General features: G+C 38.2%; 2 pseudogenes; one reads left to right on the forward strand and one right to left on the reverse strand.

The window, feature by feature from the left end:
• Positions 1–183,071: 183,071 nt before the first annotated feature.
• Positions 183,072–239,506, reverse strand: LOC121677228 (annotated as a pseudogene).
• A 1,141-nt stretch (positions 239,507–240,647) lies between these two features.
• LOC119817290 lies at positions 240,648–428,809 on the forward strand (annotated as a pseudogene).
• The last annotated feature ends 46,726 nt before the right edge of the window (positions 428,810–475,535 follow it).

The raw sequence follows: 475,535 nt of genomic DNA on the forward strand, positions 1-475,535 counted from the left end.
GAAATGAAAGGGGGGCATAACAACAGACACTGAGAAAATGCAAAGAATCATCAGGTCATATTTTGAAAACCTATACTCCACAAAATTGAAAAATGTAAAGGAAATGGACAACTTTCGGGATAAATATCACTTACCAAAATTAAATCAAGACCAGATAAGCAAATTAAACAGACCTATAACTGCAGAAGAAATAGAAACACTCATCAAAAGTCTCCCAAACAAAAAAAGCCCAGGACCAGATGGTTTCAGGTCAGAATTCTACAAGGTTTCCAAAGAACTAATACCAATACTCCTCAAATTATTTCACACAATAGAAACAGAAGGAACATTGCGAAACTCTTTTTATAAGGCTACAATTACCCTGATACTGAAGCCACAGAAATACATTACTAAGAAAGAGAATTACAGACCAGTCTCACTCATGAACATCGATGCAAAAATACTCAATAAAATACTGGCAAATCGATTCCAAGAACACATCAGAACCATCATCCACCATGATCAAGTCAGCTTCATCCCAGAGATGCAAGAATGGTTCAACATATGAAAATCTGTCAATGTAATCCACAAAATAAACAAATTGAAACATAAAACCACATGATCATCTCATTAGATGCCAAAAAAGCTTATGACAAAATACAACATCCCTTCATGGTAAAGGTCTTGGAGAGAGCAGGGATACAAGGAACATTCCTAAACATAATAGAAGCAATATACATCAAGCCAACAGCCAGCATCAAACTAAATGGAGAAAAACTCCCAGTGATCCCATTGAAATCAGCAACAAGACAAAGTTGTTCACTCTCTCCATGTCTATTCAATACAGTTCTTGGGTTCCTAGCTAGATCAATAAGATACCAAGAGGAGATCAAGAGGATACAAATCAGAAGAAATCAAACTTATGATAGTTTACATAAGCGACCCCAAAAATTCTACCAAGAACTTCTACAAATCATAAACACTTTCGGTAATGTAGCAGGATACAAGATTAACTCAAAAAAATCAGTAGCCCTCCTGTACTCAGATAATAAAAGCTGAAAAAGAAATCAGAGAAACACCACCCTTCACAATAGCCACAAATAACATAAAATATCTTGGGGTAACTCTAACCAAACAAGTGAAAGACTTGGAAAACATGAACTTTTAAATCTTTGAAGAAAGAAATTGAAGAAGACACCAGAAAGTGGAAAGATCTCCCATGCTTTTGGGTAGGTAGCAGTATTACCAAAAGCAATCTACAGATTCAATTCAATGTCCATCAAAATCCCAGAAAAATTCTTTGTAGACTTCAAAAGAATGGTACTCAACTTCATATGGAAAAGCAAAAAACCCAGGATAGCCAAAACAATCCTAACAATAAAAGAATTTCTGGAGGCATTGCAATCCCTCAATTAAAACTCTACTACAGAGTTACAATACTGAAAACAGCCTGGTATTGACATAAAAACTGAGTGCAGGATCAATGGAACTGAATCAAAGACTGGGATATTAATCCATACACCTTCAAACACCTGATTTTTGACAAAGAAGCAAAAAATACCAAATGGGAAAAAGAAAGCATATTTAACAAATGTTGCTAGCATAACTGGATATTAACATGTAGAAGAATGAAAATAGATCCATATCTATGACCATGCACAAAACTCAAGTCCAAATGTATCAAAGACCTCAACATAAAGCCAGCCACACTGAGCCTTATAGAAGAGAAAGTGGGTAGCATACTTGAAGGCACTGGCACAGGAGACCACTTCCTAAATATAACCCCAGCTGCACAGACACTGAGAGAAACAATTAACAAATGGAAAGTTCTGAAACTGAAAAGCTTCTGTAAAGCAAAGGACATGATCAACAAGACAAAACAACAGCCTACAGAATGGGAAAAGATCTTCACTAACCCCACATCAGACAGAGGTCTGATCTCCAAAATATACAAAGAACTCAAGAAATTGGTCATCAAAAGAACAAATAATCCAATAAAAAATGGAGTACAGACCTAAAGAGAGAACTCTCAACAGAGGAATCTAAAATGGCTGAAAGACACTTAAGAAAATGTTCAACATCCTTAGTCATCAGAGAAATGCAAATCAAAACAACTTTTAGATTCTATCTTACACCTGTAAGAATAACCAATATAAGAAACACTAATGACAACTTATGCTGGAGAGGTTGTGGGGAAAAGAAAACACCTTTGCATTGCTGGTGGCTGCAAGTTGGTATAGCCCCTTTGGATGCCAGTATGGCAATTTCTCAGAAAATTAGGAAACTACCCTTCTCAAGACCCAGTAATATCATTTTGGGGTATATATACAAAGAACGTTCAATCATGCCACAAGAACATGTACTCAACTATGTTCATAGCAGCTTCGTTTGTCATAGCCAGAACCTGGAAACAACCTAAATGCTCCTCGACCAAAGAATGAATAAGGAAAATGTGGTACATTTACACAATGGAGTACTACACAGCAGAAAAAAATAGCGACATCTTTGCAGTCAAATGGATGGAGCTAGAAAACATTATTTTGAGTGAAGTAACCCAGACACAGAAAGACAATTATAACATGTACTCACTCATAGGTGATTTTTAAACATAAAGCAAAGAAAACCAGCCAACAAATCATAATACCAGAGAACTTGACAACAATGAAGACCCTAAGAAAGACATACATAGATCCAATCTAAATGGGAAGTAGAAAATGACAAGATCTCTTGAGTAAATTGGGAGCATGGTGACCTTGGGAGAAAATTTAAGAGGGAGAGGATAGGCAGGGAGGGAAGCAGAGAAAATGTAAAGCTCAATAAAAATCAATAAAAAAAGAAAAAGAAAATTCCATTTTTCAATAAAGAGAGGAAAATCTTTTAAATTTTTATCTTGTAGCATAAAAGACCCCAGATGATCAAATCATTCCTGAGAAATGAGTGTATAGTTAATTCCACTTAACAAAAGAGGTTCATGATGATGGAAGTCATAAAATAATCCCACACCAGTTCAGAATTATGAACAATAAAGGGTTACTTATTTAAGGGAAAACTTACAAATCACTGTCCTAGATAACAGTCCTCTGCACAAACAGAGTCTAGCAGCCAGAAATGGGAGCCTGAAGCAAAAGAAGGAGTGCATGCTTTGTAGTTGCTTATACAGTATAAGAGACCATGTACAAATGAACTGGTATCTTAAAGTCTATTGGATGAAGGAGAACAATGTGCTCCCACAGACCCCCCCTTTTGTTTAAATAAGAGAGTCCAAACCCAATACAAAACTATATACACTAGAAATAGATATCAAGTATAATCATAATTACAACCAACATATACAATATCAAGCAAGGAACTTAGGCTAAATATTTTAATAAATATCCTATTCTAAGGAATCTAAGTCTTGTATAGGAAATGGCTTAGCTAGATCATAAAAGGCCAGGAACTACGACCATAAAATCTCAACCCCATTGAAGGCCTGAGAAGGGAGGTACATTACTTTAGCAGGCAGGAACTACAATCAAGCAGCTTCCAAAATAAGCAATATCTGATGGAGACAATTAGTTACCTGAGCAATCACCCAAAGTCTGATTTGCAATGTTGAAGCAACCAACTTTGGCTAAGGCCTAGCCTAAGTGACAGACCATTTTCAGAAGCAAGAAATTTTTCAGAACCATCTTACCCTGTCCTGGCAAGGTTTGACAGTCTTTTTCCTTGTGTACTGTTTATCCATTTATGGATACTTTGTCAGTGGTTGAGGTAAGGCCAATTGTGCCAAGAAGAAAACAAACTCTGAGTGTAGTGTCATTGGTGCTGTCTGGAGCAACCATGTCTCATTTCAGCAGAACCCTAAGTTATTTAAGTGCCATGTTCCTCAGATCCTTGAAGTGGTTGAAGATTACCTATCTATGCAAATACAGTCTCAATGTATCTAAAGAACCTAAATGATCTGACTGTATGTACAACAAATATGAACAACTATTGATCTATAATATTTAATACCTGTATAACTTAAAGACTAAAATTTCATGTCAGATTATTAAATATTCTGTAAATAAATGTGTAACAAATGAAGACAATGACCTCAAAATGTAACAATCTATAAGTATCTTGATCAGAGGTAGGGGTAATATATAATGCAATATGAAAATATATCCTAAATATAATATATCAATATACAAAATGTCCTAAACAAAGGGAGAAACTTGCATATATACAATCTGACAGAATAACTTTGCATAGGTGTACAAATAATGTAAACAAAAATAACTAATATAATTTGACCTTATATCAATATATAAAACTATACCAAAGTAAATTATCCATAAATAATAGCTCACAAGTATTCACTCTATTACCCACGTTATTATTATTATTCTTTTTTAAAGAACAAACATAATTTTTACCCCAACCCTCTATCTAGCACAAGTAATAATCAACAACACCTAAACAGCATTCCCAACCCTAAGGACAAACTTTTTTGGCATGGGGACATCGTCCTCTAGAATGGCTTCTTGCTGTCATAGGGACAATATTATCTTAATGGGATCATATAAAAGTAAAGTGATGGTTAAGTTCAAAGTTAATGTCTAGTATAGTTGCAAACAATTTCTGAGCAGTCAATATGGTTTTTTTAAAAGTTCTTGTTTGGAGTTATGATCAGAATGTCATGAGAAGCTGCACCATTTCAGAAACTGGTACCCAAAAACTGGTCTTATAGTAGTGCTATCAGCATCACGATGTCATCTCAACCAGGTGTTGTTTTGCTAGGGCCCCATCTTCTTCCGGGAAACTTTAAAGATTACTGCACAAAAATGGTCTATAGGAAAATCTATTGTTCATCATGAAAAACTTAAACATCATTCATATAGACATACATTCAATAAAGAACACAATATAGACAAAATAGAGATGGAGAAAGTAAAATTTTTCTTAAAGTCTTTCTTCTGTCCCCTACAAGATGGCTCCCAATATGAGACAGAAACTCTGAATGTACCTTTTAACAACAAGCTTGGATTTAGAGAAGAACAGAGTCATTGTCCAACTCCAAAACCAGCTGACTATATGTGTGTGTGTGTGTGTGTGTGTGTGTGTGTGTGTGTGTAAATGTATGTGTATCCAGTACCTGGCTTCATAATCCATACTCTGTTTTCTTAGTAGTGGCTCCTTGCAACAATTGGCATGCCAACATGGCAGTCTAAATCCATGTAAAACCTGAGAAAGCTCAAAAATTAATTCTAGACACAAAAGAACAGAGTTAAGCGTGGTTTGCTAGCAGCATTTTCTTGGATGGGCTTTGTTTGTTAGAACCAAGCAGAGGCATGGCTCCTTACAGAGAGGTTTTCCTTATTCAGCCTTATCAGGAACAAAGCTACACAGTTCAAAACACAGCTTCCTGGGTCCTACTGCCAGCTCAAACTCCTGCTATGGAGCATTTCAATGGCATTTGTGGGCCTGGGTGTTTTTGTGCCCACTTGGGGTCGGAAGAAAGTAGGTGAAACCATGCACATGGCTCTGTGCTTCCCACCTGGGCAGGCAGTGGGGTCAGGTCTACTAGGCTTGCACAGGCAGGAGAGCATGGTGGATTCCCACCACCATACATAGAGCTATTTCCAGGCTGCACAGTGCTCTGCATGGCAGATTTAGTTATTACTCAGATAAAAAAAGGTTTATGTGCTGCACAATCATTCTCATAGTTAAAGTGCTGAACACAGCTCCTACATGGTGGCCTCAGAGCCTCCACTATTTTGAAAGTGGAGAGAGGTGGTGCCAGCATCCAGAGCAGTTGCAACTAAGCTGCGTACCATTTTAAAAGCTCTTAAAGACAGTAAAGAATTACAATATGCAATAAAGACAAATCCAGATGAGTCATAGTGTTGGATAAATGTACATAGGCTTGAAAGAGAGAAGAAAAAGTATAGAGTCATAAAATAAACTTAATGCTTTTATAAAAGGGTAAAGTCTTTAAAGAGACAGAGAACAGATAGTGATAGATTAAAAGGAATAAAGAAAAGTAAGCCATGTAAAAATGGAAAATTCACACAGAGTCTAGATTATGTATACTATTGTGTTATCTTTGAATTTTTTGACTGTGAAGGAGCTAAGTACTGAGAGACATTTCATTGTATGGGCTGCTAAGCTAAACCAGCATGTATATTATAAAGATACCATGACTTTCAAATTTGGGTCTAAGAATATGTTGCTTTGGAAAAGATGTTATTCTTGTTTCCACAGAGGATGAGAATCTATGGATTGCTTCTAGACTGGTGTGGTTTTATAGAACAAGATCCCGTGAAAGGTCATCATGAACAACCTCAAAAAATTACTTTGCCCAACTGGTGACTCAGATGAACCTAACACACAAGATATACCATAAAAGACCTGATTAATAGTGCTCCTAATCAGCAGGAAGCAGTATAGAAAAAACTATGCCCATATTTCCAAATATTGTTTGTAATTCTTTTTATATTTAAAGGGAGATATGCTATAGACATGGATACTTTGCATTGGTATGGCTCTTGCTTTATTGATATAAATTTAAGGTCAATTTTTTCACATATATACATATTTCTGGTTTTGATTAAGGTATTGTGTTTGTGTAATTTAGGTTAATAGATAGTCATCTATAATAGTCAAGATTATAGTCATGTTAGTTAGGTTTTCTAGATATCTAGAGATATTTCATTAGTTGGGTATTCTTCCTCTTTCAGAGAACTTCATAATATGGCATTTAAAACTTAGGACTTTTCATGACAATGAGACACATGTGCTCCTGGCAGCACAAGTTACTTCAAGAGGATGATGGCATTGAAGAGGCTCCTTATGGGGTAGGTTAGACACTTGGACAAGGAACCGCGCTTGCTTTAACTGCTAAACTGGGCATGTAGGACCCACAGAGAAATGACTGCTGAACTTGCCTAAAGGTGAGACCATTCTTTGTGGTTCCTGTTTCATGAAAGAGTCTGCCAGACATTCTTTAGGAAACAGAAGAAAGAGACTAAAAACTGCCTGTATAGGTAAAACTGTCTTTTAAATTTCCTGCTTCATGGAAAAAACTGCTGAATGCTATGGGACTGTAGGCTGAAGATGGATGTCCCAATACAGAAAAACTTTGGATGACTGTTCAGGCAATGAGATGTCTCTGTCAATTCTAGAGTTTTGGAAGTTGCTTACAATATACTTCCTGTTTACTTAGGTAATATTATATCCTTCTGGAGTCTTTGATGTAGTTGAAGAATAGATATAGTTTTCCTTAGTTATGATAAAAGATAAAGTAAATATAAATATTGTAACTGTAATTCTCACTTCATAATTGTTTTGTTATATATAATTTTGCTATGTTAAAGCCTTCCTTTTTATTTAAACAGAAAAGGGAAAATGATGTGGGAAGTTCTTCTGTCTATGTGTGGCTTTTATTGGTTAATGAATAAAGAAACTACCTTTGCCTGTTGATGGGGCAGAACTAAGTAGGTAGGGACAACTGGACTGAATGCTGGGAGAGAGAAGCAATGGAGCCACTGCCAGAGTCAGACATGCTGAAACTTGGCTGGTATGCCACTGCCACATGGCAATCATTCAGTTCATTCACCATAATGAAATGAAATTTGTCCTGAGAGCTAAAATCAATACTTTCTTCCTTAATTCTTTTTTTTTTTTTTTTTTTTTTTGGTTTTTCGAGACAGGGTTTCTCTGCAGCTTTAGAGCCTGTCCTGGAGCTAGCTCTTGTAGACCAGGCTGGTCTCAAACTCACAGAGATCCTCGTGCCTCTGCCTCCCGAGTGCTGGGATTAAAGGCGTGCGCCACCACCACCCGGCTTTCTTCCTTAATTCTTTTGTCACAATAAATTCTAATCATGTCTTAGGTTTCCATTGCTGTGACAAAGACAATGACTAAAAGTTTTATTTTACCTCACACATTACTGGCCATTATTGAGGAAAGTCAGGATAGAAACTCAAGGTAGGGACTTGAAGGCAAGAACAAAAGTAGAAACCATAGTAGAATGCTTCTTATAGGCTTCCTCAGCCAGCTTTCTTAGACAACCCAGCACCACCTGAACAGGGTTGCCACTGTCCCCAAAGGACTGTACCCTTCCACACAAATTATCAGTCAATAAAATGCTCCCACAGACTTTCCACAGGACAATCTGGTGGGAGCTTTAAGATGTTGGAGGATATGTGAATGGTTGAGATTTTATAGTGGAAACAAGGATACTATCAAGAGTTGAGCAACTAATATTTTGGCTAAGAACCTGTCTTCATTCTACCTGTGTCCTGAGAACTGGAGTGAAGTCAAATGCAAAGTTGTAAAATTATCAGTTTGGTATAGAAAACATCAAGACAGAAGAGAATTTGGGTGATGCTGGGAAAGCAACTGTGATTTTTAAAGATATTGGTTCCCTCAAGGCAAAACTGCCTGGGAATTACTAGGACAATAAGAAAGATCTTGAGTACTAAACTCTACCCATTAGAGTGTTTTTGTTGGACCCAAATTCATTTGAAAAAAAGAAAGCCTAAACTGAGTGAATTCCCTGTCCTTAACATCCCAGGACCAGCATCCAGAAGCCCAAGAATCTGTGGCCCAAGGAGACCAGGCTAGATCTCAAGCTTGCAGAATAACTTGGTAGTATTGTCATCATGGTAATGGTTTTGCAGGAAAGGAAGATGAAATATTGAGGTGGTTGCCTTAGTTAGGGTTTCCATTGTGATAAAGTAACATTACCAAAAACAGCTTGGGGAGGAAAAGATTTACTTCAGCTTACATTTCTAAGCATAGTTCAGCTCATTATAAAATCTGCCAAACAACACAAAGTACAGTATTAGCCCCTCTGGAACATAGTTTAGACTCTGAGAAAACCCTTCTCTGAAGTTTTCGCATCAGTATTTATGGTATCTTCTTAATTGTAGCTGATTACTCAGTCCCAGCTGAACAATATCAATTGTCCCCAGTAAGACAAAAGTTTGACTTTGTGGTTCTTAATTATAAATAGCAAATATCTCCAATAGAGTCTTAAAAGGACTCTCATACTTCCCTCTGAAATTTCACAAGACAGGCCTTCATTTTCTACACTGCTTTCAACATTGTTGTCTAAGTTCCCACAAATCAGCCCACTGAGTTCTGAATGGATTTTCTAGACCCATTTACCAAACTCCTTCTACAATCCTTCGCAAAACAACTGGTAACAGTACCAGTGTACTCTCTGATACCTATTAGGTACTATGAACAGAAATAGAAATCTCTGAGTTCTACTAGCATTTCTATTGCTGCAATTGAGCACCATGACAAAGAAAAAGCCAGAAAAGAAGTTACTATCAGCATAGAGTTCCACAGAATAGTTTATTACAGAAGGAGGTCAGGGCAGAAATTTCAAGGTAAGAACCTAACTGCAGAAGCTGATACAAAGGCTAAGGAGAAGTTGTTTATTGACTTTCTCCCCAAAGGTCAACAGCTCACCTCTTTTTTTTTTTTCAAACACTTATGGACCAGATACCCAGGCATGATAATAAGCTGGGCCCTCCTATATCAATCATCAATCAAGCACCACAGGTTTGCTCATAGTCCAATCTTGTGTGAACATCTTCTCAACTGAGGATCTCCTCTTCCAAAATAACCATAGCTGTTGCAAATTTAGGAAAAAACTAACTAGAACGGAGGTCATGGGGTCCTGTATAATTGTTTCCAAGAGCATCTCAGGCTAGTCAATGTATGGCAGGGTAGAAGTCCCTGCAAAGGGCCTTTTAGACAATCATGTGAAAATGTGAATGTGAGGCATAAGTTATAATGGAGACCAAAATACTAACAATACTAGAGTGTTGAGATATCCATCAAAAAAAATCTGTAGACAAGGATTAGAAACAGCCTAAGAGAGTCATTATGTGTGCTGTGGTCAGCAGAGTTGGAGAAATAGAAACTTGATCCCTTTGGAGCCCAGCCAATTTAATTACAAGGCCCAGATACAAATATAGGTCTGTCCTTTTGGTCTTTATTTGTACTTGGTTCAGACACTTTTTGCTGTGCATAAATTTTTCTATATCAGAATGGGATTATTTATTTTGTAGCATTATATTTAGGAAGTTGTAACCTGCTTTTAGTTGCATGTATTTACTGTTAAGAGATTATTTTGAATTCCAGAAATTTGGACTCTGAAATTATAAACTACAAATTATTAAAGACTATGTTTGTGTATGAAATGAACATTGAGGCTTTGGAGGCAAAGGCTGGAAGGTTATAATTTCAATGTATTTGGGTAGCAAGTTGGCCAGGGTTTGAGCTGTGATGATAAATATTTATTATCAACTTGATAGGATTTAGAGTCAGCTAAGAGACAAACCTCCTGAAACACTTATCAGGGGTTATAGAGTTTAAATTAGCCTCTGGCAATGCCTGTGAGGGATTGTCTTAATTAGGTTAATGAAGTAGGATCCTGAAGACTGGCTCCTGGACTGTATTAAAAAAAGAGACAGTGAAATTTATAAAGGGCCAGTAAGCAAGATGGCACAACTGGAACAGGAGCTTGCCACTAAGACTAAGGATTAAAGTTAGACCTCGAAAGCCGCAATGGTAAGGGGGCATGCCAATCTTGGAACCTATCCTCTGAACACACACACACACACACACACACACACACACACACACACACCAAGTGTTGGCAAGGATGTGGATAAAGTGAAGCCCTTCTATACTGTTGATAAGAATGCCAACTACATCAACCATTATTGAAGTCAGCATGGAGACTTGTCAAAATATTTGACATGTACATGGTGGGGGATGAGCAAGAAAATAAATTAAAATAAATACATTAATAAAATGAAATGAATTGGAGAAACTGAACTGAGCACAGGCACACAGGCATCCATATAACTTCCTATTTCTTGGCAGTAACACAGTGTGAGCACCCACAGATTGATCATGCTGCACAGTGGACTGTACCTTGGAATTGTGAACCAGAATCTAGCTTTCCTCCCTTATTTTCATTCATTAGGTATTTTGTCTCATGAACATGTAAAGTTGGTCTGACATACATACACAAGATTATGAATGCTTGCATAAAATTACAGTATAAAAAAACTGCAGAAACCAAGGGGTCTAGCAGAAGGAGACACACGTTTAAGTACATGTTTGGATTTCCATGGGACTTAGAGCTCCTCATGCTATGGTAGCACATGCTGGAATAGTCTCCAAGGGTTAATCTTTTTCTACGGTAGAAGACCAGTGGATCTACAGAGATAAGAAATAAGAAATACGCATTTCTTTCTCTCTATTTTTGAGAAAAATGAAAATGTATTGTGTTTGTTTTTTATAAACTAATTTACTTTTAAGTTTAGAATACAGTGCTAATTTGGGCTAACAGTGGCCCAAAATTTGTTAAATGAATATTAAATAGTGGGTAAGGGTATCATATAATTTCCAAATAATCAAATTTTTTGAGTTTCTAATTATTCATAACCTTTAAGCTAATTAAAGCATTATTGCATCACCTATGTTCATCTGCCTAATATATATTTAATTCTGAAAGTTGTTATAAAGTTCAAATCAAAAATTCTTTCCAAATTAGCCCAGGTAGGGCATTATCATTATTCTAGATCTAAATAAGAATTTTAGTGTTAATAGCTTATTACAGAGGTTGCATATTTCTTTCCTTTTACAGAAAAAAGATTTTTTTCCTCACATAAAAATAATGATCACATCATGAAACATTTTTTCTTCTTATACTTCTCCCAGTACCTCCCCACTTCCCATCCCATCTTGATCCAGTCCCTATATCTCATTAGAAAGAAAACAGACTTCTAAGAGATAATACAATGTAACACAATAAAGTAAAAACTAACATATCAGGATTGAACAAAATAAACAAACAGAAGAAAAAGAGTCCAAGAGAAAACAGGAGAAACTTGTACCCACACATTCACATATCCAGAAATCCCATAAAAACACTAACCTAGAAGCAATAATATGTATGCAAAGGACCTTTGAGTATAGCAGAAGGTCACTGGAGTCATTTTATTGCTCAATTCTTTCAACAGAATAGGAGTATTTGGTTTGTCCCCTTGGTCTACATCATTTACATCATTTAGGAATGTCAACATTATAGATTAAAGAGTTTGTAGTTGGGTTTGTATTTATATTTCTTTTCTGGGCAGAATAAGTTCCAGTACCATGGACATAGAGGTGAGCATTCCAGATAGGCCCCAAATTGAATTCTCCATATTAAGTGAGTTGTGAAATTATTGTCTTCAGCAATAAGGCCTCACTATCAGTTTGTGGAGAGCAACCAGTAGCCACAGAAATAGCCTGGGTTGTTTGGGGGGTTCCCATGTAACCCCTTTGACCAACAATTGAATTAAATGTAGCACTTTTCAGGTACTGGAAGCTTATTTTGATGACAAGAGATGTCCAGTTTGGACTCCAGTTAGGGATCTGTCTGCCCCATAATTTGACAGTTTCACATAGATCAACTTCATATATGTATATAGCATCCATTTTCCTGAAGATTTAATATTTTAATTTTTTAATGGCTGAATAATATTTTATTGCTTCCTATCTAGGTCTCAAGTAGTAATGAGGCCTTTCCTAATTCTCCAACATATCTCTTGTCACCAAAGTAGAATCAGCACCAAAATTATTTGAAAAGAAAGAAGGCTTCACACGACTATCAAAGCATATTGTAGATGTTGTTTAGAGTAAACTTACAGCTAAATCCTTAATCAGCTAAGTTTATTGAAAGCACAGAATCAAATATGACAAATCTAACAAGAAATATTAACCATGGGGATATTAAAATACTACTTATACATAGTCTATAAATAGAGCCACTTTTTACTTGAGTATCATTTCTCTAAGCACCAACAGATCCATTCTCTAGACTTCTTGTACCAAGTACAGACAGACCCATGTGCTTTAACCATTCTATGTTAAGGGAAACTGCTCTTCTATATAAAATAGTCTTCTTTTTTTTTCTTTTTTCTTTTTTTGGTTTTTCGAGACAGGGTTTCTCTGCAGCTTTTTTAGAGCCTGTCCTGGAACTAGCTCTTGTAGACCAGGCTGGCCTCGAACTCACAGAGATCCGCCTGCCTCTGCCTCCCGAGTGCTGGGATTAAAGGCGTGCGCCACCACCGCCCGGCATACAATAGTCTTCTAAGCACATTTTCTGGAGCACTTATTGGGCTTTCATTGGTCTCAATTTTAATAATAAATCATGTTACATTTTTTTCTCATTTTAATAAGGAATAAAACCTCAGAATTTGGGCCTATATTATTTTATGATGAGAATCCTGAGATTTGGGAGTGTAAGGTAGAGATAGTGCCTTCCTCCAATTAGGGGCAAGAGTTGAACACAAATACTCCTGTAAATGGAGGCAAACAATAGGAAAGCAAAATGACAAGGCAAAGGCATGGAGCATCTGGATAGGAATTGTCCTCTGAGGTCCACTCACAAGCCGTGCCATTTTTTCCATTCCCCACCCCAAACACATTATTTATATACACATAATATATAAACAAATGTAAATATTTTTAATTCCAAAAGGCAGGAGTTTAGAAAGGAAACAACATATAGCTCATCATTGATCCCTTCCACCAGAGGAAGCTGACAATCCAGCTCCTGGAGTTCCTGGGACACTTAAAGAGTCCAAAGTTTCTCATACATTGTTCATGCAAAGCCTGAAAATAAACATCAACAATGATAAATTCCTACAAGAATGTGTATGTGTATTTGCTGCATGTTGAAAACATAGAAGACAAAGACATAATTAAAAACATAGAAGAGTCAGAGTTCAAGAACTGAAAGAGATCAGATTATTGTGATTGCTCACTCATGATGGCTTGAGCTCCTCGTGTTTTTATTCCAGTGGAAAAGAATGTTATCCAATTGCTCAAGTGGACCTCTCTGTCCTAGGTAGATGCTCACATGGATACACAAAGGCTTAGGCATGTGTATGGGCATGTGTTTTGCAAGGACCTACAAATGTCTTTTCAAAGACTATGACACTGTTTGACACTGCAGTCAAACACATGAAGTTTCTAATTGTTCCTGTCTGACCTTTCTTGGTTTTTCTGTATTTTTCTAGGAAATTAACTGTGATATTTCATACTAAAATGTTAAAGATGATATTTGCTTGTTTGAAACATTTTCACGTGCTCCTAAAAATGTGAGAAGAGTTTTATTTTTATATTATATGTTTAATTCTATTTCTTTGTATTTTGTTTTTGGAAGAGATCTACATAATAAACTATGTAGTATGGACTACCCTAGAATTCCTTGTAGCCTACAATGGCCTCAAAGGTGTAATCCTCTGGTTTCAGCCTTCTGCAGGCTGAGATTATAGGACTTTCTTTCAGTCTCGCTCTTTCGCTCTCTCTCTCTCTCTCTCTGTCTCTCTCTCTGTGTGTGTGTGTGTGTGTGTGTGTTTATGTGTATGTATGTGTTTGCTTCTTCCTCAATGCATATCTGTGTATCCCATGCATCTCTGGTGCCTCTGAAGGCCAAAAGAGGGTGTTGGATCCCCTGAAACTGAAGTTGTATATGGTTATGAGTAGTCACGTATTGTTGACTGATGTTTCTGTCCTACCAGGTTCCCACAGTCATTAAATCCCAAAGAAATCACACAGAGGTCTATATTATTTATAAAATGACTGGCCCAGTATCTCAGGCTCTTCTTATTAACAATTCTTATAACATATATTACCCCATGATTCTTATCTATGTTGGCCACATGGCTTGGTACTATTTTCGGTGAGGCAGTCACATCTTGCTTCCTCTGCAGCTGGGTTACAACTGCAGAACGTGCTTCTCTCTTCCCAGCATTCTTGTTGCCCAACCACTACTTCCTGCCTGACTACTGGCCAATCAGCATTTTATTAAATATAATACAAGTGACAGGATGAAAGACCATTGTCCCACAGCACTTCCCCTCTTTTCTGTTTTAGGAGCTAACATTATATTACTTACTTACCCCACCCCAAAATAACTATTTCATCAATATTTTGTTGTCATTTTCCTTGCTTTGAAATGGAGCAAATGATGTTTAATGATTTTACACTTTTTTTCCAAAATCCACAGCTAGGAAACAATAATACTGGGATGAAGTATAAAATCTTCCTCTCAATGAACTTAGGGAAACCTTTGGCCATAACTCGAAGTAGTTTTCATCAGAAACAGACATACAGTATGTATTTCCTACTATCCTTTGAATATTCTTCCTAGTGAAACCATCTGATCCTGGGCTCTTTTTGGTTGGGAGATTTTTGATGAGTGTTTCTATTTATTAGCAGTTACATGTCTATTTAATTTGCTTATCTGGTCTTGATTTAATTTAGGTAAATGTTATTTATCGAAAAAAGTCATCCATTTTGTTGGGGCAGCTGGCCCAATCCCTGCATTCAGGGGTGTGGCTGCCCCAGGGGAGAAAGGTACCTTTTAAAAGAACTGGGTGGGGGATAGTCGCCCCTGTTTTTTTTCCCTGCGTCACCCTCTGCTTCTCTGGAGCCTTGGCTTTGTAAGTTCCCTTATTCTCCTTTTATTAAAACTGATTTATTCTAAAAGGACTATTTTCGGTTATTTCCAAATTCCTCCTACCACCACTACACTTGGCGCCCTCCACGTGGGACAGAACCCCGGGTGCAGTAGCCGCCGGGGACCACTCTGACCCCACAGTCTGCTGCGATAGGCAGATTTCTACTTGCAATTCGCAATTCGCAGGCAGGCTGACCTAGCGGATTGAGCCAGGCCACACACCCTTTTTTTATTTCCACGTCTCCATACGGAGACCGCCCGCTGCCGAACCTCTGCTCTGCTCAGGAGCTGTTTGCCTGCGCTTGCTTAGGCTGAGAACGCTTGCTTAGGCTGAGAACGCAAGCCCGTTCAGAGCCCTGCCCCGCGATTTGAATCATAAATTGCAATCCCTTTCGGTAGGAACTAAAACATTATCTGAGAAGATTCAAACCGTTGAATGTATTAACAAGATTTTATCAAAGGGCTATAAAAGATTACTGGACAGAATTTTGGTACAAGATGGCACCATTCATGCCATAAAAATTCTATCCAAGGATGAGACGTTATCGGCGTTGGACAAACTTCATACCTTTAAATCCTCTATGTAAGCCTTGGAACATAATACTGGGCAAGAGATTGAGGCATTGCAGAAGGCAATGGTAAATAGATTTAAAAAGATTGAGGAAATTATAGACTCTCATGAACAGGAGCAAATAGTACAAAAGAAAGTCCCAACCCCATCGATAAATAGAACTCTCCGGGATAGCTTTAACAGAACTATGCCTATTTTCCCAATGATAACCACAGAAAAGGTAACTGGTTCTAAAAACCCTAAGGTCACCAAGGAATATACATGGGAACCCATCCGTATGAATGATCTGAAAGAAATTAAACAAGCTGTTATAAATTTTGGGATACATAGCTCCTTTGTTAAGGAGATACTAAAGTCTTGGTCCATAAGTATGAACCCCACACCAAGGGACTGGTTGGACCTAATGTCGGCGGTTCTAGAGAGCGGATCTCAATTAAGCTCGAAGTGTTTGTTCAGACAAGAGGCTAGGCTTTTAGAACAGCAGGAAAGATCAAAGGGAGTTGACATCACCCTAGATCAAATTCTGGGTGAAGGACTTTATTCTGATCCTCTAGAACAAGCTAATTATGATGAACACACTTTATCCATATGTACTATCGCAGCCTTAAAGGCTTGGGACAGGGTTCAAGACCCAAGACAGAGAACAGAATCATATATCAGAGTTAAACAGGGTCCGAGAGAACCATTTGTTGACTTTTTACATAGACTAACTAAAGCTGTACAAATAGGGATATCTGACCCAGAAGTAAGGCAGGTAATAATTGAGTCCTTGGCTTATGAGAATGCCAATGTAGAGTGCAAAAGGATTTTGATGCCTCTAAAGATCAGATCAGCACCTCTGGAGGAATGGGTCTTACATACAATGAATATTGAATCGGCTGAGTTTAACACGGAGACCTGGGTAGAAGAAGCCATTGCCAACGGTAAAAGGAGACATCAAAATACCAAATGTTTTAATTATGGCAGAATGGGACATATATAACAGAATTGCAGACAAAGGATTTACAGAAATAATAATAATAATGCCTCTTCCAGAAATAACAGGAATAGGAGGCCTCAGCCTTCAGGTTTATGTAGGAGATGTGAAAAAGGTAGACATTGGGACAATGAATGCAGATCGTCAAGAGATAGGCAAGGAAATCCAATGCAAGCGGGAAACGCCATGGGGGACGCCCTGAGAAGAAAAATCGCCCCTATGTCAGCTGGAAGCAATCTTAGATGACGACGCCCCACCTCCCAACAAAGTTTACCCTCAGGTTTAGGACACTAATTGGTGGCTGGCATAGGGTTGAGGGGTTGTGGAAGGCTTTATATGGACTCAGGGGTATAAACTATGTATATGTATATATTTATATCAAAAAACGGGGGGGAGGGATTAACTGGTGGTCTGAAGGAATAATTGATTTTTGTGAGTTATTGTTTTTCGAAAACTATATGAGTGTTGATTCTTGTATATTGATATATTGAACATTATATGAGAGTATGATCCTACCTCTGTTTGAAACAATTGTTATATTGACATTGTATGCCATATTGCAATGTACATCTCTACCTCTGATATTATTTATGTAATGACATTGTTTACTATATTGCAATGTACATTTCTACCTCAGATATTATTTATGTAATGACCCTGTTTACATTTGGAAATCATTGTCTTCATGTATTGCACAGTTGTCTATTCTATTAGTCATACAGTTAGATAAGTGTTGAGAATTATATGTTTGTCATATTTATATTTAGGATAATCAGGTTTTTTAGACACATAGAGGTTGTATTTAGTATAGATAGCATAATCTTTGACCTCTTTGAAGAGCTGTAGAACATGGCTTTTAATCTAACCTAGAGTTTTGTAATTATGAGACACAATCACTCCTGGAAACAATGCTCTACTCCCGAGAGAACTTTGAGCACCAAAGACACTCCACTGGGAGTTTGTCTTCTTCTTGGCAGAACTGGCCTTGGGGCAAAGAAAAGCCCATACCTCCACTACTGACTAAGCTACAAAATATCCATAAGTGGATAAAACAGAATTGTCTTATCTTGCCAAGACAGGATAGGATAGTTCTACTAAAGGTTCCTTGCCATTGTATAATGGTATGTCAGGTTATATCAGGCCTCAGCCAAAGTTGGTTGCCTCAACATTGCTAACAAGATTTTGTGTGGTTGCCCAGGTAGTAAATTGTCTTTGTCTTCTGTTGCACATTTTGGAAGTTTCTCGTTTGTGCTTCCTGGTTGCTTTAGTAATATTACTTCCCTTCTCAGATCTTTGATGGGGTTGAAGATTAGATAATTATAGCTACCTTCTATATTATTTAGACTTCCTGAAGTAGAATGTTTAGTAAAATTTTTGTTATATGTTCTTCGCCTAATATTGTTTGCTTCTTGTAATTTTATATGATCTATTCCCATTGTATATAGTTGTGTTTGGTTTCTGAATCTGCCTTATTTAGACAAAAGGGGGAGATGTTGGGGCAGCTGGCCCAATACCTGCGTTCAGGGGCATGGCTGCCCCAGGGGAGAAAGGTACCTTTAAAAAGAACCGGGTGGGGGATAGTCACCCCTGTTTTTTTTCCCCGCATCACCCTCCGCTTCGCTGGAGCCTTGGCTTTGTAAGTTCCCTTATTCTCCTTTTATTAAAACTGATTTATTCTAAAAGGACTATTTTTGGTTATTTCCAAATTCCTCCAACCGCCGCTACACCATTTCTTTTGTTTTCAAATTTTGTGGAGTACAGGGTTTTGTAGTATGACCTAGTGATTCTTGGAATTTCCTCCATGTCTGTTATATCCCCTTTTCATTTCTGATTTTGTTAATTTGGATATTCTCTCTCTGCTTTTTGGTTAGATTGAATAAAGGTTTGTCTATTTTGTTGGTTCAACATATGAAAATCTATCAATGTAATCCATCACATAAGTAAAGTGAAAGAAAACAACCATATGATCATTTCATTAGATGCTGAAAAAGCATTTGACAAAATTCAACACCCCTTTATAATAAAGGTTTTGAAGACATTAGGGATACAAGGATCATACCTAAATATAATAAAAGCAATATATAGCAAGCCAACAGCTAATATCAAGTTAAATGGAGAGAAACTCAAAACCATTCCACTAAATTCAGGAACAAGACAAGGCTGTCCACTCTCACCATATCTCTTCAACATAGTCCTTGAAGTTCTAGCAATTGCAATAAGACAACATAAGGAGATCAAGGGGATTCGAATTGGAAAGGAAGAAGTCAAACTTTCGTTATTTGCAGATGATATGATAGTATACATTAGTGGCCACAAAAACTCTACCAAAGAACTCCTACAGCTGATAAATAACTTCAGTGATGTGGCAGGTTATAAGATCAACTCAAAAAAAAATCAGTATCCCTCCTATACACAAAGGACAGAGAATCAGAGAGGGAATTCAGAGAAACTTCACCTTTTATGATAGCCACAAAGAGCATAAAGTATCTTGGGGTAACTCTAACCAAGGAAGTGAAAGATCTATTTGACAAGAACTTTAAGGCATTGAAGAAAGAAATTGAAGAGGACACCAGAAAATGGAAAGACCTCCCGTGCTCTTAGATGAGTAGGATCAACATAGTACAAATGGCAATTATTCCAAAGGCAATCTCTAAATTCAATGCAATCCCCATTAAAATCCCAACAAAATTCTTCACAGCCCTTGAGAGAACAATAGTCAACTTTATATGGAAAAACAAAAACCCAGGATAGCCAAAACAATCCTATACAATAAAGGAACTTCTGGAGCCGTTACCATCCCTGACTTCAAACTCTATTATGGAAACTCTATTACAAAAACAGCTTGGTACTGGCTTAAAAACAGAGAAGTCGACCAATAGAATCGAATAGAAGACCCGGAAATTAATCCACAAACCTATTAACACCTGATTTTCAACAAAGGAGCTAAAAGTGTACAATGGAAGAAAGAAAGCATCTTCAACAAATGGTGCAGGCATAACTGGATGTCAACCTGTAGAATAATGACAACAGATCCATATCTATCACCATGCACAAAACTCAAGTCCAAATGGATTAAAGATCTCAATATCAATCTGAACACACTGAACCTGATAAAAGAGAAAGTGAGAAGTAGTCTACAAAACATGGGCACAGGAGACCACTTCCTATGTATAACCCCAGTAGCACAGACAATAAGGGCAACATTGAATAAATGGGACCACCTAAGACTGAGAAGCTTCTGTAAAGGAAAGGACACTATCATTAAGACAAAAAGGCAACCTACTGACTGGGAAAAGATCTTCAACAATCCTGCAACAGACAACAGTCTGATCTCCAAAATATATAAAGAACTCAAGAAACTAAACTTAAAAATCATAATTAACCCAGTTAAAAAATGGGGCACTGAACTGAACAGAGAATTCTCAACAGAAGTTCAAATGGCCAAAAGACACTTAAGGTCATGCTCAACCTCCTTTGCAATCAGGGAAATGCAAATCAAAACAACTTTGAGAGACCATCTTACACCTGTCAGAATGGCTAAAATAAAAACACCAATGATAGCCTTTGCTGAAGAGGATGTGGAGTAAGGGGAAAACTCATCCATTGCTGGTAGGAATGCAAACTTATGCAACCACGGAAATCAGTGTGGTGGTTTCTCAGGAAGTTCAGGATCAACATACCCCAGGATCCAGCAATACCACTTTTGGGAATAAACCCAAGAGATTCCCTATCATACTACAAAAGCATTTGTTCAACTATGTTCATAGCAGCATTATTTGTAATAGCCAGAACCTGGAAACAACCTAGATGCCCCTCAATGGAAGAATGGATAAAGAAAGTGTGGAATATATATATATGCACTAGAGTACTACTCAGTGGTAAAAAAACAATGACATCTTGAATTTTGCATGCAAATGGATGGAAATAGAAAACACTATCCTGAGTGAGGTAACTCAGACCCAAAAAGATGAATATGGTATGTACTCACTCATAAGTGGATTCTAGCCACAAATAAAGGACATTGAGCCTATAATTCATGATCCTAGAGAAGATAAATAAGAAGGTGAACCCAAATAAAAACATATAGTTATCCTCCTGGATAATAGAAGTAGACAAAATGGCCAAGCAAAAATTGGGAGCTCAGTGGTGGGGGTGTGGTGGGGATAAGGGGAGATGGGGAGAGAAAAGTGAGAAGGGGAGGATGGGGAGATATTGGGGGAATGGGACAGTTGGAAGGAGAAAGGGTGGATACGGGAGTAGGGAAGTATATATCTTAATTAAGGGAGCCATTTTAGGGTTGGAAAGAGACTTTACTCTAGAGCGGTTCCCAGGTTCCAAGGAGATGTCCCCAGCTAGTTCCTTGGACTGCTGAGGAGAAGGAGCCTGAAATGGCCCTATCCTATATCCATACTAATGAATATCTTGCATATCACCATAGAACCTTCATCTGGCGATGGATAGAGATAGAGACAGAGACCCACATTGGAGCACTGGACTGAGCCCCCAAGGTCCAAATGAGGAGTAGAAAGAGGGAGAACATGAGCAAGGAAGCCAGGACCACGAGGGTTGCCCCCACCCACTGAGACAGTGGGGCTGGTCTAATGGGAGCTCACCAAGGCCAGCTGGACTGGGACTGATGGAGCATGTGATCAAACCAGACTCTCTGAACTTGGCGGTCAATGAGGGCTGACTGAGAAGCCAAGGACAATGGCATTGGGTTTTGATCCTACTGTCTTTGTGGGAGCCTAGTCTGTTTGGATGCTCACCTTTTTAGACCTGGATGGAGGGGAGAGGACCTTGTACTTCCCTGACTGCTCTTTGGACTGGAGAGGGATTGGGAGGGAGGATGGGGGAGGGGGAGGGAAATGGAAGGAGGGGAGTAGGTGGAAATTTTTAATAAAATTTTTAATAAATTTAAAAAAAGAAAGAAGAGAAAATACAGCCTTTAAAAAATTTGAAAAAGAAAGAAAACACCCAAAGTCCCCTGTTAATCACAGATGTAGAGACAAATATGCACATATGCATACATGTGCACACACGCACACACACACACACACACAAAATTACACACATAGAGAGAATAATACTATAAAACTTAAATTAGAACATAATATTAATCTAAAATTAAAATAAATTATATTACAGTATGTTTGTTAATGACTCAAACAGAAAAGTTTATATGCACAAACACATGTGCAAACACAGACCTGTGCACACATGTATCTTATAAAATACAATAGAACATAGATTGAACTTCCCTATTCTGAAATTCAGAATTGAAAATTTAAGGTGCTAAAAGATACAATTTGGTCAAAAAGTACATATCTTAACTCACAATCAAAACACAAGTATATTAAAAAGTACTGTGAAAGATTACTTTTAGGCTGTATATACTAGAAATAAATGGATTTCATGTTTATATTGGGAACCATCCACAAGATACCTTATGTAGATGAAATAGTCAAAAATCAATACTCAGAAACCATTCTAATCCCAAGCATTTCAGAGAAAACATACTCAACCAGGGACAAGTGTGATGATTGCCACCTTAATAAGAGTATTTGGAAGGTAGAGGCAAGAGGATTATGAATTTGAGCAACATAGTGAGTCCAAGATTAAAAGTGGGAGTTACAGGGGCTCAACCTGTATAAAAACAATTCTGAAGTATGCTTCTTTTGGAAATGAAGCTTTAATTCTATAGCACAATGACTGCAAAGCATGAAGTGTTCATGTCATTTATACCACATTCATATCTTCTTTAAAGTTTTAAAAATATTGAATACTATTAATATAATCATAAATAAGTGAAATATTTAAACAGGTGAATTCAGTAACCCAGTGCTGACTGAAAATAAAATCTTCAGATATATCTAAAATCCTACTGGAGCTAAATTCTATAAGATCAAAAACAGCAAAGCGAGAACAACTTTACCAGAAAGATGAAGGATGTTCAAGGAATTTTTACAAAGGAAGATAAGATTTCTAAAAATTTTACTTTATTTTAAATATTAAGATAAGCATTATTGTTTTAAATTTTCAGACTGTAAAATATAAATAAAATAAACTTAATGAAACCCCTAAAATGTGATAAAAAACAGAAATACATTCCATATTGACTATGAAGAAGAAAATTAATAACGAAAACAAATAAAATTCAAGATCTATGATGATAAGGAGTTGTCCACATATGTTAACGGCTCCAGTAAAAATCACTGCAGTTAACTGTTCTGTGGAAGGCCAGATCCACTTTGCTTTTTCCTTTCCTTTGAGAGGAGAGTTGTGGATAAAAGCAGCAACATTTTTTTTTCTGTTATGACACCTAAATTCCTTTTGGAGATTAACGTTATAGTTGGTCAAACTTTGGTTGCATGTGTCCTCCAAAAGATGTGCTTTTCTGCTGTTTTTGTTTGTTTGTTTGGTTGGCTGTTTGGTTTATTTAATCATTTTTTGTCTTTGTTTTTCTATTTAGGCCTCAGTAGAAACATGAAATAAAGAGACAACATAGAAATATATAGGTCATTTTCAGGCCACAATGACAATGAGGTTTCTTCAACTTTGTAAAATTTTTATTGCTATAACATGAGACAAAATGTGTTTTTTTTTTTTTTTTTTTTTTTTTTTTGGTTTTTTGAGACAGGGTTTCTCTGTGGCTTTGGAGCCTGTCCTGGAAATAGCTCTTGTAGACCAGGCTGGTCTCGAACTCACAGAGATCCGCCTGCCTCTGCCTCCCGAGTGCTGGGATTAAAGGCGTGCGCCACCACCACCCGGCCAAAATGTGATATTTTAATACATGTTTAGCAAGTACAGTGATCAAAATTGAGGAGTTAGCACTTCAATCACCACAAACATTAAACAGTTTCTTATTAAAAATATTCAAATTCCTTTTCTCTTGCTATTTTAAAACCAACATCTAAATATTAACTACAATACCCTACTGGGCGAGAAGACAGTGAACTTATTCTTCTTATTTGTTGTCTCACATCTCATGATCCCTTCCTTCCCGCTATGATTTCCCTTTCCACTCACATGAGATTCATCTTTTAAATCCACAAGTGAATGAGAGCATCTAGTCATTGTCTTTCTATACCTGGCTTATTTCACTTAACATAATGTCATCCAGACTCATTTCTGTCACCACAAATGACAGGAAACTATTCCATTTGTATTATGCTGCATCTTTTTATTGAAAATAAACCCGTCTCTCATGTAATACATCCTAATCACAGTTTCTCCTCCTTCCACTTCCCCAAGTCCCTCCACCCCACTTTTTCCCTGGATACACTCCTCATTCTCCCTTCAGAAAAGAGACAACAACCAATACAATAAGAGAAGGCAACTCCCTGCACACCAAGGCTGAACACGGCAACCCAATAGAAAGAAAAGAGTCCCAACAGCAGGTAAAAAACAGCCAAAGACACACCTGTACCTATAGTTAAGAATTCCTCACAAACACCAAGCTAACATATGTAACAAATTATGCAGAGAACCTACTGCAGTTATAGTAGGCCCCATGCATGCCACTTTAATCTCTGTGAGTCCATATACTCCCTTCTTTGCTGATTCACTGAGCCATGTTTACCTGGTGTCCGTCAACCCTTCTGATTCACACAATCTTTCAGCCCTCTTTTCCCTAAGATTCCCAAAGTACTAAGGGTAGGGACACAATGGAGATTTCCAATTTTAAACACCCTTTCTTCATAATATCTGGCTTTAGATCTCTGCTGCCAAAGGAAGTCTGTCTGGTGAAGATTTCACATGGAAATGAACTATGAGTATAGCAGAGTATCATTAGGAATAGTCACATTGATTTTTTTCTTTTATTCTTCTTGCATTTTTTTTAAAACCAGTCATACTCATGTTTGGTTATACCCTAGGTTTCTGGGCTATCCAGGGTGGATGTTGGCAACTGTCAATTTGTGGAGGGCAACCCTCTAGCATCAGTTTGCATTCATCCATCATGATACTAAGGAAGTCTAATTTTTGGCTGTTGTAAATATTGCTGTGATAAACATGATATACTGATGTCATTCTTTTGGACATAAAACCAGGTGCAGAGTTCTTTTACACACACACACACACACACACACACACACACACACACACACTGAATCCTGCTTACTGTTCATTTGTGCCTTCCCATTCTTGCTTTGGTGTCAGCAATACGATTTGCACTGATTGATGAATGTTGAAGAGCTTGGCTGTGTGGAAAGTGTATATTAAGGCTCTTCCTACTTTTGAACACTGCATTCACCATGCCAGCACATAAACTTAGAATGAAAGACATGGATAAAAGACATAAGACACAGTAACTCTAAGCAAAGTTATCATAAAGTATCTGGAAACCAGTCTTCCCCCAAACATGAGTGGTAAAATTTTTCTATTCTGTATATGGTAGCTTGAATGTAATTGGCTTGCCATAATCTCATAGAGAGGCACTATTAGGAGGTGTGGCTTTGTTGGTATGAATATAGCCTTGCTGGAGGAAGTATGTCACTTTGGGGGTGGGCCTTGAGGTTTCCTATACTTAGGAAAACACCCAGTATCTCAGTCAAATTCCTGTTGGCTGCAACATATAGGAGTTTTTAGCTACTTCTCTAGCACCACATCTGCCTGCATGATGCCATTTTCCCAACCATGAAGATAATGGACTGAATCTCTGAAACTGTGAGTCCCTTCAATTAAATATTTTCCTTATAAGTGTTGCCATGGTCATAGTGTCTTTTCAAAGCAATAGAAACTCTTAAGATACCACAAGGTCATCAAAATTATGGAGTTAACCTACTGTTTTGTGAACTAAATAAATTGGCTTAAGCCATTAATTTTGGAGAGAGTTTTGGTGCTGGTGACACTTTCTAGTCGAGCTCTTTCAATTGATGTAACAGAAGAACAAGAGCAAGGAAGAAATGTCACATTACAGCATGTCACATCAGTGTGAACTGGTGTCCTCAGGCAATCTGGATATAACAACTCATATATCATTGAGGGTGATTTTTACAATTCTTTTCATAAAATAATCAAAATACAATTGACTTTTAAAATATAAGAGTTCCAATAACTTGTTTTTCTATATGTATTATCACCATCAATTTTTATTTCTTTCGCTCTTTCTGTCTAATTGTGACAGACACTTTTTGGCCTGAACTTATCCCTTTTCTAACAGTTGCCCTCTTTGCCTCTTTTTTTCTGTTTAACCTCGCACAGTCTTTTGGTCCCCCACCATGTTTCAGTAAAGGAAGATAACTTGGCCTATCTGACACAGTCCTTTAATAGTCATACAAAAACATCATTCTGCTGATGTCTTAGAATAAAATAATGCCCTCAAGAAGACAAACCCTCTGCCATTCATTTTCTAGTGTTACAAAAACCTCTTAAAATGCAGAGCTAAGCCAGGCAATGGTGGTGCACGCCTTTAATCCCAGCACTCGGGAGGCAGAGGCAGGTGGATCTCTGTGAGTTCGAGACCAGCCTGGTCTACAGAGTTAGTTCCAGGACAGGCTCCAAAGTCACAGAGAAACCCTGTCTCGAAAAAAGAAAAAAAAAAAGGCAGAGCTAAATGAACCTTAAAGCCAAGAGTTCTCGAAATGTAAATGTAGAGAACGTATGAAGGAAGAGTATTGGCTGTTCAGTCAGATGTCTCTGGATAGACTTCTGATGGATTGACTAAGCAGGTGACAGAACTGCTTGCTTGCACATCCTTCTGTCTTCCACAAGAAAGGATGTATGTTGTGACACTATCCCTGCAAAGACCTGAACAAGTGTCTTTTCACTCCAGGTATGAGACAGACCAAAATATCACCAAAGTCCAACTTGGTGAACTAATTAGTTTTCTTAAGGATACTTACAGATGTATGGGTAAGGAGTTACTTACAGGAGTAAACATGAGTCAAAGACAACTGCATTACCAAAGTACACCTAGCAGGGATGAAAGCTGGAAACCCAGAGCACACTGCACAGCCTGCAGGCAGTTCAACAAGTTGAAGGCTCTTTCAGGGATCTGAGTCTCTCCCAGGATGCACAGCTGGTTTCTATTTCCATTTTCAAGACTTATTTTAATAATTTTTAAATTCTTTGTATGCAAATTCAAAGAAGTTTGAGCATATGCATGCAGTGCTTATGGAGGCCAGAGGTGTTGGAGCCTCTGGACCTGGAGTTCCTGGTTGCCGTAAGCTATTTGCTGTAGGTGTTGAGCACTGAACTTGGGTCCACCAGAAGAGCAGAGAGTCTCTAACCTCTGAATGATCTATCCAGGTCCTGATCTGTACTTCTAGAGAGCTCAGATGGTTTCTGTTTCTTCAAGGTGGGTCAGCCAGTTTGAGCCCCTTCCAGGCATCTCAGCTTGTTTGAGAGTCTCTCATTAGTCCTACCTACCTCTCCAGGTTGGCGAGGGAGTCAGTTGCAGGAGTTTTCTGAGGTCTTTGAGATTTTTACTTCCTAAGATTAAAGAGCTTCCCTACAGGATGGAATGCTTCACCAACTTTAGAACATTCAATCTTAATGAGCTTCCCTCCACGATAGATGGTTTTCTGCTAAAAGAAATTGCTAGACAAAAGGATTGTAAGAGAACAACTGAACTAGGGAATAGGCATCTCTAATTCTTACTAACCTCATCATTCATGAAGGTTTCCTTTGCCTCTTCCATAAATACTCCAATCCTGTGGGAGTCCTTCTCTATCACTGCCTTCCACATGGTACTCTTTCTGAATCAAGCCCTGTGACTGCTACCACATATGAAAGTAATGAAGAATATTACAACATATAAAACTTTCCTTGGATATATTACAAATCAGAATAAATTTATCCTTCTTATATCAATAAAACCAATAGTCCCACTATTCATGAATAAAACTTTAAAATTTCAGAGAACTTGCAGAGCAAATCTACAAGGTAGCTTATTATAACAATAGTAAAATCAGGCAACAATTTGGGAGATATCTGCACTATGGTTAAGAGGTTGCAATCAATCAACTTGATTTGTGGCCTGTGGTAAAGGAACATTCCTATAACACAGGTGTTGGACAGAGTGTAACACTTGTATCTTGTTTGTCTGATATTTCTTCATTGTTTATATAACTGGATTGCAATCATTTAATTATTTTTAGTTTTAGTCCCAATATTTGGCTCACGCTCAGCATTAACAATGTAAAATTACAGATGTGAAAGTATGTGATCTTCCTTTCCTTCATTCTTTATCACTGTTTCCTGAATGCTTCAGATGTGCTAAATTCTTTATGTACATTTCCTAATCCAATCTAATGAAAACACTTTAGGGTACACATTTTTTCTACACTTGTTTTATAAGGAAAAGATGTCAGTGCTTTGAGATCATCTAGGCTTAAAAAATTAGGGTGTGGCCACTCTTATGTACATTATATTCTAACAAAATTAAACATGCAGTAAAACATTAATAAAAATTCCTTGTAGCATATTAAAATAAAACAAACAAAAGTAACATTTAACATGAGGCCAGCTTGTTGAGGTTTCTGTCCTGCCTGGTACCCCACAGCTGGCAAGTCCCAAAGAAAATCACACAGAGATCTCCTTAAGTTATAAAACTGATTGGCCCATTAGCTCAGTCTTTTTACTAACTCTTGTAGCTTATATTAACCCATTATTCTTATCTACTTAGCTGCATGGCTCAGTACCTTTCTCAGCTGAGTAGATTACATCTTGCTTCTTCCATGGTCTGGGCAGGACTGGGAGGAATGGGCTTCCTCCTTCCTAGAATTCTCCTGTTCTCATCACCCCACCTCTACTTCCTGTCGGTTGACCCACCTATACTTCCTACTTTGCCAATCAGTGTTTATTTAAAACATGATTGACAGAATACAGACAATTCTCCCACACCATTTCCCCCTCTTTTTTTAACAAAGGAAAATATCCATAGTCCATTTTTTTGGGAATGTGGGCATAGTATTCCAGGCTACTTCCAGCTGGTTGGGGGGACTGATAATCTTATGGGGACCTAAAGAAAATTTAGAATTATCATCAAGTCCTGACTGGAGTATCCTGTGAGTCTTGATCATCTCAGGCAGCATTTTGAATCTGTTCTGGATGTAGAACTCTGATATCTGGGCCATCTGTTTCTACTGGAGATTTCTCAGATGTTCTTCCTTGATCAAACCTGATTTTTCTTGACACAGAATGAATCCACAGCCTCTCATTTCCTGTGGAAACAAAAGCAAAATCTCTTCTCCAAAGTAACATACCTTTTGACTTCAATTTTGAAGTCAAGGTATTTTCAAAATACCTATCTTGGATTAATTCAGCAGCATTTATAAGCAAATATTTTTAGCAGCTGTTGCTCCTTCCTCAGCATTCAAACAATTCAAAGAGAGCATAATAACATATAGTATCAAGATTCTCTGTGTATTTTCCATCTTTATGCAGCTTTATTTTTAACCTCTATTTCTTTTATTTTTACTTTTACTTTTTGAGACAGGTTCTCTGTATAGCTTTGTCCTGGAATAACTCTGTAGACCAGGCTGTCCTTGAACTGCTTCCACAGTGCTGAGATTAAAGGTGTGTGCTACCACACCTTGAAGTCACAGAGGTCAATCTACCTCTGTCTCTTGAAGTCACAGAGGTCAACCTACCTCTGCCTCCCGAGTGTTGGGATTAAAGGTGTGTACCACCACACCCAAACTACTCTCTTTCTCTCTTTTTTACTTTTAAGGACTTTAACCCCTTTTTAAGCCTGCATATATTTTAACACACTCTAAAACATTTAGAGCTTTTTTTTGTCTTTGAATCTCTCTTTACTGTATTTCTCTCTTTTTCTGACCACATGAGTCTTTAATTTATGAAGAAATAACGGTAGGACTAAAGTCATGGCTTTGACAGCTATATCCAGCCTGTTCCTTAGCTTTGTGAGATTCCAGCCTCATGGTGGAGGTACCAGCTGTAGCCATGTTTATAGCCACAACTCTACAGTGTTTCAAGGTCCTTGCCAGCAAGCAAGCTGCAACACTCAAATGATCTCTCTGTAGCTGACCTCCTGCATCAAAGAGTCAGAGTTTGCACTAGCAGAATGGCCCAGGAAGAAATTTAAAATGTAGAAATGGGTTGAATCAATATGTAAGAACTAGCTAATAAGAAGTTAGAACTAATGTATTCATTCATGTCTAAATGAATACAGTTTCTGTGTTATTATTTCTGGGGCTAAGCTAGGCGTGTGTGAGCCAGGCAGACAAAAAGCAGGCCTGCTCTCCTCATCACTACAATTGGCACCTCAACGTGGTGAACTGGATCCATGTAAAACCTGAGCGAGCTTAATTTTAGACACAGAAAAACAGAGTTTAACACAGCTTTTTGCTGTTTGTTGGTGGCATGCCACAGAGAAATTTCCCTGACTTCCTGGCTTCCTGGGCTGTGCCACCATCGCAATCTCTGTCTGGCTCCTGTGGGAGACAGAGCTTTTGAATGGAGCATTTGGAGTAAAGTGCTACACCTTGCTTGATGGCAATGTGGATTGCTGTGTGCCTGGAACTGTGCGCGGCTCAGGGGCACCAAATGGCTCTGAGGCAGGAGTGGCCGCCATGCTGAACTGTGCATGTGACCTCAGGCAGAAACCATCATAATTACCATAATAACAGCTTAAGGTATTGACTGGGCAGGAAATAGGCGGTACTGTATTACCCCTATATGGCACAAGCTAAAGTTTTTACGAAGTGCTTAGCATTTTAAGAAATGCTCTTGGACAGTAAAATATTATAGATTCACAATAGGACAGATTAAGACATAAAAGACCCCTAAATGGGTCACAATGTTGGATGAATGTATGTAGGCTTGGGGGAGAGAAAAAAAGAATATAGAAAAGAAAGTTAATGGCCAACAGCGGGGGCTGACTGAGAAGCAAAGGACAATGGCTCTGGGCTCTGATTGTTCTTCATGGACGGGCTCTGTGGGAGCCTTCTCAGCTTGGTCGATCACCTTCCTGGACCTGGGGGGAGTTGGGAGGACCTTGGTCTTAGCATAGAGTGGGGAACCCTGAGGGCTCCTTGGCCTTGAGAGGGAGGGAGGGGAGGTATGGGTGGAGGGGAGGGGAGGGAAGGGGGAGAAGGAGGGGAGAGAAAGGGGAGAAGGAGGGGAGGGAGGGGGGAGGAGGAGGGAAGGAGATGGAAATTTTTAAATATAAAAAAAAAATAAACCATGAAAAAAAAAATAAGCCACGTAAAAATGGAAAATTCATAGAGGGTCTGGATTGTGTATTTTATTGTGTTTTCTTTAAAATTTTTGACTATGAAGGAGTTAAGTACACAAAAACATTTCATTAAATGGGCTGCTAAGCTGAAACTGCATATGTGTTCTAAAGGTATCTTGACTTCAGAATTTGGATCTAAGGATATCATGCTTGGAAAAGAGGTTCCTCTTTTTTTTCACAGAGGATGAGACCCTGTGGATTCCTTCTATCCTCATATGGTATGATAGACCATGCCCTCCTGAAAGGTCACTGTGAATTCCTTCAGAAAATTACTTTATTCAACTGCCAACTGAGATGAACCTACACACAGGTTATACCATGAAAGACCTAAATAAGTGTCCCCATACAGCAGGAAGCAGTTTGGACAGAGAAATCTGTGCCTATATTCCCAAATATTGTTTATAAATGTTCTTTTACATTAAAAGGGGATATGGTATAGATATTAATAATTTGCATTGATATAAATCTTGGTTTATTGATATAAATTTAAGGTCAATTTTGTTATATGAATATGTATTCCTGATCTTGATTAAGGTATTGTAATTATGTAGTTCATTTAAAAATGTAATGTATAATTATGAAATATAGGTTGTTAATGGATAATCATTGATAATAGTCAAGCTTCTAGTCATGTTATTTATATTTTTTTAGATATATAGAGATATATTTCAGTTAGATAGGCACTCTTCATCTCTTTCAAAGACTATAGAATTTGGCATTTAATGTTTTAATAACTTAGGGCTTTTCATGACAATGAGATATGTCTGCTCCTGGCAGCACCAGCTACTTCAAGAGGAAGATGGACATTGAAGAGGCAGCTTATGGAGTTTGCTAGCCATTTGGGCAAGAAATTGCTCTTGTCTGGACTGCTTAACTGGACATGAAGAAGACAGAGAAAGGACTGCTGAACTTGCCTAAAGGTGAGATGATCCTTCTGGGTTCCTGATTCATGAAAGAGTCTGCACGACATTCTGCAGGACACAGCAGATAGTGACTGAACTGCTTTTGAAATTTCCTGCTTCATGGAAATGTCTACTGGAAACTACGGGCTTGTAGGCTGAAGATGGATGCGCCAATGGTACAAAAGAACTTTGGGTGACTGTACAGGCAGTGAGATGTCTCTGTCACTTCTAGAGTTTTGGACTTCTCATTTACTTAGGGACTATTATATCCTTCTGGAGTCTTTGATAGAGTAGAAGAATGGATAGATAGTTATAATTATAGATTTTCTTAGTTGATAAAAGATAAAATAGATATAAATATTGTGACTGTTTTGTTATGTGTAATTTTACTATGTTAAAGTTAAAGCTTTCCTTTTTGTTTAAACAGAAAAAGGGGAAATGATATAGGAGTGTCTTCTGTTTTGTGTTGATTTCATTGGTTAAATAAAGAAACTTCCTTAGCTTTTTGATAGGGCAGAAAATTAGGTAGGATGGGTAGAAGGCAGTGTGGTAGACACCATGGCTCTCCTCTCTGAGACAGATCCCGGTTTGACTCATCCCTGTAAGCCACAGTCAAGTGGTGAGACACATTAATGGAGATGGGTTAAATGAATATGTAAGAGTTAGCCAAGAAGAGGCTAGATATAATGGGCCAGGCAGCAATTTAATTAATACAATTTGGTGAGGTTATTTTGGGTATAAACTAGCCGGGTGGTGGGGACAGGGCCCACTGCACCTCATTACAACAGTAACATCCCTCTCCACATGGTAGACCCTTCATTTTCTATCCAGTCCTAGATACTGTCGAGTTCCCCTTCTGTTTCTCTCCTCAGGATTCCACTTTCAACTTTTCTTGCTCATTTAACTTGATATTCCTTTTTTATTTTTAGCTTACATATAATTGCTCTCCTACTTGAACCCTTCTTATGCCTCTCACTCTTTCAAATTCATAGTCTCTTTTGTTTATTATTAATATGATACATGTATTAATAAATCAATTAAAACAACCTCAGCAGGTTACAACTCCAGAAAGTATTGTTTGTATGTGTGTTATTAAGGCTGAATACTTGAGATTAGGTAACCACTTTGGGGGGGGTTCATCACTTGGGAAGACTAATTCTGCCTCTCTCAGAAGCCTTTAACTGAGTATAGCTCTCACCGAGGAATGGGGTTTTGTGAGACTTCTCCCACCCAAATTGGTATGTCAGCAACTGTTACTGTGCACTGTGCTGGTCTTGTTAGGCATCCATTTTTCTGAGAGTCTAAATTCCCTATCATATTTAGAAGATGTAATCATGCATCAGACTTCCTGCCCCTCTGCATTTTACAATTATGATGTTTAAGCAGTCTTAGGTGTAGTGGTTTGCTGTAGATGTATCCATTGGTGCTGGGCATACCACATTCATCTGTTCTCTGCAATTTGACTAGTTGTAGCTTTGAATAATTGTCTTCTGTGTTATGGAGAAGAGCTTTAGAAAAAGACAATTTTCACTCAATTGTCATGTGTAGATTTGAACTTTGACATAAAGAAAGGCAAAAGTCTAAGAGATGAGATTTTTACCTTTTTGAAGTTATAAAACTAATATGAAGATACTAGGTTAAGAAATGTTTTCAGGGAATTGGAACTGGAATTATCAGCACAAAATATAAAACACAAACCATTCTGTTACATTCTATAGGTATTTTTGTCATTGGACAAGATAATCATGAACATTTATTTCTTATAGGTCAAAGTGATAAAGCAACACATTGCTATGAAAGAGGATTTTGGTATGTATGTTGATGCTACAGGCATGTGAAGAACCATTTACTATTGGTAATCTTTGATATTCCAAGAAAGAAAACTATGGATGTTTTGGCTTCCTTTCTATATGATTCATTTCAAAAAAAAGCCCCAGTGCATGACTTCCAGACTTTTATTTATTTGTTTGGTTTTTTTTTTTATTTTTCAAGACAGGTTTTCTCTGTAACTTTGGAGCCTGTCCTGGAATATCTCTTACAGAAAAGTCTGGCCTTGCACTCACAGAGATCCACCTGCCTCTGCCTCCAGAGTGCTGGGATTAAAGTTGTGCACCACCACCACCTGGCTCCAGAATTTTAATTTATCGGGACAAAATAAGAGCAACTCACAAATTCTAATTTAATTGTTCCATAATACTTTTTTTCTTTGAAACTTTGTCAAGAACACTGTGCTTCAGTGAGGTTGATGTCCTTTACCCAGTGACGATAATTTAAGTTTAGAAGTTGCCATCATGGAATAATGCTTTATATTTTGAATATGTATTTCTGTTTTAAATATTTGTCCCATTTTTAACTGTATGCATGCATGTGTATATGTGCTTGTGTAGATATGTGCACATGCACACAGGTGCCCATGGAAGCATAAAGATTTCAGGTACTCTGGAGCTGGAATTTCAGGTGATTATGTTTTGTTTGACATAGTTCCTGGGAACTAAACTCAACTTGTGAATGAGCAGTAGAAGCTATTAACACTGAACCATCTCTCCAGCTCCACCATTCTGTTACTTCATTGTAAAGAAAAATGCCTGACAGAAACTTCTTCAAAGGGAAGAGTTGTGCTTTATGTCACAATTTCAGAGATCCTTTAATCCATCATGGTTGGTGAGGCCTGGTGGAGTTTCTGAAAGGAATGTGTAGTAGAGTCTTATTTACACTGTGTGAACCAGAAGGCAGAAAACTTGGATAGAACTGGGGTTGTGTTGAGCCTACAAATGCCCAAAACAAGAGATGTGTTTCTGCTAGTGAGGTACCATGGGAACCAACCATCCACAGTTCCTCCTGTGAGAGATTTTTAAGACTTAGTTAATAAGAGTGAGATGATGTCCTTGTAAAGACAGATTTTCTGGATCATTTCATCTAACACAATCCTGGAGACAATGGTCAGGAAACATACTTTACTTCTGCATCAGCCAGTAAGTTCCCAAACAGGTTCTGAATCTCAGATCCTATCTTCTCCAGATGATTGAACTCAAGTTGTATTTTGCAGTGTTTTTCCTGCTCTAAGAACCTGGCATGGACTCTTTCCTTTTGGCTCCCTAATTTTACACAGCCAACCAGTTATTTCAGGGAAAATTTCCTAACAAATTACTGACATAAATGTTAATCTCAGAATCTGATTCCAAGGAAACTAAACTATTATAAACCTAAGACAAAAATGTGAAAATGTGTAATTAGCATAATAGTCTAGCACAAGTTCATTAAGGACCTATTTTTATTGGCACTCTCAAGGTACAATATAACACATTTATGTTCTCATTGAATTTTCCTGGGGCTGTTGTCTGTATATCTCTCATGCACTTATTTTTAAGTATATATAACCAAATATTTAAAACTTCAGGAATTTTATTAGTAAGTTTTCCAACTTTCAATGCCTTTATAGCTTCTCAAAGAGAAGGTGAACATCCTTGTTATAATGCACAACATGCTCTCAGTAAGCACTGGAATTAGAGTGTCTTCCGTTCTTTCTCTAGTGTCACACCATGGTATTTTTATTATATATTATGAATATGCTTCCCCTTTTATCTGTCTTTCATGGAGATACAGCACAGCTGGTCACAGTTCCTCCTATGTGGATAAAGAGTGCAAGAGTGGATTGTTAAGGAAACCATTTCCTTCTCTCTAGTCTAGTGGGTGATGACTCTACATAAAAGAAGGCACAGGAGAGGAGAGAATTCAGTGCTGCTGGCCTACATCCATATCATCTGGACAATAGAGCTCTTTGATGTCTAGTACATTCTTAAATACCAAATTCAGCTTTCCAGTCAATGGAAAAGCTATTTTACAATACTTTTGATGTAATGAAATAACTAAACTAGACGTGGTTAATCACATCTCTGGTGATTATTATATAAGCAAAGAAAAGCCACTAAAAAGCCATGTGGCTCTGAGAACAAAAGAGGAATTACTAACAAGCATGCACAGAGCTGACTCATATGCCCTCACGTGACTCAGTTTTTACCATCCAGATCAAATGGCTACTCCATAACAGGAAAAACAGTCACTACTGTGTCCCTGATGATTGTGTATACCTGCCTGGGATTTTTACTGCTCATTCTGTGTTTTCTGATTTTGATCATAACACCAAGCTCAGCAACAAGTTTCTGGAATGTAGCAAGTCTATGAATGAGTGCTCGCGGTTAGATGATTGGTTTGTTTCTTTTCATAATACAGATTTTGCCAATGATTTGGTTGATTCATGTTTGCAAATTTTATACGGAAAGATTATTGCTGAAGGTTAGTCACATTTCAGGGATCATGTTCCTGAAAGAACAAGTATGACTAGTTGGTTCATTAGGTTATCAACTCCAAGTCCAGTCAGGGTACTGATGACAACCAGATTATTTATTTGTGCCAGTGGCAGCTCAGCCATAACATGAAAATAGACAAGATCTACCAGAGTAAATTGTTTCTATTGTAGACAAAATTAAATTTCATAAATCTTAACTAATTGAAAGATAATGAAATATATATAATACATCCAAAAATTTGCCAATTAAACATCAATAATCGATATTATTGACTATACTGTATGATTCTAATATTTATTTAACCATAGGCTTACTAAAACAATTAATGGAATTTAAATATTTTTCCACAAAGTGTCTAATGAGATATCCCATATCAAATAAATATAGAGGCAATGTTATTCTAAAATACATCCCTCAATCTCTATACAGGTACCTAAGAAGCTACAATTTTTAAAACTGAGACTTCCCTTTTAGAAAAATTTTAAGGAAAACTAACTAAAATCACTCTACAATTACTTTTCTGATTAGAAATTTCTTATCTGTTATGAGTTTATTTGACAAATGTCTTAATACCAAAGAGTTCTATTTTTAAATAATAGATTATTTGTTTAGCTGTTTAATTGTCTCTCAATGTCTGCTCGAGATGGATTCTAAGAACCCCTTTCTCCGGGTATCTAAATCTATAGCTGTGCCAAGCTCTCACACCGTAGAAGGTGACATAGCATTTGCAGTGCACATTCTTCGAGGTACATCATCAATATCTGCACTATAACGCTGTGTAATTCTCTGTAGATAGTGCCTATGTAGCATTGATTCAGAGCAAAGATGGCAAGATTCTGTGACTCCCTTGTGCAGAAACAGGGCATTTTCCCCCAAACAGTTTCTGTCTGTGCTTAAGTAAACTCTGAATACAGAGTCCACCCATAAGAAGAGTCAACAGTATACAAAATTAAAATGCTCTCAGGCCATTGAGAGTTTAATCATAGGTGTTTTAAACACTTATGTCACTTAATGGCCAAGAAAGAGGCTTATTGTGTATACTGCAATCTATTTTTTTACCACTAAAATGATAAGGCTGATTTAGTCAGTAAGAAATATTTCTATACTTCCTACTATGTGCCACAGAATTTAAAACAATAAACGAAACAAAGTATTTGTCCTCGTGGAATTTATATGATAGAATAAGAACAGATAATAAACAGATAACAGATAATAAACATGTAAATAAGTATGTTACTGAGGAAATATTAGGTAATGGAAAGAATTCTTACAAGATTCTCTGATAGTAACTCTGGAGAAAAAATTCCATTAGTCTGGGTATACAGTGAAAAGTTCAGGCAGTGTTCTTTGAGTGAAACAGTAAAAGTAAACAAATCATACAAAGACAAATGTGGGACCATGGCTAGAGGACAAAATTTCAGCCTGCTTAGAGCCAAAGCCAAACCAAAGGCCTTCAGCCATGTTTATCACAGTGTGACAGCGTGAAAAAAATATAAAATGTGGAAGGAGAGAAAATCATGAGATATGAACAATGGCAGAGGAACTGGGAGGGACAAGTTGATTGGCATGGTGATTGGGCTATGGAATTTTACCTTGAAATTATTTTTTTCAGAAACCATGAGATGATTTTGAGTATAAACAGTAGTTATGTATTACAAAGACAGCCTTGGTATTTGAATTAAAAAGGATGGTATGGGGAAGCAAGAATGTAGAGAGGAAAATTAAGAAGACAATTGTCACCTAAAAGAGTTAGGGTTTAGATAAGGGCACTTAGACTATATCAGAAATTACCAACTTTTCTTGTAAAATAGATTATTTTATTAATTTGTAGGCATCACAAACTGTATTTTTACATGTATAAAATGTAGAGAATTAAAAGGACAACTAAGGCTAGTGAGATAGCTCAGTCTATCGACCCCTACTTTGGGCTCAAACTTTTAAAACATGGTAGGTGTGGTGGTATATGCTGTAAGGTCAGTGTTGGGGGTTAAAGAGAGATGGGTCTTTGGCTCTTTGTAGCTATCAAGCTGAGCCTACTTACCTAGCTCCAGACCAGTAAGAAAACATTTCTTAAAACATAAAAAGACACAGAGTGCTTGAGATACAACACATAAAGTTTTCTCTTCCCTCTATATTCACAAACACAAATGTGGATGAGCACCTGAACAACACACATGTGCATACACACAAACATACAGAAATGGAAACTAGTATACTAAAATACACGTATCCAAATGTTTAAACACATGAGTTGATTACATTAAATAGCAAGTTAATTTAGATATTATGGAGTAGCTATACAAACTGTAATTAAAGTGTGGTTTAATATCCAGGTCTTCAATTTGATCCCATTCGTCAACCTGTCTGGTTTAATGATAATACTAAGCTTTTACTTTATTACTATAGCTCTATTAAAGATTTTGATGTCAGGAATGGTGATGCCTCTGAAAGTTCCTTTATTGTATAGGATTGTTTTGGCTATCCTGTTTTTTTTTTGTTTTTTGTTTTTTGTTTTTTCATATGATGTTGAATATTGTTTTTTCAAGGTCTGTGAAGAATTGTTTTGGAATTTTGATGGGGATTACATTGACTCTATAGATTGCTTTTGGCAGGATTGACAGTTTTATTATGTTGATTCTACCAATCCAAAAGCATGGGAAATATTTCCATTTTCTGAAACCTTCTTTAATTTTTTTATTCTAAGACTTATAGTTCTTGTCAAATACACATTTCACCTGTTTGATTAGTGTTACCAAAAGGCTATGTTATTTATAGTGAATGTTGTATTTTATGATTTCTTTCTCAGTTCTCAGTTTTTTGTCATTGTTATAAAGGCCTAATGATTATTTTAGTTGATTTGGTATTCTGTCACATTACTGAGGGTGTTTATCAGTTGTAAGAGTTCCCTGGTAGAATTTTAGGGGTCACTTATGTATACTATCGTATCATCTGTAAATATCAAAAGTTTGACTTCTTCCTTTCCAATTTGTATTTCCTTGATTTTCTTTTGCTGTCTTATTGCTCTTGCTAGAACTTTGAGAACTATGTTAAATAGGTATGGAAAGAGTGGACAGCCTTGTCTTGTTCTTGATATTAATGGATTTGCTTTGAGTTTCTCTCCATTTAGTTTGATATTGGCTATTGGTTTGCTATATATTGCTTTTATTATGTTTAGATAAGTTCCTTCTATCCCTGTCTCTCCAAGACGTTTATCATGAAGGAGTTTTGGATAATGTTGAATGTTTTTTATCATCTAATGAAATGATCATATGAATTTTTTCAGTACATTTATGTGGTGGATAACATTAATAGATTGTTGTGTATTGAAGCATCCCTGTATCTCTGGGATGAAGCCAACTTCGTCATGGTGAATGAATTTTCTGATGTGTTCTTAGAATCAGTTTGTCAGTATTTTATTGAGTACTTTCACATCAATGTTCATGAGGAAGATTAGTCTGTAATTCTCTTGCTTGGTTGAGTCTTTGTGTGGTTTCAATATAAGGGTAACTTTAACCTCATAAAAAAAGTTTGACAATGTTCTTGCTGTTTCTATTATGTGGAACAATTTGAGGACTATAGGTATTAGCTTTTCTGTGAAGTTCTGGTAGAATTTTGTGTTGAAACCATTGGGTCCTGTTTTTTGTGGGGGAAGGAGGGGGCTGGATGACTGCTTCTATTTCCTTGCAGTTTATATATCTATTTAAATTGTTCATCTGCTCTTGATTTAACTTTGGTATGTGGTCATTCTACAGAAAATTGTCCAATTCTTTTACATTTTTCAAGTTTGTGGAGTACAGGTTTCTTCATGGACCAGGAGACACTTCCTAAATATAACACCAATAGCACAGACACTGAGAGCAACAATAAATAAATGGGACCTGTAGGTGAAAGCTGCTTCTTTGTTTTCTGGCTGCCAAGACTCAAAATAATCACATAGAAACTGTGTTAATTACAACACTGCTTGGCCTATTAGCTTTGAATATTTCTAGCTAACTCTTACATCTTAAATCAACCCATCTCTTTTAATTTGTTCATCACCATGAGGTGTGTCCCACCTGCAAGATTCTGGCAGATAGCTTTTTCTTGCAGCAGCTACATGGTATCTCCTTGAATCTGCCTAAGTAGATTCTCTTCTATCTCTGCATGGAATTTCTACCTTGCTCTATTCTTCCCTGTAATGGGTCCAAGCAGTCATTAACCAATAAAAGCAACACATATACACAAGGATTTCCCACACTATTTCTCTTTTTTTGTGCAAATAAAAAGGAAGTTTTAACTATAACATAGTATAATTACATATACAAAACAGTTATCAAGTAAGAATTATAGTTACAATATTTAGTTTATTTACATTTGGCAAACTGAGGAAAACTATCATCTGTTTTATTTTGTGAGTCTAAAGTTTTATATCTAATCTATCTTTTAAAATTTTTAACTATTTTTCTCCAATGTCATCAAAGACTCCTGAAGGATATAATATTACCTCTAAACACAACATACATTGTAATCAACTTCCAAAACTCTACAATTGACAGAGATGTATTTCTGCCTGTAGAATCACCCAAAGTTCTTCTGTAACATTGGAGCATCCATCTTCAGTCTACAGGTCAACAGTATCAGGAGATGTATCACCCAATTCTGTGTTACCCCCTCGGTACAGTTCACTACTATGCGAGTCAAGCCAGGGCCTGTAGATTGAAAAAACACACAAAGAGACCTGGGTCATTCGAAAGGAGATCAGCCTAATGCTGTTTATTTAGCCTTGGGGAAATCCTTATATACCCCACTGCTGCCCAAGGAATTCCACCCAGGCAGGTGGGAAATTACCATATCTAACTACTGCACAAGGACTTCTGCCAAGGCAGGTGGAAAATTACCATATCTAACAGTAGAGTCAACAATGCCCTACAGCTAATCACCAGGCGGGGCAGAGGGAGCACAGGAACAAACAGAACATTTAGTCATCTGACCAGAAACTGTCCTCAAGTTGAGCCCCAGGGACAAGGGCAGACCCGGGCCCTACAAGGAGACTTTACCATGAAGCAGAAAATCTGAAGATCTGTTCTGACTGAAAATGGCAAAGGCTGTAAGTTGCTTTCTTTTGTGTCCTGTAGAATGTCTGGAAGTTTCTTCTGTGAAGCAGGAAAGCTGAAGGACAATCTTGTTTTTTGGAATGTTTAGCAGTCACTTTTCTGTGGGTCCTGTATGTCCAGTTCATACAGCATAGGATCAAGCAGTCCAGGCAAAGCCAATATATGCAGTAGGATCAAAACCCAGTGCCAGTGGGAATATACCCAAGAGATGCCCTATCATACAATAAAAGCATTTGTTCAACTATGTTCATAGCAGCATTATTTGTAATAGCCAGAACCTGGAAACAACCTAGATCCCCTTCAATGGAAGAATGGATAAAAAAAGTGTGGAATATATACACATTAGAGTACTGCTCAGCGGTAAAATCAATGACATCTTGAACTTTGCATGCAAATGGATGGAAATAGAAAACACTATTCTGAGTGAGGTAACCCAGACCCCAAAAGATGAGTTTGGTATGTACTCACTCATAAGAGGATTCTAGACATAAAAAAAAGGTCAGTGAGCCTATAATTTATGATCCTAGAGAAGCTAAGGTTGACTACATTGGACTACTATCATGTTCAAGGCAGGGCATATTCTCTGCTTGAATAGATACTTATTCTCATTATTACTTTGCCCTTCCTACATTTAAGGCTTTTGCCAATATTGCCATCCATGCACTTCAGAATGTTTTATTCACCCTCATCTTAAGGTACACAGTATTATTTTAAAATAAAGAACTCACTTCACAACCAAAGTGTGAGAATAGGCTCAGGCTCATGTAATTCACTGATATTAGCAACTCCCCCACCAACTGAAGTAGCTGACTTGATTTAATGTTAGAATGACTTTTGAAAACATGATTATAGGGCCAACTAGTAGCTTGGACATCTGGGGCAAGGCTCTCTAGGGTGTTCTGAATCAATGTCCAATATATGGTATCAATTTTCCTATAGTAACAATTCACCAAAACAGGTATCAAGGAGTAGAACTGGGAATGCTATCACTCACCATGACCCGTAGTGACTTTCTACCAAGTTTTTTTTCCCCAGTTCCATGACCTTATACTCTGCTCATCTAGAATTTTTGGTTCCAGAGAATCAAGGGCTAAGAGAAGAAGATACAACACATATTCCATCTAACTTTACTAAAATTTCCTCCATGGCTCATCCAGGCTCCTAATGTCCTCAAGTAAACAGGCAATAAGGAGTTATAGTGTTAGGAGGGGTGACTGATAAAGACTTCTGGGAAGAAACTGGACTGTTTCTCCATGGTGAATGTAAGGAAGGATAGGTTTGTAGTGCATCCTTTAGGATGTTCTTGCTGATGTTATGCTGAAGTCAATGGGAATCCAGTATAATCCATGCAGGGTGACAAATGACTTAGAATCTTCATACCTGAAGGTATGGGTTACCTCAACAGGTAAATATCAGAGACATTCTGTGGTGTTTGCTGAGGAAGGAGGGAGGAAACATACCATGTAACAAATGAAGGTGCATATAATTATCAGCTAAAGCCATGTGATTAGTTACAGAAATAAGGATTCAAATAGACATATTTTAATTCTATTTTGTAAAAATTAGAACAGTTTTATCATGCTGGGAATAATTCTGACTTTAGCATTATATAAACAGATGTGGTTAGGTTTTAAGTTGATGAGGTGTAGAATTATGATGGTTAGTCTTGATATCAAACTTGATTGGATACAGAATCAGCTAAGAGAGGCTCCAGTGGGTAGGGTTGTAAAGCTGTTGTTTTTAATGATTACCTGAAGAAGGAATTACCTACCCCACAATAGGAGGCATATTTCATAGTTAGGCTAGATACAGGGAGGTTCTTTGTATAAGCTGCTATTTTTTCCCACTGGTGATGACTGCATCTACCTTGTAGTTGTTGCTGATGCTAATACTGCTGCTGTTATCCTCCATTGACATGCGTCTAACTTCTCTGGCCTTCTAACTGAGGATGAAGATCAGCGGTTTCTCAGGCATCCTCCAGCTTTCAATATCAGATTGGGAGTGCTGAGGCATTATAACTTTGTAGAATGAGCAGATACTGGATTCTGAGCACCCAAAGTGGGCAGATGGCAATTGTGTATTGTGTACAGCAAGCTTATTTCCTTTTAATATATGTTTATTCTATTGGTTCTGTTTTTCTAAAGAACCCTGACTAACACCACTCTGGATGCCAATATTTCTTAGTTTGAGGATTACTTATTTGTAAATGTCCTTACTAGTACTTGCTTTGTATTTCTGCAGCAACTAACTATCACAAATTCAGTAGCTTTAAAATTTCTCCATATTTCCTCTCTGCTTTGTTTTCAGAGGTATAGGTTCTCACAAGGTTAAAATCTTGGTAGTTTCTCATTGGACTTTTAACTGAGGGAAGTGTTAGAAAAGTTTTCTTCTAAGTTTATTCAGATTGTTGATAGACTCCAGTTCCTTGGGATTGTCACTGTGAATTCCAGCTGTCTTAGTCCTTTTGGGTGGTTGTACTAAATTACCACGATTGAGTTATTGAAACAAGATCTTTTATTTATCACAGATTTGAACATTAGAAAGAAGGTGCTACCTAATTTGTGCCAGGAGGATGCCACTTTCTCACTTAAAAATAGTCATCTCTGCATATTTTTACAAATATCCAGTGGTGGAAAATCACTTTGATAGTCTTTTCCTGCTTGGGGACAATCCCACTTTGTGTCTCAACTGTTTGAGTCTGATATAACTGGCCCCTCAAATGTACGTTCCTGTGGCATCTTACATTCATCATTCAACACCCAGTTTCTTTGCTGTACCTGAAGTAGATGCTCTCTGAAGGTCTCTTAAAGCCATAAATATTGGATAGAAGCCTCTTCATGCTTTCTTCTGACTTCCAGCTTTCACAGGCTCATATGAGCAGATTGGTAATTGTTCCTTTAGTTTGTGGTCAGATGTATCATATAATGTAATCAAAAACATGATATTTTATATTCACAAGTTCATTCCTTATCAAAATGTGAGGAAATGACTCAAATGGAAAGGTCTCTTCAGTTAATCTTAGAATTCTACATATTTCATTATAAGTAATAATTGCTTTTTAACATTCATTAAGAATCATCAATACAACTTGGACTGTCAAAAAATTGTTTCTCCTTTTAATGTTTTAGTATTGCATAGACATAGGTAATAAACAAGGTAACTAGAATCTTTCATTATAGGTTCTGACTGTGTGTGTTCAATATCATATTAAGGACAAGATTCTGACCTCCATATTTTATCCTTAGAAATTAAGAAATTCCTTTGATTAAATTCACATACATGGAAGTTTCTCTATTAGTATTGTCCATAATTTCTCTGAGAATGAAAGAGAAGAGACAATGATATGAGCCTAATGACTCCAGGATTAAGAAGAAAGTGAGCCTTAAGCTGTGCCACTACTACCTCTCCTCTTGGAAATACTAAGATATAAGCTGTCCCGCCTGACACAGAGGAGTACTTGTGGATTACAGTTCTTAGTCTTTTGGAAACTGTTCAATGGTATTGGTTTGTCTATTTTGAAGAATATGTATCTTCATTTAGCTTACATATTTTATATTTACCTACAGATGATGTTTTATGTATAATTGTGTAACATATTAATTGATATGTGGAAATTGTGTGTTTTACACATAAATAAATCAAGAAAGTAGAACACATTAATATTTAAGTGGCAGTGAGCTTACATAATTTGAAGTGGTTTTGGATATAATCAGTGAAACTTTTTGAACTGTGTTTTTCAGGAAGAAAAAATTTATTATGGTGTGTTACTCTTCTATATTCTAGAAATATGCCCACAGAATTGTTAACAATGATTCAATTATTAGTGACACTCGCTGTGAATTATGCCCACATTTCACTCAGTTCAGGTGCAGGATGAAGCAAACAAAGGCATATTTATCTGTAACCATAAAGAACATGTAATAATAGCAACAGCACCAGAGATAATGCCACTTTTAAATTTCTTAATCTTTATGTTCTCAAATTTCAAAAGTATCATAAGTGCAACTCTCAGCTTTTGTCAAAGAAGTATCTCTTTGTAATTGAGACAATTACAGAAAACTACAACTGGCCATAATGCAGGGAACATGTGATCATGGGTGTTCAGTCTCAATGGCTATATATACAAAAAAAAATCACTCCTGCCCCCAAAGCTGACGGAATATCACAGTGGAGGTGGAAACATTGATTGAAAAAGCCAGATGATCAGGACATCTGCTGTGAGATTTGGTTTCCTAGAAATGTCAGGGAAGTTACACTCATAATACCTCAACAATATGACTGCACAACCAAGATGTTAACTAGTACAACACCAATAGACATGCTAACATGGAAAAGGAATGCTCCTACTGGAACCTAAACCTAGACAAAGAATTTCATATAAGTAAGAAATGCTGAGAGTGAGAGAATAGTCTTCTCCGTGGACGACCTCCCTAATTGGTTATCCAATACAAAGTGATCAGCCCTGAAATTGTATACAAACAACATCCAGCAAGTTAAATGTATTTATTTATGCATTTAAATATATAAATAAGTGTGCATAAGTGCTACACATGCTCTGGTGTTTCTGGACATGTAAGTGGCTTTTGTTGCTTCTAACTTTTGATAAATGTTTCATAGCACACATTTGCAAAAGACGAATACTCAGGTTTTCATCCAATCAATACCTCAGTTGGTGAGCACACTTAATTGCACAGGTGAATGATAGGGAGGCAAACTTTTCTATACCATATCTTCTGGAATAAAGGCCATGTGATCACAGGTTGTAAAACTAAAAATGAACTAATTATCCATTCTTGAGAGTTCCTGTTTCTCTAGGCTCCTACTGGCTCTTATCAACCATTATCCTTTGTTCAACCTCTTATCAAATAATGGATCCAACTACATTTATGTCTTTTGCTAATTTGTTGCTTTTATAAATCTCTTTCTCTCCCACTCTCCATCCCTCTTCCTCTCCCAATGTCTCTTTCATTACCCATTATTCCATACAAATAAATATGTACTCATTCACACTGAGCACTATTCAATATGGTTATTATTAATATGGATTTCTGATGAGAATTACCCCATTGCATTGTTTGTCAGTTTCTCTATTTGATTTATGGTCATCATTTTCAAGAGTTCATTATAAATTCTAAATTTAATTATCTTTTAAACACATAAATATTGTCTTCTAATATGTGATAACCATTGCTTCTCAGTGATACTTTTGACTGAATCAAATGATTTAGTTTTGACAATACTGTATGTGTTTCTGATTTTGCATTATAGAAGCATTATTTCCAAATATGTAGGTTCTAAAGAAATTTTCATATATGCATGTGGAGGCCCAAAATTGTGAGCCTATTTCCACTTCGTCTGAATGTCAGAAAGTTTTAGCTTGGTCAAAGTTGTTGACAAAGAGTATGGCTACACATTCTGCCCTAGGATGTGGTTACTTCATCTTTTTGAAATTAAGATGACCCATACAGGTAGATTCATTTCACCCTGACCAATGGCTAAGGATATTCAAGCACACTTCTGTTCCTTCGTTTTTTTTTTTGGTTTTTCAAGACAGAGTTTCTCTGTGGCTTTGGAGCCTGTCCTGGAACTAGCTCTTATAGACCAGGCTGGCCTTGAACTCACAGAGATCCATCTGCCTCTGCTGGGATTAAAGGTATGCGCCACCACCGCCCAGCTTGTTCCTTCTTTTTAAATAGGAGGTTTGACCTTGTGGCTGTCTTCAGGATACTTGGTCTAGGGTGGACTCACTGCCTAAATAACAGAATGTTTTTCTCATGGATTAATTGCTTGATGGCTCAAAATATTGAAGCAAGTAACTGTTCTAGTTATTTTTTGTATCATGTTAAAGCAGTCTTTTGTCTTCTTCCCCCTGTTGTATTGGGGTATAAAATTATATGAAAAATTAAATTGCAGAGGGTTTCAATATTCACTGGAACTCCCTCCCGGTACTGTCCTATGTTTTCTGTGTTATTATTTTCACTCACGTCTTCATACTCTTTATTATTTCTCTAATCCCATGCCCCTACCCTGAGAAGTGGTATTTTTGTCAAAGATGGTCTCTGACATGTATACTTCTACTATTTCCGATATTCTCTTAGTATTCTGGAGGGCCTTATTTTTCTCTGTGCTGTTATATAAAGAATTAATTTGTTTTTTCCACATGGAGAGACAAAACTCTTCCACATTTCTTTCATCATTTCTTCCATTAAATGCAAAGTTCTCATGTGTGAATTGATCTGTCTACAATCTCTATTTCAATTCAAAGGAATATTTTATCCCTATGTACTCCAAGGAATTATGATAAATTATACATATTTATTATTATTCAACAATTATTCAAAAATATTGGAGTAGGCTTTTTGTGAAGCAGTGCTATTATAAGTTGTTACTAAAATATCTTTACATGTATATACATGCAGAATGTTTTAAACTTAGGTATATTATTAGCTATCTTTTATTATTATCTAATTTTTATAAAAGTATATATTATATAGTGAACATTAATTAGTTGATATGAAAATAACTCTGATCTACTGGTTAGATAAATGAGTTCTAATATATCTAAACAGATGATTCTACACATTTTTCCACATTCTACACACCCAGTTTTTATGGTAGAAGGCAACGTGTATTTGAATTAATGAGATAACACATGGATATGGCATAATTTGAGGACTGTCTTATATGTGCTCTAAGAAGTAATAACAAGTAATCCATTTATATTATTAGCTGCTAGTCATTTTCTAGATTTTCACTGAAATATTTTACACTCTATAACATTTTCTCTTTGTCAATATAACCTAGATTTCCAGCCTAATAGCCTAAGCTTCAGTATTCGTTCATAGGAGACAGTTGTTTATAAGTGCAGTGGATTACATAAGCAAGATTTCTTCTCTCTCTCTGTCTCTCTCTGTCTCTACAGACTCTCTGGTTTATTTTAATCATGCAGCACATATCCTGGTCATATACTGTACTGTAAGAGAACCCTACTGTTCGTAACTTTTCATTTAGGAAACTGCACTGCCCTATCATTAAACTATCATTAAGCATTTGCTTAGTGGGAATCCATATTCATGACACATTTTGAAATATATTTGATGCACCTGCCTCAGAATATGTTGTGTATATAACACTGTGTGTCATACTTTTAATGTAGATAGCTCAGTTTTCCTCTTATGAATTTTGTTACCCTAATTTAATGGGTTAGGATTGTATTTACCTGTGAACAGTACAAAACTTTACTACATTGACTTGAAGGTGATATCGTGGCTGTGCAGCATAATGAAGAAGACTGGGGGTATCTAGCTACATTATACTTAAAAGAAATCACATGGGACTGTATTCAGTTTTTTCTTTTACTCTCTGGCTTTTGTCCACTTAGTAAAAAGATAAAAGAAGCATCCTAACCAGAAAGAATATAGACAAGATGAAATTCATTTACTTCATAAGGCTATAGTTTAGTTACCAAAAATTTGCTCGAGAAACACCCATGTCACAAACATAGTCTAGTAAAAAGTAAGAATGCTAGCACTCTGGCCTTTATTCTAGATAGCAATATTGCAAAATATTTTGTAAATGACTTTTAGAATGTGTATTTCCCCTAATTGCCTCACTTAAAGAGTCAAAATATATACATTTATGTCAAGTTTCTAAATATACTTATGGACCATAAAACTTTACTGCATTTATTTCATTTGGAAGGATACTTATCATAACTCTTTTAATTTCAAATGCTAAAAGTAATTTCTGGTAATTTGGTATGTATTTTGTGCCATCATAATTTAACTCTATTCATTTCCCAAGTTACAGATAAAAACAATGAGTTTTAAGGAAGTTTCATGTTTCTCAATATCAAGCATCTCCAAAGTGGACAAAAGAAATTCAAGCCCAGGTCATTTTAATTTATTTTCCAGCCCAATTCTCTCACAAAGCCAGGTACTTCATTTCTGTTTGGATTTTTCCAGCTGGCCCTCTTGGTAAAATCAAATGTCACCAGGGTCAATTTTCCCCTCTTGTTTTATTGTTAGCTTTAATTTTTGTCATATTTGGGATGGAAAGAGCATCATCAAATAATGGTTTTAGTGACAGATTGTCAAGCTTGTTCTATTAATTTTATTTCATGTAGTGTGGATGAGGTGAAACACTGAAGAAACATAATTTTAAGGAACTTGAGAGTTCCTTATGCTCTATTTCAATCATTCACATGCTCTGCTGGGTTAGTTACTTGTCCATCGCTGTGACTAGACTAAATGACATACAATACTCCTGGTAAGAAAGGCAAATTGTGGATCACAGTTTTCAGTTTAGGGAAGATCAGGACAACACAGCAGTAAGAGCAACATCTCTCTGAAGTCGTAAAATCATGAAGTGGCTGCTCATGCGAAAGCAGACAAACAGTTGAAATAGTGAGTCAGCTGTCCTCACACTGGCCAAACTCTACCTCCCCAGAGATCCTCAGGACTCCACACTTAAGTCATAAATGAGAAATAAGTGTTCAGGATATGAGTTTTGTGGGAATGTTTTTCACTCTTTGCTATGATGAAACTTTGTAAGAGCAACATAGTGAGGAAAGGATTTAGCGTACACATTCAGTTCACAAGTCCATCATTGAAGGACATCAGGGCTTTTCTGTGTTCCTTTTCTGTCAATATGAAAAAAAATGTAGTAAAACCAGCTTAAGGTAGAGAGAGAGTGTTTTGGTTTATAGTTCCAGAAGGAGAAGCATCCACCATAGCAGGAAAAAAAACATAACAATAAACAATAGGCACAGAAAGGAACAGGAAGGAATAGGAAGCTGAGAGATCACATCTTTTAATAGCAAGCACAAAGAAAACAGGAATCGTAGTGGATAATATATCTAATGTGTTCTTGGATTCGGTTTGCCAGTATTTTATTGAGAATTCTAGCGTCAATGTTCATGAGTGAGATTGGCCTGTAATTCTCTTTCTTGGTTGAGTCTTTGTGTGGTTTAGGTATCAGGGTAACTGTAGCTTCATAAAAGGAATTTGGCAGTGACTCTTGTGTTTCTATATTATGAAATACCTTAAGGAGTATAGGTATTAGGTCTTTTTGGAAGTTCTGGTAGAATTCTGCATTGAAACCATCTGGTCCTGGGCTCTTTTTGGATAGGGAGGTTTTTGATAACAGTTTCTAATTCTTCGCGACTAACAGGACGATTTAGAGCATTTACCTGGTCCTGGTTTAACTTTGGTATATAGTATTTATCTAAAAAAATGTCCATTTCTTTTACATTTTCCAATATCATGGCATACAGGCTTTTGTAGTAAGATCTAATGATTCTCTGAATTTCCTCTGTGTCTGTGGTTATGTCCCCATTTTCATTTCTGATCTTATTAATTTGTGTGTTCTCTCTCTGCCGTTTGATTAGTTTGGCTAAGGGTTTGTCAATCTTGTTGATTTTCTCCAACAACCAGTTTTTGTTTCATTGATTCTTTGGATTGTTTTCTGTGTTTCTATTTTGTTGATTTCTGTCCTCAGTTTGATTATTTCCAGTCTTCTACTCCTCCTAGGTGAGTCTGCTTCTTTTTTTTCCCAGAGCTTTCAGGTGTGCTGTTAAGTCGCCAATGAGTGCTTTCTCCATTTTCTTTAAGAGGGAACTTAGTGCTATGAACTTTCCTCTTAGCACTCCTTTCATACGATCAAGTAGGCTTCATACCAGAGATGCAGGGCTGGTTCAACATACGAAAATCTATCAATGTAATCCATTATATAAATAAACTGAAGGATAAAAACCATATGATCATCGCATTAGATGCTGAAAAAGCATTTGACAAAATTCAACACCCCATTATGATAAATGTCTTGGAGAGATTAGGGATACAAGGGTCATTCTTAAATATAATAAAGGCTATTTACAGCCAGCCGACAGCTAACAATAATTAAATGGAGAGAAACTCAAAGCCATCCCACTAAATTCAGGAACACGACAAGGCTGTCCACTCTCTCCTTATCTCTTCAATATAGTGCTTGAAGTTCCAGCAATAGCAATAAGACAACATAAGGGAATCAAGGGGATTCGATTTGGAAAGGAAGAAGTTAAACTTTTGTTATTTGCAGATGATATGATAGTATACATAAGCGACCCCAAAAACTCCACCAAAGAACTCCTACAGCTGATAAACTCCTTCAGTAACATGGCAGGATACAAGATCAACTCCAAAAAGTCAGTCGCCCTCCTATACACAAAGGATAAAGAAGCAGAGAGGGAAATCAGAGAAGTATCACCTTTCAAAATAGCCACAAATAGCTTCCTGTCCCTTCCCAGCTTGCACCCAGAATCCTCCCCCCCTCCCCCTGCCTCATCCTCCCGTCTTTGGGGCCACAAAATCCCACAGCTCACCCTGTTTGGGCTCTGGGGACCTGGAATTGAGTGCACCCAGGCCGGTGGGAGGTCCCCTCCTTCATTTGACTGCCCAGGGCAAGGTAGGCCTTTGTCTGAGAGCTGCTTGGCCTGCAAGGGGACCTGACAGTCTGCCAGAGGATCCATCATTCTTTGGGGTGAGTGAGGAGTGAGTGCCCTAACCATGGCAGCTGCCCGGAGAGGGACCACTGACATTCCACAACTCCCCCTGCCACCAGCACACTTCCTGCTCTGCCTGCAGGGGTTATTCTCCCCGGATACTGCCTCTCTCTCCCTGTCCCTTCCCAGCTTGCACCCAGAATCCTCCCGCCCTCCCCCCCGCCTCATCCTCCCGTCTTTGGGGCCACAAAATCCCACAGCTCAGCCTGTTTGGGCTCTGGGGACCTGGAATTGAGTGCACCCAGGCCCGTGGGAGGTCCCCTCCTACATTGGCCTGCCTGGGGCAAGGTAGGCCTTTGTCTGAGAGCTGCTTGGCCTGCAAGGGGACCTGACAGTCTGCCAGAGGATCCATCATTCTTTGGGACACTGCAGTCCTGATGACGACTTCTGGAGATGCACTTTCATACCTCGCTGACCTCTCAACACAGTAGCACCAGTGATTTTTCTTAGTTGTTCTCAGGTGTCCTGCCCCAGTTCTAAGGCCATCCACCCAAAGGGGTCAGACTCTGGCCTCCAGGCAGGTCTGAGGATTCCTGCGGAGGGGTGCGGGCTCCTTCAGATTGTGCTGCCAGGTTCGCTGTGTGGTATTCCATCCCGCCCTGCCCCCACCTTGGCCCTTTTGTCTGGCCTGCGACCCTGGGCTGCCTGAAATCCCTGATCCTGTGCACTGACATGTGAATGCGGACCCTGGGGCAACCTGCCCTGGAAGAGAGCACAGACCCCCTACCCCCACTTCCCTCTGCAGGCTTGTCTCTGTTTCTCCCATCCCCGTGTCTCCCAAGCTTTCCCTAGTGTTCTCAGGTGTCCTGCTCCAGTTCTAAGGCCATCCACCCAAAGGGGTCAGACTCTGGCCTCCAGGCAGGTCTGAGGATTCCTGCGGAGGGGTGCGGGCTCCTTCAGATTGTGCTGCCAGGTTCGCTGTGTGGTATTCCACCAGTTCAGTTCCACCTGAACTGGTGTCCTGCTCCTGTTCTAAGGCCATCCACCCAGAGGAATCAGACTCTGGCCTCCAGGCAGGTCTGGGGGATTCCTGCAAGGGAGTGCGGGCTTCTTCAGATTGTGACGCAAGGAATAGGTCCTCCACTGACACTGGGGAGATCCAACCAGTTTCAGTCACAGCAAAGATTGGTCTAGGATGCCTCCGGGCTCCTTTTGAAGGAAGAGATGGGCAGGCGCCAATGCAGGAGCTCCTCCAACAACATGAAAGGCAACATGACATCACCACAATCCAGACATCCTGAAACAAAGAGAATTGAACACTCTACCCCAGAAGATATAGAAGAAACCGACCTTAAACAGTACTTTATGAAAATAATAGAGGACCTTAAACAGGAGGTAAAAAACTGCCATAAAGAAATGGAGATGACAAACAAAAAGGTAGACGAAATAAATAAATCTCTCAAAGATACCCAAGAAAAACAAGAAAAACAAGAAAAAGCAATCAAACATGTAAGGGAAACAGTACAAGACCTGATAAATGAAATGGAGGTATTGAAGAAAACACAATCTGAGGGACGACTGGAAATGGAAACTCTGAGTAAACGAACAGAAACTTCAGAGACAAGTATTTCCAACTGAATACAAGAGATGGAAGAAAGAATCTCGGACTCTGAAGATACTATAGAGGAAATAAACTCACAGATTAAAGAACTAAACAAATCTAACAAATTCTTAACACAAAACATTCAGGAAATCTGGACACCATGAAAAGACCAAACCTAAGAATAATTGGGGTAGAAGAAGGAGAGGAATTACAACTCAAAGGCCCAGAAAACATATTCAACAAAATTATAGAAGAAAACTTCCCCAAACTAAAGAAGGATGTTCCTATGAAGGTACAAGAAGCCTACAGAACACCAAATAGACTGGATCAAAAGAAAGCATCCCCACGCCATATAATAATCAAAACACAAAACATACAGAATAAAGAATAGATATTAAGAGCTGCAAAGGAAAAAGGTCAAATAACATATAAAGGGAAACCTATCAGAATTACACCTGATTTCTCAATGGAAACCATGAAAGCCAGAAGAGCTTGGATAGATGTGCTACAGACACTAAGGGAACATGGATGCAAGCCTAGACTACTATACCCAGCAAAGCTTGCATTCACCATTGATGGAGAAAACAAGATATTCCAGGACAAAAACAGATTTAAACAATACGCAGCCACAAATCCAGCCTTGCAGAAAGTAATAGAAGGAAAATCACAAACCAAGGAGTCCAACAACACCCACAATAACTCAGGCATCTAGCGACCCTTCACCAGCACAACTAGAAGAAGGGAAACAACAAACTCTACTACTAAAAATGACTGAAGTTAACAACCACTGGTCATTAATATCACTTAATATCAATGGACTCAATTCACCTATAAAAAGGCACAGGCTAAGAGACTGGATACGAAAACAGAATCCAACATTTTGCTGTTTACAAGAAACACACCTCAACCACAAAGACAGACACCTACTCAGAGTAAAGGGTTGGGAAATGGTTTATCAAGCAAATGGCCCTAAGAAACAAGCGGGTGTGGCCATACTAATTTTCAACAAAATTGACTTCAAACTAAAATCAATCAGAAGAGATGGGAAGGGACACTTTATACTCATAACGGGAAAAATCCATCAGAATGAAGTCTCAATCCTGAATATCTATGCCCCTAATATAAAAGCTCCCACTTATGTAAAAGAAACACTTCTAGAACTCAAGGCAGCCATCAAACCACACACACTAATAGTTGGAGACTTCAACACTCCTCTCTCACCAATGGACAGGTCAATCAGACAGAAACCTAACAGAGAATTGAAAGACTTAATGAAGGTAATGAACCAAATGGACTTAACAGACATCTATAGAACATTCCACCCAAATAGGAAAGAATATACCTTCTTCTCTGCGGCTCATGGAACCTTTTCGAAAATTGACCATATACTTGGTAACAAAGCAAACTTCCACAGTTACAAAAAAATATTAGTAACCACCTGTGTCTTATTGGATCAGCATGGATTAAAATTAGAATTCAACAACAATGCTACCCCCAGAAAGCCCACAAACTCATGGAAACTGAACAGTCAACTACTGACCCACACCTGGGTCAAGGAAGAAATAAAGAAAGAAATTAAAGTCTTTCTTGAATTTAATGAAAACAAAGACACAACATACTCAAACCTATGGGACACAATGAAAGCAGTGCTAAGAGGAAAATTCATAGCACTAAGTGCCCACTAAAAGATAACGGAGAAAGCACTCACTGGTGACTTAACAGCACACCTGAAAGCTCTGGGAAAAAAAAAACAGACTCACCTACGAGGAGTAGAAACTGGAAATAATCAAACTGAGGGCAGAAATCAAAAACAATTAAAATAATCAATGAAACAAAAAGCTGGTTCTTGGAGAAAATCAACAAGATTGACAAACCCTTAGCCAAACTAATCAAACGGCAGAGAGAGAACACACAAATTAATAAGATCAGAAATGAAAATGGGGACATAACCACAGACACAGAGGAAATTCAGAGAATCATTAGATCTTACTACAAAAGCCTGTATGCCACGAAATTGGAAAATGTAAAAGAAATGGACAGTTTTTTAGATAAATACCAAATATCAAAGTTAAACCAGGACCAGGTAAATGCTCTAAATAGTCCTGTTAGTCGCGAAGAATTAGAAACTGTTATCAGAAACCTCCCTACCAAAAAGAGCCCAGGACCAGATGGTTTCAATGCGGAATTCTACCAGAACTTCCAAGAAGACCTAATACCTATACTCCTTAAGGTATTTCATAATATAGAAACACAAGAGTCACTGCCAAATTCCTTCTATGAAGCTACAGTTACCCTGATACCTAAACCACACAAAGACTCAACCAAGAAAGAGAATTACAGGCCAATCTCACTCATGAACATTGACACTAGAATTCTCAATAAAATACTGGCAAACCGAATCCAAGAACACATTAGAAAAATTATCCACTACGATCAAGTAGGCTTCATCCCAGAGATGCAGGGCTGGTTCAACATACGAAAATCTATCAATGTAATCCATCATATAAATAAACTGAAGGAAAAAAACCATATGGTCATCTCGTTAGATGCTGAAAAAGCATTTGACAAAATTCAGCACCATTTTATGATAAAAGTTTTGGAGAGATTAGGGATACAAGGGTCATTCCTAAATATAATAAAAGCTATTTTCAGCAAGCCGACAGCTAACATCAAATTAAACAGAGAGAAACTCAAGGCTATCCCACTAAATTCAGGAACACGACAAGGCTGTCCACTCTCTCCTTATCTCTTCAATATAGTGCTTGAAGTTCTAGCAATAGCAATAAGACAACATAAGGGAATCAAGGGGATTCATTTTGGAAAGGAAGAAGTTAAACTTTCATTATTTGCAGATGATATGATAGTATACATAAGCGACCCCAAAAACTCCACCAAAGAACTCCTACAGCTGATAAACTCCTTCAGTAACGTGGCAGGTACAATATCAACTCCAAAAAATCAGTCGCCCTCCTATACACAAAGGATAAGGAATCAGAGAGGGAAATCAGAGAAGTATCACCTTTCACAATAGCCACAAATAGCATAAGATATCTGGGAGTATCTCTAACCAAGGAAGTGAAGGATTTATTTGACAAGAACTTTAAGTCTTTGAAGAAAGAAATTGAAGAGGATACCAGAAAATTGAAGGATCTCCCCTGCTCGTGGATTGGGAGGATCAACAGAGTAAAAATGGCAATTCTACCAAAAGCAATCTATAGATTCAATGCAATCCCAATCAAGGTCCCATCAAAATTCTTCACAGAGATTGAGAGGACAATAATCAACTTTATATGGAAAAACAAGAAACCCAGGATAGCCAAAAAAATCTTATACAATAAAGGTACTTCTGGAGGCATTACCATCCCTGACTTCAAACTCTATTACAAAGCTACAGTATTGAAAACAGCTTGGTATTGGCATAAAAATAGAGAAGTTGACCAATGGAATCGAATAGAAGACCAGGATCTTAAACCACAAACCTACGAACACCTGATTTTTGATAAAGGAGACAAAAGTAAATGGAAGAAAGAGGGCATCTTTAACAAATGGTGCTGGCATAACTGGATGTCAACCTGTAGAAGAATGAAAGTAGATCCATATCTATCACCATGCACAAAACTTAAGTCCAAATGTATTAAAGACCTCAATATTAATCTGAACACATTGAGCTTGATAGAGGAGAAAGTGGGAAGTACTCTACAACAAATGGGCACAGGGAACCGTTTCCTGCGCATAACCCCAGCTGCACAGACATTAAGGGCAACATTGAATAAATGGGACCTCCTGAAGTTGAGCAGCTTCTGTAAAGCAAAGGACATTGTCACTAAGACACAAAGGCAGCCTACTGACTAGGAAAAGATCTTCACCAACCCTGCAACTGACAAAGGTCTGATCTCTAAAATATATAAGGAACTCAAGAGACTAGACGGTAAAATGCCAATTAACCCAATTAAAAAATGGGGCGCTGAACTGAACAGAGAATTCTCAACAGAAGAAGTTCAAATGGCCAAAAGACACTTAAGGTCATGCTCAACCTCCCTAGCTATCAGGGAAATGCAAATCAAAACAACTTTGAGATATCATCTTACACCTGTCAGATTGGCTAAAATCCAAAACACCAATAATAACCTTTGCTGGAGAGGTTGTGGGGTAAGGGGTACACTCATCCACTGCTGGTGGGAATGCACACTTGTGCAACCACTTTGGAAAGCAGTGTGGCAGTTTCTCAGGAAATTCGGTGTCAACCTACCCCAGGACCCAGCAATTCCACTATTGGGAATCTACCCAAGAGATGCCCAATCATACAACAAAAGCATATGCTCAACTATGTTCATAGCAGCATTATTTGTAATAGCCAGATCCTGGAAACAACCTAGATGCCCTTCAGTGGAAGAATGGATGAAGAAACTGTGGAACATATACATGCTAGAATACTACTCAGCGGTAAAAAACAATGACATCTTGAATTTTGCAGGCAAATGGATGGAAATAGAAAACACTATTCTGAGTGAGGTAACCCAGACCCAAAAAGATGAACATGGGATGTACTCACTCATAATCGGTTTCTAGCCATAATTAAAGGACATCGAGCCTATAAATTTGGGATCCTTGAGAAGATAATAAGAAGGTGAACTCCCAAAAAAAGATATAGTAATCCTCCTGGATATTGGAAGTAGACACGATCGCCAGGCAAAATTGGGAACTTGAGGGTTGGGCAAGACTGGGCCAAGGGAAGATGGGGAGAGAAAAGTATGAAGGGGAGAACGGGGGGAGCTCGGAGGAATGGGGTGCTTGGGATATAGGAAGGGTAGATATGGGATCAGGGAAGCATATATCTTAATTTAAGGAGCTACCTGAGGGTTGTCAAGAGACTTGACCCTAGAGGGGTTCCCAGGTTTCCAGGGGGACGCCCCCAGTTAGTTCCTTGAGCAGCTGAGGAGAGGGAGCCTGAAAAGGCCAGTTCCTATAGCCATACTGATGAATTTCTTGCATATCACCATAGAACCTCCACCTGACGATAGATGAAGAAAATGACAGAGCCCCACATTGGAGCACCGGACTGAGCTCCCAAGGTCCTGATGAGGAGCAGAAGGAGAGAGAACATGAGAAAGAAAGTCAGGACTGTGAGGGAACCTCCAGCTGGCGACAGATGGGGAAGGTGACTGAGCCCCACATTGGAGCACTGGACTGAGCTCCCAAGGTCCTGATGAGGAGCAGAAGGAGCGAGAACATGAGGGAGAAAGTCAGGAACGTGAGGGGTGCGTTCACTCATCGAGACGGTGGGACAGAACTAAAGGGAGATCACCAACTCCAGTTGGAATGGGACTGATGGATCATGCGACCAAACCCGTCTCTCTGAATGTGGCCAACAGCGGGGGCTGACTGAGAAGCAAAGGACAATGGCGCTGAGCTCTGATTCTTCTGCATGGACGGGCTCTGTGGGAGCCTTCTCAGCTTGGTCGATCACCTTCCTGGACCTGGGGGGAGTTGGGAGGACCTTGGACTTAGCATAGAGTGGGGAACCCTGATGGCTCCTTGGCCTTGAGAGGGAGGAAGGGGAGGTATGGGTGGAAGGAAGGGGAGGGAAGGGGGAGAAGGAGGGGAGGGAAGGGGGAGGAGGAGCGGAGGGAGGGGGAGGAGGAGGGAAAGAGATGGAAATTTTTAAATATAAAAAAAAAATAAACCATGAGGAAAAAAAACAGTAAAAAAAAAAAACAGTAAAAACAAAAAATAGCCACAAATAGCATAAAATACCTTGGAGTAACTGTAACCAAGAAAGTGAAGAATTTATTTTACAAGAACTTTAAGTATTTGAAGAAAGAAATTGAAGAGGATACCAGAAAATTGAAGGATCTCCCTTGCTCATGAATTGGGAGGATCAACATAGTAAAAATGGCAATTCTACCGAAAGCAATCTATAGATTCAATGCAATCCTCATCAAGTTCCCATCAAAATTCTTCACAGATATTGAGAGGACAATATTCAACTTTATATGGAAAAACAAGAAACCCAGGATAGCCAAAAAAATCTTATACAATAAAGGTACTTCTGGAGGCATTACCATCCCTGATTTCAAACTCTATTACAGAGCTACAGTATTGAAAACAGCTTGGTATTGGCATAAAAACAGAGAAGTCGACCAGTGGAATCGAATAGAAGACCAAGATCTTAACCCACAAACCTATGAACACCTGATTTTTGATAAAGGAGACAAAAGTACACAATGGAAGAAAGAGCGCATCTTCAACAAATAGTGCTGGCATAACTGGATGTCAACCTGTAGAAGAATGAAAGTAGATCCATATCTATCACCATGCACAAAACTCAAGTCCAAATGGATTAAAGACCTCAATATTAATCTGAACACATTGAGCTTGATAGAGGAGAAAGTGGGAAGTACTCTACAACAAATGGGCACCGGAGACCGTTTCCTACGTATAACCCCAGCTGCACAGACATTAAGGGCAACATTGAATAAATGGGACCTCTTGAAGCTGAGCAGCTTCTGTAAAGCAAAGGACATTGTCACTAAGACACAAAGGCAGCCTACTGACTGGGAAAAGATCTTCACCAACCCCGCAACAGACAAAGGTCTGATCTCCAAAATATATAAGGAACTCAAGAGACTAGACTTTTAAATGCTAATTAACCCAATTAAAAAATGGGGCCCTGAACTGAACAGAGAATTCTCAACAGAAGAAGTTCAAATGGCCAAAAGACACTTAAAGTCATGCTCAACCTCCTTAGCTATCAGGGAAATGCAAATCAAAACAACTTTGAGATACCATCTTACACCTGTCAGATTGGCTAAAATCCAAAACACCAATAATAACCTTTGCTGGAGAGGTTGTGGGGTAAGGAGTAAACTCATCCATTGCTGGTGGGAATGCACACTCGTGCAACTACTTGGAAAGCAGTGTGGTGGTTTCTCAGGAATTTCGGGATCAACCTACCCCAGGACCCAGGAATTCTACTATTGGGAATTTACCCAAGAGATGCCCCATCATACTACAAAAGCATTTGCTCAACTATGTTCATAGCAGCATTATTTGTAATAGCCAGATCCTGGAAACAACCTAGATGCCCTTCAGTGGAAGAATGGATGAAGAAACTGTGGAATATATACATGTTAGAATACTACTCAGGGGTAAAAAACAATGACATCTTGAATTTTGCAGGCAAATGGATGGAAATAGAAAACACTATTCTGAGTGAGGTAACCCAGACCCAAAAATATGAACATGGGATGTACTCACTCATAATCGGCTTCTAGCCATAATTAAAGGACATCGAGCCTATAATTCGGGATCCTTGAGAAGATAATAAGAAGGTGAACCCAAAGAAAAACATAGTAATCCTCCTGGATATTGGAAGTAGACAAGATCTCCGGGCAAAAATTGGGAACTTGGGGGTTTGGTGAGACGGGGCCAAGGGGAAATGGGGAGAGAAAAGCGTGAAAGGGAGAATGGAGAGAGCTTGGGGGAATGGGATGCTTGGGATATAGGAAGGGTGGATATGGGAGCAGGGAAGCATATATCTTAATTAAGGGAGCCGTCTGAGGGTTGTCTAGAGACTTGACTCTAGAGGGGTTCCCCGGGCTCCAGGGAGATTCCCCCAGCTAGCTCCTTGGGCAGGTGAGGAGATGGAGCCGGAAAAGGCCAGATCCTATAGCCATACTGATGAATATCTTGCATATCACCATAGAACCTCCACCTGGCAATGGATGGAGATAGAGACAGAGCCCCACACTGGCACACCGGACGGAGCTCCCAAGGTCCTGATGAGGAGCAGAAGGAGGTAGAACATGAGAAAGAAAGTCTGGACTGCGAGGGGTGCTCCCATCCACTGAGATGGTGGGGCTGATTTATTCGGAGCTTACCAAGGCCCGCTGGACTGGGACTGAAAAAGCATGGGATAAAACCGGACTCCCTGAACATGGCAGACAATGTGGGCTGCTGAGAAGCCAAGGACAATGACACTAGATTTGGATCCTACTACACATACTGGCTTGGGGGGTGGGCTAGCCTGTTTGGATGCTGACCTTCCTGGACCTGGATGGAGAGGGGAGGAACTTGGACTTTCCACAGGGCAGGGAACCCTTACTGTTCTTTGGACAGGAGATGGAGGGGGAGTGGAGGGAGGAGGGGGGTAAATGGGAGGCAGGGAGGAGGAGGAAATTTTTAATAAAAATTTTAAAAAAAAATTACTAAAAAAAAAGAAACACACCTCAACTTAAAATACAGACATTGCCTCAGAATAAAAGGTTTGGAATTCTTTTCAGATCAAATGGACCTAAGAAACAAGGTGGCATAACTATCCTAATATCTAACAAAATAGACTTTAAACTAAAATCAATCAAAAGAGACAAATAAAGAGAGTTTATATTAGAGAAAAAAATCCATCAAAACAAAATCTCAATACTGAAATCTATGCCCTGGATACAAGGGCACCCTCATTTCTAAAGCTTAAATCACACATTAAACCCCACACACTAATATTGGGAGACTTCAACACTTCTCTTTTACCACTGGACAGGTCTGTCAGACAAAAAAAAAATAGCAAAGAAATACGGGAAGTAACAGATATTATGACTTAAATGAACTTAACAGACATCTATAGATCATTCCATCCAAACATAAAAGAATATGCCTTCTTCTCAGCACCTCATAAAAGCTTCTCAAAAACGCATACTAGGTAAGAAAATAAACCTCAACAGATTTTAAAAAATTGGAATAACCCCATGTATCTTATTGGGTCACCAAGGCTTAAAATTAGAATTCAACTGCAATACCAATTCCAGAAAGCCTACAAACACATGGAAATTAAACAATGCTCACCTGAAGCATCAACAGGTCAAGTAAAAAATAAGAGAAAAAATTAAAAACTTCCTAAAATTTAATGAAAACTGACCACACAATATACCCAAATTTATAGGACACAATGAAAACAGTATTAAGAGGAAAGTTCATAGCACAAATGCCTAAATAAAGAAGCTGGGAAAAGCCCACATTAGTGAATTAACACAACATTTGAAAACTCTAAATCAAAAGGAATCAACTCACCCAGGATAACTACATGGCAGGAAATAATCAAATCAAAAGCTGAAATCAACAAAATAGAAAAAAAGAAAACAATACAAAAAATCAAAGAAAGAGTTGGGTATTTAAGAAAATAAACAAAATAGACAAACCTTTATCCAAACTAACAAAAGGCGGAGAGAGAATATCCAAATTAACAAAATCATAGATAAAAAGGGTACATAACAGACATGAAGTAAATCCAGAGAATCATTAGGTCATACTACAAAAATCTGTACTTCAAAAAATTGGAAAACTTAAAGGAAATCGACAACTTTCAGGATAAATATCACTTACCTAAATTACATCAAGACCAGATAAGCAAATTAAATAGACCTATAACTGCTAAAAAAAAATAGGACCAGTCATCAAAAGTCTCCCAACCAAAAAAAGTTCAGGACCAGATGGTTTCAGTTCAGAATTCTACAAGACTTTCAAAAAAGAACTAATACCAATACTACTCAAATTATTGCACACAATAGAAATAGAAGGAACATTGCCAAACTCTTTTTATGAGGCTACAATTACCCTGATACCCAAACCACAGAAAGACATTACTAACAAAGAGAATTACAGACAAATCTCACTCATGGACATTGATGCAAAAATACTCAATAAAATATTGGCAAATCAAATCCAAGAACATATCAGAAAAATCATCCACCATAATTAAATCAGCTTTATCCCAGAGATGCATGCAAGGTTCAACATATGAAAATCTGTCAATGTAATTCATATAAACAAACTGAAAAATAAAAACCACATGATTCATTAGATGCTAAAAAACGCTTACGACAAAATACAACATCCCTTCATGATAAAGGTCTTGGAGAGAACAAGGGTACAAGAAACATACCTAAACATAATAAAGGCAATATGCAGCAAACCAGGAGCTAACATCAAACTAAATGGAGAGAAACTCTCAGTGGTCCCACTGAAATCATGAACAAGACAAAATTGTCCAATCTCTCAATATCTATTCAATATAGTTCTTGAGGTTCTAGCTAAAACAATAAAACCACAGAAGGAAATCAAAGGGACACAAATTGGAAAAGAAGTTAAACTCTCACTATTTGCTGATATTATAGTTTACAAAAGCAACCCCAAATATTCTACCAAGACAGTTCTACAACTCATAAACACTTTCACGAATGTAGAAGGATACAAGATGAATTCAAAAAAGTCAATAGCTCTCCTTTACACAGATGATAAAAGGGCTGAGAAAGAAATCATAGACACATCACCCTTCATGATATCCACAAATAGCATAAAACACCTCTGAGTAACTCTAACCAAACAAGTAGAAGACCTGTATGACAAGAACTTTCAATCTTTGAAGAAAAAACATGAAGAGGACACCAGAAAATGGAAATATATCCCATGCTTTTGGGTATGTAGAATTAACATAGTAAAAATGGCAATCTTACCAAAAGCCATCTACAGATTCAATGCAATGCCCATCAAAACCCCAGAAAAAATTCTTCACAGACCTTGAAAGAACAGTACTCAACTTCATATGGAAAAACAAAACAAAACAAACAAAAAAAAAACCTCCAGGATAGCTGAAACAGTCTTGTACAATGAAGGAACTTCTGGAGGCATCACAATTCCTGACTTCAAACTCTACTACAGAGCTACAGTACTGAAAACAGCCTGGTATTGGCAGGAGGACCAATGGAACTGAATGGAAGACCCAGTTATTAATCCATACACCTACAAACACCTGATTTTTGACAAAGAAGCAAGAAATATAAAATGGAAAAAAAGCATATTCAACAAATGTTTTGGCATAACTTGCTATCAACATCTAGAAGAATGAAAATAGATCCATATCTACCACCATGCACAAAACCCAACTCCAAATGTATAAAAGACCTCAACATAAAGCCTACCACACTGAACCTCATAGAAGAGAAAGTGGGAAATATACTTGAACATATTGGCACAGGAGACCACTTTCAAAATATAACCCCAGTCATACATGCATTGAGAGAAACAATTAATAAATAGGATCTCCTGAAACTGAAAAGCTTTTGTAAAGCAACAGATATGGTCAACAAGACAAAACAGCAGCCTACATAATGGGAAAAGATCTTCACCAACCCCACATCAGACAGAGGACTGATCACCAAAATATACAAAGAACTCAAGAAACTGGTCATCAACAAAACAAATAATCCAATAAAAAAAATGGAGTACAGACCTAAACAGAGAACTCTCAACAGAGGAATCTAAAATGGCTGAAAGACACTTAAGGAAATGCTCAATATCCTTAGCCATCAGAAAAATGCAAATCAAAACAAATCCAAGATTCCATCTTACACGTGTAAGAATGGCTAAGATCAAAAACTCTGATGAAACTTAAGCTGAAGAGGTTGTTGGGTAAAGGGAACACTCCTGCATTGCTGATGGGAGTGCAAACTAATACAGCCCCTTTGGATATAAGTATGTTGGTTTCTCAGAAACATAGAAAAAAATCTTCCTCAAGGCACAGAAATACCACTTTTTGGTATATAGCCAAAGGATATTCAATCATGCCATGAGAACATGTGCTCATCTATGTTCATAGCAGCATTGTTTGTCATAGTCAGATCCTGAAAACAACCTATATGACTCTCAACCAAAGAATGGATAAGGAATATGTGGTACATTTACACAATTGAGTCCTACACAACAGGAAAAAATAATGACATCTTGAAATTTGCAGGATCTAGAATGGATCTAGAAAACATCATATTGAGTGAGGTAACCCAGACCCAAAAAGACAATTATCAAATGTGCTCACTTATAAGTGACTTTAGACATAAAGCAAAGAAAACCAGCCTACACAATCCCAGAGAACCTAGACAACAATGACAACATACATGGATCTAAGCTACATGGAAAGTAGAAAAGACAAGATCTTCTGAGTAAATTGGGAGTATGGGGATCATGGGAGAGTGTTGAAAGGGAGTAGAGAGGATGGGGTGAGCAGAGAAAAATGTATAGCTCAAAAAATCAATAAAAGAAAGATGTATGCAGGTATAAAAAATAAGCTTATGCTATATTAACTTTCCAATATGATTCCTCAGATGGTATTTAGTTTTACCTAACCCTCCCCTTATACCCTCCCTTACATCTTTCTTCCCTTTCCCTTTCTGTTTGATCCTCCCAGTCTAGGCCCCTCCACCTTGTTTATCCATAACTATCTATACTATTTTCCCTTCCTAGCAACATCTTCTCTTCTCCCCTAGTGCCTTACCCTATACCTAACCTCTGTGATTACATGGAATTTAGCCTGCTTATCAAAGATGTAACAGCTAATATGTACATATAACAAATACATATTTGTTTGGGGAAGTATGGGTTACATCAGGATGATTTTTTATGTAGCTTCATAATTTAATTGCAAATTTTATCATTTTGGTTTTTTTAAAGCTGAGTAGCATTTCATTGTATCAATGTACTTATTTTCTACATTCATTTTCTAGTCTGTTCACAATTTCTGACTACTATTAATAAAGCTTCAGTGACCATGGTTGAGCAAATGTGTCTGCAGTAGAAAACAGAGTCCTTTGTTTATATGTCCAAGAGTAGGATACCTGGATCTTGTGGTACATTGACTCAAAGCTTCCTGAGGAATGACCACATGGTTTAGGTCATTCATCCTCCATGAGAAGAAGTTTCCCATTGGTTGAAACCTGCCCATGTAATTCAGTTAACTTGGCTTTCCTCAAGTTAGTGAGAAACCAAAGCCTTGAGGAAAACCTCACGGTTTTGTGTCCAGGAGGGAAGAGGTGGAAGCCCTGAGCTGTGCCTTATAAGGTAGGCAACCTGGGAGGCAAAAGGGAACTGAGCCAGCCAGTGAGTGGTATCTGTGTGGAGGGTGGGGGTGCAGGGTGCTAGAACAGGGGATTTTCCCCCCAAGACAGGGGAAGACAGGCATCAGAATCTGAAGTAGAAGAACCAAGATGTTGAGTTGTGTTTGCATGTGTGTAACTGTATGAATGGTGAGTTTCATTATGACATTTTCATACATGTGTGTAATATACTTTGATCATCCACCATTACCCTCTTGACACTTAATCTCATTAATCCCTTCTTAGCAATTAGCTCTCTTTCATATATATATATATATATATATATATATGAATATATATTTATATATATGTGTGTATATATGTATATGTATATACACACTATATAATACAATTATATATATACATAATACAATTTATATATGTGTGTGTGTGTGTGTGTGTGTGTGTGTGTGTATGGAAATGTGCCATAGTTTTGTTTAATGCAATAATTTGCAGCTCTGCCTATTTTCCTGCAAACAGCAGGGTTTTGTCTTTTTGTCTGAATAAAACTGCCTTGTGTATACCCACAAAAAATAATAATTTTTTTCTAAATAATACATTACATCCTAGAGGGAGTATCCTTAAAACTAAGGGATGTAAACAAAACTTACAGTGCTCAGGAACTAAACAACTCCCAAGTCTAAGGCAGTTTCCAGAACTAGCAATATTCACAAGTACTCTCTCCAAGGTTGTATAAACTTAATCAGGGCAACTAGAGAGAGGAGACTCCCTGACAAGTCTCCTTTGACTTTGCTGGCAAGTCAAGCTAAGTGTGCAAGAACAGAGCTTTCATGAACCATCACTTAGGCTGTGGTGGGGCTATGAAGGTGATATAGGTACCTTTGACATATTCCTGCCTCTGTAGGTAATCCTTTACCCATACTCTTGAAAATAACATCCATAAACTGATGGGTTCTCCAATTTGTACTTTGGAGGGATTGTTAATTTAGTCTGTCATTGGTTCCTTATCTGAAAGGAATTGATGCTTGGTCACATGTCCTCAGGAAATGCTATACATTGTTCATGGATAGCAATGCTAATGGAGAAGGTCATGGAAATTATAGTAATATCTGCTAGATAACATGGCTATGGTGCCATCGGGTAGCTACTGCTGTGGGGAATCATGTTAAAACATAAATTTAATAGTAATTACACCATTTTCTGTAAAAAAAAGTAAAGGACAAATGTCAGGGACCATTTTTCTAAGGATAGATTTGTCAGGGACCATCGTCCTTACAGGGATAGCAGAGGTCATTGCCCTAAGGATGTTTATAGAGAGCCCACCCCTCATCCCACTATCTTGAGAGCTATCCCTTAACGGAACCCACCCCTTACTCCAATGCTAATGGATCACATCTGTTAACGGAACCCACCCCTTACTCCAATGTTAATGAATCACATGCTTCGGCTTACACCAGGTGCTGGCTGATGACCTTCAGTTACCCTGGCAGAGTTCCTGCCTACCCCTACCTCCACCCCATTCAAGGGTATATAAGCTGTAACTTTCACCCCAATAAACGGAGACCTTGACAATAGAATCTTGCTTGGTTTCCTTCCTCTTTTTCAGCTCATGTCTTGCAGGTTAGCGCCCCTTCAGAGGACCCTGAATAGCTGACCCTGCCAAGCGGGGGTTACAGACAAGGAATTAATCTGCTTTTTCTATTTTGAATATGGACTTTGAGACTCTGAGACAAAGTACTGAAGCCTATGCTTAAGGACACAGGTTCACACATTGGCATTCCAAGATAAGTGAGAAAGTCTACAAACTACCTTGGCTACTATTACTGATGACACCATTCTGATCCATTAGTATAGATAATTACTATACAGCTGCCCTGAGTCTTTTTGAAAGTTTTACGATTCAATTGGATGCTAAGTGCATTTAGTTACAAATATTTTTTTGACATTGAGTTCTGAGATCTTCAGGAATCATAAATCCTATTATTTATCCACTTTATATATGCCTGGGATAAATGCCCTTTGTAGAAATAGTGAAATTTATGTTGTAACTAATTTTATGGTCAATTATAAATGAGGAAACATCTAATTTATATGTTTTAAATATTAATCTTACCTTTGCCCATTTAATTAGAAGGAAAATTCATAATAAAATATTTTACTTACACTAATTTAATTGCATGATAACTTATAAAAATATGAAAATTGTTATATAGCATGAGACCCCTGTGCTAAAGCCACGTGACTGTTAACATTTGCACACAGAGAAACACACTCATCCTGCAGGTTTTAACTCCCTATTTATGAGTAAATCGTGGAAATCAAACCTCTCTTCGTGTAAAAATAATATGTTGGGAAGAGGCCCAGAAAAAGGAGCTCCAATGTTCAGAAAAGATAATTCCACTCTTTCTTTTTTGTCAGGTAAGCTGTCATCTTTTGTGGGCTCCTTTCTTGGCTTAATTCTGGCTTTCTTTTGATTCAGTTTCTAGGACCACCTGAGATCTTGTCAATCTTTCAGAAAATGTAAAAAATTCATTAATTTAGCCAAGAAGAGTTAAGTTAAATTAAACATGAAGTATAAGAGTATATGTAATGCAGAGAAAAGTTAAACTCATAAAGCAAGAGTCTCTGAGACATTGTCACCTAAGTCTGGTTGGAGTGCTGATTGCCAGCCATGATGAGGGAACAGCACATTCTTTGTGGCTATGGATCCAGTGACTCTTAAGAAGGTTATCAGTAATCCTTGAATCCCTTACCCTCTGCCTCCACCTCTCACTTGTATGCACCACTAGGTCCAGCAACTTTAATTTTCTTAAGACCTTTCCTCTTCCTATTTTCAAGTGTATGATTCCTTGTGGGCTATCCATCCACCAGCAATTAAGCTATTATTTTATTAAAATTATTAAATTTTAATATTCTGATCCAAGGCTGCTAAGTGGTAACAACAGCTTATATACCCATCTCCTGAAGTTCATTTCACTTATTTTCTGCATTTCCTCCAGGGAAAGAATTTCCAAGAACAAAATGGTTACTATTTTATAACAGTATTACAAACTGATTAACAATTACCATTTATTATTGTAACAATCCTTACATTTGGGGGTATGGAGTCTAGGAGAAGGATGGTAGTATTCTTATCTTTTTATGATTATAAAACTTTATCACTATGAGAAAAGAAATAATGAACCCTATTCTTTTTTTATAAAGAGTTGTCTGTCCTGGCTTCAGCAACAGCTACTTTTTTGAACATGAAGAAAGTTATAGCTCCCAAGAAATATCTGCCAATAGACAGCTTTGAGAAAGAAATTGCAGAAATAATCTTTTTTTCATTTTTGTTCTTTTTTCCTTTATTATTATTATTTAAAAAAATCCTTCTCCTCCCCTCTTCTCACTTCCCTCCCCTCCCCTCCACCCACATCCCCACTTCCTCCCTCTCCAGGCCAAAGAGCAGTCAGGGTGCAACCACTTTGAAAATCAGTGTTGCGGTTTCTCAGGAAACTGGGAGTCAACCTACCACAGGACCCAGAAATTCCACTCTTGGGAATATACCCAAGAGATGCCCAATCATACTACAAAAGTATTTGTTCAACTATGTTCATAGCAGCACTATTTGTAATAGCCAGAACCTGGAAACAACCTAGGTGCCCCTCGATAGAAGAATGAATAAAGAAGGTGTGGCACATATACACTTTAGAGTACTACTCAGCAGTTAAAAACAATGACATCTTGAATTTTGCATGCAAATGGATGGAAATAGAAAACACCATCCTGAGTGAGGTAACCCAGACCCCAAAAAAAGGAATATGGTATGTACTCTCTCATAAGTGGATTCTGGCCATAAATAAAGGACTTAGAGCCTATAATTCATGATCCTAGAGACGCTAAATAAGAAGGTAAACCAAAAGAAAAACATATTGTTATTATCCTGGATATTGGAAATTGACAAAACTGCCAGGCAGGGGTTGGGAGCATGGGGGTGGGGGTGAGGTGGGGATAAGGGAAGATGGGGGGAGAGAAGGGAAAGAGGATGGGGAGAGCTTAAGGGAATGGGATGGTTGGGATGGAGGAGGGGGGGATATGGGAGCAGGGAAGTATATATCTTAATTACAGGAGCCATTTTAGGGTTGGCAAGAGACTTGACTCTAGAAGGGTTCCCAGGTGTCCAAGGAAATGTCCCCAGAATTAATCTTTTATGTTCTTGAAGTATATTATTTTAGGATTAAACATGCCTTAGGTACAAGTGACACTGTGGCAAAGACTATCAGAGAGCTAGAGTCCTTGAATAGATAGAAATTTGTCTTTTTATCAAAATATTTTTGATAGCATCATCTGTTACCTTTAACAAGCTTCTTGAAACAGTTGGCTTTTATTTTCTCCAAACTTTCTAGTTGTTATCAGGAGTTTCTCCCTGCAATAGTGAACGGAAATGCTTAACCCTTATAGACTATTGTATCATCATCTTCATGATCATCACTCCCCAGCCCTTTCTTCTCTCAGTCTCTAAATTTTAACAGCCATTCCTTGTTTAGCTCCTCAGTAATATCCCATGCTTGCCAGCCCCCAGTCTTTGTACATGTTGCTTTTACCATTTCTGCAGATGTTCTTTTACAGTGAATTCTCCTTGATGTAGGTAAATTTTCATTCCTTTTCTGTACATCCTTTTCATAACTATATTTGGGACTTCATAGGTCATTACCTGGACCTTAGTGGGTCATCTTGGAATTGAAAAAGCATCTTTTCACAGAGATTATATAACAGGTAGGGCTGCAGGAAGGACAGAGAACTGAACATCCAGAATAAATAGGATATATATTCAACCAACTGTTTTCTAATAAAGGCAGAGGCAAAATGCAGCATTTTAAACATTAAGAGTATGCCAGACTGGGGTTGTGGGATCAGTGGTAGAATGAACCTAGCATGAGTGAAACCATGGATTTAACCTCTAACAACATGCATACACATACTCCCCCCCCACACACACACACGAGAGAGAGAGAGAGAGAGAGAGAGAGAGAGAGATACTTTATAGATAAATTTAGATAAATACCTGTGTTAGGAATTTATGAAGCAACATTACCAGGGCCATGAAAATGAAAAAGAAATGCATTAGTTAACATTGCCTCAGACAAATCATAAAGCAAAGAATTCCATATTATTTATTAAAAATGAACACATTTTTTTTTCTGTGTTATTTTCCTGAAATCTCCAGATGGTTTTGGAATTGTAATTACAGATAATACCACATAAGCATTCCTGATGTTGTCAGCTTTGCTGGTATAACATGTCTCACCGCATCCCCTCAGATGGTCAATCAGGATTCAAAGCCACTTTAAACCTCCCTTAAGTCTCCACAAATCTGATGTCAATCATGCAATTACAAGTAAGGTTTCAAATATCTCCAAGTTTTACACATTGAAGAAGTAAATGGAAAAACCTTGAGAGTTGGGGAGAATCATATGAGCTTGGACTTACATTAACTTCACTTAATTAACAAGGAACAGATGTTCCCAATTCATTGTGTTGGTTTAAAAGTCTTTACTGACTCTTGAACAGAAATTAGCAAAAGAAAAATGCTAGTAGAACTAATACATTGTCAGTAATAATTTTCATAAGGTTACTATTCGATCCTAAATGCCCATGTGCATGTTACATAATTAAGTATGACATATAGTTATTTGAACAGTTATATGTTTGTTTGCACTTGAAAAGACTAAGATAGGATATATATTTAATTATTTTATTTATTATTCATATCATCTTATTTTGTTTTATTTTTATTTATCTAATACATACTGGGAAAATTATTTATTATTGATCCCTTTAATAGGTCAAGATTTAACAGATAATGTTGATAGGAATGTAAGAAAATGATTATAAATGTATATATAAAATACACATGCACAAACTGTGTACACATAGATATGTGATCAAAATATTTTCCCAAACAGCATGCATTAAATTTTTCTATTCTTTCATTCAACTTTTAAATTATCTTATATATATGGTTGTCTAAGTACATATATCTAATATTTATTGATAATAAATCACAAGGAAACAAACTTTGAAACTCATTTTCATACATATAATTTAGCAGCTATTAGAGACAAGGCATATTTATATATAGTGAAGTAGATATATTTTTACATAAAGAATGAAATTGTGGCTGAATATTTGATTCTGCAGGATCCAGGGCATCCTCAATGTTTTCCAGAGTCACAGTGTTTTGATTCTGTAATCACCAATGCTGAGACAATCATTTTGCATGAATTTATAACACAAAAGAGTAAAAGTATATTAGGGATGTTTTCAGAAACTATTCAGATTCTGTCCTAATTTCAAGCCAAAGTATATTTAAAGATTTTTTTTTTATGAAAGTCAAGTCAGCAACCAAACAGTAATTTTTAAAACCATATATGGTAAAAACAATGTAATCCAAAGATATCCTAACTTGACAAATGCTAAGGGATAATGATAGGAAAATAGGAAAATTTTTCTGTTTTCTGCAATTAAGCTAATGCAGTGTAACACTGGCAAGCACAGTGAGAAAGTGCAGCTTGATTAACTTCATGTTTGAGTTTGAATTAGCTTATCAACCTTATACACTAAGAACCTTGTACTGTTGCAATTTTTGTGACACAAACATTCAATTATTCAACCACATGGGATTGCAACCTGCCATTTTAGAATTTGTGATTTAGAGCTTTCAAAAAATATAGGATTACAAACATAGAACAGCCTTGACTCCAAAGGAAATGCCAGGCACATACTTCTCATAGTAAATGGAAATTTTCCTATAGAGAACACTGAAAGGAAAAAAAAAAGAACGTGTGCTTGAACTAACATCATGGTTCTCAATAAGAATTATAAAGTAAATATAGGTTTTAAAATATGCACTCTTTATAATGCTCCCTTTATTAAATTTCTGATGAGAACATTAAGTACTATTATCCATGATCTTTAAAAACTAACATTTAAAATATTATTAATTTTACATATCCATCTCTGTATAAATCATTAAAGTGATAACATATATAATAAGGAAATAAACATATTTTTTAAAAATAGTGGCCTATTCATATCCTTTATTAGCATGTGGTAATTAGAGATGATATAAATTCTTCCATACAAACAATGCAGATGAATAAGATGAAAACTGAGAGGGGTTGAAGACATATGTACAACTTTCTTATCTGTTTTAAGAGACTCACAGACAAAAGCTTTCTAAAATGTGACAATGTGTTCACAATAGAGCTTCAAGAGAGCAGGATTAAGCCTACTTATGCTGACTACATTTTCAGATTTTTCTGTACTTCAGCAACAAGAATTTACTGATTTATATCCTGTAGTTTAATTTTGTGTTCATTCACTAGATGAGGTGTTGTGGACAAGATGAACTAACTAAGCTTCAGCATCATTATTTTATAAAATGAAGATTACATTGTAATACTAGATTCAAATTTTTGTTACATAAAGAAATCCAAACAAGCCAAACAGTGGTGGCACATGCCTTTAATCTCAACACTCAGGCAGAGATAAGCAGCTCTCTGCGATTTTGAGGCCAGACTGGTCTACAGAACTAGTTCTAAGATAGACAAGGCTACACAAAGAAACTCTGCCTCAAAAAATACAGCAAGAAGAAAGAGAAGGAGGAGGAGGAGGAAGAGGAGGAAGAGAAAGAGGAAGAGGAGGAGAAGGAGGAGGAGGAGGGGGATGGGGAGGGGGAGGGGGAGGGGGGGAGGGGGGGGATGGGGGGGGGGAGGAGGAGGAGGGGGGGGAAAAGAAGAAGGAGAAAGAAGAAGAAGAAGCAGAAGAAGAGCAGAAGAAGAGAAGAAGAAGAAGAAGAAGAAGAAGAAGAAGAAGAAGAAGAAGAAGAAGAAGAAGAAGAAGAAGAAGAAGAAGAAGAAGAAGGCACAAACAAAAAACTTTTCAAATTGATTAGCACTAAATATAGAATATTTTAATTATGAAGTCAAGGACAAAGGTTTTGATAATATTAATTCAGATAAATAACTTGTTATAGGTGTGTTATAAAGAAGTCTTGACTATCTTAAGAACAAAGAAAACTTACCTAAAGCATAAAACTATTACTATCCAAATTCTGCTTAACAAGGTAGTGTATTAATTTAATATCTAAGTTACATAAGTCAATTTTTGATCCTATGAATTAATAAGCCAGTCTGCTTCCATCTTAGGTTTAAAAGACATCTCATCGAAAAGACATTCCTTTATGTGGTTAAATAATTTTCTCAAGAATTGTCTCTGCCTCTCCTATAATTTTAACTACAAGTAATTCTGCACTACTTGTTTCAGGAGACTGCAACCATGTTTTTGCTTCAAAAGGTGTTACAGCCACCTCACAACCATGTCTTTGTTTCATAAGAGGTTGTTATGACCAATTGTTATAATTATATTCTGCTTCTGTGTCCCTACCTATTTGTCTGCCAAATCACCCATTTGGAAACCTCCAATCATGAGCTCCCCATGCCCAGTGCTGCCCTCTTGAACCCCTCCCTAAGGAGAGGCAGTACCCATACACAAATAAAGTATGCATGCTTTAACTAATTTGGCCATGATGATTTGGGTCCATGGTCTTTCTTCTTAAATCTTTGGGATTAGCAGAATAACTACATACTGACTGCTATTAAAAGCCTCATCAAAATTCCAAAGTAAAATATGCCCTCATAAAACAGTAATTGTGCTGAATAAAAAAGGCCACTATAAGTCCATAAGAAATGGCACTATTAGTAGGTATGGATTTGTTAGAGTTTCCATGGTCTTGTTGGAGGAAATGTGTCACAGAGTGGTGGGCTTTGAGACTTCAGAAATTCAAGCTAGGCCTAGCAGACCTCTTTCTCTTCCTGTTGCCTGCAGATTTAGATTTAGAACTCTCAGTTCCATCTCCAGCAACATGTCTGTTTGCATACCACCATGCTTCTTGCCATAATGTAATGGTCTATGCTTCTGAACCTATAATTCAACCCCAATCAAATGCTTTCCTGTATGAGAATTGCTGTGGTTGTGGTATCTCTTTACAGCAATAGAAACCCTAAGACAGAACTTTATACCTGTGACATGGGTATTATGTTTATGTTTTTGTTTGTAGGAATGTGGAAATTGAGACTTTGGGTTAGGAAAGAAGTGGGATGCTTTAAGTGTGACTTTGTGAGCATACTAGTCGGAGCGTGGAAGACAGTGGTACTGAAGATAATTTGAACTGCAGGGGTTCAGCTCAAGAGGTTTCAGAGGAGGAGCATATTAATCAAAGTATTTCCTAGAGGCAATTCTTGCGACATTTTGCTGAAGAATGTTGCTACTTTTACCCTTATCCCAAACACTCTGCCTTAGGCTTATTTGCAGAATTATGGATTAATAGATTCGGTAAGAGTAATTTCAAAATAACCTAACATTGACTGTTTTGCTTGTATTAGTGATTAATTTTATACAAATCTATTATGAAAAGGAGAAAGATGAGAAATAAAAAATGCAAAATATACAGTATGAGGAGAGAAAGAGCACCAGGAAAATAACAATAAAATAAAATAGAAATGAAATAAAGTAAAATAAAAATGGTGACCTCAGGGTAAGACTCCACCCAGATAAGCTTCCATCCTGTGAAAAAGGAATTAAAGGACAGCTTAGGTCTAGGCAAGCAGATCTCTTCCTACCGCCTGCCAACACAGATGCAGAACTCTCAGATCTTCCTCCAGCACTAAGTCTGCCTATGCACTGCCATGTTTCCTGCCAAGATGATAATGGACTACACCTCTGAACCTGTAAAACCAGACCCAATGAAATATTTTTATAAGGGCTTCCATGGTCATGATGGCCCTTCACATCAATAGAAACCCTAACTTAGACAGTAATATATACCCAAATATGACTAGCAGTGCATTTACTACATGTTACAAGCTCTGGCATCTGCCTTTGAGTTCTTCAACTGCTTTTTAATTGTTCTTAATTATACTATATACACATATACATACATAGGTACAAAATACATACAGAGATCAAAGGACAATAAACAATATATGGATGTTGGTTTTCTCATTCAATCACGTCAGTTCCAGAAATCAAACTAGATGATCAACCTTGATGGCAAACACCTTTACCTGATGAACCATCTCACAAGACCCCCATATCCCTTCAACTTCTTTAGCCTCTTTTATTACTCACCTGATCTTTTATACATCAAGTATATAAAAATGATAATTCTTAGACATTCTATTTCTTCATATAAACTTCAATACTAGCAGTGAAAATTGGTATATTTTACTTGTCACTCCATTGCATCACTAAGGATAGATAATGTGAAAATGTACATGTCAATAAATTATTAAATATTTCCATGCTTAAGATATCATGGTAGATGGCAGGTATATATAGTTGAAAGGCACATACATTTGCTCCTACAAATACCTTTTTTTGACATGAGAAACACATCAGAAAAGAAAATACTACATTAAATTGTGAAAATATCATGAAATGACAGTAGTCTGCCCATCAAGGGGCCCTATGTCTGGCAAAAGATCATAGACTTCCTTGAATTAACCAATCTTAATATCTAAATGATTGATAGAAATTAGTCAAATACAGCAAAAATAAAAAGTATTCAGTTGTATGTGCTCATGCCTTAGGTAAAAACAAAATAAAGCATGTTCTAGAACAGAAATGTGTGTTAATGAATCATGACAGTGGTATAAAGAGTTGGACTAAACCCCATGGCAGAACTGCAGCATAAAGAGAGCTCTACTGCATGTTTATATGACATGATCTTAAGGATGGCTCTATGATAAAAGTTCATGTGTGACCAAGAGATAACCCTTTGACAGGTTCATGTAAAGTAACCATAAGCATAGTTCTATGACAGGTTCATGTGAGGTGACCCCAAAAGCTCCCAACTATGAGATAATAGTTGACATTTAAAAAATTGAAAAGAATGAAAGATAGAGGTTTAGGAACAGGATTTCAGAGCTGTCTCTGTTAATAAATTTTAGAGAAGGCTTGCTATCAAAGTATGAGGACCATAGTTCAGATTGCCAACCTTATAAAAGCTGAGTGTGGCAGCACATACCTTCCAACTCTGTACTAGAAGATAGCATTTTCTAGGACATGGTATTCAGTCAGTCTAGCCAAACTAATGGGCTCAGGTTCAGAGAAAGAGCCTATCTTAAAATCAGGTGAGGAGTGAAGAGAAAAACACCTAACATTGTCCTCTGCTAGTCACTCACATGGTCAGACATGGAAACACACAGAAAGCTGAAAACAACAAAATCAGTTTATGACAAGATATATGGTCATCAATTATTGATGTGTGTTAAGTAGCTTTAGAGACCCCCTACCAGTACCCAAACCTCTGAATGCTAACATCCATTTATAAAATGACTTAATATTTGATAGAACTTATATACAACCTCTTATTTACTTAAAATATTGTCAGATTACTTATTATAAGTATTAAAACTACTGCCTTAGCTAATATTCTATTGCTGCAAAGAAACACTATGAACACAGCAACTCTTGTAAAGAAAAGCATTTAGTTGGAGCTTTCTCACAGTTTCAGATGTCTAGTTCATTATCTTCATGGTAGGAAGCATGGAAACACACAGGCAGACATGATGCTGGAGAGTAACTGAGAGTCCTACATCCTGATCTGGAGGCAACAAGAAGAGACCCACTGGGTATAACTTGAGCACTTGAAACCCTGAAGCCCACCCCAAATGACACATTTCCTCCAACAAGGCCACGCCTGCTCTAACAAGACCACACCTCCTAGTCCCTGTCAAGTAGCACCCCTCCCTTATAACCAAGCATTCAAATACATGAATCTATGGCAGCAAACATTCAGAACAATGACTACTTACTGAGTATGTATTCATTTTATCATCATTATTCCCCAAACAACAACTATTTGCATAGTATAGTAGTTGTGTTGGTTTGAGTGAGAATGATGACACCCATAGGTTCTTATATTTTTGAAGAGAAAATAGAGGCAGGAGTGGATTTGGGAGTGAAAAAAATGAGAGAAACCTGGGAGGAGTATAGGGACAGAAAACTGTGGTCAGATGCATTATATGAAAGAATAATCTATTTTCAATTAAATATATATATATATATATATATATATATAAAATTTCCCATTTTTGCCCTCTAATTGCTCTTGCTCTGTCTCAAATTCTTGGACCCTTTTTTTCCTATAAGAACCATTCTCCTCAGAACTATATTGTTTGTGAACATCAGCTTTCTAGTAGGTTGCTGCTTCAGTTAACCTGACTGAGTTTTGTAGAAAAACTGAAAGTAATCAAACTTTCAGTTTTCTGCAACCTAAATGTATATCTTAACTTCTGCCAATACCAGCATCCTTCTGAGTGTTTTTCTTATAAGTTCCAAACACTTAGATGAAATACTGTAAATATCAAAATTTTGTTGTTTAAGCTATGTGAGTTGTGGAGTTTTTTTAGCTCATCCTCAGTAAGAGATGTAACACACCAGCTTGGGTGATGTGGGAAGGTCTTCTGTTTTAATAAAGAAACTGCCTTGGCCAGCCCTTAGATGGGTGGAGTAGACAGAACAGGAAAAAGGAAGTGAGATAGATGGCTCAGTCAGATGCCACGCCTCTCCTAAGTTAGGCAGTCTGCTGTGCCTCTCCTCAGGGAGAGATGCAATGAAGCCAGCTGCCAGGTCAGACATGCTGACTCTTTCCTGGTAAGACACCATTCATGGTGTTACACAGATTATTAGATATGGGTTAGTCAAGATGTGAGTAAGAGGCTGAAACTAATGGGTCAGGCAGTGTTTAAAAGAATACAATTTGTGTGTTGTTATTTCGGGTTTTAAGCTAGCTATGGGGGAGCCAGGAGGCCGGGAGCAGGGTGGTGGGAATGCGGCCGCAGCTCCTCACTACACTTGGGGAACTTATTGTCAAATGCAGTCAGGGGAGATGAAATAGACAAGTTAGCAGAAGCCCAGGTATGAGGCTCAATCCTCCCTAATGAATAATTACAGTGATTTAGTCAGAGAAAAACGAAGGCCAAAACACAGGGCCAAAACTCATGGGAAGCAAGATAAGAACAAGTCTTTTAAACAAACCAACTCAGTGTGCCCAGGGAGTTGCTGAGCCTCTCCTGATGTACAGCCATCTCCCCTGAAAGTGGTTAAATGGTGTAGAATTGAAAGTTATGAAGACATATAAAAGACATCCAGATTTATTGTGACCCCCAAAATGGCTCAGATGCTCTCTCAGAGAAAAAGTCCCATTAATGGCACATGGCAGAATTTTTATCAAAATGCCACTGTGAACTTTTCTTTCTGTGGCAAACAGCTTGAATACTAAGATATCACCACCCACATTCATATGTTTCAATGTGTGTTTTGCCAAGGTGCCTGCTTGCCATTTGCTCTATTTACACAGTGCCAAAAACCCAGGTGAAAAGTAGAAAATCCAGTCGGTGTTTCTAAATACCCAGATGTTTGACACCACATGCATATGCCATCTGCACAACAGTCTTTCTTGCCTTGTCTCCTTGCTTGCCAAGAAGGAAGATGATCCATTGTGCAGAAGCTTAAGTATTTGTGAGACTAAGAAATTGCACAGCACAGTCTATAAGCTGTATATTTCTTTTAAATTATCAGAGATGCTTATCTATGAATCAGGTTGTAGAAAATATCAAATACAACTTTTCTCATTTATTTGCAATGTCTCTATAAATAAATCAAAGTGACCTTTTAAAATCCTTTCTAATATTACAGGTTACATTTCAACCTCCAGTACTCCTGATATTACAGGTTACATTTCAACCCCCAGTTTTTACATTATAAATGAGGACACAGAAAACATTGACTTGGAATATTAGTTGCTTTATATTGCTGTGATAAAATGTCATGACCCAAAGTAACTTATAGATGAAATAGTTTAATGAGTTAATTAAGGTTTTGGACGGATGAATCTACCATGGCAAGGAAGTATGGCAACATGCACTTGTCATGGTGGTAGAAGGTAGGAGATCACATAGTCAACTACAAACACTGAGCAGAGAGCAAACAAGGGTCAAGACTTGAACTCTCAAAGCTGGCCTCTCAGTGATCTACTTAGGTTCTGTTTTCTAAGAGTTCCATAAACTGCCCCCTAAAAGAAACACTAACAAGGGACCACATGTTAAAATATATTAGCCTACTGGGGTAATTTCTCATTCAAATTATCACACCAGTGACTTATCTGATCAAATCCTGAAAGCTGAAAGGGCAAATATATCTTCTGGTTCTCTATAATCCCTAGAATTTTATGAGTTGGGATCTTCTTCCTTCAGTAGGACGGTGTAGGAACTTTAAGCAAAAGACAGTTTACATAAATTAGTGAACTATCTCTTGTTTAAATGACTCCTGGTATGGAATGGTCTGAATGAGAACAAGAGTTGGCTGTTGCAAGAGAGGCTGTCTCACAGGCTCTGTCACTTCTGTGCAGGCCTTCTTTCTCTTTCCCTTTGCCATTGGTTAGAGCCACACAAAACCATCATAAAGAGTCAATCAAGTGTAAGTTGCACATGATTGTACTTCAGTCCCAGAGCAGAGACTGACTAAGCCCTGGCGGTTTTTGAAGGATACTCTAAGCACACTTTTCCCGAACAGAAAGCAGATTCTGACTATGTGCTGCAGAGGATGGCATCAACCACTAACAGGATGAATTGGTCAGAAGCTGAGAATGAGGAGGACATGGCGCCCACAAAGAATGATACTCAAGGTGAGTCAAGAGGCCTGAATGAATTCAGTACATCTGTCAGTGATGGAGAAGCTCTCAGACATGGTGATATGTATGGCAGTTTAGCCAGAATAAAATGCAAAGCACAGATATTTTCTGACATACATAGATGAGCAGGCCATTCTTCACTGAAAAGTTTCTTAGGGGTAGACAAATAAAGAAAACAAGAAAGTTGGAACCAGGAGTTTTTGCATAAGCTGACAGCTTATACCAAGCAAGTTTTCTAAGAAATAGAGTGACTTTTTAAAAATCTCTTTTTTAAAAAAAGGAAAACAAACTATTTTTTATACCAATCTAAGTTCCCACTCCCTCACCTTCTTCCATTCCTTCCACATTCTCTCCAACCCCACTCCCATCCAATCCTCAGAGAGACTAAGGCACATTGCTTTGGGGAAGGTCCAAGCCCTTCTTTAGTATATCTAGGCTAAGCAAGGTATCATCATAAGAGATTAGTTTCCCACAAAGCCAGTACATGCTGTAGGGACAAACCCTGGTGCCATTACCAGTGGCCCCTCAGTCTGTCCCAGCCATGCAATTGTCAACCACATTCAGAGGTACTAGTTTGGTTTTATGTTTGTCCTTCCCTGTCTGGGTTGGAGTTCGTGAGTTTCCATTAGCTCAGGTAGACTGATTCAGTGGGTTTCCCCATGATGGTCTTGACCTCTTTGCTCGTATTCTCATTCCTCCCACTCTTTAACTGGATTTTGGGAGCTTACTCTAGTGTTTCAATGTGAGTATCTGCCTCTATTTTGATCAGTTGCTGGATGAAGAAGGTTCAATGGTAATATTTAATATATACATCAGTCTGACTACAGGGCAAGTCAAATCTCTCTCTATTGCTTAGGGTCTTAGTGGGGGTCACCCTTGTGGATTACTGGAAATTTCTCTAGAACCAGGTTTCTTGTTAACCCTATAATGGCTCTCTCAATCAAGATATTGCATTTCTTGCTCTCGTCTCTGTCCTTCCTCTGTCTTGACTCTCCCATTACCTCAAGTTTTCCTACTCCTCTCCTTCTCCCTTTCTCTTCCTTTTCTACTCTCCCTTCTCCCCCAACCCTCATACTTCCAATTTTGTCAGGCGATCTTTTCTGTTTCCACTTTCCAGGTGGATGTATATATGTTTTTCTGAGTGTTCACTTTATTACTTAGCTTCTCTATAATCATGAACTATAGGCTCAATATCTTTGTTTATCTGTTTATCTTTCACTTATGAGTGAGTATACACCATATTTGTCTTTTTGGGTATGGGTTACCTCACTCAGGATAGTGTTTTCTAATTCCATCCATTTGCATGCAAAATTCAAGATGTCATTTTTTTACTGCTGAGTAGTACTCTAATGTGTAGATGTGCCACACTTTCTTGATCCATTTTTTGGTTGAAGGGCATCTAGGATGTTTTCAGGTTCTAGCTACTACAAATAATGCTGAAATGAGCAGAGTTGAACAAATACCTTTGTAGTATAATTAAGCATCTTTTGGGTACATTTTGCCCAAGAGTGGTATTGCTGGATCCTGAGGTAGGTAGATTCCCAGGTTTCTGGAAAACCGCCATACTGATTTCCAAAGTGGTTGTAGAAATTTGCATTCCCACCAGCAATGAATGAGTGTTCCCCTTACTCCACATCCTCTCCAGCATAAGCTATCTTTGGTGCTTTTGATCTTAGCAGTTCTGACAGGTATAAAATGCTATCTCTGAGTTGTTTTGATTTGCATATTTCTGATAGCTAAGTATATTGAACATTACCTTAAGTATATTTTGGCCATTTGAGATTCTTTTGTTAGGAATTATCTGTTTAGTTCTGTACCTATTTTTCAATTGCATTATTTAGAATTTTGGTGTCTAATATCTTGAATTCTTTAAATATTTTGGAGATAAGTCTTTTGTCTGATGTGGGGTTGGTGAGGATCTTTTCCCATTAAGTAGGCTGCCTTTTTGTCTTTACTCATAACAAGAACAATCCATCATGATGTAGTAAGAATCCTGAACATCCATGCCCATAATACAAGAACACTCACATATGTTAAAGAAACATTACTAAAACTTAAATTGCACATCAAACCACACACACTAATAATAGTATACTTCAATGTTCCACTCTCACCAATGGGACAGGTCAATCAGACAGAAATTTGACAGAAAAATAAAAGAATTAACTGATGTCATGAATAAAACAGACTTAACAGACAGCTATCTACAGAACATTCCACCCAAACACAAAAGAATATACCTTCTTCTCAATACCTCATGGAACCTTCTCTGAAATCGATCACATACTCAGTAACAAAGCAAGCCTCCACAGATACAACAAATTGGAGTAACTCCCTGTGTCTTATCAGGTCACCAGGGATTTAAGTAGAATTTAACAATACTACTCTTAGAAAGCCTACAAACATATAGAACATGAACAGTGGACTACTGAACCACCCCTGGGTCAAGGAAGAAATAAGAAAGAAATTAAAGACTTCCTGGAATTCAACAAAAATGAAGGTACAACATATCCAAAACTAAGTGCTCACATGAAGTAAAGGGAGAAAACTCACATTACTGACATAATATCATACCTGAAAGCTCTAGAACAAAAAGAAGTAAACTCACCCAGGAGGAGTAGAAGAAAGGAAATAATCAAATTGAGGGCTGAAACCAACAAAATAGAAACAAAGAAAACAATACAAAGAATCAATGAAACAAAGAGCTGGTTCTTTGAGAAAATCAACAAATTCTTATACAAACTAATCAAAAGACAGAGAGAGAACATCTAAATTAACAAAATCAGAAATGAAAAGGGGGGCATAACAACAGACACTGCGGAAAATCAGAGAATCATTAGGTCATACTACAAAAATATGTACTTTACAAAATTGGAAAATGTAAAGGAAATGGACAATTTTTTAGATGGATACCATATACCAAAATTAAATCAAGACCAATTGAGCAATTTAAATAAGCTGTCATTAAAAATCTCCCAAAGAAAAAAAGCCCAGGGCCACATGGTTTTAGTGCAGAAGTCTATGAGAGAACTTCCAAAAAGAGCTAATGCCTTTACTCCTCAAAGTGGTCCACATAATGGAAACAAAAGTAACATTGCCAAAATCTTTTTATGAGGCTACAATTACCCTGATACCAAAACCACAAAAAGACCCAACCAAGAAAGAGAATTACAGACCAAATTCAATAATGAACATGGATAAAAATTATTCAATAAAATAATGGCAGACCAAATCCAAGAACACATCAAAAAAATCATCCACCATGATCAAGCCAGTTTCATCCCAAAAATGCAGGGGTAGTTCAACAAACAAAAGTCTATCAATGTAATCCATCATATAAATACACTGAAAGAAAAAGCCATATGATCATTTCATTAGATGCTAAAAAAGCATTCGATAAAATTCAAAACCCCTCCTTCATGATAAAGGTCTTGGAGAGACCATGGATCTAAGAAACATACCTAGATATAATAAAAGCAATATACAGCAAGTCAATAGCCAACATCAAATTAAATGGAGAGAATCTCAAAGCAATTCCACTAAAATCAGGAAAAAGACAAGACTGTTCACTCTCTCCATTTCTCTTCAACATAGTTCTTGAAGTTTTGAATATAACAAAAAGACAACAAAAGGAGAGCAAGAGAATTCAAATTAGAAAGGAAGAAGTCAAACTTTCATTATTTGCAGATAATATTATAGTATATATAAGTGACCCAAAAAACTCTACCAGAGAATGCTTACAGCTGTTATATACCTTCAGTGATGTGGCAGGATATAAGATCAACTCAAAAAGAAAAAAAAGTAGCTCTCCTATACACAAATGATAAAGAAACTGAGAGAGAAATCAGAGAAACATTACCTTTTACAATAGCCACAAATAACATAAAATATATTGGAGTAACTATAAGTAAGAAGTGAATGACCTTTTCAATAAAAACTTTAAGTCTCTGAAGAAAGAAATTGCAGAAAATACCAAAAAATGGAAAGATCTCCCATGCTCTTGGATTGGTATGCTCAACATAGTAAAAATGGCAATCCTACCAAAAGCAATTTATTATTTCAATGCAATCCCCATCAAAATCCCATCACAATTCTTCACAGACCTTGAAAGACCAATAATCATCTTCATATGGAAAAACAAAAACCCAGGAGAGCCAAAACTATCTTGTACAATAAAGGAACTCCCAGAGGTATCAGCATCCCTGACATCAAGCTCTATTACAGAGCTACAGTTATGAAAACAGCTTGGTAGGTAATGGCATAAAAACAGTGAAGTTGACCAATGTAATCAAATCAAAGACCCGGATTTTAATCCACACACCTATGAGCACCTGATTTTTGATAAAGAAGGTTAAATTATACAACAGAAAAAAAAAAAAGAAAGTGTCTTCAATAATGGTGCTGGCATCACAGAATGTAAACATGTAGAAGAATTAAAATGGATCCATATCTATCCCCATATATAAAACTCAAGTCCAAATGGATTAAAGACCTCAATATAAATCCAACCACACTGAACCTGACAGAAGAGAAAGTGGGAAGTAGTCTTCATTACATAGGAACAGGAGACCACTTCCTAAATATACCCCCAGTATCACAGACACTGAAAGTGACAGTAAATAAATAGGACCTCCTGAAACTAAGAAGCTTCTGTAAAGCAAAGGATGCAGTCAATAAGATATAGAGCATCTTATATACAGTTTATAAGAATAATGGTGCAAAGTCAGCTAAAAGCTATCATATGGTGAGCCAAAGTCAGCAGAAAGCTAAACATGTAATTTTGCACAAAAGTAGCACAAGGTATCTCAAATGTGTCACAGACCAAGTGCATAGCAACCTTAAGATTGACAATCATAACTCTTTAGGGGGAAAGAGTTGGGATTCTAGGATCCAAAATTGCAGTGCCCCATCTTAATCCCAGGTTCTTGGCCTCAGATCAGTTTACTATGTTGAGCATACCAATCCAAGAGCATGGGAGATCTTTCCATTTTTTGGTATCTTCTGCAATTTCTTTCTTCAGAGACTTAAAGTTTTTGTTGAAAAGGACATTCACTTCTTTACTTATAGTTACTCCAATATATTTTATGTTATATGTTATATATATGTTATATGTTCCCTTTTTTAGAAAAGGAACTAGGCTCCTTCTTCATAATTTAGGATCCCAGGAAGTGTTTTGGTTTGAAATGACTCTCAAGAATTCTCATTTGTAATTTAATTGTTATTTAGAGATGTCCTTTAACATTTCAAAGTTTTACAAAAAATTAAGAGGATGCTTTCTAAAGCAGGACGCTCTGACTCCAAACTGCTTTTTCATGAACTGTTTTGACTCTCTTTAAACTCTTCTTTTTATTATCATTATTTTTGTGGTTTTTTGAGACAGGGTTTCTCTGTATTTTTTGAAGCCCGTCCTGGAACTAGCTCTTATAAACCAGGCTGGGTTTGAACTAAGAGAGGTCCACCTGCCTCTGTCTCCTGAGTGCTGGAATTAAAGGCATGTGCCACTACCACCCAGATATTAATTTTTAAAACTATCTTTTCTCATTTTTCATACCAATCCCAGTTTCCACTCCCTCCCTTCCTCCCGCTCCCCCCACCTTCCACCCATCCCACCTCCCATCTGTAGAAACTAGCTCGATTCAGGAAATAACCAGGTCAGTTTAAAGATAAACAATTATATTTTTAATTGTTATGAGGAGCTTGCCCCACAAGAATGGGAAGTCCTAGTTCTTCTGTGTCCATCGAGAATCACGCAGAGAGAGCGTGCACCTGGTCCAGTTTTCTTCCTAGGCTCCAGGTAGCTATGCCTTAACTAGGCTCCACTTCTTAAAGGTGATTGGTTAACAGAGCTTCCCCCATTACCCATCCACTCCTCAGAGAGGGTGAGCCCTCCTATTGGGAGTCAACAAAGTCTGGCACATTACTTTGAGGCAGGACCAAGGTCCTTCCCCCTATATCTAGGCTGAGCAAGGTATCCCTCCAAAGTGAATGCTGTCTAAAAACACGGTTGAAGCACTAGGGATAAATCCTGGTCTCACAGACTCCTCAGCCTTCCCCAGCCACACAAATTAAGACCCATATTCAGAGGTCTTAATTTGGTCCTATGCAGGTTCCCCCACTGTCAGTCCAGAGTAAATGAACTCTTAGTAGCTCAGGTTAGCTTTTTCTGTGGGTATCCCCATTATGGTCTTGAGTCCTTTGCTCATAATATTGCTCCTGGCTCTCTTCAAAGGGACCCTGGGATCTCAGCCCAGTGCTCAGCTATGTAACTATGCATCTGTTTTTATCAGTTGCTGGATGAAGTTTCTGTGATGACAATTAAGGTAGTCAACAATCTGATTACAGGGGAAGACTAGTTCAAGCACCTTCTTCATTACTGGCTTATGCCCCTGGTCTCTATAGGCAATCAACCAAGGGGATGGTAAGGTCCATGAGAAGAAGACCATATCAGCTTAAGAATGTAGTATGACTGTCAACTTGACTACATCTGGAATTGATTAAATTCTAAAGTGGAGAGAGCTCCTATTAGGGATTTTTATTATGTTTCTTTTTCTTTTTTCCTTAATTTGAAGTAGAAAGATCTCTTTCAAATCCAAATCTTGAGACAGGAAGACATGCCTTCAATCCAGATCTTGAGGCAGTAAAACACTCTAGAAATCTATACATGGATATGAAAGACAGAAGCTTTTGGTTTTTTGCCTGTTTGGTCTTGCTTTGCTAGCAAATCCATTCATTTCTGACATTAGATCCTACTTCTTCAAGTTTCAAGCATCTACTGAAGACTAATTGACAAATAGAGCTTCATGGACTGAGCTACTTCTGGATTCCTGGGCTTTGTTTTAATGGCCATCTAATGTTGGATTAGCTGGATCACAGACTATTGTCAAATCATTTTGACTTGAAAACAACAGACTAAGAAAGGAACAGGAATATTAGGAGGGATGATTGATCTAGGTTATCATGGGGAAGTTGGATTACTTCTCCACAGTAGAAGTAAGAAAGATTATGTCTTGAGTGCAGGAGATCTTTTAGGATATCTCTTAGTGCTACTAAGTTTTGTAACTAAATAAATGATAAACTACAACAGCTCAGTCCAGGCAGGATAACAAAGGAAATAGATGTATTATGAATGAAGATAAAGGTCACTTTCAAGCCTGACAGCAAGGAAACCAGCATAGGACCAAACTAGGCCCTCTGATTGTGGGTGACAGTTGTATGGCTGGTGCAGACTGTGGAGCCACTGGCAGTGAGACCAGGATTTATCCCTACTGCTTATTCTGCATTTTTGGAACCCATTCTCCCTGGAGGGGTACCATGCTCAGTCTAGATGTGGGGAGAGAGGCTTTGGTCCTGCTTCAAAGAAAAGTGCTAAACTTTGTTGACTCCCCATGGGAAGACTTACCCTTTCTTAGGAGTGGATGGGAGGGGTGGGATGGAGGATGGAATGGGGGAAGGGAGAGGGAGCAGGAGGAGGGAAGGGAGAGGGAAATGGATTTGGCATGTAAAATGAGAAAAAAAATAAGTTTTTAAAATAAATTTTAAAAACTTAAAGTTGAAAAATCAAACAATGATAACCACCAGAATGTAGAAGAGAAGTCAGGCTCTGACATTATAAAACCAGAGAGATTGAAAAGGCATTGGCATAGAGTTAAATCAGAGCTAGGTAGAAATGGACTGTTTACTTATTGTGACATGGTTTTTGTTTGTTTGTTTGGGTTTTTTATGTTTTTTATTTTTTGGTTTTTTGAGATAGGGTTTCTCTGTAGCTTTGGAGCCTGTCCTGGAACTAGCTCTTGTAGATCAGGCTGGCCTTGAATTCATAGAGATCTGCCTGATTCTCAAGTGCTGGGATTAAAGGCATTCACCACCAACGCCCAATTTGTTTCCTTATTGAATAAGCTCTTGTCACACATAATCTAGATTTAGACAAAGATAACTTGCATCCAAAAATACTTACAAGAAGGAGAATATGCCAGAATCAAGATTTACAAGCACCTCAAAAGGGATCAAGCAGAGATCCTGATGGAGATGTCTCATATTGAAGTATCTGTCTATGATGAGCTGAATCTTAGGATAAGATGCTCATCTAGGCCAAGATGTGCTGCACTTCTGAGTGGCTCTGAGTTTAGAGCAAGCTGATGTGGTGTTCTAGGTAAACTGGAAAGGAAAGATGTCTGAATAATCTTTGGTTAAGCTAAAGGAAAAAGAAAAATGAGCAATTGCAAACAGTTACCATGATACATCTATAGTTCGAATTTAAGTAAGAATTGTTTATCTCTTAGAATATCCTTCATCTGCAGTAGCTTCCTCCCTCCTTTGCATTTGCTGTCCATTCTCTATTTCCTCCCATGATGACAAAATGCTGCTATGGTTGACAGTACTTCTGATCCTACTTGCCCAGACTCAATTTCATCTAATGCAGAATTGGATTTCCTTAGATAACAACATAACAAATCCACACAACTCTGAGTCATTCTCTGCCCCATTATAGGTGGCTGATCTATGGCAGTTGCAAAAACCAAAAGGTTCTTTGGAGAACCTATGCCTTTGTCTCATATCTGCAAGCCCTACTGTGTCGCATTTCTTGAATTTTAATTTGGAAGCAGAGGATTCCTTAACTTACTCATCATGGTAGTGAAGGAAGATTTTGAGGTGGAAATCCTGAACCATCACTGCTGTGCTGCTGTAAGACTGCACGACTCACCTATATACTCTGGAAAGTTTGGTTTAGGTTGTTATGTGGTTTCATTGTAAGTCTGTTTATGTTTCTGGAAAAGGGTATGCAGTTTCTTTGATTGTATGGAATCTACTACTCAGCACTCTTATTTTGGTATAATACATGATTTTTATAGATGATAAAGTCAAATCTACCACCTTCCAGTTACTTTAAAATGAGATTATAGCTGCTAAATATAGAATTAAGACTTTTAAAAGCAAAAATATGATATTAATTTTCAATAGGAGGGACACAAAAATCTAAAAAACAAATTGTAGCAATATATTAATAGTCATATTTTTGTCACCATAATAAAACAACCAAGGATACAAACTATATGAAAAACAGGGTTTTATTTATTTCACAATAAATGAGGTAATGCATTAGTTAAAGCCTAATGATAAACAGAAGACATCTGTGATAGGAGTAGCTTTCACAGCATCCAGTTATTTCAAAAGCTAGAAAGCAGGCAAGAAATTGTCGTCTTAAAGTGCTGTATGAGGGGAAACTCAGTGAACAAGGACTTCCTACTAGGTCCCACCTCACAATGGTCCCACTACCTTCTGTTAGTGCCACACTAGAAGCCAAACCCATTATCACTAATGTTCCCTTAGAAGATACAAACTATATTCAGCCTACAGCAAGAACCCTTTTTTGCTGTATTATGTTAAAGAAGTCACAGAAAGACACCAAACTACTTAGTTTATGGTCTCTTTAATATTTCTTAACCCCTTCTCTTATTGAAATATTTCTACATATTTTGTCTTTATTTCTGATTTTTACCATGTCAGTTGTTACTTGTAAGTTTCGCTTGTAGAGACTGAACTCTATAGAGGTAGCAGGGACAGTTTTCACACAGTAGCAGGCCAGTGTTTATTCACTGATGATGATTTTACAAACATTGAAGTTATAATAAAACCCACTGTACTCTGGAATACTGACAAAGTCTATTATAACTATCCAAGGGCCTCCAACTACAGTGCATCTCTAAGTAGTGAAATAATTTGTATTTTCTAAATTTGTAAAAAGCTGGAAGTAAAGGATATAATAAATACAAAAATAAAACAATGTCACACTGTGGTCTTTGGTAAAGCTATTTCTGATGATTCAGGCTTGATTAAGTTACAGGAAAAAAATTAGTAACCAGTATAAATTGTACCACACAATTCTTTCACAAACAAATAGTAAAACTCCTGAACAGTTCATTTCCTACAGTCACTGCACCTTCTTCCTGTGCTGTGCTACGAGTGCATTTTATTTACTGCTCTACCAATTCCACTTATCATGTTATATATCAGAAAGTGGAGAGTGTCCGGGGAATAGTTGTTACCAAGATAACATATACTTTCTCCTATCGTTTGTACTTTGTTTTCAATAAGAAGCTTTATCTTCTCAATTGTTGGGTGAGGAGAGACATTAGTAGAAAATAGCATAGTCTCTGGGATCCTCTGTATATGATGGCACATTAGTATTTGCAGAAAGAATTCAAAAGGAAAAAGACAACCTAAGGGCACACTACTGTCAAAACCCTTCCAAGACTTAGAAAGAGGAGTGGAAGGAACTTGCTACTCAGCTGCTATTCCTCTGTGTCTTACTTGAACCTAACCTGGGTTCATTGCACTGAGGACATTCCCTGCTGTGTTCAAAATACACAAGCAGGGTTGGAAGTTGATAATTGACAAGGAAAACTATTGGACCTCTAATGACAAGGCACCTCAGAGGATTATTAAATTTATTATCTTGAAAAGATTGAATTTTCACAAGACTGTTGGGGAGCTAAGGGAAGGAAGAAATGTGGTGGTTAATTGAATTTGCAAGACACTGTCAATAAGAAGAAACTCAAGGGAATTCCATTTAAGGACAAAGGATGTTTGTCCTTTGCTCTTAGGATTAGGTATATACTCTCTCTCTCTCTCTCTCTCTCTCTCTCTCTCTCTCTCTCTCTCTCTCTCTCTCTCTCTCTCTCTCTCTCTCTCTCTCTCTGTGTGTGTGTGTGTGTGTGTGTGTGTGTGTGTGTGTGTGTGTAAGAGAAGGGAGGTTTCACAACACCTCTTGGTAATAGTAATGGGCCCAATACTATTGTTTCTGTGGCTTTACTCAGTGAGAAAATTACCCAATAGATTCTGTAATGATGTAAAAAGGATATTAGCCTAGGAGTTACAGAATCTGGGCCTGCTGCTCATTGGTTGTTTGGCTTAGCTGGGTCTGACACAAACAAAGCAATGTGTTTCTGTTCTGCAATGGGCCATGGCATCTTGGCAGCTTTGACTGAAATTGAAGTCAAATAGTAATATAGATGCCATCTAGTATTAGGTTCAGCTATGAAACGCAACCAGGCCATACAGATACCTGTAGTTCTCCCACAGCAGTTTTCAACCTATGGGTCATGACCCCTTGGAAGGCCACCTAAGACTATTTGCATATTAGATGGTCTTCATAATAGTAGAAAAATCACAGTTATGATGTAGTAACAAAAATAATTTTATCACTGAAGTCACCACAACATGAGGAACTGTACTAAGGAGTCATGGCATAAGGAAGGTTAATAACCACTCTTCTGCAGAATAAAGCTGCAGTTACATTCTAAAAACATGAATTTTCATTTTAAAAAAAGAAGATATCAATGGATATCAGGAAGACAGTATTTGTGTGTGTGTGTCTCTCTCTGTGTGTGTGTGTGTGTCTGTGAGAGAGAGAGATTTTGAAAACTACTCCAATTCATTAAAATACTTCCCTATTTACTCATAGTTCTGTATATAAAATAAATATATACATAGCTTATATATCTACTTCATCTAGTTCTGTGTATTTGTGCTAATATGTGACAATATGCAACTAATAATTAATATATTTACATATATAAAAATCTTATTATCTCTTCTCGGTATATTTAGTTTAAACAAAAAACAAATTTGCTTTCATTGATCACTTGAAGAGGAACAGGAAAAAAATGGTGAATATATCAATAGTTTTTAAGTCCACGTGATATGAGCTCAAAAAAGGAAGGCCCTATTACAGCCCCACCTAAAAGAATGCATGCAGACAGCGTGGAAGAAAGGAAGCAAAATATAAGAAATATTTAATATTCTATTATCCACCCCAAAACACAAAAGCTGGTGAAACTTATGACAATTGCTGGTGTTAACCTCTATCCTGGTATGTAGGTATGTAATGCGTATACAATTCATATTTGGAAATATTGGGGTATACATTCAATGGAGCAAAATTTAATTTAAAGCCTCTGTATAAAGCGAGGCTCTCCACAGTAACATACACTTTTCCTGTTGGCCTATCACAGAGTTCCAGAGAGCAGCACATACTGAATCTCCCCAGACTGGTTGCCTGGGTGTGGGATAGATCTAAGCAACAATCCTGAGGTAGGATTTCTTCTTTTGGAAATCAGAATTTTTGTTTATGGTCTTAATTGAATTGATGGATTTCATAGACTTTCTCAAGAGTGATCTTTATATTCACCTGATTTGTAGAAGTTAAAATCTTCACAGTAAGATCAATATCCATGGCTGATTGACACTTGCCTTTATACCTAACCCAGTTTACAAACACAAATCTTGAAAACAATAATTAACCATGGTTCACTAATGAAGGTTTAACAATATTTCTTGGTGTTTATCTACATCTACCAACTTTCTGACTAGAAGTTGGTGTCGAGAAAATGCTCTCAAATCACAGACTTAACAACTCTGCTGTGTAACCTACAATAACTGTGTGGGAACAGTTTATTTTTCTCTCAAAAGGAAGTCCAATTGAGTGTCCAATGAATTTCAATGAAGGTGTCAATTTGCTATTAAAAAATCAGTCCTCATTTTTACCTGTTTACTATTGTTCTAAGTCAATGGTTCTCAATATTCCTTATACTATGGCACTTTTATACAGATCCTCAAGTTGTGGTGACCCTCAACCATAAATTTATTTGGATGCTACTCATAACTGTAATTTTGTTACTGTTAGGTATTGTAATGTAAATATCTGATATGCAATCCCTGTGAAAAAGTCATTCAACACCCAGCATATGGCTTGAGGAGAACAGGTTGAGAATCACTACTCTAAGTAAGCAAGTATAGACCTGTCAGTCATAAGACTCATTCAACCACTGAAAGGAAGCATATGTGATTATTTAACCTACAATTGCCTGTTGGTAGTGTGGTTAAAATTATTACGATACTAATTGAAGTGAAGAAAGTCTTTTTAATTTTATGATATTGGAGCATTGTTATAAGGTTATGTCCCAAATGACATTGTCAGTGATAATTTTAGACGTTATCTACCCTGGGCTTTTATCCTTCAAACTTAATGTGACACATTATGAAAGTCAGCCTTAATTTTCTTGAGCTGCATGTGGATCTAATAAAGGAAAATCAACTCCAATATCTAACATTTTGCCTACTTTGCATTAAGCTGGTCCTCGTGGGAGTTAAAGAGACATCTTGCAAATGGGCTTGAACCGGTTAATAATAAAACCCCTTTCCCTGAAGAAATCAATATACTATTTTGGACACAATTTATTATTATGTATTCATTTTAGACAGAACAGCAGGTAGTCTCCGGAAGAGATATTTTAATAGTGTCCTCAAATTTTCCAACTACTACAGGTCCTCGGAACCTGCATCCTTAATTGTTAGTTCACATCAATTACTCACATTTTTTAAATAGTTACTGAATGCATTAGTTAAATTAGTTAAACTTAATACCAGAATACAAATGAATAAAATATGAGTTAAAATTTGCTTCTAGACTGTTTCTTTGGTATTTGTTTTATTTCAGGTAAGAAAATCACTAATATGTTATTTTTAAAAATGCCTCATAATGGAATTAAGAACCTTATGGAAGACCACAAATTCCTGTAATGACTTCTAACTGTTCAACACAAAACAAATCAGAAAGCATGAGACTGTAGTAAGAAAACGACTTATTCTCAGTAGAGTTAGAAAGTCTTACTCAGCTCCCCTCATAACAGCAGAAAAGTACATGTGTGATATGGCAAAGGCCCAGCACTGGTTTGCATCTTCAGCTGGTACTATGTAGGAGAACCAACATCACAGGTTGGGTGAGACTCCTAGAGCGTTCCCTGACATACTCTCATGGGATACATCCTCAAAGTTGCAGAGAAGAGTTTGGCAATAAAGTAACAGCAAGAAAGGCTTTTCCATGTGGGAATCTGGTAAAGATGCAGCCTCATCCCAGGTTGGGAAATTAGCTAGACAGGGGCCAGGAGTTGGAGTAATGAAAGTAACAAAATACCACTTGCTATGCAGGCAGCAGCATGTCCTGAAACACATCCATAAACGTTAACAACAGCCAGGGAGAAGTGCAGACCATGTGAATCTCCAGGAGAGGAGGAATGGTGAAGTGCTGGGAAAAGGAAAGTTTCAGAGAGATGTCATGGATCCGCAGCCAGAGGTAAATGTGCCGGAACTCTGCTGGTAGGTCACCACCTGTGGTGATAAACAGATTAATAGAAATGGGTTAAGTTAAGATGTAAGAGTTAGCCAATAAGAAGCTAGAGCTAATGGGACAAGCAGTGCTTTAATTAATACAGTTTCTGCGTGGTTAATTTGGGGCTAAGCTAGCTGCACAGCCAGGAAGAACAAGTGGCCTTCCTGCAACAGTGAAAGAGTCCAGGAGTTCACTGACTTCATAATGGAAATTTGTAGTGAAGGAATTTTATTACATTTGTCGATTTCTTAGAGATGCTGTTGAGCAATGCTATAATGGCTATAGTGTGCTACACAATAGGAATGTTCCATGTCTTTTATGACTTATGGTATCAGCATATATGTTCTGTATGTGTATAGTGTATGCATGTGTACACACATGTCAGCGTCTGTAGGCATGGCTCTTGAATAACTACCCCCCCCAACTAACTAATCACACTGCCCATCATAAAACCCAAACCAACAAAAACAAAAAACCTTCACTCCATTTACCAAGGTTCACTAGCATGCTAGCACGGGTACATCTACTGCCTCAAAAGAAAAAAGTCCTTTCACTGTCACTTCTCCTTTCATGGATGCATTGTCACTAGGTAAAATAAAAATCTGAACAAGCCCCAAGAAATAAGTCTTGAAAAATTTCAACTTACTGTCTTAGTGATAAAAACCTTCACATTACATCATTCCAAGTGCCCAACCTATCACGGTGCTTATGTTCTTCCCTTCAGGGACTCATCAGTCAATACCGACATTTGTGAGCCTGGTAGGAGAAACAGATACGCTCTGAAAACAAATGAGATCCTTTCAAGAAGCAAAGTTGAGGAGTCAAGGAAGACTCTATCCAAAGTCAAACCTCGTGATATTTTCAAAATTCTTTATATATTCTAATTTTGCTGAGCCTGCTACTAAGACAACTGGACTTCCTCATAGACAACTATCTTATCTTCATAAAGACAAAATGTTCTTCCTTGAAAAAAGGTAACAAGAATCAAGTTGTCATTGATTGAAGATCAATTCCACTCTTCCATCACGAATCATGATTGTCCCATGTCCCTTTTGTAGTTTACTAGGATAAAGTAGATCTTTGTACCTGAGAGCTGGTGTCTTGATGAAGGCACAGAAACAGCTCTCCTGGTTAGTCAATAAGGACCCACCTCCATAGGAAAGTGGATCTCATTCAGAGAATGATATTTAATGGAAATCTCATGCTTGATGATTGTAAATTTAGTGAATTTATTGTAATATTGTCAGACATTCCATTTTTCTCTGTTTTTAATTTTAAAACACCTTGCTCATATAAACAATATGAAAATGGAAATGTATTTAATGTGGATAAGATTATTAGATGGATTTTTAATTTGGGAACTAACCCTTTAAATGGAATGCCTAGGATCAATAATTCATTGTCAGGTGTTCTACTCACATATAAAATATACTGCATAGATAGGAGCTGTGAAGAACAAAACAAAGCATCAGAATATTTTTTCCTATTTCTACCCTTTTTTTCAATAAACTGGACACCCAATTTGTTTTCTATAAATTGCTCTCCAGACTCTTCAAATGTATGATTTTCAGAGCCCTTCTCTTGGAGCACTCATTTAACTCTGAAGGCAGCATTCATCTGATTTGCCTTTGCCATCATTGTTTCAGATGCACGTATTACCAAGGACAAATGTTGATGCATTAATGTGAATTTATCTGTTTGAAGTGGCTCATTCTGTTATCTTCATTTATGCAGCACTGAGGCCCAATAACAGCATTCTTAGTGTCTGCAAGATCTCCTTCTGCCTCTGAAAGAGCTGTGAGCTATGTTGTAAGTCTGTCCTGAAAGGTACTTTTCTAAGGACAGGAAATCCTAGATAGAAAAGTTTGTTAAGAGCTGGGAAGAGATCCCTGATCCTGTGCCCTGGAGTTCAATCTGGACTGCCTTCCCTAGTGTTTTCAGGTGTCCTGCTCCTGTACTAAGGCCATCCACCCAAAGGGGTCAGACTCTGGCCTCCAAGCGGGTCTGAGGATTCCTGCAGAGGGGTGCAGGCTCCTTCAGATTGTGCTGCCAGGTTCGCTGTGTGATATTCCATCCCGCCCTGCCCCCACCTTGGCCCTTTTGTCCCGGCGGCATCCCTGGGCTGCCTGGAATCCCTGATCCTGTGCCCTGGAGTTCCATCTGGACTGGTGAGTTGGTGCAGGCCCTGGGGCAACCTGCCCTGGAAGAGAGCACAGACCCCCTCCCCCAGCTCCCTCTGCAGGCTTGTCTTTGTTTCTCATGTCCCTGCCTCTGGCAAGCCTTCCCTAGTGTTTTCAGGTGTCCTGCTCCTGTACTAAGGCCATCCGCCCAAAGGGGTCAGACTCTGGCCTCCAGGCAGGTCTGAGGATTCCTCCAAGGGAGTGCGGGCTTCTTCAGATTGTGCCACAAGGAATAGGTCCTCCTCTGGCACTGGGGAGATCCAACCAGATTCAGTCACAGCAAAGATTGGTCTAGGACACCAAGCGCCTCCCGGCTCCATTTGAAGGAAGAGATGGGCAGGCACCAATGCAAGAACTCCTCCAACAACATGAAAGGCAACATGACATCACCACAATCCAGACATCCTGAAACAAAGAGAATTGAACACTCTACCCCAGAAGATATAGAAGAAACCGACCTTAAACAGTACTTTATGAAAATAATAGAGGACCTTAAACAGGAGGTAAAAAACTGCCATAAAGAAATGGAGATGACAAACAAAAAGGTAGACAAAATAAATAAATCTCTCAAAGATACCCAAGAGAAACAAGAAAAACAAGAAAAAGCAATCAAACAGGTAAGGGAAACAGTACAAGACCTGATAAATGAAATGGAGGTAATGAAGAAAACACAATCTGAGGGAAGACTGGAAATGGAAACTCTGAGTAAACGAACAGAAACTTCAGAGAAAAGTATTTCCAACCGAATACAAGAGATGGAAGAAAGAATCTTGGACTCTGAAGATACTATAGAGGAAATAAATTCACAGATTAAAGAACTAAACAAATTTAACAAATTCTTAACACAAAACATCCAGGAAATCTGGGACACCATGAAAAGTCCAAACCTAAGAATAATTGGGGTAGAAGAAGGAGAGGAATTACAACTCGAAGGCCCAGAAAACATATTCAACAAAATTATAGAAGAAAACTTCCCCAACCTAAAGAAGGATGTTCCTAGGAAGGTACAAGAAGCCTACAGAACACCAAATAGACTGGATCAAAAGAAAGCATCCCCAGACCATATAATAATCAAAACACAAAACATACAGAATAAAGAACAGATATTAAGAGCTGCAAAGGAAAAAGGTCAAGTAACATATAAAGGGAAACCTATCAGAATTACACCTGATTTCTCAATGGAAACCATGAAAGCCAGAAGAGCTTGGATAGATGTGCTACAGACACTAAGGGAACATGGATGCAAGCCTAGACTACTATACCCAGCAAAGCTTGCATTCACCATTGATGGAGAAAACAAGATATTCCAGGACAAAAACAGATTTAAACAATACGTAACCACAAATCCAGCCTTGCAGAAAGTAATAGAAGGAAAATCACAAACCAAGGAGTCCAACAACGCCCACAATAACTCAGGCATCTAGCGACCCTTCACCAGCACAACTAGAAGAAGGGAAACACACAAACTCTACTACAAAAAAATGACCGGAGTTAACAACCACTGGTCATTAATATCACTTAATATCAGTGGACTCAATTCACCTATAAAAAGGCACAGGCTAAGAGATTGGATACGAAAACAGGATCCAACATTCTGCTGTTTACAAGAAACACACCTCAACCACAAAGACAGATACCTACTCAGAGTAAAGGGTTGGGAAAAGGTTTATCAAGCAAATGGCCCTAAGAAACAAGCGGGTGTGGCCATACTAATTTCTAACAAAGTTGACTTCAAACTAAAATCAATCAGAAGAGATGGAAAGGGACACTTTATACTTGTAACAGGAAAAATCCTTCAGAATGAAGTCTCAATCCTGAATATCTATGCCCCTAATACAAAAGCACCCACTTGTATAAAACAAAAAAAACAAACAAAAAAAAAAAACAAAACAAACAAAAAAAAACATTACTAGAACTCAAGGCAGCAATCAAACCAAACACACTGATAGTGGGAGACTTCAACACTCCTCTCTCACCAATGGATGGCCAGGTCAATCCGACAGAAATGTAACAGAGAATTAAGAGACGTAATAGAGGTAATGAACCAAATGGACTTAACAGACATCTATAGAACATTTCACCAAAACAGGAAAGAATATACCTTCTTCTCTGCGGCTCATGGAACCTTTTCGAAAATTGACCATATACTTGGTAACAAAGCAAACTTCCACAGTTACAAAAAAATATTAGTAACCACCTGTGGCTTATCGGATCACCATGGATTAAAATTAGAAATCAACAACAATGCTACCCCCAGAAAGCCCACAAATTGATGGAAATTGAACAGTCAACTACTGACCCACACCTGGGTCAAGAAAGAAATAAAGAAAGAAATTAAAGTCTTTCTTGAATTTAATGAAAACAAAGACACAACATACTCAAACCTATGGGACACAATGAAAGCAGTGCTAAGAGGAAAATTCATAGCACTAAGTGCCCACTTAAAGATAACGGAGAAAGCACTCACTGGTGACTTAACAGCACACCTGAAAGCTCTGGGAAAAAAAAAAAAAGCAGACTCACCTACGAGGAGTAGAAACTGGAAATAATCAAACTGAGGGCAGAAATTAACAAAATAGAAACACAGAAAACAATCCAAAGAATCAATGAAACAAAAAGCTGGTTCTTGGAGAAAATCAACAAGATTGACAAACCCTTAACCAAACTAATCAGACGGCAGATGGAGAACATGCAAATTAATAAGATCAGAAATGAAAAGGGGGACATAACCACAGACACAGAGGAAATTCAGAGAATCATTAGATCTTACTACAAAAGCCTGTATGCCACGAAATTGGAAAATGTAAAAGAAATGGACAGTTTTTTACATAAATACCAAATATCAAAGTTAAACCAGGACCAGGTAAATGCTCTAAATAGTCCTGTTAGTCGCAAAGAATTAGAAACTGTTATCAGAAACCTCCCTATCCAAAAAAGCTCAGGACTAGATGGTTTCAATGCGGAATTCTACCAGAACTTTCAAGAAGACCTAATACCTATACTCCTTAAGGTATTTCATAATATAGAAACACAGGAGTCACTGCCAAATTCCTTCTATGAAGCTACAGTTACCGTGATACCTAAACTACACAAAGATTCAACCAAGAAAGAGAATTACAGGCCAATCTCACTCATGAACATTGACACAAAAATTCTCAATAAAATACTGGCAAACCATATCCAAGAACACATTAGAAAAATTATCCACTACTGTCAAGTAGACTTCATCCCAGAGATGCAAGGCTGGTTCAACATACAAAAATCCATCAATGTAATCCATCATATAAATAAACTGAAGGAATAAAAACCATATGGTCATCTCATTAGATGCTGAAAAAGCATTTGACAAATTCAGCACCCTTTTATGATAAAGGTCTTGGTGAGATTAGGGATACAAGGGTCATTCCTAAATATAATAAAAGCTATTTTCAGCAAGCTGACAGCTAACATCAAATTAAATGGAGAGAAACTCAAGGCTATCCCACTAAATTCAGGAACACGACAAGGCTGTCCACTCTCTCCTTATCTCTTCAATATAGTGCTTGAAGTTCTAGCAATAGCAATAAGACAACATAAGGGAATCAAGGGGATTCGATTTGGAAAGGAAGAAGTTAAACTTTCGTTATTTGCAGATGATAAGGTAGTGTACATAAGCGACCCCAAAAACTCCACCAAAGAACTCCTATAGCTGATAAACTCCTTCAGTAATGTGGCAGGCTACAAGATCAACTCCAAAAAATCAGTCGCCCTCCTATACACAAAGGATAAGGAAGCAGAGAGGGAAATCAGAGAAGTATCACCTTTCACAATAGCCACAAATAGCATAAGATATCTGGGAGTAACTCTAACCAAGGAAATGAAGGATTTATTTGACAAGAACTTTAAGTTTTTGAAGAAAGAAATTGAAGAGGAAACCAGAAAATGGAAGGATCTCCCCTGCTCGTGGATTGGGAGGATCAACATAGTAAAAATGGCAATTCTACCAAAAGCAATCTATAGATTCAATGCAATCCCCATCAAGGTCCCATCAAAATTCTTCACAGATATTGAGAGGACAATAATCAACTTTATATGGCAAAACAAGAAACCCAGGATAGCCAAAAAAATCTTATACAATAAAGGTACTTCTGGAGGCACTACCATCCCTGACTTCAAACTCTTTTACAGAGCTACAGTATTGAAAACAGCTTGGTATTGGCATAAAAACAGAGAAGTTGACCAATGGAATCGTATAGAAGACCCGGATCTTAAACCACGAACCTACGAACACCTGATTTTTGATAAAGGAGACAAAAGTACACAATGGAAGAAAGAGTGCATCTGCAACAAATGGTGCTGGCATAACTGGATGTCAACCTGTAGAAGAATGAAAGTTGATCCATATCTATCACCATGCACAAAACTCAAGTCCAAATGGATTAAAGACCTCAATATTAATCTGAACACATTGAGCTTGATAGAGGAGAAAGTGGGAAGTACTCTACAACAAATGGGCACCGGAGACCATTTCCTTCGTATAACCCCAGCTGCACAGACATTAAGGGCAATATTGAATAAATGGGACCTCTTGAAGCTGAGCAGCTTCTGTAAAGCAAAGGACATTGTCACTAAGACACAAAGGCAGCCTACTGACTGGGAAAAGATTTTCACCAACCCCGCAACAGACAAAGGTCTGATCTCCAAAATATATAAGGAACTCAAGAGATTAGACTTTAAAATGCTAATTAACCCAATTAAAAAATGTGTCACTGAACTGAACAGAGAATTCTCAAAAGAAGAAGTTCAAATGGCCAAAAGACACTTAAGGTCATGCTCAACCTCCTTAGCTATTAGGGAAATGCAAATCAAAACAATTTTGAGATATTATCTTACACCTGTCAGATTGGCTAAAATCCAAAACACCAATAATAACCTTTGCTGGAGAGGTTGTAGGGTAAGGGGTACCCTCATCCATTGCTGGTGGGAATGCAAACTTGTGCAACCACTTTGGAAAGCAGTGTGGTGGTTTCTCAGGAAATTCGGGATCAACCTACCCCAGGACCCAGCAATTCCACTATTGGGAATCTACCCAAGAGATGCCCAATCATACTACAAAAGCATTTGCTCAACTATGTTCATAGCAGCATTATTTGTAATAGCCAGATCATGGAAACAACCTAGATGCCCTTCAGTGGAAGAATGGATGAAGAAACTGTGGAATATATACATGTTAGAATACTACTCAGCGGTAAAAATAATGACATCTTAAATTTTGTATGCAAATGGATAGAAATAGAAAACACTATTCTGAGTGAGGTAACCCAGACCCAAAAAGATGAACATGGGATGTACTCACTCATAATCGGTTTCTAGCCATAATTAAAGGACATCGAGCCTATAATTCGGGATCCTTGAGAAGATAATAAGAAGGTGAACCAAAAAAAAGATATAGTAATCCTCCTGGATATTGGAAGTAGACACGATCGCCAGGCAAAAATTGGGAACTTGTTGGTGGGGTGAGACGAGGCCAAGGGAAGATGGGGAGAGAAAAGCGTGAAGCGGAGAATGGGGGGAGTTCGGAGGAATGGGAAGCTTGGGATACAGGAAGGGTGGATATGGGAACAGGGAAGCATATATCTTAATTTAGGGAGCCATCTGAGGGTTGTCAAGCGACTTGACCCTAGAGGGTTTCTTAGGTTTCCAGGGAGACGCCCCCAGTTAGTTCCTTGGGCAGCTGAGGAGAGGGAGCCTGAAAAGGCCAGTTCCTATAGCCATACTGATGAATTTCTTGCATATCACCATAGAACCTCCACCTGGAGATAGATGAAGAAAATGACTGAGCCCCACATTGGAGCATCGGACTGAGCTCCCAAGGTCCTGATGAGGAGCAGAAGGAGAGAGAACATGAGAAAAAAAGTCAGGACCATGAGGGGTGTGTTCACCCATGGAGACGGTGGGACAGAACTAATGGGAGATCACCACCTCCAGTTGGATTGGGACTGATGGAACATGAGACCAAACCAGACTCTCTGAATGTTGCCGATGGTGGAGGCTGACTGAGAAGCCAAGAACAAAGGCGTTGATCTTTGACTCTTCTGCATGGACAGGCTCTGTGGGAGCCTTCTCAGCTTGGTTGATCACCTTTCTGGACCTGGTGGGAGTGGGGAGGACCTTGGGCTTAACATAGATTATGGAACCCCGATGGCCCCTTGGCCTCAAAAGGGAGGGAGGGGGGGTATGGGGGGAGGGGAGGGAAGGGGGAGGTAGAGGGGAGGAGATGGAAATTTTTGAATATAAAAAAATAAACCAAAAAAAAAGAGCTGGGAAGAGAAAAATCCTTTGCCAAATACCTTGATCTGTTTATTTCTTAGAAGGGATAGTGACTCTTGCTCTTCACAGTGTTGAAAGCAAAATTTTAATGAAGTACCATATTTTATTTATTTTGAAATAATATTAAGTATTTTCTCTTTTTTATTGAAATAAAATTTTTATATAATATATTGTGATCAAATTTTTCCCCTACTCCTCCCAAGTCCTACCAACCTCTTCACCTAACCAATCCTACTTCCATTCCCTTTCTTTCTCTCTCTCTCTTAATAAAACAAAAAGTTTAAAAAATATAAAAGAAGAGAAGAAACAGCACACACAACAACAAACCATAAAAAGACTATATCAGAAATAAAAATAAACCAAAAAAGATCAGAACAAAGTAGCCAAACAAAGTAATAAGAGACAGAAAGTCTACAAAAGTTCCATTCATTTCGTGTTGCCCATCCACTGCTGGGCATGGTGCCTACCTTAAATGTAGTTAATACATACAATGAGATTCAATTGGAGAAAGGTAATTTTTGCTTTGTAAGCGGGTATCAGTTATAGTTCTTGTTTAAGAATGAAAGACCATATCCACATCCCCTCTCAGCACTTGTCCCATCTTGTACCAGTCCTGCTGTGGGTGGAAGACACTGTTTCTTTGATGTCATCTTGCCCCACCTAGCTGTTACAAGCTTTCTACCTCCTCTTACACACAGCTCTCTGAGTCCTAACTGTTACTGGGGTGAGGGGACAGCATTGATACATATATCCCATTTAGGATTGAGTGCTCCAAAATCTCTGTTTCTCCACATTGTTCAGTTGTGTGTCTCTATATTCATTACTATGTACTGCAATAGGAATCTTTTCTGACGATAGCTTAACAAGGCACTGATCTATAAGCAGAATGGAATTAGGGGTAATTTTGTTGTTATATTAATTAAGCAAAACAATAAAATTTGATTTTCTCTTAGATCCATATAACCAATCCAGTCTGAGGTTCATAGTCATTAAGCAGTCTTAGGCATGGGTTCCATCTCATGGACTGGGCCATAAATCCAACTGGGAAGTAGCTGATTACTCCCACAACATTTGTGCCACTATTACATGAGTGTAGCATGCAGGCAGGTCATTGCTATAGATCACAGAGTTTTTAGATGGGCTGATAATTACCTTTCTTCTCCAATAGAATGCAGAGAACCTTCCAGTATAATGAACACTAACCAATACAAATGAAGCCTACAATTGGGCATTATCTTGAACTCTTCTTGTTCTATGGCATATGTAGGTGTTATCTTCAGAAACAAGGCCTTACCATCAGTTTGTATAGAGCAACCAATAGCCTCAGCAATAACCTGTGATGTTTGGGGCTTTCCATAAGACCCTTTGGCCAATGACTCAATTAGATGTAACCCATTCCTGGCAGTGACAGTTTTACTTGATTATGAAAGATGTGTAATTGGGGCATTGTCTCATTTAGATTTACTTCACATATGTATATATTTTAGGAAACTTCTCATGGTTTTTCATATGACCCCTCAAATGACCCCTCCCGGTTGTTAGTTGTCACTTTCTACATTTACCCCTTACTCTTCTCTTTCATTTCCCTTCCCATTTAATCCTTGCAATCTATTCTCCTTCTGTTTATAACTGTCCCATACTATATATTTCTATTTTCCATCTCTAGTAAAGGTAGTTCTTTACTTGATGCCTAGCCTCAGTGGAAATATGGATTGTAACATGCCTATTGAAATCATAAAAGCTAATATTCATATGTAAATAAATTTGCTTTCTCTGTCTTGCTTGAATTATTCAAGGTAAATTTTTCTATCTCCATCCATTTTCCTACAAATTTATAGTTTGATTTTTGGATAGTTGAATAATATTTAATTGGGTAAAAGTACAATATTTTCTTTAGCTTTCATCAGTTGATGGAAATTTATGCTATTTTAAAGTTCTGGCTACTATAAATTAAGCAGCAATAAATGTGGGTGAACAAGTATCTCTGTAGTTTGATGCAGAGACCTTTGTATATATGGCTAAGAGTATTATAGCTAGATCTTTTTTATTTCTTTATTAAAAATTTCCACCTCCTCCCTTCCTCCCATTTCCCTCCCACTCCTCCCCCTCCCCCTTCCCCTCACTCTCCAGTCCTAATAGAAGTCAGGGTGCCCTGCCCTGTGGGAAGTCCAAGGCCCTCCTCCCTCCATCCAGGTCTAGGAAGATTTGCATCCAAACAGACTAGGCTCCCCAATAGCCAGTACATGCAGTAGAATCAAACCCAGTGCCATTATCATTGGCTTCTCAGTCAGCCCTCATTGTCAGCCACATTCCGTGAGTCCAGCCTGATCACATGCTCATTCAGTCCCAGTTCAGCCGGCCTTGGTGAGCTCCCATTAGATCAGTCACTCTGTCTCAGTGGGTGGGCACACCCCTCGTGGTCCCGACTTCCTTGCTCATGTTCTCCCTCCTTCTGCTCTTCATCTGGACCTTGGGATCTCAGTCCAATGTTCCAGTGTGGGACTCTGTCTCTATCTCCGTCTATTGCCAGATGAAGGTTCTATGGTGATAAGCAAGATATTCATCAGTGTGGCTATGGGAGGCCAGTTCAGGCACCCTCTCCTCTGCTGTACTGAACTGAACAGAGAATTTTCAGCAGAAGTTCAAATGGCCAAAAGATACTTAAGGTTATGTTCAACTTCCTTAGCAATCAGGGAAAGGCAAATCAAAACAATTTTGAAATACCATCATACACCTGTCAGAATGGCTAAAATCAAAAACACCAGTGATAACCTATGCAGGAGAGGATATGGAGTAAGAGGAACAGTCATCCATTGATGGTGGGAATGCAAACTTGTGCAACTGATTTGGAAATCAGTGTGGTAATTTCTCAAGAAACTGGGAGTCAACCTACCTCAGGACCCAGCAATTCCAGTATTGGGAGTATACCCAAGAGATGCCCAATCATACTACAAAAGCATTTGTTCAACTATGTTCATAGCAGCACTATTTGTAATAGCCATAACCTGGAAACAACCTAGGTGTCCCTCAATGGAAGAATGGATAAAGAAGGTGTGGTACATATACACATTAGAATTCTACACAGCAGAAAAAAACGACATCTTGAATTTTGCATGGAAATGGATGGAAATAGAAAGCACTTTACTGAGTGAGATAATCCAGACCCAAAAAGATGAATATGGTATGTACTCACTCATTAGTGGATTCTAGCCATAAACAAAAGCCATTGAGCCTATAGTTTGTGATCCTAGAGAACCTAAATAGTAAGGTGACACCAAAGAAAAACATATATTTATCCTCCTGGATATTGGAAGTAGACAAGATCACGTGGCAAGAGTTGGAAGCATGGGGTGGGAGTGGGATGGGGGGTAAGAGGAGATGAAGAGAAAGAAGGGGAGGATTTGGGAGAGCTTGAGGGAATGGGATGGTTGAGATGGAGGAAGGGTGGATGTGGGAGCAAGGAAGAAGATACCTTAATTATGTGAGCCATTTTAGGGTTGGCAAGAGACTTGGCTATAGCTAGATCTTATGGTAGATCTATTCTCAGCTTCCTAAAGAACTATATTGGTTTTCACAGTGGTTGTGTAAATTTGCATTAACAATTTCTCATCAGCATGAACTGTAATTTGTTTTATTGATTTTGTCCATCCTATTTAATGAAAGTTGAATGTAGCTAAAATTTTATTGTCCATAATTTTCTGTGTGCATATGAATATGGTGAATATGTATGGTATATATGTGAGAGTGAGTGAATTTGGTCTTCAAAGTCAGTTCTAATTAAATATGTGTTATTTGTGTAGGGTAGTTTACCCTGTTAGAAATAAGATTTGATAAGTCAACATTTTGCTTAGGCATGTGTATTGCCAACACCCGTAAACACAATTTTGAGTATAATTTTCAAGTAGATTTATTCCATTTACTTGCCTTTTCATAACAGTTCCTGAAAAAGAAAGTTTTTCTTCCCAATTTTAAGATTTTAAAGAAGGATTTATTTATTTTTGTTTTGTGTCTATGATCATTTTGTCAGCATGTATGGCCATGTACCACAAGCAGCGCAGTGCCTATAGAAGTCAGAGAGGATGTTAGATCTCCTGAAACTAGAGTTAAACATGGCTGTGTGCCACAATGGATCTTCAACCCAACCCAGGGATCTCTGCAAGAGCATCATATACTCTTAAACACTGAGCCATCTCCTCAGTTTCTAAACTCAAGTTTCTATAGAAACAAAAAGTGGATAAGCTGATAATTATTGAGCACTTTCTGAATATCACTTATTATTCTGCATAATATCACACAATAGTTGGCATTTCTACAGAGAATATTTTATTGCAGACTCCAAACACTAGGGAAATAACTCAATTATCTCTATCTTTCTTTCTTAAAAACTTTTTTTGCTATTATTTTTCTGTTTCTTCTTTTTTAATTTTTTATTGATATTATTGAGCTATAAATTTTTCTCTGCTCCTCTCTCATCCTCTCCCCTGCCCTTCTACCCTTTCCATTGGTCCCCATACTCTCAATTTACTCAGGAGATCTTGTCGTTTTTCTACTTCCCATGTAGATCAGATCCATGTATGTATCTCTTAGCATCCTCATTGTTGTATAGATTCTCTAGGATTGTGAATTGTAGGTTGGTTTTCTTTGCTTTATGTTTAAAAACTGTTTATGAGTGCGTTATTCAAACTAACCAAAAGGCAGAGAGAGAACATGCAAATTAACAAAATCAGACATGGAGGAAATCCAGAGAATCATTAGGTCATACTACAAACATCTGTACTCCACAAAATTGTAAAACTTAAAGGATATGGATATCTTTCTGGATAAATATCACTTACCAAAATTAAATCAAGACAAGATAAGCAAATTAAATAGACCAATAACTGCTAAAAAATAGAAACAGTTATCAAAAGTTCCACAACCAAAAAGAGCCCAGGACCATTTGGTTTCAGCTCAGATTTCTACAAGATTTTCAAAAGAGAACTAATACCAATAATTGGGTGACTGTTCAGGCAGAGAGATGTCTCTGTCAATTCTAGAGTTTTGGAAGTTGCTTACAATGCACTTCCTGTTTACTTAGGTAATATTATAACCTTCTGGAGTCTTTGATAGAGTTAAAGAATAGATAGATAGCTATAGTTTTTCTTATTTATGATAAAAGATAAAATAAATATAAATCTTGTAACTGTAATTTTTATTTGATACCTGTTTTGTTATATGTAATTTTACTATGTTAAAGTTAAAGCCTTACTTTTTATTTAAACAGAAAAGGCAAGGTGGTGTGGGAGTCCCCTCTTTGTGCTGTCATTACCATTAATGAATAAAGAAACTGCCTTGGCCTGTTGATAGGGCAGAATTTAGGTAGGCAGGGAAGATAGAACTGAATGCTGGGAGAAAGAAGGGTAGAGCCAGAGAGATGTCATGGAGCCACCAGAGACAGACACTGGGAATTTTACCCAGTAAGCCACTGCCACGTGGCAATGTACAGATTACTAAAAATGGGTTAAATTAATATAAGAGTTAGCCAAGAAGAAGCTAGAGCTAATGCGCCAAACAATGATTTAATGAATAGAGTTCCTGTGTGGTTATTTTGGGGCTAATTTAGCCAGGTGGCAGGGATGAACAAGTAGGCTCTCTTTGCAACAAAAGTCCTCAAATTGTTCCACATAATAGAAACAGAAGGAACATTACCAAACTCTTTTTATGAGGCTACAATTACCATGATGTCTAAAACACATAAAGATATTACTAAGAAAGAGAATTAGAGACCATTCTCACTCATGAACTTTGATGCAAAAATACTCAATAAAATACTGGCAAATAGAATCCAAGAATACATCAGAAAAATCATCCACCATATTCATGTTGACTTCATCCCAGAGATGCTGGGATAGTTCAACATATGAAAAAAATATATCATTGCTATTTTTTGACAAATGCCATTTCTTTTGTCCTAAAATATAGCACCTTGACTTATAAAAAACTGATGCAATATAAGAAGTTAGATATTTAAGCTTGATATGGTGACACATGCCTGTGATCTTAGGACCTAGAAAGCTAAAACAGGAAGATAAGAAATCTTAGGTCTATGTGGGTTTCTTAAAAATGAAAAAAAAAATGGAAGAGGGAAAATTTGGATTTAGCTACTTTATATATTCTTATCTCTTTTAAAGTCATGAACAGGCTGATTAACTTGTTTAGCCTCTGATGTATTCCTTACTAAACAGGAATAATAGCATAGATATTAAGTCTATGCAAAAATATCATTAGGATTTCAAGGCCTACTTAGTGAGCTATATGTGTCTGACACTGTTCAGAATACTACAATACCAGATAAGAACATATTTCTTTCACGGTGGCACATTATTAAAAAGGTTTTCTGAAATGATGAAAACCAATTTGAATCTGCACAAATCAGAAGTCCTTTTAATAGAAAAAGCTGAACACTTTGATATGGATGAGTTCTTGCTATTCTTTATGTGCAAACCTTGCTACCAGATGCAAGGAAATTAAGTCTCAGACCAAAGAGAATCTCTAGATATATTAATTCAACATGTATGCATAGCCAGAACCAAAAAATTCATAAAATGTCATGTAAGTTTTGTAAAGACCTGGTCTATTGTCTCTCAGATGACCAAACTACATGTTTTTCATATGGAATAGCTCATTAGAGACCAACAACAATATTTAAGTGGTAGACATGTTACCTGATGACCAGATTTTTTATATTTTTAAAATTATCAGCCACTAAGAAATTCTTTCACTCTAGTTCTAGATTCAGCATCAGTCTCTTAGCTCTTTAACCTTGTATGTCATCCCAAACTGTATAGTAGACACTTCTACCAGATACTAATCATTTCATGTGAGCTGAGCAGTTCTCTAAGATACTTTAACCAATTCATATTACTTCAATCCATCTTTAACATAAATATGATGAGCTATTCAATTCACCAATGAAAATCCATCTTTACATTAATTATGAAAATTAGTTATTTGTTTAATGTTTTACTAAATATGTAGAGAATTGAAGTTGGTCACGAAGAGGACTCTGAAATATGACTTCTTATGTAACAGTAGCTGACCATGTATAGGCAAAGTTTTTTAGAACAAAAGATGGAATGGCAGTGATAGTAAGTGGAACTGCTGATACACATACTCATAGCTCATATTATGCTAGAAGATTCTGAAGTAACTTGCTAGCATCATGGCATCAAGGACCTCAGCTTTTTCTGCCTGTCTCTATCCCTGTCTAGTCTTCTATGATGGATGTATAATGTATATGTGCATACTGACATTTTGCACATATAGATACATAGATGTATATATTGTGTGTATATATATACATACACATACATACATATGATGTCCTGCTTTACTAACTTTTAACTGCATTCCTAAGGCAAGATATGGAACTAGACTTTCTTTTCTTTAAAACAGGTATTACAGGCGCTAATCCTCCACAATCCTTGGAGTTGGTGAGAAAGATATCTTTTTCGCTCTTCTGAGAATGGCAGGTATGATCCCATTTAACAAAGATCTTGCTTCAAACTCAAGAACAAATAATGCTAACAATAATATGAAGTGAATATTCTTTTAAATAGGCTACTGGGAGTAAGATTATCATGAGTTTTATGAACTACTTTAGCAAATTAATCAAATCATAGGAAGAAGTTTTATAATTTTTTTAATTTACTCAAACATATGCCCAAATTTGATTATGCAAAGGAAAAATAAAACAACCTAATACTTGTGATTGGCCACTGAAGTGATTTGGAAGTCTTAGAGCTGAGTTCTCAACCTGTGCAGCTGTATCTTCAGGTGTCCACTATCAGAATCTAGTAAAATAAGGGGACTCATATCTGGTTTTTATTGTGGGACTGATTGATAGCTACAAGAAGTGATCTGTGTTTTGAGATAGTATTCAAAGAAACTGAAACTTTGCACTGATTTTAGATTAGATGTCATCAGACCTCTATTTTCCATTCCTCTTTTTCAATCCAAAGACTGTTTGGAGGGATTTTCATCAGCCACTAGAGATTCCTCCTTGAATTTACCTCTTCCATCCACACATACCTTTTTCAGAAGCCATGGCTGTTGTTTCCGTTTACCTAGCACAGGGCTCTGGATTTAGCTCCCTAAGGCTGTGCAGCCTGACAGTTCCACAGTCTGTGAGTGTGCTTCACAGCACCTGTCATCATTTCACAGTCTTATCATTTAGGATTGCAAAGGCAAACATATGGGGAGAACAAGTGAAGCAGAACATCACAGACCTAAGAATTTAGTTTGGCTTTCTACCACAAGGAAATTACACATGAGCAACTCATAGGGCACATCGCCATCCCATCTGTATCACAGGTCTTCTTTGTCTTGAATTTTAAAAACATATATTGCATGCATATTCACTTGAATCATTTGTGGAAACTCTAAACCCTGAAATAGAACAACCAAAGACAGAAGTAGGGGTATAGTGTGGTAACATTACATTAACATACAAAGGTTGTTAAGCAGTTATATGAAAAAATAAGCTTGAAACAGCTACTTATGTGTGCAAATATATTATGTATCTTTGTTATTGCCAACAAGAATTGTGTATCTGTGAGTAGGGGGAAGGAAGAAAACATGAGGGAGTTGTGCCTGCTTCAATATCCCGTTATCCCAAACACTTTGCCAAGGTCTGTAGAACTTAACTGAAAAATTATCTTCTTTTTGTTTTTCTTTTCCTCAAATTATAATTTATATAGAAACTATTTTCTCTTGAGTTAATTCCTTAGCATAGCCTCAAATGATTCTGATAAGATGGCTCATAAGGTAAACCACTTGCTGTATATGGATAAAGACCTAATTTTAAAGTTGCAACAGCTATATAAAAGTCTGGTTAGTACTTTTAGTACTAGGTTATTACCCTAGTACTAGAAAGGCAAATTTCCCCAGGATTTTGCTGACCAGCCAGTTTAGGCTAAATATAGCAAGCCCAAGGTTTAGTAACAGACTCTGTCTCAATAAAATAAAATAAGGTAAGAACGTACCCACTCATTCATGCCTAAATACACACACATGCACACACACACACACACACATGCACACACAAACATGCACACACAGACAGAGAGAAGAAGAAGAAGAAGAAGAAGAAGAAGAAGAAGAAGAAGAAGAAGAAGAAGAAGAAGAAGAAGAAGAAGAAGAAGAAGAAGAAGAAGAAGAAGAAGAAGAAGAGAAGAAAAGGGGAAGAGAGAGTTCAATGACAAATTCTAGTCTATTTTATTTATTTACTTACTTATTTATTTACTTACTTACTTACTTACTTACTTTTTGTTTTTTATGAGACAGGGTTTCTTTGTTTAGTTTTGGATCCTGTTCTGGAACTTGCCATGTAGCTCAAGTTGACTTCCAATTTATAGAGATCCACCTGCCTCTGCCTCCTGAGTGCTGGGATTAAAGGTGTGCACGATCACTGCCTAGCTATCCTAGACATTTTACAACTGTTTTGTATAATGGGTTACTGTGATAGACTTTTGACTTATACACTTGTAATTATGTATTTTTATTGACTCTTCCACAGATTTTCCTGGATTTTAAATATTTGTTACTGTAACAGAAGTTTGTACCAAGTAACATTGTTTTGCACCATTTTGTATTATGTGTTTTAACTACTATAAAGCAATTTACATGCAACACATTCATTCATTTCATATAATGATAGACTGTTAAATGTTAGGTGTTTTTAATTTTTATTTTAAAAATAATACTTTTATTTATTATTTCAATTATATTTACCTCCTTCCTCTGACTCCTTCCAGATCTACCTGTATATCCCTACCTACCCATGTTCCTCTTTCTAACTTATGAGGTGTAATTTCTATTCCTTGGGTACTTTGGGGAGCAAGGTCTACCCTGTAGTGTTATCAATCTCATATGAATGGTCACACTCACTCTTAAAGAAAACCAGTTCTGCCTCTCTCTCTTTAACCATCAAGTGACAACAGATCCCGTCAGCTAAGGGATTTCATGCCCAACCTCACTGGCCAATTACTTCAAAAAAGATAACAATCTCAGTACTGGGCTTTTCATTTTCTTGTCTGTAGTATCTAGTCAAAGCATTGTCCTTGCTATAGGGTAACACCAGCTAAGTGACTTTTGTATATGTATGAGTATATATTTTAGAAAACATAAAGAGTAGTAGGCATCCATATGACATTTTCAAAAGATCTTTAAGATGAGTTGTCCCTCCTCATGTTACTTCCTCCTGCCATCCCATCCTCTATTCATTCAATCCTATTTATTCTATTACTCTCCCCCTTTTATACCACTGTATCCTATTTCTCCTCCCTTAAATACATCATCCTCCATGACCCCTTACTAATTTCCTAACTTCTCTGGACACTATAAAATAACATGCATATCTAATGAAACAAAACTAGCATCCACATATAAGAACATGTAATAATTATCTTTATAGGTCTAGGTTACCTCACTGTGATGAATTTTTTCAGTTCTATCCACTTACCTATTAATTTAATAATTTCATTTTTCTTAAAATCTGAGTAATATTTAGCAACATGATACTGCCATAAAATGGCACATTAATCAGTGGAATATAATTGAGGACCCAGTATCCATTAACTTATGGCCACTTGGTTTTTTTTTCTCATTTTTTTTATTAAAAATTTCCATCTCCTCCCCTCCTCCTCCCCCTTCCCTCCCCTCCCTTCCAATCATACCACCACTCCGCCCCTCTCCAAGCCAAAGAGCAATCAGGGTTACCTTCACTATGTTAAGTCTAAGGTCCTCCCAGCTCCCCCTAAGTCCAGGAAGGTGAGCAACCAAACTGACAAGGCTCACAGTGAGTCTGTCCATGCTGTAGAGTTCATGTTCATCGCCGTTGTCCTTGGTTTCTCAGTCCTCCTCCACCGTCAGCCACATTCAGAGAGTCCAGTTTGGTCCCCTGTTCCATCAGTCCCATTCCAACTGGACTTGGTGTTCTCCCGTTAGATCTGTCCCACCGTCTCACTGGGTAAATGCACTCCTCACGGTCCTGACTTCCATGCTCATGATCTCCCTCCTTTTGCTCCTCATCAGGACCTTGGGAGCTCAATCCGGTGCTTCTATGTGGGACTCTGTCATTTTCTCCATCCAATGCCAAGTGAAAGTTCTATGGTGATATGCAAGATATTCATGAGTATGGCAATAGGATCTGGACATTTCTGGCACCCTCTCCTCAGCTGCCCAAGGAACTAGCTGGGGGCATCTTCCTGGACACCTGGGGACCCCTCTAGAGTCAAGTCTCTGCCAGCCCTAGAATGGCTCCCTTAATTAAGATATATAATTCCTTGTTCCCATATCTACCCTTCCTATATCCCAACCATCCTATTCCCCCAAGCTCTTCCTATCCTCCACTTCACACTTTTCTCTCCCCATCCCCCCATCCCACCATCCCACCCCACCCCCAAGTTCGGATTTCTTGTCCCGCAATCTTGTCTACATCCAATATCCAGGTGGATAACTATATGTTTTTCTTTGGATTCACCTTCTTGTATATATTCTCTAGGATTTTTTTTATGAATTATAGGCTCGATGTTCTTTATTTATGGCTAGAAACCGATTATGAGTGAGTACATCCCATGTTCATCTATTTGGGCCTGGGTTACCTCACTCAGGATGGTGTTTTATATTTCCATCCCCTTGCATGCAAAATTCAAGATGTCATTGTTTTTTACCGCTTAGTAGTACTCTAATATGTATATATTCTACACTTCTTCATCCATTCTTCCACTGAAGGGCATCTACGTTGTTTCCAGGTTCTGGCTATTACAAATAAGGCTGCTATAAACATAGTTGAACAAATGCTTTTGTAATATGATTGGGCATCTCTTGGAAAATTCCCAAGAGTGGGATTGCTTGGTCCTGGGGTAGGCTGATCCCGAATTTCCGAGAAACCTCCACGCTGCATTCCAAAGTGGTTGCACAAGTTTGTATTCCCACCAGCAATGGATGAGGGTACCCCTTACTCCACATCCTCTCCAGCAAAGGTTATGATTGGTGTTTTTGATTTTAGCCAATCTGACATGTGTAAGATGGTATCTCAATGTTGCCTTGATTTGCATTTCCCTGATTGCTTAGGAGGTTGAGCATGACCTTAAGTGTCTTTTGGCCATTCGAACTTCTTCTGTTGAGAATTCTCTGTTCAGTTCAGTGCCCCATTTTTTAATTGGGTTAATTAGCATTTTAAAGTCTAGTCTCTTGAGTTCTTTATATATTTTGGAGATCAGACCTTTGTCTGTTGCGGGGTTGGTGAAGATCTTTTCCCAGTCAGTAGGCTGCCTTTGTGTCTTAGTGACAATGTCCTTTGCTTTACAGAAGCTGCTCAGCTTCAGGAGGTCCCATTTATTCAATGTTGCCCTTAATGTCTGTGCTGCTGGGGCTGTATGTAGGAAGCAGTCTCCTGTGCCCATTTGTTGTAGAGCACTTCCCACTTTCTCCTCAATCAAGCTCAGTGTGTTCAGATTGATATTGAGGTCTTTAATCCATTTGGACTTGAGTTTTGTGCATGGTGATAGACACGGATCTACTTTCATTCTTCTACAGGTTGACATCCAGTTATGCCAGCACCATTTGTTGAAGATGCTTTCTTTCTTCCATTGTGTGCTTTTAGCTCCTTTATCAAAAATCAGGTGTTCATAGGTTTGTGGGTTAAGATCTGGGTCTTCTATTCGATTCCATTGGTCGACTTCTCTATTTTTATGCCAATACCAAGCTGTTTTCAATACTGTAGCTCTGTAATAGAGTTTGAAGTCAGGGATGTTAATGCCTCCAGAAGTACCTTTATTGTATAAGATTGTTTTGGCTATCCTGGGTTTCTTGTTCTTCCATATAAAGTTGATTATTGTCCTCTCACGTTCTGTGAAGAATTTTGACGGGATCTTTAAGGGGATTGCATTAAATCTATAGATTGCCTTTGGTAGTATTGCCATTTTTACTATGTTGATCCTCCCAATCCAAGAGCAAGGGAGATCCTTCCATTTTCTGGTATCCTCTTCAATTTCTTTCTTCAAAGACTTAAAGTTCTTGTCAAATAGGTCTTTCCCTTACTTGGTTAGAGATACCTCAAGATATTTTATGCTATTTGTGGCTATCGTGAAAGGTGACGCTTCTCTGATTTCTTTCTCTGCTTCCTTATCCTTTGTATATAGGAGGGCAACTGACTTTTTGGAGTTGATCTTGTATCCTGCCACGATACTAAAGGAGTTTATCAGCTGTAAGAGATCTTTGGTGGAGTTTTTGGGGTCGCTTATGTATACTATCATATCATCTGCAAATAATGAAAGTTTAACTTCTTCCTTTCCAAATCGAATCCCCTTGAGCCCCTTGTGTTTTCTTATTGATTTTGCTAGAACTTCAAGCACTATATTGAAGAGATAAGGAGAGAGTGGACAGCCTTGTCGTGTTCCTGAATTTAGTGGGATGGCCTTGAGTTTCTCTCCATTTAATTTGATGTTAGCTGTCGGCTTGCTGTAAATAGCCTTTATTATATTTAGGAATGACCCCTTTATCCCTAATCTCTCCAAGACCTTTATCATAAAGGGGTGTTGAATTTTGTCAAATGCTTTTTCTGCATCTAATGAGATGATCATATGGTTTTTATCCTTCAGTTTATTTATATGATGGATTACATTGATAGATTTTCGTAGGTTGAACCAGCCCTGCATCTCTGGGATGAAGCCTACTTGACAGTAGTGGATAATTTTTTAATTTGTTCTTGGATTCTGGTTTGCCAGTATTTTATTGAGAATTTTTGCATCGATGTTCATGAGTGAGTTTGGCCTGTAATTATCTTTCTTGGTTGAGTATTTGTGTGGTTTAGGTATCAGGGTAATTGTAGCTTTATAAAAGGAATTTGGCTATGACTGTTCTGTTTCTATATTATGAAATACTTTAAGAAGTATAGGTATTAGGTCTTCTTGGAAGTCCTGGTAGAATTCTGCATTGAAACCATTGGTCCTGGGAATTTTTTGGTAGGGAGGTTTCTGATAACAGTTTCTAATTCTTCGCGACTAACAGGACTATTTAGGTTGTTCACCTGGTCCTGGTTTAACTTTGGTATATGGTACTTATCTAAAAAAGTGTCCATTTCTTTTACATTTTCCAATTTCATGGCATACAGGCTTTTGTAGTAAGATCTAATGATTCTCTGAATTTCCTCTGTGTCTGTGATTATGTCCCCTTTTTTATTTCTGATCTTATTAATTTGTTTGTTCTCTCTCTGCCGTTTGATTAGTTTGGCTAGGGATTTTTCAATCTTGTTGATTTTCACCAAGAACCAGCTTTTTGTTTCATTGATTCTTTGGATTGTTTTCTGTGTTTCTATTTTGTTGATTTCTGCCCTCAGTTTGATAATTTCCAGTCTTCTCTTCCTCCTAGGTGAGTCTGCTTCTTTCTTTTCTAGAGCTTTCAGGTGTGCTGTTAAGTCTCCAATGTGTGCTTTCTCTGTTTTTTTTTTAATTTTTTTTAATTTATTTTTATTTTGTGCACATTAGTATTTTTCTTACATGTATGTCTGTGCGAGAGTGTTGGATCCTGGAGTTACAGACAGTTGTAAGCTGCCATGTGGGTGCTGGGAATTGAACCTGGGTCCTCTGGAAGAGCAGCCAGTGCTCTTAACTGCTGAGCCATTTCTCCAGCCCCTCTCCGTTTTTTTTTTTCTTTTAAAGTGGACACTTAGTGCTATGAATTTTCCTCTTAGCACTGCTTTCATAGTGTCCCATAAGTTTGAGTATGTTGTGTCTTTATTTTCGTTAAATTCAAGGAAGACTTTAATTTCTTTCTTTATTTCTTCCTTGACCCAGGTGTGGTTCAGTAGTTAACTGTTCAGTTTCCAGGAGTTTGTAGGCTTTCTGGGGGTAGCATTGTTGTTGAATTCTAATTTTAATCCATAGTGATCCGATAAGATGCAAGTGGTTATTAATAAGTTTATGTAACTGTGGAAGTTTGCTTTGTTATCGAGTATGTGGTCAATTTTCGAAAAGGTTCCATGAGCCGCAGAGAAGAAGGTATATTCTTTCCTGTTTTGGTGAAATGTTCTATAGATGTCTGTTAAGCCCATTTGGTTCATTACCTCTATTACGTCTCTTAATTCTCTGTTACATTTCTGTCGGATTGACCTGTCCATTGGTGAGAGAGGAGTGTTGAAGTCTCCCACTATCAGTGTGTTTGGTTTGATTGCTGCCTTGAGTTCTAGTAATGTTTTTTTTTTTTTTTTTTTCACAAGTGGGTGCTTTTGTATTAGGGGCATAGATATTCAGGATTGAGACTTCATTCTGATAGATTTTTCCTGTTACGAGTATAAAGTGTCCCTTTCCATCTCTTCTGATTGATTTTAGTTTGAAGTCAACTTTGTTAGAAATTAGTATGACCACACCCGCTTGTTTCTTAGGTCCATTTGCTTGATAAACCTTTTCCCAACCCTTTACTCTGAGTAGATGTCTGTCTTTGTGGTTGAGGTGTGTTTCTTGTAAACAGCAGAATGTTGGATCCTGTTTTCATATCCAATCTCTTAGCCTGTGCCTTTTTATAGGTGAATTGAGTCCATTGATATTAAGTGATATTAATGACCAGTGGATGTTAACTCCAGTTGTCATTTTTTATTTGGTAGTAGAGATTGTGTGTTTCCTTTCTTTGAGATGTGCTGGTCAAGGGTCGCTAGATGTCTGAGTTATTTTTGGGCAATGCTGGACTCCTTTGTTTGTGAATTTCCTTCTATTACTTTCTGTAAGGCTGGATTTGTGTCTACGTATTGTCTAAATTTGGTTTTATCCTGGAATATTTTGTTTTCTCCATTTATAGTGAATGAAAGCTTGGCTGGGTATAGTAATCTGGGCTTGCATCCATGGTCTCTTAGTTTCTGCAAAACATCTGTCCAGGATCTTCTGGCTTTCATGGTTTCCATAGAGAAGTCAGGTGTTAGTCTGATAGGTTTACCTTTATATGTTACTTGACCTTTTTCCTTTGCAGCTCTTAATATTCTTTTTTTATTCTGTATGTTTTGTGTTTTGATTATAATATGGCGAGGGGATGATTTTTTTTTGATCCAGTCTATTTGGTGTTCTGTAAGCTTCTTGAACCTTAATAGGAATATCTTTCTTTAGGTTTGGGAATTTTTCTTCTATAATTTTATTAAATATATTTTCTGGACCATTGAGCTGTAATTCTTCTCCTTCTTCTTAGGTTTGGTCTTTTTATTGTGTCCCAGATTTCCTGAATGATTTGTGATGAGAATTTGTTGGATTTGCTGTTTTCTTTGATCAGTGCGTTTATTTTCTCTAGGGTATCTTCAGAATCTGAGATTCTTTCTTCTATCTCTTGTATTCTGTTGGTTATGCTTGTTTCTGTAGTCTCTGTTCGTTTATATAGATTTTCCATATCCAGCTGGCCCTCGGGTTGTGTTTTCTTCCTTGCCTCCATTTCAGTTTTCAAGTCTTGCACTGTTTCCATTATCTGTTTGATTGTTTTTTCTTGGTTTCCTAGGATATCATTTATGGATTTACTCAATTCTTCAAACTTTTTGTTATTCTTCTCGTCTATTTCCTTAAGGGAGTTTTTCACCTTCTGTTTAAGGGACTCTATTACTTTCATAAAGTCAATTTTTTCTACTTCTTCTTGATTAGTGTGTTCAAGTCCTCCTGTTATAATTTCGCTTGGTTCTGGTGCTTTCATGTTGTTTTTCAAATTGTTGGAGGAATTCTTGCATTGGCGCCTGCCCATTTCTTCCTCTGAATAATCCCCTTTGGGTCTTTTAGAAGTTCAATTCACCCCAATGAATTCAATTCACTCACTCCAATGAATGATGGATCTTCTGTTAGACAGTCAGGTCTCCTTGCTGGCCAAGGGGCTCACTGACAAAGGGCCTACCTTGCTGCAGGCAGACTATTGAAACAGGGGCCCTCCCACAGGCCTGGGTGCACTCAATTCCAGGTCCCCGGAGGCCAAACAGGCTGAGCTGTGGGATTTTGTGGCCCCAAAGACAGGAGGATGAAGGGCGTTCTGAGTGCAAGCTGGAAAGGAATAGGAAGAGAGAGGCAGTATCCGGGGAGAATAACCCCTGCAGGAAGAGCAGGAAGTGTGTGTGGTAGGGGTGGTCCCTCTCTGGGCAGCTGCTGTGGTTCAGGCACTCACTCACCACAATGAATGATGGATCTTCTGGTAGACAGTCAGGTTTCCTTGCTGGCCAAGCAGCTTGGTGACAAAGGGCCTACCTTGCTGCAGGCAGGCTATTGGAGCAGGGGACCTCCCACTGACCTGGGTGCACTCAATTCCCGGTCCAGTCGCCCAAACAGGCTGGTCTGTGGGATTTTGTGGCCCCAAAGACGGGAGGATGAAGCGGGGGAGGGTTCTGGGTGCAAGCTGGGAAGGGACAGGAAGAGAGAGGCAGTATTGGGGAGAATATCCCCTGCAGGAAGAGCAGGAAGTGTGTGGGGGGTGGTTGGGGAATGTCGGTGGTCCCTCTGGCACTAACTCACCCCAATGAATGATGGATCCTCTGGCAGACAGTCAGGTCTCCGCCACTTGTTTTTTGACCAATAAAAATGGCCAAAATTATACACTGGAAAAAAGATAACATTTTTTAACAAATGGTGATGCTTGAACTGGTACAAGAATGAAGTTTGAACCTTTTCTCTCATCCTACATAAAACTCAGCCCCAAATGAATGGATACAAAACCCCAATATAAAGCCTGATACTCTAAGAAGAACAAAGGAGTCTGTTTGAACTTTTAGACACAGAAAATGACTTTCTAGATGATAGTATCCTGGTAGCTTTAAGGCCAATAATAGACAGATGGAGCCATATGAAACTAAAAGACTTCTGTACAATAAAGAACATCAACACCCAAGGAAAGAAGCAAAATAGAAAATGGTAAAAACAAAAACCAAACAAAAAATCTTTACCAGGTGTACATTTGATAAAAAGTGTATATCCACAATATGCAAAGAATTAAAATAATAACAAAAATAAACAAGAAAATAAACAAACAAGTAAAAGTAAACATCAAGACAACAAACAACACAGTTTAAAAATAAAACTTTGTCATTGAGAAAAGCAGAGAATAATTAAAAGAGGAAATATAACTGGATTAGAAACATTTAAAAGAATCTTCAACATCCATAGTCACAGAGGAAATGAAAATTTAAATTACTTTTAACAACCCCTCGTCAGTATGGTGCACAAACTCACTTGCAAAGATTGAACAACTCACTACTGAATCTTGGCAGAGTCAAAGAAGAAAAAAGGAAGAAAGAAAACAATTCTTGCAAATGAATGAAAATGAAAACACAGAACAACAAAACTTCTTGTACATATTAAAAAACAGTCTTACATGGAAATTTGTAGCTCTTAGTACCTACACTAAAAAACCAGAAAAACATGAAAAAATTACTTAGTGATACAACTCAAAAATTTGGAAAAACAAGAAAAAAATCAAATCCAGCAGATATAGAAATAATAAAAAATTAGACCAGAAATTAAAGAAACAGAAACAAAATATACAATATTTTAAAAACATGTCTAAGAGCTAGCCTTTTCAGAATATAAACAAATGAACAGGCCCTTAGCTCAACTATGGAAAAGAAAGAAAGGAAGGAATCATAGAAATGAACAGGAAAACATTACCATAGATGCCAAAATGGTTCAGAATATTATAAAGATATACTTAAAAAGACCAATACTCCCTTAAGTTGGACAACCTAAAAGAAATCGATGAATTTCTTGATTCAGCTAAACTACCAAAATTAAAACAAGAAGAGAATAAACAATATCATCAACGACAAGACTGAAAGTTTCTTGAAAGCCTTCCAACAACAAAAAGCCCAAACCCAGATGGATTCACAGTGGAATTCCACCGTATTTTCAAAGAATGCCTATAAGCAAGACTTTTTAAATTATTCAAAAGTGGAATCAGATGAAACATGTCCAGACTCCTATAAAGCCAGTATTATTATAATCAAAAAACAGCTATATACATTACTATTATTCCCAGAGAAGCTAGATTAAAAAATGATCAAATACTAGGAAAGCAAATACATATAAATATAAAAAATTATCATTCACCATGATCAAGTTCAGAAAACTTTCAACATACACTTATGCATTAATTTAATATATCACATAAATGAACCTAAAGAACAAAAAAATCACATGATCTTATCAAGAAACATAGAAAATGCCTGTGACAAATCTAACGTGCCTTCATGATAAAAGTCCTAGAGAAAATAAAACATTTCTAGATGTTAGGAATTAAATTTACACTATTTTAAGGTTTCCTATCACTCTAGTAAGACTGGCTAATATCAAACACACAAATAATAGTAAGGTTTGAAAAAGCATGTAGGAAAAAGAGAAATACTTTTTAAACTCAATTTTTATTTGATCCTTTGAGAATTTCACATCATGTGTCCACATCCCACCATTTCCCAGTCCCTCTGCATCTGCCCTTCGCCCTTTTAGAATCCCCCCAAAAGGAAAACTTAAAAAGAAATAATAATAAAATAAAAATAAGCAATAAAAAGTAAAAATACAAATAAAATATTAAAACAAGCACAAACAGCACCAAAATATCAAACAAACCACTTTGCTCCTCTGTCTTTCCCACCTCTCCATCGCCTCTTCACTAATCTTGATGGAGTTGGGAGATGCTGCGTATCATGCAGTATTCCCTTTCATCCAAACAGCTTTACCTGGAAATATGCATTGTGCAATATGATATTGGTTAGGTTCAAAACCTCTGGTTTCTGGTGCACTAAATCACCTCGTAGATATTCCCTTGTTTCCCAGAGTCATGGAGATCCTCGGGCTATGGTTCTGCAGTACCAATCCCTTCATGTATTCCATCAGGTTATAGATGAGGTAGATGTTGAAAAGTGCCAACTCAAAACCCTGGATATATGCCTAAGTAGTAGCTTAGTTGATCATTTTGGGCCACTGGGACCATACTCCTCAGGTGAAGAGTGGAGCTAGCTCTCCCATGCCCATTGTCAGTCATATACTTCAAGAGGATGATTGGCACCAAAGAAGCTTCTTATGGAGCTTTTTTTAGCCATTTAAGAAAAAATTTCCCTTGTCTGGACTGCTTGATAGTATGATTTATGAATTGAATGTACGAGACCCTAGAAAAATGACTGCTGAAGTTGTCTAAAGAAGGTGAGACACTCCAGGGTTCCTACTTCATGAAAGAATCTGTGTCTGCAGGACACAGAAGAAAGTGACTGACAAACTGCCAATATAGGTGGAACTGTCTTTGAAATTTCCTGCCTCATGGAAAAGCCTATCAGATACCATAGACCTGTAGGCTGAAGATGGATGCCCCAAGGTTACAAAAGAACTTTGGGTGGCTATCCAGTTAGCAAGATGTCTCTGTCAATTCTAGAGTTTTGGAAGTTGCTTACAATGTACTTTCTGTTGACTTAGGCAATATTATATCCTCTTGGAGTCTTTGATGGAGTTGAAGAATATATAGTTATAGTTTTCCTTAGTTATGATAAAAGATAAAGTAGATCTAAATAAACTGTAATTCTTGCTTGTAATCTGTTTTGTTATTTGTAATTTTATTATGTTAAAGTTAAAACCTTCCTTTTTATTTAGACAGAAAAGAGGAAATGGTGTGGGAAGTCCTTCTGTATATGTGTTGTTTTTATTGGCTAATTAATAAAGAAACTGCTTGGATGTGTGGCAGGGCAGAATAGAGCTAGGTGGGAAAACTAAACTGAATGCTGGGAGAAAGTAGGCAGAGTCAAAGAGACACCATGTAGCCACCGAAGGAGACAGATGCCCCAGGAACCTTACTAGTAAACTATAAGCCTCGTGGTAAAATATAAAATAATAGCAGTGGGTTAATTTTAAAAGTAAGAGTTACTTAATAAGAACCTAAACTAGTTTGAGACCAGCCTGGTCTACAAGAACTAGCTCCAGGACAGGCTCTAAAGCAGAAGAGAAACCCAGTCTCGAAAAACAAAAATAAAAAAACTAAAAAAAATAAAGAACCTAAACTAATAGGTTGAGCATAATACAGTTTCTGTCTGATAATACAGGATCTGGGCATCTGGGAATGAATGAGCATCCTCCACCTGCATGGACCAGAGCTTCTTTGAGATAACCCTGAGAAAACACTTCTAGAAGATTTTACCTTAGTGATGTTGGTATCATCTTACATCCTATTTCTCAGTCCTAGCTAATCAGCATAGATTTCCTCAGTAGAGAAAATTTTTGTTCAGTAATCCTGTTTTTTTTTTTTTTTTGTAAATCTCAGATAATCTTTAGTCACAGATGAATAGAAACAACAGATTCTCAATTCAAATATCATACAAACCCCCAGATAAAGTTTCCTTCCTTCTGAAACTTTGCACACTGGTCTGCCATTAACTATATTAACTCAACAGTTTTATCTTCCAAGTTCTTACAAAATAACATGCTAAGATCTAAATTCTCAACAGCTTTTACAGCCTAATTTTTTAAAATCCTTCCACAATCCTCTCCAAACAACATTGTTAAGTCTATAACAGCAATGGCTCATGAACCTCTTATCAGTTTCTGTCTGGGATTGATTCTATTGAGTAATAAACACTATGACATAAAGCAACTTGGAGAGGAAAGGGCTTATTTTCTCTTACCCTAAGTCAGAGTCAACTGTTGAGGGTAAGCAGAAGCTCAAGGCAGAGAAGCCTGGAGACAAGAACAGAAGCAGAGACCATGGAGCAATTTTGCTTATTGGTTTCTCAATGGTTTGCCAAAGATATCATGCATAGAGGTAGCAACACCCACAGTGGCCTCAGCCCTCTTACTTCAAGCATTTAATCAAGAAAATGTTCATAGGCTTGCTTTCAGGCCAATCTGATGGGGGAAATTTCTCTAATGGGATTCTCTCCTCACAGATAAATCTGATTTGGGTCAAGTTGGCATAGTCACAATGTTTGTAAACAGGTTCGATGCACTGTACATATTTCTGCAGCCAATAAATGAACATCACTGGTTTTGTCTTCTTTTTCAATGAGGTAGTTGAGTTTCTTCATACTGATTAGGAGAGAAATCACTGAGTTTAGATTTCTTTAAATAGAATTATTTGGAACAGCAAAGACGTTAAAGACTTTTGAGCACTTAGAAATAAGAAAGTAGTTATATGTGTCCATAGTGTTTCTTCTGGGCCTACAATGACTATTTCATATAATCGATGTATCTGAAAATGGATTCAGAGCATTATTTGTGTTAAACACAGAAAACAAACAGCAATGCTTAGGTTTTATTCAGAAGATTAATTTCAATCCTTTTCTAAAATAGTATTAACTCTCTTAAATTTACAACAAAGGGGCTGAAGATGACTCAGCAGTTAAGAGTACTTGCAGCACTTCCAGAGGATGCAGGTTTGATTCCAAGCACCCACATGGAGGCTGACAACAGTCTGTAACTCAAGTTCCAAGAATCCTACAACCTCACACATACAAACATGCAGGCAAAACACCAAAGCACATAAAATAAAATAAATATTCAAAATTCAACATAAAGTTGCCACTGTACATTGCATAATATAACTTAGTTTTGTTTATAAACAAATGATAATAATAATAGCAATAAAATTAAATTATATAAACTAGAAATATTTGAAGAAGCTTCTTTTAAAATTATTATTTGAGTATTTTATATATGCATACAATAAAAAGCTTTTATATCTACTCCTTGATTCTTCAATTTGCCTCCTTCCAACTCTCCCAGGATTGCCAACATCCCATCCCTATTTTATATATATCTTCTTATTTTTCCTTAAAAATCCACTAAGTTCAGTTAGTGCTGTTCCTATATACATACTTATGAGGACAGTCACTGAAGCAGGAGATCCTAACAGTGGCCATATCTGCAAAAAGAAAATGATTCTTCATCTCCCAGAAGCTATAAATTGCCAGTAGATCCTCAGTTAGAGACCTGGACTTGCAAACTCCTTCTCCATACTTGCTGGAATTTTAACTGGATTGATCTTACTCAGGTCCTGTGCAAGTAAACACAACTGCTATTAGATTACAGGTGCATATGTGACTTTTGTAATGCTTAATGTAATAGACATGTCAGAAGAGAAGAATACTTTGCCATTCAAGCCATAAACTATTTTAAAATCATAATTTGGCACAAAAAATGGAAGAAAGAAAGATGACCTTGAGATGGCCTTATTTTAAATCTGAAAGCCTTGTACATTGACTTTTGGGTGAAATATTTCTTCCATTCTATAAAGACAGTAATGGCTCTTTTACTGATATAATTCTGAGTGGTGATTCTAACAAGAACAGGGGAGTACTTACATTGTTGGTGCTACTTGAATTCCATGTTTCTGGCTTATGAACAGTAGTTACATGGAAGCAGTAGCCCAGAAAGTTGTTACTACTTTTATATATGCCAATTCTTACATTTTTATTTTGGATTGGATTGTCTCTTCACTTATTAAATATATTGGCCTCATTCACTTTGATTTGCTTATCTAATTTCTTTACATATTTGTCTATTTTGTTTATATGGCTTCATTTTTATATTAACAAGAATCTTTGTATATGCTGTGTGGTTTTTTTTATTTGTTAGCTATGAACATTGACTAGCTATTCTGTAGTTCTGTGAAGCTGTTCTGTGAGTTACCATTCTTCAATGTACAGCCCTCTTCTTAATGTTGAGTATCTCCTCACTACACAGGCTGCAAAAAGGCTACTTACTCTTTGTATCAGTTGGTTTCTGAAATTCATTCCCTTTGCAATGCAGTGTGGGTTTACAACATGCTGAGAAGCACAGAGGTTTACCTATCAAGTTGTTTAAGTGTAGGTCAATCTTTAAGGCTAACTACAAGGTATATAAATTGTTAAACCCAGATCTCCAACATCTAGACATAAACCCAAGAAACCGCCAAATTCTAATTGATAGTATAAAATTTCAAGCTGTTAATAGGATAAATTTGCTTCTACTTTTGTTTGCAAGATGTGGTATTTCAAAATTTAGTATATGAGAATGTCCAAAAAGGAATTTCATCTGATACATTCCACCCAGTAGTAAAATGATTATTGAGGTTCTCTGTAGAGTGTTGTTAAAAACAGAGTTTTGTTTTGTGTTTATTTTAGTTTTTTTATTCTTATCTACTAATCTATCCACATTAACAAATATATAAACAGGTATAAAATTTATTTATTTGTGCTTTTATTTATAAAAAGTATGGTATACTTATTTGTATTGTGCCTAAAGAATATCATGTTTTTTAAACATGTCCATAATTAAAACATTATTGTAGACTTTCACTACTATACCTGGACAATATAAAGAAATTATTGTTTTCCAAGCAATGTTGGCTAAACAAAAAAAACAGTGTTTCCTATCTTACTACTTCATGCTTTAGTGAAAATACAGCCTTATATTTCATGTTCTAAATTTTCTCTCAAATTCCTTTAACAAGAAAAACATAAAAGTTACACATGTGATATGGGGTAGTGTGATGTTTTATGCATATGCACACTGTGTAATGTTTCAATAAGTTAAACATATTTATTTCTCTTAGTATGTAATCCCTCCCCATAGTGAAAATGTTCAAAATCCTGTCTTCTAGCTTTGAAATATGACTTACTGGTGTTTTCTATAATCACCAACGGTCAATAACACACTAAGCTGTTAGTTCCCATCTGATTCAGAAGCTCAAAATAGTCATTGAAAATGGTTTTCTTAGGGAACCCACTGGAAGGGATAAAAGGCATGAGGAACAGTGGGAAAAGGGTATATGTGTACAAAATGATACATTTGCATACTGATGCAATAATGAAAACTGTCTTATTTTAATTTATAAAGACAAATTAAAAATATTTTTAACAAAGAGAGAAAATGGTTTTCATGCTTCCTGCCTTAGCAAATTCTGTCGGTTGAAAAGAGATCCAAGTGTTAGAAGTCAGTTTTCATTGTCTAATGAAAAAATTAATTTTATTTTTGTTTGTTTCTTCCCAAAGTTTCTTAACTAGGAAGCCCCACGTGTCAGATTCATAATCCCAGGAAGAGCTTTACTGGGTGTACAAGCTGCTCAGCTGAACTTCATAGTTCAGTGAGCTGTGTGATCCACTCTCCTGTCTGCCCTCTAGCTATTTGCTGATGCAGTAATCATAGGCTTGAGATGACTGGGTAAATAAATAATTCCTTTGTCAGAAATGCCTAGTATCCCATTCTTTCTCAAGGAGCTCTTAATATTAAAACTATGAAAAAACAAGCAGCTTCTTTTTTCTCATCATTTTAAATAATAAATGCTAGCTTACACCTTCAGGATTTCTTTGTAGTAGCACATGAACTTGGCTCTAGGCTAGGTAAAGGCCTAGTGAAGTGGGTTTCCAAAGGTAACATGTTTCTTTAAGCTCTGGAAGGCTTTCAACTGCAGTTTTGTCTTTGCCTTTGATCCACAGATACACAGAAATATTATGACTCTTGAGATCGCTTGATAAATAATTCTTTTATTTATTAATCTGCATAATAGCTAATAATAACACAAAATCTAGTCATTCCTTCTACACTTAACAGTCTCATATTTAGGTGGTATTATGGGTTAGCATGTGGAATAGATTCAACATTTTATAACACTGCACAAATTTCAGAATAAAAAGTCAAGTCTTATCCAGGTGGAGTTTTATTTTTTGCCCTCAAAAATAGGACATAGTATGTAAAACTCTGTTCCTCTACTATAATATCTACTACAATATAAAATTTCAAGAGACATTTTATCTGATATATTCTACCCATTACCAGAAAGATTATTGATTTTTTTACTACTGTTAGCAAAGACAATGAAAAGAAATAATGGCTTTCCTGAGTTTATCAAGACATGATTCAGTGTTTCTAGAATACAGTCACTTTTTCTCAGGACTCAGATATTTCAAAAGCATTAAATAAGTTTTTCTATAATTTTTCATGAAAAGTTATCTCTTAAAAGTTCCCCATTGAATATTTTAAACCCTTTTATTTGATCTTCATTAATTTAATTGAAAGGATAACAATATGTTTTCTTCCTCTTCAGATATGTTGCTCTGACTATTGCCATTCAGTTTTCCTAGTTTATTTCTTTTAGACATTACTAAATCATTCTTCATAAGTGAATATGATAGGAAATAATTAGCTAAGTATTAGTTATATTAGCCTGTGGTTAAGAAAAAGTATAGCTGAAAGGCCAAAGCTGATATGTAGGTATGTAGATGATAGATCAATAGATGATAGATAGTTATAGATATATGCCAGAGGGATGATAGGGAAATAGATGATAAGCGATAGATAGATGATAGATAGATAGATAGATAGATAGATAGATAGATAGATAGATAGATAGATGATAGATGGATGGACAGATGGACAGACAGACAAGTGGGTGGATATATATATATATATATATATATATATATATATATATATATATATGGAGAGAGAGAGAGAGAGAGAGAGAGAGAGACAGAGAGAGACAGAGAGATGATAGAGGAAAATGGTCAGTATATTTCTAACAGTCAAAAAAGTCACTCAAACCAACTCTTGACCCTCCATGAATGGGATGTGAATTCACTCTTTGTAATCTGGACCACCCTCTTTCTGCTGTTCTATCTGGTTATAAGACAGAAACACAGACAGCAAATTGAAGTGGAAACTTAAGTATTCATATGTGCCTGCTAGAATCACTATTCTAGCAGATAGGACCATTAAAATCTTTATAGATAGGAAAAGGGAATCTGACCCAGATCTCAGGGACTCCATCGTACAAGCTTTCAGGTTTAAAGTTGAGACAAGTTCAATGTTGTTTGTTCTTTTAATACTAAATATATCTATTCAGCTAAAATGAATGAAGAATTAAAATAAGACTTATAAATGTATTGAAGAAACAAGAAAACAAGAATGAAAAATGTAACAGAAAAGTTATTACTAGAACAATTAAATAGAAACCATATAAAATTCAAGAGAATGTTATATAATAGAGAATTAAAATATTTGAATTTTTTATTTTATAGATGGTCTTATGATTAGATTGGTACATTGAGATAAATTACCAATGAATTTGTATTTGATTAAATATTTAATTCAATAAAACTCATAAAATCTGAAACAGATTTTCAAAACAAAAATAACAGAATATTAAGAGTTTTTCCTACATGTTGATATGTGTGATTCAGAGAAGGACAAAGTGATGTAGGAGTATTTCTCCCAAGCAAAAACAATACCTTGAGTAGACTAATTTCACTAATATGTAGGAAATTGCTACTACGTTCCACATCTAGACATGTAATAAGTAACTAGGGGAAGGAGGTCGAAAGTGAACAAAGAGACAGGCTTTCTATCTACATGCACTTGTCTTCAAGTAAAGCAGCAAAATACTATGTAATGCTGTGCATCCCTATAGGTGTTTTCTGTGCACATGCATGCAGGCATGCACATGTGTGCATATATGTCTGAGAGAGGGGGTGGCTAAGAAAAATTAGGCAATAAAAGTTATAGTGTACACAGGGCCTAGAAAACTATGTAATATTCTAGCTGGTTCAGTCTGGAAATGCTTCTTGATCTTTGAAGTAGATCCTTGAAAAATTTGAAGTGACAACTCATGATAACATGAATGTATTTTCAGAAGAGAAGGTGATGGGTATGAAAGCAGGGGATCAAAAGCATTCATGATGCATTTAAGGAGCAAGCAACCTAGCCTGGCTCTGGAGGAGAGATCAAATTCCTGTACAGGACAGACAAGGGTAAAGGAGTTAGTGCGAGGCAGGTGCAAGAGGGCACTGAGACAAGGCTGTAGCCTTTACAGCTGACATGCTTACAAGGACCCCTTCTGCTCTTACATAAAAGGTAGAATAGAAAAGTTAGAAAGCTGAGCACCTAGCAAGCAATAGTCCAGTCAAGTAATCAGATGGCAAACCAGGATGCTGCTGTTTAAGGTGGAAGCATGTAATGAGAATGTAAATATAATCTTTACACACCACTGACAGGACTTAAGTGTAGACTCAATGTGAGCTAAGACAGATGCAAATGAGTTCCCTGAGTGACTTAAGCTATAGCTATTGAAGGTATTAATGGAGAATAATCTTAATGAAGATTTTGAATATTATTTATTGACAATGATTAAGTGGAAGTGATTTTGAGTAAATCAAAACAGAAGCATAAAGGGGTGTTAAAACAGTTAAAAAAGCCGGGCAATGGTGGCGCACGCCTTTAATCCCAGCACTCGGGAGGCAGAGGCAGGCGGATCTCTGTGAGTTCGAGGCCAGCCTGGTCTACAAGAGCTAGTTCCAGGACAGGCTCCAAAGCCACAGAGAAACCCTGTTTCGAAAAACCAAAAAAAAAAAAAAAAAAAAAAAAACAATTAATATGTTAACTATTTGTGGAAGAAAATGCCAGGAGACATACCATGTATTTGTTGTCTTTGTTGAGACTCTAGAGACTCTGGTTTGGTTCACTCAAACACACAATATTTATTTTCTATTGTACTCTAAGGTCACTGCTCCTATTTCATCTTTATTTATGCACAAAACTGTTACATATCATATTTCTTTCAGATAGTCATCAGCTTGAAGACAAAATTTAAAGAGAATATAATGCAAAGAATGTAAGCATTCACTCTGATGTTTTTAGTCAAATATTCATGTATATACACATGCACACTTATTTATACATAACATAGCACGGTTGTTGTGACAGAGTTTACAAGACCATGATCTGTTAAGTTTCCAATACAGATGAACAACTGCTTGGGCTACAGCCCAGTGACATGGAGGTAGTTATGTGCTCAGGCAGCACACTGTAGTAGTGGTGTGAAAAATCTTCCATGTTACTGGTCATGTAACAGCATAGTACATATGACTATAGTATAGCAATACTAGATAACAATGAACAGCTGTCTTACTAATTCAAGCATTAACTGCAGTATACTTTCTATTGGTGTTTGGAGTATACTCCTATTTATAAACAAATAGTTAACTGTAAATAGCATGCTGGTGGTAACCTCTACATTTTGTGTTCACCAAATCTATGGATTGTGTGGATATATGATTACTTCACATCATATAGGTCAGTGTCTGTCTCTTATGATATTTGTTCAGGAGGGCATCACATAATAAGAAATTCCTTGGTATTATCATGTGGTGCAGGAGAATTGTCTGTATTCTGTCAATCATGTCTTAAATAAATGCTGATTGTCCAGGCAGGGAGTATACACGGATCAACCAGACAGGAAGTAGAGGCGGGGCAATGAGAACAGGAGTATTCTGGGAAGAAGGAAGCTCTTTCAGGAGTCCAGCCCAGATCACCGAAGAATCAGGATGTGACCTGCCCCACTGAGAAAGGTATCGAGCCATGTGGCTAACATAGATAAGAATAATGGGCTAATATAAGCTATAAGAGCTAATAAGTAGCCTGAGCTAATGGGCCAATCAGTTTATAACCTAATGTAGACTCTGTGTAATTTTCTCTGGGACTAAATGGCTAGGGGACCGGGTGGGACAGATACCCCCTTAAGCCAGTCCTCATGCTACAATTATGTACCCAAGTTATCTTGCTTAAGATAAATTTCTAAGAAAAATTTCAGATTTTCTTCCACAACCTCCCAGTTAGTTCTAATGCTAAACAAGTAGGCATTAGAGTGATTTTTTCATATTCTACATTAGGATTTTTAGGTTTCTTTCATCCAGCACATTTTTGAGAATCATCTACAATGTTTTATATATCTTTTGTTTATCAAAAAAACAATTCTCTTGGGGATTGATACTCTCGTTGTTTTCAGTTTAAGACAGATGAAGCAAAAAGCTGGAGTAGAGATTCTTATACAAAATGAAATTATAATTTATAGTGATGATTCCTTTAGAAAAACAAAGAGATAAAAATTAAAAGTTTTGCAATATGGGGCCATATATTAGCATGTTAAAGAGAAATTATCAAGAAAAGATTCTTTATGTTTCCCTATGACCAAAAATAATCTCAAAAGCAGTGAAGAAAATATAGCCATTTTTTCTCCCATGATGGGGTATCATGTAGCTGTCCTCAAAATCTATGCAGATAAGAATGACTCTGAACTTCCTCCAGCCTCTACTTCCTGAGAGTTGGGATCTTGTGCTTCCCCCAATAACCCTGATTTATGCAGTCTGAAGAACTGAACACAGTGCTTCCAGAGTGCTATGAAAGTACTTTACCAAAGAGTCGTATTCCTGGTCCTGGGGTATTTGCCTTGTATCTGCTTTTTAGCTATGAAAGGTAATAATGCTACTTTTTCATCTTCTATGAAGGATGCTTAATCATGAACTATTTTATTTCTTATGTATTAGGAATTTTTAATACAATCTTTTCTCCTTTTACATAGCTATCCCCACTCCCACTTACCTCCCTCTTGCTTCATCTTCCACATTCCCCCATCCCACCTCCCCATCCAGTCCTCAGAAGGGTGACTTTCTCAACTGTAGCTGGGCCCTAATGTCTTCCACAGGGGATGGGGTAAGAAGGCATGATGACCATGAACACAGATGACAGGAGTCTGGTGAAAGTGGTAGGGTAGACTTGTTTATTTAGTAATGAAGGAAACCTTATAGACCCTCCCAGTACCCATGTGTTCTGATCCATTAACATCATATGGTTGCCCCTCATTGGCTAGGCACAATCATGATCTCTGACAGAGCCTGTTGCTAGGCCCTTAGGCAATGTTTCATGGTCACCACTCATCGACTAGGCATGATCAGCTCCTCTAACAGCACCAGGTAGACTCCAGGTGTTGGCTCATCTCTCAGTCTGGTTGGCCTTAACTTTCTACCCTCAACACAGCTTTCAATGACTATTCTGAAGTCCTCAACCACCAATGTGACATGCTTAGGTTTTGTGAGCTTTGACTCACAAATTTATGTTAGGGACAATTAGTTAAAATATGTAATATTAATTTGTGCATAGATTTTAACAACATCACAACTTTACAATTTAAAGTCACAGGTAGTCTGTACTGAAAGTACTCCCTTCTTTGCCAATCGGATATTCTCTAAAGGCAAATGAAAAAAAAAGTTACACCTTTTAAAGTATTTAACTTGTCTGGGATAGATTTCTTACTAATCTCAAAGGAAATTATGACATATAATCTCTCTTAAATTGTTTTATTTTCTCACTCAGAGTCCATGAAAAGTTTGGAACAAAATTTGTAGTGATAAAATAAATTTTCAAATGAAAAGTGCTTGTTATATTTTAAAGATATACCCCTCTTTCTGATTTGAGCAATATGTAATAGTGAGTGTTTTTAAGGAACAACACTCTGAACAGAGGGGAAGCAAGCAACATGAAGGCCTATCTTAGTGTGGGTCTGCAGTGTTGGTGTGTTGTTTTGCGTTTCCTAGAGTAGGCTAGCCTTTCTTCTTCATTTTGTGACAGTAAGGTACTCACAGCTGGTGCAGATCAGACCTGTAAGTAACTCAAGAACTTGCATCAGTGAGGTAAGACCAGGGGGTTAGACATCCTTGGCAGGAATAGTTAAATGGTTTTTTTTTATAAAATTATTCACAGATCCAACCAGTTGTCAGTCCTTTTTCAACATGATCAGGATGCAGAATAAATTCCTGGGCTGTGAGCATGCTTTTAAAACTCAGTTTAAAAGTAAATCATTGCTTAATCTGAATACATGAAAATATGGTGTCTTAAGGGTGGCTGAAGAAGGGACAGATTAAGAAGGGGGGGAAGCATTCCTAGGAAAATTAGCTATACAAGAAATTATCAGGACATGTGAAGACATATTTTAAAAAGAACATTTTATATACATATATGTGTATACACATATAAAATATTTTTACATATATATGTCATATTCCATGTATATAGTTTCATATATATAAACTCATAACAGACTCAGTCCAAGTTATGATCTAGAACAGAAAGGAAAGATAAATGTTTTAGTTTGGTACTTACAGGAATGGAAATTTATTGTCTATTTGAATGTAGATATAGTACCTTTGTGGTTGATCTGAAGGAAAAAGAAAAAAACATTTCTTTCACTTTTTGTATGACCCTTTTGGATTGAGATTTGGGGCATAGCAAGAAATATTGATTTGCTTGGGCAAAAGGTTAATCTCAAGAAAAAACATAATTCTAACATAGTCTGCCAAAGTCTGTGCTGGCACAAACCATTTGAAATGAGATAGTAATAACTCATAAGAAAATTAAATTTATGATAGGCATGCCAGATATTGCACAGAATAAATAAATCATATTTGCTTATTTGTGAAATAAAAAAATCATTGGGGATGCTGCAAAATTTAGATTCAAAGACAAGCTACATTGAGTTTTTCTTGCTTGTCTCATCTGGACACGCATGATCTTTTATTCTTATTTGTTCCTCTCTGTATTGTCCACTTAGCTCTTACATTTTCTACCATTTTCATAATCCTTTCAGGGTAGAAGGTCATCTCTTAGTGTCTGAGACATAGTAAATGTCAATAATTTTGCAGATATTAAAATAGCAATATTTTGTCCTCCAAGCAGGCTTATGTTACAGTAAAAAAAATTTTATTCAGACTTTCCTTTAAAGATATGTAAGTTTCTTCAGTTGAAAAATCATTTGGAATGGCTCAGAAGTCTGGATTTCCTTGAGGGATAGTAATATCTTTTCTGTTTTTGTATAATTGCAATATGATGATCAGAGATATTTAAATGTTCTTGTGTTAGTTCAGGCATTGATTTTGAATTATGGAAGTTGTGGGGAGTGTAATCAGGAAGACAGAGACCAAAAAGAGAGCAAGCTGTATTTTTCTTATGATACTAGCACCATATACGTAATTATAATGTTGGTTCCCTATTTTTCTTCTCAGTGCATGTTACCTGTTTTAAGTAATGTTCAGAGCTATGCCCTAAGATGCTCCAATTCAGCATCACATTTAGAGGCTAGTTCAAGAGCCTATTTCCAGTCTCCCTGCCATAGACTCCCTGTGTGCAGAAACGTAGCCACTGATCCTGACTGTGGCCACTGTGTTCTCTGTTCTTTCTTTCTTAGTTTGTATTTTCAATCATTTAGCAAAAATTTTGTAGCAATAAGAACAAAAGGACAGTGAAAATAAATTGGAAATTTTAATAAAAGCCTGAACATAACAAACTTAAATTATATTTCATGTTTATTTCTGATTTCATTACTATTGGTGTTTACAATGGCTAACAACACACTCTGATGCAACTACACTCATGGAGGGATATGCTAAAATACAGTTTCCACTTCTCAATAAAACATCTGAAGGGCCTTATTTGCTGTTCAAACTTGTTTTTTTTTTTAACTGAACTTGCTTCATTGAAATGCAACACTTTTAAGTCTGTGTTTTAAACCTTTGATGACCCTTAATTTTGAAGATATATTTGTTCTGTAATTTGAACCACAATGCAATTTTACATTTATAGTTACCATTTACAATCATTTTTTGAGATTATAATTTAATTATGGTATTGCTTCCTTCCTCTTTCCAGGGAAATAGGACAAAAGCTCTGTATTTTTTTTCTATATCAAAAACTGTCACAGAAAACAAATCAGATCTTTGCACACTGCAAGAAGGAGATGTTTCTGGATGCTTGCCAGTGTCCTAGATGGCATTCAGGAATGCATGGTGCTTCCCAGTGCTGCTGTTACAAACAGCAGTGTTCTTATACATGGTTGTTGGAGCAAGGGCAGAGTGCTCGTACTTGATAAGACAGGCCCCTGAATTTTTTTTAAAACAGATAATACCTATAAATCTCCAAGGTATCAGTGCTATAGAGAAAGGGAAATAAAAAGCTTGACTTTTCTATTTACTATAAAGTCTATTGTTGCAATCACAAATATTATTTGAGCTTAAATATGTAGCAGAGTTTAGGAAACAACATGCCCAGATTTTACCTAAACCCTTTTGTCCCTAGATAGCTTTCTATTTAAAAAAAATAGGGATAGCCTTTTCTCTGTAGGTGGTTAAACTATTTGAACCCATTCATTTTCATTATTCCATTATGGATGAGTAGATTTTATATGATCTCCTTACATATTAATTTCTGTCTTGAGTCAGTCAGATGGTTTCAAGTAAATTTCGTCACTATATGCTTTTACTTTTCTGAAGATTTTGGCTTACCCAAAGATTTGCCGATTATGCCTAAATTCCCTTGGAAATGTGGTGTGCCTATGTTTCTGTGTTGACATTTAATCATCAGTTTAAGAGTACTAGAAGTGGGATCTTGAAAAGTTGTGAAAACCGTTCTTATGAATGAGTATTGGTGTCTATTAGAAGATGTGCAGAGAGTTGTTGGCATTTTTGAGTATGTAAGATATAGAAAGAAATGCCACCTGACATTGGTAACCAGACACCAAATCAGTTCACACCTTGAACTCTGAATCTGACACCCAAAACTGTGAGAATCAAAGTTTCAGTCTCTCTATATTACCTGGCACTGTGACAAATCACAATAGCAGAGATGGATTAAGATACATTGCAAAATAAAAATGGTGTTCATTTTTCCAGGAAGTCATAGTTAAGAAAAATTCTAATCCCAGATATTGAATTTTATGACCTATTGTGTAAGGGCTAAGAGTTCAACTCTAGTCTCTACCCAGGGTCCCAAAAGTGAAATGCTTCTCAGGAGCAAAGGAGGGATAAAAAAAATTTTATAGTAACTTCACACAAAATCTGAGGGTCATGCTCTTTGTTTATGTGTTCTTTATTGTTCGGTTTCTACTCTAATAATCCTGTTCTATTCCTAACTTCTCTATGTTTCTTCTGGCTTCTGTTATCCTCAAAACTCTTTCCCTACAGGAGCCTTGAATTGATAACGAGTTGACCCACTTGCTATGGCAACACCAAAGTCTAAGGCCATTGGAGTAAAACCTCTGACAGAGGGGGACAGCACCCAGTGACAACTTTGAGACACCGATCTATTGTTAGTAGACTGACAAGTGAAGAATAGGCATGTTGTAAGGTTAATGTGAGGTTAGCTTGGGGCAGCACTTTCCTATCTGCTGGAAGAGTGAATCAGGACATGCTTGTTCTTTATCTTTCCGAGAGCTATGTCTCAACAATTGCAGAAATACCATAACTCTTGTCCTTGGGCATCTGTGGATATCTCAAATGAGGTCTCTTCAAAGAAGATAACTGCAGAAGGACAGACTTCAAAGTTTTTTCAAAGACTTGATTGAAAGAGTAAGGGTATTGACTGTGATTATTTTCTTGCCAGAATCACACACTGCTGGGAAAGGCATCCAGTATACCAATACATAGCAGAAATTGTGCCCAGAAAATGATTAATACACTGTAGTGTTGTAGGAAGATCCCTAAGCTGTAATGTGAGTGAAAGAGTTCTTCACCTAACACAGTATTCTTTATTGTCTTTCAGATAAAGCTGATGAGATGTGCATCTCTGGTGACAATATTCTTCCTAGCCTTGCTAAATAAGGTGTGTTCTCGGTGAGATATGCATCTTTGATGAGGTGACCCTGAAGTGTGCTGAACTCTCACAGAATTCTACAGAATTCAGTGGTCCATAGCAATGTTGACCAGGGTCCCAGAGCTCCCAAAATAATAAAGCTGCCATTACTGCCGGTCGCCCACCAGAACTACATGGTAAGACACTATTGCTGAAGGCATCAGACATTTTGAAAACAGGATACAGAGAATCAAGCTTGAACTGAGCTGCAAGTTTCTTTGCTGCTGTTTAGCATTCATAATGTCTGAAGGGAATATGCAAGCATCTGGCAGAGAAAAGTTAATAATGACCATATCCATTTGTATGTCATAAATGCTAATAATACTGACCTGCCAGAAAGTATGTGCCTGTCAGTACAGTGGTGTCATGACTATTAATAGGATAACCAATCTCTTTCTCTTTAGATTTTAGGATTATTTCACAGAAGGAATTTATGACTTGTACTGTAAATCTGGTCAAAATCTGTGGATGAAGAAGTCATAGGCATCAGGGTAAAACCTACTACTTTTATTTTAGTACACAGATATGATGTCAAGTCACCTTTTACATATTTTTGTTTATATGCATAGATTGTCACCGTTGGCCTTATCAGAGAAACATCTGTTTTCTTTGGGTGATGATTTGATTCAGAGACTTATACTTATCCAGAGTGCTGAGAATAAGTGCCTGTTAATTGTTCACCCATAAATGGGATATGTATAACATATATGCATTATATTATATGTGCTATATCTAGTATATATGTATGTATTTATTATGGGCATATAATACATATAATGTTATATATTATATATACACATGCATACATATAAACACACAACATAAAAATAGGAGGGGTACTAGTTAAGAAGAAAGTCATCATGAGGAGGATAAAAGAGGGAAACGAGAGGTGAATATCATCATAATACATGATATACATGAATGAAATTATCAGTGAGTTAAATTATGCTAAATTGATTACTTTAAACTACAGCATCTCTGTAGTTAAATTACTTCTGATTTTGATAATAATTTTATTTAAGTTTAATGTCAGAATTTGGGGAACTACAAAGTACTTGAATAAGTAAGCAAATTATAATCGTATGATAAATATATTTTATGTAATATAACCTTACAGAATTATACCTAGAGTAATATACTATTGTGCACTTACAATGATTAATCTGAACTTGAAAACTGAGTAAAGAAATGGAACATGTTTTCTCCTTAGCTTGCAATTCATTGTTCCTTACTTCAACAATGTTTCATTGGCAAGTTGACCTTTATTGAATAATTATTAGTATGCTATTTTATCAAATTGACACTATATTGTAAGTTTTTTTAAAATCTTATATGATGTTATATTTGAGTATGTCAAATATTCTTTAAAAATGTGGTTTTAATAGGCTCCTAAATGAGTGCTATAAGAAAATAAAACAACATAGTCAATTAATATCCTATTGTCAAGCATTTAAATTGAATTTCTTTTTTTCACTACTGTGAAAATGATTACAAATCAATCTTATGTACAAGTTTTGATAATGTAGTTCTGATAGTGATTTCTCTGTGCTAGATTTCTTGAATTTACCACCTTAGAGTTTATGAATATTTCAAAGCTTTTGAATTCACAGCCAGCTAGCCTTCACAAATAGACATGTGCATTTATAACTTCTTTAATGCTTTTCAAAGCATTGAATTTTTTTATCTAAAAAGAAAAAGCTGATATTCTTTGTACTTCATCCAGTCTTTAGATATTAAAGAAATTCCAAGTTAAATGCCTCGCTTAGTGAATTGTTTACCTGACTTATTTTCACACAGGATACATAATAAGCAGTGGAAAAATCCCAAAATTTTAGTGTTTCTTCTGGATTATTATAAACTGACTTAATCAAAAGGCTTCATGCAGTGGTGCATGGTGACATAAACCTGTGAGCCCAGCATTCTGGAATCTTTTAAGGTCAGTTTTAGGCTACAGAGCATAAATTCTGTTCTAAAGATAATTAATCTGGAAATGAGAGACTATGACTGGGCAGGGATACACCAAGAAATGGTTTAATCTGTTTCTAAGCATGTGTTTCAAGCAAGGCAAGGAAAAATTAGTGGTGCCCATGTGATTTTGGAAAGGAGCGACTCTCAAAGAGTGGTTGTATAAGTACTTAAAATGAGGCTCAAGTCTTTCTTTGATGAAACATATGAGACATGCATAAAACTGAGCTTCAAATCTAGGTTCTGCTGTAGAGGCCCTGGGAAGTTCTCTGGACTGTCCTTGAGGTCTGATTAACAGAGTTTCCAATTTTTGAATCCTAAAGAAGCTCATGTTATAGCTAAGCCCTAAGTATATGGCATCAAAGCAAACTGAACTGTTTGGACTTCTAGCTTCTTTTCTCCACTTGCTCATTCATGGTCTCATCCCTCCTTACTCAGTCTTGTCCATGTGCCAGCTCTTAAGGGAAACACTGTCTTTCACAGTACCTAGTTATTAAAGTCAGAAAATCAATTATTTTTGTCAAAGAAGTTTGCATTCCCCAACAAATACCATCTCAGAAAATTCACAATGTAGGCAAAAATGAAGAAAGGCTTCTATCCTCCAAAATTTCAGGATCAGCTGATATCCAACTTTTTTTCTGTACCCCAATGTCTCAGAAACACCATGTCCAATGATCTGAAGAGCCTTGCCTTCTTTATTTTGCTTCTAAGACATTTTGCTTATGGTCTCATTGCTGAGTGTATTTAAGAAGAATAGTAAAGTGTAGGATGCATAAAAGACAAGGCAAGCACATGGAAAGAGGTAGGGTATGTCCACAAGCACATCACTTGCTGGGACATATGAATTTGAACCAGGATGGTTCCAAAACTCCTGTGCTGCTGGATACATACATGTGTATTCATTATCTGCTCTGAGAACAAAAAAATTACCCAGGTATTTTAATTATTTTCTTTTACTTAAAATATTTTATTCTTATTTTGGGTTTCTATATTCTTATTTTGGATTTCCAGACCCCAATTCTTCCTAGATCCTCTTTATTTCACCATTCACCCAAGTCAATACTCCTCCTTGTTCTCTATTGTTAGAAAACATATAGGCATCTAAAAATGGAGAAGAAAGGAAAGAAAATATTTGTTTGCTTTGTCCTATTATGAAATTTAATTCTTATTAAACAAGAAAAACAATAAGTCAGGCACACATACACATAGACTCACTAGTTTCATTTTGTCTATATCCAAGTGCTCAAAACTAAAGGGTTAGAAATCCATTTGTCAACATGAAAGGAAGAGACACCCTTCAGCTCTTGTTAGGATGGCCTTGTACATCTTGGAATAACAACTAATCAAGCAAAGAGTTTAACCCAAATTGCCTAAGACAGAATATTTTCTTTTAGGGAAACAGACTAACATCTACCATACAAACTCGCTGATCTCAGCAATAACAGTAAAGGAACTAATGGGATAATAAGTTAGGGGGAGTCAAAAAAAAAAAACTCATTAGAGCTTACTTATAACCTTTCTCTTCATTTTTCTTTTATCTGCATTTATTTATGTTTCTGACATCATTGGCTGTTATCTCTGAGTCATTTAAAGTTTAAATTATAAAAAAGAAATGAAATAACAAAATAGTCATAAATTGGCTATGGCCTCTGAGTCACTTTAGGTGTAAACTGAGGAATATTGTTGCTAATATTCTTTATTCTATAAAAATCATTAATGGTTGATTAATAGTGCATATTTTGGCAGAATGTTAACCTTCCTTACGAGTACACTATGGGATGGAAACTCTACTTTCGCTCTGTATTTTGAATATTCAATGTCTTTTCATGGGTGAGAAGGTACCCGAAGTTCGTCCACAGCAGGAAGAGTGACTTTGCTGGGAACACAGATTCCTGTGTTGTTAAAACTGCTTGATGCAGCTTTTCTCAAAGGTTCTTAGAAAAAAAAAAAAAAAACCCAACTTACTTGATTTTTTGTTCACAAAAGAACACTGCTCTCTAGTGGAAAAAGGAGAAAGAAATCCATTTACTTGCTTACATTTTTGTTGTTGCATATGAAAGGCAGCTGAGCTTTACCCTGAACTCATGACATGCTATGATATATGGCTGCAATTATTGTAATATTATACTGTGAAGTGGCTTTCCTCTTGTAATCAAGTAAAAATCTTTTCCTCCTTAAGCCATCTTTTGAAACTTGAAACCAGTAGGTCTTACTAGCCTTTCCTGCCCAGCTACTTTCTATACCAACAATAAAAAGCCTGAAACTAATAATTATTTCATTTACACTGAACCTTGAAATGATCCAACTTAGGTCAGATTGAAAGTGATTAATGGAGGCTTTGGGGGCCTGGAAAGTTTTAGCAATGGTTGCCTGTAAATGTGAGATGCCCTTTGTGCTCGTCAGCTGTCTCCTTATTTCTATTCTCTGTGTGGTGTTCATGTCTCTTTTCTTCTCTCCCCTGTGGCACAGACTGAAAAAATTAACTTCACACCTCATGCTTTTGTGTCAATGAGAAGAGCCTCAAAAATCTATGGAAATCGGCTTTGGTAAAGGATTCTTTATCCTGTTTTGCTCCACATGATTTCAGAGCAACCCTTGAAGGGGGTGTGGCCTCCTTGGAACCATCTGTCACTCCCTCTCTTCACACATTTAAGCTAGCCACCTAAAAGGGTGTTTTCGATGTGACATACAGCTTTCCTCACACTGGGGAGGCCCAGGTGAAAATGTATAGAATGTGTGTATTTCAAACAGATGTGCCTATTTTGCGTGATTAACCCTAACTGCTGTCAACTCTCACAGGCCAATCTTCAATATTCTTTACTGCTAAGGCTTGGAAAGCTGACTAACATTTAGTTACCTTTTCTTCTCATTTTTTTCCAGGATTGAAGGATAACCTGCTCGGCCTGGCCTCATTATGGACAGTGACTATGGGTGAAGAAATCAACTAAGTGTGCAAAGCTGTCCCCTTTCATTGCCATTTAAACTCTATCCATTCCATTAGTAAGCATTGGAATTTCAGAACAAAATTGCAAGCAATAACCAGGCACAAGGGAAGCTAAAAAAGAAGACCACAAATTTAAAACCAGCCTAAGCCACACAGTGAGACCAGGCCCTGTTTCAAAAGCAGAATAGTAAACAGTAGGAAACTAAAAAACACATTAAAACCCATAAGTAGCAATGTGAACAAACATTTTGTTTCAGAGATGGAGGAACAAATATGACTCACACTTCCGTAAGTCTGTGGAGAACAAACAATATGATTTGGATCTTAATGTCTCCCAAAACTGGTGATGGAGACTTGGTGATCCTATTGAAGTATTAACTGTAGCTGAACTAGACCTTAACAGATAGGACCCAGTGAGAGTTTAGCTCATTAATGGGAAGCATGCTCCACTAAAAGGGATATTGGGATCCCAGTTGTTCCCCCATTTTCTAGGCTTGCTGGCTGCCATAAAGTGAAGAGTTTTCCCATCATGACCATGCTGCTGCCTCACTACAGGCACCAAGGCACAACAGGACTAAGCAGATATGAACTGAAAACTCCTCCAGAATCTTGATTCAAAATAACAATTTCCTGGTCTTAAATTGTCTAGCACATGTTTGCCACATCAATAGAAAACATCTATCCACCTATTCCAGTCTGCTCTGTTATGATTTACTACTGCTCGGGTTCTGCAGATCACTGTATACAGTGTGCACAGCATATTTTAATAGCAAACCCAAATTATATTTTGTTAGAGTAAAAAGAACAGTTTTCCTCTTTCTGTTAACTATTTCCTCAGTCTCCATCTCTACCAGATGTGGCTACATCTAACAAATTTTTACACTGTTGTGTGCCCTTTGATAGAGGAGTTATTCCCTGCAAACTTGTCTCCTCCAAGCTACTGAGACAATGACCAAATTCAAATTCCAGAGGAAAAAAGATTTCCTCAAGACCCAGTAATACTATTTTGGGGTATATATCCAAAGGATGCTCAATCGTGCCACTAGGACATGTTCTCAACTATGTTCATAGCAGCGTTGTTTGTCATAGCCAGAACATGGAAACACCTAAATGCCCTTCAACTAAAATGTTTAAGAAAAATGTGGACATTTACACAATGGAGTACTACACAACAGAAAAAAATAACATCTTCAATTTTGCAGGCAAATGGATGGAGCTAGAAAACATCATTTTGAGTGACGTAACCCAGACCCAGAAAGACAATTATCACATGTACTCAATCTTAAGTGGTTTTTAAACATAAAGCAAAGAAAACCAGCCCACAAATCACAATCCCAGAGAACCTAGACAATAATAAGGACCCTAAAAGAGACATACATAGATCTAATCTACATGGGTAGTAGAAAAAGACAAGATCTCATGAGTAAATTAGGAGCATGGGGACCTTGGGAGAGGTCTAAAGGGGAGGGGAGAGGCAAGGAGGAGAGCAGAGAAAACTGTAGAGCTCAATAAAAAACAGTAAAAAAAAGAAGAGATTTCTAGTTTCCATTTCCCGTGTGTGAACTATTCAAGGAGTGGGGCTGTCATCAGATTGTGGGGTTGTGAAAAGTTGGAAAGAAACTGACTGAAATAAGGACAGTGAGCCTCAAGCCTCAAACATTTTCATCTCTAAGAATGTCATCATCTCCATTGCTGTAAATCAACTACAGTGATGGTAGAGAAAGATTATCAATGAGTATGTGATACCTATACTGATGACTTTATGATGCCTTGCCTATCTACAAGCTATGTAAGCATGTTAATCTCTCCAAAGTTTACTTTGCTTCAGTTACACAGGAATGGTCACTGCATTAATTACTGACTGATTTTTCCACTGTTGCCCAAAGCCAGGATGATGCCATGGTAGGGCAATGTGTTTGAATGCTAAGTCAGTGCCCTGGCTATTGCACGCCACCCTGCTGCCCTTACTGGCCAACAACATCTTCCACGGTTAACCACAGTCCTCTCACACCTGCCACCACTGTCGTGTCTCCAGTTCTGCCTCTTTCCACAGTGCAAGTATTGCTCTATTTTTCTACCTTTCCCACCTCTCCATCACATATTTGTTCATCATAGTGGTGCCTGACTATGGGCCTGGGTCTGTATTTATAATTTTGAATACAGGTGTTTTTTACTCTAGGCATGTGTGATGATCCCTTGTGATGGAACAGCTACTCACAGTCAATTCATGACCACAAGAAGAAATGACCACAGCATACACTGATTTGTGGATCAGTAAGTGTGTGAATTAAGTTCTTCACTTATGATAGTTTTAATTGATTCCTAATTTACAGGGGATAGCCTATCAAAAATAGTGAACATTTATATTTAACTTAGAAACATCTAACCCCATATTTGAAGATAAGAAATGATCAGCAAATGATAGTAGACAATAGAATTATGCAGAGGGTTAGAGGTCATGCCTGATAAGCACCTGATCTAGTTCTAGTTACAAAGTAGGGATATCATATACATAAATAGGGATGTCAAAAACAAAAATAAATAATGATAATGCTACTATTGATGATTATATGATGATTGTTATAGAAACTATTACAACAGAGAAGAGTTTCATATTTTATTTGGCGACTTTGTACTTAGAACATTGTGATAGAGCTGAAAAACTACAATGTATAGAGGTTTGAAAGTTGATTCTACTGCCTGTTCATATTCTGACCTTGAACAAGTTATTGTTTTTATCTGAGATATTGGTTAGAGGGAGAAATGGCCAGATATGCAATTGTTCACTGATTCAATGGATTGGAGAGATGGTTAGGGACTTGGAAGCAGCATGACTAAAAGATTAGAGAGAAAGAGATATGAAAAAGAAATATGTGGATATATCTCTTCAGATGGGCAAAGGATATGAAGAAACTTGTATTGCATGTAAATGCTTATCAAAAGGCAACTTTAGCAGAGGAGGAGCAGGTAAATATAATGATGCATCTGTGGACATTTGCTTCTTTCACAAGCCATCCCTGTCATTTTCCAATGGGTTCATGAGCAAAGAGGCCATGGTGCATTGATGGAAATTCTGCATGGGCTCAACAATGTTGACTTCACTCACTGAGGCTGACTTGGCAACAGATGCTACTGAGTGTCTTATCTGCCAATAATAGAGGCCAATACTGAGCCCCACAAATGACATATTCCCTACCGGTGACCAGTCTGATCTGGTGGCAGAGTGATTATGTTAGACCACCTTTTCTAAGGACAATACATTGTATTGTCCTTACTGGAGTAGATATTTATTCATATTATAGATTTGTATTTCCTGCACATAATGCTTCTCCTAAACTATCATCTGTGGACTTACAGAACACTTTATCCACCATCATGGTATTCCACACAGTATTGCTTCTGACTAAGGAACTCATTTCATAACCAAAGAAGTGTGACAATGAGCCTTTGCTCATAGAATCCACTAGTCTTACAATTTCCCTCACCACCCTGAAACAACTGTCCTGATGGAAAAATGGAATGGCCTTTTGAATACACATCTACAGTGCCAATTATGTGGCAAAGCCTGGAGGGCTGGGGTATGATTGTCCAAAAGGCCTTGCATGTATTGAATCAACATCCAAAATCTATGTTTCTTCCCATAGATGGGATACATGTATCCAGGAATCAAAGGGTAGAAAAGGGAATAGTTCCACTCACTGTCTCGCATAGTGACCCACTAGTTGTAGGCAGAGACAGCTTTTTCATTCCCCGATGCCCAACCCAAAATAATCACACAGAAATTGTATTAATTACAACACTGCTTGGTCCATTAGCTTTGGCTTCTTATTAACTAACTCTTACATCTTAAATTAATCCATTACCACTATTCTATATTTTACCATGAGGTTCATGGTTTACCAGCAAGCTTCTGGCATTTGTCTCCTTCAGCAACTACATGGCATCTCTCTGACTCCACATACTTTCTCCCAGTGTTCAGTTTAGTTTTCCTGCCAACTTTATTCTGCCCTGCTGTAGGCCCAAACAGCTTCTTTATTCATTAACCAATAAAAGCATCACTTATACAGAAGGACTTTCCACATCAACTAAGAAAATGTTTCCTTTGTGTTTCCCCAACTGTAAATTCTGCTGGCCTAGAAGTTGTGGTTCCAAGCAAGGGCATGGTAGGGGTCATGCAGAGAAGACAGGAGTCACAAAAACATTCTAAGTACCTCCAGGACCTCATGCTCAGCCTCCCCCTTGGCCACTTTGGACTTCTGATGACCTTAAACCAATAGTCTAAGAAAGGAATCATAGTGTTAGGAGTAGTAATTGATCCATATTACTAAGGGGAAATTGAATTGTTTCTCCACAATGGGGGTACAAAAGATTATGCCTGGACTTTAGGTCATTTAGTGCATCTTTGGTACTACCATGTCCTGGGATTGAAGTTAGTGAGATACTACACAAACTGATTCAGTTGGGATGAAAAACCAGACACAGACCCTTCAGGAATGACAATAAGGGTCCCTCCTCCAGAGAAAGAACTAAGAACTGCTGGGGTGAAGAAATGCAGAATGGGTAGTAAGGAAGACAGCTATAATTTTTCACTAAGGTCATGTGACAAGTTGCAAAAACAAGTATTATATTTGACATGAGTGTTTCTGTCATATTTTGTTAAGAAAGTTTGTGTTTCGTAGATATTTGTGTGTTCTTTTCTCTATTTCTGTATCATGCAATGCAATATCAATTGAGATAATATCAGTAGTTATCATATTTAAGTTTTAAGATACTAAAAGAATACCCCTCAAAGGAACTGCCTCCTATTCATAGTTATATCTTGTTAGGAATAAGTTATGCCCTGGTAAAATATGTGAAGCATATATAGTTGTACATAAAATCACTATATCAGGTTAAGAGTAATTATGATCTGACTTTTTATTTTATTTTGAAATTAAATATTACATAAAGAGATATGATTGTATGCCATGTTGATTTGTGATGCCTATTCTTGGCTGTTAACTTGACTACATTAAAAAAATTAAGTTAAACCCAAGTGACTTGCTGCACCTGTGGGGGATTTTTCTCAATTAGATTATTTTAATTAAGAAAGTGAGATGATGCAACTTTAATCTAGAACTTTGGTGGTGGGAAGCTCCACCTTCAATCTGGGTCTTTCTAGTAGTGGCCTACATAAAGTAAAAGTGAGGGCAAGCAGGCAAAGAACAAAAGTTTCTGTCGTTCACTGGCAAATTCGACTTATGAGTAAAATCATGTCTTTCTGTGGCTGTCCTGTATATTCAAACCCCTCCAGGGCCATCTATGTTACCATTAGGGGGACAGTCCTAGTAACATTGAATGTTTTTACCATATTTACTTTATCTATTCATCCCTAGATGAACCAATGCAAAACTTGAATTATTATTGTGGGCTTTGAAAAAAAAATCTGTGAAATGCTGTGGTCATTTTCTTATACTGGAACAATGTGTATGCAAATTTTAGGAGAAAAGAAATTAGCTGTAAAGGCACAATGAAAATGTTCATAAACTCTTGTAAATCTCCAAAAATCATGAAACAAACTTATAAAGGTTTTATAATCTGGAATATTGCCACTAAGAAATTATAACTGAAAATTGCAAAGAAAAAATGAAACCTTTCTCTAAGTAGTTTGAGAGGTAATTTATCTTCCTTGTTCTTTATATTTGTGTCTTCTTATAAAGAAACTCAATTACATGATGAGTGGTGATGTTGAAAATTAAGCCTTCAGCATCCTGACAACCTTTGTTGTTGGGCCAACCCTTGCATGCTCTCAGTTAAAAACAACTTATTAATCTTTAGTCGTAAATTGAAAAAGCAAACTAACACTTGGATATTCAAAGACTACTACTCAAGGTCATAAAACTTTGTCTGTTTTATCTAATGAATGGAACAGAATGTACTCCTAAGACCACGTGAATCAGGGTGAAGCTCCAGGCATACATTCTTCAGGGTGTTAGGACAGTAAGGTTCATTGCTTCTCAATCTGTGGGTCACAATCCCTTGGGGGTCAAACAACCCTTTCACAGGGGTTATATATCAGATATCTTGCATATCATATACTTACATTATAATTGTAACAGTAGCAAAATTATAGCTAAGGAATAGCAAAGAAAATAATTTTATGGTCGGAGTTCACTACAATATGAGGAAATGTATTAAAAGGTCACAGCATTAGAAAGATTGAGAACCACTGGCATGGTTCAATGGCTGTAACTAAAATAGTTAAAGAAAAAATTTGGCCTTATTTATACTTATAAAGTTCAAGCACAATGATATAATCTCTTTCAAAAATAATTTTTTGATGGTAAATTTTATTTCTACAGAAAAAAGATCAGCATACCCTGTATCAATTTTTAAGAAATGACATGTACTGTAAGGTAAAAAATAGAAGTACAAAGCTAATAGGGAATGAAGAATGGATCTACAAACAGCAACCACTGCCAGCAGCACATGGATGATGTTTGTATATATACTGTCCAGAATGACATGCTGGTCAGTGCACAGTGTTAAAACACAAGAAATTATTGATTATAAGATACATGTGGAAGCCGCAGAGAAACCCTGTCTCGAAAAACCAAAAAAAAAAAAAAAATAAAAAAGATTCATGTGGTTTTTCTGCAGTTGCTAGCTGGCATTGTTATTCCATTTGTTAATTTCACTTTCTTTATTGTGTTTGCATCTTCTTCAGTTTTCTTTGGGCAGATGTATTTCAATTCTATATAACTTAATAGGGAAATTATATTAGGACAGTATAAAAATAAAAGTTGGCCTTCAAGTTTTGTTTTCTTTCCCTGAAAGAAAAACAAATATAAAAAAAATGTCAGAGGAAACTTCCCTGGCAACTGTCACACAATTTTTGTGCCTTGGTTACTGAATGAAAACTCAGTTTCTAGCACATAAACACATCTCACTCCAATTCTCCAACATTCTGCAATGTCAGGACACACAGGAAGAAGCTCCTCCAATCCCACTGAGGCTCTTCTCTGTTGTTTCAGAGATTAGTTGCCAAGTTGGGGAGGGAGCTAAATTTCCATAGACTGGTTCACAACACTCTTGTGCTTTATGCCTCATTTCACCAACCACCAAATGGCTCAAAGATTCCTGTTTCATGGTTCAAAATCAAACCATATTGAAGTCTAGATTGACTCAAATTCTTGTATCAAGGAGAACTTGATACAAATATCCATTAGCATGTCACAAGATTCTAATGTATCAACATTTCCAATGAATAAACACCTACAAAAATAGCATTGTGTATACCCATCCTAAACTAAAAGAAGAGAATTAGCATGGAAATAACAACACCTATGTATATCATTGTTAGCTGTATGAATGAAGCACCAGCCATTATTTTAGAAAAGAAGCCTAAGGTTTATTAAGCATGAGGTTTATTAAGAGAATGGGTCTTAAGGTGAGGGACCATATAAAGAAAACAGCACATTACACCAGAACAGTCTAACTAGGCCTTAACATAAAAGTGAGGTTTCTCTTTGCAACTGGAGAAAGGCTTCAAAAGAATGATAGCTTAAAGTAAGAGGAAGTGAAAGAGAGAGTAGAGTAGCATCATGGATAACATAGTTGTGGCCGGCAGTAGGTATGGTTGGGAAGGCTAGAGCAGCCATCGAAACAATCCCACAATAACAGGTGATTTTCGTAAGTTTTTGAGTCTTATGGGGAAAAGGACAAAGTTCCTATACATGACAAAGTATGGAGGACTCAAGTACTAGTTAGGACCATAAATTAGCACCTGTAGCAGAACAACATAACACAGGTTTCTAACTCTGTTCCATGGATAAAGCTACATGGAGTGTGATGTGATTTCTTCAAGCTGTGAGATATGGCCACAGGAGTGACCAGTGGCATTTAAGAAAATATTTTATTTTTAACTCTTTGAGAATTTCATACATTGCTTTTTCATGATAGTCGTCTTTCACTGCTCCCAGATGCATCCACAGTTCTCTATTCTTTCAAATCTTTGTCCACTATTTTTAATAACCCAACGAATCCAATTTGTGCTGCATATATGCTTTATATAAGGACTATCCTGTGGAGGGAGCATGATAAACCTAGAAGGAGTCACACCCTTAAAGGAATTCTGTTCTTTCTTCAGAGGCCACCAGTCCATTGCTCTTCAATTGGGAATAACAACTTGTGAACTCCTCTCTCATCCATACTAGAATATTGGCTGTTTTGATCTTGTTCGGATCTTGAACAACCACAGCTGCTATGAGTTCATGAATGTTTTGTTTATATCATTTTAAGGATATACTGTTTCAGTTCATTTCTTCGTGGCCTCTAGCCTTCAGTCTTTGCATCTCCTTTTCTGAAATAGTCCCTGAGACTTATAACTCTGTGTGTGTGTGTCCCTGTTTGTTTCTCTCTGTGTATGTCTCTGTGTCTCTCTTTGTCTGTCTTTTTCTGTGTGTCTGTCTCTCTCTGGGTCTGTCTCCCTTTCTCCCTCTCTGTCTCTCTGTCAATCTCTCTCTCTCTCTCTCTCTCTCTGTCTCTCTCTGTCTCTCTCTGTCTCTCTCTGTCTCTCTCTGTCTCTCTGTGTGTGTGTGTGTGTGTGAGAGAGAGAGAGAGAGAGAGAGAGAGAGAGAGAGAGAGAGAGAAAGAGGAGTCTGCCTATGTCTGGATATAATATTCATGACCCATTTCTGGCTGAATACTCATCTGACACTCTGCATGTTTATCAGTTGTAAATTTCTGCAATAACAGTTGCCTCTCCTACAGAGAAACTTTTCTTGTAAGATCTGAAGGCTATGACTACAGAGATAAATTTATAAGGCAGGTGAATACTGTCTGTTTAACAAAACTTTAGTCATAGGTTCATCTACGATGCCTGCGAGCTTTCTTCTTGCCTGATTTATAGCACCAGACATATTTGTTTCTTTGTAAGAAGTCTGAAATGCAGTAGGTGGTGGTGGTGCCCATGACTTTAATCCCAGCACTCATGAGGCAGAGGTAGGTGGATCTATGTGAGTTCAAGGCCAACCTATTCTACAAGAGCTAGTTCAAGACAGGTTCTTAAGCTACAGAGAAATCCTGTCTCAAAACCACAAAACAAAAAGTCTGAAAGGCAAACAAAAGCAGTTGGTTACAACCATTGTGATCTAGTCACTATTACATCTGTAGGCACATCTTGCCACACTCTTCATTATCACAATTCATAGGATGCACATCTGGGTAAGGCTAGTGATGACTTTTATCTTGGTGCTGCTTACCTAGTATCATCCAATACTATGATTGCTTATCATCGGGGAGTAATGCTTCTGGCCAATAGCAACTTGATTTCCATGTTATCAATGTGTGTGGTGTCTTCAACCATAGGGTTCTGCCATCAACTTCTGGTGGGCAGTTAAAAACAATTGTAACAATATATTGGTTTAGGGTTACAAGTTACTTAAATGAATAGCCTCTCATGGAGTTGTTTTAAGCATACATTAGCTCTTACCTGAAAAGGTCATTTCTCACTACTGATTATTAAAACTGTTATCACCATCATTACCATTGTTGTTACCATCTTCTTCTCTACCATTATCATTCATAAGATAGAAAACTAGCTTAGCACACAGTAGATGAATCAACATATCCAAAGAAATAGTGTGTCTGGAGTTGGAAAGATAAAAGTGACTAGTTTAAGCTTGTATGTTTTAAAGAAAAGGACTTATCCTAAAAATGAAAACAAATACAAGAAGCCTACAAAAGTCATACAGTAGCAACTTTAGAGTTTCTCTGTGTCCCTATATTTATATCTCTCTCCCAAATTCCTTAACATCACATAATTTTACACATGAACCAATAGGATGTCTATTTTAAGACCTATTGTCCTGCTTCTTAATGTAAAAATACTCGTTCAGACACAAATATAGACAAGTGCAGCATCAATAATCAATATATAAAGATCCATATCACATGGATATTTCACATCTTGATGCAGAGAGTACTGATGCTTTAGTAAATGATTCCAAAACATTCATGTTTTCACACAGGACCAAGTTTACATTTCTACCTCACAGCTTGCATGAACACAATATCAAGCAATTTGAAAAAGTTAAGGAAATACTATCCTGAAGTTGAGTTATGGAAATATCTTTCAAATTTCAGAGTAGGAGAAATATGACTGAATAATATATTCAAAGTCATAAATCATAGTGGAAAAAACCCTCCTCCTATTAGGCTTGTTCTCAAATTTTGGGTAGTTAAGAATTTGTCCTCATTCAGGATCTTGGAAAATTCAGCCAATTAAGGGAAATTGCAATGAGGCATCGAGCTATGGGATTTCTTGTTCATTTTCAATGCATACTATAGTTCAGTCAGCATTTTAATGACTAAATAGAAACTATTCCCAGTGATCTAGTAAGCAGAATATACGTTCTACACTTGACATTTAAACACTTTGAGTTTCATCACAAAATGTGGGAAATAACTTACTCTTATCTTCTATAACACAATATTATTTATATTCAAATACTTTGAATCTTTGAAACGCAATACAAATATCCATCATTATTAACTTTGAGTTGAATATATACTAACAAGGTTGAACCCTAAGACATGCACTACAAATGTGGTAACAGAAAATTTCACTTCAGTGTGTGTTTTCTGTTTATTTTAACAACAATGAAAATGTAGATTTATCAAATAAATAGTTTTTCTTCTGCATTCTATTCAATTAGAGTAGACTTTGGAAGTTAATACCTTGACACATATGTACCTTTCTGGATAAAATGTAAGCACAATGATTGTACATAATAGGTCTTAGATTTTTCAGAAAAATCAAAAAGCCCAAGAGCAGTTTCTAAAATTCTTGACTTTGAGGAGATACAATTTTTCTCAATTGCATTTTCTCTTTTCTAAGATATTCAAAGTGCTTTGGGGATATGCATTCGTGTATTCATCTGAGTGAGATAAATTGCTCATATAAGTAGATGATTCTACAATGCAGTTAGATGAACAATCACAAAGAATGTGTACATACACAAAAACTACTACACTTCTGTCCATTGTTTGAACAAATGAACAGCTGCAAGTACTTGATGTAGACAGAACAGGATGCTGGGTAGAAGGCAGTGAGGCAGACACCATGCTTCTCTGACCCCAGATGGACGTAGGTTAGAATCTTTCTGGTAAGCCACCACCTCGTGGTGATACACACATTAATAGAAATGGGTTAATCAAGATGTGAGAGTTAGCCAGTAAGAGGCTAGAGCTAATGGACCAGGTAGTGTTTAAATGAATACAATTTGTGTGTTGTTATTTCAGGTGTAAAGCTAGCCCTGCGGGAGCTGGATGGGATGAAAAGCAGGCCTGCCCACAGCTCCTTCTACAAGTACTTGTACATTCAGCAAATGATTACCAAGATGCATTCTGTTTGTTAACATCACTGATGTATTCTAAATCAAGCTAAGTGTGCTTGAATGATAATTTACAGCTGCTGAGACTGAAGGAAAAGAGAGTGGTGTTAAGAAGAGAGGGTATGGTGAACTAACCCTAGATAGCAAGAAACAAGTTAGACTAGAAGTGCATATTAAGTTTAGATGTCTTGTATTTTTGTATTGTTTTTGAAATATGTTCAGTCTGTATACTGAGCAAAGTTCTTTATGATACCTAAAGTTATATGACAAGGCATATAAAGCATGATATTAGCAATTCTGATGACAAATGTTTGACATAAGAGCTGACAGACATTGACTTCTTCACCCCATTTCTTCATATTTGTTAAGAGGATCCCACTTTTACTCAGAGAACACTTTTGCTAGGAAAAAGTTTTATTTGCCCAGAATTCTTTGCAGCTAAGAGTGGGCATGTGACTGATTCTGAGTAGTGAGATGGAAATGGAAGTCTCTCTGCAGAATGAGTTTCCTATCTTTTTCACAGAAGAAAAGACCATGAAGGGTTAGACCTGGAAACATTGATGGCCTCTCAAACATCAAGCTCATCTCTGTACTATACCTTCTGATTATATTTAATGTGAAAACAGATTTAAAACTTACTTAAACTAACAGACTTGGAGTTGTATTATATGCAAACTAATCAAAGTATAGTAGACAGAGTGGCCATTACAAGCAATTGTTGTGGGACTTCCCCTGCACAGTCAAGAAACATCTCTTTTTTCCTAAGTACAAAAGGCACCAATAGGCCGAAGAGAGGATTACATCAAATTCTGGGGACCTAGTAAGTTTATTGGAGATATTACAGCAACATGTGCTGCAGACACTAAGAGATCACAGATGTAAGTCCAGACTACTATAACTATTATACTTAAAGGCAGCTACACTGCCTGGAAATCCCTGGGAGACTTACCAACCTCTATGCTATTGAGGAATCCCTGGCTAGGCATAACTACTTACATAAGTTTGGGTAGTGAAGGGTTCTTCAGAGGTCTCCAGAACCATGTGAGCCTTCCTGTTCTGTCCATCAGGTAATATTAATAGGACTGATCTGGTGAGGGTCACTCAGATTCAAAAGGGCAACCATCACACCCAACCTAGAGAAAGGGCCTATGTGACAAGGGTTTACTGATATTTTACAGTATGGAACTTTCATGGGAAAGACTAGTTTGGATCATACTGTGCTTAATTTAACAGAAGGCATTTTACAATTGTCATTTAATCTTAATGGCTTCAAGGAAGAAAGCTCAAGTTTGTTTTTGGTGTTGTAAACAACTCTATAAGCTTTCACTTTCCACTTTATGAAACACTACGATAAATTTTAGGCTCATAGTTTGTGTCCAGCATAAATATCTGTGTATCTTGTTTTTTTTTTTATTTTTTTTTTATATTTAAAAATTTCCATCTCCTTCCCTCCTCCTCCCCCCTCCCTCCCCTCCTTCTCCCCCTTCTCTCCCCTCCTTCTCCCCCTTCCCTCCCCTCCCCTCCACCCATACCTCCCCTCCCTCCCTCTCAAAGCCAAGGAGCCATCAGGGTTCCCCACTCTATGCTAAGACCAAGGTCCTCCCAACTCCCCCCAGGTCCAGGAAGGTGATCAACCAAGCTGAGAAGGCTCCCACAGAGCCCGTCCATGAAGAACAATCAGAGCCCAGAGCCATTGTCCTTTGCTTCTCAGTCAGCCCCCGCTGTTGGCCACACTCAGTGAGACGGGTTTGGTCGCATGATCCATCAGTCCCATTCCAACTGGAGTTGGTGATCTCCCATTAGTTCTGTCCCACCGTTTCCATGAGTGAACGCACCCCTCTCGTTCCTGACTTTCTCGCTCATGTTCTCGCTCCTTCTGCTCCTCATCGGGACCTTGGGAGCTCAGTCCAGTGCTCCAATGTGGGGCTCAGTCATCTTCCCCATCTGTCGCCAGCTGGAGGTTCCCTCACGGTCCTGACTTTCTTTCTCATGTTCTCTCTCCTTCTGCTCCTCATCAGGACCTTGGGAGCTCAGTCCGGTGCTCCAAGGTGGGGCTCTGTCATTTTCTTCATCTATCGTCAGGTGGAGATTCTTCTTATTATCTTCTCAAGGATCCCAAACTTATAGGCTCGATGTCCTTTAATCATGGCTAGAAACCGAATATGAGTGAGTACATCCCATGTTCATCTTTATGGGTCTGAGTTACCTCACTCAGAATAGTGTTTTCTATTTCCATCCATTTGCCTGCAAAATTCAAGATGTCATTGTTTTTTACCGCTGAGTAGTATTCTAGCATGTATATATTCCACAGTTTCTTCATCCATTCTTCCACTGAAGGGCATCTAGGCTGTCTCCAGGATCTGGCTATTACAAATAATGCTGCTATGAACATAGATGAGCATATGCTTTTGTTGTATGATTGGGCATCTCTTGGGTAGATTCCCAATAGTGGAATTGCTGGGTCCTGGAATAGGTTGATCCCGAATTTCCTGAGAAACCGCCACACTGCTTTCCAAAGTGGTTGCACAAGTTTGCATTCCCACCAGCAATGGATGAGTGTGCCCCTTACCCCACAACCTCTCCAGCAAAGGTTATTATTGGTGTTTTGGATTTTAGCCAATCTGACAGGTGTAAGATGATATCTCAAAGTTGTTTTGATTTGCATTTCCCTGATAGCTAGGGAGGTTGAGCATGACCTTAAATGTCTTTTGGCCATTCGAACTTCTTCTGTTGAGAATTCTCTGTTCAGTTCAGCGCCCCATTTTTTAATTGGGTTAATTGGCATTTTACCGTCTAGTCTCTTGAGTTCCTTATATATTTTAGAGATCAGACCTTTGTCAGTTGCAGGGTTGGTGAAGATCTTTTCCCAGTCAGTAGGCTGCCTTTGTGTCTTAGTGACAATGTCCTTTGCTTTACAGAAGCTGCTCAACTTCAGGAGGTCCCATTTATTCAATGTTGCCCTTAAAGTCTGTGCAGCTGGGGTTATGCATAGGAAACGGTTCCCTGTGCCCATTTGTTGTAGAGTACTTCCCACTTTCTCCTCTATCAAGCTCAGTGTGTTCAAATTAATATTGAGGTCTTTAATCCATTTGGACTTGAGTTTTGTGCATGGTGATAGATATGGATCTACTTTCATTCTTCTACAGGTTGACATCCAGTTATGCCAGCACCATTTGTTGAAGATGCCCTCTTTCTTCCATTGTGTACTTTTGGCTCCTTTATCAAAAATCAGGTGTTCATAGGTTTGTGGTTTAAGATCCGGGTCTTCTATACGATTCCATTGGTCAACTTCTCTGTTATTATGCCAATACCAAGCCGTTTTCAATACTGTAGCTTTGTAATAGAGTTTGAAGTCAGGGATGGTAATGCCTCCAGAAGTACCTTCATTGTATAAGATTTTTTTGGCTATCCTGGGTATCTTGTTTTTCCATATAAAGTTGATTATTGTCCTCTCAATCTCTGTGAAGAATTTTAATGGGACCTTGATTGGGATTGCATTGAATCTATAGATTGCTTTTGGTAGAATTGCCATTTTTACTATGTTGATCCTCCAAATCCATGAGCAGGGGAGATCCTTCCATTTTCTGGTATCCTCTTCAATTTCTTTCTTCAAAGACTTAAAGTTCTTGTCAAATAAATCCTTCATTTCCTTGGTTAGAGATACTCCCAGATATCTTATGCTATTTGTGGCTATTGTGAAAGGTGATACTTCTCTGATTTCCCTCTCTGCTTCCTTATCCTTTGTGTATAGGAGGGCGACTGATTTTTTGGAGTTGATCTTGTATCCTGCCACGTTACTGAAGGAGTTTATCAGCTGTAGGAGTTCTTTGGTGGAGTTTTTGGGGTCGCTTATGTATACTATCATATCATCTGCAAATAATGAAAGTTTAACTTCTTCCTTTCCAAATTGAATCCCCTTGATTCCCTTATGTTGTCTTATTGCTATTGCTAGAACTTCAAGCACTATATTGAAGAGATAAGGAGAGAGTGGACAGCCTTGTCGTGTTCCTGAATTTAGTGGGATAGCCTTGAGTTTCTCTCCGTTTAATTTGATGTTAGCTGTCGGCTTGCTGTAAATAGCTTTTATTATATTTAGGAATGACCCTTGTATCCCTAATCTCTCCAAGACCTTTATCATAAAAGGGTGCTGAATTTTGTCAAATGCTTTTTCAGCATCTAATGAGATGACCATATGGTTTTTTTCCTTCAGTTTGTTTATATGATGGATTACATTAATAGATTTTCGTATGTTGAACCAGCCCTGCATCTCTGGGATGAAGCCTACTTGATCGTAATGGATAATTTTTCTAATGTGTTCTTGGATTCGGTTTGCCAGTATTTTATTGAGAATTTTTGCGTCAATGTTCATGAGTGAGATTGGCCTGTAATTCTCTTTCTTGGTTGAGTCTTTGTGTGGTTTAGGTATCAGGGTAACTGGAGCTTCATAGAAGGAATTTGGCAGTGACTCTTGTGTTTCTATATTATGAAATACCTTAAGGAGTATAGGTATTAGGTCTTCTTGGAAGTTCTGGTAGAATTCCGCATTGAAACCATCTGGTCCTGGGCTCTTTTTGGTAGGGAGGTTTCTGATAACAGTTTCTAATTCTTCGCGACTAACAGGACAATTTAGAGCATTTACCTGGTCCTGGTTTAACTTTGGTATATGGTATTTATCTAAAAAACTGTCCATTTCTTTTACATTTTCCAATTTTGTGGCATACAGGCTTTTGTAGTAAGATCTAATGATTTTCTGAATTTCCTCTGTGTCTGTGGTTATGTCCCCCTTTTCATTTCTGATCTTATTAATTTGCGTGTTCTCCCTCTGCCGTTTGATTAGTTTGGCTAAGGGTTTGTCAATCTTGTTGATTTTCTCCAAGAACCAGCTTCTTGTTTCATTGATTCTTTGGATTGTTTTCTGTGTTTCTATTTTGTTGATTTCTGCCCTCAGTTTGATTATTTCCAGTCTTCTACTTCTCCTAGGTGAGTCTGCTTCTTTTTTTTCCAGAGCTTTCAGGTGTGCTGTTAAGTCACCAATGAGTGCTTTCTCCGTTTTCTTTAAGTGGGCACTTAGTGCTATGAACTTTCCTCTTAGCACTGCTTTCATTGTGTCCCATAGGTTTGAGTATGTTGTGTCTTTGTTTTCATTAAATTCAAGAAAGACTTTAATTTCTTTCTTTATTTCTTCTTTGACCCAGGTGTGGGTCAGTAGTTGACTGTTCAGTTTCCATGAGTTTGTGGGCCTTCTGGGGGTAGCATTGTTGTTGAATTCTAATTTTAATCCATGGTGATCCGATAAGACACAGGTGGTTACTAATATTTTTTTGTAACTGTGGAAGTTTGCTTTGTTACCAAGTATATGGTCAATTTTCGAAAAGGTTCCATGAGCCGCAGAGAAGAAGGTATATTCTTTCCTATTTGGGTGGAATGTTCTATAGATGTCTGTTAAGTCCATTTGGTTCATTACCTCCATTAAGTCTTTCAATTCTCTGTTAGGTTTCTGTCTGATTCACCTGTCCATTGGTGAGAGAGGAGTGTTGAAGTCTCCAACTATTAGTGTGTGTGGTTTGATGGCTGCCTTGAGTTCTAGCAGTGTTTCTTTTACATAAGTGGGAGCTTTTATATTAGGGGCATAGATATTCAGGATTGAGACTTCATTCTGAAGGATTTTTCCTGTTATGAGTATAAAGTGTCCCTTTCCATCTCTTCTGATTGATTTTAGTTTGAAGTCAACTTTGTTGGAAATTAGTATGGCCACACCCACTTGTTTTATAGGGCCATTTGCTTGATAAACCTTTTCCCAACCCTTTACTCTGAGTAGGTGCCTGTCTTTGTGGTTGAGGTGTGTTTCTTGTAAACAGCAAAATGTTGGATTCTGTTTTCGTATCCAGTCTCTTAGCCTGTGCCTTTTTATAGGTGAATTGAGTCCATTGATATTAAGTGATATTAATGACCAGTGGTTGTTAACATCAGTCATTTTTAGTAGTAGAGTTTGTGTGTTTCCCTTCTTCTAGTTGTGCTGGTGAAGGGTCGCTAGATGCTTGAGTTATTGTCGGCGTTGTTGGACTCCTTGGTTTGTGATTTTCCTTCTATTACTTTCTGCAAGGCTGGATTTGTGGCTGCGTATTGTTTAAATCTGTTTTTGTCCTGGAATATCTTGTTTTCTCCATCAATGGTGAATGCAAGCTTTGCTGGGTATAATAGTCTAGGCTTGCATCCATGTTCCCTAAGTGTCTGTAGCACATCTATCCAAGCTCTTCTGGCTTTCATGGTTTCCATTGAGAAATCAGGTGTAATTCTGATAGGTTTCCCTTTATATGTTACTTGACCTTTTTCCTTTGCAGCTCTTAATATCTGTTCTTTATTCTGTATGTTTTGTGTTTTGATTATTATATGGCGTGGGGATGCTTTCTTTTGATCCAGTCTATTTGGTGTTCTGTAGGCTTCTTGTACCTTCATAGGAACATCCTTCTTTAGGTTGGGGAAGTTTTCTTCTATAATTTTGTTGAATATGTTTTCTGGGCCTTTGAGTTGTAATTCTTCTCCTTCTTCTACCCCAATTATTCTTAGGTTTGGTCTTTTCATGGTGTCCCAGATTTCCTGAATGTTTTGTGTTAAGAATTTGTTAGATTTGTTTAGTTCTTTAATCTGTGAGTTTATTTCCTCTATAGTATCTTCAGAGTCCGAGATTCTTTCTTCCATCTCTTATATTCGGTTGGAAATACTTGTCTCTGAAGTTTCTGTTCGTTTACTCAGAGTTTCCATTTCCAGTCGTCCCTCAGATTGTGTTTTCTTCAATACCTCCATTTCATTTATCAGGTCTTGTACTGTTTCCCTTACCTGTTTGATTGCTTTTTCTTGTTTTTCTTGTTTTTCTTGGGTATCTTTGAGAGATTTATTTATTTCGTCTACCTTTTTGTTTGTCATCTCCATTTCTTTATGGCAGTTTTTTACCTCCTGTTTAAGGTCCTCTATTATTTTCATAAAGTACTGTTTAATGTCGGTTTCTTCTATATCTTCTGGGGTAGTGTGTTCAATTCTTGTTGTTTCGGGATGTCTGGCTTGTGGTGATGTCATGTTGCCTTTCATGTTGTTGGAGGAGCTCCTGCATTGGCGCCTGCCCATCTCTTCCCCAAAGAACGATGGATCCTCCTGCAGACTGTCAGGTCCCCTTGCAGGCCAAGCAGCTCTCAGACAAAGGCCTACCTTGCTCCGGGCAGTCAAATGAAGGAGGGGACCTCCCACCGGCCTGGGTGCACTCAATTCCAGGTCCCCAGAGCCCAAACAGGCTGAGCTGTGGGATTTTGTGGCCCCAAAGACGGGAGGATGAGGCAGGGGGAGGGGGGGAGGATTCTGGGTGCAAGCTGGGAAGGGACAGGAAGAGAGAGGCAGTATCCGGGGAGAATAACCCCTGCAGGAAGAGCAGGAAGTGTGCTGGTGGCAGGGGGAGTTGTGGAGAGTCGGTGGTCCCTCTCCGGGCAGCTGCCGCGGTTCGGGCACTCACTCCTCACTCACCCCAAAGAACGATGGATCCTCCTGCAGACTGTCAGGTCCCCTTGCAGGCTAAGCAGCTCTCAGACAAAGGCCTACCTTGCTCCGGGCAGTCAAATGAAGGAGGGGACCTCCCACCGGCCTGGGTGCACTCAATTCCAGGTCCCCAGAGCCCAAACAGGCTGAGCTGTGGGATTTTGTGGCCCCAAAGACGGGAGGATGAGGAAGGGGGAGGGGGGAGGATTCTGGGTGCAAGCTGGGAAGGGACAGGGAGAGAGAGGCGGTATCCGGGGAGAATAACCCCTGCAGGAAGAGCAGGAAGTGTGCTGGTGGCAGGGGGAGTTGTGGAGAGTAGGTGGTCCCTCTCCGGGCAGCTGCCACGGTTCGGGCACTCACTCCTCACTCACCCCAGAGAACGATGGATCCTCCTGCAGACTGTCAGGTCCCCTTGCAGGCTAAGCAGCTCTCAGACAAAGGCCTACCTTGCTCCGGGCAGTCAAATGAAGGAGGGGACCTCCCACCGGCCTGGGTGCACTCAATTCCAGGTCCCCAGAGCCCAAACAGGCTGAGCTGTGGGATTTTGTGGCCCCAAAGACGGGAGGATGAGGCAGGGGGAGGGGGGGAGGATTCTGGGTGCAAGCTGGGAAGGGACAGGAAGAGAGAGGCAGTATCCGGGGAGATTAACCCCTGCAGGAAGAGCAGGAAGTGTGCTGGTGGCAGGGGGAGTTGTGGAGAGTAGGTGGTCCCTCTCCGGGCAGCTGCCACGGTTCGGGCACTCACTCCTCACTCACCCCAGAGAACGATGGATCCTCCTGCAGACTGTCAGGTCCCCTTGCAGGCTAAGCAGCTCTCAGACAAAGGCCTACCTTGCTCCGGGCAGTCAAATGAAGGAGGGGACCTCCCACCGGCCTGGGTGCACTCAATTCCAGGTCCCCAGAGCCCAAACAGGCTGAGCTGTGGGATTTTGTGGCCCCAAAGACGGGAGGATGAGGCAGGGGGAGGGGGGGAGGATTCTGGGTGCAAGCTGGGAAGGGACAGGGAGAGAGAGGCAGTCGTATCTTGTTTTTATGAAGTCTGTTTTATATCATTCTTCTCACTACTGAGGTTGACAGTTTTTCGGTTATATTATACATGTGTTATTGGTTTCATATAAGATAAATAAATGTGAATTGCTTTAAGGAAAAGTATTAAACATAAGCAAAATGCTTTAGCACATCAAGTATTTCTTTTCCGTGATAACACAGCCTTGTTTTTCAAATACACTAAACAGTTTAATGTTTTATTATAATTTATTTTTTAAAATAATATTGTACCCAATAATGAATGTTCTAAATTTCTCCAATGTCATAATTTATAACAACAAATTTTAAAAAAATAGCATATAGAGACAAGATTTCATTGAGTCCTAAGTGTATAAAATTCTGTTCTATAGCAGTAATTACAGATTCACTAATAGGTTTGTGATATTTTCAGTTTTCTATTTTAAAGAAGCCTGAACAGAGTTTAGACTGTTGGCAAAATGTCTTTAATACTAAGTATTCATACAGTTTTGATAACTCACGTACATATATCCTTGACTCACTCTTTATGTGTAATCAGAACACTGTAGGTCGGTTGTATTGTCTCTACTTCAGGAACCAAAGTCTCAGGCCAAATCTCATAGTCTCAAATTCTAAAAACTTTTCCAAAAAGTATTCCTCAATATTTATATATCTTGGATCACTGTAGAGAAAGGCTGAACAAAATTTTTAAGCTAAAGTTGAATTTCTAAGAACAAGGATCATTGACTTAGTAGTTTGAAAGTTAATAGAATTGATAACAAATGATATCATGACTGAATTATTTTGCACTTAGACTCTCTTTGTGTTCAGAATCAAATATGGTCACTCATATAAGGAATATTTGTTGTTATAAAATATGACATTGGAGAAATTTAGAACATTCATTATTGGGTACAATATTATTTTAAAAAATAAATTATAATAAAACATTAAACTGTTTAGTGTATTTGAAAAACAAGGCTGTGTTATCACGGAAAAGAAATACTTGATGTGCTAAACCACAGTCTCTGCCTTTCAGGTTTTCCTTCCTCTCCCATAGTCCCTACAGCATTCACACAATCATCAGAAGAAGTTTCTTAGTAGAATTGATGGGATTAAAACCTTTCCCCAAAAGAATAAGAGATTTGGTTAACTTTATTACAAAATTTTTTTTTTTACATAAGTTACATGCTTCCCATTCTTGCTAGTTGTTGTCATCTCTCCTTAAAAGTCCATAGTGAAACCACAATCATGGAATAAGAATATACTTTGGTAGAGGAAAAGAAGATAAAACAATAAAGCAAAAGTAATTGGTCTGAAGATATCGCTCAAAAACTTAGTGCTTCTTGCTTTTGCAAAAGACATAGGTTCACTCCCACTTGAGAACAACTGTTTGTACTCAATTTTTTAGGGATCCACCACCTTCTTTTGGCTTCTCAAGGCATCTGGCACTCATGCATATACTTCATGTAGGCAGTGCACTTGGATACATAAAATAAAATAATTAAATCTTTAAAAAGAGATGAAGATAAGAGGCTGTTGGTGTGGAGGCTGCAGTTACATGACATCATAAGACCAGACATACAAATGGTTAGTGCCAACTTCCTTAGCGATCAGGGAAATGCAAATCAAAACAACTTTGAGATACCACCTTATACCTGTCAGAATGACTAAAATCAAAAACACCAATGATAACCTATGCTGGAGAGGATGTGGAGTAAGGGGAACACTCATCCACTGCTGGTGGGAATGCAAACTTGTGCAACCACTTTGGAAATCAGTGTGGCGGTTTCTTAGGAAATTGGGAATCAACCTACCTCAGGATCCAGCAATCCCACCCAAGAGATGCCCAATCACACTATAAAAACATTTGTTCAACTATGTTCATAACAGCATTATTTGTAATAGCCAGAACCTGGAAACAACCTAGATGCCCCTCAATGGAAGAATGGATAAACAAATTATGGAATATATACATATTAGAGTACTACTCAGCGGTAAAAAACAATGACATATTGTTTGCATGCAAATGGATGGAAATAGTGAGATAACTCAAACTCAAAAAGATTAATATGGTATGTACTCACTGATTAGTGGACTTTAGCCATAAACAAAGGACATTGAGCCTATAGTTCACAAGCCTAGAGAAGCCAAATAACAAGGTGAACCCAAAGACAAACATATATAGATCCTCCTGGAAATTGGAAACAAAGAATATTGTCAGGCAAAAGTTGGAAGCATGGGGGTGGAGGGTAGAAGTGGGGAGTGGGGTTAGGGGAAGGGGAGAAGGGGAGAGGGAAGGGAGAAGGGAAAGAATGGCAAGAGCTGGGGCAGTGGGAGAGTGGAGATGGAAGAAGGGCGGATATGGGATCAGGGAAGAAGATATCTTAATTAAGGGAGCCATTTTAGGATTAGCAAGAGACTTGGCTCTACAGGGGGTACCAGGTGCCCAAGAGGATGTCCCCAGCTAGGTACTTGGACAGCAGAGGAGAGGGTAGCTGAACTGTCCTTGCCCCACTATCACACAAATGATTATCTTGAATATCACCATAGAATCTTTGTCTGGCAATGGATGGAGATAGAGACAGAGACCCTTATCAGAGCAATGGACTGAGGTCCCAAGGTCCAGTTGAAGAGCAGAAGGAGGGAGAAGACGAACAAGGAAGTCAGGATCACGAGGAGTTGGTCCACCAACTGAGGCAGTGTGCCTGTTCTAATGGGAGCTCACCAAATCCAGCTGGACCAGGACTGAATGAGCATGTGATCAAACAAACTCTCTGATTGTGCCTGACAATGGGGGGGGGGGGGTGACTGAGAAGCCATTGAGAAAGGCACTGGGACTTGTTTCTACTGCATGCACTGGCTTTTTAGGACCCTAGTCTATATGGATGCACAGCTTCCTGGGCCTGGATGTAGGTGGGAGGGCCTTGGACTTCGCACAGGGCAGGGTTCCCTGCCCTCTCTGAAGCAGGGAGGGAGAGGGAAAAGGGTGAGTGGGGGAGCTGGAAGGGATTGGGAGGAGGGGAAGAAGTGTAAATTTTTGAATGGGAAAATAAATAAATTTAAAAAACAAATGTTTAAAGCATCAACATAACTAAAGCAGAAGCCAAGTTCTCAGGCAAGACTGGGGCAATTCCAGACCTGAAGAAACTAATATAAAATGGGAACACTGAAGACTAGATAATCTCTTAAGACTGTATATTATTATAAAATATGCAAATGTCTTTTTGTCTGTCTGTGCAGTGTATACAGGGATGTGCGTTGATTTCCATCAAGTCCCCACAATGTACATGTCTTCATTACCCTCAACATTGAGGTTACAGGTTACATCTCCAGCTATTTAATGTGAATTCCAGAAATTCAAACCCAAATCTCATGCTTCCATTGAACTCTTGCACTCAGAATCATCTTGTCATCCCTTAAAATTATCTATCTGAGTGAGAAATATGTAATAAGAGCAGCATGCAGAGTTAAACTTGGTAGATATCTTGTCATTATTATCTAGAATGCCAGACACCAACCATAGGATACTGAAAGTTAAATTTCATCATAATTGGGGGAAAATGGGTATTGAGTTATAGATTGATCTCTACTATTTTTAACTATCTGATAAGTTCTGGTAAATATTGTATCCCTGAAGAGTTCTAGATCAGTTCAATTCAGCATGATTTCTATCTCTTCTCCAGTATCTTTTGGGTTAAATCAAAGGGAAAGATCCATTGAACAACTTGGAACTGCACACACATATTTGGGGAATAGATAATAAGGATACAGATAAATGGTGATTACTATCCCAGAAAAAGACAACTTAGGAAAGTACCACTAATATGCAGAAAAGTAGGAAGTCATCCAGGCAATCTCCTGCAGCAGCAGGTAGCAGCAACTGTGAGAAAAAGGTTTCTACTGGAGCCAGCTTGTCATTTCCCCACTAGGCATGAAGTGACTCTTACTCTGGACTGTCTAAAATCAAGGCACAATTGGAGTGCTGCTTCTTCTGTACATAATAATCACTGTCTGTGCAGTTATAATACTGCCCAGCTGCGCAGGAAACTATAAAGCAAAGGGATTCACTTCACACTTAGATCAGTGTTCTTGTGCAGCACGGGTGGGATTGAAGAGTGACAAGGTGCATGTGAATAGATGGAAACAGTGGGATTTTAACCTTCATCCTACATCAAAGAGTCATTGCTGAGTAAATGTGCTACTGCCAATTCTTGGGATGCAGAGCCAGTTTAAATATTTCAGTAATAAGTGATACTGTCTTCAGAAAAATGAATGGTTCTGATGGTGAGACCACAGGTCGCTGTGTTTGCTTAGAAGCTGAGCTGATGACAGGCTCCGGATTACATTCAAGAAAAAATAAGAATATCTGAAAGTTGTTTCTTACTAATACTATTGTTAACACTGGAATAGACATTGATTTCTGATTTTGCACTCATGGTGGAGAGGGAGCACTGTAAAATTTAACTGAGTCTGTTGACACTATATATATATAGTGAGAGAGAGAGAGAGAGAGAGAGAGAGAGAGAGAGAGAGAGAGAGAGAGAGAGAGAGACTACAAATAGTATAATTAAAAAGGAAATCCTTATTGTTATCTTCTGATGATATCCATTCTGGTATTCTCATAGGCTCTGTTATTCATTTGACATATAATAAACAATTTTAAAAACCCATAAAATTAAGTATAAATCATTCTTGAAATTTAGTTTATACCCTAAGAAATATCATCAGTGGATTCTATCTTTTTGGTATTCAACTTTCATTGTTGTTGTTGTTTTGTTTGCTTATTTTATTTTGGCCCCAAAATTTGACACAGGAAGAAGTGAACAATTTGGAGAAATCCAGGAAACTTCAGCCTGGGTGCCTTACCCCAGATTGCACATTTCAGAAGACAACTTCAGATAGTGGTACTTCACTGTGAAACACATGTTCTCTGCAGTTCACGCTGCTCAGTGTTTCCGGGCTTTGCACCTACTCTGTGCAATATGATGATGTACCAAACTCTCAAGCTCAAAAGCATGAAATTAAAGACTTGGGTAACCTAAACTGAGGCAATAAAAGCCTACAACACATCTGTGTTCAAAGGAAATTAAGAACATAGATTGAACATGTGCTGAAATAGGTAGAGTGAGAAGTAAGTAAGGTGCACACTCTCCGAGGTAAAAAGCTGACTCCAGAAACAGGCTGCTTTGTGGATTCCATAGGAGTGAATTATAAGAAGATAACATGCGAGAAACAAAATGTAATATGTAAATCTGGTTTAAAACATGAGTATGAAAATCTATTCTAAAAATAATATTGAAGATATCATTTATCCTTGCTCCATTAAAGATTTAATTTATTGGAAATGAGTCTATCTAAAGCCCCTGCACGTATCTCTAACTCAATTGACACAGTTCATCTGAGGCAATCATAAAGATCTTTTCAAGCCTCTGTCGTTCTCAGAACACAGATATTTCACCTGCTCAAATCTCTTTCAGGTGAAGCTTTATCGTGCCATGTAGAGTTGCTTGTGGGCAAATAGAAGCCCAGTGTGTTTTTTCAACCCTATTCATTTATCTAAAGTTTTTTAAATTGAAAAATAGATTTGATTTTTTTTACAGTTCATCTTGATTAAAGTTTCCCCTCCATCTACTCCTTCCTCCTAGTCATTTGCCACCTCCTATTCCATACAGAGCCACCACTTTTAGTCTCACATTAGAAAACAGACAATTAAGGGATAATGATAAAACCAAATAAACTATAATAAGATAAACAAAACAAATACTTTAGAATAGGGCAAAACAAACAGAAGGAAAATAGTCCAGAAAAAGGCCCAATAAACATATATAGATATAGAGACCTACTTGTTCACACATTCAGGGAGTCCATAAAAAAATAAAAGAAACAAAAATAGAAACCTTCAAAACACAAATGACCTGTAAGACTTTAAAAAGAGAGAGAGGGGAGAAATAAAAATAAAAAGATAAAGTTACTAGTTGTGGCCAGGCTACACCAGATCCTCCTCTACACCCTTATCTTGATCCCATATTCTCAATTAATCTATAGAACCTATCTTTATGGAAGATGTCACTTGTATTTTACATAGAGTTTCAATGTAGTCATGTCTCAAGCTTTGTTGTGTACATGGGATTGAGTTAATTATCACCAGAATTTTTTTTTACCAAACTATGCTATATATAAATATGCCTAAAATAAACTCTACAGTTGTTTACTTTTTAAATCTATTTGCTTGGAATATCCTTTCCTATCATATACCCTGGGATGATGTCTCTCCTTGATGTTAGGGTATGTTTTTAGATTTCATATCCATTCTGTTAGTGTGAGTATTTTATTAGGAAAATTGAGACGATTTATGTTGTGTTGTCTATGAACAATGCATGTTGATTTCTGTTATTTTGTGGTTATTTGGATGGTGGTGGTGGTAATGTCTCTCTCTCTCTCTCTCTCTCTCTCTCTCTCTCTTTCTCTCTCTCTGTGTGTGTGTGTGTGTGTGTGTGTGTGTGTGTGTGTGTTCCCTCCTGTTTTGATTTGCTAGTGTGGAATTATTTATTCCTCGTGTTTTCTTGTGTATGGTTATTTTCTTCAGGTTGACGTTTCCTCATAATATCTTCTATAGAGCTGTATTTGTAGATAGATACTGCTTAAACTGTGTTTTATAATGGAATATCTTTTTTATCCAGCTACCATGACTGAAAATTTTGCTGGACATTGTAGTCTGGGATGGTATCTTTGAGTCTGGGGAACATCTGCGTAATCCCTTCTAGCTTTTAGAGTCCTCATTGAAAAGTCAAGTGTTATTTTGATAGGTTTTGCTTTTATATGTTATTTGGTCTTTTTCCCTTGCAGCTTTTAAGATTCTTTTTGCTCTGTACATTTAGGATTTTGATTATTATGTGATGGGGATAGTTTCTTTTCTGATCCAATATGTTTTGCATTCTCTAGCCTTCTTGTACCTTGATAGGTTAGAGAAATCTTCAATTATTGTATTGAAAATATTTTTTCTGTTCTTTTGATCTGTATTCCCTTTCCTTCCTCTATTCCTTTTAGTCTTAGATTTCTTTTTTAATAGTTTCCAAGATTTCCTGGATGTTTTGTGCCTTTATTTTTTAGCTGTAGGTTTTCTTTTTTCTTTTCTTTCTTTTCTTTTTTTAGATTGGCTGAACTGAGGTATCCATTTCTTCTATATTATCTTCAGTATATGAAATTATCTCTTCCATCTTTTGTATTCTGTTAGGGAGGCTTGATCCTGTTGAAGTTCTTAAAGTTTCACTTCCAGATTTCCCCCAGTTTGGGTTTTCCTTATTGATTCTATTTCTGCTCCCAGATCTTAAACTTTTTTCATTTCATTCCATTACCTGTTTGTGTTTTCACAGATTTCTTTAAAGGATTTATTAATTCCCTCTTTAAGAACATCTATGAACTTCATTTTAAGGTACTTGTCTTATGTTACAACTACGTTGAAATTTTCAGGGCTTACTGTAGTACAGTTGCTGACCCTAATAGAAACATATTTTTTGACTGTTGTTGATTGTATTTTTTTAACCCATGTCTTAGCATCTGGATTTGGGAAGATTGCCATGCTAGGTGTTGATATCTGATCTTGTTTTTCTTAGGTGGGTGTTTTATTCCTTGGTATCTGTTGTCCTCTCTGTTTCTTATAAGGTTGTGGTAGTTGTTTGTTACCTGTTAGAAAATTCTTCAGCTAGCTTGTCATCTGTGGCTACTGGTGTTTTTGTGTAGAATGTGTTCCTAGATTTTGGCAACTGATACTTTGGAATGGGAGTGGGAGATAAAGGGGGAAAGCAGAGGGTTCCAGGATTTTCCTAATGCCCTGAGAATGGGGGTAAAGAGTTAAAAGAAGCTACAATAGGTAATCTGCTACAGAGCTGGGAATGGGACTATAGGATTGGATATGGTGGAGGGGAGAGAGAATGAAGATCTGAAACTCACCTACCTACTTCACTGGTCTGCTTTCTTCTGTGGCAGACTTGCCTACTGGGTTCACAAGAACAGCTTGCTGGATTTGGGGGCAAATAAAGGGAGAAGGTGGAGGAAGGAAGGTTGAAAGAATAAATCTGTGTGATCTTCTGAATATTGAGGATAGAGAAGAAGGAGAATGAAGCAGGTGGCTTGCTCCAGAGTTGGTTTGAGATTGGAGAACTAGATTTGGGGGCAAGGAAGAAGAGATAAAGGTATGCTGTTGGCCTACTTGCTTCTAGGACTCTCTAAAGAGTTTATATCCACGGTATTTAAATAAATATAACCTGAATTGAAAATGTCATTATTCATCCTCAGACAAGAAGAGAGGACAGTTTTGTATTTATCCTAAAGCAGTCAAATAAAAGACTATGAATGTGATGCCACAAGCTTTTGCAACCTAATAAATGTGTCTTAAGTAAGAACGTCCTAGACTCAAATTCTTAAATAATTGATTATAAAGACAATGTGAATAAGCATGATATAAATTAAAAAGATCCAGTGCTTGGCAGCTTTTACTCAGAATAGATGCCTTTCTCTACCTTTTGCTCTCTCAAAATCCTTATTATAAAATCTTTACTAAGCAATTTTACATAAGCCTCAAAATTTTACTGTCTACAAATGCTGTTCATTCCTCCCATTTACACCTTTATCTTGCCTATATCTATACATTTGTCCTTTAGCCTTTTACTTATCTACTACTTTCTTCAAATTTTAAGCTACTATACCATGACAAAACTACACAGATAAGGCCCTCCACATGAAAACCATAGACCAGTTGGTATGGTTGAGTCACCTTTCTAAACACATCGCTTGTTTTACTGCCTATATAGATTTTATATGTCTTCCTAGGTTTAGCTTCTTCCTATTGTGCATTCGTATAAAGCCCTGCTCAAGCATTTTAGCATGCACAGCAAGGCCACTGATGGATTCTGTATCTGAGGAAATATTACAATTTCCTCTCAAGTTTTCCCCCTCTGGTTTCAAGAAGTCAATATCTGCAAATTGCTTTTTCTAAATACCAGTCACTCAAATGATCTCTCTTCTTTCATTCATTTAATTATTCCCTGGGGTCAGAAAGGCGGTATTAGTATAGAAAATGGAATCTGCTGCTTTATTGCTTTCCAGAAAGAAATAAAAGGGCAAAGAATATGCTGATTGTAGAGAGTGACTGAAAGGGGCCTGTAAGGAACAGCTTCATATAAAGTGTTTATTGAGTTGTTTTCTCATCGCCACATCTGATTGACCACCCAGCTGTAGGTACCATGATGCCTTTCCAGACAAGAAAGGCCTTTGCATTTTTTGTCTGGGAGGATGCTCACTAAACCCTGCCCCATCACTATTTGTGTACTACATTTTGTTTTTTTTGTTTTTTTTTTCCTCATGGTTTATTTTTTTTTTATATTTAAAAATTTCCATCTCCTTCCCTCCTCCTCCCCCTCCCTCCCCTCCTCCTCCCCTTTCCCTCCCCTCCTTCTCCCCCTTCCCTCCCCTCCCCTCCACCCATACCTCCCCTCCCTCCCTCTCAAAGCCAAGGAGCCATCAGGGTTCCCCACTCTATGCTAAGACCAAGGTCCTCCCAACTCCCCCCAGGTCCAGGAATGTGATCGACCAAGCTGAGAAGGCTCCCACAGAGCCCGTCCATGCAGAAGAATCAGAGCCCAGAGCCATTGTCCTTTGCTTCTCAGTCAGCCCCCGCTGTCGGCCACATTCAGAGAGACGGGTTTGGTCGCATGATCCATCAGTCCCATTCCAACTGGAGTTGGTGATCTCCTATTAGTTCTGTCCCACCGTCTCCATGAGTGAACGCACCCCTCACGTTCCTGACTTTCTCCCTCATGTTCTCGCTCCTTCTGCTCCTCATCGGGACCTTGGGAGCTCAGTCCAGTGCTCCAATGTGGGGCTCATTCACCTTCCCCATCTGTCGCCAGATGGAGGTTCCCTCACGGTCCTGACTTTCTTTCTCATGTTCTCTCTCCTTCTGCTCCTCATCAGGACCTTGGGAGCTCAGTCCGGTGCTCCAAGGTGGGGCTCTGTCATTTTCTTCATCTATCGTCAGGTGGAGGTTCTATGGTGATATGCAAGAAATTCATCAGTATGGTTATAGGAACTGGCCTTTTCAGGCTCCCTCTCCTCAGCTGCCCAAGGAACTAACTGGGGGCGTCTCCCTGGAAACCTGGGAACCCCTCTAGGGTCAAGTCTCTTGACAACCCTCAGGTAGCTCCTTAAATTAAGATATATGCTTCCCTGCTCCCATATCCACCCTTCCTATATCCCAAGCACCCCATTCCTCCGAGCTCCCCCCGTTCTCCCCTTCATACTTTTCTCTCCCCATCTTCCCTTGGCCCAGTCTTGCCCAACCCTCAAGTTCCCAATTTTGCCTGGCGATCGTGTCTACTTCCAGTATCCAGGAGGATTACTATATCTTTTTTTGGGAGATCACCTTCTTATTATCTTCTCAAGGATTCCAAATTTATAGGCTCGATGTCCTTTAATTATGGCTAGAAACCATTTGAAGTGCCTAGAGAGTTGACATGGAGGCTGGAGGCTCTTAGAATAAGCCGTGAATGTTTGTGGCTCCCAAGCTGTCGATCATAGACACTTTCCAGACTTCTCTTGAATATATAAACCATGGCCTTGAGAAAGTTACTTCAGATCTTGCCATATTCTAATCCTTATCTCTATCTACACAGTAGCTTAAGACCCTGAAAATTGATTACTTGTATCTTACATTTATTAAGTGAGAACTAATCATCCCAATAAGTATTATCTGTATAGTCAAAAACTATTTTTGAGTCTGCAAAAGATACATCCTTCAGTGAAATTTTTTAAATGAGAAAACATAATAATGACAAAATACTTAAAACATGTAAAATTTTAGGAGAAGCTAATATTTTCTACTCCTTCAAACCATCTTTAAACATGTATGAGAACTTCATGAAATTAAGACTGCTAATTGGTACCTTGGATTTGGTGTTATTAACTTCTTAGTCTGGTAAATTTCTGTATGCCCAAGGTCAAAATATTCAACTAAGATAAGGTACTGCTTACATTTTCAAATTCAAACACGAAGCAGACAGAATGAACTAGAAGTAGGGAGAAACTATATACTCTTAAAGCTCACTCATAGTGATAAACATTCTTCAACATGGCTGCACCTCCTTATCATTCCCAAGCCATATAGATCCACGAATTGCAGATCAAACATCCAAACATGTGAGACTATGAGGGGGGCATTCTCTTTCAAACAACTACATTGTAATCCATGGCCCCCATCGACTTGTACCCATAACCTAATATTGAATGAAAAAAAGAAACAAAAAGGAAAGGGGAGGAAAGGAATTACTGCTCCTTGGTATGGTGAAGAAGAAAGTTTATTACAGGTGTATGGGAGAGCAGTCAGAGGCAGGGACATCTAGGAGAGTGAGTCCAGAGTAGACATAACCAGCTGGAGCTGGGCCATATGCGGTGGCAGGAAGGGAGAATGGAGAGGAGGTATGAACCAGGTACAGCATCCAAGAGGCCAAAGGTTCGAAGACAGGTAACCCAAATGTCTGAATTATATAGAAAAGAGTCTGGAAGAAGGGCAGCCCTACCCTGGGCTGAGGAGTTCAGGATAGGAGGTGGAGTAGGCAAGCCATAACCTATAGTAGGTAGGGACTTGTGGATGCTGGGATATTCTGTTTGCCAGGTACAGCTTTGGTATATTAAAGAGGCACCTCAGCCATTTGTTCTGGATTTGAAACTTAACAAATACAAAACCAACTTCAAAAGTCCCCATGGTCTTTCACAGTCCCAACACAGTTTAAAAATCCAAATCTCTTCTGAGACTCAAGACAGTCTTAATTGTAACCTGAGATAAAATACATTCTGTCAATATACAATGGCACAGAACAAACATTCTCATTCCAAATGGAGGCATAGTGGGGAAATACTAGACCAAAGCTAAACTGAAGCCTATCAGGGCAATCTGTAAGTACTGTAACCCCTCATCTGATATCAAAAGATTTAGATGGATCAACCCTTTCAGCTTTACTGACTGCAACACACTTTCCTCTCTCTTGGGCTGGTTCTGTTAATACCACCCACAAAGAATAAGACCACTAACATGTTTAAAGTCAATTTTGAAGCAAGCTATAATTAAATACTAGCCAAGCTGATGGACTTTCTGGCCAGGTCCATCTCTGGTCTCCCAGAAAATGGCTCTGAATCATGTTTTTCAGGCGGTTAATAAGGCAAAACCCAAAATTCACTGTGTTTCCCACAATGTCCAATCAGGGGTGAGCATACATCCTGCATTCATACCTCCCGCCTGCATCCAATCAGGGCAAGGGTACATATGTGACTGCCCATGTGTGCCCAAGAACATGCAGTGCAGATGGGCCAAACAAACTTGTTTAGGGGAGTGAAAACATGTTGCTTGTTATCTCCCATAAAGATAATTTCAGGAATTATCTTTCTTTTTAAATAAAGTATTATTATTATTATAAAAAAATAAATAAAACTTAAAATGTAACCTTTTGTTCTGTGAAACATAAATCTCAGACTTATGACTCCCTAGATTTTCTGAAGCTTTTATGATTTTTTTTTTTTTTACTTTACAAAACGACATAAAAATTTTAGGTATAGTAGCATTACCAATCTGTACTAAAATCCACATTGTAGAAAAAGCAGGTATGTAGTGACCTTTTATTTATGTTTTAACAAATAATGCTTGCCTGAAGATCAGAGTGCAGAGCTAAGCTACTAGAGGTCAGGGAGTAGTGGTACACACCTTTAATCCCTGGACTCAGGAGATAAAGACAGAGGGATCTATGTTAGGCTACTCTGGGCTACACAAGATTGAATCTGTCTAAAAGAGAAACAGGACTCACACAAAGGTTATTCTAGCACTTGGGATCACAAGCCTTTAATCTGAGCACTAAGGAGATGGAGACAGGAGTGATATGACTGGGTGGAGAGAATAATATGAGGCAGAAAGAGACAGGAACTCAGGGCAGTCTAAGTTTTGTTGGAGACAGCTGAGGTCAGAGGTTTGGTAGAGACAGATGGGATCTGGAGATACAGTTTGAGGACAGAGTTGCTCCTTTGGTCTGAGCATTGGTAAAGGTGAAAGAGCTCTCCAGTGTCTAGCCTCTCTACTTCTCTGATCTTCAGCATTAACTCTTTTTGTTTTTGGTTTTTCGAGACAGGGTTTCCCTGTAGTTTCTAGAGCCTGTCCTGGAACTAGCTCTTGTAGACCAGGCTGGCCTCGAACTGAGAGATCCACCTGCCTCTGCCTCCCGAGTGCTGGGCAGCATTAACTCTTATATCTGACTCTGGGCTTTTATTATTAAGACCAACTAGAATTTGTGCTACACAGGTAACAAATTCTGTTGAACAGTTAGAGTAGACTCACACTTTTAAGTCCTAGCAAAAGCTATAAATTTGGAATATACAGCATGAACCTTGTTTCCTCTGTCCATAGAGCTGGATACATATTTTAGCCTGAAGAAAAACACCTTTTAGTTTATACTTAGAAAACAACCAAAGAAATTTTAAAATCTTGAAACTGTAAATAAACAATAATTAGTCAGTGCTCTACCACCTTTATAGAAAGGAGAAAGAAATCTTAAACATTTCCCATGTTCACCTGTCTTAAATCATTTACTTATATTTTGACAACTTTCTTTTATGCATCTTAGATCATTTCCTGAGACCCTCAGAACTTACTTAAGTTTTCATATCCTTACACATTCATATATTTTAAAACATTTTCTGGGGCTGGAGAAATGGCTTAGTGGTTAAGAGCACTGGTTGCTCTTCTAGAGGTCCTGAGTTCAATTCCCAGCACCCACATGGTGGTTCACACCCATCTGTAATGAGATCTGGTGACCTCTTCTGGCATGTAGGCATGCATGCAGAGGAACACTGTATACATAATAAATAAAAAAAATCTAAAAAAAAAAAAACAAAACAAAACAAGATGAGCCAGGTGGTTCATGTCTAAAAAAAAAAAAAAACATTTTCTTAGACCCTCAAAACTTGCACAGACTTTAACCCATTTTCTTCAAATCTAATCATTTACTAGAGACACAAGTAGTTGTTACAGAGAACAGTCATTGCAGAGCATGTTCCTTTAGTGAAAAATTATATCTAAGATCTGATTATATGATTATATTTTAATATGAAGCCTGTTAGTAAAGCAAATCAATCTGACCTTTTTCAACATGAGACCCAGAAGCTCTAGAAAAAAAAGCATGCCTAATTTATACATATGAAATGAGCTAACAAGGTGACTGCAGCCTTAGGAAATAATGTGGTTGCCAGTTGCTGCTAAGTTGACAAAGCAGTAGTTAGTCTAACCATCAATACCAACAGTCCTCAGAGAAGGATAAATTATAGCAGGGATGACAATCCAAATGGCCTGTCTATCAATTAAAATGACAGAGATTAATCCAGGACACACATAGTCATCCCAGACCTGTGGGGTCTCCATGAAATTGCAGGGCAGGGGTACCAGGGAAGCATCGGTCTTCAGCCACAAGGTCCACAAGATGATAGGATTTTCTATGGAGGATGAACGGGGGGAACTGACCTTACTTTGTCTAGGTAAAGTAGGTCAATAAACTCTCCAGTGTCCAGTTTGTCCACAGTTTGTGATGAGTTCTGGCAACAGATGTGACTTTGGGGCATCCTTGCCCAGTGGTTAGCATTACCACTTATTAAGTAAATCTGAGCTAAACAAACCTAGACTTAACCTTGAAAGTACATAAAAGAGGCTAAATAAATATTTTTCTTATAATTGTATCAGAGCTTAGCATGACTACAATTATAGTTCTGAATGCATTAACAAATTTGATACTTTATGAGATGACTATTAACTTTTATGTCTTAATCATCTTTAACACTTTACAATAAGTTAGCCTTTAAAAATGATAATTTCTGAATGTAAGCTCCTTTTAGTACCAAAATGAAATGTTGAACTAATAAGCACTGTCCACAGATAGACTGGGAAATATCCCAATCATTTTATACTACACAATTACAGATTATAAAAGTTTTTTATATGACTCAGTTTACCCAAATATCTTAAGCCTAACAAAGTAAGCAAAGACAAGGATGCTTGACATACATTATTAAGCATTAGCTGGGCGGTGGTGGCGCACGCCTTTAATTCCAGCACTCGGGAGGCAGAGGCAGGCGGATCTCTGTGAGTTCGAGGCCAGCCTGGTCTACAAGAGCTAGTTCCAGGACAGACTCTAAAAAAGCTGCAGAGAAACCCTGTCTCGAAAAACCAAAAAAAGAAAAAAGAAAAAAAAAAGCATTAATAGATATTAGGTAAGGAGACACATTTTTAAGCCAATAGTTCTCAACCTTCCAAATGCTTCAACCCTTCAACACTGTTCCCCATATTGTGTTGACCCCACCAACCACAAAACCATTCCCAAATATATTTCACAACTGCAAATTTGCTACTTTTATGAATCACAATATAAACATCCAATATGCAGTTGGTCCTGAGTTACCCATGTAAAAATACTTTCAACCCCGAAAGGGTTGATATTTATAGATTGAGATGCTGTTCCAAGTTCTTTGCTAAAATTTAAGATTTCTCAATCGATGTTTCTGCAATCTGCAAAAAATACAGCAACTTTTTCTACTTTTAAAGTAGAAAGGAAGATAATGGCACAACCACAATATGCATAAGGCAAAAACCAAGCTCCAACAAGCTTTCTAGACTGCTTCCTGCTTTCTGGGTGCAATAACATATTTAGAGCACCCTTAGAAAATTAGAATAATGACCAACTCTTAGGACAGATAGCTATAATATTTGTTGTCCAGTCTTGGTGCAATAGGAAAGCATATGGCTTATCTGTAACCCTGGTTAGAATAGTCTGTAAGTCTGGATCATCTCAGCCAGCAGCTTTGAAGCTGTTCTGGTTGGAGAACTCTGAGGAAACTGCAATAGAGACACTCTGAGAGGCTGAATCATCTGGGCCACCCATTTTTAACTGTGTCTCTTCCACTTGCTCTGAAAACACACTAATTTTCAAAAGTAGCATACCTATGTGTATTAACAAAAGTATGGACTGTATATTGTACACAAGCCAGACAAATATATCTTTTTGTTTTATGTTTGAGCAGGTAAATATACATTGCCTATTTTGTAGTTTTTGTATTTTCATTTATTTATATCTGTAGTCAAGAATTTCAAGAGGTGTCCCTATCAAACCTGTTTATCTTTAAGGTTTAATGAATTTACAACCTTTTATTTCCTGTGTAAACCAAAGCATAATGTCCTCCCCAATCTAATATATTTTTGAATTCCATTTTAAAATTAAGACATTCCTGAAGTATTCAGGGTTAAATGGGAAGTGGAGTAATAGGGTTTGTGAGCTGCAGTTTGGTTGTGAGGAGGGACTAAATCAGCTCCTGATACGCTTCTCTGTCTCTTTGTCTTTTGTCTAACCTTTCTCTAAGTTTACTCATGGAGTCTTTAATTACTCCTGAATGGTCTACTTAGAAACAACGTTCTTCTCTGAAAGCAGTGTAAAATCCTCTTTGTCTTTTAAGAATAACAAATCTTCTATTCTGTAAGACCACTTCTGAGAGGGAAGTCAATGACTCTTCGAGTTTGGAAATAGATTTTTTAGAGCCCTCAAATTTTTATCTATGCCTATTCTTAATTTATTAACGTACTGAGAGGCCTGTATTAGGGAAGCGGTACCTGTCCTAACACTGGCAGCTACCCCAAGGCCCAGGATTACTGCTAGTGGCAAGAAATAGGTTCTCATCGAAAGCGAGTTAGGTGCTTGTCAAACTCACCTTTAAGCATGTTAGCTGGATGATAAAAGACCCTAGGTACCAGTTGTACAAGCACACAGTGATCTTTGGTGTCATTAAAAACCGATATTGACATGCAAGGTGTCAGGCCTGTACTACAAGCCTACCATTTATTTAAACTGGCAACCAAGTACCTGGTGTCAGGAGTCTTAGGGCTCTTAAAGGTCTCATTACATAAACGTTTGTAGGCAGCCAGTGGATTTCCCAGGCATATCCCTATACCTGTAACCTCAGTAAGAGTCAGCCTATGATTAGTCCCTGAAACACAAGCCTCCTAACTGGTGGTGTTGTTAAAATCCCTGGATACTGCAATTCGTCAAGAGTACCAAGTATGGCCCTTTCCAATAAGGCTCAAGATTCCCAATTCGATTCTGAGAGATAAAAATGGCATCTCCTGCTTGGAACTGATACAGCATCTGTGAGTCTTCATATACTTCTTTATATACTTCTTTTAGTTGTTTATATACTTTATATACTTCTTTTAGTTGTTACCAGATCTGGCATCTCAACATTTCTAGGGCCTTCATTGGGCAGATAATGGTCTAGGAAGAACCGCATCAGGATTATGTATCCCACCCGCCTCAGTAAGTGGTGGCAGTCCCCCACATAGGATCTCATAAGGGGTGAGTTTAAATCACCCTGAGGTGTTCCAAACCAGAACAGGGCAAAGGGAAGGAGGGCTGTCCAGTCATTCCTGCCAATCTCTAGAGCCAACTTTGTCAGATTCTCTTTTACGGTTCTATTCATCCTTTCTACCTGACCTGAGCTCTGGGGTCAGTAAGTACAATGTAATTTCCAATTGATCCAATTGGCCAGTCCCTGAGTTACTTAGGCAACAAAGGCAGGTTCATTATCAGACCTGATTATCTTGGGTATCCCTAACCTTGGGAAGATTTCTTTTATGATCTTCTTAGCCATCACATTGGCCGTCTTAGTCCTGGTAGGAAAAACTTTTACCAAGCTTGAAAAGGTATCTATAAAAACTAATAAGTACTTGTTACCATATCTGGCTGGCTTAATTACTGTAAAATCTACTTCCCAGTAGGCCCTAGGCCAGTTGACCCTGAGCCTCTTCCCAGGAGAATATATGGAACATCCTGCATTAGTCATAGCACAGGCTTGCAGCTTTTGACTACTTCTTCTGTCAAATGAGAGAGTCCTATAGAATAAAAGTCAGAAGACCTAACCACATCTTTTAGTTTCTTGGCACCCAAGTGGATCAGGTAATGTAAGTTGGTAACATATTTGTGCCTTTTTTCATGGGAAGACTAGTTTTCCTCCTTCTGTCTCTACTGCCCCATATGGGGTTTCCTTTACCAGTCCTAATTTGCCCATAACTTGATAGTCATCAGGGGTGTATCTAAAGTTGGTTTCATTGATATCATAATAATCTTCAGGCTCTTTGACTGACAGGATCATTGCTCCTTGGGCCACCTCTCTAGCAGTTAGGTCTGCCATCTGATTTCCTTTAGCCACAGCATCTCGAGCTTTTTGGTGTCCTGGAAAATGTGTGATGGCTACCTTCCTTAGCAAATGTGTGGCCTAGAGGAGGCTCAAAATTTCTTTTTTATTTTTTGTGTCTTTTCCTGCAGATGTCAACAGTCTTCTTTTTCTGTATATTGCTCTGTGTACATGGGCAGTAGCAAAAGCATACCTGCTGTCAGTGTAGATGTTGATAGATTTCCCCTCCGCCATCCATAGAGCTTTATCAAAGCCACAAGTTTGGCTTTCTGGGCCAATGTGCCTTCAGGAAGGCTACTGGCCCAGATCACTTGCTTCCCATCCACCACTGCTGCCTCTGCCTTCTGCTTACCTTCAACCATGAAACTGCTGCCATCCATATACCAGCTCAGACTCCCAGGCCAAGGCTGATCCTTTAGATCATTTCCGGTACCAGCTTCTACCAGAATGTCAGTGCAGTGATGGGTAGCAGGACAGAGGACAGTGGGGGGAACAAAGGTCACTCGTTCAGTCAACAAAAGGCTTTGGTTATCCATCGGCCAGGGGGTTGTCAGATAATGCTTTCTAGAGTGTGGGGTGCCACTACAGTTGTCTGTTGTCCTAAGTTGAGCTTATTAGCATCTTTGACAAGCAGAGCTACAACAGCAATAGCTTTCGATCAAGAAGGCCATCTGCTGGCAACAGGGTCTAATTTTTTGGATAGGTCCTTCAACTTTGTTTCTAATAAAGGCTTGGGATACTCAGGGATAACCATAAAGGAATGAGACACTTGTCCTCTCCCAAAATCTATAATTTGTAAGGTGGTCCACGGATATTGTTTCTGTCCAGTTGCTCCAATTACTATAGTCTTTGTATTCTTTAGTTTCCCCAATGGTTGTTTCAGCACAGAGTGCTCAGCCCCTGTGTCCACTAGAAAATCTGTAGGGGTCCCCTCCACATTCAGGGTTACCCTAGACTAGAGGAGGGTGTCCAAGCCCTATCCCTTCTAATAATACTCTTCTAGGGCCAGTACCTTAGGGGCCCTTCCTTTCTTCTTTGGGCATTCTCTTACCCAATTCTTTTTTTTCTTTGCAACACATTGATCTTTGTCCAAGAGGTGATTCTGTCCATCTTCACTCATCTTTGGTCTTCTGTTGCCTAAGTTTCCTATCTGTTTAGGTCCTGTCTTTCCTTTCTCTCCTACCACTGCAACCAAAATTTGATCAAATTTCTCTCTTGTCTACAATCCCTCCAGTCCTCTCTTTCCTCTGCCTCCTGCTTCTTTCTCTCTGTGTCTCTCTCTCTATGTTTCTCTCTCTCTGTCTCTCTGTCTCTGTGTCTCTCTGTGTCTCTCTCTGTCTCTCTGTCTTTGTCTCTGTCTCTGTCTCTCTCTGTCTCTCTCTGTCTCTCTCTCTCTCTCTCTCTCTCTCTTTCTCTCTCTCTCTTCTATTCTCTTCTCTTCCGCAGTCTCTCACTTATGAAACACTTTCTCTGCTTCCTTAACCAAATCCTGCAAGGTATAATCCTGCAACCCTTCTAACTGCTGTAACTTTTTCTTAATATCTGATGCTGACTGTACTATGAAGGCCATAGCTACTACTTCTTGATGACCCTCAGAGGTTTGGTCAAAGGGAGTATAACTCCTGTAAGCCTCCATTCAACATTCAAGAAACACAGATGGCTGTTCAAGTGGCCCTTGAAGAACCTCTATTACCTTGGCCAAATTAGTGGGGAGTCTTGTGATCCCTCTGAGACCTGCCACGAGATTCCTATGATAGACCATCAGCCGCTCCCTACCTGCTGCCATATTGAAGTCCCAATCAGGTCAGTTAAGGGGAAACCCAGCATCTATTTCATTTGGACTATTGGTTGGTGCCACATTTGCTTCAGGGACATTTTTCTGGACCTCCAACAGGATCCTCTCTTTCTCTTCAGTAGTGAAGAGGACCTGTAAAAGCTGCTGACAGTCATCCCAGGTGGGTTGGTGGGAAAACATCAAAAATTCCACCAATCCTGTCAGGCTGGTGAGATTTCTGCAAAGGAAGGGTGATTTGTTCTAATACTGGAGGGTTTGGAGGTGGGGTGGGTCCACTGGAGTCCCATAGACGCACCGCAGCAACTCCATTGTCAAATCTAGTCCTCTGAGACCCTGTGCAGGACTCTGAGCATGCCAACTTTGTGTGCCCATTGCACTCCCTGGAGCTGCTGCTAGCACCAGGATCAGGCATCTGGGGCAGCGAGTAAGGGGGTAGTGGAAGGATAGGCCATTCAGGTGGCTCCTCAATCTTGGGATAGATTTTAGGAGGAGCCAAAGTTTGGTTCTTGGGCGAATTCTCAGGCATCAGAGCTACAGGTTTTTGTTTCTGCTCCAACTCTCGGAGAGCCAGGGCTCGGGAGCCTGGCTTCCATCCACACACCCAAGGCTTAACCCAACTTGGGGGATCCTGGACCAAATCTTTCCATACAGTAATTTATGGTTGTTGATTGGAATGGGATCCCAGTCCTTCCTGAAAAACAATAGCTTTAATTTCAAAAATAATGATTAAATCAAATGTGTCCTCTGGAGGCCAGCCAACATCAAGCACTGGCCTCTCAGAGGAGCAAAACATCTTCCATGGTCCTTTTTTAATCTCAACTGATAAGTTGTGTGCTATAGCCCTAACTTCAGTCCAGTGATCCAGAGTCAAACTCAGAGGAGTCGTCAGTCTGTCCATCATCAATGTCACAAGTAAGACAAAGCAGAGACTGTAAACACACAAACAAAAGCTAACAAATGTCCATCTCCACCTAGACAGGCAAAACCACTCCAATACAGACAGCCAGGAGGGTGAATAGTTGCTCCAATCCAGGAGAACTTCTGAATCCTCACCAGCACTGAGATGGGAATCTTACAGGCATCCCTGGGGGCCCGCCTCACCTCCCGGGATGTTTTCCAGGGTGGCAGTCGGTGATTTCCTAGCATGTCTGCTGATCACTCCCTCTGTCTCCTCCCAAGACCCAAGAGACTGCAAAACTGAAAGTACAGAACCTGAATTCAACTGGCATGGAAACACAAAGACACAGACATTGTCTCACCTCCAAGTGGGTCTTTAGAGATGAGGGTGGTGGCCAATCCTGGACATGCTCCCAAATGAAAGACTCTCACTCAAATCTCAGGATAAAATGACCCCCCGAGAATTTATGAAAGACTGTTCTTACTATAATCACACGAGGTTTATTGACAGGAACCAGTGCACTGTGGCCGAGACTCATATCCCACATAGGGGTAGAGGAGTTAGATCCCAAGTAGCTGCAAGAAGGGGTATTTAAGGGAAGAAACCACAACCCAAAGGGGGTAGAGAGGGCATCATTGGAAGATTCTGAAAATACCAGTGATAATCACGAGGGGGTAATTCCCAGTTTCTCAAGATTGTTCTCAAGATTATAATCTAATTTTGTGGTCAGCCAGTTCCTGGAACAAAGTTACTGAACCAGCTAACCTAGATTTTTGACTGTACTCTTCCTGCTAGAAGGTCTGGATTTATCCTGGTCTTTCAGAAGAGCCACAAGACCTCAAGCTAGAGATAAAGAGACTAATTCCCTTTTTAGTAATCAGGAATTTTTTTTCAAGTCTCTGAGAAAATGGCAGCTTTTGTATAAATCTCCAACCCTGGAAAAGGGACCTGATTGGGGGATCAAACACATATTCCACATTGCTCTTAACCCTACTTTCTTTCAGGCTACTACTAGGATGATATATTAAACCTCACTTACAGTATTTAAGAATCTTCTTCTTCCAAAGTCTCCCACACCCCCCACCCCCAAAAGCACTATTAGTCCTGTCATATCTACAGGTTCATTCCAGGCACCAACTTCTTAGATTCCTTTTTTTTTTTTTCTGAGAAGAGACATCAGGACCACCACAATTTATAAAACAATTATATCATTCCCGTGGGTAGTAGAGTCTATGATGAAAGAAAGTATGGCTGCAAGCAATTAGGCATAGTACTGGAGCAGTAGAAAGTGCATACATTATATCCAAAAGCAAGAAGCAGAGAGAGAGAGAGAGAGAGAGAGAGAGAGAGAGAGAGAGAGAGAGAGAGAGAGAGAGAGAGAGAGAGACAGAGAGAGAGAAAGACTATAAATAAAATGGTTAATTCAAACCTACACATAGCAGTATATTATATTTGTGATCCAGAAATTATACCTAATATCACCTAGCTATGTGCAGATAAAAGATAAGTCTGGAATATGAGTAATAAAGGACAGAGAAAAATACTTGTTTGGCACTCATCACTAACCAGATAGTGTGACCTCCACGTGTATATTGTTTTAATTCTCAAAAGAGCTTATATGATGATGTAATTGTCTTCATTTCTAGGTGGGGAGGCAAGGGTTTGAATATATGATGTAAACTGAAAATACCAGGCAGAGCTCTAGTTCAGTTGCAGGGCTTTCAGATTTTTAAGTGCAAAAACTCACCAGATACCAAAACCTATGGATGCTCCAATCCTTTGTGTTATATGGTGATAAGTTTACATGAAACATGCATACTCACTAGTATACTTTAAACCATCTCTAGCTTTCTCACAATCCAATGTCCATCTATTTAAATAGGTATTATTCTGTACATTTTAGGAAATGTAAAGAAATTCACCTTGAATTTTTTTTCAGTATTCTCAAGCCACAGTTCACTTTGCAGATGCAAAATTTAAGAGCATGGAGGATCTAACATAATGGTTTCCACCATTGCTATGAAAGTTTACTAACTACACAGAGTACACTTAAAATAAGACATTCTGAAAATGCTTCTTATTAGCAAAGACTGTTCGGTTCCTTCTTTAATGTATCTCTCTATATAATTAATGAAATGACATCCTCTGAAGACTGGAGACTCATGACCTGTGAGATTTCATAGGCTGGTAGCCTTTGCCTTGAAGAATGCAGGGACTGGTTTTATCCCTACTCTGGTAGCTTAATCTAGAATCTTGTCCAGATACCTATAGTGTTCCTTTAACCATGGGATTTTAAAATTCTGTTATTCCATGTATGTTTTATATCTGCTGAAAGGATCATGCATTATATATCCTTTTGCTTTAGTTTGTTTTTGTTTTCTCTTTCAGTCTGCTTATTTGGTGGATACAATTTATTGATTTACCTTCTTTAACCATTCATGCATCTATAGGATGAAGCCTACTTGATTATAGTGGATTAAAAATTTTTTGATGTAGTCTTGCTTTCAGTTTGCAAATATTTTATTAAGAATTTTTCACCTGTGTTCTTTCTTTGTCTCGTCTTCATGTGGTTTAGGTGTTGTTGCTGTTGTGGTATCATAACAAAGAATGATGCAATTGTTCCTCCAGGTTTTATTTTGAGGAATCATTTGAAAAGTATTGACACTAATTCTTTTTTGAAGATTTTGTAGAATTTTTGCTGAATCCATTTATCACTGAGCTTCTTTTTTTGTTGCTATTTGTTGTTATTGGGAGAATTTTAATTACTGTATTACTGCTTTTATTTCACTGAAGGTTTATTGGTCTGTTTAAATTAATTATCCAATCATAATTTAACTTTAATCATGTTATATATCAAGAAATTTCTCCATTTCTTTTAGGTTTTCCAGTTTGGTAGAATGCAGATTTTTAAAGTATATACTTATTATTCTCTGGAGTTCCTCAATGTCTGTTGTAATGTTCCCATTTTCATCTCTAATTTTACTAATTAATATCTTCACTGTGTTTTAGTTAATTTTGCTAAGGGTTTATCAGTATTATTGATTTTCTCAAAGAATCAAATCTTCATTTCATTAATTCTTTGTATTATTTTTGTTGTTGTTTCTATTTTATTGATTTTATCCCTGAGTTCGGTTAATTCTCGAAGTCTATATCTTTTGGGGTGTTATTTCTTCTTCTTCTTCTTCTTTCTCTCTTCTTATTGTTCTTCGTATGAGGCTTCTTAGCCTCCTTACTCCTGAAACTAAGAAGACTCATACTGTCCTCCTCTCCTACGCTCGACCTTTCATTCTCCTCCTCCTTCTTTTCCTCCTCCTCCTTCTCCTCCTCCTCCTTCTCCTCCTCCTTTTCCTCTTCCTCAACCTTCTTTTTTTCTGGAGTTACATGTGTGCTACTTAGTTGCTAATATGGAATCTCTCCAATTTTTTAATGAGACACTTAGTGCTATGAACTTGCTTCCTGTCAGTCTTCTGATCAGAACACTACTCTCAGGAAATCTGACTCAAGTATAGATACAGTAAGGAAATCAGAGGAATGACCTGAATGACATAATAAATTATGCATAAATTCTCATAGCCTTCCTTCATAATAGTTGTTTGTTTTACTATGAAGCCTGCTGGCTTGCTTTTTTTTTTCTAACTAAAAAAGCACATAATGTTCCCTTTTCCTACTTACCAGCTTATTTTTGGATATCAACCAAAATCATAGCTGTATTTTTACTGACACTCTGGCCTTACTGTATCTCTAAAGAACTCTCTCACATAGAACTGCTTGCTGATCTCCATTGCTAAATTTGCCTGCAATTTTTTGGACTCTAATTCAAATCACAGCTATCTCTCTTTTCCTGTTATTCATAGTTCTCCTTTTTGCAACTATTAGGGCCTTCAGTCTGCCTGTCCCACCATATTTTTTCAAATTCTATCACATGGTCCCCTAGCTGAGGACATTTAAAGATGATTTTATTAACTAACAAAACTAAGAACTTACAAAAGGGCCCCAAAAGTTCTTCAAAAGCATTAGCAGTTTTGTGTGGTATGAGTATGAATAGGTTTTTCAAAATATATTTAGATCTAACAGCTTACATATATATGTGTGTTTTCATGTACATATGCATAGGTATGTGTATGTGCATATGCACATGCATGCATACATGTGTGTACGTACATTCTAGCTGAGGACCTATGTTAATGTCAATTGTCTTCCTTGGTTGCTTTTCACCTTATATACTGAGGCAGAACTTTGTGCTGAACCTATTGTGACTTTTTCAGCTAGTCTGGCTGTCTAACTTGCTCCAAGGATTGAAGATCTGAATGCTAGTCCTCGTGCATAGAGAAGAAAAAACTCTTTACCTGCTGAGCCATCTCTCCAGCATAAGTACTGCATTAAAAAAATAATAGGAAAAACCGGGGTATTTTGTAACAGAAAGTAAAGCAGAGCTCTTTTGTTGAAAATGTTCTTCTCCCTTTTTGTTTAGAAACAAGTGCTCTGTTTTGTGATTTTATGTTCCTACAAGTTAAGAACTTTTCATCCCTTAATGAAAAATATGTATCACAATTCTTTTTGCTATTTTTATAGTAGTAAAATTACAATAACAGGTGTTTTTTAAATTGCTTTCAGATTTCTTTGTATTTCAAATTTATACATTCTGTCCTATTTTACCTGAGTTAACTGAAAGGCAGTTTAAAAGTTGAAGCCATTTCTAAGAGATACTTTACTGCCTATGAGTTACAGTGATGACCAGGACTAAAAGAGAGACAATGGAGAAATTCAGATAATCCACAGAGTAAGCAGAAAAATATCTTGTTGGATTCTGGTCAGAAACTTGAGAGTGGAAAACAGCTTGGACTGGATGCAGGCCCAGGAACCACTACTTCAGCTTTTGGCCCAGGCAGCAGTTTGCAACCATCCCCACAGTCTCCTCAGAGGGCCATGCAATACAAAAATCATCCACTTTACAAACAACATAATCAGGCCAAACACTGAAATCCTTATATGATGGGACCTGGCCTGCTTCTCCACACTTTTTGGAATGAGTTTCCCACATACTATGACAGAGACAAAATTATCAAACCATGGGCACAGGACACTACTTGTGACCACTTGACAAACCGTGGGGCACAGGACACCACTTGTGACTGCTTGACAAAGTGTGGGGCACAGGACATCACTTGTGACCACTTGACATATCTTGGCATTTGGATTTAGGTCTTTGAAAAACGAGATGGTTTTACTGTGTGTCATCTCACTGTGGAGGAAGTGATAAAGTGGATAATGTGTTTAAGTGAAGTCCAGATACTGAGGTAGAAATTAGGCTTAGATATAAAAATAAAGGTTCTATCCCTATTTTATGTGTGCATTTTGATTAAAAGAATAATTTGAATGCTTTGTATTTGAGAATAAATTTAAAATAAAAAGTGGACAAAGCAAGTTTAGTGAACTATGTCACTAGCTGGTTAATGGTTAACAGAACTGGAGCATCCAACATATGGTCTTATCCAATTAGCGAATACTAATTCAGATTTAGTAATGAATGCCTTTGTTTTCAACATCAATTTCAACTTAATAAGATGTTCTTCCTGTTTCACTATCATCACAAAAAATAAGGTTCCACAGTTGGGTAATTTAAGCAAATGAGTGACTGAACTTTGGATTCAAGCCTTTCCTGATGTAGATATCCTATTGCAGAAATATCACTGAGGGCAAGTTCATTCCACAACAAGAACTTACTTCTTTCCAAATAGAAGTATATATTTTAACCCTATCTGAATCACACATGCAAAACTTGTTCCATAGAGTGTTCAGAGGACAGATAATTCCTGAAAGTACTCTCTACTCCATGGCTTACTGGTGCAAGTGAAACCCTACACATGTCTTTTAAATAGTGTTGTGTAACTGGCCAAGAAAGGCACATTAACAACCTCCTGTGATTAATGATACAGAGAACCAGGAAGCACATATAAACAGGTCTCTGCAGGATGGCATCAAGCCACTGTGAAAAAAACACTTGGAGCCAGCTTGTGAAACCCAGCTATTCACACTTCAAAACAAGGAGATAAACTTAGGAAGCAAATAAACTGGGAGACTATGCAAGAAGCTCATCTGCCAACAAGTTCCAGCTGTGCTTGTAGCACCCCTCTTCCAAGGTCCATCAAGAGGAAGTCCCAAGAGCCATCAGCAGAGAACAAAAGTGAATAGAAAGGCAGCAACTTCTAAGAAAAGCCAAGTGGCATCATCACCTGTCTTGGTTGCTCATGCAAACATCCTGAGCAGCAGTGTTCTTATTCATTGTGCTTTTCTGCCAAAAGCTAGGACAGTGCTTCTCCATACAGGGCTATCCTAAAGGTCCAGACAGCATCGTCATCTATGCTACACCTTTCACGCCCAGGTTAAACAGCAAGCTAGTTTTGAATGTCAAGTTACACAGTGGCAAGTTACACAGTGAGCTCTTCTGTTATTCTGGGATGAAGACATCCATTTGCTGTAACTGGCTGACAGTTGGCATGTTCTCTTGTAGACAACAGTAGTATGTTGCAGTTGCCAGTATGTAGTATGGCTCACTAGGCTGCCCTGATTCCATGAGGACTCATTCATCTGGTGGATCTTTACTCAAGTGGCTAAGTTATGACCTCTGGAATAGAAGATATGGCAGGTGAACTTGTGCCCTGTTTTCCTCAGGGGTCAGATCAGCTAAGTAATGTGGAATTAGGGGTAGCTGGTATGTCTTAGGGTGAGGGGAGGATAAGGGATATTCTTTGTTCTGTTCACTCATTCCCTTTATCAAGTCTCCAAAGGTAAATGTCTTACCTTACTCCATTACCAAGCCTGTCCCAGTTGATCAAGGGTACTACTATCCTTCCCCTAGATTGCTTTCCCTAGAGGCCAATAATGAAATCTGTGCAGTGGAAACAGCCTGAGGGTCTACTGAAGAATAATCTCATTAATTCTCATGGTATCTTCTCTGAAGAAATGAGCTAAAATGACACTTACTACTTCAGTTCTACATATGGAAAACTGGAACTGTGGAGAATAAAACAGACTTGCCCTAGGAAATAGAGGAGCTATGATGAGAGGCAAAAAAAACCTCCAGAACAGGATTCTCAGACAAACACTTTGTAGTCTTGAATTTCTCTAATTGACTTGTTATCAGGAATGTCAGATTACATCTAAACACACAACTGTATAAGTATTCTTGGATAATGCTGTAGATTTGGCATTCTAATGATTTGAACATGCAAAATTGAATGTGTCTGTATCATTTCCATTCAGTAACCCTGTAATATTGTGAAACTAAAACACAATCCCTGAGCTGAATCTATGAGCCTTTCTCCCCAATCTTCCCTCCTCCTCGTGTGTGTGTGTGTGTGTGTGTGTGTGTGTGTGTGTGTGTGTATGTTTGTCTGTTTACCACAGCTGTTTGAATGTTTGACTAGTCTACTCTAGTAAGATTGGTGGTAATTAACATGGCAGACAAAAGGAGGAAATGTAGTCAATTTATGCCTCAGGCTGAACTAATTTTAGAATTAAACATGAATGAAATATCCATACATAGGGAACACATATTAGCAAAGATTGAAGTCAGAAATCTATTTGTGATTTTGTTGCATTGGTAAAAATTGCATAGTTTTAGCAAAACCATGACTTTTGTTGTTCAGAATGGACAGAAGTACAATGGAAGTAATAATAGTTAATAAAATTCTAAGAAAGAAAGTGTCCAATCATCCATAGACAGCATTTGAACTCTTCGCTTCTGGTTCATGGCAATTTGTACAGCATATATTAGTCCAAAATGTATTTAGGTGGTTACAGAGAGATGAAAAGGAGAATGTTACACAGTAGATATATAAACTCCTGCCCAAGCACTAGGGCAACTTGTTCCTCCTAAAAACAGTAGGTTAGTCCAAAGAAAGTTGAAACTCAATTTTCAACATCATCGTGGAACTGAAGAGTAATGGGATTAGCCACACTTCTCCTTTCTGATTTGTCAATCATTAAAATATTATTAAACCATTCAAAAGGATAATGCATCATGCCACTTTTGAATTAGCAGAGTAATGGAGAAATACAACAGAATTTTCGCTAATGCAAACAGATGCTGTTTTCACAACTTTTCTGTAGGAGCCTGGAGGAGGTAAAAATGTTGGTGAGAGAAATCCACACCCAGGCTGGCACTGTGGATCGATTTATTTTACATAAAAACTCGACTAACTTGACCACTCAGAGTTTTAATGTGATCATTGTAGTTACAATATAAATTTACTGATGTTACAAGGGTATTTTATGTCACTTGTTAATCAGAAGTAGCGCCAATGGGCTACTTCCAAATACACAGTGACAAACATCCATTAGTAGAAGTTAATTAGCACAAATAAACAATTTTAACAGAGGTGCAGTATACAAAATCTACATACATAATCATTGCAAAAATATAAACTAACAATGGACAAGGCAAAAATAAAATCAAGAAAGCAATTCTACTTATAATAGCAAAAGAAGAATAAAATATTTAGGAATAAATTTGAGCAAATGTGGAAAATTGTGTAGTGTTGCAAAAAGTAAATAATAGCTCAACACGTCAAGAGCTTTCTGTGTCACAAGCTAGAGAGTGTGATTTCATTAAGATGGTCACACCCTGCAATGAAATGTTGAGGAATTCTTAAGACCCATAGTTTACATTATCAGGCAACAAAACCATCCCTAAGGGAAAGAGATAAAGAGATAAACAGCGGATAATCCCTGACAAACTTCCTAAACCTCCAAAGCTCTCCATTCAGGCATTGCTGACATCTTGAGCTTCAGTTTCATGGGAAGCTCATACCCACTCGTGTGTGTACAGGTACCTGTACTGCTAGTAAACCCATGCTGAATTCTATTTTAAAATCTGTTAATAGAATTCTTTTCTGTAATGTAGTCAGCAGTACAGTATGGAAGTCTTGGAACTCCTCAGGCTTCTGCAGGTGACCTCATCCCATTGATGCTGATGCTTCCACTTTGTTCTTTAATCATTACTTTCCGAATCCATTGATATTCCATTCGAATATTATTTCTTATTCTAAAAAATGTGCCAGAAGATTTATTTTGGGTGATTCTTATATCTTAACATTTTTACGTATTATGATTAGTGAGCATGAGATACTTTTCTGTGTCTTTGTAATTTCTTACAATAATGTTTTATAGTGTTCATTGGTTAATTGGTTAATTTAGTGTCTAGTATTTTATTCTTTTTTATATCATTTGAAGTTGTATTGCTTTGAATAGTTAATTGATATAATTTTTACCTGATTGAATATCTAAATTATTGATGTGTCCACCATATTGATCCATGTTCCTACACTGAACTTTCTTTGTATCCCAGGAATAAGTCCGTCTTAGTGTAAAATCTGTTCTGTTTGCTCCTGAGTGTGCTTTGCCAGCATTTTAACTCAACATCCATAAAAGATGGACCCTATCATTCTTTTTTGTTTCTGGCCTATTTAAAGGTAGAACTCTTCATATTACTATAATTTATTCCTTCACTTTTGCTGTAGGGAAGTTCGAAAATGGACTTATACTACTTCCACTAGTATTTTGTGCAATTCCTATCTGAACCTATCACATATAGAATTTCTCTTCTTTTGAAAATTCTGTTGTTGTTATTATTACAAGAATTCAATGTCCTTACAAATTAAAAGCTATTTAGTTTTCTATTTATTTTTCATTTAGTTTGGGCAGATTATATTTTTTCAATTTCATCTGTTTCTTAAATATTGTCTAATTATTTCTATTAGCTATTCATAGTAGCCAATTAAATTGATTTAGAATTGAAAATAATGTCTCTTTTTTATTTCTTACTTTATTGATATAAGTACTTTCTAACTTTTTCAATTTTTCTGCTAAATGTTTTCAATTTTGTTAACCTCAAAGACTTCTTTTTATTTTCTATATATTTTTTACCCTCTATACAATTTATTTCTACTATAATCACATTTTCTTTCTTTTCCAACTTTGAGTTCAGAATTTTGTGTTTCTTTTCTAATTTTTAAGTTTATTAAGGTAGAAATTTGAAATTGGTGTTCTTGTTTTGTTTATGATACAAAACACTGATCTATTAGTTTTAACATTGTTTTTGTTGTATCTCATAAATATTGGTATATTCATTTGTATCTGTCTATAAAAATTCTTTAATTTCACCCACTATATTTTGGTCAGTGTAAAGTTTAATTCCTATAACTTTACAAAAATTACAGTATTATGTTGTTATTCATTTCTAACTACATCACTTTGTGCTTAAAGAAGGTATTTATGCAGAATTTACCTTTTTAGTTCTATTGAAGTGGAATAGTTTTGTAGTGCTCTTATCCTTCTGCCCAGGATTGAGAATGATGGGAATACTATTGCCATTGGAAAGTATGTCCTGAATTTGCCTCTTGGATCTAATTAGCACTTTGTAGTTTTAAGCTCTCTCATTTCTCACCTTTTTTTGCCAATCATTTCTAAATATTTTTGAGAATGAGGTCTTGAAGTTTCCAATGATTTTGTAAGATTATATATTTATCCTTGCAATTGTTAGTTTTGCTTCTGATTTTGATGGTATGATATATGTATAAATTTTTGCAATTTAAAATTTTATATAACATTAAACCTTTTATTAGTGTGCAAACATACTGTGTTTTGTAAACTTATATTAAGAATCTATTTCATCTGATTTAGCCACCCTGCTCTCTTTTGGTTTCTATTCGCATGGAATACCTCTTCTGTTTTTTCACTTAGAAACTATATTTGAAATGCTGGATATAAAGTTAGTCTTAATATATTGTTTAATTTGATACAGGGCATTCAAGCAACCTAACAGAACAACAGTTGTTTGATTAGTGTTGTTAATATAGCTCTATAGAAGATATGCAAGGGATCAACAAGCATCTCAAAGCAATGCTCAACATCATCAGCTTAATGAAAATATAAACCTAAAGAAGTGGGATTTTATACCTACCACTTGTGCAAAACAAAATATTTTTTAGTTTAATAAATAAATCATACATACATTTACTGTTTTAGTCAGAGAATAAAGCATGTGTTACACGGGGGCCTGAAAAATGGGACCTGTGTTTTCACATGGAGCTCCCGGAGCAGAGTGGTCAGCTGCACAGGTCTGTGTGTGCACAGCTCACTTTCTGCTGGTTTTAGCAGTTTGTTTTATTGGCCAGAAAGCTGACTGCTTTGAGGAATATTGTCATAAATTTGGGGGAGAGTGATTTTTGTTTTTCTCTTTTAACATAAAGGAGGGAAGAGTCATTGTCACCAGTACAGTTTTGAAATTTCATTCCTTAAAAGCTTTTATATTGCTTCGCTTACTCTTTCAGCACCTTTATGTTCATATGAATTTAAAGGGCAATATAAACCTTTAAGTATATAGACATATTGAGCAATTCAAATGCTCTTAAAATAGTTGAGAGGTTGCTAAAAATGTAAACAAAAGCTAGTACATGACCCAGAAGTGTAATTTCTGAGAATATACCCCAATAAGTGGACACCATGAACCTATGTAATTACATATGATGAGTTGTCCATAGTAGCTAAACTAGAAACAACTTGAAGGACAAGCGGTGAAAGGATGGCATTGGTGCAAATGCAGCACTGCTCAGCTGCAATAAAGAATAAATTGTAGACACAACTGTGGAGATGAATACAGCTATGGAGAAGGAGTGCCAGCCAGACACAAAGTGCCATGTGATACATGACTCTCTTTATATGAACTGTCTAAAATAGAAAATTCTTGCGAAAATATGTAGATTGGTGGTTGTTGAAGAATGAAAAGAGATGAGAATAGCAAGTTTCTAATGGGCATTTCAGGGTGATATAACTCTTCCAAGCTAAAACAGTAGAGATAGAGCTGGGCAGTGATGGCGCATGCCTTTAACCAGCACTTGGGAGGCAGAGGCAGGCGCATCTCTATGAGTTCAAGGCCAGCCTGCTCTACAAGAGCTAGTTGCAGGACAGGCTCCAAAGCTTCAGAGAAACCCTGTCTCAAAAAAACAAAACAAAAACAAGAACAAAAACAATAGAGATGGTTCTAAACCTTTTTCAATATATTAAAACTCACTGGGTTGTAAACTTGAAGGATTAATCTTATGGTAATTCAATATGTACCATAACCAACAGTAATGAAAATCCATAACACCAACACATTCAAAGTAGAAAAAGCCCCAACAATATCTTAAAATTCTAAAATTCTTATGATATCTTAGAATTCAAGAAAATGCTGTCATTTAAGTATTATATGGGAGGATAGACCTTATCTACTGATGTCGCCAGATCTCAGCCAGTGTTCATGGAGTAGAAAAGAGATGTAAGAACTCTATGTCACTAGTGGGAAGCTGGAGAAATTTGCTATGGTTAGGAATGGCAAAAGAGATTAAAGGAATTAGAAAAGAACCAGGAAATAAATTCATTTCCCTAAAAATTTGTCCCTGATGTAACTATTACTCATGAGCAAGCCACCTAACCAACACTTTAAGCAACAATATTTTACATATTTTGCTATATTCTTCTTTGTATTTTATGCACAGCACAGCACACTTGGATGTACTACGTATTTTTATGTCTTCTAATATTGTCTCAAGTCCTGAAAAACAGATCTTTAACCTCAAGTTCTTTAAGATTGTAGGGTAATTATGTGCATTAAAAAGAACTGAAATAAAAGAAATTAATTATAGTGGAAGGCTGTGTCCTCCATAGCTGTGAAGGTTAGAAGCTTACCAGGAGATATTTGATGAGTCTCCCTGGGCTGCTAATTCATACCAAGCCTATGCGCCGACATGCAATGAGATACCTATATCTATTTAGGTCTTGTCTATGTAACATTGAAAAGTGTGAAAAGTTTCACTCTATCAACTGACTCTCTTAACATAATCTAAGTTATAATGCAATATCACTGTCCTTGGCATGGTTATAAAAATTTACATGGTAAAATAAATAATCCTCTTTTGCTCTTTTGATGTGGTTGCACAGTACCAGCTAAGACAGTCCAATCCAAGTGGAGGGTACATCATGCTGTGGTGTAAAAAAAGCTGTCATTGTGATGACATTTCAGTTCAGTATTCTATGGACAAAAGCCCTGCATACAAGAAACAGCCTCCTTTCTTCCTTTTCTCTGATTCTCTGAGATTCTCTCTCTCTCTCTCTCTCTCTCTCTATATATATATATATATGTATATATATATACATATATATATATATATATCCCTCCTTAACTTTATCTCTTTCTTTCGTTGTGTGTGTATGTGTGTGTGAATGTGTGGGTTAGTGTGCAATTATATGCCAGCACATATCCCATGATGCACGTATTTAAGTTAGAAGGCAACCAGTAGGAGTCAGTTCTCCCTCCTACTATGTGACTCCCAGAGATAAAACTCAGATCACCAGGCTTGAAAACAAGCACTTTTACCTAGCGGGCCATCTTGTCAACTCTCTTTCTCCCTTTGTCTTTCTGTATTCCCTTTCTCTTTTCTCCCTCTCTTATTCTTACTGTCTCTTTTTCTTTTATCCAACCATTTATCCATAAGTCACCTGTCTTAGCTTGGGCTTCTATTGCTGTGAGGAGACACCATTACCATGGCAACTCATAAAGAAAAACATTTAACTGGGGCTGGCTTACAGTTTCAGAGGTTCAGTCCATTATCATCATGGCAGGAAACATGACAGTCACAGTCAGACACAGTGCTGGAGAAAGAACTAAGAGTTCTATATATGAATGGGCAGGCAGCAGGAAGTGAATGAAATACACTTTCTCCAACAAGACATGCCTACTCCAACAAGACCACACCTCCTGATAGTGCCACTGCTTATGAGTTTATGGGAGTCATTTTCTTTCAATGACTACATCACCCAATATAGTATACACCCAGCTCAGAACCTCCAGCTTTGTTGAGTGTGCCATCTCCATTATCTGACTATTTCCTGAAACCTAAAAAGAACAGACTAGAAAATGATTACCCATTCTTCATAGTCAAACTATATCATTCAGTGTATCTGCAATAGCAGACATGTTCTAAACCCAGACTGTTTTGCTAGTGAACATTTGACATGATGTTAGGGTTCCCTATGTACTGAATTTTTTATTTGCCTAATTTTAATTAATTTAAATTAAATTATTTACAAAAGACCAGTGACTGTTATACTGGACAAGAGTCTGTAATTTTCTTTTAACCTTAAATATTTTCATCATTTCTAATACATCTTCCTTTGGTATGGACTAGAAAATCACAGGACTAATAGAGTTGCTTTGAATTGTGATGTAACAGAGTATCTAAAAAAAGGAATTCATGCACAAAGTAGCAGACATGAACTATCAATTGGGGAAAGTGAGTTACTTAAGCTCTCTCTAGCTTTTCATCTCCCTTTTGACAAGGTAGTTTAAATGTCTCCAGTCACAGGCAATTTTACCTTATATTTGTTGTAGGTAGGCTTGCCATTCTTGATATCTCAGCAAAATGGGACTGACCCCAGAAAGCATGTATGAAGTCATGGAGCATAGCAGAATTCATACAGATTAGTTATGTAGACCAATTTCATATTCCAAAGGACTTGCAGGATCAGCTCTAATTGCAGTTTTTGTCTTAGTAGAGTTGGATTTTATCCTTTGTGATCTATCTTTGATTGAAAATGGTTCAGATAATCCTAGGAATCATGTAACGGCAAAGACTGAGAAATTCTAAACTGAGCACAGAGAGCCTGCTGCTGAATGATTATCTGGGGGTATATACTTTTTGATGTCTGTTGCAAAGCAAGGACCCTTGTTTAGAGAGATTCCCTATAAGACTGAGCACCACTTAGTGAGAAGCCCCTTCTCCAGAGGGCTGCAGGTCTGAATTGCAAAATTCACAATGGACTTCCCCTGTCCTGCCATTAGTCTACAGGTAGCCTAGATCAGTGCATCCCTCCAGCCCTGCATTTCTCTGACATAAGACACTAAGACTTAAAATGAGACATATTTTGTCTATGGGTGACTGCTTTCTAATATTTTATGGAAATCTTCCTAAAGTTTTTCAGCTACACTGAAAAATTAACTTTCAGTTCTTGCTGTTAACGTAAAATTTCCTCTGAATCCATTTCCAGAAAGCACCTCAAACAATGGTCAGTAAGAGAATCTGCACCCAAAAAAGTACTGTGACAATGTGCCTACTCGTTAACTCACTCAGGAATACTGGCCAGCTAAAGTAGCAGTATCCTGTATGCTGCTAGTATACTCTGGGATTTTGCTAAACATCACCATTCTGATGTTTTACCTGGTGTACAGCTTCCATAAGTGAGATCTCATCAATCTAAAAGCTAGAGAAAGTGAAAAAGTACAGAAATAAATTTCCTGAAAACTGTTAGGTGTCATATACTAAAACAAAGGCTTTGAATATTGTTTATTTAATTCTGTCAGACTTCTAGATTGACGTTACTAAGTCATTTTAGAGAAACATAATCTAAATCAAACAAAACATTAATGATGCAGGCAGAGAAGAAGCCACTGTTTGTTTAGTTCTGTGGGCCAATATTAACTTCAGATCAGAACCACCGAGTAAAGCTGGTACTGTCCAGAGAAACTCTCGGGTGTGGCTCTTCCTAGTTGCTGCACCCCTTTTGCTAATTTGGTGCAGTGTCACTGCATGACCTTTCTAGAGCCACACTCATCATCATTCCACTTGGGAGGCTAGTGCTGCAGCACCCAGTGGGGACACCGTTTCTTCTAATAAAAAGGAAGATGGTTTTCCATAAATAAATATTGAGTTGAGCCTTAACCCAGCTACTAGGAACAAAACAATTGTTATAATACATTTTTATCATTTATCTACTATTTGAGAATGAATTCATAAAAAGAACAGGAACAATGTCATGATCTAAACTGCCATTCAAAGTTATCAGTGTCTGGGGCTGGAGAGATGGCTGAGAGGTTAAGAGCACTGACTGCTCTTCCAGAGGTCCTGAGTTCAATTCCCAGCAACCACATGGTGGCTCACAGTCATCTGTAATGAAATCTGATGCCCTCTTCTGAAGGAATGTTGTATGTAAAATAAATAAATCTTTAAAAAGTTATCAGTGTCTATCTTCCTTTTAAAATGATGATGACTCACTTGTAGCATTGTTAGTGTTTGTCCCAAGCTGAAACTTGTAATGCTACTTGGGTCATTTAATAGAATGTCAGTCTGTAGGATGCAGAGACATTATATTAAATAACTTATTCCTAAATGTACTTAGACATGTGTTTGCACATTATAGGAATGAATCTAGTAACATAACTTATTGAAGCTTTTAAACCTTAGTTGTTTAGGACTATAAGTGAATGTAAATGACTTGTTCACATATTTGTTGAACCAGAAGAATATATGTGAAATTTAATATCAAATCTATTCTCAAATGTGAGAAAATAGGTGAACTTCCTTTGATTTGTGTATTTATATAGGTCTTTTAGTCTGTCATCAAAATGTTAGAAAGAAAAAGCAAACACAGAGAGTATAAAACTTGAGTAACTATTGTTTTTATGGGATTTCTGAGTGTAAATAAACAGGTCTCTGATTCTTTTGTCTTGTGTAATAGCTTTTGTTTCATCATATATTTTAGTTTTTTATTTGAAATAAATAAGTGAATAAATTAATTATTTAATGAATGAAAACCCAGCAGGAGGTAAAGGTTAACAACTGAGTTGTCACTTATAGCTGCTGAGAGAGGAAAATCAGTTTACTGCAGTAGAGTGACACTGGGTATATCAACCACTCCAGAACAGTCCTCAAGTGAGTAGTTGACAGTCTTTTTGTGTGTTATTTGGTTATAGTTTGGAGTTTGGGGGTGTGGTGGTTGTTATTTTCCTGTTGGTGAGGTTTTATTATGTTTCTTGGTTTAGAAGATTTTGCTTTTTTTGGTTTTTTGTTTTCTGAGAAAGCTTAAAGTTGGATGGATAGGGATGAAAAGAAGATTTGAAATGACTTGGGGAAGAATATAATTGAAATATACTTAAATTTAAATTTTCTTTTAAATAATAAAGATGTAATAAAAAACAAGAAGACAAGAAAAGAACTGGGAGGTGTTTATATTTTTAATGAACATGGGACTTATATTTTCTCATTACTACAACACTTACTATGCAAGCATGAGACTTTGGGAATCCTAGCTGGGTATGGTAGCATGTATTTTTAATATTTGTGGTGGGGAGGTGGAGAGAAGTGAATACTTCAAGCTTGCTTGTCAGCCTGGCTACACAAAATAGTGAGCACTAAGTTAAGTGAAAAACCCTGTGGCAAAACATAAGGTAGAAGCCATCTTCTAGCCTACACCTCTGGCAGAAGCCTCCTCTTCCCCCAGAGGTCAGCCCATGATCCTTAACCAATATGATACTGCCACCCACCCCACCTCCACTCACTCAGCATAAACCCAACGGCCTCTCCTCTCCTTGTCACCACATCCATGCCCATACCTGTGATAGAAGCTTCCATTTCCCCAAGGGTCAGGTCAGCATCCTGAATCCCAGGTAATTCTCTATATCCCCGGCACTCACCCAACATAACTCCAATTGTACCTCCTCTCTTCATCACCATAACCTCACCAACATCTATGGCAAAGCCTTCCACCCAACCGCAGACTAGTTCAGAATCCTGGTCTCCAGAAACCAGACCAGCATTCTGAACCCCAGGGACTAAGTCAACTCCCTGAAAACCAGGCAGAGGCTTCCTACCTCACCAGAAGCCAGGCCAGCATCTGAATTCCTGAAGACCCCAACCAGATTAGAGGGTATGTGCATATATAGCCAGAACTTCGGTCCCACACTTGGGCAGCAACCCCCTGCTGGACCAGAGGCCATTCAGGCCATCAGAAGTTCAGCTCCCAATGTGGGCAGAGAATCTCTACTCAACCACAGACCACAGGATTCAAGAAAGGAAACAGAAACCAAGGAATAAAACACCTACTAAACAAAGACAACGCCAGAGATTGGTGTCTAGATCTATAATCACTCCAAATCTAAATGCCTAAACCTAAGTGTAAGAACTCAAACAACAGCAGGCAGGGCCCTATATCACCATTAGAGCCCAGTCATCCCCCTACAGCAAGCCCAGAATATCCCAATACAGCAGAAGCACAAGAAAATAATCTTAAAACCAACTTTGTTATGATAAACTCCTATAAAGAAATCAAAGAAAGGACAACTAAAAAATTGGAGAAAATCAACAAATCCCTTAATGAGTGACAAGAAAACCAATGAAAAAATGGATAAAGAAAACAATTCAAGACATGAAAATCAAACAGGAAGCAATAAAGAAAACACAAACTGAGACAAATCAGGAAATGGAAAATCTGTATAAGCAAATAAGAACTACAGATGCAAGCATTATCAACAGAATTCAAGAGATGGAGGAGAGAATCTCAGGAATTGAAAATACAATAGAAGAAATAGATTTATTAGTCAAAGAAAATGTTAGAGCTAAGAAAAAAAGCTTCTAACACAAAACATCCAAGAAATCTGGAACACCATAGAAACACCAAACCTGAGAATACTAGGAACAGAAGAAAAAGCAGAATCCCAGCTCAAAAACATAGAGGATATATTTAACAAAAGCATAGAAGAAAATTTCCCTAACCTAAAGAAGGATTTGCCTATAAAGGTATAAGAACCTTACAGAACACTAAATAATGGGATCAGAAAAAAAGTCCCCATGTAGCATAATAATCAAGACATTAAATATACAGAACAACAAAAAAAAGAATATTAAAAGCTCAAGGATAAAAGGCCAAGTAACATATAATAAACTACTAAAGCCAAAATGGCCTGTATAAGTGGCTTGTAGACTCTGAGATACCATAGATACGAGTCCAGAATAATATACCAAGCAAAACTGTCAGTCACTTTAGATGGATGAAACTAAGCTGTTTCATGACAGAGTCAAATTTATGTATTCACAAAACCAGCCCTGCCTAACATACTAGAAGGGAAACTATAGCCCAAGGAAGTTTAACTACACACATACACATAAATGCAGGCACTAGATAATGTCACCCCAACAAAATCCAAAAAAGAAGCACACACACACACCACCACCACCACCACCACCACCACCACCACCACCACTACCAACAAGAATAAAAATAACAGGAATTAGCAATCACTGTTCATTATAGCCGAAATAACAACACACAAATTGTATTCATTTAAACACTGCCTGGCCCATTAGTTCTAGCCTCTTATTATCTAATTCTCACATCTTGCTTAATCCATTTCCAAGAATCTGTGTAACACCACGAGTGGTATCTTACCGGGCAAGATTCAGCATGTCTGACCTGGCGGCTGGCTCCATCGCGTCTGTCCCAGAGAGGAAAGGCATGACGATTGCCCGAGGCGTCTGTCTCACTCCCAGCATCGTGTTCTGTCTACTCCACCCACCTAAATCCTGCCCTATCAAAAAGCCAAGACAGTTTCTTTATTAACCAATAAGAGTCTTCCATCAAAGAATCACAAATCTAAACTTTTGTATATGAAAAACAGTCATTTCTACTTTAAATTTTCAGGGTATATACTCACTCATCAACAGTATCAACAGTTTTTTATTAAGTCATATCAGGAAATTGAGAGCAGACATGAATACAAAGAATTAATCATCACCTTTGATCATCAACTCATCCTAGTAAGAAAGGTATGTTAACCAGCAATAGCCAGCTGCCATTATTTTTGTTCCCTGACTTCAATGAGTGTCTTACTCAACTGTTTTTTTTTAATTTTTTAAAAAATCAATCTTTTGTCATTCTACATATCAATACCAGTTCCTACACCCTCTGCTCTTCTCATTCACTCTGCCTTCCCCTCACCCAACCCCCATCCACTCCTCAGAAAGAGTAAGGCTCCCCATGAAGAGTCAACAAAATCTAGCTCATTGCTTTGAGGCAGGACCAAGGCCCTCTCCAATATATCTAGGCTGAGCAAGGTATAGCTCCAAAAATAATGGGTTCCAAAAAGCCAGTTCAAGTAGTAGGGATAAATACTGGTTTTACTGCCAGTGGCCCAAGAGTCTCCCCCAACTATATAACTGTCACCACATTCAGAGAGCCTAGTTTTGTCCTATGCTGTTTCTTCACTGTCAGACCAGAGTTGGTGGGCTCCCATTAGCTCAGGTAGGCTGTTTCAGTGGATAACAGTGGGTATCCCATCATGATCTTGAGCTCTTTTTTTTGTATTCTCACTTTTCCACTCTTCAGCTGGACTTTTAGAGCTCAGTCCAGTGTTCTGCTGTAGATCTCTGCCTCTGCTTTCATCAGTTGTTGGATGAAGACTCTATGGTAAAATTTAAGACAGTCATCAATCTGACTACAGGGCAAGGCCAGTCAAACTACTCTCTCTACTATTGCTTAGTGATGGGGAACCTCAGCCAATCACATTAAGTTTTGGGCATGTTCCCCTTGGGCTAAAAGACACATATAAAACACCCATGTGTGCTTGTTTCACTCTCTTTGTTTTCCTGTGCCCCTAAATAGCTGGAACCCTAGTTTTGTAAGTTCCCTTCTTCCCTTTATTAAAGCTGAATATTTTATATTAAAGCTAGTCTGGTTAATTTTAACCACCAATCGATCATGCCCTTACAGCTTAGGGTCTTAGCTGGGATTATCTATGTAGATTCCTGGGACTTTCTTTAGTGCAAGGTTTCTTGTTAGCCCCACAATGACTTCCTTAAACAAGATATCTCTTTTCTGGCTCTCTGTCTCTGTTTACCCCCCATCTCTATCATCCTGTTTCCTCAAGTTTTTCTCTCCCTTCCCTATCTCCCCTCCTCCCTTTTCACACTCTCTTCTTCCCCTAACCCCCATTCTCCCATTTTTTTTTCAGGAGAATGTTGTCTATTTCCCCTTCCCAGGGGGATCTATATATGTTTTTCTTATGGTTCTCTTTGTTATTTAGTTTTTCTGGGGTCTTGGACTATGAGATACCATCTTACATCAGTCAGAATGGTTAAGATCAAAACACCAATGATAGCTTATGCTGGAGAGGATGTGGAGTAAGGGGAACACTCCTCCATTGCTGATGAAAATGCAAACCTGTGCAGCCACTTTGTCTTTGTTCTGCCAATACCTTAACCAGGTATAAGAGACACCAGACATTTCCATGCCACAATCACTGGACAGGAGCAAAGAGACCAACCATGCCACCATGTGGCCAGCACCCAGCCTTCTCAGGTTTCCCCCCAAAGATGACATCCACAAATAAGCAGGAAGAAGTCTTAAGAATCCGCCACCCCAATTCCTTCCATCTGTGGTGTCTAATCTCCCATTTTTTATTATAAAAAAGAGGTGGGAGTGTAATGCTGTCTCTTTAAGAGACAAGCCACGCCCTCTCCCTGAAGCCTCTCTCTCTCCATCACCATCTTGGCTCTCTCTCAGTTCCCTCTCTATTCCCCTCCTCTCACTCCCTTCTCCTTTTTTTCCTTCCCCTCCATAACCCAGCTAATAAATATCTAACATTATTTTACATGATATGCCTGTCTCTCTCGTCTGCCCACCACAGTCTCATGGAGACCTGCCGTGTGGTCTCATGCACTATCCCTTCTTGGGACTGCCGCTTTTAGGACCCCAGCAGCTTGCAGCAAACCCATCTGCATGGTGTGCCTATCTGTCTGCCCCTTACCCACCCACCACCCACACGGCTAGTCACAGGGGATGCCCCAGGGGACCAGCCACCTTGGTTTGTGGACCTGCTGCTGGTCTCAACCCAGCAGCAAGCTTCCAGGGACCCACAGCAAATCCATAACAACCCTGAGATGAGTTCTCACTTGCTTTTTTTAGTTGCACTGAGATATGAATGCTATCTTCTACCAACCTTATGATTCCACTCTATAACCAAGACCAATATGAACTTCACTTAAAGTAAAATGTGTATCTCTAAATAGGGACCATTACTTTCTCCTGGGCCAAATTTTCCGATAAGAATGGTGGATGTGGTTCACTTTATTTTATTTCCCGCTGCACTTCCTACTCCATCTCAGCTTATATACAGAATGTTTCCTGCCTGTGGGATCATAGAGAAAGAAACAAGGAAAAAGAAATTACTTACTATTTGTACTCTTTAACACTGGCATCTGTCCTCTAATATTATTAAAAAAAAACAAACCTATACTTCCTATCCTGGAATTATGTTGAGCTCACTGGTCATCTTGATTTATTGGAAAAGTAGATAGGATAAAGGCCCTTAAAGATGTCCACTTAGAATTATATTGCCATCCCTTCCTGAGAAAGTTGGGAATCTATCTACTTCAATCTATCTATCACTCTTGGACATATACTCAAAGGATGCTTCATCCTTCCACAAGGACACTGGTTCAACTATGTTCATTGCTGCTCTATTCATAACAACCAGAAACTCATAACAACCTAGATGTTCCTCAAAAAAGAATGGATAAAAATAAAGAAAATGTATAAAGTATAAAAATAGAAAAGATGTGATACATTTACACAATAGATTATTACTCAGCTGTTAAAAAAATACATCATGAAATTTGCAGGCAAATATATGAAACTAGAAAAAAACATACTGAGTAAGGTAACCCAAAAACAGAAATATAAACATGGTATCTATTCACTGATATGTGGACATTAGCTATTAAATAAATGATAACCAACCTAAAATCCATAGATCTAGAGAAGCTGGTTATAGAGGAAATATTATGGGAGGGCACACAGATCTCCCTCGAAAGGTGAAATGATATAGATTTTATAGGTGTACAGTGGGGGCATGGGAATGGAATGATCAGGTGGGGAGAGGGAGAATATATAGTGTTGAGGAGGAGAACATTGGAAGAGACCAATGGAATTGAGGGGCATTTGAGAGATGATATGGAAACCTAGTACAGTGGAAGTTTCCTAAAATGTATGAAGTCAGTTCTAATGAGGTCTCCCAAATAATGTAGGAGACAGAGTCCTAACTGCCCATCTCTTATCACAAAACAAGGTCTCCGGACTGGGACTTGGTTGTGTTCAGTTGAGTTGTTGGTCAAGGGGGTCCCATGTAAATCCTCAAACAATTCATGCTGATGACAAGACAATGTTTTGTTCACAAAAATGACAGCAGGGACCCATTACTGATGAAAACACATATACATCTCATTGAACATGTACTGAACTGGTGCCTACATGGATACTTACCCCTATATTCTAGTGTCTTTGGTGCAGAAAGGTACTCTGCAGACTACCAAAACCTTTGACCTACAATCTGTTATGCTTGCAGAATATGCTAAGGTAAGGCTGGCACAGAACTTTTGATAGTAACCAGAAAAAAACTGATTTGACTTAAAGCTCACTCCACAAGATGGAACCCATACCAGACACGGTATGGGTAGCCAAGAACCAGACACTACATAGTCCAGAGACCTAAAGTAAAGACAAACACTCATGGCCATCAAAACAGCTATCAGTAAAATGATTCCTAATTATATTCTGCTATATTCATAGATCAGTGCCTTATCCTACCATCATCAGAGAAGCTTCCTCCTTCAGCAAAAGGGGCCAGATGCAGAGACTCACAGTCAGACATTATGCTGAGACACAGTCTTTGCAAAACACAGCTTTAAATAGATATCTCATCAAATCCCTCCCCCCAGAGCTCAGGGAACTCTGCAGAAGAGGAGGTAAAAGAGTATAAGTGTCAGAGGGGATGGAGAACATTAGAAGAGCATGGTCCTCTGAATCAACTAAGCAATGTTCATATGAACTCATAGAAACTAAACTAAAGCACCAAACACAGGGTAGACTTGGGTCTGCACCAGGAGACTGCATCTAAAAGGTCACCCTGTGTATAAAAAGGGACTTTAAACTTGGACTTCTGGATATTATTAAAACTACTAAGATTGAGACCAGATCATATTGTTCAGCACTTACTGCTCATACAGAGGGCCTGAGTTCAGTTCCCGTTGCTCACATAGCAATTTGTAGTTTCCCTAACCTCAGTTCCAAGGGATGTCATGCCTTCTGACCTCATTGGACATCAAGCATGCATGTAGTGAATATACATGCATACAGGCAAAGCATTCATATGTATAAAATAAAAACAAAACAAATCTTTAAAAATAGTCTAAGAATAAAGTGAGTTTGCATTAGTTTATTTGTTGTTATTAGTTTATTAACTAATAATTACATTATTGGAAGAAATATCACTTGGTCAAAGGTGATGGCACTTTCTATGTTTAAATTTGCTGGTATTTGTTGAGTGACTTTGCACTTATAGATGTTTATTTTGTGATGTTTTTAATTATCATGCTTACATTGATACTTTTGTCATTATAATAAAAATTTATAGAATGAAGTCATATATGTTCATTCTATAGAAATTTTAAAGAATTTATTATTTTTCAAACAAGTGGGGAAAAACAAAAAATAAAGTGGGCTTCTAATAGAAAGAATAGGAAGAATATGAAAAAGAAAACAGACATTTGGATTTGGAATTTTCTAAATTACTGTAGATGTCTTTTTAGATACAAATAGAGACATACATGAGGAACAGTTTATTTCACAGGAAATTGTGATAACTAGAAATTTGAGAAGGTCCACCATTATTCTGGGTACTTTACCTTGTCAAGAGCTCTGACTACTGTTTGTGACTAGTGAAGTGATGCTGGGGCCTTAAGCTAGTACTTCAACTGAAAGATCTGAGTAGTTAAGTATATAAAACATTTTTCTATTTCTGGTATTCCATCCTTATTGTTTTATTCTGTCATTCCAACATATTTTGTTTCAGCTACTATATACCACATTTAATGAATTGTGTTTCATGCCTATGTATTTTAGCAGTGAGTATGGGTGGAGAGAAAATTGTAGCATTACAATGCTGTAGTAATTCCTGCAGCCAGTAGCCTTTAAGTTATCTGCCCACTTGAACGGAGCCTCATATACTATATATGCTGATGTAAAGTGTGCATCCAAGGTCTCTTTTCCAGCTGTGGCATTTGGTTGCTGTTCCCTGTTCAAGAAGAGCATTGTGATCTGTGAGTCTACCCCTAAATAAATAACCTCCTATTATATTCAATTCTGAACTAGTGTGGGATTTCTTTTAAGCATTCTTCTTTATGCCAGTATAGTTCTAAGAATTACATGCAATTACTGAATTAATTATCAGATACAAATGTTATCCCAATTATATACAATGCTGATATGTATTTTTCACAAATATCAAGTAACTTGTCTCTAAATTCTTTCTGAAACAAATGCCAACATGGTTTAAGAAAGAACCACTTGCTTAAAAGTCATCAATATTACAAAAATGTCCATGAATTTGGATGTGGATATGAAAAAAGGGTTTTCAATTTTTTCAACAGAACTTGGAACAAATATCCAATTTATTAAAATAAGTTTTTAAAAATGGTTAAGAGAAGCTATGTTGTAAGACATCTGAATATGTATGTATGAATGTATGTATATATGTATGTATCCATACTGTGACCTATACCATTACCATAATGTTACAGAATTAAAGACCAGTTCACATTATATGTCTCTCTCTCTCTCTCACTGCAAGTGGAATTATATTTGGAAATCAAGCTTCTGTGATTAGTTTTATTGGTAACAAGAATAATAAATTATGCCCTTACACATTGGCAATAAATAACCCCAGTTTAAAAAATACTATGTTAAAAATATTATGTTGGAAAAATAGGGTTTTTAGACGTGATATAAAAGCATAAGATGTGGAAATTTCTTGTCTTATTCATGTTGTCCCAGGGTCAGCTCGAGAATCCTTTTACAGAAGCAAAAATTCCCTAGATACAAAAGGCCATGAAACAAAGGAAGGACAGAGTTTTGAAGGCACAGTGATGACAATAACTCTAAAAGTGAAGAAAGCAGCCACAGCCAAGGGGCACAAATGCTAGTATCACCACCACTACTCCCCCCAAAAGTCATATTCTCCCATCATGGTTTGAGACTGTTGATCTCTAGAAGTGCAACAAATAAATAAATAAATGTTATTTTAAGTCACTGTGAAAATGTGTTGCAGCAGTACAGGACACTAGTACTACTGCTAATTCTGACATAGTCATTGCTCTCAGACAGATGACAAAATCCTTTCTGTATTGCTTGATACCTTCCTAGGCATTTACACAATCATCCCTATGTTATGGGAATCTTTCCCTTCAGAATCCTTTTTTTTTTCTCTAGAGTTTTTTCAAGTAATAAGATACAAACTTTGATGGACTAGATAAGACAAAAGCAAGGATCTTATTAGATACAGATTTCTTCTGTTGGCACAGTATGATTCAGCTGCATTCTTATCCTTCATCTTTCTCTGATATTAAATACCAGAAAATTGATAAGACTGTCCTCAGAAACACTCTCACAAGAGCTAAGGTGAAATAGGTACTCCATTTCCTCAACCAACTTTGGCAAAGATCATGACTTTTAATCTCTTCAATCTCAGCTTAAGAAAATAATTTCCAAAATTCTTTTTAGCTTATGTGAGCTAACTCCTAGCTTAGGAACATTAGAGACTCTTCTTGGTGGCAGGATGGAAACAGATTAATGGCTTCTATTGCAGCATAAATCAGACTATCAGAGGTAAATGAAGGGCAAATAGCTCTGAAGTCACTGGGAAAGTTTAACTTTAGAGGATGCACCAGTGTAGCAGCAGGCCACTTGGTCGCTTGTTCATTTTGCAGCCTCCCAGACCTAAAATAACCACAGAGAAACTGTATTAATTAAATCACTGTTTGTCCCATTAGCTCTACCTTCTTATTGGCTAACTCTTACATATTAATTTAACCCATTTCTATTAATCTATATCACCATTAGGTTGTGGCCTACCAGCAAAGTTTCAGCACATCTATCTCTGGCAGTGGATCCATAGTGTCCCCTGACTCCACCCTTCTATCTCCCAACATTCAGTCAAATCCTCCCCACCTAAGTTCTGCCTTATCAAGAGGCCAAAGCAGTTTTTTATTCATTAATTATAATCACAGCATACAAAGGGGACTCCCAAATCACTTCCTTTTTCTGTTTAAATAAAAAAAGGTTTTAACTTTAACATAGTAAAATTGCATATAACAAAACAGGTATCAAGCAAGAATCATGGTTACAATATTTCTACTTTATTTTTATCATAACTAAGGAAAACTATAACTATAACTATCTATTTATTCTTCAATACCATCAAAGACTCCAGAAGGATATAATATTACCTAAGTAAACAGGAAATACATTGTAAACAACTTCCAAAATTCTGAAAATGACAGAGACATCTTGCTGCCTGAACAGTTACCCAAAGCTTTTCTGTATCATTGGGGCATCCATCTTCAGCCTACAGGCCCATAGTGTCTGGAAGACTTTTCCATGAAGGAGGAAATTTCAAAGAGAGTTCAGTTACTTTCTTCTTCCTTCTTGATCCTGCAGAATGTCTCACAGACTCTTTTCTGGGAAGAGGGAAACTCCCTCTAAAGTCCTGTTCAGACACAGAAAAAACAAGATGTAACCATGCCACTGAAAAAGGTACTGAGCCATGTGGCTAACACAGATAAGAATAATGGGATAATGTAAGTTATAAGAGTTAATAAGAAGCCTGAGCTAATGGGCCAATCAGTTTATAGTTAATGTAGACCTCTGTGTGATTTCTCTGGGACTAAATGGCTGGGGAACCAGGCAGACAGAAAACCCATCAACACTCTTTCATGAAGCAGGAACCCTGAATGATCATCTAACCTTTAGGCAAGTTCAGCAGTCCTTCAGATCCTGCATGTCCATGTCCAATTAAGCAGTCCAAGCAAGAACAGTTTCTTGCCCAAGTGGCTAAGGAATCTCTTTGACACTCACCATCTGTTTGAAGTAGTTTGGTGCTGCCAGGAGCATATGTGTCTCACCATCATGTAAAGCCCTAAGTTCTTAAACATTTCAAATGCCATATTGTGTAGTTTTTGAAAGGTTTGAAAAATGCCCATCTGTCTGAAATATATCTCTATAAATCTAGAAAATCTAACTAACATGACTTCAAGCTTGACTATTATAGATTATACTATTATTAGACTATTATCTATTAACCTAACATTACATTTTTAAATGAACTACACAATCACAGTACCTTAATCAAGAGCAGAAATATACATATAACAAAATTTACCTTAAATTTGTATCAATAAACAAAGGCCTATAACAATGCAAATTTCTATAGCATATCCCCATTTAAATGTAAACAAATATTTATAGGCAATATTTGGGAATATGGGCAAAGTTATCTCCAAATTTCTTACTGCTATTTATTGGGTGAAGTAATTTTTAAGTGTATTTTTAGGGCGTTCATGATGACTTTTCAGGGGACCTTGGTCCATGAAGCCATATTGGTCTGGAAGCAATTCACAGGTTCTCATCTTCTGTGGAAACAAGAGAAGAACCTCTTTTTCAAAACAACATATCCTTAGACCCAAATTTGGAAGTCATGATACCTTTATAAATACATGATGGTTTAGTGTAGCAGCCCATACAATGAAATGTCTCTCTGTACTTAGCTACTTCACAGTCAAAGAATTCAAAGAAAACACAATAATATACATAATCCAGATTCTCTGTGAATTTTCCATTTTTCATGTGTCATTTTTCTTTACTCCTTTTAATCTATGGCTGTAGTCTGTCTCTTTAAAGTCTACTTTTTAAAATGATTTAGTTCTTTTACAACTCTCTATACTCCTTTCCTTCTTTCTCCTAAGCCTACGTACATTTATCCAACATTGTGACCCATTATAGGTCTTTTTATCTGAATTTGTCTTTGTTGCATATCTGTAATTCTTTACTGTCCACGAGTGCTTTTTAAAAAGCTAAGTGGGTCTTCAAAACTTAAACTGCACCATTGCTAGGGGGAAATACAGAAGTTCCTGCTTGCTTGCCCAGTCTAAACCTTAAGTTGCACCATTATTATGGTGTATGTTGTACTTCCTGCTCGCTCCACACTGTCTAGCATAGTGGAGCTGCTCACAGCCTCTGAGAGACATGCACAGTCCCCCATCGCTGGGCACACAGCTGTTCCATGCTACCATTAAGCAAGCTGCAGTAGTCTGCTCACAAACTGCACTCAAATTCTACATCTCCTGAAAGAGCCAGAGGTCGCGCTAGCACCATGACCCAGAAAGCCTTCATTTTAAAATGGTGTGTTTTTTTCTGCTGCTGCTGCTGCTGCTGCTGAGTCAGGAAAAATCCCTCTTTACAAAAACTGTAAAGCATGCTGCCAGCAAACAGCAAGAAGCTATGTTAAACGCTGTATTTTTCTTTTGATTAGAATTCTTTTTCAAGCCCTCTCAGATTTTATATGGATTTAGTTGTCCCCACATTGGGCACGAATTTGTAGCAGCAGGCTGCTTGGCTGATTGTTCATTTCCAGGCTGCCCAGACCCAAAATAACCACACAGAAACTATAATAATTAAATAACTGCTTGGCCCATTAGCTCTAGATTCTTATTGGCTAGTCTTACATCTTAATTTAACCCATTTCTATTAATCTGTATATCACCACGAGGTTGTGGCCTATCAGCAAAGTTTCAGAACATCCATCTCCAGCGAAGGATCCATGGAATATCCTGACTCCACCCTTCTTTCTCCCAGCATTCAGTTCAATCCTCCTGCCACCATTCTGCCCTATCAACAGGCCAAGACAGTTTCTGTATTCATTAATGGTAATTATGGCACACAGGGGATTTCCACATCACACCATTTACTTGTATTGTTGCTGTTACAAAATGCCCAGAAAAAAACAACCTAAGGGAGAAAGCATTTATTTAAGGACATAACTTCTAATGGCAGGGTAGGAATAGCATAGGAGTTAGAGGAACCTTTCCATTCTGGAAACAGTGATAAATGGATGGTAGTGTTTGATTTGCTTTCTATTTGTGAGGAATCTAATCCATTGAATGGTGCTGCCCATCTCAACTAAACCAATCTAGAAAATCCCTCACAACCATGCCCAAAGGTTTACCTCCTGGATGACTATATATTCTGCCATTTTGAAAATCAATATAAACCATAGCAGAAGGGTGGAGTTTTAAAACAATAACTAAACACAAATGTAACCAGAATTACTGAGCAGTTACCTTCAGAGTGTGAAACTGAGTCATGTTAGGAATGATATTCATGGTGATAGCCACTATGATGGCTTGGAGTCAGCAACAAGGAAGACAGATCCATTATTGTAGCTTGACTTTAAAAATGCCAAGTGCAATAGGGCTGATTGTAGTTAAAGTAGAAAGTTAAAATTCTAAAACTAAAATGTCTGAGTGGAATCTAACATCTACATCATATTTCTCCCCTTCCATGGGATCATATGATGCCTGTTCTGTGGCAATAGTAACAATAGCACACAATTGTAGAATAATGCATCCCTGTGTCAGTGATAGTATAGATTTTGTACATACGTGACTGAATTCAATGTTAATCAAAACCCTGTTGAGAAAATTGTGGTTTATGAATATTTAGTTAACTTGGCAAACCTTAGGGCTAACCACTAGCAGAAAACAAATTCAAAATAACACAGGTGAAGTTTCTATTCCCACACCTATAGCACCTCCATGAAGTAGGCATATATGCCATTTTCCTCAATGTCATAAGGTCAGTGTGCCAGAGTAATTATCAAGACCTCTTGATTTATAGAACTTTATTTTTTAACTTTATGGGAAATTTTATGTTCTTTAATCATCTACACACATGAAATCCTTCAATAAAATTCCAACAGAACAATGTGTTTACTAATTAGAATATTTTACATATCAATCTCAGTTTCCACTCCTTCCCTTCCCTCCACATTCTTCACCTCCTCCCCCATCCACTCCTCAGAGAGGGCAAGGCTTCCCATGGTGATATATAAAATGAAAAAAATAGTTTTAAATTTTTTAAAACTAAAATAAATAAATAAATTTGTAAGAGATTGTACCATACCACCCATACCCATAGGATGGTTCACAAGTAGGGCATGGGCTGGAGATTAAAACACACACATACACACACACACACAGCCCTGCCCTGCCATCAGAAACTCATGAGAGTCTTGTGGTCAGAACAGCTTCAAGCACAGAAATACAAGCTGTTCGCTCCAGCAGGCAAAGGGTCATAGAAAATTCATGGTCTGAGGGTCTGCAGTCCCAATAAGAGATTGATTGATATTGACCAAATAAAGAATATTTAAATTTTTGCTATTCAGTGATATTTCTTAATGTCATCAGATAGTTCATCTCTTCCTAAGAGGAATTTTCACAAGCAAACTGGATAATTAAGGAGATTATTTATGACTTTTGCTGTTGAAAATTCTGGTATAAAACAATAATAATGAATAAAAATAAATTATCAATAATAAAGGGTTAGTTTTCCATGTCCTTGAAAAGTTGTGTGAATCTGTGGATCTCTAGACAAGGAAGATAATTTAGAGGAGCATAGAGAGGCAGAGAGGCTATGTCCTGAGTCTAGGGGATCAGTATGGACAGAGCAGGTCAGCAGCAGGAACATCTGATTAAAAAAATCACCTGGCTCCCCACTAAAGCTTAGTCAAAACCATCAGAGACATAAGACAGTATCTGAAGGAACTGTGTAAGTTACCAAGGTCAAGTTCTACAGTTTACATTTACATTATTGTCAGAGGAGACATCTCCATGAAAGCATCCAGCCCATCTCTTCCTGACAGAAGTAATACCAATGTCATGAGACTGCTGTGTTCCCATTCTGTCATTCTTCCTGCCCAAATGCACATTAAATTGGGTATGAGATGGCAGTTCCAACTGAACAATCAACTACACACTAATGCTTGGCACTGAGGTAAGACAAAGTACAATGAGGGTAGGATTTTGTCCTAAAGCCCATAGTAAGGAAACAAAACTTTGAGAATGTGAATTTGAACATTCAACATGCTCTTCCCTGTTAAGTTTTTACTTTACCTAAAGGCTAGCGACTCTTGAAATGTTCTAACATTATTTTTCATCCACATGTGAAATCAAGTGACAGCTCTCCTGTCAGTTTGCTTGAGAACCTCTGAGACTGAGAAATTTGCCAGCTGTTGAGAGTTGTTCTTCCCACCATGACCACAACCCTGACGGGACATAGAAATCTGTAATAATAAATAGCCATGCAAAGGTCACTTTGTCTTAATTTTCTACAGCTTGTGAATAAGAACTATTCTTCGGAGCTCTAAATCCCAAAGCACCAGCTGCACAATTAAAATGCATTATCCTTCCCACCACCAGGTAGCAATTGCCAGGTACTTCCTGAAGTTAAGCATTTGTGATTTGTGTCTTTTCCTTTGACTTTTAATCAGATATTTTTAGTTTACTGGAGGAAAAAAAAAGAAAACAGTTTGAAATATTTTTGTAAAGCCTTCTGATTTAAGAATTTTATTCTGATGTGTCCTTACCTTGATGATTAACTTTTACAGAGCAACTGAATTATGTACTGTGACTTGTTAAGAATGAATTGAATCACACGGCAACTACAAGAAGTTGTAGGGTATTTCCTGTTTTGGAAGAGGTTGTTAAGAGTGAATGTAAGAAAAATCACACCAGTTAATTATGAACAAACAATACGCTTGGCTTTATTCATCTAGTAAAGACATTGCTTGCTAAATTCTATCAGTTTCATCTTTGTCTGATCAGACTCCAAAATTGTCAGTTTCCAGACTTCAAAGGAGAGTAGTGGCAAAATCATCAGGTTCCAGAGGCTTCTCTCTTAAATCATCACATTAAGGGTCCAAATCATTAAAATTAAACTACCCTTGAGCCCTTGAAAGTGAGTTAAGGAGTTGAATGGCTAACAAGAAGAACAATTCAAACAGAAGTCGAAGAGCTTGGGAACAGTTCAGTATTGTCTTTCCAGCTCTTCTTGGCATTTCTGTAACAAGGAGCTAAGAGTCGATTAAGTTGTTCTGCTAATGTATTCTTTCATGCATATTTCATGCTTTAGGTGGATAAAAGTTCTAAGGGTTTAATGGGTTTATAGACACCTGATTTTGGATATAGACCAATTTATGTCTGCAAATGCTAATGAAAAATACTATTACTCTAACGTATATGAAATCTCACATAACAATAAAAAGAAAGGTTGCTTTGCAGGACAATAATTAACTTACCAAAGATCTCAACATTTCTTGTTATGTTAAAATTTAAGGGAAGAAAATATTGATGTGATACAATATGAGTATGTCAGAAGAATATTTCTGTATAGGAAAGGGTGGGCCATTGTTTAGATGTGCTATTCAAGTTAACCTCTGTGTAGCTGCTTGATCCCTAGATAATTTTAGCTGTTCATGTCAGAGGCACACTTCCCACTGCTATTTCTCTGATAATATGGTCCAGGCATCTTTCATACTCTGATTGGAAGGTTCCCTGGGGAATTGTAGAACCAATTACATGATCATACTCCCAGCGGTGTGGCAATACATTTCAATTTACAAATTAGGTCACAGAGTCACCAAGAGGTCAGATGACACAGTCAGCCTTGATAGTATTCTGTTCTGGTTTAGTGTCTACCCCACAGGCTCAGAGCATTACATCCAGGGCTTTACTCAAACAAAAATTGAAATTAAATAAAGATTATGAATAATTTATGCAAGATTTTATGGAATTTAGTAGTGTTACTAATGAAAACTTTCCACGACTTCACAACTTTTTTTTGTTAAGAAAGCTTAAGTTGATTTGTGCAGAGATCTAGTCATGTATCTAAACTTCTGTCATTATCTTAGACTATGATAGTATACAAAGGTGAATTTTAAGCATCAAAATTATCTTTTATTACTATTACATTTATATTAGTACAATATAATAATATGATACATATTTACAATCTAATATATAACATTACTTGTAATAGTATGTACTAAAATCGCATAATTACATATAATATTGCAATATACAAAATATGATATGATATATAGAATATTATAAAAGTGTAACACCCGATTCTGTGTTACCCCCTCGGTACAGTTCGTGCGCCACTGTACCATACGCGAGTCGGACAAGGGCCTGGAGATTGAAAGAACACACAAAGAGACCTGGGTCATTCGGAAGGAGATCAGCCGAATGCCGTTTATTTAGCCTTGGGGAAAATCTTATATTTATATATTGCCCAAGGAATTCCACCCAGGCAGGTGGGAAATTACCAGATCTAACTGCTGCACAAGGACTTCCACCTAGGCAGGTGGGAAATTACCATACCAACAATAGAATCAACAATGCCCTACAACAAATCACCAGGCAGGCGGGGCAGAGGGAGCACAGGAACAAACAAAATGCTTAGTCATCTGACCAAAAACTGTCCTCAAGATGAGCCCCAGGAACAAGGGCAGACCTGGGCCCTACATAAAAGTATCCTAAATATAAATTATTATAAATATATAATCATATTTATAATTATATTTCAATTATTCTAATAACATGCTTCTTCCAAAGAAAACTATTTCTTTAAAGAGATGAAATTAACAAATTCCATTGTTCATTCTAGGTTCAAGATCACTATTATGAGATTCTTCAGTTACTCTATCAGGGTATAAATATGGACTACGTAAAGACCAAATATGTTTCTATGCCCTGAGAACCACATGAATACCCCAGGAGTGTTTACTTCTGCTAACACCTGTGGAAACAAGCATACGCAAGGCTGTGACTCCAGGATGATGATGAAAAGGCAGCTATACCCGAATAAGATAAGATGTGGCTACAAAGCTACATGCAGGAGCAGGCCCAGCCCCATAGAACCTTAGACATTGGGCAAAGCTAAGTACAGGAGCAGGCACAATCCTGCAGAGCTTTCTAGTTTGTTTTTTACTCTTAGAGGTCCCACCACCCAGCTCCCAAATAAATACATGAATACATATTCTTTCTTATGAATGCCCAACCTAGCTTGGCTTGTTTATAGCCAACTTTCTAACGTAAATTCTCCCATTTCTCTTTAACTACCTTTTGCCTCTAGGCTTTTTATTTTTCTTTATTTCATATATCTTTCTTTCCTTTTTATTCCATGGTTGACTGTGTGACTGGGTGGCTGGCCACTGGCATTCTCATCTCCTTATTCTTTTCTTTCTCCATGTTCTCTTCCCTAGATTTCTCTTCCTATTTATTCTCTGCCTATCAGCCCCGCCTTTTTCTCTCCCCTGCCTAGCTATGGGACATTCAACTCTTTATTAGCTCAATCAGGTGCTTTAAGCAGGCAAAGTAACCCAGCTTTACAAAGTTAAACAAATGCAACATAAAAGAATGCAACACATCTTTGCATCATTAAGTAACTATTCCACAGCATAAACAAATGTAACACATTTTAAACTAATATTGCACAACAGAGCTTCACACACTGAAGTTCTCAGGTAAGAAAGTACAGCCAGAGCATGGGTAAGACAACAGCTGGCATAGTGGTTATTTTCCGTAGATAGTACCCTATCAGTAGGCTGTGAATGAAACTCTGGGGAAGGAGGAGCCATGCTGATGCCTGAACCAAAATCCAACTCAATGGGAAAGCGAGACAGACCAGAAACCTGTTTGACTTGTACAGAGATACCATACTGACTTCTTACATGCCTGGACTACATAGCTGGCAAAATGACTTTTACTAGAAGAAAAATTTTGTGCTTCAGATTATGAAATCATGTTTTAATACTTTCTCTGCCATGTTAATACACGATCTTTATAAATTAGAGACAATCCTTCAGTTTGTATCTCAAAATTGTTTATGGTTGTATTAGTTGCATATGGTTGCTGTTTTATACTGCCACAGCACTTTTGATTTAAGAGCATATCTCTTTTTTATGTTTTTGTTATGAAGTTGAGAGTCAGATACCCACATTGGTTGGACTCACCAAACTTTTATTAAGATATTTGGCAGTACTGTGTACCATTAGCAGCTCCATGTGTTTTGCAGCTTAGAAGGGCCTCTGAAACTCTTGGCTTGGTCCTCTCTGGCATCTTCACAGCCAGCAGCATACTACTGCCAAGATCTTTTGCCTCTGGTTGCTTTGCTGTTTCTATAACTCCTCCTGCTCATAAGGATATGGTGATTATACTGTAAACTTTGGAGTGAGTCCTGACAGTCTCTCCTCCTTACCATCCTCAATCACAGCTGCAAAATTCATTGTACCACATCTGAAAGAGTAAACTATATAAAGAAAGTCAGCATATACCTACAGAAAAATACCATTGAGGCCAATGTAAGACTCAATGTTACATATACAGGAAGGTTTCAATATATAAAAATACTAAAAATTAAGATTTTAAAATTCTGATATTTGAAATTATATTTTGAATAAATGATATTTTAATTGATTGGGTCTCTTTATTTCACTGTAAATTGCACTCTGACTGTCTCTGAGTGCCTATGTCTTCCTGCCTCAACTTCCCAAATGTTGAGACAATAGGCATTATGCCTCCATGTTCTATATTCATCATTCAACCTTTATATTTGTCATTCATTTTAAGTTCATGATGTAAAACAGAAGTAATGTGCTTTATAAACAGTATTTGTGCTAATTACCTAATTAAAAATTTAAAAATTCCAAGCCTCATCATATTCTTTATATATACCCAAAGCAACCTGTCATTGCTAATGGGCACTGTGTCCACCTTACTTTTGGCCCAATAATCACAGCAATTTCAAAGACAAATCTAAATTTTCCTTGATATTCACATCACACAGTGTTTGAGAGTATTTTCCAGTGGTACCATACTCAGGGACTTGACTTATACTATGTGCCACTTTACTGAGGTGAATTCTGGAACCCTATGGAGATTTAATTTCATGGATTGTAAAAGCACATTTCATTGTAGACAAATTGAGAGTATCAATTTGTCTTTGAGAGAAAAAGAAGTGCATGAGCTTTTATGCAGGTTTCACAGAACCCTCATTTACCGGCTATGTTGCCCCTAATATATATCGTTAAATGGCCCAGTAGTTGTTGAATTTTTCAGATCCATTTTTTTCATCCAAAACCTTTGAGCAGTTCTATATCAAATAAGAAAATTATAATTAAACATTTCTGGAGCATCATTTTCCAGGCAAGTACAAAGAAATATCCCAATTTCAGTAAGAGGAACAAAACCTGTTACTGATTCAGAAGCACAAAGCCAAATACAATTGCATATTTTGAATGTTTTACAACTGCTAATTCTTTGGTACTAATCATAGTAATCACTGAGCAAAGAAAACACTTGCCTTCCTACTTTAGTATGAGAAGCCAAGAAGTTTCTGACATACCAATAAAACATTTACACTTTGAAATTATTTATCATGGAATATTTCCAAAAATTTGTATGTAGTCATTAATAAGATTTTGCTGTTTATTTGTGCCCCAAAAATATATTTTCCTATAAGGAATCTCCAGAGGTGAAAAAATAAAAATTTTGCCAGCAACTATATTATCTACTCAAAACTCAATTTCTCTGAAGATTCTCAGGAAAATGAAAATATATTTTCTTCTATGTGTATAATTTATTCTATGATCCCCAGTTCATGACTTTTCTTTTTTTTGAATTGTGATTTTCCATAGTGTCTAGTGGTAGTGTTATTAAAATAAAGGAAAATTAAAGTACATATCAAAGTTATTTAACAAATGAAATTAAAAGCATCAAGAAACAAGAAATATCACAGAAAACATTTAGAATGAAAGCACAGATGGAATTTTTAGAAAGACATAGAAGCACAAATAGAGTAAATATTCTTTCTAAAGATTGAGGCAAATTGACTGCCATTTGAGTTTGCATAGGAAGAGGGTGGTAAGAAATGAAAGGAAGTAAATATGAACATATTCTCTCCAGATGCTTCAGTTAGAGTTATGCCCCTGGTTCCCTAAGGAAGCCAGTTTAGATGAGATAACCTCTCAGAAATAGTCATGTTTCAATGAGGGGTGGAGGCAGTGGTGGAGGTGGCAGGCTTGATTGTGCTAGGAAATTTAAAAAATTGCTGCAGGAGCTCCTTCCAAAGCTCCTTCAACGAATAGCTTTTACGATACCAGCCCACTTGGGCATGATCTATTTGGCTTGAAAAAGTAGCTTGCTTTGGAATCCACTTCCAGCTACCAGACTATTTTCCTGGTTGTGAAGAGGGCTGTCGTCTAGGATGGTGATCTGTAAGTTTTTCCCTTTAAATAAATAACCCTTTTATTAATCATATTTCCAAACTGGTGTGGGATTGTTTTGTGACTTACTTCATTTAAAAATGAACTCTAGAAGTGGATTGGCTGTTAAAGGAGCATGTCAGCAAGCACTTGACCTGAGTTTGTCCATCCAGGATTCACACCATGAGTTAAAAAGAACTGAAAAAGTGACACCTGCAAACTGTCTTTGAGATCCACATTTATGTTGTGGTGTGCACCCACCTGCCAACACACACATACACACACACACACAACAACAACAACAACAACAACAACAACAAATAAAAGTAAATTTTTAAAAGAAGTAACTATTAAATAATTTGAGGGGACACAGGTGTCATGTGACAATGCTCAGGGGTAGATGTAAGCAAACATCTACTTACTTCAGATAAGGAACTGATGATAGACAAAAGTAAGGAATACCTCCAAGTTCAGCTTGGTGAACTAATGAGTTTACTGAGTTTCTTTACAGGAATATGAGTAAAGAGTTACCTACAGGGACAGAAATGACTTACAACACCTGCGTCTCTAAATCATATCCAAGCTAGTGACAGATCAAGAAACTTTGAAACCTAGAATATACTACAAAAGATACAAGTAGTTCAATAGTTCCAGGCAGGTCATCTGCTGTGGTAGATTGAATTCAATTGGCCCCCATAATCTCACAGGAGATAGCACTATTATGAGGTATGGCTTTGCTGGAGTGGGTATGGCTTTGTTGGAGGAAGTGTGTCATTGTGGGGTTAGATTTGAGGTTTCCTATGCTCAGAATACCACCCAGTGTCAATAGGACTCTCAGCGACTACTCCAGCCCCAAATCTGCCTGAATCCTGCCATACTCAACACAGTGATGATAATGGAGTGAACCTCTGAAACTATAAGAGAAAGCCCTTGTTGTGGGAGGATGCTTGTTTGTTCCTGGCTGCTCAGCTCTGAAATAATAATACAAAAACAATATGATTCACAATACTGTTTGGCCAATAGCTTAAGTGCATTACTGGCTAACTCATATCTGAAATTAACCCATCTCCATTAATCTGCGTATCGCCACGAGGCTGTGGCTTACTGAGTAAAGTTCCTGCATCTGTATCTGGTGGGGCTACATGGCTTCTCATTAACTCTGCCTTCAGTTTAGTTTTTTTCAGCATTCAGTTTAGTTTTCCCTGCCTAGCTCTGTTCTGCCCTGCTCTGCTACAAGCTCAAATTAATTTCTTAATTAACCAATGGTATTCAGAGCATACAAAGAGGAATCCCACATCATGTCCCCTTTTCTGTTTAAATAAAAAATTTTATTATGTTAACTTTAACATAGTAAATTACATATAACAAGACAGGAATCAAGCAAGAATTACAGTCACAATATTTATATCTACTTTATCTTTTATCATAACTAAGGAAAACTATAAATATAACTACCTATTATTCAATTTTATCCAAGATGCCAGAAGGATATAATATTACCTAAGTAAACACGAAGTACATTGTAAGCTACTTCCAGAACTCTAGAGTTGTCAGAGACATCTCACTGCCTGGATAGTCACCCAAAGTTCTTCTGTACCACTGGGGCATCTATCTTCAGCCTACTTGCCCATAGTATCCAGCAGACTTTTCGATGAAGCAGGAAATTTCAAAGTCAGTTCTGTTTCGCCTATATTGGCAGTATGTCAGTCACATTTTTCTGTGTCCTGCTAAATGTCTAGCAGACTCTTTTACAAAGCAGGAACCCTGAAGGATCATCTCACATTTAGGCAAATTCAGCTGTCAATTTTCTGTGGGCCTTGCATATCCAGTTCACACAGCATAGCATCAAGCAGTCCAGGCAAGAGCAGATTCTTGCCCAAATGGCTCATCAATGACATAAGGAAACTCTTCAGTGCCCATCATCCTCTTGAAGTAGATTGGTGCTGCCAGGAGCTAATATGTCTCAATGTCATGAAAAGTCATAAGTGCCTAAAACATTTTAAATGCCATATTATGAAGGCCTTTGAAAGGTTTGAATATTATCTATCTAACTAAAATATATCTCTATATATCTAGAAAACCTAACTGGCATGACTACAAGATATCTATTATAGATGACTCTCTATTAATCTATATTTCTTAATTATACATTACAGTTTTAAATGAGCTTCACAAACACAACACTTTAATCAAGAGCAGAAATATACATATAACAAAATTGACCTTAAATTTGTAACAATAAACCAAGATCCATAAGAATGCAAATCCCTATAGCATATCCTCCTTTAAATGTAAATAAACATTTGTAGATAGTGTTTGGGAATATTGGCATAGTTCTCTCCAAACTGTTTCCTGCTTTTTGTTGGGTGAAGTATTCTTGAAGATGTTCATGGCAACTTTTCAGGGGATCTCGGTGCATCAAACACATTAGTCTAGAAGGAATCCATAGGTTCTCATCTTCTGTGGAAACAAAAGAAGAACCTCTTTTCCAAAGTAACATATACTTAGACCCAAATTTGAAGACAAGATACCGTTAAAGTATATATATAGGCTACTTAGTTTCTTTGCAGTCAAAAAATTCAAAAAACACAATAATATATATAATCCAGACTTTTGTGTATTTTCCATCTTTACATGGGTTATTTTTTCTCTATTACTTTTTTCTCTATTACTTTTTAATATTTATTTTATTATCTCTACTCCTTCAATCTATGACTATCTGTACTCTGTCTCTTTAAAGGCTTGGTTTTTTATAAACCATTTAATCCCTTTTATGACTTTCTATAATCTTTTTCTTCTCTTTCCCAAGCCTATGTATGTTTTTGAAACATGCCGTGTCTTATTTAGAGGTCTTTTCCATCTGAATTTGTCTCTATTTGTATCTGTATTGCTTTTCTGACCAGGACTGCTTCTTAAAATGCTAAGTGCTTCTTAACAACCTAAGTGCTAGCATTGCTAGGTCAAAGACAGCCTTGCCTGCTTACTCCACCCAGTCCAACATGGCACGGCAGAGGTCAGTTTAGCACAAGCCATGCTCACAGCCCAATTTTCAGGCACACAGTTGATCTATGTTGCCATTAAGCAAGTTATAGCACTCTACTCACAAACCCCATTTAAATGTTTCATCTCCTGAAAGAACCAGAGTTCACACTGGCAGCATGGCCCAGAAAGCCACTGTTTCAAAACCACATAGCTGTTTTTGCTGCTACCAATGAATCAGGAAAACCTCTCTTAAAGGAGCCATGGTGTTAAGCTATGCTTGACTCAGTTTTTCTTTTCTTTCTTTCTTTCTTTTACCTAGAATTCCTTCCCAAACTCTCTCAGGTTTTAAGTGGATTTTAGCTGGCCATATTGGCATGCCAAATTCTTGTAGGAGGCTGGTTGTTTGTTCCTTGCTGCTCAGCCCTGAAATAATAACACAGAAACCATATTATTTGCAATACTGTTTGACCAATAGCTTAAGCATATTTCTGACTAACTCATATCTTAAATTAACCTATCTCCATTAATCTGTGTATTGCCACAAGGTTGTGGCTTATTTGGTAAAGTTGCAGCATCTGTCTCCAGCAGGGCTACATGGCTTCTTACTGACTCTGCCTTCTTTCTCCCAGCATTCAGTTTAGTTTTTTCCTGTCTAACTCTGTTCTGCCCTGCTCTTCTACAGGCTCAAAGCAGTTTCTTTATTAATCAGTGGTATTCATAGCATACAGAGGGTAATCTCACATCATACCCTCAATTAAATATTTTTCTTTTAAGAGTTGTCATGGTCTTGGTGTCTTTTTACAGCAATAAAAACCCAAACTAAGATAGAAGTTGGTACCAGGGACTAGTATATTGTTGACATAGGCCCAGTCATGATTTTATTTGGAATAATATGGACTTTTGGACTATGTATTTGTAAAGCAGTTGAACATTTTACAAGCTGCTTAATGGGCCTATGAGGAGAAGTATGGAAGACAGTGGTGCTGAGAGTGATTTGATGAACTGCAGGGTGCTCACTCAAGAGATTATAAAGGAGAAGAATTTTAGGATGTTCCCTAGAGACAACTTTTGTGACATTTTGGTGAAGAAAGTAGCTACTTTTTGCCCTTGTCTGGAAAGTCTGCCTGAGGCTAAAATGAAGAATTATGGATTAATTACAGTGGGAGAGGAAATCTCAAAACAGCCTAGTATAGACTCTTTTGCATAGTTATGAGTGTTAACTCTGTTGAAGATTTTTGATGAAAAGAAGCAAGATGAGCAAAAAAATGAGCACAAAAGGAGTACCAGAAAGTGGAATGGAGATAAATTCTATGTTAAAGGAGATAAATAGATTTAAAAAAAATAGAATAAAGGTAGTGGTGACCTCAGAGCAAGATCTCACACAGCTAAATTTTCAGCTTGTGAAAAGGGACCAAAGAAAATCTTAGAGTCAAGTGTGACAATGCACATCTTTAATTCCAGCACTCAGGAGACAGAAGCTGGCAGATCTCTGAATTTGAGGGCAATTTGATCTACAGAGCCCATCTCAAGACAGTCAAGCATAGACAGTGAAGGTAAGAAGAAATCTAGTGAAGATGTAATTAAACAAGAAGGCCACGTGCCAGCTCCAGTAAACAGCAGAACTTGGCAGCTTTGGCCATGTGGTTGTAGTTCTGCATTGAGTTAAGCACAGAAGAAAGGAGTTATGGAATAAACCTCTGAGACTAGGCATGTGTCTGGGGTGTCCCTGAATGGAGACCTAGAAAGGCCATGAAACTGTGAAGTTGAAACCTGAATTGGCTTGGAGACCCCAAGATATTAGCAATGAGAGAGTTGTGGAATATCTGCTGAGGAAGGCTGTTAATCGGGAGTGAAACCAGCAGGAGAAAGAAGTGTGTTGCAGTCAACAGAGCAGAACAAAGTTGGAGATCTGAAAAGCGTTTGACATCAGATGTGAAGATGCAGAATTTGGAGTTGCCCAGCTGGTTTTTAGTCTTCTGTTGTTCCAGTATTTCCTTGTTGTGCTCCCTTCCCTGAATTTTGGAATGGAAATGTATAACCTTTGTCATTCATTATATGCTGGAAGTATGTGAACTGATTTTTATTTTGATTTTTTTACCAGTGATTTTATTTAAGAGATTGCATGAACCTCAGTAGAGACTTTGGAGTTTGGACTTTGGAACATTTGTTGAGACTGTGATAGACTATGGGGACTTACAAAGCTGAAGTAAATGTATTTTGCATTATGGTATGTTTAAAAGCTTATGGGAATCAGAAAGTAGAATGTTGTAGTTTGAATATAATTAACCCCATAATTTTATAGGGAGTGGCACTATTAGGATGTGTGGCTTTGTTGGAATGGGTATAGCCTTGTTGAAGGAAGTGTGTCACTGTGGGGGTGGCTTTTAAGGTTTCCTATGTTCAGGATACTGCCCAGTGACTCAGTCAACTTCCTGTTGCCTTCAAGATGTAGGACACTCAGTTACTCCTCCAGCAGCACATCTGCCTGCATATCTCCATGTTCCCTGCCATGATGATAAAGGATTGAACCTCTGAAGCTGTGAGTGAGCACCCTCAATTAAATATTTTTCTTTTAAGAGTTGTCATGCTCATGGTGTCTCTTCACAGCAACAGAAATCCTAACTATGACATCTAGTCTGAGCCTCCTCCTGCTTTCTAATCAGTTTTATGAAGCCTTTGAGTTGTTTGTTTTTTGAGCTTAATGAGAATCTCTGCAGGATGTAATGTTTCACCACCATAAGAACTTCCAGTGACTTACAGAGTTTCCCCCCAAAATGATGACTTCATCTCAGGAAATTATTAGATAACATGAGGTTCTCAGATGAATTATTTTGAGAGAGACTGAAGAGTTATATACAATATAGAAATAACAGGAAAAATATTAAAAATGTAAAGATAAATTATTTGATCAAGGGGCTTTCTCCTTTTCCTTCTTTTTCCATGCTTTCCCCTCTGTTTCTTTCCTTCCCTTTCTGTGCCATTCCTTCCCTTCTCCCTTTTCCCATCCTTTTTAAAATTAGTTTTCAAGATTTAAGTGTTTTGATTTTACATATATTTGACGGCATGTAGTTATATACACTAAACATGTGATTGGTGCCTATGAAAATCAGAAGTGGACATCAGTTCCTCTGGAACTGGAGTTACAAGCCACCATATTGGTTCTGGGAACTAAAGTAAGTTCTTGACAACAGCAGCAAATGTTCTAAATTGCCAAGATGTCTCTTTAGCCTTCTCATCTTATTTTTCCATTTTCATTGTTTTTCTTTCCTTAAGTTTTACATGCCAAAGACATGAAAGAAATACAAGGAATACACGTAGAAAGGATTGACTAGTTACTCTTCTTTTATTATTATTATTTTTTTTTTTTTTGGTTTTTTCGAGACAGGGTTCCTCTGTAGCTTTGGAGCCTGTCCTGGAACTAGCTCTTGTAGACCAGGCTGGTCTCGAACTCACAGAGATCCGCCTGTCTCTGCCTCCCGAGTGCTGGGATTAAAGGCGTGCGCTTACTCTTCTTTTATAATAAAACAAATGTTCTTAAAGTGAATGGACTTAATCTCTTCTTGAAAATAGCTTTCTGACAACTTTCTGAATGAATTTTACCAAATCATTTGATTTTAATGGTTATTCACACATTTGTAGGCCCAACTTCCAAACAACTTGCAAAACAAGTATGAATGTCTTCTGCTAACTCCCATTTAGTACATACTATCAAAGTTTAGGAATCCTTACACTGTGCCATATGGAAACCAAATTAAGTTTGCACCAAGATATTTCTGGGTATAGAAAAAGGGAAGTATGTTCTTCCCAAGTAATATCAAACACTTTATTTTTTCTTTTGTATATAGGGTTTTCATGTGAGATAAGTTATATGATGAAATTATCTCTAACCAGAACTTCAAAGAACACAAAGCTGACCTATTATTGTGCTAAAGAAAATTTAAAAATCCAAAAGAAATATAATATCAAAAGTGTAAGATTTCCTAAATAAAAAAAAATATACGTAGAGAAAATTTGTAAATAGCTTCAAAAAATTTTGTGTTATACCTCTAGAACTATTAATTACAGGCTGAAGGAACCACAAGTGTTGCTACTTCTAGCAACCATTGTCTGATGAAATGCATTTAAGACCAAGCTCAGTGTTTTCAAAATAAACTCAACCCACAGTCTCTGTCATTATATTTGTTGACATCTAAAAAGACACCTTACCTTAGCTGATGACCAGTGTGACAGAGCAGAATACTGACTAGAGAAGGAAGAATATAATGAATTCTTAAAATAATAATAACAATTGGTTCAAATATAAAATGTGTGGAGTTGAGGAAGGCAACTTATAAAGTCTGATTGTCTTTGAAAAGAGAGTCTCTCTATGAATGGCTTTGGGGTCTAGATAGCACTAATGAAAGGCTGCCATTAGGGTGGTGACTTAATTTAATAAGAGTGTTCATTTCACAATGTGTGGTTTCGTATGCACACTGACAGTCAGCAGTGAACACTGCAACTATGTATACACTGAAACTGATTCAGGTAGTACATGTGCAATAGAAATACAATTGCTCTAGGTCATGCAAGTATCTTTGGAAAGTTTTCTCTATTGTAAACTTTCATTCTGGGCAATATATATATATATATATATATATATATATATATATATATAAGTACTCTTATTAAATGAAGTCATCAGCCTATGAGCATCCTTCAGTTAATGCTATCTAGGTCCCAAACCCTCCTACAAAAAGACTCTCTTTTCAAAGACAACAGAATAGTTTATATTGAAGATGGCCTTTTTCAGTTCAAGAGGCCTTGCTCATCACTATAGAGCAGCAGGCATATGAGTCTCCATGGAGCCTCCACTGCCTCCACCTCCAGTGCAGTTTCAGGCAGAGTCTGCTATCCAGAAACTGGCATTGATTTGCAAATCTTGATGTAATTTTCACTGCTTTTGGCTGGTTGGATGGTTTTGTTTTGCTTTGTAGCTGTTGGTGGTGTTGGTGGTTTTTGCTAAGTTTGTGGAGATGTTCCTTCTAGAGAAACCTAGTACATTATTGTTTTCTCCAAGACCCTTCTCCTCTTCTCTGCCTGTGATGATAAAACAACAGAAATATGTTTGCAATTTTTGTCACTGAGGGTTTTTCTCTATTTTGTCTTTTTATATCCAAAACAAACAAATTCAAAGCCTTTGTTGTTTCATCAAGTACCATTTCCAAAGAGCTGGTCTAGTAGTCTAGACTCTCTTACAAGGTTTATTTTTTCTTTTTTGCTGTTTAGCACATCAGCAATATGTAATATGAGACACTGTAAAACTTCTTTTCTAATTTATTTCCTAAGCTTGAATAAACACAAGCAATTCAACTACAACCAATAACATTACATGAATAAAATTATCCTCACTTTCATTCTCCACTCTTATACAAACTTCCCATCTGCACACTTAATTCTTATCATGGAATGGGTGCAACATTGTGTTTTGCCTCTTGTTTTTATCATGTGGTCTTCCCATTTCCCTTGTCTAATTATCTTACAGCCTACATATGACTTGATTAATGAACATACTGTAATTTTATCAACAATTTCCTTATTATCAGACATTCAGATGGACAGCAAAAGATTATCCCTTCCTTTATTTGAATTTTAATTTAATGTGAATTCTCAAATGTAAATTTTATAGAGACAAATGGCAGAAACATTTCATTCTTAATAGAATCTACTTAAAATACAAAATGATGGCTGCAAATTCAACTGACACTAAGAACCTGAGAGTTCTTAGTTCCACTAAAAACTAATTTTACTATAATGTAGTAAATATGCATTATAATTTGATCATATTTATATAAACATGGGGTTTCATGAGTATATGTTATTATGTTCACTAACATTTTCAAAGCATGATACCTTTTTATTAATTGCTATTTAGTCAATCCTTCATATATGTATATGATATATTTTTACCATATTCTTCCTCTTATGCTTCTCCATCCTCCCTTTTCCAGACCCTGCCTTCCTACTACCTCTTTTTTTCTCTCTAGACTGTATTATTTCCACATTTATGTCATATATAGGTATGATTTATTTTTGTATCTATATGAGAGAAAACATCATTTGTCATTCTGAAAATTGTTAATATGATTACCTACAGCGCATGCATATCCTGCAAAAAATATAAAAAGCTGAATGAAAATATGCCATTGTGTATGTATACCAAATTTGTTTCCCCATTTCTGTATTGAATACCTATGTCTATTCTATTATTCAGCTACTGTTCATAATGCTGTGATCTATACTCATCCCATGATGTGTTGACTTGAAGTTCTTTGGAGAAATGCCCAGGAGTAGTATATTTAAGCCATTCAGAAGATTTATTATTAGTATTTTCAAAAGAAAACTAACTTATTTGTATAGTGACTTAGACTAGCTTACATTTCCACAAGCAGTGTATAAGGGTTCCTTTTTGTCCACATCCTTGATAACATTTGTTATTTTTTATTATCTTGATGAGTATCATTCTGACTAGGCTAAGATGGAATCTCAAAGTAGTTTTGATTTCTCTGGTGTCCATTGACATTGTTGTATTTACTTACTTATTTTTATTTATTTAATTTTGTGGGACCACACATGGACTACAGTACACATAGAGAGCTCATAGAAAATTTTTATGGAAGTCAGTTCTGTTCTATTCTTCTACCATGTGGGTCCTAAGGATTGAACTCAATTTAGTTATTATCCTTGGCAGCAATTGTTTTTCCTGACTAAACTCCTTTTAGCAGCCCATTTTCCATCTTTTAAGAACTTCTAGATATTTAATTAGTGCATTTGTTGATTGTATTTTTAACTTCTTGTTAATTTTAGAGTTCTTTATATACTCTAGGTGCTAATCTTCTGCTAGCTATGTAGCTGCCAATGATTTCCTCCCATGTTGTAAGCTACCTCCTCACTCAACTGTTTCCTTGGCAGTACAGAAGAATTTTAATATGGCTTCCCTTTTGTCAATTTGTGACATCTTTTTCTGAACAGCTAAAATCCTACTGAGAAAGTCATTGCATATGCTACTTGCTGGAATATTTCCTCCTACTAGTAGTTAAATTTCTTCTAGTAATTTAAGAGTTTTGGGTCTTATATTAAGGACTTTAATACATGTGTGATTGGTTATTGTTCAGGTTGAGATACAGGGATCAATTTTCATTCTGTATACTCATTTTCCAGCACTATTTGCTGAAGGAACTCTCTTTCCTTCAATGTATATTTTAACATATTTGCATAAAAAAATCCATGGACTGCACCTGTTTTTTACTCCATTTACTTCGTCTCCATATATGTTTTTGTTTTCATGATTTTGCAGTATACCTTGAAATCAGGTATGGTAATAGCTCTAGTGTAGTCTGTAGGGAGGCTTATACTGGTCCACAATCAGGGTCTTGCTTGGGTCAGAAATTTAGTGACAATTGATGAACAGAGTGTTGTTTATTTTTTGGTGTCTCATTTTGTGAATGTCACGGTTCCCCTGAGTTCCCCTTATTCCAGGTCTTTTGAATGTTCATGAATTCTACCTCTATAATGGAAAGTCAACATCCATCTCAAAATAATTTATTAATTGATTTGAGTAACACTCATCAGCCTAAGTATCTCCCTTTTGAGCTATAACTATGTATCAGACCTGCAGATCACAGGTTAGCTCTAGTTAATTTGTTCTTTAGTCCTAACTAGTGTTCTTGCTTTTCATACTAAAAGTTGATGATCTTTACAAACAGGAGACGATGGTATTCTTGTCTAGCTTGCCTTGTTTTTATTACAACTTTAGGCTTTTGGTAGACAAGGGATGATTCCAACAGTTATGAAACTCTGACATCTTTCATCTTCAACCCCAAAGTAGTACTATTATAAAATACCCAATTTCATTAAGAAGCAATGTATTTATATCTTTTCAAATATACAACATAAAATTCCTGATCGAAAAGCAATTATGCTACTAAATTGCAAATTTCCTTACTGATTTGTTTAGTTATTTAAGTAGAATGGATTATCCAATATTGGAAAAGCATAGGAAAAAGGGAAAATATGACTTATATCCTAGCAATCAGCTCATTTGAAATATAAATTTTACATAAAATTTTAAAAGTTAGTATGATAATCCCTAAGCAATAAGAAGTTCTCAGCTGACAATTCATAATCTTCCAGACTTTGTTTGTTTTTTGTGTTTTTTCTTTCTTCTTTTTTTCTAGAAAGCATCCTAAAACTTTGTTTTAGCAAAGAAAGGCATAGTAGTGAGTCCCTCACCTGGATCTGGTTGAAGACTTTTGTCAGCCAAGAAGAAAGAATTCCAGCACAGTTAGCATTTTCTGTGATAGTTGCCAGCATGAAGGAAATGTGACTTTTATATAAGAATATTTTCAAGTAAAAATAATTTAAAGTTAAAAATAAACAGCGATGGGTAGAAAGCTTGCACGGTGGTTAAACGCACTGGCTTCCCTTCCAGAGAACCTGGGTTTAGCTCCTTGTACCCATATGGCAGTTCACAACTCCAGTTCCCAGCTCCAATTCCCAGGGATCTGATAAACTCTTCTGTCTTCTGCCAGGACCAGGCAGGCATGTGGTACACAGATATACATGTAAGCAAAACATCCACAAATGTAAAATGAACTTTAAAAAAAATTTTAAAAAATGAACAAAACTTGAGATCTGAATGTGTCTGAATAGTTCTTGGAATCTCCTAAGACTGTAAACTTTGTTTACAGAGGAGCTACCCTTACATGTGCTCCTCTGTCAAGAGGTTCACCTTATCAATTGTGATTCTTTCAGGTATAGTCCAGAATCACTCGTGATCTCATTTAGGTTCCTTAGCAATCCTTCTAGGATAAATTCTGCAGAGTGCAGTCAAATCATAAACATGAGTATTGTAAAGACAGGAATATGTGATTCTTCTCTGAGAAGCTCAAGCTTATGCTCTCATGGGTATCTTCTTTTTTTTCTAAGCACCTCTTCCCCTTCATCCTCTTGCTGAAAACCTGTGTTAAAAAATGGGAAAGTGGTAGGAGAGATAGGAGAGGGATTGGAAGAGAGGATATGGGGATGGAAATAATCAAAACACATCATACATGTCTATGGAATTCTTAAACAATAAGATTAAACTAAGATTATTAAACTCATAATAAATCTTCTAAATGTCTTTTAGTTAACTCCAACTCTATTTCCTTTTGGCTTCCCCTGAACTCTTTTTCTGAGGCAAATACAAAGTTCCAATTGTACCTGAACTGTAGTCCCTAAGAGATTCATGGAACTCTGACTGCTGTGGGTGATTGTAAGAGTTGAGGCCTTAGTTACTACCATAGCTGATAATTTTAGAAAGAGTGTTGATCATTTTTTGTTTATTTTTTTGATATACCCCACTTGTACCTTTTGATATCAGTTTCTATTGGAGCTATTGTAGACCGTGCCATTCTGAACACTAGAGAATAAACTTTTTGGTGAGCAAAGGTTCTAAATTCCTGTTGGACAGAGCATGTGAAGTTAAGCATATTCTCAGCTTTCGAGATACTGCCAGATCGCATTCCAGGGCTGGGAAATCCACCCAGATCTGTGACAGTTCTATAGTTTCCTATAATTTCATTAACATATTCTGTTATTCATCCTTTCTATTCATCTATCTAATTAGAATGTACTACTATTAAACTTTGGCTGACAGTGTCTATATTATATTAGTATACTACATACTCCAATCAATAAACCAATATCAAGAAATTATGGTTTACTAATTAGTAAATTTTATTCTAATTTCCTTGTACTTTATTCCTTTTTATTGATGTTTCAATGCCCTATACAGGATACTAAATTATAATTAATTTTAATACCCTTAGGTTACATTTTGTATACATTATACTCTGTAAGTATCCAAGGATGACCTTGAGCTGCATCTAATCTTTGTGCTTCCACCTTTCACTCCCAAATGATGGAATTATAGGAATGGGCCACCATATCTAGTTTTGAGCAGTGATGGGGTTAAATCTAAGCTCATGTCTGCTGAGTTAGCTTTCTGCCAACTGAACTACTCCCAACCTGTTCTTAGGTTACTCTTGGGAGTTCTAATTTTCAGATTTTATTTTATTTGAAGATTTTATAGTATTTAATACTATTTTATAAATAGTATTAAAAGGATGTTTGAATGTCCTTGATTGGTGTTTTGTTCTTGTTTTAATTTTTTCTTCACAATTAAAACAGGTCTATCTTTAAGAAATCTATATAACAACTGATTTATAGATTTACTGTAATCCCTATTAAAACCTTAAAATTTATTTTACAGTAGAAAAAAATCTACTCTAAAATTTATATAGAATTCCAAGAGATCCACAGATAACAGCAACAGCAAAGAACAGTTCAAATTTTATTTATTGTAAAGCTACAATGATCAGTTTATACTAATGGATCATGCCTAAAATCCCAGCTTTCTGAGTTTGCTTCTCTGTTACTGTGACAAAATATTCTGACTAAAGGCACTTAGGTTTATTTGACTTACATTTCTGTATCACAGTGCATCACGGAGGGAAGTCAGCGCGGGAACTCAAGCAGGACCCCAGAGACAGGAAAAGAAGCAGAAATCACTAGGAAAGGCTGCCTTCTGGTAGACTGGTAATATATCTGTCATTGAGGTAGTCTAACAATGGCTTCCCTAATCTGGAGAATGCAAGAATCTAGTAACTGTTCAATTCATTAGGCTGGGTATCTTAGAAGTCCCAGTCTGGTGCTGAAGAGCTAGAGGATTCTTGAGGAACTTCTGGATTTCAGTATACATAAGAATACTGAAAAAGTTAGTTCTAATATTCATGAAGGAATGTCACAGCAAGATTATAGATATTCTTGCCAGCAAGAGTGGGAGCAAGCAGGCAAAAGTTCCTCCCTTCATGTTCTGCTATCTGCACTGCCACTAGAACGTACCAATCACATATCAGGTAAGTTTTCCTGCTTCAAATAATATAATCAAGAATAGCCTTTACAGGAATGCCCAGCATCTTCTGTTTTACTTTGATTCCAGATACAGTCTGTTTGATAGCCCAGTGAACCATGAGGTTAAGGCCAGTCTGGCCTTGGCTACATAGGACTCCACATCAGAAAATAAAACTAAAGCTAAGAGCTATTGTCAATTGATAATTTCTGGAGAAGCGACAGTTAATTTTCTTTAAGACTGTTGCCACTGATAAGTTGACCAGGCTCCAATCGAAAGCCATGCACTCATAAATACATGGGCAGCACTAATGAGACTTTATGAGAAAAAATGAAAGACCGTGTTAGGTGGATAGACAAGGGGGACTGGATCTGGGAGAAGTTGTGAATGGGATGAGTATGTTCAAAATAATTGTACAAAATTCTCAACTATTAAAAAGTAAAATTTAAAAAGATGAAGCTATGGTAGCCAACGCAGTTTGGTAATACAAGAAATAGATGTATAAATCACTGAAACAACAGAGACAGTAAAGAAAGAAACCATCACATATATGGTCACATAATGCCCACTTGTCTACCCTGCGACCAACCTCTAATAAGACACTATCCTATTTTAGAAAAAATCTTGATTGGTATTTCCACTTCTGACCCTTCAGAGACCATGCATCCCTTGCACAAAACACATTAATCCTGAGCTCATCGATGGGCACATATTTTGCTTATTTATTTATAGAAATATTCAAATAATGAATAGTTTCAGTTGTAGGGAGAACTTTTTTTTCAAAAGTACTCAGTTCTGCTCATGTAGCAGATGCAAAACTACTTGTGTATCTATGTGTCAATAAACATTCATTGACAAAAGAGGTTATTGACAATTTTGACCCCTTTGGTCTAGCTTGAATCACTATCAGTTTATCTTAAAAATAAAATATAAGTTCTTTAATTTTAAAAGATTATGCATGCCTGTTTGTGTTAGCATCACAAGACACCTTCCTTACCACTGAGTCTTCATATTTTGGTCACAGATTTCTCTCTTTCTTCCTTACTGTTTGAACAGAAGTTTATTATCAATATGATATGTTCCCATCAAATGAGTGAATTAGTCTTATAGATTCTTTGAACACCTTTCTTTCCATAATAGAAACTTTTCTAATATTATCTCTAAAAAGAAATAGACTTTCCAAGACAACCTATCTCAGGGTTCTTCACCTCTATCATTCTCAATATAAATTACTCTGCTTTAATTTCTTTATAATTAACTATCAAAATAAAGTGAGACTTTGCTTATTCCCCAGAGTATATTTTTGCCCCTACCCACCTCCCAGTCAGGCTGCAAGCCTGGAGAATTTAGAACTTCTGTTTTTCCTATGTCCAGTGCATACTCTGTATTTTGCAAATGACATGTATACTATAATTTCTTTATAATCTGTTAACAGAAAAATAAATAAAAACTATACTTAATGAGATATCAATAATAAGAGATATTCTGTTTTATTCATGATGTTTACTTCTACTATACCCTCAGCATAGAATAATTCATTAATATCATAATTTAATATGCCCCATACTAACTTTGAAAGACCATATCAACTTGCAATTTAATCACAGCAAAACTTGCATTTCAGGCTTAATCATAAACAAATACATGTTTGCTTCATGTATTATGTATTGACGGTGTAATACAAAGCTAAGTGTTCATGCTGTCATCATTTATCATAAAATCTTTTGATGGTTTCTTAATAGTTCAGCACAAAGATTTGTATACTTGTGATTTAAAAAACTGAATAATAAAACACACATACTGCATAACCATGAATCCTGTCCTAGTGACATCTGCTTTTTATTACAGCTGATCCTGTGCAATACTTTCAGGTATTACATAGTTGTCCTTTCATGAAATTTACATTTGGTAGGGATGTTTCTACAAATATTTGTGGACTATTAATGCAGCTCCTACTCATGTGCCTTAATTTACAGTTATTAAAATAATTACTCAAATTATGTTTACTCACTGATTCTGACTTCTGAATAAGCAAACGATCTTCAATCCATTTTAATTCTCTGTTTATAGCAACCAAAAGATAAAAGTGTTTTAGTCTTGTAAATGCTATTCCAGAAATACCACATGTCTGCTAGCACAGTCAATTTCTATCTAAACACACAGAAGCAGAACTGAGGTCAGATAGGTATATACTATCTGGGTCCATGGTCCAGTAGCAATCAGGGTCTGTGTTGATGGCCAAGGATACTGTTGCCAGTTGCCATCAATGCCCATGTGGATGCCTGGGGTTTGAACTGCTGCTTTGGGCGTTGTGGGTGTTCCAAGGCCATGCCACTGGGTCCATGCTGGACTGAGTGACCTGTGTTGCCAATGAGGCCCATGGTGACATCTGGATCTGGGCTGCTGCAAAGGACCATGTCTGTGTCCAGGTCCAACCGCAGCTGGAGTATGTGTGGGTAACTATGGCCCATATTGCCACCAAGGGCAACACAGACAGGGATATGGACTGCCACATAGGGCCATCTTAGTGCCCAATGGCTGAGCCTCTGCTAGGCCATATAGACCTGAGTGGTCTGTGCTGCCACCTAGGGCCATGGTGTCATCCAGGCCTGGACTGCCTCAGGGGCCAAGTTTGCGTCTATGGCCCTGCTGTGACCACAGTCTATGGTGAGGTTAATGGCTCCTGTTGCCACCTAAGGCAATGAGGATAAGAATGAACAGAGTTGGTCTCACCCTTCACTGGCTGCAGTACTAGGGAGAACTGGCCCTGCCCTCACCAACTACAGGAGAACCTACCTCTCACTCAGGAGAATGGGCCCTGCACTTCATGGGGGCAGCATAATGGAGTTGGCCTTCTTGGCACGGATGCAGGTGAGCTGGCCCTGAAGGTGTGAGAGTAGGAGAACTAGCCCTGTTGTCTGTCATGCAGTAGCATAGGCTAGAGAGAGACATGTTTCTCATCCCTTGCCCCTTGCCCCTTTCCCCTTGCCCCTTACCGTATATAGCAGACAGGGAAAGCTTGCCCCAGGGTCACATGAGTAGGAGAATTGAACCTGCCCCTCTTTGGCTGCAGTACTTGGAAGAGTGGTTCCTCCACCTCACCTGGGCAACACAGTAGAGCTGACCTGTTGATGGGAGTGCAGATGATCTGCCCCTGGTAAAAGTGAGAGAGAGATCTGACCCCACTTCTCATCTGCAATATGGAATAGTGGGCAAGGGATTAACACACCTCTCTCTGCCTGTAGTGAGTGGGAGAGCTGGCCCTAGGCTCATAAAAGTGGAGGAATTGGCACTGCTCCTCACCCAGGTAGCACAGCAGAGTGGACCCTCTTGGTGGGGTTGCAGGTAGGCCAGTCCAGAAGGCATGAGAGCCAATACCAACCCATCAACCATGTGGTGACTGGCATTCGTGAGGGAACAATGCCCTCTCGCCTTTTCCCTTACCACCTGCAGTGGGTGGGAGAACTGGCCCTGGGATCATAAGAGAGGGAGAGCTGGTCCTGCCTCTCACTGACTGCAGCTCATACAGGAGAGCAGACCCTACATCTTGCCTGGAGAGCACAATAGAGCTGAGCCTATTGTCAGGAGCGGAGGTGAGACAGTTCTGTGGGCATGAGAGCTGGAGAGCAGCGCCTGCCTCCTCTCTCATGTGGCATCTGGTGCCATGGCTGGGGTAAATATGCCCTCTCTGCTACCCCCTTGCCAATTGTAGTGGGAGGGAGAGCTGGCCTTGGGGGCCTGAGAACAGAACACCTGTCCCTATCCCTCACCAACTACAGCCATTATGAGAGCAGGCCCTGCAGTAACCTGGTCAAAACAGCAGAGCTGTCACTTGTGGTGTGAGTGCGGGAGAACCAGACCTGAGGGTGTGACAGCAGGACAGCTAGCCCTGCTCCTTGCTGCATGCTACACTGTGTGAGCTAGATGAGGCAGTGCTGGAGAGCTCACCCTGGTGGTGATGATGAGCGAAATCTGGCAGGCTGACCAGCCCAGATACCATACAGGCCCAGAATCAGAGATATAAATTAGTCAACCTGTGTAACCACCTAATCTATGAACTGCTGGAGTTTGTGAAGGGGTCAGACCTGCTAATCAAAAGCTATGGTGTCTCCATGACACAAGACAACAACAGCATATCCAAGAGGAGTCCCAGTGAGGGCCAATAGGGTAGCAGAAACCAGAGGCCAAAAAAGTAGCAGAAACCAGAGGCCTCAAACCAGACCAATGATCCATTGCAAAGAATACATACAAGTAAAGATATATGAACTAAAGGGTGTATTGTGTGACTCACTGGGCCACACTCCAGCGCCCATGCTGATGGTTCTTGTTTTGTTTTGGATTTTGGTTATACTTTTAAAGGGGAAGTCACAACGGCATAGGGCAGAGGCGACAGGATGGGGAGATGACTGGGATCAGGATACATGATGTAAAATCCACAAATAAACAATAAGAAAGTTAATAAAGAAGAAAGAAAAAGGAAGCCATCCACTAAATCCTCTCACTAATATGCCCTTACCTCCTTCAAGCCCCTGATACCACAGCACACTGTCTTCCGTTCCTCAGAGACTGACGTCCTTCAGTTATTCAGATTAAAAAAATACCACTTATGAAAATGCCTATCTTATCTTTTATCTCTGTATCCCCTCTATCAATCCTGATCTACGCACACATGGGCATTGTTTTGTACATTTGATTTATCATATTTGGTGACTACCATAATACACAAGCTCGTGTTGTAGCATTCCAGGCTTTTTAATGAGTAGTTACAGATGACGAATACAATTTCTAAAACACCACTTCTGGCTATCTAACAAGCCTAATTTTTCAAACTTTTCTACATATGTTAAGATAAAATCATCACAAGGTATTTCCACTTCAACACTAGTTTCATATTTGAGGCCAGGAAGCACCATTCTCCACTACTCCAGTAGGAATTCTACTGATTAAATTAGAGAAGCTCTCTTCTCACACGTGGACCGCAAATACTGTCACTGACTCCCCAGAAGTCATGACTTTTACAATACTGTTATTCTTGACTTTCTCTGATAAATTCTGCATATTTTCTCTCCTTGTTAAAGCATGACACCAAACTGAATTGCAGGTTAGAGTATGGTAGCACAAAATCAGTGCAGCTGCTTTCTGACTTGTCCTGTATACTGTATTTCTAATCACCTCCCTCAAAACTTTATAATCTTGCTTAAGCATTATGGCTTTTAAAGGGCACATGCATATATCAATTGTACAAAGAATGTTATGATGACATTTTCATTCATTCATATAATGTATTTGATCATAGCTACCCACATCTTCTTAAGAGATTCTAAGTTTATTCACATTTCAAATTTAAAACCAAGTAAAATTTTGTTCATTAACCTCGGCTATATTTTAATAAGCCTTGTTGTTTTAATGCTTTATCTTGGCTTCTAATATCACTGAATATTGACTCAGGGATATCTCATATTTGATTATCTTCAAAATATATTAAAGACTTGATGAGGTTTTTATCTTTGCTTTTTATTCCAGTAATTAATTAAAAGTTTTTAAGAGAGTTCTTGACTGGATTAAAAGAAATCTATGGCTCCGCAATCTTAGGGGGTCATTTTATTTCTTGCTGTTTTTCAGCTAAAAGTCATGATCCACCAGAGGATGATTAGAAGCCACTTAGTTATATGTGAATGATGCAAATCAGAGTGCTGTTATCTAGATATCTAAGACTCAACCTAGGCATCTCAGCCACAAAGCACACTCGAATTCTGTTTTAGATTTGTAAGATATGAATTCTCTATAAAAGGAAAAGCTATTTTTAAAAAATAGTCAGATTGCCACTACCATAATCCTCAACAATAATTTGATCATATCACCTCATTCATTTGACCCATTATATATTGATGATCTTCATTGCTAAAAAAAAATCACAGAACTGGCATAAAATTTTGCGAATAATCTTTCAATATTACATTTACAGTACTTCACTGTCCCATGAAAAAATAGATATTTCTCAGTTTCAGTCTTTCTTTTTACTCCCATCCCTTTTGTAGTGTTCTTATGCAGAGTATACATCATGAAGGATTACCTCACAGCAGAATAAGATCCCATCAGTTCATGTGCCTAGTGTTTGCAAAGGCATCCTAATTACAGCTGTGTGGGTCTACAAGCCACAGCTCAGAATGGTCCAGTCTGAGGCAAACACGAGAGTCTTTGTTGTAGAGACATTAACACACAACAATGTAAATGACTTTGCTAGTAATTTTCCCCCCATTAATGAACATTACTTCAGGGAGTGTAAAGGCAAGAGGCATATAATTTCTGAACTATTTACATTGCTAATTAGATCTGTACAGGAGGTGTCTTCCTAATGCAGCCGATTACAAGGGCTCCTAAGTGTTTGCCTTACAGTTGTTAATTACTGCAGAAGCCAATTAATTGCTGTTGACTTTTTGTATTCTTTCACATATCACCAGTTAATATTTACATTTATAATGAAGACACAATTGGCAAACACTGTGTCATTTTGTAATGAACAATTCCAATGTCTAAACAATGAACACATTATTGTGCCTGAAGAATGAGCTGATTAGCATATGTTCTGTGCATGCTAGAGCATTGCTTTTTCTTTTCAAGAATAAAAACATCACATTGTTGCAGGAAATACAGGTGCAGTGTCCCCAGGGCTCTTGGAAATGCTTCCTACCATATGCTGTCCAGCAAGGCAAAACAAACACACCAGGTATAAAAAAGTACAACTGTAGTGAGGATCAGTGGGCTGCATTCCTGCCACCCAGATCCTGGCCGCCTGGCTAGCTTATGCCCTGAAATATCAACACACAAATTGTATTCTTTTAAACACTGCCTGATCCATTAGTTTCAACCTCTTATTGGCTAACTCTCACATCTTGCTTTAACCCATATTTAGTAATCTGTGTAGAACCACGAGGTGGTGTCTTACCAGGAAAGATCTCAACCTGCATCCGTCTCAGAGAGGAGAGGCATGGCGACTGACTGAGGCGTCTGCCTGACACTGCTTTCTTTCTCCCACAATTCTGTTCTGTCTATTCCGCCTACCTAATTTTCTGTCCTATTAAAGGGCCAAGGTAGTTTCTTTATTAACCAATGAAAGTAACACATAGACAGATGACCCTCCTCCATCATACAACTACAATAAATTAAATTTCTCTTAGTTTTTCCATATAGGTTTGTGTCTTAATTGTCTTTTCATTAGTACAGTAACACAACACCTGAGATCAGATAATCTAGTTAATAGAAAGAATTGATTCTGGCGCAGTTTTTGGTCACAATAACTTGGCTCCATTGCTATAGACTTGGCACTGAAGCAGAAGGCATACAGAAGTGTGTTCGCAGTGTATAACGCTTTACCCCATGTCCAGAAAGCAAAGAAATAAAAGATGGGACTGGTGCAAATCTTCTGCCTGCAAGCTCACAAAGCTAATTGCTACAAGACCTCCTAAGAGGCTCCATTTCTTAAAATATCTTCAATTTCCCAACAGTGTCATGCTAAGGTTCAAGACTTTAATTCAAAATAGTTCTTAAGAGAAATATAGTTCTTTCTACCAAGTAGTAGTAGTTTTACTACTACTGCTACTACTGCAATATGTTTGTTGACTTCCATCATGACTAGAAAATTCCACTGTTTCTCTTCCTCCCTGTATCTGTATTCTTATATCATGGGTCACTATTAACTAAAGCTCAAAAGACAAAATAAGCACACATTCTAGCTTCCTTTTTATTCATGATTGGCACTAGTTATATCTATTAATAATGTACACCTTCCCTGATCTGCATTCAGAAACTAATAGGGAAAAATGTAAGAAACACAGTGGAATTTTCTAGTCATGATGGAAGTCAACAAACATATTGCAGTAGTAGCAGTAGTAGTAGTGGGTGTAACAGAGATCTTGATGTTTCAGATGTCAATGAACAATAATAACATTTATCTGTGTACATCAACCTTTTAGGGTGTTGTTTAACCTTTATTTCATGGCTTTACATTTCTGTAACCAGCCTGCTAAACCTCCTGTTGATTCTGAAAGGAATCTAGTCATTAATAATAATAATAATCCCTGCCCAAATGAGCCAGTTTTTTCTTAGCTATTAAGAACAATTATGCGTATTTTGCAAATTTGAGAATAGGTAGAGAAGACATCCATTGTCCAGCATGTCATGTTCTTGTATTCATTTACTTTTTATTAAGTAATGTGCTCATATTTCTTTTCTTCTATTAAAATCTAAAGGAAACGAAGTAGGCTCCATTTGGAGCTTTGTATCACCACCAAAACTAAATGAATGAAACACAGATATGAGACAACATATGCCAACCTTTGTCTTTATCTGTACCAGCCAAAGGGCGTAAGTTTGAAATCATTCTTTACTTAACTAGTACATTTGCCAAAGTGTGTATTGTAAACAGCAAGAGGCTGAAGTGATTTTATCAACCAATTTTTCAACAGTAAAAACATAACTTTCATTCCCAACCACCACTGGGCATCATAAACAAAATAGAGGTGGAAATGCCTTCCAGAATAAGCAGAGTGTCTCACTGTATCATCTCCTGAAGTTGTGCTATGCTGTTGTCCTCACAGATCAATCATTCTTCCCTAGCAAATACCACAGTCACACATGAGACATGGAAAATAAAAAATTAAGCATGCATGTTCAATGAATACTTTAACTCACAACAATTAGCCAAAGAAAAAGACTTTTCTATACTGTAAGGGCTATAAAAATAATAGAAAAACAGGAAAAAGAAAAACAAAAAATATTTACCATCTCAGTCTAAAATAAATTCAAAATAGGAAAAGGTTCAAAGTTCTTTCTTTCCTTCCTTCCTTTCTTCCTTCTTCCTTTTTTTTTTCATTTCTTTTTCCTTGGTTTAAATACCCCACCAAGGTCAATCTAGATCTACAAATTATTTGAACATAGCCCACCCCTGCTTCATCCTCCCATCTTTGGGGCCACAAAATCCCACAGCCCAGCCTGTTTGGGCGCCTGGACTGGGAATTGAGTGCACCCAGGTCAGTGGGAGGTCCCCTGCTCCAATAGCCTGCCTGCAGCCAGGTAGGCCCTTTGTCACCAAGCTGCTTGGCCAGCAAGAAAACCTGACTGTCTACTAGAAGATCCATCATTCATTGGGGTGAGTGAGTGCCTGAACCTCTGCAGCTGCCCAGAGAGGGACCACCGACATTCCCCAACCCCCCCCACACACACACTTCCTGCTCTTCCTGCAGGGGTTATTCTCCCCAGATACTGCCTCTCTCTTCCTGTCCCTTCCCAGCTTGCACCAAGAAACCCCCACCCCTGCTTCATCCTCCTGTCTTTGGGGCCACAAAATCCCACAGCTCAGCCTGTTTGGGCACCGAGGACCTGGAATTGAGTGCACCCAGGCCGGTGGGAGGTCCCCTGTTTCAATAGCCTGCCTGCAGCAAGGTAGGCCCTTTGTCAGTGAGCCCCTTGGCCAGCAAGGAGACCTGACTGTCTACCAGAAGATCCATCATTCATTGGAGTGAGTGAATTGAATTCATTGGGGTGAATTGAACTTCTAAAAGACCCAAAGGGGATTATTCAGAGGAAGAAATGGGCAGGCGCCAATGCAAGAATTCCTCCAACAATTTGAAAAACAACATGAAAGCACCAGAACCAAGCGAAATTATAACAGGAGGACTTGAACACACTAATCAAGAAGAAGTAGAAAAAATTGACTTTATGAAAGTAATAGAGTCCCTTAAACAGAAGGTGAAAAACTCCCTTAAGGAAATAGACGAGAAGAATAACAAAAAGTTTGAAGAATTGAGTAAATCCATAAATGATATCCTAGGAAACCAAGAAAAAACAATCAAACAGATAATGGAAACAGTGCAAGACTTGAAAACTGAAATGGAGGCAAGGAAGAAAACACAACCCGAGGGCCAGCTGGATATGGAAAATCTATGTAAACGAACAGAGACTACAGAAACAAGCATAACCAACAGAATACAAGAGATAGAAGAAAGAATCTCAGATTCTGAAGATACCCTAGAGAAAATAAACGCACTGATCAAAGAAAACAGCAAATCCAACAAATCCTCATCACAAAACATTCAGGAAATCTGGGACACAATAAAAAGACCAAACCTAAGAATAATAGGCATAGAAGAAGGAGAAGAATTACAGCTCAATGGTCCAGAAAATATATTTAATAAAATTATAGAAGAAAACTTCCCAAACCTAAAGAAAGATATTCCTATTAAGGTTCAAGAAGCTTACAGAACACCAAATAGACTGGATCAAAAAAAATCATCCCCTCGCCATATTATAATCAAAACCCAAAACATACAGAATAAAGAGAGAATATTAAGAGCTGCAAAGGAAAAAGATCAAGTAACATATAAAGGTAAACCTATCAGACTAACACCTGACTTCTCTATGGAAACCATGAAAGCCAGAAGGTCCTGGATAGATGTTTTGCAGAAACTAAGAGACCATGGATGCAAGCCCAGATTACTATACCCAGCCAAGCTTTCATTCACTATAAATGGAGAAAACAAAATATTCCAGGATAAAACCAAATTTAGACAATACGTAGCCACAAATCCAGCCTTACAGAAAGTAATAGAAGGAAATTGAGAAACAAAGGAGACCAGCATTGCCCAAAATAACTCAGACATCTAACGACCCTTCACCAGCATATCTCAAAGAAAGGAAACACACAATCTCTACTACCAAATAAAAAATGACAACTGGAGTTAACATCCACTGGTCATTAATATCACTTAATATCAATGGACTCAATTCACCTATAAAAAGGCACAGGCTAAGAGATGGGATACGAAAACAGGATCCAACATTCTGCTGTTTACAAGAAACACACCTCAACCACAAAGACAGACATCTACTCAGAGTAAAGGGTTGGGAAAAGGTTTATCAAGCAAATGGCCCTAAGAAACAAGCGGGTGTGGTCATACTAATTTCTAACAAAGTTGACTTCAAACTAAAATCAATCAGAAGAGATGGAAAGGGACACTTTATACTCTATACTCGTAACAGGAAAAATCTATCAGAATGAAGTCTCAATCCTGAATATCTATGCCCCTAATACAAAAGCACCCACTTGTGAAAAAAAAAAAAAACATTACTAGAACTCAAGGCAGCAATCAAACCAAACACACTGATAGTGGGAGACTTCAACACTCCTCTCTCACCAATGGAAAGGTCAATCTGACAGAAATGTAACAGAGAATTAAGAGACGTAATAGAGGTAATGAACAAAATGGACTTAACAGACATCTATAGAACATTTCACCAAAACAGGAAAGAATATACCTTCTTCTCTGCGGCTCATGGAACCTTTTCGAAAATTGACCACATACTCGGTAACAAAGCAAACTTCCACAGTTACATAAACATATTAATAACCACTTGCATCTTATCGGATCACTATGGATTAAAATTAGAATTCAACAACAGTGCTACCCCCAGAAAGCCTACAAACTCATGGAAACTGAACAGTCAACTACTGAACCACACCTGGGTCAAGGAAGAAATAAAGAAAGAAATTAAAGTCTTCCTTGAATTTAACGAAAATAAAGACACAACATACTCAAACTTATGGGACACTATGAAAGCAGTGCTAAGAGGAAAATTCATAGCACTAAGTGCCCACTTAAAAAAAACGGAGAAAGCACACATTGGAGACTTAACAGCACACCTGAAAGCTCTAGAAAAAAAAGAAGCAGACTCACCTAGGAGGGGTAGAAGACTGGAAATTATCAAACTGAGGGCAGAAATCAACAAAATAGAAACACAGAAAACAATCCAAAGAATCAATGAAACAAAAAGCTGGTTCTTGGAGAAAATCAGCAAGACTGACAAACCCCTAGCCAAACTAATCAAACGGCAGAGAGAGAACACACAAATTAATAAGATCAGAAATGAAAAAGGGGACATAACCACAGACACAGAGGAAATTCAGAGAATCATTAGATCTTACTACAAAAGCCTGTATGCCACAAAATTGGAAAATGTAAAAGAAATGGACACTTTTAGATAAGTACCATATACCAAAGTTAAACCAGGACCAGGTGAACAATCTAAATAGTCCTGTTAGAGGTGAAGAATTAGAAACTGTTATCAGAAACCTCCCTACCAAAAAAAGCCCACGATGAGATGGTTTCAATGCAGAATTCTACCAGAACTTCCAAGAAGACCTAATACCTATACTCCTTAAGGTATCTCATAATATAGAAACAGAACAGTCATTGCCAAATTCCTTTTATGAAGCTACAGTTACCCTGATACCTAAACCACACAAAGACTCAACCAAGAAAGAGAATTGCAGGCCAATCTCACTCATGAACATCAATGTAGTGAGCAGCTGCGGGCTGGCCTCCTGCCGCCCCAAAATAATTACATGGAAACTGTATTCTTTTAAACACTGCCTGGCCCCATTAATTCCAGCCTCTTACTCATGTCTTGACTAACCCATATCTAATAATCTGTGTAGCACCACAAAGTGGTGCCTTACCGGGAAGTTTCTAGCTTAAGTCCATCTTGGGCTGGAGTTTCATCGCGTCTCTCTCCTTGAGGAGAGGCAGTGCAGTCTGACTAACTTAGGAGAGGTGTGGCAATTGTCTGAGCCATCTACCTCACTTCCTTCTTCCTATTTTGTCTACTCCACTCACCTAAGGGCTGGCCAAGGCAGTTTCTTTATTAACAAATGAAATCAACAGATAGATAGAAGACACACCTACATCATTTCCCCTTTTTCTGTTTAAACAAAAAAGACGGCTTTCACTTTAACATAGTAAAATTACATATAACAACAGTTATCAAGTAAGAATTACAGTTACAGTATTTATATCTACTTTATCTTTTATCATAACTAAGGAAAACTATATCTATCTATTCTTCAGCTCCATCAAAGACTCCAGAAGGACACAATATTACCTAAGTAAATAAGAAATATGCAATTTCCAAACTCTAGAAATGATAGAGATATCTCACTGCCTGGACAGTCACCCAAAGTTCTTTTGTATTGTTGGGGCATCTATCTTCGGCCTATAAGCCCACAGTATCCAGCAGACTTTCCCATGAAGCAGGAAATTTCAAAGACAGTTCAGTCAGTATCTGCTGTGTCCTGTAGAATGTCTCGCAGACTCTTTCATGAATCAGGAATCCCAAAGAATCATCTCACCTTTAGGCAAGTTCAGCAGTCCTCTCTCTGCTGGTTCTTTGTGTTCAGTTTATCCAACAGTCCAGGCAAGAGCAGTTTCTTGCCCAAATGGCTGTCAAACTCCATAAGGATCCTCTTCTATGCCCATCTTCCTCTTGAAGTAGATTGGTGCTGCCAGGAGCTGATGTGTCTCATTCTCATGAAAAGCCTTAAGTTATTAAAACATTTAAGTGGAATATTCTGTAGTCTTTGAAAGATATTAGGAATACTTATCTAACTGAAATATATCTCTATATATCTATAAAATCTAACTAACATGACTATAAGCTTTACTATTATTGATGATTATCCATTAACAACCTATATTTCTTAATTATACATTACATTTTTAAATGAACTATACAATCATGATACCTTAATCAAGATCAGAAATACATATACATATAACAAAATTGACCTTAAATTTAAGTCACTAAAGCAAAATCCATATCAATGCAAATTATTTATATCTATATCATATCCCTCTTAAATGTAAAAGAACATTTATAAACAATATTTGGGAACATGGGCGCAGTTATTTCTCTCCAAACTGCTTCCTGCTGAATAGGGACGCTGTTAATCAGATCTTTCATGGTGTAACCTGTGTGCCAGGTTCATCTCAGTGATCAGTTGGGTGAAGTAATTTTCTTAAGGTGTTCACAGCAACCTTCAGGAGGGCTTAGTCTATCATACCATATTGGGATAGAAGCAATCCACAGGGTTTCATTTTCTGTAAAAACAAAAGAAGAATCTCTTTTCCAAAGCATCATATCCTTAGATCCAAATTTTAAAGTCAAGGTATTTTCAAAATATCTATTCTGGATTAGTTCAGCAGCATTTATAAACAAATATCTTTTAGCAGCGGTTGCTCCTTCCTCAGCATTCAAACAATTCAAAGAGAGCATAATAGCATGCAGTATCAAGATTCTCCGTATATTTTCCATCTTTGTGCAGATTTGTTTTAACCTCTATTTCGTTTATTTTTACTTTTACTTTTTGAGACTGGTTCTCTGTATATCTTTGTCCTGGAATAACTCTGAAGACCAGGTTGTCCTTGAACTCATAGAGATCCTTCTGCCTCTGCCTCCCCAGTGCTGGGATTAAAGGTGTATGCTACCACACCTTGAACTCACAGAGATCTGTCTGTCTCTGCCTCCCAGGCATTGGAATTAAAGTTGTGTGCTACTACACCTTGAAGTCACAGAGGTCAATCTACCTCTGCCTGCCAAGTGTTTGTTGGGATTAAAGGTGTGTAACACAACAACAAACTACTTTCTTTCTTTCTTTCTTCTTTAACCTTTAGCCTGCATATATTTTTAACACACTGGAAACCATTTAGAGGTTTTCTTTGTCTTTGAATTTCTCCTTACTGTATATCTCTCTTTTTCTGACCACACAAGTCTCTAATTTACCAAACAATATCGGTAGGACTAAAGCCGTGACTTTGACAGCTAGATCCAGCCCATTCCTTAGCTTTCCAGCCTCATGGCAGAGGTACCAGCTGTAGCCATGTTTATCACCACAACTCTGTGGCCGTTCAAGGTCCCTGTCAGCAAGCAAGCTGCAACAGTGTTAAACAACAATCAAAAGCTCTGTAGTCAGGATTGCCTGCTTGAAAGAGTCAGAGTTTGCCCTGGCAGGATGGCCCAGAAAGCCAGCATTTAAAACAGCACAACTTTTTTCCTGCTGCGGCTAAAAACCGAAAAGCATGCATTCAGCTTTTCATCAACATCGTTTAAGTGTTTCGTGGCAGGACCTCTTAAAAAAGCTGCAGAGCTTTGCAGCTAAAGCTGAGTCAGGAAGCCTCTCTTAGATGAGAGTGCTTCCTTGCCTCTTGCAAGCAGAGCCAGACCCGAGAAATAGCTACGACCAAGAAAACATGATTCTTTCCCAAGCTTTCTCAAGCTTTCTGTGGATTCAGTTATCCACGTTGGCACCATTCTGTAGTGAGCAGCTGCGGGCTGGCCTCCTGCCACCAGGCTCCCGGTCACCGACTAGCTTATGCCCCAAAATAATTACATGGAAACTGTATTCTTTTAAACACTGCCTGGCCCCATTAATTCCAGCCTCTTACTCACGTCTTGACTAACCCATATCTAATAATCTGTGTAGCACCACGAAGTGGTGCCTTACCGGGAAGTTTCTAGCTTAAGTCCATCTTGGGCTGGAGCTTCATCGGGTCTCTCTCCTTGAGGAGAGGCAGGGCAGTCTGACTAACTTAGGAGAGGCGTGGCAATTATCTGAGCCATCTACCTCACTTCCTTCTTCCTATTTTGTCTACTCCACTCACCTAAGGGCTGGCCAAGGCAGTTTCTTTATTAACAAATGAAATCAACAGATAGATAGAAGACACACCTACATCACACCGATGCAAAAATTCTCAATAAAATACTGGCAAACAGAATCGAAGAACACATTAGAAAAATTATCCACTATGATCAAGTAGGCTTCATCCCAGAGATGCAGGACTGGTTCAACATACGAAAATCTATCAATGTAATCCATCATATAAATAAACTGAAGGATAAAAACCATATGATCATCTAATTAGATGCAGAAAAAGCATTTGACAAAATTCAACACCCCTTTATGATAAAGGTCTTGGAGAAATTAGGGATACAGGGGTCATTCCTAAATATAATAAAGGCTATTTACAGCAAGCCGACAGCTAACATCAAACTAAAAGGAGAGAAACTCAAGACCATCCCACTAAATTCAGGAACACGACAAGGCTGTCCACTCTCCCCTTATCTCTTCAATATAGTGCTTGAAGTTCTAGCAATAACAATAAGAAAACACAAGGGGATCAAGGGGATTTGAATTGGAAAGGAAGAAGTTAAACTTTTGTTATTTGCAGATGATACGATAGTGTACATAAGCGACCCGAAAAACTCCACCAAAGAACTCCTACAGCTGATAAACTCCTTTAGTATCGTGGCAGGATACAAGATCAACTCCAAATAATCAGTTGCCCTCCTATATACAAAGGATAAGGAAGCAGAGAAAGAAATCAGAGAAGCGTCACCTTTCACGATAGCTACAAATAGCATAAAATATCTTGGGGTAAATCTAACCAAGGAAGTGAAAGACCTATTTGACAAGAACTTTAAGTCTTTGATGAAAGAAATTGAAGAGGATACCAGAAAATGGAAGGATCTCCCCTGCTCATGGATTGGGAGGATCAACATAGTAAAAATGGCAATACTACCTAAGGCAATCTATAGATTAAATGCAATCCCCTTAAAGATCCCATCAAAATTCTTCACAGATCTTGAGAGGACAATAATCAACTTTATATGGAAGAACAAGAAACCCAGGATAGCCAAAACAATCTTATACAATAAAGGAACTTCTGGAGGCATTACCATCCCTGACTTCAAACTCTATTACAGAGCTACAGTATTGAAAACAGCTTGGTATTGGCATAAAAATAGAGAAGTCGACCAATGGAATTGAATAGAAGACCAAGATCTTAACCCACAAACCTATGAACACCTGATATTTGATAAAGGAGCTAAAAGCACACAATGGAAGAAAGAAAGCATCTTCAACAAATGGTGCTGGCATAACTGGATGTCAACCTGTAGAAGAATGAAAGTAGATCCGTGTCTATCACCATTCACAAAACTCAAGTCCAAATGGATTAAAGACCTCAATATCAATCTGAACACACTGAACCTGTTAGAGGAGAAAGTGGGAAGTACTCTACAACATTTGGGCACAGGAGACCGCTTCCTACGTATAGCCCCAGCAGCACAGACATTAAGGGCAACATTGAATAAATGGGACCTCCTGAAGCTGAGCAGCTTCTGTAAAGCAAAGGACATTGTCACTAAGACAAAAAGGCAGCCTACTGACTGGGAAAAGATCTTCACCAACCCCACAACAGACAAAGGTCTGATCTCCAAAATATATAAGGAACTCAAGTGACTAGACTTTAAAATGCTAATTAACCCAATTAAAAAATGGGGCACTGAACTGAACAGAGAATTCTCAACAGAAGAAGTTCGAATGGCCAAAAGACACTTAAGGGCATGCTCAACCTCCTTAGCAATCAGGGAAATGCAAATCAAAACAACATTGAGATACCATCTTACACCTGTCAGATTGGCTAAAATCAAAAACACCAATGATAGCCTTTGCTGGAGAGGATGTGGAGTAAGGGGTACACTCATCCATTGCTGGTGGGAATGCAAACTTGTGCAACCACTTTGGAATGCAGTGCAGAGGTTTCTCATGAAATTTGGGATCAACCTACCCCAGGACCCAGCAATCCCACTGTTGGGAATTTACCCAAGAGATGCCCAATCATATTACAAAAGCATTTGTTCAACTATGTTTATAGCAGCATTATTTGTAATAGCCAGAACCTGGAAACAACCTAGATGCCCTTCAGTGGAAGAATGGATGAAGAAGTGTGGAATATATACATATTAGAGTACTACTCGGCGGTAAAAAAACAATGACATCTTGAATTTTGTATGCAAATGGAAGGAAATAGAAAACACCATCCTGAGTGAGGTAACCCAGGCCCAAAAAGATGAACATGGGATATACTGACTCATAATTGGTTTCTAGCCATAAATAAAGGACATTGAGCCTATAATTTGTAAAAAAAAAATCCTAGAGAAGATATATAAGAAGGTGAATCCAAAGAAAAACATATAGTTATCCTCCTGGATATTGGAAGTAGACAAGATTGCCGGGTAAAAATTGGGAACTTGGGGGTGGGGTGGGATGGGGGATAGAGGGATGGGGAGAGAAAAGTGTGAAGTGGAGGATGGGAAGAGCTTGGGGGAATAGGATGGTTGGGATATAGGAAGGATGGATATGGGAACAAGGAATTACATATCTTAATTAAGGGAGCCATTCTAGGGTTGGCAGAGACTTGACTCTAGAGGGGTTCCCAGGTATCCAGGAAGATGCCCCCAGCTAGTTCCTTGGGCAGCTGAAGAGAGGGATCCAGAAATGTACAGATCCTATTGCCATACTCATGAATATCTTGCGTATCACCATAGAACCTTTACCTGGCATTGGATGGAGAAAAAGACAGAGCCCCACATAGAAGCACCGGATTGAGCTCCCAAGGTCCTGATGAGGAGCAAAAGGAGGGAGATCATGAGCAAGGAAGTCAGGACCGTGTGGAGTGTGTTTACCTATTGAGTCGGTGGGACAGATCTAACGGGAGACCACCACGTCCAGTTGGAATGGGACTGATGGAACAGGGGACCAAACTGGACTCTCTGAATGTGGCTGACGGTGGAGGAGGACTGAGAAACCAAGGACAACGGCGATGAGCTTGAGTTCTACAGCATGACGGCCTCACTGTGAGCCTTGTCAGTTTGGTTGCTCACCTTCCTGGACTTAGGGGGAGCTGGGAGGACCTTGGACTTAACATAGTGAAGGGAACCCTGATGGCTCTTTGGCTTGGAGAGGGGCGGAGTGGAGGTATAGGTGGAAGGGAGGGGAGGGAAGGGGGAGGAGGAGGGGAGGAGATGGAAATTTTTAATAAAAAAATGAGAAAAGAAAAAGAAAAAAATTATTTGAACATAGTGGAGAGAGTCACTCTTTGTATGTTTCTACCATACAAATGAAAATGGAAGTTAAGTAGAATAACCCTACTAGGATCAAAATGATGCAAAGTAATTGGTAACTGTTGTTTCTACTTCTTATTGTTATGATGAAATTGATTTAATTATATTACATTCTATAATTAAATATATAGCTTTACTTTTAATAGTCATCTCTAAAAATGTATGGCAATTCCAAGAATTGCTTTTGCAAGTGAGTTGACATAAGTCAGTTTTTTCACTTTGCTGCAGAGCTGCAAATGATAACCAGGTGATCAGACTCTAACCCATGTTCATAGAATCAGTTACTGTCCACCTATAGCAGATATTCCAAGATTCTCTTTGCTGGATGCTCATAAAAGAAAAAGCTTGAAAGGATTGGAGTTAGCTTGGCAGATACTGTCATTCACTTCTTAAAAATGCTTCTAGGAACAACTGCTGAAGACGTCATATATTTTAGGTTCTTTTGATGGTGAATCTTGATTCTAAGCTTCATGACAGAATTATTATTACTTTTATTACAGAATTATTTCTTACTATTATGACTAAGTGACTCTCAGAATCATCAGGAGCTTTGAAAGATGACTGATCACAAGGATACAAAACCATGAAATAAAGGAGAAAGACCTAAAACAGTTCATGTGCACAAACAAAATCTATTTTTTTCTTCCAGTTTATTTATTTTTTATTAAAAATTGCCATCTCCTCCCCTCCTCCTCCCCCTTCCCTCTCCTCCCTTCCACCCATACCCCCACTCCCTCCCTCTCCAGGCCAAAGAGCAATGAATGTGAACTCTACAGCATGGACGGGCTCACTGTGAGCCTTAACCTTCACCTGGCGATGGATGGAGATAGAGACAGAGCCCCACACTGGAACACCGGACTGAGCTCCCAAAGTTCTGATGAGGAGCAGAAGGAGAGAGATCATGAGAAAGAAAGTCAGAACCATGAGGGATGCGTTCACCCACTGAGATGGCAGGACAGAACTAATGGAAAATCTATTTTCTATTGTTCATTGACACCTAAGATATTAAGCTCTGGAACCTGAAGCACAATGATTGTTAAATACCTCAGGTCTTTTCTTTGAAGGAATTTTCAAAGGGATTAGCTAAGGTAGGGGATAGCCTCCCTTAGATATTTGAATATGGCCAGCACCATCCCAGGATAGGAGGTACATGAAATAAAATGGGAAAGGAGAACACCCATGTTACTGTAAACAGTCTCTCCTTTGGCTTCTTTGCCACCAGGAGGGAAACGGACTCATACTCCACATGCTCACTTCAGATCTAAAGTAATGAAACCAACAGACTACAGTGAATCCTCTGATACTGTGAGCCAAAGCAAATACTCCCTTGCTTACATCTGTAATTTCATTACAGTGGCATAAAGTCTGGCTAACAGAATCTCCAACCATTAGTACTTGTTCTGGCAAATCAACAAAAGTGGATGTTACATTGCTTCCCAAGGAATGCTCATTATGCTCAGGTGAAGAAATGTTTCCATGAGGATATGGTTTAAACATCAGTTAACATGCCCTCAGAATCATTATTTCCTTGAACATGGGAAGATGGATCATCTGTTACGAGGACATTTTGAAAAAACTAAACGTCATTTCCCAGCACCCATGATGGTTGACTCAGAAATACAGCTCTAACACCAATAGATCCAGTGTCCCTTCTGGACACCATGCTCACCTGCACTCATTTGCAAATACACCCCCTACACACAAAAAAAGAATTAAAACCTTTTTAAACATTATTGTATTTTAAGTGATAATAAGAAGTTATACCATCTATTTATAACCCTCTGATTAAAATGTTAACAAGCATTCAAATTAACACACTAATTAGCAAATAGGAAAAATACCCTGAACCCCTTGATACTCAACTATAAATACAGACCATATGTTATCTTTGTATATTTTATTTGTATTTCAGCTTATTTTTCCAACAAAACAAAATGAGATTTTTATCGATAACAAGTTTACCTGATTGAGTAATTTCAAATTTACTCATCTAATTTTGTCATATAATTTAATTTCAAGATGTGTTGTTATGTTTATACTAACAATTTCACTTAAACTCTTTTGGTCCCTGAGAAGTACTTTTAACACTGAGTCCACACTCAGTCAAGCAAAACCAGTATGTGGTACATTTACAGATTATTTCCATATCATAAGCCTTAGAGCTTTGCTCCTGTCCTTGAATTTCTCTTTCCTCCCTTTTTTCCTCATGTTTAATTTCATGTATTAATTGTTCTGGAAGTTCTTATGTTTTCCTTCTCTTTTGCACATTGTAAAGACTAAGCTGATGAGGTCACACATGTGATTTGACTATCATCCCAATGATACACGAACACCATAATAAATCAACATCCCATGTTATTACAGAACCTAAATGTATAGCATCCATCAAAAAAAGTTCCTATTTTTGTGACATGAGCTCTTTTTGGTGCATCCCTCTTACAAAGTACAAGATGCAGAAGCCCTCTGCATTCTTCATGTGTTTCCATGTTTTCCTTGGATACTCAGCTTCATCACATATCTGCTCTGCCTTTTTATCTGAGTGTTACCTTTTTTACCTTATATGACAAGGCATGACAGCCCTTAGAAGTAGCTAAGAGTGTCATCATTCTTAAAGCTCACTCGACTATTTCATTAAAATAAATTTTAAATGAAATACAAAGAAGATTATTTTTAAGACATATGGGATATTAAAGGAGAAAGAAATTACAAACTTAACTGATTCAAATTAATATAGTACCATATGTAAATGTATGCCTCATCTCTCTGCCTTCTTGATCTTATTCTCTGAGGACAAGAAGAATGATGAAACTCCAGTTGAGCTAAAAGGTCATTTAAAGAGCTTCCAGCTGTCCAACTAACAAAACTGTATTAGTAAAGGAATTGGGGCTCCATTTTATATTTAATTTTCTGTATTGCCATCACTATGAAATTGTAGATGTATGAATTTCTTATTGAATATTATCAGTCTCATCCTTGGGACAGTGAATCTCAGATATTTCATCTTTGTTCTCTCCCAGCATGCTCGTTGTTTGGAGCTAGTGGTGATGGACACACTTGGCATGTGAGCATACACACACACACACACACACACACATATACACACACACACACAGACAAACAAACACACACACACACACACATGCACACACCACTCCAACCTGGGAAATCATTCAAACAAAAGGAATGAAAGATTAGAGAGAACCAGCTGGATAGAATGAAATTGGCAGGGTTCAACCAGTAAAAGTCAATATGCCAAGATTCAGTCTTCTGTTAGGTTGTCTGTTTCCTCCTAACAAACAACTCTAGAATATTTATAGATATAAAAGCCTTCTCAGTCTCCACAATAGCCAATAATGTGTCATTTTTGGTGTTTGAATGTCATTCATGTGAAAATACGAACTTGTATATAGAACATGTCAACATAGTTGCCTACAAGTGTAAAACAAGGAGCAGAACACATTATTTTTCTGTATCAGTTGCCAAATGAAAACAGAATCTGTGGAGACTTTGTACAGTTGGCAGACACCATGTATGTTTCTAGAATATTCTTTTGAAGACATTTTTAAGTTGAAGTATTTTGAATATGTACATTTCCAGTCTTTAACTTAAGGCTTCCAAATTACCTGAATAGTACATAGTTGTTTCTGTTGAGGTCATTTCTTACCTAATTTCAACTCAAAAATTAAGCCTTGGAGTTTAGTGTATGGCCATTTGCTGAGTCAATAAACTTGAATTTCTTGATGCTTTATTTAGTACAAAATCTGCATCCAACTCTTATGATATGCAAGGCAGGTAGCAGATGAGAAAATTATTTGTCCCTTGATCATTCAACTGTAAAAAAATTAAAATGCTTTTTAGATTATTATCACTTAGAAATAACTTTTATTGTATGTAGGAAGTTGGGAAAAGGGGAAACTTAAATGCATATGTTTGATGTAGTGGCATATAAGGCATGCACATTTATAACAGATTCTGAACTCATGTAAATGTAATTGTCACAATTATGTATCCATGATCCATAGTAACTTTTCTTCAAAAGTGGGGTCTCATGGGTACTACATGTGGTGAGCAGCAGAACAGATCTGTGGGACAGCTGACAGATCTAACCTACTTCGGATGAATTTCATGCCAATGTCTAGTTATGGAGCATACAATGATTTTTGTTAAAACAAATTTCAAATTTTTACACAAGTAAAAGTAACTATTACATGAAGTATAAAAAGTCTATAAGAACTACAAAAACGTAAAGATTGCTATTTTATGAGGTTAGAAAGTGCACCAGAAACATGACTTTGAAAAGGATTCAAACAAGGCTAATAGCATAGAGAAACATTTACTGACATGGTATTTAGGGCATTGAACCTACCCAAATGTCTTCACTTTTTCTCCTTCAAATTCTAGACGAAGAATTACAAATTCTAGTCTTTAGGACCCAGGACAGTAGTATTGTCAGTAAGCAACGGAAATTGAGCACAACTGTTTGGGAAGTGAGAAACTGGGGAAACACGGTGAGCATACAGTGTCTGAAAGGGTGACTGCTATTTGAATTCAAGCATCATGGTAAATAGAAGCAATTATTTTCATATTTGATAGGTGTAACTGTAAACTCATATTTACATGAGAAACTTTATAATTTGTCAATATTAGTTATAAGGACCAAAAAAAAGAATATGTTGGCTAAAATATAAGAGAAAATTCATAGTCACTATCTAGGTTACAACTTTATGTCCATTACCTGGCTGTACAGATAGAGGAACACACACATGAAGAGGAAAATGGTGACCTACTTACTTCTCTTCAAATACCTAGAAAGGTCTTCAGATACAGTGGCGCCTAGTTGGTGTCCTCATCTCGTTAATAAAAAGATGAGGTAGTGAAAGCTATTTATAGAACCAACTAAGACATTGCTAGCTCAGCATCTCCTCCAACTCCTTTGGAGTTTTCTCCTGTTGTTTAGAGGGAAGTAGGAGATGTCACTGCAGAATACTCTACTTTACTAATGAATTGCTAGTGAGATGAATATAAATGCACAGATTTTGGAGTCAGTGAGAAATATGGTTCTCATTTTTTTTTAAAGTAGTGATGTATAAATACATGAGAGGATATGACATACAGGATCTTCTTGGTCACTTTTAACAACCATCCTTTAACTACCACAGACTGAAATAGTTTATGGATATTTTCAGGTGTTTCTTTAGAATTGTCACCCTTTCCTGAGATGCTCATGAAAACTGAACTACATGGCTGAGAACTTCAGACTGCGGACAACTCCAAAAGTCTAAGCTTCCTAATTTCTGTATTAATGATTTTTCTAACTGGAAGAAAAATAGTGGCTTTCATTTCCTTAACTCTATCAGAATGGACATAGCAGCACTTGAAATAGTAGAGATATAAACACATACTTTCTATTACTAGTCAGAGTCATTGTGGTGATCTACACATCATAGCACGTGGTCTTTCATACGTAGTTCAGTAGAACATTCTATCAGCATCAAGATAACATCTAACAGTATAGTGATGTTGAATCACTTAGTATTTCCTGTAGGATTCTGTTCTCTTTTTGTTTCTATCTATCACTTACACTACTGGAACCAGTTTGTCACCAAACATCATTTGAACACAAGTTAAAAAAATCGGTTTCCAAAGATGAGACTGATGGGTTGGTGCATGTTAAATGAAAGCCAGATTGTCACTGCCGAATTATATATTCAGTTTCCAGAATTGCTGTATACTTCCAAGCCTCTGTCATACACTTTGCCAGCAAAAAACATGCAATTTTCAAATATAATATAACTTATATGTCATTTTAATTTCCTTGATTATATATGATAGAAATATTAGCCACAACTCCTTAATTTAACAGACATTTGATTTTCTATTTGTTTGTTTTTAGCTAAAGAAATTGTGGGTGTTTTGAAGCTTCTTTTCCTATGTATTTCCTTTTTCTTTCTTGTTCATTTATTATACATTGGTAATATTTTTGCATATTGTACATATTTTCTCTTTCTGTCTTATTTGCTTCTATCTTAACTGTGATGGCAACTTAATTGTTTTCAAAAAATTTTGTGCAAATTCAAGCCGTCTAGTCTTTTTCAACTTTGACTATTTTACATTGCTCCAAAGATCTACCCTCCCTGATCAAGAAACACTACTCTTCTAGTGTGTTCTAATTCTGATGTTTCGGCATATGAGTCATTCCTAAATCTGATAGTCTACTGTAGACTTAATGAAGCAAGGGCACAATAATTATAGCTGAAGAATCAGTCATTTTTCCACAAAAACCTCTTCTCTAAAGTAAGAATATGTTTCCCTTTTAGGTCTGACTACAGATTGTTCTGTGCTGTGGTGCACTACCTTGCTTATTCAACATCAGTGCCAAGGTAGCAGGATCCCAGTTTTGTGAATCATTCTTAGGAAGATGGCCACTCAGGATAACTTCTCACCATGAGGTTTGGTGAGAAGCAATGAGTCTCTTTTGAACTGGGTCCTGTGGTGGTAGTTCATTTATTATTCTCATAAGGAAGATCCTCTTCTTACTGACTCAGGAACTACACTGTACCACAAGACTTAACCTGCTATGTGATGTCTTTGGGGTAGAAAGCCATAAGCAGTAATAAAAAAAATGAATCATTTCTTAAAGGGATCCAGATATTTAAAAGGTGAAAGTTAATGGAAGAATTGATACAACTTTTGATGAAATATACTGTTTTCTCTCAGTTACTTTCCTTGAATTTGTTCATTACTTTTCTGTGGACACAGGCCAGTGCAATTTAACAACCCTTGCACTCTACAGAGAGAGAGAGAGAGAGAGAGAGAGAGTCACACAATGGCACACTCACTATACACTGTACACAAAAAATACACATAAGAATTAATAGGTGATAAAGTGAGCAAATCACAAAATCATTATTAGGAAAGAAGGTGGGATATAGGGTAGAGTACACCAGGATGTTAACCAATAGGAAAAGCTAAGTTCAAACACACAGCAAAATCAACTTTTTCATTTGATTTTTTTCCTGCTGTTTTAGTGTAGGCACTGTCTCCATACACAGTGTTTCCAAGTATAAACTGAGTGGGCCAGGGCCCAGGCTTCATAACTCTACCCACTCTGTCCTTCTGTCCTCAGGGGAACCACTTGTCACCTCATAGTGACAATGGTATCTACTACTATTACTAAGGGGAAAAAATTTTAGCTGTTGAAAATATTTTCTAGTGATTTAAGGATCTCACAGTCTATCAACTCATAACTGTAATGAGCTCTGGGCTTTTCCCGTGGATTTTACAGGACGTGTCCTTGAATTATTTATAACAGAGCAGCCACCTGCTTGCAATGATTTTCCTTTCTGCCTTGATCTGTTTGGGTATTGTGGATGGCAATGCAGGTACCATAGCACTCAGCGCTTTAATGGGTCCCTGTTAGGACTTTGCTCACCATCACCTGCCACACACCTTTGAGGCTCTCATCCATGTCCATGCCTTTGTACAAAAGAAGGTTCTCCAAGCTTCTTTATGGAGACATAGGCTAGTTCATTTTTTTCAACCAGATGCTTTTAACTCTAATTCTAAAGAAATTCTTGTCTTTTGTCCTGGAAGACTTGAATATATTTGTTTCTGTTGACAGAAGCCAACTCAACTGGTAGGAAGTTAAAAAAAATACCTATTTCATTCAAAGCACAGATCCATTCCTTTGTCTTCTACTTTAACAAAAACACCACTATATATTTGAATAGATGATGAGGGAGTCCCCTCTGTATGTTGTGAATATGTTTTATTAGCATCGGTTAATGAATAAAGCTATTTGGGCCAATGGCTTAGCAGAGTAAAGCCAGAAGTGAAATCATAACAGAGTTAGAGAGAAAGAGTAGGGAGAATCGAAGAGATGCCATGTAGCTGCTGAAGGAAGAGGACCTGGAACCTTTCCAGTAAGCCATCCTCCTGACAATATGCAGGTTAATTAAATATGTAAGAGCTAGCTAGAAATATGCTTGAGCCATTAGTTGAACAGTGTTGTAATTAATATAGCTTTTGTGTGATTATTCGGGTCTGGGCAGTCAAGAAACAAAAGAATAGTCTTTTACAAGTAGAAAAGATTCAGAAAAATGAAAACCTAAACAGCAGTAAAAATAAATAAATAAGTAAATAAGTAAATAAATAAATAGACAAACAGACAGTCACAGGGGAAATTGTAATGGTGTCCCCAGTTAGTGCACAACACTTCTGTTTTTATTTACCTCTCAAACAGTGTTCACAAACAGCACAGAACAAGAGCTGTGATTTACATTTATGGACAGGTACACACGTACCCTTGATCTCCTGCTGACTTTCTCACCCTCCTTACCAGCAAAAATTTATGGATGCTGGTCTAAATAAACATTAAGGTAGCAAGGCCATAAACTGACAGCAAGGAAAATCAATGGTCTCCAGAAGCCAGCATGTAGGATCAATGAAAGAGGTTAGGCACTGCAAGTGAAACACAGCCACAGATAAAGTGGCTTGCTTTGACTCTCACAGGGCTCTTGGCAACAGGTCAAATCTCCTGAACAGAGGCACATGTTGAGTATCTACTGGAGGCTGCTCCAGAGCTATCAATTGACAGATGATGTCAGGATAAAAGGGATTTAGACAGAGGTCTCAAGGGATTTTCACTTGCTTTGCTAGTTTCATCTCACACTGCCAGATAGTCACCCACAGGAAAAAAATGCTCTGGTTTTGTTTCTCATTAGTTAGATTACCCCATTCCTGGACACAAGCTAGTATAAGTTTTTCTCCCCTGACCTCTACATGCACACTACATATACATGCACACACACACATATGCTACACACTACACACACAAACACATATTGCACATACCCATACACACAGAGAAGGGAGAAAGACACAGGCACAACTGCAACATTACTTTATTAACAGAATAATTTATTCTTAAATGCACAGCAGCTATTCATGGGAACTGCTGGAATTTTAAGTGCAGACTATTTTTACACATCTCTGAGGAAGCCTACATACTCTTAATGTGAAGTATTAGATGCTAGCCTGAAAACTAATTGACAACTGAGACTTGAAAGCTAATTACATTTTTGAGTTTGGAGATTGATACCATGTCTTCTGTCATCAAAAGAATAAAGGATAGATGTACCTTCAAAAAGCAGACATGTTCAAAGAGTAAGAAGCAACAAAAATCAGCTTTCTATTTGTACATGAAACTAGCCAGTTTAAACTCAAAATTTCACATCTTAACATTGTAGAGAAATGGTGCTATGAGAGTGAAGGGTTTTTATTATGATTTGAAACTTCACACTGGATCCCACAAGTTGATTTCATCCTCAACATGTTACTATATTGCTTACAGATCCTTCAATTTGAGGGTTAGATATTCCCAGTTACTGACATAAGATTGACACCAATGGTCCCTGGTCAACTAAATAAAGTAGTGACAGGCAGCTCATGAAGATCTGGGAATAGGTTGTTTTCTGCCCAGACTCTCTGCTACAAGAATAGTAAAAATGGGTAGAGGCAAAGTTTTCAAGTTTAATCTAATAATTAAACAAACACATCTTGATGAATCCATCAGAACAATGGTTGAGGCAAGAAGATCATGCCAAGTCTATGAGGAGTAAGTCCTCATAGTCATAATCTTTGAAAGTTTGAGGTATTCATCTCCGCAGTCATACCCAGTAAAATTGAGATTAACACATACACTTAGAATTGTTTTACCAGAGGCAGTTATGAAGACAACATACTTAATATATATGGACAAGGTGCCTTGCATGTTTCCTCCTTTCTAGTCAATGGAAGCCCCTTCTTATACTATACTACATCCTAGAATGTTCAGTTACATTGTAAGATATCATAGATCTGCCTTTGGACAGCCAACAAATCTCCCAAAAGTTACCAGGGTCATTAAAAATGTACTGAAAACCCTTCAAGAATACAACTGATCTAAATGGAGAAAAACTCAAAGAATTTCCACTAAAATCAAGAACAAGACAATATCAACTCTTTATGTGGTGGTTGGAAAGAAAATGCCCCCTAAACGGAAAGGCACTATTTATAAGTAAGGCCTTGCTGAGGGAAATATGTCACTGTGGGGGCTGGCAGGTTTTGAGGACTCCTATGCCCAAGCTATGTCCAGTGTGACACATGGTTCACTTCTTGCTGCCTGCAGATCAAGATGGAGAACCATCTCAGCTTCTTCTCCAGCACCATATCTGCCTGTATGCCACCCACTGTGATGATAATAGACTATACCTCTGAAATTATAAGCTAGCCCCAATTAAATATTTTCCTTTTGTTGCCATGGTCATATCTCTTACCAGCAATAGAAACCCTATCTAAGACACTCTCCACACCTAGCCAAAACAGTGGTTGAAGTCTTAGCTAGAACAACTAAAACAACTAAACAAAATAAGGGTGATTCAATAGGAAATAGGAAAGAAAACAATCAAATATTTTATTTGTTTTCAGATACCATGATTTTATATGTAAAAGACTAAAAAATCTACCAAGAAACATCTATAGCTGATAAAATTTATCATATAAATATTTTCAGCATAGTAACAGAATACAAAATTGAAAAAAACCTCAACAACCTTCCTATGTATAAATAAAAAACAAAGCACAGTGAAAGAACAACTTATACAATAGTCATATATATATATATATATGTATATGTTTGTATGTGTGTATGTGTGTGTGAGGGTGTGTGTGTGTGTATTCATGTATATATATTCCAAGATATATAAGAACAAGACAAGGATATCCAGTAATAAATGAATACTCAATAAATGTGTAAATAAATAATTAAATAAAATATAAATAAATATATAAAAGTATCAACAATATAAATGAATGAAAATCTCAATGAAGATACTGAGATTTCTCTCAGTTCCTATTAAATAGTGCTTTAAGCCTTAGCTAGAGCAATAAGCCACTAAAGGAAATAACTCTAACCAAGTTATCTTTAGATAACTGTTACCATGCAAATGAAAGACTTGTAATAATAAAAATTTCAAGACTTTAAAGAGATCAGTAGATCAAATATCTCCCATATTTATTGATGGATTGGTAAGATTAATATAGTAAAAATGGTCATTCTATTATAAGTAGTCTATAGATTTAAATAAAATCTCCATCAAAATTCCAACCAGTTCTTAGCAGAAATTAAAAAGACAATTTTCAGCTTCATAATGAAACTCAAAAAAATTAGAATAGGTTGGTGTGGGAACTTCTTCTGTGTATGTGTTTCTTTTATTGGTTAATGAATAAAGAACTCCTTTGAGCCTGTGATAGAATAGAACAGAGCTATGTGGAGAAAACTAAACTGAATACTGGAAGAAAAAAGGGCAAAGTCACAGAGAAGTAATGGAATCACTGGAGACAAAGGCTGTGAACTTTATCCATAAGCCACAGCCACATGGCAATATACAGGTTAATAGTAATGTGTTAAATTAATATATGAGTTAGCCAATAAGAAGCTAGAGCTAATGGGCCAAGAAGTGATTTAATTACTACAGCTTCTGTGTGATTATTTCGGGTCTAAGCTAGCTGGGTGGCTGGGAACCAACAAGCAGCTCATTGCAACATTTGGAGTGCCAACATGGTGGACTAAATCCACGTAAAACCTAAAAAAAAAGTCCATGAAAAGGAACTCCAGATACGGAAAAACAAAGTTTAGCCTTTTTTTTTTTTTTTTTTTTTTGGCTGGCAGCAAGCTGCAACTCCATTAAGGAAGGTTTTCCTGATTGACTGGTAGCAGAAAAAAGTCACGCCTCTTTTAAAAAGGCAGCATCCTAGGCCATGATGCCAGTGCAGTCTGGCTATGGAGCATTTGAATGGCATTTGTGGGCCAGGGTGTTTGTGTGCCTACTTGGAGTTGGGTCTGAAGGAAATTAACTGAGACCAGTTCATTGCCCCCTGCCTGGGGAGGTGGCAGGATCAGTACTGCTAGGAGTGCACAAGCAGGAGAGCATGGTGTATTCCTGCCACCATACACAGAGATATTTCCAGGCCGCGCAGTGCAGTGCAGGGCATATTTGGCTATTATTCAGATAAAAAGGGTTTATGTGCTCATTCTCAGAGTTAAATGGTACCTCCACCATTTTGAAAGTGGAGAGAGGTGGAACTAGCATCCAGAGCAGCTGCAATCAAGATGCTTACCATTTTAAAAGCTCTCCAAGACAGTAAAGAATTATAGATAATGCAATAAGGACAAATTCAAACATAAAAAGACCTCTAAATGGATCACAGTGTTGGATAATGTACATAGACTTGGGAGAGAGAAGAAAAAGAGTATAGAGAGTTGGAAAAGAAATAACTCATTTTTAAAAAGTCTTTAAAGAGACAGAGTAGAAACAGTCATATATTAAAGGAGTAAAGATAATAAAATAAATATTAAAAGTAATAGAGTAAAAACAAGCCATGAAAAGATGGAGAATACACAGAGAGTCTGGATTATGAATATTATTGTTTTTTCTTTGAATTTTTTGACTGTGAAGGAACTAAATACAGAGAGACATTTCATTGTATGAGCTACTAAGCTAAACGAACATATATATCTTAAAGGTATCTTGATTTCAAAATGTGGAATTAAGGATATGTTGCTTTGGAAAAGAGGTTCTTCTTTTGTTTCCACAGAGAATGAGAACATATGGAATCCTTCTAGACTAGTGTGGTTTGATGGACCAAGAGTCCCTGAAAGTTTGCCTTGAACACCCCTCAAAAAATTACTTCACCCAATAAACAGCAGGAAGAAGTTTGGGCATAACTACATCCATATTCCCAAATATTGTTTATAAATGTTTGTTTATATTTAAAGGGGGATACAATATAGAGATTTGTATTGGTATGGATCTTGGTTTATTGATACAAATTTAAGGTCCATTTTGTTATATGTATATTTCTGTTCTTGATTAAGGTATCATGTTTGTGTAGCCCATTTAAAAATTTAATGTATAATTAGGAAATATATGTTAATAGATAATCATTTATAATGTCAAGCTTGTAGTCATGTTAGTTAGGTTTTCTAGATATACAAAGATGTATTTCAGGTGGATAACCATTCTTCAAACCTTTCAAAGACTACAGAATATGGCATAAGACTTTGCATGCCAGTGAAACACATCTGCTCCTGGGAGCACCAAGGTAACTTAAGAGGATGATGGGCATTGAAGAGGCTCCTTAGGGAACTGGTTGACCACTGGGCAAGAGAATGCTTTTACCTAGACTGTTTGATAAAGTGGACATGTAGGACCTGCAGAGAAATGACTGCTAAACTTGCCTAAAGGAAAGATGGTTTTTGGGAGTTCCTGCTTTATGAGAGAGTCTGCAAGACATTCTTCATGACACAGAAAATTGTGGTGGACAAACTGCCAGTATAGGTGGAATTGTCTTTGAGATTTCCTGCTTCGTGGATAAGTCTGCTGGATACTATGGCACTGTAGGCTGAAGATAGATGCCCCAATAGTACAGACGTACTATGGGCAACTGTCCAGGCAGCAACAAGTTACTGTCAATTCTAGAGTTTTGGAAGTGCTTACAATGTACTTCCTATTTACTTATGTAATATTACATCCTTCTGGAGTCGTTGATGGAGTTGAAAAATTTATACTTGTAGCTATAGTTTTTCTTAGTTATGATAAAAGATAAAGTAGATATAAATATTGTACCTGCTTTGTTATATGTAATTTTACTATGTTAAAATTAAAGCCTTCCTTTTTGGTTAAACAGAAAAAGGGAAATGCTGTGAGAGGTCCTTCTGTCTATGTGTTGCTTTGATTGGTTAATGAATATAGAACTTCTTTGAGTCTGTGATAGGATAGAAGAGAATTAGATGGTAAAAATTAAACTGAATGCTGGGAGAAAGAAGGGTACAGTCAGAGAGAAGCCATGGAGTCTCTGGAAAGAGAGGCTGTGAACTTTACCCAATAAGCCACAACGACATGGCAATATACAGGTTAATAGAATGGGTTAAATTAATATAAGAGTTAGCCAATACAAAGCTAGAGCCAAGCAGGGATTTAATTACTACAGTTTCTGCGTGATTATTTTGGGTCTAAGCTAGCCAGGCAGCTGGGAACAAACAAGCGACTCCTTGTAACAATAGCTAAAGCAATTCTGATTGTAAAATAACTCCTAGAGCTATCAACACCTCAGATTTCAAGATGTACTGCAGAACTATAATAATAAAAGTAGTATAATATTGGCACAAAAAAACAGACACATTGATCAATGGGATAAAAGTAAAACCCAGACATAAGTCCACAAACATAGGGACACCTATTTGTTGACAAGTAACTTTAATTTTAAAAAGTTCAATATAAAATAATTGGTGATAAGAGAGAAGGAAAACATTAAAAAGCTGTAAGGAAAACAATCATAGAGTATGCCTGGATAGAAGTTTGACCCCATCTAATTCTGTAAAGTACTTCAGACACAAGTCCAGATGAGACAAAGTGTTTTAAATTGTTCCATATTTGTGCATTAACATCTAGTCAGCCTTAATCAATAAATTCCAAAAATCAAAAAGATTTTACTCTAATATACAGAGGCAGGTCAGGGAAACTTGCCATTATAACACAGTAATGTCTCCATTCATGGCTTCAATAAACTTGAAAGGAAATAGGAAGTTATGTGTTTCTGGTCCCTAATGTCTTTTTCAGGGGAAGGAGTGAGAAGGCCCAAAATCAGCAAACACAGACACCAGGAGTTCTATGAAAGGGAGGGACAGACTCATCTATTTAACAACAGGAAAAATTTATATACCCTCCTAGCACCCAGCCATTCCAATCCATTCACATCACATGGTCATCCCTCATTGGCTAGGCATGATCAGGACCTCTGACAGCTTCTGTTGCTAGGGTCTCAGATAGTATTGTAAGGTTGCCTCTCATTGGCTAGGCATGATCAGGACATCTGACAATGCCTGTTTCTAGGCCCTAACACACATTAAAATAATATTCCACAATATTTTCCCCTTTTGTCTAATTAAAAAAGAAAGGTTTTAACTTTACCATAGTAAGACTGTACACAATAGAACAATTATCAAATAATATTGCATTCACAATGTAATGAATTCCAGTTTATTTGTGTATGTCAAGTTAAAAGAAAATATTTCATTATCTATCCTATCTTATGAAACTAAAGTTTTATACCTAATTTACTCTCTATCATAACTAAGGAAAATTACAACTATAACTAAGTCTTCAACCCCATTAATGACCCCAGAAGGATATTATTTGAGTAAACAAAAATTGCATTGCAAACAACTTTCAAAAATCTCTAGAAATAACAGAGACATCTAACTGCCTGAACAGTCACCCAGATTTCCTTTGCAACATCAGGGTGTCAGCCTATAGGCTATAGTATCTGGCAGACTTCTCAATGAAGCAGAAAATTTGAAATTCTGTCTCACCTATATTGGCAGCTTATCAGTAACTTTACTCCATGCCCTGCAGAATGTCTGGCAATTTCTTCTGTGAAGCAGGAATTTTGAGAAAATAAGAAAATCCCCTGGCTGTTGAATACGATTGTGGATATAAGCTGAATGGGCCCATGGGGTGCATGCCTTAAGAGTTTTGAAGGCCAGGTCAGAATTCTGTTGATAGTAGACTTAATGGCCAGTCTGTGCCTGATAGATGAAATGAACAAAGTTACCTTGTTCAGGGAACATGTCAAGAGTCACTGAAGCATTAATTAAGAGGTTCGTTTGTGCTTGAGCTTTTGCTTGATCCTCATAAGCTGATTTCCAGCTAAGAAAGGGAGCCAGCTCTAGCTCAGCTTTAAGGGAGAGTTCAGCTATGGAGGTGGTTAATCCAGGTGGAAATCCAGGGCTGGTTAATGGTTGACTGGGAAGACTTCCAAGATGGCGGGGGTCGGAGAGCTGCAGCAGCTGAGGGTCATACCATAGTGCAAAGGAACTTTTGCCTTCTGGAGCAAATAGGCTCTGAGGCACTTCACTCAAGAGGAGGTTTAGCCTCCTGCGGCGGGATTGTAGCTGTCAGGGAAGTAGCATGAGCAGTCTTAACTGTGGCCACACCCTTTATAGCATTGTTTGGTGGGGCTTCAAGTGTCTCATCAAAATCAGATGTCAAGGAGACATGAAAGGGGTAAAGGTAGAGGGTTACCCATTTTGTAGAGGGAACCAATAGTCAACAGGTTGTGAAATTATATTGAACCTTTATGTCTTGTGATTAGTGGGGATATTCTGTGGTTTTGTAGGTCACAACCATAGGCCTATACGGTATCTCAGGACAAGGGACAATGTTTTGGAACTGGTTCTTGTTTCCACCTCCTGGGAAGTCAGACTTTGTAGGAAGACACCAGGCAAACTGCAACAGAAAAAAATGTACATTCTTTTTTTTTTTAACATGCTAACCAAATGGGCAGACAAACATGAAAGACACAACACAAAAGAAGAGAAGGATGGGGGTTCAAACACTTACCAACCAAAGAAACTGAGGGGCCTTGTCACTGAAACCATCCTGGGGATGCTGTGCAGCACACTAGTGAAAAGAGAAAAATGACTGGAACCTGTTCTGGGAAAAATCCAAAAATTGCAGCCTCGATGAAGAAAAGGACTCTGACAAGGTAAGATCAAAATCTGTGTTAGTAGTCCTTGTTTGGGCACCAGATGTTGCTAGGCCCTAATGTCTTCCACGGAATAGGGGGTGAGAAAGTACAATGTCAACAAACACAGACACTGGGAGTCTGGTGAAAAAAATAGGACAGACTCGTTTATTTAACAATGGGAAAAATTGTATGTACCCTTGCTGCATCCAGATGTTCCATAGTCAGTCCTCATTAGGTAGGCACGATCAGGACCTCTGATAGTGCCTGTTCCTAGGCCCTAACACATCATAAAATAACATTCTACAACAGGTGTTTCCATTGTTAAGAGGAATAACCTTGCAACAAGTCTGTGTGTTTCATTGGAATTAATAAAGAATAAGACCATGGAACACTGGGTACATTCATTGTCTTATGGTTCTTTAAGGGTTATTTATTTCATCCTAAGATATAACTAGAGCTTTAATCCACTGTTTTAGTAAAACTGAACTAAGTCTAGAAAACCAAGCCAGTGAAGTTTGTTAGGTGTTTATTTACTACTCTAATTAAAATGTTGATATTTATTTAAAAAATTAAATATCATCCAAGATATAATGGTTTAAATTCTGTTTAAGTAAACAGTTCTATGACTAGAGAGCTTGGTCAGAAGTTAAGAGAACTAGCTGTTCTTGTTCAAACTCCCAAAATCCACATGTAGCAGAAACATCTGTAACTCCAGTTCTAGGTCATCTGATACCTTCTTCGGGACTCCAAAGATCCTGCATGGATGTGGTGCACAAACATACATACAGGTAATATACTCATACACATAAAAATAATAAAATTAACAAAATTTTAAAAGAAAATAAAAGTTCTTTACAATAATACCGTTGCTTTTTCTCCCAGTAAATTTTCCAATTTTAGGATACTTGGCCCCCTATGTTACATCTTATACACCTGAATTAGTTGAACTAATGAGAAAGGCACTCCTTCACCTAGAAACACTGACCCTTGGGAAGTCATAGGTATGGGCAACCGGGAGAAGAGATATAATGGTCTCATACTCGCCATAGTCCAGAACATCACTAGCTGGCTCTAATTCAAGTATTGGCTGCTTAGTAATCACTGTGCCCTATCTAAAACCTTCCTTGTCAGAAGCACAAAAACCGAGACTGCTGCTGTTATTGAGACCAAAGGGATCTTGATACTTCCCCAGAATAAACACTCTAAGGAGTAGTCTTTCGCAATCAGCCTTTATCATCAAGTTCTCATGGGCAACCAAGAGCAAAAGCAAAGTTTATTATTTCAAGGATCTCTAGGATATCTTTAACTAACATCTGAAAGGGAGGTGTCCCACACCTGCTACTGGGTTTTTTATATGAAAACCTAGGGCTTCTAGGAAGATTACTATTCTTTTGAGAGGTAACTCCAATTAAACCATTATATATGTATGTACATATATATTTAGAAAGATAATAAAGTACTATTTCCATGTGGTTTTTCCAAACATCGTTGGTACTACTTATCCTTCCCCTCCTTTTTTTCTAGCATACTCTCAAATCTTCCTTCCCACTTAAACTGCCTGCTGACTTATTATTCCCATTTTCTACATCATGTTACTTGTCTTATCTACCCTCCTTTAAGACCTTTCTTGCCTGTGATAGCTATTCTCAGTTGTCAAATTGATTACATCTGAAACTAAAACCCAAAAATGGAGGGCACATCTATGAAGGAACTTTTGATTTATTTGATGTGGGAAGATTCACTTATAATCTGAATCTTTGAAGTATTAAAACACACCCTTAAGTCCAAAGTTTGAAACTGGAAGCCATACACCTTGAAATCGGACCTTCGGGTGGGAAGACACACCTTTAATCTGGGTCACATCTTCTCTTGGAAGCTTATACAAGGACTTGGGAGAAGGAAGCCTTCAATCTTTGCCTGTTTGGCCTTGCCTTGATAGCATACCCATCCCTTTACTGACATTAGAGTCTACTTCTTTGGGATCCCAGTGTATATTGAACACCAGCTGAGACATCCAGCCTTGTGAACTATGCAAAGACTGGATTTTTTACTTTCTGTTCACAGCCAGCCATTGTTGGATTAGCTGGATTACAGCATATGAGACAGTCTAATATACACAGGGAGGTTCTATATAGAGAGATTCATTCTATAAGTTAAGTTACTCTAGAGAACACTGATGTGGGAGTCCCCTCTGTGTGCTGTGATTACAATTAGTGAATAAAGAAACTGTCTTGCCCTGTTGATAGGGCAGAACTTAGGTAGGCAGGGAAGATAGAACTGAGTGCTGGGATATAGAAGGGTGGAGTCAGAGACACTGTGGAGCCACCACCAGAGTCAGACATGCTGAATCATTGCCAGTAAGCTACTGCCACATGGCAATATATAGATTAATAGAAATGGATTAAATCAAGATGTGAGAGTTAGCCAATAAGAGGCTAGAGCTAATGGGCCAAGCAGTGATTTAATTAATACAATTTCTGTGTGGTTATTTCGGGGCTAAACTAGGTGGCCAGGATGAACAAGCAGGCCCTCCTCCTACAGAACACTGATTAATACATTACCCCTTCTCACCAATGGTTTCATTCTAGTTTCCTGAATTCATGGGTCCTCTGAGTGAGTTAAACATATAAATCTAAAATTTGATGCTAAAATTTACATATGAGGCACTTCTCTTTCTGAGTCTGGGTTACTTTGCTCGGTATATTTTTGTTCTAGTTCCATCCACTTACCTAAAAATTTTATCTTTCTTTGCAGCGAAATAAAATTCTATTGTCTATAGGCATGACATTTTTATTATCCGTGCATCTGTTGATGGACATATAGGCTGTTTCCAGTTTCTAGCTATTATGAATAGAGCAGCAATAAACATGAGTGTACATGTGTCTCTGAAATAGGAAATAGAGTCCTCTGAAAATGTGTCCAGGAGTAGTATAGCTGGGTTGTATAATAGATCTGTTTTCTAGGATTTTGAGGATCTTCCACACTTATCTCCACAGTGATTTCAACAATTTGCTATCCTACAACAGTACATGAGGATCCCATCTCTTCCATGTTCTTGCCAGAATTTGTTGTGTTTACATAGTGTAAAACTGCTTTCACAATTCGTATCTCTGTACCCATAGATCAGTTCAGCTCTTGGATGCCAGCAGAGATATTTCATTGTGCAGTGGACAATAGTTAACAAAGAAGTTTATGACTGGCCAAAGTACAGGAAAAAAGTGTCAGCAGGGTATCCAGTCATAGTGAGTTGTCTACATCACTCTTCACCCTAGGCTCAGGGACTGTTGCAGAAGGGGCTATTAAAATATTATAGGAGCCAGAAGTCAAAGAGAACTGGACTGAAACAGTGTCTTCTATACATGATAATACTGCAGCACTCACGGCCTCACAACAGCCTCAGCAAGAGCAAGCCAGTCAGTATTCTAGTAGGGAGAGACATGGACAAATTCATGATCATCTACCCCTAACTGAGGAACTGTTGGCAGCTGGTGATTTCTTGGGAAAGGACAGTGTATGGCCTTGGCAGGTTGACTACATTTCAGTAAATGCCCAAGCATATGTGAACAACACCAAGTGGAGCTAGTAGCTTAGTTTTTTAAAGGAGGACATGAAGTCAGAAGTGAGTTGGAAGACAGGGGTGGGTCCTAAAGGAATCAGGAGAAAAAAATGGATGATGAGTATGATCAAAATATAATGTAATAAATTTTCAAATAATTGATTAAATTATATTTTAAAAATACTCCAGATAGGCAACTTTGAATCACAAATAAATTTAACAGCAATGTTTGGCTAAGAAATGGGTTATAAATTGTCTACTCTTTCCTAACATAGCTTTTTCCAAAATTTCCTATTATAAACAGAAATTCTTTTGTTTTGGACAATCAACTTCATAATTAACAAAGATAAGTTAATTATTCTAAACTTTATACATATCTAGCATGATTAAATATTGTGAACTTCAAACTTCTTAAGAATAGGTTGAAATTGGAGTTTAATCTTGATGTAAAATGATTTTTAATCTATTTTAGGTATTCTCTTTTGCCTAAGGGTCCAGGTTGCTAAGTCTTACAGGATCCACACCTATCAATATCAATTAAAAGGGTCTTCTTACTCCCATCACTTTCCCATGAACCACAGTTTGTGTAAGAGTCTATAAGTGGCTGGTCCTGAGGAATCCAGGTCTTTGGAATTCCTCTCTGTTTGGCATCTCTCTGCAATAAATAACATTGACATTCTGAAAGCTCTAAGATTACATTTTATGTGGTAGAATTCAAATCAATGGGAGTGGTTGATGCTGATATGGATTTTGGATGAAGACTTTGTATACAAATGAAATACATGAAATTTGGGGCTTCTGTTTCATTTCTGTCTCTTAGTGATCTTTGAGGATTTTATTATGGCTGGTATTACTACAGAGGTTGATATTTCATTAAAAATACTAAGTCTCTATTGCTCTGTTTTATCAATAAAGACTCAGGAGCCAAATACTGAGGTTAATACCTGACATCTCAGAGAAAAATACTGCTAGCACCCAGAAACTTCTTCACTGTCATCACTGAAAGAGAGCTTTCTCTTACTAAGTAAAACCAACAAACAAAAAGTCTCTTCCAACCAGACGCCCTTCCCTTCTTCCTTGCATCTCTCACTCCCAATCCTTCTGACCCACTCTGTTTTCTTCCTGTCAGCTGGTTGCTTGTTCTACCTCGTAACATATGATTGATTTTATTTAATCCAGTTTACAATATTCAAGCAGAAAACTCTTGGATTAAAAGTGAGTTCTAGGGCTGAGCCATTCCACAGCTAGAAGCATCTTTTTACTAAATAACACAATCTCTCACTTCAGAGTGTGATCAAATATCCTACAAAAATGAGAAAAAGTTAAAGAAGTTGAATAAATGTTTCCTTGAAGTGTGTGGTAAAGTTTGACTCAGAAAAGTCACAGACTGATTGGTATAAATTCTTCTAAAGACAAGTTTGAAAACAGAAAAGTAACAGTTTCCTTTTTCAATTTACTTTTTTCCTGCTCATTTTAAATCAACTAGAAAGTCAATACATCTGTTGTAAGTGTCAGGCTTCCCACTGTTTCTTCTTGGCATGAAGTGTTAATACTCTGGTTATGTCATAAATCTTTCTTTCTTCTTCTTTTTTCTGTGGAGTGGGAGGGGTTCAAGACAGGGTTTCTCTGTGTAACTTTGGTGCCTCACCTGAAACTAGCACTTGTAGACCAGGCTGGCCTCGAACTCACAGAGATCCACCTGCCTCTGTCTACTAAGTGCAGGTATTAATGGCATGTGCCACCACCCCTGGTGACATAAATCTTTCTTGTGCAAAGATAAGTGGCATCAGAGCTCAACACCAAAGCTTGAAAACCTTGGAAACCTCAGAGTCACATGATCTCTTAAAAATAAGATAATAAGTCAGGAGGTGGTGGGGCACACCTTTAATTCCAGCACTCAGGAGGCAGAGGCAGGAGGATCTCTGTGAGTTCAAGGTCAGTCTGGTCTACAAGACACGCACCAAAGCTACATAAAGAAACCCTGTTTCAAAAAAAGACCCCAAAAATGTTTCCAAGCATATATTCTTTTCTCATACAATACATACAGACCACTGCCTCCTCTCCCTCTGCTCCCTCTAGTCTCACCGTTGCTGTGCTCCCCACCATTCCACTGCCTCCATCTCCATTAGATCCACTGCTCCTTTGTTTCCCTTCAGAAAATAGCAGCCTCCCAGTGATATAAAAAAAATGCAATAAGATTAGGCCCAAACCCCCATATCAAGACTGGATGAAGGAACTCAGTAGAAGGAAAAGGATTCCAAAAGCAGGCAAGAGTCAGACACCTCATTCCTGCTTTTAGGAGTCTCATAAAAATCCCAACTAAAAACCACAGCATGCATGCAGGGACCTAGTGCAGATCAATACAGCCTCCACTATTGCCACTTCAATCTCTGTGAGTCCCTATAATCCCTACTTAGTTGATTTTGTGGGTCATGATATCCTGGCATTCTCCATTGCTCTGTCTATTATGATCCTTCCTCCCCCTCTTCTGCCAGATCCCCCAGGCTCCACCTAATATGTTTGACAGTGGGTCTGTCTCTGCATCTGCTCTAGAACATCCAGTGTCTGGTTCCAGGCCATTAAGCCAGTGTTGGGTTTGGGCTCATTCTCATGGCTTGGGCCTCAAGTTAGACCAATCTTTGGTTAGCCACTCCCACAAGTTCTGAGCCACCATTGCTGCAGCATATTTTGCATATATTCCTAACTAAAAGAGATGAATTAAAGATCACCTTACTGTACTATTTTTTCCTAAATACAAAAGGATATGCACTTCTTAAATATTGTTGAGATGCTCTTTGTTAGATATTCCTGAAAAACTTATTTTCCAGAACAGCCAAATTCACATACAGAGATTTTAGTTGTGAAATGTCATTCAGGCATGGCTCATCTTTTAAGCTTGGCATGCCATAGTCTACCATGATGTGATACATGTGCATAAATGTGGGAGAGACTGTAACATCATCTTCTTGTAAATTTTGAGGGAAGGGATGGGTCAGGAAAATTAGAAAGGCTTTATCAGCCGCCGACTGGTAGCCATATGAATAATTTTCTTAGAATGTGGATGGTGTGAGTTTAGCATCTCAATTTCATAACTGTAGTTTGTATGCAGCAGAAAGAACTCCAGGATGTGAACGTCCAGGAGAAAATATTCAGGTCTTAATCTTCCATTGGCTGTTTCATTTATAAAAGACAGGCCTGTGAGAAAGCTGTTTCTGTAGCTAGAAATTAGTTTACCCTGAAGAAAGTTCTTCCTCTCAGGTCGACAAGGCCCTGGATACCAGAACATGAAAAGAACAGAAAGTAATAAAACATTTTAAAACACCCAAGTGACTCAATTTGACATTGTCGCAGAAAACTGCTATAGATAGGGTGTAAACTAATAAGCTTGTCTGTGTTACAACAAAATAGGAAATATTGTTGGCTTTTATTTAAGCTTTGTCAAGAGCCACTTGACTATAGTAAGTCTGAGGTCAGACTTGCCCCAAGGAGCATTCAGGGAAAACTACAGTCTGGCCACAGTTTGATTGTGTCTTTAGGACAGACCTTGAACAAGAAGCAACCATGTAAGCTCTATCCATGTTACTACACTAAAAACTAGAATATAGCAAATGTTTCTGCTAGAAAATACATTTTAGGACATGTGCTTGCAGACACAGATGGATAGTCAGCATGGCCCCAGTGGCAAAATTACAATGTTTGACTGCAGCATGTAGACTAGAGGACCCCACCTATGGGATCTCAGCACAGTTCTTCAGCCATTACTGGACAAATTACTGGAGTTTGAGTTTTAGGTAGGAGACTGCACAGAGACAGGAGACCACAAGACTGGGAAGAATCATTTTTTAAAGGGCAGAACAACACCTGGGTATAGAGTTACTGACTGTAGTTAAATCTCGTAACTGTGAATGAACTTATGAATATATCCATTATTCCTGAGTCCTTATACCAAGAGAAGATGCCTGCTTGTGTATTGAGTAGCAGTCCCATTAGCATCGGTGCCAGCTAAGGACCCTGAACTGGCCATACCAGTAAATCCAGTCACTTCGCTTGTTCAGTTTCTACATGAAAGCAGAGAGACACACGCTTTCCAAAGTTGGTTCCATGGCATATGAAATGGCTCTGTAATTCAGTTTCAGAATGGCCACTCAGATACCCAGACAGATAAAAATCTTACCCTGATCTTTAGGAAGGCCCACTGGCGTCATTGTCCTGAGTATCTTGAAATGCCTCTGTTTTAAAGCTTCAACTTCTCTCCACTATACACTGAGAGAAGTTCTACCTATTCAGAGACTTAGAAAGAGGCACACCTATCTGTGTCTCTAGACACAGGTCATGGGCCTCAGATTTAGCTGGGTACATTGAAACAGCTCTTTCATTTACTGTCTTTAAGAGCAGTGCTTGCTCAAGATCAAAACCTGTATGAGTCATAGCTCCCAAAAGAAAATATACAAATCTATATTAAAGGTTCTACAAAGTTGATAAGTTGATTACAACATGTGACTCCCAAAATTAGGTTGAAGGTCTGAAGACAAATTAGCTTATGTCATCTTTACCTCCTTAATAGACATTTATCATCTATTCTGTGCTAGACATAATATCCTTGTGACTATTAGAAAAATTCTGTTTTTACTAATAGATCACTGGTTTCTATCCACTTAGGAATGCCATAAGACAGTATATGTATAAGGATCAGTACAGGAATTTTCTGTTTTACTGTTAACCAGTCTATTTAATGCTTCCTCCAAAATTCTTAAAAATGTTCTTTACTGAATAACTTTCTTTGTTCTATAACTATGAAAACTTTGTGAAAGAATTGTCACATTGGAACATGATGCAGGAATAATCTGAATCTTTTTTTTAATGGTTTATTTTTTTTATATTTAAAAATTTCCATCTCCTCCCCTCCTCCTCCCCCTTCCCTCCCCTCCCCTCCACCCATACCTCCCCTCCATCCCTCTCAAGGCCAAGGAGCCATCAGGGTTCCCTACTCTATGTTAAGACCAAGGTCCTCCCAACTCCCCCCAGGTCCAGGAAGGTGATCGACCAAGCTGAGAAGGCTCCCACAGAGCCCATCCATGCAGAAGAATCAGAGCCCAGCGCCATTGTCCTTTGCTTCTCAGTCAGCCCCCACTGTTGGCCACATTTAGAGAGATGGGTTTGGTCGCATGATCTATCAGTCCCATTCCAACTGGAGTTGGTGATCTTCCATTAGTTCTGTCCCACTGTCTCCATGAGTGAACGCACCCCTCACGTTCCTGACTTTCTTTCTCATTTTCTCTCTCCTTCTGCTCCTCATCAGGACCTTGGGAGCTCAGTCCAGTGCTCCAATGTGGGGCTCAGTCATTTTCTTCATCTATCTCCAGGTGGAGGTTCCCTCACGGTCCTGACTTTCTTTCTCATGTTCTCTCTCCTTCTGCTCCTCATCAGGAACTTGGGGGCTCAGTCCGGTGGTCCAATGTGGGGCTCTGTCATTTTCTTCATCTATCGCCAGGTGGAGGTTCTTCTTATTATCTTCTCAAGGATCCCAAATTGTAGGCTCGATGTCCTTTAATTATGGCTAGAAACCGATTATGAGTGAGTACATCCCATGTTCATCTTTTTGGGTCTGGGTTACCTCACTCAGAATAGTGTTTTCTATTTCCATCCATTTGCATGCAAAATTCAAGATGTCATTGTTTTTTACCGCTGAGTAGTATTCTAGCATGTATATATTCCACAGTTTCTTCATCCATTCTTCCACTGAAGGGCATCTAGGTTGTTTCCAGGATCTGGCTATTACAAATAATGCTGCTATGAACATAGATGAGCAAATGCTTTTGTAGTATGATTGGGCATCTCTTGGGTAGATTCCCAATAGTGGAATTGCTGGGTCCTGGGGTAGGTTGATAGTTACTCATATCCACCACCTGCTGTCTTTTTCCACTTTGGGATCAGTTTGTTTTTGCAGTAGTAGCCATGATGTAACAAGAGCCCTCCCCTCTCAGGGACCAAGAGGAAACAAGACTCATGTTATATTGAAAATAGGCCTGCTCTCTATAAATCTTGACTGGAGACTTATGTAATACCAGCTCTGCAAATCAATGTCCTGTAAGCAATCTAGCCTGCCAAGCCCCAGACAGGACCCAGGTCTGTTTGCCTATTTAACATGACTCCATTGAAGATACAGCAGGAGTTCTAGTCCTGGGCCCTACCCATTTCTCTTCTGGCCTTGAGATGGTTGGTCCATGAGTCTAAATAAAGATAATTGGCTGCCAAAATGCTTCTTCAAGTAGTTGCCAATAGAAGCCTACATGGGTATAAAGCAGACAAACATGACGCAAGTACCCAAGTGGTGGGGTCAGACCATGTCATAATATTCTGTTACTCCCAACTACACAAAGCCATTGCTGGCTGTAACTTGCCCTGAGACACTCTCTTGTACAAAATGACTTCATTTTAAGTGTAAATGTCAAGGCAGCATGACTCTGTGACTATCTTTTCCAAATGCACAAAAGCATCTGTCCAGCACAACCCATGAGGAACAGACTGATAAATTATTACTGAAAGTAAAGGGGATTTCACCCTATGAGCTACCCTAAGTAAACTGGGACCATACAAGCATATGGATCTATTAAAATCTAATAAAGACAATGAAGCCTGAAAACTTAACAGAAATATTTGACTGATGAAAGGATGTAACAGTGTGCTGATTAGTTTTATGCCAACTTGACCCAGGCTAGATTATTTGAAATGAGGGAACCTCAAATGAGAAAGTATCCCCATACCATCAGGCTGTAGGCAAGCCCATAAGGCACTTTCTTAAGTAGTTATTGATGGTACATGGTGACACCCTGGACTGGTGCTTCTAGATTTTATAACAAAGCAGATTGAGTAATCCATAAGAAACAAGACAGTAAGCAGCACTCCTCCATGACCTGTGCATCAGCTCTTGTCTCCAGGTTCTTGCCCTGACTTCCTTCAGTGATGGACTAAGATATGGAAATGCAAGCTAAATAAACCCTTTCTTCCCCAGATTACTTTGATCATGGCATTTCATCACAGCAATAGAAACCTAACTAAGACAAAGAGTCTCTCCTGAACCCAGTTAACAAGATGATACTCGGTATCAAAATTATAAGGGCCCACAAACATATCAGTTTGTCATTTTCTATCTGAATGAAAAGATAGACAGGCAGAGAACTCCTGATTATCCCAGGAGTTTCAGCTCAGCTTGGTTCCCACTACTAAAGTAGCTCACTTGAATCGCCATCCATCATCAACCTGTTCACACATCTATGTTAACCTGGTCCTTCACTTCAACTCCTTATCCCCCATAGTTCTGCACCTCGACTGAAAAACTACTTTTTACATTAAATCTCAGCTCAGCTCTTACCCTTCAGCTGAACTATATAGCAGGGCCTGCAGTAGACCTTTAATAGTGTTTGTTATGTAATACCCAGACACTCACTGTTTCTGCATCAGTTCTCTGCCTCTACCTTTTAGTAGGCCTCTTAAGTGCATTGAACACTGTTGTGTACTCTTTAGCCATTTTCAGAATATTACATAATATATATACATATATATATACAGAGAAAGAGAGATGATGATGATAGTAGATAAAAAGAAAGATAGATGATTGATAGATGGATAGATAGATAGATAGATAGATAGATAGATAGATAGATAGATAGACTAGACAGATAGATTTTATAATGTATGTTCTGAGAGTTAACATTAGTAGTTAAGATTAGAATAAAATGTTAATAGCCAGTATCTTAGTTAGGGACTCTATTGCTGTGAAGAGACACCATGACCACAGCATTTCTTATAAAGAACAACATTTAATTGAGGTGGCAGCTTACAGTTTCAGAGGTTCAGTCCACTATCATTATGGTGGCACACGGAGGCATAAAGGCAAAAATGGTGCTGGAGACTTAGCTGAGAGCCCTACATTTAGCAGGCAACAGGCAGTGGTCTGTCTTTCTAGGCATGGTTTGAGCACAAAGCCTGCCTCCACAGTGGCACACTTTCTCGAGCAAAGCCACACCTGTGTTAACAAGGCCCCACCTCCTAATAGCGCCACTCTAAAACATCCACAGTTACCTACCAAACTAAATAAGGACTGGTTGTTATATTCCAGCACACGAAACTGTTGGAACCAATGAATTAAATCATATCAATATCTTCTGAGACAGTGAGACTACAAGAGCATTTTTGTCTGTTACTCACAAAACTAATAAAAATATAAAAACCAGCCCTAAATTTACAGTATAAAAATAATCACAAACTAAAAATATGTACTTACATACACAGTGCACATATATACTTTTCTTCATACCCAGTAATTGACTTTTAGTTTTTATAGCACCTGTAACATCTGAGTGGCTCCAATAATAAATGTTGGCTCTTATTCTCTTTTTTTAATGTTGTATATGAATGCAGAAGCAAGTGGAGGACAGAGGCACTGTATCTCCTGGATCTGAAGTTATAGAAAGTTGTGAACCACCCAACAATGAGTGCTGAGAATCAAACTATTGTCCTTTGTGGGAATAGTACTTGCTTTTAACTGTGGGGCCATCTCTTCATCTCTTGAAGTTAATTCTTAAGACAATTTCAGAACAATAAGAGCTTATTTACAAGCTCTTTCAAACACTTCTGTGCTTGTGTTAATGAAGTAATTTTTTTCATGTCCCTAGATAACCAAGGGTAGGAAGTTCTTTGCCAGAATAATCAACCATGTACTTGTATACTTGCTACTTTCAGCCCCACTCACCAACCTCAAGGGGTAGAAGAGCTGAAGGTTAAAAGCTAATTGCCAATGACTAATGATTTAACCAATCATGCCTGTCTAATGAAATTTCTGTATAATTCCCCAGAAGACTTGCCTTGGGGAGCTTACAGATCGTAAACACATTGAAGTTCCTGGAGGACAGCATGCAAGCTCAGAGGGGCCATGGAAGCCCTAACTTCTCATATGATCTCACCTTATGCATAGTTCCATCTATCCTTTATGATAAACTGGGAAATATGTGTGTGATGTTTTCCTGAATTACATGAGCTATAGCAAATTAAGTAAGGTGAGAGTTGTGGAACTCTGATGTCTTACCGGCACAGACACATATAAGCTTTCTTTGATAAAACTCGCTAATTTATCATTTGGGTTCACAGGGCTGCTAACAGCAGGAGGCAAGTCTGACATCTGTGTCTTCATTTTGTATCTAGCTGTCTTCTTTATTTTTGTTTGTGTAGAGGCCCAGAGACATTGTCCTTGACCTTTCCTTTCCAATCACTGTGGACTCCCCAGATTCTGTAGGACAACCAGCTCCTAGTAGAGGTCATTTATGTATAAGGGTGTCTGTATGTTGGAGCAAAAATAATCTTCCTCTGTCAGACATTGGATCCCATTCAAACTACAAGAATGTCTTTGGATCGCCTTGTAGAATGAGAACTGAGGCAATAGTAGGCCAGATCCCATTTTGACTCAGAGCTACTTAATTTCTATTTTTTGCTTTCTGTCATAATGTTTGCTCTATCTAGACCCTAAGGTCATGTTGGTACCCCAAAACAGATATGGGGACATATGACCCCTTTGTTTACTAATCTTTTCAATACAAACACATTGAATAAAACCACTCTTTTTTATTGTTTCTCATACAGATTGTTCCTAGAGCTGTATGTCCCAGTATCTCTTTTTGAGGGTATTCTAGTTTGCTGAGTGCCTTAAATTGCAACATACAAAACTATGGGAACTGACTAATTCCATATTCCCTAATTAAATACTTTAAACATTCCTTTCCTTGGGCTGATGTTGGCAGCTACCTGTAGCATTTACTCTACATTTATCTTAAAATATGCTCATAGTTAGAACAATGAGAGGCATGAAACAGATAGTTAAAACTTCATCATTTCAAGGATTAATAGAAATGGGTTAAATTAAGATGTAAGAGTTATCCAATAAGAAGCTAGAGCTAATGGGTCAAGCAGTGATCTAATTAAAACAGTTTATGTGTGATTATTTTGGGGTTATGCTAGCTGGGCAGCCTGGATAAACAAGTGGCCCCTCCTTACAACAAATTGGTGCCAACGTGGTGGACTAAATCCATGTAAAACCCGAGAGGACATGAAAAAGAGTTCTAAACACAAAAAGCAAAGTTTAGCTGCATTCTTTCAGCTGGCGGCTTGCTGCAACTCCATTAAGAGAGGTTTCCCTGATTCAGCAATAGCAGAAAAAAAAGCCATGTGGTTTTAAAACATGGCTTCTTGGGCCATGCTGCCAGTGTGAACTCTGGCTATGGAGCATTTGAATAGCATTTGTGGGCTCAGGTGTTTGTGTGCCCACTCGGGGTCCAGAGGAAAGTAGCTGAGAACATGGCCACAGTTTAGTGCTCCCCACTCCCCACCTGGGCAGGTGGAGGGATCAGGTCTACTAGGTGTGAACAAGCAGGAGAGCATGGTAGATTCCTGCCTCCATACACAGAGATATTTTCAGGCTGCACAGTGCACTGCATGGCAGATTTAGCTATTACTCAGATAGAAAGGGTTTATATGCTGCACACTCATGCTCAGAGTTAAAGTGCTAAGTGCAGCTCCTACCAGACCTGGCAGCAATGGTACATCTACCATTTTGAAGGTCGAGAGAGGCAAAACCAGCATCCAGAGAAGCTGCAACCAAGCTGTTTACCATTTTAAAAGCTCTTCGAGACAGTAGGGAATTACAAATACTGCAATAAGGACAGATTCAGACATAAAAAAACTCTAAATGAGTCACAATATTGGATAAATGTACATAGGCTTGGGAGAGAGAAGAAAAGGAGTATAGAGAGTTGGAAAAGAAATAAATCTTTTTTTAACAAAAAAGTCTTTAAAGAGACAAAGTACAGACATTCACAGATTAAAAGGAATAAAGAAAAATAAGTCATGTAAAGATGGAATATACACAGAGAGTTTGAATTATGTATAGTATTGTGTTTTCTTTGGATTTTTAAAATATTTTTAATGTTTATTTATTTATTATGTATACAATATTCTGTCTGTGTATATGCCTGCAGGCCAGAAGAGGGCACCAGACCCCATTACAGATGGTTGTGAGCCACCATGTGGTTGCTGGGAATTGAACTCAGGACCTTTGGAAGAGCAGGCAATGCTCTTAACCTCTGAGCCATCTCTCCAGCCCCTTTGAATTTTTTTTTACTAGAAAAAGCTAAGTACAGAGAGACATTTCATTGTATGGGCTGCTAAGCTAAACCAGTATGTATATTATAAAGGTATCATGACTTCCAAATTTGGGTCCAAAGATATGCTGCTTTGGAAAAGAGGTTTTTCTTTTGTTTTCACAGAAGATGAGAACCTGTGGATTGCTTCCAGACCAATATGGTTTGATGGAACAAGACCCCTGAAAGGTTGTTGTAAACACCCCCAACAAAAAAAATACTTTGCCCAATAAACAGAAGGAAGCAGTTTGAAGAAACAATGCCTGTGTTCCCAAATATTGTCTATAAATGTTTGCTTACATTGGTATAGATCTTGGTTTATTTATATAAATTTAAGGTCAATATTGTTATATGTATATTTCTGCTCTTGATTAAGGTGTTACAATTGTGTAGTTCATTTAAAATGTAATGTATAATTAAGAAATATAGGTTAATAATCATCTATAATAGTCAAGCTTGTTGATGGAGGAGGGTCATATGTCAATATGTTATTTTCATTGGTTAATAAAGAAACTGCCTTGGCCCTTTGATAGGACAGAAAATTAGGCAGGGGGAGTAAACAGAACAGGATTCTGGGCAGAAGGCAGTGAGGCAGACGCCATGACTCTCCTCTCTGAGATGGACACAGGTTAGAATCTTCCTGGTAAGCCACCACTTTGTGGTGCTACACAGATTATTAAAAATGGGTTAATCAAGATATGAGAATTAGCCAAGAAGAGGCTAGATATAATGGGCCAGGCAGTGTTTAAATGAATACAGTTTGTGTGTTGTTATTTCCGGGGCAAAGCTAGCCAAGCGGGAGCCAGGCAGGATGAAAAGCAGTCCTGCCCGCAGCTCCTTCTACAGCTTGTAGTCATGTTATTTAGATTTTCTAGATGTATAGAGATATACACTTTTCTTCCTCCAGTCCATTTTCAAATTCCAGTCCTCTAATTCTTTCAAGAGACTCCCACCCACATATAAGATCAGCTCACTTGTCTCTACTTGATATGAGGCCACAGAACGTACCTCAGAGGTAGCCTCCACACTTTTATTTTGAAACTAGACCCCATAAAATCTATTTCACACTAGGGTAAGGACATATGTCCACATATACAGGTTCAGTAAGGAGATGGAGAGACAGTATTCCAGTTAAGACAACACAATGCTTTTGCAGAGGTCTTAAGCAACACCCATGGCAGGTGGCAGGAGATCCAATGCATCTGGCCTTTGCAAACACATACCCACATATGGGTACACACCAATGCACATGAATAGAAAGTCTCCTAAAGGAAAAATGAAAACACCAAGCTCTCACAATTGGATAGCATTTTCTATTTTTTTTCTATTTACTTCCTGCTGCTGGTTAGTTCTCACTGGCTTTATATCATAATTATCCACTATAGGCTCATACCCTTTATTTTTACAGCATGAACATAAACAAATCACAGTCGTGGTATCTGTTCTGGGCCCCAATAACAGATGCACACTACACCAAATTATACTGTTCCCTATGTGGCAGACAACACAGAAGATATGAAGATGTGAGAAAACATCCAGTACATTTTCCTCCCACCATAGAATAGCACTTGATTCATTTTTCTCTGGCACTTAATAACATGTGGTAGCACCATATGTACTATTTTGTATTTCTTTTGTGTGCTTTCTCAAATATGCATAACAAGGAAAATGAATAGCACTAAACTAAAGTCATTTTGTTAAATATGTCTATTATAGAGATGCTATGGTTCAGTGCTAATGGAAGTGTTCTGGTGCTTTTGAGTTCTCAATGTTGCATGCTACAGTGATTTATGGAAGGCCAGAGTGCTTTTCTGTGAAAAAGGTCTGTCATGTTAAAAACCTACCCATTCCCTGCCTATTTAGTTCCACAATCCACATTAATTTTCCTGTGACTCAACCTTTACATTCAATCCGTCATGAATCCCAGCTCCAGAACATGGTGTGTGAAGGGGGGAGACCCTTTGTACACTCTTCAAGTCTCCATCTTTGGCCTAAGATTACTATAATAGCTTTGTAATTACTTTCCCTATGTTTGGTCTTGCCCTCCTATACTCCATTACTAATTCCAAGATTGAGTTATTCATTCCAAATGTAAATTAAACAAGGTCACAGTACTGCTTTAACAAAGTAGTAAAGTAACATTGTGTGTGTGTGTGTGTGTGTGTGTGTGTGTGCGTGCGCGCGCGCACTGTGCAGTTATCTGTGGACATGAAAACAAAACTAACCTGTCTTCAAAATGGAAGGAATCTATTTGAAATATGCAGCTTCCCAGCTGTTGGATGTTTAATTATAGCTGTGCATGGACAAAAGTGTGAATGGTGAGCAGTGAAAACAAGTGGCACATGAAGCCATCCCCATCTTAGTGGTCATCATCCTAGATGTCATTATCTTCTAGGGCCCTGTTGATCCTGGCCTGCTTCCTTCTGCAAACATCCCTCAGGTACTGCTTGCTCTCCATGTCCTCATGAGGCCTCAGTCAGTCCTTCTTCAAACACAGGAGCACTCTTACCTCACAGTGCTCCTCTTCACAACTAGATCCTTTTAATCCTTCAAAGAAGATGTACCTTTCATCTTAAAACTAGAGTGAATCTTTATTTCATTTGTAAGAACCAGCTATGGATATAATAAGTGCTGTTATGAGTTGTGGGGTTCAGTGGAGATGCTTCCCAGCAAGAGCAGACACTCTGATGGAGAGAGATAGCAGGCAACTAGCACAAGGACAGATGTTTCAAAGTGTAGTGGCAGGAAAGGGAGGCAGACTTCACAGAGGCTTTTGGTAAAGTGCCCTCTGGGCTGAGACCTGACAGGTGGAAGGAGCCAATGATGCAGAGGAGCACTACAAAGCAAGAATAATTTAAAAAGGTTGGATGAGGACTTGACTACTCAGCTCCGAAAGTATTTAAGCAATTTTCCTATAGTCATGTAATACAAAACTCTCATCATTCCTTGTAATTTTCAAAACCCATGCTATTTTTTGAATATGAAACTGCAATATTTATTTTTTATCAACAATGTTGATTCCTCTGTAGCACAACATCTAATTGTTCTTAATAATAAAAACCCAAAGTTAGCTATTAGGGGGTGAAATCTGAAAGATCAGAGAAGCAGAGCAGCCAACCACTAGTTCTTACCTCTATGAAATTCTCAGAACCAAGGGGGCAAGATCCTGTCTCTACAAATCCTCAGACTGAAATACTGAACTCCCATCTCCTCCTGCTTTATATTTCTTTCTCTGCCCAGCCATATCTCTTCCTGTCTCCACTTCCCTAGTGCTGGGATTAAAGGCATGTGACTCCCAAATACTGGGATTGAAGGAGTGAACCACCTGTGCCTGGTTCTGATCCTCTTTAGACTGAATCAATCTTGCTTATACCAGGTGGCCTTGAACTCACAGAGATCCTGACTGTCTCTGCCTCTGCTGGAATTAAAGGTGTGTGCCACCACTCTCTGGCCTCTATGGTTAACTAGTAGCTTAGCTCTGAACTCTGTTCTTCAGGCAAGTATTTGTTAGATCCCAAACAATATATCACCATATTCCTCAAATCATTTTTCCAGTGTAAAGGATTAAAGAAAGTTCACTTCATACATTCTCTGCTTCGTAAAAATCAGCACCGCTTTAAATTTGGTCACTAATGTAATTGCACGGATACCATTATGTGATAATATTTGAAGTGTAAATAGCAACAAATGAAAGCAGTTTGTCATTTCAGCAGGACACACCTTTCAAAATCTTTCAGGGTGATCAGTGAATACGATGTTTGTCAAACAGGAGTCTACCTGGACTATTGTCTCTCTTTGCTGTGGAAAGGATATCCACTTAGGACTTCTTTTAGTACTCAAACAGCCCTAGATTAACAGGCACAGCCACACCCAAGAACTAGAATTCATAAGCTAATCTCAGAGTCTTGAAACTTCAAATGTTTCTATACATCATTAAAGGTAACATGTTGCTTGAATATGTGTAATTATTTAAAACTATTCTTTTCAATTTTTTGGAGCCTGGAAGCTGGATGGACCAATATATATTACCATCAACAGTAATTTAGGATTTCTTTTTCCCATACTGTTGCCAACATTTGGAACCCCTTGCCTTTTTTATAACAATTGCCCTCAGAGGTATATATTAATAACAAAAGTGGTTTTAAATTGCACTTCCTTAGGAATTCAGTATGGGAAGCATCTCTCAAACAGATGCTGGCTATTTTGGGGGTTGGGTTTTTCTTTGACGCAATGTCTGTCTTGTCTGGTTGATATAATTTTTAAATTGGTAATTGTTTTTAAATTTTAGATATTAACTCCATATTGGACATGTGTTTTGAAAGCATTATTCTGGTTTGCAGACTGCTTTCTCTTTAAGTTCATTGTGCATTATTTTTTTAAAAAATCCCCCATTTATTTAGTTTGACCTATGTACCCTTAGCTTTTGACATAACATCAAAAGTGTCATCCATAGGTCAGTTCCTAAGATAAACTTCCTCTTTTTCATGGAGATTTGTCATGCCAAAGACTTAAATATAAGAATTTTATTCTATTAAATTAGTTTTATATGTGCTGCAAGAAAATGGTCCTGTTTCAGCCACATTCATGCAGAAACCAAGCTGCTCAACCCCAGTTATTAGAGAGTTTGTCTGCTCCCCACTGTGTCATTTGGATTCATTTGTTGAAAAATGGAGTGACTTGATAGGTATGGATTTTCTTTGGGAATTTTCTTTTTCTTGTATATGGATACAAAGTTATGCATGCATGCTTCTACCTCTGTTTAATATATATATATATATATATATATATATATATATATATACGTGTGTGTGTATACATATATATATATATATATATTTTACCAAATTGCAATGTACATTTCTACATCTGATCAAGATACTTATATATTGTTTACATTTGGAGGTCATTGTCCTCAATTATTTCACAGTTGTTTATTGTCTTAGTCTTTAAGTTAGATAGGTATTAGAAATTGTAGATCAATAGTCCTCTATGTTTGTCATATTTATAGTTAGACTAATCAGGTTCTTTAGATACATAGAGATTATATTCTGCATAAATAGGTAATCTACAACCTCTTCAAATAACTGTAAAAAAAAATGCCATTTAATCTAATTTAGAGTTCTGTGGTAGCAAGACACAATCTTTCCTGCAACACCGATCTATTCCCGAGAGATTGTTGAGCACCAAATACACTCCACTTGGAGCTTGTCTTCTTCTTGGCAAAACCAGCCTCTGGGCAGGAAACTGCCCATACCTCAACTACTGACAAAATATATAGTATCTGAAAATGGATAAACAAAATTGTCAAATCATGCCAAAACAGGGTAGAGATGGTTTTGAAAAATTTTTTGCCTTTAAAAATAATCTGTCAATTTTTCTAGGCCTTAGCCAAAGTTGGTTGCTTCAACGTTTCAAACATGACTTTGGGTGATTGCCCAGGTAGCCATTTGTCTCTGTGATTTGCTGCATGTTTTAAAAGTTGTTTGATTACACTTCCTAATTTCTCAGGTAACAGTATTTCCCTTCTCAGATCTTCAATGGGGTTAAAGACTGGATAAATGTAGTTACCTTTCTCTCATGACTTGGTCAAATTATTTATTATACAAGACTCAAGCTAGTTAGGATAGGATATTTGTTCTTATTGTATATAATTTTGTAGTAGGTTTAGAACTCTCTTACTTAAACAAAAAGGGGAGGTGCTGCGGGAGCTCCTTCCACTCCTTCAGCCAATAGCCTTTGAGATACCAGCCCACTGGGGCATGGTCTTTTTCACTTTAAAAAGTAGCGGCAGCTCTTCTCTCTCTCCCTTGCTTCAGACTCCACTTCCGACAACTAGACTCCTTTCCTGGTTGTGTAGGACAGTGTTCTGTAAGTTTTCCCCCCTCAAATAAATAACCTCTTTTAATAATAATTCCAAACTGGTGTGTGATTGTTTTGCACTTTAGTCCAGTGACCTTCATTTGTGTTTTTCTGCCAGTAGCTTATCAGTTTGGTTGCTGCCTGATTTATAGTATAGTTTTAAGACAGGAAGGCAATTCTGATGCCTCCGCATTGATTTATTTCCCACTAATAGTTTGGCCCCTTGTGTTTCTATATGTATTTCAGAACTGTTTCTTCAGAATAAATAACATGAGAATTTTGACAGGGATTCCAATGTGTATGTATAATATCTTAGCTTAGGTGTGTGTGTGTATATATACACATATTTGTGTTGGGCAGTAGTATAATCATTTCAAAGATGATATAGAAAACCTTCTTTTCAGTATATACCCAGAAATTAAATCATCACCTCTTAACAATGTCTGCATGCCTATGTACAATGAAGCATTGTTTACAATAGTCAATACACAGAAGCAACTTAAATGTTTTTTGACAAGTAACAAATATACAAATATTGTACTTGTTTAAATAGGAGCTCTTGTTATTTACTGCAACATGGAAAGGCATGAAGTGTACTGTGATTAGTTATATAAGACAGATCAGAATGCTCAGTATGTCTTATTTAAATGTGGAATCACAGCCGAATAGGTGGCATGTGCCTATAATCTAAACCTTTAGGGAAATGCAGACTAGAATATCTGCCTAGACTAAAAAACCATAGCAAAAAAAAGTCATTCTCAAAGTTTTTTTTAAGAGAAAATCACATTGAGACAGGTAGGAGAGGGGAGGAGATAGAGAACATTATCTTGTCAGGGGAAAGATGGGGATGGTTATAAAACAGCAGATATTCGGGACAAGCAAATCCAGATGTCCAAAGTGAGGGGTGTAGTTAACAAAACTGTATTATTTTAGAGGTTTGTATCAAGTAGGTTTACCTATTCTTGTCACAAAAACCTAAGCAGCTGAAAGAATTGATTTGCTTAGTGCTATAATATAATAATTTAAACATACATATGTTTACATATATATGCAATGTTGAAAACATCAAATGTATCCAATAAAATTTATTTTGATAAAGCACTAAACAGGCTGGCAGACTGGGATGGCCCAGCAACAAACAAAAGCAAAACCATTCTTTCAGATTCAAGCCCAGCTTCAACCTGCCAGTTTAGGCAAGAAAGTAGCTCTGTGGTAGACTTTGTGTCTAGTGGACACAATGCTCTGGCTTAGTTTCCCACCACCACGAAATAAAGGAATCCAGTGCAATTGTATGCAATCATCACTAACCACTTTTCAGTATTTGTTTCCACAAAGGCGCAAGCATGAATCTACTGGAATGTTCAGCACAGTCAAGTCAATTAGCCAAAACAATTGTGTCTCCATATAAATGACTTGTTATGCTTTCTTCTCCTCCTCATTGCTGGTTAGACAGGAAGCAATTTCATTAGATCTAAACTCATTTTGCTTCCTAATCTTAAAAACATTGGCTGTTGACTTTAAATGAAGACTAACAGCTAGTCCTTGTGCTCATAAACAACTATTAATTCTTTTAACTGTGCTTCAAAGATTAAGAAATGCTCACTTGCCAGGCCTGTGCTGTAGATAAGACTGTGGCTTAGGAAACAAGACTTAGTAGCCAGGGTCATATGGCTGATATCCAAGGCCAGCTCTAGAAATCATGCTCCCAGCCAATCTACTCTGCTATTTCCATTCCTCATCTTACTGAGATCATTTCAAACCCATTAGGTTCAGGCTCAGAGTCACCGTGACACAGGCAGAACTACTGAAGACAGCCATTGATTTCTCTACTCTTTCAGCCTGCTGTGACCTGTTTCTCAGATATCTCTTGAGCAGAAAATGCAGGAAGTTACTGTCCTACCGCAGACTGCTTTCTTTTCTTTTCTTTCTTTATTCATGGAACTGGTAAAATAACATTTTTCATAATCCTTGATGAATAAAAACCACTTGTGTATGGAAAAATGTCACCCTGACACACCTGCAACTTCATTCCCATCAGGTTTGTAACCCCTGGCTGTCATACAGAAGTAGACAAGTGGAATAATGTTTAAATGTGAAACTTTTACACATTTTCATACTCTTATAGTTCAAAACAACTCCAAGGTCAATTTTTGTCCAGCCTTAATAACTACTTGGAACAGGAAGAAAAGGGATGAACAATCTATTTTCTTACACACAGATAAACAAGTTTGAAGGTTCATGACTAATTTAACATTTTGTATTTGAGTGCTGCTTTCAACATAATGGTGACAGAAATAGCTGCAAATTTATGTGAAGGCCGACATAGAGATGGCATTCTAAGGTATGATGAGTAAAATGCCTTCAGACTTGGCCAAAGTAATTCTAATGAAATATTGGCTAATAATTCTTTCTAAAATGTGTAAAAATGTACTTACAGAGACAAGAAAACAGGCTTTGTACAGCTCAAGTCATGCAACTCCACAAGCATATTTTTCCCACAAAACATGTTTATCACAGACTTGCAGCAACCTACCTAGGCGACTTATTAAGAACTCTATAACAAGCAAACAACTCTTAATTTTCTATTATTATATTTCTCTCACAAACTTTTAAAAAATCATATTCTTTGTTACTCCAACTTGAGAATCATTTCTCCCAAATAAATGTATAGCCATTCTTAAGTAAACTTGATTTGTAATAGTTTCAACATCTTCAAACACAAAGACAAATCAGCTTCATAAAGTCAAATTACTGAAAGAATGATAACCTGAAAAATGTCTATGTTATTCAGGTTGCTAAAAGTTGAGGGAGGCAATGAGCCTTCTATTATCTTCTCTCTCTCTGTCTCTCTCTCTCTCTGTCTCTCTGTCTCTCTCCCTGTCTCTGTCTCTCTCTGTCTGTCTGTCTCTCTCTCACACACACATATACACACTGAATACCTATCATAAACATGTATGCATGTATAAAATCTACATACTCTTAAGTCTGTGTCACTAACTGGTCTTTCCTGAAAAATAGTAATGCATTCGCATATGATTAAGAAATTTTCCATTGTTAATCCCTAAGGACAGCTGATTATAGATCTGACCTTTTGAGATTCTGTGTATTTCCCACTTAATCAGTGTTGGAATGAGCTTTGCTAAGTGGGAGATATGGGATTCCTATGGGAAAAGTGAATCCATTTAGAAAATAATGAGTCTCCCTTTGCCCCTCTTTTTCTATTTTGAGCACTTGGGTCATGTTAATAGTCAGGCTACACCAAAGCACAGCATCAGCATATACTGTTTGCCCTGTGCGGGAAGAATCAGCTAGGAAAGGGAGTTTACTTCACAATAGTATCACATAGGTTTTGCTTGCCCTTTTAATGAAGGATCAGATTATTGGTTGCAGAAAGGTCCTCTCTGCTTTTTATTCTCCAGCATCTCATATTTTAACAGGACAATAGACCACTGTTGCCTGGGCAATCAGTCAAAATTGAGACTACCTCCATTTTGTCTTTTAATAGTCATATACTTGAAAGTTCAGATACAACAGCACAAATTCTCTACTTTGGCTAATAGTACATTCTTCAGACCTACACCATTGGTATGTAAGTCTGTTACATGATCCCAATCCCATCCCCAAAGAGCCATAATTTTCTTCCTCAATCTTCATGAAACTGAACACCATAATAAATGTAATTAGACCTTCAGTAAAAGACCAAATGGAGCCAGAAGTGAGACTCCTTCTAGGGAAGCAATCAGTGCATTAGGTCCCCAGGCCTGAACCACTTCTAACAAGGTTTGGGTCTTAGGGAATGTCAGCCTAGGATTCTATTCCTACCCCAAGGGGCTTTCCACCTACAATACACATCCTTATTACCACTGCTGCAGAAGGGAGGAAAAGAACATTAGCTACTGTGTTACATACATTATGAAGGAAACTAAGCTGCCAATATTTTCTTCAGCAGCGGCTCAATTGTTCACAAATGGCCTGAAGCATAAATAGACTTTTCAACAGTATTTAAGAATTACATATTCTGTTTTCATCACCAGCTTTTGGAAGAAGATAATATCAATTTCTGTCAAACAAAGGCAGCTTCCAAGAACATGCTGAAGTGTTCCAAGAGGGACTAATCATTAGTGAAATAAAATCCCTATGATGTATATACATTTCCTAAAATTTCTGTGGTCAACTTCTATAACCACAGGTAAATTTGTAGACTAAATGCCCTCTGTTTGGAGCTTTTCCACTCCATGTGTATTGAAGAAAAATTTTATGAAGGAAAGTGTTTGTTCTATTAACAGAGCAAAATGTGCTTTAGAAAAGTCTCAACAAGAGACTAGTTTAAAGAATAAAGTTCCTCATAACCAATGGCAAACTAAAGTTTCTTTATATAAAGTATACTAGGTATACTTGAACAAATGTCCAAGTATCTATTTAAATTATTTCAATAATGAATTAGGATAGATTTGGTTATGTCTTAGGCTCTCTCTTGTTGAAGAGATTCCTGAATAAAAAAACTAAAACTATAAAAAATTATTTGATCAAAATAGATGGGCCTTACAAGTTTTATTACGTTAAGTGGAAACCCAAGAACAACAGACCATGGACAATATTGTCCTATTTACATATAATTTACACATCTATAAAAACAGAAACTAGTAAAGATACAGAATTTCTACACTTTCTTGTCATCTAACTTCCATAAGTTTATGTAATAGGAACCAGCTGCAGTTTAGAAATGCAAGTGGAAACTCTCAAAAATTATTTCTCAAAAATAAGCAACTCAGATGTTTATAATGCATGCCATTCTGTTTTATTTTGTTTTTGTTTTTTGAGACAGGGTTTCCCTGTAGTTTCTAGAGCCTGTCCTGGAACTAGCTCTTGTAGACCAGGCTGGCCTCGAACTCAGAGATCCACCTGCCTCTGCCTCCCGAGTGCTGGGATTAAAGGCGAGCGCCACCACCGCCCAGCTATGCATGCCATTCTGAACACCGTGATGGAATTCCACACCTTCCTGTTACGATCAGTAAGATGGAAATAATACCTTCATTCAGTGTTTAAGTTGTCTGTGTTACAGACCTATTAGTTTCTTAGCCTTCTCAGTTCTTTGTTCAACTGTCACAGTAGTACACTGCTTACACTTGGGTGATCTATATTTTACTAGGTTAGATCCCAAACTTAAGAGCAGTGATGTAAACGGCATACCAGGGAGTAAAAGAAGGGAAGCCTGATTACCTGCACTATAGAACTACAGAGAAAATAGAAAATGAGTGTCAGTGGAGTGTAAGAACAAATTTAATCAAAAGAACATGGGAGAAAGAATGTTAAAGATAAAAATAGGAATCAATGGAATTTAGGACTGGAAAAAATTAAAACAATCAATCAAACCAAATTTGACTCTGAAAATTTCTGTAAAGTTTATAAATTTTAGTTAGAATCAAGATCTTCAAAAGAACACACAAATTACAAAATGTACTAGGAATATCACAGCAGACATTCAAAGGCAGATTTATGGTGAGCTGTAGTGTTATTTTGTTTGTGTTTTAACAAATAAAACTTGCCTGAAGATCAAAATGCAGATCTAAGGCCAAGCCACTGGAGGCCAGGCAGAATTGGCACACACCATTAATCCCAGAACTCTGGAGACAGAGACAAAAGAATCTCTGTAAGTTCAAGGCTACCCTTGGCTACACAAAATTGATCCAATCTAAAAGAGAAACAGAGCTCACACAGGGTTATCCCAGCACTTGGTATCACACACTTTTAATCCCAGCACTGGAGAGACGGAGACAGGAGTAAAGAGGGAAAAAATAAGGTAGGAGGAGACAGGAGCTCATAGCAGTCTGATGAAGCAGTCTGAACAGCAGTCTGAGGATGCAATCAATCTCAAAGTCAATCTGAGGAGGCAGTCTGAGGACAAGATCGCCCTTTTGATCTGAACATTGGTAGAGGTAAGGACTCTAGTGATTGGCCACTCTGCTTCTCTAATCTTCATGCAAACTTTATTTGAAAACACAAACAAAAACATCACTACTGCAAACAAACCATAAATTTAATGACTTAAGATGAAATGGACACCATTTCTTCAACTTAAAAATTTAAATTAATTTTTACTTTGTTCATCCGGGTAATGTAAACCTCCATGTGGGTACTGAGGACTGAACCCAGGTCCTCTGCAAGAGCAACACGTGCCCTTAACCACTGAGCCACCTCTCCAGACCCAGGACACTATATTTAAGATGCACAACTACCCCATTTCATTCATGATGAAATTCACAGGATGCTGTATAATATACATAGTTGCCACAAAGACTAGTAAATTGAAAACATTGGAAATCATGAGAAAGACATCTATTTCCTGGAGTGCATGCTCTGCTTTCCTTTGTTTAGAATCCTCTTATCTTATCATTGGTAGGTTGATTATAGTTTTTCAGACATAACTTTTCAGTCAGAATAGTAGTATCAGTAAATTCCATTAACTTTTATTTAATAAAATGTATGTTCCCCTTTAAAAAGCATAAATATACCATTAAAGGAGAAAGGTGGTTTGAGGTTACTGGAGTCCCTGGTTACAAACCCTGCATCTGAACACATGTCCATATTAAGAGAAAAAATAAAAGATGTGCATAACATACATATGAAAATTTGAATTTACAGTGTTAGCCAAAATAAGGGATAAGAAAATTCTAAAGTTGTCTTTGTATTTCTCATAGCAACATTACAGAACATATAAAAGAATAAACAATTGGAGGTTTATACATAAAGAATTAGTTGTGGCTCACACAAAACTTGAACATATACATTTAGCTGTGAACTGAAATTATTCAAACTAAAAGAGAATTTTTGTATGAAGAGTTGAGTCTTTCTCTTAGTGTCCTAGAACTTTTCTTTCAGGGATTCTAATTCTCTTACTGTATGTCTCTTACAAATTGCACATGGATAATTCTTCCTTTTAGACGTTCTGTTTTAATTTTTTCATCAAAGCTTTAAAAACAATTTAATACTTTTAAGAATCAGAAGTCCAAAATTGATGATTCATACCTGTCATTGCAGCATGCAGGAGAAAGAAGTGAAGGGTCACTTTAAGTAAGAGGATAGCCTGAGCTAAATAATGAGACCCAGTCTCTGCCACGCCTTATGCTGGAGCAGCAAAGGAGCAAAGATACAGACAAACATTAGGACACATGGACAGAAAGCCGGGTTGGATGAACTGAGAGCTTTTATCTGCATACGTCACTGCACCCCAGTAGCTCATCATATTTATACATAGAGTTCAACAAAGAGACAAGGTTATTCACACAACTGAACAAGTAAGTGGTAATAGTGCAAACCAGACAGACTGGAAAGCAGGGTGTGTTAAACTGCTGACAGGGGACAAGTTTAGGTAATCTCAGAAGGACCAGGCTCTGGTGAACAGTCATCAGCCCATAAAGACCCTCAGAGGAAAAGTTAAGATGGGCATTTGCTGCACTGGGTCCCCAAGGAAAGAATTGGCATTTCTTTTAAGCTTATCCTCAGGGAAAAGGTTTTGCCAGGCCACCTTGGTTCCAAGGCTCTGGGGTCTTTGACATGACTGTGCTCTTGTCAACAGCACGTACTCACTAAGGACTTTACTATTTCAAGGTGTTCTTCACTTCCTACTTGTCTCAGAGAAAATAACAATAGCAACAAAATTGGAGACCTCTAGAATCTTTATGTTATAAAATTTCAAAGAAACTCCAGTAGAATACATATGTATAGATATAGACTTCTGTTTTATTTTATTTGTCTGAAAATTGAGGGAAAAATAATTTTCTCAATGAAAATTTTCATTGAGAAGGAATTTATCTGTCTCATTTATTGCTGTGGCTAGAGCTTCATTCATACAGTTGAATCTTTTTCCACAGAATTATATTAATTGTACTGCATTCTTGGCTTGTCTATCACATCAATATTTGTCTTCTATCCTTAGTCAGAAAAATAGGAAACAATGAAGATTAAGAAATGTTTTAATGTGTATTCTGCTATCCACTAGTTTGATATATTTTTAGACCTTTATGTATATACTTCAGAGACATCTATAGAAAAGTTTTTCAAGGAATTTGTGCCTCTATAGAGACAGCTTGAAGGCTTGGAAAGAATGTGGAGGAAGAGTAAGCATGTGAAAAGTCACACTGAACCGAGCTGATCCTGTAAGGGACAACCATCATTGAGCCTTGTTTTACTTTCAACATTTTCTTGTTTATTTAATCCAGAAGTTTTCTTTATGAGCTGTTATGATCATTTTTATTTAAATGACAGGTTATTACATGCTCCCATATAAATTAATCCTCGGTCTAGGCATTTTTCATTGAAAGTTATACTGGTATTGACACCAAAGATATTTTCCAAACAGGTCATGGACTCTAATTAACCTTCCATCACATTCAACTACTCTAAGTTACATGAACTTGACTCTGTCCTCTAAACATAACAATACAATTTTGGTATCTCATTAATAAACATGACAGCATTTATTAACACTGCCATGTAACTAAAGTAAAACTTCATCAATTCGAAGCTCAGAGAAAGAGAAGTAATCAAGCTATAACTAAACAGGAACAAATTATCTGACATCATATTTTAGTGGCAGGGAGCTGAGAAGCTAAACAACTTGCTGTTTCTGCCAAATCGTCTTGATTACTTGTCAGCGTGGAAGAAGTTGGTAGAGCACTGAGGGGAAGGTTAATTTACATGCACTCTGATAACCTCTACCTCTTCTCATTGACAAGTAACCAAGATCATTAATTGAACTGTAGCAAATCAATCTTAAATCCATGATTTACAAAATCATTTGCTTTAAATTAGAAATAAAATTGTGTTCAAGGCTTTCCCTGAGTGCAAACATCATCTATTGGGCTATTTATTATTATTTTTTAATCTGCAGCATCCTCTGTAAATGTTATTGATTAAAGAGTATATCTATTAGTCTTGTATCAGAAGTCCAGTATTAAACATCTACTTATTTACTCCTCATTATTTTATGAAATGTCTCTTTGCCTTCTTCCTCCTGTCTTACTTTCCCTGTTGATGAGAGCATTTAGTGATTATAAGGAAACAGCTGACATGTACCACCTTTTCTCTTGTGCATAACTCTCTTTCTGGAAAAGAGCACATGACTCTATATCATATACTGATGGAGAATTTAGGCAATAGTCATTGAAAGAAAAGCTGCTGTTTATTTGAATGAGAGGTATGACAGACTACACACAAACCATCATATTTAAAACTTACAAAAATTGTTTAAAGAAAGAATTTCTATCTCTGTCTTACAGCATAATAAAAGACAGGTCAAAAGTCACATGGTTTATGTTAAATGCCAGAGTTTTCACATGGTTCTTTTGGGGTAAGGTCGTGTGCCTTACCACTATGTAGTACTCTTTCACACCAGGAAAGAAAGTTATACGTCCTTTCTATGACTTAAAATTAATTTGTTTTTCTCATACTTTATTAATATCATTATGGAATGATACACTTCTTTTCCCTTCCTCCTGTCTTCTCTTTTTTCCTTGTCTTTTCTTCTTTTAAGTTTATCTTTTATTTTTTATAGTTATATGCTTGGACATCTGTGTCTTTACTAGCCTTGACAGCAGTTAGCTAACTCCAGGAATAGCTAATGCCTGAAAACAGTAAACATGATATCTGAAAGCACAAAATTCATATGTAGATCAATCAATCCAGACCTCAAAAGAAGATCTTTGTGGGGCTCTCTTTTTTTGTTTTTAATTCCAGGATCTTCTTTCTTTGCCATCCCAGAAAAAGCCCTTATGACCAAGAATACACTAAAAACAGTCAAGTTGGTCTATATTCTTAGCACCTTGCCCTGTCTTACCTGTGGCTTCTTGGGAGATGCTCACTCTTATGCTGCTGTGACTCTACCTCTACTGTCCTGTGATTGATAGCTTAACCTAACCTTATTATACCTCAATAACATACAAACCTATTAAAATTCTCTGTGTAATCTGCTTCCTCTTTCCCTCCTCCATCCTTACCTACTTTCTTTTTCTCTGTTTCTTCCTTTTTTATGTAAAACTATGTGGTCAACAATGGCTATTTAAATGAAATGTCAAATTAGCAAAATATTTATTCTCATAGTCAGACTATATGAAATACATTTTAGCAAAAGCTGCATCATGAATTGTGGAGTACATATGTTCTTCCATTTTCAGTACTCCTGTGTGTTAAGAAATACATCTCAAATTTGTCTTGAGCTTTCTTAACTTTAGATGAGTGGGTCAGTCTTTAACTATCAGCAGTAGTTTTCAGAACATCAGAAAATTATTTGCCAGAGCATTTGAACAACAGCCTGTGGGGTTCCTTCTTCCTAATTGCAGATGAATAACACACTTGAATGGAAACTTGGTTTGGTTGCTAAGAGTTAAAATATTTTATAAATTTGTGAAATGATGTCAATATTTCTTGACTCAAATTTAGAAACTGTAATGAATGAAATTTGCGGAATTTAAATGACCAAAGGACAAATAAACATTGATAATTTCTTCCTTACAATCTTAATATCATTTCACAATTATATTTTTCTTAATTTTAGAGAATAATTATTTGGATTGGATACCATCTTTTATGTGTATGTAAACTGTTTTATTCTGTGCGCTTTGTGTTTTTGTTCATTTTCTTTTCTGCCTAAGTTTCAACCATGCTCTCTTTAATTTTTTTATTTTATGTCTATATTGTCCTTACTTGTTCTATCATTTTCTAAAATTCTCTAATCTCCTACTTTGTTTTTCTTTCCCATGAAGAAACTGTCCTCAAATCCAAATGTTTTGTTACAGACTCATTTTTAAAAAGTTTAAGAGCACTTCAAGCCACCTGTAACAGCAGAATGCCTTGGGGGTACAAGGGCAACCAAGAAGAGTCCTGTTCCTGAGAAAATGAAAACAACATTTTAATATATCAAAACTCAATAATTAGATAAAGCAAAATTGGAGCACTGTCATAATAAAAGCAAATAAAATGCAATTTGACAATGGTAGAAAGTCTCTACTCAGAAGAGATGAAGATTGTCACAGAAAATCTGTGGAGTCTGTTGTTGTATAGAAACACTGTAATGCCAAAGGGAATGAGGAACAAGACTCCTCCAATTGAGCTTTGCAAAATGATAACAAGTTCACAACCATCGTAATGGTCCAGAAGCAAATCTCAGAAAGGGTAAAGTCCCCAGAGTGCTTGCTTGTGCTCTTCTCCCATCTCACAGCCAACCTTTTCTGACAGCTCCCTCCATGGGCTGTTTTCAGTACATATTTACCATCTTGGTATCTATCTGAACTCAGCCATGGTGGCTCCAGCAGGAGATGAGAATATAAATGGAGAGAGTGAAGATATAGTTGTTTGCTTTCATTTATGATTCTGAGCAAGCATTCTGGAAGAGTCTGTGTTATCCCATGACTCTGATGTTAGCCCAGATGGTGTTCATCCATGTATTGCTCTCCCACTGAATTCCTATAGTTTTTGCAGGCCTGTTGCTGCTGCCTGTTGTGCTATGCTATCCCTGTTTGGGGAGGGGGAGACGAGGGTGTACATCGGAGGTGAGAAGTTGCGAAGGCACCAACTTTGAGCGATTCCAGTGCAGAAGCTCGTTATTGAAAAAAAAAATCAGGGATTTTTATAGGATTGTGGAAATTAAGCTGCCGCAGGAATGTTTCTACTTGGTCCTTCTGAAATTGGTGGTGACTGCTGGTGTGTTGTGGTTGGCTAGGAGCACGTGTCATTAGTTACCGTGCTTTCGGTCCTCTGACAAGTTGTTTTGGCCAATTTTACTTACTTGTGAGTATACATACGCTTGCTGTGCTTACGCTATTGCCCTGTCTCAAGTTCCAATATTTTCCCTCATTCTATTTCTTTGGCCCACTAGTTTTACCACAGTGGCCTGTCAACCCTTTGTTTAAACACTGTTCTTTTTCAGTTGGAGTGCCAATGAACAAACTGCATTTAAGACACTTGAGTTGTTTGTTCTTGTTGGGCACCCTTGCTAATGTAGTAGGAAAAAGCTTCCTCATAGATTATTCTTAAAATCTCAGTTACTTACAAAGTCTATTTTACCTACAAAAGCAACTAACCTGGCCTCTTAGGGGCTCACAGAGACCGAGCTGACAATCAGGGATCCTGTATGGGACTGACCTATGCCCTTTGCATATATGTATAGCTTGATCTTCTTGTCAGACTCCTAACAGTGAGAGCAAGGGCTATTCCTAACTCTTTTTGTCAGTTTTTTTTGGTCCTCTGTTCCTCGTATGGGTAGCCTTGTCCAGCTTTTGTACAAGGGAGGTGCTTAGTCTTACTTCAACTTGATATGCCATGTTTTGGTGGTGTGAACAGGAGGCTTGCTCTTTTCTGAATAGAAACAGTGAAAGAGTGTGATGGGGTAGGGGTGGAGTGGAGGTGGGATAAGGGAATGAAAAATAGATAAATAAATTAATAAATAATCTTTTTGAATCCAGATTTAATATAGTAGTAGATTTCTGTATCTATTTGTATACATAACTTAATAAAATTTAAAAGCAGTAAATTTTGTTTCAGGGAAAGACTCATTCGTATAAAGCATATAGCAGATAAAAATACACATAATATTTACAAACTGTTGGAAATAAATTTAAAACAACTCTAAAACTATAATTTCTTGAAAAAACAAACTATAATGTGATTGTGATTCACAGTTACACTATTATCTTAAATGTAGAGTGTAGTGAATATACCTTAGGAGGAAAAGATATGATAACTCTATGTACTCCTCACAGAGTGACGACTGACACTGTTTATAACAAAAGATGCTAATAAGAGAAAGATTACAAAGTATCTTTAAAACAAATGCAAACTCAGGCACGATAAATCTCCAGCACTACAGAAGATAGATATCTAAATGCTATAAAGAGAGCATGAGAAGGAACTCTTCAATTAAAGAACACAAGAAAAAATGAGGGAAATGATGAGGGAAATGGCCAGCAAAGGTGAAAGGAGTCCATTATGTTCAAGAGAGTTAATCAGCAAATCACTCGTCCTAATAGTAAAGGAAAGTAAAGGAAAAAAACAACGATCCACTCAATAAACAACAACACACAAAGGAATCAGTAAACATACCATAATAATAACTTTAAATGCAAACAATCTCAACTCACCAATTAAAAAATAGAGAGAGAAATTATCTAACTAGATTTAAAATACTAGATTTAATAAGTCAGTTCTGTCCACAAAACTCACTTGACTGTTAAAGACACCCTCAGATTTAGAATCAAAGCATAGGAAACAATCTGCTGAGTGAAGGGAATGTGATAACAAAAAAGTACAGTTTTTCTGGTAACTGATAAAGTAGCCTTCAAACCAAAAGCAGTCAGAAAACCATAAAACACACTGCACAATATATTAATGAGAGAGTCAATTTATTGAGGATGTATAATGTTTGCATATATATATATATATATGCAAACACTTGATATATATATATGTATATATATATATATATATATCAAGCAAACACTAGAGTTCTAAATTTAAAAAACAATCACTAGAGCCTAAGTAAGAAGTCCAGGCATAGCTGTGACCACCTGTAGACTCTAACCTCCTCCTGTGCTCTGACAGGGGTCAGAGGACAGGAGGATCAGTGCTGCTTCCTGGTCAGATGGCCTAACTGGAAATCTATGAGAGACCTCTCTCAAGGGAATGAAGAAAAAAATAGCATCAAGAACACCAAACATCTTTCTCTGACTTCTGCAATATGGAGTTTCACATATATGCACACACACACACACACACACACACTATATAGACTCCCATAACATATAATAAAAATAGAATAAAATAAGGGATGAAAAGGAAAGATTATTGAAGAGTCTTGTTGGAGAGTTATTTGAAAACTTACATTTTGCAAAACAGGAAAACTGAGAACTTGGTAAAGTCCTAATTTCACATGAGCTATCAAATTAAGAAGACAAAAACAACTAAATTAGATAATAAATATAATTAAATATAATTAAAGCCATTATAGAAACCCTTTAAATAATGAAAGCCCAAACACATATGAATTTGCTATGAAATTCTACTTAGCCACTGAAAAATGCTAACATCAATAGTCCTCAAACAGTTCCACAAAATAAAAAGCATATGAACACTATCAAATTCAGCTTGATACCAAAATTAGATAAGAGCACAACAAAGAAAAAGAACTATACATCAATTTTCCTAAAGAACATACATATGAAATTTCTCAACAAAATTATTACAAATTAAATTTCAAAACAATAATACAACATGACCAAGTTTCAGTTATTACAGGAACACAAGTTTCCTTTCACATATACAGATCAAACATAATTGATTAAATAAATGGACTTAAGTATAGAAACCATATGGTCATTTCAACTATCAATGCAGAAAGGGCCTTTAACAGAGTTCAGCATCTCTCCATAATTAAAGGGACAAAATAACTAGGAATATAAGAAACACGACTCAATATAATAAAGACTACATATTACATACTTCGTTTTAAATCATCATTTTAAACTGGGAAAAAACTAACAGTATTTCTTCTGAAATCTGGAAAGACAAAAGTGTCAACTCTTTCCCTTCTTCAACATAGTGCTTAAAGTTTTAGTTGGATCAATATGAAGTGATAAAGAAAAACATACTTGAAAGAAACAAGTCAAATTGTCCCAATTTTCAGATGGCACAATCCTATAATTAAAAGATCCTAAAGATTCTTCCAGAAAACTTAGACTTGTAAACACAGCAATGAGGCATCATACAAACTCATCGTACAAAAAAAATCAGTTGTTTTCTATGTATAAATAATGCACTCTAAAAAATTAGAGGAGGGGTAGGCCTTCACAATAGCATGTAAAAATAAATAAACTTAGAAAAGTTCTAATAAAGATAGTGAAATAATTCTATTGTGAGAATATAAGTACTGAAAAATGTGAAAAGTACATTAGAAGGTGGCAATGCTTTCCATGCTTGTGGATTAGCAGAATTAATATTGAAAATTATAAAAAGTGACTGTACTTCCAAAAGCAATCTACAGATTTAGTATAATTTTAATCAAAATTCTAATCATATTTTTATAGAACAAGAAAAGATGTAAGTATAAAGTTCATATGAGTGTATAAAAGTTTCCGAATAGCTAAGCAATTATTAGTAATAATAATAATTATTATTATATTACAAAATCATAGTTACAAAACTGCATGATACTAGCATAGAGGCGTGTAGATCCATGGAGTAGGGTCAAAGAAATAAATCCAGTTGCAGCCACATTATTTAACAAACTTTCCAAATCATGATTAGAGAAAGACAGATTGTTTAGCAAAACAATCTAGGAAAACTGGATTTCCATGTGCAGGACAGTGTGTGTGTGTGTGTGTGTGTGTGTGTATCTCACTGTGAACAAAATCAGCAATAGAACACAGACCATAATATAAAAAGCAAAATTTTGAAGCTGCCCACACATTAAAAAGAACAAAGCATGGGTAAAACACTTTAAGACATAGGTATCAATAAGGATTTTTAAAACAGGATTTCAGGAAATGATTTTATAAATTGGGTTACATGAAATTTAAACATTTGCATATGAAATAAAATAGTCACAAAACAAACAAGCTACAAAATGGGTAAAAAAAAATCTTGCTAAACAAGATTAATATCCATGATACATAAAGCACAATAAAAATCATACAACAAAAATCCTAATTAATAAATGTATAGTGAAGTGAATAGACAGTCCTCAAAATAAGACAAAAATAGCCAATAAATACTTAAGAAAGTGTTCAAAATCCTTAAGTAGCATTAAAATGAAAGTTTTATTTGAAATTCCTTCTCACTGGGCAGTGGTGGCACAGGCTTTTAATCCCAGCACTTGGGAGACAGTAGCAAGTGGATCTCTGTGAGTTTGTGGCCAGCCTGGTCTGCAAAAGCTAGTTCCAAGACAGATTCTAAAGTACAGAGAAACCATGTCTCAAAAAACAAAACAAAATAATAATTAAAAATTTCCTTCTCACCACAGTCAGTATGTCTATGATCAAGAAAACAAATGACCAAAGGTACCAAAGAGAATGTAGGGAAAGAACAACCTTAATTCTCTGTGGGTGAAAAAGTAAATTTGTATATCCTCATGAAAATCAGTATGTAACTTACTCAATATACATATGTATGTATATATGTATATATGTATGTGTGTGTGTGTGTGTGTGTGTGTGTGTGTGTGTGTGTGTGTATATGATATAGCTTTAATGCTCTTGGGTAGGATTCTAAGTCAAAGAAAGAGTTACATGCACCCCCATGTTTATTTGTATACTTTTCACAATAGCCAGGAAGCAGAATCAGCATAGATACAGTCTTGGTACATACATAACAATGGCATTTTATGAAGCCACAAGAAAATTAAAATCATGATATTGACCAGAAAATGTATGCAACTGCAAATGACTATGTTTAGTGAAAAAATCCAAATGAAAGTCTGCATGCTATCTTTTCAGAAGCTAGGCATTCCTGCTGTCACATAGGCTTTAAATTTTTATCTTGAAATGCCTTTTTTAAATCAACAGTAAAAAACATGGAAATAATACAGACTATAAAATAAAGAAGGAAACCATAAAGAGAGTGAAGGAATGAATACTTGTGGGCTCTTATAGGCAATTTACATTGGTATAGATTCTTGTATATTGATACAAAGTTAAATTATATTGAATATATTCCTATTTTCATCTACAATATTTGTATGTTTATGTAAAGTTATTTTGTCATATTGTATGCATGCATGTTTCTATCTCTGCTTAAGACATTTTGCATATTGATAAAATTGTATGTTATATTTATCATATTGCAATATAGATTTCTACCTCTCACCAAGATACTTATACATTGTTTACACTTTGAGATCATTGTCCTCATTTGTTGCACACCTGTTTAAAGATTGTTTAATATTCAAATATAAAGTCTGTCTTTAAGTTATATTGGGATTAAGATTTATAGGTCAATAGTCATCCATGTTTGTCATACTTATAGTTAATCGGGTTCTTTAGATACCGAGAGATTGTATTCTCCATAGATAGGTAATCTTCAACCACTTCAAAGAGCTGTAGAATATGGCATTTAAATAACTTAGGGTTCTTTTGAAATGAGACATGATTGCTCCTGGCAGCACTGATCTATTCCCGAGAAAATGTTGAGCACCAAAGACACTCTATTTGGAGCTTGTTTTCTTCTTGGCAAAACTGGCCTTTGGGCAAGGAACTTCCCATGCATCGACCAGTGACAAAATGCACAAAATCTGGACAAGACAAACAGAATACAAGAAAAAAGGTTGTCAAATCTTGCCAGCCAGGGTAAAATGGTTTTGGAAATTTTCCTGCTTCTAAAAATGGTCTGTCAGTTACTCTAGGCCTTAGCCAAAGTTGGTTGCTCCAACGTTGCAAATGAGACTTTGGGTGATTGCCCAGGTAGACAGTTGTCTCTGTCATTCGTTGCACATTTTGGAAGTTGCCTGATTGTACTTACTGCTTACTCAAGTAATATATTTTCCTTCTCAGGTCTTCATTGAAATTGAAGACTAGATAGTTGTAGTTACTTACCTCTCATGACTTGGCCAAGTTATTTTTTATACAATACTTAAATTCAATAAGATAGGATAATTATTGAAACATTTATTACATATTTCTTGCTTGATAGTGTTCCTGTTGGTTATAATTTTTATACTTGATATTTGTTCTTATTGTATATAACTTTGTATTAAGCTTAAAATTTTCTTATTTAAACAAAAGGGGGAGGTACTATAGGAATTCCTACCACCAGTAGCCTTTAAGTTATCTGCCCACTTGGGCATGGCCTCTTATACTATATATGCCGATGTAAAGCACATGTCTGGCATCTTTTCCAGCTGCGGGATTCGGTTGCTGTTCCCAGTTCCAGCAGATGATTGTGATCTGTGAGTCTACCCCTAAATACATAACCCTCTATTATACTCAATTCTGAGCTAGTGTGGGATTTCTTTTAAACATCCTTCTTCAATCAACTTCAAAACAATAGTACGAGGCCCTTAGCTTTCATCTAAAAGGTGAAAAACAGCCTTGTACTCCTGTTTCCAGGAAATGAACAGGGTGACTGCTAGGGAATTATTCTGATGACTCATTTTCCTCTTGATAGCGATGTAATTCCTGGTGGCTGTAATTAGATTTGCAGCATTACGTATGTGGAGAAGCAAATATACTTTCCTGAGTACAGAAATTTGGTAATTTTGCATTTCTGCACCTTATACCAGAAATCACTTTAGATAAACTTTCATTCAGCAGAGCTATCAACCTAAAGCTCTCTAAAAGCTGTGCTGACATTCAGAGAGGAAAGTGCTAGAACAGAAACTGAGTAAAGTATAAGAGTAGATAAACAAGTCTGACTATAACAGACTATGAATTCTTAGAGGATGTCATCATGTAAATGATGTTTAAAAATAAGTTGCTTACATTTTAAGTAAACAATATGAATGTTTATTAGTTAAAAACTATATATATATATATATATATATGGTACATACTATTTTATTTTTAAAGCTGGCTTTATGTTCCCACTAAATTATATACTATTTCATGTTCTGATGGTTTTTTTAATATTCATTGCTGGCAGATAAGAAAAAGGAAGCATGGTAAACATTACTCTTTAGAAGTTTGCACTGAGCAGAATATTCCAAAATATGCTACAATGAAGTATCTCAAGGGAGGAAAATTCAATTTAAATAATAAATTAAAAACATACTAGAAATTAGATTCTTAAGTTTATGATAGCTTCAAAAACATATTTCTTCCCAAGCCAGTTAATGCAGTCAGTGTTGTTATTCAATCATATTTAAGTTAAACTACAAATTGCTTACTGAGTATATGCTTGATTTATATGCATTCTGCATCTGTCAATTTCCTGATAAAATTAATTGCTAAAATGTTTTATTGATGACCATGAGGATAGATGAATCAGTCTAACCACTTTAATAGCATAACCTCTGATTAAAACTCCTATAATCAATCCTTGACATAGAAATATTCCTTAATTAAATATTTTTAATAATGAAATGATATGACCAAGTAATTGATAAAGCTTTAGTTACATGGATTAGTATTTTTTCAATATAATAAAAGCTTATGAGAACACATTTAAATAAGCAATGAAAATAGTGATGCTCTGTGTTTTAACTCAAATTCTATAGATTGTTTGGGAAACTGTAATGTAAAGCTAAGTGTATTTTAGTAGCTGACTTCTCACTTGCAAGTGGGGATAATAAAATGTTAAAATATAATGCCTCTGCAACTACCCCAATAACTTCAAACTTAAAATCCCTTCATCCCAAAGCTCATTGTCTATACTACATACATTTGTTAAAAGATTGTATCTCAGGAATCCAAGCACAAATTTACAACATAAATTTTAAATAGGTATTTGTCACCCTGAAGCTGTACTGGTTTTCAGTATGATGTTTCAATTAATTCCTGTTTGTTTTTTGTGAATGGGAGATTATGATTAGAAGCATGAACAAAAGCTAACACTCTATTTCTGAAAAATAAATCACAGAAAAAGGAAACTGTCCCATCGGAAATAAGTACTGTCCTTAATGACAAGGTTGAGGTAAGAACAGGTGGTTAGCATAATAACCCATAAAACTGTAGATACAAAACAGTGCAAAAGCAATTTGGGAAACAAAGAAAACGACTAAATGTGGATGTCAGACAATCTAAGATTAGCACCACACCAGCATATTAAATACAAGGCAGCCCTCCAATACGGCTAATTATCAGAAACCCATGCTAGAACCCTTCTCCAAACTGCAGTCTGCTTGTGTATGAGCAAGAGGAGCTTGTCAAGATGTGTTTCTGGTTAGGCAAGCTTCTGTGCATACAAAAAGAAGAGATTCAGCTCACTGCACTGCAATAGGTTATACTTGAAGAAACAGGATAGAAGAAGGATAGAAAGTGTCCAGAAGAAAACACTTCCAAATAAAATACCAAAACACAGAAAGTCGCTGCCACCAATCAGTGTGTGATATTTTAAAGACCCGTTAAAATGTACCATCGGTAGTTCATCTCCAAAAATAATGGGAAAATTAATGTGACATGACTCATACTATATCTTTCGGTTTTCTACAATTTCTAATAAATCTTTACATCCTTATGGAGCAGCTCTTGAAATCCATTGTCTTGAGCTTTAGCTCAGCTTGTGAGGTAAACAGTTAAAATCCAAGGAAATTAAATGTGTTTTAGTATCTCTTTATGCTTCTGTTCCATGGTTCACCAGGTACATTTTTGGTCTTCCGTTTATTTCTTTGAGCTCCACATCTGCTGCAGTCTGGGTAGATCTGTGTCTGAGATTATCTGTGAGCTTCAGATGAGCTAAGGGTCTTCTGGATCACGTTGATGTTCTCAGGGGCTGCTTATGGAATCAGGACATATGTTTGTGGGCAGCTGGGTTTTGTGTCCCAATTTGAAACACTTGCTTCAAACTGATTTATTCCACCATATGGGGAAACAATTTTCAGCCAAAACATTTAATTAACAGTGAGTCTGAGTAACCCTGTGTTTGCTTGTACCACATGTTAAGTGCTGAACATTGTGATAAGCAGACAAATGTACTTGCATATTATACCAGGTTCCTGCCCCTTGCCATCTGGTAATAGCAGCGCCCAAGCCTTGTTTTTACCATTTTCTCTCACTCCAATTTCTGAACTCCATATAGGGACAATAAATAGTTAGGGGGAAAAACACATATATTTGAGGACAAATAGCGGAATTTTGTGCACAATTCTTTTCTCTTACAGGACTAACCTGAGGCAACTCACCAGAAAGGTAAGAAATGTGAAAAGCATAATGTTGCTTTAATTAAATTCAGGTATTTTGTGGCTATTTTATTAATGTGTTTTTAATATTTCTTTCATTAGTTCTGAAATTCTGCCTGTTTATAAAACCATAGAAGAAAAGAAGACATTGATTTGAAACCAGTGATACAATTGTCTACTTCTTGACATAGTTCTGAATATTGAGGAAACCAAAATCATGATTAGTACAGAACACATCAAAAGAACAGAAAATCCAATATGATATGTCAGTTTGTTGAAGAAATCTTGAAAGTAATATTAAAAAGGATAAAGAATGTCTCTACAAATCACACTTAGTATCTCCCAAATATGTGAACATCCAGCACCAAATGCAAAACATGCTTCAGTAATGAATCCTACAATCTTTTCACAAACAAAAACAACCACAAAGGACAAGTACTTCTAAGATTAATAAAGCTCAGTTTAGTTAAGATGGCTCCACCGGTAAAGGTGCTTCCCACCAAGTCTCACAGCCTGGACTCCATCTGCAGAACCCACATGAAGTAAGCAGAGAGCAAACTCCTGCAAGTCACCTTCTGGCAGCCACAGACATGCCAGAGTACACCACATATATACACTGAGAATATAAATAAGTGGGAAATATTTTCCGAAGAGAAAAGCTAAAGAAAAGAAGAAAGATTCTTCTTCTAAAAGAAGTTATCACCTTCTTTTAGACTGTAAGGGAAGGAGTGCAGAGAGGTGACTGAGATATTAAGAGCTTGCACTGCTCTGTAGTGAGGAGCTGCGGGCAGTGTCCCGCCACCCGGCTAGCTTTACCCAAAATAATTACACAGAAACTGTATTCTTTTAAATACTGCCTGGCCCCTGGCCCATTATCTGTAGCTTCTTATTGGTTGATTCTCATATCTTGCTTTAACCCATATTTAGTAATTTATATAGCACCACGAGGGGTGGCTTACCAGGAGAGATCTTAACCTGCGTCCATCTCAGAGAGGAGAAGCATGGCGACTACCTGAAGCGTCTCCCCTCTCTTTCCCAGAATTCTGTTCTGTCTATTCCGCCTACCTAATTTTCTGTCTCTTAAAGGGCCAAGGCAGTTTATTAATAATGAAAGTAACACATAGACATTCCTCCATCACTGCTCTTTTATGAAAACCTGTTTTTTTTTTTCAGCACTCACATTGGGTGACTCACTACCACCTATAACTCCAGCTCCACCAGGTCCCAATTTCTTTGGCTCCTGGAGTCCATGAAAACTGGAGGTATGTGCACATACTCTACACAGATCCACACACATAAGTAAAAATAAAATATTTTCAAAAAGAAAGATTCCAAGACCTCAAGCACTGTCTGCTGGCTACTCACCCATCAGCACCATCTGATGCACTTCATGTTTTGCTGGCCCATTTCCTTCCCTACAACTATCTTTGACACAGCAATTTTAAACACTAAACAAATAAAAAATTGTCTGATCTTAACATTCTTTCTGTCTACATTTGGTTGCAAAATTGAACTAAATTTGTTCCAGTCCAGGAGAAGACAGCCAATGCACTGCTTAAAACAAGACATCAGGAGGTTCTGTGTCTCTTACATCTGTTTAATATTTAAAAGCCGTAGGAATTTGGTTTGTTGTGTCATCATAATCTAGTGAAAGCCTACTAAACTAGTGCCCTGCTTTCGATTACAGAATGTCACATAACCAGTTTTCTCTCCTTGCTTTATCATTCTTACTAAATAGTGTTCCATTCATGTTTGATAGGCATACTCAGACAATGATGACAAATTTCCTAATTTCTTTTGTACTTGTGAATAATCTTTTAATTTCAAAAAAATGTTATTGTGTTTAAGCAAACATTAAGTACATGAAAATGCTCGTGGGTTTTGCAAGAGGCACATTTTTTAAATCAGTGCTCATAAACTGCCTACTTCCGTCATCCTGTTGGCTGGGTAACACAGGTTCTGTTTTCCTGGGAGCTGCCATCCTAATCTAATGAGTTCTCACAGCGGGAACTCAGTTGGATAATGCAAACCAGGGTGGAAAAGAACAGAGTTGTTCAAAAAGCTTCCCAAACCGGAATGATTCCAAGCTGCTGTGAAAAAGTCCCATGATTTATCTTCAAAAGCAAGAAGTTTGTTAACCGAACAAGTTCTAACCAGATGTTAATTGAGCATAAAATTACAAAACTTGGCCAGCAAACTGGCAGACTGTAAATCCACTGGATAGGGTGACCTCTTTGTCCTACATCGTACAGAACATGATTTCAAAGGCCTATAAATACAGAGTAAATACAGTTGGGAAAAATAACTTGGATTTCAAAAATTACTTCTGAAAAGAATAATGCCATGTTTAGTCATATTTTCTTTCTGGATTTATTAGTAGTAATTGTTACAGTGTTGTACCACTACACAAAATACTACTTACATGTATAACAACACCTAGTACTTGATGAACACCTCAGCTGGGGAATGATTTTTACCTATTTTGCGGGTAAATTATATGAAACTCAAAACTATTTTATTAAAATAGCATGCTATGGGGAAGCAGAGTGCTTCCATATAACATATTCCCAACTCTAAAATCTTTAAAGAAATGACTGAGTCTACCAGGTTTAGCCTAGATTATCATATATACCCAATTTAAATTTGGTTGACAATTCAGTTAAATGCATTTTATATTTATTAGGTTTGCTGAATGAAAGTAGATGACTTTAAAGACAGAAAGCCTTGGCTGCTTTTATATCAACATGCATAAAGCCACAACACTGTCTTAAACTTTCCTAAGTAAGTTATGAGTCATACTTGGTCCTTAACTTTTTCCCCAGAGGTTAAACAAATGACATGTCATTTGCTTTGGTTTTTCCATCATCTAGTCTCTCCATTTCTTCCGTTTAGGGCACCTGTTTGAACAGTGGCCTGACCAGGTCTGGCCTCCTCTGCCTGGACTGCAAAAGAGCTCTAGGATTCACTCAAGACTCTTCCTAAATATTCCCAACCCACGGCTTATCCTACATTTCTGAGCAGCAAGACCTACTCTCATACTTCAGGATAATACAGGAGCACATGCTAAACACAAGCCCTGTCACTTCTGTTCATCTGACTTATTCCATCTCTGTGCCTAAGCTGCCCACATCTCCCATTTTGTGCCCCAACTTGCTTTATCCTTAACAAAGTCAGAACTAAGAAAAAAAGTGCACATGCTCAAATCTCATCCCAGAAATACCAAAAACACTAAAGATCAAGTGTGTGTCTTTTCTCTAAAACCCACTAGTGCAGTAGAAAGCTTTGTGTTTGTTAATGGGAATTACTTAGATAAAACCCAGGATACAAGATTTAAAGGAACAATTATAAACTTCATAGAAGAATTCAAGGAGGTTAAAGAAGACACAAAGAAACAACTCAATAAAATTAAGGAAGAAAAGCTTAAAGAAAACAAATGCCCAAATGACACACAAGGAAACACAAGCACAGGCTGATGGAAATAACAAACCAATCCGAGACCTGAACATGGAATTAATTAGGTGCGTGGGAGCTCCTTCAGCCAATATCCTTTAGGATACCACCCCACTTGGGCATGGGCTCTTATGCTATAATTGCTGAAATAAAGCTCATGCTCTCTCTCTTGCTTCTGGCTGCTAGATTTGGTTCCTGTTCCCCATTCATGCAGAGGACTGTGATCTAGGACTGTGATCTCTGAGTCTGCCCCTAAATGAATAACCCTTTATTATATGTAATTCTGAGCTAGTGTGTGATTATTTTGTAACTTCCATCATCATATGGCACCTGAACGTGAGGACCAGTCTACCATTTTTGGGATTAGTTTGCAGTCCTGTGGTGCATTCAGCACTGACTCTCACACCTGTAACACTAGCAGACACTTAGAAGCAGCATGCTGCTGCTCAGTGTTCCACAACTTGTAACCAACATGCTGCCACTTGGCGAAATTACATGCAGATCCACATGCCGCTGCCTGTGATCCCCATGGCGTGCACAGTCCATGAGTGGCCCTGACAGAAAGCTTTGGGCTTTCTCTTTATCCTTGTCACCAACTCTCGGAATCACTTTGCCTTAATAACTGCTCTTAATCTGTTAAACAAAGCATTTTTTTTCAGTACATAAGTAAGCAACATGTACTGTTAACCTCTGCTCGCATCTCTTGATCACGTGTCTGCAACTGCGACACCTGCTGGTCGATAGTGATTATTACACCACTCTAATTCACTGAATTGCCTTACAACAGGTAAGATCTGAATAACTACAAAAATCACTGATAACATAACTATCCAGGAGTTCAATAATTATTTTTGCTTATTCTATGGATGTTATTCTGCAAGGCATATGTAATTTTCCTTCTACATCCCTTTATTTGATTTTGGGGATTAGTTTTGGTTTTCATATTATCTCGTTAAGAAAATGGTTTGATAACAGGGCCAAGAATGAGGCACTTCTAGAAATGATACAGTTTTTACAGACTAATAATGGACAGAGAGTTGAGAAGACCAATACTATGGAGAAGGATAGCATAAATTTGACAGAATTATCTGAAAGATTTTGTGCTTCTGAATTTAACAATCACAATCTGTTGAAAAGTTATGATTGATTGATGGATAAGGTATCTCTCCAGGAAGGTAATATGCATGCCATCAATATTATGTCCAAGCATGAGATGTTATCTTTACTGGGAAAGTTTCATACCTTGGAATCCTCAATGAGGACATTAGGACAGAACACTGGATAGGAGATTCAGACATTTAAAAAGGCAATAGTAAAACAATTTGAAAAGATTGGGGAATTTATCAAAACTGAGCAGCAGGGACAGAAGGTACAAGGACAGGATTTAGCCTCATCAGTATGTGCCAGACCCTGGAGTGACTTACCCAGAGTTTTAACTGCATATCCAGTAATTTCTTCAGAAAGACCATCTGGCACAAAGTACCCTAAGATACTCAAAGGATATATGTTATGTGAGAGCCCCCTCTGTGTGTTGCTTGTATTGGTTAATAAATAAAGAAACTGCCTTGGCTTGATAGGGCAGAACTTAGGTAGGTAAAGAAAACAGTACTGAATTCTGGGAAGAAGAAAGCAGAGTCAGAGAGACGCCATGGACCCACTGGAGACAGACACTGGGAATTTTACCTGGAAAGCCACTGCCATGTGGCGATACACAGATTAATAGAAATGGGTTAAGCTAAAATGTAAGAGTTGGCCACCAAGAAGTTAGAGCTAATGGGCCAAGCATGTTTTAATTAATATAGTTTCTGTGTGGTTATTTTGGGTTAAGCTAGCCAGGCAGCTAAGATGAAGAAGCAGCCCTCTCCTCCTACAGATATACATGGGAACTAATATGTATAAGCAATCTAAAAGAAATTAAACAATCAATAGTATCTTATAGATTGCATTCACCTTTTGTTAGAGAAATGGTGAAAATGGTAGCCTTCAAGAAATAAGGTTACCCCACACAATTGGCTTCATTTAATCTCAGCATTCCTAGAAGATGGACCTCAGCTTCTTTGGAAGTGTTATTTAAGAGAAGAGGCAAAAATTTTAGAACAACAGAGGAAATAAAAAGGATTTGAGACTTCCTAAGATCAAATTCTTGGTGAGGGTCATCACTGTGATCCTCAGGACCAGGCTCCCTACAAGAAATGCATCTTGTCCCTATGTAGCACAGAAGTTTTAAATGCTTGGGACAGGGCACAGGAACTAGGAAAGAGAATTTAAGCATATATTAGAGTTAAAAGAGGCCAGAGAGAAACCTTTAGTGACATTTTACAAAGATTAACTAAGGCTATACAAGTAGAAGTAACAGACCCAGAAGCTAGACATGTACTGATTGAATTTTGGCTTTTGAAAATGGCAACTTAAAATGCAAGAATATCCTTGGGTCTTTAAAGGTCATATCAGCACCAATAGATGAATGATCTTGCATATAAGGAATGTTGAGACGTTTGACTATAGTACTGAGGCTTGGGTAGGAGAAGTGATTTCCAATGGTATGAGAAAATATCAAAATGCCAAGTGCTTTAATTGTGTTAGAATAAGACATCTGAGAATGGACTGTAGACAAGGAATTCCCAGGAATAATGTCTTCTCTAGGAATTGCATGAATAGGAGGACTCAACCTTCTGATATATGCAGGAGGTGTAGCAAAGGCTGCCATTGGACCAATGAATGTAGGTCGACAAAAGACAGACAAGGCAACCCGACACCATTGGGAAACCTCTGGGGGGGTCTATCACACACCCCCATGTCCAACAAGGTCCAGTCATTCCCAGTCACTGTGGAAAACATGTCTCACAAGGAAAATTAGACAAACCAATACCTACTGTAAAAAACCATGCTGTTCTGGATAATGGAATAAACATGGAGGATGAATCAAAAACTCCAGTAGGAAATAGGAAACATATATTTTGGAGACTTCTATAAATGATCAAAGACCAAAGCTAAGAGTGCATATAAATGATATTGTAATTGAGGGATTACTAGACACAAGTACAAATGTGAGGAACATTACTCCAGAATCTTGTCATTCAAATTGGCCTCTTCAAGAGGCAGATATTTAGTTCCTAGGAACTGGAATCCTACCTCAAGGGAAACAAAGCATGAGATGGGTTGAATGCATAGGGAAAAAAGGACAGAAAGGAAGGCCGAAGCCATATGTGTCTAATTTTGCAGTGAATTTATGGGGTCATGACCTATCGCAGCCATGAAATGCCCAGATTAAAATTCCTGCAGTCCCAAAAACTCATGTTTTGGGGGAAGGATATTATAAAATACTATAAACAAAGGTCACCAGCCATTCAGGTTGTACAAGACACAAAGCAACTAGCAAAATTTCAGAGGTACTAACAGCGCTGCCTTTAAAATGAAACCAATATGGGTTAAACAATGGCCTTTAATGGAAGAGAAACTGCAGGTTTTAGAACAGCTGGTACATGAGCAACTAGAACTTGCCATATTAAAGAATCAACCATCCATTGGAATTCCCCTGTATTTGTTGTTAAAAAGAAATCTAGAAAATGGAGAATGGTGACAGCTCTAAGAGTTGTCAACAAGGTAATTCAACCTATGGTCCCTATACAATCTGGAATTCCTCTGCATTCTCTATTACCAGAGGATGGCCTCATAGTTATGATTTAAAAGAATGCTTCTTCACTATACCTTTACCAAAAAAGAACAAAGAAAAATTTGCCTTCACAGTGCTTACATATAATTCTCAGCCAACTAGGAGACACAAGTAGACCAACCTCCCACAGGGAATACTCAATAGCCCCACCCTGTACCAATACTTTGTATGTCAGCAATTGGAAATAATATGTAAACAATTTGCTAAGTCTATAATTTATCATTACATGGATGACATTTTGTTATCTGACTCAAATGCAGGTACTTTAGAAAGAATGTTTGAAGAAGTAAAGAAAGTTTTACCAAAATAGGGATTACAAATTGCTCCTAAAAAATACCAAGAGGAGATTTTGTCAATTACCTAAGTTACAAAATAGGTGTATAGATAATTAGAACACAAAAGACACAAAATAGGAGAGACTAATTGCAGACTCTGAATGATATCAAAGATTGTTCGTATACATTTCCAGTCTATGACCAGCTATTGGGATAACATCTGATCTAATAATTCATTTAAATAAAACCTTAGATGGTGACAAAGACTCAAATAGTGCCAGGGAATTAACAGCTGAAGCAGAAAAAACATTGACAGTCGTTGAAGAGAAATTACAAGAGACACATGTAGACCCAGTAGAGATTATAATGCCTTTTACTACTGATGAAATTTTAAAAAATATGGGAAGACAAAGAACCATAGCAAAGAGCTTGTGCTACTTTTTGGAGACAAATTTATCGCAATTATCTGAATTGACACACCAATAATTGGAGCATTTTATACTGATGCAAATAAATCAGGAAAGGCAGGTTACAAATCAGAAGAATTAAGTAAGGTGGAACAAAGCCCTTATAATTCTGTCCAAAAGGCAGGATTATATGCTATTCTCATGGTACTAAGGGATTTTTTTACCAAAAAAAAAAAAAAAAAAAAAAAAAAAAACTTTCAATATAGTTACTGATTCATAATATGCAGAAAGAGTTGTCTTGCATATTGAAACCACTTAATTTATACCAGATGAGATAGAAATGACTTCACCATTTATTCAGGGTTAAGACACTCCACTTGATGTTTGTTTTCTTCTTGGCACAACTGGAGTTTGAGCAAGGAACTGCCCATGCCTCAATCACTGACGATTGCATGGTGTCTGGATGGGACAAGCAGGATACAAGGAAAAACATTGCCAAAAATTGCCAAGGCAGGGTAAGACATTTCTGAAATTTTCTTGCCTCTCAAAATGGTCTGTCAGTTATTCTAAGCCTTAGCCAAAGCTGGTTGCTTCAGCATTGCAAATGAGACTTTGGGTGATTGCTTAAGTTGCCAGTTGTCTCTGTCATCTACTGTACATTTTGCAAGCTGCTTTATTGCACTTCTTGCCTACTCAAATAATATTATCTCCTTTCTCAGGCCTTCAACAATGTTGAAGTTTAGATAGTCATAGTTACCATCCTCTTATGATCTAGCCAAGCCATTTCCAATATAAGTATTATACTCCTTAGGAAAGAGTGTTTATTAAAACATTTAGCATAGTGTGTATAGTTTTATATTAGGTTTGGAACTTTCTTACTTAAACAAAAGGGGCAGGTGCTGTGAGAGCTCCTTCAGCCAATATCCTTTAAGATAACAGCCCACTCGGGCATGGTCTCTTATACTATAATTACCAAAGTAAAGCACATGCTTGCTCTCTTGCTTCTGGCTGCTGGATTCAGTTCCTGTTCCCCATTCATGCAGAGGACTGTGATCTAGGACTGTGATCTCTGAGTCTGCCCCTAAATAAATAACCCTTTATTATGTACAATTCTGAGCTAGTGTGTGATTATTTTGTAACTTCCATCATCAACTAGAAGTTAGAAACATTGAAGATAATGAAGTGAAGATGAAATTGGAAAATCCAAAAATTAATCTAGAAAACTCAGAAAGAAAAATCTTAAAGGTCGATTTTATCAACCAGAAGATAGAATATACAGACTCAGAGGTAAAGCATAGGATTGAGACTAAATAAGCAAAGAATATTTAAGAAGATAAAAATAAAAAGAACAGGAAAGGAAGACAAAGGAAATGTGTGACATGACAAAAAAAACTGTAAAATTATAGGCATATATAAGAGAGAAGTAAATGGAACAGACAAGATCTTCAAAAAGATCATAGATAAAAATCTCCACAACCTAAAGAAAAATTCACCCATAAAAATAGAAGAAGCACACAGAAAATCAAATAGAAAAGACCAGAAAAGAAAATCTCATGGCATGCCAGAGCTAAAATGCTAATTATACATAACAAAGAAAGAGTTTGAAAGATGTAAGAGAAAAAAAACTGATGTCATTTATTAGAAAATCCATAAGAATAACAACTGATTTCTCAATGGAAACATTGTATAACTTTTTTTCTGGCCTGACAAGCCTCTCTGCTGAATACTCCCAACCTTCTTTCACAAAGCTAGTGCTACTCATACCCAAATCAGGCAGACACAGTGAAAAGGAGAACTACAAGGCAATGTATGTGAGTATAGACTTAATAAACTCAGTAAAATACTTGAAAACAAATACAGACATACATCAAAAAGAATATTTGCACCGTGACTATGCTGGCTTTATCCCTGAAATGCAAGAACGGCTCAACGTATGCAAGTCAATAAATGTAATAAACCACATACATGGACTTAAAGACAAAATTCACATGATCATTTTAAGAGATGCAGAAAATAACTTTTACAAAATCCAACATTCCTCATGATAAAAGTCCTTGAGAATGCACAGCTAGAGGAAACATACTTCAATACCAAATAAAGGTATATACAAAAAAAATCACAGCCAATATCATCCTAAATGAAAGAAAGCTTAAAGCAAACCAGATGGATTTAGGAACAAATAGAGATTACCACTATCCAAACACCTTTCCAATATTATAGTGGAAGAACTAGCTAGAACAATAAGGCAAGAGAAGAAAATTAGTGGGATACACATAGAAAAGATGAAATCAAAATATTTCTATTTATTCATTGTATGATACTATACACTAGATATCCCAAAAATTCTATCAGAATACTTCTAGACAAGATAAATAAATTTTGCAATGTGGCAGAATACAGAAACAAGTTGCACAAATCAATATATTTTCTACTCTACAGTAGCAAACACAAAGAGGAGATCATTTCATTTTCTCCTTCACAATAGCCTCAAAGAAAATAAATATGCAGCAATAAACCTAACCAAGGAAGTGAAGGACCCATACAATGAAAACTTTAAACCTCTGAAGAAAGAGAAAGAAAAAGAACTAGAAAAATGGAAAGATAACCCATGATCATGGATTGGTAAAATTAATTCTGCAAAAATAACAATTTAGGTCAGGCATTAGTGGCACATGCCTTTAATTGCAGAGCTTGTGAGGCAGAGGCAGGAGGATCTCTGAGTTTGAGGCCAGCCTGGTCTACAGAGCAAGTTCCAAGACAGCCAAGGCTACATAGAGAAACCCTGTCTCAAAACAAAAATAACACAAAACAATTTTACCAAAACTAATTGCACAGCCAAAGCAATTCCCATCTCATTCTTCACAGAAATGTAAAAAAAAAAAAAAAAAAAAAAAAAAAAAAAAAAAAAAAATCCTCATATTCAGATGGAACTGCAAAAGAGCCTAGATAGCTAAAACAATCCTTAGCAGAAAGGATGATGTTGGAGGGCTTACCATTTCAGATCTTAAGACATATTACAAAGTCATGGCAATAAAAAAGAGTATGGTACTGGAACAGAAATAGATATGTAGATCAATGAAACAAAATTAATGACTCAAAAATGAGGTCACATAATTTCTGCCATTTAATATGTGACAAAGATCCCAAAAACAAATGGTTCTGGGAAAACTAGATGCCCATATGCAGAAGGATGAAAATTAGATCTTAATATTAATTAAGAATAATAATTAGAAAATTATCACCTTGCACAAAAATGAACAACAAATGGATAAAAGACCTAAACCTGAAATCTTTAAATATTGAAACTTCTAGAAAAAAAAAACCCAGGCAGTATACTTCATTATGTAAGTGTAGAAAGAAAACTTTTTGAGTAAAACTCCAGTTGCCCATAACTTTAGGCCAATAATTGACAAGTGAACCTCATGAAATTAAACAGCTTCTGCACAGCTAAGAAACAACAATGTGAAGAAGCCCACAGAATGGGAAAGAATCTAGATATACACCTAACAGAGAATCCATAACCAGAATATGTAATAAAAAAATCAAAAACAGAGTTTTTAAAAAATGACCCATTTGAACAATAGGCCTGGTACCTGTGTTTATGCCCAGATTATGGAGTTTCCCCATAACCAACCAGAAGACTGAGTTCTGTATGTAAAAGCAAAGAGCCTTTATTCTACACAAATTTGCAAACTCAGACTCACTGTGTGTCCAACGTATTGGAATGGTCAGAGGGCCCCCGATTCAGTTAGGGTTGAGTTTTTAGAGTAGCAAAGGTGGGGTCAGGCATTCCTAAGGTTCAGGACCGCTGGTTGGCTGACATTTGTCTAGGGGTGTCCTGATGAAAAGCGATAGATATGTGCTGACAGGTGATCCTATCTACAATGGTTGGAACATTAGGAATTTCCTTTGGATGATCTGTTCCTGGGTGGTACCTGGGTGGTCTCAGTTTGATTTTTCTTAGAACCAGGTATTGCCTTAGGGTAAACTACTGAGACTCAGGCCTCTATTGAGCTTGTCATGTCTGGGTTCTACAACCTAAACATAATTATCAAAACATGAAAAAGAAATCACAATGAAATATCTCAAAAAAAAGTTCATCATCATTACCAATTAGTGAAATGCAAATCAAAAGGACTGTGAGATTTTAGGTAGATCAAGCATAAATATCAAAGATCAAAGAACCAAAACAAATGCTGAAGGGGATTATAGGAAAATGGAACCCTCATTCTCTGTTGGTGGGATTGTAACCTATTGCAGCCACTGTGGAAAAGAGTGTTGAGAATCCTCAGAAACCTAAAAATACATTTAAGATTCAGCTATACCAGTCTTCCCCTATATGACTCCTTGCCATACGCCCAAAGGACTTGACATCCTCCTCTACATATACTTATTCTGTGTTCATTGCAACTTCATTCACAACAACTAGAAAATGGGGAGGAGGATGATCTTCAACTGAACACTAGATAGTGAAGAAGTGATATATATTACTATATATTTATTGTAAAAAATAAAATAAAATCATGAACTTTGCAAGTAAATGGATGAAACTAGAAAAGATCATATTGAGTGAGGCAATCTGGACATGGTAAAACAAACATCCCATGTTTATCTCCTTGGAGGGTCCTAGCTCCAAATCTTCAGATATGAATATGTAGCCTGGGGTGTCTGCAGAAACAGAGAGAATATACAGGGACCATTGTGGAGCAACAGGGAGGACAGCAAGATACAAGTTCTCTGAGAAGGGGAGCTGGGGACCTTTTAGGGAGGGGAAGAAAAGTAAACACAAAAGAGAGAGGGGCATAAAATAACAACAAGGATATCTGGGAAAGTCATAATCATGTTATTAACTACCTGACCAAAGGGGGAGACTTATCATACATGTAATTCTTTGTATAAATACACATATATAGTTTTAATAAATTTTCTTATCTTGACAGATGTTTCCTTCAAGAGCCAAAGACTGTGTACCAAAAGCCCCAATACCAGATATGAGAAACCCTCTTATAAATTATTGGTGAGGGCTATCCTAGAGACTTCCAAAACATCCATATTATTGCTATTTCCCTTGGTTGTCCTCCAGAAGTTTAAGGTAAGTCTCTATTGCTGAAGACACTATGCACTTTAGAATTAGGGCCCAGAGGCTCCTGAGCTGAAACTGACTTGAATTCCTCCACCTCAGGGCTAGCTTTCATCATACCAGAGGTTGTCATGCAAAATTCCAAAGCAGGGAGGCAACCAAGAGTCCCATCGAAGTATGGTGCCTCTAAACCACATCAATGGCCAAATGGCATGATAGATAACCCTAAAGGTACAGTAGTAACATGTATATCTTGACTGTAACCAACAGTTCTCTAATTGGGCTTAACAACAAGAGTAAACCTGGTACTAGAAACTAATAACTACTCAGTGTTAGTGAAGTCTTGATTATTGGAAGAGAATCTACAACCACTGCTTTACTAAATCAGCATAATCCCTAATAACAATATAAACATTTGTCCTTATCTACACAGATAAGTTAGTATTCACCCCCTAACTAAGGAAAGTTCTCTTTGCAACAGACAAGACCACTATAATAAACCACAACCAATCAAATTGCAGACATATGGAACCTAGTTCCAATAGATACATTTACCAAACACTTTCATACCTAAGGTTCAGGGAACATTTTGGAAGAGAGGGTCAGAAAGATTGTAAGAGCCAGAGAATCAAGGAGTTCATTGTGAGATTGTTTTTCCTAGCAATGTCATAAATGCTCACCAACATTATTGCCTAAATATGAACTAAAAAAGGACAACAGTAGACATACCAAAGTGGACAGAAAAAGCCCATAAAACTTTAACCCTACACAAAGTACAACAGGTAATTAAGGAATACTAAGAGTGGGAGCAATAGTCTTCTCCGGAGAAGAGAAAATTATTCAATGCCAAATATTCGTCCCTGAAAAAATACATACAAGTAACATTACATAGACTGAGCAGGTTATATTTAGGAAAATGTATGCATACAACAACAATTAATGAAATAAAGAGGCTATGACTTAGAGAGCTAGGAGAGATATATGGGAGAATTTGAAGGGAGGAAAAGGAAGGGAGAAATGTTGTAATCATATTATAATATCAAAAAATTTTAAAGAAAAATGAAAGATTGACAATAATCTTAGCATGTAATGACTCTATTGATAAGAAGTTCCCAAATCAAAAACAAAAAACGAAGGTAGCAGACATGGAATAGAGGCAACAGTCAATGAAGAGCTGCAATCAGGGCCAAGACCAAAAGTTATAGAATAAAAAAGTGTTGATTGTGGATCTCTGCATCTGGTTCTGTCAGTTGCTGAATGACGGCTCTATGATGATAGTTGGGAAATTCACCAATCTGATTACAGGGGAAGGCCAGTTCAGGCTCCCTCTCCACTATTGCTAGAAGTCTTAGCTGGGGGCATCTTTGTGAATTCTTGGTAATTTCCCTAGCACCAGTTTTCTCCCTAACCCCACAGTTATCTCTTCAAGATATCTCTTCCATTGCTCTCCTATTCCATCCCTCTTCCACCTCAGCCATTCCTTTCCCTCATTCTAATAACCCATCTTTCCCCCTTTACTTACCCTTCTCTCCCACAGTTTACTGAGGAGATCTCATCTAATTCCCTTTCCCCGGGTGATTCATGTATCCTTCTTAGGGTCTTCCTTGATACCTAATTTCTCTGGAGCTGTGGATTGTAGTCTGGTTTTCCTTTGATTTACAACTAACATTCACTTATGAGTGAGTGAGTACACACTGTATTTGTCTTTCTGATTCTGGATTACCTCACACAGTATTTTTTTTCTAGTTCCATTTATTTGCCTGCAAATTTCATGATGTCATTGTTTTTTTACAGCTGAGTAATACTTCATTGTGGAAATGTACCACATTTTCTTTTTCCATTCTTCAGTTGAAGGGCATTTAGGTTGTTTCTACATTCTGGCTATTACAAATAATGCTGCTATAAACAGTGTTGAGCAAGTGTCCTTGTGGTATAATTATGCATCCTTTGGGTATATGCTCTGGAGTAGTATCACATGTCTTGGGATAGATTGATTACCAATTTTTTGAGAAACTGCCATATTGATTTCCAAAGTACAAATTTGCACTCCCACCAGCAGTGAGGCATAATCCCTTGACTCCACATCCTCTCCAACACAAGCTGTCTTCTCAGAATCATTTTGATTTGCATTTCTGTGATGATTAACGATATCGAACAATTCCTTAAATGCTTTTTGATCATTTGAGTTACTTCTGCTGAGAATTCTGTTTAACTCTGTACCCAGCCTTCCTTGCAGCAATATGCTTTGCCCTATCTGGGGAGTGGATAGGGTGTCAGATGTGGGGGGACAAACTTGGAACTGGGATTGGCATGTAAAGTGAAAAAAGATAGTTTGTTTTAGTTTGTTTTCTTTTTAAAATTTTTTAAAGACTATAAAAATAAAATAAAGAAAAAAGAATGTAGAAAATTACAATCAAATATTAAATATTGGATATTATTATGAAAAATGCTAGTGCTACATTCTGGCTATATTTCCTGGTGTAGAAGCATGCATGTTAAAATCTGCCTTATTACTCTCATGTTCTATAAATATATGCCTATAGTTCATGTTATATAAGCATATGTGTTACACTCTAACTTGTTCTAGAAGCATCAGTATTACACACCCCATATAGCTAGTAGTCTATTAGCTGTGTTCATTCTGCATTAGCTCATGGTCTACAAGCTTCTGTACTACACTCTGCCTTTATGTCCCAGTCTATGAGCATCTGTGTTACACTGTGACCACAGATCTCTAAGCATCTACATTATATTCTCTTCCTACAACCCCTTGTCACTTAACACCTATTACATTCTGCCTGTAATTCATGGCCAACAAGCATTTATGTTATACTCTAGCAATAATTCATGGTTTGTAAGCATCTGTGCTAAGCTTTGCCTATAGCTACAATGACAGTCACATGTCTTCTAAGTGAGAAGGAGCCTTTCATTGCCAAGCTTGGCCAGCCCTTTCTCTGAAAAGTAGAACACATGTGCCCAAGACTTAATCCAAATTAACCAAAGGCAGAAAGATATTATCCAAATTAACAAAATCAGAAATGAAAATAGGGACATAGCAATAGACATGGAGGAAAGCCAGAGAATCATGGTCATATTCCAAAAACTTGTACTACACAAAATTGGAAAACTTAAAGGAAATGGACAAATTTCTGAATAAATATCAATTACCAATATTAAATCAAGACCAGATAAGCAAATTAAATAGACATATAATTGCTTTTTAAAAAAAAAATGGAAACAGCACCAAAAGTCTCACAACCAAAAAAGCCCAGGAACAGATGGTTTTAGCACAGAATTCTACAAGATTTTCAAAGAAGTAATACCAATATTCCTCAAATTGTTTCACATAATAGAAACAGAAGGAATATTGCCAAACTCTTTTTATGAGGCTACAATTACCCTGATACCCAAACCACATAAAGACATTACTAAGAAAGAGAATTACAGACCAATCTCACTCATGAACATTGATGCAAAAAATAATAAAATATTGGCAAACTGAATCCAAGGACACATCAGAAACATCATCCTCCATGATTAAGTAGGCTTCCTCTAAGAGATGCAGGGATGGTACAACATAAGAAAATCTGTCAATATAATCCACCATATAAACAAACTGAAAACACACACACACACACACACAAAACCATTTCATTAGATGGTGAAAAAGTCTTTGACAAAATACAACAACCCTTCATAATAAAGGTGTTGGAGAAAGCAGGGATACAAGGAACATACCTAAAATATAATAAAATATATAAATAAACATAAAATACATAAACATACCTAAAATCCCCTCTCTGTCTCGAAAAACCAAATATATATATATATATATATATATATATATATATATATATATATTAAAAGCAAAATACAACAAGCTAACAGCAAACATCAAACTAAATGGAGAAAAACTCCTAGCAATTCCTCTGAAATCAGGAACAGAACAAAGTTGTCCACTTTCTCCATATCTATTCAATATAGTACTTAAGGTTCTAGCTAGAGCAATAAGACAACAAAAGGAGATCAAAAGGTTAAAAACCGGAAAAGAAGAAATTAAACTCTTACTATTTGCTAATGATAAATAGTTTACATAAGCGACCCCAAAAAATTCTATTAAGGAACTTCTACAACTCATAAACACCTTCAGTAATGTAGAAGGATACAAGATTAACTTAAAAATAATCAGTAGCCCTCCTTTACACAGAAAATAAATGGACTGAGAAAGGAATCAGAGAAACATCACCATTCACAATAGCCACGAATAGCATAAAATGTCTCAGAGTAATTCTTACCAAACAAATGGAAGACCTGTATGACAAGAACTTTAAATCTTTGAAGAAGACACCAGAAAATGGAAAGATCTCCCATGCTTTGGGGGTAGGTAGAAGTAACATAGTAAAAATAACAATCTTATCAAAAGCAATCTACAGATTCAATGCAGTGCCCATCAATATTCCAGCAAAATTCTTCACAGACCCCAAAAAGAATATTCAGCTTCATATGGAAAAGCAAAAAAACCAGGATAACCAAAACAATCCTGTACAATAAAGGAACTTCTGGAGGCATCACATCCCTGACTTCAAACTCTACTACAGAACTACAGTGCTGAAAATAGCCTGGTATTGGCATAAAAACAGACAGGAGGACCAATGGAACTGAATCAAAGATCCAGTTGTCAATCCACACACCTTCCTTCAATTTTTTGCTGTTATGATTCTAAACTTTACTTCTTCCCAATTAATTATTTTACCGTTTGTGCTTCTTTATTTATTAACATGTTTATATCAAGTTTACCCCTCCTTATGTTTCTTTTAACTCCCCCTTTTCTCTTATTTTCTTTCTCAAACTGATTATCTCTTATATAATTATATAGGTATCTATAAACACATATGTATATATAATTTTAACATATCAAATCCATTTAGTGTTGCTCATATGTACAAGTTTAGGGGTTACACAACATATCAGGGGGCTTATCTTTGGAAAATTCAGGTTTTCTCTCTCAGTAGCCATCAATTGCCTGCAGCTTGTCATCTATGGGTAAGGTTTTGTTAAATTTCTAACTGTGTTGGCATATTAACTAGTGTCATTATACTGGTATTGCTAATGTAACCATGTTGTTGATATTTCATGCAACAACATATCATGTCTAGAAACAGCACTCTCTTGCAGCAGAGGTCCAAGCCTTCTGGCTCTCACAATATTTTTGTCCCTTCCTATTAAGTGCCCCGTAAGCCTTATATGAAAGGGTTTCTTTGCAGATATATGGATTAGGTCTGGGCACCTAATAGTCAGCTATTCTTTGCATTTTAACCAGTTATGTATTTCTATAACTATCTCTGCCTGCTGCAAAAAGGAGTTTGCTTGACAATGAGTGAGAGTTATGCTTACCTGTGGGTATAAGGATAGGCACATTATAATGATTTGGGAGAGTAACAGTAAAAGGTTTTCCTTTAATTAATTCCATTGATTGATCCAATTGATTCCATTGATAATTTGCTAAGATGAAACTACAGGAATGAATTTTTTCTTATTGAGAAGACCTTAAGTCTAATTAGATTGCTGTTGGTTACCCACAAGATAAAAATGCCACTATGCACTATTAAGATATCTTGCCATGCTGGTCATTGTTATTCTTCATAGATAATACAACTGCATAGAACTATACAGTTGGTTTTTTTTTTCCTCTTACCATTTTGCACAGCATCTTCTGATTCTGTGAGAACTGGTCCTTGGGGAGGAGGTATCCAGGTCATTTCCAACTCCATACCTTCAAATTCTGTGTCTGAAGCATGTAGTCTTCAACAAAAGGATGCAACATTCATGTTGTTGGAGACATCATGGCAATGGCAATAGCCTATATTATTTGGAGAATTCTCTTTGGATCCCTGACCAGCAGCACAAAGTGAGGAAGTTTCCCATACACTGAAGGGTTTGTTAGCTAGTCTATTACTTGTGCAAAGAACTTCATATCTCTGTGTGTGTGTGTCCATGTGAACATAAAAATGCATATATAATATGTATACTTAAGTAAGTTCGTAATGTTTATGGTTTTTTCAAGAGCCTTAGTATTATTTCTTCTTTATATTCTCTCTCTCTCCCTCCCCCCCTCCCCTCCTCTCTCCCTCCCTCCCTTCCCCCCTCTCTTTCTTTCTCCTCTCTCTCATTTGTCCTTTCCCTTCCTCAGTTACAGTGATGCTCCATTTTTGCCCCTTCCACTATCTCTAGGTATAGAGGCAGAAGCTGAATCCAATTCTTATGACAAATGACTGTGAAAAGATATACATACCAATTATTTTTGTTTTGTTTGACATGGTCTGACAACAAATAGTATCAAATTAGAACCCATAAACCAATAAATTTTTGCTACTTGGTTATCAGTAGACTGCGAAGTATGCAAAGGCACACCTTCAGCAAAACCAAGCTGAAGCAAAATTTGCATCGTAAACAAGTTCTTTACATCAAGAGAGAAGGAAGTAAAAAGCATATATGTCAATGCCCTTCTTTGGAAACAAGTTCATCCTATCTACTATACATTAGAAATAATCTCATTTATGAAAAGTTTTCAAGGCCTGAATAAAAGAACAGGATGTTTGTGTAAAGCCATAATTAACAGGATTACATAAAACACATTTCTCTGGCTTATTTTCTCAGGTGAGCCAGCACAGCAATGCAATTATCCACATTGGAGGAAATCTCAGTGCTTGAGAGGAGGTCCACAAGTCCAAGGGAACTGAAAAACCTGTTCTGTTTTTAGCAGTTGCCAATCAAATAATCTTTGAGAGAGCAAATGTGACCACTTTCTCTGCACCAATAATGAATCATTCATTTGCTTCCTTGGCACAGGACAGTGACATCATGAGTCTGGTAACCTCTGTACTTTACTGCAGCCTCTCCAAGTAGAAGAAACAAAGAACATTTTCCCCATAAGGTGATATGAACATTATTAAAGAGAAAACAAGACAAATCCTATCTGTAACAAAAAAGGCACACTACTTGTCTGCTACTTCTCACATTTGTCTTTACATGAGTCTTTATATGGGTTTTTAATTTAGTACAGCATTAAAAAATAATAGAACAAAACAATTAGATATTTAGGTATAAAGAACAGGTAGGGAAAAAACTTCTGTCTTCACCTGAGCCTTAAATGAAATGGACTGTATCTAAGACTAAAGGTTTGGGCACACCATTCTGCATGAAAGGTATCAGAGGTCTGAGGTTCTTGGGGGACATTCAATCATATATCTGGCAAACAAGTTTGACCCATTGTGAGCACGGTCATGTGCTAAACACTAAAGGTCTGTGTACATCATGTTTTCTAAGGAGAATGTACATGAAAAAAGTAAACACAGCACATCACAGGAGTACAAGTAAGTGTTTCAAAAGCAATCTCCATTTTCCCAGATTTAGGGCTTCTCTTTAACAGTGACACTCATTGGTATTTAACATTATACTCTAGAGCTTATCAAAGTGAAGTCTTTATTTCAGCCACAAAATAATGAACACACATAAATAAGTACACATAAACATGAATCATATGGTTCAACACATGGTATTTATGAAAAACATACACCAACCACTCACTTTCTCCTCTTTGCCTCTCTATCAACCTATCTATCTATCTATCTATCTATCTATCTATCTATCTATCTATCTATCTGTCTGTCTGTCTGTCTGTCTGTCTGGCTGGCTGGCTGGCTGGCTGGCTGGCTAGCTGGCTGTCTATCTATATCTCTTTCTCTCCCATTAGAGTCCTTTGCAAAAAAATAAATACTAAGATTCCTACACATGCACTTATGTGTGGCCATATAGATGTATTCCCAATGCTTCCACTGTTTTAAAAGCCACCTTTAGCAGCATAGGAGACCAATATTTTTTCAGATTAGATAGTTACATTTTGATGGACTTCCCCTCCCTGCAGGTATTTAAAATAAGCAATAGAATAGTCTAATGGGGAGAAATAGTTTTTTATTATTCTTATTATATGTGTAATGAGATGAAATATATTTGTGTACAATTTCAACAGAGCTCAATTGACATTTTTGTAAGAGATGTTGGCAAGAGATTTGTCTGCTGATGGTGAACTAAGTGAGGTCTCAGGCCAACTGTTTAAAGTCACTGAAGCCCTGTGAAAATCTATCCCAGAGTAAATACATTGTGTTTGTTGTGGAGAAAGAAGATACCACTCCACAACACTCTTATCCCAGTTATGCCACAAGCACCCATAAGGCTTAGCCCATGAGAATTAGTCAGGAGAAAAAAGCTGCTGAAGATTTTCCTCTTCCTGGATTAGCCTAAACTTGCCCTTTTGTGAACTATGTACAATATATGTTGACTAGAGTGGGGAAAACAAACTGTCTAAATGCATATTGTCTAAATAATCCAGGTTAACATTTCTTTATAACACATAATACAATGGAAGTTCCTGCCCCAAACTAGTGATTAACAATGTGGGGCCCTGGAAAGTTAATATTTTCACTATTTTCAAAGTACCACTAACATAGTACCCAACAAAAGAAGCCAACATTACAGTCATGGTTGCAAGGGGAATAGTTCATGAGAAAATACAAGACTAGCAGTGAGGAAAAAGAAACCAGGCATTACCTGAAACATTTCTGACTTGCAAAGTTCACCACTAAAACTGAAGCTTCAAATGAAGTTTTTTGTGTCATTAATGTCCCATAGTCATATGTACCAACTGTGTGTGAAATGTGATACTTTCATTCTCTTTATTTCACCAATACACTCTGATTACTTGGGTTTTGACAGCTCGCCTACACCTTCCCACACACAGCAGTGACTGGAAACCGCAAGTCATTAAATCTCTCATGATGATCATCATGGAGGACTCATAAGCTAATTTAATCATAATTTCCTTTCTGTAACTGGAAATGCAATGAGAAGTCATCAGTTAGTGGGAGTGATCCAATTGTCAAGAGTTTGAAGATCTAGAAAAGTAAGTTTACTTTGGGAAAATTTACTATAAATAGTCATATAGTTTGTTCAATTTATTGTTATTGTTTTTATTTTTTGGTTGATTTTAAACAGAGACATTTAGGAAAATTGTATGAAGTCCCTTAAGAGAAGCACCATATGTAACTGAAGGAAACAATGCTAAAGATATAGGAGACCAGGCTAACAGAACAGGTGTAAGGAGTAATAGCATAGAAAAGCAAGGGAAGATATAGGCCAAACCGTTCAAATCAAGGTAAAAGGAGATTAGTCACCATCAATCTCAAAGATGTAGAATTGATACACAACTCAAATTTTGCCCAAGCAGGAGACTATATGAAATCATGGGAACTAGCTATACATAGAACACAGAGGGAGGATTGCGTTGTATAGGGTGGAATCACAGAAAAGGCTTCTTGGATAATGACATGCTCATCCAAAGAGGTTTTCACAATGTAAGCTGCCTGGATGAATGACTGTTGGGATTCTAGGGAGGAGGACAGTGAAATCACAGGTACATCATTAGGAATGATGGTGGCAGTACCCATGCCTAATGGAGGTACTACAGGTGTATTCAAATGCTAATTTTGATTAACTCATCACACTACTTTAGTCTTAAGCAAAACAAAATCAGATAGAAGCAAAATTATCTCTTATGAAACCATGGTTTTCACAATCATGTAAGCATGGAAAGGCAAAGGAGTTTTCACTTTTCTGAGTATTCATTTGTCAATGCTCGTTAGACCCATAGAAAAGAGGTGGGGGCTAACAGCAGTGTGAGCTGGGGACACAGAAATTACTTCAGAGAAGAAGAGAAGCAGTGTGTTTACAGAATATTTGCTAGCTACATTCCAGATAACAAGAGAGTGCTTTTCTCAGGAAGACCTGCAGTTCTTCAACATATATTATTAGTCAAGTTTCTGTAGAACAGAACTGGGAGGAAAATAGGATTTATTAAGTGGGCTGACTGGTGTAGTCTGGGTAGTCCAAGAATGTTTGTCTTCATATTGGAGAGGCTGAGAACCAGGCAACTTCTCATTTCATGAGGCTAGATGCTTGAATACCTTGATCAGGCATTTGAAGGCCTAGAAGATTCCTGGAGAGCCACTGCCACTCAATCATACTGGAAGGTTGAAGAAGATAAAGTCTGACATCAGAGAAGGATGGCAACCGCTTAGATGAGTTTACCATCAAGCTGTGAAGGCAAGCAGACAAAAGCAAATGTTTTTCTTTTAGAACTCAGACTAAGGTACCATTCATATATAGTGTGTATCTTCTCATGTCAATTAGCTTAATCAGGAAAATCTTTTATATGCATACTCAGAAGATAATCTAATATAGACAAGTAAGACAGGAGGCTTGCCTCATGGGTGCTTCTGGATCATGTCAAGTTGGTAATAAATATTAACCAGCACAGACTCTAAACTTAGCTCCTAAGTGCCTAGACTATACCATTATTTTAGAATCAGTGGAATCATCACACATGCAAAACAAAACTAAATGATTAGTGATGCATGCAAAGCTCCCACCTAATCGTGTTTGACTGTCTTCATAAAACAATAAGAAAGCACAAGTAGTGAGCAGCTTTTGTGAAGAGGCATCAAGAGAAAATAATTATTCTTGTGCTTAAACTGTTTTTCCAAGTAATGCCTTTTTTGAGCTACAAGTTACAGCTTTGGCCATGAGTCTTGATTGGTCATTTTTACAAGTAAACAAAACTGATCTTAATCTCCACCAGTAAACACAGACTTTAACTTTTGTGGGGAATACCTTCAGGTGAAAGAGAGGGATATGAACCCTGGAAGAGATGAGAATGAAAGCCCAGTGCCCAATGATTTTGTCAACCTGGATCAGACATCGAAGAGTCTAATGCCAGGTGAGTCATTGTCAGCATATTTAAACACAGTACAACTTGGGGAAGGGGTTCCAGACAACTAGTAGTCCAATCAGTCCACGTGCACAACAGAGCTTAAAGTGGCTACATAGAAACTCTTTTACAAAGTACATGTGACCATAAGGGTGGGTTCTATAGCTAAAAAGCCTAGAGTCTAGTTTGGTCTCTGACCAGTTGCATAGAGATCAGCAGGCCAAAAAAGTATATATGACATTTCCCCTAAGGATAGGTAATGGTCTAGGGAGGGAAGAGTCAGAGATAATCATTCCAAGGAACTTGGGTGAGGTCTGCATCTATAGCAAAAGGTGAGTGAGGTCTGCCTCCACAGATAGTAAAAAGATCACTTGGTCATTAATAGAATCCACTCCCAGTCTTCTGGGCAGGAAAACAAGTATTTTATTTCCTCCACTAATAAGATGGCCCTGTGCATTTAAAACTCTGGTTTCCCAAGTGGTCTGTGGTTATAAAGACCTTTGTGCCCCCACACACTTTCTTCCAGGAAGGTGCAACTATCCAAGGCCTTTGGACATAGACATTCTAATAACATTTTTGTTCCATTTGCTTTCTGTGTCTATAAGCTGTTGAGTCTGCATTCGAAGCATACTGTGGCTTTTCTGGAGTCAGCCAAATCTTTATCATAATGAGCTACTTCCTAATCAAATAAAAATGCATGACCTCTGACCATTATAAGTCTTAAATTATATATTTAAAATGAGAAAAGTAGATAATTGCATTGTAGAAAGCTTCCTTCCCTGACCTGCATTTTCTACCTTTTATTATTTTTTAATTTTAATTTTTAATTTTTTAATTATCTTAAGAAGTAAAAGGCTTCCTTATGACCTTTATATGGATCCTTAGATTGGCTGCTTTATTCATCTCCTTTTTTCTCCCTATCTTCCCGCCCCATGTTGACTTACTATACTTTTTCACACTTAATATTTCCCCATGTACTTCAGTACCTCATGTGTTCTATCCCTCGGCTCCTTTAAACTGTACCACTACACATATGTCTCATGAGTCCATTCTAATTTCTTAGCTCCTCTATTCACACCTACTCCCTCCCAAGTATATGTGTTCCATAATTAGAAGTAAGGATCCACATATGAGAAAGCCTTAAAATAGTCATCTTTCTGAGCTCTGATCACCTTAACTAGTACAATGGTTTTTGCTTCCATCCATTTTCCTACAATTTCATAATTTTATTTTTTTACAGCTGAATAAAATTCCATTGTATATATGTACTGCCTTTTAATTTCCATTTATCAGTTGTTGTACATCTAAACCAATTAAATTCCTTTCATTTTGTAAAAGGAGCCATGCTAGACATAGAAGAGCATGTGTCTTTGTTGTATGATGTAGAGTTCTTCCAGATATTCACAGGAGTGGTATAACTGGGTCTTGCTATTGTCATTCTTTTGGCCTTTTAAGGGGCAAGCCACGCCCACTCCCAAGGACCCCTGACCTCTCACCCGCCATCTTGGATCGCTCTCTTCCTGTCCTCTCTGAGCATGTGCAAGCGTGTCTCTCTGTCTCTCTGTCTCTCTGTCTCTCTGTCTCTCTCTCTCTGTCTCTCTCTCTCTCTCTCTCTCTCCTTTCTCTTCTCCTCCCTCTCTGCCCCCCTTCTCCCTTTCCCCTCCATAACCCCCTAAATAAATATTTAACATGTTGTGTCTGTCCATGTCTGTGTCTTCCACCCACCCACCCCCGGTGCAAGCCGTACAGAGGGAAGGGCAGACTCACAGTCATCTCTGCCTTGGGACTGGCTGCTCCCAGAGTCTGCTGCCTGCCTACAGCTGCCGCCTGGGACTTTATAGCATTTTTTAAAAGAACAATAGCTATAGTTCTCGTTTTAGATGTTTTAGTTATATTCACATGGATTTCCATAGTGAATACACCAGTCTGCAATCCCAGCAACAGTAGAAAAGGACTTGGACTCTTCTTTTCCTACACCGTCACTGGCAATTGTTGCCATTTGTTTTCTTGATTTCTCTTCTAGCTGCAGTGACACTGAATTTCAAAGCTGATATAATTTACATTCTTGTAATGGCTACAGACATTGAACATTAAAAATATTTACTGGCCAATTTTATTTCTTCCTTTGAGAACTGTCTGTTTACTTCATTGGCCCATTTATTGATTAGAAGTTTGGATTTAAAGCGTTTAATTTTATAACTCTTTACATAGTCCTGATGTTAACATATTGCCTAAAGTATAGCTGGCAAAAGTACAGTTGGTCGTTTCTTTGGTTATACAACAGCTATCAAATTGTATGCTATCTCATTTGTCAGTTATTTGGACTATTTCTTTGCTTTGGGGATTTTATTAAAAAATGACCTTGTATGAATCTAATCTACATGGGAAGTAGAAAAAGAGAAGATCTAAGTAAATTGGGAGCATGGGGACCATGTGAGAAGGTTGAAGGGGAGAGGAAAAAAGGGAGGGAAGCAGAGAAAAATGTATAGATCAATAAAATCAATAAAAATAAATAAATAATGACCTTGCATGTACCTAGACCTGTTTTCTGAGATTTTTGTGTCATTTTCAGCATTTCTGATTTTAAATTAAGTTCTTTGATTCAATTTTAATAGATTTTTATAGAGATAGATATATAGATCAAATTTTATTATTTTGCATATAGATGATTAGTTTCCTAGCACTGTTTGTTGAAAAGGCTCTTCTTTGCAATGCAAATTTTTGACACCTTTGTCAAAAATTAGCTGTTTATACTTGGGTGGATTTATCTCTTGTCTTACCTTATTACAATAGTTTACAAAACTTTTTATGCCAACACCATGCTTTCTTTGTTGCTATGGCTCTGTAGCAGAGTTTGGGTTTGTGAAATATGCTTCCACCTGTCAGTTTTCAACTTAGAATCACTTCAGCTATTCTGGTAATTTGTGTTTCCATAAGAATTTTTAGGTTTCTCATTCAGGAAAAATGCAGTTTTTATTAGAATTTTGATTCAATTCAGTATGCAGATTGGTTTTGGTTGTTCAGCCATGTGTATAATATTTGTTGTGACCCAAGTGTATGAAAGATTTTCCCATTCTCTAGTTAAATATATACACACACACACACACACACACACACACACACACACACACACACATATATATATGCCAATGAACAGCAAAGTTAAACAGGTACTGAGTTTTCAGTTAATGCTTCTTTATGGGTAAAAGCAAGCCTTCCTTCTATGTTCACTTAATTCTTCCCATAAGGACACAACAGCAAGGTCTACTGTTCCCATCTAGAGACAAGAAGAGATTTTACTTCCCTGCCACCTTGGGCCACTGAGTCACACTCCCTTCTGCTGGAAACTCCCAGCTGTCAGCCCCCTCCCAGCTGTTATTCCTGTGGAATCCTACAGTCTAGCAACTTATTCCTGCAGACTGAGGTTTCTGTCAACAGCCCCTTCTGGGTGCTGGAGTCCTTTAAATCTCTTTTCTTTAGGGAAACACTTGACTCTGTGCTCCTGGGGAAAGGCCAGCAGCTTCTTCTCTTCTTGGCAAGAGGAATCGGTGCAGCCTAAGAGGATTGGTCTATGGTTGTGTCTGCCATGTCCCCAACACACCATTGTATCTTGTATCTATCTGACTCCTTTCCTGGGTATTCTTTCACTCTTGTTTTCATTTCAGCCAGAGTCCAGAAAAGGACAAAACATTACTACATCACTCAGTGGAAACTGTAAAATTGTGGCTGCAGTGCTGGAAACAAGATCCAAAAGAAGGTCAACAACCCGTCCTGAATTCAGTCAACAACTCAGCCACTGTATTTCCTACTTCTCTACAGTTGTTGGTGTATGTAGATGAAATACAAATCATACTACTGCTTTTAAAACAAAAGCCTTTTTATGTGTCATAGGAGGAATCTATAGCTTAAGTATTATAGATATCAATCAAATTACCAACAAACTGTTGCAGGAGGGTCCGCTAGTTTGTCCTGCTGCCCAGTTCCCAGCCACCCGTCTAGCTTAGCCCCAAAATAAACACACAGGAACTGTATAAATTAAATCAAATCACTGCTTGACCCATTAGCTTTAGCCTCTTATTGGCTAACTCTCACATCTTGATTTAGCCCATTTCTATTAATCTGTGTATTGCCATGTAGCAGTGGCTTACTGGCAAAGATTCAGCATAATCTGGTGGCTCCATGGTGGCTCTCCAACTCTGCCTTCTTCCTCCCAGCATTCCATTTAATTTCTCCCGTCTACCTAAGTTCTACCCTATCAACAGGCACAAAGCAGTTTCTTTATTAACCAATGAAAGCAACACAAAGACAGAAGGACTTCCTATACCAACAAATATATATATAAATAAAGTTAATTATCAACAATATTTGAGATGCCAATGAATATATAAAATTGGAAGAACAAAGTTTATTTTGCTTGGAGGAGATCAACAAATTGTGGCAAGTGCTGCCACCTAGCTGCTAACTGTCATTTCTGCCTATATGAGCAATCTCAGGGGTCAGTTAATCCCATTGATAGGCATACTGGTAGGAAAGGGGAACCCAGAGTTGATGTAATTTTTCAGTAGCATGTCCTAAAATGGTGAAAGTAGGTCCTCTTACTGATTCTTCTTCCCAGATATCACCAATCTCGATGTATCTTTTCAAGGGCCTTCTTCAGTCAAGCTCCAACTCAGCGCCAATCCAGTCTTTGAATAAAACTAATAGCGAAGTGATATGTGACAAGATTGCCCTTACCCAGTGTCTTAGCTGTTGTTTTGTTGCTGTGAAGAGATACCATGACCATGGCCACTCTTATAAAAGAAAATGTTTAATTGGAGACTTGCTTGCAGTTTCAGATTTTAGTCTGTTATCGTCATGGTGGTAAGCATAGTGGCACGCAGTCAGGCACTGGAGCAGTAGGTGAGACTGCATCCTGCTTGCTCTGTAGGATGAGCTAAAGCACTTGGCCTAGCATGAGCATTTGAAATCTCAGAGCCCACCCTGAATGACACGCTTCTCCCTCCAATAAGACCACATCTACTCTAACAAACTACCCCTCCTAATCATTATAATCCTTCCAAATAGTTTCACTTCACGGTGTCCAATCATTCAAATATATGACCTTAGGAAGGCCACTCTTATCCAAACTGTCACACCTCAGTAAAAACCTCAAGACCCTCTGGAAAACAAAAATAAAGTCCTAGTTTCTGTATTGCCTCCTCCAGATAGGAAGTCAGCTTTATCTCTCATTTACCTTCACTTTTAATAAAGTTTGGTTTTACAAACTTCTCTTGCCATTTAATTTCTTAATACATGAAGAAAATACTATTTTATACATCCATAGATAGCATCACTTGGAGTGTGCTTTCTGAAAAGTCTTAAAAACACTATTCAGGCAATTTTGCAATTCCTGGACTGTTTGTGTATGTATGCCTGAGAGATACTAAAGGAAGACTTTTGATGCCTGATTTAAACCATTTGAAATACTGCTTATCATTGCATTGTGAAATCTGTAGAAATAATATGTCACAAGCTATCTGTCAATTACAGGCAGAGCTCCCTATAAGGGTCTTTCCAACTTCAGATCTGTTTTTGAGACTTTCTGCATATGATTTAGATGTCTGGGGACTTTTCATTCCTGACTTACCTTGGCCCCACCCATAACTATTTTAAAGACAGGGTGTCACTCTGTAGCTCTGACTGACCTGGAATTCACTATTTAGATCAGGCTGGCCTCCAGCCTGCCTCTGCCTCTGGAGTTTTAGTATTAAAAGTATGTGCCAGCATTCTAGAAATCCAGTTAATAACAAACACCATTAACTCCAACATACTCATTTATTTTAGTTAATCTTTCTTTTTTTTAATCTCTAAATAGTCATCATGTATAAACCATAATGAAAACACCATACTAGTTGATTGTTTAACTAAATGATGGAAACATTTCAAGTGTAATTTCTTTTAGAGTAAAAGTAAAAATAATCAATCAAATGGCCTTATTGGCTGATTAAGAGTTCAACCTTGCTTTGTTATTTTTTCTTTCTTTTTGTTTTTTTTTTTTAACTATTTTGTTTGCTTTACATGCGGCAACAGCTAAACAACTACAGAGATATTTCAAATAAGATTGGTAAGCGGTGAACCTAGGAAGTTTTAAGAATTTCACTAACAGGATTATAAACTTTGCTTAAAGTCAAAACGTTCTTAACTTCCTTGGAAATTATGACAATACAGATATCTTTAACCTGGAGTTTTATCTTACCAATCTACTATCTTTCCCAAAAGATGCCAGCAACCCTTCTGTGATGTCATTTATTAAAAGAACAAAAGAAGCTCCATAGAAATACTTTAAACACTGTAACATCAGAGACAACCAAAATTGTGCATATTGCCATTGTTAAATCATTTTATGACTCTCTTGAAAAGTTAGCATGCACGAATACTGTCCTTTTTCTAATCCTCTCCCCTTTCTACTTAATAGTTGTGCTTAGATATATTAGATATTTCTTGAAAAATTCTGTTTCATACCAACTTGTCATAGAATTCTTTTCTGCCATGAAGTTGAAAATCCTGGATTGATCATTGTGTAGGTATTAGAAATAAGGTCAGGGTGGCAAAGAAAGAGACTACCATACTAATTGTAGTATCTGGACAAACATCCTGTGCTCAGAAGAGCAAACAAACACACTGGCACTGGAAGTACATTCGGTTTTTATTCTAATTTAGGTGATGGCTGTGTCTTTTCCCCCATCGGATGGAGTCTGACCTCACAATCTCATTCAATTAGTTAGTCTGAAAATAATTGGGCACAACAAATGGAGGAGGAATGGGGAAGGCTCTCTTCTCCAGGCCATCAAATTCCTAAATTAGAGCAGAGACCCCTTGTGTAAACAAAGGTGTTACTGGATGAAGAGGATTAAAACATTTGCACAAAGGCTTACCATACAAGGTGGGGAAGATAAAAAGATTTTAATTCTTTGTTCTAAACAGAGTTTAATAGTATTTGATAGAAAGGATTTTTACTTGATATTACTTATATAGGTCTTGTTACAGTGAGCCAATCAGAGAAGACGACTCAGATACCAACTGAAAGTCTTTATTCCAACAGGCTGGGACTACACTCAGAGATTAGGGACCTAAGTGTAGTTACAAGCATTTTCAGCAAGGAGATATTAAAGGAAAAAAAAAAACCAATCCTGTTATTTTGCTAAGCAGCTGCAGAAGGAGGTTTTGCACAAGGCAGGAGTTTAACAGAAGCTATTGTAAACAGTTAGCTGAAAGGGGAGGACTGCACAAACAGGCAGTTTAACTAAGCCAAGATAAATTACCGAGGGCATTTTGACCTCATGTTCCTAGAATAGAGTTGGTGATTTTCCATGAAGAGGGTCAAATTCTGTCAAACTTAAAATGGTCTCAGCAAGAATACAGGATGGAGGAACCTCTACACTTCCTTGCCTGTCACAGTGTAAAAAAAAAAACAAAACAAAAAAAAAAAAAAACCTCAAACCTCATCAAGTCAACTTGGAGCTGGGTTTCTATATTCTATTCATGTTGACATTCACAACACAGCAAGAAGATTTAACAAACAAGAACATCTCACTTGTAATGGCATCACCTAAGGACATTTTCTTTGAATTTTTCAGTGTTCTCTGATGGTTATTTACCCACACGTGTTTTATTTGGTTCTTGATCATAATAGATTAGGGATATAAATGAGGAGACAGATACACTGATTGATAGCATGTAGGTATAGATTTAGATATAACTTCATCAACACTAACTTTTTGAACATCCTTTATTGACTTTTGTTTATTTTGGGACTATGTAGTCTGACCCCTTTCAATCTTGCTGGGAGTAAAATTATTTCACAATACAAAAACTCACTAAGAAAATATGTGTTGTGAAATAAACATTGGAGCACATGAGTTTGTTTTGGAAATTCATTCAACCAATACCCTTTTGGGCATCTACCCACTGGGGCATGGTCTAAGGACTGACAAGTGCACAGAAAGTGTACTCGCTCTGTTGGCTGGTAGTCTGAGTTCTGTTTGCAGTTCCCCGTGCCTACAGAGTAGAGGACCAGAAGAGCTCTTTATTCTTACTGTGAGTTTTCCCCCAAATAAATATTTGTTATTCTTGATTCCAGGTTCTCGTGGACTTCCTTCCTTAAGTCTACATGGGTTTCGCCAGCATACGTCTGATGAAACAGAAAAAGCATCTGTTTTGTGGAGCTTCTGATGACCTTGGGGAAGAAATATGGAGGAACACTATCCAGACTGAACATAAATGGACACCAGAGAAGAGTTGTTCTTAGTCAGATTTTGCCTTGGTCTAAAAAAGCAAAGTATATACAGATTAGACCTCAGCTTGTTACTGCCATTTATTTAACAGAGTTTTAGAAAAGCAAAAATTTCAACTGTCTATGATTTATTGCCCAGGGGAGTTCAAGGGAACGCCCTCATGTGTGATGGAGGAGAGTTATCTGTCTATGTTTCTTTCATTGGTTAATTAATAAAGAAAACTGCCTTGGCCCTTTAAGAGACAGAAAATTAGGTAGGCGGAGTAGACAGAACAGAATTGTGGGAACAAGGAAGCAGAGTGGGGGAGACGCTTCAGGCAGTCGCCATAGGAGTCTCCATGCTGCTCCTCTCCGAGATGGATGCAGGTTAAGATCTCTCCTGGTAAGCCACACCTCGTGGTGCTACCCAGATTACTAAATTTGGGTTAAAGGAAGATGTGAGAATTAACCAATAAGAGGCTGAAACTATGGGCCAGGCAGTGTTTAAAAGAATACAGTTTCCGTGTAATTATTTTGGGTAAAGCTAGCCGGGTGGCGGGACGCAGCCCCGCCGCTTCACACTACAGATTGGCGCTCCAACGTGGTGACTAAATCCACTTAAAAACCTTGCCCGCTTGGGATCGGAAAGAAAGTACTCTGAGACCATGCCAATGGCTCACTGCTCCCTGCCTACACCTGGGCAGATGGCGGAATCAGGCTTAGGCGAGCGGGACAGCATTTGCGGATTCCTGCCGCCATAGTGAGAGAGATGTTTTCAGACTGCATGGTGCTCTGCGAGTCAGATTCGGCTGTGACTTGGATTAAAAGAGTTTCTGTGCTGCACGCTCAGTATCAAAATTAAACTGCTGAGTGCAGCTCCAATGTGGACTGCTGTGTACCTGGAACTTTGTGCAGCTCAGGGGCACCAAATGACTGAGGCAGTAGCAGCTCTGGCTCTGCTCCGCCATGCTGAATTGTGCTGAGCTCAGACAGGTCTATCACAATTACCATAATAACAGCGCAGTTAAGGTTTAGACTTGGCTGTAAACAGGCGGTACTGTATTACCTCTACCTGGAGCAACTTAAGATTTTAAGAAGTGGTTAACCTTTTAAGAAGTGCTCCTGGATAGTAAAAAATTACAGATTCACAATAGAAAAGATTCAGACATAGAAGGCCTTTAAATGGGTCACAATGTTGGATAAATGTACGTAGGCTTGAGAGCGAAAGAGAAGAAAAAATATAGAAAATAAAGTTAATGCTTTTAAAAAAAAAAGGTAAAGCCTTTAAAGAGACAGAATAAAGTAAGTGATAGAGTAAAAATAAGCCACGTAAAAATGGAAAATTCACAGAGAGTCTGGATTATGTATTTTATTGTGTTTTCTTTGAAATTTTTGACTGTAAAGGAGCTAAGTACAGAGAGACATTTCATTATATGGGCTGCCAGGCTAGACCAGAATGGACATCTTAACGGTATGACTTCAGGATTTGGATCTAAGAACATGATGCTTTGGAAAAGAGTTTCTTCTTTTGTTTTCACAGAGGACGAGACTCTGTGGATTGCTTCTATCCCAATATGGTATGATAGACCACGCCCTCTTGAAAGGTTGCTGTGAACATCTTCAAAAAATTACTTCACTCAACTGCCAACTGAGAGGAACCTAGCACACAGGTTACACCATGAAAGACCTAAATAACAGCACCCCCATTCAGCAGAAAGCAGTTTGGAGAGAAAAAACTGCGCCCCTTTTCCCAAATATTGCTTATAAATGTTCTTTTACATTTAAAGGGGGAGATGATATAGATATGAATTTGCATTGGTATAGATTTTAAGGTCAATTTTGTTATATGTATATGTATTTCTGATCTTGATTAAGCTATTGTGATTGTAGTTCATTTTAAAAACTGTAATGTATAATTAGGAAATATAGGTTGTTAATGGATAATCATTGATAATAGTTAAGCTTGTAGTCATGTTATTAGATTTTCTAGATATGTAGAGATATATTTCAGTTAGATAGACATTCTTCATATCTTTCAAAGACTGCAGAATATGGCATTTAATGTTTTAATAACTTAGGGTTTTTCATGACAATGAGACACGTCTGCTCCTGGCAGCACCAATCTACTTCAAGAGGAAGATGGGCATCGAAGAGGCTACTTATGGAGTTTGTTAGCCATTTGGGCAAGAAACTGCTCTTGGCTGGACTGTTCCATAAACTGGACACAAAAAACCCGCAGAGAGAGGACTGCTGAACTTGCCTAAAGGTGAGATGGTCTTTCGGGGTTCCTGATTCATGAAAGAGTCTTCGAGACGCTCTGCAGGACACAGCAGAAAGTGACTGAACTGTCTTTGGAATTTCCTGCTTCATAAAAAAGTCTGCTGGACACTATGGGCCTGAAGGCTGAAGATGGATGCCCCAACGGTACAGAGGAACTTTGGGTGACTGTTCAGGCAGCGAGTTGTCTCTGTCATTTCTAGAGTTTGAGAGTTACAAATGACTTGTTTACTTAGGTAATATTATATCCTTCTGGAGTCTTTGATGGAGTTGAAGAATAAATAGATAGTTATAGATTTCCTTAGTTATGATAAAAGATAAAATAGATTTAAATATTGTAACTGTAATACTTGCTTGATAACTGTTTTGTTATATGTAATTTTGCTATGTTAAAGTTGAAGCCTTTCTTTTTTGTTTAAACAGAAAAAGGGGAAATGATGGAGGAGAGTTATCTGTCTATGTTTCTTTCATTGGTTAATTAATAAAGAAAACTGCCTTGGCCCTTTAAGAGACAGAAAATTAGGTAGGCGGAGTAGACAGAACAGAATTGTGGGAACAAGGAAGCAGAGTGGGGGAGACGCTTCAGGCAGTCACCATAGGAGTCTCCATGCTGCTCCTCTCCAAGATGGACGCAGGTTAAGATCTCTCCTGGTAAGCCACACCTCGTGGTGCTACCCAGATTACTAAATTTGGGTTAAAGGAAGATGTGAGAATTAACCAATAAGAGGCTGAAACTATGGGCCAGGCAGTGTTTAAAAGAATACAGTTTCCGTGTAATTATTTTGGGTAAAGCTAGCCGGGTGGCGGGACACAGCCCCGCCGCTTCACACTACACATATGAGCAATTTTCTTGCTCTAAACGTTTGAAATCATCTCAACAGGAGAGGACATGTGTCCCTGACCCTGGCCAACTCTTCTGATTTGATTTCACTTGCTAAGAAGGTCACTGTGCCTTGTCCATTTTGGTTCACAGGCTCAGTCACATGTGGAAATCCCTTTCCTTGGGTTGACCTTTTCTTTCTCTTCCTCCCACCCCACCCTCCAGGACCTGCAAAAACACTCAAGTAACCTAAATTGCCCTGTTGTCTTCTTGAACAACTAGTTCCACTGTTTCAACTAAATGAGTAAATGAAGTTTAAAAAGAAATAAAAGGAGTAGGACATGACTACTCCTAAAGTATAGAGAAGATTTTCATTGTAGATAGATATAAGGGAGAAAGCAGGCAGAGGAAACAGTCCAGGCTAAACATGACTGGCAGAATAAACTAGACCAGGAGAGGAAAAAGAGGAAGAGAGAGAAAAAGAGGATCCCCCAACCAAGAGAGGCAGCTTCGGCCAAGAGACTGGCATAGCCAAAATGACAAACTGTTGTATGAATGGCTCTAGGAAGGGAAGCAGAAGGCGGGCCCCCCGAGAAGGGAGAGGCTTCAGGGAGGGCGGGTGACAAGTATTGGGATGAGCAACAGGGACTGAGTGAGACTTGCCCTGAATTTGAAGCCAACCATTCTAGACTTTTATAACTACTTACTGCTGAAATTGGGGCAGCATTGTCAGTGGTGGAAGGGAAGCTGGAATGATGGTCCGAGGACAGGAAGCGAAAGAGGGCAGGGATATCTGCTCTATCCTCGTTCCTAGGCTGTGTGAGACCACCTGGGGCTAGTGAAGGCAGGCAGCTTGGGAACAGTCTATGATGTTGGACCACCAAGGACTAGCTGCCTTGGAGCAGTCTAGGATGTAGAGGTTCAAGCTTGTTGGACATTCCACCAGAAGCACCAAGGGCTGACAGGTTTGAAGCAGTTTGCAGTCTTCACTTGATAGAAAATCTGCTGAAATGAGTATAGACTACAAACAAAAGGTAAAGTGAAGAAGTGTAGAGGAAATTTTTATCTTGGATTATGTTTGAAACTCACAGACACAAGATCCTGGTAGTTGGGTGAGGGGAGTTCAAACACCAAGGGAAAGAGATCATACCCTCAGGAATGTGTAAGTGGGGAAAACTTAGGAGTAAGTATCTGGAGTGAGTTTGACCTGTGACAGGTGGATCAAAGTTATGATTTCCTAAAGCTTACAAGAATTTCTTTTTTAATTTACAAAAAGAGATTAAAGTTTTAGACATACTAACATTACCACTGTTTATAATCTGTACTGAAATCCAGATTGTAGAAAAAGCAGTAGACTCACACCTTTGAGTCTTAAAATCTTGGGTACCCAAAAATGATTTGGGTAAAACATATTGTCATTTTTTCTCTGTCCAAAAGGCTAGATATATAGATTGGACAGTGATAATTTACTGTAATGAGAAACTATTTTTGTCTATATTTAGAAGACAAGTAAATGAAATTTATCAGGGCTAGATTAAAATCCTATCAGAACTCCATTGATTAATGTTAGTTTTTAGATCTTAGTATAATAATAGCATAGTGAGAGGGAAAGAAATCTGAAACATTTTTTACTTACCTTACACCTTTATAACATGTATTTATACAGCTTAAAACATTTTCTTAGACCCTTATAACTTATATAAACTTTAAACCTTTTCTTTTTATCCAAAAATTTACCATGAGACAAAGATATTTAATTGCTATCATTGAAGGCAAGTTTCTTTTATAAAAAGGGGGGAATAATAAAAAGTTACTTTGAAACTTGTTCTGAGAGTTTTTCTTTTAAATTGGAATCTGCCAATAAGATAAACTGTTTGTCATTCTTAGTTGGGGACCTAGATGCTCTAGGAAAGTGAAACTTGAGACCTGATTTTAACCAAGCAGCTGCAGCACTGGAGAGGAGCTTATATTGCTTGCTTCTTTTAGCATAAAGAATATCAATATCATCAGAGATCTGAGGATAGACTGTAGCAGGAAGTATAATCCAAATGGGTCATAAGAGATCATTTGTGCCACTCCTGTGGCTTTGGTACCAGATGAATGGGGAGAAAGTGAAATGGAATAAGGACATGACTACTCCTAATGTATGGGAAATGTTCTGACTGTAGATATAAAGGAGAAAGCAGGCAGAGGAAACAGTCTAGGCTGTGATTCATGATTAATAAAAACTCAGGATCTGAAATTGGGATTCAGCCTTAAGATCTGAAAGGCAAAACAGGCAGTCACCTGCTCTTACCTCGACCTCAGTCTGAAATGGCAATCCTGCCTCCTGGAATCTCAGAATGAGACTGTGTCTGAGAGCTGTTTTCCCCGTTCTATATTCCTCTCTAGAGTTGGGATTAAAGGTGAGCGCCACTGGGATTAAAGGCATGCACCACCGGATTTCTACGGCCACTAGTGTGGCTACTGGGATTAAAGGTGTGTGTTACCATAACCTGGTCTGTAAAGCTGACCAGTGGGACTGTTTTACTCTAAGATCTTCAGGCTGTCTTGATTTATTAAAATAAATTGAAACACCACTGCAAGGCTGAACATGACTAGCAGAATAAATCAGATCATAAGAGAAGAGAAGAGGAGAGTGTGCAAGAGAGGAGCCTCCAATCAAGAAAGTAGGTCTGGACCAAGGGATCAGTGCAGCCAAAATGGCGGAGTTACAGAGGGATTGGACTGGGGGAGGGAAGCAGAAGCCCAGCCCCTGGTAGTGAAAGGGTTAGGATAGTGAGTGAGGTGAGAAGTGCTGGGAGGAGCCACAGTTACCCAGTTACTTGTCCTGGGTTTGAGACCCAACAATAATATGGCCTGTTACTCTAATCAGCACACAAGGCAGGCCCTTCCCTTTGCCAGCCAGACTATTGAAGCAATGGACTTGAAGAAGAATCTCATACTGATGCAAGAAGAAAAAAAACTGATATCTTGTGCATATGTGAAAGAACTTGCCTCTGAAAAAGGTTTACCACTTGTTAAATGACCTTGCAAGAAAGACTGGATTTAAGACAGTAGGATGGATAGGGCCACACTTTGTCTAGAGCTGCTTAATAGGGTGAGAGTCTCTCTCCATAGTTCATTAACCCTCTCCTTGGCTGCAGTGTTTCTAGTCTGTTTTTCTGAAACTCGGGTCTATGTTTCTTCACCCCAATTCCTATAAGTAAGGCAAGAAAGATAGAAGAACACATTGTGTGAAAAGGTTCTTATGCTAGCTATGTTACAACTCTGGCAGTGACATTTTCTGTAGAGCAAGAATTTACTGTAGAAACTTGTGGGTCTGTTTTACAATGCTTATGCTTCCACTTCACGGCATGATATAGGAGGGTCTTCTATCTATCTGTTGTTTTCATTGGTTAATTAATAAAGAAAACTGTTTTGCCTGATAGGTCAGAACATAGGTAATCAGGGAAGACAGAACAGAATTGTGGGAGGAAGAAAGCAGAGACAGGAAGATGCCATGATTCTCCGGCCTGAGACAGACATAGGTTAGAATCTTGCCAATAAGCCACAGTCTCGTGGTGTTACACAGATTATTAAAAATGGGTTAATCAAGATGTGAGAGTTAGCCAAGAAGAGGCTAGAACTAATGGGCCAGGCAGTGTTTAAATGCATACAGTTTCCATGTAATTATTTCGGGTAAAGCTAGCTGGGCGGCAAGACGCAGCCTGCTCACCTCATCACTACAACTTCACGTGCCTTGAGTGTCTATTGGACTTTCATTCACAGTGACTGGGAACCTAGTGGGATCTTTAGAGGGCTGCTAAAAGATAGCAGTTTCTCACCTTTGTGCTGGTTCACACTCACTCTCTGAGAAACTGCTGTCAGTATAGTTTCTAGAGCCTGTCCTGGAACTAGCTCTTTTAGACCAGGCTGGCCTCGAACTCACAGAGATCCGCCTGCCTCTGCCTCCCGAGTGCTGGGATTAAAGGCCTGCGCCACCACCGCCTGGCCTCCACACGGTTTAAGGGAGGAGAGCGCAGCGATGGGTATCCGGTTCCCTCGGCCCCGGGATTCGGCGAGCGCTGCTGCAGGGTTGGGGGGGCTGTAACACTCCGGGCGGGGTGGCTCAGCGCTAGTCCGAAGGTAGTGAGTTATTGCAATTGATTGTTCACAGTCAGTTACAGATTGGCACTCCAACGTGGTGACTAAATCCACTTAAAAACCTGAGTTGGCTTTAAATAAAGGAGAGAGAGTTTAACACAGCTTTTTGCTGTTTGCCTGGACGTGCTGTAGAGAGATTTCCTGTTTCAGCAATAGTGGCAGAGAAAAAGCTGCGTCATTTTAAAACGCGGCTTCCTGGTGCTGTGCTGCCAGTGCAAACTCTGGCTATAAAGCATTTCAATGGCTTTTATGGGCCTGGATATTTGTGTTCCCGCTTGGGATCAGAAGGAAAATGCTCTGAGACCGTGCCAATGGCTCCCTGCTCCCTGCCTGCACCTGGGCAGATGGCGGAATCAGGCTTAGGTGAGCAGGAGAACATGGCAGATTTCTGCCACCATACAGAGAGGTTTCCAGGCTGCGCGGTGCTCTGCGTGTCAGATTTGGCTGTAACTTGGATAAAAAGAGTTTCTGTGCCGCACACTCAGTCTCAGAATTAAAATGCTGAGTGTGGCTCCTACCTGGAGGCCCCAGAGCTAACAAAAAATGGTACATCCTCCATTTTAAAATTGGAGAGAGGTGGAGCCAACATCCAAAATAGCCCAGCGGCTGTGCAGCTCAGAGGTGCACAAGCGGCTCAGCCATGTTGGACTGGGCGTGGCAAGCCGCACTACCTGTTTTTGACCTAGGAACGTCACAGCTTAGAGTCTTAAGTGCTTAGCCATGTAAAGGCACAAATCAAACATGTTTCTCGACAATAAAAAAATTACAGATTCACAATAGGACAGATTCAGACATAAAAGACTTTTAAATGAGTCACAATGTTGGATAAATGTATGTAGGCTTGAGAGAGAAAAAAAATATACAAAAAATAAAGTTAATGCCTAAAAAGAGGGTAAAGTCTTTAAAGAGACAAAATAAAGTAAAATGATAAAATAAAAATAAGCCACGTAAAAATAAAAAATTCACAGAGAGTCTGAATTATGTATTTTATTGTCTTTTCTTTAAAATTTTTGACTGTAAAGGAGCTAAATACAGAGAGACATTTCATTATATGGGCTGCCAGGCAAGACCAAAATGGACATCTTAATGGTATGATTTCAAAATTTGGATCTAAAAACATGATGCTTTAAAAAAGAGGGTCTTCTTTTGTTTTCACAGAGGATAACACCCTGTGGATTGCTTCTATCCCAATATGGTATGATAGACCACGCCCTCCTGAAAGGTTGCCGTGAACATCTTCAAAAAATTACTTCACTCAACTGCCAACTGAGAGGAACCTAGCACACAGGTTACACCATGAAAGACCTAAATAACAGCGCCCCCATTCGGCAGAAAGCAGTTTGGAGAGAAATAACTGCGCCCACATTCCCAAATATTGTTTATAAATGTTCTTTTACATTTAAAGGGGGATATGATATAGATATGAATAATTTGCATTGGTATGGATTTTAAGGTCAATTTGTTATATGTATATGTATTTCTGATCTTGATTAAGCTATTGTGATTGTGTAGTTCATTTTAAAATGTAATGTATAATTAGGAAATATAGGCTATTAATGGATAATCATTGATAATAGTTAAGCTTGTAGTCATGTTATTAGATTTTCTAGATATGTAGAGATATATTTCAGTTAGATAGACATTCTTCATATCTTTCAAAGACTGCAGAATATGGCATTTAATGTTTTAATAACTTAGGGTTTTTCATGACAATGAGACACGTCTGCTCCTGGCAACACCAATCTACTTCGAGAGGAAGATGGGCATCGAAGAGGCTTCTTATGGAGTTTGTTAGCCATTTGGGCAAGAAACTGCTCTTGGCTGAACTGTTCCATAAACTGGACACAAGGAACCCACAGAAAGAGGACTGCTGAACTTGCCTAAAGGTGAGATGGTTTTGGGGTTCCTGATTCATTAAAGAGTCTGCGAGATGTTCTGCAGGACACAACAGAAAGTGACTGAACTGTCTTTGGAATTTCCTGCTTCATGGAAATGTCTGCTGGATACTTATGGGCCTGTAAGCTGAAGATGGATGCCCCATGGTACAGAGGAACTTTGGGTGACTGTTCAGGCAGCGAGTTGTCTCTGTCATTTCTACAGTTTGAAAGTTGCATATTTCTTGTTTACTTAGGTAGTCTTATATCCTTCTGGAGTCTATGATGGAGTTGAAGAATGGTTCAATAGTTATAGCTTTCCTTAGTTATGATAAAAGATAAAATAGATTTAAATATTGTAAGTATAATTCTTGCATGATAACTGTTTTGTTATATGTAATTTTACTATGTTAAAGTTAAAGCCTTTTTTGTTTAAACAGAAAAAGGGGAAATGATGGAGGAGTGTCTATGAGTTACTTTCATTTTTAATAAAGATACTGCCTTGGCCCTTTAAGAGAACAGAAAATTAGGTAGGCGGAGTAGACAGAACAGAATGCTGGGTAGCAGGAGTGGGGAGCCGCTTCAGGCAGTCGCGATATGCAGTCACCATGATTCTCCTCTCCGAGATGGATGCAGGTTAAGATCTCTCCTGGTAAGCCACACCTCGTGGTGCTACACGGATTACTAAATATGGGATAAAGGAAGATGTGAGAATTAGCCAATAAGAGACTGAAACTATGGGCCAGGCAGTGTTTTAAAAGAATACAGTTTCCGTGTAATTATTTTGGGTAAAGCTAGCCGGGTGGCGGGATGCAGCCCGCCTTTCCTTCTACACAGTATTCCTTCCAATCGTTCTCTGATCCAAAATACCTGGATCTTGGCTGTGGTTCTCAGAATGTATGTGCTGGTTCAATCACAAGCTATGGAAGTTTATCCAGAAACCTCAATTTTCTGCTGTGACCAAGAAAATTCATCAGTTTTCGAATTGTACAGGTTTATCTTGTAAAGAAAATATACTTTTTCATAACTGGGATTCTCTACTGAATTTTCACTACTTGCTTTTAATTGTTCTTTAGGAGTGTACCTAGTAGCATTTGAACACAGATAAATTGGGGCATGACTGATACCTGGGGAGTACCAGCTACCTGTCAGCTCTCTCTACTGAACTTGAACTTAATCACAGGGTAAATATCTATTATGAGTCTATAGAAATAAAAAGAAGTTGAAACCTCCTTCATTAGAACACTCAGATTACTGTGAAACTAAGGTTTCAATCTAATCACAAAATGGGTCTACTACAAGTTTCACCATTATTAATGGTTTTAGAGCTGGTGAGATGACTTAGCTAGAAAAGACACTGACCTGAGTTTGACTCACAAGACCAACAAGGTGAAGAAGAAAACTAGTTTCTGCAAGTTGTTTTCTGACCTCACATATGTACCATAGTTTATATGTATATACACATAACAAAATAAATCATTTAAAACAATGCTGTTTTAAGGGGTGGCAATGATAAGACACCATTGTTCTTAGTTAGGGTTTCTGTTGCTGTGACAAAATGCCATGACCAGAAACCATATCAGGGAGGAAAGTGGTTATTTAACTTACCCTTCAACAGCATAGTTCACCATCAAAGAAAGTCAGGAAATGAACCCAAACAGGGCAGGATCTTAGAGGCAGGAGCTGATGCAGAGACCATGGAGGGGTTCTGCTTACTGGCTTGCTTCCCATGGCTTACTCATTCTGCTTTTATATAGAACCCAGGACCAGGATGAAACCACTCACAATGGGCTGGGCTATCTTCCATCAATAACTAATTAAGAAAATGCCTTAACATTTGGATCCTATGGAAGCATTTTCTCAATTAAGTTACCCTCCATTCAAACATCTCCAGTCTGTGTGTCAAGTTGACGTAAGACCAGTCAGCACACAATCTGAACTCAGTAGCTATCCAGTGGCTAGTGGGTTCAGGAAGACAGTATATGGCATCTATGTTTCTTTCCAGAAAGTAAGTAATATTCTGTGGTTAGCTTTGGTGAAAAACATGCTAAGTTCAGATTTTGGAGAGACTGCAGAAAGATCTATTACATTTTGAATCTTCACATATAGACAAAAAACAAAAAACAAAAATCCAGTGTTTTCCTCTGACTTCAGGGGCATCAATTCCACATCAACAAAAGTGAACCATTCTCTTTTAAAGTAATAGCTAGTGAGGCACTGTTACCTAAGACAATGTGATCTCATGTTGAAAGAATAGGGGAGAATGAGGCATTCTGCCACTATTCACAAATGGTGAATTTAGTCTAATATCTGATAAGATGTTTGCAATTTTTCTATCTTGATTTATCTTGAATTTACGGTCTTAGAGGTCAATCCACTGCCCTGTCTCCATCAGTAAAAACTGTAGCAGTTTGAATGCTGCTCATACTGGGTTTAAAATGTACATAACACATTATCCCAAAATAACTATGACAAGCAATCAGTGAAATGTTACAGATTCAAAGATGGTAATTCTCATTGTCTCTTTCTGATGAAGAAGAATTCTGGGAATATAGCTTCAATCCACTTTTTATTAAACCGCCAGAAGCAGTCTTAATTCAGAGTTCATATAAAAGGCTTCCCATAAAGGTTCGTGCTGTCTAGCCGAAAAGCTACTCTGAGAAAATTCAGGTAGTGGGCTTTCCCTCTTAATCCATCTGAGACCCATGTCAAGTGTACAGTCCATGATTTACCTGGAACTCATCAATAGCAGTAAACTAAAAAAAATTAGTACAGAGGAAATAAGACCTGGTAGAGTTTCAAATATTGTTTGTGACAAAGCAAAGCATCTCTTACCTCTCTCTCAGGTACAAACCAAACTGGTTTCCTCTTTTCAGAGTAAATACAGTACACCTCCTTTTCCTCATAGAAAAACTGTCTTCAAATTGGCAGGATATTTTGACTATCTCTTGAAGTGACTTTGACCCCCAATTTTGATAATTTTTCAATTTATATTAAGAAACTTGCAATCTACACTGTTGCATAGACAACAAAATGGTAAGGGATTTGGGGAGAATATGTCAATACAAACAAAATTCATACACTATGAAAATCATAAGTAAGGCCGTTGCTGACGGGGAATGTCATTTGGAAAATCATGTGAGCAGATGCCAGTTTGTTACTATGAAAATCTGTGGTTCTTGCAGGGACTTTATGCTTTGAGAGTTAATTCCAAAGGTGACTGCCAACAGTCTCAGGGCAGTCATTGCTCATCACTTTCAGTGGGAATAATTTATAGTTTAATTTTACACGCAGGCATGCTAAATTAGTATTACTCATCAGAATCCTCTTATTAATAAAACAAGCCAAATTAGGCACTGGAGAATCATTTTTAGAAATTCAATGACAATTTTGCATTTTTAATAGTGCTCAGAAGTAGTATTGCAGAGCATATTGTACAGAGAACTGTGGTCAAATTTGACACCCATTAATAATTGAAGTGCAGAACTTGACAGGGGTGAAAATTGATATTGATTTCTTTCTTCTAATATTTGGAGGAGTTCTAAAAGGTAAATAAAATGAGATAACAAGACATATTGAGTTTTGCTTATTTCTTTGATCACCCTTTCCCATGTGAGAGCACAGATCCCTCGTTTGTCTACGCATCTTGAATAATTCAATGTTCATAGACTTTCTAGTCCAATGCATTATAAAACAAACTCAGAATGAGTTTCAATCATATTAGACTGCACACTGAATTTTTCATAAGGATTATTTAAAACAAAATGAATCTTGGTACGAACAGTCTTTGAAACCAAGTAATCCCAAGAGTTCAGTGCGGAAGTGTCAACACTGAATTCTTCAGTTCAGAATACTAAAAGAATCCTGTTTATGTACATTAGCTGTATCAATATTAACGGTCTTCTTCTGGAGCTCAGCATTGGCTGGAGAGCTGTGCTTGCTTTGGTCTTGTATTTTAACTAGTTGTGAACACACAGAGAAAGTTGTTCTTGGGTTGAACTTGACCTGCCTCGGGGAATGCTTTCTGCTCCATCCATTTTGAAAGCTTCATTCAATTGGATTTTTCTGCCCTCCTTCTTCTTAACACTTGCTCCTGTGGGAAAATGAAAAATGCTCAGATACTGAAACTGACATGGCAGAGGCTTTGCTGGGAGAAATGTCTTCCACTGTCCCATCTTCCAAATGACACTGCTGACCCTCTGACATAGAAGTCCCTCTTTGGAGAGAAGGACACCCACACTGATTGACAAACTACGGATCATTTTGAAGCATAATTTAAATTTTGAGCCCTATCTTCATGTTGGAAGGTGAGGTATTTAGCAATGAGCAAATGACAAATGATGAAGCATATGGTTTCAGTGGGTTGTATGCACAGAATGAAGAGTTGAGCCATAGAGAGCACTATAATTATAATAAGAGAAACTAATGACACTAACCAAGCATGTCTACGTTAGCATTTTCCCATTAGGTTGTTTTTTTCTGCTAGTTGACACCGACTTTTAGGTCACTGAAAAGTTCATATTAATTTTAAGACTCTCATTTTTCCACTGAAATAGTTATGATTTTTCAAGTAAAAACTGAAGAATAAAAAGAAATTCCCATTGGGGGGCATGAAGAGAAGGAAAAAGGTCAGGAGGGAGAGAGAGCTGCTACTAAATGGGTGTTCTGGGATAAATCTCCTTTTCAATCTTTAATGAACGAGATACTTCTCAGGTTTGAATAGAGAATTCATCTCAAATGTGAGATGAGAAGATTTTAAATTCAATGAACTTCTATATGAAGACATTTCTAGGACTCAAGAGAAGGAATAATAGTTGTTAATTCTTCATACCAAGTCCTTAGCCCATTGAAAAACACTGTACTCAAAAAGATGTCTACTGATCCTTCCTAGAAATTTTCTAATCAAACAATGTGGAATTAATTAAATGATGTTTTGCTTTATTGTCATTCATACTAGGAACACAAAATGAAGAACTTAGGTAGCATAAGCTAAGTAGACAACTAAGGCTTAGTTTATTTTCTAAGGCCTTAGTTTATTTTCTATTGCTATAACAGAATACTTGAGACTGGGTAATTTTTAAATCAAATTTATTTATTTATTTATTTTGCATCCTGATCCAAGTTTCCCCTTCCTCCTACCCTTCAAGTCCCTTCTCCTTATCTCCCCACCCACATCTGCTCCTTTCTGTTTCTGTCCAGAAAGGGAAAGCCTCCCATAGGTACCAACAAAGCAAGGGTATCAAGAAAGCAAGTTGAGGTAGAACTTAGCTTCTCTTCTTGTATTAAATCTGGGAAAAGCAACCCAGTATGAGGAATAGGTCCCAAAAGCCAGCCAAGGTTTTAAGGACAGCCCCTGCTCCCACAGTTAGGAGTCCCACAAGTAGATCAGGTTAAACAACTGTGACATATATGTAGAGGGCTTAGGTTGGTCCCATGCAGACTCTATGAGCTCCAATGAGCCTAGGTTAGCTATTGTGTGTTTTTTTGTGGTGTCCTTGACCCCTCTGGGTCCTACAATCCTTTCTCCCTCTCTTCCACAAAATTCCTTGAGCACAGTTTAATGTTTGGCTTGGGTCTCTGCATTTATTTCCATCAGTTACTGAATGAGGAGTCTCTGAAGACAATTGAGGAAGTCAACAATCAATGAGTTTAAGAGAATATTGTTAGGCATCATTACATTTACATTTTTTTCTCCAATCATGTTTGGTTCTCTCCTAGGACTCTGGATCATGCAGCCTCTTTGCTCTGGCACTCCAGGCAGTATGAGAGGTAGGCTCACTCTCATTGTATGGGCCTGAGGCTGGACCAGTCATTTGTTGGCCACTCCCACAATCTCTGTGAAACCCTTCCACCCCCCCCCCACACACACACACACATCCCATAGGCCCAGCAGACTATAGCTTGAAGGTTATGTGGCTGGGTGGTTGTCCCAATCCCTCCACTGGAAGTCCTGTCTGATCACAGGAGATGGCTAGTTCAGTCTATGTATCACTATTGCTAGGACTCTTAACTGGGGTCATCCTTGCAGATTCCTGGAAATTCCCCTTGCACTAGGTTTCTACCTACCTGAAATGCCACCTCTCTTCAATCCATCTCTTTTGATATTGGGTAGATTAAAAAGAATTTGTTTAGACTCATTGTTCTGGAAACATAGAAGTAAAAATGTGGGTAACTATCTGGAACAAGAAAGAGTCTCATGCTGTACCATAACATGGTGGATGGCTTTACATAGTGGAAATACATGGGAGCTTACCAATAGAATGGGCATTAGAGCAGGAAACAAAAGTAGGCAAGATGATTTCTAACTTACCTTCTCAAGAACTGATGCAATCTCAGGAGAAAGACCTGTGTCACCTCCCAGTACCACTGCCTTGGTAATCCAATTTCAGTATGCATGTGGCAGGAATATCAAGACCACAACACAGAGAGAACCTAAGTCTGAATTTACTTCATTCTTAACTATTAGTACAGGACACATTAAGAATAAAACTGAGGTCTCTTCAGTCTACTACAGAGATACTTGTTCATCCATATTCATTGCTCCTCTATTCATAGTAGCCAGAAATTGGAAACAGTCTAGATGTCCATCATGATGACTGAATAATGAAAATGTGTTTGTCCTGATCAGTCATCATCACAGCAACTTCCTTCTGCAACAGATGGGAACAAATACAGAGACTCACAGCCCAGACATTATACAATAGTGAGAGACTTTGGATCAGTCAGACTTAAATGGGATATATTCAGCAAATCTTTCACTTCCCAGTTTGTGGAACTCCATCAAAGAGGAGGCAGAAAGAGTGTAAAAACCAGAGGAGATGGAGAACATCAAAAAGACAAGATCCTCTATAAACATGATCAAATCTCATATGAACTCAAAGAGACTGAAGCAATACATGGGGCTTGAATGGGTCTGCATCAGGTCCTCTAAATATGTCTTCCAGTTTAGTGTTTTTATTCCTGAGTGTGGGAATGAGCAGGTCTCTGTTTTGCATTCTTTTGGGCTCTTTTCCTTATGTTTGTTTTGTCCAATTCCAATTCAGTAGTAGTATTTGTTGTATCTTATGTTTTATTTTATTATACTATATTTTATTATATCTCTTAGAAGTTTTTTTTCTAGTGAGAGACAGAAAGGGGTGGATCTAGATGAGTATGGAGGAACTATGAGAACTAGAAGGAGAGTAAATTATAATCTGGATATATTGTATTAGGAAAAAACTATTTTCAACAAAAAGAAAATAAAAGAAAAAGTCGTAAGGAAACCTACTATTTGTAAGCCAAATTAAACCACAAATTAAAAGATAATAATTAGAAGAGTTATCCTGCTTGATTGGATCGATTGGATCACACTATTCTTAGAAGCCATGGATTATCAAACAAAAATTTTGGTACAAGAAAGAAAGAAAGGAAGAAAGAAAGAAAGAAAGAAAGAAAGAAAGAAAGAAAGAAAGAAAGAAAGAAAGAAAGGGAGGAAGGAAATATGATATATTTACACAATGAACTATTATTCAGCTGTTAAAAATGAAATTATAAAACTTTCAGGTGAATGAATTAGCAACAACAATAACAATACTATCAATAATTATTACAATTACAATCTTGAGTGAGGCAACCCAGACCCAAAAAACACAGATATGTATTCTATGTATTCTTTTATATGTGGATATTAGATTTTAAGCTTTTGATGTGCATGCTATAATCCATATATAACCATATGTTGGATAGAGTAAGGAACTAAGAAGGAGGGAAGGATCTCTTAACAAAGGAAAAATATAATATATAGTTATGGAGAGCCAAGAAGAGACTGGAATAGGGATAAAAGAAATAGGTAGGAAACAACTAACACCAAGAACCACTTGGTGGGGGGGGGTCATATGGAAACCCAATACAATACCATGTTCTTAAAATATATACATATATGAAAGAAATCTAAATGGAATCACCAAATAATAGGTGGTACAATGGCCAAACTAGACATCTTTTGCCGCTAATTGAAACATCCAGTATCAGGAACAGATTACCTCTAGTTCAGTTATTGGCCAAAGGGCCTCATGGAAACCCCATAACATCTCAGTTTATTTGCATAGCTATGGCTTTCTCTCCACAAATGGATGGTAAGGCCCCCACTTACATATCTTGCTGAACACGGAGAAAACAAGCTGGTGCCTAACTAGAGTCTTGACCCTTACTGGAGACTGTTCACAGTACTGGAAGGCACTCTGCATGCTACCACATGAAAGCATTGACACAGTTACAAACCCTGCAATCTACAACAGTGACCTGCCTCCAAATTATTCTGGTACAGTAGTGGCACAAAAGATGTGGTAGTAACCAACCACTGTCTTGTTTGGTTTAAGGCCTGCTGTGGAATATTAGTTAAAGATGAGTTACATTCTTTTATGCTGGAATAGTTGCTTAATGATGCAAAGATGTGTTGCATTCTTTTATGTTGCTTTTGTTTAACTCTGTAAAGTTGTATTAATTTGCCTGTTTAAAATACATGATTGGTCTAGTAAAGAATTTAACTTCTAATATCTTGGCAGGAGAGAAAAATAGGCAGAGCTGTGAGACAGATAGAATAAATAGGAATAGTAAAAAAGGAAGAAAGAGAGGAGGACACCATTCACACAGCCAACCATTGAGGTTGGAGTGGTTGAAGATTGCCTATCTATGCAGAATTCAATCTCTATGTATCTAAAGAACCCAATTAGTCTAACTGTAATTATGACATAGATGACTATTGATCTATATTTTTAATACCTAAATGAGGTGGGAGTCCCCTCTGTGTGCTGTGATTACCATGAATAAATAAAGAAACTGCAGTGGCTGGTTGATAGGGTAGAACTTAGGTAGGTGGGGAAAACTAAAGTTCTTATAACTGTCACCATTCTTCATTTTCTAGGTTTCTTTTTAATAACAAACACAGAAGAATTCTAATGGCTGGTTGATTCTTCAATATGGTGAGCATTTGGTTGCTCCTATACCAGCTGTTCTAAAGCCTATAGTTTCTCTTCTGTTAAAATCCACTGTTTAACCCATAATGCTTTCTCAGTGAACCATTTTAAAGTAGGGTCATTGGGACCTCTAAAGGTTTGCTAGTTGTTTTGTGGTATTTATAGCCTGAATGGCTGGTGACCTTTGTTTATAGTACCTTATAATATCCTTCCCGGAAACATGAGTTTCTAGGACTGCAGGAATGTTAATCTGGATATTCCATTGCTGTAGAAGTGTAAATGCACTGTGATATTAACTACATATGGCCTTAGACTTCCTCTCTGTCTTTCTGGACCTGTGCATTCAACCCATCTCATGCTTTGTTTCATTTGAGATAGGGTTCCAATTCCTAGAAACTGAACATCTGCCTCTTGAATAGGCCAATTCAGATACCAAGATTCTGGAGTAATAATAGTCACATCCACACCTGTGTCTGGTAATCTCTCAATTACAATGTTATTTATACACACCCTTAACTTTGGTCTTTGATCATTTATATAAATCTGCCAAAATATGTTTCCTATTTCCTATTAGTATTTGTGATTCATCCTCCATGTTTATTCCATCATCCAGAACAATAGCTTTTTTTTTTTTTTTTTTTTTTTTTTTTACAGAAGACAATGGATTTTTTAAATTTTCCTGGTGAGACATGTCCTCCGCAGTGATTGAGAATGACTTGACCACATTTGACCTGGGGGGTCTGTGAGAGGCCCCAAGGGGTTTCCCAGTGGTATCAGGTTGGCTTGTCTTTCTTTTGTTGGTTTATACTCAAGGTCCAATGTCAGTTTTTGCCACATCTTCTACATAATCTAGAAGATTGAGATTTTCTACTTTTACCATCCCCAGGGGAGAAAATATTTATAGGAATTCCTTCTCTAAAATCCCTTCTCAGATTTCCTATTCTACCATAATTAAAACATTTGGTATATTGATATCTCCTCATGCCTTTGGAAATTACTTCTCCTACCCAAGCCTCAGTATTATAGTCAAATGTCTCAATGTTCATTGTATGCAGGATCCATTCATCCATTGGTACTGATCTAACCTTTAAAGACCCAAGTATCTTTTTCCATTCTAAGTTGGCATTTTAAAAGCCAGAGATTCAATAAGTATTCATCTAGTGTTGGGTTTGTTATTCTGATTTGTACACCCTTAGTTAATTTTTGTAAAAAGTCACTAAAGGGTTCTCTTTGGCCTTGTTTAATCCTAATATATGATTCAACTCTTTTTCTTAGTTCTTGAATCCTGTCTCGAGCATTTAAGGCTGCTGTATACCATAAGGACAAGATTTGCTCATTGTAAAGAGATTGATTCTGTGGGTCAGAATTTGGTCTTGGGAAGCCTCAAATCCTTTTGTATTTCCCTGTTTTTCTAAAATTTTGGCCTCTTCTCACTAAAAGCATTCCCACAGTAGCCCATCTTCCAGACCCCCTGAAACTAATTGAAGCTAATTGTGTGGAGAACCTGATTATTGAATGTCCATGTCTTTATCATCTCCCTAACAAATGGTGAATAGATGACATACGATATTACTCTTGCTTAATTTCTTTTAGATCATTTATGCCTATAGGTTTCCATCTACATTCTTTGGACCCTTTTGTATATTTAGAACCTCGTGGTTTATCAGAGGTGATTACAGGGTAGGAAGCTAAAACTCTTAGTAAGTCATCTGTAACTCTGACAGGTACTGGTGATGTTAAAGTTATGATATCTCAGTAATTATTTTAGGTATAGTAATCTTTTTAGGCCATCAGGTGGCATGGTTGTAGCTGCATGGTGCAGAGACACCACTGTTGGCAGAGAGATGCTACCAGTGGTGGTATGAACAGTTCCACTTCATTCCCCATTGACACCTCCTTAAATACTGACAAATATGCTTTGCTTGACAAATTAAGAGCAAATAAATCAATTCCATACAGAGAGAGAGTTTTTTGGTGGGCAGAATATCAAGGAATCCAGAGTTTGCAAGAAATTGCACAAGTCACCACACAGCAGGGGAAGCATCATTGGGTGTGGGAAGCATGTGAGAACCCAGGAAATTGCCAAATCACTGTACAGTAGCTCCACTGTGATGGAGTTTTGGGGGAAAAATAACTTAGTAGGTAAAATCAAGCCATGCAGGCAAGTATGTGAGACCTTCTAGGCTGTGGGCCTTTTGGGCCATGTGGGTTGGTCCCCATAGTATGGATTTTGGATTCACATGGGCACAAGATATAGATGGATACTACAAACTAGTTCTACAGTAGCTCAAAATTGAGCATAATAAAGGGTCCTTTATTTAGGAGTAGACTCACAGATCACAATACTGTGCATGAGTGGGGAACAGGAACCAATTCTAGCAGCCTAGAGAGAGTGTGTGTAAGCTTTACATCTGCATTTATACTATAAGAGACTACACCCAAGTGGGCTGGTATCTTAAAGGCTATTGGCTGAAGGTATTCCCACAAGAGATTCCATTGCCCTTTATGATTAAAAGTAAAAGATATTATTGTGCTCACAAAAACTTATAAACTCTGCTTTCTAATGGTTCTGACCTTTGTATGATGCAAGTAAATCTGTATAAACATATACATACCAAGTTTAAATGAAAATATATCATCTTACCCAACAAGGCTTTTCTCAAATATGATAGACTATCGAGCAAAAATCCCCATACCAAGCACAAGAAGCCCTCTTTTTAGTTGTTGGTCGGGGTAGTTCAACAATCTCCAAAGTATTATAGGAGATAGCTTTTGCCCTTGCTTGTCCCCCCTCCGAGGTAAAAGGTAAATCCTATAGCTGAAATCACCATGTACTTTGGACACAGAACTTAGAGGACCCAAGGATGATCAGGCATGAAAGATTTTTCAAGGACTAGCTGTCATGATACCAGAAGCTGCCATGTAAGCTTCCAAAGGAATGAACAGTCAATATTCCTACCTTACTAGGATTCCTATAAATCACAAAAATGGCCGGCATAGCACTAAAACCCTAAGGGTATAATAGTGCCATGATATCTTGACAGTAATCAGACTTAACATTTGTTCAACAAGAAAGAAACCATGCCTGATACTGGAAATCTAGTTAACTACTCAGGGCTAGTGAAATCATAAATATTGTAGGAGACTCTACAAAAGCTACTTTTCTAAATCAGCATAATTCTAAGTGTCCCTTATACCCACAAGTAAATGTAGTTTTCAGCCATTATCAAGGAACTTCTCTTTGCAACAGACAGAAACTATTACAGAAAACCACAACCAATCAAAATTCAGAGATGTGGAGCCCAGTCCCGACTAATAGATCTATAATACCACTGCTGCCCAGAAAGTTCAGGAATCATTGTGGAAGACTGGGTAAAAAGACTCTTTTCTCTCCCCATCTTCCCTTACCCCCATCCCACCCCACCCCCAAGTTCCCAATTTTTACCCGGCAATCTTGTCTACTTCCAATATCCAGGAGGATAACTATCTGTTTTGCTTTGGGTTCACCTTTTTTATTTATCTTCTCTAGGATCACGAATTATAGGCTCAATGTCCTTATTTATGGCTAGAAACCAATTATGAGTGAGTACATCCCATATTCATCTTTTTGGGTCTGGGTTACCTCACTTATTATAGTGTTTTCTATTCCCATCCATTTGCATGCAAAATTCAAGATGTCATTGTTTTTTATCGCTGAGTAGTACTCTAATATGTATATATTCCACACTTTCTTCATCCATTCTTCCATTGAAGGGCAACTAGGTTGTTTCCAGGATGGGGAGCGCTTGGGGGAATAGGATGCTTGGGATATAGGAAGGGTGTATATGGGAGCAGGGAAGTATATATCTTAATTAAGGGAGCCATTTTAGGGTTGGCAAGAGACTTGACTCTAGAGGGGTTCCCAGGTGTCCAGGGAGATGCCCCCAGCTAGTTACTTGGGCAGCTGAGGAGAGGGAGCCAGAAATGGCCAGATCCTATAGCCATACTGATGAATATCTTGCATATCACCATAGAACCTTCATCTGGCGATGGATGGAGATATAGACAGAGCCCCACATTGGAGCACTGGACTGAGCTCCCAAGGTCCAAATGAGGGAGCTCATGAGCAAGGAAGTCAGGACCACAAGGGGTGCACCTACCCACCGAGATGGTGGGGCTGATCTATTCGGAGCTCATCAAGGCCAGCTAGACTGGGACTGAAAAAGCATGGGATAAAACCAGACTACCTGAACATGGCAGACAATGAGGGCTGCTGAGAAGCCAAGGACAATGGCACTGGATTTTGATCCTACTGCATATACTGGCTTTGAGAGGGGCCTGGCCTGTTTGGATGCTCACCTTCCTAGACCTGGATGGAGTGGGGAGGAACTTGGACTTCCCACAGGGCAGGGAACCCTTACTGCTCTTCAGGCAGGAGACAGAGGGGGAGTGGAGGGGGGAAGGGAGGGGGGAGGGGAGGTAAATGGGAGGCGGAAATTTTTAATAAAATAAAAAAATAACTAAACAAAAAAAGAATTTGTGTTGTGAGATTCAGTCTCCTCAAAATATCAAAAGCTACACTCATAAATTCTCATTAACATGGCTGCATAAACATGACCTGAACAATGACAACCCCAATAGTCATGCTAATGTGAAGGGGTAAAGATTAGTTCTTACCCAGATCCAAAGAACTACAGGTGACTAAGGAATGCTGAGAATGGGAGCGATAATCTTTCCCAGGGAAGAGCACACTGATTGGTTATTCAATACCAAATAGTCAGCCCTAAAAAATACACAAATGTAAAATTGTACAAACTGAGAAGTCTGTATTTGTGTGTGTGTGCATGTGTGTATATGTACAGTAAGAAAAGGAAAAAGTCATGAATTTGAAAAAGATCAATGGGGTTAGATGGGAAGGATTGGTGGGAGAAAAGGGGAGAGGAAATGATGCAATTATTTTATAATCTCAAAAATAAAAAATAATAAAAATAAACTCTGGTTAGTGTAACATGAGTTGTAATTGGTCAAACATAGAGGTAAATGCTGAAAAGACTGAGTGAATGGGCAATCCTGTCTCTAAGAATTCTCAGAGGAAAATGCCCTGAACTCTTCTCTCCACCCACCTCATATTCCTCTCTCTGGTCAGCTATATCCCTTTCTGTCTATGCCTGCTTAGTGCTGGAATTAAAGGCATATAATTCCTAAGTAGTAAGATTAAAAATCGCCACTACCCGACTATGTTTCTCTTTTAGACTGGATCAATCTTGTGTGTTCCATGGTGGCCTTGAACTCACAGAGATCCATCTACCTCTTCCTCCCAAGTACTGAAACTAAAGGTATGTGCCACCACTGCCTGACCTTTATGGCTAACTAGTGGCTCATTCTACAATCTGATTCTCTGGCATGCTTATTTGTTATAGCACAAAGAAAATATTGCCACAGATTAGAAAAAATAATAATATTTAGTACAGGGTAATATAAACATGCTTCTTCTGTAATGTGCCTTTCTATTTACATTTCTAAATTAACACCTGGTACCATTCCCAGATAATAGAGCAGATCAAGTTTTCGTTTCCATGCATTTAGACATAAATGACTAAATTTCATAGAATTGGAACTATCAAATGACATGATGTTATAGCTATGAAATGAAACTGCTCAAAGGAAAAACTGAAATTAAAGGATAAGGAATTATTTCAAAAACTCCAAACAACTAAAATATTTCATAGAACACAAATAGCTACAGACATAAGGAAAGACATATATTTGATTTGATTTTTTTAAAGCAATTGCTGTTGTTTCAGATGCCTGTTCCCAGACTGTCATTTTAATTCAGGTAATACACTCCTAGTGTGTATTACATGTAAATGTTATGTCAAACATAGGGGAAAAAAACAGGCCCAGATCATAACAATTAGTGTATTTTAAAGGATTTAGGGCTTTCTACCTTAATATGGGGTACTGGAATGTTGCTGATGGTGAATCAAATCATCTTGGAATTTCTTAGCCCCTTAAAGAGCCATTTATTGCCTACTTCTGTGTGTGTGACCTAATATCCTTCTGACTGTTAGGTAAATCCTTTGGGAATATATGAACAGAGCCTTAGCTTCTACCCATGTATGAAAGTTATCTGATAGTATCTAAGGCCTATAACAGATTCCTCCACGTATCTATAACCTGCTATTTCCACCAATCCATTTGAAAAGTGTCTTAATTTATGATTTTCTTTGTTCTTTTACCAAAATTTTATGAAATCATTACCACATTGAAGCACAATATTTGGGATAACTTAAGTCATTGATTATGAGCCATAGTTATTACTATTTGGCTCCAGAACAAACTATATCTCATTATCTGTGAGGTAAAGACTGAATCTTTTATACTGACATAATACAACCAGATGTTGAGCATTTACTTATAGACAATTACATAATTTATGAAAGCATTTTATTATTCAAATGTTATGGAACTGCTACATAAACAAATACACACGTTAGATAATCTCCACAAAAGAATGTCAAGAAACATGTAGTCTGTGAAATCTTTTCACTATAAAGTGAATTTTTTAAAGATCAATAAAAATTGATGTTAAGAAAAGAGTATAGAAAGTAAAAGTTAAGTTCTGTATCTCATGTTATGATAAAAAAAATCTAGAGCAACAATCTGACTGATTATAAAACATATGGGAAAATATTTATATATAAAGACAATGTGTCCCAAATATTTAAGCATAATTAAGTATATAATAAGTTATATAAAATGTCAAGACAAAGAGATGAGTTTAGACATAATATTTGAGCATAGATAATGTATATATAGTCTTAAATATCAACAATACCCATGATAATAATAAAAACATAAGCACCACAGCATAAAATTTGGTATGAATTTGAATATGCAAGTCTGAAAAGGCAAGTACTAAAAGCATTTATAAATAAGTATGGAATAATAGAAGTCAGTGAAATGAAAATTAAACCAAGTATTATTTTCTATATGAAGTCATCTTCATTCCAATAAGTAAAGGTACAGCTGATCCAGTTGAGGTAGGGATGGTCCAGCCACGCTTCTATAAAGTCTCTACAGACCTTTAAATTCTCAGTATATTTGAAGAATGGATGAAGAAAGTGTGGAATATATACATGTTAGAATACTACTCAGCGGTAAAAAAAAATGACATCTTGAATTTTGCATGCAAATGGTTGGAAATAGAAAACACTATAGTGAGTGAGGTAACCCAGACCCCAAAAGATGAATATGGGATGTACTCACTCATAATCAGTTTCTAGCCATAATTAAAGGACATCGAGCCTATAATTCGGGATCCTTGAGAAGATAATAAGAAGGTGAACCCAAAGAAAAACATATAGTAATCCTCCTGAATATTGGAAGTAGACACGATTGCCGGGCAAAAATTGGGAACTTGAGGGTGGGGCGAGACGGGGCCAAGGGAAGATGGGGAGAGAAAAGCGTGAAGGGGAGAATGGGGGGAGCTCGGAGGAATGGGATGCTTGGGATACAGGAAGGGTGGATATGGGAGCAGGGAAGCATATATCTTAATTTAGGGAGCCATCTGAGGGTTCTCAAGAGACTTGACTCTAGAGGGGTTCCCAGGTTTCCAGGGAGATGCCCTCAGCTAGTTCCTTGGGCAGCTGAGGAGAGGGAACCTGAAAAGGCCAGTTCCTATAGCCATACTGATGAATTTCTTGCATATCACCATAGAACCTCCACCTGGCGATAGATGAAGAAAATGACTGAGCCCCACATTGGAGCACCGGACTGAGCTCCCAAGGTCCTGATGAGGAGCAGAAGGAGGGAGAACAAGAGAAAGAAAGTCAGGACTGTGAGGGGTGCATTCACCCATGGAGGTGGTGGGACAGAACTAACGGGAGATCACCAACTCCAGTTGGAATGGGACTGATGGATCATGCGACCAAACCAGACTCTCTGAATGTGGCCGATGGTGGAGGCTGACTGAGAAGCCAAGGACAAAGGCGCTGGGCTTTGATTCTTCTGCATGGACGGGCTCTGTGGGAGCCTTCTCAGCCTGGTTGATCACCTTCCTGGACCTGGGGGGAGTTGGGAGGACCTTGGTCTTAACATAGAGTAGGGAACCCCGATGGCTCCTTGGCCTGGAGAGGGAGGGAGGGGGGGTATGGGTGGAGGGGAGGGGAGGGAAGTGGGAGGAGGAGGGGAGGAGATGGAAATTTTTAAATATAAAAAATAAACCATATTTTTAAAAAAAGATACCATGAGCAATGTTATCTGATAAAAGTATCAATATAATTTAATGTTAGCATAACTAAAAAACATAAATATGAAGGAAAAGATAACTTCATCAGAGAATTTGAATTTATTAATATGAATAGAGATTCTGGAATTTTGAATAAATTATTTTAAAAATTTTATTAAAACTGATGTTAAGAATTAATGAGATAGTAGATGTATTTAAAAGCTTGCTTAATATTGTGAAAGAATAGTGAGCTTAGGTATACTGGAAGTATTACCATTCAAACACAGAAAGGAAAAATGACTAAGAAAGAGATACAAGTGTTTAGGTGATTTGGTCAAAGAATATAATATTCTTATACTCAGAAGTCCACAGATATATAAAGAAAATAATGGAAAAAAATAAAATTGGGTGAACATCAACAACAAATTGTCCATGCAAGAAGCTCTATGGTGGCAAGCAAGGCAAGTTTCATATTGTTCTTATCTGGATGTACCATAGTCAAAATGGAAGAAAATATATAATAAACAAGAGAATAAAATACATAGAATAATGATGATGATGATATGTCCTCACAATTAAAAGTCAGGCCCTATAAGAGAATATAATGACATATTTGAGTTCTGGAAAAGAAATAATTGCAGCCTGATGTCTATTTACTAGTAGTAATATCTTGGAAAAATAAGAGTTGATCTTGATCTTCTGGTTATGATAGAATAAAACATTAATCAAATTAATCTTTTTTAATTGTTTCTATTGAACTATACATTTTTATCCAGTCTCCTCCCTCCCTCCCTCTTCACCTTCTATCCTTTCCATGATCTCCATGCTCCCAATTTACTCAGAAGATCTTGTCTTTGCTACTTCCCATGTAGATTATATCCATGTATGTCTTTCTTAGGGTTGTCATTGTTGTCTATGTTCTCTGAAATTGTGAATTGTAGGATGGTTTTTCTTTGCCTTATGTCTAAAGCCACTTATGAGTGAGTATATATGATATTTGTCTTTCTGGTCTGGGTTACATCACTCAGTATTATGCTTTCTGGATCCTTCCATTTGCCCATAAATTTCAAAATGTCATTATTCTTTTCTTCTGTGTAGTACTCCATTGTGTAAATGTACCACATTTTCTTTATCCATTCTTCAGTTAAAGAGCATTTAGGTTGTTTTTAGATTCTGTCTATGACAAATAATGCTGTTATGAAAATAGTTAAACACATGTCCTTGTGGTATGATTGATCATTCTTTGACTATATACCCAAAAGTGGTATTGCTGGGTCATGAGGTAGGTTGTTTCCTAATTTTATGAGATATCCCTATACTGATTTACAAAGCAGCTGTATCAGTTTGCACTCATACCAGCAATGGAGGAGTGTTTCCTTTACCCTATATCCCCTTAAGTTGTCATCAATGCTTTTGATTTGGGTCATTCTTACAGGTGTAAGATGGAATCTCAGAGTTGTTTTGATTGGCATTTCTCTGATAGCTAAAGATTTTGAACATTTCCTTAAGTGTCCTTCAGCCATTTTAGATTCATCTGTTGAAAGTTCTCTGTTTAAGTCTGTACCCCATTGTTTTATTGGATTGCTTGTTCTTTTGATGACCAATATCTTGAGTTTTTTGTATATTTTGGAGATCAGCCTTCTGTCCAGTGTGGGGTTGGTGAAGACCTTTTCCTATTCTATAAGCTACTGTTTTGTCTTGTTGATCATGTCCTTTGCTTGATAGACGCTTCTCAATTTCTAGAGGTCCCATTTCTTAATTGTATCTCCCAGTGTCTGTGCTACTGGGGTTATATTTAGGAAATGGTCTCCTGTACCAATGTGTTCAAGTGTACTTCCCATGTTCTCTTCTATGAGACTTATTGTGATTGGTTTTATGTTGAGGTCTTAAATCCATTTGAACTTGAGTTTTGTATGTGGTGATAGATATGGACCTATTTATTTCTTCTACATGTTGATATTCAGTTATGCCAGCATCATTTGTTGAATATGATTTTTTCCATTTTATATTTTTTTGTTTCTTTGTCAAAAATCGAGTGTTCATAGGTGTGTGGATTGATAACCAGGTCTTCAATTCAGTTCCATTGGTCCTCCTATTGGTTTTTATGCCAATACTAGGCTGTTTCCAGGACTGTAGCTCTGTAACAGAGATTGAAGTCAGGGATTATAATGCCTCCAAAAGTTCCTTTATTGTTCAGGATTGTTTTGGTTATCCTTGGTTTTTTTTTTTCTTTTTGAAGCTGAGTATTGTTCTTTTGAGGTCTATGAAGAATTTTGCTGGGATTTTGATAGGAATTACATTAAATCTGTAGATTGTTTTTGGTATGATTGTCATTTTTACTGTGTTACTTCTACCTAACCAAGAGCATGGGAAATCATTCCATTTTCTGGTATCTTCTTGAATTTCTTTCTTCAAAGATTTAAAGTTCTCTTCATACAGGTATTCCATTTGTGTGGTTAGAGTTACTCTGAGATGTTTCCTGCTATTTGTGGCTTTTGTGAAGGGTGATGTTTCTCTGATTTCTTTCTCAGTCCATTTATTACCTGTGTAAAGGAGGGCTATTGATTTTTTTTTCGAGTTAATCTTGTATTCTGCTACATCACTGAAGGTGTTTATGAGTTATAGAAGTTCCTTGGTAGACTATCTATGATAACTTATATAAATTATCATAACATTAACAAATAGTGAGAGTTTGACTTCTTTTTTTCTGATTTGTATCCCCTTGATCTTCTTTTGCTGTCTTATTTCTCTAGCTAGAACTTCAAGTACTATATTGAATAGATATGGAGAAAGTGGACAGTCTTGTCTTGTTCCTGATCTCAGTAGGATCACTTTGAGTTTCTATCCATTTAGTTTTGATGTTGACTGTTGGCTTGTGGCATATTACCTTTATTATACTGAGGTATGTTCCTTGTATCTCCGTTCTCTTCAAGACCTTTATCATGAAGGAATATTGTATTTTGTCAAAGGCTTTTTCATCAACTAATGAAATGATCATGTGAACTTTTATTCTTCAGTTTGTTTATATAGTGGATTGTATCGACAGATTTTCATATGTTGAACCATCTTTGCATTTCTGGGATAAAGCCTACTTGATCATGGATCAGAATGATTTTTCTGATGTGTCCTTGGATTCAGTTTGCCAATATTTTATGAAGTATTTTACATTAATGTTTATGAGTGAGATTGGTCTGTAATTCTCTTTCTTAGTAATGTCTTCATGTGGTTTGGGGTTCAGGGTAATTGTAGCCTCATAAAGAGTTTGACAATGATCCTTCTGTTTCTATTGTGTGGAACAATTTGAGGAGTATTTGTATTAGTTCTTCATTGAAAATCTTGCTGACTTGCACCTATTATGGTGGAGGTCACTGGTTCAGACCTGCTCCCTCAAAGATTGCTGGCTCAGGTCAGCTCTGGTGGAGGTCCCTGGCTCAGGCCCAGTCCCACTGATGTCTCTGGCTTGAGCCTTCTGTCTTGGCAGTTGCACCATTCGACCTGCACCTGCAGAGGTCTCTGACTCAGGCCTGCTCCTGTGGAGGTCACTGGGTTGGGCCACCAAATTAAACTTTTAAAGACTCAGGAAAATGGATGATGACTAAATAAGTTGGACAAATAGAAAATAAATAATAAATTCAGTGAACTAAGCACAGAATAATAGTGACATTAAGTATAAATGTATGAATATGAATACAGTTATTAAAAGGCAGAAATATGCTTTCAGGGAGAAAGACACCTACTATATAGAAAAACACAATAAAATTAAAGTAATGGAAAGAGATATTGCAGTATGATTAATAACCCAGAGACCAATATTAGAGTTCAATCTGAAGGTCAGAAAAGCAAAACAGCCAGCCACTGGCTTTTACCTTGACCTCAATAGGAAATGGTGATCCTGCCTCCAGGAATCCTCAGAATGATACTGTGACTGAAACTTGTCTCCTCCCATCTTAAATTCCTCTCCAGTGTTAGGATTAAAGGCGTGGATCACTACTGCCAGTTTCTATGGCAAACTAGTGTGTCTACACTAGTAGCAGTTGTGTGTGTGTGTCACAACTGCTTCATCTGTATTGCTGATCAGTGCAGCTCTTTTACTCTCTGAGGTTCAGGCAAGCTTTCTTTATTAAAATACAAATGAAATATCACTACAATATATGACATGCAAGCTTTAATTATAAAAATCATAAATGTTTGTACTAATTCTGGACAAGGTATCCTTCAAAAAGGAGTATGGCCAAGCTTGAGGAAGATGGCATAGTGACACAAAAATAAGATCAAAAATAAATTTAGTAGATGTCATTAGCTAACAATAGCTATTTGTATTACATAAAAATAAACTATAACATTGAAATGATAAACATATTAGCACATAATTACTAATGATTTTGTCAAACTTCAGCTCCAAAATTGCCATACATATACTAAGTCAGTAAGGATAAAGAAGGCTTCAAGAGAACTCTAAAACACATTTAGGTCAACAGGAATTACAGATTAAATTATATATCAATAGTTATGCAATATCTGAATAATTATATATAAATTTGAAAGTTAAACATTTCCCAATAACTATTTGATTAAGTAAGAAGAAAAATTAGAAATTATTTTGAACTGGATTTAGTGAAAACACAATATATCAAAACTAAGGATGAAGCTATATCAGCATTTAGAGGGATATTTACTTCTTTAACTATGTTTTATTGGAAAACAAGTGTTAAAATTGATTTCAGCTTTCATAGTAAGAATCTGTAAAAGCATAAAATTAGAACAAATAAGTTTAAGGAAACAGTAAGAAGCAGAGGGCAATAAAGAAAATATTGTCAAGTGACAGAAGTGACACTGACACTCCAAGCTGGTTCTTTACAAAAGTCAATAAAACACAGACCTCCAAAGTCAGAAATGCTGTTTTAAGGGAATAATGATGGTTGTCTGCTTAACTAATAAATAATTTTGTGAACAGATTTGTCAATGCATTCAATAAGTTAGATATGGTATAAAAACTTTCAAAACAAAAGTTATGAAAATTCACATCAAAAGTAACATAACATTGGCATCCTCACTCACATTAAAAAGCAGTTGTTTTTTACTTGTGGTGGGAGTGTGTATGTGTGTGGGGGGGGTGGGTGGGTGCATGCATGTTTTTATGCCTGTATATGATATGATGTGACATACCATAGTGCACATGTGGAAGCTGAATGACAACTTTCTGGTACCATTTCTCTTCTTCCTTTCCATGGATTCTGAGAAGTGAATTCAGATCTCCAGGCTTGTGTGGCAAGTGAGTTTTTCCATCAAGCTATCTCTTCTGCCTAAAATGTTATTCTTAATTAAAAGTCTGTCATCCAAGATAAATTCACTGGTGAAAAAAATCATACTTCATGGAAAGTTATAAAAGTGTTATCGTATTTTTATGACACTGGCATGACTTTAACACTAATCCCAGAGTCAAATAGATATGCTAAAAAAATAAAACTATATACCAGTAATCCTCAGGAAATTGAGTCTAAAACCCTTCCCTCAAGATCAATTTGACTGATGAATACAGAAAGTAAATGGTATGTGCAACTGAGGAATAAGCTAAGCCCACATGAAGAATTAGATAACACCAAAAACTGTTACATCAGATGAGAAGCATCTACCAACCCTGTTTTAATTCTAAAAGATTTTTATTCTCTTTCATTAAAAACAAAGTGAAATACTGTACTGCTCATCACTATGCTACAAATGGCCTTCATTAGTGTAAGTGATTGCTAGCCCTGCTCATATGCCAAAGTAAATGGAAAAATACATAATGTCTGTAGTTTAGCTAACTGAATATTGTTAAAACAAAAATTTCCAGCATCTCCATCAGATCTGTCTACAGATTCACTGAAATCCCATCTTCACTTGATGTTACCCAAAAGGCCAGAGCAACTGTTTTCCTTTCTTTACATATCCTTTCAAGAGGAACCAAAAAACCCTGCCATATACCTGATGGAACATTATTCAGAAATGAATATAAATTTGATACATGCGAAAGTTAGAAAATATGTGAGGAAATTGGTTATACATTACAGATTTCATTCCAAAGAAATGCAAAGTCAAAGTGACCAAAATAGATTCAAAGACCCATTCAGGGAGGATAGTGGAAAAGGAAGAACATCTCCTTCCTGGAAGAAAACATTCTAAGGAGGCATTAGAAAAGTAAACTAGTTGTGTGTATGCCAGTAATGTTTATGGTGGTATGGTTTCATGAGTATTCGTGAGTTTCATGTCCTATTTCCTGTATCTTACGTACATGGGGTTCATAGTATGTCAGCAATTCCTTGATATAGTTAGAAAAATAACATTCCATGTATCCTTCACATATGATTAGAGATGAATTTTAGCTGACACAGAACACTATGAGTTCTGAGAGGTTTTGAGTTACTCTTTGTGATGACTGAACTACAGTAGCTGTTGCCCATATGAATAAGATTGCAAAACCCACATTGCACCCTCTCACTCCTCATCCACTCTTCCATTCTGATATTGGAACCACTCAGCCACCTAAGTAGCAGACAAATAAACAAAGCTTGGACATATTGAACAGGAAGCAATGGCAACAGTCTTGACTGCTGGGTTTCATGCCTAGAGGGCAGATGGGAAACTTGATCTGTGCTACATGCTGTTGAGGGTTTTTAATTCTTTCCCCTCAAAAAGACAGTCATAAGCACTTACTACTAAAATTCTTCATATACTCTTTCAAATTAAAAACCAATTGAGATGTTGATATTATCAACTAAACAGATCCAAAAAATGGGGTTACAGGTATGATATGTCAGAATCTTCTGAATAGTACAAATGTTACAAATACATTTTAAATATTCTGTCTTAGAAAAAAGTATATTTTAGTATGCATTACTACATTTCATTTGTATTGTGTTACAGACAGCTAAGTTTTACAGAGGAAGGAAAATAATTATAAACAAATAGTTTTGTGTTTTCAAACTATGCCTTGAACTTATATATTTTAGAAGATTGAGTATATTGCTTTAACCTCCAGTTTACTATATCAGAGGCACCTCTGAGTATGCTGGCAGACTGGATTTGGTGGATGGACAGGCACCTGAGGGAGAATAATTAGCAGCCTTTTTGTCAGACCTAGAGAATTTCTGAGTGCTTAGAGACCAAGAGGGTTGTGCACAGGTATTTTGTACAGTGTCCCTAGGCTACAGTGTCACTTAGTTTGGGTTTCATTTTGGTAAAATTTGGATTCCTTGCCAAGAAGAATCTTCACTGGTTTCTGCCAAATGAGTATTTACCTTTCTCCTTATATCTATGCAATTTCCCCATTTCCCTGTCCTATGCAGCTGCAAACTCTGCTAGTGTTCATTTGTTTGTTTTACCCTTCAATTTGTACACGCACTTCTGAACAGGCTTAAATCACAGTACACTACTAGAAATCCTTGTTCAAACCCACTCATCCTAGAATGAGCATGTAGGGAAAGAATGGAGATGGTTGAATATGTGACACTCCAAAAAGCCTGATTCTGGGTTTAGTGCCTCACATTTAGCACTCAAGAAGCAGGGGCAGGATGATTGTAAATTTGAGACAAGTTTTGGCTACACAGTCAACTATACAAATATAGTTATTTATATTCTTTATGTAAAAAGGTATTCTATTGACCCCAAGTTTAATCTTTCTATAATTTCTGAATATATTTCAAGACCTTCTGGATATAACTGCATATGTGTTAGTATATATGTCATGTGTGTTAGTATATATGTCTTGCATGCTAGCATATAGATCATCTGTCCCCCTCTCTGTGGGATGTGCTGCCTGGGAAGGATTGGCCTTTTATGTTTGCATATGGCTTCACTTTTATATAGTAAGGAAAATTGAGTCCCAGGGTGTCTTTCTGCACTACCCTTGCAGAAAGATTTCCTACTGCTTTCTACATGTTTGAAATATTTATAGAAGACCTTCTAGGCTGGGTCTGTCAGTTAAATCATGGGCCACCCAAATCAGGAAGATTCTGGAAGCCTTGCAATGTGCCTCATAATTCCCATCAAGCTACCACAAATGACTATCTGCCTAATTTGTCAGTGAAATGGAAAGGTGAAATGAGTTATTGGTTGTTTCTAGTTTAATTTTTAAAATTTCTGCTCCATATTAAAAATCATATTCAAATTAAAGGAAGAGAAATGTCTGAGAAAGGAAATAATAACCACCCTGTCATGTTAACAGCACACACAGAGGCACAGAACACTACAATTAGGTGGTGAATCAATCCTGCTCAGATGGCCGCACTTTATAAGAGAGCAGCATGGAGGGCTAGAAAGGAAAATTATCCTGCCAGGCGTAAAAAGGGAGTACACGCTGCAGTTCAATCTGCTTAGCTTCTATGCAGCAAGGCTTGGGGGCCAGGCAGCAATAAATACATACACTCCTTTAGCTTAGCCACATGGCTTGGATTCTTGTCTCTTCCTTTGTTTTCATTGCATTTTTATATGTTTATGAGTGTTAGAGTTTGCATTGCCCTTTAGAACTCAATGTCCAAGACATTTGCTTTCTTTCCTTAGTCCTCCATTGTAGGTGGAGTTTGATGAAAGCAGCACAGAGTATTGAAGAGTAGTGAGTTAATAAAATGCTGGAAAATACCAAAATAATTACAATATCAATTTCTAAGTAGTCTCTAAACAATTTGGTAGTAAGAAATAGAATTTTCAAAATGTATAAGTGCTATGTGCAGTTATGGCCCACTGCCTTGAAGCATCCACTCCACAGGCGTTTGCCTGGGTCATTTGCACTGTGTATCACTTACTAGTGATTTGACCTCAGGAGAGTAGCTTAACCTCCATGTGTCTCATTTGTCCACTGAAAGAACTGGGATAATGACTACCCAGCTTGCAGGCTGCATTGCGGAAATAGTCCATATGTGGGACATGCTAGACATTACGTGCTCTCCCAAGCCTGTATAATTGCTCCTATTGCTCTCATTGTTATCACTCTGCTAGTGAAAAGACTTCCCAGCAGCACCAACTGCCTTTTCTTTGTGTTCTATATTCTCTACATTCCACTTAAGATTTCTGCAAAATCCAACAAGGCTGTTTTACAGGAATTTTATCTCTTTGTGCTGGTTTGTCCCGGTGAATATGAATGGAACTCTGGGGGCCAGAGTCAACAGCATCCCAATTCTCTCCCGTGTGTCCACATTAGTAAGTGAATGTGAATGACTCCACAGGGCTACGACTGGGGCCCAAACATCAGTCTTTGGGTAACTCTCATGCACACGGGTGGGCCTTTTACATCCCAGAAGCATGCATCTCCCCATAATTATTTCCTAAAGTTGAGCTCTGCTTTCTCCACAACTGTCTGCAGAATGTCTGAGGTAGCCTTCCCGACATCATAGAGTATTCAGAGTCCCATGTTTGTCACTGAGTGTTATAACAGGGACTATGGCATCCAAGTCTCCACAGTATCAGCACTAAGATGTCCGCTTGATGACTTCAGGCATGACCCTGAGCTCTTTCACCTTTTCTATTTTTTTAAACAGGATGTGGGACATAAAGGTTGAGTGATTCTTGTGACAGCTGTATGCCTACTGGATGACAAGCACAGAATGCTATGCCATGTGTACAGACCTCTGTCCTGTCTCTTCTAGAAGTACAGGGAGCAAAATCTGCTAAGAGTACATGATGGGGTAATATTTCAACTTCATGCAAAGGAATAGAAGGGGGTCGTTTGTGGAATAATTTTGCAGAAATAATATTCCAGATTAAAAAGGTGATACAAGTGTTAAGAACTCCAAGCAAAATGGAGCTTAATTACAGAATGAGAACAGGGAATTTAAAAGCTTACATTCTGAATCATGCATGAGGCTATACCAACAGGTTCCCAACTCTATGCATATGTATTTTCTTATAGTGAGTTAGATACATTTATTATTCAAAAAATTATCGAGTTGAGGTCACATTAGAAATGCTAGTTGTCTTGATAGAGCCCGACCCTGCCAAAGATCACAGCTATCATTTTCCTCCGCTGGTACTGGGGCCTGAATGCAGACCTGTCTACATGCCGCTGCAGTGCACCCACACCGTCATTTTCAGAAGTGATGCTCTGGCAAACACCGCAGGCATTTCAAAGGCACACCTAATACTGTCTCTAAAACACAGACAAGTAAAAACAGTGTGGCCTGTCTGCAATGTGAGCTGCATGTATCATAGCCAAAAATTGGCCAGAGCAAACTCAGAGGACTGTTTTGCCAGAAGTCCAACATATGAGGCTTCAAATTCCTATCTTCATCTGCAGTTGTTACAACTCTCATTATAGAAGTTCTTAACACACATCTGTGTAGCTGTGCAGGTGTATGTCTGCCTCTGCCAGGGATGGTAACCAGGGCTGGTCTTTTTGTTAACATAGACATCTATATCTCTGAATGTGTGAGTCACTATACATACCATATCTGTTCTGATGTAGGTGGACAAAACTTCCTCTGACTAAATATATTTTAAAATTACTTCTCCCTGCTTTCTTCTCCATTGCTTATGCAAAATAAATCCAGTGAACTATTCCAAAAGTAGATGTGAGTCATTCAACATATCTCTATGTCCTTTTAGGGTTAGAACGAAGGTCAGAAATTCAGGAGAAGAGCCGGGCGGTGGTGGCGCACGCCTTTAATCCCAGCACTCGGGAGACAGAGGCAGGCGGATCTCTGTGAGTTCGAGGCCAGCCTGGTCTACAAGAGCTAGTTCCAGGACAGGCTCTAAAAAAAAGCTGCAGAGAAACCCTGTCTCGAAAAACCAAAAAAAAAAAAAAGAAAAGAAAAGAAAAGAAATTCAGGAGAAGGAGTCTAAAACTAACAGCCTTAGAAAAAAGGTCTGCTTATCTCAGCACATCAAAATGACTGCTGCATCTGAACCAAAATTTTGTTTTTACTATTTATTTTGTTTCCTGAAACAGACACAATTTGGAGAGACTCTCCAGGCAAGAAGGGGAGAAATCTATTGCAGGTACCTTGTTTCTAAAGTCTCCTCTGAAGCCTAGAGACTCAAGCCATTGCTAGTTTAAATTGGAAGCCTTTGTGTTACATAGTGCATATCTGGATAAATGCCTGGGATACGTATGTGCTTAATGCAGGGCTGAAGCTAACACTAATCTAATGAACGGTATATTAGGAAAATTGTTTGTATAGATCCTAATGGAAGGAATAATTTCTGAGCACAGCTCTTGTATTGAAATGCAAACACCACTTCATCCCCTAATCATAGCTGGCAGTGACAACAGCTACCAAAACGAAAAGCTATTGCACCTATGCAAAGGGCTGAGTGACTGCTCTACCTCTGTTGCCTGGGGATCTTGCAAATATCACACAGGTGTCTGGGAGAGATGGCCTGAAAGGAAAGAAATTGATTTCTCCTTTTTGGAGGCCCCTGATGGCTCTTTTCCTTTAAAAGTCAGGGGTTTTTTCCTATTGTTCATTTCTTAAGAACAACAAAAATTAGCCCCCACTTATTATACATGGTTAATTTGGTTAAATTTGATACATCAAATGGTCAATGATTTATTATCCTATTCCCAAAACCATATCATCCTTTATCCTTTATTTATAGTCATGCTCATGTTCATTTCTCAAGTGAGGCAGGTACTATAGGGAGAGCTGGCACTGGTGGCTAATCTTTCTTCCTTTCCTTTCTGTAACACATTCATTTTCACCTTAAGAATCAGCACTGACGGGAGATATTTTTAAGAAGGAAAAAATGTGAGATTGGAGATTCTTTTTAATTAGATAAAGACAGATTCAGCCTTTGTCACCCAATAAATCACTTCTGTTTAAATAAAATCAATATTCCCCTATATTGTTTCAAGAATATTTTCCTCCAGAAGACTAGAACCAAAATTGAATGCCCATGATAGGATTTGATTAACAGGTGGCAATGAGAACACACTAAACAGAAGCACAAATGATATCAGAGGTGAGACATTAAATACTTTTTGCCTAGAACAAATGAATTCATAGGTAGAACCTAGAGTCAAAGGCAGTGCTTCCACATTGGTTTGGCTGCCAGTGCAAAGAGACTCATGCAACAGCTTGTTTTCTTCCAAAACCTGGATTTCCAGAAGGGCAGTAGAGGCCGTTATAGAGTTAGTTTCTTTAGGCTTTTGTTTAGATTCCTCAGGCATATTCTTTCCATCCTTAATATTTTACACTACAAGCCATATCATTCTTTATTTATTGTGATCCTCATATTAATTTCTCAACAGCATCTGGTGCTGCAGGAGAGACAAATCATTGATTTTCCAATTGGTTAGCAACTCTTACATATCCTGAGGTCAAAGTGTCCTGGGTGAGATTGATGAAGCATGGGTACCCACCCAAAAACTGTGTTCCTTATACATGAAAATCAACAATTGGCTTCAATACCAGTCACCTCCTCAATAAATAAAACAGGGCATTCTTCAACAATTGAATGGTGTCTGCCATTCTATAATGCAAAGGTTCTTGTAAGGGAAACTCATTGGAGCTTTGTAATGGCAAGGGTGGTGTGCTTGGAGATGGAGTGAAAGTGAAGGAGTCTGATCACAGATGACAGATACTCACACAAGAAACCTGCTCTGTTATTCTCAAACAAGTCTTGATACAGAGTAAGCGATACTCCTTTCATTTTTTTATAAAGTCATATACTTTTCATGAAAAGTCTTCAATTCTGTAAAATAAACAATAGCCATCAAATTGTGTTATTGTCCTCAATATAAAAGGCAATGATCCTTTAAGCCACACTACATTAGTCCCAGATACCGGGTGAACCACTGAATCATTTATCGGCTCTCCCAAGTTCACACATTCAGTCTTTATCATGCGTGGGCAGAGTCCCTCAGCAGGCCTAGCTGGATATCAGTTATCTTCAGTTAACTTGAACCATTGCCTCTTCTAGTGATTGCCCTCCAACTAGCATTTCCTGGATTAGCCTAGAGGGACACATTTATTTGACCATCAGCCTTCATTTATTTTTCCTTTCTTTATTTCTCCCTTTCTTTCTTCCTTTTTCTGTTATTTATTCCTTACTTTATTTTCTCTTCATGTCTGTCTTTCATTGTATCTTTATCCCTTCCTTTCCTTCTTCCTGTCTTTCTTTCCTTCTTCCTGTCTTTCTTTCTTTCTTTCTTTCTCTCTCTCTTTCTTTCTGTTTTACACTATATTCCTCTATTTCTGTCTTTCCTCCTTCCCTTCCTTCCTTCTCATTTTTCTTTCTTCCATCCTTCTTTAAAGGAGGATTCTTCTTGGCTCACCATCTGAAGGCAGAATTTGTTATGATAAGGAAGTCATAGTGAAAGCAACGTGTAGCTACAGCAGCAGGAAAATGGGGCTCACATCTCTGCAGGTCAGGAAGCAGAGAATGCCCGACACAAATGCTTTTAAACACAATCTTTTAACAAGACTTTAGAAAGCTGAATAATCTGCCCTTCCAGAATCAAGTCTTAAATATTAAATTTGGCTTAGCTATTTTTAGTTCCATTGAAATTATAAAAAAACATTAGATTTATTCTCAATTTGTTCCTCAAATTTCTCTTAGCATTGGTTGCCTATCTTTTCTTTAATTTTTTTCTTTTTGTAGTATTTTTATTTTTTAAGATTATAATTACACTATTTTCCCATTCCATTTCTCCCCTCCTACCCCTCCCACATAAATCCATCTTGTTTGCTCTCTCTCTTTCTCTCTCTGAAATTCATGGTCTTTTCTCATCAATTTGTTATTCCTAAAATAAAAATGCTACATGTTCACTCTGCATTTATTTTATATTATTTGTATCAGTGTTTGATCTATACATATGTCTGTATACAATGTGCATGCATTGGCAGCAGAGGCCAGGAAAGGGTGCCAGACATCTGGAACTGCAGTTACAGAAAATTACAAGCCACAGTGTGAGTGCTGGGAATCAAACCTGTGTCCTCTGAAAGAGTAGGCAGTGCTCTTAACTACTAAGCCATTTCTCAGGGCTCCACAATTTTTTTAAAAAAAAAATATGTGTGTGTGTGTGTGTGTGTGTGTGTGTGTGTGTGTGTGTGTGTGATGTGGTTGAACTTCCCTAAAGAGGCCCGAAGAGGGCATAAGATCTCCAGGAGCTGGAAGGACAGGCCCTGTAAACCATCTGATATAGATGCTAGGAACCAAACTTGAGTCCTCTGCAAGAACCCTTAGCTACTGAACCATCACTCCAGTCTCTTTTTCTTTATTAAAAGAAAAGGCAAAGTTTGAATCAAGAGTCAAACATGAAGTTTACTTCTAACAGAATTTGGAGAAGACAACATGACACCAGTATGCAAGAAGGAAAATTACATTAGATATGAAGAAAAGAGATGTTATACCAAGCAAACATGGGTTAAGGGATGTGATGAGAAAACTGGCACATTGGAAAATGAAGGTATTACTTGTGAGGTATCATACCTGTACTGACCCAGGTGTACAAAGAAAACAACAGCAATTTCTTCCCTCCTTCCTCCCTTCCAAGTTTCTTTTCCCCCAACCCTCCTCTCTCCTAGACCCACTTTTCTGTTTCTCTTTAGAAAAGAGCAGGCCTCCTAGGGATATCAACCAAACAAGGCATAACAAGTTACAATCAGACTAGGCACATACCTCATATCAAGGCTGGATGAGGCATCCCAGTAGGGGGGGTTTCATCACAGCAGGTGCCTGATGGCCTCCATAGGCTCATATATATGGAAAATGCTTTGTCACTCGGGAGTGAAAAGATTAGGTGGTGTGACCATGTTGGAGGAAGTGTGGCAATGGTGTTGGACGCTGAGATTTCAAAAGCCCATGCCAAGCTCAGAGTCTCTTTTTCTTTCTCCCCATAGATCAGAATGTAGCTCTCAACTTCTCCAGTACCTTACTCTCTGCCATGATGCTAATCAATTAAATGATTTCTTTTAAATGAATTGCCTTGTTCATGGTGTTTCTCCACAGCAGTACAACACGGACTAAGACACCTTGTCTCCCCTCTGCTCCCCAGCTCTCTTCCTCTCTCAGACATACTCTCCTCTCTACCACACATTCTCGACCCCATAACGCTCCCTCTATTCTCACTCTCTCTCCAAATGTACATCCCTCTTGCACTATATCCCTCACACTCTCTCTTCACTGTTTTTCACTTTCTCCCTCTCTCACACTCAGTCTTGCTTTTTCCTCTCCACCTCACTCACACACACACTCTCTCTCTCTACCTCTCTCTTTGCCTCTCTCTCCCAAGCCATATCTCACATCTCACATCTCACGCTCCTGTTTTTTCTATCTCTTTTCCATTCTCTCCATCTCATTTCTTACTCTATCCCTCTCTCCATCTCTTTCTGCATCTGTCTCCTTTTGGCCTCACACTCTCACAATCTGTTGGTTTCTCATTTCTCTCTCCCACTTCCTCTCTCCCTCATTTTCTAGGGCTCTACTTCCCTCCTCACTCTCTCTTCCTTTCCAGTCACTCATTTTCTCTCTCTCTTTCAGCCCTCTGTGTGTGTCCCTCTCTTTCCTGTATTTCTCCACCTCTTTCTCTTTGCCTCTCTCTTACTCTCCATAGCTCTCTTCCTTTATCTCCTCTCTCTGCTTCTCTTTCTCGCCCTTCTCCACCTCTTTCTCCCCTCCTCTCCCTCTCTACCTCATTCATCCACTCTCCCTCTCTTCTTCTGTAGCTCTCACTCTCACTTTTTCTCTCTAACTCCTCACCCTTCTTTACACCCTTCTCTGCTTCTCTTACTGTTACTCTCACTCTCTCTCTCTCTCTCTCTCTCTCTCTCTCTCTCTCTCTCTCTTTCTTCCTCTCTCCCACACACTCTCCCTCTCTCCTCTCTCCATTCTCTGTTGTTTTTCTGTTGGTTGAGCAGCCACACCTGAATCTACCGATACTCTAGCTACCTGCTGTGCCCACAGTCAGCACCTCACTGCTTACACCACAGCATGATGGGATTTACTGCCCTGTGGGCCCCAAACTGGCAGCAACTGCCAAATACAGATTTTAACTAAGTGTCTTTCTATTTACCAATAAAGACTCAGGAATCAGATGTTGGGTGAAAACCTGATAGATCAGAGAAGCCAAGAAACATCCAGATGACCTTCCTTTTTGGCCAGAGACCCAGCAAGAGAAGGTTCTCTCCATTTGTCCCTAACCAAAAACCCATGAATCTCTAAGTCCTCTGCTCCTTCCTGTGCATGTCTCTATCCACATTCCTACATTCTCAGTACTCTTTATGGCTAAGTCTTGTCAACTCGTCACTAACTCTAACCCTTAATTCAAAATTAATTTTATTAATGCAGTCTTGGAGTTTCACAATGTGGTCAGATACCCCACAACACTCTGTTTCTTGTTCTCGCTCTTTCTCTTTCTCCAATCTTCTCACTTTCCACATACCATATGCCCTCTGTTTCTCTCTGTCTGCTGTTCTCTCTCCCACTCTTTTTCACTCTCCTATCTTTTTTCTTTTTTCAGTTTTTCTCTCTATTCCTTTATCTTCCTCTCTCCCCTCTTTTGCTCTCTCACTTTCTCTCTGTGTGTTTCTCTTGCTCTCTCTCCCCTCTTTACCACTGACTCTCTTCCCACCTTTCTCTTCTCTCTGTGACTATCTTTCCCTCTCTCCCTCTCCCTCTAAATCACCCATTTTACTTCTCTGCCTTTCCCTTCCCTCTACATCTCTCTCTCTTGCTTTCTCTTTCCCTCTCACTTTCTAACACTCTTTCTCACCTTTCTTCCAATCTCTCTTTCTGACTCCCTTTTCCCTTTCTCCTCTTTCTCTGCTTTTCTCTTTCTCCATCACATATTCCTTCTCTCCCCTAGTCTCTCTCAACTTTTCTCTCTACTTCTTTCTTTCTCTCTTCACCACTCTTTCCCTCTCTCACACAATTATCTTTTCCTTGTTATTCTCCAGTTTTCTATCTATTTTTCTTTTCCTCCACTATCTCCATCTTTCCCTCATGCCCCCTCCCTTCTTTGCTCTCCCTCTCTCTACTTACCTCTTGGAGTCTCTCCCTCTCTTTCTATGTCTCTGCCTGCCTTGTATCTAACACATTCTTCTGACCTCAGAGGACACTATAAACATTTGGTACAAAGACAGATCATTCATTCTTCTTCATTATGTCCTTCCCCACATCTAGAGCAAACAGTGTACAGTTGGTGTTTTCTAACAACTTTTTTGTGTGTCTTGCATTCCACATTTATGTCTTTCATACATTGAAAGATTGTTCAATTCAGGGTGAGTGATACATGTTTAATTACATTTTTTAACTTGCAGGTATATAGTTTGTAAGTACTATTTTTTGAAGACCTCACCTATTCTCTGATGTGTGTTTCGGGCATCTTTTCAAATACTAGATGGCTGTAGTATATGTACATGCTGTCATGTTTGTCTTGGATATTGCTCCTCCAGTATATATGTCTACTTTTGTGCCAGTATCATATTATTTTAATTACTAAGGGTCTGTAATATATCCTCAAGTCTGGAATGTTATGAGGATTATTTTGGTGAAATAATCTTTTATAGTTTCACATGAGTTTCTCTCTGTCAGTCTTTCTTTTTCTTTTATTTTTTCCCATTTTTCTGGGAAGGATGAGGTAGGACTTTTAATTAGAATTGTACTAACTCCAATCATGGCCTTTGAATAGTCTTTTAACACTATTGTTTCTCCTGATCTAAAAGCATGGTGTTTCTTTCCATTTCCTGGTGTCTTTCTATATCTTTCTTTATAGATCTAAAGTTTTCATTGTAGAGTTCTTCATTAGTAGGGCATCACCACCTAGTTTGTGGGGGACATGCAATAATGAGATGGCACTAGGGACTTTTGTTGTTCTTGTTGTTGTTTGTGATTAGATCATTTTGTGTATGTATTTTTTGTCTGGCTGGCTGGCTGTGGTCTTCCTAACCAAACTTAAATAAACTCTAGGGAGGTATCCCTGAGATAAAAAAAAAAAACAAACATAACAACAAAAACTGTTTAAGCACCAAGCTCTAGAAAGAGAAGAGTTTGTATACTCTTAAGGAATGGTTGTTAGATTACAGTGAACTCTAGCATTTACAAATCTCTGTGTGCAACTACATAGGTTCGGCCTGCATAGGGAGTGAAAGAGGAAACAGAGGAGGAGGCTTCAGGATGTAAGGGTCTCTTCTAGGGTCCTAAAGCATGCTAGATCAGCCTTGTGTTCTTGAAAATGTGTATTTTATTTCTTAATCAAAGCTGTGGTCCTACTTTTCATTGTTTCCCTCCAGTCTCTGGCACAACTTCAAACTGTTATGAATAAATGATGCATATCAAACTTCTAATACATCTGCTTTCCCCTCTGGTTCTCTGGTCACATACAGTGGTGCCTACAAGTCCCATTTTCTCTCATTCAAGTCTGAGATAATAGAATTACACATCAAAGGACTCATTTATTACAATGTGTATAGCTGATGAGCTATAAAAAGCTAAAGAGACCCACATTTCCACTTAAGGAATTCAAAGTCTTGTTATCAAAGAAAAATCTCAGGGATACCTCCCTAAGATTTATTAGTCAAGAAGGCCAAAGATGGAGAGAAAGACAGACAGACAAAAACAGGAAGACATGCACAAACACACACACACACACACAAACACAAAACAAATCAAAAAAGAGGATATTACAATCACTCTTGCATGCTCATCTTAAACTTATAAAAACAACTTATTCCTGAAGACACTTTGATGGCAGGATTGGAGAAAATTTAAGTTAGAGTAATGTAACACATGATTTCCTTCATAGTGTTCAAAATGCTATCTTAGTTGCTCTCAATTTATAACATGTTTGTGTATACCAGATGTCCCCTCCTTTAGCCTGGGCATACATGGTAGAGGTGGGGGTGAGAGAAGAAGTTACTATAAGCACATTCACCATTCTATACACTACAATAAGAGCACAGACGTAAGGTCACAATCAGAGAAGAAGGAAAAGCAAGATTGTTCTGAGGCTAAGAAGCAATCTCACCCCTCATTTTGGCAGAAGGAAAAATCTGGGAAATAAGCAATGTGACCTAACAGGGGAGACAATGATACTTAACTATTAGTAAAAGAAAAAAATAGGATGATGATATATTTAGGATACATGTGTGAATCAGTGGCTCATTCCTTTATGTCTTTATTTTTATAGAGAGGGATGTTTTGCCTGCATATAGAACTATAAGCCAAGTCACTGCCCTGTGTACTCAGAGTATAAGTCTGGGCATTGGTTCCTGGGGGACTAGAGATTAAACAACACATTCATTACTTCATGATTAATGGGTCAAAAAGGAAATTTAAAAATTTGTTTAAGTTCTAGTAACAGGAAGAACACTCCAAAACTTCATCTATGAAGATATTTATCATAGTCTGAAAGAAAATCAAAGATCTAGGAATCTCACTAAACAATACTAGGAATTGTTTAGACCTACTATTTGAAGCAATTGAAAGACCTCTACAATGGAAACACTAGTTCTCTGAAGAAATAAAGACACAAGCAATGAAAAGACATAACATACTTTCAGATCAGTAGAATTCATAGTGTAAAAGTGACTATTCTGTCAAAGGATATGATTGGAATCAGTGCAATCTCAATTAAAAGTCCTGCATCATCCTTCAGAAATAGGAATGTAAGAAAAGAAAGAAAGTCAGACTATCCTAAAATTTATATGGAACCAAAAAAAGACTCTGGTTCACCAAACAATTCTGGTAGCACACCAGCCTCGGAGATATAACACAGAGCCTTGGAAATGAAAGCATTATGTTACTGACACAAACAGAGGTATAAACTAGGGGAGACATGTCCAAGACAACAGCATGAGAAGGTTTAGCTCCAGGCATTTAATATTTTTTAAAGATGCCAGAAACACACAAGTGAAAAGACAAGAACTTTGAAAAATGGTGTCAGCAAGATTTGATATACTCGTGTAGGAAAATGAAGCCAGACATGTATTGATCACAATAAAAAAAAAATGAAACTCTAAATGAATGGAAGACCTAATTCTGAAATAGGTTACAATGAAAGGCCAACTAGACAACATCATCAGTACCTTACCGTGCATAGGTGTTGAGAAGGATTTATAAAAAAGGGCTCAATTTGTCCAGGAATCTGGGTCAACAGTAGACAGAGGAACCTCATACAATCTGCTAGTTAGTGAAAAGGAAAAAAAAATGATGGAGTGAAGAATTTTTCTGGTTTTTTTTTAAGGCTCATGAAAGATGGGGAGAGAAAGGGAGAAGAAGATTGGAACAGAGAGAGCAGAAGAGAGTGTAGAAAAGAGGGAGAGAATGAGAAAGAAAAACTGAGGGTCTGAGTGAGAGAACAGAAGAGGGAGAGGATGAGAGAAGGAGAGGTAAAGTAAGATCTATAGAAAACAAAAGAAAGGAGATGGGGTCAGAGAGGGGAGAGTGGCTTATAGAGAAAGGGGGGAACAAGAGTAAGAGTGAAAGAGATGAATATGGAGGCAGAAATAAAGGAAAAGAGAATGAGAGGGAGAGGGAAAGACAGGGAAAGAGCTTTGAGCGGGATGAGAGAAAGGAAGAATGAGAGAGTTAGATAGTGTGAGATAAGGGGAAGTGAAAGGGGGAAGAGATAGTCAAGTATAGAGAGAATAGGAGAGACAGAGGGAGGGTAGGGAAGAGAGGGAGAAAGTGGGAGAGTTATGATGAATAAGAGGAATGGAAGAGATTGAAAGGCAGAGATGAACTGAGAAAAAGAAGTAAAGAAGGGGAAGGGAGAGATAGAAAAAGAAAGAGAGGGAGATGGAGAAAGAGTAGGGAAGAAAGAGAGACAGGCAGAGGGAAAAGCAAGTTGCCCATATACAAAAGAAATAATAAAATAAAAACACACCAACAACAAGAAAAAAATTAAGCACCATACTTGAGAGAGACCAGATAGCAATGAGCCAACAAAGTGCTTTTTGCTCATTCTTGAGGACCTTGAATTGGATAACAGGAGTCTTGTGCATTTATGTCTCCCTGTGTGCCTCAAGGAGATGGCATTCAAGGGTAGAGGGGAAGGGAACAGAAGAGGCTTCAACCATGCAGGGTCACAAATGAGGTTTTAAAACATGGTTGAGCAGCCTTTAGCTCTTGAATGAATATCTATTTTTAAATCAAAGCCATGGTTCCATCCTTCAATTTTTTTCTCTCCTCTGTCTGCCAAAAATTCAAATTTCTCCTTTATAAGAGTTGGCATGGTCATGATGTGCCTTCCACCAATAGAAACCCTTGCTAAGACAGTTACGTTTCATTCACAGTGGAGACAGGAGGATTCAAAGTTCAAGGTCATGCTAGCTACGCAGTGAGTTAAGTCTGGTCTGACACACTGGAGACTTTATCAAAAGATAGAAATGTTGCTGGACTTCAAAAAATTCCAAGTCAACAAAGTACCATACAGGATCCAGATGTTCCATGTGTTTCCCACCGGTAAGTGACCTCTTCTTAAATTACTTTACTTTCTCTTTTTTATTTTTATTTTATTATTTTTAAATGCTTTAATTTTTTCTATGATTGTCTGTACCCATTTTCTTTTCTTTCTAAAGCATTTAAGTACATTTTCAAGCATACTGTACCTGTCAGAGGATTTTTGGTCTGGATCTGGTTTTTTGCACAGCTGCAACATTTTTCTGACCTTGTAGGCCAAGCTGAAACTGCGAGGCTACCCACACTTAGTACATTTGCCGGTGGCTGACTCTGCCCCGTGTGGGTCCACAGACAGCAGAGAGAGCCATGCCTAGCAGCCCCACCAACCCCTAACCGTCCCTCTGCAAAGTGGTTGTGTCCACACTGTGCAGGCACTTTCTAGCTGTCTCCCACCTGAGTAACTCACCCACCTGAGAAACCACAGTCATAAGAAGCCGCCATGTCCACCTCTGTGTTCGGAACTTTTTTCAGCTTTTTTAGGCCCTATGTGGATATGCGTGGCCGGACATTGGGCACCAAATGTTGTTTTCTTATTGGCTCAAGGCTGTGCTTTAATCTACTGCTGTTTCAACCAGTAACTGCAGTTACTGGCCTGCTTGTCTGGCAGTGGCCCTGCCCTCAGAGTGCTTGGCGGGAATTCCATTTCGGCAAGCACGGGCTCTGTCACTGTCCACCAAATGCAGCTTTTAATTAAATCTCTACTTTTCTTTTTACCAGTAAGATTCGGTAGCCAGAGGCTGGGATGAAAACCTGTTAGCTCAGAGAGGTTGAGTAGCAACTAGCCGTCCTTCCCTTTTTGCCTGTATCTCTAAAATAGAGCATCCTTATGCTCTGCCAATACAAAAGAAGCCACTCCACAAAAATTCCTACCTCTATTGTCGGCCAGACACCCTCTGTCTCTCTATATTACTTTCTGTCAAGTAGCTGCTAACTTGGCTTCCTGACCCAAGGTTGATTTTATTTAATTAACATAAATGCAAACTCAGGGCTCACAGTGTGATCAAATATTCCGAAATAATAGGATAACAATATGAAGTTATTGAGCCCTTGGGCTTCCATTTTACCACTCACGCTCTTGTAAGATAAGAAGTATGTGATAATATTTGTAGTGTTTTAAACCAATTAAATGTTTGTGTATGTCTGATAATGTTGTGAGCACTTAAAGTATATTAACTGCTTATTCTCTCTGTTTCTCTCCGTGTGTCTCTCTTCACCCCCTCCTCTGTGTGTCTCTGTGGTGTGTGTGTGTGTGTGTGTGTGTGTGTGTGTGTGTGTGTGTGTGTGTATTTGAGAGCGAGAACAACTTTCAAGAATTGGATCCTTCCTTCCTAAGTCATGATTTCCTTGTTTCTGGATGTGCTGTATTCCAGGCTAATTGACCCACAAGCCTCTAAGTGAGTCTCATTTCTCTGCCTCCCATTTCACTATGTGATCACTAGGTTTACAGCTGCATGCTACTATGGCTTTCTAGGAAGCTTCTGGGGGGCAAGAGGGTATTGAAATCAGCTCTTGAGTCTTGTAAGGTGTGTGCATTTTCCTGTTGAGTCATCTCTCCAGTCCTCAATATTATTATTTTTTGTTGTTTTTTTGAGACAGGGTCAATATTATTTTTTGAGTCAGGATTTCTTGCTGAACCTGTAGCTCAACATTTCAGCTTCAAAGTCTGGCCAGCGTCTTCCAAGAAACTAGCTGTCTTGGCTCCCCAGCGGTGCGTTTTCAGCCATGTGCTGCCACACCCTGTTTTTTCACCTAAGTGGTATTGGTCATAGGAGTGAGGCTAGTACTTTACCAAGTAAACCATCTGCCCAGATCCTATATTAACTGCTTTAAAGAGATTAACTCTTGGCAGATGTTACTTGGCAGATGTACTCATCCAAAAAGAGGGGTAACTGAGGCCCAGGAGTGTGGATGACTTGTCCGCAACACAGTGAATGATTCTCCAGTTAAAGTGATTCAAACGCTTGCTTCCTTTCAATGGGACAAGCATGAGTGCTGTATTATGATTGGCAATGGAAAGTAAAATCACAAAATCCATGTGTGGGGCCTGAAATTGGCTACTCTGGCAGTTTCTGTGTTTTCTAGTTTTTATGTCAACTTTATATACATAAGACTGCAGTCTATCAGACAAGAGGGAACCATTAAACAAGCCTGCAAGGACTTTTCTTATTTAGTGATTAATGTGGGAGGGGCCAGTTCCACTCCTGGGCTGGTGGTCCTAGGTTCTATAAGAAAGGCTAAGGAGGGCAGCAAGTAGTACTCCCCTACAGCCTTTGCATCAGCTCCTGCCTCCAGCTCCCTGCCATGTCTTCCTTCTATAATGAAATATGATATGGCATTGTAAGCAAAATAAACCCTTTTTTCCCCAAGTTGCTTTTGGTTCTCACAGCAATAGTAACCAGAAAACAAACAAAACCCCAGATAACAGCAATGTACCACTAGGTGGCAATAGAGCCTAAGAAATGTAATCTGCTTTCACAAATTGACAGAGTGCAAAATTATTATGGAATCTATACACTGGTGCTAATATTTTTTTAATTTACTTAAGTTTTGTTATAGCACAACAAAGCTCCAAATTTTCTGTGTGGCTGAGACCAACCTTCAATGTCTGATCTTCCTGATTCTACTTCCTGAGTGCTGGCACAGCAGGTGTGTAGTACCTCCATGAAGATTTTGTGATGTTCACAATGGAAGCCAAGGACTTGGTGCCTGCCAGACAAGCCCTCTACAAACCGAGCCATATTCCCAGGCTGCCAACCTCCAGGGAAAACTAAATGTTCATTTGGGAGGCATTGTCTTGCTACCAGAATCATTCTAAACACAGACTTTTTAAAGAATATATTTTTGTGTGCATATGAGAGAGTAGGTGGGTGCACACAAAGGCCAGAAGAAAGTGTTGCATTCCCCGAAAGCTGGAATTGCAGGCAGTTGTGAGCCACTAGCATAGGTACTGGGAGATAAACTTGGGTTTATCTGAAAAAGCAACAAATGTTCTTAACTACTTTGTCATCTTTCCAGTTCCTAAATACAGTTTTGAACCCACATGTACAAAATATTTTTGTCCCAGTTTTACTTATTTGCCAAACTTTGGTTAGCAGGACAATGTAAACGCTACTTGGGATGCTGTTGTTTTTTGTTTGTTTGTTTTACTTCACTTAGTAATCTCATCAAATTTCTTTCTTTGTATTTTTTGTTTATTTGTTTTTCTTACTGGGGCTGCATTTTAACTCTCTACCTCCATTCTGTAATCCAGAATTCCGGGATTATATGCATGTGACACTACACCTAGACAGAAATGTTCTTAAAGTTATATATCTATGAGGCATTAAGAGACTTTTCCTCTCAAAACAACATTTATTTCCATAAGAAAAATTAGAGTTTATTTTACATCAGTTGTGCACTGTTGATCTTGAGTAGAGTTGAGGCTATGAATGTAGTTCACCTGGCAGAGTACTTGCCTAGCATGCATAAATCCATGCATTCTCTCCCTGCACTGCCTGTAATATGTGATAATTTACACCTGTAATGCCAACACTGGAGAGCTGAACGAGGAGAAGCAGTAGTTGAAAGTCATCCTCGATTACATACTGAGCTTGAGAGCAGCTTAGGATACATGATGAGATGAGAGAGAGAGAGAGAGAGAGAGAGAGAGAGAGAGAGAGAGAGAGAGAGAGAACCAGGGGTAGTGGCACATGGTTTTAAGCCCAGCAGTCAGTAAACTCTGTCAGGTAGATCTCTGTGGACAGAAGTTTCTGTCCCACCCAGTCACACAGCCATTCAGTCCCAAAGAAACACACAGAGGCTTATATTAATTATAAACTGTTCTATTAGCTCAGGCTTATTATTAACTAGCTCTTACAACTTAAATTAACTCGTAATTCTTGTCTATGTTTAACCACGTGGCTTGGTACCTTTCCTCAGTAAGGCATTCTCATCTTGCTCCCTCTGTGTCATACTGGTGATTGTGTCTCTCTGCCTTTCTTCTTCACAGAATTCTCTTAGTCTAGTTGCCCTACTTATACTTCCTACCTGGCTACTGGCCAATCGGCATTTTATTAAACCAATACAAGTGACAACCCTTTACAGTGTACAAAAGCATTATTCCACAGCAGTTTAAGGGTGAGTTTGAGACTAGCCTGATCTACATGGAAAATTTCAGACCAATGAGGGCTATATAGTAAGATCTTCTCTAAAAGGGTTGCTGGGAGTGGGGTCGTGGTGTAGATGACTTAGTGGTTTAGAATTTGTGTGATTGGCAGGGAATCTAGATTCAAATCCCAACACCCACATGTTAACTCACAATCATATGTAACTACAGTTCCCAGGAACATGGTACCCTCAACTGACTTCTAAGGGCACTAGGTAGGCAGGACATCACATACATACATAAATACAAGCAAAACATTCATGCATATGAAATAAATAAAGCCAATTCTTTTAAGACTTTGAATGCCTACTTGTAAATTTCTCTAGTTTTACAGTTATACTGCTCAGCGGGTGTCAGTATGCCCACACTGCTTCCAGGATGCTAAGGGAACAGTAGGAATCTGTGTCATCAGAAGCCAGAGAGCACTAGTTGTAGAATTTCACTGGCTGTAAACAAAGCTCTCAACTCTCTAAAAAGAACTCATGACATTTGACACTTGCCAAAGGTCGTTTCTGTTCAAATGTTCCGTCATTAACCTTGCTGTTCTCCGGCACTTCATTCACAGTTTATTCTGTGGTCTAGGGATCTCAGTGGGTGTGCTGTTTGGAGTCGATGGTGATGTAGTGAAGCAGAATCAAAGAAAAACTTCTCTCCATCAGCTGTCAAGAGACTGCAATAACGGGGCAGTGTTACAAGGTGATTATTGGCATTTTTTCTTCTAAAGGAACGTGACATTTTTTCTTCTATTTTTGCTTTACTACTCCAGTAAATAATAAATAATATGGATTGTTTTCTGGTTTACTTATTTGTTTTTGTTTTTGAAACAAGGTTGTAACCCAAGCTTGATTAGAACATCACATCACTGGAGTTATATATGGTTATAGGTTATAGCCATTCACTGCTTGTTGTGTGGTCCATATCACTGGAGATATATGCAGTTATAGGTTATAGCCATTCACTGCTTGTTGTATGGTCCACATCACTGGAGTTATATACAGTCATAGGTTATAGCCATTCATGGCTTGTTGTGTGGTACTGATGACTTGAACTCATGTCCTCATGCACAACAAGCAAGGCTTCCCACCCTATGTCACATGATTTTCAATGAGTAGGTCTTCAACAATTGCTGAATTAAATATGTAAAATCTGATCCTAACACAGAGCATTGGCAATCACAGAGCTAAAGATGAGTTTTAGAGCGGTGGTTCACAGTACAGAGGCTGCAAGAGGCCCTGGAATACACAGAAAATCATCCCAACCTGCTAAGGAGGAGGGAACCTCACTCTGAGTCTTCTTGTTAGTAGGCACTACAGCCTGTAAACACAATTTCCAAAAGAAAAGCCGGCGCTTTCTGAAGTCTCTTGCAGAGTATTTAGCACCCTTTGTTAGTAAAATGCAAGAAAACCCAGCATACTTTTGCCTCCCTAGTGCAACCTAGGAGGGGCAGTTTCTCCTTCCTGCACTGTAAACATATATTGCGTAACTCAGCCTTTCTTAGCCTGGTAAACATTCCACACAACTGCCTGTTTTTTTGTTGTTGTGTACCATTCGTGTGTGTGTGTGGGTGGGTGTGTGGGTGTGTGTGTGTGGTGTGTGTGTGTAATCAACAAATCACTGAACAGGTATGCATTAGTGAAGAATTCTCACCAAATACCAGGGCTCCATGGGTGCAGTGGGTATAGGTTCTCACTTACTTATTCCACCCAGAAGTGGCATATGTCAGGAGATGAGGGCTTTTTTTTTTTTTTTTTTTTTTTTGGTGTTAAAACAATTAGACTCATTTGGCCAGATCTTTTAAACAGACACCAGGACCCCAGAAGCAAAGCTCTTCTTTATTTTCTCACCCCAAACCCATGTTTTCAGATGCACAGGTGGTATGTACCTATAACACCAGCAGTCAGCAGGCTGAAGCACTGAAATTACTGAAAATCTGACACCAACCTGGCATATATGCATACACACATACTGTCTACCAATAAAATATAAAAAAAAAAAAAAAAACAGGTTTGAGGAGATGGCTCAGACAGCAAAGCACTTGCCATACAAGCATGAAGATCAGAGTTCTGCTTTCCAGAACCCATATAAATTCTGAATAAATGTGTTGCATGCCTGTAATCCCAACAATGGGATGCAGATGCAACAAGGAGATCTCTGGGTGCAAACTGGCTACCTATAAACTAGCCAGACAGGTGATCTCTGGGTTCAAATGACAGACGCTGCTTCAGTATATAAGGTAGAGAGGGGCCAAAGAAGATGTCAGTTTTTGGCCTCTATATATACACATATACACACACACATACCTGCACATCTAGTGTTGTCCAATACATACATGAACAAAATTCAACAAATAAATTGCTAAGAGTATAATTAAGTTGGTAAATTGCTTGTCTAGCATGCATGAAACCATGGGTTCAGTCCTCAGCACTGCATAAGCTGGGAGTGGTGCCTGCAATAGCAGCATTTCCAATGTAGGGAAGATGGATCAGGAGTTCAAGGCTGTACTTGGCTCCTGTAATAGTCAGGATTTGCTAGAGAAAAAGCAATAGAATGGGTACATGTCACAATGGGGGCGTTGTTAGGTTGGCTAACTTGATGCAGGCTGGGTTGTTTAACAGTGAGTCTCCTCACAATGGAAAAGCAGAGAATCAAGTAGCTTCTTAGTCAGCAAAAGAAAGCAGCTGTGACAAAAGCCTCTGCAGCACAATGAACTCACCAGCATGAAAACAAGCATGTCAACAGCAAGAAAATTTTCCTTTTGCTGGTACCAAAACAAAACTTTTTCAGCCTCCTCCAGGCTATATATATTGCATCCTCCAGGCCCCCAGTGCCATACTGGGACTGCTGAGGCACCCAGCATTATTGACCAAGAAGCTACATATTAAGTTTGAGGCCTGACTGGGCTACATGAAACCTTGTCTCAAAAAAAAAAAAAAAAACAGAAACAGGAACTGGAAATAGGGCTCAGCAGTTTAAATAACTGTCTACTCTTCCAGAGGACCTAGGTTCAATTCCCAGCACCCAAATGATGACTCAGAACCAATACAGAGTATCCATTGCCTTCCGAAGGCACCAGACATGAATGTGGTAGACAGATACACATGCAGGGAAACATCCACACACATATTTTTTTTAATTTATAAGCCAAAACTCAAATAAATGAGTAAAATAAAGTTACTTTAATACCACTTTATGTGTGGAATTGCTGATGGGGGAATCTTGACATAAAAACTACACTCTAAGAATGAAGAACATCTGTTATAAATTCATATCATATATGGGCCTTTGAAACATATATGTAAGTGCTGGGGTGTAGCTCATTCTATAGATATATTTCACATGCTAAGGCCCTAGGTTCAGTGCTTCTATTTTTATTGTTAATACATGTGTATCATACTGAGAAATTGAGGCTCAAATTAAGCAAGGGAACAAGGTTAAAGAACTGGGATACAGGTACCCTTCTGAACCAAAATCCTCCCTTCTGTATACTTCCTGCTACTGTGGCAGGAAGGTAGCAATATGGAGAGAAAGGTACCAACACCAACATATGAGGAGTTGACGCAACAGCTCACCTGGAAGAGTGCTTGGAACTAAACCCAAGTACCTACATGCAATCCCTGAGCCTACAGGGTGGAAGAAGCGGACAAACTCCTACAGGTTGTATTCTGACTTCTATAATTGGATGTTTCTTTCCCACTCACCAGTTCCAAGTAACCACAAGGAGGCTTATATTAATCACAAACTTTCAGTCCAAAACTCAGGCTTCTTACTAGCTAACTCTTATACTTAAATTAACCCATTCTTATCTATGTTTAGCCACATAGTGTTACCGTTATTAACATGGCACATCCATCTCCTGCTCCCTCTGTACCTGCCTGGTGACTCCTGACTCCACCCTTCTCTTTCCCATCATCATTAGCATGGTTGTCCCACCTATACTTCCTGCTTGGCTACTGGCCAATCAGCGTTTTATTAAACCAATTTGAGTGACAAATCTTTACAATGTATAAGAGCATTCTTCCACAGAAGACCTCAACAGATGTGCTGTTGCGCACATGCATGCGCATACATACACACAGAGAGAGAGAGAGAGAGAGAGAGACAGAGACAGAGAGAGAGAGAGAGAGAGAGAGAGAGAGAGAGAGAGAGAGAGAGAGAGAGAGAGAGAGAGAGAGAGAGAGAAATGTTAAAAAGTTAATATACAGGAAATAGGCGTGCCTTTAATCCCATTATTCAAGAAGCAGAGAAAAAGCCTGGCCTGAAAGTTCTTCCTGCCTGGGCAACAAACATGTATGAGAAAAGCCTGTGATATACAAACCTGGGGAAAGCAGGAGCTCTGTAAATGACCCATGGAGTCTTGAGATTCATGGCCCAAGCTTTTGAACTTACCTTTTCCCGGATTACTTGCCCACTCAGTCTCAGGAGTATCAGTATCTTCTTCTTGTCTTCATTTCTTCTTCCTTCCACTAAATATATATATTGATTTGGGGTCTAAAGAAATGGCTCTATGTTTAAGAGTGCTTACTGCTTTTCCAGAGGACCCAGGCTAGGTTTCCAGCACCCACATATTCACTCACAACGAACAATGACTCCACTTCTAGGGGACCCAGGGCTTTTGCTGACCTCCTCAGGCTCCTGAATAGACATTCACTGAAACATATACATATACACACAAAATAAAATAAATAAATTTTTGCACACATGTGCTCCAACGCCCGAGGAAGCCAGAAGATGATGTCAGATCCCCTGGAACCAGAGTTACAGTGGGTTATGAGTCAACATGTGTTTGCTAAGAGCTGAACCCAGGTCTTCTGCAAAAGCAAGAAATCATGATTCCAGCTCCCTTCTCTTTCTTTTTTTTTTTTTCTTCATAGTGCAGATTGACATAGGGTGTCACTGTGTAGCCCTGGCTGGCCTAGAACTGGCTACACAGGTATCATAGAGATCTACCTACCTTAGTCTCCTCCTAAGTTTGGGAGGTAGTTGTGTGCAGCACCATGCCCATCCCACCCCCAGCTTCCCTCTTTACTTTCTTAATAAAATCCTTATCCCTATTTCTTCTTAGTAAAATGGCTTACCTGTATTTCTATCTCTAAACTTGTGTCCTTGGTGCAATTCTTTATCCTGGTTCACAAGAACAAAATTGTACATTTCTTCCCTTAGTATTCTGAATGTACTTAGTGATTTTTTCTTTTGTAGAAAGACAGCTTTAATGGTATACAAGTTACATGAATAAATTTTCATTTAATTTCACAATTTGAAATGCAATATTAAATGAGTCCTGGCAACACAAGTGTGGAGGTAATGGGCACTGCAATCAAAGTACAGAAAAAGCAGGGGTGGTGACACATGCTTTTATTTCTAGCTCTCAGGAGGCAAGGCTGGCTGATCTACACACTGAGTTTTAGGCCAGCCAGGGCTTTATGGTAAGATCCTTTCTCCAAATAAAGAACAAAAAAAAAAAATCAAACACAAAACCTAAACATTTCCATCATTCACAAAATTCTCTCAAGCTCTGTGGTGTTGAGTTTCCTCCCTTTACTAGCAACCTCTTATCTCTTTTCTGACTCCACAGCATCCCTGTCCTCTGCCCTCCCCTGTTCCCATCCTCTCCCCACTGTTCTCACTGACCCGGCGCTCAGTATGTATTCACACAACAGGAGCAACTCTCACACAAAGCCAATGACATTCCCAGTCACAGGTTGTCCAAGCTGGCAATAGAAAATAGAGGTTCTTTTCTGTAGTTCACAGGCAGGTATGAGAGTGCACACAACCTCCAGAGACCTCAAACGCCAGCAGCTGTTTGCAACTGTGTTAGGCAGCATACACATTTGACTTGACTATGATAATCCCCAATGTGCCTGAACATTGCACTCTGTGTGGAATGATCATCCATCCTTATTTCTTGAGGTGCATCTATAGATCTTATGGATGCTTTCAAATCTGTGAATAATTCAGAAGCGAGCACTGATGTGTATATCATTTCATTACAAATAGAGGCACTAAGAAAGTAGCTGACTGTGTGAGTGGATTCAATGAAAGTACACTGCTATCATTCCAGGTTAATAAGAATTAGTCTTGGGATCCAAGAGCTAAGGGAACATGGAAAAAGCTTTAGTAGCAACCAATATAGCATGAGAAGATTCATCCCTTATATTAACTGTTCTGTCAAAACTAACAATATTGAATACAGGGACATGGAAAGAAAATTAAATTTTATTTAATTTTCTATAATTCAATCATTCCCTAGGAACCATCTGGATTATTTTTTCTTGTTTTGATCTCTCTCTCTCTCTCTCTCTCCTCTCTCTCTCTCTCTCTCTCTCTCTCTCTCTCTCTGTCTCTCTGTCTCTGTCTCTCTCTCTGTGTGTGTGTGTGTGTGTGTGCGTGTGTGTGTGTGTGTATGTGTGTGTGTGTGTGTGTGTGTGTGTGAGAGAGAGAGAGAGAGAGACTCATTATGTGGCCACAACTTGCCTGGAAATAACTATATAAAATAGTAAAATAGACAGAGTTGGAACTCGCATATATAATAAGCAAGTAAACGCAATCTTAAAATAATAATAGCAATATTGATGGATCCAGCAAGATAGCTCAGTGAAAAAAAAAGCTTACTGCCAAGGATGACAACTGGAGTTCCCTAGAACAACACGGTGAAAAGGAAAAATAAACTGACTGTTGCAGGTTGTCCATTGACCACACACATGCACCTACCACCACATGGTACCTAACACTACAAGTTAATGAGTAAGTGTAGCACAAATTATTTAAAATCTCTTTAATGGTTTTGTAGGTAATTTTAAAGGATCCACATTTGTTCAACCATGCCTGACTATCTTTATAGTTCACAATATCAGGTAAAACTCCCCAACATGTGCCGGGCGGTGGTGGCGCACGCCTTTAATCCCAGCACTCGGGAGGCAGAGGCAGGTGGATCTCTGTGAGTTCGAGGCCAGCCTGGTCTACAAGAGCTAGTTCCAGGACAGGCTCTAAAAAAAAAGCTGCAGAGAAACCCTGTCTCGAAAAACCAAAAAAAAAAAAAAAAAAAAAAAAAAAAAAAAAAAAAAAAAAAAAAAAAAAAAAAAAACCTCCCCAACATGTTATTCACATGGCATCACCTCCAGAATATTCTCTTACAGGAGAGTATATTACAAATGCTCTATAAGCTGACACTCACCTCCAGAATGTTCTCTTATAGTAGAGTAGTATACTACATATACTCTATCTATGAGCACACATAGTATAATCTTGAGAGGAGGTGGGAATAGTTACCTCTAGGACAAGCTTGGTTTTTCTCAGCTGCACTGTTCTAGCTCCATATCCATTTACTGATGCCCCATTGTTTCTGTTCTTCTTGGTGCCATAAATTAGAGTTCACTCAACTCCAGTATCAACTAAAGCCTGGGTTTTTTGAACACTAATATGGGAAGAAAATCTACAATCCATCATGAGGCCTTTGACTACTTATATGGGCCTTACTTATAAGCAACTTTGGTTATCTCTTCAGAGCAGTCTCTGTGATAATTGTCTCCCCAGGACTTCTAAATCCAAAGCATACTGGATAGTGGGGATCATCTACATGTCCCTGTTTTCTACTCGTTTCATTCCTTCAGTGAGCTATTGTTCATGTTTTAAGGTCTTCCAAAGGCTCACAGTGATAAAGCTGGCTGTCACTTTCCCCCTTAGGGACTCTAGCACCAGACAAATCTTGCCATACTCCCATTTCAGTGATCCAGGCAGGTTTCATCATCTGTCTGCCACCACTTTCCTCCCCTTGTGAGCACTTTAGCACTGTTCAAGCCCATCCTTGTGCTGTTTAAAATCATTTAGATATGTCTCTCCTTCCTCATTAAGATCTTGACCCAGCACAAGGCTTAGCAGATCCATTGAAACCCAATACTAATACTGAGGTACCTAACAAATTAGCTCTTCTATAAACACAGTCTTATCCGCACCATGTATATCAAACACTGCCTCACACATGCCTAATCCCTCTTGTCTCCAATATTCATGGAACCCTCAGTCGACAGTAACCAAGTGTTTAATGGCTGTCTCATCTATATGTTGCCTTGGATCATGTAGTCTTTTTCAGCAGGAGGGGTAGGTAGTTATAGCATGTGTTTTCTCCACTTCCATAGTACTGAGATGGATATCATCTGTGATCACTTCTATAGCATCACAAGTTGGGAATGTCAGTGCTGTGTTCTCTAGACTACTTCCTGTTGTCTAGGGACAATGACATTTTTAGGTTATCATCTGTGAACACTTCTATAGCATCACAAGTTGGGAATGTCAATGCCTTTTTCTCTAGACTGCTTCCTGTTGTCTGCTGCAATGATATTTTTAGTGGACCCGGATAAAATTGGAATAATATTTAAGTCCTGGAAGAGCTAGCTGATTTATTTTTATTTACTCTCTGAGTGATGGGAAAGTGTATAACTTATATGAAGTCTTGTCTGGAGTAGTCTGTGAGGCTAAACAATCTCATTTAGCAACTTTGAAGTTGTTCTGAATGCAGGACTTTTAGGAAAGTTCAACTGAAGCATTCAGAGAGGCTGGATCATTTGGACTATGTGTCTTGTCTTTTTTGGTGTCTGTTTTTTTCTGAAAATACACAAACTTAAAGGTAACATGTATCTATATTAATGCAGTGTGGAATGTAGAGTGAGCACAAGTCAGCTAAAGATGATTTTTGTTTTATGTTTGAGTAAGTAAAAAGCATCTGTTAACTTTGTAAGTCCATTTAGACTATATAACCAACTAAACCTCTATCCCTGTCATATGAAAGGATGTCATATAATAATAAGTCATAAGAATTCTGTAGTCAACAAGATTTATCATGTCTCATCCAGTCTCAGAGGTGCTCCCATGTAAAGGGATTAGCATATGTGTCACCCATCCTGTAGTCATTCTTAGCTTTTACCCTCAGGTCTGTAACCAAGATACTCAGGAGGCCTACCCCAATCAAATCCTATCTTTATTAATTTTGAAGAAATTCATTGCTTTGTGTTTCCTATGAAAACAAAAGCAAAATCTCTCCCATGATGCAGCATATTTTAATGACTGCCATTCTCAAGACATTTTTTAAATATATAAGTTTAGCAGTTTCTATAATCTGTTATCTCACAGTAACTTTTGTTTTTGTTCATTAGCATTTAAAAATTCAACATACACTGTACAGGATTCAGACACCATATGTATTTCCCATCTTTATGTAGCTTTTGCCTTTTATATTAACTTACTCTCTCTTTGGAGATTTCACTTTATTTTTAAACTATTTTTTGTGACTGTCTATACCCATCTTCTTTTCTTTACCATCTAAGCACACTTTTAATAATTCTGTATTTGCTTTGAGGTTTTCTTAGTCTGGACCTGGCTTTTTTGCTTGTCTGCAGCCTTCTCTAGTAGTGTGAGCCAAATCTTACACAACTAAGCAGCATATAGGCGCTTTTATGCTAACATATAGCCTGACAGTTGGCTGTTTCCAGCTTTGGGTTGGTAAGACTGGAACCTCAGGTCTGCAGCCCTGGCCTAGAGCTGGTCTATCTGCCCCATGTCTGTAAAGTTTCTGGGTCCACACTGCAGTAGACATTACTACCTAGTCTCCCACCACCGAGTAGCACACCACTTGCTGCTCATAAACTCCATTCAAGTGCTTGGTAGTAAATTCTCATAAAAGAGCCAAGCCTATGTAAGCCTCAAGCACCAAGTCTATTGGGAACTCCCCTCCCACCCGCCCAGGCTTTTTAAGGCCCTTAGTAGATTCACATGCCAGACATTTGGCAACAAATGTATCAAGCTTATTTGTTGGACTATCTTTGGATCACCAGTCCCCAAATAACAACACAGAAACTTGTTATTAATTATGAAAGCTTGGCCTTCATAAGCCTTTAGCTTAGTCTTGTCTCAGCTAGCTCTTATAACTAATTTAACCCATTTATATTAATCTACATTCTTCCATGTGGCATTAGTTATCTTCCATCTTATACCTCCTGTTTCCTATGCATATCTAGCTGATGACTCTGCCATTCTTCTTCCCAGAGTTATTTCTCTATCTGAAAGTCTTGCCTTTATCTCCTGCCTAGCTATTGGCCATTCAGCTTTTTATTACACCAACCACAGGAATACATCTTAAGAGTGTACAAATATTCCTCAACAAAGAGAGATAGGAATGGGAAATGTTAGAAAGAGAAGAAATCATGAGTGTGAGAGAAGAGAGATATAGTGGAGTAAGAAGAAAAGAGAGAGAGAGGAGGGAGAGGGGAAGAGAGAAGAATAGAGAGGGGCGGGAGAGAGGTGGGAGATAAGAAAGATGAAATGGGACAGAGGGTGAACATGGATGAAAGAGAAGAAAGAAAGAGAAGAGATAAGAAATATAGGGCAGAAGGAGAGAGTTTAAATGGAGAAAGATAAGGAGAGGGAAATGATTTGGAGAGAGAAAAAGAGGGAAAATAGAAAGAAGTGATGTTAGAGAAAGAAGGAGTAGAGGTAGAAGAAAGAGAATGGAGAAAAAGATATGAAGGAGAGGAGAGAGAGATATTAGAGAAATGAGAGTGTTGTGTGAGAGAAGACAGAGATGAAAAGGCAAGAGTAGAGAGAAACCAATAGAAGAGAAGGAGAAGAGAGTGTAGATAGAAAGAGAATGGAAAGAGTAGATAGAAAGGATAGTGAGAGTAAGGAGAAAGAAGTGAGGCAGAGGGGGTAAAAGATCAAAAAGAGGAAACAGAGAGAAAATAGAGAGGAGGAGAAATACAGAAGGGAAAATACAGACAGATATTGGAGAAAAAGAGAAGGGATAAAGGGAATTGACAGGAGAGATAATGGAAAGAGAGAGGAGACAAAGAGAAGAAAAAGAAATAGAGAGAAAATTCAGGAAAAAAAGACAGAAGAGAGGAGGAGGACAGAAAAAAGCATAAGAGATGACAAAGAGAGACTTGAGATTAGGAGACAGTGAGAGAATGAGTAGAGAAAAAGCATAGAGAGGAGTTGGAAGAGCAAAGGGATAGAAAGGGTAGAGAGATAAAGGTGAGAGACTGAAGGGGGAGTGGAGTGAGAGAAAGAAGAAAGAGAGGGGAATGGTAGAGATAGAAGAAAATGAGAAGAGAAAAATGAAAAGGGGAAATAGTGAGGATAGAGCTATGAGAGAGGAGTGAGGAGGAGATAATACAGGGGAGAGACAGAAATAGGAAGAGAGATCAGAAAAGGGAAAGGTGAATGAGAGGATGGAGATAGAGAGAGAAAGGTGAGACTGTAGAGATAATGGAAAAGGGATTGAGAAGGGAGAGAGGAGAAAAGAGAATGATGGAGAGAGAGAGAAGAGAGGAAAGCAGGGTGAGAGAGAGGAGAGAGAATGGAGGGAGATGGGTGAGAGAAAAAGAGAGGAAATGACATCAATGATACATAGAAGAGAGGAAGAATACAGAGACAGAAAGAAGAGAGATGGGAAGAAATAGGAGAGTAAGGGAAGAGAGAGAGGGGCAGAGAGGGTGATTAAAGAGAAGGAAAGATAAAGGAGAGAGATGTGAGATAAAAGTGAAACAGTGGAAAGAACGAGATAAAAGAAAGTGTGAGGAGACAGGGAAAGGAGATAAAGAAATGGGAGGAAAGATAGAGTGGGGGCATGGGACAGAGAATGAAGAGAGTGATAGGAGATAGAAGAAAGAGTGGGGGAGGGATTACAGAAAGGGTAGATAGAGTAGAGTAGGAAGAGAGGAGATAAAGAGGCCAGCAAGAGAGCAAAATAAAAGAGAGGTGTTTTAGAAAGGAGTAAGAGGGAGAGAGAAATAGGGTAGAGCAAGAAGAGAGAGAAGGGAGATAGAGAGAGGGAACAGATGTAGTGAGATATGGAAAAGATAGGACCAAGGAAGGTAGGAAAAGAGAACAGAGGTGGGACATAGTATAAAGAGAGAGAAGAGAGTAAGAGAAGAGAGATATAGATAGGGTTGATAAGAACAGGGAGAGAAAAGGAAAAAGAGATAGAGGATAGAGACACAGAGATGCAATATAAGAGAGAGAAGAGAAAGGAAAGGGAGGAGAGCAAGATCTATGGGCAAGAAAAGAGGGATACAGAAAAGTGAGAAGTAAGAGAGGAGGGATAGAGAGGAAATAAGAGGGGACAAAGGAGGAAACAAGAGGGGAGAGAGAGAAGGGATAGAGAAAGGAGAGTGACATAGGAGAGGAGGAGGAGGAGGAGGAGGAGGAGAGAGAGAGAGAGAGAGAGAGAGAGAGAGAGAGAGAGAGAGAGAGAGAGAAATATCTAGGAGAGTAGCTAGTACATCTCCAGTGAACTCCTTAAAGGAGAAAGTAAGTTAAGAAAGGAATTAAGTCATCAGGGGATTCTAGAGGGGAAGGTTTCAGGCGGTAGATAGAGCTAAAAGGTTTATTTTCAGTAAAATTATGACTAGGGCACGGATTGTTTAAATCAGCATGCTGCTTCTTTTCTCCAGTATGCATAGAGGCTACCAGGTAACCAGGCAACAACCTACATAAACAGGGAAAAGCTGATAGCTCTTGATCAGATAGCACATATACCAGACACTGCAGTTTCTACAGACTTAGGTCTGGAGTTAGATTTACTGCTTTAAGTGAAGAAGAGACCTGGCTCTCTAAATTATCAGTTCCAGGGTATGCTATTATCAGCCATTCTGATTACAGATGCTGTGGGTCTTTCTATGGGTTGCATTTAATTATCTCTTCTGCTGTCCTTGAGAGTCCTGAACTAAAATCATCAGTAAACTGAGGTGAAGGTGACCGGAAGGAGTTAGGAATCTTTTAAGTGAAATAAAACCAGAACAGCGGCTTGGACAGGTAGTAATTCTATGTCCTTAGAGATCCATGAATATATAAGATGAAATGCGCTATGCCTGGCCCCTAAGCACTGATCAAATGCCTTCTGATAAAGATAATTGCAGGAAGGCAAATCTCTGCACTTACCTAGGAGAGAGAAACAAGGCCAGGCAGTGGGAAATTGTTTTCATGAAACAGTTCTGAACTGTGAGAATTAATTTCCAAGGGAATTAATATGTAACAGAAAGAGAAGTCAACTACAGAAAAAAAAAAACTCCACAGCAAAGGACAGCCACTTATTCACAAAGAAATAATGCCAAAAGCCTTGCCTTTTGGTTTAACCTATATCAGACAGCACGTGAAAAGATGGCTGAGTAATTATTATATAATGCTGTGGCTTATAGTGGGGGGTAGAGAGAAATCACAAAGGGGAAGAGATAGGAGAGAAAGTAGAAAAAGAGAAAGAAGATAATCATGAGAAAAAAGGAGTGCAACATGAGAGAAATGGGGGAAAGGCAAGAGAGAGGGAGAATGAGAGAAGAGAGAAATGAAATAAAGAGGAAAGAAAGGGCTTGTGGGGAGAGGTAGAGATTGGAAAGAAAGAGAGGGAGACATAGGAGAAATGGGCAAAAGGGGAGAGAGTATGAGATGAGGATGAGAAGGGAGAGAGAAGACTGTGATAGCAAGAGGGTGAGAGGGGGAGAAAGACAGCAGAGTAAGGAGAGAATTGAAATGAGAGGGGAGGCAGAGGAGAGAAAAGAGAGAGGAGAATGATACAGAGAGAAGAGAAAGACAGGAAACATAAGAGAGCCAGAGGTGGAAAGAGGGAAAGAAGGGAGAGAGAGTGAGGTGAGAGTGAAAGGGAAAGAGAAGGGAGAGCAGTGAGGGGAGTGAGGAGGCAGACAGAAAGATGAGAGGCAGAAATAGAGGGAGGGGGACGGGAGAGAGAGACAGGAGAGGGAGGATGAAGGAGAGTGTAAATATAAGGGTGACTTGGGAGAGTGATAAATAGAGACAGATGTGCGTGAGTGGACGGGAAGTGAAAAGAAAGAGATCGAAGAGAGGTGAGTGAAAATGAGGGGGGATGATCGACAGAAGGAGAGGGTATAGAGAGGAAAGAAAGATCAGAGAGAGTGGAATGAGGGGAAAGGATGGATGGTGAGTGCGGCAGTTTGAATGTAATTGGCCCCCATAATCTCATAGGGAGTGGCACTATTAGAAGGTGTAGCTTTGTTGGAGTGGACATGGTCTTGTTGGAGCAAGTATGTCACTGTGACAATGGGCTTTAAGGATTCCTTTGCTCAAGATACGGCCCAGTCTCTCAGTAGTCCCCTTGGTGCCTGCAAGATGTGGGACTCTCAACTCCAGCACCACATCTGCCTGCATGCCACCATGTTCCCCACCATGATGATAACGAATTAAACCTCTGAAAGTGTAAGCAAGTCACCCTCAACTAAATGTTTTCCTTTATAAGAGTTGTGATTGTCTCTTAGACCTCTCAGAATAGCTAAGATCAAAAACACTGATGACAGCTTATGCTGGAGAAGATGTGGAGTAAGGGAAACATTCCTCCACTGCTGGTGAGAGTGCAGATTTGTACAGCCACTTGGAAATCAGTATGACTGTTTCTCAGAAAATTGGAAATCAATCTACCTCAAGACTGAGCTATACCACTCAGGCATATAACCATAGGATGTTCAATCATACTACAAAGACATTTATTCAACTAAGTTCATAGCAGCATTATTGATAATAGCCAGAACCTAGAAACAACCTAGATGCCCCACAATGGAAGAGCGGATAAAGGAAATGTGGTACATTTACACAATGGAGAATTACTCAGTGGTAAAAAACAATGACATCTTGAAATTTGCAGGCAAATGGATGGAACTAGAAAAAAAATCATCCTGAGTGAGGTAACCCAGACCCAGAAAGACAAACATAGTATGTACTCACTAATAAATAGATATTAGATGTAAAAGAAAGGATACCCAGCTTACAGTCCACAACCCCAGAGAAGCTAGGTAACAAGGAGGACTCTAAAAGAGACATTTATGGATGCCCCTGGGAAGGGGAAAAAAGATAAGATCTCCTGAATACATTGGGAGCATGGTGGAGGGGAGGGGAGGGGAGAGGAGGAGTAAGGAGGTATGAAGAGTGAGGGGCCAACAGAACATGAGGGACTGGGATGGGTGAAGTGGGGGAGGGACAGAGAAGGAAAGAGATATCTTGATAGAGGGAGCCATTATGGGTTTAGGGAAAAATCTGGTGCTTGGGAAACCCCCAGGAATCTACAAGGATGACTCCAGCTAAGACTCCTAGCAATAATGGAGAGGGTGCCTGAACTGACATTCCCCTGTAGTCAGATTGGTGACTACACTAATTGTCATCACAGAACCTTCATCCAGCAGCTGATGGAAGCAGATGCAGAGATCCACAGCTAGGTACTGGGTCAAGTTCCTAGAGTCCAGTCAAAGAGAGGGAGGAGAGATTATATGAGCAAAGGGGTCAAAATCATGATAGAGAAGCCCACAGAAATGGCTGACCCAAGCTAAGGGGAGCTCACTGACTCTGGACTGATAGCTAGAGAACCTGCATAGTACTGAATTAGGCCCTCTGAATGTGGGTGACAGTTCTATGGCCTGGGCAGTCTGTGAGCCCACTGGCAGTGGGACCAGGATTTGTCTCTAGTGCATGAACTGGCTTTTTGGAGACTGTTCCCTTTGGAAGGATACTTGCTCAGTCTCAACACATGGGGGAGGGGTTGGTTCTGCCTCAATTTAATATGCCAGTCTTTGTTGACTCACCATGGGAAAACTTATCCTTTCTGAGGAGTGGGTGGGGGATTAGGTAGGAGCAATGTGGGAGGGCAGTGGGAGGAGGAAATGGAGGAGAACGGTGGTTGGTAGAAAAAAAACAACTTTTAAATAAAAAAACAGTTGCCATGGCTGTGCTGTCTCTTCACAGCAATAAAAACCTAACTAAGACAGTGAGAGAGAAAGGGTAAATACTATATGGATTTATAGATTTTTTTTTTAAAAAAAGCAAGAGACCAAGGAGATGCTAAGCCAGAGCAGTTGATCCCTTTTTTATTGTTTAGGATGCACTGGGATTTTACAGTTCACCGTTGGCTGCTTCTGTGCTACTATGTGACTGTGTACCATTGTGCTAGTTCCTCCGCATACACTGATTACATTAGCACATGCATCTGTACAGTTTCTTGTGTACATTAGTGTGCACTCTAGTATCAGTACATCGTTGTTGACTCTGTTACACTATAACCGTATGCACTGATGTACCAGTACAGCCATGTGCAGTGCTCACTTCAACATGCATGTGTCCTCCTGTTAATATTTCTGTATGGTATATACTACAAGGACATCCATGGCTCTGGCTCTTATACACATCTATGTGTGCTAAGCTACACTAGGACATTTGTGTGGGACACTCTTTTTCTTCGCTAGTACAGTGTGTTTAAAACTGTAAAAAGACATCCATGTACAGTGTTGTGAACTGCCCTTCCTGTACTTTACTGTGCACTACAGCAGTAGTAACACTAGTGTTTGCTTCAGTACCAGCACATCCAAGTGCACAGCTGCAGCAGTATATTCATGTGTGCTCTTCCTCAGCTGTGATTTGCTCCCTGGTTTACTAGAACATACTTCTGTCCTTCTGCCTCTTGCTTAGCTGTGATTTGCACCCTGGTTTACTAGAACATACTTCTGTCCTTCTGTCACAGTGTATCAATTTGTCCTTCTGTAATTGTACATCTGTGTGTATACATGTCATAGTACATTGAGTGTGCTGTTGTAGGAGTAAATCCATGTACACTGCTTTTTACAAATATCCATCTGTACTGATGTGCTCATACATATATGTACAGAAACTTACACTGGATTATCAGTGTGCACATCTGTATTCCTGCACTAATAATTCCACATCATTTCAATGCTATAGTAATATACTCGTATGCATTGTTTTCTAGTAGAGTTACACTAAATCCATTTGCAGTTCACTTGTATCACAATCTTTCTTCCTGCTGCGCTTTAACACAATTTGCACTGTTACATGTTCATTCAACTCTACTCCTCTACTCCTGTATGTGCAGTGCTGATCAGGCTTACCATGTACAGAATTTTACGAGTTCGCATGTCTGCTCTGTTTGGAAGTACCTCTGTTTACGCAGCAGCAGTAGTGCATCAGTATTTGCAAAGATGAAATTCTGTAGTGTTCACATAATAGTACATGGAAGGCCCCTGAGCCATAGGATTGACCAGAGCCCCAAAGGACGTTTAACTGTCAGGTTCCACTCACAGAATACTCCTAACTATCCTAATGCCTGCCTCTCCCCACCCCCATCCCCGACAGAGTTACAAGCCCAATCTCTGGAAATTAAATCCCACCCATCTCCAGCCTAAAAAGTTCCCAACCCCCAAGAAACTCTATGTGAGTCCTATATGCTGTTTAGTTTGCTGCTCTTTTTTGCCCTAGCAGAGGCAGCCATCCCCTTGGGTTTTCCCTCCAAATAAATCTCTTGTGTGAGATTTGTTGTGCAGTGTGACTTTATGATATTCCTTGGCTCTGGCTGCCAGAATACCTTTCCACTCAAGCTGTAAAGTTTCCGTTTTTTTTTTTTTGTCTGACTCAGACAGGCTCTCCTGGTGCCTGCATTTCCTTTCATGGTTTAAGCCACATGGGGCCCTGTTCCTCCTCTTCAGTTCACCCCAACAGACTCACCCTTTGTTTCACCATTTGCTCAGTACCCCAAACATCAGCAAGAATTAGATAAATTTCTCCTTTGGTAGGTGTAAACGTTTCCCTGAGTCTGAGGAAGTGACAGATGAGTGTATAGCACCCCTCTGGTGGTACTCTGAGGTGGGGGTACCCCCAGCCTTGGACTTTAAGGCTACAGCTGGCCCTCTTCATCTGACCCCATCCCACCCCCACGCAGTTGCAATCCTGCAGTTTCCAAACCAGGCTGTTGCTCCCCTTCCTACCCTCTTCTCCTACCCTTCCCCTGGAGCTGCCTATAATCCCACAGCTACTTTAGGCCCTCGTGGCTTTTGTGACCCCATTCCCTGGCCCTTTCCTTTGGATGAGACCCTTCCTCCTAGAGCTCAATTTTCATTCTTGCCATCTTGCCCCTAAAAATCCCTGGCACCAAGCACAAAGTCTCTCCACTGGTTTAACCATGCTAAGCCCCTAACCTGCTTTGAATATGGTAATGACCCACTGAATGGCTTTGTACTTGTTTGATCCTCACTGAGTCCTGGGGACACCCATGACTATAGCTGCAGTAGCATTTTCCTTTCTCTCATCCATGGGAACATGTCTTCCATACTTTTCATTCCCCCTTCAGATGCCTCTAAGAAAACCTCGAGCTTCTACACCTGAAACCTGACCTGAAAAATCTTAAATTTATTCACTTTTGCAATCAAATTTGGCATCAGTACCCCTTAGATAATCAATCCAAAGGCCCACCTAATGACACCTTAGACCCTATTATTGTTTGAAACCTTTATAAATATTGTGAACAATCAGAGAAATGGAAGAGATCTTCCCACTCCCTATTTCTCTGCTCCATGCTCTGTTTGTTTTTGTCTTGTCTCCCCAATAAACACACTGTGTATATGTCTTGTGTTTTAACTTATCATAGCTGGATCTGTAAGTTTGCAAAGTAGGAGCTAGGAGAAGGACCTAGCAGGAGGGGGAGACAGCAAAGGGGTAAGCCAGCTACAAAGTGCACACATCTTTTGGGTTGCCCAGCATGTGGGTATAGTCCCTGTAATGCCTTTCAAGACCCTGCCAGGTGTTCAGTTCTGCTTACTAAGATACTTGCACTTCTCCAACTATGTTCTCCTCCACCTGCTCTAACCACTAGTCTCCCCACTTCTACTGGGTGTCACTACAGAGCTTTGTTTACTTTTACTATGAAAACCACACAGGTGTTCCAGGATACCTTTCCCTTCTGAGCTGTAAGTATATAGCCTGGCTTCTGATGGCCAGGATACCTTTCCCTTATGAGCTGTAGGTATAGCCTGGCTTCTGATGGTCAGGTTACCTTTCCCTTCTGAGCTGTAGGTATATAGCCTGGCTTCTGATGGCCATGATACCTTTCCCTTATGAGCTGTAGGTATAGCCTGGCTTCTGATGGTCAGGACACCTTTCCCTTCAGAGCTGTAACACTTCAATTTTGATGCCAAAACTTGGGACTGACTACGTCCCTAGCTATTTACTGTTGGGTTTCCTCTCAGTTTATCCAGCATCTCCAACTGGAAAGCACAGACCATCCTTGCTCTCCAGGGCCAAGTATAGTCACTGGCCACCATAAGTACTACAAAATTGGTGCAGAAGAGGTGGTCTTTGTCTCTTCTTCAAGAAAGAAAGTTGCTGGCCAGGCGGTGGTGGCGCACACCTTTAATCCCAGTACTCGGGAGGCAGAGGCAGGCAGATCTCTGAGTTTGAGGCCAGCCTGGTCTATAAGAGCTAGTTCCAGGACAGGTTCTAGAAACTACAGGGAAACCCTGTCTCGAAAAAGCCAAAAAAAAGAAAGAAAGAGAGAGAGAGAGAGAGAGAGAGAGAGAGAGAGAGAGAGAGAGAGAGAGAGAGATAGAGAGAGAGAGAGAAAGACAGACAGAGAGAGAAAGAAAGAAAGAAAGTTGCTTCAATGTCAACCAGTCAGGTATAGTAAAAGATAAGATCTCATAACTTCAAATAGATCTTCAAGAAACAGCTTGATGTCTCTGAATAGTGGTTCATTCACAGTCCAATGTGGCATTGGATGCTACCCTTCTTAACCCCTTTCTCCTGTTTTTCTTAACCCTACTAGTTGTACCCTACCTTATAAACTTCCTGTCTATATTTCTTCAAAAACAGATTTAAAAGATCTCTAACCAAACTTTAAACCAGTTGCTATTACAAGATTACTGACCCCTAGCTACAGAGTCAGAGGTCAATGACTCTGGTCCTGATAATGAAGATCAATTTTGCAGAAAGGACTTCAATGCCATAATTCAGCAGGAAGTAATCTATTGGTAACATTGCCCCCTTTCCCATGACCTGCTTGTTTATCAATTATAAACATAAAAGGGGGTAATATAAGCTCCTTGAGCAACGGGCCAGACCCCTCCCCCCAAAACCTCTAGCTACCAGGTTCCACTCACAGAATACTCTAAATGCCCTAATTGTTGGACCCTCCCCTGACCCTACAAAATAAAAAGCCCAATCTCTGGACTTGAAATTCCACCAATTTCCACTGTTAAAAGTTCCACCCCTTTCTCAAGAAACTCTGTATAAGCCCTGTATCCTGTTTAGTTTGCTGCTATTTCTTGCCCTAGCAGAGGCAGCCATCCCCGATTTTTTTCCTCCCAATAAAACTCTTTTGTGAGGTTTGCTGTGCAGTGTGCTTTGTGATAGTCCTTTGGCTCCCAGCTGCCAGGATACCTTCCATCCAAGCTGTAATGCTTAGAGTACATGCGTGTGTGAAGCTTTATTAAGTGCATCTCTAATCACTACTCTACTATTACATTTGTGTGCCTGTCTTTGCTAGTACAACCATGAATATTGCTATAGTGCATAGTAAGTTCCAGGACAGCATAGAAAATCCATATCTTAAACAAAATATATATAAATAGATCGCCTTGGGCCAGTGAGGTGAGTTGGCTTATATGGTAAAAACATTTGTCAGTGAGCCTGACTACCCAAGTTGCATCCCTGGGCCCCATATGCTAGAAAGAAAGGATGTTTGTTTTTGTCCTCTGACCTTCAAATACACACCTTGAACACCCTCCTTACCCCACACCTAAAGTTAATTTCTTTATCAAGGTGCTCAAGCATAGAAACATGTTGATCACTGCCTCTTTTCACGTGTTAAGAAGGTTCCAATTCAACAGTGGAAAGCTAAAGGTGGTGTTTGTGCGACCTCTTCTGGCAAATAGGCCTTCATGCAGTTTTACCTGAGCAAATGCAGAGGTGCAATAGCAGTCTGGGCATGCCACCTACCTTCAGACATTTTTTGTCAAACATTGTGGGTCATTTTTGCAAAAGGAAAACCTAGGTGTCCACTAACTGCAAGATAACTCCACTGCTTCCCACTCACCTCCCTCTAGTCATTTGAACTGAGGAGACCATGGTAAAATAAAATAAAATGGTATGAGTATGTATCCACAACCATAGTTATATCTGGGGGAACCTATATACAGGAATGGTCCATTTTTAAGAGGATAGTGTAACCCTGCCTTTCATGAATATTACATATTCATGTTTCTTCATGGGAAATACCAACAGTAAACTGCAGGTGAAGCTAAAGAGGTTATGGAGAAGCAGAAATGTAGTTAAAGAGCTTAGATTAGAGAACGGGGTCAGTCGGGGTAGGGATGGGGATGGGGACAGAGGTTGAAAATAGCGTCTGGGCAGTTAAGAGTGCTGTATGTAGATCTGGTTCCCAGTCACCATATCGAAGCTAACAATCGCCTGCAGTTTCCAGTTCCAGGACATGCAGTGCCGTTTTCTGGTCTCTGCACCTGGCACTCATATGGTGCACCCATAGACAGCATAGCAGGCAAAACACCCATAAATATAAAAGAATAAAACTGAGAAGAGGAGGAAAGAGAGGGAGAACAGGAGAGGGAAGAAAAGAAGGAGATGGAGAGACCACACGTACAGATGGTGTACAGGTACAGGTCCCAGTTTCAACCTTGGTGCATAACCTATTTCCTATGCAGAAAACACAGCTAGACCCATAGAACGTCAGAATTACCTAGCCAATCAGAATTACCTGTAACCTAATAACACCCCAAAAAAGCCCTCATTTACATAGCAAGAATTGCTTGCTGGGAAATATTAGGCAATATTGCTCACCCTAATCTAAAGAGGATTCTTTCTGTGAGTCTAATCATGGAACCATAAACTTTGATATGTGCAAAGATAAACTCCCAGCCTTAATTAATGGCATTATATAAATATCTCTCAAAGATAAACTCCTACTTTCAGTCAAGGGTATTGGTAAATGTGTATCTTCCTAAAATACTCCTCCCTATAAATATCAGTTATCTCAAAGAGTACAAGATTAGAAAATGTTTATAAACAAGAGGGTGCTGCAGGGTATTTGGTAAGAAAAAGGTATCTATGTAAAATAATACTGGAGTGGGTGCACACAATTATCCTCTAAGCCAAAAGCATAAGGCTTTCTAACTCACTCATTTCTCCAGACATTATTACAAATTTATTGAGTGTGATTTACAAAATCACACATGTAACACTTGGGGGTTTTGTGGGTTTTGCATTTTCTACTAATATTTTATTCATTTCAGTTCTTGTCTGTGCCTCGCTGGTTGCTAGGTTTCTGAATTCATCTTGGCATGATGAAGTTTGATCTTATACTCTCTGCCCAGAAGTAAAACAACATTCTTTATAATATCTGCAATGACAAGTTCATTTTGGGTGTCTCTTTATTAAGAGATGTATCTCGGAAGAAGAATGATTTCCTTTTGTTCATGTTTAGCCTATAACTATTGGAAAAGACCAGGCTGGTCTCCTATTCCTGGAGATTTGCCAACATCCTCCTTGAGTACGGAGACTAATAGCACACACCATCATGCCAGGCAGTTTCTTCTTGGCATCTCAAAAACACAATTAAATTCTGATGTGCTCACTATAAAATATGACATTTGTTAATGGGATTTAGGCCAATTGTTGAATTCTTCCATGACATCTGATGTGACTTGTAAAGTGAAAACTTTTATCAGGTCAGAAGACACTAGCATGGGTTGTCCAGTGGCCTTGAGTGTCCTGGAGTCCCTAAGTCATACCTTGGTTCTGAAAGACCTTTGGACTTTTGTTGAGCTGAGGAGTGAGCGTGGATCCCACTAGAGAGCAATTGTGCCTTTCTTTGACTAAGGTTGAGTTTTTGTTAGAAAGATGGAACACTCTTGAGGGGAGGATGACTCAGGTCTGCCCTCATTCTCAACTCTGGAGCAAACCAAGGCAACTATGGCAGATATCGCTCAGGTACACTGAATTTATACTTCTACTAGGTTGTAACCTACAAATGGTTTGCACGTTCTCATAGCCTCAGGATGAACACATGAAGACATTTTGCCAGAAAAGGTTGAAACAGAAACACCACCCTTCTTTTCTCTACTTGAAGAGTGTGGCTATCATGCCTGACTAACTTTACACACAGCACAGATCTGTAGTCAGAATGGAAGAAGATGATACTTTAAGTCTTATCACTAACATGAATTAGAAGTTGGCATGGGAAGAAAATGACAGAGCCCCACATTGGAGCACCGGACTGAGCTCCCAAGGTCCTGATGAGGAGCAGAAGGAGAGAGAACATGAGAAAGAAAGTCAGGACCGTGAGGGAACCTCCAGCTGGCGACAGATGGGGAAGGTGACTGAGCCCCACATTGGAGCACTGGACTGAGCTCCCAAGGTCCTGATGAGGAGCAGAAGGAGCGAGAACATGAGGGAGAAAGTCAGGAACGTGTGGGGTGCGTTCACTCATGGAGACGGTGGGACAGAACTAAAGGGAGATCACCAACTCCAGTTGGAATGGGACTGATGGATCATGCGACCAAACCCATCTCTCTGAATGTGGCCAACAGCGGGGGCTGACTGAGAAGCAAAGGACAATGGCGCTGGGCTCTGATTCTTCTGCATGGACGGGCTCTGTGGGAGCCTTCTCAGCTTGGTCGATCACCTTCCTGGACCTGGGGGGAGTTGGGAGGACCTTGGACTTAGCATAGAGTGGGGAACCCTGATGGCTCCTTGGCCTTGAGAGGGAGGGAGGGGAGGTATGGGTGGAGGGAAGGGGAGGGAAGGGGGAGAAGGAGGGGAGGGAAGGGGGAGGAGGAGCGGAGGGAGGGGGGAGGAGGAGGGAAGGAGATGGAAATTTTTAAATATAAAAAAAAATAAACCATGAGAAAAAAAAACTCTTTAAAACCCATGAGAAGCTATAAAACATTATTCATTGTGAAAAAAAAAAAAAAAAAAGAAGAAGAAGAAGTTGGCATGGGGTCCTATTATATCACACAATGTTATATTGAAGTTAATACCAGAAAACCTGCTGCATCCTCCACCCAAACTCATATGCTCATCTCAAGTGAATCACAGAGATCTTCTACTCAAAACCTGCTACTCCCACCCAGCCTGTTGCCTTGTCCCAGACCTCAATTCCAGCAGGAACTCCCTGGCCTCTCTAACCAAAAGAGCAAGGAGGCTAATGGCAGATCTTCACCTCTCCCTCCAACCCCCCAGGCTCATCCCAAGCTCTATAGCAGATTTTCCACCGTGGCCTCTCCTCACTCTCTGCCCCCATTCCCAGGGGATGAACTAAGCAGATTACAGTGGAATGCCCTGCTCTCATTCCTCCTATGAATGCCAGATGTGCCCCCTCTCAAGTCCTTCCACATTCCTAAGTGTCAGAACCCAATACCCAGAAACACATTCTATCTGGAACCTCCCGTGACCACACCATTCAGGACCCCAGAAGAATTTTCTGAGTAGTAGTGCACAGCCAGCACACTCTCCTAAAAGCCAGAGAGGAAACAGAAACCTAGAAACAAAATATCCACCCAACAAAGACAAGAACAGATATATTAGCATGTAGAATTACAATTTTCTCAATGCTGACATTGTCTAGACACCAGCATAGAAACAAAACCAATAACAGCCAGGACAATATGTCTCACTAGAGTCCAGCAACCCTACCACAGAAGGTCATGAATATTACAACATACCTAAATCACACAAAAAGACCTTCAAACATTATTATCAGTATAATAGGGATCATCAAAGGGGAAATGAATAAACCCCTTAAGGAAACCTATTAAAACACAAACTGTGGAAGGAAATGAATGAAATTGTTCAAGACTTGAACATAGAAAGAGAATCAATCAATAAAACTTAAACTAAACAGTGACATCAGGAAATTTGAAGGCAAACTAGAAAAAAAGAATCCTGAATAAGGTAACCCAGACCCAGAAATATAAACATAGTATGCATTCACTCATAAATGGATATTAGTTGTAAAGTAAATGACAACCATGCTACAATCCACAGACCCAGAGAGGCTAGGTAACAAGTAGAGTCCAAGTGAGGGGAGAGGACACTTGGATCTCCTGGGGAAGAGGAAGTAGAAGAGATTTCTTGGGCAGACTAGGGACAGATGAGACTAGGAGCATGAGGGATCAGGTTTGAGAGGTGGGATACAGGGAGAGAATACTGAAAGAAACAACTGGAAAGGAGTTGGTGGAGGCTGCTGGTTCATTTCCCAGCCACCTAGACTTCTGAAATAATCACACAGAAACTATATTATTTGCAATACTGTTTGGCCAATAGCTTAAGTGCATTGCTAGCTATCTCTAACATCTAGAATTAACCAATTTCTATTATCTTATATTTTACCACGAGGTTCGTGGTCTACCAGCAAGGTTCCGGCTGACAGCTCATGTCTTTCTCCTCTAGTGGCTACATGGCATCTCTCTGACTCTGCCTTCTTTCTCCCAGCATTCAGTTTAGTTTTCCAGCCTAGCTCTGTTCTGCCCTACTATAGGCTCAAAGCAGTTTCTTTATTCATTAACCAATAAAAGCAACACATGTACAGAAGAACTCACATCAGAAAGGAAAGATAAATACATGTGTTCACTAATAAGGGGATATTAGCCATTCAGTAAATAATGGCCAGGCTACAATCTGTAGACAGAGAGAGGTTAGGTACAGAGTAAGGGACTAGAAGGAACAGATAGGAAAGAGAAATAGAATGCATAGATTTAGATGGGTGGGAGGGCTATAATGGCAGGATCAAGTGGAGATAGAGCAGGTTAAGGAAAAAAATATGGGGAGAGGCAACTAAAATTAAGAGACATTTGAGTAGTAGTATGGAAAGTTAATACAGTAGAAACTTCCTAAAAATACATATATATATATATATATATATATATATATATATATATATATTCTAAATAAAATCTCCCAGTGGGGGAAACAGGGTCTCAACTGCTCATTTTTTGTAATCAAACAAAGCTTTCTATACAAGGATTGGGTTAGGTATAATTGAATTGTTGGCCAAAGAGATCCCATGGAAATCTCCAAACAACCTATTATGTCACCAAGACAATAGGTTACTATCCACAAACTGATACCAAGGCCCCATTGCTGAAAGACAATATATAAACAACTCATTGATTGAATATAGAAAAGGGAAGCTGGTGCCTACCTAGAGACTTCATCCCTACAAACTAGCATTTTTGGTGTAGGAAGATGCTCTCCACTCTACCATAGAATAACATAGAATAATAATTATACCATAGAATAATGACAGCCACAAACCAATTGGTCTACAATGGTGTATTGTCTGCAAGATATGCTAGGAAAATGGTGGCACAAAGCTTGTGGGAATAACCAACCAATAACTAATTTGACTTAAGGCCCATTTCATGAGATAGAATCCATACCTGACACTGTGTAACCAAGAATCAAAAACTAGCCCAGGGATCTAGGGTAAAAATAAATTCTACTGGCCTAAGAAAAAAGTGATAAAAACAACTCCTTATGATATCCATAGACCAGTGCCTTGGGTTTCCTCTCGCAATAGAGATCCACAGTCAGACCCACAGTCACCTAGAGAGTGAGAGACCGTGGAACACTAAGTCCTAAGTGGGATATCTTCATCAAATCCCTCCCATCAGAGCTCAGGAAACCCAGTAAAAGAGGAGGAAGAAAGACTGTAAGATGCAGATGGGATGGAAGACACCAAGAAAACAGGGCCCTCTCAATCAACATGATCAAATCTCATATTAACTCTCAGAAACTGAAGTAGCATGCTCAGGGCCTGCAAGGGTCTGCACCAGGTCCTGTGCATACATATGTCAGGACCTGCATGGGTCTGCACCAGGTCCTATGCATACATATGTAAATATATTATGACCTCCAGTTTATTGGTTTTCCTTTCTTTGGTCCAGTCAGTGCTTATCTATAACAGTCCTGACTGTCAAGAACTTGCTCTATAGACCAGACTGGCCTTGAACTCATTGAGATCTGCCTACCTTTGGCCCTCGAGTGCTGGAATTAAAGGTATGCACCTCCATATCCAGCTCAGTTTGGTGTTTTTATGGGATTTCTGAGGATGCAAATGAGTGGGTTTATTATTCGTGTGCCTTCTCTTGGTCTTATTTCCTTCAATTAATTTATCCTGTTCAACTTCAATGTGATAGTTTTTCTTTTATCTTACTGTGTTTTATTCTGTTATATTTTAATATTAAGCCTTTTGTTTTCTAATGAGAGACAGAAAAGGAGTTGATCAGATGGGAAGACGGAAGTGGGAAAAGTAGACAGAAGAGAAACCGTAATCAGGACATATTAAGTGTGAAATAAATCTATTTTCAATAGAGGGAGAGAATATAGGTTGGTACAATTGTCTCTTTGGTCACTGTCCACCCCCTTGAGGGTGTTTTATTTTACTCTTTAATCAGTCCTGTCTTTCTCATTTAAAAAAAATCAAAAAGTTTCATTTAGTGGTACTATTAGGATTGCACATCATTTGAAAGTAAATATACCTAATCAGCTCTTCAGTTCTACATATGTATGTGCTAGAGAAAATATGAAAGAAATGATGAAGTTCATGCTGTACGGTGACCTAAACCCTAGTGAGCAGAAAAAAAAAAAAAAGGAGAAAGAAAATAAGAAAGAGAGAGAGAAAGAGAGAGAGAGAGAAGGGAGGGAGGGACGGAGGGAGAGAGGGAGGGAGGGAGGAAGGGAGGGAGGGGAAGAGAGAAAGAAAGGGAGGGAGGGACGGAGGGAGGGAGGGAGGGAGGGAGGGAGGGAGGGAAAGAGAAGAGAAGAGAAGAGAAGAAAAGAAAAGAAAAGAGAAGAGAAAAAAGGAAGAAAGTCACTATCAAAATTAAGAAAGCATTTCAAACTGATAAACCATTAATTATTATATATGAATTATAGGAAAAATAAAGCAAAAGAATATCTTAACAAATATTGTTCAAAAAGACTAGATATATTTTTATTTTTAATATTATTAGTAGTAGTATATGAGTGTGTGTGTGTGTGTGTGTGTGTGTGTGTGTGTGAATGTGTGTCCAAGTGTATGCAAATGCTATGTGGTCTTGTTCACAAAATGCACTACCAACTGCACACAAAACTCTGTCTTTCCAAGGCAGTGTCCCCAGTGGCTCTGGACTAAAGTGTTTATTAAGCCATTCTACCTCCATGTGAAGAAGTGGTTTCAGGTTGACAGCGTTACATGTAACATGGTTTGTTTTTGTTGTGGTTGCTGCTGTTTGTTTATTTGCTTGCTTGCTGTGTTTTGTGTGTGTGTGTGTGTGTGTGTGTGTAATTCTAAATTATAATTTAAAAAATTGTTTATTTTTTGTGTTGGGTTCCCTGGAACTGGCATTGCAGATGGTTGTGAGCCAACATGAGAACTGAACCCAAGTTCTCCACACAATAAACAAGTGATTTTAAATCACCGAGTCGTCTCTTCAGCTTCCTAATTCTAAATTCTAAATCTCAGAACTTACATGCTCTGGAAATCTCTTCGCTCACCGTGTCTTTCCTTTGGCTCCCTTCCCTGTCCCATGAATCACTTTGGTTTCTTACTAGGCCATTATTCACAGGCCCAAACAGAACTGAAGCTTCACACACCACAGCCTTTCTCCACAAAGACAGCACCCTGTTGCTTGCTTTGTCACTGATCCCCTCTCAGAGCAGTCTTCTTGGTCCGCCCCTATTGAGAGTGCATGTAATATGGATCGGGGCCACAAGAGGGCAGAGAATCGCTTTCGGAGGAAGGCCTTCCTTCAGGTTCAGTGATTCTGTAGAGCATGCTTCTTAGACTGGACATGAGAGAGTTCCCCTCCTGACACCAGCAGCCAGCGGAACCCTATCCTATCCTGTGTCCCGGTGTGTGTTTCGAGCTAGCCAGGATCAGCTCTTGGTTCCATGTCTGCCAGCTGCATCTTGGAGCAAGGATAGAAATGAGAAAATGAGGTCACTGAATTGTCTTTTTAAAGCAGCCAAAGATGTAAATAATTAATTATATCAACGTTACACAAACCCCTGCCAACACCGAAGTTATAACGGTAAATTTGAATGGGAAAAATGTACATGAAATTGTTCATGAGAAATTCTCAGATTAATTCACTGTCTGGACATGAAGATCAATGGACTTGGATTATATGAAAAGAATACAATACCCACATACAAACCCTGAGAGATACCAACTCCTGATTCTTGACAAAGATGAAAATAACACTGAACGAAAGTGTTTTCAACAAACATTATTGAGAAGACTTGAAATCCATAAGCAGAAGAACGAAACTAGATCCTTAACTCTGAATCTCCATAAAAAGCAACTCTAAATAATTGAAGGCCTTAATATGAGACAATAAATTCTAAAACTATTAGAGGAGAAAGAAGGAAAACAATTCAAAATGCAGGTGTAGACTAATATTTTTAGTTTATCTCATATTTAGCTCCTTGTCTACAGTGCGTGGAGGCTCACCTGACCAAGCACAAGCTGTCAGAAGCTGTCTTATAATCTAACCAGCTACAACTAGCTGAACTCAAAGAAAGGCTATCTGAAAGCACAATAACACCATATGTATGTCCCTGAAAACTTCAAGCAGCCAGCTGGGCTTATGTGACTGGCCCACATACATTCCTACTCTCTTCTGCCTAATTTGATCATCTCATACCCAACTATAAACCCTCTTATTTGTCTTCTTCAGCACTGAAGTTTGTGCTGTTTTAACTACAGGCTTGGTTCTCACTGTAACATCCATGAGCAACATACAGTTTCCACTCCAGGACCTTTTTCTTTAATACCTACAGACAACTAGTTTCTGCTACATTATTTACAACAGTTAAGTTATAGAAACAGCCTAAATATTCCACAGCAAAGGAAAGGAAAAAGAAAAGGTGTATTATATACATACTGAAATTCTTTCAAGCATAAAGGAGATTAAACGTATATATTTGCGAGAATATGATGCAACTGTAGATAATCCTATTATTAGAAATAAGCCAGTCTCAGAAATACAAGTATCTTGTGTTGTGTTCTTTTTGTTTCTGTTTTTTTATGTGTATGGTTATTTTACCTGTACGTCTGTGCACTACATGTGTGTCTGGCGCCTGAGGAGGCCAGTGGAATCCCTTGAGACTGGAGTTAGTCGCCATGCGGGTGCTGGGAATTAAACCCATGTTCTCTAAGAGCAGCAGGGCTCTTAGCCACTGATCATTTCTCTGACACCAATGTTATGTCTTATCGCATACATGATTTCTAGATTTTACACAGATATGGAAAAGCACGTATGTCTATATGACATTAAAAAAAGTAAAACTGGGAGAAGAAAGGTGGTTTTGGAGGCCAGAGGACTTGGGTGAAGACGGCAGCAGCCGAGGCAGTGAACTGCATCAGGGAGGTTTCCTGTGGTCAAGCAGAAAGCAGTGAGAAGCCCAATGCTGAGGACATGATGCCCAAAGACTACTACTTTGACTCCTATGCCCACTTTGGCATCCATGAGGAGATGCAGAAGGATGAGGCACCCACTGTTACATACAGCAACTCCATCTTTCACAATCGACACCTCTTCACAGACAGGGTAGTCTGGACGTGGGCTCAGGCACTGGCATCCTCTGCATGTTTGAAGCCAAGGCAGAAGCCCACAGGGTCATTGGGATTGAATGTTCAAGAATCTCTCATTGTGCTGTGAAGATTGTCAAAGCCAACAAGTTAGACCACATGGTGACCATCATCAAAGCCAAGGTGGAGGAGGTGGAGCTGCCCATGGAGAAAGTGTACATCATTATCAGCGAGTGGATGGGTTATTGTCGCTTCTACGAGTCCATGCTCAACACCATGCTGCATGCCCATGACAAGTGGCTGGCACCTGATGGCCTCATTTTCCCAGACCAGGCCACTCTTTATGTGACAGCCATTGAGGACCGATAGTACAAAGACTACAAGATCCATTAATAGGAGAATGTATATGGTTTCGATATGTCCTGCATCAAAGACATGGACATCAAGGAGCCCTTGGTGGATGTGGTGTAACCAAAGCAGCTGGTCACTAATGCCTGCCTCATAAAAGAGGTGGACATTTATACAGTCAAGATAGAGGACCTGACCTTCACCTCCTCCTCCTGCCTACAAGTGAAGAGGAATGACTATGTTCACACATTGGTGGCCTACTTCAACTGCGAGTTCACCCAATGCCACAAGAGGACCGGCTTTTCTACCAGTCCTGAGTTCCCATATACACACTGAAAGCAGATTGTGTTCTACATGGAGGAGTACCTAACAGTGAAAACTGGTGAAGAGATCTTTGGCACCATTGGTATGAGGCCCAATGACAAAAACAATTGTGACTTGAACTTTACCATTGACCTGGACTTCAAGGGCCAGCTATGTGAGCTCTCTTGATCCACCACCTACCAGATGCGCTGAGGTGGCGCCAGGCTGGCCCTCCTGCAGAAGGGGGCTTAGGGACTGGGCTTATGGGATGGGAGGGTACATCATGACTGTGTTTTTCATAACTTGTGTTTTTATATTATTGCATTTACGCCAATAAATCCTCAGCCAACAAAAAAAATTAAAACTGTTCACACATTAAAAAAAAGAAAAGAAGAGGTAAGAAAAGATAGCATAATAGTGTTAAGAGGGAGAATATGACCACAAATACAGTACACATTTATATGAAAATTAGACACATGCATACACTTGCAGAGTAATAGTAGGATGGGTCAGGAGGTCAAAGGACTTGATGAACAAGTCTGAGGACCTGACTTCAGTCACTGGAATCCATGGTAAAAACTAAGACCTGAAAGTTGGGGCACATATGAACATATACACATATAAATACAAAAGTAAAATTTTTCAATGTGTGGGTATATATGGCAGATGCCACAAGAAATATAAGATTAAACAACGTCAAATTGCTGGTTCTTTAGTTTAATAATATTTGTATATTCATTCAAACCTACATGTGTGGATAAATTTAAAAAAAAAAACTTATAAAGATGGGACTACATTCTATAATTTAAAAAGGATTTCATATTGCTTAGGGGAAAAGAAACCTAGAAGGTACAGAAGTGGATTGCTGTGTGTCTTTGAGGGTCTACCTTCCCTGGTTGTTTCCTTTCTTCTTCTCTGATCCTTTCTACCTTGCCAAGAACTGCTCAGGATTCTAAAGACTATAATGGACTAGAAATTTCCAACATTAGGAGCTCCAGTAAACGCTTGCTCTCTTACTGTGAGGTATCTTGATTACTGAGACAAACAAACAAAACGGGACATCTGGTGGCTGGAGGGATGGTTCAGAGGTTAAGAGCACTTACTGCTCTGGCAGAGAACCATGATTTGTTACCTAGCACACATGCCACGTAGCTCGCAACAGCTGGTAATTCAAGCTCTAGGAGGAAGTGAAGCCTCTGGCCTCCTCAAGCACCTGTACAAACACACACACACACACACACACACACACACACACCACATACACATACACACACATACACAGCTAAAACAAAAATAAAAGGAGAATTATGGCCAAGAAAGAACAGCATCATTGGCATGGTAGGAAGATAATTTACATTGCACTTTGGGCAGGCTCTCCACTATACGGGCATATTTTGTACCATAGGAGAAAAGCATTCTTCTCTCTGTTTGCCCAATCAACAAAAACTCAGCTCAAAAGTTCTGGCTTTTTAGGATTCTGCCTCAAATTGTGTGGCATGCTGGAAAGTATAAATCTGTCTTTAGATCATATAGGTGGATGAATAATTGCAGAAAGTACAGGGCACTACACAAACACATACATGTCCATGTACAAAAAGATAAAAATCTTTGGCTTCCTTAAATTAAAGAGTTAACAATATTGTCAAATAGTATGTAATTCAGAAAAGAAAATAAACACACAGACATGTACACACACACTCATGTGCAGACTAACAGATACAATCCATAGTTTCCACCAATTAAAGGGCTAAGAATGTTGCCAAATAGTATGTAAGAATTGTAGCATGAGTAATAAAAACCCAGAGACAGATATTGGAGTTCAACCTGAAGATCAGAGAAGCAAAACAGCCAAGCCACTAGAGAGCTCTTACCTCTATAAAATCTTCAGACTGAAAGAGAACAAACAAGTTACTGTCTCATTCTGACTAATATTCCTCTCTAGTGCTGGGATTAAAGGCGTGCACCAGCACAGCCTACCCTCTAGGGCTAACTAGTGTGGCTGCTGGGATTAAAGGTGTGTGTGCTACCACTGCCTAGCCTGTATGGTTGATTAGTGTGGCTGTTTTTCATTCTGGTCTTCAGACAAGCTTTATTTATTAAAATACAAATGAAATATCACTAATTTCCCATTTTTGTCTAAAATACAAAAGAGGGCTATTACTAATATAAGAAAAACTACATATAGTAAGTACAATAACTATATACAATATATGCAGGCAGTAAATATATAAACAATGTCTGGTCCATTTGCATTTGACAAATTCAGAGAAAATACTCCATATCTATCCTGTCTTGGTGAGATCAAAGTCTTGTACCTAATTTACTTTCTATCATAACTTGTTTTCTGCATCTGGTAAACAAGGAAACTATAACTATCTAATCTTCAATTCCCTTAGAGACCCAAGAAGAAAATAGTATCAACTTCCAAAAAATGTGAGAAATGACAGAAAACACTAGCTGCCTGGACAGTCACCCAAAGTTCCTTTGCAATGCTGGGCATCCATTTTTGGCCTACAGGCCTAAAATATTCGACAACTTTTCAGTAAAGTAGGATTTTCTGAAGGGCTGTCCCACCTTGTCTTAACACTGTTTGACAGTCACTCTCCTTTGTGTCCTGCTTGTTCAGTTAGGACAGCATACTGTCATCAGTTGAGGCAAGGGCATTTTCTTGCCCAGGGGTTTCCTTTTTCCCCAAAGAAAGTAATCTCAATGTGAAGTTTCTTCTATGCCCATTATTTTCTCTGAAGTAGATTGGTGCTGCCAGGAATAGACATGTCTCATTGTCATAAAAAAAAAGAACCTATGCTATTAAAACATCTTAAATGCCATATTCTGTAGATCTCTGAAGTATTTGAAGATGACCTGTCTGTCTAAAATATATCGTTGTTTGATCTTGAAAACATACCTAATGTGACTACAAGTTCAATTATAATAGGTGACTAACTACTAATCTGCACTTCCTTATTATCCTAAACAGTTGGTAATACTAATTTTTAGTGACTAGAAATTTGCATTACATTTTTAGATGAGTTGTATAGGTACAACACCTTGAACAAGAGTAGAAATGTATTACAGTATATCTAACAAAATTAATTCAAAATTGGAATGATATATAAAATTTGAATACAATATACAAAAATCCAATCCAATGTAAAACATTTAAAACTAGTAGTTGCTTTTCAAAGGTAGATTTTAAAATCTACCTTTTCATGTTATCATATCTATATCCTCCCTTTTTTCTTTTCAAAACAAGAACCTGGAACCTAACTTCTTTCATTTAGCTTTTTTCCTGACTGCTACCAATAACAACTTGTAACTAATCCCACTAAACAATGACAAATGTTCATAACTCATTGAATGACTAAAAACCAGCCACCCTACCTATTGAGAATGTGGGTGTTGTATTCTTAAATTTACTTGCTGCTGTCTGGGGACAATGTTGTCTTTAGGGGATCCTGAAAAGAAAAACTTGGGTTAATTGTCAAGTCCTGAGAGAGGTAACTGTATCATTTGTTGCCCAGACTCTGTGTAATAGGAAATTACAGGGTTAATCACAAGTCCTGGCTAGAGTGGTCTGTTAGGCTGGATCATCTCAGCTAGCCACCTCAAAATTGTTTTGAGCAGGTTATAGTCCAAAGCCAATCTTCAGGTTGTGTTTTTTTCAGGTTAGTAGTGTTATCATAGCCCTGGAGGAGTTACCGTTGGGGGACCACATCCTCCTTTGGGAGACTTCAAAGGTCATTGTTAGACATGCTCAGGGTTCACTGCAGAAAACTGATAGAGACTCAAACCCAAAATTCTGTAAAAAAAGGTGGACTAAACCCTTTTCTAGAATTAGTTAGTATTCTATATGACCATTAATATAATGACAAAAGTTTAATATATATATATATATATATATATTAATTTTATGAAATTTATACCTTAAGAAAAGTTGTTAAAGAGTCAATATAAAACCAAATCCCCAGACTGACTTTAAACTCCCTCTTCCTCCCTCCTGGGATTTTAGAGGCCCCCACCACACCTGGCTGGCATTTTCAAACATTAGCTTTGTAACTTTCAAAAGAAAACAATGTATATATGTCTATGTTGTTTCTTACCTGGGACAAACTATTCTCAAGTGTGTTACTAAACTGTTTGTAAATAAAAAAAACAAAGAATTATGAGATTAGTGACAATAAATTAGTCCTTAAATATTTGTTTATCTTCTGTCCCATATCAGGTGGTTCTTCTGATATGAGACAGAGATTTTGGATTTTAATTTGAAAAGCATACTAGGGTTTAGAGTTCTTCTCCACACCCCAAACTCCAAAGCTAGCTTTAATCTTTTAATGGACTGGAACTACAAAAAAGACTATTTGCATTATGTGTCTTTAGATAATAATAAAAACAAATATTTGGGAAGATTTGTGAAATTTTATCCTGTTGGAAATGTGATACACCAATAGACCAATTTACTCTTTTTCTTAAGAAATTTTTTTCTGGATTGTTTTTCTTTTTCTTCAGATGTCTCATTTGTCCAGTGGTCTTTAGATTCCTTAGCTGGAAACCTTTATTCTTCTGAAAAGACAGAAACAAAACCTTCTCCAACCCTAATTTTGGGGATATTCTTTTTTGGCAAGTTATATCTCATCTAATGAAAATCATTTGTTAGTTTTATAGGTTAGTTTAAATTAAACAGCCATTTTACATTAATGAACTATCACCTCTTCTAATTAAGAAGTATCTCTGGTTCAAATCAAACAAATTTTTATCAATTTTGATGGTACCCATAGCTTTTATTCTCCTGTGGAAACAAAAGCAAAACCACTTTCTCCATGTAACACAATGTTCTGGTTTCCACTCTGAGGTCAGTGCATCTTTAAAGTATATCGGATGATTTAATTCTGTAGTTTCTTCTACTGTCCAATGTCTCTCTGCAGCAGTTGTTTCTTTCTCTTTCTCATTAGCATTTGGAAAATTCAAAGTTAATAAATCATTATGCAATATATTTCTTAGGGGTATTTATTATCCCTATCTGTTTTGTTATTCTTTAGAGTTCATTTTGATTTCTCAATAACTGTTTGACCTACTGGATTCTGAAGTATACCTGTAATATGCTTCATACTATAATAAGCAAAACAAACTGTTTCATTTTCTTAGAGACATATGATGGAGCATTGTCTCCCTATATTTCTGCAGATATATCCATGATGGCTATAATTTCTAGCAAATGTGTGATTACTGAATCAGCCTTTTCCAAACTCAAAGCAGTTGCCCATTGAAATCCTGAATAGGTATAAATGGTGTGGTGTTCATATTTTAGTTTTCCAAAATATACAAAATGGAACATATGCATCTACAAGATTTCAGTTTTAGCTGATAATTCCATGGGACTATTTAAGTCTTTGTCTCCATCTAAGGTTTCTTTAAATGAATCAGGTATTTAGGACTTATCCCAATAGTGTGTCATAAATGGGAAATGTTCTCTAGCAATCTTTGGAAGTCATTATGAATCTGCAATTGATCTCTTCTAATTTGTACCTTTTGGGATCTAATTTTTTGTAAACTTGTTTTATAGCCTAAATAATAAAATCTCTTCTTCATTTTTTTTTCAGGAGCAATTTGTAATTCCCAACAAGGCAAAATGTTCTTTACCTCTTCAAACATTCATTTGAATCAGACAGCAAAATGTCTCCATGTAATGGTAAACTATATAGTCATGAAATTGCTTACATATCATTTCCAATGATTGACTAACAAAATATTGGCACAAGGTGGGGCTATTTAACATTCCTTGTGAGAAAATATTTCATTGATATTTCTTAGCAGGCTGAGAATTATTTTAAGCAGGCACTGTGAAGACAAACTTTTCTCTGTCTTTTTCTTGTAAAGATATAGTGAAGAAACAACCTTTTAAATCAGTAACTATAAGAGGCAATTCTTTAGGCAATAAAGGAGGCAAAGGAATGCCAGACTGCAGAGAACCTATTGGCTGAATCACCTTTTTAATAGCTCTTAGATCTGCTCCCATTCTCCATTTTGCAGATTTCTTTTAACAAGAAATACAGGAGAATTCTGTTTTCAATATGCTGAGCACTTAGTTGCTCCTTTAACAGCTGTTCTAAAGCCTGCAGTTTCTCTATTGTTAAAGGACATTGCCTATCCCATACAGGTTTGTCTGTCAAACCATTTTAAAAGTAGAGCTGTTAGTGCCTTTGAAACAGCAGCTGTTGTGTTCTGTTCTTGTACAACCTGAATGGCCAGTGACTGGTCTTTATAAAACCCATTATTTTTCCAGAAACATATGTTTATCCTTCATTTCTGAGATTGGGGAATGTTAATCTGAGTATTCTATTGTTGTAATAAATCATGTTCCCACAAATTCATTGCTATGTTAGTCACATATGGCTTTAATAGTCCTCTCTGTCCTTCTGTCCCTATACATTCAACCAATCCCATGCTCTCTTTTATCTGAGATAAAGTTCCAATCGCTAAAAATTGAACATTTAAATCCTGAAGAGGCCAATTTGCATACCAAGTTTCTGATAAAATTATTGTTACATCCACGTATGTGTACAAGACCTTTAATAACATCATTTATTAATATTTTTAATTGTTATCTTTGTTCATTTATAGAAGTTTGCCAGAATACTCACTCTATGGTTTCTCCTGAATTTTTTGTTCTTTCTTCTATAGTTGTTCTATTATCCAGAGCAGTATGGTTTCTGACAATAGGCATTAGGTTCCTTAATTGCTCTGGGAAGGAATTTCCTCTACAATGGCAGAAAAGACTGAACTGGATTTGGCATAGGAGCCTGTAAGAGGCCCCTCAGAGTTTCCCAATAGCAAAAGATTACCTTGAATATTCTATAGTCAAATGTCTACCTCTGCCACACCTTCTACATAATCCAGAAGGGAGACACATTCTGAATAGATTATTCTTAGAAAAAACATTGTTTCCAGGAATGCCCTGTCTACAGTCCCTTTTAAGGTGACCTTGTTTCCCACAATTATAACATTTGACATTTTGGTTTTTTCTCAAACCTCTGGAAATCACCTCTTCTATCCATGAATCATCATGTTCATGAGATTCAATATTAATTGTATCTTGGATCCATTCCTCCAAAGGTGTTAACTTTGACTTTAATGGCCTAATTATCCTTTTGTATAGAGAACTGGCATTTTCAAAAGCCAAAGACTCAAATACTATTTGCTAGTTTCTGAATTTGGCATCATTCTATTTACTACTGACATCAATCTTTGTAAGAAATACATGAAGACTTCCTTTGGGCCCTATATAACATTAGTAAATGGCTTAATTTCCTATTTCTCAAATTCTGTCCAAAGAATTCAAAGCTGTTGTGTGTGATAAACAGGGTGTGGCCATCATATACAGCATTTCTTTCTATAGTAGCATAATCTCCTCCAAGAATTTGATCTTGGGAGATTTCCCTACCTCTAGCTTTACTCTGTTGTTCAGTAGTCTTAGCCTCTTCTCAGAACCAGGTACTGTGTTGCAATTGGGCACCAGGTTCTAAACAACCTTTAACCAATTCTACCCATTCTTTAGGGATAATTCTATTACAAACTGACCACGAGTTTAACATTTGCTTCATAAAAGATGAATGTAATGATTGTTCTGTCTTTTTAAGGGACAAGCTATGCCCACTCCCTCCCCCATCCACTGAGGCAGGCAGGTCTTCCTTCCTGCTTGCCACCTTAGTCTCTCTCTCTTTTCCGGCTCCCTCTCAGAGAGGCAGCTTCAGTCTCCCTCTCTCTCTTTCTGCCTCTCTGTTCTTCTCCCCTTCTCCCTTCCCTTCCATAACCACTAAACGAATATCCAACCTCATTTTGCACAATCTGCCTATCCATCTATCTCCTGCCCACTGCTGTCACATGGCTCACCACCAGGGATGCCGCTGGGGATCAGCCACTTTCAGAGACCTGCTGCATGGTCTCATGCACTGTCTCTGCCTGGAACTGGCTGCTTTCAGGACCCACTGCCTGCCACTACTTGGGGACCTGCAGTGTTTTTGCTGCCTGCTGCCGCTGGGGATCCTGTAGCATTTTTATTAATCCATTACATTGGTGCCATGACTCAGATAGGCTCTCCCACACTGAGTTCCTCTTCTGGGGTTGGGATCCTGAACTAGGTATTTTTTTCACAACCACATGTTCCATATGCCTGAGTGTGATTTCTACAGCATGATTTCTACTCACACCACCAGCTTCAATTGGTGAGTTTCCCCCATTCTGGTCAGCTTAACCATTTCTCTTAACCAGAGGAATTGACCATTGAGCTCTGGCAATTCTCTGGTGTTCCTAGAAATGGGGGGACTGCCCCCAACCATGGTCTTCAAGGCTACCGTTGTGCCCTTCACTGGCATGCATCTATGGATTGCTTCTCTTAGTTGAAATTGTGTTTGGAATGGCCCAGGGCCAATCCACCCATGACTGGGGGCCCAGGGTCCCTCAGATTCTTTTTTCACTTTTTTTTCCCATTTCTTTTCTTTTCCCTTTTTCTCTCACTATGAAAGGCCACTCGAAGGAGCTTCTGGCCTCTCTGGCTTCCGAGTCACCCCAACAAGATCCAGCCAGGCCTTACCTTCCCACTCATGGCCTGGGGGGATTCCCTCCCATGGGTCTTGCGAAGGTGGCGTGCTGATTCACACCCCACCCACAGTCGAGAGGAATCTCATTGTGCACCTTGTGGTGTCACCGTTTCATGGGTTTTCACAATTTCAGCTGTGGGTAGCAAGCCATCCATGTCCATCCCCCTGATATGGAAGCCTCTTATAGGCCCTAAAACCCCAGGCCTTAATGCCCTACTTCTTTAGCTCTTAGCCTCACATTGCTGGTGTCCCACCAGCTCCACTTTTATGCACAGGCAAATGGAAGGAGTTTCCTTAAACTGTCCTTGCTACTGTTGCCAACAAGATTGGTCAGATTCATGAGGCAGCTCTTTTTTCCAATTCCAGCCTTTGGCTCTCCTCTGTGGCTTGTGGCATTATGGCTCAGCCACAGAGCAATTACACCTCTAGGTCTCTCTTATTAAGCTTAAAATCCCTGCAGCTAAAAAATTATGGCTTTTCCATCTCTTATTAAGCTTAAAATCCCTGCAGCTAAAGAATTGTGGCTTTTTCATACAACATGTGATTGCTGCCATTTTGACTGGGGTCAGGTGACTTCGTTGCCATCTTAGCTGAGAGCCAGGTCAGGTGACCAAGTTATCCCATCTTTACTGAAGTATACCCTGCCTTGTCCCCCAGTTTACTTTTTTTTTCACTAAATTCCTCTTGTTGACTCTGTTGCATGTGTTTTGCACAGTGGTATGCCTTTGGTAGGGCCCACCAAGAGCATCCATTTTGCCTGATTCCTGTTCATTCTGTGTATGTGTGCTCATACATGTAACTTAAATGCACCCACATTTACTGTTAAATGTCATGATTGTTTATTGCATCTAATTCAGACTATAAAACAACAAGTCTCATGTTTTAAACTGGTATGTATTTTTAAGTCTCTTACAAAAATATTTTGTATTTAATCCAACCCTCATTTAAAATATATTAAGCTGTTCTCTACTATTGTCAGTTCTGCTGTTAACCTTCTCTTGCAAGCAGTTTTTTCTTCTTTCTGTCTTTTTACAAGTGTAAATCTTACCTGTTAAGTTGAGAGCCAGTGCAGTCAAGCTCAGACCCAGCTCTGCAGGAAGATTCTATACTATAGTTTTACCTGATAGACAGCCCTCAACTGCTCAGAGATCTGGGGAATATGGCATTTAAATATTTAATTGTTTAAACTTTTCCTGACAAAAAGAGACAGGTTAACTCCTAGCAGCAACACTTTATTTTCTCCAAGGAAGACAGAAGACAAATGGGCACAGAACAATGCCCATCTGCAATTCAGTTTAACTGCTAAGCACTGACCACTGGGCAAAACTGCCCTTCATCCAAAGATCTACAGATGTTGACAGAATCACTGGAATCGATAGCCTAGCTGCTCAGGTCAAGGTAGGCTTGCCTTCCTACAGATTTCTTAGCCCACAGGATCTTCTGGAGCCTGGCAGGTCCTGAGCTAAACAGCAAAAGGCAAATGCAACCCTCAGCGACCATGGAGGACCCTAAAGAGCTCTGGGTGCCAACCAAGTAAGTTCTCTGTCATTTTTTAAATCAGTAACTCAAGTAAAATTTTATCCTTCTCAAAGGTCTCCGATGTAGTTTGACAGCTGAGAGGCTTTGTCAGTTTAAAAGGATAACCTCACCAAACAAATTTCAGATCAAATTTCTCTCTCATGCTTCCTTCCATAGTCTTAAAAATACTTTTCATTGTACACAAATATATGTCACAGTCATTCTGACATAAATATGCTACTGTTTATACAATGTATATGTCTAAAACTTCTGTTTTCACAAACCAAAAAAATTCTTGTGAGTTCCAGGGCGCCAAATTGAAGGATCCACCTTAAACAGGTCAGACACACCCTGCCTCAATTCCCTGGTCCTAATGTTTTTCTTAAACTTAACTTTGTCCTCTATTCTGCCAATACCTTAAACAGGTGTAGGAGACACCAGACATCTCCATACTATAAACACCGGACAGGAGCAAAGAGACCAGCTACACCAGGATGTGACCAGCACCCAGCCTTCTCAGATTTCCCCCAAGACGATGCCCACAAATAGGAGGAAGAAGTCTTTAGAATCTGCTGCCCCAATTCCTTTAACTTGTGGTGCCTAACCTCCCAGCTTTTTATAATAAAAAAGAGATGGGAATGTAATGATTGCTCTGTCTCTTTAAGAGACAAGCCACTCCCACTCCCTCCTCCTGCCTGCTGAGGCAGGCAGGTCTTCCTTCCTGCTTGCTGCCTTAGTTTCTCTCTCTTTTCTGGCTCCCTCTCAGAGAGGCAGCTTTGGTCTCTCCTCTCTCTCTCTCTCTCTCTCTCTCTCTCTCTCTCTCTCTCTCTCTCTCTCTCTCTCTCTCTCTCTCTGCCTCTCTGCTATTCTCCCCTTCTCCCTTCCCTTCCATAACCACTAAATAAATATCCAATTTCAATCTGCATGGTGTGCCTATCCTTCTGTCTCTCACCCACTGCCGCCACATGGCTCACCACCAGGGACACCACTGGGGACCAGCCACCTTTGGATACCTGTCATGTGGTCTCATTCACCATCCCTGCCTGGGACTGGTTGTTCTCAGGACCTGCTGCCCACTGCCTGCCACCACATGGCCCACTGCCTGTCACTGCTTGGGGACCTGCAGCGTTTCTGCTGCCTGCCACTACCGGAGATCCTGCAGCATTTTTACTAATCCATTACAATGAATGCATGCCATATGAGACTGTTGCTTCCTTGAATCTCCTTAAGTCTAACAGGATCCTAGCAGGAATCTCCTTAAATCTAACAGGAGTCTAGTCAGCTGTAACTGAGCCTCTGTCATGTGGCAATTTCTATAAGATTACTGGATATATTAATGTTGTTTGTCTGAAAACCTTAGGCTGTTCCTCTCTATTCTTATAATGCAATGCTGAAATTGATCCTTCATTAAATTCCTCTGTCTGGATTTGAATATCTCTGTGATGTATTTTATTAGGTTTTTAAAGGCCTATATCTTAGCACTCAGATTAATCAACTTAATTAGTGATAAGACAAAAAATGATAAAGCTGATAATGTTTACAATTGACATTATATAAATCCCATCTAAATTAGATATCCCTTCATTTAATCATTCCGTTTTCAAACTATCTAGCATATAATCATACAGAGACCCAAATCCCTTCATTATAATGGTTTTTCCGATTTTTTAATGTGGGAAAAACTTCTCTCTTTTAATTAATTTCTCCCTTTAAGAATTCTTAATTGTCTTACCAAATCTACCAATAATGTTGATTAAGATGTGTGCCTTATTGCTGCTGCATAAAACATTAAAAGCTTGACTGGATTTCAAGGCAGCTACCTAGTTTGGCAACAGCCCAAGAAGGGAGTTCAGGAAGAATCCGCAACCCACAGTAGGCGAGGAACGGGGGGCTGTCTGAAAAAAACACATGGGAGATTGTTCAGAAAAAGCACATGTGATGGGCGGGGGTGAGGGGTGGGGAGGGGGTGGGGTTGCGGTGGGGAGAGAGTGAGGTGGGTGCGGGGAGAGGGCGGGGCAGGGGCTGTCAGAAGGCAGAACCAGACAGTCTGGGGCAGATGAGTCCTGTGATCTTTGGAGTCCAGGTACTTCTGGAGTTTGGGTGGCTGTTGGAGACTGTTTCAGAGAAGCTACAAGAGGAAAGTATTGGGGAAAAAAGAAAAGAAAGCCTAGCTGGACTGGACTGGAGCCCATGCGCAGCTCTGGCAGGAGTCCCATGTGCAGCTCCGGCCTCTGCAGGTGGCTAAAAGTCACTGACAAATGGCTTTTTTGGGGGAGGGGATTTGTACCCCCAAACGTTGGGTGCCAAATAGAGCACAAATAATAAAAACCCAGAGATAAATATCAGAGAAGCAAAGAAGCCAAGTTAATAGAGAGCTCTTACCTCTATGAAGTCTTCAGACTGAAAAGAGACCAAGTTCCTGTCTCATTCTGCCTTGTATTCCTCCCTAATACTGGGATTAAAGACATGCACCACCACTGCCCCGCCTCTAGGGCTAAGTAGTGTGGCTGCTGGGATTCAAGTTGTGTGCCACCACTGCCTGATTAGTGTACCTGTTTTGCATTCTGATCTTCAGGCAAGCTTTATTTATTAAAACATAAGTGTAATATACTACAAAGAATTCCCTGCAGCATAATTTCTTTCATTTTGCTCTGCTCCACCTATCCTTTGTACCTTCTAATACATTTACAAAAAGTCTTGGCTTTCTTTGTTTTGTTTCTATAAAAGCATCAGGAAACAGTATTCATATTGGAACATGGCATTTGAAGTAACCTAAATTGTGTTTTGTGGCCACAGTCATTCATATTTGACTCTGGGATACACTCTCTACCTTTGAGGTGAGAATTGTGTTTCTGTGTCGCCAACCCCTTGTGCAACTGCAGTGGGTGCAGATTAGTTACTATCATTGCACTCCCAGCCAGGCACTCTAAGAGACACCCTCTAATCTCATGTATGAAAAAAAGAAGAAAGAAAAAAATGGGAGAAAATTTCTTAGTAAACCTTAAAGATGTAAACTTAAGAGCCACAAAATTGTAGAAGGAAGTGGCAGGGCTGCTTCCCGCCACCCGGCTGCCGGCTAGCTTTAGACCCGAAATAATTACACGGAAACTGTATTCTTTTAAAACACTGCCTGGCCCATACTTTCAGCCTCTTATTGGCTAATTCTCACATCTTCCTTTAACCCATATTTAGTAATCTGGGTAGCACCACGAGGTGTGGCTTACCAGGAGAGATCTTAACCTGTGTCCATCTCGGAGAGGAGAAGCATGGAGACTCACTATGGCGACTAAAGCGTCTCCCCACTCCTGCTACCCAGCATTCTGTTCTGTATACTCTGCCTACCTAATTTTCTGTTCTCTTAAAGGGCCAAGACAGTTCTTTATTAATAATGAAAGTAACACATAGACACTCCTCCATCACAAAATGGCACATATGGCTAATTAAAAATATATACATGTGTACACATGAACAAAAGTACACACATAAATGTACACATGTACATGAACAAAAACACAATACTCACATACATAAATATACATGTGTACACACATTTAAACATATACATGTATACATAAATAAATGTACACATATGCACACATAAATATCTGCATGTAAATACATATAAATATAAAAGTACTCACATATAGATTTTACATAAATAAACACATATAAACAAATAAATGTACATATACACACATAATTATCCACATGTAATTACATATAAATACACACATGAACAAATGTAAATATATGTCTGTAAGCATACATAACTACACATATATAAATGTGCACTTATACATATATTAACATAGATGCACAAGCACACATATTCTATATACATGTACACACAAAAATACACATACACACATATGAATATACAAAATGTACACATAGAAATACACATAAGTATATAAATATAAACACAAATATACTAATGTACACATGTAAATATAGCAATTGTTTTAAGGTTACTATTTTGCAATGAAACACCATGACCAAAAAGCAAATTGGAGAGAAAAAGGGTTTATTCTGCTTACACTTTCATGTCACTGTTAATCATCAAAGGAACTCAGAACAGGAGCTTAAACAGGGCTGGAACCTGGAGTCAGAAGCTGCTGCAGAGGTTGTAGAAGGGTGCTGGTTACTGATTTGTTCCCCGTGGCCTGTTCAGTCTGCTTTCTCATAGATCCCAGGACCACTTGCCCAGTAATGGCACCACACACAATGAGCTGGGCTCTCCCATATTGATCACTAATTAAGGAAAAGCATTATAGCTGGATCTCATGGAGACATTTTTCAATTGAGATTCTCTTCTTTCAGCTAACTCAAACTGTATCACCCCAAAGCAAAAAGGGCAGCCATATTTAGAAACACAAAACACATGTACATGCACATAAATACACAGTTATGTACACATAAGCATACACATGTACACATATGTGTTCACACATAAGTACACACATGCATAAGTATACACACATGTATAAACACATGTACACACAAATATAAACATGCATATGCACACATATGGATAAACACAATGAACATGCATAAGTATTCATGTGTAAATATGTTGGGGCAGCTGGCCCAATCCCTGCGTTCAGGGGTGTGGCCGCCCCAGCGTGGTAGGATACCCCTTAAATAGCATCGGGGCGCCGGGAGGAGCCCGTTTGCTATTCCCCGTGTCACCTGCTGCTCCGCTGGACCCTTGGTTCTGTAAGTTCCCTTATTCCCCCTTTTATTAAAACTGATTTATTATAAAAGGATTATCTTGGTCACTTCCTAATTCCTCCGACCGCCGGTACCGCCGGTACTCGCCGGTACCACCGGTACTTGCCGGTACATAAATATATAAATTTTTAAAAGTGAAGGTACACACAAACAGAAATTTATACATGTAAACATATATAACTATACACACAAACACAAATAAACACATGTACGTACACTAACATAAATGTAAACATGTAAATGTAACAGGTACACACATAAGTATATACATGCACACACATAAATATGCATAAGCTCACACATGAATATATAAATTTAACATGCATAAATGCACATATGTATGCACATAAGTATACAAATGTACACACATAAATATACTTATATACATACATATAGTCATATACAAAACACATAAAAACATGTACACACACATAAGTATGCATTTGTACACATACATTGTATCAGACTCCTAAACCTTAATAGGCTCCCAGAACTTAGCACAACTGATGCCATGATGGAATTATCATTCAGACTTTGGAACCCAGCACAATAAATGGTCTCTAAAACAGTAAAACTCAGACCCCACTCATCACTCTCTGAAAAAAGTACAAAAGCCACCAGTGGGCCAGGTGGAGGTATTGCTGCTGGACAGTGCAACCTGGATAGAAAGGATTTTTTCTTCCTCTGAAGTGACCAGGACTCTGATAACACTGATCAAGCTTGGTGAGGATGCTTTGAACAAATTTTGCCAGGTCCTTTTTAGAAGGCTTAAAGATTAGCTGCTAAAAAATACTGCCTTTTTTATGCAGTCAACTCCAGATAATAGAAAAAAAAAACTTTAAAGGTGGAAGTTTTTGAGAGTATAAATAGGTCGCAATTAATGGAGGTTGCTCAAAAGGTTTACAATAACTATGACTCTGTAGAAGAAAAACAAAACAAAAGATGAAAGAGATCTGAGAGGAGGAAACCAGAGACATCAATCAGAACAAAAAAGGAAAGAAGGCTGCCCTATCTTACAAAAGTGACTACAAGGAGTCTTTGCCCTGGTACTAGGACCCTGAAAGTGGCCAGTGGCCTAGCCATCCAAAAGACTTGATCCTGTTTCTGCTGGTTGGCTAGTCTGCTTGAGAGTGGCTGCCACTGCATTCAGGTTAGTTTAAAAGAAAAAAAAGAAAGAAAGAAAAGGTGACAAACAGACCTTGGGCCAGGAACTGTTCCTAACCACCCCAGAGAGGTGGATGTACAATAGTCAATGCATTACAAGGCACTACTTCTGGAACAGGCTTGTGTCTAATTCTATATCTATAAAACTTCAGCCAGCAGCCCGGGCAGCCTGAGCCAGATGATAACCCAACAGAACCATTCCAAGACAGCGGCCAAGCTAGGGTATGAAGACTCCATGCACCAGGTAAGAGACACAGCAGGGTATGAGTCTGTGATGATGCAGTGGATGCAGGCGGGGTGCCCTGGGACAAAACCCCCAATGGAGGGGCATGTGGTCCTCGTGCTTCCTTGGTCCCTCCAACTACAGCCAGCAGGAACTCACAGCTCAGCTTGTCCAGGCAGGTGCTGGCGGTGCGTAAGTACTTGTGGGTATAGTGAAAGGTAGACTCGAGCAGCTTCAGCGCCCACTTCAGGCAGGCCTCCAGCCCGGGCTGTTGCTGCCCCTGATCTGCTATGGACCCAATGTCACAATCCATACTTCCTGAAAGTAGCTGATGTAGTTCAATTCTTCAGAACAGAAAAGATATGGAAGAAGTTTTGTTCAAGAAGAATTCTTAATGCTAAGGCCAAAGTTTTCACCTAGGACTGGCTGGTGTGGGCCCAGTCCTTCAGCCAGGAGATTTCAGCATGAAGGGATGAACTTCTGGCATTAACCCTGGGGGAAGAGCAAAGACATCACTGTATACACATGGACTGTCAGTATGCATTTGCTTCAGCTAATGGCCATGGGGCCCTCTCTAGAGAGAGAGGGGTCAGAAATTCAAAAACAGGAAAACTCTGAGCCTCCTAGAGGCCATACAGCTGCCAAGAGAGGTAGCCATTATTCACTGCAAAAAGCATCAAAAGGAGAATCACCAGATGCCCAAGGGATTGGAGCAGCAGATTTGGCTACCTGGAAGGCAGCCGCCATAGAATCAGTGAGGCCTCTCCAGATCTTGGTTATCCTGCCTGAACCTGAATTGCTCAAGACCCAAGCTATACACAAGAAACCAAGTAGGCAAAAGGGAAGATGCCAAACAGGAGGTAATGGGTGGTGGTTCTTGCCAGCTGAGACCTGTACACCGTTATCAGAAGAAGATGATTGCAAAATGCCACAAGGCCACCCATCTGGGAACAGTTAAAACTGATGAGCTACTCAGACCCAGATATCCCAGATAAGAAATCCTAGATTTGAGCTGCCCCTCTCCCTGGGGTCTGACAGTGGTCTGTCCTTCAGAGAAGAAGTTTCCCTAAACTGGCAAATGTTGATTGGAAATTACATTATGCCTAGAGGTCACAAAGCTAAGGACAGATAAATGAAATATGTCCTTGAGACTGAAGAAAATGGAGCCAACATCCTACCTTTTGCCCTCCTAAGAGACAGATGTACCCCATAACAAGAAGAGAGGTTCATAAGGCAGAAATTACTAGCCATTCCCTCCTCAAGTCCTTACAAGCCCTCCAACAGACCCACAGGACTATTCATTAGATAGTTTGAGAGATTGTGTCTGAGCGTGTCCAGGAGTTCCGGCCTGGCAACCTTGTATTAAGAAAGAGGATCCCAGCCCAGAACCTAGAGCTAAGATAAAGAGCCCTATACTCTGTGGTCCTCACCACCCCTACAGCAGTAAAGATGACCAGTGTCACCCCATGGACCCACCACACCCAGCTGAAGGAGACTACAGAGATAATGACAGATGAATTATTACCAGCACCTCCAACCCCTAAAGATGAGGCTGAAATGGGCTCTAAACTCTGGTTGTACTATCTTATCTTTTTTTGTCTCTCCATGAGAAGACCCCCAAATCCCTCATAAGCCAGGACTTTGGGTGTGGGAATTAAGAAAGACTGAAACTGGAGAGCTTGTAGCCAATCTATTCACTGAGACACAACCCACCTTCCAGGTAGATCTCTGGAAAATATTGCATTCAGAGATGGTTCACTCACTCCTGGGGAGAAGCATGCCACTGGAGCTGTGGGTGCATTTGTAAAGAGAAGTGTTTCTGATCTCTCCAGTACTATGCATACACAGCTGTTAGATCCCTGAGTTGCCAAAAGCAAGACAAATACATTGTGTTCACCAGGGTTATGAAACTGAGTTCTTCTGAGGACACACTGATCCTTTGATAGTCCTAGAAAGGAAACCACCATCACGTACTTGTGGTCACAGGCAATGCAATCCCATATCCATAAGGGTTATGGCATGGCAGGAAGCTGCCTATCATTACTGGGAAACCAGTAGAACCTGGGAAGTCATGTTATACCTAACTGATCCATATCCAGGCAGCAAATTTACTGTGCAAAAGAAACCTGCACCTAGAGTCGTCTGGTCCATTAGCCCAAACTGACCCATTTTGGTACCCTCAGAAAACAAGCCCCTTAAGGTAGCAAGTCCAAAAACTTCAATTCCCCAAGAATTTCTTTGGTAACTTCAAAGACAAATGTCCAGGAGGCAGCAGAATCCAGTCTTTCAGTGTTGAGGATGCTACCAACAGTATATCAGATTCTTAGCTACTTTCAAATGGATGTAGGTAAGAAATGATGACTATGCCTAGACCCCAGACCCCCATATTATGTTGGTATTGAAACTAATTAAACAATAAGCTTCACTTCTAACCCAAATTTCTATAAAATGGAACCAACTAAGCTCACCCTGTGGGACTTCCAAAGGAAAGATGCCTGCTTAATGTCACCAAGGTAAGTCCTAGATCAGTGGTTCTCAAATTTCCCAATGCTGTGACTTTTTAAAATAGTTCCTTGTGTTATGGCCTCCAACTATAAAATTATTTTTATTTGTTACTTCATAGCTGTAATTTTGCTGTTATGAAATATGTGATGTATATACATGATTTGCAATCCCTGTGAAAGAGTTATTCAACCCCAAAAGGGGCTGTGACCCACAGTTTGAGGACTTCTACCCTAGATTGTTTCCACTAAGCAGATTTCTGTAGATATACATAGTAGGTTAATTCCAGAAATGGTGGTTGAGTTTAACTATTTGTTAATTCTAGGCCTCAGAGACTGCTTTGCTTGGTTTCACTAATGGCTTAACCAAGTTTGCATCTTCTGAATTGTTTGCACTAGAGGAGAACCCATTCTTTTACATTCTTGTGAATCTTATACCACAGGCATTCATTTATAATGGAGAAGAGAGCAGGGCTCATCTAAATCTATATTCTGGTCTTCCCCATGAGCAGTAAGTTGTCTCCATTCTCATTTCCCTGTTATAGGCAAGGAGGGCTCCACTGCAGTTGGAACTTCAGTCCTAGTTATGGAGGATAAAAACTTTAAGGAACACAATGCTCAAGTACACAGACCTGGGCCATATAGAAAATTCCAATTTCCAACTGGAAGCCCAGTTATATTATTCCTTAGCCAAGGTTGTTCTTCAAAATTGAAAAAGATTGGCCCTTCTCATGAGACAAGGAGGTCTTTGTATGACACTGGGAAAACTTGTTGCTTCTATGCCAATCATTCAGGAATAATGAGAGAAAGTTTAGCCATGGTCAGAAACAACCTTCAGGAAAGTGAAAAAGTGACATTAAGAATCTAACAATTGGTACCATTCTTTGTTTTCTTGGTGCCCCTGAGAAACTACTCCAGCCATGGCTGGGCCATTAATTATTTTTCTGCTGGCTCCCACTATAGGACTCTGCTTACTCAACTTCCCACTTAACTATGTAAAACAAAGAAAGAATTCTGCTAAACTACTAGGGATATGAAGATAATAAAATCCCTGTCCCTAGAGGGGACTTAAAGGTGAGTGAACAGCCAAGTGGTGGGACACCCCACTCCCTAGGACCTCCACAGTGGAATCAAACCCCACCCCCCAACTCCTTTGGCTTTTGTAGCCAGCCAGCATGGAGTTTCCTATTAGTAGGCTCCCCAAAAATCCAAACCCATCAAATAACCCCTCCAAACTACTAGCCATACCTCACCCCCAAACCCACCTATCTGCCTGCAACCTCAGTGGAACTCTGAAATACAGCTTGTTCCGATATGGAGGGGATTTAAGAGGTGAGTGAACATCCACATGGCGGGACACCCCACTCTTTAGGACCTTCACAGTGGTACAAAACCCCAGGCCCCTCCCCCAACTCCCTCAGCTTTTCTAGCCAGCCAGCAGGGAGTTTCCTGTGGGTAGGCGCTCCCAAAATCTAACCCAATTCACTGGACACTCCAAGCTACTAGCCATATCCCACCTAAGAGCTAAGAACGTGCTATAATACTGAGGGGACCAAGAGAGAAAACCAACAGAGAAGGCCAAGAAAGCAGGCTTATAAAAACCTCAGAGGTTTTCTGAGACAGACATGGACAGTACAGAGCAGACCAAGAAAAGCTCCCAAACACTGAGAAAGCCACTGCAAGGATTAGTCCAAGATGCAAAGACACTGCTGGCCTCATTTGAAGGAAGAGATGGGTAGGTGCCAATGCAAGAGGTTCTCCAACAACCTAAAAAGCAACAAGGCAACACCAGAACCCAGTGGTCACACAATAGGAAGACTTGGTCATCCTAACCCAGAAGAAGTAGAAGAAAATGACTTTAAATGTAACTTTATGAAAATGATGGAGACCTTTGAAGAGGAAATAAAAAATTCCCTTGAAGAAATGGAGGAAAAGACAATAAAAATTGGAAGAAATTAATAAATCTCTCAAACAAACCCAAAAAACAAGAAAAAAAAAACAATCAAACAAACAGGTGAAGCAAACAGTTCAAGACTTGAAGGCTGAAATAGGGAAAATAAAGAAAACACAAACTGAGGGAATTCTGGATATGGAAAATCTGGGTAGATGAATAAGAACTACAGAGATAAGTACAGCCAACAGAATACAAAAGATGGAAGAACGAATCTCAGGTGCTGAAGATATTATAGAGGAAATAAACTCATTAGTCAAAGAAAACATTAAATCCAACAAATACTTAACACAAAACATCCAGGAAATCTGGGACTCAATGGAAAGGTCAAACCTAAGAATAATAGGGGTAGAAGAAGGAGAAGAACTCCAGTTCAAAGACACAGAAAATATATTCAACAAAATCATAGTAGAAAACTCTATAGATATCTCTATGAAGGTACAAAAAGCTTACAGAACACCAAATAGACTGGATCAAAAAAATCCCCTTGCCATTTAATAATCAAAACATAAAGAACAAAGAAAGAATATTAAGAGCTACAAAGGGAAAAGGTCAAGTAACATATAAAGGTACACCTATTAGAATTACACCTGACTTCTCAATGGAAACCATGAAAACCAGAAGGTCCTGGATAAATGTGTTGCAGATGCTTAAGAGACCATGGATGCAAGCCCAGACTACTATACTCAGGAAAGCCTTCAATCACCATCTATGGAGAAAACAGGATTTTCCATGACAAAAAGATTTAAACAATATATATCCACAAACCCAGCCTTACAGGAAGTATTAGAAGGAAAACCCCAACACAAGGAAGCTAACTGTGCCCACAAAATTATAGGCAACTGATAACCTCCACCAGCATAACCCAGAAAAGGGGACACACACAAACACTACTACCGAAAAATAACCAGAATTAAAGACTTCCTGGAATTCAACGAAAATAAAGACACAACATATTCAAACCTATGGGACACTATGAAAGCCGTGCTAAGAGGAAAAAAGTTCATAGCTCTAAGTGCCCACATAAGAAAAAAATGGAGAAAGCTCACATTAGTGACATGACAGCAAATCTGAGTACTCTAGAACAAAAAGAAGCAGACTCATCCAGGAGAAGCAGAAGACAGGAAATAATCAAATTGAGGGCTGAAACCAACAAAATAGAAACAAAGAAAACAATGCAAAGAATCAAGGAAACAAAGAGCTGGTTCTTTGAGAAAATCAACAAGATAGACTAACCCTTATCCAAACCAATCAAAAGGCAGAGAGAGAACATCCAAATTAACAAAATCAAAAATGAAAGGGGGACATAGTAAGAGACACTGAGGAAATTCAAAGAATCATTAGGTCATACTACAAAAACCTGTACTCCACAAAATTTAAAAAAGAAATGAATTTTTTAGATAGACACCATGTACCAAAATTAAATCAAGACCAGGTGAGCAATTTAAATATACCTATAAACTGCAAGGAAATAGAAGCTGCCATCAAAAAATCTCCCAACCAAAAAGAGCCCAGGGATGGATAGTTTTAGTGCAGAATTCTACCAGAACTTCTAAGAAGAGCTAATGCCTATACTTCTCAAAGTGTTCCACAGAATAGAAACAGAAGGAACATTGTTTAACTCTTTTAATGAAGCTACAGTTATCTTGATACCAAAACCACAATAAGACTCAACCAAGAAAGAGAATTTCAGACCAATCTCACTTATTAACATAGATGCAAAAATACTCAGTAAAGCACTGGCAAACTGAATCCAAGAACACATTAAAAAACTCATCCACCATGATCAAGTTGGTTTCATCCCAGAGAGTCAGGGTTGGTTCAACATATGAAAATCTGTTACTCTAATAAATCATATAAATAAACTGAAAGATATAACCATATGATCATTTCATTAGATGCTAAAAAAGCATTTGACAAAAATCCAATACCCCTTCATGATAAAGGTCTTGAGCGATCAGGGATACAAGGATCATATCCAAATATAATAAAAGCAATATACAGCAAGCCGACAGACAGCCAACATCAAATTAAATGGAGAGAAACTCAAAGCAATTCCACTAAAATCAGGAACAAGGCAAGGTGTTGGGCCAAAATTATCTCAGGGCCTGTACCTTGAGACCTATAGGACAAAGAAAACGCTGGCTCAAGTTTGAGGGAACCAAGTGAGGATTAAATGCAAAATGCCCCTCCAGCCAGAGGTGGGGCTTGGCTGTCTCTCCCCCATCACAGGATGTCACTTAACCTATATAAGCTGATACTCACAGTAATAAACAGAGTTCCTGCTTTGACTTGACTCCCTATCATTTCTGATTATCCTGTGTCATGGGGCTGCAGATCTGATTTATCCTGCATTGTGGAACAGGTGGATAGCATACTCACCTTTCCCTTGGGTAAAAGGAGGCTAAGAAAGCCTAACAACTGGTGTCCAATATTGGGCAACTGGTTCCAGGACAAAGCAGTCTTCAAGGTTAGTGGGACCCCATGATGAGTAACACAACTTCACACAAAAATGACCCAACACTTAAGGCATTGAGATAATAGGCTACTCTCCCCAGGCCTGGAATTGTCAAATCACAATGCAATCCAGGCATGGGAGATATAATTACCCTAGCCCCCTGGATATCCACTGGAATCTTTTCTCATGGGACACATGGAACTGGGTGGAAAAACACTTTGATATACTCCCATCATTGGGGTTCTATCCAACTATTACAGCCCTTAGGCATGTTTTCACCCTGCTGCTCTGCCTCCCCCAATGATGAGTGAGGAACAAGTCAGAGATCTAAAGAATCTGAAAACAGACAACTGGCTGGGAGGGCAGGGAAGAAGTAGATAGACAATGAGCGGGAAAAGGTCAAAGATTGGGAGAGGTCTGAAGAATCCAAAAGTAACCAATTAGAAAAAAGAACAGGAGAAAAGGAGACAGATGAGGAGGAAGATAAAAATGGGCACAATTTACTGAAGAATAATTCCATGGGGAAGGTTTCTAGCAGGCAGAGGCAAAGACAAAATGAAAAGTAGATATTGTCTGTAATAAGGAGTGATCACCTCTTTATGCCCCCAGATTATGCCATTATGCCCCCAGGATAAGTAGGGGACCTTTTAAGGGATTTATGTTGGGTCTCAGAAATCCCCTCCCAGTTTCACCTCACTGTAATTGATCTTAAGAACTGCTTCTTCTCAATTCCTCTTCATGAGGAGGATTGTGAAAAGTTCATTTTTTTTCCATTCCTACAGTTAACTCCTCTTGACCTGACGAGAGATATGAATGGACTATTCTCTCACAGGGGATGGCCAATAGTCTAGCCTTTGGCAAGCAATATTTGTATAGTATCCTCTCTCATTTTGACAAAGATAATACCCTCCTATATGTTTATATGGATGATCTATTCATTGGGCATTTAGAGAAATCAGGGCTAGCTCCGAGTGATAACTATTATTGATATCCTCCAACAACAAATAGCCCCAAGCAAAATACAAAAGATACCCCCATTTCATATATTAGGGTCCCAATTAACACTCACTCAAACCAAAGTGAATGAACCCCAATCAATACTGCCTGAGCCTCTGACTTTATCAGGGTTATAAAAGATACTGGGAGAAATGAACTTGGTAAGGTCCTGGTTTCCTGTTGAGACTGGGAGACTAGATGTGTTATATGATCTCCAAAAAGGGTGACAAACTTATAAGATCATTTTCTTATCACCTGAGGGTCATCAGGTACTTACTGAATTCATTGATGAGCTCCATCAGGCTTCTTTGGTGAGATATAATCCTAACATTCCAATCCAAGGCTGAATATTATTAGAGAAAAAGACCATGTTGGCTGCCATTGTTCAACAGTCACAACCACTAGAATGGGTACACACCACCCTGGGGGCACAACCAGAGTGTACTCTCTAGTTGATCAAAAAGCTGATATGATCATAAAAATCAGGAACACCTCCCTCTGACATTATGAAAAAAATCCCTCAAAGTTAATAATTCTATTCAAAATTAAGGATTTAGAATGTGTGGCCCGACATTGTTCTCAATTGAGTCTCACCCTGGAGGGATTTCTGGGGACCCTGGAGACCCAATTTGGGGAGTCCCAGTTAGTGAAGCTATCTCAAGAACTATACTGGAGAGTGCCCCTTAGTCTTTTCTTCTAGGCCTCTGCCCCAAGCATTCACTGTTTGCACAGATGGCAGTAAGAATGGGACAGCCTTTGTAGTTTTCCATGCAGGGGGACCAAGACACTGGGTATTAAATTAAATATAGATATCATCTTTACCTATGTGGAGCACATAGTGTTTAGAAAAGACATTATAAAAACAAAGACCTCAATATAAATCTGACTACACTGAACCTGATAGAAGAGAAAATAGGAAGTAGTCTTCAATGCATGGGAACAGGAGACCACTTCCTAAATATAACTCCAGTAGCACAGACACTGAGAGCAACAATAAATAAATTGGACCTGCTGAAACTGAGAAGCTTCTGTAAAGGAAAGGACACAAGCAATAAGACAAAAAGTCAGCCTACTGAATGGGAAAAGATCTTCACCAACCCCACATCAGATAAAGGACTGATCTCCAAAATATATAAAGAACTCAAGAAATTAGACATTAAAATTCTAAATAACCCAATTAAAAACGTGGTATGGAATAAACAGAATTCTCAGCAAAAGAATCTTAAATGGCCAAAAAATACTTAAGGAAATGTTCAACATCCTTAGCAATCAGGGAAATACAAATCAAAACAACTCTGAGATAACTATCTTACACTTGTCAGAATGGCTAAGATAAAAAACAACAATGATAGCTTATGCTGGGGAGGATGTGGAGTAAGGGGAATATTCATCCATTGCTGGTGGGAATGCAAACTTGTACAACCACTTTGGAAATCAGTATGGCGGTTTCTCAGAAAATTGGGAATCAACCTACCTCAGGATCCAACAATACTACTCTTGGGCATATACCCAAAAGATGCTCAATCATACTACAAAGACATTCTTCAACTATGTTCATAGCAACATTATTTGTAATAGCCAGAACCTGGAAACAACCTAGATGCCCCTCAACTGAAGAATCGCTAAAGAAAGTGTGGTACATCTACACATTAAGGCACTACTCAGCGGTAAAAAAAAACAATGACATCTTAAATTTTGCATGTAAATGGATGGAATTAGAAAATACTATCCTGAGTGAGGTAACTCAGACCCATAAAAATGAATATGATATGTACTTACTCATAAGTTGATATTAGCTATAAACAAAGGACATTGAGCCTATAGTTCATGATCCTAGAGAAGGTAAGTAATAAGGTGAACCCAAAGAAAAACATATATAAATCTACCTAGAAATTTGAAAGAGACAAGATTTCCTGACAAAATTGGGAGCATGGGGGTAGGGGGAAAATGGAGGGTGGAAGAGGAAGAGGAGGGGAGAAGGGGAAGGTTGAGAAGAACTTGTAGGAATGGGATAGTTGAGATGGAAGAAGGACAGAGATGAGAGCAAGGAAAGAGATATCTTGATTTAGTGAGCCACTATAGGGTTAGCAGAAACCTGGATCTAGAGAAATTCCCAGGAATCCACAAGGATGACCCCAGCTAAGACCCTAAGCAATAGAGAAGTGGGGGTCCAATTTTGACTTGCCCTGTAGTCAGACTAATGAATATCTTGAATATCACCATAGAACCTTTATCTAGCAATTGATGGAAACAGAGGAAGAGACCCACATCAGAGCACTAGACTGAGCTTTGAAAGTCCAGCTGAAGAGTGGGAGGAATGAGAATATTCACAAAAAGGTCAAGACCATGATGGGTTCACCCACTGAAACAGTTTACCAGAGCTAATGAGAGCTCACCAACTCCAGCTGGACTGGGAAGGAACAAGCATAGGTACAAACTAGTCCCTCTGAATGTGGTTGTCAATTGCGTGGCTGGGGCAGACTGAGGGGCCACTGGCAGTGGCAATGGGATTTATCACTACTGCATGTGATGGCTTTTGGGGATCCTATTCTCTTTGGATGTATATCTTGCTCAGCCTAGTAGGGAGGGCCTTGGACCTTCTCCTAAGAAGTGTGCCTTTTACCCTCTCCGAGGACTAGATGGGGGTGGGGTAGGAGTATGTGTGGAGGGAATGGGAAGATGGATTAGTATTTTTTTTAAAAAAATCTAATAAATTAAAAAAAGAAAAAAATTCTGTCAATTATTTGACCCATGCCAATAGAACCAGTGGAGAATGTAACAGGCCCCCATACCTTAGTATTATCCCAAATCTCAGCACAACGGATGCCATGATGGAAGCACCATTCAGGTCTTAGAACCCAGCACATAGTCAGTAACCCTTGCTAAAAAGAACAAAGACCTAACCCATCAAAGTCCATAGTTTTGAAAAGTCCCTAAATGCACTAACCATGTTTTTTGAATTCTGTAGTACCACTTATGGCTAACAATTCTTGCTACCTGAAGTATAGCAATCCAGGATGATACTCCATAACACAAAGACATACACATGCACACACACATAAACATACACATCTATACCACATTAACTTACATATATACACACATAGGCATGCATATGTACACATGGAGAAGTATACACATATACACACAAACATAAAAGTACATGTGTATACACACATAAACATACACATGTACACACAAATATATAACAGGAACACACATAAAGATCCCCGTATAAACACAAAAGTAAAAATGTGCATGCATAGACAAATATAATCTATAGACATACACACACAAGATCATAAGTATGCAAATGTTTACAGATAAGCATACACACATATACATGTAAATATATGTATACACATAAAAGTATATACATGCTTATACAAAAGCATACACATGCATGCAATATACACATGTGTGCAACATACATATGTTGCTTACATTAATTATACATACACATAAATATATGTGTATGAACACAAAAACAAACACATGGGCACACAAACATAAATATGCACACATATATCATAAATATATACAAGTGTACACACCTTAAATAAAAACATCAAAAAACATGTAAACATGTATACCCACATAAAGATCCACATGTACACATACATGGATATGCTCATATATACATACAAAGATATACACATATAAAACCATACATATGTAAACATATAAGTACTTATATATACGTGTATATAAGTATGCATTTGTATACACACAAAGTATATCCATGTATGCAAACAAATATACACATGTACACAGATAAATATCACATTATAACAACACACAAACATATGAAGTACAAATACAAGCATTGATATACACATGTACACATTTAAATATATGCATATACAACATGAATAAACACAGTTACATACATAAATATGCATCTGTACAAACAGGAATTCTCATATCTACATGCACATAAATATACTCATGTACACACACATTATCATACCCTTGCACACACCTAAACATATATTATGCACTCCAACATAATATACCCAGGAACACACACATAAATACAAACAAGCACATACATAAATATGAACCTAAAACATGTACTCTCACAGAAATATACATTAGTACAAACAGAGAAATATACACATGTATACAAAACAGAAATATACATATGTACACATAACAGAAATATATATATATATATATATATATACACAACCAAAAACACATAGATATATACATGTAAACACATAAACACATATACTATATATATATGTATGTATGTACTGTTGTACATTTACTTAACCCACATAGAAATTCCATAACAGACCAAAGTATAGAAACCACCAAAGTCCAGTTTGGTGAGTGAGTCATAAGTTTTATTGGGGCTACATACAGGAATATAGGTGAGGGATTTCTTTCAGGAGCAGAAATGACTCAAAGAGCTGCATTAAAAGGCTCACCCAAGCATGGGTGACAGCTCACAAAACTGGAAACGTGGAGCATGCTGCAGTGTGCAGGCATCTCAACAGGCACCTCCCAGGTGCTTAAGGGCAATTCTTCTAGGCAACTTGACTGGTTTCTGCTTCTTCCAGGTGGCTGGTCTGGTCTCAGTCTTTGCAGCCTTTCTCCTCTGTCTTCTTTGCTCCTCGGTTTCCTTTTCCCTGAGGACTCTCAGCTTTTATTGTTTCCTCTGGTCGACAGGGACCTATAAATCTGGTCAGTTTCAGGGACTTCCTGAAGTTCTTTTGAGTTATTTACCATCCTGCTTAAAAATCTGCCCTACAGGATAAAATGTTGCAATCTCAGAGGTAGCTATCATTTAATACCCACCCCTTCCTCCAACTCTGACTGTGTTTCTGCCCCCTCTTCCACAGAGATCAGTGAGCCTTGGGGAGAGTGACTATAACGTTCATCTACGACTTAGAAATAGATCATCATGCCACAGCAACAGTCACTTGCTCTCAGGAGCTTTCCCAGTGACTATGAGTTGAAGTTGATAACAGCAGTGATCTATGAATATAAACAAACATGTTTAGAATTCAGCATGACAGGCACATCACATCCATCTAGAAAAACCATACAAGTTGCTTCTCCATTGGGACCTATGAAAGGTTTTTGCCCTAGCTTATACTACCAGGCTTGAACTCTCTCTTGTGGAGCGGGCCTTAAATCCAATTGGAAGGTTGTGTTACCCACAATAGCCAAGCCACTATTGCCCAAGTAAGTACATCCTGTCTAGCATGTCGGTATTTTAGCACACAGTTTCCATAGCTAATCAGGAATATTGGTGACAATTCTCCACCGGCAGCTTGTGTGGCCCTTTCCAGCACTGTGAAAGCCAACAAATATGGTGGGAGTTTCCAGGGAAGTCCTAGCTTAATTTCTCCCTGTCCTGAAGTCAATGTGTGCAGGGCCTCTAGCAATATGGTCTTACAATCTAGTTCTGGCACACAGCCCATAGCAGTAGCCACAGCCTTTAAGAGTTTGTGGGACCTCACAGAGAGATAGCCTAACCCTGGCACTGGAGTTTTCATTCAGTAACTTTATGACCTTGGGTAGTGCCCTTTCCCAACCACGTAGAATATATTTTGGATTTTTCTTTTTTTCAGTCAACCCTCCTCCATAGGGTTGTAAGGTAGGTGGAAGCACCATTGTATCTAGTTGTCTCTCCAATTGCTCTCCAAATCTGCAAACCACTCAGAGGTCAGCATTATGTCATCTATATAACACAACCTTCTCCAGAGTCTATCACTGTCTCAACACTGTTTGAAAGTCCAAAGTTTAAAGTCTCTTCTAAGACTCATGGCAATCTCTTAACCCCCCAGAAAAAAAAAATCAAAGAGCAGATTACATACTTCCAACATGCAGTGCCACAGAATGTACATTACCATTCCTAAAGGGGAAAGAGGTGATGTAGTGAAATATTGGACCAAAGCAAGACTGAAAGCCAGCTAGGCGAACTCCAAGCTCTGGATCTCCATACCTGATGTCAAAATGTTCTTCAGATCTCCAACTCCTTTAAATTTTGTTGTTGTAACACACTTCCCTCTCCTGGGATGGTTCCATACCTGGTCTGCAGCTCTCTGCAGGTTTCCCACAATTGGCACCTCCAACATCTTGGGGTCTCCAGTGAAAGCTAGACTTCACTTTCATAACTTCATGGAATGACCGCTTTGAGTCCCCCAAGCAGGAACATCCCTGACATATGCCTGACCTCAGTGGCTTTTCTTAGCCACATAGGAAGATTCCACAATCCTTTCTTGTTTGCTTGATTCTAAAGCCAGAACCACATGGTCAAGGTTGCCAAGTGCTGGTGCTTGATGGGGTTGGAACTTGGCACTCTCATTCAGTCACATTTGCACCAGATTTCTGTTGATGCTGGTTTCATTTACTGCTTAAGTTTTTAATTCCTTTTCACAAGTTGGAAGCTCAGCTGGGTAGGATCTTGCCCTAAGATAATTATTCCCTTTATTCAATGTATACTTGGGCTTTTCTTTAAACTTTTTATCTCCTGGAGCACTGAACTTATTGCCATTATACTTTCTGGTTTAACTTTTCTCCTCAAATTATACATTGTGTGTGTGTGTGTGTGTGTGTGTGTGTGTGTGTGTGTGTGTATATATATGTATATATATATATATATATAGCTCAGCTTGCTTCTTTTCATTGTAGATGAGTTCAAGGCTAGCCTGGTCTATAAAAAAGAGTTATTAGACAGCCAGGGATGCTACACAGAGAAACCTTGTCTTGAACAAAACCACAGAGAGAGGTGAGGGGAGGGTTACAACCACAAACACAATCAATACTAGGCTATTTTGAAATGTGCTCTACTAATGCCATTAAGTCAAAATTCTTCAATTTAGCCTTGGGGAAATTTTTAAGACAAAGGTAATAAGCAGCCACATTCTTGTCCACCAAATATGACAAGAATGGTCTCTAGACCACTTACTAATATTCTTCCCCTCTAGAACTTCTTGAACTGGGTCCCTACAGTTCAAATCACGCTCAGCATTGTCTTCCATGCTCCTATAGGATGACTCTCTTAAAGTAGCCAACCACTTTCCTAGTCCAAAGTCCCAAGATCTTTTAAATTCCTCCAACAAACAGCATGGTCAGCAATAACTCCCTGGTAACAACTTCCATCGTAGTCACTGTTCTAATGTTGTGAAGAGACACCATGACCAAGGCAACTCTTATAAGAGAAAACGTCTAATTGGGGGCTTGCTTACGGTTTCAGAGTGAAATGTCTGACACAAGTGAGAAGAAGACATGAGACACAAACAAACCCATTTAGGAGTTTATTAGAAGAGGGGGGTGCTCACGGGCCCAAGGAAGCATATATGGAAGGGGGAGGGAGAGAGCAAAGATGGCGAGTCCAGGTTTTAAAGGCCGCCTAGCACATGCGCACGGGGGAAGACTTGGCTGCATCAGACGCTGATGACAGGCGACCCACGCCTTGAACATGAGCACAGGGGGTTTGCATGGGTACATCGAATGCTGATGATGTAGATGGCAGGTGACCCATGCATGCACACAAGGGCTTTAGTGGAGGTAACCACGCATGTGCTCACAAGGGACATGCAGGCCCTTTGTTCCCAAGGATCTGCCCACATGTGACTGCCTTTAGGATCCAGAATTGCAGCCTTATGGGTGGCTGAATAATTACACAGAGGCCTTGTCCATTATCATCAAGGCAGGGAACATGAGTGTAGGTGAATGTTACTTTCCTGCCAGTAGCTCCCAAATAAATACACTGAGGTGTATATTAATTACAAATACTTGGTCAATAGCTTAGGCTTGTTATTAGCTAACTCTTGCATTTAAATTGACTCAGATTTTTTATCTATACTGTACCACATTACATAGTATCTTTTCTCAATATAGCTTGTCCATTTTGAGACTCCCCTGACTGTTTTCTTTCCATCATTCTCTCTGTGTCAGGCTGTCTTACCAAATCTCTTTCTGCCTGGCTACCAGCCAATAAGCTTTTTATTAACAACGAGAGCAACACTTTTTTCACAGTGTACAGGATTATTCCACATCACATAAGGACAGGAATGGCAGGCCTGGTGTTGGAGGAGTATTTGAAAGTTACACCCTGATCTACAGGCGAGAGGTGGGAGGTTGGAATGGGCCTGGTATGGGCTTTTGAAACCTCAGAGCTCTCCCCTAGTGACACACTTACTCCAACAAGGTCACACCTCCTAATCCTACCAGAGTTCTACTCTGATAGGTGACTAAGTGTTCAAATATATGAGTCAATGGGGGCCAGTATTATTTAAACCACAGCAAGTGCCTTTTGTATTTAAATTCATTTAGCTATTGGGTCAATTGGGGGTAAGGCAGGAAGACTCAGTTGCAATAAAGGAGACTGGTCTTCACATAGCTTGCATAGTATTGGTGCTGGAGCTTGCACACACACCTCACTGCTGTAGGTATGCATGTAACCTTGGTAGAGTTTGATTCTGTTCCACACCAGAAAACAGTTTGTCCAGGAGGCCTTCCATCTATACAGTCACTAAAGTGGAGCCAGTTCTGATTCCACCTTCTGCAATGCTGTAGATTCCTTTCCTTTGCTGTTCTAGTGCTGTGTGCATAGATTCTTCTCCTTTCCATGACTGAGACTAAAATTCTACTGGAACCGTTTGCTCGGGTTGCTTAAGCCATAGCCCCCAGCTACAGCTTCTGAATTCATGGTGACTTCCAATAGGAAGAGGCACCAGGGTAGTGGTGCACACAGCTGTTTAGCCTTTCCTACAAGGATCTTAGTCTGCTCAAAAACTTTTTGAGCTTTTCTGTCCCGAATCCATATAACACTCTTTATCAACTTATACAGAGGATGAAAAATATGATATGAAAATCTGCCAGTATCCTAACGGTCCCCCAAATGCTTGTAGCTTTTTTACATTTACAAGCAGGGACGGTTGTGGGTTTTATCAATAACATTATCAGGTATCAGATCATGTTACCAGACCATAAAACTGCAAGAATTTTTACAACTGTGCCAAGCCCTTTCTCCTTCAAACCACAAAATCTGACACGCCTTTCACTTTACTGGCCTCTCAGGTGTATCCCTAAGTTTGGGATAGCCCAATCCCTCTATAGCCAAACATCATTCCCCTTCTTGTCACCCAATTACAAAACCCTACCAATTGCATCACCCAGGATCAATACTAACTCTCTCTCCAAAGTCTCAGGGGACTTAAGCTTCTTATTTCTGACCTCTTAAGAAAAGGACTTTTGCCGGGCGGTGATGGCGCACGCCTTTAATCCCAGCACTCGGGAGGCAGAGGCAGGCAGATCTCTGTGAGTTCGAGGCCAGCCTGGTCTACAAGAGCTAGTTCCAGGAGAGGCTCTAAAAAAGCTGAAGAGAAACCCTGTCTCGAAAAACCAAAAAAAAAAAAAAAAAAGAAAAGGACTTTTGTGCCCACCCCTTCCCCACCTAACAACCCCATGCTCACAGTTTAAAACCCAACAAAACCAACTGTTTGGTTCAGTATCTCCAATTATTAACTCTGTAGACTCTGTAGTGGATCCTTGGGTGAAGAGGACCCAACTCCTATGCCCTCTACCATCACCTTAGGGGCCTCTCATTTCTCTGTTCTAGAACTCAGGATGCCTTCTTTATCATTCCTCTTGACCCTCCAGTCAGAAAATATGCTTGCTTTTACTTGAACTGACCCAGGCACCCAGCTTTCTACCTAACTCACCTGGGCTATCCTACCACACAGGTTCTGGGATAGTTCACATCTATTTGGCCAAGCTTTTGGCCTCTAATTTCATCTCTTTGTGTCTTCCTTAATCAATATGTAGATGATCTTCTCCTCTGTAGTCTGTCCCTAAAGATTAGCCAGGCTGACAACTCTACTCTACTAAAATTTTTGTCTGACAGAATATAGGGTCTCACCCTCTAAGCTCCAGCCGTTCACCACTCAGGTTATTACCCCCAGTCACTCACAGTCCCCACAAGCATGGATGAAATTCTATCCTTCCTAGGGATGGCTGACTTCCAATGCTCTTGGATCCCTTCTTTCTCTCTTCTTGCTTGTCCCCCAGATGAGGCAGCCCTTGGCCCTTTCCTTGAGCCACTCCTTTCACCCATTGCCAAGCCTTTCCATAAGCTTCAGTGAGACCTCCCAGTCTGAACCACTAATCAACAGGTCAGATTAATAGCTCTTACATACCCCTTTCAACTAGCAAGGGGAAATCCATACCAAGCTTCTAATCTGATCAAGCTGCTGATCTGACTATCTAAGATATATATGAATCATTTGTTTCTGCTGACTTCTGCCACCCACCATATCTGATTCCAAATTCTAGAGTCCACCTCTTCAGCCACTTCCCTCCACCTGCTCTAACCATCTATCTCTCCTTGCATGTTGAGCAAATGTCCTCTCTATGGCTACTAGAGCCTGCTAATCCCTCCAGGGAGCCCACCACACAGGCATCTCAGTTATGCCCTCCAGGGCCCCACCATGTGGGCAACTCTCTAGTTACTAAGATACTTGCTCCTGTCCCTCTATTAGGACCTTTCCTGTTTCCTTGCCTTCTCTCCATAGGAGCTGCCTGCCAAGTCCTGCAGCCTCCTTAAGCTCTTCTGGGCCTCTAGGACCTTGTCTCTCCTGTCTCTCAGATTCCTTCTGGAAGTCTCAGCTTCTCTATGTCCTTCCTAGGCTTCTCTCTTGTGTCTCAGCTCCCACTTGGATCTTATAAAAACTGTCTTTGGCAGAGTTCATTTTGTGACTCTTTCTCCCTTCACAGACTCAGATTTTATTTAAAAAATTGTTCTGTTACTGCAAACAGCTTGACCTCATTCCAGCCCAATGATCAAAACTGGAGTGCTCAATTTAAAAATTCTTCCATATGATAACACCTTCTGACAGGACACAAACAAATGATCAGAAAAATTTTTTTATATCTAAATGTGCTCTCTCCTCTTCTATTTCTTCCTATCTACACATGTCCAGGGTAGTTCTTGCATATAGATATTTAACATTGAAGATGCCCCCACCTCTAAGCCATAACCCATCCTAACAGGATTAAGAAATTGCTCTGTAGCAGACTGTCAAAGTCAATCAAGGTCTCTAACTCTCTTGTCTATCTTTCCTTCACTGGGGCTTACCCCCTATACCTGTTTTCTCTATAACCAAAAGGAAGATTACTGTAAACAGTGGTCAGAAATTATATTCCTCTATAGTTAGTTCTGGGTTTAAAGACATGCACCACCACCCAGCCTCTATGGCTAACTAGTGTAGCTTCTGGGATTAAAGGTGTGTGGCACCACTGCCTGGCTGACTAGTGTGGCTAGCTTTGCACTCTGATCTTCAGGCAAACATTATTAGATCATAACAAATGGATTATAAACTAAACATCATTGTAAATAAACGGTCTGGCTAATTTGGAGATCGCTGGTTTTGTGTTCATCGCAGGTTAAACCCACAACTACAATGGCCTCACCCATTGGTCTATTAGACTCTCTCACCTCATCACCTTTAACTGCTCTGAACCAAACATTACTACCACCCCTTATCTCTCCCACCCTTTGGTATCATAGACTGTTTTGACATTCATGGGAAACTGGTTTCTTTGGACTAACCCTCAGCACAACTACTCAGCCTCTATGCCCAAACATTTACAATGCCTTCATCCCTTGTGGCACTGATTCACTGCCTATCCACTGGGTGGGCTGAAACTTGTGCCCTGGTGTTCCTCTTTTTTAAATTAGAGGTGATACCAAGTGAAGAACCTTTGCTAGTTCCCCTCTTTGTCCAAGACCTCCAACAGGTGGCTCAGACCATTCTTACCCTCCAGGGCCAAATAGACTCATTAGCTGCTGTAGAACTACAAAAGCACTGAGAATTAGATCTGCTAACTGGAGAGGGTGGCCTTAGCCTTTGCCTCTTCTTCAGTGAGGACCGTTGCTTCCAAATCAACCAAGTGGATATAGTAGGACAATATCTGACAACTCCAGACAGATCTTCAAAAATGTAAGGCACAGTTTGAGTCCTCTGGCTGACAGATCATTGATGGTCCAATATGGAATGGGATACTACCTATCTTAACTCCCTTTCTCCTCCGTCTCCCAATCCTACTAATTGCTCTCTATCTTAAAATTTCTTGTCTAGATTACTTCAAGAGCAAATTCAAAAGAATTCTAACCAGACCTTGCACCAGTTGTTATTACAGGAATATTAGTCCCTGGTTATGGAACCAGAGACCCACAACACCTGACTATATCCTGATGGTGAAAGTCTAGTTTACCACAAGGTCTTCAATGCTTCCAAGGAGCAGGAAGTAGTTCAATGATAATATTGCCGTCTTTTCTGATCCCTGATTAGTTGTAAAAAGTAAACAGAAAAGGAAAGGAATTCATTAACTTTATGTCAGCTATATAACAAAACCTTTCCCAGCAGATAGGGCAACAAGGCAACATCCAGAACCGCCATCCCATAGCAAATATTGGGGTTACAAAGATAATCTTGGCAGAGCACTCTGAAAGTCTGTTCTCAAAGTATCATCTGTTCTAAGCAAGTGTCAGGTGATTCCGGTGGTTTACAACTAAGAAGATACTAAAGTTGAACAAAAGCCAGAGTTAATACAGCCTGGTAGGATTACATCCATTCATATTAATTGTTTCCTCTACAGATCAAAGTTGGATATAAAGCATGGCTAGGATAGCATAACTTCCTGTAATCTTTAGCCATCCTCTCTGAGCCATTAGGTTTTTATATACTGGAACTCTTCCACAGAACCTCCCTACATTTCTCCACACCTGATAAAAACGATGGGTCTGATTTCATCTATTCAGCCCTACTCAGGGTCAAAGGTGAGCATGTTTTTGCTCTCCTGTGCTGTACCCACTTGCTCCCTAGGTCAGAGAGACCCTGGGTTGGCACTCACCCTGCAGCTGCTGTTGCCTCTTTTTATACTATAAAAAGAGTATAAAAAGAGGCAACAGCAGCTGCAGGGTGGATTTTGGGGGCAGTTCCTGGCTGGGCAAACCATCTCCACCCCAGCATAGACTTTTGCTGGAGGGAATTGTATTCTCCTTAATTGAAACGTATAATTACCCATCCATGAAACAGGCTTGCTTGTCTTCACCTCTAATGGTCTATCATGGATGTCTTCTGTGAACTGCACCTCAGGATTTAAAAGAGTGGTTCTCAACCTGTGAGTTCTGATCCATGGGGGTTGCATATCAGGTATCCTGAATATCATATATTTACATTACAGTTAATAACAATGAAAAATAACAGTTATGAAGTAGCAATGGAACAGTTTGGTTGAGGGGGGTCACCATAACATGAGGAACTTTATTAAAGGGTCACAGCATTACGAAGGTTGAGAACCACAGCTTTAACACCTTCCTGTTTCTTAGCACACAATTTGACTTTCTCTCAATTCTTTACTTAGGAACTGAATTTGACATAGATCCTGCTACATTTATTATTAAGTAACCCAGGCAACCTATTCCTCTGTTTTACCTTTGGCTTATTGCCTGTAGCTTGTTCTTTTACTTTACAGCCCCTTTACATTCTGGTCTAAGTCATTGATGTCTGTCAAAGCCTTTCTTACTTTACAAAGATCTTACCCATCAACAGGCTCAGCAAAGCTGCTGAAGTTCCATAGCAATCTCAAGGTCCTGCTGGATCAATCTTTTTCTTTAACACTGAACACAGTGTTATCTGGTCCAGTGGACTGGGGTTCAAACATAGCTTCTCTTATTCCTAATTCCTTCAATAGCCTCTGCCCTCCTCCATGGGCCTCCAGTTTCTGATATATACGGAACTTCAGACAGTGATAACTAAGTGTTCTTAATGGCTTTAATAAGCCAGTCCATCAGAGACTGATTCCTTGCATACTGTCTCAGGTTATGCAACCTTTGCCTTAAGGATGGTTTAGTTACATCACTCAGTTCCTGTCTCCACAGCACTTCCAATCCTCACGGCCTCTCAAGCCAGGCTGAGGCATTTTCTTTCAATGTTTAAGTCTTCCCTAATTTCAGCTGCTGAAGTGCTGAGTATTTCCTAATCACACTAGCTTCTTGCATTGGCCTATGGGTGCAGATTGTTTTTCTACTAAAAAAAGGTGTCATTTATTGCTTTTAACATCTCTCTTTCATCCTCTTGTTTATATAATTTAGTTGCCAAATTAGAGGTTAGCACAGAGGATGCTTGCTTTACTGTTGCAATTGTTCCTGTACTTGAACAAGTTCCTGCTTTACATAATCAAGTTCCTGCTTAGCCTCCCTTGGCTTCAGAAGCATTTCTAACTACACACAACAATGGCCAGGCAAGCTCTACCATTGCTTGTCAGCAGTTTTGCCTCTTCTGCACTAATCTCAAAGACTACAAAATTCATTTCAAACCTTTAACTTTTCAGGACATCTCTTTACTCATGTGATAGAACCGACTCATAAAGCAGGCATGCCACCCTATACCATATAGATGAAGACTGTCTTTCTGGTATTCCTTCCACAGATACTCCTACCACTCATGGCTCACTGTTAGTTGTATGTCTCACTACCTGTAGCAAGAACTATGCAACTGCTGTCACACTGCAAAGGCACACTAACACACACAATACAGAAAAGGGCAACTGTACCATAATTTCCTCCATGGATGCTCCCCCCTCAGGCTTCTCAGCCTCAGTAACATGTCATTGTCAGTACAATGCACCCACTCCTCTCCAACTCATCTTTGGTTCTGTTGGACCCTGGTTTGGGCATCTACTATGTTATCTGACAAAGCTTTTCCTGCAGAGACACAATACACATGTCCACTCATGATAGGCATCCCATGACAGATCATACCACAATCCAACTTGGAGAACCATAGGTTACATTGGAGTTCCACACAGGAATATGGGTGAGGAATTACTTACAGAACAGTAATGACTCAAAGACAGGTGCATAAACAAAGTCCACCCCAGCATGGGAACCAGGAGCACACTGCACAGCCTGCAGGCATAAAGGATGTCTTTCCAGATGCTTCAGTTAGTCTAAGCCTCTGTCAGGCAGCTCAACTGGTTTCTGCTTCTTACAGACAGCTCAGCTGGACACAGTCTTCTTGCAGCTTTTTTCATCTTAGAGTATTCTTTACGGCTCAGCTTTCTTTCAGCTTAGAGGGACACTCAGCTTTTCTAGGGAGGGACCTAGTGAATCTAGTGAGTTTCAGCGACTTCCTTAAGAGATTTTGAGTCATTTACCTTACTGCTTAAGGATGGTAATGTTTCAGTCACAGAGGAAACTGTTATCCAACAAGAACACACACAAAAATATGCATATATGCATATATGTATACCTGTAAAATGCATAAATATACACATAGACACACACTTAAATATACACATATGAACATACATAAACACACACATACAATACATTAACATAAACACATACATACATAGTCATAGATATGTATGCACAGATAATGTATGTTCATGTGTATAATTATGTACATATAATGTGTATATTTATTTTGTGTCCATTTGTATACTTACATGTGTCTACAAAGGTGAATGTTTATGATGGTATGTGTACATGAGTAATTAATGTTTGTTTGCATGCAAATGCTTATGTATGTGTTTACATGGTGTATATTTGTGTGTATATGTGAACTTTTTGTGTGTGTACATGTGGACAATTATGTGTATACATGTGTATATTTATGTTTGTGTTTGTGTGTGTTTATATGTGTTTATATGAGTGTATTTATTTGTGTGTACATGTGTATGTTTATGTGTACGTGTATATTTGTATATTTATGTGTGTATATGTATATATTATGGGTATATAGGTATGTATGTTTATGTGTGTATGACTACATTTATACATGTGTACATGTGTCTATGTATGCACACATATGTGTTTTTATTATGTGTGTACATGTGTATTTTATCTGTGCATGCATTTTATATCCATGTTTATGTACACATATTTATGCTTATGGATTTATACAAGTGTATTTTTATATGTGTTTATGTGTGTACATGGGTATATTCATGTGTATACACATTTCATTTACATGTGTGTATCTTTAGGTGTGTATACATGTGTACAATCATGTTTGTACCTGTGTGTATGTATGTATGTATGTATGTATGTATGTATATTTATGTGTTTATGCATGTGCATATTTCTGTGTGTACATCTGTATATTTTGTATATGTACATATATGTGAGTGCGCATGAATACATGATCATGTGTATAGTTGTGTATATTAACTTGTCTGTAGCCTGTGGTCATGAGTATTTATATTATGTATATGCATATACTTGTTTGCATGAGTATGTTTATGTGTGTATATGTATATGTTTACAAGAATGTAAAAGTGTATGTTTATGTCTGTACATGTGTATGTATTGCTTCTTTAGATTTATTTGTGTTTACATGGGTATACTTACATGTGTACATGCTTATAATTATGTTGCATATGTGAATATTTAATATTTATTTGTACATACTTATGTCTGTGTACAATGTGTCTAATCATACCTGTACATGTGAATCTTTATTTGTGTACAAGTCTATATTTATACATGTGTGCATGTGAATATTATGTGACTGTACAAGTGTATGCTTATGTGTTTTTATATTTGTGCATATATTTGTATGTGCATGCTTTTGTGTGTATATGTCCATGTTTGTGTATATCCATGTATATGCTTATGTGTGTGCACATATGTATATTTATATGTATACTTTTGTATACATATATATGTTTATGTGTGTATACATTTATGTATTTTATGTGACATGTATAGGTTTATGTTTCCGTGTCCATGTGTATGTTTATGTATGTGTGCATGTGCATATTTATATGTGTATGTATCTTTATGTTTATGTGTATGTTTATGTGTTTATGTGTTCAGGTGTATATTTATGTGTGTAAACATGTGTATATTTATGTGTGTGCCTGTGTGTACAGGCTTTTGTTTATGTATGTGTACATGTTTATATTTACTTATATGTGCAAATGTGTACATTATTGCTCCCTATGATTTCAGAAAGAATAGTCCATCCTCAAAGAGACTTTCCTTGAACACTGTAAAAGGATATTGTTCATTATTTGGTGTTCTCTAATTTCCCTTGTAACATTTACTATCTTCTTTAAATATCTGGGTTATTTGCCCATTTATGTGTTCATCACTGGTCCTACTTGCTTTGCTCTAAGTACCATGAGTGGAAAGTCCAATTTTGGTTGTTTTCTAAAGTGTCTCTGAGTTATAGCGTGTACATGTTTGGTGGGTGAGTGAGTGAATAAATGGATGGATGGATGGATGGATGGATGGATGGATGGATGGAATCTCCTAGACCATTTGATGCACATTTTATGGGTTCCTTATAGGACCTTACGAGAGACTGAGTTTTGCCTTCAACACCAAAGGCTGGGAGTGGTGCAGCTGAGCCCACAAAATTGTGGACTTTCCACCAGAACATTTTTCTTGAAGGGAAATGATTCTGGGCAGCGAATGTAGCTTGGCTGAATAATAGACTAAGTTCCCAAAGGGAAACCGGATGACAGAGATTCCAGTGTTCCTACCTCTTAAAAAGGTAGAGCTGCCAACATGTGGCTAAGGATTACATCCAATTCCAAATTCCAGACTGCACTGGGGCATTTCACACACCCGGTAAGTGCCCGGTGATCATCAGAACAGTGCAGTAATTGTTTGGGTAGGGAAATGGGCTTGAAAGAAGGCCTGCCTGATCTAGGACCCTCTTCAGAGGCTGTTCTGAGTTTGGACTGATGGAATGAGAAAGTTGTTTTTACTTCCCTCTCACAGTATGGCTGAGTTGGGAAGATTTTGTCATTTTCCAGTCACTGCTGATGCTTGCAAGCAGGCCCCGTTATTTCCACTATAAGATCCTGCTTTCCCTACTGATAATAAGCAGGCAGCTGAAAACCACCTCTATGATTCTAGAATGGCAGTTTCTGTAGAGAGAGCTTGGGATGTGAAGAGAACCCTGGCGCAGACATCAGAAGTGGGAAGGCCTGTGGGTGTCCAGCTAGACTTGAGGCTCTTGTTGGCCCTCAACTGCCCCCATGTAAGAAATGATTTGAGTTTGATGGTGACTTAGGAGTTCAGGGGTTTAGAATCTGACCTTGATTCAGCAGCCATTTTCAGTGTGAGATACTGTCAAAAGCCCCCCCCCCTTTTCTGTAAGTCTTGGTTTATCATTCACAGACAATATGTTTAGAGGGTCTGAGGCTCAAGGTCATTCTAGCTGTGTAGGTTCAACTAAGCTATTTCATCACAAAGCCAAACTGCCTATATATAGGACTGAGCCAAAAACTTCCCAATAGTGACCATTCAGTAGTGATCAGTCCTGTTTTGACACTTGTTCCTTCTGTAACTCTTTCACAGGCTTGCTTGTTTATTTAAGGTGGGTTTTGTCTATCCTTCAGAAGCTAGCCCTTAGAAGTCAATAAAATCAATAGTTACCATGAAATAGTCGATCAGAGGATATCAAAGTCCCAAAGACCTAAGCAATTTCAGGGACACCTCAAATAAAAAGCAGAGTTAAGTGTCCACTGTTCCAAATCCTCCTTCAGTGCTAGTACTACCCTCTGGCAGGCACAGGCTGTGGTAAAGGAACTTCATCAGAAGGCAGAAGGCAGAGGTCACAAGATGGAAGGAGTGTGACTTCTCTGCCAGTCTAGAAATAATTCTGGCAGTGGAGACTCAAGGACATTGGGTTCTCCTGACCTTCACCTATCATAAAGAAAGGCAGTTGATGAAAAGCAGCCCTATAACAACATTTCTTGAATAGTCATGATTTGCTAGGCTTTGGCTCCTTGCTTTATATATTTGGTTTTGCTTGATGATGCTTATCCTACCAAGAAGGAAGCCAGGACAGTTAGCTGAAATTGCTTAACTGAACCTACAAAGCTACAATGACCAGGATTGAACCCAAGGACTCTTTACTGCCAAATTGATGTCTGTCCTAACAGCAATAGCCATAAAAAAATAACCAAAGTGTAGGGAATATAATAAGCAGTGGTAGAAATCACTTTGAACCTGAAGTCTAAAGTCCTTCAATGTATTACCTTGGTGACCTTGGACAAATTATTTGACTACTTTAAGTGACAAGATACTTCCTTATAACATGGGAATAATCAATCTTTACTTCACAGTATAATGTTAAAGGACTGCACATATCAAGTATTTCCTGTTGGTGTCTGACATGCAATAAATGCTCGGTAAATGCCATTCACTGTTAGTATTATTGCTACTGCTATTACTTCCTTCTTCCTTCCAGGGCTCTTACAAGGCTGACGGGGCAAGGGGGTGTGGAGCGGCTGGGAAAGTTCTGTTTGCTGTGTGCTTGTCAGCAATCTCTTTTGTTACAATTATAGCAGTCTAAGGGAAAGAGTTATTCCAGAAGCTCAGATCCCATTCCCCCTCAGAATGGTTCAAATTCTTTGCTCTCTTGCCAACAGTGATGACGAGCAAAGTTTGACTCAGTGCCCACTGTGAATGACGTCCTTCAACATCTCAAGAACTGTGCAGTAAATGCTTTTTCTGGGCTTATTTTAACATCAGAGGGACTTTGAAGCTAGGTTTCAACATTTAGCATTATTATCTAGAGATGGTGTTTTTCAATGAATAAAGGCTTCTGACTTAGAGGTACCAGAGGGTAGACCAAGGGCATGGAGAAAAAGCACCTTAGATTCAAGTTAATTCTGCTGTTGATTGTTACTGATTATGACAACAGTGTATTTGCATTGTAAAAAAAATGCAGAAATATGTGGAGAGAAATTTAAAACATCCTGAGTGCAGTCACTCAGAAACAAAGAATGCTTATAGATCAGTGTACTTTGACTTGTTTTTATTCCGTGTTATCATTTTACATGTATTGCATAATTGTAATCATATCAGTCATGTAATGTATGTTTTCCATAATTCCATACTACCAGAATATGAATTAACTTTATTTTTTTGTTTTAGGTTTATTTATCTTTACTTATGTCTTTGCGTGCTCCCCCTCTCTCTGACTGTGTGTGGGGGTGGGTGGGTGTGTGGGGTTGTGTGTGTGTGTGTGTGTGTCCAAGGATTCCAGAGGAAGGTGGGAAGGTGTTGGATCTTTGGAGTTGATGTTGTTACAGATGTTGCTGGGAACCAAACTTAGGTCACCTACAAGAGCAGCAAGTGCTCTTAATTATTGAGCCATCTCTCCAAGCTCCATGAATTCATTTTCAGTTTGTAGATGTTTCATATTCCAACAAAGAAGCATAGAACACAACATACTTAATCAATTCCTTTTTAATTGTTTAGTTTCTTTTTCCTAATTCTTACTAACCTTTTTCCATCCCCGAGGCAGGATCTCCAGGCTGGTCTTAATCTCTACCTCTACCTTCCAAGTCTTGGGATCATAAGCATCTGCCATCATGCCAAGCATTCAATTTTTGTACACACACATGCACAGATATTTATTTTCTTTGAGTAGAATCTTAGTGATAATTAAGAGTTGAAGAATAAGAATGAAAAGGAGAAGAGAGTCAAAGAAGAGAATGAACAAGTTCAAGACTTCCTAGAAAGACTTCATTCTATTAATTTTTTACAGTCCTAACAACTGTGAGTGACACTCTTTGATCAGTAGCAAGTAAAAGTAGTTCTTAAAATTTTTTGATTCCATGCAAATCAGTAGGTTTAAAAGGATAGCAATCCACCATCTTGGACTGCATTTCTGACTACTCTAGCCACACATGCAGCATTTCTTGTTTCTTAGTCACGTGTTTCCTCTTCTGGGAGTTGTCTACTGTGTTCTTTGTTGGACAGACTTTATTAATAGTGGCCCTGATAACCCTACAGTTGTCTGCAGAAGATGCCAAACCTTGCATTCAGCCACATCTGATAGGAGACCAGGTTCCTGAAGGATTAGTAAGAGTCTGTACTAGCACTTATGTTTCAGTGAAACCAGAAAGGGCAAAGAGTCTGTGTATCATAAAGCCTTTGCTATCATATTTTTATGCTTTCTGACTTTCAATACCTCTTTTTTCTGAACTGCTGCTCTAGCAGGAGGGCTAAATTTGGTGCATGTGTCTGACCTTTCTTCAGTATTTGCCTTTGGCCTCCTGCTATGTGCAACAACACCCAGCGGCCACATTAACAGACTCCAGTATAGAGACAAGAATTGGCTTTGAAGTCAGGCAGACCTTGGGCAAGTCTCAACCTTTCAGACATTTATTTTCCTCTTTCTTTCAAGTATAGATGACAGTCCCAACTATAAGGAATGAATGTGTTTCTGTTTTTATGGTGCTGAGGATCAAATTCAACGTCCCACGCATGCAAGGCAATCACTCTACTCAGCTTCCGGGAGTATAAAACTCCGGAACCGTGCCTGCCCCATCACAAGACTCCTCTTACCTCAAGAATTTCTGAGCTGATTCTGTGGATTTCATGCTTAGCTAGTGCCTAGCACAAAGTGGAATTAGACTGTACCTTCTTCAGCATCTGCTCAAACAGACTCTGAGCAGACCTTCTCTGCATCTTTGTGACCTTAACTGCCATAATGGAGCAACAGTAAAAGTACTGAACCCCATTCTGATACACAGAGTCAGAGTCATCACTTTTGTTTGCTCTTCTCTTCCTGACATGATATCATGAGCATTTTCCCTTTGCAGTTAATGATGCCAGTCTGAATCCAGCCACTCTCCCTTATTAAGGGACCTTAGGCAAGCTGCTTAACTTCTCTGTGTCCTAGCTTCCTTATTTGGATCACACAGATAATGAAAAGATAAAGAATAACTCTGTGCTACTCCTAGGCTTGTGTGTTGAAATCCTAACACTATTCCTATATAGTATCTGGAGGTTCGTGGAAAGCACTAGGCCAGCAGAGCAAAGTCCTTGTGAATGGGTTCAGTGTCCTTATAAAAAAAAAAGATCCTAGACAACTCCTTTGTCCTTTCTTCCACAAAAAGACAGTGAAAGGATGGTATCTGTGAACTAGGAATAAGGCTCTTTCCAAACCACCAAAATTGTAAGAGACAAATTGGCATTGTTTGTAAGTGCCGTAGTCTTTGTTATAGTAACCCAAATAGTCTAGGACATAAGTACTTACTTGGTGAGGTTCTGAGGGTTCAATGAAGTAAGTCATGCAGATCTCATGACTGGCACATTCAAACTCTATAATTTGCTATTGATATCGGCTCTACTATCTTGACAGCCACCCTGATATGATGTTATATAATTAAATTGAACAGATGTATTCCTTCTTTTGATATTGGATATATATGGTATTTCCCATTTTTAAACGTAAACTATAAAGTTTACTTACAAAATAAGTCATGTTGGGCATGATGTAATCCTAGTATTCAGGAAACTAAGGTAGAGGACTATTGTGAGTTCTAGCCTAAACTGGGCTACATAGGGAGTTGCAGGCCAGCCTGGATGGCAAAGTAAAACTCTGCTTCAGAAAATTTAATAAAACAAGCTATCTTGTAGTTTGTGGTTTAGAGATAAAATCAAAGCAGTGAATTAAAAAAATGTGGGCTGGTGAGATGACTTAGAGGACAAAGGTACTAGGTATCATACCTGGTAACCTGAATTTGCTATGTGAAACTCACATAGGGGAAGGAAAGAACCAGCTCCCCCAAAATGTCTTCTGACTTCTACATGTGAGCCAGGGCATGCAGGTGATCATGTGCATACACACAAATGAAATAAGCTTTTAAAAAGTAATAAAAATAATGTTGAATGGAGTAATACTAGTATATTTAAGTTATTTTACAGAGCTAGAGTGGTGGTTATATCTGGATGCCAGCGCCTGGGAGACTGGGGCCAGTCTATGCTATAAAGGGAAACCGTCTCAAAGTTTTATCATA

The sequence above is a fragment of the Arvicola amphibius genome, chromosome 6, assembly GCF_903992535.2.
Source record: "Arvicola amphibius chromosome 6, mArvAmp1.2, whole genome shotgun sequence".
Lineage (NCBI taxonomy): Eukaryota > Metazoa > Chordata > Mammalia > Rodentia > Cricetidae > Arvicola > Arvicola amphibius.